Source organism: Oreochromis niloticus, linkage group LG12, assembly GCF_001858045.2.
Source record: "Oreochromis niloticus isolate F11D_XX linkage group LG12, O_niloticus_UMD_NMBU, whole genome shotgun sequence".
Classification (NCBI taxonomy): Eukaryota; Metazoa; Chordata; class Actinopteri; order Cichliformes; family Cichlidae; genus Oreochromis; species Oreochromis niloticus.
Genome location: NC_031977.2, coordinates 18,417,653 through 18,928,728, shown reverse-complemented (window position 1 = coordinate 18,928,728; position 511,076 = coordinate 18,417,653). Strand labels below are relative to the sequence as shown.

The 511,076-nt window shown below is 41.1% G+C and overlaps 22 protein-coding genes and 2 long non-coding RNA genes across 57 annotated transcripts; 8 read left to right on the top strand and 16 right to left on the bottom strand.

Annotated features, from left to right (window-relative positions):
- Positions 1 to 58,099: 58,099 nt before the first annotated feature.
- ank1a (ankyrin 1, erythrocytic a) lies at positions 58,100 to 101,791 on the top strand. The gene is given in 45 exon segments (XM_013275355.3): positions 58,100 to 58,319; positions 65,131 to 65,232; positions 67,487 to 67,585; positions 68,392 to 68,490; positions 68,762 to 68,860; positions 69,047 to 69,232; positions 69,348 to 69,446; positions 69,553 to 69,651; positions 69,758 to 69,856; positions 70,303 to 70,500; positions 70,605 to 70,703; positions 70,806 to 70,904; positions 71,001 to 71,099; positions 71,215 to 71,412; positions 71,529 to 71,627; positions 71,728 to 71,826; positions 71,946 to 72,143; positions 72,250 to 72,348; positions 72,621 to 72,719; positions 73,526 to 73,624; positions 73,701 to 73,793; positions 73,909 to 73,981; positions 74,094 to 74,114; positions 78,476 to 78,596; positions 78,782 to 78,860; positions 80,070 to 80,185; positions 80,272 to 80,496; positions 80,583 to 80,737; positions 80,832 to 81,043; positions 82,678 to 82,882; positions 83,081 to 83,177; positions 83,352 to 83,580; positions 83,684 to 83,812; positions 83,931 to 84,050; positions 84,131 to 84,215; positions 84,382 to 84,456; positions 84,719 to 84,850; positions 84,982 to 85,137; positions 90,015 to 90,281; positions 90,284 to 90,653; positions 90,776 to 91,124; positions 93,832 to 93,915; positions 94,187 to 94,339; positions 95,568 to 95,666; positions 98,078 to 101,791. Coding segments are annotated over 44 exon segments (5,913 nt in total). The 5' UTR covers positions 58,100 to 58,292; the 3' UTR covers positions 95,640 to 95,666; positions 98,078 to 101,791.
- A 1,417-nt stretch (positions 101,792 to 103,208) lies between these two features.
- On the top strand, positions 103,209 to 106,473 carry eif4ebp1 (eukaryotic translation initiation factor 4E binding protein 1). Of its 3 annotated transcripts, none has more exons than XM_005473376.4 (4): positions 103,209 to 103,396; positions 103,538 to 103,683; positions 105,564 to 105,752; positions 105,927 to 106,473. In XM_005473376.4, exons 1-4 carry the CDS (start codon positions 103,386 to 103,388, stop codon positions 105,956 to 105,958), a joined length of 378 nt encoding a protein of 125 aa, XP_005473433.1. In that variant the 5' UTR covers positions 103,209 to 103,385; the 3' UTR covers positions 105,959 to 106,473. The 3 variants fall into 3 exon arrangements, with proteins under 3 accessions (XP_005473433.1, XP_013130782.1, XP_005473434.1); XM_013275328.3 differs by having other exon boundaries at positions 103,528 to 103,683; XM_005473377.4 differs by having other exon boundaries at positions 103,210 to 103,396; positions 103,514 to 103,683.
- A 2,797-nt stretch (positions 106,474 to 109,270) lies between these two features.
- On the bottom strand, positions 109,271 to 111,534 carry spaw (southpaw). Its single transcript, XM_003451711.5, has 3 exons — positions 111,026 to 111,534; positions 109,824 to 110,644; positions 109,271 to 109,724 (listed from the first exon to the last, which is right to left on the bottom strand). The coding sequence occupies exons 1-3, from the start codon at positions 111,291 to 111,293 to the stop codon at positions 109,572 to 109,574; spliced, it is 1,242 nt and encodes a 413-aa protein (XP_003451759.1). The 5' UTR covers positions 111,294 to 111,534; the 3' UTR covers positions 109,271 to 109,571.
- A 148-nt stretch (positions 111,535 to 111,682) lies between these two features.
- dguok (deoxyguanosine kinase) lies at positions 111,683 to 115,591 on the bottom strand. 2 transcript variants are annotated; one of them, XM_003451636.4, is made up of 7 exons: positions 114,976 to 115,590; positions 114,777 to 114,886; positions 114,484 to 114,683; positions 114,240 to 114,387; positions 114,042 to 114,157; positions 112,393 to 112,492; positions 111,683 to 112,174 (listed from the first exon to the last, which is right to left on the bottom strand). In XM_003451636.4, exons 1-7 carry the CDS (start codon positions 115,223 to 115,225, stop codon positions 112,148 to 112,150), a joined length of 951 nt encoding a protein of 316 aa, XP_003451684.1. In that variant the 5' UTR covers positions 115,226 to 115,590; the 3' UTR covers positions 111,683 to 112,147. The 2 variants fall into 2 exon arrangements, with proteins under 2 accessions (XP_003451684.1, XP_005473432.1); XM_005473375.4 differs by lacking the exons at positions 111,683 to 112,174; positions 112,393 to 112,492 and adding an exon at positions 112,525 to 113,928 and having other exon boundaries at positions 114,976 to 115,591.
- A 1,406-nt stretch (positions 115,592 to 116,997) lies between these two features.
- LOC109204498 (uncharacterized) lies at positions 116,998 to 118,664 on the top strand. The gene is made up of 2 exons (XR_002063990.2): positions 116,998 to 117,220; positions 117,303 to 118,664. It is a non-coding gene; the product is annotated as an uncharacterized LOC109204498 (long non-coding RNA).
- On the bottom strand, positions 118,319 to 122,091 carry tcn2 (transcobalamin II). Of its 2 annotated transcripts, none has more exons than XM_005473373.4 (10): positions 121,960 to 122,091; positions 121,587 to 121,663; positions 120,939 to 121,128; positions 120,667 to 120,830; positions 120,231 to 120,383; positions 119,629 to 119,801; positions 119,364 to 119,538; positions 119,095 to 119,275; positions 118,900 to 119,018; positions 118,319 to 118,801 (listed from the first exon to the last, which is right to left on the bottom strand). In XM_005473373.4, exons 2-10 carry the CDS (start codon positions 121,648 to 121,650, stop codon positions 118,740 to 118,742), a joined length of 1,281 nt encoding a protein of 426 aa, XP_005473430.1. In that variant the 5' UTR covers positions 121,651 to 121,663; positions 121,960 to 122,091; the 3' UTR covers positions 118,319 to 118,739. The 2 variants fall into 2 exon arrangements, with proteins under 2 accessions (XP_005473430.1, XP_005473431.1); XM_005473374.4 differs by having other exon boundaries at positions 121,587 to 121,660.
- A 215-nt stretch (positions 122,092 to 122,306) lies between these two features.
- On the top strand, positions 122,307 to 125,694 carry ccdc117 (coiled-coil domain containing 117). 2 transcript variants are annotated; one of them, XM_025911961.1, is made up of 6 exons: positions 122,307 to 122,458; positions 123,008 to 123,086; positions 123,237 to 123,287; positions 123,393 to 123,662; positions 124,297 to 124,440; positions 124,800 to 125,694. In XM_025911961.1, the coding sequence occupies exons 2-6, from the start codon at positions 123,049 to 123,051 to the stop codon at positions 125,041 to 125,043; spliced, it is 747 nt and encodes a 248-aa protein (XP_025767746.1). In that variant the 5' UTR covers positions 122,307 to 122,458; positions 123,008 to 123,048; the 3' UTR covers positions 125,044 to 125,694. The 2 variants fall into 2 exon arrangements, with proteins under 2 accessions (XP_025767746.1, XP_025767745.1); XM_025911960.1 differs by having other exon boundaries at positions 122,879 to 123,086.
- A 263-nt stretch (positions 125,695 to 125,957) lies between these two features.
- Positions 125,958 to 135,906, bottom strand: si:ch211-102c2.8 (trichohyalin). 9 transcript variants are annotated; one of them, XM_025911950.1, is made up of 27 exons: positions 135,757 to 135,906; positions 135,161 to 135,230; positions 134,991 to 135,076; positions 134,833 to 134,872; positions 134,608 to 134,730; positions 133,434 to 133,988; positions 132,626 to 132,703; positions 132,374 to 132,469; positions 132,144 to 132,245; positions 131,996 to 132,056; positions 131,148 to 131,280; positions 130,947 to 131,039; positions 130,749 to 130,861; positions 130,478 to 130,613; positions 130,261 to 130,380; positions 129,754 to 129,870; positions 129,403 to 129,633; positions 128,968 to 129,069; positions 128,699 to 128,881; positions 128,527 to 128,613; positions 128,210 to 128,439; positions 128,010 to 128,136; positions 127,851 to 127,934; positions 127,562 to 127,773; positions 127,119 to 127,179; positions 126,834 to 127,031; positions 125,958 to 126,397 (listed from the first exon to the last, which is right to left on the bottom strand). In XM_025911950.1, exons 1-27 carry the CDS (start codon positions 135,865 to 135,867, stop codon positions 126,365 to 126,367), a joined length of 3,582 nt encoding a protein of 1,193 aa, XP_025767735.1. In that variant the 5' UTR covers positions 135,868 to 135,906; the 3' UTR covers positions 125,958 to 126,364. The 9 variants fall into 9 exon arrangements, with proteins under 9 accessions (XP_025767735.1, XP_025767734.1, XP_025767736.1 ...); XM_025911949.1 differs by having other exon boundaries at positions 128,527 to 128,622; positions 135,757 to 135,905; XM_025911951.1 differs by having other exon boundaries at positions 126,834 to 127,019; positions 128,527 to 128,622; positions 135,757 to 135,905.
- A 1,312-nt stretch (positions 135,907 to 137,218) lies between these two features.
- osbp2b (oxysterol binding protein 2b) lies at positions 137,219 to 185,551 on the bottom strand. Of its 3 annotated transcripts, XM_025911957.1 has the most exons (15): positions 184,449 to 185,551; positions 178,293 to 178,501; positions 154,574 to 154,824; positions 150,024 to 150,222; positions 148,859 to 148,979; positions 148,304 to 148,370; positions 147,678 to 147,830; positions 147,340 to 147,585; positions 147,094 to 147,214; positions 146,474 to 146,577; positions 144,566 to 144,661; positions 144,050 to 144,234; positions 143,723 to 143,943; positions 143,122 to 143,139; positions 137,219 to 142,446 (listed from the first exon to the last, which is right to left on the bottom strand). In XM_025911957.1, the coding sequence occupies exons 1-15, from the start codon at positions 184,604 to 184,606 to the stop codon at positions 142,304 to 142,306; spliced, it is 2,292 nt and encodes a 763-aa protein (XP_025767742.1). In that variant the 5' UTR covers positions 184,607 to 185,551; the 3' UTR covers positions 137,219 to 142,303. The 3 variants fall into 3 exon arrangements, with proteins under 3 accessions (XP_025767742.1, XP_005473423.1, XP_025767744.1); XM_005473366.4 differs by lacking the exon at positions 143,122 to 143,139 and having other exon boundaries at positions 184,449 to 185,548; XM_025911959.1 differs by lacking the exons at positions 178,293 to 178,501; positions 184,449 to 185,551 and adding an exon at positions 167,848 to 168,139.
- Positions 185,552 to 187,488: 1,937 nt separating this feature from the next.
- Positions 187,489 to 205,388, bottom strand: rasl10a (RAS-like, family 10, member A). The gene is made up of 3 exons (XM_003451638.5): positions 202,640 to 205,388; positions 192,118 to 192,242; positions 187,489 to 188,257 (listed from the first exon to the last, which is right to left on the bottom strand). Exons 1-3 carry the CDS (start codon positions 202,853 to 202,855, stop codon positions 187,987 to 187,989), a joined length of 612 nt encoding a protein of 203 aa, XP_003451686.1. The 5' UTR covers positions 202,856 to 205,388; the 3' UTR covers positions 187,489 to 187,986.
- Positions 205,389 to 206,586: 1,198 nt separating this feature from the next.
- On the bottom strand, positions 206,587 to 234,985 carry ap1b1 (adaptor related protein complex 1 subunit beta 1). 7 transcript variants are annotated; one of them, XM_005473361.4, is made up of 24 exons: positions 234,828 to 234,985; positions 232,688 to 232,748; positions 230,562 to 230,667; positions 230,311 to 230,446; positions 229,764 to 230,009; positions 229,359 to 229,549; positions 229,029 to 229,250; positions 228,794 to 228,914; positions 228,596 to 228,691; positions 227,169 to 227,284; positions 226,028 to 226,193; positions 225,082 to 225,180; positions 224,144 to 224,403; positions 223,618 to 223,822; positions 222,870 to 222,890; positions 222,525 to 222,611; positions 221,875 to 221,904; positions 221,649 to 221,786; positions 221,422 to 221,567; positions 221,170 to 221,299; positions 216,922 to 217,006; positions 216,273 to 216,359; positions 215,549 to 215,703; positions 206,587 to 208,200 (listed from the first exon to the last, which is right to left on the bottom strand). In XM_005473361.4, exons 2-24 carry the CDS (start codon positions 232,722 to 232,724, stop codon positions 208,126 to 208,128), a joined length of 2,955 nt encoding a protein of 984 aa, XP_005473418.1. In that variant the 5' UTR covers positions 232,725 to 232,748; positions 234,828 to 234,985; the 3' UTR covers positions 206,587 to 208,125. The 7 variants fall into 7 exon arrangements, with proteins under 7 accessions (XP_005473418.1, XP_005473419.1, XP_005473416.1 ...); XM_005473362.3 differs by lacking the exon at positions 234,828 to 234,985 and adding an exon at positions 234,769 to 234,791; XM_005473359.4 differs by lacking the exon at positions 234,828 to 234,985 and adding an exon at positions 234,527 to 234,654.
- Positions 234,986 to 235,942: 957 nt separating this feature from the next.
- Positions 235,943 to 262,302, bottom strand: gas2l1 (growth arrest-specific 2 like 1). The gene is made up of 5 exons (XM_003451715.5): positions 260,896 to 262,302; positions 251,295 to 251,402; positions 243,319 to 243,415; positions 242,461 to 242,764; positions 235,943 to 240,658 (listed from the first exon to the last, which is right to left on the bottom strand). Exons 1-5 carry the CDS (start codon positions 261,595 to 261,597, stop codon positions 238,579 to 238,581), a joined length of 3,291 nt encoding a protein of 1,096 aa, XP_003451763.1. The 5' UTR covers positions 261,598 to 262,302; the 3' UTR covers positions 235,943 to 238,578.
- Positions 262,303 to 267,034: 4,732 nt separating this feature from the next.
- ewsr1b (EWS RNA-binding protein 1b) lies at positions 267,035 to 275,262 on the bottom strand. Of its 2 annotated transcripts, none has more exons than XM_003451716.5 (15): positions 275,146 to 275,262; positions 274,636 to 274,672; positions 274,278 to 274,329; positions 273,924 to 274,074; positions 273,582 to 273,777; positions 273,228 to 273,484; positions 272,953 to 273,109; positions 269,659 to 269,696; positions 269,049 to 269,078; positions 268,785 to 268,900; positions 268,559 to 268,688; positions 268,357 to 268,467; positions 268,028 to 268,154; positions 267,569 to 267,934; positions 267,035 to 267,427 (listed from the first exon to the last, which is right to left on the bottom strand). In XM_003451716.5, the coding sequence occupies exons 1-15, from the start codon at positions 275,159 to 275,161 to the stop codon at positions 267,391 to 267,393; spliced, it is 1,821 nt and encodes a 606-aa protein (XP_003451764.3). In that variant the 5' UTR covers positions 275,162 to 275,262; the 3' UTR covers positions 267,035 to 267,390. The 2 variants fall into 2 exon arrangements, with proteins under 2 accessions (XP_003451764.3, XP_005473415.2); XM_005473358.4 differs by having other exon boundaries at positions 269,659 to 269,693; positions 275,146 to 275,261.
- A 30,458-nt stretch (positions 275,263 to 305,720) lies between these two features.
- LOC102079727 (axoneme-associated protein mst101(2)) lies at positions 305,721 to 309,485 on the bottom strand. Its single transcript, XM_005466611.4, has 2 exons — positions 309,446 to 309,485; positions 305,721 to 308,525 (listed from the first exon to the last, which is right to left on the bottom strand). The coding sequence occupies exons 1-2, from the start codon at positions 309,483 to 309,485 to the stop codon at positions 306,574 to 306,576; spliced, it is 1,992 nt and encodes a 663-aa protein (XP_005466668.3). The 3' UTR covers positions 305,721 to 306,573.
- A 6,249-nt stretch (positions 309,486 to 315,734) lies between these two features.
- Positions 315,735 to 318,509, top strand: rhbdd3 (rhomboid domain containing 3). The gene is made up of 5 exons (XM_003451717.5): positions 315,735 to 316,366; positions 316,449 to 316,832; positions 317,076 to 317,202; positions 317,300 to 317,554; positions 318,126 to 318,509. Exons 1-5 carry the CDS (start codon positions 316,204 to 316,206, stop codon positions 318,292 to 318,294), a joined length of 1,098 nt encoding a protein of 365 aa, XP_003451765.1. The 5' UTR covers positions 315,735 to 316,203; the 3' UTR covers positions 318,295 to 318,509.
- Positions 318,510 to 318,548: 39 nt separating this feature from the next.
- On the bottom strand, positions 318,549 to 374,474 carry emid1 (EMI domain containing 1). 7 transcript variants are annotated; one of them, XM_005473352.4, is made up of 18 exons: positions 374,232 to 374,474; positions 373,714 to 374,038; positions 368,143 to 368,256; positions 367,150 to 367,253; positions 332,805 to 332,894; positions 332,256 to 332,317; positions 332,008 to 332,140; positions 330,866 to 330,910; positions 330,658 to 330,765; positions 328,530 to 328,655; positions 326,082 to 326,171; positions 324,262 to 324,314; positions 324,094 to 324,156; positions 323,103 to 323,147; positions 322,861 to 322,905; positions 322,699 to 322,710; positions 320,815 to 320,899; positions 318,549 to 319,818 (listed from the first exon to the last, which is right to left on the bottom strand). In XM_005473352.4, the coding sequence occupies exons 2-18, from the start codon at positions 373,902 to 373,904 to the stop codon at positions 319,685 to 319,687; spliced, it is 1,500 nt and encodes a 499-aa protein (XP_005473409.1). In that variant the 5' UTR covers positions 373,905 to 374,038; positions 374,232 to 374,474; the 3' UTR covers positions 318,549 to 319,684. The 7 variants fall into 7 exon arrangements, with proteins under 7 accessions (XP_005473409.1, XP_005473410.1, XP_025767729.1 ...); XM_005473353.2 differs by having other exon boundaries at positions 374,132 to 374,240; XM_025911944.1 differs by lacking the exon at positions 374,232 to 374,474 and having other exon boundaries at positions 373,714 to 374,225.
- A 1,837-nt stretch (positions 374,475 to 376,311) lies between these two features.
- On the bottom strand, positions 376,312 to 405,942 carry dnah10 (dynein axonemal heavy chain 10). 2 transcript variants are annotated; one of them, XM_013275399.3, is made up of 78 exons: positions 405,616 to 405,941; positions 405,259 to 405,338; positions 405,047 to 405,155; positions 403,008 to 403,123; positions 402,632 to 402,857; positions 402,259 to 402,404; positions 401,827 to 402,057; positions 401,461 to 401,651; positions 401,138 to 401,336; positions 400,807 to 401,001; positions 400,520 to 400,690; positions 400,033 to 400,209; positions 399,749 to 399,916; positions 399,491 to 399,657; positions 399,249 to 399,400; positions 398,988 to 399,152; positions 398,692 to 398,899; positions 398,412 to 398,568; positions 397,818 to 398,297; positions 397,558 to 397,716; positions 396,807 to 396,923; positions 396,598 to 396,700; positions 396,309 to 396,487; positions 396,002 to 396,213; positions 395,565 to 395,721; positions 395,219 to 395,452; positions 395,015 to 395,137; positions 394,695 to 394,928; positions 394,361 to 394,584; positions 392,374 to 392,643; positions 392,093 to 392,276; positions 391,866 to 392,000; positions 391,600 to 391,752; positions 391,304 to 391,492; positions 390,907 to 391,053; positions 390,465 to 390,656; positions 390,246 to 390,364; positions 390,013 to 390,171; positions 389,790 to 389,925; positions 389,575 to 389,697; positions 389,364 to 389,495; positions 389,011 to 389,227; positions 388,705 to 388,824; positions 388,456 to 388,601; positions 388,218 to 388,370; positions 387,874 to 388,134; positions 387,605 to 387,777; positions 387,430 to 387,523; positions 386,814 to 386,981; positions 386,091 to 386,279; positions 385,685 to 385,856; positions 385,390 to 385,593; positions 385,226 to 385,306; positions 384,909 to 385,106; positions 384,659 to 384,820; positions 384,380 to 384,554; positions 383,950 to 384,131; positions 383,690 to 383,826; positions 383,386 to 383,603; positions 383,019 to 383,240; positions 382,757 to 382,904; positions 382,331 to 382,610; positions 381,993 to 382,222; positions 381,610 to 381,883; positions 381,385 to 381,489; positions 381,129 to 381,283; positions 380,891 to 381,045; positions 380,212 to 380,392; positions 379,883 to 380,083; positions 379,290 to 379,499; positions 378,542 to 378,637; positions 378,261 to 378,432; positions 378,025 to 378,156; positions 377,661 to 377,872; positions 377,382 to 377,549; positions 377,081 to 377,261; positions 376,861 to 377,006; positions 376,312 to 376,765 (listed from the first exon to the last, which is right to left on the bottom strand). In XM_013275399.3, the coding sequence occupies exons 1-78, from the start codon at positions 405,842 to 405,844 to the stop codon at positions 376,619 to 376,621; spliced, it is 13,713 nt and encodes a 4,570-aa protein (XP_013130853.1). In that variant the 5' UTR covers positions 405,845 to 405,941; the 3' UTR covers positions 376,312 to 376,618. The 2 variants fall into 2 exon arrangements, with proteins under 2 accessions (XP_013130853.1, XP_013130854.1); XM_013275400.3 differs by lacking the exons at positions 376,312 to 376,765; positions 376,861 to 377,006; positions 377,081 to 377,261; ... (3 more) ...; positions 378,261 to 378,432; positions 378,542 to 378,637 and having other exon boundaries at positions 379,323 to 379,499; positions 380,253 to 380,392; positions 405,616 to 405,942.
- A 366-nt stretch (positions 405,943 to 406,308) lies between these two features.
- On the bottom strand, positions 406,309 to 418,506 carry atp6v0a2b (ATPase H+ transporting V0 subunit a2b). Its single transcript, XM_005473349.3, has 20 exons — positions 417,941 to 418,506; positions 417,575 to 417,653; positions 417,217 to 417,314; positions 416,977 to 417,114; positions 416,729 to 416,826; positions 416,100 to 416,226; positions 414,674 to 414,756; positions 414,484 to 414,577; positions 413,663 to 413,875; positions 413,048 to 413,198; positions 411,922 to 412,061; positions 411,653 to 411,810; positions 411,419 to 411,509; positions 410,463 to 410,581; positions 409,837 to 410,050; positions 409,584 to 409,703; positions 409,356 to 409,475; positions 409,138 to 409,255; positions 407,993 to 408,164; positions 406,309 to 407,887 (listed from the first exon to the last, which is right to left on the bottom strand). The coding sequence occupies exons 1-20, from the start codon at positions 418,055 to 418,057 to the stop codon at positions 407,785 to 407,787; spliced, it is 2,553 nt and encodes an 850-aa protein (XP_005473406.1). The 5' UTR covers positions 418,058 to 418,506; the 3' UTR covers positions 406,309 to 407,784.
- Positions 418,507 to 420,431: 1,925 nt separating this feature from the next.
- On the bottom strand, positions 420,432 to 426,363 carry tctn2 (tectonic family member 2). Its single transcript, XM_005473348.4, has 18 exons — positions 426,150 to 426,363; positions 425,903 to 426,016; positions 425,609 to 425,679; positions 424,384 to 424,585; positions 424,194 to 424,294; positions 423,900 to 424,099; positions 423,689 to 423,809; positions 423,428 to 423,581; positions 423,240 to 423,323; positions 423,029 to 423,151; positions 422,844 to 422,918; positions 422,664 to 422,762; positions 422,012 to 422,129; positions 421,827 to 421,930; positions 421,539 to 421,686; positions 421,310 to 421,453; positions 421,102 to 421,190; positions 420,432 to 420,710 (listed from the first exon to the last, which is right to left on the bottom strand). Exons 1-18 carry the CDS (start codon positions 426,235 to 426,237, stop codon positions 420,589 to 420,591), a joined length of 2,157 nt encoding a protein of 718 aa, XP_005473405.1. The 5' UTR covers positions 426,238 to 426,363; the 3' UTR covers positions 420,432 to 420,588.
- A 578-nt stretch (positions 426,364 to 426,941) lies between these two features.
- On the top strand, positions 426,942 to 441,197 carry si:ch211-225b11.4 (thyroid adenoma-associated protein homolog). 2 transcript variants are annotated; one of them, XM_013275380.3, is made up of 31 exons: positions 426,942 to 427,156; positions 427,249 to 427,429; positions 427,515 to 427,601; positions 427,685 to 427,712; positions 427,815 to 427,963; positions 428,043 to 428,165; positions 428,258 to 428,378; positions 428,605 to 428,750; positions 428,827 to 428,911; positions 428,989 to 429,125; positions 429,485 to 429,682; positions 429,779 to 430,499; positions 430,790 to 430,942; positions 431,051 to 431,160; positions 431,243 to 431,403; positions 432,381 to 432,535; positions 432,622 to 432,786; positions 432,872 to 433,020; positions 433,115 to 433,255; positions 433,336 to 433,440; positions 433,527 to 433,727; positions 435,591 to 435,741; positions 435,944 to 436,196; positions 436,683 to 436,919; positions 437,034 to 437,238; positions 437,535 to 437,723; positions 438,265 to 438,524; positions 438,627 to 438,797; positions 438,879 to 439,145; positions 439,226 to 439,428; positions 439,520 to 441,197. In XM_013275380.3, the coding sequence occupies exons 1-31, from the start codon at positions 427,029 to 427,031 to the stop codon at positions 439,780 to 439,782; spliced, it is 5,643 nt and encodes a 1,880-aa protein (XP_013130834.1). In that variant the 5' UTR covers positions 426,942 to 427,028; the 3' UTR covers positions 439,783 to 441,197. The 2 variants fall into 2 exon arrangements, with proteins under 2 accessions (XP_013130834.1, XP_013130833.1); XM_013275379.3 differs by having other exon boundaries at positions 426,943 to 427,156; positions 437,031 to 437,238.
- Positions 441,198 to 442,462: 1,265 nt separating this feature from the next.
- Positions 442,463 to 449,821, top strand: pik3ip1 (phosphoinositide-3-kinase interacting protein 1). Of its 2 annotated transcripts, XM_005473345.4 has the most exons (7): positions 442,463 to 442,581; positions 442,758 to 443,112; positions 443,296 to 443,424; positions 443,813 to 443,929; positions 445,704 to 445,886; positions 446,069 to 446,147; positions 448,098 to 448,314. In XM_005473345.4, the coding sequence occupies exons 2-7, from the start codon at positions 443,001 to 443,003 to the stop codon at positions 448,312 to 448,314; spliced, it is 837 nt and encodes a 278-aa protein (XP_005473402.1). In that variant the 5' UTR covers positions 442,463 to 442,581; positions 442,758 to 443,000. The 2 variants fall into 2 exon arrangements, with proteins under 2 accessions (XP_005473402.1, XP_025752843.1); XM_025897058.1 differs by lacking the exon at positions 442,463 to 442,581 and having other exon boundaries at positions 442,655 to 443,112; positions 448,098 to 449,821.
- Positions 449,822 to 451,342: 1,521 nt separating this feature from the next.
- Positions 451,343 to 470,694, bottom strand: limk2 (LIM domain kinase 2). The gene is made up of 16 exons (XM_005473344.4): positions 470,382 to 470,694; positions 470,029 to 470,119; positions 462,314 to 462,449; positions 458,820 to 458,929; positions 457,534 to 457,719; positions 457,153 to 457,258; positions 455,787 to 456,001; positions 455,502 to 455,688; positions 455,335 to 455,421; positions 454,915 to 455,046; positions 454,354 to 454,410; positions 453,944 to 454,009; positions 453,512 to 453,683; positions 453,362 to 453,417; positions 453,011 to 453,168; positions 451,343 to 452,638 (listed from the first exon to the last, which is right to left on the bottom strand). The coding sequence occupies exons 1-16, from the start codon at positions 470,395 to 470,397 to the stop codon at positions 452,425 to 452,427; spliced, it is 1,989 nt and encodes a 662-aa protein (XP_005473401.1). The 5' UTR covers positions 470,398 to 470,694; the 3' UTR covers positions 451,343 to 452,424.
- A 4,906-nt stretch (positions 470,695 to 475,600) lies between these two features.
- Positions 475,601 to 477,996, bottom strand: LOC112848337 (uncharacterized). The gene is made up of 2 exons (XR_003222426.1): positions 477,880 to 477,996; positions 475,601 to 476,568 (listed from the first exon to the last, which is right to left on the bottom strand). It is a non-coding gene; the product is annotated as an uncharacterized LOC112848337 (long non-coding RNA).
- A 1,670-nt stretch (positions 477,997 to 479,666) lies between these two features.
- si:ch211-225b11.1 (sodium- and chloride-dependent GABA transporter ine) lies at positions 479,667 to 496,779 on the top strand. 3 transcript variants are annotated; one of them, XM_003451720.5, is made up of 13 exons: positions 479,667 to 480,152; positions 481,338 to 481,472; positions 484,270 to 484,483; positions 484,804 to 484,936; positions 485,045 to 485,179; positions 486,912 to 487,015; positions 487,492 to 487,616; positions 490,917 to 491,029; positions 491,513 to 491,653; positions 491,740 to 491,839; positions 492,081 to 492,181; positions 492,259 to 492,426; positions 492,920 to 496,779. In XM_003451720.5, exons 1-13 carry the CDS (start codon positions 479,939 to 479,941, stop codon positions 493,043 to 493,045), a joined length of 1,809 nt encoding a protein of 602 aa, XP_003451768.1. In that variant the 5' UTR covers positions 479,667 to 479,938; the 3' UTR covers positions 493,046 to 496,779. The 3 variants fall into 3 exon arrangements, with proteins under 3 accessions (XP_003451768.1, XP_019221547.1, XP_005473400.1); XM_019366002.2 differs by lacking the exon at positions 479,667 to 480,152 and adding an exon at positions 482,733 to 482,852; XM_005473343.4 differs by lacking the exon at positions 479,667 to 480,152 and having other exon boundaries at positions 481,342 to 482,852.
- Positions 496,780 to 511,076: the final 14,297 nt, after the last annotated feature.

Genomic DNA, 511,076 nt, shown 5'->3' with positions numbered 1-511,076 from the left:
CGATATAGCTATAAAACTACATCACAATAGTTCAGAGATGTTTCTAAAGATATAGAAAAAATACTGAACACTGTTTTTTCAGTTACTTCATCTTGCAAGGAGCAAGATTTAATAGTGCAAACAAAATGAATGATGTTTTCTGTCCTTCTTTTCCAATGAGTTCCTGTCATTGATAAGAGATTGTCTAATTCTAAATGCGAGTCTGTTGAAACAAGGTACTGTAACTTCTGCATGTTTGTCCATTTCACGCTTTGTCTCTCCAAAGCGTGAAATGGACACACGTGCAGAAACAGTGGACCGGCGTGTCTATTACACGCTTTGCCGTGATATCAGGTTGCAAATATCCTGTCCTAACCTTTAATTAAAAATAGAACTTATTAACTCTCAAAATAACAATAACTGATCTTGTAACTCCTCAGACGCCAGCACAATATTTTTCATAAAAACACTGAAAATTAAGGCTAAAAATTAAGGCTTTTTAACCAGCTGCTTAAAGCCCTCATTTACCACCATGTAACCACATCAGTAATTTCCATCCACCGTTTGCTCCTCCTGTCATATGGAGTGCAGCTAGCAAGTGTTCCAGCAATGTTTGGTTGCGTCATTTATTTACTTTTGGTACACACATCACCAGCTGCTAGCATCTCCTCCTTTATAGCCTGGTTGTACTCAATGCAGCAAACTTCTCAATGCAAGTTTGTTGTTTTTAGCTTTAGTGGAAACAGTTTTCTTGTTGTGCAGGCAAGGAAATATAATTGCGTGCCGTAGCTATATCATTGTTATTATCTTAGTGGCACTTTCATGTCACGTAAAAAATTATGCTGGTATTATTGTGAATGATATGATAGTGTGGGCAAGCTGATTGTCTACGGAAGCGTAGAGCTGCCACCCAGGCAAAAGAAAAATAGAAGTATATCACGTTATAACGTGAAAAGTTTATTGTTCTAACAAGATACTTTTCATGTTTGTACAATATACTTTTCACGTTTGAACAACATAATATCACGTTATTACAATATGCATAATTATCACGTTCGTACAATATAATATTTATATTGTACGAACGTGATATTTATATTGTACGAACGTGATAATTATGCATATTGTAATAACGTGATATTATATTGTTCAAACGTCAAAAGTTTATTGTACAAACATGATAGTATATTGTACAAACATGATAGTATATTGTACAAACATGAAAAGTATCTTGTTAGAACAATAAACTTTCCACGTTATAACGTGATATACTTCTATTTTTCTTTTGCCTGGGTGGCAGCTCTACGCTTCCGTAGATTGTCACCCCATACTAGCAGAAACTAAAACAGTGGCTGATCTCATGGCCAAGATTTGAAGGCAAGAAATCAAAATTTCATCCTCTTAGCTAAAGAGGAGAGGGACCATCTGGATTGTTATTACTGCTCAGTTCAAAAGCCTGCATGTCTGATCACATGGGGTGCATTAATGCATATGCAATTGACAGGTAGCACATCTCAAAATCCTGAAAGGTACATCGTTTTTACAACAACATATACTCCCATTCAGATGGGTTTTTGAGGGAAGAACTTATAGATTTCAGCAAAGCAATGCAAAATTGCATACTGCATCTATTACAACAGCAGGGATTTAGACAAGAGTGCTGAACTGACCTGCCTGCCAACAGGTTCAATCTGATCGATCATGAAATGAAAAATACAGCAAAGCTGACAAAAGACTGTTGAGAAGCTAGAATCCATATCAGACAGAATGGGACAACATTCTTGCAATTCCCAGATGTTTACAGACTGTTGTTAAAGGCAGAGTGGTAAACATGACCCTGTGCCAGCGTTTTTGGGAATTGGTGTTGCGTTACATAAGTTGTAGATCCTAATGCTAGCAGAAGGCTTTTGTTCGGTTACACAGCTGATAGACTGCCCCTGATCATACCATTGGTGTTTCAGTCAGAAGTTCAGACAGCATCACTCAACAATCTTAACCATAGCTTTGTTATATGTACAGCTCATCTGCACTTTCACACCACTAGATGGCAGAGGTAAGCCATTCAGCAGTTGTAACTCTGTGATTTAAAGTATCAGAGAAGCCTGCCAACTGTCTTTTACGTTCCCAGTGTTTATTCAGTGGACAAGACCTACGTGAAAAATGCTCCAATCAGTCTTTTGAGTAATACACAGTGGGACACTTCTTTAGTCTTTCTGTAGAGCTGTTCTTCTGATGTTTTAAAGACAGAGAGCCTAATTCCTAAGAATGTTTGTTTGTTCAGTGTTCTTCTGAAGTCTTTTCCTCAAATTCTGTGTCAGGCAGTGCCAGGGAAGTCACATTAATCACTGCACAAGCTTGTTAAATGATGTGAAAGTGGATGTCTCTGTACATAAACATAATGACGATAGAGGAAGACTCTGAAAATGCTACAGAACAGTGAAAACAGGGGCAGAAAACCCAGACAAAAAAAGACACAAAAAAGACTATTTGGAAGTGTGTTTTAAAACAAGTATTAAAAAAATCTTCTGAATTTATCCACATGGACCATGTGTATTGATATAGTGGGCTTTCCTGTGCACAAGCGCCCCCTGTTGCTGATTGTTGCATTTCAGGGCACTGAATACAGAACAGTCAGAGAGTAACTTTGACAAAAAGTTTATTGGAAAAGTTTATTATTAGACTTTAATTACTTATTAAATACACCGTGGAAGATAAAACAATGTCACTCTTCTTCTGTTGTACCACTTCTTCCACATGTCTCTTCTTCCACAGCTGCTGTTGTTTGTTCAGTCAGACCTTCACTAAAATAACTCACAAAAACTAAGAAAGTCTCTGTAAGCTATTTTTCGCATTACAATTATAAATTTCCCCCCTGCATAATAAAATGATAGCGAACATAATGTAATTGTTTTAATCACCAGACAAGGCCAACCAGCTGAGAACAGCACAGTATTGTGTTGCCTGCACGCTGCTGAGCTCACAGCACACAGCAGTGGTGGTTCTCAGTCAGAATAAGCCATGCATTCCCATTCGGTGAGACTGTGATATTCACTTCCTACTGTGAAACTCTACGACTGCTCTGAACTGCTGTTCTCACCACCGAGCTGGTGACACTGCTACGTCAGTGTCACTCGTGGCGTATTTACACTGATCCCTGGTCTGCATACTTCCCTCAAATGCTGAGCCAAGTCAGATGAGCCCTTTAGATGAGGTGGCAGGATGCCCGAGCAACAGCACAGTGTGGACATGAAGCCTACCTCGCTTTGTTGCCTGCCATATGGCTCTCCAAAGCAGTGCTATTTCTGCTGGTGCAGATCCAGTAGAGGGAAGAGAAAGGGAGAGACACATTGTGTATGTGTGTGTGAGAGATTTTTCAAAACAAAGTTTCAGATTTCTGAATTAACCGGATTAAACTTCTCTTCATGCTCCACCAGCCATAACAACTGCTGGGGACAAGCAAAATAATCTGAACATTATTGTCATAAGCAGTTGCTTGGGATCCATTTAGGATTAAGGTATTTGGATTATTTGGACAAAATAAATATAAAAAATTAGATTCCTTGACCTCAATAAAAAGGTCATTGAGGTCAAGGAAAGGCGTATAAGAAAATTGATAAAGAATTAGAAAAGGAGAAGAGCGCCACACTGATAACGACTTTACACTAGTGACCTTAACAATGTGACACCAGGTGTTTGGGGTGCTGAAACTACAGCGTGCAGAAGATGGACTACAAATCACACATCTTACTTCACCACACTGTGCTGGCCTTATGGTATATGTATTTGCAGGACTTCCCTTTCAAGAGAAGGACATTCAAATGAATCACACATATGCAGTTTATTAGCACAATTTACGAAGTCTCATGCTGGAAAGAAAATGGCTGTTGCGGTTGTGATAGTTGCTTTTAGGAGTGTTTATTTGCAATCGGATGAGGAGATGTTGTCAGAATGAGTGCAACTGACATGGATTCCTCATGTTGAGCGTTCAGAGCCCAGACTCACTTGTTTCTGTTCCTCAGCAATAATGGGATTTTGATGAAACAGGGCAGATATGAACTCAGCTAAATGTCTTTTTCTCAGCAGTATGCACAAAGCAAGCGACTTCTCTCTCTTGAATCGATGACTCTAGTGGTACTCATCAGACCAGGTGACATTTTTTCAGTCTTCTATGGTCCAGTTTTAGTGAGCTTTAGTGAACTGTAGCCTCAGTTTCCTGGTCTTAGCTGACAGGAGGTACACCTGGTGTGATCTTCTGCTGCTGTAGCCTGTTTAATGCGTTGTGATCTCAGAGATGTTCTGATAATGTGGTTATTTGAGTTACTGTTTCCTTTCTATCAGCTCAAAGCAATTTCTCCTCTGACCTCTAGCATCAACAAGCCATTTTTACCCAGAGATCTGCCACTCACAGGATGGATTGTTTTTACTGGGAATGATCCAAGATTGTTGTATTGGAGAATCTCTTAAACCACCTTTCTTCCCCATTTGAACTTCAGCAGCTCGTCTTGACTGTGTCTACATGCCGACATGTATTGAGCTACTATCTTGTGATTGGCTGATTAGATATTTGCTCTTACAAGCAGTACAAGGTGTACCTAACAGCATGAGTGTATATCAGTTCAATGAACACATTTTCTGATTCATTTCAGTCTTTCTTTGACACCTTAGGCTGTGCTGGTGTCACACATCACTTGATTTAATGTATGTTGTAACCCTTCTCACCTCACTTGAAAATGTAGACTTGCTTATAAAGCCACGCAGAACTTCAGTGTTTAAACAGCAATAACTGAACTTTGTTTTACTCATACAGTTAGAGGCACAAGGTGTTCTTCTTTATGTGCCGCATTTCAGGAGAATATGATGGAAATGACAACAAAGCAACTCCAATAAAGAAAGGAAAACATTTAATAACCGAGTGAAGCAGATGAAAGGTTTTCTTCATGTTTTCAGTTATTTGAAACTGATGTGCTGGTTGATGAATGCCTCTCCACTGAAACCCAAATGATTACTAGTCAAAAGAGCAACTGAAATAAAAGTTAATAAGTTGCTATTTAAAGGTTATTGAGATAAAAAAGGAGAATACTTAAGAGGAAGAAGACTCCCATAAGAATGCACTTTGGCTTCCTTTCATTTTCATTACTCACATTCACACAAACAGGCGAAAAAAGAAAAATGTTTTCTGGCACTCATAATGTAGAGAATATTTACCAGTCAAAGCAACGTGTGCGCATGCATTTGAAATCAGTTGAAAGTGTTACTTCAATGAAATTGTCAGTGTGATGTTAACCATTATTCTAGTTTGGATCTATCTGCATGCATGGAAGTGTATATGTTGGAATGAGTGTGTGACTGTTGATTGTGTGTCTGTATCCTGCAAGGTGTGTACTTATCTTTAAAGCTAGAACAAAAACGAAGAGGCAGAAAATATCACTCCCGTTCTCAGCTCCAAGTAAAATACTGAACTTAATTTAAAGTATTAGTGATTGTTTATAAATTGTTACATGACTTGGGTTTGAAAAATATATTTGGGATGTTTAATGGAGACAGACACAGTAGGACGTTAAGGCCATGTAGTAGTGCACAGATCTGAAACTAAACAGGGTAATAAGGCATTTAGCTGCTACGCTGCCCACAGCTGGAACCACCTCTACAACAACTCAACTACTTTTTTAAAAAAGAAGCTAAAAACAGCTTGATTCACAAATGGTTTAAACTAAACAGATAGCTCTACCGGGACATATAATAATATTTTTATTTTTGTTCTTTTTATTGTTGTTGCTGTTACTACTACTCGTATTATTTCTGCCTTTATTACTTCATTTATTTTTGGTTTTAATTTTATCTTGTAAAGCAGATGTTTGAAAGGTGCTATATAAATAAACTGGCTTTGCTTTAATGTGTTACATTCAACCTGCTCATTTGGTCTTGTGATTATGTCTGAAAGATGTCTCCTCCCATCAGTGTAGTGCTGACCCGTGCAGTCCCATGTTGTGGCTCTGACTTGTCTGTGTACTGCAGTGCAGTGTCGAGCTTCCTCACACTATTGTAAAAGTCTCCTACGGGGGGCACTATGAGCCGTGGTGTAATCAGTTTTATGGATTACTCCCATATCTGCCATACCTGATATCTCTGCCTCAGCAGTGGTGCCACTTTTGTTTCTTTAAAATTTCAGTGAAATTCATTCTTTCAAATGTAATTATAATAAAGTATGTTGTTTTTAAATCCCCCTCATGATAAAAAAAAAATACACAGCAGGTTTATACCAGGGCCTTACATCTTTGTCTACTGCAGTCCTACCTATTCATCAATAGAGGGTGCTGTTTAACTTCTATATATGTTATTTGCCTTTTGAATTCACTACCAGCCGTAAGCTGTTTCACATGGCTAAAAGGACAGCATTATGATCCTTTGATCTGCTTGAAATCACAAAATGGTCCTCAGTATTCATCCATATTGTTTTTAGCACAAGCACAGCAGCTGTTTGTTTCATCTCCTCATCTTATTTTGGCTGAAAGTGACTAACGCTGCTGGTAAAATAACTCCACAGTCGATGGTGCAGAGGATGGCACAGGCTTGCAGAATACTGTTTCTCACTGTAGGCTGTGGACCGCTGCCAGCAAACACACTGGAGACTCTCCGTATTAGAACTGTTGAGGTGGATTCAACATGAGCAGCATATTGAAAACCAGCAGCACAGTTAGCTGTATCTGTACATGAGCTGCTGTTGCTATCAATGACGCTGAATATGACTGATGCAAAGCAATAAACAACATTATTAGCTTCCCTGTCATTCCTGCCATGTTTGATCTGATGAAGCCTTTGTTTGAAAAACGGCTCTGTGACTTGTCCCAGTTGAGAGAGACTAAATTAGAGCAGGAAATGAGAGTTTTGTCCCAAGAGTTTCACCTGTAGCATGACTGTAGAAATTAGTGTAACGCTGTGAGTGTCTCTGAAGCATGAGTGGGAAGAAAGCTCAGTGTGAGGACTGTCTTCTCATTTTTTAATTGTACCTTTTGACCTGCTGTATAATTTGACCTGCTTCCAGCAAATAATTAGGGGTCAAGTTTTAAGTTCAGACATGTCACATGTCCAAAATAGTTGACTGACTTCCTGCGTTGCATAGCAAGGTTATATACAGTATGCTTCCATGTGTTGAATAGGCTCTCTCTTCTGTCTCTTTTCACTGTAGTGAGTTTGTGTGTATGTGCCTCTGCCGTGTCCCGTACACTGTTTTTAGAGGAGCAGTGGAGCGGGTAATGTGCTGGCGGGTGCTGGCCGTCACACTGAAGGGAGCTTGGGCAGTAGCTGTGTGTTTCTTTCTATCCCTAGGTCCACACAACCTGTCCCTTTGTGTCTTAGGCAGGACCACCCCCGGGGGCAGTCCTTATTCACTGGGTGCACTCAGAAACACAAAAACATGCCTTTTTTAAAAAAAGCCTTATTCTTGTGTTTTTACACTCTTCAGGCATATTAATACAGAACATATCAATGAAAAAATATGACTTACATTAGTGCATTAGTGGAAGTGCTCCATCATGTTTGTAGAGCATGGCATTACAGCTGGTAACCTAAAGTTTGATTGTTTTTGTGAAATAGTTGCTTGGTGTCACATTCGCATGTTCCTTAGTTATTTTAACCACCTTTTCCTGCCTTCTATATACACTCTGGAAAAATGGTTCGAGCATGTCAAAATCCCATGGCTTTGTGGCAAAGATCATAAAATATGACTTGCCGTAGAAGGAAGGTTCTATGAATCCAAGTCCCCGATCCTCTGAGTCCGAACAGAATCTAACGCCACCAAGCAACAAATACTCAGAAATCTGCTAGGCCGTCCTAGTCACAGGAAGAAACAGAAATCTTCAGTGACCAAACTGAAACAGACTTACAGAGAGGTGAGGCGAAGACTACCGGAGTTAGATAACGCTCAGGTAAAGACTGAAGGTCAGACCCCGGCTTAAATGGCAGACAGCTGATTGCCGGACGATCTGCAGGTTCGTCCAGGAGGACCATGACAGTGACAGGCTCCGAGCGAACAGCAGAACTCCTTCCACGTGCGAGAAGAAAATTGAGGACCCCGATCAGAAACTATCGCCAGGATCCCATGAAGCTGAAACATGTGGTCTGTGATGAGTTGGGCTGTCTCCATATCAGACAGAAGCTTGGGAAGGGTGATGAAGTGTGCTGCTTTAGAGAATCGTTCAACAGTGTTTAACATGACTGTGTTACCTGCAGATGGTGGGAGGCCAGTGATGAAGACCAGGGAGATATGTGGCCAGAGACATCCAGGTGTGGGTAGTGGTCGAAGGAGTCTAACAGGAGAGCTAACAACTTTTCAGCCAAAGGAATGACCAGCCAGTTAGCAGGACCCCTGCCAGGGTAAATTCATCCTGCTGGGTGTTTCGGACCAGGGACTCACTCTCCCAGGTAAGTTAACCAACTATACAGGAATACCCTAAGTAGGTGTTAGACGCAGTTTTACACTCATCGCCTTTTTGGATCCGTACCAGATGATAGACATTCTGAAGATCCAACTTGTTGAACACAGTAGCTCCCTGTAATAACACAAAGGGAGAGTTGAGAAATGGCAAAAAGGGCATTTATTCTTAGCAGTCCTTGAAAATCAATGTACAGAGTCTTGTCCTTTACTTCAAAGAACGACCCTGCCCCAAGAAGAGAGGATGATGGACGGATAATGCCAGTGAGCTAGTGATGCATAGCTTCAGGTTTGGAAGCTTCAGGTTTAGAAAGACTAACCTACTTGCTAGAAGTGGTGTTCCTGGGAAAAAAATCTATGGTGTAGTTCTACGACTGATGAGGTGAAGAGACAGGGTCCCGGTCTTTGCGGAATACCTCTGCAAGATCGTGGTAAGCAGAAGGCACCACAGAAAGGTCAGGCGGCTCAGGCAGTTTTCCGGTGGGGCTGTAGATCCTGGGGGAGAAGGAGACCTGAGACAAAACTGGTGACAAGACAGACTCCATCCCATGATGGCGTTCTTTTCCCAGTCAATTTGGGGGTTATGTTTGCTGAGCCATGGGGTCCAAGGATGAGAGGATTATTAGGTGCTTCAGAAATGTATAGCTGAATGTGTTCTTTATGGTTACCAGACAAGATGATTCACAGGGAGTATGCGTTGACTGATATCTGGGCGACGGGTGCCATCAAGGGAGGAAACATGAAGAGGTTCAGGTAATGCTTGAGGGGGAGGCTAAGTTCTGCAGCCGGAGCACCATCCTGGAAGCTTTGCTCAAGCATGGAGTTAATGAGAGCCTGCAGGGGATGTGAAAGAGACTGGAAGCAGAACTTAGCAAAGACAAGCAAATCAAGTAGGGATGAATTATTTTCAGTTTTGCCCACCAGTATCCGTACTGTTACTGCCGGGCCCTCTCTTTTGGCCAACGAAGATGCATGTTAATTAAATGGGTCACTAGGGGCACTCATCTGCATCTCGGGCATTCTAGTGAGGAGAGAGAGGTACAACAGAACTGCATCGGTTATTCTCCATGGTCAGTCCAAGTTTGGGGTCCCAGGCTCTTCCGGGGCAGGTCCTTTGGAGCCGGAAGCACTGCGTCACAGGGATGCACAGGTGCATCCAGGAGAGGGTGGAGATCCCAGGAGGATCCCACCCCTGTAAAGTAGGTCAACACACCTACACACAGAGCAGAAGGCAGAGAGAGAGAGAGAGAGAAAACAAAGGGTAAAGAGAGAAATGGCGGAGACGCATAGGACTCGAAGACCATGACAAATACTGCATTAATAATCAGGAATTATAGTAAATTTTTATACACAGTTCCCTATTTTTATGAATCTAATTGGACATTATATAACAGTGTTTATTTAAAGTTTTAGATTTAACCCTTAAGAATCCTGCCTGTCTTCAGTTGTTTGTTTTTTTGGTGTTTCTGCATTGAGTTTTTGATGCACGAAGTCAAACAAGTAGGGTCATACCAGCTAATAGACCCGGGAATTGTTAATAATTCACTTCTTTACCTTTAAAACTCACGGCTTGCTGTCGCAGTATGCTTCGGGCCATTGTCCATCTGCACTGTGAGGTGCCATGCAATTACTTTACTGCATATGGCTGAATCCGAGGACTGTACACTTCACAATCCATCTGACTGCTTTTGTCCTGTGTCACATAATCAATAAACACCAGTGACCCAGCGCCATTGGAAACAATACATACCCATACATCACACTGCCTCCTAAAGGTGATGTAGTATTAGTAGTTCAAATAATAAAGTGATCCAAGCCTTTTCTTTATTTTTCTCTACCTAACATTCCGGTACAGGTTCAACCGCTTGGATAGATGTTGTGAAGAGGTTTCTTCAATCTTCCACCAAAATGTACAGAACTGTTGATGCAGCCCCTCATAATGCTCCACCTATCTGACAGTTTTCTTTGCGTTTGTGTGGTCAAGAGATCTCCTGTTTAAGCTCTTTTGCTGCATATTTGTGGGTTCAACAGCTTCCAAATGGAAATGCCACACTTTGAGTCAACTACAGACCTTTTTAAATTTATAAAGAAATATTTAAGAAATGGCTCCCATTTGTCTATGAAACAGCTTTCGAAAGAATTCCGCAATTAACAAAAATAGGAAAATGTGGATAAATGGTTGTGATTCATTAGTGATTATTTGAATATTTTAATAGAATCCTTAAAGTCTGCACTTTATACCCATATTCATCATATTTGTCAACTCGAAAGTGTGTTTGTATACAGCTGAAACCACAAAATCATTTGTGTTGAAAAATGCAATTCCCAGCCAAAAAAACGTCACACACTCTCATATTTCACTGGGTCGCCTTTAGCTTTGATGACAGCAAGCATTCACTTTGGCATTGTTTCAGTAAGCTTATTCTATGTCACTGCATTTGTTTCCATCCGGAGTTGCATTAATTTGTCACCAAGATCTTGTGTTGATGATATAGAGTTGGACCGCTGCATAAACTCTTCCAAAGATTCTCAGTGGGTTTAAGGTCTGGAGACTGCTGAAAAATGATGTCTTACACGCCCTACACTGCTCTTTCACAGTTTGAGTCAAGTGAATTCTGACATCATCATCTTTGAACATGCCCGTGCCATCAGGGAAGAAAACTTGATCATTCTGATTACTCAGGTAGTCAGCTGACCTCGTTTTTTGGCACATAACGTTGCTGTACCTTAGACCTGACCAGATGAAGCAACCTCAGATCATAAACCTGCCGTGATTGGTTGATTATCTTATAACCATAAGTACTTTATTTTACTTTCTAAAACAGGCCGTGTGTATTTAGATTGATCTGTTTGCTGTCGGTTTCTACTGATATGAGCATAAAGCAGTTACATGTGTCCTATGAAACTGCACTCTGTCAAAACCTTTTGTCTAATATGAAACACTGTTCGTTAAACAGGAAGATTTTCCATATTTCATGGGTATGGGATGCCCTCTTGTCCACAGGTTTTGACTAGGCACTGCATTAAATGATACTACAACTATAACTGGTCACAGTAGGTGTGTTGAAGTCCAATGTAAAACTGCCCATCCATTCACTCGACAAGTGGTTAACAAGACCAGTCTGGCTGCCCAAGCAAAAAAAACCCTCCTTATTATCAGGGCAGTCAGTCCTGCTGGTGACTCATTCAGACACATTCCCCAGGGGTTCAGTATTGTGATGGATCTCTTGTCACAAAGCTGTCAGCCTGTCTGTGTTTGTGTTTGTTTCATAGCTAGGGCACACGAGCAAGTGATTTGTTTAGTAGCATTGCAGACAGAGGGGAATATCACCACTCCTATTCATTAGCATGCTGCAGTGTGGAGAGAGAGCAAGCTGCTATCAGATCAGGGAAAGCCATGGCTGGAGAGCAGAGAAAAACATAGTTATGGATAAATCTTAGCATGTGCAGAGATGTGGGCTGGGGGCAGCAGAAATGCCTCAAAAATTTGTATTATTTTAAAAGATAATCAGTGTATGATTTATTTATTTAATTTCCTTCTAATACAAGTCACTCCTTAAATAAGAAGCTGATAAGAAATGTAAAAATAGAAAATAAGATTATGGGATGATATATTAAAGAAGTGAGCAATGATATCTTGGCTGTTTTATGTGTTTTGTAATGACTTGTTTTGAAATAATCAATGACGGATAATAAAATAAGCCAAAAATTAAGATCTGGGTGCAAAAAAACAGCCATTCACCAGCTGTCCCTCTTCATGTGTATGTGTGTGTGTGTGGGGGGGGGGGGGGCACTGAAGCACATGTGGTGGCATGTGTGTGCTGTGTTTGTGTGTCTACAATATCAGTGTGAACTGTATGTGTGATGTATAGCAAGCTGGGCAAAGAGAGATGTTAAATGATCGTTTCTGCCTGCGTCAGCAGTTTTGTGGGGTGGAGGAAAGATGAGGGGGAGAGAGAGAGAGGGAGAGAGGAGAAACCAAGAGAGGAAGAGGGAGAGAGCAATATCAGTAAACAGGTGCCAGCTCCATGCTCGTTCTCACAGTGTACAAGAGAAGCTGTTTTTCCTACAGTAAATATACAGCCCTTTGTCTTTTATTGTATGCAAAACTGTAAGAGGAGATTCAAGGAGAGGGAATCAGGAACTCATTAGAAGAATTTGATGAAGCAAAGCTTCTGATCATTTTACTGCATCTCACTTTACAATAGCCAGTCAAGCAATGATGGGGATTTTAGACATTTAATGCTCCCAGCACCATTCTAATATACGAAAGCATACTGCACCAACATCCTTGCTTGGGTACCAATTCTGTCTGCTGCAGCGCCTGAACAGTGGAGAGGGAGGAGGGAGCAGAGAGAGAGAGAGGGAGAGAGAGGTAAACAAGTAAGAGGCAGCTTTTTTTCTCCCTCATGCATGTTTTAGTTTTTTGGTTTTTTTGGTTTTTTTCTTTTATTTTCCCTGGTTTCGTGGACTGTGTGCATGTTTATGAGTGATGGTGTGATTGGCTGTGGGGATGACGGGTTCCCTGTGCAACCTGGTGATCCTACACAGATGGACACGCAGCAGGACCAGGAGATACTGAGAAATTAAATGCTGGAAAAGGAAACGAAATCAATACAATGTGAGGAGGAAGAGCTGACTTTGATTTAAAGCAGCTCAAGCTATTTCTTAACTGACTGTCAGTTCATCCCTTTTTAATCTTTGTTGACGCGTGCATGTGTGTGTCAGGGTGGGAGGAGGGAGGGGGGGGGGGGGGTCGAAACAGTTTCACAATATGTTAAAGCAGTGAACAGAGGAGAGATGTAGGGAAGGAAAACAACTGAAAAAGAAGGAAAACCTGTTTGTTTGCTGTTATCCTTTTCTTCTCCACAGAAACGAATGGAGACCAGAGAGGAGGAGAGCAGAGGAATGGAACGGAGGAAGTGAGAGAGCAGGAGAGTGCAAGCATCAAAGCAGGAGGGAGAGAGAGAGAGGGAGGGAGGGAGAGAGAGAGAGAGAGAGAGAAAGAGAGCTGCGCTGCAGTAGCATCCCACAGCAGACGGATGAGGACTGCCGGTGTGTGTGTGTGTGTGTGACTGCACTGCTGAAGAGGAGGAGGAGGCAGAGGGTGAGCACGCTCGCACACTCTGCAGGGCCATAGAGGAGCACACAGCGGCAGCGCTAGTGTTGGCCCACGCCAGGTAAAGTGCCAGTGCCGTCGACCCGCAGACCACTGCTGTAAGATCTGGACACGCCAACGCCACCGAGACCCCGACTACCAACGCCATGGCACAAGCGGCCAAACATCTTCGTAAGAACAAGGATTTAGAAGCCCAGGCAGAGCAGGAGCGCAAAGAGAAGGAGGAGGAGAGGGTCAAAAAGAGGAGTCGGTCACGGGATAAAAAGCGCAAGGTACTGGGATATTCACAGGTGGGGTAGTCAGGGGTGGGGTGGGGCGATGGGGTTGGCGTGAGGAGGGGAGGTGTAGCCTGGAGAGCGGGGCAGGAAGGTTGAGACGCCCCCCTCAGTTCTTCTTCTTCTGTCATGCTATGGTCAGGGGTGCTGGGGCACACATGGAAACCCGGGGATCAGCGTGTTTCTACTGTGTGTACACAGTCTCCCTGCACACATGTATGTCCTGTGCATACAGACACGGGGAAACGGTATAACACACTGCATGCTTTCCTACTCCTCTGGACTGCTTTATACCTGCTTTATTGACTGTCCTGTCTGAGCCGTCTGATAAGGCAGTGTAGTACTCTATCTCTCACTGTGTGACAGTCCCTCTTCACATTTCTGTCTTGTGCTCCGTCTCTTCTTTTTTCTTTGTTTTCACACTGCAGTAAGGTATTAGTGAGCAAAATCTAACTAAAGTGCTGATCTTCCATGAGGACCATAACCTGCCTGTTTTTACAAAAGCATGTTCTTGTTTGCTGTCCATTATTTTCTCTGTGTGGCACTGTAATGACTGCAGAGCAGTACCTGCAGGCTTCTGACTGAGAAGTACCAGGCAGAGCTGGAACAACTGGCAAGGTTCGTTGTAAACAATAAATCTTTGCTCCACCAGTCACCGACTGCAGAGAAATATCATCCAGTCTACTTTATGCCTCTGGTCGCTTGTCGCCTTTTGCTCAAACTCATTAATGAAAATGAGTCATCCGCAGATTGTGTATTGATGGCAAATTGGTCCTCGGTAACCGAGTCCAGCCGCCCTGTGAGCCAGCTCTGTGCCAGGCTGGCTGTAAACCAATCTGATGCTGATGCAGTAGAGACAGGAACACAGTACAGCTTCCACTCTCCCACAGAAGGAAGACAGGGCTGTAAGGCTGATATAGGGATCCGATTTTTCTTTCTTTTTTTGTGTGTTCTATACAGGTAGGGTGACAAGGTTATTAGGTGTATTTGAGAAAAAGACACAGAGGAAAACAGAGAGAGCTTTAGGTGAATGGAAGGTGGTATGACTCAGATACACCTGGGTGGTTTTCTGTCAGCAGGGGCTCGCTATTTAACTCTTTTTGTTGGAGAGTCAGACCCGTCGCACAGACACACACCGCGTAGTCTGCAGCGACTGATGCGAAGGAATGACTCTGGAGTTAAAGTTTCATCACATCCTTCACCTGTTTAACTCATCAAGACCCGATACAGCACAGGGGTACATGTGTATATTTAAACAGCCTTTGTACTTAATGAATACACACGCACATTACAACCAGAGGGTGAATGCCAGTGCACAGATGCCTTTGTGCATGTCTAGTATGTGTATGTGTGTGAGTGAGTGCAGCGTATGCATGTCTGGAAAGATGAGGTTTAAGAAGAGAGAGCCTGCAGCTCTAACCGTTGGGCGAAACATGGGCGAGATGTCTGACGGTGCTAATGCAGAACAACTTTGACTCAAAGTGTGTAGTTTCAGAGGATCCCATATCACTTACGTAACCATGCAGCTTAAGTCTTTCAAATAAGCTTCCTGACTCCCTTCCACCTCCCCTCTCAATCTCTCTTCCTTTTTTAAACACCGGCTTATAGCCATTCCTGGTTTCTGGAGCAGATGTTAACACTGGGGAAATTCTCTTCTCCCTTCATCTTCCTTTGTTTCCTTTCTGATGCGTGTAGCTACCTCTACAGTTTCTGCACTCTGTAATACAATGAGTGTGTTTCCTTATCCCACTTTGTAGCTCACAAAGAAAACAGCCAACACCTGTTCTTTTTTTTGGTGGCTCAGGAGTGCTTCTATCCTTGCTTTGCACAGAAGGTCAACTCTTTGTGGCAGGACTGCATTTTTTATTTCTGAGCATTTAACACTAATGAATGATCATCATATTTTTCCGGCTGCCTTTAAGCAAGAGTTTGGGGGCAATTTAATCAAAGATTTGTTTGTATGAAAAATCACTCTTAGCTTCTTTGATTAAGGAGTGTTTCAGTTTATGGTGTAAAGGTTCAATTGTTCTTTGGGTATTTTTACTTTAATAGATGGAGTACAGGGCTCTGAAAGGGAGGCAGTGCTCACTGCTCTTTGAGTACATTTTGAGTCTACTGAGTATAATTGCATCAGTTTTTAGTAACATTTGTTTATTTGTCTTTTAAAAAACATAACTTGATTTGCTTACTGTTATATTTATCTTCCGTGTTGGTTTAATTTTTAGATGTTTAAGATGGTTTGACGTACGTTGACGTCCCAGTGAGGACACAATGATCTGTCCTCGTCATTACAGGGTGAAAGTGCATTTTTAACTGGCTTCTCAGTGTAGTGGCATTATGCAGAACAGGTCAGTTGCTGAGCAGTTTATAATGTTGTCCTCAAATTACTTTTATTGATGAGTTTGCTCCTCTTGAAAAATGAGCATTGTCAGGATGTGAACAAAGCCCCATTGTCCCAGTCAGCACCTCTTTTCACCTCATTCGGTGTGTGTGTTTGTATCTACATCTATACCTGCTTTAATGTGAAGTGGCTGACCCGGTGACAGCAGCCCTGAAGTATGAAATAGTGGTTTGTTGCATTGCTTGGATGCTAGACAGTGCATTTAGTGTGGGCTGTTTACTTTTCTAGAGTTTAAGGACTGCTCCAAGTTCACTAGAATTTTTTTTTTAGTGTATATCTAAATTGGCATTAAAGATAAAACGTCCTTTTATTTATTCATTTATAGTTATTAGCCATATTTTGCCCTTGCATGGAAAATATATTTTCAGCTTAATTGTAGTAGCGGATGAGTAAAAGCTTTTCCTGTAAATGCAATTTATTTTTTTATGTTTTCATTTTAGTATCTCTGCTTTAACAGCATCCTGATCAAAAACAGTCTCAAGTGCACAAAGGTTGAATCAGACTGCACTTTTGATATTAATTATGATAAAGTATTCTTGGCATTTATGAGAAGATTACAAATGTAACATCTACTGTAATTGTAGTTTCCTAACAAAAAGATCAACTAAGCGAATTGAAGTTGGACTCTTTCTGATAATTTGTTGATTTACTTAGTAATTTTCTACGTTATGGGATCACTTATTAATTCTCAAATGGTTAATGAACCCACTGGATCCATTCAGGATGATTTTTAGAGCTGTAACCCTGTGTGCATTGAAATGAATTTTCCTTGTTCCTCTTTGCCTTTGAGCACTGTTAGTTATTATGTGTTATTATGAGTCACTTCACTTATTTAGTTTATTGTCATAGAAGTCAAATCAAAACTTCAAAATGTACCTTTGCATACCAGGAACGGAAAGAAAAATTACAATAGAAGTCAGCTTCTTAATGTCTGAATCAACATTTACTGTAACTATTTATCACATCACTGATTGTAAATCTCTATAAATCAGAGAAATATCTAAGCTATTATTGCTTAACTGGATATTTATAGATCAAGTAAGGTGCCAAGAGTATGCGCTGGCTGTCAGATGTCTTTGTTTAAACCAACAGTTCAAAACCCCAATTTGTATTTATTTCTGACATAAAACAAGAAAAAACACGGTTTCACTCGCCCCACCAACAACATCACCGGTGTTCACTTATGGCTTTTATAGCTCTCATAGTCCAGAGGAGCTGAGGATTTACCCATCATCCATTTACCTAGTAGTGCTGATGCTCAGACTTATCGGTAAAAAAGGTGTGGTCAAAATGTATGGCTTTTTTGTCATGTATATAGTCTAACACTGTCTTGGTTGCAGATTTCTATTGTAGCAGCTCATCGGGCATCCTAGGGCTAAAATTCAGCAGCGTAGAGTTCTTCAAAATGCAGCACTTGTGCAGCTGATATGGCTGCCTGGGAGTACTGCAGTGTTGAAAGTGCTACCTCGGTGCCCCATGTTCATGCTACAATTTTTGTGTAAAACAGAAAATGCAGCAGTAGATCAGCATTCCAGCCTTGTCTCTGTCTGCCCTCCAAAATCTCTTACCCTCCACACCTCAAGAGAAAGCAGAGTCCTCGATGAGGTTTATGTGTTGATGTCTGAGGCAGATTGGCACTGTAGTTCATGTGTATATGACTGTGTGTGTGTGTGTTGTGGGGGTGGGGGTGCAGTGGAGTAGAGGTGCTGCAGAAGCAACTAAACCCATCAGTACCAAGTCTAGCACCTGTTTGCTGATCATCCCACTGTGCCTTTACCACAGCTGCTGTGATCAAAGTGAAGTTATTGTGATAAACCGAAATGTACTTATTCTGAAGCGGACGACTTATTGCTTTCATGTCAGATGTTTGAAGCTAGAAAATCAAAGTCTGCAGCCAGAGTAAAAGAACCTGACTGTGTGACTGTCATAGCCTGGTGCACCTGTCGGTGAACGTATCCCAAATGCTCCACTTTAAAATCTTAAACTTTGTGTACCTTTTTTCCTACCTGACAGTCAAAGTGTTGGACAACCAGAGTTGGTGTTTAATAACCACTTGAAGTCTCTGGTTACCACCTCAAGGCAAAGACAAGAGTTCTGGATCAAACCCCAATAAAACACTAAGGATAGCACAAAAATTGTTATTTAGTGACTCATTTCTGCAAAGCATTTTGTGAACTTTTGTTGTGTTTTCCAGTAGATGTAATTCTGTTGCCTTTCTTCCACCTGCAATCAGTATGGCCATCCTCCTCTGACCTCTCTAATCAACAAGCTATTTTAGCCCAGTGTTTGAGATGAGCAGTTTCAGAAATACTCCAAAATATTAAATCCAGAATCAAATTTAAAATCCTACTCCTCAGATATAAGATCTTGAATAATCAGGCCCATTCTTATCTTAAAGACCTCCTAGTACCACCCCTATAGAGCTCTTCTCTGCTGGTTTTATTTCAAAACAGAATGGGAGGCAGAGCCTTCAGCCTTCAAGCCCCTCTTCTGTGGAACCAGCTCCCAGTTTGGAGTCTAAATACTTCAACAATAGGCTTAAAACTTTCCTTTTTGCCAAAGCTGATAGTTAGGGCTGGAACAGGTAACCCTGAATCCTTCCTTAGTTACGCTGCAATAAGTGTAGAAGGCTGGAGGATTCCCATGATGCACTGAGTGTTTCTTCTTCACTCACCTTTTTCACTCACCATGTGTTTATACACCTCTATGGATTTAATCATTAGTTTTTATTCATCTCTGGCTCTCTTCAATAGCGAGTCTTATGTCCTTTCTTCCTCCTCTCATACCCAACTGGTCGCAACAGGGACCTGCTTTATGGTATCATTGTATTAGACCATGAAACTCAAACTTCAGGCATGTCTGTATGTGTGTTAGTCCAGTTTCATACGGGTGTGTGTGTGTGTGTGTGTGTGTGTGTGCGCGGGTCTGCAGCCCGGGTGGCCCTGTGGAAACCCTCAGACAGATGACTCAGCAGGCCGAGTCTGAGGCACTCAGTCATGTTGATGGAGCCTTGGAATGAGCCTCACTGAGTCCAGCTCTCAGCTATACAGCAAGTACTGCTGGGGCAGGGTGGCCAGGAGCCGCAACCTACTTTCCTTTAATTAAAGCAGGAATGGGGCACGTGATGCCAATTCACCAAGTAATGCCTTCTGCTCCCCCCTTTCTCCCCCTTTAACATGAGCAACAGCGGATCTTTATTTATGACCTAGCAGAGACTAAGTGACTCTTAAAGCAAATACCCAAGCACACTCTTTCAGGTTCATTAGAGAGGAAAGCTCCCCTACACAAAAAAGGTGGCATCCATTCTTTGTTAAAATAGAAAAAAATAATTGAGTAAACGCGAGTAAAATAGCATCAAGCATCCAGCAGGCACTCATCCCTGCAGGGGTTCGGCTTCCCTCAAACTCCAAAGCCCGTGGATATTTTTAAATTGTTGATGAGGGATCAAGATTTCTCACAGTGTTGCCAGCTTCAACCTCACTGCCGTGATTCATTCTTTCATTTGGGGGGGGGAAGGATGACACAATCATCTGCACCTGCTGTAAGAAATGAAAGCTTGATGCATGTTTTTGATAATCACCATAAGCCTGGGAGGCAGAGACCATTTATTGGTGTGTTGCCTGGCTGATGATTGTAAATGAAGCTGAGCTGACACGTAGGACTGCAGTGCTTTCAGAAAAGCATTTGTCTCCAACAGAGGTTTGTGTAAACCTCCAAAATTACGAGCAGCAGCATCTCTGTGTGCTTATCCTCCCACTGCACATGAAGTGATGTGTCATATTGAGAGGGGCTTCCTTAGATTTTCCTCTCAGCCCCCCCCAAATCTTCTCTCTATCACCCTCCTTGACCGATTGCGCTAATCTCTTTTCTCAATTGTTATTCTGATAGTGCAGCGGTTACGTAACTGCTTGAAACAGGAATTGGGAGATCAGGGTTATTGAAATGGATCCTCATCATTCCCAAATAAGAGAGAGAGAGAGAGAGAGAGTGAGAGAGCAAGAATGAGGTGATACCCTCTGAGAGGAATGTGATAGTCATTGCTGGACAGCTTGTTGTGGAAAAGGGAAAGCTTTCAATGCCCGCTACCCAACCCAGGCTCTTTCCCTTTAAGCTCCTTCTTGCTGATGAGGGAGAGGAGAGAGGAAAGGACAGGGGGTGGGATAGGGAGCTTAGTGCGGTTTCATGTCCAGGTACTCGGAGTCCTGCCTTTATATCCTCAGACTCTGCAGCATCTCATACAGTGAGATGTATGAGAGCCTCTGCAATGTGCAGCAATGTGCAGCCTGTCATTTGCAATATTGATTTGTTTTATTTTGTCCAGTAGAAAAAGATTTTATTTGTCCTGCATGTTTGAGTTTTACAAAACTAGCCATATAACATGTACATATATATATATTTTACAGTTTAATGCATCTTTATCTGTTTTGTAAATGAAGTTTGCAATTCATGTTCACATGAGGACAAGACCTACTGACATCAGTGGCAATCTGATGTTTATAGTTTTTATTGAGTAGTCTATATAGTGATGCAATTTATTTTGGTGTAAACTTCAGTTAAGTATGCAACTTAATCTTGTTAGCAGTGCTAGCATGCTTTAATACCAAACTAACATGGCCAGTGTTGTAAACATCATACACCGTTAGCGTCAGCATGTTAGATTGTCATTGTAAGCATGCAGTTTTTAGACTTTAGCTTATAGATGTTGTGTGTTTGTCTGTTTATGGTAAACATGTAGAATTGGTTTGTGTGTGTGGGAGAAGCACCATATGTGTCTGTGACTGTGTGTGAATGTTTGGTGTGAAGATGAGTGATAAAACTGAAGGAATATAGCCAAGGGTTAGAGCCGGAGAAAAGGATAGTGAAAGCAAAAAAGGAGTGAAATATCAGAGGACTGTGGGTGACCCCAGGGTGACTCTGCACCTTTTTCCTTTGTATTGGATGGCTGGTGTCTTATTTACCCGATTGATATGATGATTCTTGTTTTTTCTGTCGACCGGAGGGAAGAGAAATAATTCAATTCAAAACACAGAGGTACACTAGGTCATTACAGCATAGCTTCCCAGCTATAATTCTCTGTTCCCGTTCTCTGAGTGCGGACAATAGAGAATGTCTGGTTCATTTAATGAGATGAGCAGAAGAAGATTGAGTTCTGAATTTTGGGTTCTGAATTTTCTGACTGGATTAAACCTGCAGGTGGTATAAAATGTAGTATGGTAAAGAAGCCCAACAAGGGCTCAAGGTTTTCTTTTAGTAAGTGTTCTTTTGGAGTTAGACATGAAGATGGTACAAGACCAGGCCTTGGCTGGTGTCTCAGAGTATCGCCGTATGCTCCCTTATGACAAATCTTACTGAGTGGAGCGCAGATTTCTTGAGTCATCTAATCCTCGTGTGTCATTGCGGTGTTGTAGCATCATGGACCTGTTATTAAAAGCTTAGCCATTTGTAACCCTCTTCATCTGAATCCCCTGGAGGGAAAGTGGTGTCACTTTGATTTGTTGCTCTTCAATTCTCACCCCACCCAGCATGCACGGTTTTGCTCTCCTCTCCAGGAGAATGGGCCCTGATCAATCTCAGAGCAAAACATGACACCCGGCACAGCCATAATAACCTTCATTCAGATGTTGGCATGCAGCATCTGTACTTTTTTCTTTGCTGAGACTGTAACAGTTCTTTTATAATTCCTATGTTTGTATGGATTATCTCATATGTAGAGAGCAAGACAAATGCAGACAGGAGGGATGACGGGATGAACAGAAAGCAAGTTGTTTATTTGGCTGATGAAATAGTCAAAAAAACAAAGGTAAGTTCTCAGAAATGCTGGAGTAATGCAGGAAAACACAGAGGAGGGGGAAACGGACTCTGTGACAAGACTGAGAGGAAAGACTGGACTATTTATACACAAAGGGTAATCAGGGAAGTGGAACTATCCAGGGGAATGAGACACAGATGAGGGTAATCACACAGGTGACTGCAATCCATTACAAGGAGACAAGAGGGGAAATAAAAGGGAATGCAAGAAACAAATAACTTCAAACTAAAAGAGGAAGTAAATAAGGAAACACAGACTCATGAGTAACTTAAATTAAGCAGAAAGACACAGGAGGAAGACACAGAGGGAAACACACAAAGCACTAAAAATCTCCACACATGGAAACAGTAACTAGGACTCAAGTATAACCGTTACTCCTATCAGTAAATAAAACTACAGACAAACAAAACCTAAAGAAACCAGAGAGTACCGAAAAGAAACTTCTTCAAAGACTCAAAACCTCAGTGTTAAAGCACAGACAATCCATTTGGCCATGGTGTTATTTGTTTTCACTAATCAGTCTCACACTTGTGTACACGGTACAAATGTGTTGATGCTAATATAGCACCACAGTTTTACACTGAAAGGGAAGTGTTTTTGTTTGATCAGACACGAGCATTTGGATCTCAAAGCAAACTCCATTTTGGATTTAGCTCCAAGCTCTTATTATTATAGCCCACATTTTCCAGATTTATTCATAAACTGACTGGTAAAAGTTTGAGAATAAGAATATTTTTGACCTTTGAAACAGCAAATATTTTTACTTCCATCCGAGTATAGTTATTACTCCGGGTAATTTACAAGCCTGTAAAGTACTGATCGGATCTACCAAAGAAAGAAAGAAATATAAAAAATTCCAACATAAGGTCAATTTAACACTCTGGAGTTTTTTGGGTTTATAACACAATCATCCTTGGATGATACAAAAAATTGAAAACATCTGTGTACATTTTCATTCCACTTAAGCATCTCAATCTACTAGGGAAGATTATTTTATGTGATTAAAAGCTCTAAAAGAACTCCTAAGTTAACGTTTGTGATGAAATATTTATGCATTTCTCTCTAAGGGAATATTTATTTGGTAAGCACTAGCTCTAATCATCGCCACTCACAGTAGAGTTACGGTGCCAGTACAACACATCTGTTAATGGTGTGAAATGGTGCAGAAAGCTCCGACATTTACATATCAAAATGCTGGCAAACACAAACAAATGTATCCAATTAGATATATATTCACACTGCATTCAGACATTTTAACATCCCTTTTTTAAAACTTATTTTAAAACAGACAAAGCTAAAATACCTTCTTGATGTGTTTAGCTATATTCATTGAAAATAATCCTATTTTTATTAATGGCCTTTATGATACTTCTGTAATTTATAGACACCTCTAACCAACTGATTTTAATGCACATAGTTAAGAAAGAAAGAAATCTCTCACAATCACAGTTGATTGTCTGTGTCAGAGTGAAGACAAACAGGATTGTATTGAAAGGTAGTCCTCTGTTATTTGCAAATAAGAGATAAATCAGAACTATCAGTCTTTCTATTGCTGCCCAGCCAAACTGATTAATAAGGCAAGACAGGCAACCAAAACCAAGGCTCATGAACTGCGCATCTCCTTTGTGGAGATGGGAGACTCTTATAGAATCATCAGGGCACACAGAGTGGACAAAAAGAAGCTATCGCTAACAAAATGGCACATGAGACGCTGCTGGGAGCCTGCAGACATCTCAATGACTGTGTGTGTTGAAGAAATCTGGTACCAAACATCACTTCATTAATACGATCCCTGCTTCCAAGCACAGCAGTGGCAGCATCATGTTGTGGGGATGCTTTTCCGCGACATGGTCAGGAGACTAGTGAGGACAGAAGGAAAAGTATACATAAATCCTTATTGACGATCTTTTTTTGAAGAGGTAAGTATGTCAGACTGCTGTAAAGGTTTGTATTCAACAAGACAATGGCCACAAGTAAAACACATATGGAGTGGTTTACGCCCAGCATCATTTCCTGAGAGACTGAAAAATGTCTGTGCACTGACACCAGTGCTCAACCCCTTCAAGCATGAGCAGCTCAAGGTGAATGACACAAACTTGAAACAGAAGAGTGCAAGCTTGTATGATCATTCGCAAGAAAAACAGTCATAGGTGCCAAGACTACTTTAACAATGACTTTAGTGAAGAGTCTGAGTAGTAGAGAAAATGTGATATTATTTTATTATTTTCCTATAAATGTGCAAAATATTCTTAAAATAAGTTTTGCTTGTCATTGTCCAGTGTTCAAATGCACTGTTTCATGTAAACACACGTCACAGTCATATTACAGTCATCCATAGTAACGTGGCAGGTTTGGGCAGCTATGGTAGTGGTCCTATTAAATAATAAATGTTGACTTGAATTCACATTTGCTTTTCATATTTGGCCATATTTGCGTGATTTCATTATTTACTTATTTTTTTACTTATTTAATTTTTTTTAATTTGTATGTGTTTAATTGTTTTCTTGCTCGTGTGTCTCTTTATGAGGCCATGTGTTCATTAAACAGAGGCACGTGGGTTGTCTTGTGGCGCAGGATTTACCGTCTAGCTGGGAGGATAGCGGTGTCACCCGGCTTCTAATTGGCTGACCCCAGAGATTTTTCTTGAGTAAATGCAGAGCAAGGTGTCCACCCCCTTTCTCTTATTCGTCCCTGCTAGAGTAAATCCCTCCATCCATCCCATTACCATTCCCCCCCTTCTCAGTGCAAACCGCTACCCCTACCCTCTTCCCCGCTCTCTGCCACAGTTGCTTGCAGCATTTTGCAACACTGCAAGATCATGGATTCGATTCCTAACACCTCCCTCTCTTCTCTCTCAGTTTCTGAGATTGCGCTAAACTCTATAGATCCACATTAAGAGAAAGAGAGAGAGCAAAGCGAGGGAGATTAAGTGAGCAACAGTGAGAGGAAGGAGGGAGGGATGGAGTCACTTTTACTGTAACGACAGCCTGGTGTTTTCTGTCAGCAGGAAAATGGAAGTGTGGTGTGTGTAGACGGGGAATAATCGACTCCCACGACACACATTTGTAAAACTTTAGATCTTATATGTTATATTGTTTAAGCTGCCTTTAACCCATCCTCACATGTACACTGTATTAAATCAGCTTGGGCTAAAGAGGAGGTGGTCAGTCCTTGGACCCTGTACTGGTGTCAGCTCAGGATGAAGGAGAATCTGCATGTATGCAGCATCCTTACAAGGTCAGCAGCACCTCGTACTTGATCACATGTAAGCACACATGTTTATAGACTCCACACACACCTACACACACACACACACACACACACACACACACACACACACACACACACACACACACACACCTACTGTCAACCAGCCCTTAGTCAGCACAGTGCTGGCTGCTCTGTAATGGAGTTGGACGTCGCCACCTAGTGTTAATGCAGAGACTTTCTAATCATGATAGAAAAGATGATATCTCATTCACTTTGTGTTCCTCAGATAATTTCTGGATTCTAACTTCTACAGCTCACTTCTTCTTAATAAATCATGATTTTAAAAATGCCCATACTCATAAGAGTCTTTTTCAAGAATCCTTTTCAAGCTATTTGTGAATAAAGTCCTTCTTAAAAGGAAAGTCGGGCTAAACTTCTGCTCTCAGTGATAGTTTGATCTGCCTTCTCTTGATCGCTCTGCTACTCTGGGATAGTGTGTGTGTGTGTGTGTGTGTGTGTGTGTGTGTGTGTGTGTGTTTAGGCATGATCCTGACCCTGCTGAACAGCAACAGCTGGCCCAGTGACGGATCTAATTATGTCTGTCAGAAACACAGAAACGCAGTCCTCTAAATGTTGCCAGCACAGTAACATTACATGCTCTTACCCACACATCCATATTAGAGTTCCATTACAACTACATGCAGCACTGAAAATCTGGTTTGTTCACCGGCACGCAAAGAGCCTGACAGATCCATAAAGAACTCTTGCTAATTTTTATTGATGGCTGGAGTTAGATACAGACGACGCTACATTCATCGTGTCCTCATCTCCTTTTCCGCTCCTTTTTTAGTCTACTCATAGACTGCCTCGCTTCTGCAGCCACTATTCTTTTCACCCTTTCCCCCGCTCCCTTACAGAGTCTTAAGTAAAGCAGAATATAGTGTAGCCTTAAGCAGTGCAGGACAGTTAGTGTGGTGGTAATGGAGAAAATGTTTGTCAGAGCACAGAGCACTTTGAATTTGGCCTCAGCACTTCCTTAGGCACAGACCTTTAATTGCTACATATTGGTGAAAAGCTTGAGAAAGTATGAGAGAGAGCATGTTGTATATTCTGTGTGATCGAAATATCATTTTCATCAATGTTATGCCCGAGTCCCCTGTTTTTAATTTAAAAGAGATCCATGACAGATGTACGGCAGATAGCGATGCTGTGGCTCGTGCCTTTCCAATTGTAGAGTGTGTGGCAGATAGTCATGGAGTAAAAAGCTCACGGAGCTCATGTCTGTATCTCCTGAACACATATGACTGACATCTTTGGTAAACATTTGTAATGGTTAAGATGGGTATACAAAGTCTGGTGTTACTGCTGTAAGCGCTTTAACTCGTGAGCTTTAGATAAACACATATAAAAACTGTGTGTGTAGAGCTGCCTTTCCATGGGAGCAGTTCTCCTCAGAGCTGAAATGATTCACTCATAAGCTGATGGACAAAATGAATCTAAGACAATTTCATGACTTAATCGAATGAGCCATCTGTACAGTTCAGTATTCTGCTATAAACCTAACATAAAAAGTTTATTCAGAATATTTAAATGAACAAAATATAACTCATACTTGTTAGGAAAAAAGGTGATATTGTGATAAAAATAATCAGTTACAGTATATATCAAATTTTATACTTGAAAGGGAAGAGCTATAAACTTATTTGGTTCTACGTCTTCCTCTCTATTAGTAAATGACAACAGTCATCTTCCTTTCAAACAACCTGGCCCACATGTGCATTCATACCTGCTTACATGCGTATAATTTATATATGCAAACATGCATTCACTTACAGATACATATTTTCTTAGAGTTGCTCAAACACGCACTCACTTACATAGTGCAAAATCCCATATTCAACAGACAGATACCTAGAGAGACAGTACTGTGCAAAAGTCTTGAGCCACTACAGTTCCAAGAAGCCAGACTTTCTTGTGATCTGTCGAAGCCGTACTGAGCAATAATTCTCCAGGCTTTCCGAACGTCCCTCAAAGGGCATTCAGGGGAATGGGGAGTTTTGTTTATTTGTTAAGTCAATTAACACTCACCTATGAATCATTCAAGCATTAAAAACCCCACCTAACTCAAGGGGATAAACTGGTGTTGTCTGCACATAGCGGACAGCTTGGCAAAGAACCAAAGGTTACTTAGTGCCAGTGTTACTACCAGCTTGTCACAAAACGCATCAATTGTTCTCTTTAATCAAACATTTGAATCTACAACAAATGCCAAAAATAAGTTCTACAGACACAAAAGAGTATTCATGATTCCCAAATAGAGGTATTAGTGGAAAATTTGGCATGGAAAAAATTTTTTTTTACAATGATCGGTGATATTACTGAGCCTAAGCCAGCTGGTTGAATAAACCAGATATCTGACTTCACTTTAGTGTCTGACATTGTGTAGGTAGTGTTTAGTACTTTAAATGAGACTCAGCATTTATTATTTTTATTTATTGACTGTGATTTTTTTTTAAACTTTCAGTTTAAAATGCGAAATGCATACATGTCCCTCTCATGTTATCCTTCATCTCTTGTGTTTGTCCTTGCTCAGGAAGCTGAAGGTTATCATAAAAAACACAGACTTGCTGTTCTCCCATCATTCATCAGTTTTCCTGCCCCACATCCCACACCGTCACTTCATCCCAGTCGTTTCTGCATTTTGCTGAGTCGATGAAACTGAATCTATCGCAACACTTACTCCCTTGTTTTCACTGCTCCATTTTCCCCATCACCCCTTTCTCCGATCTCTCATTTTTCCCAGTATTCTTCGAACCTTCGCTATCTCAATAACTTATTTATATTTAACAGGATTCCTGTTTTATCTCATGCGTCACATCGAGCTGAATATTAATGTGCCAGACTGCACGATATAGTAATGTTAAAAACCTCACAGCATGCAGCTGGGCTAAACCAGTTAAATTCTCAACTTTAAGTGTTTACTTTCACTTATTTGAACCAAATGTCCAAATATGAATTAGATTCAGCATTTCCTCTGTGTGCTTATTTTCGGGATTCGCATGCTAGTTTTTTTTTACCCACTTGTAACATCCTTGAACTTCAGCCTTGCTGTTGTGTAATGTGCTCAGAATACCTCACTACTTAGCAGAGGTGTATGCGTGAGTGTGAAAATCTCCTCGGTGTGCGGCAAGCAGTTCTGCTGAGTGAAAATCCTTTCTGTGTGGCTTAAACTGTTTTAATCCCAAATAACTCTGTAATGTTAAGCATAGTTTGTTTTTTTTTTGTTTGCTTGTTTGTTGTGAGCTGACAGCACTGGTGTCATATTTCTCTGTTTTAAGTTTTGTTTTTCTAAACTTTGGTAAACCTGATGAAAATATGTATTGTCCACAGAAAAGTTATTTATTGTAAAACCGAAGCGTATTGAACCACTGGAAGATTAAAACTGTCAACCAAATTCAGCTTTCTTTACCTGCATACACTAGAACTGATGTGGGTGCGACTGTATGGCTGCAAGTAAGGATGAATATATGCGCTTTCACCAAAGATACGGCTCAGCACAGCAATTTAGACATCTGTAGTAAGATTAATGAGAAATATTCTTAGTTGCATTTTCAGATGGTGCTGCATGGATGAGTCTGAGAACAATAGAAGTTGGAGGGAGATGTGTACTGAAATGAATGTGGTGTCACAACTGAGATGCGGCGCTATAGTCTGGCGAGTCATCCAGATGTTTGTCCTTGATTGCCTGAAGAAACTGCATCTAATGCGCGTGTGTGATTTGGATTATCAGGATTGACGTATTTCATTCCTTGAGGATGGATTAATAGCGGGGATGAGCTGGTCTTAGCTCCCTCTGCTGGTCAGAGCGAGGTCAGAGCTCGTTTGCATTCAGCGTCACTATGACTTGGTCAGGATCTAAAGCAGTCTGACAGCACAGCATGATGCAGTCACTCGCTCTCAGCCGGGTCAGAGATCATCTTCGAAATGCGGCGAGAGGACAGGAAGTGTGAAGGACTCGCACTTCCTTCACAAGGAATCGATTGTGTTGTGTTGTGTTGCATAGGATGCCTGGAGGATTCCATCTTTATCCGACACACACGGTGTCACACATTGCCCCAGATACCAGCAGAGCGTGCAGTACACACACGAGCTGTGTTCACACCCGCCTCTCCCTCTGATCCAGTGCAGCAATTCAACGCTGTTCTGCAATACTGTTACGCAGAGTCATCAATTATTCATTAAAGATTTCTGCACTCGTTCAGTCATGGGCTTGATAGACAGGAAGATGGAAGGGTAAAGAAGTTAAAAATTCATATAATTTCCCCAAAACCTCAGCAAAATGGAATATTTAGTGAGTTATTCTGTAAAACTCTTTAAATGGAATGATGACTGATTCTAAGATGTATAAATGACTTTAAATCAGTGGCTATTCTTACAGTATATGATCTAAATGATGTGACTTATTTGTCATATGGTGCAAAAGTTGCCTCACTGTTAGTAAATGATCACCATTTCTCTGCAACTCAATCCGTGGCTTCATCTTGTCTGCATATACAACTTGGGTGCATCCTATAAATAACCACAGTATATTATTTAGGACAGAGTGGTGATGGCTTTTTGTAAGTAAAGGTTCTCCTCTGGGTTGTTTCTTGTTTTAAATACAGAATTAAAAAATGTCTTTGAGCAGATGGTTAAGGACAGCAGGGGTTTGAAGGTTCATTTGCTCTTAGAACATGGTCAGGAAAGGACAACCTAACAGAAATAGAAGGACGGTATTTAAGGGAACATCCATGGATTGGTACCCAGTGTGCCCTTCTAGATGTTCTGCAGACCTCATGAATATGGACATGTGTGACTGATTGATAGTGAGGGGAGTGCCAGGCAGTGAAAGAGACTATCAGAGCAAGGAGCAGATTTAGACATTTTATAGAGTGATACTGCCAGGGAGGCGAGCTTAGGATACAGGTGTATGGAGCCGGAGCAGGAAGACACAAATAAGAGTTATCTGAATGTCTACCTGCTTGGATGAGCATTTGTAATTGCTGTCCAAGAAGCCGTATTTCAGTGCAGAGCTTAAAACAGTGAGTCTAATGGTGAGTGCGCTTACTGTCAAAGTGGAGACAGATTAGTGGAGGCAGGTCTGGCACTGTGTGGTCCACAGCACTGCGGGGTCATGAATGATTTAATGGGAGGAGAGGTAAGTTTCGTCCTTTGCCTCTGCAGATGCATACAGGCATTTATGATCTGGAGAGATGCTGACGGATATATAGACCTCCTTATTTAATCTGTTGATATTGGCATGCACCTGCTGCGGCATTTAAATGATGTTCAGTTGATACTAAGAAGCTTTACATCATCACCATCAATTGTGTGAAGCTTGCTGACCCATGCTTTCATGTTGATCACTCCAAATTCTGGTGCTGCCATCTGAAAATCGAAACAGAAATCGCTGACCAATTTTGGTGAGCCTGTGTGAATTTTAGCTTCACTTTCACTTTGTTCTTAATGGACAGAAATTTCACCCGTTATTTTGATGCTTGGTTTGAACTTCAGCAGGTGTCGTCGACCATGTATGCATGTAGCTGCCATGTGATTAGCTGATTGTGTATTTGTGCAAACAGCCATTTGAATAAAGTGTCCGCTGAGTGTTTAATGTAATTCAGTAAAGGATGCTTGTTTTGATTGCCACAGATTTATCTGCACTGAAACAAGTAAGAAGGAATTCACTCATCACAGTTGGTATTATTTTTTGGTGATGAATCAGTTTTTTGTTGTTATAACTGGTTTAAGTTTCATAAATTTGTGTCACTGAATTTTTGCTAATTCACAGAAATGTAATGAAGTGCTATAATGTCAGTTATCTGAGCAAAAAACAAAAACACAGAGTGAATGCACCCATTTTCTCAAATCGTGCGTTATGAAGCGTCATTACATAGTTTGACCAGCAGAGCGCTGACAGTATGCTACTCAATACTATTTACACCTTATTCAAATAATCTGTATGTATACAGTATATCAGTGTTATAAAAATCATATTAATTCATGGCCAACACAGAACTCAAAGTGATCTTAAGGACGGGTTCAATAGGAATTTTTAAAAGTCTCTACATTTTTAGCTCATTTGGCTGAAGGAGTGATGAAGAGGTGACTGATGTCCGCAGTTTATAAGAATCACCATTTCTTCCAGAGTATTGGTCAGATTTTACTGAAGCTTGCACACAGGTCGAGGTCAGTGACAGATATTTTACAGGCAGTAACCTGTGAAGTCTGATGGATCGTAAACCAGACGAGCTACTACAACAGTCTCGTTCTGGTTTGATTTCTCTTAGTGTAAAGAAGTCCATCCTGGACATGTTCGCTGTGACATTTCAATTAATGAACTGGATCAAGATCAGTTTTTATTCAGTTTAATATTATTGAACAATGATAGTTAATGTATAGCTTTTTCTATATTTTAGAAAAAAATATTTTAGTATTTAAGGTTTCGATTCTATTTAAGGTTGATTTGTTTTTATTTTACTTCACTGATTTGATTATTCTTATTTTTATTACTCTTGTTTTTATGACACTATATTTTGGTTTTTGCCTTCAGGTTATTATCATTATTTCCTCCTCAGTGTTTTTAGTTGGGTTCTCTTGTTATTTCCTGTTTTACTTCATAATTGGTGGATTCTTGTGTCTTACTTGCTTGATTATGTTAACCTGCTGCTTCCTGCGTTATCCTCTACTAATTCACACAAACGTCAGACTGTGACACTTCAACTTGAACTCATGCTCTATTTATTCACATTTTCATCCTGTCTAAGGTTATCACTATTTAAAGGTATTGTGTTTGAGCCTGCTAAGAAGAGTGCAGTTAAAGTTGTTGCGTAGTGTTGGGAGCTTTTGTTATTCTACACAGTTTAAAAGCTCTGAAATAAAAGAGCAGCTTGATATTTTGAATCTCCATATTTCCTGTGAATTTTAACCTGTTAGCACTGCTGTGTATTATCTTCACTGAGCGGGACGCTCCTGTGATGTTGCTCTGTCGTACCATGTCTTAGATATTTCCAAAAGAAGCTCGTGCCTTTTTTCAGAGCATGCTGTTCCCTTTCTCATTTTGAATTACAGAACCATTTGCTGATTTGCCAGTTCACTTACTTTGATCCAAAATATTTGTACCTGGTATCCCACCTCTCACTGATGATAATTTATTTTCAGGGTATTTTCCCACACATTGTGTTTCCCAGTGAAAACACGCCGCCTCTGTAGGGCCAACAGTATATCACCTTTTTGCTTTTCGCTGTTTTGTGTCCCTCTTGACCCCTCTTATCGTGTACAGCTTCACTTACAATGTATGCTCTCATCACATCCAAAAACCTACTGCTCTCTCCCCTCTCCTTTGTACTTTTCCCCCCTGTTTCTTCCCAGCTCTCCAGTTTCTAAGATGCTCAAATCTTTTTTTACTCTCTGCTGCTTTTCTTTCTCTTTAGCCCTTGAACTGACCCCAGCCTTTCCATGTGCGCCTCTTTATACGTCTTCAGTGTGGACAACCCCCTTAAGCCACACTTACCCGAAAAATCCTAACTCAAGTGCTCTCTTCCTGTTTCAGAGGGTCCTGCTGAGGGTTAGGGACTTCTTTGTGGTCGGTATGTGTCTCCTTTGAAAGGGGAAAACATGCTTTGTGAGAACAGAAATGTGTTTTTCTTCTCAGGCCACAGGTGTGCATCAGTGGAGAGAGCTTATTGTATGTGTGTTTTCTTGTTCAAATAGTGTGAGAGGGAAGTTAATTTAGATACTGAGTGACAGGGGTTTGTGAGTTCACTGTCGGTGTAACACAAAGGGATCTGTAGAAACTGTGATATTCATTTAGATTAACTATTTGATCCCCCAGAAAGGATCGTCACGGGTTTGTTGAAGTCATTTTTACTTCGAGGTCCACATTGGCCCGTTTCATTTCTCAAGGCCACCATGCAAAGGATCTGCACGTAGATAATGTCCAAAAACTGAGAAGACGGCACTACAGAGAAAAAAAAGGCTCATAAGATGCAGAGTTTGCTGGAACTTCAGACTCTTCAGACTGCTAATCTGACAGCTTAAAATGGATGCGCCTCATTTTGGTTGAAGTATAAACTTCTTCAAAAGAGCTCTGTCAGCCAATTAGTTTATTGTCACGTCGTTTTTCACCATTAGGTTTATTAACCTACTTTTGGAGCCCATTCACACCTGGAGCCAGCATCATGCATCATTTCTGGCTATTATAAAGCGACTCAGACTTGTTTTTTTTTCTCTTTTCCTTTTTCTGGTTTCTTTTCTTCCAGGTGCAAATGTGGTATCATCATTGCTCTTTTTTATAAGCATCAATCTCATATAACAAGTAAATTGTATTTTGAAATCATATTTGCATTTTGTAGGCAACCCACCAAATCAAGTGATATATTAGTCTTATGGCTATTAGATTCTGCATAACTTTAAAGCAAAAACTATTTTTTATAACCCGCTGTTACTCCGGTGAGGTATTTTTCATTTTCTGGTTATTTCTGTTTTGTTTGCGCTTGTCACCTAGGAAGAACATTTTTCCCGCCACATTTTGTGAAACTTGTTGTGGAGCTGAACAAGGTGTGATGAATAATCTTTTAAGTCTGGGTGTGGAATTGGATTTTTTAGATTTTTTTTCAGATAAGGCTTTTGCAGAGGACTTTTATCTTGTCAGAGTAGTGAACTGACAAAAGAAATCAATCAGTACAGAGCAAACATTTTGACATCAAATGACCATCGACTTGGTCTTTTTTCGATGTCTAGTCATGGTTGAAAAATAGTCCCAAAATGAAGGTTTTCCCAGACATGCTTGTTAGATGTTCTAGCAAGAAAAAAAATAAGGAAAAATCGTCAGTCGTCAGTCCAATAACCAACGATAGGCGATATATTCGCGCAGGTGACTTTTGATGGGCGGAGCAATGTAATTGTGCACGGACTGCTTTGCGCATTTAGAATCTATACGTTTTGTTTGGAGGGAATATTTTACCTTCTTTTTTTGTTTGTTTCAGGATTAATATAGCTACTTTTTGGATTATTCATTCATTTATTTATTTATTTACTCATTTGAGATTGCACAAAACGTTATGTCGGAGATTTTTTTTTTTTTTATGTTCGGTGGAAGAGACATTTAGATTTTTAACTTGCTTTTTGTTTAATTTTGTATTTGTTGTGTGGTCAAGTGTGTAAGACAAACACTGGATCGGCCTGTAGGCACAGTTATAGTGGAAAAAAGAAGCCACTTTCTCTTTGTTTCCCTCCCCACCATTGTGGGGTTTTTTTTTTTTAATTTAAATAAAAAATGTTTTGGTTTTTTTCTGTTTTGTTTTTTCTTTCTTTCCTTCGGTTCTATTTTTGAGCAAATGAATCGCTACATTTGGGCGTCATCTGAGGAGGGTGCATTTGCTCATAGCTGGAAGAGCGCGATTATTTTTTCCGTTGACTGCTTCTCTTAGCTTCAGCCAACATTATTAGCAAACTTACTCATGGGCAAATAAATTGATCCATCAATCCATTCGCTTCCGCTTATCCTTTTCAGGGTTGCGGGGGACGCTAGAGCCTATCCCAGCTGTCATAGGGCAAGAGGTGGGCTACACCCTGGACAGGTCGCCAGTCTGTCGCAGGGCTAACACACAGAGACAGACAACCATTCGCACTCACATTCACTCCTGCATTCACACCTATGGGCAATTTAGATTGATCAATTAACCTATCCCCACTAACTGCATGTCTTTGGACATGTATTATAAATACATAATTAAATAAATTGCCCTTGTAAAAATGATCAGTGAAAGGCTCAGCCTATCGTCAATAGTCAATGTATTTGTCCCAACCTTAGACAGCATCCCTAAGTTTATGATGCTGATATTACAGACAGAAAGCGGCAGTGTGTTAACTTCACTGTACAACAAATGAAAAAGAACCAGCACAAATGCATATAACCTCTTCTTTGCATTAATCTGAACCACGTTTCTCACTTTGTAAGAGTCATTCTTACTACATGTTTATTCTCAGTTGAAACAATATCATCATTCGTCTGTTGATGGTTCAGTTTTGGGAATCATAGCACGACCATTTTAACCAGGACATGAAGTTCTTGTGTATTGATTATAATCATTTATTAAAGGCACTCTGAAGGTAAATTGTCAGAAGTAGCTCAGTGTTACTGCTGACCTTTACGGGGTGTACCCTGCGTTTCGCCCTGTGACAGATGGGACAGCCTCCAGTCCCCCTACCCACCACCTGGAACTGGGAAAGTGGAAGAAAATGGCTTCTTAATACCGAGCATTTGCTACATGTTGTGTTTTTTTGTTTGTTTGTTTTTTAGATTTTTAGCGTTTTCTGATCATTCAGACTAACTGTAAAGATTAATCACTTGATATAAGCAGATTACTCCATTACAGAAGTCAGCTGTCCTTCTCAGGGTTGGTTCTCCAAAAAAAGGACTCCCTTATTCATCTCTTTGATGCATCTGCTTTTATCTGTTATGTTAGTAATAGTTATGACATCTTCTGTCTCTATAGGTCTACTCTACCAAGGTAAAAGTTGTCCTCTGGGATGTCACCTCCTGTTCTCCTTCATCTTTCTTTCTGCATTTTAGTGAGTGTCATTCCCACTAAGAATCCAGAGAGAGAAAAAGAGAGGATGAGGGGAAAGAAAAGGGAAGGGGCTTAGGGATACAAGACGGAAATATCAGAGAGAAGAGATGGAGGACAAGAATTGAAAAGAGGGTATGGTGATATCAGTGTCTGTGCCAATGGAGAGACTAGGAAAGCTCCATGAAAGCGGTTTGACTGTCCAACAACTGAGCCCCACACTGCTGATAAGGGATGATGAAAGGAATAGTGATGATGGTGGGGGTGCCAGTGGGTTGCTATTTTTAGATGCATTCAGCTTGCTTGCTGTGTATGACTGCATATGAGCAATTAGACGTTTCTTTACGAGGACGTTGATTTACACGCAGGTAATCTGTGCAGGCTCGTGCGTGGCTACATCACAAGTTGAATGTGAAGGTATGAGTGTGTGCCTGTGTTTCTCACATGGGTGTGGATTTAAGCCACGTGCCGTTTGTGCTGACTACAGAGTCAGGGAAGAACTGCAGTGAGGAGCTCAACGTGCCCTCTTCATGAGCGCACAGAAAATGGCTTTGCAACAGCTCATCGGTGTTTGTGTGTGTGTGTGTGTGTGTGTGTGTGTGTCAATGCTGCGGATAGATATGTGAAAAAGGACTGCAGAAAGAGTGTAAGAGGGATGCAATGTAAAGGGAGAGAAATCAAAGAGAGGTGTACATGCACCTACATGTACATGAGTCAGAGTACATTTTATTTAAAAAAAATACAGACTTGCATTACATGGACTTGTACAACCTCTTAAATGACTTAAATGACAGTTGACTTGATATTTGTAATGCTGAAACTACCACTAAAATGAACCAGTCACTCCCCAAAGGACCGACTGTTTGTTGTGTTACTTGCTATGTTCAGTTTTACATGTTTTGAATGTAAAACTCTTTTTATTCTCTTTGCCACAGAAACAAATAAAATAGTCATGATTTATTCAGATTACTTTCAAAAACAGATTGCCACCCTTTGATTTGTTTTTCATCTTCACCAGCTGATCAGTAAAGCAATCCAATGACGTCTTTCAAACACTTACCTTCCGCCCATTCAGTTACGAGCTGCTCTTTTGCATACCTTTGTTGTTATCTTCTATTAATCTGTCTCGATTTCCTCTAAAGGATTTGGCTGCATGCGAACCCCCAAAAATCTTTGTTGCCCATCATTTCAAACCCATCATATATCGCCTGATAGTGTGCACTTAGAAACTTAGAAAGATGTAATAAATGCAATAGCTTTCTGTGGCGGTCACAGCTGTGGCATCGTCCTGTCTGACTGAGCTGCAGAAATGTGGGCTGTTGTTTTGGTGGTTTTGTTGTGTCCTCCTCTCAGACTTTTTTACAGCTTGATGATATTTCTAATGTAACATTGTGCATTTTCATCATGACTCCCTGTGTGTTCATATCCTTGCTCTCACACACGCAGAGAAGCACAGAAACCTTTACCAGTGGCAGCAGTACTGCAGCCTCACACACATAAAGCAGGAGCTGGTACACGGAGGAGTCTCTCTAAAGTCTGAGTGGTAACAGCAGGAGGGGGGAGGGTAGATGAGGGACAACTTTTGTCTCACCTCAGTACGTCTACAGAATATTTATCTCCTTTCCTTTTCAAAATAGTGTTTCTACACTCAATGGACACTTTATTAGGTACGCCTTTCAAGTACCTTTTATACCAGTATTATTGTGCACGATATGATATGGTACAGCCCTAATGGACATCGTCAGCAGTTATACTCAGGTAGGCTGTGGCATTTAAACGATGCTCAGTTGTTACTAAGGAAGAAAATGCGCCCCATGCTATTAAAGATCCACCAGCAGTCTGCACCATTGATACAGGGGGGCATGGATGGATATTTTTATGTTGTTTACTCCACATTCTGACCCCACCATCCAAATGTAGAAACAGCAGAAATTGAGACTCATTCGACTGTGGTTTAATTTTGCTGTTCCAATGCAAACTGTAGTCTCAGGAAAGCATTGAGCGGACAGGAGTGACACCCGGTGTGGGGTTCTGCTTAAAGGGTCCACCTGTTATGCATCCAGAGCTGCTCTTTTGCATACCTTTGTTGCAATCTGTGGTTTTTTGAGTTATTGTTGCCTTCTGATCAGCTCAAAGCAGTCTTGCCATTCTCCTCTGACATCAGCAAGGCATTTTCACCCAGCTATACCTGGATATTTTCTCTTTTTTGGACCACTCTCTGTAAACCCTAGAGATGACTGTCTGAAAAATCCCGGTAAATCAGTAGCTCATGAAATACTCAGACCAGCCTATCTGTCACCAACAACCATCACCACATTCAGAGTCACTTAAATCACCTTTCTTCCCCATTCTGATGCTTATTTTTGACTTTGATTTTCATCTTGAACAGGTAATTATATGTCTTTTTAAATCTGTATTACATTGCTAACAAGAAAGCTAGTCACCAGCTTTGTGTGAATCCAATCGGTGAGTAAAAGTACACAGTTGATGATAAAGACGTCAGGAAAAGTATTTGTGATAATTCACTGCTGTATTTTTTTATCTTATGAATGAACCGTACAGACAAACACAACAATGCAAATGGCGAAAGCTTTCCGTCAAACTTGTAGGTGTCACATTAAAGCTTTCTGAATGTCATTTTCTTTCCCTGTCACGGTTTCTGATGTGAGAGCTCGGTTTGTAGGCTTTTCTTTCTTTGAAAGTTTGGAAGACAAATCAGTTTTTCTGTGGGATTTGACAGACTTAATGCTTTGTCTCTCACCCTCATAGCTCACTGGCTGCTGTTTTTGTCCCTTTTCCCTCCTGAGAATATTACCCTTCAGATTCAATTTCCCCAGTGTGAATCTAATCAAGGATGCTCACAATAAAGTTTCATCTTAAGAGCACTGCAGCGGCCATCTATGTCAGCTTTTTGCCTGCACTCGTATTATATGAACAGTCTCAGGAGTGTTGAAAATTCCAGATGCCAGGATTTACTTTAGGTGCATTTAAGTTGTGTTTGGTAAAAGATAGAGCTACAGCATGTCTGCATGAAACCTTTGTGGCTCCCGAGGGAGCTGTGTGATATCTGATCATTTACCTCAAGTGATGATTTCCTGGAGTCAGGCTTAGATGTGCAGAGCGAAACAGGTGCAGTTCTCTTTAATAATGATGAGTCTGAATGTTTGAAACACTTAAAAAAGTTCCTTAAAACTGTGGGTTCAAAACTTATTAAATACTCTATTTGTGTAGTGACCATATGTGTGTTTACATGCATGGATTTACTTGTGCCTGTGTAGTGTATGCGTGCGTGCTGAAACAAAAAAAATACAGTCGAGAGATGGAGAAAGGGCGACTTGCTACAGCTAAGGGGTTTAACAAGCGTTACATGTAGCAGCGAAAGAGAGAGCATCCGTCTCTCTGTCCCAGGAGGAAGCCACAGAAGGTGATAGTGCAGGTGTGACAAATGAGCTCCAAAATCTCCTGCTCTGTTTGCCCAACTGCTGAGCACAGGTGTACACACGTAAAATATATGCACACATGAATAAGAACATGCACACATACTCCTAGAAAATGCAGCCTAGTATTTCTTCCTGTACCAGTGTGTTAGAGCAAAATGTGTCATTTTTGCATATTAAACTTTCATTAAGTTAGTTTTTCCTCTGTTTTGCTTCAAGCATATTATCGAGCTCTTTTGCCGCTAAATGAATCTCTGCATTTACCACTGGCATGCCACTGGTTTTACAGCTTCTCCTTTGCACAGGGATATACAGCTTTATACGGGGATATTTCTGCCTGAAAGCACCTCATAATGTGAGTAGCTCCTCTTGTAACCACGTGAAAAATTGCTGACACAGATAAATCCAGAGTTATGCGTCTCAGTGCTGGAATACGTAGCAGGAATTTTTTTCTTTTTGTTTGCTTTTTATAGCAATTTTTAACTTTACACCGATCACATGTATTTATCATATTTCTTTTCTATCGTTTATCATTTCTTTTGCTTTGCATTGCCTCCAGACTTTTCTATTAAAATGTATCATCTGACCACGTTTGATGAATAATGTTTGATTATAAGCTGAAAGCATTAAAGCAGACAATGACCTCAGGCTTTTCAGTATCTTATTGGCATTCAGTTAGAGACTGTTAGATGCTCAGTGTGACTAGACCATCGCTGAACTGTAATGCATTCTGTCCAGCATTGTGACGGCCGTGCCCTGGTTTAAAGACCTAGATCTATTGTCCATGCTGATGTCTGTGGTACAGCTGCTGCTCCCGTTGGTTTAGTCTTGGCATCGCTTTTTGGCTACACTTATTAAAGCATATAACATTCATGGTACACTTGGCAGCGGCGTTCGCTGGAGTGGTAGGTGGTTCTGTCGAAGTGTTGACGTGAGCCTGGGTAATCCACCGGCTGCTCCGCTATGCATGTGCATGGCTCTGGGCTGGCCCCATACAAAAGAGCAGACCTGAAAAGCACCATAATGAGGCACAGGCTGGAAGAAAAGGCATGTCTCTTTCCATTTCTGTGAGCGAAAAGAAAAGAGCAACATAAAAGAATAGAAGACAAGAAAGAAAGATGAAAATAAGCCCCTCAAATCCAGGATTTTGGCTGCGCTGTCTCTTTGAATTTATCTTTTTTTATCCATGCATGTTTTTTATTATGGTAATGAAATGTTGGATAAAAACAATTTGTGATGGACGAGCAACGGCTTTCAGTGAGAAGAGGTAAAAATAGAAGGGGAGGGGTGTGTCATGTCATTGATAAAACCCATAAACTCGTTTAAAATGGCTTCCCTTACCCTCCCATTATTCAATTTTGTGTCTTCTTTGTTTTTATACCTTCTTACTTTAACAGAACATTACAAATATGCATACAAAACATAAAATATTACACAGTATTCATTACCACTGCCGCACCATTATAATTATTTACATTAGAAATGGCGCTGTCACACATACCCATGCGCAAAAGGTTGTTTCTTGTTACAACAGACACTTCTACTAACCGCCTCAACAATCCCCAGAGAAAAAAGAAAATTAGGAAATAAAACAGAAGATCAGAAGATGGTGCACTTTCTTTCTTCTGCAGAGGACATCAAAGCAGTCTGGAGTCTGTGTGCTGTGATCTTTCTTTCTTAATCTTTTGTAATCTTTTTGCTTTGATGACCTCTGACCTCCATAGGGACAGAAGCAGACGGGAGGAGAGGAGGAATTGAGAAGGTGTGGACAGAAAAGGAGACCTTCTTAGTGTGTAATGCAATCCAGTGCAATTAAATGTCACAGTGAAGGCTAGGTCAAACCAGGAAAACACAGCCACAGCACATGGGTAGTTGGGGACCTTTGCTTAAACATGCAATAAAGCCTTTTTTTTACACTTAGGTTGCACACAACACTGATATATTTTCACCTTATGAGGTCGATAAGCAGTCATAATCATAAACCTCTGTTTTTTTTAAAAATCCAACAGCATTACTGATTCAGAGCTGTGTTTGTGTCAGGCTTACTCTCCGATATTTGCTCTCTTTTTGTAACTGCTTCATTCTTGTTTAAGTTCACCAATTAGCCACTTGGTTCATCTGTTTGCTGTTTGACTGGAGCAGGTAGTGGACGTGGGATATTAGAACTGTTTACCGCCCGTGCATCTACATCGGAAATGCAAAAACATCCAGATCAAAGTAAAGCGCTATAAAGGATCCTGCTCTTTGTAGCAGTGTGTCAGGTGTTAAGTCACCTTTGCGTTGCGACCCTTTCCACATTAGCTGTGGGAAAAAATATTACAAACAGCTTAAGAAATAGCTGAAGGTGACAGGACTGTTTTCAGGCATCGCCAGTTCTTAACATTGTGGTCCCCTTCATCTTTGTGAAATCTGAATGTGTGAGTTAAAAGTTAAAATGGGGGCTGAAGGATTTAGAGAGTGACTCTGATCATGCTCACACACCAGTGCGCACCAAACACAGACAGAATATGAACCCAGATGGAGCGCGAGATAGAAAGTGAGGATAGAGGTGAGAGGTGGAGGGGACTGCACCAACCTTTCCTTTCATCCCACCTGGCGGTTCCACCTGTGTCCCTCCAGAAAGTGCCTCTCTTCTGCTGATGGAGCTCAGGCTAGTTGCTGCTGGGCACAGAGCTGGCAGTTCCCTGCGATGCATTATTAATCAGGCTGAGATCTGCAGCACTCTCCTGTTCCTCCTCTCTCTCTCTGTGGACTTTTTACTCTCTTACTCTGGAAGACTCCTCTTCTATATCTGCACTCATTTATGCTTGCTAACATGTAAAACCTCTCGCCCAGCTCTTTTAAGCAGCAATGTTTTATTTATTTGTTTGGAGGGGATTATAAGATTGTCCTTTTTTTCATAGAGCAGCAAAATAAAATCCCTAATGGGTGTCTGTGAAGGTTCTCAGTCATCCAGGTCATCGTAGTCAAAGGAGTTTGCAAAAATCCCTAATGACAGCATTGCATCACTTGAGGATTAAGTTGTTTTGCAAGGACAACGCAACATATATATGTAGTCAAGTTAAAGTTTATTTGTATAGCACATTTTAAACAGCCTCATGTGACCAAACTGGTGTCCACGCTATACAAAATCTACAATATGTATTACAGCCACTAACAACAATAATTATACATTAAAAACTATTAAATAAAACAAAGTAAAAAAAAAAAAAGACTGTTTGTATAATAAAAACCACAAAAAGTAGGTTTTTAACAGTGTTGTAAAATGATTGAGAAACTGGGCAGCTCTTATGTGAAAAGGTTGTTCCTAGAAGAAAAGGCTCTATCGCCGCTGCTCTTGAACCTGGATCTGGGAATATTCAAGAGCAGCTGGTTTGAAGATAACAAGGGATTTGCGAGTGTGAGCTCTGAGACCATAAGTAAAATAATAATTGGACCATTTTATGACAAATAATAAGCATGCCTTTCCCTCTTTAATAAGAACACAGACAAATTGGTGATATGGCTGCTTGATTTTAAAGGACCATATTTGCATTGATTCATGTGGCCACTGTATGCAAAAATGTCGTATTTTATCAGCCAGCCTTACTGGAAATAACTGCAGAAAGAAAATGATTCTAAAACTGCTTAACCTTTTCAGTGCACTTTTCTAAGGTTTCCTGTTTGTTTGTTCCCACTTCTCTACTCTCCGTTGAGCTCTACACACTAATTTCTCCTCTTTAATCACCTGTGTTGTTTATCACATCTCACGTCCCCTGTGCTTTCCTGCTGTGGTCGTTTAGATCGTGTTGAAACCAGAATCGGAGACCAGATAAATCAGCTGTCTTACTGGATTCCTAGAAGCGCTCTGCCATCCGCCACCTCAATGAAAATGTGTTCTTGTTATAACTTTGCTTGATTGTTTTTGTCTCAGGGTTTGAATTATTTAGTAGAGATCCATTTAGTTTAGATACTGTGTCAGCCTTTCACAAGGAACTCTTGGCCTACTTTGACCCGTGACATTAAGAGCTTGATTACTTGACATTTATTCTGTACTCGAGGATAATGGGCAGGAAGGTGGACGATCAAGAGAGAAGCCGCTGCACTTCAGGACCAAAACAAACGGGAACAATGAGTAGCTGTTTTGAGAAAGGTACTTGCTTCCTAATGAGTCGGTAATTTTCTCATATGGACTGTTTTCACAAAGAGATACTGAAACTGTGCAGATTCACTGAGCACCAGAGAGCAGCTCTTTATGTGTAGCATGCTTATTAAAATGAAGCAAAGCTTTGTGCACACCACTTCTCTGCTGAGTGAACACAAGCTCAGTCAGTTATATAGCATTTCAAATATCCTAATAATGAGACTTTGACTTGACTTGATTTTGATTTCATTGTTTTTTTAAATCGGGGCATCTGAGAAAATGTCGTTATAGTACAAGCAACCTGTTTTTTTTTCTTTACGAGGATAATGCTTAATTTGCTTCTATTTTTGTTTCCAAGCTTTAGTACAAAAGCCATTGAGATCATGAAGTTAAAGAAAAGTTCATCTTTGAACTTTGAGTTAAATGTTTCTTCATAAATCACGGTTTTCTTTATTTTGAGACTTTCCTCATTAAGACTCATTGTGAAGTCACAGTAACCAAGATGTGAGTGCAAAAAAATTGAACATGGGCAATAAACACTATGTTCTTGTATCATCTTGTACTAAAAAGTACAAGAAGAATTCATGCTTTATTATCACTGTGACTTCACAAGAATTTTTTCTGCAGATTGTGAGGAAATTTAAGTGATTTCATTTGATTCAAAGGTTTAAATCTCAACTTCATCAGTCACGTCATCATAATTATACTAACTCTTTTCTAGATGTTACTCAGCACCATAGAGGGAAGGACATGAACTGTAACTTAGGCCTTTGTCACACAAGCCATAGACACCAGACTCTGATAACCTCCTGTTGCTAGGGAAAACCTGAGATGGAGAACGTTTACCTTCAGAGTGATAGTTGTTCTTAAAATGTTTCAGAACACATCTTTTACCGTGAAGGTAAACTGTCTCAGTTTCCAATCTGTGCTGTGCTCTTCACAGTTTTCACTACCAGTTAGAAAGTAGTATGCAAATGTTTGCAGACAAGTTGGCGTCTTTCATAGAAACTACAGGCAATGAAAGCAAACAGCCAAAGCAATCACAAGGAGGTTTTAGGTGCAGTGCCACATACCACCTTTCCACCGGTTTCACCCAACAACTGGTCAGCGGATATAAACTTTTTGATATCAACTGGTGGTTACCATGGTGTCTCTGATCGGTCACCAGTAGGCTTGCGTGACTGATGCCTTAACTGGTTGGTGAAGTAAAAAACAGTGACAGTGCAGTTCACTTAAGCAGCCATCCGACTGCATAAACAGTTGAAATTTTTTATGAATTGTTGTATATTTAAAACCTCTTCCAGTTTACGAGATAGTGACTCTGTAAGAGCCTGTGTGGGAAAGTAACTGGAAGGGCAGTGGACTTTAAATGTGGATTCATCTGTGATTGATTGTAATCATCTGCATCATGTAAGTCCATGACCAGCTGACTAGCCATAGTTTAGCAGATGTAGTCTATATCTTTCTATGTCTTGTTGATGTAGTGCCGTCATTTTGTCATCTGACTGTAAGATGTTGTTTCTCAGTAACCTACAGTTACAAATCACCTTTGGTATCAAACAAAACAGTCATACAGGGAATTTTGAATTATGTTTGCAGTGTCTGTGGATTCAACGAGTAGATTCAGTTTCCTTTTCTGGACCCATACTTATATCCTCTTTAATACAACGCTTTCTTGGACTCAGTCCTTTTCCTTTGACTGTGGTCATAGATTTTATGATCAGTGCTGCCTCACCAGCTGACACTGTGGAGGACAAGCTGCAAATGTGGAAGGGTAACAGCCTCCAGAGCGACTCTGCTCCAGTACTCTTTATCATATAGCAAGCAAATAAATATGTACTTTCACGACTCAAATCGGTTGTCTTCTTCTAGTCTTGGAGTTTGATGTAAAGTATGCTAAATCCCGAGAGGCTGCTAGTTAGTTGTTCAGAGACTATGAGTGTTGTTCCTTTATTGCTCTAATCTGCAGCGTAACGGTTTGAGCTCCCTCTGCGTGTCTGTTCACTGTCCCGTGGCTCCCAGAGGCTCCACAGCAAGTGGCCTGTTATACTTACTTATCAGTACCTCTCTCCCCCCTCTGCCTCAGTCTGTCTACCCTACTCCTCCTCTTCTTCCCCCTCAACTCCTTCAACCCCCCTCTCGCTGTCATCACTAGCCGTCTGCTACTTAATCCAATTATTCTTCTAAGCTGACACGCTCAGTAACTCACCACAAACTCTTGACGCCCCTGTGCATCAAATCCACACATGTATACACACACAGACATTAACACATATGCAAGCAATCTCCTCCACACCTGCTTTCCCATGTAAGGCCTGAGACCAAGCCCCGTTACGGCAGTTATATTTTATAGCTGGCTCATGCAAAGCGAAAATTACAGTGCCTTCTGGCTGCCTTTTTCTGCTAGTTTTTGTCTATTTTCAGGTGTCCTAACAGAGGCTTTGGCCTCTGCTGTCACCGTTTGATTCACTATACCCTTGAGCTGACTCTGTCTATTCCTGTGTGGTGCCCTCCTCTTCCCTGCTATGTGTTTAGCAGTATCTGTCTTTGCAGTCACAAAACCTGATGGAAAAGGTCCTGACCCCTCTGTGTCTGTTTGCTTCTTGTATCAAATATTCCTTACAAATATAACGCATGAGGAAAAACATAAACAGGGATTTAAAGGGATTTTTTCGCATGCTAGAAAATGGGTTTAAATTATAATCATGGTTAACACAAAGTTACAGTATGAAATACATTTGGACTGTGTTTTGATGTTGTATTTAAAGTCAAGTTTGCACTGGGGCGAGATTTGCAGGAGCCAGTCTACATGGTTAGGCTACAGATGTCTTGGAAGTCAAATGGGTTTGTTGAAAGCTTAAACAAGACAGCCGCCCGGGAGTGTGTTTTGTGATGTGTGTACCCTCGTATGTGGTTATGTAACATCCTCACTCTCCCTCTCTGCGTTCAGTATTAAAGTAGCCAGGCAGTTTATGCCGACAGCCGACAGTTTATGTGCTAAATGCCCATTGGTATGACAGCCTGCATCACTGCATCTTAAAAACTGTAAAGTTGCTTGCGTAAAGTAAATAGTAAATGTGCAGTAGCAGCTATGACAGGGTAATTAATCCCTGCATTCTGCGATTTCACCCCATTGCAAATTTTGACAAGTATTTCTGCCACACGGGGCAGCAAGCCTCGCGAAAGGAGCTGTGTTCGGTTGTTTTTGGTGCTGACACGACAACAGTCGAGGGTAACAGATGGGCTTTGGTGTATGCGTATGAGATCGTGTATGTGTGTTTCAGGGTGACCGGGACTAGACCGGCTGCAGTATGTGCTTGATTTAAATGTTAACTGAAGGAGTCTGAGCAGACGTCTCGCTGTCTGTCTGTCTGGAGAAGTTTGGGACACTGTCTTTTTTATTGTAGTTTGATTCTCTGAGAGGAGCAGACAGTTGTCCCTTCCTGGAAAAAAAACAAAAACAAGTGTTATCTGGTTATCTGGTCAAGAGTTCATGCAGTTTTGTTGGCTGTTTTCCTAAATTACTTTTGGCTGAGCCACTCGTGCTGCTTCACGCCTTTCTGGATTTACAGATGTATCTGTGTCAATGTGGCGGCACACGCACTGTCATCCGTGTCTTTATGTTATTTTTCTTTCTGTGTTTAAGATTGCTCGGTGTCTTTTCCTGTGGTGTTGTGTTGTACGGCACATACTCTACGTGGTTACGCATTTCTATATGAACATTCAGGGTAAGTACACTGCAGTTTTGTCCTGGTGCCACTTGCACAAGTGTGATATGAAGGAATCCCGACTCACTCCGGTGTGTAAGTTGCAGCTTTCCCACAGTGACGCACTCGATCCATCTGTGAGCCAAAAACCACCAACACCAGACCCACCTCCATCGCCATCATAGCAGTGTTGCCTACCACCCACCTCGTGTCGTGCTACATCTCGCTCATATCACTCATTGTAACCTGGCCTGTTTCCCACAAGGGAGTTCTTTCCTGGGGTTGGGGTGGGGTATGACAAGCAAGGTGGGATGGGATAGGGTGGGGCAGGGTGGGGTTGGTTTCCTCTTCCTCCTCTCGCTCCACCTAGTTTTCTCTCCGTGTCTCAATTTGATGTTCACCTGTTCCTCCTCCTGAATCTTTTGATCATTTCCTTGTCATTGTTTTCTGTCCGTGCTGCTTCTCCTCCTTTCTGTCTCTCCATCTCTGCTTCTCACTGCTGCGATTAACCGGGCTCTGTCTTTATGTCGTATGTCCTTTTAGGCCCACGCCGTGCATCGCTGGCTAATCGATCAGGACAGTAGTGTGAGCTCTGAGATGCCGGATGGCCAAGGAGTATGGCACTATGATGATGAAGTAAATATCTGCAACACGTATATCTGGCTTTTCCTCTTTCTTTATATCTATATTTATATATATTATGTATTTATGACCATGTTGTATCTGTCACTAAAGTTTGTGTCACTGTTGTTGCTCTGCTGTTGTTGTTGTTTTTTATCTTTATCTCTCTTGTTTCTTTTTGTGATGTGTTGCTTTATGGTACTGTAGTTCTGATTCCTTTGACTTTCTAGTGTTGCCGTTGTGATGTGAGCTGATTCAGTCAGGTGTCGTGGGATCAGGCTGGAGCTTTTTCTTTGTTCCTGTCTTTGCTTGACGTATCGTACTAACGTGCTGTTCCTAATTTATTTGATTTGGTTTGTTATTGTTTTTGCGTTCCTTCTTTTCAGTTAAACGTAATATATATAACCTTAGTGTGTATTTGTGTGGATATTAATCTGGATATCGTCTCTGTGATTTCTCTGAAATTAATGTTCTCAAGCAGCATATTACAAGGCAAGAGTCCACGGGGAAAATATAGCTTTGATGTACTTTTCAAATGCTTCATACGAGTTACAAATAGGTATGCGCTTCCTGCTATGAAAAAAAAAGTACTTTGCACAACAGTTCACAGTAGAGATAACAGACAACAGTCCAAGTATTTTTCCTGTGGGTTCTTCTGATTTCTAAAATATGCTTGTGTCATTCTGTGTTCGTGTTTAGGGTTAGTTTAAAGTTCGTGTGGGTGTGTGTGAGAGCGAGAGTGCGGGGATGTGCTTAGGTCGGGAGTTGATCTCTTTGTTCTGTGAGTTTGTGTGCATGCTTTTCCGTCCTTGCATGGCTTCGATCTGTGTATTAGTAGAAAGTCTGAATATCTGTCGTGTGATGTTCCTGTTCAGTGCTGTCGGTGTTGTGGTCTTGCCTGGTTGCCTGCGTTTGCCCGTGCCTTTGATGTGTCAGTGTTGTGTATTGTGTCTGTGCGTATTTTTATGTGTCACTATGTTTGTCATGTGCTGTTCCTGTGTTTTGTCTGTTTTTATCTGTTTAAACAGTCTGGGATAGGTTTGCCCAAGGTGTTATTGCACCACATCTAGTAGATGATCTTGAATCCGTTGTCACTTGTTGGAGGAGAGATCATCTAAGTGCAAATAAGGCTGCTGGGAAACTTGCTCCAGACGACTCTTGCCCCTGATGATTTCCCCTCAGATCCTAGCTCCCCCTTGCTCCCGTGCGAAATTCCTAAAGCTACTCTCCTTACCTCCATATTGCTCCCAAACACTTTGGAGCACTATTGGGTTACCCTTCACAGAAACCCAGTTAAACTTTTCTCATCTTACACTGTTAAGTACGTAAACCATTTGGAAGTGCAGCGACTTAAGAACGAATATATTTAAAAAACAAGGTGAGCTGAGCACATTGAACACCGTCAACAAAACACACCATCATGAAAAACAGCCCAACATACAACAATATGGAGTCCTTCCCTTGGTCATGCTCTTGAATGCGTGTGCACTGGCCAGTTGTATTTTTCCTTTATTGTTTTGAATGTTCTTTTATATTTTGTTTGAATGTGTTAAAGCTGATATTTTATTTATTTATTTCTCTCTGTCACAGCTAGAAATATATTGTTAGGTTTGTAGTCATTGTCCATATAGAGCCAGTGTTGCGTTTATCTGGTTATAAATATTACCACTTTGGGAAAACCCTGATGGCTTACTTAAACATAATATTCATCAAGTGGATTGTACAATAAAGAGTTCCTATGTCCTTTTGGGAAGGGTTATTGTTATTGCTGGCTCTAAGCATTAACGTTTAAGCACCTGTTACATGAGTAAAAGTCCTCTCATGTGCCCTTAACTATTGCAGCAGAGGAAAGCAGTAGTGACATAAACCAAACTCCTCCAAAAAGATGTCTGCTTCCCACTTATCAGTCTCTAACACTGTAGATCTAAAAAATAAACAAACATACAAATAAACATCCAAAATAATAATAAAATTTCACTAGCCAAAAGTGGAGCACTCATGTGCAATTAAAGACATAGCAAGCAATAAATCTGGCCAGGTAATTGCATCAAAAGGCACTAAAAGACACCAAAACCATCAAAAGGTCCAGTTCAGTCATTCCATAGTTAGTTAGTGAAGAAGCCTATCAGAGGCCTCACGGCTTCAGTCATCTTTGCTAGCATCTGCGTGTTTGTCAGAACTGCCTCTCATCTATTATTGCACACTTTAAGAACGAATTTTAACCCTGTAAAAAAAGGCCAAACTATAAACATATTTCTGCTGTTATGTTGGGCCTTTTAACATCGGTCTGAGTCACATTTGGAGGACATTTGAAGAACCGTCTTAAACATAAATGCAAAGAAGAGAAATCAGAATTCACTTTGGAGCTATAAAAGCAAAACTCACAGCTACAGTAGGTTAACTTAGAAGTTTGCATTTAAACTAATCATGTTTTTGCAAAGCTTTGCTGGTGTGTAGAAAAATAATTCTTGCCACTGAGCAACCAGCCAATCAAATGTAAAGACTTTTACATTCTGGGTGAACCAGAATAACTACTTCTTTTATGCAAATACTTCACAATTAGCAGTGAACTGGACGTGTGTCATATATTAAAATCATAGTAACTTTTTTTATGACCTGGTCGGACCTACTTTTACCACACGTTTAATCAGTAGAACCAAAGCTACAAAAATGAATGAACCTACACTGTATATTGCTGCAAGCTCACTCCAGCTAGTTTTGTTCACAGCTGTCACCCCAAATAAGTCCAAAAGCATTAAGCAGCATCATGCAGATTGGCCAGTCGGCAGCTTGGTGATATAAAACTCAGACAGGTCCCACAAACCATGACTCTTACCCTGAGCTGATGTAATTTACACAAAAATCCAGCCCTTCATCCAATGCTCCACCCTACCCTGCCCCCTCCTGTACACAGATTTGTGAGATGTCAAAGGTCTGTGTAAAGCCCCAACCCTTGTGCCACCATTGATAGTAACTAGGGCCGGGCTGGAGAATATCCCTTATCATCCCACAGCTCTAATTACCCCTCAGTGAGTCCTTGGAGACAGATGCTCAGGGAGCCAAGCCCCATTCGTCACAGTACGGCTGCATTGTAGATTTAATATGAAATAAAGCAAACTGTCACACTCTGCTCTGTCACATAAATTCTCCTCCGTCTCAGTTTCTTTTTTCCAGCTGCTCCCCGGCCCACTGTAGATGTAGACTACATTAGGAAGCCCATTCATATCCAGCCACAAGCAGTTGGCTGTAATTTGTTTCGGCTAGGGGGGCAGAGTGTAATTTACATGTGAAAGGCCATGGCGCATTCAAATATTGTAACTCTGGTTTTTGTCCCAGGGTTACTGATACCAGCTTCACAGAATTCAGATTAAAGGTTTACTGCTATTGTGCCAGACTGCAGAAGTCGTGTAATGTCTCAGTTGGCCTCAGCCCAACGTTAAAGAGGAGACAGGAGAGCAGGACTCTCCTCGTCTTGCTGACCCATTAGGAACTGATCATTTCTGGCTTTTTGCTATAGTGAGATCCCTCAAGGGAACAATCTGGCCTGCAAAGAATACTTTCAGTGGAGCCATACTAAGCTAGGTAACTACTGAATATGTATGTCCCTCATCCAATCTTTTATAAATCAAAAGGTTGTTTCCATTCTACATAAGTATAAATATACATTTCTGACAGGATAACCTTAAGGCTGAACTTTTAAAGATTTAATGAAGCCAGGACCAGATGTCTCTTTCTGCTCACACGTTTTTTAAAACTTTTTTTTAGCTTAACCCCACAATATTACACTTCTCTGTTTATGGGATTATTTGCCTTCAAATGATGACTTCCATAACTCAATTACCTTTACCCACTACTTCTTATTAATATTTTTTTTACGTTGGTTGGCCTTTCCAACTGCACTATTTGTTTTTGTTTGTGTCCATTAAAACCCAAAGGCAACTTAGATATCATCATCACTATTTGTATGTATCCTTACCTGACAAAAATACAGTGAGAGAGAGAGAATGTGAGCAACAATTAATGTGCATGCATGCGTGCATGTGCATGTGTTTAAGATGAATGCGCAGAGTGCATGGTTAAAGGTGGAAGTATACTCCAAAAAGAAAATGCCCACTGAAAGCCCTCCGCGATCAACAGTTTGTTAGATACTTTACGTTTTTTTACACAGGAGGTGTAATGGTGGGCACAGCTTCCCCGTCCTCAACATGTACCCATATTCTTACTTCCACTTAAAGACTGAAATAAAAAGTGAAAAAGTGAAATACGTATATATATATTAACAATGGCCAGGACACATCTCCTCAGCGTTTCACAGACAGAATCTCCCTGTTTGACATTTTCATGTGAACCCCGTTAATGTTCAGCGCAGACCAGGGGAGGAAATCCAGTCTCTCTGCTCTCTGCACCAGTGATATTCAGTCATTTTCATATGGTTTCATTTGAATTTACAAACAGGTAAAACAGGCTATAGCTTTACCTCAACAGCTTTTAATCACAAGGAAGTAAATAAGATGCTCAAACAAATTCAGACACTCTAAGTGCATTTTGTTATGCAGCATTTTATTTTCATTCATTCATCACCATAAAAATATCTTAATAAACACAGTAGATTGTGTCACTGAATCAGTTCCTGTTAGTCTCTTCCTGTATTTTAGTTTAGGCCAACTCTACCAGAAGTTCAAATTAAAGAGCAAAAAAAAGTGATTTGGCTTACAGATATCTGGTTTAAGTTTCAGAATAAAGTTGTGTATAAGTGCAAGACATGAACAGCCTGTCAGATGGTTTGTAATCAGTTTGTGTTTCTGATTTCTGACTAATTTCTGATGTTTATGGCCACCTCAACCTGGTTCTTCAGAAAAGATGCCAAAAGGAGCTTGATGGAAATTTGTGTCTACCTTGGGCCCCTAATGGTTTGGACAGAGTTGCATATCTGCCACATTTGATTGTACATCCAGGTTAAAATGTACTCACCCTACTTTAATTACCAGCATCTCCCAACACCCTCAACTGTTGCAAGAAAATATATAAACATCTAAACTTCCCTACAAACATTGTTTGATGATACGTTGCACGACATTGTTCAGTTTGAGTATACCGCTGCCTGAATTGTATGCTTGCATTATGGAAGGTGGCTGTGAGCTACATACACCCCTCAGCCACAACATTAAAGCTACTGACAGGAGAAAGGAGTATCAATACTTCAGTTTCGGAAAAATGTGTCTCCTTTTGCTTTTATGCAGATCTTACTTAAATATATGCCACCAACTATCCACTTGTACCAAGCAGAGCCCGTATGGCAATGGCAGCAGCATTTCCCAGCAGAACGCTGACCTCTGCCACAGCCTAAAAATGAACATGAATTAAGTTAGGACCGAGGACCCCAAGTATTAACCTAGCTTCAAGCTTCCAAGATCCTAATCCAACTAATTATCCCCAGGAACGTCAGAACAAGCCCAATACAAAAAGGCCACAACCCATAGCCCACAGGATCCAAATGATCAGCTGCCAACATCCCAGTGCCTGGCACAGCAGACACCCCAGAGGTCCTGTGGACCCGTTTTGGCAGTATGATGGGGGCTGACACAATATTAGGCAGGTGGTTTTAATGTTGTGGTTGATTGGGGTATGTGTGTGTGCTGAATGAAAAGGGTGTGTGTTATGCACCTGCATGTAATGCACTGTGGGTGAAAGTGTGTGTACTGTGTGTGTGTGTGTGTGTGTGTGTGGTGTTAATTAATGCAGGTATTTCTGTGAGTGTGTGAGTGTTTGGATCTGTAGATGTAAGGCAGCGCTAAAGTTGTTGAGTAGAGGCAGCCGAGTGATTGACTCCAGCTTTAAAAGACTTCTTTGGACTCCACTTGCACTGATTGATAAGAGCGTCTCCCTTAATTGCAACATCTGTCCCCTGAGGCAAGATATTAAATGCTGAAGTGGAAAACGACATGATACACACATCAAATATGTATTCATTTTTTAATCAAGAGCAGCCTGTTCACTGCTGTTGGCAGTCGCTCCACCAGTTTAGTGTCAATAACATAATGACAGGAAGTTTATGCATATAGAGTTGTGGGTGTCTGACTCAGCAAAGCAATGCAGATTATGCTGTCATACTGTCAACAAGACTGTGCAACAAATGAAGATGTTGTGCACAAGTCCACTGCAGCACAGACTCACTGACGCTCCCAAGGCGTGTTTATTTATCACCGGACCCCTTTGTTTCCGCTTTGTTGCGCACCTCTTGCTCTTTCCACCCATCTCCTCTTTCATCTTTGGATTCTTTGCTGCTTCCTCTCTCTGGGGTGAGGAATGGGACTGATGGTGCAAGGCAAACCGAAAACGAATGTTTGGAAATGTCACTGTCCCTGTACAAATGTTAATGACATGCTACAAGACCTAGACCGGTTTAAAACATACCCCAGAGCAGAAAGACACAGGCAGTCACTGTGTGTCTCCATTTGCATATAATCCTGTTTAAAGTGTATTAATAAATCATTTAGCAATTCTACTTTTTTCAGTCATACATTAACTGAACTCATTTTGCTGAAATTGGTCCTTTTGTTATGTACTTAATAATGTTAATGATGATATTGTCATGATGAAATACTGATACGTTGTAAGTAATCATCAGTAAGCATCAGTAACCATCTGACATGCCAGGAAATTAAATGGAAAACAGAAGAAGATAATGCAGTAACAATCTAGCTAGGTAGCTGTCACAACAGTGTAGTAACTATGCAGTTACCACATAAACAATATACAAAGTTTGTTAAAGATAAATTTCTGAAAAGTAACCTACTGACTTGAACTTGAACGGTATTTATATCTTTGTATGAGTTAGCTGATTAGTAACAAGAAATTGCCCTCTTATTATTGTTTTTATTATTTTAAAAAATGGCTTTAGTTTAGTTTGCCTACATAAAAGAAAAACGAAACTCTTATTGACACATTGTAACCTTCATCAAGAAAGCTCTAAAATGATTAGACATTAAAGACAGAAGCTAAGTAACAATAAAATGTTATGCAGTGTTTTACTTCTTGCTCTGCTTCTCTTTCTCTTAGGAACAATGGAGTTTATATACTTCAGGGTCTTACAGTCTTATTGCATTATGCCCAACTTAAATTGAGTTAAATCAGCATTGGCAGGTGAACTCGTCGTCCTGGTGGGGTTTGTATCTTGTAGTTTCAGGACAGTACATTAGTTCTGAATAGAGTCTAAAAACTCAGGCTGCTTCACCTCCATGTCTATTAATCAGACTGATTGAATTATGGTCTGGCTGCTCGGATTCTGTCTGAGGCTGACTCAAACCCAGTAGTGAGTGATGGTCAAGATGCTTTATTTTCTCAGCAAGAGCTCAGGCACTGCGTACATACAAAACAAGAGAGCGAGACATGGAGAGTTGTGAAGACATGTTCTCTCCACAATGATTCTCTTTCTCTCGCCTCGTGCACATCCTCCCTCTGTATTTCCCCGACTCTACTTGTCCACTTATGAAGATTAATAGGAGCCCGGTCCTGTGCTGACATATTGCAGCTGTCATTCTTCTCTATTGCTTTCATCTTTTCTGCTATCCTTCCTCGAGTACTTCTAACTTCCTGTTTTTTGTCTTCCACAGGTCAGTCTGGCTTTGTCACATTGAGGTGCATGTGCGTTTGTTCAGGTGACCGTACGCCTGACTATGTATGTATATAAGCGTGAGCTACATATGCTGAATTAAATAGCTCTTTTCTCAGTTCAGAAGCCAGGTAAACTTAATGTGTGGAGGTGCTGAAGTACAGGATAAGCCACTGAATGTGTGTGTTTTGTGTGTGTACTTGTGGGTGTGTGTGAGAGAGAGAGAGACTGTAAGGTTTTTGCCAAGGCTGCAGTATCAGCCCAACCCATCCCATCCCTGATTTGAAGCTGCTACTGGCAAAGCTGCAGAGCATTGTGCTGCCACTAGAGGGGCATTACAGCATTCTGAAGCAGTGCAACCTTACATAGAAATAGCATTACGTTGGAATTCAAAGAGAATATGGTATAGAGTTTTTCATTATGACTGATAATGCACTTGTTTTCTGCTTTGAAAATGTTGCCCTTCAGAGAATGCATTTTGTTATTTTTACTTGAGGGATTTTATTTTCTTCTTTTCCAAATGAATCCTCTCCGGTTTCCACCACTATAGTTCCTACTGCTATTGCTACTTCATATATTTGATTCTAAAATGCTAACTTTAGGTCTGTGGTGTGATTTAGTGAGTATAGGTATAGACAACAGTGTGACAGGTGATTTTCTTTTTTCCTTACAGTTTTTTTTTTCTCTCTGATCACTGTTCTCTGAAGCATCAGGACGCGGGCAATAAACCACCACAAGCACCACACGTGGACAGTCGCAACCCTTTATCCTGCAAACAAGAGGAGCGTGACACAGGGTGCAGAGGGCATGTCTGTCGCCAACTTAAATCAACCCTGTTACAAAACAGCAGTGTGGCCTGAGCTCGATAATGACCTGAAATCACTCTCAGTTAGATCTCTGCCTCTATAAGAGAATAAATAAGAATACATCTTTGTGCAAGGGTCTAAGAGTTACAGCCTAGATACTCATGATGCTCTGAGTTGGACGCTTGGATAGTGAGATCGGGACTAAATGATCGGTAACACAGCTTTAAAAACTCTCAGCTGCATTAGAAATAAAGCACAACAATGCTTTACATATATAGAATATTTCATGCGTTATGAGATTTTAAAGGTTGAGGAATAAGGAAATCCTAGAAAATGACAGCGTAGAGGACATAGAGATCAAATTGTTTGGAAATCACCTATATTGGATGGACTATGTTTGCCGCATGGATGACGACTGGCCAATCAAACCCTGATAAATGGGCAGCTGGCTGAAGGGACAAGAAAAGTTGGTCGGCCACTAGTTCGCTGTGAGGCCACCTGCAAGAGTGCTCCTAATTGCAGGGACGCTATCAAAGATTTAAGCTGTATGGTTAGTAATCAGAACAAGTGAAGAGCTCTGACCCACAACATCTGTCACATAATTGACTTAAAAAGGAAGGAAAGTCTTGCAGGAAAGCCTGCAAAGCACCATAATCAAAAATCCTACTATAATGCCTCATATACTATTGACTGCTTGATTGTCTTACTGTGTTGTGCCCAACCAAACTTTGTAACAGTAGGAGTAACAATGACACTTTTAAGCTGACTGCACCTGCTGAGAAAAACTCAGGTGGGTTTCATCACTCACTTAATTCTGCCACACCTTTGAAAAAAAAAAGTCTTATCAACAAGGATCTGAGAGGTTATCATTCTTATCCTCAGATGATTTGCGTTACTCTCTGCTGGCTTGGCAAGAGTACGCTGATGTTAGAGTTGCAGTCCCTTTTCTTGGAGAAGCATGGGATAATTTGTCATGTCTTCATGGGCATTAGTACTCGTTGTCCACTGCCTCAACATTCTTTTTCGGTGGAGCTCTCGTCACTGTCCAAACGCAATTCTGTGGACAGCACAGACGTCCCACGTGATGTTTTTGCCCAGGTCACGGTCCAGTGGTACTGAGTAGTGTATAGCCTCCTTTCTGCCATACCCCCTCCTTCATCTCTCCTACTAGCATTTATCTCTCTGCATGGTTTTGGCAGCGATGTGCTTTTCCCAGCATTTAGCCAGGAGAGGGAGAGAGGAGGGGAGAGGCAGAGAAAAGGAGGTCCTTTCAAGCGAGGAATGACGGACGCTTTATTAAAAGAGGCAGGGCCTTTTGAGAGCCTGGCCCCTCCGTGCTCCCCCCCACCCCTCCACCCCATGTGTCTGGCCCCATTGTCACTGGGCGGTGGCAGCAACCCCCCACCGGGCGCTTTGTCACTGTAAGTCACCTCGCAGACTGAAACGGACCCACTCCGAAAAAACACACCCATTCGCCACAGTAACTCTGCGCTATTCTGGTATTCTGCCTGGTCTGTGAAAAAAATTGATTGTCTGGCTGTCACAAAACATACAGGAGACACAGCGATGGGCGTGACATGCAGGCAAGCAGGGACAGGAGAAAGGAGGGATAAAGTTGGGGTGACACAGAGTGCCGGGGTGCAACAAATGCGAAAGGTGGAGGGGACAGAAGAGGTGGACAGCAGAGCAGAGTGTGATGGAAGACAGAAAAAGGGCACGAAACGGGTGGGGTACATGAGAAAAGTAAGGATAGTTCAAAATATGAGTGGAAATGGAGACGAGAAGGAACACGGATGGAGGCAGGAAATCCACGGGCAGAGTGTGGGGGTGCCCATTTGTTTTCGGCTGCGTGTGAAATGTGTGTCCTTAGATACAGGCAGCATTCCTCCAGAGATAAACCCCTGGGCCCCCCATCCCCTCAACCCCCACCCTACCCAATCTCTCCACCCACCATGCTTACTCAAGTGTGCGTGTCTGGGCGTGTGTATATGTGTGTGTGTGTGTGTGTGTGTGTGAGTGGTTTTCGTGTTTACGTTGGATGGGGGTCTACGTGCCCTGTAGCAGCAGCACTTGCAGGGGGCAACAGAAAAGACAGCTGTGTGTTTGAGAGAAACAGAAAACGTAAGAAAGAGAGAGTGGAGGGCCAACAGGCATGCCAGTCAAGAGCGTCACTTTTGGAGTGAGTACACGGACTCTGCTGTTCTCTGTCTCACCTTCTTCTTCTGCACTCGTACTGTATCTCTTGTCCTGTAACTCTTCCTGTCTCTTCATATGACTTGTCTCCAACTGTATGTCTCTCTAATACTCATTCTGCTGTGTGTTTTTTTAATAGCGTTTTACTCTACTGTAAAATCATTGCATTTTTTCAGCTGTAATGCACCTGCCAGCATTCCCTGTCTTAACCCTTCTACATCACACTGTGATGGTCCAGTACCTTTTTCTCGCTGGCTTTGCTCCCTGTTTTAAATCCTTTTCTTTTATATTTCCTTCATCTCACACATGAATATTGATGTATTGGTATTTGTTTCAGCTCATTTTATTCAGCACACGGCTCTTTCTGTTGGCTGTCTGTTTGCAAAGTGCCATTCTTATTCTCAGTCTGTCCACATTAACTGTTTGGAAGCGTTGTCTTCAGCGCTGCTTTCACTGCCTCTTCTTTTCAGTCCTGAACAGGGCCTTGTTTTTAAGAAGAGAAAAAGTAACACAAGTCCTGGAGGAGTAAACATTGATTCTGCTTAGTGAGAATCTGATCTGTTCTTTATGGACTACACACCAGCTTCATGCGGTTTTAATCAAACATCTATAGAGGTGATTGAGTGCTAGAAAAACAGCCTATTTAGACATGGGAGTGAGTTTGGTTGCTTGGGAGTATCTTTGAGAATCGTCATGCATGTGCACCCAAGATTAGTGTAAGTGCGTATACGTGTGGGTGTGTATCATGTTCTGTTTTCATCCTTAATCTTGTTTTTGACTTAATTTGTTTGTTTGATGTTCAGATTGTACCAGGATTAGCTGCGGTAAGTAAACCAGAGGTCGGTAAAACTGATTAGAGGGTCAGTTAATGAGAGCGTTAAGTGTGGCTTTCATGTGCTCACCCAGTGCAGGTAATGGAAACACAGGGCACAGACTCACAAAGCCTTACTACTTGAGTTTGTGCGCTTATTTTGTGTTTCCTGGAGTTTATCTGGGGTAAAAGTAGAAGTGATTGTATGAGTTTACTCTTGACGATGCAGCTAATCTATGTGTAGTTTATTGGCGTGAGGATGAACTACAGATATAGTCACCATGCAGTCAGTGAAGTTTAAACTTCTCAGAACCATCCACTGTCTGAAGGTTTTTTTTCGCATCTATTAGTGTCTGCACAATTATACCTTCCTTAGTGAATTACTAAAAAGAAAAAGTAACTAATAAAGGGTAAATATATAAAGTAAAGTTGGGCTTTTATCCTCTCTGAGATCCAAGTCTTCATCAATGATGAAGAGAAACCCTGATCTGAATATGAAATTTATGGCAATAAAGGAGCAAACATAGATGAATTTTAATTGACGTGTTTTAGTTAGAAAACTGTTTGATTATATTCCAAAAGTCACTTTATTTTTCTTTATAATATAATATAATATAATATAATATAATATAATATAATATAATATAATATAATATAATATTAGGGGTGAGGCTATGTTTACTTACAAGGTTGATATTTTACTTAGCTAAAATTACTCTATACTTTTAAAAATGGATTATGAAGAAGACCCCTTTCTTGCTATCTCTAACTGCTACTAGGCAGCATTTTAATGCTGCAGCTGGTTAAGATGTTAAAAACTTGTGGTTTTGCGCATCAGTAGTTTAATTTATGAGAAAAACATGAAGTCCATATAAAATGAATGTATATTTTATAGGTAAATTCAGGAAAAAGGCAGTAGTTACTATTACAGTCATATAAATGTGGTCAAGAGAGAATGTTTCCAGTTAAAAAAAATTTGGAGTTGAAATGTAAATGTAATGGAAAAAGTGTAAAAGCCCAGCAAAAAAACAAACAAAAAAAACCCTACAACATGAGGCTTACTGGGTTTCTGTAGCTATTGATTAAGCTGCAATACTGAAGCAATACTCAATGTACAACAAAGATTTATACAAAGTCAGTTCTATAGTGGTAGATTTAAAAAAAAAATTAAAGTAGACTTCAGATCATCCAATATCATTAAATACCTAGAATGAAGTTGCTTATATATATATATATATATATATATATATATATATGTATATATATATATATATATATATATATATATATGTGTGTGTGTGTGTGTGTGTATGTGAGTGTGTGTTTACAATCAGTTGCAAAACCTATTGTCATCCTATGGCTTTCACTCCCTTTGTCCTCTGTCAAAAACATCACAATAACCATGGCAATAATAACCATGACAATCTCATCTACAAATGCAGAGGCTTCAGCAGGCCCAAATATAAAGAGACAATCATCGAGTTTGGCAGGGACAAACAGTGGGCTGTGGAGTGGGAGGGGGGGCTCGGAGTGTGAGAAAGTAAATAGTAAAAATGGGACAATGCGCTTTGTCACATACAAGGAATATCCGCAGAGAGACAAATGATTGGACAGGGGGGCACATTTACATGCAGACAGACAGAGCTGAGTTGGGGAATGTAACAGCTTCATCCCAGTTGTGCCCCTCTCATTCGTTTCCTGTTAATGTGTCCAGAACCCAGCAGTCCTGAGGGTCTCCGTCTGACAGACTCTGCACTTGCTACATCTCTTCAGACAGAAACAACCTGCTGCCTGCTCAAGCACTCCAGGCAGCCTGAGATCTAAAGGCAAAGAGGGAGAGCACAGAAAAAGGGACAGAGAGGAAAAAAATTGATTTTCTGAGCAAATGCAAGTCAGCAGAAAATAGTGTTGAAATAGCTGTTTAAGCATTTTGCTTTGAATTTCCATATCCGTTTTTCAGTGTCCCCCTACAATGTACAGAAACTCCCAGATTCCAGTGTTTTTCCAAACACATCAAGACACTGAGTTTAGGAAGGGAAAAACACTAGACATCATCTAGAGTTTGGTGTGCTTACACAGTTCACGTTGTTTAAAGTTCAGGAAATTATTATTGCAAGTAAAGCAGTACTTGTGACACACTGAACATACGCAGGCACCTTATTTTCACCTTTCTGCTGGTAGCACAAATAGCTGTGGTGGCACTTAAAATATTTATGATTTGCACCTGGTGCTGTGTCTGCAGATTCATACTGTGCTGTTTGCATACCTGTGTGTAAGTGTGTGTATGCATGTGTTAGCGTGTTTGAGAGGAAGGGGATTGTGTCTGTGTTTTGTAAATTTTGTGCTAATTTTGATGGAAATATTGAGATTTTCTGAAACTGGTTATAAGTCTGATTATTTTGTTGACATCCAGTGGAAGAGATTCAGGATTTGTCTGTTGATTTTATTAGTAAAACATTTTGAGTTCTTTCATTTTTTGCGCAGCAGTGAGACAAGACCAGACTCGGCCTAACCAGTCTAGAATCAGCGATTCCTAAAATAAATAAGAAAAGGGTGCAATAAAAGTTTTTGGTAGATACAGACTAACCTTTAAGGGGACACAAACCAAGTACCGATGTTTTCGACTTGCTCTACCAAAGTATAATGAATTTAGCAATCAAATGATAAAGACAGGATGGCTTCAGTGTGTCTGCTTTAGTAACAAAAACTGATTTAATACAGAAACTGCAAAGAGCTAACAGGTGAATAGTTTACAGATGAAGGGCTGTTTTCCTGAATTATACTGTTAGATTTCTATTAGAAATATCTGGTACTCTCCAGCAGGCAGACTTCCCATTCATGCCTTGCATTGTTTTTGCTTCCCCATTCAGTCTGATTTCATTCAGACTTGTCATAAAAACCCTTTAATGTGAAATTGCTGCAAAAAGAAAATAGCGATTGTTCAGGTGACTTTTAGGGCCTCAGTCGATGGAATAGGAAATTAATATCTGGCATGGCCCCTCACACGTGCATACAAGCACATATGCACACTTTGAGTCTTTGAACACTGCAGTCCACTGGCGAGGGGATGATGTCATCCTGTCTGCTGCAAAACCAGCAGAGGAGGCAAGCGAAGGTGGGGGGGGGATAGACGGGTAAGGAGCAGGGGGTTGAGGAGGGAAAGAAAGCAACAGGAAAGAAAAGCCGAGATAAGGGCAGGGCGAGTAGTGGAGTTCAGGGAAGAGGATTTTCTGTGATGAGTGATGATAGGGGAATAATTTTACTTGGTAATTTTGAGCTTTATTATAAGGAGCCTTGCACTGTCTCAGCCCGAGGACAGCTGCATGCACACTGCATGACACCGTGCGTTGATACTACTAATGTTAACCGTGGAGCTTCTGTGCAGGTTATTGTCTGCGTCTTTTGCTTCAAGCAGTATGATTAATGTGTCTGTTCATTTCTGCGCAGCCCAGGAGTCGTAAGCTTGTCCATTCTCTTTGGGAATAATCGTGGAGGGACTCATTCATCTAACTCGTAACACGATCCAGCAGAATGCAACACGAGAAAAACCACACAGCAGTTTTTAGACTGCGTGTGTTTTCTCTGCTCTGTGTATGAGCTCTGTACCTGCTTGTCTCTGAGTCTGGCAGATGGGTGCGGTTACCCTGCATCTTTATCTTAGCACACCACACACTCACTCCTTGACGCAAGCAGATAGTTAGAGAAACATACAGACACATATGAGTCTGCAGGACTAGGAAAGCCTCACCTTAAAGAGAAGCAATGGGGTGGGTGGCAGTGGTCTGAGTCCAAGATGGGTTGGACAACTGTAGAGGGGCCTCAGCTGGGGTCACTATGGTGTTACCATGCCACCATTTGCTGTGAGACCATGTATATTGTGTTGGGTGTGTGTTTGCATCAGCTGTATTTGCCTTTACTTTGATGAGAGTGTCTCTGTGTGTCACCATGGTAGAGTCTGCAAACCTCGCATGCAACAGAAACCTCACATGCACTCTGTTACATTATGTATATTTTGTGCCGCCTGATATTTATATTTAGCCGTTGCATAGACGACATGCGCAAGTTTAACTAAATGAGATATGGGCAATTATTAAACGTACAACCTCTATTTAAATTACATTAATGAAATGAATAAAGGGAGGTATGCACATGTGTTTATAGTGTGGCGATCAGAACTCCAGTGGCAGGTGTTTGTGTGTGGAGGTCAGTCTGATCGCAGCTGTGTAGAGGGAGGGGGTTTGTGGGTTGTTATCTTCTTCAAAGTGAAAGAGGATGACAAAGTCTTGGAGTAACTCAGCAGGAAGATGGTGAACCAAGTTAACTTAGGATCTGTGAGTATTAAAACAGTCACCTATAACTACTCATTTATTCCTAATTATAAGTGTATTATGTTTATTTTTATTGCTTTTTGATGTCTTTTTGATATTGTTTCTGTAAATATAACTGCCATGAAGTAAGATCTAGATATCATATCATGTATTTATAAGTCAGTTTGCTTTCCGGTACATCCATGATTTGCTTTCTTATATTGTGGGACTATCTAACTGGCACTTTCCCTTTTAAAACACATATGTATATGACTCAGAGACGTTGTACTCAGAAGCCCAGTGTTTAATACTTCACACTCAGGGTGCTGCTTGCTGCACGAGGTTCATCTGATAAGTGGAAACTTTGCCACTGAGTAGATTTCATCTCTGATACTCGGGACTGTTGTTCTGCTGCCACAGTCAGCTGGAAGCGGCTTTTCCTTTAAAAGTTTTCTCTTTCCCTTCCATTGTCGTTTCTCCTCTTTTTTCTTTTTCGTTTTAAAGTGACCTCTCTCTTTGCGCAGCGCTGTGCCATTGGTGTCATGCTGAGGGTGTGTGGTGTCATTTGTTGCTATGCCTCTACTTCAGGCATGTGGATCCTTTCTCTTTTATACCCCGGCCTGCTCTGTCTTTGTCAAAAGAGGACCAACAACCCTGTCACTACAATAGTCAACACAGCATAAAGCACTGAGGAAACCATCCTTTGTAGTGCGCAGCAGCATTTGGTGTTTTTCTTTTGGAACAAAAAACGAGGGATTTGTACAGTCAATAACTTTATTATTTGTGTTTATGCAAATGCATACAGTGAAGGGCTGTTTATTCTTCTTGACCGGCATGTTGAGATTTCCATTCAGATGGGAAGAGGATGTAGGGAAGGGATAGCCAAGAGAGGAGATTATGTAAATGAAATAAAAAGGTGTGGGGCTTTGCTGCAGTCGACTTTCTCCCTGTGGTTCTCCTTCGGTCGCTCATGCTCCTGCTTCTGTTCCTCTCCCTTGCTTCCCACCCGTGCCACATGAGTGATCCTGTTTCAGCAGCACCCCTGCCTGCCTTCCTGCCTGGAAGAGGCATGAAGCCCTCAGACACAGAAAAAAACAACACAGACAAAAACAGAGAACGTGCCATGTGCCGGCCTGTGAGCCAGAACTCACCAAAGCCTCACACACTTTCTTCTCTCTCTGTCCTTTCTCCTTTTACCTTTGTCTCTTTCATTCACACACACACACACACACACACACACACACACACACACACAGACTCCAAACAGAGAGCCAACAATCTGCTGGCATCACAAATACACCACAGACTACTGATGTTATCACACTTGCCTTATCACCTGAGTGAAAGAAAGACTTGTGGACAATATTTTCTAATACATTTGCCTACATGCCCACCAAACCCTCTAACACACCCATTTAAAGGTCCAGAAGCAGATTTTCAAACTGCACTGTCCAAAATACCCAAGGGGGGAGTGAAATGAGAGGAAAACTGATGGACGACTGCCATCGTGCTATCGCTCTCAGTCCTTAAAATGCATTTTTCCCCAAAAATAACCAAACACTGTCTCTCTCTCTCTCTCTCCATTTTCCCTCTCTTGTCCTCTACTTTTATGCGTCTCTCACTTTCTCTTGTACCCCTTTATCCCCCTCTTTCCTCTTCTCTCCCTGTTTCCGTTGCAGGCAGATGCTGGCAACAGTTTTCTCCGAGCAGCCCGTTCTGGCAACCTGGACAAGGCCTTGGAACACATCAAAAATGGCATTGATATAAATACAGCCAATCAGGTGAGAGAGCTCATTCACCAGATTAAATATCTAGACTGGCATGCATATCTAACTACCAGCCAGTCACTTTTATTTAGACTGCACGTGGTTTTCTTGGCTCTTAATTCACGTTATGTAATTTTGCTTATCAGCAAACCTGGTCTTTAAACGTATTGTGCTGTAGTGCACAGCAAAAGTAGAAACTGAACTATTATTTATTACTTTTCATGTGCCCACAGTCAAATCCTGCCAGGGTTTTAGTCTCCTGGCTCACTATCTGCTTTCTAACTCATTAAATTAAATTTTTAGGATATTGGTGGACTGCTCACTTTATAAAAAAGTGTGAATGGATGGTGTAGTAGCAGTGTCTCCAAAAATGAAATAAAATTAGGTATTTTTGTAGCTCTGCACTGAGTAGTTATGTTCTCCTCAGATTTTCTCTGTGTTACCAACGTTTACTGCATATGTGTGTTATGTTCAGTGTGCATGAAGTCTCTAAACTGACTACTAAATTTGTGTGCCGGTGCACTCAGTCATCCAGTGCACTGTATGTGTACGCTCGGTTAGACTGTTAATCAGTGGCTGAAGGTGACAGTTCGGGTTTTAAAGGGTCTCCAGAGGAGGTAATAAATGGGGCAGGGGCTTTTCCTTCGCCCCATTTCTTCTTCCATCCTCCTTTATGCTGACAGCGTCCAGGAAGAGATAGTGTTAGTGGGCTAGGAGTGAGGCCCTCAGGCTACAGAAACTTGGCCAAAACCTGTATGTGCGCACGAGAGAATACTATGGCTCATTAATCTAACTTAGTCATGGTTTCCCTTCCATTCGCTTACTGTATGGTGCCCTCAGCACTTTCTAATTATTTGGCGGTAATGCTTCTGTCAGGATTTCTGTGAGCCCTATTCACCATCACTGCAACGGACCCCACATAATGACAGGTTTATTTGTGTAAAATGGCCCTGTCCCGACCATTACTGGAAAACTGCTCTACAATGACAAAGGGATACACCCCACTGATTAAAAATGTGACTATGTACATGCAGAAAAACTACGATACCTCGGTAGATGTGTTTTCCTGAATGACACACTTTCATTTCATTGTGTTGTAGATACTCAACATGAAGTTGTGTTGTCTTTTTACTGTTTGGCATTAAATGTTTTTGACCTACAGAGATAATCTACAGCATTCCTGTTTCACTTACAGTTACGTCCCTAAATGTGGAATTTATTCATGACATTTTGGAAAAACTGGTGTCTGCTTTGTGTCTTATTTTAAACCATTTTTCATTGTTTTTTGGATAAAAACCAAGCAAACCTAGTCTTTTACTGCACATGGCTTACACCAATAGCTTTGACCAAATGTAAGCTAATATTATTATTAGGTGTATTGCCATTGCTGTCATTGCTGGAACATGCACAGAGCGACAGGATATCTGGCAAAAGCTGTAGATTGTCCCTTAAACCTCAGTGGTTGTGTGACAGTTTGAGTCAGTATGGTGGGAGTTTGGCCAGGTGGAGGCTTAACTGTTCCTTCTTTGTGTGGATACCTCTGCCATGGCTCACTCACCAGCACGCTGCCTCACTCCAGCCCCTCCCTCACTATATTTTCTTCCCTCCTCTGTCCCTCTCAGTCTAACTGATCCTCCACTGCCATCTCTCTTTGCCTGTTTATCTACTGTTTTCTAACTCGCCTCCTTTTTGTCTTGATTTTTTTTTTTACCTTTTTTACCTACCTCCCCCCTTTTCTTCCCTCCCTCCTTTGTCTGCAGTAGAGTGATGGTGTGCTGTGGTCTCTCCACTCAGAGGAATAATATCAGTGGTGTGGGAAAGGTCCAACCTCACATGTCCTGTGCGGCTGAAGGAAGGCTGTGTGAGGTCAGACCTATCCCACACGGCTCGTATTCTTCCCGGCCACGAGACCAGCGGCCTGCCATCTCCCTCCCGTCACCCTCCTCCTCCGCCTCCTCCTCCTTTCATGATCATTAATCAAATGAAAGATTTTTCATCTTGATTTTCATCCCTGTAGACAGTGTTTTTGCTAATGGCCACTCTGATTCTGAGAGTACCGCATGCATGGTGTCCAGTGTAAGTATGTGCATGCAATGGTTTGTGAGTGATTCAGTCACTGTGATAACAGTGTCAGTTGGCATGGTCTTCAAGTGTTTGTGTGTATATATATACTGTCTGTTTGGTTTATTGTTTTCCATTAGAGGAAACTGCTCTTACTGTGTGTAGGACCCTTCAGTGTGAGGTCTACTCTTCTCTCCCTTTCATTCAGAATGGGCTCAATGGGCTACATCTGGCCTCAAAAGAAGGCCACGTCAAAATGGTGCTGGAGCTACTCCATAATGGGATCGTACTGGAAACCACCACGAAGGTAAAAATAAGTGTTGCAATCTTAACCCCTCAAAAATCACCTGTGGGAAAAAAAGAAAAAAAATCATAGATGCTTCAATATCAGATACATTTCTCGGAAACATGCCTAATGTTTTGAAATAAGAAGATTTTCCTTCCCTCTTCCTTGAGTCATTTTGCTGCTGTGAGGTTGACGATGAACCAGCTTGGACTGCAGTAATGTGCTGCTCCTGTCAAAAAATGTTTTAATGTCTGATCTTTTATAGTCATAATGAGCACAAGCTGACATCCATGCATTTGTGTTGTTCCTACATCATCATCATAACGTTGGCCCAGGATCAACACTGCAACCGACCAATAACGCTGTCTGATTAGTTTAGTTAGCATTAGCCAAGAAGTTAGCTAATGCTATTAAATACTATCACAAGCAAACCAAGCTTGGTAACCAAAATTTGGTAAACAGCAAACCTAACTTGATCATATTTCTTTTTATGTTGTACAAAGTAATAAAGATAACACTTGAAATGCTTACCATTTGTTCTGGAAGAGAATTTTATAAAATTAAAGAAATTTTTTCTTTTTTTTTTTTTCTTCCACACTGCGAAGCTATGACATCACAACAGCGTGACTGGTCAGTTGCTGACACAATAATGTTGATGCAACATTATTGTGAAGATGCAGGAACAACACCAATACAGATACAGATAACTTAACACCTTGTAATGCTGCCAGTTCTCAAAAAAACCCAAAACACTTTGCACTTTGAATTCACCTGTAATATTTCGTGTAAATGTTTACTTGTGTTCTCGTGTTTCTGTGTTTTACCAGAAAGGGAACACGGCCCTGCACATCGCGGCCCTGGCAGGGCAGGAGCAGGTGGTCCAAGAGCTGGTTAACTATGGGGCCAATGTCAACGCTCAGTCGCAGGTGAGACAGAGCTGCCTTCCAAAGCAGTCGTCACTGAATCCAGAGAGGCTTCTCTTCAGGCTAACTATTGTGATCTCTACTGTGAAGCCACTGTAGTAACTATTGCAATTCCATCTGTTAACATGTGTCTCTGTTCCAATATTTCTGTGTGTTGCTGTTCCCTCTCTGTCTACATCTCTGTGTGTGCATCTGTGACTGTCTCCTGTTGCTTGTGTGTCTGCTCTGCTGCTGTTGTGGGTGTGTGCGTGCCTGTTGTGTCTTTCTGAGACAGAAGGGTTTCACTCCACTCTACATGGCTGCACAAGAAAACCATCTAGAGGTTGTGAAGTTTCTTCTGGAGAACGGAGCCAATCAGAGCATTCCAACTGAGGTACCACTAAGCTGAGAGACATCATTTTTGAAGAGTTATCTCCCAAATTGCTCAATCCTATCTCTGCTGATCCACACCCGCTGTCTTTTCATTCTGTTTTTGTTCTCATTAGCCTCTCTCCTTACACCGCTCTCACTTTCCTTCCATGAGTCAACCTCTCTTCTGGTTCTCTCCGGTGTGTTGCAGGATGGATTCACTCCTCTCGCCGTGGCTCTTCAGCAGGGGCATGAAAATGTTGTAGCCCTGCTCATCAACTACGGCACCAAGGGAAAGGTCCGCCTCCCTGCGCTGCACATTGCAGCACGCAACGATGATACACGCACAGCCGCAGTGCTTCTGCAGAACGACCCCAATCCTGATGTGCTAAGCAAGGTGTGTGTGTACAGAATGGAACAGGAATGTCTGTAATTGGTGTGTTTTTGCTGTTTGTTTCTTAAATGCAAAGGGAATGAAAGTAGCATGCTGTTAACCTGATGTGTCCCTGCAGACTGGATTCACACCCCTCCACATTGCTGCGCACTATGAAAACTTGAACGTAGCTCAACTGCTGCTCAATAGAGGAGCCAATGTCAACTTCACCCCAAAGGTATGGGAAAACTAATGGTAACTGAAGGTCAGTCACATGACTTGCTCTCTATTCTTTTAGGGGGTTTTTTTTTTTTTGTCTGAGCTTATCTGTGTCTTTTCTACAGAACGGTATCACTCCTCTGCACATTGCATCCAGACGGGGTAACGTGATCATGGTCCGACTCCTGCTGGACAGAGGGGCTCAGATTGATGCCAAGACCAAGGTTTCCAAAGCTCTCATCTCAAAGCTTTGGTGTTTCCAAAGCACTGACTGTATTTTCCTAATTTGATGGTTCATTAACTAAATCACTAACAATCACTCCCCTCTAGGATGAGCTGACTCCTCTGCACTGTGCAGCAAGAAATGGTCATGTTAGGATTATAGAAATCCTGCTGGACCATGGAGCCCCCATTAATGCAAAGACTAAGGTAAACCCCTACAGGCGTCAAGAAAATTCTTTAAGTCTCTTAAAGGTTTTATTTTTAACAGTAAGACAGCAACAAAAAACTAAAGAATTTAAAAACCGTCATCTTTTCAACTGATTGTGAGACTCAATCCTTTGGCTTATTGTGGCATACTATCTACATTGATGTATTTTGATGAGTGGGGTTATGGTTGTGGTTTTGCCTTTTATATTTGTAAATGAAATGTGAAGAGAGAGGACATGTGTGCCCAACATACCTGCTTTGGTTTGAGAAGCTGTTGCTTCAGCGTGACTTCCAGTGTTTCTGAATTTCACTCTTTCGTTTGGTCATAAGTACAAATCTGGGAGCTTTTTTTTTCTATTTTCTGTTTTTAATCTGAAAATTTGCTTCCTGCCATGGGAGATAACAAAGAATCAACATATTTATTTATCTATCTATTTATTTTGCAGAATGGCCTGTCTCCAATCCACATGGCAGCGCAGGGCGACCACATGGACTGCGTCAAACAGCTTCTACAGTACAACGCAGAGATTGATGACATCACACTGGACCACCTCACCCCTCTGCATGTGGCGGCACACTGCGGTCACCACCGTATGGCCAAAGTACTGCTGGACAAAGGGGCCAAACCCAACTCTCGGGCTCTGGTTAGTGACAAACATACTCTAATAAGGCCAGATCAGCTTAATAAGTCATACGAGTCAAAGTTGCTCTTTACCTTCGTAGTAATGATAACTGTTTGCTTTCACAGAACGGCTTTACTCCTTTGCATATTGCTTGTAAAAAGAACCACATGCGTGTGATGGATCTCCTGCTCAAACACTCGGCGTCATTAGAGGCTGTGACTGAGGTAAGAACAGTTCAAATAAATAGATGTGAAGTTATGTAGATGATTTAATAAATCCCCAAGATCATTTATAATTCTTGTAATTCTGTGCTCCCTTTTTTATAGTCTGGCTTGACCCCTTTGCACGTAGCATCATTTATGGGTCATCTCAACATTGTGAAGATCCTGCTGCAGAAAGGTGCTTCCCCCAGTGCTTCTAATGTGGTGGGTACCTAACTGAAATTTCAAGGCCAACTCAAATAACCAATTCATATTCCTGAGAGCATTATTGATTTGACTCTTTGGTTTGTGTGTGAACAGAAAGTGGAAACACCTCTCCATATGGCATCCCGGGCAGGACACTATGAGGTGGCAGAGTTTTTATTGCAGAATGGAGCCCCAGTTGACGCCAAGGCCAAGGTAGAGATGTTACACACCAAAGCATAAACGTCCAGTAAATAAATATGATACACGAATCCCGGCAGATGAAGCTGACCAAGCTTTGCATCCACGTGCTAATTTCCCTCCTGTACAGGATGACCAGACACCCCTGCACTGTGCAGCTCGGATGGGCCACAAGGAGCTAGTGAAGCTTCTGCTGGAGCAAAAGGCCAACCCCAACTCCACCACCACAGCAGGACACACACCGCTGCATATCGCTGCCCGGGAAGGTCATGTGCAAACTGTACGCATCCTCCTGGACATGGAGGCTCAACAGACTAAGATGACCAAGGTAAAGGCTTCCTGCTAAACCTTCTGCTGTGAAATTTGCCCTTTTTAAACTGTCTGCCCAAATGCTAAAAACCCCTAACTGATGTTTTATACACTTTCCTGTTGGTGCGTCTGCAGAAAGGCTTCACTCCACTCCATGTGGCCTCCAAGTATGGGAAGGTGGACGTTGCAGAGCTGCTTCTGGAAAGAGGAGCCAACCCAAATGCTGCCGGAAAGGTGAGGAAATCATAACAGTCTTGACTGTTTGGAAGAAGAACTAAATAAATCCTTGTTTGAACTACCACAGTCTGATTAATGTTTGAATCACTTTCTACAGAATGGTCTAACTCCGCTGCATGTTGCTGTACATCACAACAACCTGGATGTTGTTAACCTTCTTGTTAGCAAAGGAGGATCACCACACAGTGCAGCCAGGGTAAATCAAATTAAAAATACACATATGTAGACACAAGGTCAGGCATTTTTCAAGCCAGATGGTTTAGTATTGTGTGTGAATACATGTCATTCTAAAAAAAACCCACATCTCTTTCCCAGAATGGCTACACTGCCCTCCATATAGCATCCAAGCAGAACCAGGTGGAGGTGGCCAACAGCCTGCTGCAGTATGGAGCATCAGCCAATGCTGAGTCACTACAGGGTGTCACACCTCTCCACCTGGCCTCACAGGAAGGAAGGCCTGACATGGTGTCCCTGCTCATCTCCAAACAGGCCAACGTCAACCTCGGCAACAAGGCAAAGAGATAAAATTAAAAAATGAAAGAAATGTTACAGTAAAATAAACTACAGTCTATGTTGTTTTCGCTGTTTTTGACCTCTCTCTTTTCACTCTGACAAACAGAGTGGGTTAACACCCCTGCACCTGGTGGCACAGGAAGGACACGTTGGAATCGCTGATATCTTGGTGAAGCAGGGGGCGTCAGTTTATGCCGCAACACGGGTAAGACCTTTTCGTCACGCGGTGTTTTGTCTTTGAGCTGGAAGAGAAAATGTCTGAGCAGCTTTGATTTGTCTGGTTATATTGGTCCAATCGCTGTTTGTTAATTCCTACAATAAATTTTTTTATTGTAATTTTCTTTTCTTGAAATACTTTAACCATTTCAAAAACATTATGGTATGCATTTCTAAAGCATTTTTCATAAAACACTCAACCTCCATGTGGGATCATTACGATCCCGGTTATGACCTTCACTATGTTTTCTCCACTTTCAGATGGGTTACACCCCACTCCATGTAGCTTGTCACTATGGCAACATCAAGATGGTGAAGTTCCTCCTGCAGCAACAGGCCAACGTAAACAGCAAAACAAGGGTGAGTGCCTCCCTCTGGCTCTGGACGAAAACTACAGCTAAAGCCGGATGAGTCATAGAGCTTCAGTACAGTCTGTCAGTAACCACGGTTACAGTCTGTTAACACACAGGTCATGATGGCAGGGTTTCCCAGCTGTTAGTGTAAATTGATTTAATAGGACATAGAGGAGTTTTTTGCTCATAAGGGAATAAATGTTTGAAAACATGGTTTGCTGTAATACATAGAGTAACTGTTTCAAGCTGGTGTGTGTTTATCCATATTCATATGAAGATGCTAGAGGAAAAAATCAGCTAAAAGAAAAGGTGAGATGTATTGTAGGGCTGCAATGAACCATTATTATCATCACTGACTAATCAGCTTTTTCACAGATGACGTTCTTTGTTTTTTTTCTCAGTTGGCTGCTCGTTGCAGTCTGTTTTTGCTTAAAATGTTCAGCTTTTGCTTTGTTTTTTTTTATCTATTTTACTTTATTTTTTATTATAATGTAGTGGGTATTTTTCTTTTACATCACTTACAGTAATGTCTCAGTCTCAGTAAACTCAGGCGTCAAGGCTCCTCACAAATTTAAGCAAATTGACAAAACTTAAAGACATTCCTACAATATTTTCATTTTATTTTTATTAGTTTTGTATGTATGCACTAAAGTTTCATTTCATTTCTGTTTGGTTCATAAGTCTATCTGTGTTTTTTCACATCTGGCTTAGTTTAGCTTTTGCTGACTACAGTGAATGTGGCCTTCAGAAATCTCACAGAAATTCTAGTGCTTAGACCGACTTTTACACTTTTGTGTATTTTTTCCCTCACAGCTTGGTTACACTCCTCTGCATCAGGCAGCCCAACAGGGACACACGGATATTGTGACACTGTTGCTGAAGCATGGCGCCCAGCCCAATGAGACCACTACAGTGAGTGCGATTATCTCTTCTTCATCCTCATTCATAAAGTTTGGTCTTCATCGATGTCCCACTCTCTTTCTTTTAGCATGGCACGTCAGCCCTGGCTATCGCGAAGAGGTTGGGCTACATCTCGGTGATCGACGTCCTAAAACTTGTCACTGAGGAGACAGTTTCCATGGTGAGATGTTTAGAAAAGGGGTTGTGATAATCACATGGGAACATATTGTATGAAAAGTTGAACCTTCCCTTTTGCTGTTGTCGGTAACTGTTTTCTTTTCTCCTGTGCCCAAAAGACGACCACAGAGAAACATCGCATGAGTTTCCCAGAGACAGTGGATGAAATACTGGATGTGTCTGAGGATGAAGGTATTATCATTATTATCACTGAATTAAAACAGCAGGAACACTGTACCTGATTGATGATATAAATATTTTTCCCCCCATGACTCATTGTTTTGCCTTTTGCTCTTTTTTTTAGGAATTGCACAGCTAACATTAGGTATGAATGTCTGTTTCTTACGTGTGTGGCTCCATTTCAGACTCACGCCATCTTTGTGCCACTGCTTTTCTCTCTCTCCTTCGTTCCCCTCTGTGATGGTGGCTCTGGTTTCTCACTGGCATGCACCCATAGCACCCATGTCTGTAACCTCGATATGTCCCTGTGATAACACGCTCATTCTCTGACTCTCCAGGCGTCTTTTCTCCATGTTGTGACATAAGCCATTCATTGTTAATAATATTAAATCAAATATAGCAAATCTTTAGTAAGAAAAACACACAAAAACCTTCTTTGTGAGTTTTAATAACTTAGATTTTGGTGGCATATATATATATATATATGTTTTAATATTCATTTGAAACATGTGTGACTGTAACTGTATCTCCATGTGAATCTGCCTCTATGTATTGCATCGTTTATTACTGTCTTGTGTTTCTGTCATGTGACCTGTGTTTGCTGGCTGATTGGTTGTTGGGTTGGGGACTTGGAGGGAAAGAGATGCTTAGAAATGCTCAAAGGACTATTAGCATTAATAATATGTCACATGACCAGGTTCTAAAAGGAGTTGCTTATAATTATCACACCACCGTTGCCCTCAGGGTTATAGTGACTTTCAGCTAATGGTTTGCTTTTCCAGCTTGTTGTATGTGTAATATACGGTACATAAGGCAAAAACAGAGTTTGATTTTCAACCTTGTTACAATTGCTCAATATTTGGTGTGACCACCTCTATCCTTTGACACAGCCTGAACTCTCATAGGCAGCTCTCTTGTCATATCTCTAACTAGGACATTCAAAACTCTTATTTGGTTGTTGGCTGCCTTTTTTTACGTCTGTGTTTTAGATCATTGTCATGCTGAAAATCAGGTGTTTTCAGATAGTACTGCATGGTTGATCAAAATGTGATGGTACTTTTCTGTTGACCAACACCACTACCTGAAATGCAGCCCCAAACCATGGCAGAGCCTCCACCGTGTTTTACGGATGGATGTAGACACTTAGTATCGTATCTCATGTCCTCCATATATACATAGAGCCCAAAAATTTCATCACTCCATACGACGTGTTGTTCAGGTGAACAGTAGATGAATCACCTGAAGGGTCAGATGATTCTCTCAGGTCCTGTGTCAGCTCTTTGCTGGATCATTTCATGTTACTTGGACATGACTTTCAGCTATTCTTCACTCCTATAGGTAGATTTTTAGGCTTGTCCTCCACTTCTTCCACCCCAGATCAGTGGCTTAAAAAATAGAATAAAATAAAATTCCTCCTCCTAACTATTGTTCAAGACCACTTTAGAAACTTGGAAGCAGAAGATAAAGAAAGGAGAGATGGCTTGAGACTTTTGCAGAATACTGTTAAAAGCTATGGAGCTATTAAACAAAAAGACATTTACTCACATGATTAAGCAGAGGACCTAGAATTGTGAGCTGAGTAAAAAGAAACACAGGATAAACAAATGCTATGGTTGTGTCGTGTCACAGATGAACCGTCGGTCAGGTCACAGCTATTTTCTGCTGCCCCCGTGTGGCCAAGAAAAAATCACTTATGACAGGTTTAAGGTTTCTCAGGTTTAACGGCTGAAGTTTACAATACCGCTGACAATAATGTCATGGGATATCATGTCTTGGTATTTTTAGGCCCCTGATAATTCAACCAACAGTTTGTCAGTGTGGCTCTAAATATAGAAAGTAGCTGAGTCGCCGTCTTAAAGACACATCTCACATCCGGAATGGTAAACTGATATTAGCAGACTACTTTGCCTACTCAACACATGCATGGCACACAAAACAGAGGATACGCAGGACATGAGCTGACTTGTGAACCTGTGGGTAGTGCACTCATGGAGTCAAACGTGGTGTAATGATAACTACGTCATCACTGTGGCTCTGGGACCTCATGCAGACACACAGGCTGCTGCAGTCACTAATTCATGCACACGGGGAAGATTTCCTTTTGATGCTGATTAACACTTTAACATTATCGCCTGTTTTGGGGGGTAAGTAACTGAAGACCACCTCAATTCACTTCTAGATCTGTGCTTTGTTCTAAGGAGAGCAGAGAGCAACTGCACTGTTGGTTTTATACCTGGAGTGAAATTCTGTTGTTCTGCTTGTCTCTGTGTTTGTGTTCATCTCTGTGTTCAAATCGCCTCAAGCATTACTCTCTGAAGCAGCGGCTGTCTAAAATGTTAGAAATTAAATTATGCTGATCTGTGCTCTGATGCACCCTATGCTCATCAGTAACAGTGTTGTCTCTAGCTGGATTTTTATGAACTTTTCCAAAGTCAAGAGCACGTTTTTATCTTTTTATTCTGATGTAGTAAAGATCAGCTCATCCGTTGATCAGCTATAGGAGCAGAAGTGTTCTGTTAGAGCAGGGATGTGACACTCATTTGACATTGTGGGCCACATGCAGCCCGCTCTGATCTTTCGTGGGTCAGAGGAGTGAAGAAGTTTAACCACACCCTGAGATATTTTAATATAAGAATACATCTCAGTTTTTCCTCATGATAACAAAATGCTGTTTTGGGCTTAAATTGTAAGAAAGCTCATTAGCTCATTGCGCAGTCTCTCCTATAATTATAAAAAAGTTTTTTTTAATTCCTACATTGAACCCAGTGTGAAAATTAAAATTTTATAGTAGGTAGTAAAAATAACAGAAACTTTCTGCCATTTAATTCAGGCCACTTCACTGTTTGTTCCAGTAATACATTTTTTTCTCCTTTCACCCTACATCACATCTTTTGTCCAACAATTAGCCATAAACACAACCCCATCAGGGAATTATGTTGCTCATGTCCCCCCTTTGCCTTGTTCCCATTCTTGTGACACCTTAAATTAACACCTTAAAACCCAGATGCTCAATCTTGTATCAGGCCCTTGAGCTTGAATATTAAAGGTATGAACAATCCGGCTAGACTCTCAAAGGTATTCTCTCATCTGAAACACTTAAATGCTGACATCTCGTTCCCATTAGAGATCTCATTAGTCTCCGGTGTCGATGAGTGGGTGATGTCTTTCACTCAGCTTTTAATTCCAAAGCCAGAGGGGTAGCAATTTTGTTTAATAGAAGTCAAATTTACTGCTTACTGGTTTTTATTTGATAATAACAGCAGATAGTTGATTACTGCAGGCAGTTTATAGCCTAACCCTTTATTATAAGTGAATATATGCTTGTAATTTTAACACATTTATTATGTCCATAAATGTTTTTTGGTTAAACACTGAACCCACCCTTTAATTTTTAATTTAGTTTAATTATAATCCTCTTTATCCAAGTCAGTATTGGAATTTTATCTCCAGAATGGCTTTGTAAATCTCCTTTTTCTGCATATCGTATTATTCTTGTACTGATCAATTATTTATCTATTTGATAACAGTACTTTTACCCACAAAGTGACCTCTCTTGAATATCACTTAAGTGCTCTCCCCAAACTGGTACAAAGAGGTTTTAGGGATGGTCTCAATTCTTAACAGGCTGCTGTTGTCAGGCGATGCATTCAATGTCTTTGTCATGTCCTAAATCCATGGCTTCATTGTACTTAATAATAAAAGATTATTTCTCCTCTCCATTATTGTTGGGAATAGCTTAAAGGATGCTGACATGGAAAATATTTCCTTCAACTTAGAGTTAGTTCTTGTCTTTCCCTCCCTGCTAACAAGGCATGGGATGATCATCTCATACAATCAGCCAATGACTCTCAGTGATGATTCCAAAATTAGAGTTCACTTAACAAAACCTTTTTTTGCTTTTTAGTTGAAAACATATAAAAATGAATCAGATCAGAATAATGGATGCCTTTTTTCCTATTGTGGATCCAATTTCCAAAAGCTTGATCCATTTCTCTGTTGCTATAGTTAGCCGTGTTTCTCCAAGTTGGAAAAGAGAAGATTCTCAGTGAAAGGCAACTTTTTGGATCCTTTAAAAAATTCCCACTCAAACCATGTTCTCACGTCCCTTTGTGTTTAGTTTTTTCTACTAGTGTGTCATATATTTCACCTTTTTCTCAATTTCCCTTAAATTTCAGTTTTCTGTGTGGAGAAAATGTTCCATCTACTCCTTTCTAGTCGAAAAATGGGAACAACTGTGCAGTTTTCCTTCTACTATTGTATCCTGGATAAAAATATGTTTGTGTTTGTGCTGCTGACTAGCTATAATAAGGCCAGATCATTTTCACCAATGTTTCATTTCACCAGTCTAACCACCACATAGCAGAGCCATCAGCTGGGATATCATGTTGTCTAACACTTCTAACAGCTGGTTAACAACCTTGTTCTCTTCTTTCTCTCTTTCTCTGATGCTGTTTCACCAACCTGACCACGGTCTGTTCGCTCTCTTTGGCATGTTGTTCTCTGAAGGAGAGGAGCTCTTGGGGACAGAAGGGGCCAGGTACATGAAGATGGATGACATGAAAGACCATGATGACGATTTCCTCTCCCCCAAGAAATCACTGGAGTACGAGAGAGGGCTGGGCACAGCGTAAGGGGGGCTGGTCGGGGAAGCAGGGGAGAGAGCCAAGCTAGTAGCCTTAAGCTAATAGGTGGATGGATCGTAGGGGTTGCACCATAGACACACACACATTAAACACCAGGATGAACACTTGGGAGGAGATGCAAAGAAATATCTTAAATCTGACTTTTTTTTTTCCTTTTTTCCTACAACAGAAATTATTCGCCAGCCATTCCACGGATCCCTCGTGTCTCTCCAGAGCCTGTTATCCTGAGAGAACATGAGATAGATCAGGTACTACAGAGCAGTATCACTGAGATACCGAAAACCTAAAATAGTAAATGGATGCTTATATTGCACTTTCATAATATCATCAAACGAACAAAATCGGAACAGCAGAGAAAGCTAGACTCTTTAGTATTGGTCTACCTTTTTGTGCTCCTGCATAAAAAAGGAAAAAAACAGAAAAAAATAGTTTTATAGTTATTTTATGTGTTATACTGTTATTTACTTTTGAAAATGGCCCCATTCAAAGCCAACATAATTATTAAAATCAAGTATGAATCAACCTATAGTTGCATTGTACAGTCATATGAAAAAACAAGTTTAAGGGTATGCAACAAGACCACCCTTACCTATATTTTCCATAGGAATTAAGAGCATAAGTAGCAGCCAGGTGCTTTCAATTAAATGCACTAGATTAATCGATCATCAGCAAGTGTGAGCACCTCTATAAAAGCATAGGTTTTGGCAGTTTTCTGGTCTAGCATTCAGAAGTAAAGACATTAAACATCAATCTGGGAAGGGTTATAGGGCTATTTCCAAACATTTTGGAGTTGGTCATTCTGTGGAAAACATTCAACACACTCATCAGTCTTCCCAGGAATAGACGTCCCAGCAAATTCAACTCAAGGTCAGACTATCCACCTGTCAGGCAGGTGGTGGAGCGGTGATGATTTGGGCTTGCCTTGTAGCCACAGGCCTTGGGAAACTTACAGTCATTGAGATCATCATCGATTCATGTGTATACCGACGTATTCTACAGTTAAATGTGAGGCCATCTGACCAACAGCTGAAGCTGAAGCAACAAAACAATGATCCCAAGCACAGCAGCAAATCTACAACAGAAAAGAATCAAAGTGCTGCAATGACAGAGTCAAAGTTTCCTCTTTAAAATTTTTCCCACACATAATTTTAAGAAGGCAGTGAATATTATTTAGTATGAGAAATGTAAGTGACTTTCAGAGTTATTATAAGACATATAGTGATTTCATATACATGAAAAAAAGATGTCCTTTTATTAAGTGTAAATGCAGTTTTAATTTCTGGGTCATTAGTTTCAGCAGTCATCGCCAAAATGTCTTTTCAACATTCCCTGTAAAACTAGAATTTTAACGACTATAAGCACAGGTTTTCAGTACCCATCACAGCGCTTCTCATATAAGTAACAAAAGTTTTTAGTTATTTATCATTTAAACATTTATTTGTTTATGTCTGTTGTAGCAACACACTCCACTTCCACTGCCCAAAGAATACGACGAGGACTCACTGATTCCCAGCAGCCCTGCGACTGAGACGTCAGACAATGTCAGCCCCGTCGCCAGTCCCATACACACGGGGTCAGCACTGCAAGCATAAGAATCACTTCATCGCTGCTTACTATCTGATCGGAAAACTAACCGTCACAATCGCTGTCCGATAACAGGTTCCTGGTCAGTTTTATGGTGGATGCGCGTGGCGGTTCAATGCGAGGCAGCAGGCATAATGGTCTGCGTGTCATCATACCTCCACGGACGTGTGCTGCACCCACCCGCATTACCTGCCGCCTGGTAAAGCCGCAGAAGCTGACCAGCCCCCCTCCACTGGTGGAGGGAGAGGGGCTGGCCAGCAGAATCATTTCCCTGGGTCCTGCTGGGATGCAGTTTCTGGGGTGAGGAAGCTTCTTTTTTTTTAAGTGTTTTATGTATTGTTAGAAAAGAGTTTCTCTACTCATGTGTAATTCTGTGTGTGTGGCAGACCCGTGATTGTGGAGATCCCCCACTTTGCTGCTCTCGGTCGTGGTGACCGGGAGCTCGTAGTGCTGAGGAGCGAGAATGGCTCGGTCTGGAAAGAACACCGCAACCGTTACGGGGACGAGGTGCTAGAAACAATCCTCAACGGGATGGATGAGGGTAAGAGTTTAAAGGCTGATCTCAGACTGACACTCGATTAAGCCACGGCCTAGTGTCATTGTTAAATAAGCACAACCACTTCTTCTCCCTCCAGATTTAGAAAGTCAAGAAGAACTTGGGAAGAAGCGAATCCGCCGCATCATCTCTACCGACTTCCCCCTTTATTTTGCCGTTGTGTCACGAGTGCAACAAGAAAGTGACCTGATTGGCCCGGAAGGAGGCTCCCTGACAAGTAAACTGGTGCCGATGGTCCAGGCCACGTTTCCCGAGACAGCAGTCACCAAACGAGTCCGTCTGGGGCTGCAGGTGAGATTGGACGAAGTGGAGAAGGAAGGAGAGGAGAGACAGAATCGTTAATGCCTGTGTTGCATGTTGGATTTACATTGATTGTGTAATGATGTAATCTTATGAGCATTTGTGCCAAGTTTCTTTGATTTACTTTTCTGTTCTTGTCTATTTGTCGTTTTTTCTTTTTTTTTTGGAGGACCTTTTTGCCTTATATTTCACACATTGCATGCACTTGGCACCTTTGTATAACACTGGACTGCTTCTTTAGTATATATGTTATTGTTTCTATTGATTTCAGTGACGTCTTTCTCGCTAATGTATTCTTGTCACTGACCATATTCTCTGTACTTAGCATTTTACACACTAAATTAAGATATCTAAAAAATAAGTCCATATAAGTTTATATCTATTTTTGAGTCTTTTAGTATCTTTACTGTCTAAAGAAAAGTGGCAAAAAGCCTTTTTTTTTTTTTTAAAGAAAACAAGATAAATAATTATTAGCTCAACTTTAGCACCACATTCTGTAAAGCAGTAATTTTTTTAAGAGGACATATAAGACATAGGACTGCATGTCCCCAACAAATCAAGGAGTCACATATCATGGCACTGGGCTGTTAACTGTAAGACTAAAATACATTCAGTAATGTGATTTTACTTTTAAAAATACAGTTAAACTGTAGATTAATTCTCTAAATACAACAATCCAGTCATCAGTCATAAAACTATATTGATTTCATTTCTGCCTTCCTAATTCTTCGCGGTATGCATCTATTTGTTTCTCAGATGTGCATATTTGGGATTTCAAGGTTTCGTTTGCATGTGATTTTTATTTTGGTTGCTTAAACAATACCCACTGTTTTTGCCATTTGTTTTGCAGCATGTTCTTTTGTTCCAGTTCAAGATTCTGATTGCATTAATTCCTCATTCAAAATCTTCTTTCCATACATAGATCGGCAGCTTAAGCAGCTTGTGTGACTCCAAATCATGTTTCAGTAAATCAAAATGAAAAGTGGACCTTCTACTACTGTTTTGATGAAATTGTTTTTCTTTTAGACACATGAGTGAATTCAATCTGAGCTCGATAGGTTTTGCAAACTAACAATGCTGATAGTGAATGTAACTGAATGTGAGTGAGATACAATGTTCAGTATTTTCTTACATGGCTATATTTTAGGAACATATCTGTTGAACTAAAATGCTGTTGTAGTAATCACGTCATAAATGGCCTTGTGAAAAGCCTCAGTGCCTTTTTACTTGATATCTCTCCTGTATTAATGATTGTAAAAGCTTCTTGTTAACATACTTTGTTACATTTTACAATAAAAAAAATACTTATAAAGTCATGCAACCAGTTTGTGTTACTATTTGGTTTTTAGATGTATTGTTTCTGCGTTGAAGTCTTTTGTTCACTGTGGCCTTATTTCTCTTTCTCTCTCTTTCTCATCATCTTTAATTTTCCCCACTTGGTTGTCCTTTCTGTTATCCACTTCTGTTGTCTCATCATCCACCTACAATCAACTCATTACACGTGGTATCCTGATCTTTTTTTAAATCCTTCTTCATATTTATTTATTTTCGTTTAATCTCCCTTTCATCAAACCCGTGCCCCCTGTTGCGTACTCCCTTTTGCCATCATCGACATCCAACCTCAGGCTCAGCCAGTTCCAGATGAGCTGGTTGCAAAGCTTCTCGGTAACCAAGCAAACTTTAGCCCCGTAGTCACCGTGGAGCCTCGGAGGCGCAAGTTTCACCGACCAATCGGCCTACGTATACCCCTGCCTCCATCTTGGAGGGAGAGCCCTCGAGACTCTGGGGAGGGTGACACTACCAGTCTGCGTCTTCTCTGCTCTGTCATAGGTACTGCATGCCACAGCTGTCACGTGGGTGTTTGTGTCAATGTTGGCAGTTTACTTCCAAAGCAAGGAAAGATTTGTGTATGCAGCTGACAGCCAGGCTTGGTTAAAATATTTGGTTTAAAATGTTGCCATCACTAGACTTATTCTTTATGACTGCTGATCACTCAGTGTGCCCTCTCTCATTCTCTATGGCTCCCAGGTGGTACAGCCCCAGCTCAATGGGAGGACATTACTGGCACTACTAAGCTTATCTATGCTAATGAATGTGCCAGTTTCACAACCAATGTTTCTGCACGGTAAGTTCAGATAGCAGCATGCACAGTGAAATTATATTTGTCATCATAACACAGAAAAAAGAAAGATTATTCAAATTCTTTGCCATCTACAACCACTGCAGCAAGCAGCTTTGCTGTGATTATAAAGAGACAAAGAACGGATACATGTGACTGAACGTGATCGTTTTCTCCCAGATTCTGGCTCGCAGACTGTCCTCGGACAGCCGAGGCTGTGTCCTTTGCCAGCCTGCTGTACAGGGAGCTGTCGGCCGTACCTTACATGGCCAAGTTTGTGGTGTTTGCAAAAATGAATGAGCTACGTGAGGGCCGCCTGCGCTGCTACTGCATGACTGATGACAAGATGGATAAAACTCTGGAGCAGCATGAGAACTTCACAGAGGTGGCTCGCAGCAGGGACATAGAGGTCAGTTCAGAGACCTTCTTACACAGGACAATCGAGATCTTGGGCCATGTTGTGCTTATTGGATTACTTCTTTGGACATCTGTTAATGCCTCTGTGATTGCAGGTTATGGAAGGAATGCCACTTCACCTGGAGTGTTCAGGGAATCTTGTTCCGGTGAGGAAGGCCACCCAACAGCCTCGCTGCTTTAGCTTCCAGGCCTTCAGAGATAATCGACTTCCTGTCTCTGTTAAGGTGTTGCCTTTTGACTTGTCTTCAGTTTTATTTTCTTTGTTTCTTTGTTACTTCATGAGGTCTTTCTCTACTCATGCATCTGTCATCATTTTTTTAACCTTTAACCTCTGCATCTAAGGTGAGGGACAGCAGTAAAGAGCCCACTGGATTTTTGTCTTTCCTTCGCAAATCCACCAAGTATGAAGACAGCCAGCATGTGCTCTGCAACCTCAACATCGCTATGCCTCCATGTATCAAGGTAAAGCTTTAAAAGACACCTTCAATGTATTTGTTCACATTTCTCCCGAGATTTCCGACTGTATTGATGTTTTCTTTTAGATTGTTGGGAGTGAAGACCGAAGGCGAACTCTCACCCCGCTGGCTTTAAGAGAAAGATACAGTGCCCTAAATGAGCCTGCAATGGGTACGAGTCTCTCACTCTCACTTCTTTATGTAACTAGATCTGTCTACCTTCTAGGGAATAATGTATAATATATGATGATGGCTTCATTATGTCTTATCATAGCACTTAATTTCCAGCCAGCCTAGAATCATTAAGCATCTCAGCTTTATATTTATGTTTTCTGCAGCATCAATGAGTGCTATGGAAAGGACAGAGCTGAAGATGGCTGTAATTGCAGAACAGTTGGGACTGAGCTGGGCTGGTGAGTGGATCTGTTTTATGTGCGGTAAACCATCCGTGTTTATCTTATGTCTGACAAGTTTGCTAGCATGCTGCTGATTAAACAAAGTTAACACATGGTGCCCAGCCAATGAAACTAATTATTTTCTCTGCCAAGAGCCGTGGCTATTTTACAGAGACTGTTCCTTCTCTTCTGTGTATGCCTCATCGGCGTGACTCATACGCCAAATTATATAAATATTTCTCCTGCTTTCTTGATCTTCCTTCTGTCATTTTCTAAACAGAGTTGGCACGTGAGCTTCAGCTGAGTGTGGATGACATTAACAAGATTCGTGTGGAGAATCCAAACTCACTGCTGGAGCAGAGCTCCGCACTGCTCAACCTGTGGGCCACTCGCGAGGGCAAGAGGGCAAAGAGTCAGTAAATCTGAATTTGCTGCAGACATTTGCCATTTCACTTCACTCAAAGCTACACTTTTATGATTTCTAGAAACCCACCTCTCTTCTTCGTTTTCCATGCATGTCTGTGACTCTTTTTTTCACTGCAGTGGAGAGTTTGTACACAGCTCTGAAGAGCATCGACCGCATGGACATCATCAACATGTTGGAGGGCCAGCCACCTCAGCCTGTGAGACAAGGATCCCGTGATCTCAACAGACGTCGACACAGCGAGAGAGACCATCTGTCCCCCGGTATGACCAATGGTAAGCGCCCTCCCCAGATCCCATAGCCTGGTCTCATTTCTGTCTCATTTCCTTGATCTCCTGCCACTTTTCCAATAAACATGCACCCTCTTTCCCTAAACTCCCCAGAAGATGAAGTCAAGTTTGTTTCCCTCTAAATGACTCTGTGGTCCCAATGTCCTTCTTATTTAATCCCTGTGATGCTCTTGTGTTTTAAAGCTGCCTCAAACTTTTGCAGGATTTTACCTCAGCAACACACAGAGGGACTCAGGACACTCCTACTGTAAAAAGGGTAATATAGAAATGCAGTGAAGTACCTAGAAAACCTTAAATAAATGGTATACTTGGGGGGGTTAATGGTGTATTGGTTCAGTTATTCCACTCTCCTATTCTCAGAGTTTAGTCTTTTTCTTGTTTGTTTGGTAGTTAAGATGTTCTGAGCTTAATTTCAATTTTAATTCATAAGAATTTTATGCATCATAAAAAAATTTCTATAAAATGTGCTGTCATTTAGCATGATATATTCTCTATATAAAACACCTTGTCATACATGATGAGTCCATGTAGATCATAAGTAAAGCCTCGCACATTTGGCCTTCTTACCAACTGTCAGACCTCAGTCTTTTCCTCATGGTTTCCTTCACACGTGCATACCCTACATCTTATTGATTCCATTTTCACATCTGGACTGCTGTGAGCTCCCCGTCTTCCTGGACTGGCTCCTCCTCTCTGCCTGAGTGCAGATGATGAGTTAGTCGGACAGGTGATAGGTCCTCGCCGTGAAAACTGGAGCAATAATCAGAGATGTAACAATGCATACGGATGTGACCATGATGGCTAAAGCGTGAAAAGGGAGACGCTCAGATCACAGCTGCAGTGAATCTGATAAGTTTGTATCTGTCTCTTCTGTCTGTCTGTCTTTCTGGCTATTTGCCTCCCAAAGGTCGTTCCTGCTTTGACTTGGCGGATTTCAAAAACTGGATATTGTTTACTTGACTTATTTTACAGTGGAAAAAAAGAATCAAGAGGTTTATGATTTACCGATCTAGCTCAGTACATACTAAAATCAATCACATCAATAGAGTGAGGCACCCAGCATGACTTTTCAATAAATAAAAGTGAAACTAGCAAAAGCAACAATTAGCAACAAAAAATAAGAGTATTTAAAAATATTGTGGAGAAAAATAAAGGACAATATGCACATATTTATTTTCAGTTTTTTTACTTTATTCACAGACGTTAGATGAGAAGATAATGTCTCATTGCATGTTAGCTTAGCTTAGCATGAAGGGAGAAGAGACTGGAAGAAGCAGCTAGCAACCCTGGCTCTACTTTTAACCAGGTAACCTCAGTAAAACGACAGCTTAGACCTATAAACTTTAGACAAAAAAAAAAAAAGTCACTAATGAACTGCTTTCACGTCTGGACAGAAGTAAGCTAACTATACCTCGCTTTTCCCCCACATTTATGCTAAGCTGGGCTAACCAGCTGCTTTTAACTGCAGAAATGTATGGCGTCAGTCTTCTCAACTAACACTTTAGACAGAAAGGGAAGGAAATTCATGGATATTGAAACATGTCAGTGATTATTTTAAACCACCACCACCACAAAAACAAACGCTATTTCTATTTTTTTAAGTACTGTGTTTGCAGAAAATATTCCTTCAAACTTAAAATCCAAAGCAAGCAAAGGTTTGTTCAAGAGAGACTCCAGGTTACTAAACAAAGCATACACTCGATCATAATAGAGTAACCCCTCTTCCTTTAGACCTCTGTCTGCCTGTGTCTGCATGGGACGTAGTTTGAGTTTTTAGAGGTAGCGTTGGTGCACCGAATGTGCTTTTGGGAGCCCTGTTTCATTCCCTGTGACTCTGTCCCTCTCTTTGTTTTTCTCTGGTCATCTGCAGCCTAGCCGCCCCACTCTTCCTCCTTCTCACTTCCTCTCCGAACTCTGACCTCATGTTGACCTCTGACCCACATCTTTAGCTTTTATTTTTTGCGACAAATGCATTTTTTTTTCTTTTATTCCTGACTCTTGAAAACCCCACCTTTCTTAAGTGTCCACTCTGTGACAGATACCCCTCACACAGACTGTGTACTCAGCACCCACTGGGAGGGGGGAGGTGACCCTCGCTCTCTCTCACTGTTTCTGTCTGTGTTCATCACCCTGTTTTATATTCCTCTTCCTCTCTTGCTGCTCTTCTCTGTTTCCCACTCCTTCCTTTCCCTCCTTTCCCATCCCTTCTTTTCCCTGCTCTCCTGCATGTCGGCATGTGAACAAGACTTCGCTCATTGCTCATCTCCCACGTGTTTGCATGGAGACACCGGGATGAGGGCCCGCTCTGAGACTGGACTGTTGGAGATAAAGCTTCAAATGCTGCATCAGTGCATAACGTTGCCTGACAAACAGACATGTGTCTTTGCATGGCATGTATACTGAGAATGACTACAGTCTGTCTCTGTTACTCCTCAATGATCTGTCTTAAAGGGGGATACAGAAAGGCCACAGACCTTTTTTTGTGAACTGTGTCTGCTGTTCATGTATGAATGCTGTGGTCGTTTTGTGTGTCGCTGATTCTACGTAAACCGTGTCCATCTTATGTTGTGCAGCTATCTATCTTTGATGTCTCTGTGAGTTTTGAGATGTTCAGTTTGAATTTGTTCTGCAACTGTTTCTAAATGTGCTCATTGATTACTGTGAAGTCTTTGTGTGAAATCTCTATATGTGTATGTGTGCGTGTATCGGTGTGAGCATCTCTACGTGTTTTTTAAATGTTTCGTGGCTTCCACATACATATATGTGCCCGTTTAATGGGCAAAAATTGTATTGTTTATTTATATATATATTTATGTTTCTGTACATACGTCTGTCAGACACATTTTCCATATTTCACACTTTTTGTTATTTCAGATTTTCTCTCCAGATCTCTTTCTTTTCTCGTTATTTACAAATTTACTGCCACAAGGAGAGAGGGATGACGAACCCAATAAGTTACAAATTCAAAATTCTGGTCTTGATAAATAAAAAACAAAATATCCTGATAGATAGATAGATAGATAGATAGATAGATAGATAGATAGATAGATAGATAGATAGATAGATAGATAGATGGTTTGGTTTTGAATTCTTTGTCATTAGATCTTAATTCTAACAATCATATATTCGGGCATCAGGCAATCATATATGCATTTGAAAACTAAAAGTAAATATAACTGAAGCCTCTAAAATTTAAACCTCTTAAAGCAGATGCCCTGGTATCTTGTGGGACCTAAATAAACACCAAATGATTGTCTGAATCTCATACAGTAGCACTGAAATACTATAAATTTAATTAAGTGAACATCAAACACCTGCAGTGTATAGATGTTCTGCATCTGGTTTAGACTATATCTTCATAAGTCAAAGAACTACATCACAAACTAGAAGTCAGAGTTTATCATCAACTGTACGTAACTGAAAGCAGTTGGGATGTGAAAAAGAAAGTAGGACAAGGGTCTTTTCGATGACTTGGTGTCTCAAATATCGCCTGCACTCTCAGCAGTACTCTACTGCTGGCCATGAATCAAGTTACAGCAGCCTGCACTCTGCAGCTTTCTTACCACTGTACAGTACATATGCACTCTTTCTCTCTCTCTCTCTCTCCCTGAGTCAAACATTAAGGAGAATCATTTCCTCTGCTTCCTGTAATCTATGTACTGCATATGGATAGTATGTCCTTTAGTGGTCAGTCATGCTGATACTCATGTTTTGCTTTACCTGCATTACCATTTTTTTCAATTTGTTCACATATTTATGTTGTAAAGGTTTATCTCTCAAATTTAGTATGATCAGGTTACAAAATATAAATTTTAATATTTGCAAAATAGCATTAGTTGTAGTCTTCATCTTGATTTTCTTTCATTTTTAGCATGTTACATAAAGTTACTACTGCAATATTTTTTAAAATGCTTTCTGGGACATTGTACTCAGTTGTGCCAGCTCTGGTTTTATAAGAAAGAAAGAAAAAGAAAAAAAAAACATATTTTCGAAGGTTGTTCAGAAAACGGCTGTAGGAGTGACCTGAGTCCACAGCTCATTACTAACACAAAGTTTTACTAAATTATGTATTTGCACTTAAAATTTGTTTGAGGCAGCAACATTGTGGCTTTCCCAGCAGAAGAAAATTGAAGTCTGTTGTAATTTGTTTGCATAAATTTGAATACTACTATGTTTTATCTTTACGTAGCTGTGTTATATTGAATGCATTGTAAAAACAGTATGAGTCAGTGAGAGAGCAGCTGTGTGAAGAGTGCGTGCGTGTATGCGAGAAAATGCGATTGCCTGCGAGCATGCCATCCAGCCTGACACCGGTATTAACCTGCCTGTTTTTGAGTGGGTTTGAATGCATGCATGTACGAGTGTGAGCATATGTGAGTGCTGGTGTGGGTGTGAGACAGAGTGGGTGTGTGTGTTTGTCCCTGCTGGACAGGTGTCAATAATCCCTCTCCGTCTCCCTGCAGGTGGCAGCCAGCAGAGCAGCATCAGCCACTGCCGGCCTCGAACCCCAGTCTCGGCCTACTGGTTCAGCTGGCTGTGTCTGCTGCTGCTACCGCTGCTGCTCTGCTGCTGTCAGCGCTGGCTGATTGAGCTTGACAGCCTCTCTTCTAAAAGCTGCCCTTGCTCTCATGACCTTAGCTCCTTGCACCTTTATTCTAGCTCCTATTGTCTTGGCCCTCCCCTCTCTCCATCCCCACTCCTTTCCCATTTGTCCCTTCAGCCTCCTCTACTCCTCCCCTAAATGCCCAGCTACTGGCCAGGGGAACTTACCCCCCCTCCCAGGGTCCTGATGCTGTGGGGGGTGAGGTGGGGAGCGAGGCGGGGGGCCGGGTGTCAGTGTGCCTCTCTCTGTCTCGCTCCAGGTTATGGGCTCCCGCAGGAAGAGCTTCTCTCACCAGCTTCCATGCAGTACAGCCTGCCCTCCCCGCTGGGTGCTGAGCCTTACTGGCAGGAGGTCTCCAGCCTGGACTGTGCACCTATTGCCACCACAGAAGAAGACACCCTAATGGAGATGTCTGATGTACAGGTGTGGCCCTCAGGCAACAGCCCTTCCTTGGTGGCTGTGGAGGACTCCTCACTGGAATGCAGCAATGCTGACGATTCGGAGGGTCTGCTGGGGCTGCCGTATGGAAGTCTAGGTCGGCCGGCCAGTCAGGCCAGCGCAGCCAGCGGAGGGGTGGGGTGCTGAGTGGCTCCATTGAGCTGCCCGAAGACGATTCAGAGATGGGCGTTGACTCGCTCAGCACCACCACGCCAGCTTCGCTTGGGGGTACCATCGCTGGGATCAATCTTAACGGGCTGAACAATGGTCAGGGGTCAGAGGCGAGTTCAGAGGCATCAGCCGTCACAAGCACGACTGGTGGTGATGGAACTGGAGGAGGAGGAGGAGGCGGGATGGGCTCAGAGGAAGGGCTTTCTCTTGTTGCAGGACAGCAAAGGGTGTATGCTCGGTTGAGTGAGTCAACTGGTCTGAGCAGTGCTACAGATCGGAATGGAGACAGGTGAGTCCAAGCTCTGTATGCCTCTCAGTTGGTGTGACGTCATATAACCTGGGGCTATAAAACACTATCAGTAAATATTTATGATGTACCACCTCCTAATTAATTCATTGATCTCCTTTCAGGTCAGGCAATGGGGGAAACGGTGGTGGTGGAGGATCTTTCCTTTCCTACCTGCAGGAGCAGACAGGCCCGGGATGGATCCCTGTCACTGACCCTACTCAGGCTTGGGTGGGCAATCAGTCTAAACCCAGGCAAACCATGGAAACCGTGATGTCATCAGTGCGTAACGCTGTGGATGGAGACCCGTCACGAATGTCCCAGGAGGCCTTGCTTCAGCCAGTGAGGGACATGGGGCACTCTGAGATCTTAAGAGGGCACTTCAGAGGTACCCAACCATTTGAGAAGGGTTTGGGCTTTCCACACAGGGTACCAGAGCTGAGGGCCTGGGATGATGTCCGCCTGAAAGGCCAGGTGAGCACGTCAAACCACCCGTGCAAATTTAAAGTGGTCACAGTGAGTAGGATTACTCCTTTTACAATGTCTGGCAAACATTTCAGTCTGAACCAAATTAATGAACTGACCAGCAAACTGCATTTATATTTAAACTGCATTTAGCAAATTTTTGTGGTGTAAACAAAAAAGGCGAACTGTTCCAGCAGAAGTAAACCTGGGAGAAACAGTGTGATACAGCAAAATCATTACAGTGTTATACACACAAGCAGTTGCTTTCATACTTCCTCTTCTAGAAGTCACCGTTTAAAACCTCACTAATCAGAATTATGTTATGTCGATCCTGGGATCATACAGCAAACGTAAACACACAGCCAAGAACACACACAGTGGTCTTAAGCCCAATTTGGGCACAAACAGCGTGTCCAGCCAAATATAGAAAGCGCTCTCACTCGTCAACCCATGTTACACGATCCCCACCCCAGTCATTCCCACATGTTAACTTTCTGGCACAACACAGACACATCACACTGTATGGGACAATCTCAGCTGTGAGACTGTGAGAGAACAAAAATAGAGCCTTTCAGAGCCTTTGTGGGCTTCATGCCTCTTGTGGGTCATAATGGTACCCAAAAAGCACATTTAGCTTAATTTGGAGGCGTTGGCAGCTGCATAATAGATCCTATGATTGTTTTAGGAGAAATGTGTCGTGTAGGCTGTAGTTAGAGCAGCATATATGTGTGAGAAGTTTCTTAGTGTTCTTACCACAGCGCACGGAGCTGCTCTGCTGGAGGTATTTAAAGCTCACAGATCACATGGTCAGAAAGTGAGAGAGGTGGGAATAGAAGCCTCCCAAGATTGCTTTTGGTTGGATCTGGTGTCTTTGACTATACTCCTGACCGAACGCTAGGAAGGAGAAAGAAAAGAGACGTGGGGGGACAAGGGCCCACGGCCCCAGCAAACGGAGGACAGAAATGAAATGAAAACACCAATTTGACTGAACCAGTGACAAAAGGCTGCGGGCTGCAGCTGTTACCTTCTCCCTTAGCTAAGAGAAGTGTGAGAAGCAGGAGTCACCACCGGCTAAGGGACTGAGGCTGCAGTCGTGCGTTGCTCTGTGCCAACCGTGTTGATTTACTGGGGATCAAAGTGGGGCAATGTGGGCCCTGGTTACCGAACTCCTCTTCAGCTTCGTGCTGCTGGCGTTCCTGGTGATCAGCTGTCAGAACGTCCTCCACATAGCCAGTGGCTCGGTGCGGTCGGTGCTCACCTACATACACACTCAGCTGGACCACGAGCTTGGTGAAATCGAGGGAGTACCCGACGAAGAGGAGAACGTCACCACCAGAATCGTCCGCCGTAGAGTCATTCTTAAGGTACAAGAAAACGGAGGTCCACGAATTTGAAGAAAGGGTCTTAGTGGCAGAAGAGAGAAAAAGAAATGAAAGAGCAGGGGGTAATCACTGCTGGTGAACTCTTGAATGATGCAGTGTATTTAAGAAAAGTTGAAAGTGATACAGGATAGGTTGGTGGTGAGTTATTTGACTGGTTTTACTGAGAGGAGTGGGAAGGTGCAGCATTACGGACACAAGTAATTGTGGCATACAATGATGGGATTTTATTAATGTTTGTTTTTTTCTATGACAATATCAAATGACTGAGAATGCAACTAAATATATCTTCTGCTTTTATAGATATACTGTAAATAGATTGTCTTCAGCTCAACAAGTTTGGACTCCAGTTCTATAAAAAGTTCTCATTGGCTCTTTGCCATTTCCTTCTTATTGTATCTCAAACTCTATAAAACAGCACATTTTTTATTTATGCAGTTAAGTACACTGAAAATCACACTGAGATTTGGTGGATTATGATATAATTGAAATTATGTACAAAGCATATAATATGTAATTTCCTCTTAATATCCAGAATTTTTTTTAAATGAGGGACAATAAATACAAATGAAAAGGATATTATGTTTCTGAACAGGCTGGAGCCAGTATGAAATTTCATTGTGTATCTGTGAGATTAAACTTAAAATGTACAGCACACTGAAACTGCTTAAAAGTTGTATACAAATAACATAATTATTCAGTATGATAACTGATGCTCTAGATACAAGTAGTTCATTTATAGCTGGATTTGACATAAATGGTTGGTTGTTTCTTCTTTTGTGCTTTTTTTTGGTGACTTTGTATTTAAATCCGAGGCTAAAGATGCAGTTGATTTACTTTTCCTTACATGTTGATTGTTTTATTATGAGTAGGTGTTACATAAGCTTTAGCTTTGGACTTGCACCCTTTAGGTTTGTCACTTCTTTTTTATTATCATTTAGATTCCTGTGTGATATAAATGAGCCAAATTGAGATAAAGATCAATTTAAGAATTTTATTCGGCCTCCACATGCCCGACCTTTTCTCGTTCTTAGGCCGAGCATCCAGCTTCAGGAATTTCTTTGAACTTATAAATAGCTCTACAGACATGCTGCTATTATAGAAGGCTATAACACTGTTGTGTAGTAATGAACCTCATCAATTATAACTATAAGTGATAAGATCCCCACTGTTAGATTTACTTTCTCTCTCACAAGGAACCACACCCGCTCCTCACCTATCTGCCATTAGTCTGATTCTCCATGCAAACAGCGCTGCAGCGTCGGCTGTTTTAACTGCCTTTATTGCCACAGTTCAAGACGTTTATGGTTACAAAAAAAGCTTTTCTCTGTCCTCAGGGTGATGAGGTTGAAGATCTTCCTGGGGAGCAAGTGAGCGAGGAACATTTCACGGATGAACATGGAAACATTGTCACAAAAAAGGTCAGCCATTTAAATTGCGTCCTTGAACACGAATGTCTCTGTTTTCACTTTTTTGTTATGTTTTATCATCACAACACTTTCACGGATCTGATTATTAAACTAATAATCATGACAAAGTTGTTCATCGCACATGACACTGCAAAATCCACACTTTGATTTCCCCCAGCATATTTCACCGATCCAGTCTTTTTCACTGCCTTTTCCACGCTCTCTGCTCTCGCCCATCACTCTCTCCCACCCTTCTGTGTGCGACTGTGTGTGTCTGCGATAGATCGTGCGCAAGGTGGTGCGCAGAGGGAAGGGATCAGGTGAGGAGGGGTTTCAGGAGGTGAGCGTGGAAGGTTCGCTGCAGGATGCCAACGAGCTGGACGCTGATGCTGAGCAGTTCATGAGCTACGCCGTCTTGGGTCGGGACAGCAGCAAGGTGGGCTTCTGATCTGCAGACGACGCTCTCTGTCTCGCCTGGAGCTTCCGTGATGACCTCGGGTGTGCAGCGAGCCTGCAAAGCCTAAATGCACTGAATTAGATCAGATGATACATACGATGACACCCTGTTTCATTTAAATCCATGTAGTATCTGGGGTCTGTGCTGCAGTAAGTTTTAAAGTTTCATCTCACTGTGGATTCCCAGGCATTCCCCGACGGTCCTTGTGCAACTTAACCTGCATAAGCACAAGTTTGTTTGTGATCTTATAAAATAAAGGTTAGGCATTTTCCACTATGTGTCAGGACTAAATTGCAACAGAAGACAGAGGGACATGTATTTGATTAATTGCCTGATTGCTGACCTCCCCTAACATTAATCTCCACCCATATACTTCTCTCTCATGCTCATTATCTGCATGTAAGAGAACAGCTGGATCCACTCTGCTCCGGTGCTCTGATTTTTTTTTAGAGGCTCACAGCCAATCAGTTCATGAGCGTTTCACTGTTTTGGTCATCACTAAACCACACCTGCAGTTCATCTGTTTTTTTCTTGCACATTAATGACTGAATGAACTTATAGTGGTTCCTTGCAGTGTTTTTTTCTCCCTGTCAGTTATCTCACTGAGTAACTGAATAAGGTTTATAGTCCTTCAACTGTGAATGTGTGCCTTAATCACTCAAAAACAAAGTTGGGGTCAAATATTAATTGCATTGAATAAGTTGGGGTTCAATACACCAGACGCAGTAATTATGAGGGTTGTTGTGATTGTGTGAAATTTCCTGAAACTGCTGTGTTATGTGGCCTAGCCCATCCATTTGAAGCTTAAGAACGCTTTTCAAAAAGTCTTTGCAAATTTTATCTGACATTACTCTGAACCACCACCTGGCTTTCCATCTGCCACCCACCACTTCTATCCTTGCTTGACTGTTTATACATTATTTCTTCCTTTTTTCCCCCTCTGTTTATTTCCTCTTTTCTCCCTCACATTTCTGTTTCACTTCCTGTCTTGTGCTCCCTGTTTGTATGACCTCGTGACACTGTTTGCCTCCTCTGTGGGTTTGTTTCTCTCTCTCTCTCTCCCTCTCTGTGCCACTGTCCCTTTCTCCTTTGTTTTACCCCCCTTACTAATATTACCTCAACCTCTTGTTCTGCTCCTGTCATCCAACTTATTCTAAATCCTCACACCTCTTCTGCGGTCAACCCCCTCCCCCACCCTCTGATGTAGCCCGATACTGTGGATGTGAAGAAAGGTGCTCAGATAGTGAAATGTGCCAGTCTGCGGAGAGTTAAGCAGTGAGGCAGACTGAGTGCTGCGTCCCCGCAGGTAGGGGACTGACCCACAGTGCTTCCTCTGACCTGTAAACTACACCATTTAATCCAGTCTGTCTGGATTAAATGCATCTGAATGTACATTTAATTCAATAATTACTAATGATACGCTGGTGCAGCTAAATGACACCTAAATCTTTAATAGTTCAAATATAAATGACACACATGAACGCACATAAAAAGGAAAAAGATCAAGACGTAATTTGTGTGTGTGTGTGTATGCATTAGAAAAAAAAAGTGTTGTCAGGAAAACTCTAAATGCTTGTAAAAAGATTTGGTAACTCTTGCAAATGTCTGCTGTGTCTAATACAAACTGCAATTGATTTTGATTTGGAGTTTTAGTTAGTACAAATCCAGGTGATGTACACTCACCGGATACTTTGGTAGGTACACCTTGCTAATACTGGTTTGGGCCCCCTTTTGCCTTCAGAACTGCCTTAATTCTTTGGGGCACAGATTCATCAAGATCCTGGAAACATTTCTCAGAGATTTTGGTCCATATCAACATGACAGCATCTCACAGTTGCTGCAGATTTGTCAGTTGCTCAACCATGATATGAATCTCCTGCTCCACTGAGCTTTGTTATTATCAGCCTTTAGAAGATGGACACCTTGTGATCATAAAGGGATGGAAATGGTCAGGAACAATACTGTGGTAGGCTGTGGCATTTAAATAATGCATTTGGTACTATGGGGCCCAATGCGCGCCAAGAAAATGTCCCCCATCATTACACCACCACCAGCAACCGTTATCCACTGATACAAGGCAAGATGGATCCATGTTTTCATGGAGTTTACACCAAATTTTTACCCCGCCAGTCAAATCCTGCAGCAGAAGTCAAGAAATTTTTCCAATCTTCTATTGTTCGACTCTAGAAAGCCAATGCGAATCAGTTTTCTGTTTTTGACAGTAATTAAAAACTACAGCACCCAGTACGGTCTTCTGCTGCTGTAGTCCACCCGCTTCGAGGTTTGACATGTTGTGTGTTCAGAAATGCTCTTCTGCATATCTCGGTTGTAACGAGTGGTTATTTGAGACAATGTAGACAACTGATGAACTTGAAACAATCTGGCCATTCTCCTCTGACCTCTGGCATCAACAAGGCATTTTCACAAAGAGAACTGAACATTTTTTCAAACATACTCTGTAAACGTTACAGATGTTTGTGTGGGAAAATCCCAGAAGATCAGCAGTTTCTGAAAAACTCAGTCCAGCACATCTGGCATGAATAAACATGCTACATTCAAAGTCACTTATATCAACTTTCTTCCTCATTCTAATCCCCAGTTTGAAATTCATTAGGGTGTATCAACCTTGCTTACATGAATTCCTGCCATGTGATTGGTTCATTAGATATTTGTGCTAACAAGAACTCGAACGGGGGTATCTAATAAAGTGGCCGGTGAGTGTATGCACTATCTAGAAACATTTACTTTTTGGAATGAATCGATATATTAATGACTGATGACCCAGTAATGCTTTTTAATGTCATCTTTTTTCCTTTTTTTTTTTACCTCTTGACAAAAAAAAAATAGCGCTTAAATAAACAATAGAAATGACCTCCTGACAAACACTTTGCCGTATTTACATCAGAGTATGAAGTAATATTTATGAATAATTTTTTCTATCAAGTCTGTTCTTTCAATTGTATATATATTTATGTATATATATATGTGTGTGTGTCTATACATATATATATATATATATATATATATATATGTATATATATATGTATATATATGTATATATATATATATATATATATATATATATATATATATATATATATATATATATACACATAACTGTCCATAACCAAAAATTGAATGCAAATATTATTTCATACGTTTGATGGAAAGAGATTGTTAATGTGGCAGTACAACAACCTACTGTATGCTGCTTTAGTTACTTTTGTCAGGCCTGTTGTGAAACACTGTAAAAAGTCTGGCACAATGTGCACTCAGCAAAGAGAGATCGTAAAATGACAGCGCCCAAGGTCAAAGCTGTAAGGCATCTTGCCTGGAGAAATGGAGCCACTATAATGTGTGCGTGTGTGCGTGTGTGTGTGTGTGTCTTGCCCTCACTAACGTAAATGCCATGACATTCCTGAGCTTGCTGATATTTCCAGTGACTCACTGCTGAATGTTAAACCACTGCTGGGCCCCATTTGCATGTAAATCTTTAGCAGAACTAACGTGTCGTTGAGTCTTTGAACGTTATGAGGATCAGCTGAAGGGAACTCCAAACTATCAGTCATTATAAAGCAGTATAGTAGTATGCATAACCAGGAGTCTAAGGCACTCACATTAGCACTGGCTTGTTGCTTTTTGCATGCCACCTGTGTTGCACGGTAGCAGGACGATCGAGAGGCTTGTAAATCACTGCAGTTCTCTCTCTCTCCGCAGAGTTCTCCGCAGGATTCAACCCCTTCACCAAAACCATCCTACATGAACACATGACCAGCAGCAGCTGACAGGAGGAAGACCGCACATCAGAAGGCAAACAGATGGAAATGAAGAGAAACCAACTCAATGGCAACCACAGTGGCAACTATCAGCACGCACCAGAAGAAAAAGGATACAGATTTTCTTGTAGTTTTTATTACTTTTTTTTTTTTTAAGAAATGGTGGGAAAAAAAATATCTACTACTAGGCTAGGAGCATGATTTCGTATAAAACAAAAACCAGACAGACAAAAAAAAAATCAAAAACAACAAAAAAAAAGAAACTAGCAACCAAAACGTGCTTCCTGTTATCTGTATCAGCATGAGTGACTGCTGCCGCATGGCCTGTCTTTAACTACAAATACCGAGGGAATGCAGGGGCGGGTTAAAAGGGTGGGGCGGGATGGGGAGGAGACACCGCTTAATGGGATGGGCATGCAATGTAGGCTACCACCGGCCCATTTTCTAACCCAGTGGTGAAGAGTTTAACTTAAGAAAAAGAGACACTAAAATACTGAGATTTACGTCATCTCTAGGCAACTGTTACCCCCTCCTCCTCCTCCTCCATGCTGCGCTCAATCAGCACCACAAACTAGTTTCAAACCTGGCCAAGTGCTCTCTAAGTCCAGTAAAGCTACAGTTATCACCCCAGGATATCAGTGTTGTGTACATAATATTGTATGCACTAAAATGCTCTACGTGACTGTGTGTTACGCGTGTTGTTTCTGTTACTAGATCCCTATGCGATGCAACTGATGCTGCTGTTTCAGGTACATGAGAAATTCCTCCCTGTTTTTTTTTCTTGTTTGGTTTCATTTGCTCAGAATCTATATATTATTCTTCTATATCTTGAGATCTTTGTGGCTAAAAGAACACACCGTTGTGTCGCTCTGCCTGTTTTAAATCGTTGGATTTGCGTGTGTGTGTGTGTGTGTGTGTGTCCGGATGTTTCGTTGTGATTTTCACGCGCTTTCATTGTTTGCGTTCCACATGTCCGACTGTAGAAGGAAGATGTACTTTAAGTCATTTCCTGTACCGTGGGGATTTTTCAGCTTTGGGAGGCGGGTTTACAGCAGGAACCTGCCTCGCCAAACTTTGATCAAAGTGGCTTGCCTTGTGGAGAGGAAGGTAAAGAGATATATATGTACAAGTGAAAGATTATCACAAGAGATTAACCTGCTCTTCCATCCTACTCCTCTGCCTTTTTCTTGTCCCCACTGTGCTGTATCCTCGTGAGGTTTGTGTTAATGTCTGAGCTAAAATCCCGATACCTCTGCTTATCGCCCAACCTCCATCTCTCATCCCCCAGCCTCTACAGTCAGCCTCTCAAAGAAGATGTAGCAGTCCCGTCCACCTTCCACTGGGAGGCGGGATCCCACCTTCAGCTCGTACAGTAGCTGCGTCTGTTTGACCTCATCGCACAGTATATGACACCACCACACGAGGTGCGCTTACAGACCATCTCACAACCACCAGAAGATGTCACTCGATGAGGGTAAAGTAGCTGAAACGGAATCATGTAGCGCTAGTTTTACTGGATGAAGTGATGTGCGTTGTGTTTAGGGTCGAGGACGTGTTGAGCTTCGATGTTTGTCTCCTTGGCAGTTCTTCAGTGTGTAGCAAAGACAGTCACCAATCACTGTGATGAGAAACTGTAATACTGACCCGTAACTGTGAGCCTGACCCGTCCAGAAGCATGTCTCTTGTTCCGCTCCTTTCTTTAGTCTTCTTGTCACGATTTGCTGTCTTAACTGTACTCCAGAAGTAGAAGCAATAACTGCTTTAAATGGAAAGGATTATTCATGTGTGTGTGTGTGTGTGTGTGTGTGTGTGAGCGAGAGAGTGACAGAGGAGGGAGGATTTTAGGATCACAGCTTGCGTTCTTCCTGAACTTTCAGCTTTACTCTACTTCTCACTTTACTCAGAAATGATGTCAGTACATTAGCATCCTGCATTTTATCCTTTTGCCTCTTTAGAAAAGAAAACTTTAAGTATACTGGTGTGGCTCCATGCCAGCCATCGCATCTGCAAAGTGCCCGCTGTTTGTTTTTGTTACTCATCTGGGAATGTAGGTGTGTTCAGCCAGTTTTTAAACCTTAACAACATTCATATGCACCTTGAAAGAAATCCTGAGTGTGTTTTGCGTGTGTGCGAGTGTGTGCGCGCGCGTGGCGTGATTTAAATATCACGTACTCAGTCCTGGATATTGGGACAAGTTAAAGTTGTGATAATATCACAGGAAGTAATATTGCAAATGGACAAAGACTATATGTGTAATTCTAAATCACATATTTTTAAAGGTTGATTTACCTCAATAAGTGTGCCATCTCACATTATATCAATAACCTATACATGCGTTTCTTTCAAATGTTGCGTCAGACATCGAATGCTTTTATTATAGACAAATATGTAAGTCACAAAAATGTTGCAATAAGCACCCATAAATAAGTGTTTAGTATGGCTTCTCACAGCCATGAGATGATGAATGTAAAGTCTTGGTATACTGTGAGTCTTGTTATGAAGTAGTCATCCGTGTTGGCTCTATACTTCAGTAGATAATAGGGTATTCACTCTGTTGTTTCAGCTCAATATCTGCTGTTGATTATCATAAATATGACTTCATTCTCATTTCATCACAAACATGCACAGATGGTGGTAGATTTTAAAGAGCGAAGCCTCAAATTTGTTTGGTTTTTTTGACATTTTAACAAATATCCCTTCATGAGGTATTATTGTTATTTTATTAGCTTAATAAAAGTCAGATGTCAAAAAAAAAAAGTTGTGCCCCCTTATATCAATCACAGCATATGATTTGCTCTTTAAGGGCTCATATGTTTAGGTTGTTTTCTGCTGATGTCAGGCTCAGAGCCAGACGGGAACTGATTAAAGAAGATAGACGGAGTTATGGGGGAGGCTTGGTGGCTTCGAAGGCTAGTCTTCAAGATGACATGCATTTTCCCTCAACACAGCCCACCCCCTGCCATTTTTATGCCCTTTTACCAAATATGAGACTGAGCCAGTCTTAAGGCTTCCACGTGGTGACCGTCTGGACGTGGTCAGACGGGAGTCCGACTAAGTGAGAGCGAGAGAGAGTCGAGGTTACGTCAGAAAAAAAGCACTGCACTGAGGGACGACTGAGATGATGCCATGCACCAAGTTCATGCAAAAATATTAACTGTTGCAAAAACTAGAGAACACATGTATATTCCTTTAGAATGGATTGAAGACATTATTAATGCAATAGCATATTACTCAATACTAAGGAATGCAACTGCGCACATGCACAGAAAATGTTTTTAACATAAAAGGCTATATATATATGAAATATATGAAAATATATATATAAATATATATATTTATTTAGAATGCTATGCACCCTTACTTGTCAACTGGGATTCTAGTTATGTTATGGATGTACTTTTAGCATCATACAGCTGTAGCTACCAAGAGACTGTTGAGTTCTGGGTAATGCCTGCAAAATGGGGATAAATAGGGTTCTTGTGGGTATTTTAACTTGTTTTGTCTGCTTTTTTATTGTTATGGAGAGTCAATCATGGATTTAAAATATGTAAAAGCCTTTTAATCCAATCAAATCCGAAGACATCTACTGACAATTTACTCTGTACACCAGCTCAACATTTACAAAATTAATAAAGAAATGAAATGTCTTTGTGTATATTGTGTGTGATTTTCTGTGTGGCACGTCATCCATGACAGTCATCACGAAGACAGTTTTAAAAACATGCTGAAATTTCAGGTGTGTAGCTGTGCATGCTGTATGAAGATGATCTTGTCTTGCTAGATCTTTACAAAAAACAAAAAAAGAGGGGGAAGGGAAAGATGCTCATTTGAAACGCCACAGAGGAAGTAAAGTAAACGAACAAATGGAAGCAACACTTACACAGCCTCGTGGAAACAATTTTATACATCTTTTTTTTTCTCTTTTTGTGACACATCACACATGTTTTCAAATCTCCCAGTATGTATTAGAGTTGATTTTGACATTTGATGGTCACGTTTGAGCCTTGTAGAGGATCAGTTCTGCAACTTCCTGATCTTAGGTTCCTCAAACCTTTAAGCTAAAGGTTTAAATTTTAAGGCTTCTCGGTTGTGGAATCACCTGCTGACAACTTTTCTTCTCATTAAAAACAGAAAAGTGCATTTACTTCAGAATTGTCCTTCAATCCCGCAAATTTTGCTCTTGTTCTTTTTTATTTTGTTTTTTACTAACATGGTCATAGTTCTCCAGATTTTCTGACAGTCTTTCAGAGCTTTTCTTTGGACACTGGCTCCTTTTTCAGTACCAGAACATTTTTGGATGAATGTCTTTTGTGTTTGTTAAGCCTATTAACATTGGCCTATGAGTTGTTCAAGCATAAAACAGCACCTAACTAAAGGGAACAGGAAACTTAGCAAAGAACCAATTTTGCAAAATTGCAAAAACACATAATTTCTTGCAGCTTCTGGTTATATCTATGAAAAACACCAAAGATAACACTATTTGACAGGAATAAAATAGTATTTTTCACAAACATGGTGATTCCAAAAGGCCTATTAAAAAATATATGGAATAATCTGGCATGGTGCGCAATGCCTCCTTAAGGAATTTGAGGAAACTGGACAAGTGGACGACAAAAGAAGACAAGAAGATGAGAAGATATCAACATTTTTATTATTATTTACTTTGGACATCTATTCCTGAAGACCGCTTTATTGACTTTCACACTCATTAGCTCATTAGAACTGCACAAATTCTATTTTAGTCTCATATACCACATTTCCATGCATGTTTGCACGTTTTTCAATAAATCAGTACACGTATTTCCAATTTTTCAAGTATAGAAGAGAAGCAAAAAAGAAATGAGTGCTGACCCAGGAATTGCACAGGACAGTATACATGTTATCATCTTTTTAATTTTTCTCTTGTCTGTAAATAATGCTTTTCGACCTGTTTTGAAAAAACACTGTTTTTAAAAACTTCTTATTATGCCGTCTTTATTATAACAGTTATAGCTGGTGAAGTTTTGAACACCGCGGAGTGCGCAGTCCTTTAGTGCCAGCAGGGGGCGGAGTTGGCTGGTTTTTGTGCACCTCTGGAGCCTTCTCTCCTGCAGCCTGCTGTGTTGTTTTGTGTGCATGTTGAGGCAGAGTGAGAGTGGAGGAACGTGTGCTCAGGTCCTTTTAAACAAAGATCCTGGACACTAGTTCGTGTGTGTGAGTGCTTGTTGTAATGTGACTGTTTTAGATCCAGCCTTCCACTGTTTGCACATATGAAAACGAGGTATTTATTTTTATTTATCCGACAGTCGTCATTCTGTTGAGTCAAAGCCATACCCGAAACCCCGGCTCGTCGTGGCTTTGTAAAACCAAGACTTTGTGCTTGTTTGATGTTATTTAGTTAGCTAGTATTAGTTTATTGTAGTTGGGAGAAGATGTCCACCGACTGCCAGAAGACCACCGCTAAGGCCATCCCGTCGATCAGGAGGGTGACGATCAACGACGCGGAGCACATGCCCCACGACTACTCCACCACCCCGGGAGGGACTCTGTTCAGCACGACCCCCGGCGGTACGCAGTGTTGTTATTTGTCATATTCATTCAAAAGTGCCGAGGAGATCTGCTCTGACTCTCGGACACACATGACTTGTACTCTTATCCACTTTGGAGCCGCTCTGTCTGTCTGCAGCGCTTAGGCTAACTCCATGAGGTCTGCTGTAGCTCTGCTAAGCTAACCGCTAATGCTAGCGAGCGAGTGTTTACTTGAAAAGAGGAAATGCAAAGAAATGCGGATTCTGAAGTAATGAGGGAACAGGTTGTTTAGACATGACGGTCTCAAGATAGTGAGCCTCTGTCTCTAGCTTAGCTGCAGTCTAAAGTTTGGGTTCAAAGCACTGTTGTCACACGGTCAGCCAGTACTGCTGCTCCACCTTTGGTTTACTGTAGAGATGATTTAAATTCCTCTAGAGGTCCCTGCTTCTGAGGGCTGCTCACCTAAACGTGCTGCAGACACGAGGGTTTAACTCAGTAAAAGTAATCTAAAGAGTCAGAGCTCTCGTTTCCAACTTCCTTTAAAGGTAACACTGTGTAGTTACACTAAAAGGTGTCACTTCATCCTTTTTTCAGGGTTTTGTGCGTCACACAGTGTTAATAACTACCTTATAAAAGTAACCCTGGCTCATTATTAAACGGATATAACTATTTTTAAAAACCAGTATCAAACTGCTGAATAGGGACAGTGTCTGTCTGACGATGAGTTGTTTTCATATTGTGATGTGTTCTCTTAATTGGTCAGGACACATTTCTTCTAAGGGAGATTATAAAGAATAGTATAATAAAAATATATTATATATCTGCAGGTAGCTCCACATATTTAGCAAAAACTATTTTTATATAGCACATTTCATTGCATGTAAGCTCAATGTGGTTAACAAAGAATGAGAATGAGAGAAACCTTATTAATCCCAGAGGATTGAGTTGTCATAGCAGCAGACAACAAAGCAAGTATTTCTATACTTCATGTAAAATAAGGTGTTAGCACTAATGTTTCTGGCATATTACAGGTATTGTAAGCACACAAGTGGTGTGCAAGCATAAGTTGTGGTGTACAAAAAGTGACAGCGTGCAGTGAGCTATGTTTAGTCAGGTTCAGTACATGTGGATCTGACTCAACTGGATGAGTTAAAGAGTCTGATAGCCGCAGACAGCAAGAATAAATAAATCTTTTGCTGAAAAAAAAAAGACAAAATCATACCTGTGCAGGTTTACCAGGCTTTATGGCAGTGAAAACAGCATAAACAAAACAACAGCACCTATTAAGTGTAAGCCCGGGTAAATAAAGAGGTTTTAAAATATGTGCACAGTTGTAGTTGATCTCAGATCAGCAGGCAGCTTGTTCCAAAGAGCAGGACCACAGTAAGGAAAGCAGCCTCAATACTGTAAAAGTGCTGTTCACGAAGCTTTTCGTCACAAAGCTTTTCTTCAAGTTTAGTTGCGTTAAATCAGAAAGTAAATCAGTTGGATTTGTTTCTGCTCAGTTCATTATCACAACTGGGAGCCATCACATCACTGCCAAGAAGTGTGTGTGTGTTGTGTTCATTCAGAGTGGCTCATTGTGCAACAGTATAGATAATATACAACAGCTGAAGCGTTGCAGATCATAATAACAGCCATAAGAGAGCAGCAGCATAATTAGTAATTACATTGCCACATATATGCTGCAACGTCCTTCTAGTTACTGCACGAAGATCAGGTACAGACAGCAAGATTTTAAAGAAATGCCTGTTTTCATATTGTAATCACGTCTATTGTGGCATACAGGTCAAGTTAAAATACAGGAATGTGATGAAGCAGCTGATCCCAGTCAGTGCGAGTGTGGCCTCAGCATTTGATCTCTCAATGCTGCGCATCTGATAATCATCCTTCATTTTTCCCACCTGCGAACACAAAAGGTACCAGGATCATCTACGAACGCAAGTTCCTGCTGGACTGTCGCAGTTCTCCGTTGGCCAGGACCCCTCCTGCCAACCTGCCAGTCATCCCAGGAGTGACCAGCCCTGCCTCCAAGAACACCAGCAAGAACACTCAAAATGGAGAACTACTGAACAACAACACCGCTGCTCCGGACAGTAGCACTGCTGGTATGTTCACACCTATACACACATCACAGGATGGATGTAGCACTTAAAGTCCATCCATCTATTTTCTGCATTATGATGTAGAACTCATGCAAGCAATACAGCACTGAAACCTACAAATCATCATCCGTCTCCACCCTGCATTATTTTATTGTATACTTATTTTTCTTTTCAAAGGTGATGACGCACAGTTTGAAATGGACATCTAGGTGAAGCCCAACAAAGCGCTGTGAAGAGAGGGGTACCGTCTCCCCCCCACCATCACCTACTCCATGTAGACAGAGGATCTTATCTCTGTCGACCTCATTTTTTGGATCTGTAATTACACTTTCACTGTCTGCCTCAAGGTTTTGGCCTGGTTTATGTGTAACAAAAAGTGTGCCTTCAGGTAGTGGCTGCGAGTTTAAAACAAACACTGAGAAGTGCTTAACACCAACAATGCCTCATCGCTCGGTAATAAAACAAGTCAGTGAAAATGAGAATTGAATTGTCCGAATTTCTAACCATTCCAGAAAGGTTTTCACTCGATGTGCTTTTATTTCAGTGCATTTCGCGACACCTCTCTTTAGATACGGTCTGTCAGTATTGCTCTCACAAACGAGCGCTTCACCTGAAGTGTAAAGAATGTAAAACAGAAATTTGTTGATGACATTTTGAATCAGATATTTTGCTATTTTAGGGTGATTTTAAAAAAGAAATTAAAGCAAATACCATTCAGACTTTATCTCTGTGTCATGTGTTCACTGAGTCTTTCTGTCAAATCACTTGTGTTTTTTCTAACTTGAATGGCGCCATCTGAAATCAAATAATGCTTTCGTTTAATGTCAGTGGTTTAGATGTTTAAGTGAAAAGCTAATATACATTTCAAAGTGACAAGTCTTTGACCACTAGCCTTGCAGCCTGCTGCACCTCCTGCGTCGCTCTGGTTCAGAGGAATTCCACGTGGAGCTCGCAGGAGGCTGATAACCTCAGTCAGTGGGCTGTTTAAAGAGAGGTCAATATGCAACTGTACAACACATCAGGCAGGAACTCCTTCCTTCCATTCAACATTTACGATTCCACTTCTGTCACTGGCACGTTGTTGATTCGCTTCACTGTGAAGTGCTTATGAACAAATGTGCCGGAATAGATGAAGGTGTTTCACTGAACTTCTCATTGTTTGATCTAAAAGATGTTTCACGTTTTTAAAATCTTACACACAGTAATGTGCAGAGTTTAAAGCCACCACTCATTTCTGTAACTTTTGATTCCAGACTTTCTTATAACATTTTAAAATGCTATGAACAAAGAATCAGTTTTAATTTGTGTCTTTTGGCACTTTGTTACTAGCTTTCATTACTAAAACAGATTTCAGTTGGATCGATGGAAAATCTCAAAGATAACACAGTTTGACAGACATAACGTATTTTTTGCATCAACAAAGTGATTCCAAAAGAGCTGAAAATGTGGTATTTCTCTGCATGAATCCAGTGCTTTAAAAAAATTTGATAAAACTGAACACGTGGAAGACAAAACAAGAAGTGTCAGCCCTAAAAAAAACTATTTACAACAAATAAACAGTATCTGAAAGTAATGTCCCCAAGAAATAGATAATCTAGCAAAAACCTGACGCAGAGATGTATCTGACCCTGCAGTTGATCCATCTACTGTTCACTGAGGCCTCATTGGCAATGATCTCAGTGGAAGGGGGCTGTGAAGAAGCCTTTATTAAGGAAGGGAAGTGGACTGACGATCAGTGTCAACAGGTGTGACAGAGTGATAAATACAGATTTCAGGTTCAAATCGTCATCACTGTGTACAAAGGAGGACAGGAGAGTCCAACACTGTCTACAGCCATCTGTGAAACAGGGTGGAGGCTCTGTCATGGGTTTTGGAGTTATGTGTGGTGTTGGAAATCTCATCAAAACTGAAATAATTCTGAACACAGAAAAGTCCTGTCAGATTTTTTGATACATTATGAAGTACCATATGGAAAGCTTGTGACTGACAACAGTTTTATTTTTCCTCATGACAATGATCCCAAAAACATAACCAGGGCAGTATAATCAATGCCAGATAGAGAAACACGCTGTGATACACAATCAGCCGCTGGCTGACCTCCACAGAGCCCAGATATCAATATTACTGAAGCAGTGTGGGATCTCGACAGAGAATATAAAAGAAGAGCTTTGAATGTCCTTCAAGAAGCCTTGAGAACTATTCTTGAAGACTACTTAAAGAAATAACAAGAAAGCTGCCAAAAAGGGTTCAGGCTGTGTCAAAGAATAAAGGTGCTCATAACAAATTTTGATTTTCAAATTCGTTAGAATTGAACAATTTAGTTTTTTGCCAACTGGATTTTTATGTATGTTTGCATGTAGCGTAAATGCATAAATCACTGCAACTGTTTACCACTGTCCCAGCCAAATATGAAGAAATAAGTGGTGGTCCAAGACTTTTGCACAGCACTGTAGCAATGAAACACTCTTTCATTATAAATACTCGTGCATGTGCGGGGCTGTACAAATGCTTTTTTACTTTCAGCCTGTGGTGTAAGCGGCTCTGTAGAGAATCATCATTAGAATAAATATAAATAAAGCACAAATCTTTGAGTGGATTAAAACTCGATGCGCTCCGGGTTCTGCTATTTGTAGTGAGTCCTGATTGCAAAACTTACCTCTGCAAAAAAAAAAAAAAAACAGGGAAGAAAAGAAAAGAAAAACACGTGGACAAATCCTGAAATACAACTCGGTCTGGTCTTGTCTTGGGTGGAAGTGTGGATTGAATAGTTTCAGCTGATCACTTCCAGTCCGGCCTGTCTTTCCTCCACAGTAGCGTCACCCTTCAGGTGCAGTCTTTCCACTCCCTCCCATGAATGATCTCCTTGTCACCTTAGCTTCCTGGCTGTCCAAACCCCCTCCTCACCAGGATAAACAAGTAGTACTACTGCCTTTTCTCACCCACCGGTCCATCCTTCAGTGTGGTTTGTGTTGTTCCACCCAGCGTGCCTGGCCAGGGAGGACGACGCTAATGACCTCTGATCATGTGTGCACTTTAACAGGACCAAGATGTGGATTGGGGAGGTGAGAAAGGCCAATATACTAAGTTGCTGGCTGCTAGCAACGGATTAAGAGGTGGATGCACACTCTGTATGAGAGCCTTTTATTTGTTAACCCAAACAGATCTGTGATCCATGGAACATTAAGAACAAAGTGTGCCCGTTTAGCTTTGTAGCTACTGCTGGGAGATTTAATGGAAGTGGCAACAAATTAAATGCTATTTAAGTCTTACACCAGATAAACTGGTGGTGCCCATATATATTTGTCTAATTTTTTACAAATAAATTAAGCGTGATTTATTTTTAACTAAATAAATAAATTTTCATTTAACTGTAAATTAAGAAAAAACCTTTGTGACTATGTATGAGCCTTTTTTTAATGTTTAATAAAGTGTTTGTTAAGAATGTTCACCTTATAAATAAAAATATACACCAACAGGTGAAGAAAAATATTTTAAAACAACATAAAAACAGCACACTTACGTCAAAATAAAAAAATTTAATATACGTTTCATATTTTATGTACAGAATTTACATGATAATGCATAAATAACACAAAAGATAGAAAAATATTACAGTTTATCACCCAGTATGGATGAAATATATATACTTTGAGTCATTCCATCTCAATAACATTGATATTTTAGTATTAATTTATACATTGAAGCAATAAAAAAAACATCTGAGTTAAAGTTTATGGTCGGTTAATGTTCAGTTAATAGACGCAAAAACAAGCCAGGTTTTTGTGTTTAGGTGTAAGCTGGGGCGGTGATGGGGTGGGGGCTTCAGTGGCACCCGCACTCCTCAACAATCATGTCCTCGTGATGCCGCAGAGTCAAATCATCGTTCTCAAAGTACAGCATGGAGAGGGGGCTGAGACGGGTTGGCACGCAGGATGGGCAGGTCACTCTTTCTGGGTGGTGATGTTTCAAGAGGCTCTGAAAATGAAATAATTTACATGAATAGATGAGCAACTATAGGATTTTTTTATTTGGTTTAGAAATAGTTCAGTGAAAGTCTTTAATCTGCGATCTTACCTGCATGTATGCATGGTTGGTGGGACTGAAAGACTCGTCCAGGGGTGTAGGGCACTCTCCCTCACAGCGATATGCGTTGTAGCGCTTCGGATGCACAATCCACTCATCCCAGCCGATGTGGTCAAAGTCCACCCACATGTCTACTTTTCGGCACAGCGGTCTCTGGACCTGCTCTGCTGCTGCTGCTGATGGTGCTGGAGCCACAGTAGGTGCAGGTACACCAGCTACTCGCATCCTTTCCATTCGGTTCCTTTTGTGACGCCGACTTTGAATGTCGCTGCCCTCTTTGTCCACGGACACATACTTGGAGTTCTCCACAGTGTGAATGAGACTGTACGCCGCATGGCCCTCCTTATGTTTGGAGAAGATGACCATCATGACCCGGTTTGTGGTTGGATGGGGGATTTTTCTCTGCCTCAGTCCTAAAGTTGTGAACAGAGACTTTCTGGTTTTCTCCACTCCATCCCCAGCGCCACTCCCATACTGAGTCTCAGGCTCTCCCGAAGCCTCTCGGCTCTGCACTTCGTCTCCCTGGTATAGCCAGTATTTTAAAAGACCGGTCACATTGAACACCTTCCAGGAGGACTTTGTGCTGCTGGGCGATGTGCCAAAGCTCCCTAAGAAAAGACGCTCCTCCTGGCACGATGTGTCGTTCAGGTTACAGCTCTGCTTCCGGGAGTGATATAAATCCACAGTGGCACGCTCAGAGGCAGAGAAAGCTGGTAGTCTGATCTGCAGCTCTGCCAGCTGGACAAGCTCACTGGTAGAGATGGATGACATGTCAAATGTGATGGTCCACTTTTCGCCCTCTTGATGGCAGCCTGAAAATGAGACACGCAAGTGAGACTTCAGATTCACACACTGGAGTCTGGGATGAATCTGGACAAACCAGATCCGTGGACAAATGTCAAAACACTGGAGTGAGAGGGTGAACAGGACAGGATGTGTATTGGACCCCCCTGTGCAAGGACGTCTGAGGGCTAATATACAACCTCCCCACATAAAACAGGGCAAGCCTTTAAAGTTGAATAAGCACTTTGACACTTGCTGGGTCGTAAAAGGGAGGGTCTGATAGCACAGACAATCGACCAGTCAAAGAGCTCCTGGAGGATTCAGTGCACAGAGAAACCAACTCATACATTAAATGGCAAAATTAACAACCAATGAGCAACGTGAAAAACATAATTCAGCTGTTTACTCACCTCTGGCCATCAGGCTTTTGACAGAATCAAAACTATGCACCGACAGGCTGTCGCTTTGTGCAGTAACATCGCTGACAGCTACCGATGAGGAGGAATCAGCACTTCTGAAGGAGCGATACAGCTGCATCATGTACAGAGGGTATCCGCTGCGATGATCGGTTGACAGATTTCTGAATGCCAAACTGCTCTCGAGTCCCGTGTGATATCTGTGGCCCCGGGCGGAAGAAACCACTCCAAAAACACAGATGAAGACTATCAGGACTTCCATTTCAGCTGAAACTCACAAAGTCAACACTGGAATGAGAAGAGAGAGAAGCAGAGATCTCCTCCTTTACTCCAGCTGCTCTCAGGCTCAAATGATGCTCTGAGCAGACGGAGCTCCAGGCAGGCCTTTTATAGCCGCCAGGTGCCCTTTGATGACCCCTGGCCACTCCAGGCATCCGAACAGCCCCTCTGATCATCAGAGCACATCAGACGGCCAGAAAAAAAAGAAGAAAGCATTTATCCAAGGTCATTGTCCCATCAAATGAACTGTTCTTTCAAAAATCAATTTAAAAACAATTAAAATCTTGCACAGCAAATTTGCACCTTTCTATTTCCTTAATGCAAATAAAGTTTATAAGAATAAAATGGCTAATACAAAGTGACAACTCAATGTTGAAATGTAAAAACATGCTTTATTTATTAAGAAGCTGCAAGAAACATTTGTCTTAATTGCTGCTTCCAACGAGTTAGGATTATAAATATGTTTATAAAATAGTACACAGACACACACTGTGTGAATTTCAGTTCTAGTATGGATTAGTTTATAATTTATAGAAGCTGTAAAAATGTGCTGACTCAGAGAGACAGCTCCAAAGATTTAAACAGTAAACTACAGTTTAAGAGGTAAAGTTCATAACTACAAAGTGTGTTTCAAAAGTAACCAGGAAATAACAGTACAACGCTTTAAAGTAACACATTCATATCTCCCCCCCCCCAAAAAAAATGTCAGGGTTTCACATCATATGGTCCGGAAGCTCATCATCAAGAGGTCTGTGTGTATTAATTTATATAAAGACTTTATATGGAGGTCTGACTGGTTTCATCTGTTTCCCACTGTGCTGCTGCTGATGGCTCCTCTCATAAACCATCAAAGAAGTTCTTCACCTGTGGACAAACAGGCATACTAGGATCACAGCATATCAGAAACACATTAAACATAATCCATACAAAAACATGTCAGCTGACTGGCTCAAACACCCTCACATGCCCCACCCCAGGGTGGAAGATTGTGATTCACAACATCGGAGCAGTGCCCTCGTGTGGTTAACTCTGGCACAGCACCTTTTAGCAATAAATACTATTCAGTAGGTATTCAAGCACACCTTTGTGATAAACTGTTCCTGCACCTCTGGGTCACTCTTAAATTCCACGCTGGCATCAAGTTTTAAGACGGGTATCTGCTTCAGCTTCTCAAAATGGATTCTGAAAGGAGAGAACAAAGCTGTATCACGCACTTTATGACATTAACAGCAGACCACACACTGCTGAACCGTCAGCTGTTCACAGCAAACAGCTGCAAGGAACCTGAACACAAGCACTGTGCCACCACTGTGTTTCAAAGTAGAAAGTTTAGACCAGCTAGATATCAGTACTTTGTGTAGTTTATCTGTTTTACTTTTAAGCATAATGGAGGGGGGGGGGACTAACGGGATAGCGGGCTATCTCCAGCTTAAAGTCAGAGTTCTCAGTATCACAAAGGCGAGTCTCTTTTTACCTGGCTCCATCACCATGCTAACCTATACTGAGCACATACCACATTCAGAGTTTCTCATTAAAATCACCTGGATGCGCCATGTTTTCACTTAATTGTTTATTTACAGCATGCTTTGAGTGCAGAGTGCTGGGGGAACATGTTTTACCTTAGTAACAAGTTGGAGCTAACTGTGCTAACTGTGCATCACATGGTAACTGGATGCAAGTATTCTGTTGGTCATGCAGAAAATGTATAAAGGTCTTTACGCTTGACTCTAATTTACTTTTGCAGCTAATAGAACGCAGAACATGCACCAAGAATATTTATTTAATAAACCAAATTCATTTCACCTTAATCTGCCTCCTCTCAGTAGGACAACAACATCTAAATGCATCCAGTTTAATGTTCCAGAGCTGTAATGTGTGTCTTTTGTTCCATTTTTCTCCCCTCACCTCTCGTGGGAGATGACCGTGCTTCCCTGAGCCTGGTTGTGCCAGAGATTTCTTCCTGTTAAAAGGAGGTTTTCCTTGCCACCGTCACCAAATGCCTGCTCATAGTCTGATTGTTGAAGTGTTCTCTCTATTGTTGTAGGGTCTTTACCTTACAATACAAAGTGCCTCAAGACGACTGCTGTGTTATTATTATATTTTTAAAAAAAAAACTGAATGATCACCTTAAAAACAAGAGTGCCCTCAGCATTAAAATATATCTATTAACTCAAATTAAAAAAAATTTTTCTTACCACTCTGTGTGTTAATTCACGAGATTAACGATTTTCTGCAGCATTAAAGTCTTGTCTTATTTGTCACAGTGTTGCATTTTACTGTTATTTTTGTAACACTATTTTATGAATATCATCTGATAACATCCGTGATTGGAGTAAGTGCCACTTATAGGGATCTTTCTGTGTGGAAGAGGAGTCACATGATGCCTGAAACAGCCTGGCTTTGTTGAACTTCTTTCGTAGTACACCCCTCTGGTTAGGCGTGCGGCATAAATTACGATGGCAATAAATCACATAATCCAGAAAATCTGGGGTTAAACCTTAAGTTATGTCACCAAGCCCCAGGTCCTTCTTCACTGTACAGTTGACCCCCGGTATTTGCAGGGGTTAGGGACTACAACTGCCCGCGAATAGCTGAAATCCGCAAATACTTGAGACCCCCTGTAAAAAGGATTATAACACCAAATATACCTTAAAGTATCAACCTAAAACAGCCACCAGCACTGGAAAAAGTCAAAAGATAATCAGAGTTGTGTAATCTCATTCTCACTCACTCTGTCGTTTTCTCAACCAGCCACCTCTCATGTTGAGAGTGCAACTTATCCAGATAATCCAGCTTCACGCCCTCCTCTTCTGCTCTTCCCCGACGCTGCAGGCGCTCCATGCATTTCTAAAAGACATGCATAACTGTTTGCGTGACACTAAATTACCTTGCACTCAGAGAACGAAATACTGAATTTCATGTGCCATACCTCTGGTGGGGCGCTGAGGTAAATTATGCCCTCTAGCTCCACCTGGTGTCCAAACTGCTCCACCAAGAGGGAATGCCAGTCCTGGTAGACGGCCCATTCTGTAGTGTTGATACATCCCAGCTCAAACATGTTCAGAGCAAAGATATATCTGAGAAAACATAATACATAATGAATTCTCATTATATCCTTGTCAACATTTTGCTTAGTTTGTTGAAAATATTTCTGGTAAATGTGACTCACTCACCTATCGCTGTAGACTGAACGCTCATAAACCTGGACAGGTGTTCCCTTTGACTGGAGGAGGCGTGCAGGTGGAGGCTGCAGCTGTGTTCTGAGCCGGCTCATGCAGGAATACGTCTGGAACGTGTATGACCAGCGCTGAGGGTCCTGGTACATCATCTGCAGCAGGTTGCTGACTGTGGTCTGTGGGGGCACACCTTGGCCCTGTCAAAGACACGAGCAGACGAATGTAAGCTGTATCATCCTGCCTTCCTTTAATTTTTGTAACAAATAAGATTAAGATGTGAATATACCCACCTTTGAGGTCTCACTCTCAATGTTCTGCCACTTGCTGACAGGTTCTGCCACCACCTCCCAGTCTGCACAAACTGACTGTAGGAGTCTCGCAAAGGTCGATTTTCCAACAGCTGTTATTAAAAAGCAGGTAATGCAGGAGATCAGCACAGAGACATACAACAGGAGATTCGTCTAACTGGGACAATCTGTAAACTCTTACCGATGTTGCCCTCGATAGAAACTCTCCTCACTCGAGCTTTTGCATCCGCAGCTGAACCTGACAGGCACCTCGAAGAAAATAAAGTGAGGTTTCCTCTCTTATTTGCCATAGCTTTCAGTACGGCTGTGTGTCCACCTCTCATCAGGGAGTCAGAGCTCTTCCACTGGATGCATGTAAATCTTCTGACCTGTGTGAAACCTGCTCGCTGATTATATATGCTGAACAGAGCGTACCGACAAGGCGCAGACATCCCGACAGGTAGTAAAACTATACCGGAAAATCACATTTACCCGCAGGTCATTCGGTGGGTAAATGAGTTACAGAACCTGTTATGAAAGTTTGCATCAAGTTAAGACAGACGTTAGCTGGATGCCCCACGTGAGGTAAGCTCGAGGAGCGTTCATCAGTAACCAAAGAAGAGCTAATGTTATAGCGGTGTGGATGCTAACACCGCTATAATGTTGAATTAATGGTCAACGTCCGTTTAATTCGGGTCAGGAAAAAAACAAAAACGACTATTACCGGCTCAAAACACATGTACCTATTTTACACATGCTACAAACAGTAGCGTTAGCAACGAAAACCACTTCCGGCTCACGTTGTGTACTTTCGCAATAAAAGCCTTTCAATATTTTGCTTAGCATAAACAACGAGGTTTGTGTAAACTGACAGCACAGTTTGAGGTGGCGACTACTTATAAATGCATATGTGTAATATATAGTTATATATAGTAATACAGTTATATGTAATTATTACAATTATTTATAAATCTATTAAATGAGTATATAAGTGTACATTCTCTTGTGACAACGCGAGAGTTTATTTATTCTTTATTTATTTTTCACACTGAAATTTTCATACGCATTTCAACTTTGGTGCTTATTATTTTAAATATGTATAGTGTAGGTTTTCTTAGTTTTCTGTTTACATGTACTGAGAGATTAGCACTGGTGTAATCTCGCAAAATGGTCAAGAAATTCCCATTTTACGAGATTTAAGTTTAAATTTCCTGTCCAGTTAGCGTAATCCGATAGTTTGTATTCAGCATGTCTAAATGGTAAATGGTAAATGGTAAATGGCCTGTATTTATATAGCGCTTTACTAGTCCCCAAGAACCCCAAAGCGCTTTACATATCCAGACATCCACCCATTCACACACACATTCACACACTGTCTACAATAAAGCAAAACAAACAAACAAACAAAACAAACAAAAAAAAAATCAAAATTAAAGATAATTATAAAATAAATAAAGTATCCTGTGTTCGGGTGCCTTTGTAGACAAACTTGTTTGATTTCATAAGCACAGGGTATGAGGGCGCCAGCATTAAACTCAAACTAAACAAAGATGTGTTGTAGGGATTTCCTAAATGTGTGGGCAGAGTAGTTACGTTGGCCTCGATGCATGTATAGGCTATTAAAAGGGAGAGTGTTTCACTAAACCTGATCATGTATTTTTAAATGGACTCCATCAAAACACATCACTTGCTGACAAACAGCATGCTGATTGCTGCGGAAATCAAAGATAACCTGAAACACCAACAAAAGTCACTTCTTTGATTTTCTTGAACCCCTTTCAGAAATTCTTACCTTCACATAGTGTGGCAAAGCACCATTTCTTTACGCCAAAACACCTTAAATATATTAAATACTCAACGTAATCACGTTCGCCTCACGTTTCAGGACCACGGACAGCACGCGCTTCTGCGTTCGAAAATTAGCTCGTTGCCTCTAATCAGCAGATATTAGTGAGCGTCACAACTTCCCATCACACTACAGACGACTCCACCAGCTTTCTTAGTAAATGTGGCCCATACCCTACATATGATGTGCATATGACCGTAAACTGTAATATAATGGTGTTTATATGCAGCTAATGCATGTGGCAAAGAGTCCTCAACCAATCTTTAATAAATAGATACAAACTTTCCTATAAATTATTTTGCCAGATGAATATGAAAGATGCCATTTTCAAACTTAGCGGACACATTTACTCGAGGCATGTTAATGTAGTGAAGTAGATTTTGGGTAGTCTTTTACGTGATGTCCGCGAATGTAGCGTTAACATCCACACCTTACCAGCTGATAATTATAAGAAACAGCTGTGCTTCACGACTACACGGAGGCATTTGGCATTCTTTTTTCCCCATCCAAGGTGGCCAAGAGTGTTAGGCGGCTAAGCACTGCAGCGCGGGTTCATTTCTTCAGGAAAGCTGCTCATTTTAGCATTGCCCTTTAGAGAGTGGTAAGTGGGACTCTTGCGTTTGTTATAATGTGGTATATAGTAGGGTGGACCTTGATGACTGCTTCCCTCTGTTTTGTTACAGGATCGTGCCACACTGCTGCTGTCTTGTTGTAACCTTGTTATTTTACAATCATTTATGGACTGGCCTTGACTGGCTCCTCGTTTTATGGTCTTTTTTTTTACTCTGAATTGTTTGTTATATTTTAATCATGCTTTCATAAAGAATTGTATCTGGGTGTATTCGTTCTTGTTTCGTTTATATCTCTTTTACTGACTTGGATGTTTTTATATGTTTTGTTTTTTTGCTTTAGTGGAGGTATGGCCGCTTGTTGCGGGGCTAGGCACGAGGTAGAATCCCCCCCTGATGCATGAGAGTGTACACACTGGGGAAATGGGTAGATTTAGATTGCAGTGAGAGTGACAGTGAGGTTTGCAGTGAAACTACACGAGTGAGTAATTGGTGGCACCCTTGGGCACTCCTCTCTGTAGGTTGCCTCCTCAAGTGTCCGGTCTCCACAATTTTGTTTAGTTATTTTACCAAGCTGCTATTTTAACTCGGGCAGCACTGTGGCAGCCAGCCTTGTCTTTTTAATTAATGTTTGTTGATAGTGTTTTAATTAATGGTCCCGCATTGTCAGCCCTGCTACCTTAAGAAGTTCTCTGATTTTATAGCTCTATGCTTTTAGTAATTTTTCCTAATAAATTTTGATTTGGAAAATTGACCTACCTCACCTCAATTTGCTAATTACGAGCCTGTGGGCCTTTGTGACTAGTATAACATTTGCATTGGCTATAGAAATCTCTCCTGGGGTGTTTCCCTCCCCAGGTGGTGTTGTCAACATCCTTTAGTCACCTTTACTAGTTATTCTTCTTCCTGCCACCACATTAACAAACATTCATGGCACTGGCTGCTTGAGCAACAGAAAATATTACGCTTCCTCTTCACTTGGAGGGCACCTGTTTATTAGTGCAAACAGCCTAGCCTGTAAGACAATTTACCTCAGCCCTCAGGACGCAGTAACGCAGTGTGAAAGCTTGGCGCTAAACAGGCACTACATTTTTTTAAATTTTTTTTTATTCTGCATTTTTATTTTTTTATTTTTTTTAATTCAAACTACATACTTTTGAAAAGCCATCCAAAAAAATAAAAAAAAATAAATTCAATTATTCAAATCAACCGTCACTGACTTATACCGTTTGTAACAATATAAAAAGCATACAAATTGTCCTTAAAAAGTCTTCAACAGAGCACAATCACAAGTCATTTTAATTGACATGTCATAGTAATTGTATTATAATCATAAAAACGTTTTCCAAAGTAAAACTACTCAACACAAACCTTGTTGAAATAGCTCTTAATTACACTTTTGTTCGATCTTCATATCTACTTAAAATGCAAACATTCTGTTAAGTAACTGTGGGATTTATTGATATATGATGCCAAGAGACAATTTAGGTCTAATCATTAGTTCATAAAGATTAAAAGTGCTGATCATCTAGTCACTGATTGGCTGGAACATCAGTAGCTCGTGTTTCTGATGGTGATCCTTTGAGCCACCTCAATCTTGAAATCGCCAACACCTGACAGAGACACAGTGAAAGCAGATCAACGAAATCCTCGTTTGTGCATCACATTCTAATGTGTGTTTGCATGGGTGTGTGTGCGCGTCTCTACTCACCCTCAGTGAGTGCAGTGCCATCTGAGGAGAGGTGCCAGTATCTGCGGTCACTTTGCCTGGCCTGCTCTCCATTCACCACACTTAAGAAAGGTCCCCACAGGCTGGACTCCTTCTCAAACCTGCCATACAGCATCGTCAGAGACTACTCACTGCAGCCAGTCATACCCAAGGTAAAATGCAATGGCATGAACTCACGTGAAGCCACGATTTTCCTCCTTGAGCAGTTCAAGAGCCTCTAGCAGGGAGCTGCCCTTTGGTACATCCACCGGGTAACGTGCTGCCGCTCCGCTGGATGTCACCACTTCCACCATCACATTCACCTTGACCTGGTTTGGTGGAACCACTGTAGGATCCAAGGGCTCAAGCACCAGAGTGTCTGCAGGAAAGATACACACATAACAATGTTAGTGGCAACAGACACAACCCAAAGTGGCCAAAGAGGGTAGAAATGATGCTGCACATACTATCCTCAGTTAGGCACTCCTTGCTTTTAACTGCCACGTAGGATGTTTGCTGGAGAGCAGGCAGAGTCTGAGAGATGGCCATGGGGTTGTGGTATGTGTTGCTTCTAGCAGCTGTCCTCATGGCCTCCATTGAGGCGGCACACTCTGCAACCTCACTGCCCATTGCTAACAGGGCCTTGAACACATCAAATAAACACACTTCAGCTGCAAAGATATTGCTCTGTAGAAGTCTCTGAAGAGAGAGAGAGAGGGGAAGGATCCTTACTTGAACTGCAAGGCCTGTGCTGAATTCATTGCCAATATGACCATCAGTCCTGCGGGAGGCTAGAAGCTTCCCCTTGATCTTGCTAAGAGCCGTGTTCAGCCCAGCAGCGTTCTGCATGTGAGAACCAGTGTCCTTCACACACTGGAGTGCCATTCCAGCCATGGCATACGTATCTGAGGAGAGAAATTGGATAAAATATTAGCACGACTGCATCATTACAGCTGTATTCAAAGCTAAAATACAAAGTGAAAAGCTTTTAACATTTTCACAGCATACTAATGTAGATGTTTAGTGAGAGCTAAGCTAGCAGTACAAGAGGTAACCGCTTCGCCAGAGCAAACTGTGGCATAGACAAAGAACTGAAAGCTAAACTGTATGTAGAGCTTCCTGTTAAATATCCATCAGGTGGCCTCAGCTTCAAACTCAATGGATTTTGATCTGAAATGTAACACGGCAGTGAATATACTCCATCATGTCATCAGCGGTGAACTAATTTATTCTAAACCCATGATTGTTAGTAGGTAATAGCAGGGTGACTCCTGCATCATTATTTCACCTTTATTTTAACAGCTAAAGACACCATTAAGGCATGTTTCACCTACCCACACTCTCAGACTCTCCATGTGTGAACTGCTCATGTTCTGCTGCTTTGATGAGCTTGTTGGTCACATGGTTGTTGACCCTGATGCCGCTCACACAGAGAGCGAGCACACCCAGGGAGTACTGGTAATAGTTGGTCAAAGGGCGGTGGGTGACTGAATGAAGGAGAGAAATGCAAATGAAACCACATTACACTGAACCACAACTTCACAGCAATGTTTGAGAAATTATGAGGCATTTCACTCTGGATGAAATTAGACAGAAAGTTACTCTATCCCTGCTAAATTCATAAACCATGAAATATGACCCCCGTCCTCTACATTAGGTAAACTCTGGTCAGATACTGTAGCACATCAAAAATGAGAGGATTGCTGAAAAATTTTATGACAACCATTGCCCTTCAAAAACTAAAAAACAAACAAACAAAAAAAACCTTACAGTGCTCTTTCTCCAGCTCCATCTGGTTCTTCAGGTGTGTCAGCAGTGTTTGACTCCTCTCGTTCACAGTGAAGCTGACCGTGTTGAGATCATAGCAGGAGGACTTTAAAGCCAGGCTGTAGAGCGCCAGCACACCAGTCACAGGCTGACTGTTAGAGAGAGAGCTGAGAGGAGGAAAAAAGGCTCAGTAGAGAACATTGGGGAGAAAGGGGACTTCATAGAAAGTGTTTAAGTTTGCATAAGTGTGTGTGTGTGTGTGTGTGTGTGTGTACCTTTGAATGTCATTGTGCAATTCATTTTTTAGTCTGTTGAGGTATTCGCTCTCCTTGGCGAGGTTGTGTTTTTTGGAAAGGCGTAATGCCAAGTGGATACTGGGGTTAGGAAGTCCCTCCTGGCTCTCCAGAGAGCGAAGGAGATTCTTGTTGAGTGAAAGCAGCAGCTCAGTGTTGGAGCCATCTGTATCTGAAATTTAACTTTATAGGTTAAAAAAAAAAAAAAAGTCACCTGACACAAACGAAACCTATATAAGTATCTCTGCTCTGCTGCTGTTGACATTTACATGAACTTTTGAGAGTGTTGCAAAATCACAGCTGCTGCATCAGCAGTTGTGACAAACACCATATGCACTAAGTTACAGAATCATCACTACTGCGTTCAACACCCGCAGCAGATCAAGGCCAGAGAGGAGCCACATTCCGTGTTAATCCTGCACAACTAAGTAAACAAGCAACACGATGCATCACTCACATTCATTAAATACGCAATTGCAACATCTGTGAATGTCCAGACTCGTCAGTAAGTGTATTTGCAAACTGCGTTGCCTCAGAGTTAATGCAGCTTTAAAAAGTTTAGTATAGTTAAGTTTTCTTTTCTTGTTTAATTAATTTGTAAAAACGTCTTTTTAAAGTCGGCCTACTTACCACATGGTATGGTAGAGGCAAAACCAATACCAATCAGTGCTGAGATTATCAACAAAGTTATCATTCTGGATAACCTGCTGGTTAAAACATACAAAAAGAAGGCACACAGACACACAGAAAATGAATCAACTCGGCTAAACAGTTCAAGTTAAAAACAAAAACAGTAAAAGTAAAACAGATATACAGTCATTGCGGGTGATAAAAATGCAAGGAACTTTGAGGAAGGAATATACAAGTAATAGACAATAAATATAAAAATAACTGATTTATAGTGACATGGATTGTGTGCCAGCATCACTGCAGACAATAAGTATCACATGATTATAAAATCAAAGTGTTGTTTTGCCATATCCTATAAACAGCAGCGTGTTACCTCCACGGATCGTCCAAAGTGAGGAATCACAGCCGAGTGACGAGACGAGCTGGGACAACAGCTTCTAGTGTTTCACTGTCACATGACTGGTCATTTGCAATCATAACGCGAGAGGGTCCTTTTAAACGTCAGCTGACAGGAAATTAAGAAAAAAAATCTCTAATATTAAAAAATAAAATGCCAACACCATCTTGTCACTAGAGATCACTTTTACATTTCCACGACAACGTTTTTTTTTTGTTTTGTTTTTTGTTTGGTCTTGTTTTTTTCTTTTTCGGAAACTACACTTTGTAGTACATCCACTGGAACTACATTTCCCACAATCCCACTAAACGTAACATGCGCACTTTCTAGAACCCTGACGACTGTTCTGGCGCGACTCAGTATTCAGAATAAGGAGCTAACGTCAGTTTGACCCAGCCTATCGTAGAAATCCACAGAGCACGGTGACAGTTAATTTTGGATCTTTTTCTATTCGACCGGGGTATCACGCGATTAGGTTAGTACGACTTTAGCTTGTAAAAACTGTTTTTGTGTACAAATGGGAACTCTCTAAAGGAGAATAAATAAGCTCTAAACGGAGGCGAGCTAACTAAACACATTTGTCAACAACAAAAACGGCAATGGGGCAGGGCAGCTGCACAACTCGCTCTTTAACGCCACATATTTTTGCTTAACTTGTGCAGAGTGGCTGTTCAGTGCAGGGATGAGGCTGTCGTGTGCTTACCTCTCATCTATTAATAACACAGTTTTATCATTAACATGCTAACGGCAGTAGCATTATAGCTAGCTAAATAGGAGGCAGCTAGCGCGATGTAAACAAATAACATGTGCGTCATGTAGTTTGTAAAAAAAAAATTAAATTAAAAAAAAAAACCTTTATCAGCTTAACTGACTGGTATCACTACTGATCTTCCAGATCAAAGTCGTTAATAGCTGCTTACCCGCGTAGCTCTTCAAAAACATTTAATCGATTGGGCCAGCATGCATCACCCTGCGCCCTCAAGCAGTGAGCTGAGCTGCCTGCCAGCCATGTATTCCTTTTCAGGCCCCACAAGCCTTCCCGACTTCGACCTCGGACCTTCAAGTATGATTGAGGATGTACAGACAGCGACAGTCTCTAACAGGTATGTAACTGTTGCACTGTGCACTATTTGTTTTTTTTGTTTTGTTTTTTTTGTTTTTCACCACATTTGTCAGACACGCTTTGGCTTAATTTGAAATATACTTTTATTTCTGAGCCTGACACAGGCATTTCCTGTGCCTCTATTCCACAGCAACTGGGAGACTAGATGCCTCAGGAAGCACAGGAGGAGAGCAGATGATGAGTAAGTGAGATATGAATTTTTTAAAAAAAAGAAGAAGAATACAAGCATTTGGTAATGCTTGTCTTAGCCCTACATAAGTGTTAAACTATATGATTGTTTTATCAGGGGATGCAGTGCCAAAAAGAGGAGGTTAATGTTTGAGGCAGAAGTTGCTCCTTCAAATTTGAGCACTAGCACAGAGTGTGACTGGTCTGGCGCAAACAGCTGCTCTCCTCCGTCTGCACAGCAAGCCTGCCCTGCGGCTCCACAGTCCTGCACAACATCTAAAAACACCACTTTGCCGCAGACCTCTTCTTCCCTGTTCCGACTTGAGACAGAGAGCTCCTGCATGGAGATCGAGGCCGCACAGAGAAAACTTCAGGAGATAGAAGACAGGTATGCAATGTATAACATTTGGGAGAAAAAAAACAGAACAAAACACAACTGGTCATTTGTTCACAGCAGCTGTGTTATGTTGTGTATTGTCTTTAACCTCTGCATAATAGTTTTATCTTCCTTTGTAAAACGAGTTGATTCTATTGCCAGTTCACCAACCCACATTTGTGATTGGTTAGATGTTGCCAAGCCCTTTCATGTAAACATGCAGGGGAAACATTGGGTTAGCTTAGAGATTTTGTTTCATATGCTTGCTTATCCTGATTGCGAATGATGGGTTAAGTGAAACCAGGTAATGGAGACATAATCCTGGGTATGTTGTACAGGCCCCGAAGCAGGTTTTGGTGTGTAGAATAAGTAACCATAGTGATGTAACCCAGTAAAAAGTTCTGAAGTCTGAGTATTCGAGGTCAATCCTGAACGTACCTCTGTAAGCACAGGCCTCTGTTTATAATGTGCATACAATGTATATGTCAGGCCGACAGACCACCCTTCAGACCCTTCACCCTTCAACATTTCCATTTATATCATTCAAAGTGGGGTTTTTTATCTGGCATTCAGTGTTGGTGAAGGTTTTGGGGGTTACATCACAAGAAAGAGTGACAACCCACAATGTACTATTGATGTATCACAGAATAACACTGGAGGACGATGAGGATGAAGATCTGGATGTAGAGCCAGCTCCGAGACGCCCGGTGCTGGTGATGTCTGACAGTTTGAAGAAGGGTCTGCAGCAGGGCATCAGTGACATCCTCCCCCACACAGTAGCACAGTCTGTGTATGTTCTCTTTATTTTGTTATTGGAACATTTAATGGTGATTTTTAAGTAATGAATAGAAATGGATATACTTTATTGTCCCTCATTAGGGAAATTCAGGTGTTCTAGCAGCAAAGCGACAGGCAGATGGAGCATGCAGATTCACACAAAAGAATATAAAATAAAAAGCAAGAAATAAGAGACTGTACCGGGAAATTTACAACATAAGAAGGAAAAAAAGAAAAAACATTAGTAATGATGTGAGACGGACTGCAAATATTGTTTTCAACTGGCAAGAGTTTCTTGATTAAGAGTCAGAGCAGTTGGACTTCTTTAGGGATGCTAATATTTGTGTCACCTTCGTCTTTCTCACACTTTAGGAGCCGTTCCTGTATGGAGCTGGTGCTATGGCGGCCACCAGAAGATCCCTTCAGTCAGAGACTTAAGGACTCATTACAAAAACAGCGCAAACAACAGACCGCGTGTCGGCAGACTCCAACTCCATGTCCATCTCCCAGTCCTCACAGTCCCCTTAACCCCTCAAGTCCACCAGCAGACACACACTCTCCTCTGTACAGTTTCTCTGTGGCCCACAACTCTGGGGAGGAGGAGATGGAAATGTAATAGTGTTTCTCCACAAAGTGATGCCAAAATGAAAGACTGGACACTTGTAGCCAAGTGAAAAGATTTAAAAAGACGTGGAACAACTTCAGGCTGGTCAGTTTGCCTTTATATGGATATTGTGAAGTTTTGAACAGTTTGTGAAGCGCATCATTTTCTTTGCAGCAATTTATGTTTTCTGACTTTAATCCCATTCAATCCCACTTGTAACATAATAACTGACATAATCTCCAAGGTCTGTCAACAAGTAGCCTTACATAATACTTCGCAGTATTAATGTTTCCCGTAAGAAGTGAAATGACTTTTATGTTGCCAAAGCCTGGCCAGCACTACGCTGATGTGTTGTAAATATGATTATATTTCTTAAACATGAGCGAGGAGCATCTGGATTTTCATCTTCTGGACGTTAACATTTGGTCACATTTGCTTGTGGCATGCCTTCCTGCTTGTAGTAATACTTCTGGTGGAAAGATCATCTCTATTGCTCAGCAAGTATGCCATTAGGGGAGCTCGGAGGAATTTATAAAGTCATGGAAATGCAGATTTTTATGGTTTGACTGTATTTTCATATGCACATGACCAGAACCTCAGCTAGCCATTGGGTGCTATAAACTTTATATTTGTTTTTTAATAAATGTACAGTTTTCATGTGTATATTCTGCCCAGTTTTCATTGGATGAAAGTGCTTGAATCAGGCAAGTTTTTGTGTGTGACTGTGGCTTGTAGCTGCGCCATAATATTGTAAGTACCAATCCATTTACCATACATGCATACTGTAAATGGAGCTCTACCCAAATATTTAGATAGTTGTTTGTATTTGGTTTGACTCTTACAATAGTGATCATCATACTTCACACCCTTTCCAAATTCAGCCATATTTTCGAACCCTTCAGATTAATGGACAGCGAGTACAAGTAGACGGGTTCAAAAGCCTTTAATACATTACACATTTTGTTTCAGCCTTGCAGAAACAGAAAATGCTTAAAAATACATTTACAAAGGACTTTGTTAAAGCCCTGCCAGCTTTATGAGGTTATTTAATGTACGGTAACTCACATGATCGTCAGTCTTCAGAGAAATGTCAGCTCCTGTCAATTACAGCTCACTGCAAGCTATAAAAATCTTACTGCCTTAGCACAGAGGAATGTGATGACCACATCTCCAGTTGTTCCATATGTCACCGTGACCTGCTTGTTAACCTCCTATCTTAGAACAGTGAATGATTTATATTTGTTGCCATGGGACAACTTTAAATAAGACTGATTTGAAGAGCATTCTATCATTGGTGTTCAGTCGCTCACACAGTGTAAAGTTTTGGGTTGCTTTAACTCCCATCTGTGTCTGTACTCTGAGGGATCTGTGAATGAAACAATAATATTTGGAAAACAATGAGTGCTTTTAATATTCCCATCAGACCTGGCTCTATGTATGACTGATACTATTCTGAGATTCTTCTAAAGAAACATGCTATTTGTGTTAATGTTTTATCAGTTTATTTTATAATCTGTGGAAATGTGAGTGCAGAGAACCACCATCAATAGCCTTAAACTGCTGTAAAGCTTTGTATTTATTCATTGTGCATTTTTTTTGGTCAGACTAAATATTAATGAAGATATAATTTTGTGGGTTACATAATTAAGAAAAAAAAAATATTACAAAACCTTCACAAAAATACTTGACTTTAAATTACAAGTAGTACTTGGAGTATTGAAATGTATAACTACTGTAAACTTCATCAAGTGGAAACATTAAATGTCACTTCACAATAACCAGATACTAAAGAATGTACTCACCGTTCCAAGATAGGATCCTGATAAATCGGGAGGAGGTGAGCTCCACCCGTAGGCCTGATTTTCAGCACGGAGCTGCTTCACTTTGCTCTGGAGGTAACGTATAAGCTTAAAGGAAGCCATGTCTGAGGAGCTGTGATGGGAGTTCAGAGCTTGGAGGGAGGGAGAGCTGAGAGATTTCTGGTATTCCTTAAAAGAAAACTGATACCAGGATTTTTCTTAATAGTATAAACAATGAGTAAGGACACAAACGTTTTGGGTTTCACACAGGAAGAGCAAACCATTTACCATTTCTTCCTCAGGTCTTTCAGGCTCCCTCTGCCTAACATCTTGTGGTCTTGGTGCCTTCCTAGAAAAAACAAACCTGAATTTGGTTGGTTGTTTGGTAAATAACATAACTGCATGAACATCTGTTGTATATGTATAATGTTAGATCTATGGTCTAAGCATCACATCACATTGAGTTGAGGGGAGATCATGCTCTTGTATGGACAAACAGCTGGTTAGTATAACATCGATTTACCAAGACACAAAATTACCTGCCCCTTAACAACTTTGCCTGGCACCTGTGGGATGACAAAAGTTAGCACAAAAACTGTATACATGTCACAGTATTGTTTGATTCAAGATCAGCAGCTTTGGGAAGTTATTGCAACACAAAAAGAAAAATATGACTTGGCTGCATTCTGGGTTTAGTTTGGAGGATGCCATTTTTGTTTTGAGCACGTTACCTTTCCAGTTCAGCCGTCAACTCTTCTTCAAACTTGCGTGCCAGGCGAGCTGCGGTCTGTCCCTTCCACTCAGCCATGCTCCTTTGAACCTGCCTGAGCTCAGAGTCTTTGGCCTTCAGCTGCTTGCAGAGACATGCTGCCACTCCTCCACCTTGAACTCCTCCATCACTCAGGTGAACCCATTTTAAGCTGCTCAACTCCTCAATGTGTTCCTGCAAAAATGTCACAGGGAGTTAAATTTCCTCTAATGCTTTGTGTGTAGTTTTTGTCTAAGGGTGTGGGTTCAGACCTGAATGAGTTGTTCCTTTAAAAAATTCAAAGCTTGATCTCTCTCCAGCCTCAGCTGTTGCCTCTGGATGCTCAGTTCTTGCTCCTGAAAAATGGGAGATTTTTACAGAATATGTCCATATAAACATTTAGCGTGCTGTACGCAAAGTTCAAATGATACCTTTTCTTTTCTCAGCTGCTCGTTGGCTTGTTTCTGTGAGTCTAGCTCTTGGTGCAGTTGGCTAATAAAATCCTTCAGCTGCTCTCGTAGTGTTTTTAGGTTCATAAAAGCCTCGGCTACTGTGAAACTGCAAATGACAAAGATATGTGCATTACAAGCCAATTACAAACAAGCTATGATGACTGGGCATAAAATTATACCTGGGAGGTAGTTTTCCAGCACTTTGTTTGGCTCCACTTTGCTCCACTAACAGGCTGAGATGCTGGCACTCTGCTGCTAGCTGCTCAGTCCAGTGTTGGTGTTGCTGCTCCATCTCAGCTGTGATTTGGTTATGGCTGCTCTCCCTTTCTTCTAGCATCACCCGGAGCCTGTCTGCATCTTTAACTGCCAGCTGGACATCCTTCTCGAGCTGCAGAACTGTCCTCTGACTCTGCCATGATTACAGAGCACACCAGGTCAACTTTGTCACATCACATCTAGAGTTTGAACATGACTGCTTTCTGTGGTTTCACTGCACCTGCGCCATCTGTAGCTCAGCCTGGTGCTCCTCTTTCAGTGACTTGCAAATTGCAGCCAACTGTGTACAGTTTTCCTTTTCCAGCTCCTGCAGTTTCTTAGAGATAAAAGCAAAATCATACAAACATGAAAAGAAAATGTATTTAGATTTATCTAAGTAGAAGAGCCCTTACTGTTTTTAGTTCCATGACCTGATGTTGAAGAGCTAATGCTTTACTCTTCTCTTTCTGCATTTCGCTCCTCAAACTTTCCAGGAGCTTTTCATTCTGCTCTTCCAGTATCCCACGCTGCACCTGCAGAGCTTCCATTTTTTCTGCCTCCCACTTCCTCCTCTCCTCCTTCACTGCTTTGTACACCTAAATGGGAAATGAGAGCATTCTGTTCAAACCATCTAATTATGTTAGAAAGGTTACATATGTTAGTCAAAGGATTGTCAGTGTACCTTTTCCGATGCTTCTACACGCAACTCCTCTTCATGTTTCTTTACCTCTTCCTTCTGCTGTTGCAGAGATTTCTGTAGCTTAATGAATTCTTCTTCTTTTAGCTACAAAATTAATAGAGGACCACCTCTTAGAAGTAACCCTACAAAGTATTTCACTAGTAGTATAATATGTAGTGCAATAACCTTAACGATGGCACGCCACCCAACATAAAATATATGCATTTATGGCAATACAGAATACTTGAGATACAACCCCTCACCAAAGAGTTCTCTAGTCTGTACTTTCAAAGGAATACTTTTTTCTTTTTAGCCTTAATATGAACTGAGGAGGAATCAGTAACCTGTAATAATAAACCTTTTGGACTTGCTGCTAATAATATAAACATATTAGTAAAGTTACTTATAGAACAAGAAAAAATGATTTGTAGTACTTACCATTATACTGTGGGCGTGCTCTTCAACTTGCTTCAGGGCTTTGTGGTGCTGCATTCTCAAGTGCTGTTGCTCCACCTTCAGTCCATCTCGTTCTGCTTGTAAGGCACTACATTGCTCCTGGAAATCTAGGAGCTGCAGCTCTTTGTGGGCCAACATTTTCTCCAGAGTTACCACCCTGATCTTATGTTCTCCCACCTCACCCTGCAGCCCACTCACTCGAGCCTCTAGTGCCTAACAGGAAAAGAGACAGCAATAGTACTACACACACACACACACACACACACACACACACACACACACACACACACACACACACACACAGTATATTTATGTAAAAAAAAAAAATGCTACCTGAATCTGCCCCTTTTTCTGCATCTGTTTTTCTTCCAAACAAGCACATCTGTTTCTCAGTGACGTCTCTGCTTCTGTGGCCCTTTGGAGCTCTTCACAAGTCTCCTCCAATTTCTGCTCCAAAAGGAAAATATATTCAGAGACATTTTAAAACACAGACACTAAATCTGCCTTTACTCAAACAAAAATGGATTCTGTCTGTTAAATTTCATTCAGTACCCTTACTGAAATTGAGATCACAACGATGGAGAAGCCCAAAATAAAATTGTAAAATGATAAATCCACAACTTTATGATTAAAGTTTAGATTCTCCATTTGGACTGTTGATGATCATAAATATTTCTGTTCGTAAAGTGAATGCAGACTATAATTAGAAAAAAGCACAATTTAATGCAATTTCATGTTTACATGTATAAAAAAACAAGTTCCATTAAACCAAAAATTAATTTTTAGTCATATCTTTGTATTTTTGGAGTTACTACGTAGTCTATAAACAGGCTATAATACCTCTTGCATGGACTCCAGCTTTTCTCTTGCACGTCGCTGCTCAGCAAACAGTTCTGTTTTGGCATTATCCAGCTGTCTTTCCATTTCTTCCTGCTCCAGCACCGACATCATGACATTGTTCTGTTTATTGAACAATAAAAAGAGAAAGTGATGACATAAGAAAAAAATTAAACTAAGGACAGAACCACTAACTACAGGAGTAGGTTTGTTTTTTTACTGTTTTGCAGCAGGATCCATCCTTTGGAGTCTGTTTACACAGACGCTGAGCTGTAAAATCTTCCTGGGTGTCTCTGTGCTGGAGAAGACATGATTCTTTCTGCCTCAGCATCTTCTGTAGCTGCCAGCTACCATGCCTGTGGCAAAATGATGTTTTATCAATAAAGAAAACTCTCCTTTATGCAGACAAATATTATGTTGATTCATTGAAATGTTGGCCGTTTAATGCATATGGCTCTGAATGAGACAGTTAGTAGGAGGAGATTTTATACCCAACAGACTTCCTCTCTGCTCTGCTGTCTCTCTGAACAGACTGCAAAGTCCTCTTCTCCTCCTCCATCTGTGCCGTCTCTGTAGTCAGTCGCTCTAACTCCTGCAAGGCATGCTGCAGCACAAACCATTACTTGTACACGTTAGTGAGTCTTCAGCAAACATTCTCCTGATAAACTATTGAAAATGCTGGACTTTACCTTCCTTTTCTGTCTAAGTTCAGAGAGGCAGACCTCAACATCTTTTATCTGAGCCCTCTTAAACCACAGCGTCTCCTCCTCTTCCTCACATTTCTAAACCACACACAGACAAGCTAAGCATCATCTCATACATATGCATGCAGGTGAATTTATACAACTGACAAAGAAGAGAATAAATTACCCCCGGAGGTTTAGTCTTACTTGTTGGAGGTCGGAGAGTCGGCCAGTCATCTTGACCCATTCAGACTGCATCTTGTCCAGTTTCCTCTCAGGCCTGGACTTCCTGCTCCAGCAGCTCATTTCTTCATCTGGGTCACTAAAATAACTCGCAGGTCTGAATACACATGAGAGCAGAATACACAAATCTGAAAAAGTATTTAAAAAACAAAAAAACAAGGAGAACTTGCCCTAGGAGTATTTTAAATTTTGAGATTAAGTTTAGGTCACTGACATCTGGAATTATAGAAGTTCATTTGTTAAAGTAAGTGTTCCTTCCTATTCTGCTAATTCTTAATCTACGTTTAAGGTCAGATGACATTCTGGTCTACTGTAGCTTTTAAGTTTCTTCTTTCCAGTGTTTTACATAGATTTCTTTGCACTGGTTTACTCTGATTGATATTTGGAAAGCAGTGTTGTTGCAGGACTGGTTTTTGACAGGAAGCACTTCAGAATCATCACCAGCTGACATGGAAGGCTCTTCTTCTGAGTTCATCTCTTACGCTTAAGGGCTGATATTAAGGTGATTAAACATTTTGAGTGCTTGACGGGCATTTTTTGGCATTTTTCTGTGTGCATAGAAAATATATTGGCCGAATTTTGCATGTTAGAGATACTGTTGGGTGTTTGTCCCAATGGGTAGAGCTCTAAACCCAACTATTATTTCAAAGGCAGATTTTAATTGGATTTTGGAAGTTATAAAAATGTTCTCTTTATTGTATTAAGAGCTTTCAGAGCTTGTCCTTTAAGTGCATTACCTGCCATATTGAAGTTTCCTGATGCTATTGTGTGTGTACCAACATAGGTGCAGCTCATACTTTGTTTTATTTTACCTGTATGCTGTTCTCCTGTTACTTTGAGAGTTACGAACAGGTCCATATGGGGATCTCTGTACTTTGGGAATAAAGACAAGAAAATTATTTTGACACTTTATTACTTTGTGTATTTTATAGTAATAAAATAGTAGTAGTCAGCTCTTACCTGATGTAGACCGAGATTCACTTTCTTCTTGTGTTGTTATGTCAGTCTGGTTGCTACACTGGCCATTAATTTCTGTGACAGACCGAATGAGAGAGCGCCATCCTAACAAGAGTGGATACTTTTTGTAGATATTATCCTTCATATTTAAAGATTTTCACTTTTCAAACTCTGATATTTTGTGTCTAAACATATTTATAAACTAGTTCACTTCCATATCTTCTGTTTCTTACCGGGCCACTTGTGAATGTGCTGCCTGACTTGCTCCATGCAGACTGTATCAAGGTCGCTGTCAATGGACACGGTGTCAAAGCTCAGCACAGGTACTCCTAAAAAGAATCAAGCAGCCCACAATCACTATTTCAAATAAACAGAATCCCAAAAGCACCTGGATGACCTGGATGACTGAGAACCTTCACAGACACATCGGTGTGGTAGGCTGCGCTTGTAAATGCAAGTGTAATGCAGTGTAATGTGTGTGGTACCTGCCAAGCACCTGGTCTTAGGAGAACAGCTGCTGTTGACATTTTCAGGGTCTTTTAAAACCTCTGTCCCGTGGAAGCCTGAAATGAAAAGGGAAGAAAACAAGGCTTGTTAAGACTTATAGAAAAAAAAACCTACAGCTGACAGTACACGTAAGGCGTAAAGGTGTCCTGTACTACATCTATTTATGGTTATAAAACATTTTCATTCATACTTCTATTTGAAAAGTTAGCAATCCAGCCTAGCTAACATCAGAGGCCTCTACTAGCACTTATGTTCATTCATTCATTTAAATCCATTCAACATTATTCTCCATGGTCGGACATGACTTCATGCAGTGACTCCCTGAAGCCACTGAGTTCCCTGCCCCCATTTTAGGAACCACTGCATTAGGTTATGTGCATGCTGAGTTGAAAGTTTGGCCTCAAGTCCAAAAGCTCAAATCCAGAGTTCTGGTACGTGAGTGTAGGAAGAGCGTGTGATATATTTAATACTTTGGGTATGAATTATAACCATTCATAGATGTGAGCCCATTTTTTGACTTACTACTTTAGACGAGAAGTAATAACACTCCTCAACCTAGTGTGGTATTCAGGCACCATTTTTGTTTTGCCAAAATGATTTTCAAACAGTCAAACATCTGTAGAGAACGTGCCTTCAATCACATGTCGAACACACAGATAGACAGACATATGGCCAAAGAACTGGAAGACAGATGGATCATTTTTCTTTCAATTCTCACCCTTTTGACTAAGCAAACTTTAAAACATGCCTGAAAGCTTATCTTTCAAAGATTTTATAGATACACACTTGTACCACTGCTGTCATCCTCAGGCTGTGGTAATCTGCATGTCTCTAAAGCTCCTGCTTTCACACCAGCATGTGATATATTTGCTCCAGCGCTATGAGAAACACAGCTCTTTTTGTTTTGACCTGGTTGGTTTGTCAGGGAATGCTGAGGAGTGAGTGTGTCATCGCTGCTTTCCCCAGTCATTTCTGAACCTCTTCTTTCAACATCATAAACATGTTGTTCATGTTGTTTACTTTGGTAAGTGTCGCTGTCAGAGATGTTTGTATTCCCAGTCACTTCTGCTTTATCCAACATTTGCATACTGCCATCTATAAAAGTCAGTTCTACCATCTCCTCTCTGAAGCGTGTAGCAAAGTCCTCGGTGCAGATACTGTCTGAAGGAGGGCCAGTTTCTTCGGCCAGCACTCCTTCCTTGCAGGTGCCTCCAAGTAGCCTCTCCAGCCTCCAGATGACCTGCTCTCTACAAGACTCGATTTCCTCTTTGTGCCTCCTGTCTAACCTCTTTTCAGTTTCATCATCAGTTACAGGATCTTTCGAGCAGCCCTCTGTATTTTCTAAGGTAGAGCAGAGGAAAAGTGGTGTAAGGAAAGGTCCACCCTATTAACATTATGGTGATCAACATAGACCATACAGTCCTGTGCAAGGGTCTTAAGCCACCTCTAATTTCTTTATATTTTGCTTCAGTGATTTACTGAAAACATACATACAGTATTTAAGGCAGAAGGTAAAAAGAACTATTGGTCAAGACCATTTTAAAACAATTCCAAGAAAATCTAGAAGCATAATCTAAAGAAATGAGTGTTGGATTGAGATTTTTTGCACAATACTGTACATATATATTATTTAATTATAGGCCACCTATGAAGACAACACACAGGGGCCTGACCCACTCTCATATTAAGCAGCCTCCTAAGCATGTATAAATTCAGCAACATAATTTCCAAGAAAGTTGGGTTGTTGTATATTTCAATTTTAAACTTAGTTACAACTTTTTTTGGAAACCAGGGTTGCATTTCTTTCACTTGTGCAGAAAGAAAAATTATGTCACCACTAGTACTAATCATTTTCACTGCTGTAAGATATTTACCTCAGACTATAAATAAGGCCTTTTCAGTTAAAAACATTGTTAATTTAAAGCTTTTCCTGTGAATAGCCCTAATATTAAAATATTACCATATCTTTGCTGCACTGTTGAAGCGTTCATCAAATCTAGACAAGACATGGGGGTGTCATTTTGTTCACTTGTACTTCCCAGGCCTGTATCTTTGCTCAGAGACTGACTCCAACCAAGAGGAGCTAGAAAAATACCACACACACAAAAAAAGAGATTACATAATATTACATGGAAAACAAAAATCTTTAAATCTAGTATAGAGCAGTTATTATGATATAAATTACCTGCACTGCTGCAATCAAGCTCACATTTCTGGGGCAGGACCTGGATAAATGAATCATACTTGCTTATGTTATTATCATTTTTATTATTATTTTAAATTTGCCTACATGTGCACAGAGACAAACATACAGAACAAAGTGACAATCACAGAGTCACAAACCTGCAACTGCTCAAGCTGAGCATCCATTGCATCCAAGAGGCGATCGCAATGGTCAAATCCAAACACACTGCTATTGTCGTTAAGATCTATGAGGGCAGAGAAAAGGGGGTATATGAATGGCTGTACACATAAGATGAGGAATACATAATAATGCTTTTAAACCTTCAGACCAGTATAAAGAAGTTTCTGGGGATGTTCTGCATGTCTTTCTGTTCCGTTATTGTTCCTCTCAGCCATGTCCTGCACGTGAAGACAAAAGTGCAGGCACTGAGAGACAACATAGGAGACTAAACCCCCTGTATGACCCAGCAGTCAGGGCTAACAGGAAAGTTATAAGGAGTGTGTGGCAGTACGGTGATGGGGGGGGGTATGTTGCCCAGTTGTCCAGGAAACCAAGACCACTTAGCTTGTTAGCAAGCCAAACTGACTTCTTTTCATTGATTTGACGATAAATCCCCGGATCTCCCCGTCTGAAAAGTTCAAGAGCTGTGAAACTTACTTACAAATATCTGTAGTATTAAAGTGTCACATCTAGCTGTGACTTGTGGGATTATTTTCTCAGCCGCGGCCAAGACTCAATCGAGCCTTTGGTTTAAGCGAAGTGATATTTTCATTGTGCGAATGAGCCCACAAATCAGATGTATTGAACACAAAAGCGTCTGGCCAGTCTGTCTGAAGCTCCTGGTTAAACTTTGATGTTTCTGAGTTATCAAATGAAGACAAAACACATCACACTAACCGCGACAAACACTCAGAACTAACTTACTTTAAGAAGACGGGCGCTTTCAATCGATGCCGAACTTGTCTCCACGGTTCTGACTAGCACAGCTGTTGCTGCTGCCGGGAGAGTTGATTGACGGGAAATTGAGGCTGCCATGGAAACGGTCAAACAGCTCGAGATACAGCAAGCTAACAGCCCTGAGGAGTCGCGCGAGCTACGGCAGTAAAAGCGCTAAACGAAGTTATCATAGTTAACAAAAACCAAATTAAAACTAGATATGAAAAAATAGTTCACTCACATAAAAAAATATTTTCTGAACTTTTAAATCTAAAAAACAAATATAGAGGTAGTATGTTTAACTCTAGTATGTTTGTTTGGTTAAAAATAAATTGATAGACATCAATTGATGGCCTATAAGACTACTGTTTGCAAAAAAAAAAAATTTAATCTGATACCAGATTTTCCTAAGTCTTGCCTTTGACATATAACGATAATAGTTAATAGAGTTAATAAAGACTAACAATGAAACTAATAAAAACTAAACAAATAAGAAAATCAACTCTAGAAATTAACAAACTAAACGGAATTAAAAATAAAAAGTCAAAATTATACTTATTCCAAAAGTATTTGAATAAAGACACTTATTTAAATATTTAAATACTAATATTTCTGGTAGTTTTACCTCTGCAGTGGTTTTAAAATCAGTGTCTTGTTTTGTTTTTTCAAAAGTTTTGCATGAACTGTTTAGGAATTACAGGCAATTTTGTGCACCGTCCCACCTTTTCAGAGGCTGGAAAATAATCGGAAAATGTATAAAGTTTTATGGCCAGAGGAAGTCTGTTCCCTCATATATATGTATGTATATGGCATGGGCATAAGGCTGCAAGTGGAACCAGGTCACTAGTGTTTATCGATGTGGTTGCTAATAGATGCAGCAGGATGAACTGTGAAGTGCACAGGGCTTTACTCTCTGCTTAGACTCACTCTAATTCTGCAGAACTGATCAGATGGTGCTACGCTGTGAAAATGACTAATGACCCAAAACGCACAGTAACAACAGCCCAAGAGTTTCTCAAAGCAAAGAAATGGGATATTGATGGTTGAGTTAGTCACCTGATAACCCAATAGAGGAGCTTTTTAGTCAGTGAAGACAAAAATGAAGGCAGAGAGACCCACAAACAAGGTCTGGCAGAGCATCACAAGGGAGTCCATGGATGTCCATGTTCATAGGTTCTAAACTTCAGGCAGTCATTGACTCCAAAGAATTCTTACCTTTCTCATTTTAAAGAAAGCTTCTGTTGTCCACCCAAGAAAACTGTACACTGAATATGCACTTCATGATTGGAATAAGCAATGATAAAAATAATGTTTTCTTCATTTTCATAAAAACTGTTTAGAGTGTCATGTTTCATTAGTGGGACATCAGATTTGAACTCAAACATTTCTGTGTTCTGCCAGTTCAACTCATCCTTTGGTCAGAGAAGAAACAAATGAGAAGAGACAGGTATCCAGTGTCAACAATAACAACTTTATTATCTTCTTTTTTCACTGTTTTGTCTTTGCTGTTTAAAGACAGTGTTATACGAGTATAAATTAAGGGAGAAAATACACAATTTTATTTTTTAAAAAAGGGGGAGGAAAAAAGAAAAACCTTAGCTGAATACGCAGTAACACCTGAATACACCTTTGTGTATTTGGGAGTAAGAGTTATCAAGGCAGGTCAGTCACCTCAATCCTGTGCCAGGTCACTATTGTGAAACATCTCATAATTTCTACCAATCGTATGGATTGTTAATATCACCATAATCTCACCACAAAGCTGCGAGTCACTGTCGAATAAGAAGCAAGGTTCAGTTTAGACAAGGCAAGAAAAATCTCCCCATCTTCGTCGTCATCATCAGCATCAGCCTATTTCTGCCTCAAAACTGAGCAGCACTGAAAAGCAGGATATGTAATGCTGCACGTGCACACAAATCAAACTTGCTATGCACACAAATAGTATGAAAACACCAATGTAGGAATAATGGCACCCATTGAGAAGGAAGAAATCAGATCAGAAAATAAAAGCAAGAAAATTAAAGCCAAGAATCACATCGTAGTGAATTAAGCATCAGGTTCAGATGAAATGAGATAAACAGCGACAGGGAGGGTTTACATTTGAACCCTCTGAGATAGGGAAGGCAGATGAAGAGGGTTATTTAGTCTACAACACACTCTTCTCTTACACTTTGGTTGTGTTTTTTCCCTTTCTAAACGAGGCAGACAACCAGTCTTTGAAGCAACAACAGCCACAAACTAACAAATCTACACCTCCACTGCTTTATTGCTACAGCTGTCTGAAACTGTACAGGCCCTTAAAAGGGACAACTTCAGTAGGCAAGTCACCATCAAGTACTGAGGTCACCTTTTTGTTTGGAAATATATTGATTTAAACCTAAGATGAGCTCTCCATTATCATTCAAAATATAATATGTATTCTCAAATATAAAATAATCTCAAACACAATTTATTAAAGTAAACCTGCAGGGAACCTCCACATTTTCATCACGTTCAAGTGGCGATCGCTCCAATGTACAATGACAAGTCTTCGATACACATTCATGAACAAGATAAGAAGGATAGCAGAAAGAAAATGTAAAGAAAAGGCTCAACACTTTGGGAAATGTGCTTATGTGCCTCCTTCTCTCCAATACGACACATTGTAAGGCTACAGGCAGCAGTCACTTATTTTAGGATTAAGGAAACAGGATATAAGCTACCAGCAGCTGAAGATCTGATAAACTAACATGAATCTAATTTGTTTCATTTTTCAAGACAGTTTTTGGTACCAAATTTTGGGTACATCAGGTTTAACTTCCATCTTTAGTTATGTGCAAGACTTCCTCCTGGCACCAAAGCGGCAAACTTCCAGCAAAGATGGAGGTGAAATTTAGAGGGGCTGATGGGTGGTCAGAGCCGAGCTACCCCCCGTTTCCAGTTTTTTTGAGTACAGCTAAGCTAAACTGCCGCCTGTAGCTTCATATTTACAACAAGAGAAGGCTTCATCTTCTCATCAGACTCCAGCAAATTTCAAAACAAAATGAATTTCCAAACGCTAAATTATTCCTTTTAACAAGTGACCATGCTCATGACAACCACAACTCAAAACTGTAAGAAAAACTTTTGTGTAAATGAGTAAAAGTGCCAGTATTCACTTCTCCACTACCATTAGTTCACCGCTAAAGAATCAGACAGGTAAACATTAAGAGCTCATATTATCACACTTACAATTCACTCTATCGGTAAATCCTAGCATTCCTTCCTTGTGTGAAGGAATTTCCTTTCCAGTGTTTTTTTTTTTGTGTGTGTGTATGTGTGTTTGTTTTACATCTGCATGGCCCGCACATCAGAGGAAATAACTGAACCACAGCTAACAACATGTTAGTATTAAGAACTATATAAAAAAAAATTTATTTTCAGTGTGTTAACACAGTTTTTGGCCAAATTGAGGGCACCTCTGAGTTAGTGTCTATCTTCAGGCTCATTTAGTCCCCCCTCTACCCCGACCTCTGCTGTACAGAGAACTCAATACTCACATTAGTATAATTTTTCTTTTACAATATCATCGTTTTATCACAAAATATTCACACAAATAGGCTGGATGGTAGATACAATACCTCCAGCCATGAATTCTATATTCCTAACAATAATTACAAAAAAATATCGACTTTTTTTTTCTTTTTTTTTTTTCCAAAACTCTTGTCACCGTAGACTTGTAGTGCACAGGTCAGGGGACTCGTTCCCTTATTCAGTCAGTTAAAGGCAAAAGACTCAGTGTACCTCTGTGAGCTGATCCCAGATCAGCATGTCCACAAATGGCAAATGAGCTGCGGAGAGCCTGGAGTGGCCGCTCGGGCTTGTCCTCTGTGGCTACAGCTGACTGCAAAGAGGAGCGCTACAGGAACCAGCCCTGTCTGCTTCTATAACCTTTGACCTCCTATCAGCTGAAGCCACTCTGGGTTCCTTGGAGTACCCGCTCCAGTCTCAAATTCAGTAACCCCACTGGAAACGTCTGAACTACAAACTAGTGAGGGATGGATGCTGTGGAACTAGTGAGAAGAAACCGGTGTTTTCCCGGGTTAATGTTTACTAGTGAACGCCTCAGTGATCGGGCGCAGACTTAATACTTTGTACGATCACTGAAGATGATGCTAGTCAAAACGATCACTGATGATATGGTAAGTGTTGCCATGGGAGAGCACCAGAGGACAAGATAGTGTTCATGTACAGAGTGACATTTTCTCAACATCAACACAGAGATATGTACTAACCTCTAGTCAACCACAGTGAAAAGTGCTTATTCAGGTGTTTGATGGAGATTCCCGTGACAGTGATACAAGTGTTTTAATGTCACCACTGCAGTTGCACTAATGTGTTATAATCAAACTACTACTATATAATTTTTCCTAATCAGAGTCACAAATGGAAAATGTTAGGATGATTGAGATCCAATGAAGCATAGAGACAACTCATATTTCTAATATAACTAACATGAACAGACTAATTGCACGTCCCTAAAGGGAAAACTTAATATCCAGACCAAATGGAAAAAGGATTACTGCCTTGATGCATATTTCATTAGTCGAGATAAACCAATCTCTAGTGGATCAATCAAACATTAGCTGTAGATTATGGAGACTCAGTGTGTTTAAAATGAAATACAAATATATTTAGAATTAATCCATCTGATGAACCAATACAGAAAATGTATAACAGAACCATAAAAATTTTAAAAGACACATGAATTAAGAAAAAAAAAAGATAATACATTGTAAAACCTAATATCTGGTTTTATTTCATTCTAGCAGCTTTTAAGACAAAAAGCACTTTAACCAAATCTTTTTAAATTTTTTAACCTCTTTCCCCAGAATATCATCTTCTTCTATAACAACACCGAGTCTGTCAGCTAATTCTGACTTATAGAGCCCGTTATATCACAAATCAGTCACATGGGCTCTGACCCACTTGTCCTCAGACTTCTTGATGAAAAAAAAACAAAACTATTTATAAATAAAATATTTAACACTGAATAAAGTAAAACCTGTAAGCTGACATACAGAGGTTAGTCTGATGCTTTTTCTCACTTTATGGTTATATTAGATACATTTTCTGTAGTTAATTATGTGATTATTCCTACATTCATTTCTCTGTATTTAATTATGTTTTTCTTTGACATTTACTGAACACGTTGACTCTCCATAGTTTATAACACATGCAATCAAAGCTGTGACTATTTCAGAGTCATTCATCCATTACTTTCTATACCTCAGTCACGGACATAGCTTGGCAACCCCCTGACAACTGCCGGTTGCTACAAAAAAATGTGTATTCCTCAACCAGTTTGATTGCTGTCGTCGGGTAAAAATCAGAGCATGCTATACCCACAGGCTCCTTGTGCCTGCTTTGGCTGCTAGTGAAACCCTCTCAGAGTTGTACTGAAAAGGGCAAAACAGACCAGAGAAGTGAAAGTAAAAATTGCATCTGGCGGTTTCAACCAACACATTCCAAAAGGTGCAACTTTTACTTTATGGTTTCAGTGAATTTTCACTCACTACCACTTGGCAAGTAGTTGGCAAAAAAGTCAACACCCCCCCTTGCAAACTGCTGGTGACTGAGGCAAAGTGCTAGCACATGCTAGCAGCAATCACAAAGAGGTTTTCAATGCAGCACCGAAAATCTCTTGCATGAACCAATTTCATGCAAGCATCTGCAACCTCCTGCAACCACTTGCCAACCGATCTCGTAATATACACGCTTCCTTAGTGACCGGTGGTTGGTGGAGGAGGGGTGACCGACTGGTCTCTAGGCCTGTGAATGGAGTTTTAGCAGTCGATTTCACAGCAACTGTCAGCAATCACTTGTCAGCCGGTTGGGAAATAAACACACGTTTTCCCTGTGACCGGTGGTTGCTCTAAGCCCGGCTTTAACATATCAAAAGGCAAATAATGAGCATTTAAAATGTTTACCATAAAGAAAATGAGGGGGCTGATTAATAAAGTAGACCCAGATTAATCTCTGTTGCACTGAATAAAACTGAGGGTGAAGACATTTTTCTTACAACTACTGAAATACTGTTGCGTGTTCTGTTTTTATGTCCATCTTTATTCTTTTTAATCAGTTTATAATCATGAGCAGCTCTGATGTGGGTTTCTATCCAATTTGGGAAACTCTGTAGTGGAGTGAACACAGAAAAGTGCATTGTGGGTAGCATTTCCAGCGCACCAGAGCGTCAGGACTGTGCGGGTTAGCTTTACTGTGTGGTGTTACAACTCTGTTATCTCGCATCCACACGTGATCTCACTGCTGTTTGAGTATAGTGTCAAATAGGACTACTCAGGGAACGCCCATAGTTAAAACAGAGTGAGAGTGTACATTTGGAGGTACAGTATAATCTGAGAGTGTGCGAAACATACACATTCTCATGTTCACACAAAAAAAAGAAAAAAAAAAAAAAGGTCCACATGGTGCTCGTACGCTCCACTGCTTAAGGACCAGAGGTGGAGCGGTTCACTGTCTCATGAGGTTAGGTGTGATCCCAGAGGAGGTTCCTGGGTTAGAAGATGTCAGGACACAGGCTCCAGTCCTGTCTCTCCTTTGCCTCCCAGTAACCCCCCTTGTACACAAAGCTTGTCTCTCCAGTAACTGAGTCCCTCCTCTGGTAAAACCACAATGGCTGGTACCCTTCATATTCTCTACCTGTAGGGGGGGGGGAAAAGGAAATCACAGGTATTAATCCATTGGTTTGATCCAATTATTTTTTAATGGAGAAGCCACACTCGCAGGCTATTCACACTCAGATCATTTCACCTTCATACAATGCATATAGTAGTGATAAAGAAACAAATGAGCACACATTGTGCAAATATGCCAAAACCTGGGAGGATCATGGTGAAGGAGCTATACCCAAACTTTTGGAAGTCCCTGAACTGAAAAATGAATCTGTTTCATAAAAAGAGCAGTCAAAACAAAAAACAAGCATATAAAAAAAGAAAAGTGCATCAGAAAAGTGTCCAATCGGGAAAAAAAGAAAAAAGAAAAAGCATAATGGCAATGCAGGAAGAAATCCAATCTAATCACTTGCTAATGTGGCTTCACCAGAGCACACTGAGAATACTTGTAATCTTAAATCATTTTCTTAAATGCAACATGTTACCGAGGCCAGTTCTGAATGAAAATGTTGCATGTGTGCAGGAAAAAGTGGGGTTTTTTCCTGAGTCATTATTTGGAGAAATTGACATGAGAAGGGTTTCATGCAGTTCCCAACACTGAGGCAGACCACACAGAGTAACACAGAGGATGGCGTTTGTGTGTGTGTGTGTGTGTATGTGGGAGTGATGCACAACGGAGGGGTACAGGGCAACCCCCACTCACCAGAGTCATAATCACACTCTGACCATCAATAGAGGGAGGAAAAGAAAGACAAGTCATGGGTACATCAAAAACAATCTAGCCTACGCATAACACACAGACAGGAATGCCACGAGGATGAAAAGTCTCTGCTGAGGTCCCTGTAAAGTTTAAACTCTTTGATTGTAACCATCTCTTCTTAGTTCTCTTAATGAGCCTTGCTTCCTTAACGTGAACTCTTAAAACTCTTACATCCAAATTATAGAGATCAAGAAGCCTAAGTAAAATATTCAGCTACTGCTTATTAATCATTTGATCTAATACTTGGGTATGAGCTCAGCCTTGATTATGTAGCACAGCATGCCACAGATCCCTTTTAATCAAATATTTCTATTGAGGGATTTTCTAATTCAGTGATTTATCTGTTGTACTGATATTTGAAGTAAAATAATGCTCCAGCTCCCACTTGAAATTGTCTAATCTAATAATGATTGGGACTTTTACTACCATACATGCATAAAATAAGTTGGCCTATTTGATAACTTTATGCCCTGACTCTTGCTTTCTTTCTCATCACTAGACAGAGACAGACACACACTCACTCTCACTGTTCTTAGTCTCATACCTTCATCCAGAGCATCTGAGGCCTCTGCTTCCCTCCTCCTTCTCACTGCTCTTTGTTTCTCCTCTAGCCTCTGTTTTTCGGAGTTTGCTTCATCCCATCGCCCGTCCTCCATCAGCCTCTGGTCTGGTCTCAGGCGGCTGTCGGTCATTGCCACTCCATCCTCCAGCTCATTTAAGGTCAGTGCCAGAGTTGAGAAGTAGTACATGTTCTCAGCGTTCTCCCTGACAAGGCAAGAAGGAATTGACATAAGGTACACTGCGGAGTTCTGCAAGCCATGACATTTATCGCACATCGCAGCTGTTTACTCAGCTATGGCTGTTGGCTTACGGGAGAGGGTATTTCTTCCACAGCAGTTTGGGGGACAAAGTCTGGTAGACCATCTTCTGCTTGCCCTCTGACCCGCTGCCTCCTCGGCTGCTCTGAACGATCTTGGCACTTTCCATTTTCTCATCCCACGTACCGGAGAGGATGTAGTGAGCCTGGCCCCCGCTGTCTGCCACCACACCTGTCACCTGGAAATGGTAAAGAGAAAACAGAAGCTAGAAACACAAGCACAGAGCTGCTCTTTCCACGTAATGTTAGGTATGTAAATACCCAGTCCCATTAGTAGAACATGACTACATTTAAATTTGCTCCAAACAAATAAATGTGCTCTTTATTTAAGTAAGTGTTACAACACAAAAGGGTGTTATTGAGATCTGACTTCATACACTAAGTTTATTACACAAAGCAATACATTTGTTGGTATTGTCCAGCAGGAGGCAGCATCACACAAAGGAACCCCACACCGCAACGTCACACCCAGGCTGGGTGTCAGCAGAGTGTGGAAAACAAAGAGTTTACCTTGCGTGGAACATCCCTGGAGAAATAACTGTAGGGAGAGAACTTGAGCTGGCAGGTCTCCTTGGTCCTGTGATTCACAATCTCAATGTCTCCCGACTGCACAAACACAAACACACAAAAAATACAGAATGAGAGCGAGAAAGAGAGAACAATGACATTTGAGCCAGGGAACATATCACAGCGAGTTTCACAGTGAGTCAGGAGTTAGAAGATTCAATTTGGAATGACACTCAAGGTAAATCCACCACTATTTCATTCTACCTTTCCATCTGCCACACACACTAAACAAACTAAAACAATGTACTTATGTGTAGAATTACTACTCTTGTTCCTGCAAACAAGCCATGTGGTAAGCAGGTCCTTGCATTGTCCTGCAAGGATGTGCATGCACAGTGCTGGACACTGCAGTGGGCTGTACCTTTAAGGTCTCATGCTTAACCCTGTAAAGTCCAAACCATGAAAAATGTTTCAGAAAATCCTGTTTATTTGTGGTTTATTAAATCTTTTGACAAATTAAAAAAAAAAAGAAAAGAAATGAAACATCAGTTTGGATATATGAGTTTTAATTTGACTCATTTTTGCTGCATCCCACAATGTTGTGCAATTTATTGCTTAAATATTTACCGTGCAATTTATTTATGCTTTTCTGGAAAAAAAAAAAAAAAATAACACTGATGATGTAGAAATCTGAAAAAAAATCATCTATCAAAACAGATACACTTGGGTGTTACAGGGCTAATCTGGTTTTGCAGCATGTGACAGCCATGAAAAGAAAATATAAAAAATAGCCACCATGCGGAGAAAATGAAAGTTTATGCTGGTGTGATTGTGATGTAAAAATACATTCATTGTCAGCGCCTCGCTCGTTTCAGCTGTTTTATTACTGACGATTGTGCTCCGCTATAGCCAACCACAGAGAGTGTAGCTGTAGGTTAATATGAAGCTGTTTGGGTGACCCCGTTCTGCAAAGGAGGACAGTAGAGTGGCAGAACAATGCACAGAGAATGACGGTGAATATACTGAAGAAAACAATACAATACAGAGATGACAAAACTAAATTTATCTCAACACCGAGCTGGTGATTTTGTTACACTCAAAAGGAAAAAAAAACTGATAGCATTTGTACATTTGATCAGAAAACAGACCGTAATGTGAGTAATTTATTTTTAGATCGTTTCCTTTCCTTGCTTCCAATTTTCACTAAATGCTTGCTCATAGAGGGACATGGGGTTGGTTATGTCTCTATCAGGGTACATTAAGGTGAGTGCTGTTGTCATTTGGTGCCATATAAAAAAATGGAATTGAAATTGAATGTAATTCACGTCTGTACAGTACCTTTAAGAAACAAATACCACAAATATTCAGTAATTTAGAATATTTGTACTTTTACTTTTTTGTGTTAGGAACAGGTTAAAGCTTTGTTATTATACACAAGAGCTTATATTCTAGTCTAGCGGATATAATGTGTGTATTTTTCTTCTTCATGGATTCTTTAAAATGAGCATTCAAACACAAATGCACACTGACAGATTGATGTGACACACGAAAGCAGGACAGAAAAAAAATGTAGGGGGTGGAGGTAGATGGGGTTTTATAGAAAGAGACAAATCTGCACAGACAGAAAGATGGACACATGTGAAGCCTGCCCCTCAAACCTCCCTCCACACTATAACTGGGGCATCTCAAAGAAACAAGAGGTTGTTATTTAGACCAAAGCTAAAGACAAATCCCCGGAGATTGTGAAGCTACTTGTTGAATTGTTATAAAGCTTTACGCTGATTCCCCTCTTCAATCCTACTCTGCTGGTCTGTGCCACACACCTCTGCTAGAAGAAAATATCTACGGGCTACTCAGGAAGCTCAGTGGTATTAAGGCGTGCTGTGGATAAAGTAAACATAATAAACAGACCTGGTCAATCCACAGCTTGCCCACAATGATGTTGTGCACTGTGGAGGTGACCTTTCTCCACACATAGTGGTTCCCGCTGGCGTGGAACTGCAGGTGAATGGTACCTGGGGACACACGGCGACAAAAGACAGATTCTCACATCTGCTTTATTGCTAATCAGCAGTTGCGCATTATTGTTTGGTTTTGTGCTTCTGAATCTGTCATCCAGCACATTAATGCTCTGAGCACAGGCAATGCATTTTCACCTCGTTTCAATGTCAAATAAGCCTCAGAAGATTTATATTTCACTACTTACATGATTTTCTATTACATAGCACAACACAGCAGGCATATAACATGAAGTAGGGTATGTCAGAATTACCACTGAATCCTTTTGGCTCGATCCGGACCGCTTACATCTATTTGAGCTCTTAGTACAGAACTCCCTTTGTACCCATATTTATGTGTGTGCCAGATGGGTCATAAAACCCTCCAGATTAATCTTCACACTAGCTTTAGATTGCACGGTGGCAGATCACTGCTCTGCTCCTGACTCTGGAGTCTTTCTTGCTTAACACTCGTGCTGTTTAGTGTGCATTATGGAGCCTTTATTTACGCATGAAGTTTGTTAGCGGTCTTACCCAGAGGCATTATGGAGAGGTATTTGCCACGGAACTTGCTGGCGATGGTGATTTCCTGCCATAAGGTCCAGCCTCTTTGGGAAATCACATGATGTGCAGCTGCAGGTGGGTGATGGCTCACCTGAGAGGACACAGAAACACAAAGTCTCTGTTTAACCTTGTGTACCGCTGTGTGTGTCTGTGTTGAATAACTGTGTCCACATCAGGAAGCATGCAAACAAAATCTCTCTGTAGCTGTGCCATTACCTGCTCACACACCGAGCGGTAGCCAAATTCCTCCAAGCGATCAAGCTCGTACGTTTCGCCCAGGAGGGGGTTGAAGGGCTTGGCTGTCCGATGGACCGTGGTTGAGTAGGAAGAGACAGAAAAGGCAGCGACCAGGCACATCTGTTCTAGTGAGGAGTCGCAGCGGGCCGCCTTGTCTAGAAGCTCGTGATACTCCAGGTCCTCGGTGAGGCGCTGCAGCATCGACAGAGGCTCATTAAAGTTTACCTGAAAGGAAGATAAAGGAGAGAAACTCATAAGATACAATCCTTCCAGATTTACCTGCCAGCAAGAAGAACCGGGAGTATGCCTACACTTACAGGCATGGGGATTTTAGAAAGCTCCTTGCCGATGCAGTTCTTCATGATGCTCCACAAATTGAGGGAGTAATTGGGTTTGTCTGGGATATGAGTCCGCCTTTGTCTGCGCGGCTGAAGCTCCTTTCCTGACACATCGTTACAGCTTGGAGACATCTGGGATTGGGTGAGGAGAAGAGGGTGGATATACAAGTTTGAGACAATACTTTCAATTTTGTGGACAGCTTGGCAGCATATCTCCAGATGTAGCGACAGAGCAAGAGAAAGACGGGAGGAAAAGAGAGAAGACAGATGTGTAAGAGAGAGAGAGAAATATGAGAAAGAGAGCTGAGAGAGAAGAAGAACAGATGTTTGAGTACTAAATGATTCAACTGTATATTTCCGGCACTGCAGGAGCGGCAACGAGACCGCAGGAAACCACTGGCAAAGTTTGGGTATCCTTGCATCCTTCTTTAAGCACGGGAGGGAAGGATACTTGTGAAAGCAGCAAGTGAAGATGTTACATAAATAAATCAATGAGGTGTGAGCTTTGCAGCACCAGCAGAAATGAATCTATTTTGAGATTACAAATATTTGCTCCTTTAACAAATGTCAGTGCCATTAGTCAGGCATGTTGGGAAGACACTTACATGGTCGTCCTGGTTCCAGTCACCGGGCTGGCCTCCGCTCGCTCCGCTCAAATTACTCTGAGATCGCCTGGAACAAAATGAAAATATTTTCTACAGCGACGCAGGACACAATCTCGCCAAATTCCCCTCACGCTCTTGTTTCCCCTTTACACACGCAAACACAATATACACAAGGGAGGGGAGAGATTGCTGAGTATTGCAGATGAATACTGTGAAACTGGAGTTGACGGATATGTCACATGACACAAAAATTGGGTAACTCGTCTGCAGGAAAACCGACCGGTGTGAGAGTCTAAGGCTGGTTTTTATTTGTACAACCGAAAGTGAACACATGACAGGAAAGGACACGCCGCTCTTCGATTTCTCACTCCATCAGCTATCGTCAGAGCCCTGCTCAGACGTCACCCAGCGTCAAACTCACAGTTTTGACAATTTGGAGCGTGCATGGCTAAACTATATTTCCCATATCCATTTTGTATTTCGCTCTTACAGTGCATTTTTAATGAATACATAAAAAGAAAGCAGAGACTGCACGGATTCCTGTGTGAGACTGACCTGTGCTGCGTGCTCTCACTGGCAGTCACTGTGATAAACGCAGGGGAATCCTCCATGGCATCAAAGTACTCAGTATCCTCATCTTCATCACTTGCCTCCTCTTTCCGCGACCTCTCACTCCCTTCAAGTGGACATATACATTTATGAGTCCACACAGACATCCCAGTGAAAAACAGTGAGTTTGTATTCTGCAGTGTTCAAGAGAGACAGGCATATAATCACATACCGGTGGTGATTAATCAGGGAATAATTAGCTTAATCGTAAAATTGGCAGTGTTCCTGTTGGGTAACTAGCCTGAATGATGCAAGTACCTCAGGGCATGCTTCTTATATTTAGTACTGACTATTCAGCACTCAGTATGTTCACTGTGTTCAGTGATCCATTATGGGTTTTAACCAGCTTCCAAGTGAGAAGCACAAATGTTTATATAAAGTACAATTAATGGGTAAAAGAGGGAGAGGGGAGGGAGTATGTTTGCTGTATAGAAGCTCTGTATAAATGTATAAATAATAAAAACTCTAACACAGTATATGGTTATTTTAAAGGTCCAAATTTCATATCTGCCATTACGATAGCAAGTAGTGACAAATGGCAAAATAGTATAAAAGGTAATGAAAGTTGAAGAAACTGTGGTTCCCACAGGACCTGATGTTTCTGATGTTCTGCCTAAGTGGTTAAAATATAATTATGCTCTGTATAAGTTAACAATTGCCTTTAAGGTTAAAGGAAGGAAGAGGGACTCAAACGATGTTTTAAACCCTCATTATAAACAGCAGAGATAGAGATCACAGGGGGGCTGGAAATGGGTCCCCAGCTAGACTCAAACTAGTCCCTAGTTTGAGTTGGGTTCATGGGTGCTCAAAGTTTTTACAAATTATAAACTGTGGCTTTTTCCTGTGTAACTTTTTACAGCACAGCTGAAAGTTACACCACTTCCAGCCAAAAACTCATGAGAATATAAATTGACCAAAGAGACTCTTAAGATAAGTACCATTTACATCTTAACTGCTGTCTAATTAAAATCTTCTGACACAGCTCAAAACTTCTGTTCTCCACATGAGGAGAGTCTATAATGCTAAAGCCGAGGCTACGTGTGACTTTTAGCTATTGGTATGAGTCCCATGCTAAGGTCCACAGGAGCGACTAACAGACTGCCAGTCTCACCCTTGTTGGTGGTAGGGGCACTGGGTGCGCTGGAAACAAGCGTGGGTGCTTCTCTCCACGCTCGCTCCAGGCTGTTATGCTGCTTGGCTAGCTGCTCAATGGTCTCCTCTAGATGGGTACGCTGCTCTCGCTCATACTGCAGAGCCCGCTGCCATCTCCTACTGTGAGTCTCGGCTAGGTCCAAAAAGTCTCGACACGCCTTGGGTAACAGAAACACACGAGCAGATAATCAGAAAGACAGGAGTGAAAAATCAATCAATGTAAAACACATCCTGAGGGGGGAATTGTTAAAAACAACTTTTTTAACAAAATGGAAACAATCCGTTGGGATAAAAATCCTGTATCACTTTTCCTCACAGTTGGCAACAATACAATAGAAAGAAGACTCAGATGGAAAGGGCCGTAAATGCATTTGTGTCATGTGTCGTAATCAAGGCTGCTTATCATAAGTTTTTTGAGCAATCATCAATATGTTAATTAGCTGTCTGCCGAGACTTTACTCCGTTTCCCTGCTGTGGCAAATGCACCTTGGAGCAAACTGTAAACATAGAAAACATCAGTGACTGATGAGCTGTGTTTAACACTCCGATTGCATAAGGCTCTATATCTGCGTCAAGAGGGGGTATTATTGTTTCTCTTCTGCTTTTACTGCTCAGACAGAGAGGTTACTTCAGATCACCACATATTACATGTCAGCACATGCTGCCACTGGCGCTCACTGAGCACAGAGGTCAATGAACCCAAGTAACACCTCTCAGCTGACTGCATACATGTTAAAAATGTCATGTGATGCTCACTGATCTCTCAGCGTGGGGTTATCCAGCTGTTTTTCAAACACTGCTTTTAAAGCAACCACAAATCAAATGTTATGGAAGTCTTGACTTGACTTTATTCTGTGGTACACGGTCATCTGCAAGAAGAGATTGAGAGGACCTGCTGAGAGGTAGCTGACGCCACTTAAATAAAATAGTGGCTGAGAGTTAAAAACTTTCGGGGCAAAAGTGTCAGACAGTTCAATTCATCTGTGCTCTTAGTATGTATGACAGTTTGTTTTGTTGGAAAAAAAAAAAAAAAAAAGTTATATAGACGATATAGCCCCCAACAAAAGTATTTATGACACATACCTGTCATAAAAACAAGAAAACAGCTATTTGAAACTAAAACTTGTTATTTTTAGGTAAATTTACGCTTTTATAACCAAATTTGAGCCGGCACGCTGGATTTCTCTGAGAAGTCAGATGTGATTAAATTTTACAAATTTTTCTCTTCAGAAATGGATGCAAACAAATCCAATTTTGTATCTTATTAAAAAACAAAACAACCCCAACATGCTTTATTATTTATTTCAGCTTTTCTGTAAAATAATACATTTGGAAAATTATGGATAACAACAATAATTAAATTTTAGCATTAATAAATATAATTTCAATTGAAGAGCTTGAGATTAACCATTACAGAAACACAAAGAATGATTTTGGTATTTACCAACACTATTAACTTAGGGCAGCTGTGGTATTAACCGTATACCGGGTGGTGGTATAAATACTATAAATAGTTTCAAACAATAGATTTTTGTTTTATTTTGTGTTTTTTTAATAAGTATGCCCAGTAAAGCAAAGGGGAGCTGTAACTACCAACTATTATGTTCTCACTGCTCAAATTCATATTTGGACAACAAAGTCTTATAACAGCCAAAGAGGTCTATGACTCACATCTTCAGATGTCTGGTTTTGTCAGAGTGACAGGCCAGGACATTAAGACATTTAGCCTAATATTTAAATTTCTTACAAATACACATTTTTTAAATAATTTTTGCTACAAAAAAAGTCAAGTTAATTTTAAAAAAAAATTGTCCGTGGCTTTACTTTTACATTTATTTGCTGTGTTGCAGTTGACTGTATTGCACAACCATTATCATATCATAGAGCCTTTCACATTCCCACTGACCAGAGCAATGTATGCTTTCATGCATTTCATCCTGGTCATATTATTGATTTATGCCCACCTGTGTAAGGATACTCGGTACTCTTGAATAAGGCTAATAACACCCAAAAAACAAAACTATGATTACTTCCCGAGCTTCATTTTAAAAACACTAAAAAAACCAGATATTGCCTAAAACTATTAAGACACACTTGTAAATTAAAAAAATTCCACACTATTATTAACAGGCCTACAGCACTCATACTTAACAAACTATACAGCAAGGAAAAACACCTACATTTTTAAAGCCAAATTAAAATAAGTTAAACTAGAAATTGATCATTAAAGACAATCAAATTTGCTAATTACATAGTCATTAATCCAAAATGTTAATAGAGCAGTACGATCATAAGACAAGAAGTGAAATATCAGATCTCCTTACCATGCCTGGTCAGTCTCTTACCCTAAACAGCCCTGCACAAATGTTTCAATATTAACGTCTTAGAGTCAGTTAAATGTCCCAAATGCATGTGACGATGTGGGCCACTTCCCCAGACAATAACCATCATATGAAACTCAAACACCCCCTTAAGAAAATATGACAGTTCCACTTTTTTAAATGCTGACTCTCCAGTATAAACATAGACTGCATGTGACTTCTGGTGTTTAAAGGACGGGGTTGATAAAGGCTAAAAACTGAATGAACGTGCAGGAGCACATATGTATGTAAGTGAGAGTTGACATTAAAGAGTCACACAGTCCCAGTGAACTCTGCAGAAGGAACTATGTAGCACAGAATAAAGTAAACTTGGTTAAAGTTGATGTTCATGTGTAAATTGTATAACCCTGAAAGAGTACGTGTGTAAATGCATGTAAATGTGCCATTAGAGTCAGGCTACTGCTGAACGAACTAGAGTGAAACCCTCTCCCAAGGCCAGATTAATAAGAGCGTGCAGTTGTACCTTTACAGCATGGCCTCCAGCTTTCCTCAATCCACCTTCTCTCTCCTCTGTTCTTTATTCACACTTTACATGTCAACACCATTTTAACATGGGTAAAATAAAGTTTTAGGATGCGTCTTTCTAGGGGCCAAAAATGTGGCAGTAGAAATCCAAAATCTTGCACCAAAGGGAGTTTGGACCAACATTTATTTCTCATTAAAAGCACATTCCTGGCAAGCCAAATGGCATTTTAATGAGTTCGGCAATCCATAAAGGTCTTTTTTTATTGCTTGTCCAGTTTCCTTTTCCTACGTCAATTAATAAAAAAACAATAACAGGCTCATGATTTTGAGCACTGGCCTTTTACACAATGTTAAGTGCAATCCTCGTTACAACTTTGTTTTTTTTTTTAAATCATAAAACATTAGCTGATAAATTCAAACTAATTACAACCCAAAATGCAACTAATCTTAGTAAATTATTTTAACCCCAAACAAACCAAAACGAAACAAAAAAGCTTCAACTGAAAGTCATGCATTAGAAGTCAAATCGCAATCAAAATCAAAGCCACTCGTAGAAGCGGAAAGAAAGACCAACCTTGTATGATTTGTCTTTAGTCAGACCAGGTCTGTCAGTCTAACTGTAGTCCAGAAGGCTCTAACATTCCTCACCAAGCAGGGAGGGTCAGGGTTTTGAGAAGAGTGGGGAGCTGGGGCTATTCCTGTCACCCCCACCCACTATCATATCCAGTATCACGTTTGCATGACCTCAATTCTATATGAACTGTCATCCATTACTAACAGACAGCTAAAACCACAATATTCACTGTAAAGGAAATGGAAACTGGGCCAGATTACAGTAGAGCATACACGTAATCAGATAAAACATTTGGCAGTAATGACCAACTTGGTCATGGCTGTGTTTTGCTACATGTGATTTTGAACATTAAATAGCAGCGAACAACAATTTGCTACATAAAGATGTTGTGGTTTCACTGCACAAAAGAGAAAAATTGTGAAACAGAGAACAGAGGAGAGCAAAAAAACCAAAAACATGCAAACAAACAAAAAAGCAGTTAGAGACTCGTCAGTGGTTGTGGCTAGCTTCTGTTTGCCTCTGTACACAATATTTTCTATCTGTTTATGGAGGGGGGGGAAAGTATACCAGAGGCACCCATTTGGTTTGAGGTGCTGGTGTTTAAATGTCGTATACAACGAATCATCTACCTCAATCTCCCCCTATTTTAACATCCTCTTCTTTCACAACAACCCTCTCCTTGTCCTCCTTCCCCTTCATCCATGGGTTTCTGCTGGCACCCTGCTGTCCAGCAGCAACGGAGGCGGTGATTTTAAATCCGACCAATCTGGTATGGAAATCTTATTCTTGATGATTTGGCCCTGGATGCTCATCCTGACATAACCCTCCCCATTTAGGCAGGATTGGAACTGCCACTAGGAGTACCCTGGCTTGTGTCTCCCACATCATCTATCAGGATCTGGTCGACCTCCATGCCTGCAGCCTTGGTCTCTTTAAACACACTACACTGTGAACTGATCTCATCTCCCATTGCTCACAAACCAGGACTGGCACTCCTGTCATACCGATCATACCAAAGCATGTGGGACACAGATCACTCACTGCTAACCCCTGCCGTGTCTTGCAGCGCAGTCTGTCACAGCTACTTACATTGATCATAGCATTGGAAGTGATGCGGAAGAGGGTGGCTCGCTCGTTGACTGCCTTGATTTTTTCTCCTCCCTCCACAGGGACTTTCAGGCCTTCGAGTTCACTCAGGGAGCGCTGCAGGGCTGCCCCGTGCTTGGCGATCAGGTCATTACACGTGCTGAGGTCATCGAGCTTGCTGATAAGTATCTTCAGGGTGCCCTGGATCTCGCTGCGGTCTGACTGGGACGTGGGCTCCTCGTCCCCTGAGTCATCTAAATGGCAGGGGTCACATAAAAAAAAACAAAAAAACAATTAATAACTAACTGAAAATGCATTTCTTAAGTTTTCCCAAATATCCAATGAACTTGTGCATCAAAGAAATATCTGATTTCTCAACTGTTCTGTGAATTTCACTGTCCAACCTATGACACAGATAACTTTTTATAGACACTGTAGTGTTAACCGAGAAAAGATGTGAGGTTACTGGGCCACAGTTTGTTCTTACAGTTATTTTGTTTTATTAAAGGGACAGTCTGGAAACAGCTGTCCCTTAAACAGTGCAAGAAATTCTTACCATTCTCTTTTTAAAAAATGTAAGTGTAGTGTAAGTTTTATAATGCCATTTAATGTGGACCATGAGCTCTGTGAACCTTTGAAGCAGCAGCAGCAGCCTTGCCCTGTGATATCTCTAAACAGAGGTTACTCAAGGTTAAAGAAAACATATGAGAACAGTATTGCAGTGTCAGCTCTGTATGACACGCATATACACATGCACCACAAGCAGAAGGACACGCACAGAAAGACGGAAACATACCAAGGGGTAAAAACACGAGTCCACAAACAGCCTAGCAACATCATTAAAGAAGCACATCCAAAAAAGGAAGTAGAACCATAAAGCTTTAGGAATATGATTTATACACAAGCTTCATGAAGAACAAACTCTATTATGAAGGATTTTATTGGAGGATTTTAAGCCTACAATCGATTCTGGACAGAGACCTTGATGTATGTCACAGCCCAACGCTCCTATTTTTTTTCTGTGTGGTACTTTATCTATCAAATAGTTCATCTTGTGGTTTATGCGCTGTCCCCATAACTTTCTGACCACCAGGACATGCTGCTATAAAGCATTTTTTAAAGACCACCAAGGAACTTTTTAAATCAAGATATATTCATTTCCAAATCTGATTTCACACGAAAACTTCCCCACATCTGTGCTGGGCATTTCTATCATCATAAATCAAAAACAAACCCATATGGTGGGGATAAATCAAAAAGCACCAGCTTAGGTGCAAGCGTCCTTGTTCTTGACACATTATGGCATGTTGAAAAGCTGTAATATCCCAACAAGCACACCAGAGGAGAGGCATCTAAAATTACTGCCACCACTGGAGCAAAGAAAACAGATGACAAGATGGAAGGAGGAGGAGGAGGAGGAGGAGGAGGAGGAGGAGGAATGGGAGGGGAAGACAGGCTGAAAAGCAACGAAAATGAGGACGAGAGGGACACTGCTTATCTCGACATAGAAAATATATTCCTGTATTAGTGAGGTTAAAAGTTCGATTGTGGAGAGAAATTCTTTTCACCCTCTAATCCACCCTGCTGACCCTCTAATGCTCTAATGTCTGTAGAGTGCTGTTCTGCTGGCTTCTACACCCGAGCCTGCAGAGTATGCTTTGTCACGTTGAAAAGGTCCATTATGCAGCTGACAGGAAGACTGTCATAGTAGTGGTGAGTGGAAAGAGAAACACTTTCCCGTAAGAACATGGCAGCTGGATGTGACCTCAAAGGCAAGACACTATCACCTCTTTCAAGACTATTTACACTACACTCGTAGAACATGGATTTCTGCCTGGGGGCTTTGTGGTAATAGCCTGGTAGACCCAGACATACATCATTTACTTCAAAAGTTCAAATTTGACTAGCAGCATTGTCCAGAGGTAAAAAAAAGTAGTACAGATGCATAGTGTCTGAACTCTTAAAAAACTATGCCGCATTTACTGTACTACTACACTCATTTTTGTGAAATACAGCACTCTGAGTACTAATAACAATAACTTGTTATATAACAGCAACATTTTTCAGTCCTAATAACTTAAAGTTAAGTTATTTTTAATAGAGATTCACCAGTTGACTGGAATCAGTGAATTTTTTTGCCTGGTCAGCTGGTTAGTCGTGCTAACATGCTAACAGTCACATGCTAACACTGGCGTAGAAACTCATCACTGTGAGCGAAGACATTAAGTTCACCAAAGTAAACTGCCAATGAACCACCACAAATAAAAATTGCAATAACAAACCCTAATGAGACACTTAAATCACTTTCATCTAGCAGAATATGAGTATTTTAAGGAAGCTAACAAAGACCAAGTGGCTAAAGCTAAAGCTATCCAGGACGTAGAGCGAACCACAACCCAGCAGCCTGGAGCAACGGATTAAGGTAGACGAGTAAAAAGAGTTGTTGAAGTTCATGTTCCTCAGGTGAAGTTATCAACATATTTTGTAATAAACATGTTTTCTAGGTTGTATTATTACTAAAAAACAAAACAAAAAAACAAGTCTTGATGCATGCTCAATCATCCAGGTAAGGAAATCCCAAAAAGTTGAATTTGTTCATCTGGACGTGGCGTTTTCAGTGGGAGAAATGTTTCGTTACTCATCCAAGTAACTTCTTCAGTTTCAGTTGACTGCAGATTTCCCCAACCTTATAAACAGTACCTTCGATCACATTAATGACCAAGAAACTGTTTCCGTCATTGTACAAAGGTACTGTTTATAAGGTTGGGGAAATCTGTAGTCAACTGCTAATTAATTGCTTATCTCTCCCATGACTGCAGTGGTTCCGGTTATTAGTGCTATCATTTTTTTAAAAACTACTACTGCGGTATTTAAATAGACAAAATGAAAAATTTCTGTTCTGTTCTAGTTGTAGTAGAACAGATGAACACAGAATAAAATAAAAATCTCACCATGTTGGAATTCCCGGGTGTCCATTTTAATCCAAAGGTAACCAAATTACATCCAGTAAGATGCAGCACACACACAGGCCACTGATCTCTACCGCCTGTGGGACTTTGTAAACATGTTCAGGAGGATTTCATAAATTCAGCTGCCTGGTCATTAGAAAGAGAAGAGATAAAAACTAAGCAGTCCTGTCAAAGACCAGCCCAGCACCCCTGCAGCGATAACAAATCCCAATAGAAACCTAGATTGGAAAATGAAACCAGCATCCTCCCATTACCAGTACAGTAGGTCTCCAATTACACAAAATTTCAGCAAAGTCACTGCAGAGAAACTCAGGTAAAGAAAAGGAAAAAGGCTGACGATGTAAAGTCACAAAATCGACTCGACTGTGTGTTAAAACTGCAGAGCAAACAAAACTAGGAGAAAGTGAAAAGGTGAATTGAAAGACCCAAAGAGCAACTTCAGAGAGATATGGAGAGGCTAATGAAATTAGCCCTAAATTGATAAAGCATGACTATGTCAGTGCAGCTCTAAACTCATTTAAACAGTTAGTGGCTGAGTTGGTATGGCGTTGAACTTGATCCCACAAGGCAACAATTCGCCATTTTCAAAAATTATGCGATTAGATAATTAATTTACACTGCCATGTTCAAAACTTTTGATTTTGATTGTATAGTTTGAGTTTTTATTTAACAAAAAAAAAAATAAAAATCTATATTTCTTAATAGCAATGTTACATTTATGATTTCACTGAACAAAGAATAGTTTGTGGACAGACAGCAACATTCAAGAACATCTGTTAAAAGCATAGCATGATGAATCTGGGCTTCAAGTTTCTTAATAAATCATTGAGGTTATGCACAAAACACTGGAGACTTTGCCTCAATGAAATCAAATAAAACCATGAAACTTCCTTTCTCATTGAAAATCAAGTTTGCTGGGATGGTAAAGTCACCACTAACTGAGCCAAACACTAATGCTCTGCATCACGTCCACGTTTAAGAGTGTGAAATTACATAGACTCTGGATAATATCAGGATAACTTGAGAGCTGCTGTGACAGGGAAAAAAAGAAGCCCATGAAGACCATGACCATGGAGAGCACTGAACAAATTTTAAATAACGGGGGATTTCACTAACTGGTGGTGATCCCATTCCACTGGTAAATTAGATGTACAGCTGGGACCATTTGATATTAAATTAAAATACGTGGCTGGAAAAAGAAACATCCAAAATTGCAGTGATGCCTGGCTCATATTATTTACCCCCATTCTGCCAAAGAGTTCAGCAGCTCTCAGTGATGCCACTTAAAAATAAACTGTCACATGTACCAAAGCATATTTGTGCAGAAGAGACTGCTTATAGTACACCGCACACGCAAAATAAATTCTCCAAGCAAAAATCATTCTAATTCAGATTTTGGATTTGGGTTCTACTCTGTTGACACTCTGCACCTTTAAGCAGAAACCACAAAACAAAGTTTTTTTTCCAAGTAGTAGAAATGCCCTTTTCTATCCTTTCAGATCTATACAGCAAAAACAAAATGTTAAGCACAACTTGACAAGACTGAATACTGTAGAAGAAAATCCTTTGGGTTGTGGGTATCACTTGGACCTCAATTAACAAATTAGTAATGGCTTTTACAATAAACCCATGTCACTAAAATGCTGATCTATGTTGTTTATGTATTGGCGCCACTGCCTAGCCCACCTATTTACATCTCCAACCACTTCCCTTACAACAGCAGATGTTGATAGATGGTTTCTCAGAACAAAGTCATTACCATGCCAGTCATGCTTCAAGGGTGAACTACCTTCAGTACCTCCCCCATTCCCCCACAGCCTACTACCTCGAAGAACCTTGCATTAACACAAACGTAAGTCTACCTCCAAGTCTACCTACTCCGTCCTCCTTCTCAGACCGAATTTAAACAATTATTTGTGTCTGGCATAAACTAAGCTACACACATGTGTATTGTATAGGTCATAGCTTGTCCAATCACAACATTTCATCACATGGACACAAAGCAGCTAGCTCCTCCGCATGTATACAGCTCCTTTGTCCTTCACTCATACCCAACTGTCAATCTTTGTAGCAAGCACCAAAGTGTAGAGTGATGGAGGAAGTGGAAGGTGGAGAATAGGCAGCAGAAGTATGTAATTGGATGAGCAGTAGTCTGCTATCTCACTGTCAGGGCTCGTCTCTCTGCGAGTCCCTGAGGGTAGGCTGTCAGATCAGTGGAGCCAGGCCTGTGGCTGTCAAGAAGTTACCCTGTGGCATAATATGCACACGTATTTAAAAAAAGAAAAAAAGAAAGAAAATGTGAAAAACGTACTGTCCCTCTGGATTAATGATGGTAACATGCTGCTAATTCAAGGGGACACCAGTGTTTTTTGTTATTGTTTTTAAAATAGCTTTATCGAAAAAAAACAAAAAACAAACCCAAAACTTTTAATTTTTTATTTCTCATGACTTTCAGAGTTTCGTTTTTGGGAGGGTTTTTACGAGTCACAATAACAACTGAGCAGCTGACTGTGGAGGCCGGTTTGAAACCTGCAGCATGTATTCAATTTATTATGATGATAATAAAGAATGAATTCATCATTTCAACATTAGGAAATGAAAACTGTTTAATTCCAAAACAGAGTCATGTTAACACATACATGCTTAACAAATGTATTAGATAACTTGTTATGAAAACAAGAAAACACAGGAGCTTCAGTAAATTCATGATTTTTCTACCAAATTTTACAGCTGGCTAAAAGTGCAACATTTAGCCACCAAGACAGTTATTTTCTGTTCAATTATGCAAGCTAATAGCTGTAAACTGGCATTTTGATCAAAAATAATAATGTGCTTTACCATTTTTTTCTGCTTTTTTATTAAAACAGTAAATTTTGAAAATTCACATAGGAGATGACAAATTGAAATTTTCATTAAAAATATAATTTGGAATATGGAGCTTGCACAAACTGGCGGATTAACTATTGCAGAAACATGAAAAATGGATTTGGTCATTACTAATACTGTTAATTTATGGCAGCTGTGGCATTACCTTACATTCAAATAATCTTAGCACTTAAAGAATTTGTTGCGTGCTTTAAACGTAAAGTTATATTTCAGGACTCTTTTTCTATTATTCATACTGGTCTAATTAAGGTCCAGTCAAAATAGCCATATTTGCTGAAAGAGGGTAATTTCCTGATATCTAATCAGTTGTGTGAGACAATATATTTGGACAACAGGTTATTGTCGGGCCCTGACACCGTCACTTATTTCAACATAAATGCCCTTTATGTTTCCTGATGTTTCAGATATCCACATGGAGGGAAAAATACATTTATTGTACATGCTTTTCTGTTTTGACTTGACATAAATTCTCATTTATGTAGCTAAACCTGTCACTTTGCAGAAAACATTAGCAAACTGGGATACGCGTCTGTTTCAGAAACATGAACACTCCTTCTGTAGGAACATAGGGAAAAGTACTGAAAGTATGTCTCTTTTAGAGATGGTGATTTAAATGAAAAAAACAAACAAACATAGTAACAAACATATAGTTATTTTCTGTTTTGTTTTTCTTTTAGATTGAGTGTTTTTTGCGGGGTAAGTTTATATCACGTGAAAGCACTATCAATTTTAAAGCACTTGTGATGGGGTTTAAAGGTGAACCAACTAACTGGGCCAACTGAGAAACTAATTAAAGTCCCTGGCAGTGCATCCTTTCTACAAAAAGATATTCCCTCATTTGGAATTTTGATGAAGGTGGTAGACGGTGTTGCCTAAAAGCTCACATGGGTGTTCAACATCTGCTGACTGCAAACGTATTAGCATTTGCTTCACATCATTTTCATACATGTCACAATATTCAGTGACCCCTTATGTCCTATGGATTAGGGCGTTGTCATCCTGGAAGAGTCCACTTCCATCAGGTTAATGTTTCATCATGGGGCAAAGGTGATCCCTCAGAACAACTTTCTATCGATTTGCAGTCATCCTCTCCTGTACGAGCACGAGAGGACACGAATGATGTCAGCTAGTGGTCATGTTTTTCCCATAATCAGTTACTTGTCTCTATGTACAGTATGCAGTAATGTAATTATATGTTATAAGGTTTGTGTTTGTAAATTATTTGGTTTTAAGTGTCCAGAAAAGTCCAGATTTTTATTATTATAAGTACTGAAATCATGCCCTTTCTTATCACAAGACGTGTAAACTTGAGACCACTCTATTTCCAACATAAAGAGTTTGTTTCAGAACAGACAGCAGAGAAAGGAGGGATGACAGTTTTGCTGTTGGGTATTTTGATGGAGTGTACATGAGTAAAGGAAGAAATGAGAAACAGTGGAGGGAACAAGCTAGACAAAGAGCCAGGATGAGTCCCAGGGGAGATAACTGTAATCCTGGCCAGTAATTGCCAACTGGCTCCATACCTCCCCTGAGATACATCACAAGGAGATAAACTGAGGAGACAGCAGGTTAAAACCAGTAGCATGGCGCTCCACAAGCAAATGAGAAACTGTGCAGTGTAACCCATCACTGTCCCCAGAGCTCTGCAGTACAGCCCTGGCGGTGCATCCGATCGAACCCTCTCAGAAAGCAGCAAACAAAAGAAACGATTAACGCCAAACTGCAGCAACTGTGCACGAGTTTGAAGTTACTAATATAATCTGCTAGGACGAACAAAAAAGAAAGAAAACAATCAGTCTGATGACTACTAAACTATAGGTTTATATTGTTTTATGCTGAGTAAATTCAATTGACAAATTCCCAGTTGGTGCATCAGACCTGCGAGAGTTAAATAGCTCCGGCTTTACTGCATGCACAGTCTGAAGGTTGAGGTCATTAATTATCCTACAGCCTCAGAATACAAACTGAGCTCATCAACGCAGGTCTAGTCACACAGTGACATGGATATCAGGGTACTGCAGCAGTAATAAAAAGTTTGCTGTTACAATGGCACTCAACAGGAAAATGTGAAGCTTGTGTTTGTCATTTAAAACAGTCTGCAGTGATTTATTTGAAGGCTAATGTGCACTATATTTGCAAAATTGAAAGGACGTACTCGTGAATAGATGTTCCCACACATAAGGCCTTCATTTATGACCATGCAAAATGCTGCTCAGGCCATTACATGAAGAGAAGGAGGGCGGTCTATGAAAGCTCTTCAGTTTAAACCACAGCCAATATACATACTTTAAACATAACGGTAACAAATTCACTAGTTGAGATTTTCATGAAATCCAGCATGTTTTCAAGTAATGGTCTCGGTAATTAGTCGTGAAGCATCTGCAGATACACGTGTGATTCACAGGAAATGGTCCACTCAAAATGTAGTCACAGTGACATCATGCATTGATTAGTGGAGTTTCTACTATATCTTGGTGTTTTTAAAATACTTACTGGGAAACAAAGATGACAGTGTGAGGCAGCCATGCTCTAAAGCTTCATAATCTTATTGGACGACAATCTCTCCTAAGTACTGACTAAGCAGCAGGGCACTGCAGGGATTCTGCACCAAGCCTGACCCTGTGCTCTGACCCTTTTTAATAAAATGCATATAGCATGCATGCAGAATAAATTTGGTGGTGTCCGGAGAGGGAGACAGGTAAAAGGTCACCTGCCTGTCCACACTGACAGTTTTAATTCACCTTTTGATCAAAGAAATAATCTCAGATCAGTGACACAGACATAACTCGTTATCAAGCTGATGTGATCTCGCACACCCACAACACCATGAACAGAGCGTTTCCTTTTCAGATACCACTAATACGACACACCACCCAGTTTCATTAGACATCTTATAATCAGGCACTAATGTTACCATTAAAAAGTAAAATAGTTCATGAATATATGGCTCACAAGTGTCGTTACTTTTTTGGAAATGATATGGGCATAAAAGGCATTTTCTGTGATTCCCAATCATCTTCATAAACATTTCAATTAGATGTATAAGGAGGTCGCTAGATTACTCAGGACTGTTGGCATTAAAATTCATCCTTACAATAAGGAATACATTTTCATTTCCTTTCACAACTAAAACCAAAACAGTCCTACAAACAGTGACAATGGCACAGCAGTCAACAAAAGATGACTGTCACATGTGGTGTGTTTACAGTGGGTCATGTGGTATATTGGTAAAATACAAATCATCTTATTACTCAGGCTGCTGCATTTGTTGCTTGTTTCAGCAATGCCCTGGTACAGTGAACTGAGTGGTTTCCACAAATATGGCTTAATAATTTTTACTAAACTTCTAAAAACATGTCTTTATATTGCTTGACTTCAATGGAGGCCAACTTTCTTAACCTTATAGTTTCTTGACAACAAAAAACAGCCAATTCAGATTATTTTATTTCATATGTTTATTTATATCTATATGTGTTTTTATATACACTCACTGGCTGCTTTATTGCATACACCTGTTATATTCCTCATTACTGTATCAGCTAATTACGTGGCCTTGACTCCATGGATTTGGGGCATGTAGGCATGGTTAAGATACCCTCGGGGAAGAAGCATGAGTTATGTCACTTTAAATGTGGTATGGCTGTTGGTGCCAGATGGAGTGGTCTATTTCAGAAACTGCTGCTCTGCTGGGATTTTCCCTCAGAGCCACCTCTAGACAGTAACTTGATGGACCAACACATCGAATTCACCAGGGATGATATGAAAAATGAAGTTCAGCCTTCTAAGCTGTGAGATTTTCATCAGTAGTGGCGCACATTTAAAAGTTGATGTGTACCATAAATACTGATCCACGCGCGTAGGTGTAAGGTTTGACTCTCATTGTCGACTGCAGCACAAACTGGGTGTCATCAGGACACTACAATACAGACCGAACACAGAGCGGCCAGGGAAGCAGAAGAACATCATATCAAGAAGACCCTGAGTAAATGTTGTTATCCCAGCTGGACATTTGTTAAAGCTTGGAAAGCACCTAAAGAAAGCTCCAGCTCTTCCAGGAAAGAAGAAGGACAACTATTGCCTAAGTGAAAACTCTTAGTGATCCCTTATGTGTCAGGAGTATCGGGACTGTTGAGATGCATTTTCTCTAAACACCGCATATCTGTGGCTTTAAAACACCAAAACACGCTGCGCTAAAAATTGGTCCGCCTCAAGGATCTGGTCCCCAGACACAAACAGAGTATTATATTGTTTACGCTGTTAAGTGCCAGGAGGATTGGAGTGATTTATACATCTGTGAAAACAAACAACCTCTGGTGAAGCAGATGTCACAACACAAAAGAGCTAACTCCTAAGGCCAGGACTCTGCAGTCTATTCACACCTACAGGCCAGTGGACACTCTTTCAATGATAAGGATGTACACATCCTGAACAGGGAGGAACGCTGGTTTGAGCGGGGAGTCAAAGAGGCCATTTATGTGAAAAGGGAAAGACCACCTCTGAATCGAGGAGGGGGCCTAAGGGTACATCTTTCGCCTTATTACAATGCTGTGATTGCAGCCATTCCCCAAATCTCTCTGAATGGTTCTCATGGTCATTGATCAATGATCAGTGAGCTTTGATCATGACAATTTGTATATTAATGATCAAGAAACTGACCTCACAGCCCATTGTTCATTCAGTGGTACTAGTTTCAGTCATTATGTAAATGTACTGTTTATAAGGTTGGGGAAACCTGCGGTCAGCTGAGACTGAAGAAGTCACTTGGATGTGTAATGAAACATTTCTCCCACTGAAAACGCCACGTCCAGATGAACAGAATCAACTTTTTGGGATTTCCTTACCTGGATGATTAAGCATGCATCAAGACAACCACCTCTATAGTTTATAGGTGAATGGTCCGAAAAAGAGAAAACATCCACAGAGCAGCAGCTCTCTGGGTTAAAATGCCTTGTTGATGTCAGAGGTCAGACAAGTATAACTGGACTGATTCCAACTTATAGAAAGACAACAGTAACTAAAATAATCACAAGTTACAACACAGGTGTGGAGAAAAGCATCTCTTTATGCACAACAGGTAGAACCTTGAAGAAGATGGGCTATAGCAGCAGATGACCACATCGGGTACCATTCGTGAGCTAAGAACAGGAAACTGAGGCTACCATTTGCATAGGAACACTAAAATTGTACAAAGAAGATTGGCAAAATATTGCGGTCTGCTGAGTTTGAATTTCTGCTACAACTTTTTGATGGTAGGGTCAGAATATGGCATAACAGAATAGAATATGACAACCTAAAAACATGGATCCACCCTGCCTTGTATCAACAGTTCAGGCTGCTGCTGGTGGTGTAATTGTTTGGAGGATATTTTTTGGCACACTTTGGGTATCTTCGTACTGACTGAGCATCATTTAAACCCCACTGTCTGAGTATTCTTGTTGACCATGTCCATCACTTGACCACAGTGTACCTATCTTCTAATGGCCGCTTCAAGCACAGTGTTTTATTATCTCAAACTGGGTTCTTGAACACAAAGATGAGTCCATTGTGCTCAAAGGGTCTCCATAGTCACCGGATACCAATCCGAAAGAGCACCTTTGGGATGTAGTGGAACAGCAGATTCACATCATGGATGGCCAGCCAACAAATCTGCAGCAACTGTGCAATGCGATCATGTTAATATGGACCAAAATCTCTGAGGAATGTTTCCAGCACTGTATTGAATCTGTGCCATGAAGAATTAAAACAGTTCTGAAGGTAAAAAGGAATCCAACCTGGTACCAGCAAGGTGTACCTAATAAAGAGTCGTGAGTGCATGTGTTTGTATGCTCACTGGCATAATTAAGAAGTGCATCTAGAAAAAAAAAAGAGATGAACAAGTCTTTGCAATACAAATGAATAAATATCAGAGTCCCTGTAATCCTCAGATTTCAGGACAGTTTTAGCTTTATGGTTTCTCTTTCTGTCAACATGGGTCAAATAAGTTTACTGAAGTACAGTACATTCTTTTTTAGTGTCCAACACTTTGTCATCTAAGAGGTAATTTCACAAAAAAGAGGTGGGTGTACATTAGTAATACATTTAATTAAATATTACATCAAAACAGACAATCCCAGCCATTACATTTGTAGTGCATTAACCTTCATTTCTTTAATATCCCCGTTTCAAATTTTAAAATATCAGTGAACACCGTCTCTTCTGAGGCTTTGCAAGATATGACACTAACAGTACACACCCATATATTTAAAGTACAATGCAACAAGCATTTTTATATTTGTATTTTAAACTTAAATCAAAACCCTACATCAGAAACTAAATTATTTCATTAAACACTTTTCAGTACTGTTAGCACTATTAGTTTGTCCTTGAAGTAATCCAGTTTATTGCTTTTGGACCAATATTGAGATTTGTGATGTATTGATCCTGACTCTTGTTCTTTATGCAGTTTCATCACTCGCATTCACATTACAGAAAGTATGTGGAAGTCTAGTATGAAAAGGACTGTTAGATCTTAAAACACCAGGAGCTACACTACTTATGCCAACCTCATTTGAGTGAACAAACAGACAAAGCGCGGGGACTGGGAGCCCAGGGCTTAAGAGCACAGCTGTTAAACTCCACACTGTCCAACTCTGCCGTGGGCAGGAAAGCAATAGATGAAGTGAGAGACCTGGAAGAGCCGGTATAAAATGGATAGACACATTTTATACTGAGGGGAGATGCGATGGCTGAGACATTTATCATTGTTGCTCCAAAGATAACCATGTAGTCATTTACACATGGATTTGTTCTGCAAGAAATCTGTTACCAGTATCTTATAGTTATAATTTCCTATAAGTGTTAAATGGGGGAAACAAAGTTATACTGATTTGTAGAAATAACAGAGACTTATTATCCACCATCCTACTACAATATGTAAATAACAGGTTCTAGGACCCTGGGATACACAGGACCTCCCAGTTTACAGTTTGTGATGGTGCAGTGAACTCTACACACATAATATGTGTACACAGACACACACTGCCAATACGCAGGCCTGGCAGGCTCTGTCTCATCCATATGCAAATGTAAGGTGGAGCAGGCGCAAAGAAGAGAGAGGAAATGAATGTGAGTAAGAGCAGCACAGGAGAAAGCGGGGTAAGAGAAGAAAGGACTGCATGCAGCTAAGAGGGCAAGAAAGATGACACACCGCTCTTTCTACAGCATGAGGTGCTGCATTGTTAAAGTAGGCTGCGGGAACGTAGGGAGCCGTGACGGCAGATAGGAGACACAGAGAGAGGGAGAGATGGATGGAGGAATGACAGCTATCTTTCAAACGTAAGATAACGAGGAGATGGCGGAATGAGGAAGCTTTCGCTGTTGGACAGCGAGGAGTGTGACGGCTCTATGCTGCCGTGCTGTAGCTTTAGCCAAAACTGTACTGACCCTGGTTGAGTGAACTCAGGCAGCCTGAGTTGCAGAGGGAGCGGATGGTCCCCGACTCCCAGCAGCTCCGGCCCTTCATCCCACTCTGCGGGCCCGATCCCACGCCACGCTTCCCGAGACGCAGTGTTGCCCTCGGACGCTACATAATCCCAGAGAAGGGTGGGCTGAAGCAGCAACTTTTCCTGTTCAGCACTGCAGCGTGCACACAGTTACATGCATACTCACGCACATGCAGCACACAATTACAATAATGCCAGGAGCGAAGCGGGCACCCCGCTTGTAATTCCTCTCTCTTATACTTTGTCCCTGTCTCTCAGAAACACTCGTGCACTCTGCATACACACTTTCACATAGCTCGGCACATTTACAATTCCCCTCCACATGCTTCTCTCTGTGCAGTGCAGACTGAAGATGGAGGGAGGGAGAGAGGGAGTGAGTGAAGCAGAGAGGAGATAGGACTCGGCAGCCAGCAGTCATCTAGACCAATATACATTGTTTCCTCTCTGTTACCGCCTGCCTGATGCTTTGGCAGCTTGATGACAGAAGGCAACAATTTTTCACAAACCTTAATGGCAGAGATTGCAAAAGATTGTGTTGGGTTTTTGAAATAAAGAGCATATGATCAGGCACAAGGAAAAAAAATAAAATAAAATAAATCAGATTAACTCACCAAGGGCATAAAGGTCAAAAGCAACCACCCCAATAAAATGTCCATTTCCACTTCTACTGATTGATGTATCCCTCCAGTGTTATTGTCATTATCCTTTATCAGAATCATTAAAGGGCTCATCTAGCAGCTGATTATGAAGTTACTATAAAATCTAACCTCCTGTCAGTGTCACTATACAACACAGAAGAATTCATACTGTAGGATGATTTCGGGTACTATAACTATCCTCAGTCCATAACTTTTCAAAATAAGGTGAAGGTTGCAACATTACTGCCAGTGTAACCAAACTATACAGGTGAAGATTCAATAAGGAAAATTTAGGATTAAGAGCCTCTTTACCAGTGAAATACACATACCCAGTGCTCTGTTTGCCTGTCTCCTTGTTCTCAGTACTGCTTTTGTCTTTTTAATTTAATTCCAGTTTAATTATCAAGCCATTCTATTAACAATGGCTCCAGACTGTAGTGGTTAACATATTCACCTAACATGCAAATGATCCCAGGTGGAAATAAAACTCTGAGAGGGTTGGGTCAGGAAACACAAAAAAAGCTGTCCCAATCAAATATTCAGAGCCCTCTGCTGTGGCCAGCCCTCAGTGAAACTTCTTCAGATGTTGTATCAATAATCCCATTAAAGCCATGCATTTCGGTCCAAAGTTATCATTTTGATGCATACACTAAAATTAATGAACGTATCCTGTAATTGTTTCAAAGATTATTTGCATAAAACCACTCCCAAGCCTAATCAGAATTTTAATAAAGGTCAAATCAGCCATCAAATTATTTTAGGCTGTCCTTTAGAGACATTTATTCAACATTGTTTAAGTGAAAACCAGATTTATTTATTTTAGAACAAGTATTTTCTCCTAAAATGTGTTTTTCTATGGAACCACTATGTTTTTCTATGATAACAGTTTTAAGGGCACAGTTAGAATATGCTTGTATTAGGCTGGCCGATGTAATTAATGACATGAAATTTCCAACGGAACTCCTTGAAATCGATTATTTATATATTTCATGCAATTTTACGATGATCAAACATGACAATCAGCTCAAACTCCAGTCCACAAGTTCAAAATCGTTTACAGCCCACACTGTTATTAATGACTCACAAAGAGTTTACTTTTCCAGGCTACTATTGGAAAGATACATTGTTAGATTTACAGCCACTGGCAAAAATGTATATTGTTTCTATAGAATAGGCCCTGAAATGGACATGCTGAGTTATTCCTTTGATTAAAACCACTGCTAGCCTCTACTGTAAAACCTTTGTTGCAGATGTTCTGCAGAAATATCTGGTAACAGCACCAACAATGAACAGGAAAGAGGCTGTAAGTGAGGTGAGAGAAGTGCTGACGAGGAAAGACTGTTGAAAAAAAATGTCATCTAAGTGTCTTGGGGCATGTTCGGGGGGGAATGAAGCATGAAACTACAATTAATTTCACACTTGACCTTCATTTCTTTACTTCGCTACAGTTCAGTTTAGCCATGCAAAAAGAGCACAACCCTCTGCTGGCTTTAAGTGACATGCATCAGCTTCGTAAACACATTTTTGTCCTCAGTATTAAGCTTTCTGACATCACCCTTGATGTAAATCAATCTAAGATCCAATTTATCCACGATAATAAATACATATTTTAATATAGGCACCTGAATCAAATTAATAGCTGCTAAATATTACAATTATTAACAGATTTTTTACATTCAGAAATTCGGTGATAATATCACATGATCTTCTTTTGAGAAAGTTTATTTTCTCCTGGAGGACACACAGATGAAGGGCTAAGCTTCTGAGAGACAAACTAAAGCGAACGACGGTGTTTAAAGAGCATAAGTAACAGTCTCATTAGTGTAATTGCTGCATTAGGAAGCAGTAACCCAAACACACACACGGCCTCCACGGCCTGGACGCGCGGAGCTCATTAAAACCAGTAAAACATTTCAAGAGCGAGAGTCGTTTCAACGTGGGAAAAATGTGAGATGGCATTTTAAAAGTCGCATGCTCAATATGAGATTATTTAAAGCATTAGAAGCCACATAAATGTTATTGAGCCACATAAAGGACCACATTGTGCGATACACTGTACCTCCTCGCCATCGCCGGGGAAACAAGAGCACTTACATTTAAGAACCGAAAATACAAAATTTGACTTCAGTGAAATATAAGCCAAAAGCAGACCTAATGGACCGAGGCTCCTGTGGTGATGATAACCCACTTATCCGAAGGAGGTGGAAGATCTTTAATTAACCACAAATGTAAGAGTTAAGACTAATTGCTTCCTGTCTCAGCCTTCACTGCCTTCAAACGTAAGACGACCGAACGTCACTTTAACGATTTAGCGGTCGCAAACAGACACTATGAATGGCCCACGCAGAAGAGTGAAATTAAAGCAGATTCTCGGTACGCTGGGGCAATGAATCATCCAGCCCCACTGACAATAAACTCCAGGTACGATCGCTGCATGGCAGATGCTAGTGTTGACACTGCAAGTACCTCTATGGTGCGCCTTTAAACTTTTAGGGACGGTTTATTTCTATACCTATTTCTATATCTTGGCACGTGTCTTGAAATGCATCCAAACTTTTGAAGAGATAATCTTATCCAAAGAGGACTAACCTTCTGTCAGAGGCTACGTAATTATCTCAGTGTGTCTATCACACACACACACACACACACACACACACACACACACACGATAGTCTCTGTGTGTAAAGTCTGAAATACTGTAGTTTTAGGATCTTATTTTAGACTTAAGTGTTTGATTTAATCTATATGTATATATTTTTTATACTCCTGCCCAGGATCTTCCTCCAGCACAGACACGGCGAATAAATAATGAACCATCTTAATAAGCATAGCGCCCAGTCAAACGGCTATTGACCAGGGCTACTGACAGGGCAGTGTTTTTGAAACCACAGCTCATTAGAAGCCAAGTTTCAGTTCAGCGTTATCCGTGGGTTGTCTTGTGTGACCACTTTAATCAGCTTAAGGTCAGGAGTCTTTCTAAAACAGCAACATTTCAACAATCAAAAGATTCTTTGAATGGTTGATTTCAGAGCTTGAGTGACTCATTATCACATTGAATGACTAGACATCTCTTTAAACAGATACCTTTATTGCCCAGTAGAACAGAAAAAAAAGAAAGAAGAGAAATCAGAGGTCACAAGCTGTCAAAACACTGAGTCAGCGTGTGCGCAGTGAATAATACATTTGTGCTAAAATTCCTCTTTTTGTTTCGTGACTGCAAATTGCTGAAGGTCTATGTTGTTGTCATGGTGTCCTGTGGTGCTACAACATGTTGCTGCAATACATACCTCATTATAGCGCTTGCTGTAATGGGAGTTCATGTCGAGTGCAGAGATGTCTTTCGATTCAAATCGCTTACCTTCACATTCATAAAAACGATAATCATGTAGGTTTAGGATTGAAGTTTGAAAATGAAACTACAAATCAATAAAGAAAGAAATAAAAGACTTAAAACACTTTTTTTAACGTTCTGCTTTATGTCATCCCTGCTCGGCTGTAATCTGTAAGTGGCCACAAAGAACAAGGTTTTTATTACTGGGTTAGATTAAACTGATGGTTGACAGCACATAATCGTACTCTATCCAGTAGTGCTTTTAATCAACTGGAATGACTTGGTATTAGTTTTGGATATATCAGCTTCAGTTTAATAGTAAAAATAACGTGTCATGGCACTGAAATCCATTACAAAAAAAAAAAAAAACTAAAAAAAAAAAAGTGAAAAAAATGAAAAAGCAAGTGAAAAAAGTGAGTGAGAGAAAATGCGTGAGAGACTCGGACACAGTGCAAGCTTAATGACCACTTCAGGTTTCATGCAGCATATAGAAGGTCAGCGTACATGCTAAACCACACGCAGCAGACAACTGAGTCTGCAAGCAAGACGAGGACAATAATACCAGCAATAAGGTGTAGATTCTATTTAACAAAGCTCCATGGCTCACTGACTGCATGTAGTCATGATTAATGTACGTGCATTATTCAGTAAAGATGTTTTTATAAGGACAAGAATAATAGAGCTAACGTTGGCTCGATCCAACACATTTATGTAAGGATCAATAAATAAATAAAATAAAGAATAGATGACATATTTATCAAAGAATGATATTTGTAAACAACAAAAAAATCCAGCTATATCCAGGACTAAATTTTGCAAATTGATCCCTTCCAGAAACTACTAAAATCATATACAATTCAGTAGTTGACATCTAGACAAGCCAACATGCAGCTATTTTTCTAATATTAAATGGTAGTGAGTGCAAACCATTACAGTCGAGTGTAAACAGGTGAACAAAGCCTCTGTGGCTAACTCACGATAGATGAAAACTACAACTACACCCACATCAAAGATGGTGATGGCTTTATTCGAGAGCTTCTAAAATATAGAAATAAATAAATGTCAGGGAAGAAGAGTCAAATTTGGGAAGAAAGGTCAATTAAGCCACTGTGAAAGTGCCATGGTTATTGGTGCCAGATGGGTTGGTCTAAGTATTTCATAAAGTGCTGATTTCCTGCGACTTTCCCACATGACAGAGAATGGCGCAAAAAAAAAAAAAAAAAAAAAAAAAAAAAAAAAATAGAAACCAGTGAGCGGAAGTTCTCTGGGCAAAAATGCTTGGAAGGCAACATTAACTCAATTAACCACTCGTTACAACCAAGGTATACAGATGTGTCAAATTAACACTTACAAGACTTAGGTTGCTTCAGTTTAACAGCAGCAATTTCAAATTGTGTTTTAAACACCAAGCGTGCTGATTTAGCGTCAGGACCCAAAGCAACGTGTTTGCCCAGTAAAAGATATCTTTACTGTCTTTGCAGACTAAGAGAAGAGTAAACTGCCATCTCTGTTCTTTCCAGACAGCAGTCACCTACAGGCAGGGTGATTCAGAGTTCATTCAGCATGATTATCCTAAAAAGGAGACTGTTTACTGAAAACTGTTTCAAAATACAGTGGCAGAGGAAGACGGGAAGAAAGAAGAGACAATGCCATGCATTTTTAAGTCAAAGCATGACAATGGATTTGATCAGTTTAGGTTGTTTACAGTGAAAAAAACAAAAACATCACAGACAAAGTGGGGGCTTAAAGAGAATGTCACACCAGTGGGAGAAAAGACAGGTGGCGTCTAACTCCAAAATCAATGTGTCAGCATGGCCGGCATTATGTAGGAAGTCAGAGTGCAGAAAGGTTAAATCCACCGTGAGGCAGTAAAAGATTTGATTTCATATGGTTACCTTTACAAATGATTACAGACAGATAAGGAAGCAGGAAGTTAAATATGGCAGAAAACACAGAGGAGAAAAAAAAAAAAGACTATCAGACTCGTATCATTTCTGCCTGGTTGACTGTTTGGACAACCACAGCGTTTAGGCTCACTGTGAAGCCTGGCTTCAGTTATGTTTGTTATGTCACACGCCTGAAAGTAGCTCTGATCTCTCTGTCTCCATCTCCCTCGTCTTTGGGGACGGAGCTGATCTTGCAAATCAACCTCAGCCGGCACACCCGTCTACATCCAACGCAAACAAGGGGAAGCAATTCAGTACACAGCCACAGGAGAACTTAATTGATGAAGATAATAAGCACACCATCTGTCATTTCATAACATCCCTCACAGGCTCAGAAAGTAGCATTTCATGGCTAAAGCTCAGTGCAAATGAAGCAGCAGCAGCATAATTGGGAAATTGTTTTGTTGTTGTTGTGTTTTTTTTTTTTTAAATCAAGTAAGAACTGCTTGTTTGTAGTTCACCAAATATGTCAAGGTGTAGTTTTTGGCTCTGTGGTGATAACAGCAAAATGGGGTGATAACAGCTAAAAGGAAAAAAAGAAAACGAAAGAAAAACACTTTTTCCTAATAAAAAAATAATAATAAAAATCACATACTAGACAAAATCATCAATTTATTGATGCAAAGACACATTACCAGTCCAGATTTACTGCCATGTAGGCTGATGTTGCACACATTATGACTGTCCTCTAATCAGTCTCCTTCCCTGCCCTAAAAGGTTCATTTACCCTAAACGTCAAATGATGCACAGCTTTTTATACTCATTTCTTTCTACTCAATTTCTATATATTATATATATTAATCTTTTCCCTATTCTGCTTAAACACCTTCAATGTCATCTACTAAGCACAGAAATAACACTTAAACTACCACTAATTCCACACTGATGAGTTATCACTTCAAATGATCAAAAAACAAAAACACAGATACAATAGCTGACACATGATAAATACACAGCAAGATCTAAATCATCCTAACTAGATATCCAAGTCTGAGTGTGCACACACACAGATTCCTGAGGACAACACAAATGGAAGAAAAGCCATTTACTTACAGGAGGGAGACCTTATGCTGCTTGTATCATCGCCCACTACTTGGCAGGACAATCGCAATTATTTAAGCAACAGAGAGCAGGTGGAGAGGGGAGAGTTGAAGAAAGATGATGATGGTTATTCCATTCCGACCTAAACCCTGCTGGATGCAAAGCAGCACAACCGGCTCAGTGAGAGAGCCGGGAAAGACGGAGAGAGAGAGACTGAGAGAGAGAGAGGGCGGGGCGGGAAAAATCAGACAGAGCGAGGGCTGGTGAGAATATAAGAAGGTTTAAAAATAAAAAATAAAAAAAACAATGTAGTCAGTTCACACCAAGAGGTGGGGAGCAGGGAGAGCTGAGCTTGATGAAAATAAAAAAATTGAGAGAAGCATGTTTAAGAGGCGATACTTAATCTGTGCTCTCTTCATCTTTTAAAACATGCAGAAGGCTTCAGGACCTTGGACAGAGCTCCCTCTTTACAATAAAAGATAATGCAACAGGGGACAGAAAGAAAAATAACTGATCCACTTCCAGTTTATGTGTCACCAAGAGTCAGTAAGTTGTACTGCTTATAGATTAGACACCCAGTGCAGATCAATGCACCGCTTTATGAAAACTCCAGACTCATATCTGCTTGCACGCCTGATGGATTGGTGTCTGATACCGATGCCTACCTGAGCTGCATCTGTCCGAGTTCACTCAGAGAAACACCCGTAGATGACTACTACCAGAGTGAATTGCTCTTTTTTTTTTAAACTTCCAGTAAACCATTTCAGTATCCACTAAAATTTATCAAGAAAAAAAAAATAGCTTCTGCTAAATTTACAGGCTCGGCAGTGTCGGGCTGTGATCCCACTTTCACAAGCCGTGAAGACAAAGCAGAGGAACCCACGAGAGAGGTCACAGTGAAGTGAGGGGAAACACTGCCACCTGCTGAGCTCACATGCCTTAGATTTCAGCAAGTAGGCTCAGTTAGAAAGCCAATCTCAGCCTAAATTAAGACAATACGCACACGAGAAAAGTCAGCCAAATGGAAAAGCAGCAGAAGTGACACCAGCATTCATTAAGGCAACTGACTGAAAGATCAGGTCTACACAAGACGAATCTCATGGCCGGCTGACAGAGAGAGACTTGAAATCCAGTAAATTATCCAGAAGACAGATAAAAAAAATAAGGGCCTAAAAATTACACTGCACTGCATGTCTAAGCAAAGTAACAGTAGGCAACGTCAAGGACTTCGCTTTGTCAGTTCTGGTCTGTATTGACACGCAAGTCATGTGCTCGTGGCTTACACTGTGCTCCCCCGAGGAGATCGATGGCAGAGACAGAAAGGGAAGAGCGAGTTAGTAAATGTAGGCGCCTGGTCACTGATCCATGTTTGCTCATGGATAAACAACAATATGCTCTGCATTACGCTGGAAACAAAACTCACCACAAATATAATGTTGACACTTTTTCCTGACTGACATGCAGTAATTTAAGACGATATGAAAGCAATACTCTCAGCAGAAGTTGACAGATAATTAAATTTAAACAAAGTGTGCACAACTCACTGCTTCATCAAGTTAAAAAGTCTAATGTTTGTCAGGTAATAACAGCATTTATGCAGCAAATAGAGATTTCAGGCTCTATGATTTTATATGAACCATTTAACAAAGGCTCAGACTGACAGTTTCACTCTCTATCATGTGCTATGAAAGCAACAGCATACCCTGAGTGACTACTACAGTGCACACAGGTGCTTTTTCTGTGACTTCATGTTTTAAAATGAGCATACATTCTGAATTATTACACAGCCTATTTAAACACCTTCTATGGGCCTTGACTTAAAATATAACTTCTAATGGGATCTTTGTGGTGATCTCAGCTTGGACCTGAGACTTTTAAAGCCTGCCTGTGCAAACAAGACGTGTTGTTAAAGTGTATGGTGGTTGAAATGTTTCTACAGAAGGAAATAAACACTTTTAAAAAACTTCTTTGGGGCAAAGTCAGCAAACTTTTTAAGTGGACTATATGCAGTTTTTGTGTCCTAATGTGCGTTGAAATTAAAGTTAATTCAAAAATAACTGGCCAAATAAATGACCAGAGCTGTTTGGCTGCTTGAATTTAAAATGACTTTGCTGAAGAGGCACAAAAAGAATGCTGTGTTGCACTATGGGAGCTGTAGGATGCAGCATTTTAGGAGTTTGGGACACACTATGGATTAAAAAGTCACAGTGTGTGCCGTTTTGATTTTGTGCGTGTGTATATAAATGGACTAGCAATATATGGCACTTTCTTAGTCTTATAGACTACTCAAAACATTTTACAACACTGTAAGCCACTCCTGGTATTTATGTACATAATCATATAGTGAGTGCTGCAAAAAAACAAAAAACAAAATACACACACACATTGCATCTTACAAACTTTCCCTGCATAGAATTTTAAAAAAAAAATCCCCATTAAATGGAAACCGCTTTGTGTCTATGTCACCCACTCTGGATGATGAACTACCAATAAGACAGCAGGGAAACCAAGCTGAGCAAAACTGGTTAAATACACAAAGAAGGTCATGTTCCATGAAGAAAGTAAAGGACATCAAACTGCAGTGGCACAAAAGCTTTAGCTGGACATCGGCATAATGGAACTGGCCACAAAAAATGCATGCACACGCAAACACACACAGCTAAGCTGTTCAATAGCCTAACCTTTTCAAAATACAAATATACAAGCATTCCTGTCCTGCTTACTGGAAGTGATGAGCTGAAAAGCTCTCACATCCCCCTCCTGCCCAAGTCTATATTTAGTGATCTGACTTTCAAATGGAGGCCAGAGCAATATATAGCCTGTCTCAGTCTCTCTAGGCCCTGTCTGCAAAACATCCAGGCAGAGAGGCTCTGGGACGATGCCAGGGTGAAACGTGAAGAAAAACGGCTCTCCTAGACTTTTCCCACAGCCTTTGACCAGAAACCTTTAATACAACCACACAAGAATAAGTCCCCTTGGAAAGGAGAGTGTTCTGCTGACAGGAGGTTGAATGGAAGCTCGGTTCTCACAGTGTTATTAGCATACTCCAGTTTGTTGAGTGAGCAGACAGCGCTGCCCTCTCCTGGCTCATAACGGAATGTGAATGACATTAAAGAAGCAGGACAGCTGTGATGAATATCAAATAGCACTGGACACCGGGGACCAGGAACAAAAACAAATATATCCAGATTTCTAGACTGGCCTAAAAACTGTGCAGAACTCTGCTTAACCAATAGTGAAATCACCTGAGATAAACAAGACAAAGGCACACTTTTCTTTTTGCTCAAACTGATTCGGTCCAGCTTGTTATTTATCGCATTCTGACCAGTAACACCTTGCACCACCAGCTCACAGCCATCTTGCCCACAATTTATGTGTTGCAGAGCTCTGTTTTTCTATTTAGGCAGCCGGTTACTACATCTGTCCTTACCAGACTGATCGTTCATCATGCGGATGGCTTTAGCTTTGGCCAACTCCAATGCCGTGACCCATCTCTGCCGCTCCACTTCTGTGCTGGCCTTCAGATGGTAAGTGCGGCCGCCGCTGCTCAGCACAATATTGCAGGCGTCCTCTGTGTCGATGTGTGCAGTTGCAAGGTTTATAGTTCCTCGGCACGTGTGGGCCATCTCTGCCTGTGTCCTGCAAACAAAGCACCAAGTAGAAAAAGCTGAAAACTTGTTTTGTTTTATTTTTTCCCTGTCTTACAATCACATCATTCAATCCTAACACTGTAAATTCATGTTCATATCCATTACAGCAGTAGGTGAGTGGAAGAGGCATGTGGCCACTAAGAACAAGCAGGGAGGTAAGGAGCAACAGAGGATATCCACGGTGATCGTGTCAGTCAGTTTTCAGGACATGTTAACAGTAGTCCACTCAACAAACACAATCTCATACATGAAATTACACCTGCATACAAATGGAGCTCCTGATTCACTCAGCGTGACCTGACTGCCCCTGCTGCGAGTGTGTTGAATTGTGGGTATCTGGGTAGCCTCTAAGTCCAACTGTTGCGCATAACAAGGCCTTTGTCTGAGCGAACACAGGCAAACAATGAAGAACAGTGTGAACAAAGAGAGAACAGAGTGTGAGAGGAGGTAAAAATGACAGAGCGATAGTAGGGAGACAGAGCCAAAGCAGCAGGACAAGAGATTAGAACAAAGGGTAAAGGGAACAGTGGGTTGTATGAGTTGATGACTATATGTATTGTTTAAGTCTTTGACAAAAGTGTACTGCAGGGCTGTTTCTAGCTCAAAATGGGCCTTTGCGGGGGGGGGGGTATATGCTTTACGTATATGCTCTGCATATACGTAAAGCAAAAACAAACAAAAAAGCTGTACTTAATAGAAATCTATGCAATCAGTAGTTATTTCAGTAGTTTTATGCTGAAAAACATATCCTCTACATGTTTTGATAGTTTCCTTTAGTGTGGCTGAATGAAAATATGTAACAGGCAAATACAGAAGACCCCCAGCTGGCCACAGCAGATGTCTGCCCCTCCCTGAGTCTGGTTCTGCCAGAGGTTTCTTCCTGTTAAAGGGAGTTTTTCCTTCCCACTGTTGCCAAGTGTTTGCTAACAGGGGGGTCATCTGATTGTTGGAGCTTTCTCTGGGGTCTTTACCTTACAATATAAAGTGTCTTCAGATGACTGTTGTTGTGATTTGGTGCTATATAAAGAAAATCAAATTGAACTGAATTCAAAGGAAAATCCATTTCAATGAGGTTCGTTTAAATACAACTAGTTTTTTAATAACTGAAAAGAAAAAACTCTACAAAAACTATGCACTTAACATTCTGCGTTTGAAAACCGGCTGCCTGACATTTTGTCACAGTTAAGTGAACTGAACTGCAGGGCACGGATGGACCCTCGTGGCCTTTTGAAGCAGGTTTTCAGCCGGACCACAGACTGCTGATTTTGCCGATTAACAGCCTCAACCGGGGAGCAGCAATTAATCAGCAAAATCATATGCTCCACTCGCTCTTGTGAAGTGTAGAGGTTGTGTCAAATGAAACAAACAGACGCTCAGCCCTCCGTGTCACATGTCTGCCCTTCTCATACCCTTGGAAACGGCCCGTTTGACGCATACACCCGTGCAATCATGTGAATTTGTCTGTGGGTCCTAACATCCTTTCATCCATCCTCAGTGAGCTCTCCCTGCCACAAGCAGCTGCCTCTCAGCAGCACTAAGCTCCCCAACAGTTCCAGCCTCAGCTGACACTAACAAGGTGGTTGCCGCCTTGTTGAGTGAGAGTTTGAAGTGTATTTAAAAGTTCTGCCAGGCAGTGGCTTCCCTTATACAGCTTCTACAGGCTGAAGTCAAGTCTTGTTATAATGCCAGTCCAGAACAAGTGGTTCAGTGTACCCTTCCTCTGGCACTCGGTGCACATCAGTTGCGCAGACAACACCGCACTGTGGCCATGCGAAGCAGCGCGGAGGGGCAGCCGGCGATCCTGAACAGCCCAGATTTCAGCCGAGCTCAGCTCCAGAGTCCCGGATTTAAGTGGGTCAACAAAGGGAATGTGCTGCTGATGAGTAAGATGAGAAGCCACACTGATCGCTTCTGCCCTATGGGGAGGTGAGGCCATGCAAAGGCCATGAAATCATACAGTGAAGGAAACTAAAAAAGAAGCTGGGAAAGAGCGAAAAGAACCACGGAGGCATTAAGGCACTAGTAGAGGGGATGGGGGAAGGTGAATGGGGGCTGCTGCTGCGGGTAAGAGAGAGGTCCTGCATGTTGCGCTCAGCCAGGAGAGAAATGCAGTGCTTTACCTGTCGGTCCCCTGCGCACAAATCCTCATAAAACACAAATCCACCGATCTGGAGCATGTAATGACAAAACAACAACCAGTGAAGAACACAGAACAGACGGCCGTAAGCATGAAGAGGCACACAGAAGGCGGCAAGGGAGCACCCTGAGCATGAGAATGCACAGTAGACAAGTTTGTTATTCTGGCTGCGGGCTATCACAAGACAGAGAGGAAGCCGGCGACGGTGTCATGCTAATGAAAGAAAAGAAAGATAAGGAAACCAAAAGCAATGACACTGCAGCACGGATGGTGTGACATGACCTGCTGAAAAACCAAAACAATGAAATAATGAAAATGTGGCCAGAGCCCCTGATCTCTTCAACAGCACTCTGCTGCCCTCAGCTTGACATAAACAAACACACACACACACACACACACACACACACTTTAAGATGTACACTCTTTAGCCTGGTGCAAATACCAAAAAACGAGCCCATTAACAAGATTAGATCAGCGCAGCAACATCTCTTGTTCCAGCCACTCTGCTGATGTGTCAGAATAGTAAACAGGATTCAGGCCAGGCTTTACCCTCCAGCTGGGCCGAAGGTTGGCCAGTTTCCCCGCTCCCTCTCCCTCCCCGCCTCTCTGCACCCAGTAGTTGAGAGGTGTGAGCTGTAACGCCAAAACCTGACTTTCCAAAGGGACACAAGAGGTGCCGCCCCCCCACCGAGCATTTAAATTGATACTATCTAGTTACTCTCCCGCAGCTGAGAAGGAAACATGGAAGGCCTGATCTAGTATGAAGAGCAAGATTGGTTTTACTGATACAGCAGCTCCAATAGCACTCAAAGCTTTAATGCCCGGTAATCTTCCCTAACACACCAAGCTGGATATACTATAAGAGGTGAGAGTATTAAAACTGTGAGGAAAAGTCAATTATGCATTTTTTTTTTTTTAATTAAAGAAGTTCATTGAGAAAAGAAGGGAGGGGGTAAAGATCTTGTCATATGTACTGCTCTGCTTAATGAGCAACTTTAAATATATATATACATATATATACACATCCTGATATTCCTGAGGCAGAATAAAAGCCAGACAGAACTGCAGTGTCACAGCCTTAACCAATCAATAACTACTGCCCTGTTGAATCTCTATAAAACTCATTGTAATTTAACAGGAGCAAGTGCTGAGTGCGTCAGTCAACCCACGAACCGTTTCTTATAACCCAGCAGTTGTGTCTCAGCACCAGCTCAAAGAACCAACCCGCTGCTTTGTCAACAGCAGGCCTGAATGAAAGGAATCCTTTGGGGTATTGACTAGTCTTAATTGCCATGTCTGTCAGTACTGATTTATCACAAATACAAAGCACTTTTTAAAGGGGGGGGGGGTGCTGCAAATGAATAAACAAAGCAAAAGTGATTAAATGCAGGTCATGCAACATGAGGTTTGATGAAAGTTGTCTTTGCTTTAAAGTGTGTGACACGGTTTAATGTGTTGTGAATTGTCTTTCCATTAAATCAGATAACACGCTGATGCAAAGTGACATCGTCTTTCTTCTGATGCTTCAACCTAAAGACAAAAAACAGTCAGAAGACGCTTTAACCTAACACGCTGTCACATTTGACTGACTGTTTCCCCTTTACTTCACTCACAAAAGAAGTGCAGACAGTCAGCCAGAGAAGGTGCAACACAAAGCCTGAAGTCAGACACGCACAATGTGGTCTGCCAGGAAGACAGCAGTGGAGGGGACAGCTCGTTCGCTTCACTGCCTCTGTGCTCAGATGTCGACGGGCTACCTTTACTCCGGGGACAGCAGTCACCTTACAACATAATGGACTATTAATAGAGGGTAGAAGCAACAGGCGTCTTTCCTTTCACCACAAGCATGGGCAGGTGTGGGGCTGCATCTACCACACCTCCGTCAAATAACCCAGCTGGCACTAAAAGACAAAGAGTCTGTTTCAGAAAGTGTGGCATGAAATGGTCTGAAAAGAGATTTGATCGTGTTTCTGCCAGCACACAGAGTAGAGAAAGCTCCCTATTCAATCTGCATTTTTGGTTTTGGAGCTGCAGGAAAACATCATGAGTCAGAAGTTTGCCTCACAGCCCGGGGAGGCAAACATACTGATGAGAATTCACCATGCAGGACAGCCTTTAAACAAGCACTCTAACCTCCCAATTAAAGATGACATTTGAAAAAGACATTAACCCAGAGGGATCAACTTAAGATTTGCATTATTTTATGGCTGCAAGCAATTACAGAGTGCATTAACACATCATGCTAGAGCCATCTAAACTGTGAAAGCATTTAAAGTTCACAGTCATGGCTTTGACTCGCAGCACGGTGAGCAGAGGAAGGTTAATGCCATTAGGTGCACCTTCACTCTTTAATTAGGGAAACTGGGTCAGAGACAGGGCGAACATCTGTTGCTGGAAAACACTATGACCAAAAGATCCCACTGATATAAATGCTTTGGTAACATGACAGGCCTCAGTATGATGTACAAACTGCTGAAACCATCTGTGTACATCAAATAAAGCAGGGTGTTTCAGTGTTGACAAAAGCAGCAGCAATAGCAAACAAACAGGTTAAACATGCAACAGCCGAGCAGTGAAAGTGAAAATCAACCAATTTTGCATGACTAAACAGCAGCTCAAGATCTGGCTTTCTGCCTCTCTCCCCACCATCTTTGTCAGCAAATCAAAGGAGTTTAGGGGGGAAAACTGTGAAGATTATGTCACACAAAGCAGGTACAGCTGCTCCTTCCTGAGTCTGGTTCTGCCTGATATTCCTTCCTGTCAAAAGGAGGTTTTTCCTTCTCACTGTCACCAAGTGTTTGCTCATAAAAGGTCATATGATTTGGGGGGTTTCTCTCTATTATTGTAGGGTCTTTGCCTTATGATATAAAGCGCTTTGAGGCGACTGTTCTTTTGATTTGGCTTTATATAAAATAATATATAAACTGGACTGAAGCAAGTCTGTAATTCTCATTGCTGTTGCCAAGGAGATTTCTTGATTCTGACTGGCTTTAAATTGAAGTGCTATAGTATAAATCCACGTTACTAACTGAATCATAAGCCTAGGAGCTGGCGTGCTTTACGATCCATTCAGAGAGCTCATGTTTGAGCCTGAACACCTGCACCTGCGGAAACATGACTCCCGCGGAGGAAGCACCTGATCCACAGGTGCTACTACAGCTAACACTAGCTCGCAGCTACCTGGCTGTGCGATAGGAGCGAGGATAGACGGATAAACGATAGCGACCTTCTCTCGCACAGTATCCCGTTACGGCGATCATACTAAGTGGCTGGGCTCAGTAACGTGACCGTGCAATGAATGAATACACTCTGAAAAGTAACGTGGCGGTTATGTGGTGAAGGTATTTGAGACGGTGACAGTCACATAAAAAGAAGAATTCAGGGCGAAGGGTTATTAAATGTGTGTTAAAAGCGGTCGGGCACCCTGTCGTGTCGGTGTCCCCGGGCGTACAGCTGGACCTGCAGCCGCCTGACAGCTGATGACAGGAGGCTAGCGTGCTAGCTTGGTGTGCTGGCTAACGTCTGTGCCTGCCGTGACATGATTTCCCACTTATTTAAAGGACTAGCTGCCCTATATGTCCCCGTCTGTGTCACTGCCTCTCCGCGCCCAGCTGTCTTTTAAAGCAAATCATTTCTTTCTCCTCCGTCACAGCTCCGGCAGCTAGCTTTAGCCTGCTGCTAAACAGCTGAGGCAGCCAGCTGTAGTGATGCGCCGACACAGAAATATGAGCACAAGTGGCGTTTACATTTTCCAGGGGGAGGGAGGAGGAAACATACACGCCATGTGTGCGATATTTACCTGTAATATGACAGCAGGCCATTGCTGAGGACAAACCACCGCCGCTGGTAGCCTTTCAGATAGTTGGTCCATTTAAAAAGCCAGCCTTTGTAAGTATCCGACCCTGGTGCTGGGGCCGCGGCAGAGGCGGATGCCGAGCCCTTCCCTTGCTCGCTCATCCTCGGCTCCGCCGCACGCCACAGAGTGCTGGATAAACCGGGAGCAGCGGAGACAGGGACACTACCCCCAGATGGTCCACCAGGACGAGGACCTCGGCACTGACGAATGAGATCGACGGAAGAGGGTCCGGTGTAGGGCGAGAGAAACCACCGTAAGCCCCCTTCACATGACGCCGGAATGGACACCGGAGGAAGGACGAGAAGTGATGCCAAGACACTTTGCTGATGCAGACTGCAGAGGATTCAGAGCACAGAGCTGGGCTGGATAGAAGGGAGAGCCCTTACATGGTCTCAGCGTAACCTGATAAGGCTGCCATCAAACTAAATTACTTACATTACGACAGCGATAAACAGTTTGTGGCACTAATTTTAGGGAGCGAGCGGCCGCTGCCCCGGCCACTCATTGTGCACTGAGGGGGAGTGTCCGCTCTATCAATTCAAGTCTATAATTCAGCCCCGCACCACGTGACGTTGTTATCTAAACATTCCTAAACATTTGACATGCGGTTTTGGCTCCTGATTTCAGATCTGATGCTGTCAGATTGCGTAGGGAAAACAAACCAAGTTAATCATCAGTGTTGTTAATCCAGCCTGTGCCTTTGCTTATAATCCAGGTCCTAATAAATCAGTGGCACCGGTGCACATGAGGGTGAGACACTTTTGGCATGCTTTTACTTGTGAAAAAGCACAAGTGCATTTGAAGTAACAAATAAACCACATGACTAAGAAAGCCGTGCCCCAGAGCTACTGCCTGCTCTTTGGGGGTTTGCTGTGTTATTACTTAATCTTAAATCTCCGGATTGCCCAGGGCAACCTGTGTCATTTTATTCTTTTAGTTTGTATTATGCTGTCACCTAAATGGGATCGTGATATACATGCACAATAAACAGGGCCACAGATAGAACCAAATAATCATTTTTTCCACCCACCATCACCAGTACAACGAGCATAAGCCTACGCTTTCACAATGTTATACAAATGTTTGTCCCCAGAGTCCGAATGGAATAAAGGGGAAAGGCTTGTAAAGCTGCGGCCTCTGTTTCCTGGAATAATATCCTACAGAAGGAGATGGCATTGTCCACTTTAAAGGAGCGAGAGAATAGCTCTTTTGGTCAGTGTGACTGCTTTTGTAATGATCTGTTATTTATCTGTTATATGATTTGCATGTCTGTGTTCAACTGTGTGTGTACTGAATGTCAGGTCTATGTCTTTCTTTACTTGGCATATTGTTATGTGTTGTATTTAGTCAGGTCCCTCTTGAAAAACGCATGTCTTTCAGTACAGCAGGCCTCCTTTTACAGTACAGAAACATTTATTCAGTTAATTTTCAGTCCGTCTAGAATGAATATATCATCACAATGCCACCTTAAATGAACTGAGTTGGTTAAAACTAGTGTGTGTGTGTGTGTGTGTCTGTGTGTGTGTGTGTGTGTGTGTGTGTGTTTGATGCTTCTGATGTGGTTCCTGATAACATCGCTTTACCACAAGATGGCAATGTTGTAGAAATGATCCTAATGTGGTGAAGCCATGAAAAGCACATGGAGAAAAAAAGGGACCAGAGCAAGGTTGTTGTTCTCAAATGCTTTTAATAATCCATCAGAAAGAACAAACAAAACAAAAAACAACCAAAAGCCAAACAAAATGACTTACAGTACTGACACCGTAAAAATAACACAACACAAGTAATGTATGTGATAAAAAACAGTAGCCCTTTTTATTTGAAAATGCACACAAACGAAATGATGAGAACTCATGCTACACGCAGTTGCTTTCTAGTTTATCTCTGCTACATATTTCCTTTTTTTTTCAACTAGAAAAACAAACAAACAAACAAACAAAAAATCTAACACAGCCATTTGGCCTGACTGAAGGGTTCAACAATACACCTTGGTAGAGTATCGTGAGCTTGTGCTCTCACATGCCGGTGAAAAACGACCACATTCACTCCACTCAGTTGCTCATTACAGCGTCAAAAAACCATGTATTACAAAAATTAAACACAGTATCACATTTTCACATCAGTGCAATTAAACCCTGACCCGTTGGCTCTACCAACAAAAGCATGCAACTCAATTAGTCTATGAATCAATCGTGTATATACAATAGATCTGCTTGCTTTCAGTGCTGGCATATTCACATACCTCGGCCTAATCAAATGAAAAGAGTTGCTGTTAATTTCACGATATGACCAATTAGATAGTATTCACATATTGATATGGAAGCCACCAAGCTCTGCGTGTGTATTTCTGCTGGAGCGCAAGTGGATTACATTGACTGTGTGTGGCGAGGCATTTTTAATATAGTAATGTGGCACATATAGTCAGTCTGGACATCCCTGTGTGTGTTTATTGCTCCTTTCTAATCCAGTGCTTCAACATCTGCCTGTTATCTTGCCGCGTCTGTCCTTTGCTTGCCTGAATGTCAACTATAAACCTGCCTCTCCCTCTCTCCATCTCTTTCTCTCTCTCTCACACACACACACACACACACACACAGACACACACACACGCTCCATGCACAGGTTCTTGTCTCAGGCTCCGGAGCCTCCTGCAGGTTCCCCGTTCCCTGGATTTAATGTATTCATCAGAAACAGAGACTGAGTGAGGGGAGGGAGCAGATTTACGTCCTACAGTACATCATGGTAAGGGACTGCAGCATTTTCTGCTGCAAGACAACCTTAAAACAGCCTTTCTGTGAACAAGCAGCTTTTACTGTCGGCCAAGATTCTAATAGGGGACGGGGGAGAGAACAAAAATGCAGGCTACTTCTCAGAATCTAAAATTAAACACCACCTAACCATATCTATCTATGTACATTTTGAGATAACTGGCGCAGAAAATGAGCACTCTCACTTTTTATCGTTTCCATCTTTTGGCCTGTTGGTCTCGTGCACAAATCCCAAATAAATCCAGTGATGTTAGATGTGAGCTTCTGCTTTTGACCTTACAGAGTGTGGCAAATTCAAAAGGAAGACTGGATGATATTGCTGCCTGTCCGCTTTGACTCTCATAAACACGGCTTCCGCCCTGTCAGGCCCAGCGACAGACCTTTCATATTGGGAAGCGCAGCCTGAAATGTTGACCTGTCCAGCTGATGTGAGAAACATATCTGTGCTATGCTTTTTGTATTGTTTGTCACCTGCTTTCTTTTTCCCATTTCCTTGCTTGTTTCTACACAGTTGACTAGGAAGTGGTTGGATGACCATGTGTGTAATTTGAGTGTCTTTTACAGCGCACTAGTCTAATAAACCTCATTAAGAAAAATCAGCTCAGTAAAGCAGGAGGCCACGGGGTTATTTTTCCCAGCCATTTTGATAGAAAGTCCTTCTCTCCGCTGCCGCTCCACTCCTGAGTTGGCAGGGGTGGAGGGAGCTCTGAGGGTCACATGATGGTGCAGCGATTCCTCTGTAGCGCCCCCTGCAACCGAATGGAGGTGTGGTTCTGGCGCATCCCCCGTGCCACAGCAATCCCCAGCAGCTCTTTGAAGAGCAGGACTACGTGCCAGTTAAACTTGGCAGAGCACTCCACATAACCGCACTTCCATGTCTTCTTCACCAGAACCGACACGGCCCTGCGAGGCATGAAGCGCTGACGCTGCAGATCTCTCTTGTTACCCACCACCAGGATTGGCACCTCGCTGCTGCTACCTTCCCTGCAGGAGTATGAGAAAAGAGAAGGTTATGTTATTTATTTATTTATTTTTTAAACCCAGCAAAGCCATCGTGTTGGTGTTTGTCACAGCTGTTGTCTCTGCATAGTTTTCCCTTCCTTCCGAGGTGTGAGGGGGTGGACTGGAGGATTAAAACTCACAGGCTCAAGGGGCCTCCCACCGCATGCTGCAGTGAGGGCTTTACAGCATTATTGAGTGGGAAAATGTACGGCAAGCCGGAGGGATGTGTTATAAAATTCTAACTCAGAAGCAGAATCAGAATACTTTATTAATCCCAATGGAAATTATGTGGTCACAGTTGCGCGAAGACAGTAATGAACAAGTTAAAGTACCAATAATAAATAATAAACTATATTACAAAACTACTCTAATATATAAAAATCCCCAATATGTTACACTAACAACCTAGGTGCCCCTCTTGTCATACTGACAGTTATCTTCTCTGTAGAGGACGTGCAGATATTAAAGGTAAGACCTGCAAATATAAAGATTAGTCCTGCAGCACTAATGAAAAACATAGAGCACCTCGTCAAGTCAACCTCAATTAACCGTGATTAGTGATGGTTTAGAAGTGTTTAAATGAAAAGAAGTTTAGTGAAGCAGTGTGGGAAATTAAGCTGCAGGAGTGTACAGTAAAATGAAATGTTGATGATAACAATAATATTAATTTTGCTGCTTATTTAGGAGGCAAGGTCATTGGGCCTTCGAATATAAACTATTTAGGAAAAGCTGTAACAACCGATGTTGAACTCAGTTAGAACATCTAGAAAAGACAAGTGTATAAACTGTTTAAACAGCTGCCTTTACAACTTAGCTCTTTCTCTCAGAACGAATGAAGGCTTTTTTTGTATGACAAAGACTTTTGCATACTTTTGCATATTTGCACGTCTGCCTCGACAGATGGACAAAATGGCTCGCCGAAGAGAAAGCGATGCAGCCTGAGAGAGATGAGCGGTGCAATTTTCAAGCCCCGAGGCGAAGTTCTCAAAACTTGGGAGCTGAACAACCACATCGCAGCAATCATCTCACTTTTCTCCTTTTCACAGGTTGTGCTCACATAACAGCCTTAAAAATATCTCCTTGCATATCTGCTCGGGCTTGACTACTTGTGCACAATGAGGTGCACTGAATGTGGGAGGTGGTGTGCGTGCATCCCTTCATGAGAACGGAGGGGGGGGGCGATAGGAGTGATGGAAGGACACAACACTGTCACAAGCCTCACTGAACTGAAGGTAGGCTCCTCGCTAGTGGGAACCAGAATAATAAAAGATTTCTGAGGAACATTTCAACAATAGACTTTTTTTTTTTTCGACAGCTGACACACAGAGTAAAAAGAGCCCTCCAAAACACGATTATTCATGATTCCTCTTACTGTATCTGCCCCCTTCTCCTCCCCTTCCTTTCCTTTCCTTCTCCAGTCTGATGTTAGACTCTCCATGATTGCACATTTTCCCCCTGTTGTCTGTTCCTCTCACATTCACAATTTCTTCCATAGTTGCTGGGGATAATGGGTTTCTGTCTTAGATCATAAACATTCGTGGTTACACGTTCAGAGCTGTGAGAAAGTGGGCATCAACTGTGGAGAGGCAGTTTGATGTTGTACAACATGGCAAACAAATGAAGCCATCCAATGCACCTTTCTATATGTAAATATATGCATGCAGCTGACGACTGGAGAGCGAGGGATTTCTGGCCCCATATATGCAGCAGGTGCAAAGCAAATCCAGGAAGCATTTACTGTATGTTATCTGTGGGCCTTCTGTACACTAAATGTACGGCTGTCCCAAGAATAGCCTTTAAATTACTAGTGTGGGTTAGGCATCACACAAGAATCAAATGTCATCAGACAGTGAACTGTCATCATGATGAGTGTGCGCGCTAAATTGAAAGATGCCACCACAAGCAACCTAAAAATCACTGTCACCATCATGTAATTGTACAGCTTTGTGACAGGCTGTGAAATTGTGTGCTGTCTTCAGACGGGTGATTTCATTACAAATGATCAGTGAAGGTTAACAAGCTGCGTGTCAGCTGTTGTACAAACCCTGGTTTAACAAAAAAAGCAGGATTGTTGTATTACATTTAGTTAAAAATGAAATGCAAATCATTCAAACTTATATTCAAATGAAAACAGCACAAAAACAACACGTGAATTGTTGAAATTAGTTTTTTGCATTGAATTTGATTTCAGCAACATATTTTTTAAAAAGTTGAGACAGGAGCATGTTTAATACTTTGTTGCCTCTATCTTTCTATGCAGCCATGCTGTCATAATACAAGTGGTCTTTATGAAATAAACAAGGCCTTTCCTGAGAAACACCCCCTCTGGATGGCAGCACACGTTGCTCCAAAACGTGCATATGGAGCCTTCAAAGGTGTAAGTTACTTATGGCATGTGCACTAATGATCTTCTATACAATTACAGTATGGATGTTGGGTTTTTAAGCTGTGCACTAATAACAATCTGAATAGTCCAATCCTATGCATGACTCGACTACACTAGAATTTCTGTGAAAAACTAAACATCATTACTGCTTCCACTGGAATTAAGATGGTGAGAAGCAGCCAGGTGCTGCTAGTCAAATTGAGCTGTTTGTTAAGACAATGTCACAGTCTTTCCAGGAGTGTATGTCCCACCAATTTCACTCCAAGGTCAGACTGTGTAATGCTCAGGGAAACCTTGACAAATTCCAGTTAGTATAACCGTCAAGTGACTCCTTGGGCTTGTTTTACCTTGCAATCAATGACTCAGTATTCAGTAGAAAAGTATTCTAGATGCCGTCTTCCAACAGCTAAAGCTTGCCTGGAATTGGGCCATGCAACAGGACAACGATCCGGAGCAAAGCAGCAAATTTACAACAGAATGTCTGAAAAACAAAAGAAACAAAGTGCTGCAATGTTCCAGGCAAAGCGTAGACCTCAACCTGATTGAACTGCTGTGGTGGACTCTTAACAGAGCTAATGCTCACAAACCTCAATGAACTGAAGCAAAGCTGTAAAGAAGAGTGGAGCAAAATTCCTCTATAACAAAGTGAGAGCCTGCGAAAATCACGCAGAAAACTATTACTTTACGTTATTGCTGCTAAAGGTGGCTCTACAAGCTAAAACTTTCTTTTTCACATTTTCCCATGCAGTGATTTCTCTGGGCCTTTATTTTTTGGTATTTTGTACTTTGATGATAAAAGCCCCCAAACTCTTTGTAATTTTTATGTTCTAAACATTATTCTTATGTATTTATTTATTTTAAAATAAAGGGTGGTAAACCCATCGCCCTCTTCATTCTCAGTTCTGAAAGGCTCAGCCTCTGTGGGATGCGCTTTTATGTTACTGACCTGTTGCTAATTAACCTAATTAGCTCTGAGATGTTCCAACAGCGTTTTTTTCCAGCATTACGTAATTTTTCTGGTCTTTTGTTGTCCCTTGTCCTAGATTTTTTTTTATTAGAAAACAGTAATGCCTGTGAGTCTTGACAGCGTCATCGTGGTTCAGTTTTCAATTAAATATAGGGTTTAAAGCACGGGTGTCAAACATAAGGCCCAGGATGAAGAATTTCCAATGGATAAAGAACCCCCCCCCCAAATAGATAAATTATTAATTTACCGGAAAATCTCCTCTGTTTTGTGAATTAACAAAAGCTTAATATTTTACTACCACTATACATTCTTCTGTAATTTTATCCATTAATCATGTAGTTTCACTGGTCTGGCCCACTAGATCAAAGCAGGCTGTATGTATGTGATGCATGACGTCCAATGAGTTTGACAGTCCTGGTTTGAAGCTTTTGGATGTGGGACCATATGTTCAACATCTGCGTTGTCAGCAGAGAGCGTGTGTGACCATACCTGTTCTCTACTATCTGCTGTCGGATCATTTTGACGTATTCAAAGCTCTCCACGCAGCAGATGTCATACACCAGGATGTATGCGTTTGCATTACGAACACCTCTGCAGCGCAAATCCAGCCATTCCTGAAAGGACAGATATGTAGAGAAACACATAAATATGCAAACATATGAGTACGTCCAAGACCCGTTTTAGTCAAGCTTAAGAACTGACATGGTCTCTCAGGTATGCTGACGTATTAGATGGAAGACTTTGCAGACGTGTACGGTTCCCAGGCAGTGTGTCCTAATGGCTTTGTCAAAGTCTGACATTTCCTCAAATGTCACGATGAGGTTATTTGTGGTTCTGAGTGAAATGGCTCATCAGCTCATGAATACGTTCTTGTGAAATTGGGTGCGGACATTAATTTCCCCTTCAGGACAAACTGATGACTTTGCCACCATCGTCATCATCAAAGAGAAATTTAAATCCAATACTTTGATTCATGACAGATTAAAAGACTAACGATAATCCCATCAGCCTCGGTTAATTTTTTTTTTCCTCTTTATGTAACAGAACTTTGCTCTGTTGCAGTTTGCTTCCCTTTTGCAGTCTATGAATTCCTCGAGCAGGCATGGTTCTGGGAGTCTTACAGCTTTGAACGAAGTCATAAAACACGATGACCACCCCGCAGTAAAACACTGCACGCTGTTCAAGGACAAAGATGGAGGCTGGGGAAAAGAAAACACAGCCTTCTGTCAGGAGAGGAAGCAAAAAGCAACATTTTGTTGATGCTAATGGTTTTCAAAGCATAATTCAAAATGTAATCAAAGCACACAGTGCAGGTGGGTCTATTTGCACCTTACTGAGGGCCATTAGTTTTAATAGAAACGTGAGGAACCATCCCTCTATCCAACTGTGTATCACTCAGCCGTCACAAGCTCACCACTGCCGACCTACTGCCTGTAACAGCATGAAATTAATGTATAAACATTTGATCTGATAAAAGAGGGAGAGGCAAATAGAGGAAGTTCAGGGGCTGGGGAAAAAAAGATATACTGAGGGAAGGAAATGAGAACACAATCGCGGGCCTGGGAGAATGTTGAAAAGATGAAAAAGGCAACAGCGGATCAAGGGATGAGCAGACATAACCTCTGGTGTTCCCACACACTGCTAATGAAGGGCCTAGACTCTGTGAGACCGCCTCAGTTCAGTTCAGCAAAACATAATTCAATCCAATTTAATATAATTTAACAGACAAACATTGGAAATTAACTTTGCAATAAACAGGGTCGTTCTTATTAGATGCAGACTGCTGTCATGCACAAACGGCACGGCAGCACTTTAGACAACGGTGTGATGAGGATCTTTCAAATGTAGTCTAACATCTGGGGAAATACAGTTTAGTAGCTGGGGATGAGAATGACTAATAATGACTTTGAAGCTGGAACTAGAAACTGCTTAGCTTGGCTTAACATGAATGCTGGAAGCGTGGAAAGCTGGGCTCTGTATAAAAACCCAAATCTGTTTTCTGCCACATTTGGAGCTCACCAGTCAACACATTACATTCAGGTTTATTATATTCCTTTAAATGAAATGAAAAGCGGCACAGGTTGTGGCCTTAAAAGGGGCTCATGTGGCCCAAGACCTCTTTTCCTGTGAGTACTTTGAAGTTTCTGGTGTTGTGCCAAAAAATGGTCACCCACATTTTAGCTGTTGTAAATGACTTGTTGGCCTATAATCTGTGAAGCACATGTCAAACCAATCTCTCATGAATGACATCAAATCATTCTGAGCCATAAAATAACGTTCCTGTCACAAGGTAGAAAGTGACTTTTATATATGCTTTATTTCTCCAGCTAAAAAGTGTCATTGATGTTAAAAATATATAACTTTTAAAGAGTGTAGGTAAAATAATGTCATAAAGATACTTTTATATATATAACCCCTTCATAAATCCTGTTGACTAAATTCTATTTACCAATATAAGCAAAGATATTATACATTTGGAAAAATGAATGTAAACATCGGAAATCAATTTTTGGCACATTCACCAGCAAAGATTTTCAGGAAGTTGGACTTGTCTCATGCTTGGAAAGTACCGGCATATTTCCCAAAGCTCAAAAGTGTCATCAGGTAGTGCAGTGATATCAGCTTCCTGCTGGAGGTACTTAAAATAGCTAATTGGATTATTGGTGTCATCTTTGAACAACAGCTGAATTTTAAAACTCTAAGCTCCAACCTTGTTTTCTTCACCTCAGAAATGTGGCAAAAGTCAAACCTTTACTGTCATTCCGCCCTGTGGATCTTTTACTACACAGTTTACTTTTCTAACCCACTTTTCACTCTTCACTGCATCTGACCTGCTCTGACCTCTGGCATTGACAAGAGATTTTCACCCAGAGACCTGCAGCCCACTGGGTAGTTTCTCTTTTTTGACCATTCTCTGTAAACCCCAGAGATCCCAGTAGATCAGCAGTTTCTGAGATACTCGGACTACCCTGACAGCAACAACCATGCCACATTCAAAGTCACTTCAGTCACCTTTCTCCCCCATCCGACGCTCGGTTTGAACATGTTTTCATGCATAGTCACACTCCCATGTGATTGGCCGATAGATTTGAGAGCACTTGAAAAGGTATACCTAATGAAATGGCCAGTGAGTTTATATTATATTGTTAAGATCACTGATTTCCACAGACTCAGTGTAGATTTACTTCACACAGTGGCTGCTGTTCGATTTGCTCCTAACTCCTGAGCTCTTTTTTAAAACATTTTTTAAAATCCCTATGAACACATTTTTAAAAGAATTTACATACAAATCAATTTCCCCATGTGATCACTGCCTCTCCTGAAGCTGTTTATTATGTTATGCTGCAATGATTTTCAGTGAAATTCTGCTCTGATGTATTTGATGCTTTTTGACTGATGCACCTGAACCTCGGGGCTCTGATGATGATTTGGCTGCTTTGGAGCCGTGCTTGTTGTGCCCATATTGCTTTGAAAACTCACATATCAAAGTGCTGATTGTCAGGCCCCATTTTAATTTGCATGCTTATAATTACCATGCAATCTAATGTGACCCCGGAGTGGAGCAGTGCAATGTTGATGGATTTGCTACAGTATTTTGTACAGCGTTAAGTCATTTTTTCCATGTGGTGTTTACTCTACACTTTTTCCAGCACTTACACAGCTTGTGTAACCTAAAATAGAAACGTGAATAGAAAAAAAAAATTAATTATACTGCTGTCAAGGTTTGGGGGGGATTTGCATTCAAATTAAACATGCTGTACGGCTAATCTGTACAATGAAGATGAACTGATAATTTGTGACAGGCGAGGCTGAGGGAACAGGCGATGATCAGCCTAAGTTCTAATGATAAAACGCAGTGAGGGACACTTTGCCTGTATTCATTTTGGAGGGGGTGTTTGTGTCAAGGAGCAGAGACAGCCTCACAGATCAGCAGGAAGATAATGAAGCCAATCAGGCACGGAGATGGCAACAAGATCACTGCCATCAAAAGTAAAAAGCGTAAGTGGGACGATGTGTTGTGAAAACTGGTGTAAAGTGCAGCCCTTTTCTCTGGTCTTTCACAGTGTTTTCAGCAAGAGCGTTTTTTTCTTTATGATTTCTAATTTCTTCCATCAATTCATTTTCTTCCTGGAGTCTATCCCATCTTATACCCTAAAGTGTCCAGTACAGCTCCAGTCCAAGATATGTTTCCCGAACAAACCAGAGATGTTCGCTGTCATTACAGTTCATGATAACTGAGGCAGCTGACGACGTAAGGCGCACACGGTGGCTTGTGGTTGCAGCCTCACATCCCGCGGGGCTAAAAATAGCAGCTTGTGTTTTCATCTCGTATCTCTTTGTCGTCCAAATCCTGTTTTTAAATGTGGAGGAGGAGCCGGCACAGAAGCAGCAATACTACTTCTCCAAACCCCAAACACGAGGCCCAGGCCAAAACAGATCAGTAAAGAAAAGGCAGCGCACTGATACGCAGTAACCAAATGAATGCAAACGGCGTGTGTGGGCATGTTTATTTGTGTGTGCTCGCCGGGATGTGAGAATGTGCTTGCGGGAGCGTGACTGTGAAGTGTGGTGCCACTGTCTGTGTCCTCCAGTCGGTCGCCTTACCACAGCGTGGAAAAAGAGCAGCTCGTCCTTTGCTCCTCAAGACCCAAACAGAGCGTGTTTCCCTGACAACTGCAGGGCCGTGGTCAGTTTTCAGCAGGCTATGGCAAAGCCGCCATGACTCTGATATTAGTGGAGGCAGCTTAAACGTAATGAGTGGTTGCGATGGATCAATACTCCATCCAGTGCAGGAGGGCGGCCGGTGTAACCTGGCTGGGGCCGATGCTGAGCTATTACAGATATGTCAAACACAGGTCACGCTGGTTCATTTGCAATTAAAATCCATTACATCCCTTAGGGATGGAAGTCCCCTTTTCAAAGTAATGACCTGGACCAGCAAAACCATTTATTGCCCTTTGTTGTTTGTCTCCAGTGTTCAGGTGACAAGGAGACTTTGGTTGATGCTGGTGAGGGGTCAAGAATGGAAATTCTCAAGAATTAGAATGATTTGGGAAACTGAGACATATCCTTGCATGTTTGCTGCCAGAGAGTTAGATAAGAAGATTGCCTACTTTGTTAAATACTAATAAGCTAAAGCCAGGAGCTGGAAGCTTAACGTCAAGACCAATTGCTGGATCTGACCCGAGGCACAACCTCCATGGCTGAAAAATGAAACCAGTTGAAGTGCACCTTGAAGTGCAGTTACTCGAAGGGCCACTGAGGCTGCCTCGAAAAGCAAGCCAATCTGCATAGACTCACAACTTAAAGGCCTAACTGTACAATGGAAATATGAATACAGTTTTAAATAAAATGGTTTACAGTCTCAGTAGCTGATGTTTCACTTCCTTTGGGGTGACTGTGTCTCAGGAGGTGGAGCAGGTTATCTACTAATCAAGAGGTCAGTGGTTCGATTTCCTCACGCATTGGAGAGCAACTCGGGCTTCAACTACATGCCCAATGATTCTTAGGCATGCAGCCAGGTATGGAGTCGCCAACCTTTCCAAACCTTACTGAGCTACAAACACCACCACCCCTAGTGTGAATGTTTAACTAAAAGTTCTCATTGCAGTTGCATGAATGAGGCTTGTAGTAAGAAAGCGCTTTGAGTGAAAAAGTGCTACATTAGTACAGGTTCATAAAAAGTGTACCAGAGGTGATTTTTAATATAACTCACCAATTGTGATGTTATTACCACTTAAACTTTGCATTTTTAAGGGAATAGTTGAATGAGAGGTGGACACCAACTGGTTGCTAGCTAGCTGTCTGCAATGCTAGGCTACTTCAAATCACTGAACTAGAACAAATAATATGGCTTGCGAGTACTTAACAATTAATTAAATCTAACTGTACTAAGAGCCAATTCAAGGAATCTTTGCTTCAGCTTTGTTGAGTGAAATGTCAGCATTTTATTCACATTTGACTTGGCAGTAATTAGCACTGAGGATGAAGGTGTGTTTTGCTGATCAAGCTTGTTAGAGTCATCTCTACAAGGCTTGTCTGGTCCATATTTTGTTGGGCACAGTTTTACACTACTGTACACAACCATAATGGATTCGATTATATTCTTATATAAGTGCAAATAAAAGGGTTGCCAGCTTGTTTAATTCTTTGCAGCCTGAAGTCTGGAACCCATGGACATCAGGAAATGCTGTCTTTCTTTGCTTGAGGCCTTTTTTCCAGCTGCCTTTGGCTGCTGCTCGTGTGTGAGTATCTCTGCTCTGAGTTTTGTATTTAATACCTGAAAAGCTGCTCTACTGGGCTGAGATCAGGCGAAGACTTCCATTCAAGGATATCTCATTTCTTTGCTTTGACAAACTCTCGGTTGCTTTTACAGTTTGCTTTGGGTCATTTTCCGTTTGTGCTGTGAAGCTCGGTCCAATGGGTTTTGTAGCATTTGTCTGAATCTGAGCAGAGAGTGTAGCCCCGTACACTTCACAGTTAATTCTGCAGCTTCAGTCAGCGATCACATCACCAATAAACACAAGTGTCCTGGTTCCCCTGCCAGCCATATGTTTCTACGTGGTATTCTTTGGATCATGACCCTTTCTCTAATGCTCAATACTTTTTTCTTCTATTAGTAATTAAAGTAAAATTGTATTTATATAGCACCTTTCAAGATTAAATCACAAAGTGCTTCACGGAGGCTAAAAACGTACATCATCCAAACAATGTCAACCAAAACCAATTTTATAAAGATAAGTCTTTAACTGCTTCTTAAAAGAAATGACTGAGTCCACAGATCTCAAACTCAATGGTAGAGAGATCCAGAGTCTGGAAGCCACAGATACAAACGCTCTGTCACCTTTAGTTTTTAACCTTGTATGCCAGACAGCCAGCAGGCCCTGGTCACAAGACCCCGAGACCTTTTTTTCTTCTATTATGTTAGTACAGGTTAATCTTGGTTTCATCTTTTATCACATAGATGTTTTCTGTCAAATTCTAATCCGGCCTTCCTGTTCCTCAGTGTAACTGTTTGTACCTTATTGTAAATTCTCTGTATTTCCATTCATGAAGGTGTTTCTTGATTGTAGTCCTCGATAACAATACTCCTACCTCCTTGAGAGTATCCTTAATTTTGTTGGGTGCTATAAAGTTGTTTTTTTAGCCATGGAAATAATTCTGTAATCATTCTCTGTGGTTTTGCTGAGCATTTAAAAGATTGCTGATTTAACCGATCCTGGAGTTTTGCTCTCTCTCTGAGAGGATTATTTTGGTGTTTCAGTGACGATGTCCTTCACTTGCACTGACATCTATTTGAGACTCATATTTGAAATTATGGTGAAAAGCTATGAAATACAAATTCAACACTTCAGATATTATACCTGCTTCATTTATTATGAAATAACAAGTGAACGTGCCTCACCTGGCCATGAAACCGCTCGTCAATCAAATGTAGAACTAATTGTGAGCCACTGAAAATGAGGGACTGTGTACAAACCGTAACTGCTGAACTGTTAATGCAACATTTTTGTTAAACCCTTTGAATTAAGGCTAAAATTCTGCATTTCTACCACCTCTGGATGTTTTATTTAAAATCAACTGTAAAGGTGTGCACAGGGAAAACTACAAAAACTGTGCCTTTGCAGATAGTATAATGATATTTGTGTATATATCAGCAAAAACAGGTTAAATGCAATTGTGCTCAGTTTCATTTTAAAAGGCACCACTAAGATTTCCAGATCCTGTCAGCACTTAACGCTTCACCGATATGTGCGCTTCACAGACCCACACATCTTTCTTGCTGCATCTGCAAGAGTGAAATACGATAGTTTCCCCGCTGTTATATATGAAAGTATTGACAGAGATAACTGAGAAAAATGCCCAGAGAGAGCAGGAGACGGAGCATTTTGTGTGGGAGGAAGTCATGGAGATACATTATGGCAAGAACAAAAAGGGAAAAGAAGAGAAAATGAAAAGAAAAGAAAAGAACAAGAAAAAAATCATGCTGAATCTTCTGTCACGCTTAAATCCATCTGTCATCACATCCTATTGACACACCGGGACAGATGCTCTCTCAATGCAATACTCTCAGAAACAGACACACACACCACAAAGCAAACAAATCATTACACCAACCCAGCTTCACGGGAAAATGATACAAATCTTGCCTCTCTCCAGCATTAAAAAAGGATTTTTTTTTAATGTCTCTGTATGTTGTTGAAATGAGGTCACAAGTCGCCTGCTGGAACGCCACTGCTGTTCTTATAAAATAATCTGAACTGATGAGAAATTGCCGAGCTACATCAGCGCGGAGGCGTACTGACTCACTCTATTCTGCAGCTTATTCATCACAATTTTTATAGGACAATATAAAACCTCATTTGGTCACCCCTGCTTCAACGGTGTCCATTAAACTTTCTAATTGACCAAAACAAATTCCCGCTCTCTCCCTCCCCTCTCTCCTTTGTTCCTCTCTTATTCCCCAGCTGTATTCTAACAGGGAAGTGTGCTTTTATTTGATTTGCTGTGTTCAGCAAGTAAAATTCAATCAGGATTCTTTGTGCTGGCTCAACTCACCCCTCATTACATCCAACTGCCCCTGACCCACGTTACATTTCTGTGCTCGCGGGGTTAAACACAGATGAGGGCAGTGACTCAAAAATGCCCCGTGTCTCTCGCTGCGAATAGAGGATGAAGCACCAGAGGAAGCAAGAACAAGCGGGACAAAGCACAGCAGGCCTTCCAGGTGTTGTTCCTTAGCAAATGAGTAACCGTAAATCTGTCAGATGGAAATGTTGTGGCAGCACTCAGCTAATGGATTTTTCTGCTGGTATACCTTCGACAAAGAGCCTGCATCACCACTCTGACATTAGCATGAAATGTTGAACCAAAGACAATCAAATGAGGAGGAAACCCCTCAAATGTGACTCAACCTTTGAGACACTTGAACTCATGAGATGCGCCTCGTCTGCTGTTCCTGCAGCTGCTCCTGCAAGCTTATTGCTTAATGGGGGTTCAAAGCACTTTAGCTGGAAAAGGAAAACTCAGTCCCTTCCCAGCAGGAATCTGTAGCGTAAGCACTCTGCAGAACTCTTAACACCTTCCAATAAAATGTTAAATCTAGTAGGGGAGCTGTGTATAACCCTGACAAGATGATTGCTCTGCCCCTCAGCCTGCCTGTCAGATGTTTTCTGTGTTAACGCCGTGGTTTTGTGAGCGCACAGAAAACCAGCACTTTGGGAGGTCTCTCTTTCTCGTTGTGCTTTTGTTGTCTCCTGCTTGGCCTGATCTCATTTTCTCAGTGGCACTTTCGCCGGCGGTAGATAACCACAGCTGTTCTTGGGAGGCCTATCTGTGACACCGACTGGGAGCGAAGGAGAGAAACAGTCAGCAGCAACAAATCAATGGCTTTGCTGTGGTGACCTTGGAGATTTCTGTCTTTCCAATGAGGTCACAGTGGACAGGAGTCAAACACATGCCTCACGTCAGCAGAGACTTGCAGTGGGATGCGCTGTTTCAACCACCGCACATATGCACACGGAGAGAGGGAAGCACTATATTCAGCAACTTAATGGGCTGGGAAAAATGATAAAGAGGACTTTAACAAGAGGATCATTTGTCTCGAGGGGTAGAGTCACATTTTTAAGTCGATATTAAAGCAGTTCTCACATGCTCATGTGTAGATTGGAAGGATTTCAGCTGCTGTAACAAATCCTACTCTCCACATTTGGCCACTAAGAGGGAAAGGAAAGCGGAGAGCTGATGTCTTTCCAATAAAGAGAGGATTTAATGCGATTTCACTCTAAGTGTCAAGGGCCAAAATACGCACTTCTCATTCCATGTAAAAAAACAAACAAAAAAAAAAACCTAAAACAATGCTTAATACATCTGATTCACACAAGGTAAGCGGAATAATAACACAAAGAGGATTTAAAAGATTATCACCTAGACTGATTCAGACAGTTGAAGCCTCACAAAAATATATTTTTTACACAAAATCAGGGCTGTAGAGTTCATCACCCATCACATAGTTTGGCACTGCATGATAAGCACCTCAGTGTTTTCTTGATCTCCCCTCTCCTCTTGTTCACATGATACTACTGGACAGAGGCCGCCCTGCCCCTGTTTAGAGGAGGCTGGAGAAGCAGGTGAAGCAGCTCTCCCACATCCTTGGTTCTGTTTTTTTGTTCTTATTTTTTACTGGCTGTGTTTTTGAAAACAGAGGTTCAGAGGTCTGTGGTGTTTTGAAGCCTCTGTGGGTCTGAGTGTTCCCCTCCTCCTTGATTGTGACTGTTTAACAAAGGATCTGTAAGGCGGCTGGGTGAAAAAAGTTACAGGATCTAATAATGCTTTCAGTATGGCCACATGAGGACTGTTTCAAGAACCTCCGATTCTTGTCAAGAAATAAAGAAAACCAAAAATCTGCTCCAAAAAAGTGACTGCAAAGCCGTAACATTCACAGTGCTTTTTCATCTTGCTATGATCCTGCGACCAGATGTGCCTCCAACTAATGAGGGGTGGCATCTGACCTGTGGTCAGGAATAAAAGGGCAGTCTGCTCTATTTTTAAAAAGGGAGTTTTAACCAGGTGCTGTGGCCATGCCTGAAGCACAATGCTGCAGAATCAACACAACCATCAGCAGCAGCACTGCCGTTTCTTAGAAGTGTGTAGAAGAAATGTTACGATTAACACATAACAATATGCAAGTTTGCATATTGTCTTCATAAACGGGCTGAAAGACAGAGACAGAGAGAGTTTAAAAACGCCAAAGTGAAGCTCTTAGGCTTTAAGTCAGCCAGGTCTCCATAGCAACTAGTAGACTAGGGACATCTGATAGTGAAAGAGGAATAAATAAAATTGGTGTTTTTGCCTTTGAGGGATGTTAGCGGCTGTGAACAGACGGGCACTTGTAAGATTAAGCAGAAATTAAATAAATGAGATGCGGGTTCAATCAGAGAATGGACCCCCCTCCTCTCTAAGCTTGTATAAATCCTCCTCTGATAAAGTTCCCGAGACAGAGACGTGATACCTGACTGGAGCTTGATGGAAAAGAGGAGATCGGCGGGACGTCCAAAATCTTCAGCTCGTACATGTTCCCGTTCAGTATGACGGAGGGTCTGTACACATATCTGGTCCTGGTCGGCGTGTACACCTCCGAGAAGTCGTTATAGATGAACTGGCGGATTATAGAAGTTTTCCCCACTCCGGGAGCACCGATCACTGCGATACTCAGCGTCTCCACCATTCCTGGAGCCCGAGTTCAGCACCATGGACAGCGGCGACAACAACGGCAGATGTGGTAGTCCAGAAACACAGCTGGCCGCCGCTTTTACAAAAAAATTATTTATTTTGTCTTTTTTTTTTCTTGCTGTTTCTCTGGTGGAATTCAGCCCACCCGCCGCCGCTGCCCCTTTAACCAGCACCCACTAAATCACCTTAACTGGCTTCAGCTGCGTTCAATAGAAGAGTCGGTGGGAGAATAGAGCACCCACTCGTCGAGCAGAGCGGGGAAACTTTTATCTCCAAGACACGCAGATGGTCAAAAATACAGCTCAGCCACCAATAGATGGGCTCTTCGCCGCCTCTGTGAGCCAACGCAAGGAGAGAAACTCTTGGTTTTCAGGGGACACCCCCAGGTAACCTCGTCCCCGGAGAGGAAGCATAAAAGTCCGCCCTTGCCGCCTCCACATGGACATAATCCTGCCAAGGCTGGGCTCCGATGACCTTGTCCAAACGCACAGGAGCTCTCAGTGTCTTCGTTGATTATCTCCTCCGCACCTCTCACTCATCCCCAACGATGCACCACCGCGCTCCTCCATCACAATGAGGACGGGCGCGCAGCCGCTCGTCTCATAAGCTTTCCACGTGTTCCCGCATTGTACGCGATCCCCATAATCTTCTGGTTTTCGATAACACAACGATCGATTTAAGACAGGAGAGGCAACTCGCACAGCAAACAGCGGCGCGTATTCTGTAAAGGCATCTGGAGTCTCAAGGAGCGCTGCGTGTCTGCCGTTGGAAAGACAGGAGCTCTCCACCTCCCTCCCTCTCCCTCTCCCTCTCCACCCCGCTCTCTCTCTCCATCATCATTTGCAATATCCACTGCCCCGCTCGTCCAATAGGATCATGTAGTGCACAAGGCGTGCGAAAGCTTTGAGCTCCCATACGCCGCAAACAAATAGCTGTGGAAGAGGCCACACACACTATACATCATCTCCGCGCCAGGGTCACGGAGAGGCGGCGCAGGACTGAACATCATACCTGTGAGGTGACTTATGACCGGACAGGGTCCCCGGCCACGGGAGGCGGGATGTGTCCCATCAATCACTGCAGGCTGACAGCGGAGCACCACAGACAAAGCTGAGGAATAAACGCAATTCAATTTATGGTTCCCCAGAATAACTGAGATGAGCTCCAGAGAAGTGTGAGACTGTTCTGTGAAAGGTTTGCATGTTTTAGTTCACACTGCAGATTAGTTCTTATTATTAACAAGAACAGCGTTTTAGATCCAGTTTTCCAGGATGAACCCAGATGTTGGTGGGGGGTTTTTTACTTACACATGCCTGAATGCAAATCAGTTGGAGCAAAATTTCTCGGGTTTTACTGGTGAAATGTGTAAAGGTACTAATAAGACATAAACAAATGGAAAATAGGCGAAGGCTCTTGAGGAAATGGGAGTAGCCTAGTTAAAAAGAAATATCAAAAGTTAAAAGAACAGAAGCTTTTTCTGCATACTCACTGGTAATACTACCCCTTGATGGTGAGAGTTTTAGTGGAAATTTGGAGAGGGTATTTACAAAAAGGACCTTTAAAAATAACAAGGCAAGCGTCACGCTGAAGTTGGGTAAATATCAGCCATGGAGATGTTTGACAACTCGGCAGCCTAAAATAAAATACGTAGAAAGCATTTTAAGTTACTTTAATGAACATAAAATAAAAGCTTCATTTGTCCTGAAAGCTGGAAATTGACCGTGTTACAGCAGCTAAAATATGAAAAACAACTTGGCTGAATAAAATAAATATATCACAGAACAAATGTCTTAAAAAATGACACTAAGGAAGAACGTTATTTAAACAGAATATTTCAAAGAAAAAACTCAATAAATCCACATTTAAATGTGTTACAAGGAGGAGATTAAAGCTAAAATAAATGACAGTATGTTGTTACGGTGGTAAAGATATTTTTGTCTTTCCAAACATGTTTTATCAGAAAATCGATGATCAAACATCACAAATGAGGAATATAGACGTGCTGCCACCGAATGATAAATGCCAAATCTGGAAAATGTCAAGATAAAGAGTAAGCTGAATGTATGAGATTACTCTCAGAACACGTAACAGAGCTGATGATGGCTGTAGATCAGGAGGTGGAGCAGGTCGCTGGCTACTCCTTACCAAATAGCCTTTGGAAGGATACTAACCCAATTGCTGTCTGCTGTATGAATGTGTATGAATGCGAGATAGAAAGGACTTATATGGATGGGTGTGAATGAGATAACTTGTATGAAGCTACTCTTAGTGCTTCATAGTAGAAAAGCGCTGTATAAGAACCAGCTGTCCCACTGTTCAGCTCAGCTACATTTTGGAAAATGTAGAAAGTTCTAAAAAGCAGGGCAACCTTTAACTGTCTCTTCATCTGTTTCAATCTTCTTACTGACAGATGTAACCCCATGTCCCAAAGTAGTAGATAAACCATTAAGTGAATGGAGGTTTATTTTATCATTTAATTATTGGTGTTGGTGTTCTATTTAATAACAGAAATGTTTCTTTTCCACCATCTTTAACACCATTTTCTGGTCATGACAGTAAAAATGCAATATTTTATTCGTTTTTTTGTTTGTTTGTTTTTTACTTCAGGATAAAGACCTCTATTTCTTACAGTGTAATCCCAGACAGTCCATGCTGGCAAGTTGCTTTGATTTTCCACAGCAACATATCTTTATAACACTGAAAAAAATAAAGACCTGCTGCTTTAATTGCATTTCTTTATCTCTTAAGAGAGCTCAGAAATTAAACGTGTATTTAAACTTCTTTACAATCAAACTAAGGTGAACAGTTTAGAGCAAATAGCTTCACTGAAACTGAGTCCACGACGTTAAAATGAGTGTGACACTCCTGGACTGACCATAAATAGTAGAAGTGATCTGGATACATTTTTTTTTTAAAAAGAAGAAAAGAACTGAGTTTAAAGAAGGGCTTCAGCTTCTTGATTTCTTCTCCCAACACTTCAGAAAATCTATTTAAGAGATAAAATACTGTGATTACTTCCCTGCTAGTCACACAAATTACATTTGTGGTTTGGTAGTTAATGGCTGTGCTCTCATAGAGAGGAGACATTTACTAAAAGACAGTAAAGTAACGCCCGCTTTTGGAGTCCTTCACGTTAGGGGATCAATATTATGGATCATTCATTACAGCAGCAGAAGAAAGTCTGACACTTGCCACAGCTTCACTTTGCTCTGGTCAGTGATTTCTGTTGACCTTATGATTCACGCAGTCAGAGATCCGAGCTGAGAAGTGCTCGTGACCACCATTGGATCATGCAGAGGAAATCTTGGTTAAGCTTTCGAAAGCAGGTTGGACTTTCAGGAAAAGGAGGGTGCACTCTGTGATGGATAAACCTCAGATTTCACTCCTGGATCGAGGCTGAGCACAACAGAGAGTCTGTCGACTTCTGCGTGCAAAGCTGCGGACACCGTTCGGTCAACAACACCAGAGCAGAGCTGTGGCGCCCAGAGAGAATGCTGCAAAGGTCATCAACGATTATGGCGTGTGTGCAAAATGGTGCACATTGATTTCCAGGTCCTCGAGGGCGGGAGGGGGGCAAATAAAACTGAGATAATGTTTCACATCCTTTAACACTGGGACTTCAGCATCAACAGGAAAGGAAAAAAAATCTGCATTTTTAAAACGGAATCTGTGACAATATACAACTACTTAAAAACAAACAAACAAAAACACACGACCACACACGCGTGAATTAATCAAGACTTTTAATAGTTCTTCAAATGATGTACACACAATGAAAAAACAAACATCTGATTAAACATCTGATTTTTTTTTGTACAGCATGTCATAAGTATCAGCTGCATCACACACAAAGACACACACTCAGAATACACAGCCTCCGTGCTGATCCTGTAGCGCCGGTAGAGTTGGTGTACCAGCTCGCTAAAAGGAATCCAATTAATCAGCGGAGCCTGCAGCTCAAATAGAGACGCTGCATGTTGATCCAGCTTTGTTTTAGCGAACGCTGCCTGCTACCTACATGTGCGCTTGTGACTCAGAAGTGTTACAAACTATGGCATCAGCTGTTTTGATTTATTTTCCACCTGAGCCTTCATGTCAGGTAAGGCGTGGACCTCGAGAGAGCTGCAGCGTGGATACACACGGAGAGCAAAGTGGCAGAGAGCCCGGGGTGGCCGGCGCTGCTGACGCAGAGAGCGCCGACACTTATAAAACTCTCGCCACCTGAGCCTCTCTCCCAGTTTGCAGCATGTGCGCTAAACGAGACTATGAACACAAATTAAACCATGGAATGACTGAGTAAGAGAGTAGTCCGAGGACAACTGCTGCTAGTCTATAAAATGTTGCGATGTTGATGTAAAAATTATACACGCAGTAACACACAGTTTCCATGCACACAGAAAAACAGACATTCTGCTTTCGGGGACAGACGATGATCCCCCTGATAACCAGATACTAAAAGAAAACTATAAAAGACAAAAACAATAGTGTAATTTTTCTTTTTCTTTTTTTAGATGCAATTATGTGGCTCTATTAAGATCCACACAGCCTTTTATCCCCTTCACAGAGAGAGAAGCTAAAAGGCAGTCAAAGCCTCTCCTGTCTGACATCTTAATTGAAATTAACCCCCAAATAAATATGGTGAAAGTGATGATTCACCTGCTGATCACAGGTGCTAAAAATAGACTCCAATTTGAGAGAGAGAGAGAGAGAGAGAGAGAGAGAGAGAGAGAGAGAGAGAGAGAGAGAGAGAGAGAGAGAGAGAGAGAGAGAAAGAAAGTGTGTGTAGCAGGGCTTGAAAATGATAAAAGCGCCTCATGCAGAGAAACATTCAGAGCCGTCTGCCCCCCCCCAAAAAAAAAACGAATAAAGATTGTTGTTGGCTCGGACAGGGGAGAACAGGGGACCTGAATTCAGATAATTTAGCTTGGGATGATTTCCTGAAACTGAAGCATGTGGTGTGAACAAAGATGGGGACAGGATAAGGGCAGCCAAGAGAGTTACCACATCTCTCTGCAGCATTGGAGGGGAAAAAAGGAAGAAAGCAAGCAAGAAAGGAAGGGCCGATAGACCCATTAACCATCCTGATGAAATGGTTGGGCAACATGAGGACTGCAGTGTCCCGACCGAACGCAGCGGGAAGCGGCTCCCGGCACTGCGTGAGGCTGTGATGTGGTTCGCGGGTCAGGCGAGAGAGAATGAGAGAGAGCGAGAGTGAGATGGTAGTCTGCAAGGGCTGCGGCTGGGTGGATGCACGGGCTTGTTTGTTCAGTTCTTCAGCACCGCCTCGTAGCTCTGGAACACCCACTGGGAAACCTCTGCAGCTCTGCACTTCAGAGAGACCTGAGGGAGACAAGTTAGGGTGAGCATGATTTGATTTATAAAGCAGTCTGTTGGCAGGCAGTGCTTTGACAGACGCATGAACAAATAGCAGGTTTTAAAGGCCTGCTGCGGGTTATATAAAGCACCTCAGAAAAGGCGATAACTTATTGTTTGGTCTTAAATCTTTGCTGCTCAGCTGATATCTTCATCGGGCAACTTCACATAACATTTCTCCAGATTCCTGGATTTATGGTAAATAAATGACCTCATCTTTTATATTTCTAGAAGATTAAATTCCTAATTTTCCACCTTAGAAGGAAAAAGGCTTCAGATGACACCCACTACTACCCCCACCCACATTCAGTCTTATAAAGCACATACAGACGTACACACAGAAATATAGATACATATACACTCAGGAGAAAACAGAGAAGGCTTCTTCTCTCTTTGATGTCAGTCTCAGCTGGGAGTCGGTTTAGGATTAGATGGAGCTTCACAAAGTGCGCCCCCCCCCCACCCTCTACCCCATCTTACTGCAATCACTCTGCAGATGTCACTTCCTCAGATCCAGAAATACACTATTTACAGGCAGCATAAGGCAGCTGCAGGACGGACACACACACACACAAAGAAAAAAAGTGCAATAATTGCGAAAGACAGTGATTCTGAATATTTTAAAGTGTTTTGCTAATTAATTGCTGCACAGTGAAAACCAGCTGCGCTAAGACGAGTGGAACCCTTAATAACCCCCACGTCTCTGCGAAGAGGCATAGTGAAGAGAACAACCTGCATTCTTCTTGCCCTGACGGCGCTCACAAATCATCAGAGTGCGAGCCTTTTGGCTTTAATCACTGTCATTTCTTAGAATCACATTTGTTCCGCTAGAGTGGAGCTGGAATAGTTTGAAGGTCACACGGCGAGCACGCCTACGATAAGCGCCGACCCCAGGTGACTCTGGTTTCCAGCGACAAATACAAAACGGCACTCGAAGATAAGTAATTAAATCCCGGAGTGTCATGTCCAGATTAGTCCTGCATTTTAAAATTTTGTTTTTAAATCTGTATCTGAATAGGAGTAATGGATCTGTGTGCTTTATTCTAAAAGGACAGGATGACTCGAGCTTCTCTAACATTTTATCATTTCACCGTTTAGTTTTTTCTTTGGTGCTTGACTCAATATCACCAACACTACACAGCAAACACTTTGACACTTGGCGCCATTATTATAATTAAAACGATCAGTAATGAATTTGATGAGTGACTGATGGGAATTTCACACCAGGCCCCTTCTATGACTCTGAATATTAATATCAAAGGCAGGTGATGGAGTGTGGCATGCTTGCTGCAGTCAGCTGAAGCAGTAACAGTGCACAGCTCCTTCAGTGCTGCACTGGTACACTCAAGGCTCTTTATTAATGCATGCTGCTGCTGGCAACATTTAGACGCTCCTATCAGGAAGATGTGAAGAAACGCAGAAGCTCCAGCCACTGTGAACAAGCCGCTGGTTAGAGAGCGACGGCGAGAAACTGCAGCGTTCGACTCTGCAGCCAAGAGCCTGCTGCTAAAATGTTTGTTTTATCGGACGAGGAAATGGGAGAAAAACACATCTTTGTGTCTATTATTGATGGACTGAGTGAGTGAGGCAGGTCGTTCTTCAAGACAACATGGGCTTTACATAACGCTGTGCATAAATACCAGTAGGATGTGCTTTTTTTTAACGAGTCTGAAAATGATGCAGGTCTGCTATAAAACCTGCATAAAGGAGACTTGGACCCACTACACCATGACGAAGCACAGCAGCACTGCAATAAGGCAAAGCAAAGACGGACTGATACACTATGATAAAAACCTTCATAAAGCACGTGGACTGTTGAACTATTTAAAAGAACCGAGACACTTTAAATGTTAGATACATTGTTAGCAACAGTTGTTAAAAGAACAACAACATTCAACAAAAGGCTGGAAACATTCATCAGAGTTTCTGATCCATATTTACATGGCAGCATCACACAGTTGCTGCAAATCTGTGACACAAATCTCCGATCCCACAACATCCCAAAGCTGCTCTACTGCACTGAGATCTGATGACTCTGGAGGCCGTTTGAAAATAACACTCAGTTGGTACCTGATGTGTGCCAGGAAACTATCCTCCACATCAATGCACCAGCAGCAGCCTGAACTGTGGATCCACACTTTCATGTTGCTTCTACCAAATTCTGACTCCTTCCATCTGAATGTTGCAGCAGAAATTGAGACTCAAACTAGGCAACATTTTCCCCCAATCAGTTATTGTGGAATTTTTCCGGAGCCTGGGCAAGCCCACTCAGTTTCCGGTTTTTAGCGAACAGGAGTGGCACCTGCTGCGCTCTTCTGCTGCTATAATCCATTGTAGGAGATGCTCAGAGATGCTCTTCTGCATACCTTGTTTGTAGCGAGGGATATCTGAGTTACTGTTGCCCATTCATCAGCTCCGAACAGTCTGGCAATTCTCCTCCGACATCAACAAGGTATTTCTGCCCAGAGAACTGTTGCTAACTGAGTATTTTTCAGCCAAGTCTCAGAGATGCTTCTGTGGGAAAATCCCAGCAGATCAGCAGTTTCTGAAATATGCAAACCAGCCTGTCTGGCATCAACAACCATACCACATTCAGATCATCTTTCTTCTCCATTCTGATGCTCAGTTTGAACTTCAGAAGGTCGTCTTCACCACATCTATAACTCTAAATGCATCAAGTTGCTGTCATGTGATTGGCTAATTGATATTCACATTAACTGAACCGATGTACCTAATGAAATGGCCAGCGAGTGTAAGAATACGATTTTTACATGGAACACTAATCAAACTGTGCTATATCCGCTTCAATCAAAGGCAACGACATTAAAGAAAACCTGTTGTTGTGTTGCAATTAAGTTTGAAATTCTTATGAAACGTTCATGTCTAAATATTTAGATCCGAAAGAGCTGAAAAGCAAAACAACTGGACTTTAAACTCTAGATTGTTACGCAGGGGTTTTGGTCAAAGGTTCAAAAAGCTCAGCAGAAGATTAACCGATTTCAAATTGAGGTGTGGAAATTCTTACGTCTGCAAATGTCATCCATCCTCCATAGATGGATTTTTATCAAAAAGCTGTAAGAGGAGGACTGTGAGTGAGACCAGAAGGCAGACCCAGACAGAACAGCAGCAGATTGGATATTTGCATAAGTGTGAATAAAACGGAGGAAAAAAGGCGAGAAAACAGCAGCCGGGTTCTCTTTAGATATCAACAACAATGATCAGATACAACACAGCACACAGGCCAGAATCAGCAGGTAAGGTTACAGCATGGTGGAAGCCATTCATGAGCTCAAGTAAAATAAATTAGGAAAAAAGAATGCACAGAAAAACAAACGCTGTCTGAGGATTTTTGTTTTCCGAGATGTACCCATTTAATTTACATCAGTGTGCTGGTAGCAGGTTTGTGTGGGGAAAAGGCCGGAGATGAAAAATAAAAACCCAAACCAGACTGCACTGAGGGTTCAGTGAGGCATGGAGATGGGAACGTCTGAGGCCGTTTTTCTAACAGTGGAGTCGGTGAGCTGAGTATTTATTGACAAATTCACAGTCTGAAACAAGTAAAACAAAAACATTCAAAGCCAAAGCAAAGCAGGCCAGCAGCCCGTGCCCCATTGACGCTCTGATGTAGATGAACTGAACGCATGTGCAGATGTGCCCAGCAGTTCTTTACATTGGAAAAATAAAACAATGAAACTGTAGCTCATCTTTGAAATGTACATCTACTTTTGTTATTTTTCAGTTAAAAACCAACACATTTCCTTTTGTGAATACTATGTTTGATAAGTGTGCTCGTGCTTCTAACTATAACAAAAGCTGCAACTCATTCTTAGATATAGTTGGATATATAAAAACCTCTTGGAATTACATAAAAAAATATCATGATGTGTTTGCTCTGGGTCAATAAAAACAAATCATTTGATTTTACATGCAGTATTCATGTAAAATCTCCAAAATAATACAGCAGTCTTTTGCATTGATTTATAATGCTACCCACAAAGATATCAAAGTGACATACACAAAACCTTCCATTAGAGATTTTGCAATTCTGATTAAAGATTTTTAAGAAAACAATTCATCCACGTTTATGTTGAGAAACTGCTCACGTGGGGTTTTTTCAGCAGACTTCTCTATTTACCAAAAACCCTCAGATTTACCAGCTAAAGTGGTGGGTAGAAGAAATAAATAAATAAATAAGTCAGCCCACAACACTGGTCACATTGTTGCCATGGGGACAGGACATGGCAGATGAGAAGACCATGCGTGATGTCAAAAAGATGAGCAGCATCCCCATTCGCCACTGTAAATACTGTAAAGTGTACACGAGCCTAACTGAGAGAGTCAAATGAGAACATCAGCTTGGTGTCGGAGGAGAAACACGCAGGTACAAACCTGTTTGGGATCTCAGTTCAGTTTTGAACTTGCACTGCCAACAAACACGGACCTAAATCCAGGAAGTGTACCAATCTACAACAATGAGAGCAGCCAAACGTATGAGACGGCACTGAGCGATGGAAAAACAGAAACAAGATGCAGCATGCAAAGATGCTGGTCATCAAATAACAGCCACCTCGCATTATCAAAAATGGCTATAATTAGGCCACCATTACTGGTAACAGTGAGTGGAAATCTGAGTGAACGGGTGAGGGGGCGAGACACGCTGTGCCAGAGAAAATGAAGCATGAGCTCTCAGATTCGTCTGAATCCCAGGCTAATGAAATCTGGGAGAGACAGACAATTTCCTAAATCCACAGCTGCCATAATGGCAAGATCGCAAAATACATTCTGAAAACAATTTGACAACACACAATAGACTGTGATGTTGCTCATATAAAGAATTAACACCTTAATGTGCTACCCTCGGCTCAAATGCTACATTTACAATGCCACCAATTTGCAGGTAGATTTGCTTTAGCGCTCATAATAATCTCATAATCATTCCTAGGCTTGTGTAGGCTTCACTACATCACCACACCGCTAAAAAAAAACTAAAGATGGGATCATCTCAGCTCCAATTTGTTAAGCATCAAGCCTGTCATGTAGTGTCAGCTACTGGTGTGTAGCTCCAAATTGCTGATGAGCGTCCCAAATGACTTGCAGCTGGTTGCTTCCTTGCTCTTTGCTAGCACACAGCATAGGAAGCTTTACAGGAGGTTTGAGCTGATTTTCAAATTACTGGTCTGCAACCTTACTTTTTCGTTCCACCCTCACTCTAGTGGGGAAAAAACAAAAATGCAAGAATGCAAATGCAAGAAATACTGTTCCACACACACGCCTTCCAGTATTTACTCACTTTTCCATTGTTAGTGAAGCGTAGAATCAAACCCAGCAGGAAGCAGTATGGGATGTGGAATTGGGACACAGCATCATAGAAGAGCTGAAGCTAATCAACTTTTAAGATAGGAGGAAAATAGGGCAGCTATGTTCAAGCCTTAAAAACTGCACATGTAAGCAGCAGCAAAACTCAAGCATGTCACCATACGGGTCTACTAATGTCAGTGAATTAGAACCGTTTCATGTCTCGTCTTCAGACGTGCAATAGAACCCAGAAAACAGTGTTACGGCTTTGCTTCTTCGTGTCTAAAAATAGCTGCCGACAAAAGGCTTTGGCAGCTTGGCTTTAATGTTCTGTGCCAAGAGAGCGCGGGGACCATGCAGCAGGCAGTAGCTCCGAGGGACGAGCGTCAGGATACATACTGTGCGTGTGGTTTACTTTAAAGTCAGGTCCTATCGTTGCTGAATATACGTTTGTTAAAAGCACTTACAGTCACACAGAGAAACCATGTGGAGTTCAGAGGGTACAAGGTGGAAAACAAACCCACTCTGCTTTCCCCGTTTCAGTCACATTTTGTCCTGTATCACATCAGGATGTGATCTGACCAAAGAGGCTTAACCGTGGTAGGTGTAAAACCACCTCAAAATTCTGAGACTTTAACGCGACTAACAAATTGCCTAGTCTAGACAGAAGAAAACAAAAAGACAGTTAATGCCACCTTATAAATAAAACATGACCTGAAAGCAGACTGAGTGATGAGCAGGGAGGAGAGTCACACCAAGGTCATCGTTCTAGGCGAGTTATACAGAATTTCTAAGCCAAAAACAATCCATCGAGAGTGGCGACTGCAGTGTGCTGACAAAGCAAGACATATGCAACAACACAGCACACATAAACAATTAGCCCTACATCTGCGCAACAACACATGTATGCGCACACAGATGAGTCACCACAGGTAAGTCATAGCCAGTGTTTTTCCACAGCTCTCCACACACATCAGAGAAGTTTTCCTTCACTTAGACCGGCTCGTGTCGGTCAGACGTAGTTTTAAACGGTGTATTTTGCCCCAAACCAATCTTTTCCTGAACCCGGCCGAGCAGTTTTGTTGCCTAACCTTAATCAAATTGCAAGCAAAAAAAACAAAAGTAAAAAAGCTGTCTGACAGGAAGCCCCGAAGGCAAACTTCTCCCACAACCACACATCGCCATCCAATCCCTGTCCCTAGTGCACATCGACTGCTCAGTACTTCACATTAATCCTCGTCACATCTCTGCTTGTTCAGATCTGATATTAATGTCATTTGTCTCCATCTGTGATGTGCAGTGCCGACTGTATTATTTAACTCCATCTTACTGATTTAATTTTCCAACTGGGCTTTAATTTTTGCTAAAAGTGCAAATCGGAGGTTTCACTCTTTATGGCGTTATTTAGGACCGTGAGAATTCAGGATGTGGCTGATATACAAGTCTGTCTGATTCATCAGTTATGAATATTTCGAAACATAACAAAATGGGAATTTTCAGTTATTATGGAGGGCATCAATTACAGCTGCCCCATAACGTTAATATGAATAAATGTAATATTAGAGCTTGTTTAGAAGATGGGACATTTACAGCACCATTAAATTTCCAACAAAGCTTAGAATATCTGGGGAATAGGACTATTGTTTAGTCAAATTAGCTTTTATAATACTGCCTTGCTGTGTATGAAACAAGCAGTTCTTTAAAATCTGTAAATGCTTCTTTTAAATGAACCAAAGTAAATCTGAAAAACATTAAATGAGAACAATTATGAATAAAAAACCAAAATTGGTAAAATGGGTCATTTAGCATACAATTTACATTTTTTTAAAAAATCTACATCAGTAAAAAAGTGCCTGTTAATTGGTGCATGCTATCCCACAACAGGTTATAAAAGCCATCTTGAGCAGAAAAGAAAATTTGCCCATGATTATGCTGCAGTTGTGATAATTTACTGTCAACATCAAAGTACTGAAAGGAGCCATATTTCTGGTCATGAGTAAGCACAGGCAGCAGTACTCACTGTGTAGACTGGGTTTCCTGCCTGCACCCTCATCTCAGCCAGCACCCAGATGCCATTGGTGAGCTTCATGGACTGATACAGCATGTCCTGACCGTCCACTGTGCGCTTGGCTATGGTGAAGATGTTGCTACCCTGCAGTTTGTTGGATGCTGCATCTGTAGAGGAAGCATAACGAAACACTGTCAAAATGCAGGTTTAATCTAGTTTAGCTTAGCGATTATTTAATATGGAGTTACTCATTGACTTCTGCCACGATCAGCAGCTAAAACCATTATTAAAACGCACCAAATCATTACGGATTTCTTTTATTTCCATTCCTTAAAATTTCACTCCAGGCTGTCAGTGCAACAGAGACGCAGCCACTAATTTAAAATTCCCCCCTCAGCCATCGTCTCACTCTTGTGCCCAAGCAGGACATGAAATGCTCTCTCTATGTTCATCAAGATGAAATTTAATCTTTGGGGGGAAAATCTCCATTAGGCCATCATTAGGAATTCTTCTCCAGTTCAGCTGCTCTCACACTTGTGTAAAACTAAATTATCACACGTAAATAGGGACTGCAGCTGATGAGTTCCCATCAAATACAATTTGCTTCATTACCGAGGATCTGATTCTGAGCTGTGGACTGTGCTGGCTACAGAAGCTACTGAATATGTCTGGATAGGATTTTTTTTTTTTTTTTTTTAAGCAAGTGCACTCTCCATTCTCCAACCATCCTTCTTACCTGAGCTGAGATGACAGTCTTTGATCTGAAACTGGGCCTCATTGTCATTAGGAATGTCTTTCCATGTAGCAAGAAAAACTTGCCGCTCTGTGGAGGAAGACATATAATTAGTGATGAGTGCATTGTCAGAGCACACAATCAAATGCACATCTGAAAGCATAGTCGATTTTTTCGTAAAGGAAAATGTACATACTGAATTAAAGAGGGAAAAAAACAAAAAAAAGAAGTCCAAGTAATGAGTGAGCAGCTTAGCACAAGACTTCCTGTTGTTGTTCAGTCTCTGGAGCATTAAATCTCAGCCTCTGGCTGCAGTCCTGCTGCTAGCCCCATCAGAAAGCTCCACAGGGAGAAATGCCAACACGTTTTCACAGAATAAATCAAATGACATCAAGAAACAAAACGTGGGAAAAAAAAAAAAAAAAAAAAAGGCAGAAAATATCACTGGTGTGCAATCGAGGAGTAGTAGCTGTGCAGCCCCGAGATGTGAGTGAGTTCAAGCAGCTGGACACTTGCATACATCTACGTCACTGACTGCTTCACATGCGCCGAACAGTCACCTTCACTCAAACACTGACGTACGTGTCTATCGCTGACGTCAGATGGGCTTCGGGCCTTTTTAAGTGAAGAGATTTTGCCAAGGAACACTCACCCATCTTCCCGTCCTCTACAAACAGCATGCTGATGGGGTACTGGCAGCTGAAGTAGAATACGTCAATGTTGTTCTTAACAGCCACCTGCAAGAGTGATTACATCGAAAGGGGGGAAGGGAGGACGAGAGGAGGACAAACATGAAGAATTACATGAGTAATTACATTTCAAGTGCCCTCCAAGGATGGGCATTACTGCTTATGTGCACAGTTTACTAAATAACCAGCTAAAGTTGTTACGATAACTTGTGCACTCAAAAACACAAATACGGAGGTATTAACATGGTGGAGCCCAACAGTCTGAGGCCACTGCTCCTATTAAGCATTTGATTCAAATTTAATCCTTAATGTTTCATTACAAAATGTTAATACCAGCTTAACAATTTTACTGAAAAGCTCCATCTCCAATTTTTAGAATAACCACGTATCGGTTTGCCTCCTTTTACTTTAATGACAGCAGCCGTGGAGCCGCTTGGAAATGGACACATTTGCTCAAAGCGGATAAACCATTTTATCCCAGCGTGATCTGACAATGATACAAAGAGTCGTTTTTGACAGCACGCAGGCTTCGCTTCCTCGGTGTTCAAGTCCCCGCAAATGTTCAGGAGTTTACATAACATGACAAAGGAGGGAGGTCCAGGATGGGGAGCGTTGCTTGGTCTTCAGATCACTGTGGAAAACATCTAAGGTGGGTTATGGCTGCAGCAGTACGAATCTTTAACTACACAGATGCAACCCACTTAGTTTCACTGTGGGTTTGACACACTACGGTGTTTTCTCTCTTTACATACACTTCTCTGTCACAGCCACAAATGTGGAAATAGTAAATAGCAAATAGTATTATATTTTCCTTCCACTGGTATTTCTAAGCTAACCAAGTGTTTTGATTTTGTTTTTCTTCCTGAGAAATGTTTTAAAGCTGCAAAACATCTTTGAGTCGACTACTAGACAGCCTTGTTTTGACACAAGTTTTCAAGCCTTTTATTCTTTATTCAGGAAATTCTGCATCAGTGCTGAAGTTGCTTTTCTACCTCTCAATGGAAAAACTTGATGTGTTGATCTTGTGATGGTGTGCTCACTTACGCTGCGTCTCACCATGCTTTGGATGAAACTGATCCAGTTTCCGCACACCGTTTTAGAGTAGTGTAATGCACGACCCCCTCAGAAACTTTCAGACATGACTTGACACAGAGAAATCCTCTCATCTCTCAGAATAACAAATTGACTTCTGACACTTTCACTTAGTTCTGAAGGCACATTTCTCACTATCACAATGCTACAAGTAACCAATGTTCTGCCTGGAAACTTGAAGAGGAGCTATTTTTATAGCAACCAAGGAATATTTGCAAGTTTATGTACTTGATTCAACTTTTAATGAGCACATCACATCCACCTGAACATTTCCCAAAGCACCAAACTCTCACTACTGGCAGGTGGACATAAAAATACAGGAAAAAAAACTTTTGGACTCCACTTTATAACATCATTACTAAATGTCGTGTTCATAACTGGCCCCTCACCTTATCACCAAAGATCTAAATATAATCAAATTAACCGTCTACAAACAGCCTTGAAATATGATTTACAGCAAGATATAAATAAACATGAAAATGAGAAAGAACAGAAGACTGTGTTAAAAATAAAATCTGAAAACTGTCCAAAACAACAACCACATATAAAAATAGAAAAGAATGTGTTGGCCACAGGCTTTAAACAGACAATTCATAGTCTATGCCAGGCAAAACTACAAGATACAGAAACACTCTAGCGACTGTGGTAGAAAGTGAGCACACGAAGTAACAAGCGGCAGCCAGTGATACTGATCGGGCTGTTGAACAAAGAGGTGCTGAAAGAAGGACAGCGAGTTCAAACAGAGCATGGCAGAAGAATGGCTCATGAATTATTCATTACAGGGCATCTTATTCCTGAGTGCAACACAGGACAGCACAAAAAAAAAAAAAAAACCCCACAAAGCTCAACATTTGTGATCTAGCGGTCTATTAAAAAGGGTTAGATGCCCAAGATGAGGGGGTCTGACATCTACTGTAGAGAAAGGAAATAAAGAAAAAACAAACCTCCAGTCTAATAGTATTTGACACACTATTACATTACACGACCTTCAAGTTAATCTACCGGCAGCACAATAGTTTCCAGTAGGGCTGCACGATTTTGCATAAAATGAGAATCACGATTTTTTTGCTTAGAATTGAGATCACGATTCTCTCACGATTTTCTTTTCCAGTATAAATATTTATTGCACTTATTAACTGCACATCAACTTTGTAACAGTTGAGACTGAACATAAAAACAATAAATGAACATAAAAAAACAATAAATGTCTCACATTTTGTCGTTGCCGCAAAATGTTGTACTGCTTGTAATTCCGTCTCCACCGTTGCTCGACACTGCGTGTATAGAGCAGGTAGTGCAACATTTGAAAAATAGTTGCGGGACGGCACTGTGAAGCGTTTGTCGAGGGTGTTGATCATTTTCCTAAATCCCTCGTTTTGCACAGTGTTGATGGGAACCATATCTTTAGCCAGGTGATAAGTGATAGCCTCCGTAATTTCTTTGTGCCTGCGGGAGTTCGACGGGTATGGGGAAGCGCTGTATAAGGTTCCCGTTATTGATGTTTGGGTGGTTGACCGGGATGGATTTTCTCCTGTCACTTTCTTGGCCTTTACAGCTTCGTCATCGCTCACGTGCTCTCCGTTGTTTTTTCCCTGCCAGCTGGCTTCGGTATTACGTGGTATAAGGCTCCGCCCTTGTCATTTGTTGAGCAGGAAGAGTGAGCGCTTGTTTTCATGCAGATTATGTCCCGGATCAAAATGTGGTACAATCGTCATCTTTTCTTTCTTTTTTTTAAATCGTTGTCATTTGGAAATGAGATCGCACATAAGTATGAATTGAGATCGCGATTTTCTAACGATTAATTGTGCAGCCCTAGTTTCCAGCTCTGTAAAGTCCCCTTTTATGGCCAAAAAGATGCAGGAGCAGCTTGCCATTTTTCAGGTAAAGTCTGCACTGCAGCATTATTAGTCTCAAACTGAATAGCTTTTCAGACATAAGTTTTACATTTAATCACAAATTTATGAGGAAAACAAACTCAACACTTCAGTTAGATCTACCTCATCACACCACAGATGTTGCTGCTAAACAGCAAATGCCTCACGCACATTTACTGATACACCAAACCTATCGCCTCAGCCATATCAGTATGTTGTTTTCTTTGGATGAGACTCAGTTAACTGCTGTGTCCAGATGTTGCCGGCATACGAGTGTAAGAAACAAACTGCTCCGACACATTAATAGTTAAAAGGGCACTCAGAATATTATGTGACACCTTCATCACAACAAAATACAACATATCATTTCAAACTAAAAGATCTCGGGAGATGTCAAACCCACAACAGTAACCATCAAAGCGGGGCCGTGAGGCAGCACCGCAGAAAGGTTAGCGAGGCTACTGAGGCCAGGAGAAACAAAAGAGCCATGTGCTGTGAGACCGCTAATGACCAATCCCACCTCCATCGCCCCCTAAGGCGCTCTTATCTTCCCTCTCCAGCTGCACACAGCACCCATCCACCATCCTGGCCAGTTAAAAGAGCCGCCCTAATCAAGAAGCAGACAGCCTCTGTCGCTCTTTTTTTTAATTTTTTTTTTAACATTTTCAACAAATCATTATGGCTCTGAAGTCTGTTTTACGCATTAATCACATTACAGTTTACAGTGTGGGAATTCAGCAGTATAGTTTGACTAATCAGTTACAACATATGGTCATATCTTCAGGTCAGAGCCTCAAAAGACAAAGTGAAGTCCACTGGATATATCAGGTTAAATGATTCATAAGTTAAAATTTTGTGAACTTTAATTTAGAATTTGACAGATTAAGCCGAGTAATGTTTCTGTTTAATTATGAAAAACCTTAAATAACCATGCCAAATCCATTTAAACTTACTGAATCTATGCAATGGGTGTCATAATATAAAGCCAAATTTCAGGACGATAAAGTGTTGAAAATTCAAAAACAGTGGAAATATGTAACCACTTATTCCGATTTGTTCTCGACACCAGTCTGTTTGATAGCTTATGTTACTGCCACACTGTGACGCTGAAAAGTTGAGCCAAGTTTGGATTCATGGAAAATGAATACAGAAGCAAGGACAGAATAACACTGTCATTTCAAGCAAAACAAGAAGTAGCAATGTCATAAATAATTCAGGGGAAATGAACACAAGTGAAGGTTATACCTGCAAGTTGTTAAGAGGCTCCATCTTCATGACAGGTCCCACAGTATTGAGGGGAAGAGTCACTTCAATACTCTGGTTTGGGTTTAGAGGAGTCAGAACCTGCAGTGGACCAGCTGGAGCGAGACCAAAGCTTAAGCGAGACAAAGAAGAGAAAAAGGCAAACATGAGCATCCATTGCAGGGTTTGCTCAAGGTCTGTAGTATCAAGCTTCAATCTTGTGGAAATCCTTTACGGATTATTAGCTGGTCTTACCTGTTTCTGTTAAACTGTATAGCAAAATCAGTCATGACACTCATAGCTTTATTGGTGAGGGTCATCTCCATTTGGATGACCCCAGATCGGCGGGCGAAAGTGCCTGATATCTCCAAGCCCTTGGCCTTCATAGCTGGAAGCCAAACCTTAACAGAGACAAGATCATTCATTTTCTGAAGGATCTCTTCTGGGGTTTTTTTATATTTCCCCAGCTTATATAAACTTACAGTTTTGGGGGCGCTGTAGGCTCCCATAGGCATACCAACTCCACCTCCGAGATCAAACAGGTCATCCAGACCGCCGCTGACAGGGGCACTGAAAGAGGCTGGCATTGCAGCTGGGGGAGCACCAAAACCAGCCCCAATCTGTGGGTCACAAAGCAACATGTTCACATTCAATGTCATTTTGTACTGAGCAATCAAAGGCCAACAAAAATTCAGAAAAATGACTTACAGCAGGACTTCCACCAAGGTCTCCTCCAAGCTGAGCAGAATGAAAAAGCACACAAGTAATTGAAGTTATTTAGTGCAGTATTAAATTATTTTCTGACAAGTTTAAGGAGGTGGATTGAGGGGTGGGGGGTGGAAGTCTAAAATGTCTTTTGGTGAATGATGACAGCTATGGGGTTTATATCATTATATCAAGTAACAGCAAAAAGGAGATAGAAGAATAGTAAGACTTCTTTTATGTACTTCACTTTTTACCATCCACAAGTTCTGCCTACTGGCTGTTGAAATCCAAGAGCTTTTTGTTAAACTGCTGCTCAATAAATATGTCTACTTTGGTAGTGAAAAGGTTGAGGACACAGTGAACAAAACTGTCATTGCGACTTCACACTGTGACAAAGCTAAACTACTGTGCACTGAAAGAAATTTTTTGACCAGAAACACAGGTGTGAGTCATTAAAATCTCACCTACAGGGAGTGGGGGGGAAAAAAAAAAAAAAAAAAAAAAAAAACTGACAGTGTAATAAAAAGTGCAAACAGACTAATATCACTGTGGGATGACTATTCAGAGGGGATACAGTGGTACAACAGGGGACAAGAGAAGGGTTCAAGACTGGTGCTGGCCTTTAGTGGTCCAGCACGGTCCCCTGGACCAACCTCAGTGGGGCTGTAATCTGGGGGCGATGGGGATTGATGTGGGAGCTGAGGTGACTGAGGAGTGTCCATCCGCAGGGGAATGGGTGGCTGATTGAAAGATGAGACACCACAGAGCCCAGAGATAAGAGATGGACTTAAGGATTTGACATCATGTTTACGACATATATCAGGACAATAAAGATGATAATGATGAATGAAGAGACTTAGGTACATTCTCAAAACAAACAAACAAAAAAAAATACAACAAAAAACAAACAAAAAAACAACATAATAAAACAGTTTTTATATTCTATAATGGCCTGATATGGTTTATAAATGTTAAGCCCTCCCCTTCCATGTAGTTACCGGCTCAGACTCATCCCCCATCTGCAGGTGCAGCATTGAACAAAGAAAGGAATAAATACAAGGGTCAAAAGAAAAAAGAAAAAGGCACCAAAAGGTAGAAAAAGGACACAATACAAGGATACAATAGCTGCAAGCAGTGATGAGGGGGAGGCCAAGCAGTCGCCATGGCAACTTGAGCTCATCATGTCAATTTTTTCCCCCTGTTATTAATGTGTTGTTCTATCAGTGGTCAGACAACTTTCAGATGACATGGAGAGTCCATACATCAAGTCTGGTGGCAATATATCAAACACTGAGATTTTAACTGGTTCCAGCAAAGTTTGAAAAGTCAGAATGTGCCTGAATCTGTGCCAATTGGAAAAAAAAAAATTGGCCTGTAAAAATGTTTTGAAACTTCTTAAAATCCAGTATGTCAAAAGTAGCCATGAGCATCGATAAACTTGGCTTTATCAAAGTGATCCACTGTTTTTCACATAAATGGATCTTCAGCTGCAACCCACTGGTTATAGTTGAGGCACAGCCATAAAACTTTGTGGAAAGAATCAGTCAACACTTCTCCATTTGGTGCACCAAAATTCTCTTCAGTTGTTTACCATACTGTGCTAGTGGTTGCCAGAAGCGGCTTGGATGTATGTTGCATGGCTGCTTGGCCCCCTGTTATCGTTACTGGGCGTCTTTAATGTTAAACCTCTGGGTGAAATAAACAGTCTTTCAATTTCACTTAAATAATCATGTTTAGAAGACATACCAGGCTGTCAAGTCCTCCTCCAAGAAGGTCCATAGCACCCATTTGCATGCCACTAGAGGCTGGTGGTGGTGGTCCAGTGGTGGTGGGAGGTGTCAGGTCGAGATTGAGAAGATCTCCCAGCAGGTCTCCCTGGGATGGGATGACAGCCGGAGGGGCATCAGAAACTGCAGCAGCAGAAGCTGTGTCAGGGCTCTCACTCTCCCCACTGGTAAAAACAAAAACAAAATGGGGCAAAATGATCTTTAAGCCATATGCATTATGACAACTTTGGTTATTATGAAGCTCCTAATTTGTCATTAAACTGCTGACAAAACTCAATTGCGTTCATATGAATAATGGTAAATGGATGTAATGAAACAGCATCCAAACGAAGGAACAAAGAACAGCTCCACAGCTTGGCACTATTTGCAAGTTGTACTCAGCAGATTTGCTTGAAAACAAAACACCATAGTTAAGAGGGCAGTTCCACTCAAGTAAACTAACCCCTCTGCCTGCAGTGTCAAAATAATTAAAGTGTATGACTCACGATTCAGTACTGCCAGGGAGTCTCTTGTGCTGAACTCCGCGGCTGCCCTCAACAAAGGCACTGGGTGGCTTGTGGTAGACAGAGGCCAGAGTACCAATGTGGCAGATAAGTTCCTCCAGCAGTGTAGGCTCAATCAGATCTGTCTCCTCAGAGATCAGCGGCTTCTCAGCCAGAACCACCTCTTTGGCAGCCACAGGGTCTGTCGAGAGCAGACGCCAGTAGATGTAGCCTCGGTCTCTTAGGTCTGGGTTATCAGAGTCCTGTGAAAAAGGGATGAGTCATAAGGAATCTCTTTATGTTGTATGTTTAATAAATACTTAATGTTCGACTCTGTCTTGGCCCAGAAGTGATACAAAGATATCAAAAACTGAGTTCGCCTTAGGGTAGTGGTAAGATTTGGATAATGTATGAGGCAATCTGACACTGTACTTTTTTCTCGGCAAAGAAAAGCACAAAGTTCCCAGGGTTTCAACAAAATCAAGTAAGCTTAAAAGTTACTTCAGTGAATAGCCGATATATTCATTCTTTGAAGTTGTGAGGCACATTGTCTCTACATTGCTGCTTTCTGCCAACCTTTTACAAGAAAAAAAAAAAAATGTTTGTGTGCATAAAAATTGGGCTTAGGGGTAAAATTACCATTTTCTTTTTTGCATGTTTGCCTATAGTATACACAAGTACTGGGAAACAAAAAAAAAAAACAAAACAAAAAAAAGAATAAATGTAAATCTGTAGGAGGATTATAAAGGTCTGGATTTTGGAACAGAAATAGGAAGCCCCTTTTAATAACTTTTAAATGACACAATTAAAAGAATAAAGAAATAAGGAACAAGGTTCGAAAAGCAGACAATAAAGGATGCACTGTCAAATATGCGCTGACAGATTATCAGAAGGAAAAATAGCATGTATGAGGTAGACAGCTTATTTGCCCCCCCTCTCACCTGTGTGGCTAGGCTTAGCACCTGCTGCACCAGCTCTTGGGTCTCCGTTGGCTTTTTCAGGAACAATTTGACGATTGCAGTCAGGAGCTGCAACTGCACCTAGAGGCCAGTGAGAACACCAAATGTGTTACAAACGCTCATGCACTGCTTTTAAAAGCCAGTGAATAAATGATCAGATGTACCTTAACACTGTGTGACAGTTTAAGACATACAGCACAGTAAGTGAGGTTTTAATAGGTTTTAGATAAATGACACCCCTTTCTAGCAGTAAATAGTTTAAGACAATTTTACACATGCACTGCAGCCCCAAAATTTCTGCCACAGCACAAAAAAATTGTTTAACATCTGATTGGTTAGCTCAGACAATACAGTCCCTTGTGTTAGGTCTGCGTAGTGTTCAGAGAATACACAATGACTAAGTGCGCTTAACATGTCCTTCTTCCTTCATCAGTCAATAATAAAAACTGAATATATTTCCAAGGCAATAATATGGGAATCAATCAATTACTTAGGGAGAGTCTAACCAAGCAAAGCTGTGTAATCCGACAGCGAGCCGTGGCAGAAAGATCTGCAGAGTAAAGGCTGGCTTTTCAACAAATACGCCCCTGAGCCACATATAAGAAGTGACACACTGAAATATTGTAAAGCTTTCTCATTAGTCACGGTTAGTCACAAGAAATTTTATTCCACCGTTTCTTTTTCTTATTTTAATCATTGTTCAAGCTCACTAAAAGAAAAAGAAAAAAAAAGGTCTCTGATACTTTCGAATTGGTGAATGCTATCTCATCCTTTCACTCCTTTGCTACAGCTAACCAGTGGTTTTAATGATTTCCTGCTTGAAAGGGCGTATTTGTTACTCCCAGCACTGATGGCAAATTATTACTGCAGCTTCCATTAAATATTGACTTTTTCAAATAACAACCTCCCCACACCCTCCTAAATACACCTGAGTGCTTTCATCATGGAAACCCTCCAAAAAGCTCTCCAGCAGCTCATCAGCATTGTCGATGCGCTCGGCGTACTCTCCTACAATCCAGATCATGGCGGCACGCGCCTCCGGCTCATCCAGAGAGTCCAGATTTTCACACAGAGTGGCAATCACACTCTCGTACCTGCAAACAGTGACACAAAGCATCAGTGCATCAGATGCAGAGACACTTAAACACAAGACTGACATAATGCAAATTGCAGTTATTTTCTTAAAACAGCATTCATCCGTTTGTCGCCGAGATGGACCGAAATAACTATAATAAAATCTGATCAAACAACCACGTCTGGCTTGTAATACGTGGTAGCAAATAACTGCCTACTTTCATATCCAACAGACATCGAACAACATTAACACTGCTTTGGAGTCGTGTTTTCTGGCACCCTGACAAATGTAAATTTATTATTCACTCTCCTTTTAGCCCTGGTTTGGTTTTCGGATCTTTCGCAGGCAACATGCCAAACTATGATGTTTTCTGCAGTGGTTGGTGAATTTCTGATCCGCATAAAATGCTTGGTAATAATTCAGTCCATTTACATATTGCTTTCATTAAAAAAAAAAAAAATAATAATAATGCTACAGCAGAAATGCCTAATTAACAGAAAATCCAAAGGTTTGACTGGGCAGTGACTCGTGTCGCTCAACGCACAAGGCATGCTGATCTGGAAACAATGCAAAACTGCTCCCTTAGAGGCTCACAGCTTTGCAGCTGTGTAGGCACTCCCCTGGATCCACAGCTAAAGTCACACTCCAGACAAACCAACCTACCCTTTGAGCCAGGTACGATCAAGTACTGTCGACTACAAGCAGTTTTTTTTTTTAGGGGGAAACACTTTGTCTTTATGAGTAAAAGGTTTTCACTGCTTATTTAAAGATGAAGAGGAAATGAATGATGAGGTGTCTACATGTGGATAACAGCATATGTAAATAAGGGTTATAAGTCTTTGTCATACATTTGATAAATGTGATGATTATTCATACAAACACAAAGAGTTTTAAGTAAACCACATACTCAAGCGCTCTGCACTCTTTAAACTGAATCTAACTAATTAAAGAGTTAGCAAAATGTGAAAACAAACATGTCCAAGAAGAAACCTACTTGTTAGGGTACTTGCGGAAGATGTCCTTGATGACCACAATGGCCTCTTGCACCACATAGTTGACCTTAGTCTGGATGAGGTCTAGCAGTGTGCTGACACAGCGCTCGGCTGATTGCTAACAAACAGAGAGAGAGAAAGAAAAGATGACTGCCATGGAGATTAAGTAGTTCAGTAAGTGTTCTTGTAAAAAAAAAAAAAAAAAAAAAAAAAAAAAAATTGTACTTGATTTAAATGTGGATAAGATTCTCTTGAGGGACATCTCCTTGAGCCTTGACACATCACTTTCTACAGTCCTGCTACTTTTGTATTACTCCCCGAAAGTCCCATTCTAATCATTTAGCATGCTGGATCTCATCCACTGTGTCTAAACAGTACATTTTTTAAAAGAAGTTTTTATTTGGGGTTTGGGTTAGTGGGTGGTCACTGTGTTGGTGGGTGCACAATAGCATGAGCAATGCTATGTACCACAGCTCAGCTCGTGTCTGCTGAAAGTTGTCCCTCAGACACCTCAGGTCATTTTAGCAGAACTTTGCATTGACAGTTGGATCCCAGGAGACCAATTCATGGTGTACAACCCTGTGAATGTTAATATGCTGGCATGCTACTCTGGACTTGATGCGCTGCCTTCAGGCTGTGACAGTGTGGGGCTCTTCTACTGAAAACTGCTCTTTGGTCTCTGGGTCACAGCCAGCTTCCCAGCTCTCATCACCAGTGATGATCCTTGACATGAAGGTTGAGTCAGTTTGACACAGGATTTGATGTTTGCTCTCTGTGCGAGGTGCTAACAGAACCAAGTTGACAGCCGTGGAATCAGCAGTGGAGTAGAAAGGGTTAGAATAGAGGGAAGAGGAGAGCAGGAGACTACAGAGTGTGGGGTCTATGGAGAAATTGCAACCTGCAGGTGGTTAAAGCAGGACTTCCACAGAGCCATACTAGCACAGCATGGAGCAGCAGAGCGGTTCATCAACATTCAGGGGTATTTTTCATTTGTTTTGGGTTTCTTTTTTTAAACAGTCATGAATATTTCCTGATGCACAGTGGTAGATAACATCTGTGTAGTATGCAGAAAATGATTTCATTGGTTTTACTGAAGATTAATTTCACTTCACAATGAAACCAGATTTTAAATGTCAACAGCAACAAGTTCTATTAAATCCTGTGCTGGATACTCACACTTCCCCAAAATGGAAATATTAATAAGCTGTAGTTCAATTTGTCTGAGGAACTAACACATAACAATGCCATGATGACAGCACCACCTTGTGTTTGAAACTCCGTCTTACTGGTTGGTGGCAAGTAGTTTAACTATTTACAGCACTGTGATCTTCAACTACCAGCGAAGTGAACACACAAACCTAGGCATTCACTATGTAGCTAACACAAATATTTAACCAATGAAGCGTCTGATGACATCACCTTCGCTTACCTCAACTTTGATGGCACAGCGGCCAATGGCTCTGACCGCTTTACGCACAAAGTCCACATCCACCTCAGTGGCATACTCCTTCAACTCTGCCAGCACCTACAGCAGGACAGATGTGTGTCACTCACTGGATTCTGTTAAATAGATTTATTCTTGGGAGCATCCTAAGATAATGTTGCATTATAGATGTGGGTTTCTTACCTGAGCAATATTGGCTTGAGATGCTAGGCGAATCATAATGTCCAGCTTCTCCAGTTTGACATAGATGGGGTCATTGTACTTGACAAAGAAAACCTTCATTTCGTGCTTCAGGATCTCCGGGCTGAAATGACACATTAAATATTGCTTGTTTACAAAGTAAAAAAAAAAAAGGAGTCTAACTGAAATATGACAGTTTATTAAAGACGTGGCAAAGAGACCCTCTCCTCAGGCTTACCGTCTCTGGACAATGAGATTGATATTTCTCAGCGCCACATACTGCAACTCAGGCTCAGCAGAGAGGAGAGTAACCAGTGGAGGGGCGAGCTTCTTCAGTAAAGTGCCATAATAGTCCAAGTCTTTGGGCAGCATCTCCATGAACTTCATTAAAACTTTAACCGCTGACAACACCACTGCAGAGTTGGCATGCGAGAGCCGTGGGGTCACACGCTCACAGATGCTAGCAGGTGTTATTAATGTTGGAAAAGGAAGAGCAGAAAATTAAAACTAGTCCAGAGTGAATAGAACAGGCTTAATGACAAGCACAAGGACTAAGCCGTCTCCTTACCTTTGGGACTCCCGGTCATCACGAGGTGTGTAATTGGCCAGACAGTCAAGGATGAATATCTGTCCCCACTCTGTGCACTCATTAAGAGCTGTCAGCAACTTGTTTATGGTCTGAGGGTTCAGGTCCATTAGATTACTATTGGGATGAGACTCAGCAATCTCAGACAGCGCTGCTACTGCATTTGCTACAACCTACAAATGAAGACGACAGCCACAGATAAATGCTAACAGCAAGAAAACCATGCCCACTTACAAAAGAGATCACTGACATCAGGTTCAACATCTGCACGCCAACAATGGACTTATCAGTGAACGCTAGAGCTATGGCTTGTAGGCAGCTCTGTCACATGTAAGAAACAGGGCTGGCTCAACAGCCAGCTAAAAAGGCTTTGTTAAAAAGTCGTACCATAGGGTTGGAGTCAGAGATGAGATCTTTAAGGGTGTCCAGGAAGCCTTGATCCTCCACCAACTGGGCATTGATATCATGAAGCTTTGCTACACAAACAGCAGCCGTCTTCCTCACGTATGGGTCTTCATCCTTCAGACATTTTCTCAAAGGCTCGCAGAGGTACTCTGTGATCTTGTCCACACGGATGCAGCCCATGGTACGAACAGCAAGAGCCCGGATCAGAGGGTTGGGGTCTTCACAGTCCTAGGTGGGTGATTTAATGAGGTCAGAAGTTTTGTTGCAAATTTTTAGTAATTTCTACAGAACCCTGCATTTTACAAGCAATTTTTAATTTTTATTTAACTCTTGTTTGTATCAAAATCCTTGACCATGTAAAATGGTCAAGGATATTTCTGGCACAGAAAAAAAAATAATAAATAAACAAATAAAAAAATTAAAAAATAATAATAATAAAAAAAAAAAAAACGTGGAAGGAGTCAAAGATCACCTAAACATCTGATCATTTCTTACAGCTTCTATATATTTATGACAAACTGAGCTTTACCTTCACAAAGGTGTTAACAGCCATGATCGCCATGTCTGGCTGGCTTTTTGCGTAGTTCATCAAGTAGAGGTAGACCAGCTTCTTCAGTTCCAGGTTATCTGTCTGCATGCAGTTCACAACATCTGGGAACAGAGCACTGAAGGAGAGACGAGCTGTTATACGACTAATGACTCACAGTGAGAGCTCATGTATGCAGTTCTACTCTACATTTGTAGACATGATTTTCACTGATATTTTCCCCTCTAACTTACCTGACATCCTTGCCCACTGTCATGGATGCAATGACCTTCTTTACAGCCTCCTTCTTCTTCTCTTTCTTATCACTATTGAGCTCTGCTTTGAGCTCAAAGATCTCCCCTATACACAAGAAACAGAGATAGGATTAAAAACATGAAAAGGTATAAATGTCCATGGCTAGAAAAAAAAATGCTGGCCGAGTTGATTGGTCAACACCAGTACTGTTTAGGTCAGTGACCTGTGAAGCAAAATGGCTGAAAAGCACTTCCATTTTATTCCACTACATTTATTTTACATATCTACTGACATGTGTAGATGTATAATAGAAAATATAAACTATTATTAAATGAACTGCAGTATTTAGCAATAATTAAATTGTTCTTTTTGTGAACCAGTTAAAGTGCGATTGATAGGCCTGGGAGCCCAGTGGGGGGAGGGGCATCTTTTAGAAACATCTTAATTAGAAACATCTTATTGTGTAATCCAACTGGTATACAAATAGGATGAAAGTGCTCTGCCAACATTAAAATGTGCAAACTAGACAGTGGACACACTGGCTGACATTTTACAATTCTCTGTCAGAAAGCTTCATAAAATATAGAATGAGTGGGGAAGTGGGACTGGCTGTCAGCTGTAAGCATAATGAACGCGGTGCAAGAGCTTTTTCTCCCACAACAGTACAATGGAGTGGGTAATAGAATAAACACCTAGACCTGTAGTTTTCATCTAAATACTTCTGGGAGGTTGCTATTTCCTTAACAATCATTTCCTTGAATTATCTAAAACTATAATTAGTCTAAAATGTAATCAGCAAATGTTTACAGAAGCACTTATGTTGCTGCTGTAAACCTTTCAGCAGTTTAGTGAAACAAATTCATACAGTTGCCCTACAATTAGCATTGCACTGTAATAACATTACTATATTAAACTCAACAGCCACATTGCAGTTACAATAATGTCATTATCTGCACTATCTGTACAATGGGTGCACAAAGATATCAAACATGTCTTTTTCATCCTGCACATCTGTGCTGCATTGAGCTTATTTCAGACATGTGCAGAGATGAGGAAACGCAGGACTTTGTGTAAACACAAAGCCAGTAAAGAACACAGTGTTATTAAAGCAGAGTGTATACAGTGTGTGTCAAATATAACCACAAAAGGAGTGTGTTTGCCCATTTGTGTTGAATTGTACACAGAATATTTTTATTTTTTTAATTTGAGAATCTTTGAGAATCACGTTTAATTTAGTTTTTATTGCAGTCTAACTCAGCTGCCTAATTAGGGTACAAACTACACACTGCAAGCAAACTGCAAATTATAAGCTTAAATTTGAATCTGCAGACTTAAGTATTTCCCAGGCAAATTAATACTCAAAGTCTCTTTTGCATGTGAGCTCCACACTGCACAACACAGCATTAGGCAGATCCACAGGGGGGAACATTTTGAAGGAAACTTGTTCTTATGTCTCAGGTAATCCTTAAAAACCAAGGAGTCTGGTACACTATCATTTACAAGCATCTGTTTATATTTCTTAAGCCCTGTGTGTGAGAACAAAGAGGGCTTCTAGGCTTTCCCAGGGCAACATTGTGTGAGGGGAGCTGCTGAAATACAAGGAGGCCTAGCAGTTATCTCACTGAGAGCTAATTCTCACTACGTCTTATCTGATATACAAAAGCCAAAGCTCTTGTTCTTGGGAACAACTTTGATACAAAGCTGTCAGATGACATCTTTAGGTACATTTTTTTTGTTTTGTTTGTTTTTTCCTTACTTACATCTAACTTATAGTTCGGTAACATTGCTAGTTCTACCAGAATATGCATGCTCTTGAAACAAGTAAATGTGCTTGGCTTCATAGAGTTGAAGTTAGTAAATACATGCCAAATCATTTTACTGGGAATCTACAAAACTTTAGTTTTATCAGAGAGAAAAAAAAAAACATCTATTAATTACTTTAACAACCTGGGAAAAGGTTAGGTCCCCTTTGGTAAAAATAATAATTTGGCACAGCCCAGCTCACAATGACAATAAATCCCAAAGCACTCGCATAAATATAATGTGTAGGTACCAACAACAATAATTATAATCTCACACTAAGGAGTTTACCATGTTAAATCTTCTAAAGAACAAAGTTTCAAACCTTTCTTAGTAGTGGTGAAGTACTTGGAGTCCGTCATCTTGGATCCAAATTGTCGATTCTCCTGCAAACGAATGACAGGATGAGAAAGATGATAGCGAAATCTTTTCCTGACTGGAAACTTGGAGCATCACGAGAACAACAGGAAATACTAGAAATGCAAGCACAGGGAAATAAAAGGAATTCCTGTCTTCTCCTGAACAAATGGTAGGGATCTATCGGAAATCAAAACAATGGATTCTGTTAAGAAATCAGACACTAATATCTCCTCTTTAAAAAAAAATTATAATAATAATCTTGGTCAGCACGTATGGGGCCAACAATAACTCTTGTCAGCCAACATTCAATGTTTTCTTTTGGGTATCATTAGCTATACTTCCTCATCCCGTTGCCCTCAAGGCACCATTTCATTTTATTTTTATTTTTTTTAAGTTTAAGGTACAAAGATGCCTGCTTGACAGATTTCAGAGAAAACTGTAAAATATTAAAATACTATTGGAAAAATAAAACCTGTGTTTTTACATGAAATTTTGACATTTTTGGCTCATGGACAGCTGGTCGTTTTTAGGAGGTCTCCACAACAGATCATCTGCCTCCATCTCACCCAATCCCTAGTATCCTCCTGTCACACACTCCATCCATAAACCTTGTCTATAGTCTCCGTCTGTTCATCCTGCCTGGAAGCTTCATATTCAACATCCTTTTCCCAATGCATCCACATCACCTCAGCCTTCTAACTTTTGACTCCAAGCTGCTCGACCTGAGCTGTCCCTCTGATGTACTCTTTACTAATCTTATCCATCCTGGTCAATCTAAATGAAAAGCCACGTTTAATTCTGCCACCTTTAGCTTGGCCTCCTGCCTGTTTGTCAGTCCCACCATACACTCTTCCTGTAGTACTTCTGTCACTAATCAGCCCTGACATCTCAACTACACCCATTCCACCCTGCCTGCACCATCCTCTTCACCTTTCTTAAGCACTGGCCAATGTTTAGGTTGGCGTCAGGTATTTAAACTCAACCACCTACACCTAGTAGCTTCACTGGACAGCAGTGTATATGTTTAACATATATATGGCTTGTTCATACCAACATTATGTGGAATTTGTCTCTTTAAAGTCTTTCTGATATAGAAAAAAGTTAGTATTTCCTTGACTATGCACTGAATATCTATTATTACTGTGTTACAAATATGTAAAAATACTTCTGCAGTGAATAAACAAACCCATAAAGATTTCATTAATCGAACTTACATTCAGTTCAGTCAAATGGTAGAACACAGAAAGACAGAGAGAAATTTCCTTCACAATATTCCGCAAAATAACCCTTTAGTCTCTTTAAAATACGTCTACATTTATGAATGAATTCTGTTAGACTGACATGCTAACTTGTTATTAATGGTACTGAAATACACATTAACTAGAGCACCGGGTTTCAGGTACCAGTCGACATCCGACAAGTCGCTAACTAGCCACAAGTTAACCAAAACCGAACCCAACTGTCGACGTAGTTAGCAATACGTTAGCCGATTACGATCCGTTTGTACGATAAAGCACACTGCTACCGAGCTAAATTCACACCGAAACTCTCGTGTACTCTTACGTAGCTTCTGATCTTACAACATAAGTATTTAACAAAAGCTGTCGTTAACTTATACCGCTAGCTAAAACACAAAGTTGAGAAAATGTTCTCTAGCTGGCTAGCATTAGGCTAGAGCAGCATTAGCATAGCTGGCTCGAGTGTGTACGAAAGGAGGCACACTTAGTTGAGTAGTTAACCCAAAATGAGCTAAATTGCAGCCGATAGTTGCGCATTTAACAGTGCATTTCAATCCACTACTCACGCATAACTGATTTGCCCACTCCTGCATGTTTGCAGCAGTTAGAGTAGATGAATGAAGCTAATGCTAAAGGATAGCAGCCTGGTGCAGTGTGCCTGTCAGTGTCAGCTAGCGCCTGACCACTTCTCTGGCTAGCAAAGCTGAGACATGACCTTCTAAGTAGGGACTTAAGGAAGCCTTTGCCGGGATAGTTAAGCTCTTAATCTGTCGGTGTAATTAAGACCTTACTCAACGAATTAGCGTACCTTCTGGCGTTAAAATTAAACTCGCCATACAGTGAATTCAGCAAGCACAAATATCTTACCGTGACAAGCGTAGCAGTTACTGTGATGGCCTTCGTCCCCTCCTACTTGATTTACTTCCGTCTTTTAACAAAATAACAACAGGCAGGCAACGTCAGCTCTCATTCATACAGGGCTGGTCATAATGAGACAAAGAAATTCAGGAACTCTGTCAACGCTGTGCGCTTTTCTTTTCAGCTCCAATCCGGCTACTTAAATCTACATACAGAGTAGGTAACTAAATATTCACTTTCACTAAATAAATAATTCAGACAGTTATCGTAAGAGCAAAGGATGTGTAAATAAAGTGAGACCCAGTTTTGAGTTTATTAGGAAGCTGATAAAACACTACCTAAATACAATAAATAAAATCTATGGCCTAAACCCTTCAACTGATAATATTATGCCAGTGTTTTGTGTATCCGTTTATACTGTATTGAAATAGCAAGTGTTTATGTGCATAAATGAGGCGTTAAATGAGGATTACCAAATACTAATTTCTACAAAAAGATAGCACTTTGGTCCACTGTTGCATGACAGCAAAAAGGTCCTGCTGTCCAGTCATCTCTGAATGGTCTGCATTCTCTCCCTGGGTACTATAGTCTAAAGACTTGTCAAGTTAACTGGTGATTTTAAATTCTTGGTGTGAATGGTTATCTGTGCCTCTTGCCCTATGACAGCTGGGATGGGCTCTAGCTCCTAGGGCTCTAATTTCCAGACTGACTAAACACTGGAAGGTTTGCTATAACAAAAGTTTAATACAAAAACGTCACAAGTTTACAATATTTTTGAATCTATAATTATATAAGACTATGTAGGGATTAGCTGAATTATTTTATCCAAATAAATAGTAATAAAAATTGAACCTTCCAAGCACATTGTGAGGAGAAACAACTGCAGCATTTTAACTCCATTTTGAACTTCACAAAGCAAAATCTGCAGGACGCATTGCCATATTTAGTCGTGTCTTACTTATGCAACAAATTATTTATTATGTACAAAAATATAGTGAGTAACACTGTGCATGAAGAATAACAGAAGCACTTCTTTGCTTTTCTCTAACATGCGCTGTAGCACAGAAAATCCAGTCACTGCTGTGCCAAAAGCTACACATGAAAAAATGACCAGAGCATCATCGTAAGCTTCAGAGCAAAAGATTTATTACAAGAACAACTTGACAGCATTTTCAAATTCAGAAAAAAAAAGTGAAACATTGCAGTATTGCTATTTCATACACAAAAATTCCACAATGTCAAGCAATCTGTACATTTAACCAAAGTTTTAGTGAAAATGGCATCTGATCACAAACATTCGGATTTCGCTGATTGGGGATACGGAGGAATGAGCGTTTCATAAAATCCCGTGTAGGCAGAAAGAGCGGATTAGGACAATCAATCGTTTTAAGATTGTAGAAGTCATGGCTCAGTTAGCCTGTACATTTAAAACACCAAATACGTGTTCGAACAAGCCAAAACAAATGTAAAATGAAAAGAATTAAGAGTACATGTTATAATGTGTTTATACACGCTAAACTGCCCACTGGCTACATATTGCAATCAATGTCGCTTTAACAATACTGATACATCATGAATCATTTGTAGCAGTGAGGAGTCAGCGCATGATAAAATTACTGTATCTTTAAGAGATGGGACACATAAATAAGTTCACTTTGCCTTCAAATCACTCTCATTTTTAACTGACAACATTTCCACTGATTCTGTCTGTCGTCTCGAACTTGGGAAACAGATGTCACTTGAGCCCATGAAAGATGATTTCATAAATAAATAAATTAGACCAGCACTACTTCCCTCTTTACTTCAAATCTGTACATATTCCCATACAGTATGTACACAAAGATATACACACTCTCCTTTCCCAGGCCATGCTCTGTTGGTGTCCAGCAAAAACAATTTTATCAACATTTTCTTTTCCTTGCCTCCACATTGTGTGGGAAACAATCATTAAATATTAATATCAGTTTTTCCTTCGCTCAAATCCAGAAGCTCTTGAGATTCTATGGTTTCTGGAGCCCACTAAACAGTATACCGCTTTCCAACTTTACACCCTTCAACACATGCTAAATACCAAAAAGCTAGTAATGTAGGCTCTGTAGCTGGAGTCTGGCTTGTCATATTGATGACAATTGTGTGAGAGCTTCACAAAGTAGGCTCAGTATCCAGTTACAGCATCCATTATTCATGCACCCCTGCACACATGCAGACACTCGAGTTAAAGCCAGTCAGTCTTCATCTATCAAACCTTACCATGTCATACCAGACCATTATTGGCTCTAATCAGCACCAGGACATTTCAGTATCATATCAAAACAACATTTTCTACCACTGAATAAAACATTTCTCTCTTTTTTTGCCACTAGATGTCACCATAAATTGCGCCACATTATTGAAATCCATCTGTTAAATAGGCGATAAACAACCGAGGGAATTCAGAGGAAATACATCATATATATGGTTTTCATTATTTGCACATCCACCTCGGGTATAACTTATAAATGAAACTGGCTGGTAATGCTTTTTTTTTTCTCCTTCACATTCACACCCAAACTTTCTAATTATTATAAACAGTTAAAGATGGCAATGTAGTGTTACCTAACAGATTTTAGTGATGTTTAGCTAAAAACATTTAAAAAAAAAATGTAACCTGTGAAAAATTGTTTAAGGCAAAGGGAATTTTCAAGGCATTTTCAACACCAGTATTGCATAGCTAAGAACTGAATACAGTGAATATGTACATTAGACTGTATATTCCAAGCCTTGTCTTTACAAAATACCCACTCTCAGCATGTATTTACACATTCATTCTCCTTAGCATTTAATTCCAGAGTACAGTTTGGTCAGAGGAGGAACTCAATATTTAAAATGTCAGCGACAACTATATAAAGTAATATAACCTTCCCCCATGCTCCTCATATTTTTGTTGTACACTCAATGCATTTAAATTAAACTTTTTAAAATTTTACTGCATTAAACAAAATCTTAAAAACCGGTAAGACATTAAGCATTCAAACAAAAAGCATCTATCTTGTCTAGAACAGCTTATTATTATGAAAAGCTGACACTGTTAAATAATAACATGAAACAACTGTACAGAAACTGGTAGTGTGCATAATGTTCATAGAGCCAGAGATGGGTGTACCTTAGTCTATGTTACTGATTACTGTAATGTGAGTATAGTGAGTCATATATGAATACCACTAATGTGGACAGACTGAAAACATCACAGTCATCATGCCAGTATTTTCACTATAAGGCAAGCAGAAGTGCTATGGCAAACCACAAGAGGGAGCCAGTCTGCATGACTCAAGGACTAGTGTTTACATCGTTTCTAGACTTGCAGCTTTAAAGCCCTGGCACTTTACCATGCCCCCTTAGTGAGGCACATGGCAGCACATATGCTCTCTCTTTCTATTTCTGTGTATCAACTGTGAGAATTTCACTAGTGACTTATAAAAAAAATAAAAGATTGGCAAAAGCATCCCCATGCACACATTAAAATTAAAAATTACAGTAACATAAAGACCATTCCTTTGGTAATAAATAATTTGGCTTGAGTGCAAAAAAAGCAATGTGAAGCCCTGCAGTTATTCAGGGGAGAACCTAAATGGAGAAAAAAAGGAGCGTTTGACATGCAGTAAAAACTGTCTGTAGCCCGTTTTTATCTTGTTGGGTTTTTTGTTTTCTCTTTTTTAAACACAGTAGTTAAAGTTCATGACAACAACCCCCTCCCGTGTACTACCCACAGTTTCGTTTTGTGCTACATCCAAGCTTCAGTGTCCACGCTGCCTGACTGTGTAGGGTAGGCGCAGTCTTTGTTGCCCATGGCTGAGGAACGAGGATGAGGATGGATCATATCAGCGAAGGCCTGGTGCAGGCCCTTGCATGTGGCTTGGCGACTGGTAGGATGGGAGCTCTGAGGAGACAGCGGTGGGGTGTGGCAGGGGGACAGAGTGTTGTTCGCCTGCAGGTCTCTGTAGCTGACGGGGGTGGGTATGCGCGAGGGGCCGTTTTCGGGCCTGTTGTCAGTGCGAGGCCTGAACCGGCCCCCCAGTTTGTGCTTAGGGATTGGGTCAAGCCTGTTTGCTCTCTTTGGCCCTTTCTTAGTCTCCAGCATTTCTCCATCAGCGTCCCCGTTAGTCAAGGGCAAATTTGGTGGAGGGGACTCTGAGCGGGATTCGCTCAAGCTGAAGCACATGGAAGAGTTTTCACTTGAGGAATCCTGGAAGGAGCAGTCCTCAGAGAGGGGAAGGGGCAGAGATGATGGACAATCCTCAGGGCCTGGGAGGTCAACACTCCCGTCACCATTTTCCATGTCATAAGGTAAGTCGGGCTGGTGATTTTCCAGTGGAACATCTCCTTCAGGCTGTGTGGTCCAACCAAGAGGATCCTGTTGATCTATCATCCCCCCTTCAGGAGGAGAACATCCATGTTCTCCATTCATATTCCCACATTGAAAAGCAGGTTGCGGGGAAATGTCATTCATCAAACTATCTGACTCTGTGTCTTGAAGCCCAGGCAAGGAAGAAGGGATTTCTCTCTCTTCCATGGAGCTGGAGATAGCTGGGAGCTTCTTGTGACCCCCTCCACACTCCCCCCAGTGTTCAGGCTCTCTTTGACCAAAGTTGTGTGGTCCCCCAAAATTGTGTCCAGAAAGTAAATTTAAGGGGTCCTCCAGTGGGAAGTGACGAGGATTAGTTCTCTTGGATTCCCTGAGGTCAGGAAGATTTCCCATCTTGGCCCCCACATTCAAGGAGGAGGTGGATGAGTTGGAAGAGGAATAGGCAGAGTCAGTGACATTAGGATCAGTGAGTACTGCCGCCGGATGCGTCCCAGCTCGCTGCAAGGTGATTCCACCAGGAGCTTTATTAGACACTGCTCTAGCCTGCTGTGTATTGGCAAGATACTCAGCCTCAAAGCTGCGATAAAGATCATGCTCCCTCTGGGGGTCTAGCGCTGGCAGCAACGGGAAGCCAAAGCCCAGCCCTTCCTCCTCAGGTTCCTGGCATTCCAGACCGGATGCGTTCTTATAGTGGCCTCTCCCAGCAGAGCGGGAGCCCTGTGAGGTCCGAGAGGAGCGGGCGGCATGATGATGAGAGTTGCGAGGAGATGAGTGTGGTGAACGCCGCCCCCCTGATGTCACAGGTGGCAACAATCTGCCTTTTCCTACGGAGGGTGAGCGAGGGGCAGGAGGTCTGGGAGTAGTTATGGTCTTCTTGCTGGGACTACTGCTATTGTTACTCTGGACCCCTTTAACAGGTGAGTTAGAGCATGAGGACGATTGCCTTTTGGAAAACCCAGCAGCCATTCTCGGAGAGGATGGGGGCAGTTGTTTGGCTCGAAGGTCTTCTCGTCTCTCTGAAGGTGGAGGCTGAGGATCTCTGTAGGAGAGAGCGGGTCCTGGGCTGGCATCACTGGACCGAGTACGGCTGGTTAACTTACTCTGGCTGTGGGATCGTGGACCGAGAAGCCTCCTTGGGCCCTCGTTTCCAAGAGAGCGGCCCCTTTCTGTTCGAGGCATCCGCACTCCTTCAGAGGAATCTTGAGGTGGGTTGGGTTTGAGTATCGGCGTGAGTGCAGAGCGTTCCCGTGACTGGCTGCGTGCACGAGGGAGTGAGGGACGCAGGGATGGGCTCTGATTTCCGGCTACAGGCCTCTCGATCATATGTTTCCCCTCTTTACGATTGACAAGCAGCACTACTTCTTCACCAGAGCGCCGTGAAGCACCCCCAAGAGACTGGCGCCCTCCGCCTCCTCCTCCTCCTCCCTTAGAGGAGGCCGTAGAGGAGTCACTGTCACCAGACAGACGTCTTGTTAGTGGTGTAATCGTCTCCTTATTCCTGGAACATAAGGAAGAAACAGATTAATTTATATTTATAATACCTAACACATCTATAAAAGTAATATTTTCTTATTGAGTTTGTGTTCATATCCACAGGTTTATCCACAGGTGGTACAGAGTACACACCTGTGGTAGTATACAGCCCCCAAGACACCCACAGATTTTCGGTGTCACCATATTCCTTCGCACCAGCATGTGACCTATAATGTGTAATATGCAGGGATTTCTGACTATTTCCAACCTGACACTGGTGCACACAGACAGCGTGTCCGACCTCAGGCTCATGTGTTTCTTGGAACAGTGGGCAGTGACAGCCAGAGGGATTACAGCAAAGATGAGAACAAGTGGGGGCAGGATTAGAGGTCTCATAGTTTTTCTAGCCCAACACACACCACTGCGCTTTCCTGACCAGAACACACTCCACTGTCACGCACCAGCAGGACCATCGGGTTTAACTGTTTAATCAGCTCAAAGTTCACATTACGGGAAGGAGAAACTTAAACAGATCCCATGAGTATTGATCAACAGAGTGCATACTGCTGGTTTATTAAAGACCTAGCAAAGGCTGTGATATTTGTTTGATGGAAGATTTCCGGCATTCATCATTTTCTATACAGCACTCAGTCTGTTTCTTAAATAATATTGATAAAGTGTATTTGCGTGTTTTACTGAGCGTAACTTGAATTTTTACTTAAAAAATATAAGCAGCATGAGAAGAAAGCAGACACATTATTTATTACTTACAACTTAAAAAGCCTATAAGACCATTTCAGCACAACAGCCCGCTGCGTTCCTTTGTTATGAATTTTAATTACTGATTTAGAGAGACTATAGGGGCGTCGTGCTCGACTTCTGTGGTTATCCTTCAGAAACTATATTTGTGTTTATTCAGGCTTACTAATTTATCTGCATGGAGCCCACCTGTTGACCTACTTCTCCACTTAGCTGACCAGTTGTCTAGGGATAGTTGTCAGATTAGTCTTTATCTTTGAAAGTGGACGCCCCATGCACACAGAGTTAATTGAAATGAGCTGCTGCCTTGACGTCTGGTCTGAGCTATCGCTCATAACAGAAATGAGCTGGATATTGGCTTAGAGCCAAAGTAAACCACCATTCAGCTCCTAATTATGTTAAACAAAGGCACCCACACACTCTGACATATTCAAAGGTATGTGGAACATTTTTCATGGACTTTAGACTTAGAAGACTTTATTTTATCTATTGTCTCTATATCCATATAATAAATGCCATGGATAAAGATCAGTATTACCACCCTTTCTCTGATAGGGCACTTCAGAAGCATGAAAGCCAGATTTGTGGTTATTTGACACTGACTTTACAGACCATCTGTTTGCCTTTATGTGTAAAAAAAGGCTAAAGCAACAGTTTCCTCAGACTCTAACCCACGATAGATGATTAGAAATCTAATTAGTAAAATGAAAGGGAAATGACAAGTCCTTAAGAGAGCTGATTAAACATTATAATCTCTACCTTGCAGCCACAAGGAGGTGCTGTAGGGTGGCTGTGTGTTATGGATTTATCAGGGCAATGTCACCTGAGATTAGAGAAATCTGCTCTGCTCTAATCTGGGGCTTTCTGGTGTATTTGTTGTGTGTATGCCACTCTTTGTGTGTGCATGTGTGTGTGTGTGTGTGTGCCTGTCAACAGACACAAAATCACAGGTCACAAAAATGAGTATCTCTCCCAGGCTACCCATAACAGATTCATTTCTTATCATTGTATTACACTTACCCACACACTTGCCTGCACACTTGGGTAGACACACACACACACACTCACCTGAGAGGATTAAAGTGGCGGGGCTCTGAGCGATCTCTTGGCGGCTTTGGGAGAAGACTACGTGCTGCGCCAGAGTCGAGCTCTAAAGAGTTCTGAGATCGGCCTGCTCGTGCAGAGGAAGATGACGAGGCACACTGAGCAGAGTGGGGCTCCAGGGACCGCCTGTCAGAAGGTTTATAGGGAGCGATGCCATCATTTCGCCAGTGTGGACCCGGGCTGGTGGAGCGGGAGGAGTGGGCGCTCGAGGACTTGCTCTGGGCTCCCTGACCTTGGCCACTAGCTTTAGCCTGATGGTAGCGGTGGGCTGTGGAGACAGATTGTCAACAAGTGGTTTGGAAAGACTTCTAACCAACATTGGCAGACAGCCTGTACAAGGATAAAAGATATCAAGTGGTCAAGAAATACACTACAGCTAATAACTGTGGCATCTAGCTCTTTATTAGCAGATAAATTACAGCAGCTGCTGCCCACAAAGATGGACTCACTAGTCGAACTAGCCAATCAGACAATGATTTGTCATGTAAAACACTTAGAACAGCTTATAACTCTATTATCTTCAGCATGGCCTCTTACTTTAGATCAGGATGTATACTCTCTCAGAGTTTTAGGCATGAACATGTCCTAATCAAAGTAGCAAAAAAGTTCAAACTTGCTGTACAGATGTGTTGTTGGATCATGTAGCAGAAGAGTTATTAAAAAGTCAGAGCCTCGGGGTTCGGTATGACACAGACTGACTGTTGATGGGTGACAGATTCAGATGTGAATCATGATCTCTAATGTATCGTGATTTATGTAAGCCGAGCCATGATAATAAATCTGTTTTGTAAGGGGCTAGTGGAGAATAGGAAATGACCTCACCGAAAGCAGCACAACGGCACGGGTCATGCTTGTCCAAATAGTGCTCTAATGTGTCCCAGCCCCCTCCGACACGCACCATCACATGGGTACGAAGGACCTGTAGAGAAAAAATAGAGAAAAAAGAGACTTCAATAGAGAAAAAAAATGGACATGCATATTCATACATTAAAAAATGGCTAAACTATGAGTAAACTGCACCAACACACACGAGTAAACACAGGCTGAAGGCTGCCCGGCTGGCCCTTAGTATTACATAACCTCTAGATGTGCCCCTCCATGTGTCCCCATCTCTCCTTTCCCCACAACTCCTCTTTCTCCAGCATCACCCCCAGCTGCTGCCATTATGAGGGGTATTCATTACTATGCCAACCCACAATTAAACAGAGTACGGTAGCATAACAAAGAGCTCGAAGTGTGCTTTGGCCGCTTCTCGCTCATGCCTCTCAGCTGTCTTCCCCGTGTTTTCAGGGGGTAGCAGGGTGAATTTGCATGGAAATAACTCACCCCTGCTGTCCCCCTCTGCTGAGACTTCAGTTATCAGGGAGAGGGGCAATGAGAAGAGGGGGCCAGGAGAGCCATAACACAGAGGGGGGGGTTGGTGGATATGTCCCTTCCTCTCCTCTATGAGGTGCACACTTCCATAGGATCAGACCAAAGAGTCTCACTCCAGGCAGAAGCTGCCTTCACCGAAGCAGCACTGCTTGCTTGATGTGACAGCCCCGTGGATGCATCCCCCTACCTTGGGTTGTGTAACACAGTCTGCCAGCCACATGTTTTGAAGGCTGTAACCCTGTCTTTGAGGCCACAGAGGGCAAAGTCATAATGGCAAATCTGTGCAAGCTGGCACAGAGTTTATTTCCACCAAATCACACGTTGCACAGCATCGCATCTCCGTGTCCCTGGTCAGAGAGAGGGCACAGACATGTGCGACAAAGTCTGACGCCACCTTCTCCCCAGCACAATCCCCGCCAATCCACTACAAGTCATTTCATTGGCCTTGCTCCACTACTACATCAAATCCGTAAAAACAGCTGATCTGCTTATCTCTATCAGACGTGGAAGCATAAACTGCTTATTCTCCAATGCTTTGGCCTTATGTCAGTAACAGGTTTATGCTTTCTGTGATGCTGCGAGGCCATCGCGAGCCAGCAGTGAAAAGCAGGGTTGCGCAATGTTCTTAATATATCATCATATTCATCACTGCAGTATTAACAGTTACAATAAAAAAAAAAGATCAAAAAGGTAGAAGGTTGAAAAAAGCGAGGGATGGACTGTTCTTGGAAATTCTGCAGAAGAATATTTTGACTTGGTTTTAATGTACAGTAATATCTCTGCTGTATATTCTCTTCCTTTTTCTCTTTCTTGTTCCTTTCTCTGTATAGATTTTTTTGAACAGTGAATTTTTTATCCCCAAAAAGCCTCCAGCCTGTGCTATAGGACAATGACCAGCGTTGTTTTAAAACTTCTTTTTTTTTTACCAACTTTTAAAACTGGGTCTTATTTTCTTAAGCATAATACATTCTTGTTTGTTAAACTGATACAGTCATGTGAACAAAGTTTTTATGGGACTCCATGCAATCCTGTGTAAAACTAACTCCTTCCCATGGTTCAACAGCTTGTAGAGCAACCTTTAGCAGCAATAACTTGAAGAAATAATTTTCTTTACTGTACATTACCTCCTATTCTGAGATGAGAAACAAACCTTCTGCCTCTCTTTCTGTCTCCAATAAAAGCATCTTGCTAATTTTACTTTGAAAACTGCACTAGCTCTCATGATGGCACCAGATATTAAAAGCCTCATACGATAAATTTCAATTTGTACTGCAGTATAATGAATACAAAGAAAATTACTAGTGGTCTAAAAATGCTATTTGTACTGTATTAATTTACAGGCTCTGCACAAAGCAACTTCACTGTCGTCTCCTAACAACAGAAAGGTACTGTGTATTTAGGATAATCCCCATTTTATCATGTGAGATGCTGAAACATGATTACAGACACTACACATTTTACACACTGGTAAAATTGTATCTTTGTATCTAAATTTACTGCAAAATCAGAAATTCAGTGATCAATCTGAAAATATAAGCACAAATTACAACGTCACATAGTTCTATTCATTTCACTTCTCTTTGTCTCGTTTCCGTATTCAGTAAGGTTATTACGCATTTCCCCTTTAAAAAGGAATGCCGCAGAACTGCTGAGGAGTCAACTGAGGCTGAATAGATGTTTAGGGACCATGTTCCACTTTAAAAGAGCGCTCAGCTGCCAGATTTCCCAACCAACGGAGGGGTATCACCAGTACAGAGACCCAATCCCTGTTTCTATGGCAACAGTGAACAGAGACTTCTTGTCATCATTGCGGGGGCATGATAAACCAACGTCTTCTTAAATCATGATGGTGACTTAAAAAATTGAGCTCATGCTTCATTTCATCTGTTGTGAATGTATCGCCTCCCACTAGGGAGCAACCTCCCTCAAGGACAAAGATGCTGTATTGAGCCCCCCCCACCTCTGTCATCCCCAGATAGGCGTCAGGGGGAAGGCGGAGCAGCATGAACACAGCCAATCTGACAAGTAAAAGGCTTAAAGCACACTCATGAACACACAAAGCCCATTCTCAAATTGAAATGTTACTTTAAATGGCTGCTGCAACAGGCGAACACATGCTTATGCTGATTACACTGCTTATAAACACGTCACACATCATCTCAGGGACTGCATTCGAATTAAGATGCAGAGTCAATAAAGGGGAGGGTTACTGTGTGTATTTTTATCTATTTTGAGGAGGGGGAGGTCTAATATTTTGAGACGACAGTGACTTTTTTAACTGTTCTCAGTGGCTATTAAAAGCATGGATGTCAAACTCCTTTTACATTGAATTTGCTACATTTACTACACTCCAATTTGATCTCCCCTTTCTGTCAGTCTACAGAAATGAAACTGGCAAGACTTTTCATCCATAAATTGTAAGACCTAAATGTTACAGAAATCTGTAAGTTAATTACTTTGGTGTAGTGAATACAGTTAAAAGCCCAAAATCTTTGTCCTGCTTTGCATGTTACAAAGCCATCCAATGAGCCAGTTTGGAGTCGTTACCAGGTTGATTCTGGCCCCCAGGCCTTAAGTTAGACATCCCCGATTTTGAGGATAAAATTTCAGTTTTCATCTCATGAATTATTAATCATTTCAAAGAAGCTAAAATCAATAAAGGTTTTCAGAAGCATGAATTTAATAACTCCAACATGGTGATTAAATTTTATATCCCACTATAAGTTTTTTGAAAGAGTAGAATTTGTCATAAAAAAGTTCGACTAAATCACTTACTTAACCCAGGGATACCCCAGGGAATACTCATGCAGTAGCCATCAGATACTATTACAGATTAGCTCAACTAATCTGAAAAAAAACCAACCTCAAATTACATTTGAAAATTACAAATTTTAGCGATCTGACCACATTTGAGACAAAAGCTACTTAAATAACGGATGAGCAGAAGGCAGAAATCCAAAAAGTGCACCGATGATATTATTAGATAAAAGCACAGATAAATATTTGAATTATTTTTAAATAACATAAAGGATAAACAGTGCTCAGACATAATAAACGTCAGCAGTTACTGAAAGTAGTCATGTCACGCTCCCTGTGGCATTCATTAGTCAGTCAGACCTCTCAGGTGATCAGGTGCAGATCTTTTAACTCTTCCTAGAATTAAACGTAAGTGTAGTGACGGTGTTTCTGTTTACTGTGGTTATGGTTTTCGGAACAAGCTGACTGCTGACCTGAGCTCAATTACATCTGTGTATACAGTTAAAAACAGACTAAAAATCTTGTCAACTTACACGGGCCTACACTCGGGTTCTTTTGTGTCAAGCATATTTAGTTTGCTTGTAATGAAATGTGCAATATAAATAAAACTACCATTCTTTAGTTTTTACTTGTTTCTTCTCGAGCCTTCTGCATGTGTCTGCCATCATGTTTAGTGCTACTCATCGTATTTCATTGTTACTTCTATCTTTTGGTTATTTCCTTTTTTAATCTGAATGTTAGTTTTCTAATTTGTCTCGTTGAGCTCTCACTTCATGTTTTTGCCTCGATCTCATTACTGTCATCTGTGTTTGCTTGTTTTGCATCCGTGTCTTATCACCAGTCAAATAATGTCTATATATTCCTGTGTTAAAATGGCATTAAACTCACATTTATAATCTGACACTGAATTAGTAATAGCCTCTAATGGCAGTTTCCTCCTTTATAACCACTAATTAATTGCATATATGTGTATACTGACCCATGCAACTAATAACAAATCGTTAATGTTGAAGATTCAGAAGCAGAGGTTAAAACCAGTGGCTGATTAATCTGTAACACTGCATTTGTATGTACTCCATGGCTTCTCCATAGCATTCCTTCTGGTGCACCTGTTTTGGATTACCTTTTTGGACCTCGCAGATTTTCGGATTCTTTCTCAGTGAATAAATGCTTTTTGCTTCCATGTCCTGCACTTGGGTCCTTTTCCCAGTGACACGTGGATGAATGGTTTGAATACTAGGCCAACAGCTATGCAGAAATGGTAGAAAGGAGAATGTCCTACCCACAACTGATGGTTATGGTTAGCTGAATGTAATCACAAAGTGTTTTTTGTGTCTTCACATGAAGACTAAAGAACCCATTTATCCTTCATATCTACCAGAGCTGCAGGGCATGAAAAAGGTTGGAAATTACTAGCCTTTAATACAACTCGGGTTAGGTGTTTTTGAAAAATGCTATATAAAAATATAAATCTTCAAACAAAAATGCTGGAAAATTGATTATTGATGCCATGTCCACATATCTGGAAATGGAAACTTGCTTGTTGTAGCAGCCAGGGAGCTCTGATTGCTGCAGATATGTAAATAAACCCAGAAACACCCCCATGGTACAACCACGCCTCATTCCCCCTTGTTCCAGGAATGGACTGGTGCCGTCTTGTCTTCCATAAAACTGCCCTCCGTCTGTCTTCTGCGTAACTGTCCTGTCAAACTGAGAGCTGGAGCCGTTTTATGGATGTTGTTGAATGTTGAATGTGCAAACCGGATGAGTGAGGTGTAGCTGTATGTGGGTGTTTCTGAGTGTGCGATTGGTGCGTTACTCCTGGCTGTCACAATGACTAACACACATCACACAATCTGTTTTTCAAACATGTATCACATTTCATTATATAAGTTGATGGTGTTGGCTTTTTTTCTAGGCCAAGGAGAATGCCCACAGAGCACAATTACAACGCTGAGAAGGGCCTTGTAAAACACTGAAGAGTCAACCCATTTTTAAACACAACGGCTCAGTTTTGCAGACCTGGATCTGCATTGATTTTTCCTTTTGGTGTAGGACTGGCCTGACCCGCATGTGGGAAAGCAACTACAAATCCCACAGTCTCTAAATTCAGAACACGATACATATTTGGAAGCTGTTTTTTTTTTTTATCTATAACTCAATATGTATAAAAAATTCTTAATTTCTTAAACAAAGACAATTTTACCAAAAATGTAATCATATATATTACATTACATCTCCTAGTGTGGGCCAAGTGGTGGCGCTAAAAGTGAAAATAAATAAATACTGGCATAAGAGCAGTCAGACACGCCTAGAGCAAACCCGGAAAGCCGTTCAAAGAGTCCATTATCAGGCTGTGGTACATGTTAGGTAAGTGACACCAAATCAATCTTTGGTATCAGACGACCTTCCTGCACTGTCCTCTGAGGCCTGGTGTGGGTTCAGTGGCAGCTTTTGAATTGAAAACAAGACCAACAGTCCAAGAGAAACAGGCTACAGCCAAGATAAGGAAAACTCAGGAAGTGACCTAAACCTCTATTTGTGTCTGGATGGAAAAAGTACAATCCTGGGAATGGGCCAGATGAAGGCAGTTCATAAACACTCACTCAGGAGAGAGAGAAATCATATTACTGTTCCAGTTTAATTCAGCCAAACAGCTGAGGGATTTCTGCTGGTATGTTATCTTGCTCTTCATGAACCAACAAATGATCCCATATGGTGCTACCATATGGCTCCATGTAATTGCTGTATGCCCGTTGTGCTATGTGCCAAATATACACGCACATGTGACAAAATAAAGGAAAAGCCAACAGGTGACTTAGTAAGATGTTGGACTACCACATGCTACATGAACAGCTTCAATGCACCACTTGCATTATTTTTCCAAATCTATAGCACTCAACAGGAGAAACAGGAGCAGCGCCATTCTTCCAAAACTTTGTGCCCTCGTTATGTCTTTTGATGACGTTGCTGTCTTGCCCTCCCCAGCAAAGCAGAGCTATTAGATCCCCCAATGTCAGAGGTCCAGGGTTCAGGTTTTTCTTTTAATTTGTCCCACATCTCTATAGTATATAGTCGTATTGTCAGCTGAAACAAATACAAATATATACTAATCTTCCCTGCAGCTTACCCCTATGTTATAAGCTCCTCCCACCAGAAGGGGCACAGACATGTAGGCGCTGACATTTGGTTTCACAGAGAAATCCAAACATCCCAGGAGAAACTCCAGTCCTTAACCCATTTAACTGCTGCATATTATTCCCTTCACAGAGTTTTTCATTCTTTACGCCACAAACCTGAATCAGACCATTTCTATAACAAAATGCTGAAATTTCAATGCAGGTTTTTGTCGAACTACACATGCAACCTACCTGGCTCTGAAAACCTTAAAAGTAATCGTCCTAATCCAGGTGCATAACTGCTCATGCTTTATTTTTGGTTGTTTTTTAGTAATTTGGTAATAAAACTTACATCATTCATCTGATTTTTGAAACTGATTTCGTCTGACAACGTGACAACAAAGTGATGGTTCCAGAAATATTAGGAGACAGATGTTAAATCAGATTCATTTTAGGTAGTCACTTGTATGGCGATGGAGGCATTTACTTAGCTCTTGTTAGCTCTTAATAAACACCAACATACCGGTGTACACCTTCCTGAATGTTTTCAAACATTACTAAATCAGCCAGAGGCCTATATGTCCAAATGATCATTAGACTGCAATATATGGCATCTCCAGCTATTATATGTCATATCACTGCACATATCATAAACCTAATTTAATGTAATAGATTCTTACATACTTCTGTTAGGCCTACTTAGCTAAGCTACTGTAATTATAGTGTTACAGTTTGCTGCTGAATGTGAGCACAAAAAACGTTTGGACGCTCATTGAAATTTTCAGGATTATTAAGGTAATTATACTATTTACAGATTTTCTGGTGTGATGTGGTGATCTGGTCTGATCTCTAAGGTTGAAAACAGCACTGTGCTGTAAGCAGGTTAAGTAGTTAATATGAGTCCTATAAACTCCATTCTTATATCTGTGCATCAGATGAGCAAGAAGATGAATACAGCATGCTGAGAAATGACAGGTGGCGAGTGCTTTTTTATTAAATGTTATATACTAAAGGATCAATGGCTACCCAAACTGTTGTGGACAGTCGTCGGCTTAATTATTTGTTTAAAAAAGTCAAAACAAAGAGATAGGAAGGGATGGATGGGGACAGGAAGGGGGCCCACAGAGGCTGCTTATGTACAGACCCCAGAATTCTGAGATTAGCTCCTGGGAAGAGCAGAAATGTTCTTTGTTCGACAGCATCTGTGCACAATTATGTAAAACTTGGTTGATCACAGTAGTTTTCGTTTGCCTAAGTGTGTTTTTAATAAAATTGCATTCAAATGAAAAACTGTGCCTAACAAACATTAAATTAACATAAAGGTAAAAGGAGTAGTAAGTTAGGTTTGACTACTTGTACTTGTGATGTTTTCGACTGTCAAAACTGCCGTCTCAACATTTTTTACATTCTCATGACAAAACTAGTAATGTGGACATTCTTACACAACATTGTTTGTCCCCTTATCTGTCAGAGTAAAGTGCATACGAAGATGTGTATCACAGTGACAAATATCTGATGATGCTAGGGTTTATCTTGGCGATGGCTTACTCTGATGAAGATCAGTGCGCTGGAGTCCCCCACTTTGTACTTCCCCTCTGACACCTTGATCATAGGAAACTGAGCTGGACAGGAACACTGCCCCAAAATCTCCCGAACCTGTAAAGGACAAAAACAAAGGATTTTTTTTTTTTAGATTTTAGATGATTTATTCTTTGGGCACTTTAACCTTTATTCAACAGGACACTAGGGAGCGACTGCGGGGGCACAATCAAACCCAGGCCAGGTGAGCTGCAGCAGCAAAAACAAAGCATTTTTAACATTCAGATGAGCCACACATGATGTGGGCTACCTAAGAGGAAGCTGATAATGATCCTTTCCTGTTTCCCAACATGACATCATGATTAGTCACAAACTTGCAACAACGAACAACGCGCTGCTGAATGTGAGTGTTGCGTGTCAAAAACACAAAGCCTCTGTTTTATGTTACGAGAAATGAGCAGTCTTCCTAAGTATACGAGTGTGTTGGAGTATGTGTGTGTCATCTTCCTGCCAAAATATTCTCTCCAACCCCCCCACTGGGTGATCAAGCACCGCGCCCCGCTGTCTCACCACAATAAAAGCCTTTTCTCACCTCGTCTCTTCAGAACATTTGGTCATTAAGTTCACCGCTAAATGTCACAAAAAAACCAACACAAACACAAACACAAAATACACACCGGACGTGCTAATTAATACTCTCCCTTTCTGGCTCTCTTGGCTTTTTACATGACCGTGTTTGTGCCCGTGACATCATCAACTAGAGGGAAGAAAAGAGCACAGAAACCAGACTAGTGGCGATGATGTCAGCAGGCCGGTGCTGCCAGATGGGGTTTGAATCGAGAGAGTCAGAGCCGGTGCCCTTGCTGTGGTTACGGGTGCTTATTAGGCAAGCAGAGTCAGACACAACTGCAGGGTGGAGTGAGATCGCTCGCTTTGTTGCGCAGGCCTGCCGCTCTTGCTGGATTGGACAACTTTGATGTTTTTCTTGGCGTCTCTGTCAGACAAAGGCGTGTGCACACTTGTCGCGCAGCAGCCAGAGAAAGTAAAGCTGCAAAGTGGACTGAGGAGAGCACAGAAGCAGGATGAAGGATGAATAACTGCTTCATAGGTGTAAAAATAAGGGGAGGGGAGGGGTGCATGTAGATATTAATCTGATTAAATACCTGATTGTAGCTTCTCCGCTTTAGCTGTTTACTGCACCTTTTATGCTATCCGCAGGGCTCAAGGGATATTGCTTGTTTGTGTATATGTGTTTGTGTGCACGCTCTACCTACCGCATAACCGGTATGGTGTATTCAGAAGATGAAGGTGCCACCTTGTTATTTTCTTGAAATAGCACCCTTCTTCTATCCCGTGCTAATTAAAGAGGGAGGCCTCAGAGCTAAGCCTCAGCATCTCACCTGCGCCTCTGTTCTCCCTCTCACCTGTTTGTATTGAGGCTCCTTTACTTCTTCTTTCCTTTTCTTGTCTGCTTTGTTGTAGATCAGCCTCTATTTTTAGCCCGTGCACTGCCTGACCAGACCTATATTTATCTTCTCTTTTTTTTGGTTTTGCTTACATTTTTACAGCTGCTTGCTGCTTCTCTTTTTGTCCGCCCAGTCACCCACTCTTTCATTCTGTCAGTAGGTGGACTAGGCCTGTTTGGAAAAACCCTAGTCTGTGTGTTAATGGAAAGACTGCTATGGCAACAGACGCACACATAGCATTACCCTTCCCTTTCTGACCATACAGTTTCCCTTCTTTTTTTTTCACTGCAGCTATAGTAAAGTCTCTCTCCCTTGGTCCTGTTCAGATTAGGTTTTCCTCTTAATGTGTCACATTAGAAACACTGAGCAGGATGTAGATTTGAAGTGTTTTTTAATAGTAACCCATTCAAAGAGCAGCCCTTGCATTTAAAGTATTTAGTCAGTGGATTCTTTGCTGTGAAATGCTTGCACTTCCCATGTCTTCGCTGTGTCAACAATGACAGATAAACTGAAACTAAAACACGCACGCACACAGGCATGCACTGCTTATGGTGGGGGGTGGGGGTGAGGCGAGAGATGGGGTCACGCAGAAAACATGTGGAAGTGGAGCTGGAACACTGGGGAAAAATTGGGGGAGGAATTATGGATGCCTGCCGGTCTCACGAGAGACGCTTTCAGCGAGAGCTGCAGATGTTTGACAAGCAAGAGAGAGAAAAAAATGAAGATGAGGGAAAAATTCACAGCATGCCCCTGTACTGGAAATCTCCTGCATCTGTCTTAAGATAGGAATGCAGAGATGGTTTTGCAAGAAGACAAAAAGGAATATTTTCAAGAAAGTTTTGTGATACTTCCTTTGAAATGAGAAGCTATATTTGTTTCTCTGAGGAATTTAACATTAAGATCATGTGTTCTTTTTAACAATCCCACAGCACAGATCTTGTCCTATCTGCGCAGTATGAGTCAACAGTGTCCTCAGTCCTTTCCTTCCTGACCTGGAAACACTGCAAGGCCAACTCATAGAAAAGGGTGAACAAAGGAAATGGGAGCGGAGGAGTTAAAGATGTCTCGGTTTTGTTCTCTGTGCATATTCTGTACTGATTTCGAATAAAGACAAGCATGCAACACTGAGACTTGACTTTGCATCTGAACAAAATGTCATCATCACAAAGGAATGTCCAGGGTTTCCAGTTTTGTTCTACTATTTGTTGCTGTATGGTTTGAAGTCAGTGGTTGTTATGCAAACACACAAACACCAGGTTTGATTATTTTTTTTCCTGGTTTTGTGGCTCAGGGTTTTATTCAGATGTACTCTCAGATCCTGCAGATCCATTTGAATAATGGTCTGCTCCCTTCATGAGTCAACACCCACGTACGGCCACATTTCACCAAACATAGGTGTGCTGGACTCCTGTAAGTGGCCCCTTTTATGAGTATAAAGGGACGGATACTCGTTGCTAAATTCCAACAATAAAAAGTGAACATTACAACTCACTTCCCAGGAATTTCTTTCTACAGGGCGTTTCTAGATTTTGACTTTTGAGCCCTCGGTGATACAAAAGCGTTAATAAAAGAGCATGTGGCTCCAAGGTGATGTTTCCAAATGACAGAACAAGACTCTTCTCTTAGCTTATCTGCATGCCCTGAAGCCTGGAAGCTTCCCCGGGATGAAACAAGCGTGCCGTCAGTTAAGAAACAAGAAAACTAGGCCACAAGAGGCTCCTGCTGTGTAAGGGAGATTTTTTGGAACTTGAAGGGTTATTGCTTCACCACCCATAAGCAAGCGTTCCCAGAGCTCTGAAAACCGCTACACTTCAAACGCTATCCACCTATTAAACCGCTGCCCTGACAGCCTGTATAAACGACTTCTTCGTGGACAACCACGCTTTCTCATAAACTGGGAACAGCTTTCGCACAAACGATCTCATTAAACAACACGGGGGTGGAGGGAGGTGATGAATGGCTAAATGAATGATAATTATGTTTTCTAATTATGTTGGACCTGTAGCCCAGGGGAATGAACTAAAAGAGAGTGTTCAGACACAGTTAGTATGCTGGAGTAAGAGCCTAGCCTAACCAGCAGAGAGAAGAAATGGAAAAACAGTTGGATGAGTGCCCTGGGGTCAGATAGGTCACTTAATGCCCTTACATGGGGAGGAGAAAAGGAATAAACACATTTACAATCATTCTGAAGGCAGCAGTTTGCTGTGCTGTTGAAGAAAAGTGCATATACACACACAGGCTTTAATACCGTTTTGCCGTGAGGGTAAATAAATGCAACGAATTCTAGCAAAACCTTTAAACCAACTGAGAAACATTTGTATTTTCTACTGCTCCTCCATTACATCTGTTACCATTAGAAGCATTATTATGTTGGAAAATATCATAAATCTACATGTCATTTTCGTTCCATCTCAGGCTCACAAAAACAGTTTTTCTCTTCTACTAATTTCTTTGTTTATTGTCTAGTATTTACTATTTTTTAACTTACTCGTTTACTGATGTGTTTGTTTATTTATTTCTCAGTCTTGAGTTGTATATCACTTATCTTCCTTGTGGAAAATAACTGATAATGACGCAGGGCGGTACCGCAGAGTGGGCACTTGCATCCGGGGAGGAACTAGGGGATGGGACTGGAAGTGCGGCACCACTGAGGAGGTCTGATTGCTGATAAGCTCGCCTGCAATTAGGAGTGTTTTTTTATCTCTGACCCGCAGTGCCACGATTTCTTATTTCCTTGCATATTTGTCACATTTATGTGTTTCATTTTACAATTAGACAAAGATAAATGGTAGATAAATGGTAGTGCATCGTAGTCAAAGTCCGGACTTAAATCAGATTGGCATACTTTAACATGCCGGTATCAAAGTGTCTAAAGATACAGTTTCAAAGTTCTTAGTTCTTTGCTAAGTTGTCTGTTATGTGTAGACACAACACTGGTTCATCACTTAAGTTTTTAAGTTTTTATGCTTTAACTATTTATAAGTCAGTGTTAGAAGTTTGGCTTCCTGGTAGCAAAATGTTAAAGTTTCATACAGTACTGTATTCTGTCAAAAGCAGCATTAAAACAACAACTCTAAAACAAAGTGGGAAAGTAAGCATGCAAAACTATAGGCAGCAGCTAGTTGGCTTAGCTTAGTGCCCTGGTTAAAAGCATTTCCACCTCATAAACATGATGGATTTTGTTTGTTAATCTGTATGAAACAGAAAGGAAATATGTGCTTAACATATAATGTTTTAATTAGTGAGCTTCTAAGATCTCAGTAGATGTTTTTTGCTGTTTTATACTGTACTGTATGTTTGCTCAGAGGTGAAAGTGTAATCATACCTGCTACAGGATAGCTAGCATTTACTGCTTTAAGGAAATTGTGCCCTGTAAATCAATGCCCTTTTTTTGGCCACATGACAAGCACCCACTTAGGCTGAAGCAATATAAGAGTCTGATGGGCATCATGTGATCTAAGAGCAATAACACCATTATTCAGCTGCTCCAGTCAAAGAGCAATATCATCATTCAGTGCATGAAAATGAATTATCCGGCCAAGGTTGGGCTGATTTGCTGGTTTGTCTCGATGAGGATCAACAACACTCAGTGCTCTCCTTGTGGCAGGCAAGGTTAGAGGAATTTATGTTTAATCCCCACCTGAGACCAGCTTGTAGAGGCTGCAGGCTGGTGGAGAAAATAACCAGCGAATCACTGTTCATACAGACAGAAAGAGGCAGATCAGACGGACACCCAGTTACGCGATAAACATGCAAACGATCAGCTGATAGCATCAAGTACAACAATAAAGACATAAAGTGGGCATTATGCAAAACTGAGGACTCAGCTGTTCCATGTGCACCGGGCTGTCTGGAAAACGAAACGAGATGGCGACAAGTATTACTGTGCAAAATAACCACTGATAACAGCGCACCCCTTTAAAAGCAAAGTGCACGTAGCAAAGAAAGGAGAAAGAGTGAAGGGTGTTTCGCTCTCTCAGCAAAGCATCTGAGTGTGACCCGATCCAAAGCATGACCTACTTTTCCATTTCACCCTCTCTACTGTAGCTCTCCCTCCCAGAGCCACATCTATTCTAGTCAGGTTTAACGGAGTGTACAGTGAAGTCACTCTAGGCACATTTTCTGTCACCACCCCCCACCCCTCCTTTGTATACCGTGAATGCACGAATGACACCATAAGGTTAACGGAGCAGAGTGTCCATGCATGTAGTCATAATACACACGTTATCTGTCTTTATCACCCTCCCCCTTTGCCCTGCTGATGTTTCCATCCAAAGATCAAGATGCCAGCCTTTGATTACCTCACTGCCAACAGTAGCAGTCTATTCATTTCCTCCTTCCATGCCCCCAACGAGACATACGGATCCACTCTTTGCTTTATCATCTCCAGTAGGGACAGATGTGGGGGGATGGGTTGCGAGGGCTCAGTGTCCATAATTTGTAATGATTTGGAATAAACAGACTGCAGTTTGTATAGCTACAACAAGCATATTTTACTATTGAGACATGCAAATACTTGCGTGTGAAAAACACCTAGGAGGAGATTTTACTGAAAGACTGTCATCCTACAAATATTTAGGTATTTGGTTGGATGACAGACTTTCCTTTAGAGTGCATATTGGGCACTTTGTGAAAAGTAAAAGGTTAGATTGGGTTTTTATTATTGAAATATGGACCATTTTAATTTATCAGTTAGCAAAAAAAAACTTCTACAGGTGACAAATGTCGTTGATTATGGTGGCATCTGCATGCTGCTTACATTTCAATGTCTAGACTCGCAGCTTTTTTACGTGTCATATCAAATTTGTTGTCGCTGTGTACTTTATGATCTGGTTTCTTGGTCTTTGCTAGTTTTAAAGAGACAACTTCACTGTTATATTTTTATGTACAGCTTCCTTTTATATCTGTGTAAACCCTCAACATCTTCAAACAGCTGCTATGATTTGTGGTGCTCTACTTGGCTATTTTGCATCTTGGTCATGGAATAAACTTCAGAGCACGTTAAAGCCGAATGCTTTCGTCTCCCTGGAAGAATTCAGAGCTCTCATAAAGACTTCTGTAACTGAAGTGTGCAACTGCTACTCAGAAGCTGGACCTTGAATTTGTATTGTTTTGACTCTGACTTGTTTTATCTTCTTTTATGTAATTTTTGATGTTTAACTTGTAACGCTGTGATGGTGTGCCTACTTGGCCAGGTCTCTCCTGAAAAGGAAATGTTAATCTCAAGAGACTACCTGGTTAAAAAAAAAAATTAAATAAAATAAATAAGAAAAAAGCACAGAGACCTGGAAAAGAGACTAAATGTATCTGTGAGGGTACAATGTGTGTTTTGGGGGGTTTTTTTGCTTCAGCCAATCAATGTCATTTTCATAATCCCTGTATGATGATGATAGGACAGAAAATCCCCTAATGCAAAGGATAAACAGTATTTGTGGGTATATTCAGCTCACCCGTGTGAGCCAGCTGCTGTCTGAACATCTTTGGGACTGAGAAGAGGAACATTTATTGCACTCAGAAGTCTTAGTGAGTCACTTCCCCAACATCAGAGTGGAGCACTGGAGCATGAGCCGGAACCTTAACATTGACAGATTAGTGGCAGACTCTGGTGGAGAGGGTGTGTTGAAATCAGGAACGTCAACAGCTTACACCTATTGTATAGAGCAGGTAGTTGATGTGACACATAAACTGTCTGCACTGCGAGTCATTTGTTTACTGAGTCACTTTATTCTTGCATAAGCCAAGTAGTCAGCGACAAATTATAACTTCTGTGACACTTCTGTGATTGCTGAACAGCCGAAGAGGGAGCTGTAGTTTGAATTATCATGGCCTGTCTGTATACTTTAACTAATTAGAATAACGACATGTAATCCTATTATCACCACACTTGCTTTGTCTCAGTAATAGGATTAAGTTGATTGAGTAACCACTAAACAATGTGCTGAAGAAGATCCATACATGCATACTTTTTCTTAACTGCTTATCCCACCAGGACCGTATAATTTGAGCCTATCCCAACTGATACCGGGCGAGAGACATGCTCCATCACAGACACAGAGAGTCATCCACACCAACACTGTGTGGTACTGTGGCAGGGTATTTCTCTATTTCTTAGCTCAGAATCTTTATATGCAAGTGTGATCTATTCTTTCATAATTGAACAATAAATAAATATCGTGTATCCCAGTCTCATGTGAAGCTGCCTTACAATAAACATTTCTTCATAGATATAAAGCTCAGTTCCAATTTCCTGCTTTTAATTGAAAGTATTATGGGTAAACATGAAAAGATGATATCCTGACTTTAATCAGTGATTGTACATGGGTATTATCTCCTTCCACTACCTCACATTAATAATATTTTCTATAAGAATACATAGAAGCTAAATGGAAGCTGAACCCTCGCATTACCAGGATCTTTCATGACATAAGAGGCTGATAATTAATTGATGATATGTTATCAATAATGCTACTGGGTATGCATAGGAAAACGGTTTGTGGAGAGGTTGATAAATTATGTATTTATTTTTAATGTAGAAACAAAATTAAGTCAATGTGAATTTAGATTCATCTCTTGTAAATACAAAAGTATCCTGGTGGATAAACTTGTGACTGTGCTTATAGAGGGAGAAGTCTTGAGCCTTGCAGCTAGAAATGGGTAGCAGATATTGATCAAACTATGTAGATGACAGTGTGGATTTTATTTTTATTTCCTGGTAAACACCCTGTGTCGGAGTGCAGGAAATAAAGAGGTATTCAGTGGAAATATATATTACACACAGTCTGCCACCAACAGCTGACATAATTAGACAGGATGTGTTACTAAATACAACACGCTTGATGATAGTGTACTATTTTAATGTTGCAGCCTGTGGTCTAAGTGCCCTGATCACATTTTTTTAAGAGGATGGAGAGTTTATTCATCACACAGATGATAACAGATAATTCCATTCCCTAAACCAAAAACAGTCAAATCTGTGTCTCGATCACAGCTGAGGGATGCTGTCAGTGTAAAACACAGCAAAAAGGAAAAATGGGAATGAGCATCTGTAGCTTTCCTGTGATGATTCTCTCCCAAAAATGTAGCTCGCTTGTATAACCCTCAGTCATATGAGCGAGGGATAAGGACAGCGCACATCTTCCTCCACGTGCTCTCCTGTTCTTTGGAGGTCACACACTAGAAATGGGTCTGCATGAGTTTGGCTGCTGACTGTCTCCCCTCCTCCCTCTCTGGTGTCCCTCACATTTTTGGTGTCAAAGACAGACATCAGCATGACAATATTACAGCCACCCCCTACTCACAACCTAACAAGCGTGCGTTGTGCTGGGCTGTGCTCATTAGCTTTGCACTGGCAAGATCTTTGCCTCCATCACATGTTCATGTGCAGCATGCTCTGTCAAAGGTCAACCAGTTCAGCACAATGAATGACAAGAGTTAATGGTTTGACTGCAAAGAAGAGGGAGTGTTTCAGAAGCAAAACTGCCCAAAGGGACATTCCCAGCATCTTGATTGAGCAGATACAGAAATGCCACATAATCAGGAAGCTTGTGATATTGTGTTGATGTCAAGCTAAATGAAAGAAAGAAGTGATACTAAGTCTCTGGGAATTTCTTGAGATCCAGGACCGGTATTTCCAGAAGAATGCAGCCGATTTGACCTGTGACTTTTCAACACTTTCCTGTAGGAGAGGGCAAAGCACACAGGCCCTCCAGAATTGAAGGAATTTAACAGTGCGTCCTAAAACAAGCTCAGATGTTTGCACGCACCCACCCCACAGGTGATCTATCAGGCTCCTGTGTTCTTTATATCACTGACATGGTACTTTCAGTGCAAGTGTTTCACTTTTGGCACATTTTTGTGTTTTACTGTGGGAGAAAATGGGTCTTCTGTGAGCTGTTAGACGCAGCTTTAGCACCAGTCAAAACACACCGGTTGATATTTACTGTAGACTGAGGCCACGTGATGGAAAACCTCTATTATACATTTATAATAGGAATAAAGCGTTCCTGCAAATCCACTTCCACACTTATGACTGAACAGCATGGAAAGTGAGCAGCGGGATCATTAGGCTGCACTTAACCTTCCTAGTTCATAAAGCAGTTATGACACATTTTGGGTTTACGGATCTTTTCATTCGTTAAACTCACCAGTTCATCCAGATTTCGCATGTCACATAAAACTCTCTTCTGCTGCCAGATGAAGGGCTCTGGATCTGGCTCCTCTTCATCCTCCACACTCTTACTGCTCTCCTTCCGGCTGAAACACCTGCTGGGCGAGCTCTGCTTAGCTGGCTCCCCTTCATCGATCCGCAGGCTCTCCTGGTCCCGGATCTCCTCTTCGATCTCCTCCTCCAGCTGGATCAGCATGGGGGCCAGCATGCCGAACTTGGACCCACGTCGCGCCACCTCAAGGAGACAGAGAACGAAATTCTTCTCGTTGCATTTCTCCACCAAGTCGTTGGTCTCGAACATGAGGACGTCTTTGATCCAGAGCTCCTGCCTGCACCAGGTGATGAAGTTGGACACGTTGTCCCGCGCCACAAACGAGCCGGGGACAACATTGCGAAACTGGAAGACGACATCTTTAGATGGCAGCTTCATGGACTGTGCAGCTTCGGGATACTCCAGCTGGAACTCGTGCGCAGCGCGGTTCACGTTGTTGGCGTGCCGACAGAGGACACAGCCCGTCTCCAGCCCTTCCATAAAGGTGTCCGCAGTGATATCCAGATCATACAGGGTGTTAAGCCATTCAGCCAGATCCTCCTTCATGGCATACAGGTATTCCTCGCTGGATTTAAAGGGCCGGATACTCTTGGATGCGGCGGACTGGATGTTGCTCTGATCAGCCATATTGTCGGATTATGTATCAATAAAGTCTACTTGATAATTCCCGATTGTCTCATTGCACAGCTGCGCTCCGAAGCCTCACGCGCAAAGAAGAGCAAAACAACCGCGTGGACGCACCCACGCCGACGTGCCATGAAAGCTCCTTGAAGCCAGGCTTTGTATCGTCACGAGCACATCGGGATGCGGAGCGGCCGTGGCGCATGGATGCGTTTTCCGGATATCTGCGGAATTTGTTTCCTTTAACGAACGCATCGCCGAGTCCCGCGCGAGACCACCAGTTAATCCACACTGTGGCCGGTAGGTCCTCGCGCCCACAGAAATCCACGTGTCGCCATATCAGTGTGCGAGGCGGTCAGCCAGAGCAGAGTGAAATGAAAAGCACTCCGCAGCGCGCAGTCCTCGACTCATTTCACTGCGAACAGGCTCGGCCCATGATGCGCCGCCTCTTGCGCTGAATATGTTGACCTGCTGTAGCTCAGACCAGCACAGCGACTCGGTGGCACATCCCATTATGAGGGATAAACGGAAGAGAGGAAAACTTAACCCCCTGCTTCCCTCAGTGGTGTTTAACAGTAAAGGAAATCAGTGGTGTAGTCTAAGTAGGCTACTCTGTCGGTTTATTTCCACGCCACTCTCGACTTCTGCTCGTCTGCTTCACGGCCTTTATGGAATAACTTCAATATGAATAATAATAAAATTTTTGTTTGTTTGTTTTTTAATCAAATTAAACCAACCAGTAAGATAAAATAATGCAAATATAGGTTTCATTAGTGAAGTGGCAGAAAAAAAGATTTGTTTTTCTTTTATAAACCAATTATTATTGGAACTATTAATTATCCATGATAAAAAAAAAATTAAAAAATAAAAATAGCTGTAACAGTAAAAAAAAAAAATAAAAAAAAATAGGACTTTACATTAAAAGCTTGGCATAGCATAACCATTAGTAGTATAAGTAATCGTGAAGGGCTATGTGCACTTTTTATGAATTGGTGCTTTATTTTTTAATACTGTTTATATTAATGATCATACTTAGATAACTTTACAATAGATTTTCCAGTGTACTTTGGCTGTGCAGCATCTTTAAACTAATTTTACCGCTGACAAAAATGGAAATATTCAGAAATACCATCATCATCTCTCAATAATGAAATCTTTGTCTCTTTATCAAATCACCCAAAAGGCAAATAAAGCGTTCATACTGGACCCTTCTGACTGCACAGTCATGATATCTATGCTTACAACTCATGATGACCCTGAAGTAGTCAACCTGTGCCAGCTTTGTGAGCTTTGTAGTTTTGTAATGAGTGTGTGGTTACAGTTTGTTTAGGCACAGCCCAAATCAAAGTAGTCAAACAGGAGAAGAGTGGTGAATAACAAAAGAGTGATCAGTCTGGTCAAACATGCAGCTGAGTGAAATACAAAGCAGTCAATAAAAGAGCACATGATTTACTCTGTGCACAAAAGAAACACTGTGGGGGTTTTACTGTAGATGATTACAGGGCAGGGCAGTGGAGAACTTTTAGGAGGCACTTTTAAATTAGGTTAAGTGTTGCATTAACTCTGGAAAAAGCTGCCTAAAGTGTGTTTGAGTTCTCCTCTTATCATCCCCATGTGACCTCAAACTATTTAAGTCCAGAATAGTAATGCACATCACATATTGTTTTGGTTGTTGTTAAACACTAAAGGCTTTCCAGTTAAACATAAGAGCTGGAACTGGGATAAAACTTTGGTTCAAAAGGATCGATTTTCATCTTTTGCTATAGAAGCAGATTTTCTTTTCTTTTTAAAGGCAAAATTTAAAGCACACAGTTTGAAAAAGTTACAAATCCTACAGGCTCAGACAAAGTGTTCAATATTTCCTGATGCTATTGAATGTTCTTATTATGATCTGATATCTGATATGCAGGTCTGTCATGACTGCAGTGAACCCAAAGGCAGACCAAAAGTGAGCCTTTTATTCTGGCCGATTAAAGTTCATAAGTAAAACCAAAACTGAAATACTAAACAAAACTAGTAACAAATGGGAAAAACCAGAAACGTAAGAAAAAAGTACAACAGGACAACACACACAGTGTGCAAATGTGGAATGTTCAAGTGGGGTCAGAGGTCAAATGTGACACATTTGGATGCCAACTATAATATGATATTTATCTTCCCCATGTACTAGTAAAATTCCCTAAAAGTTGCCAGTACAATTAAAGGCAGTAGGCTTTTATATTTAAAGCGTAGTTTTAAATATAAAAGACATTTTATAAAATGTTGAACTTTTTGGACCCTGAAAAAGAGGTCAGAGGTCCAAAGAAACCCACATAACCTAAATGTTGTCAACACAAACAATAGCAGCGAGATACAGAGTTTTAAATAGCTCCACGCACCTTTTCAAGCTATTGTGTTTACACACAGAATGATGATAGCACACACAAACACTACCAAAAACATAACCTTAATATCAAACACAGGAGAGAACTAACTAGTAACTAGTAAGTAAAACAGGAAATGAGTAACAAATTGGGCAAAGACTCACAAGACATGGGGAAAACAGGGGAGGCAGGATAAAATAAGAGGAATACAATACTATGATAAACATGAACAGAAACTGGATGGCAAAACTGAAAGAACTCAAAGTGTCGTGAATGCCATGAAAACTGTTGGGTACTACATACACCCTAAATTATTTACCTATAAAATACATATAAGTTAAAAACAGTCTGACCAGGCCTTTACTTCTTCTACACCATCTCTTTCTCGGTGTACTAACTCACACCGAGCTCTCTTCTTCACTCCTCGAGTGTGTCTTTTTAAATTTAGGCAACCAGCTGCCAAGAAGGAGGGCTTGTTTTCATTTAAAAAGAGGGATGTGTCCGTTTAAGAAAGACAGACAGAGAGCGAGAATGAAAGGAAGGGAGGGAGCGGAAGAGAGATGGAGAAAGAGACGGAGAGCGAGAGAAAAAGAGGGAGAAGGTGGGGTTGATGAGATCATTTTCTGGGCCTGGATGAATCAGCTTTTCTGTCAGTACAGAGAGAGAACGAGAGAGAGTTCAGCACTTAATTAATCTACATGAGCAACCAGCCGCAGCCAATGAGAAAGACTTGAAGATGTCAGCTGTGGCTGCTTTTGCCAAGGCACTACTGAGAGTGGCTGAGTTTAAAAGAAACAGACAGACACCATCTTGATTAGTGCATCTTATCTTTAACATGACTCCGACCCCAGATCCTTACTGATGCACAATCTTGTGAGACTGAATATCAGGTCTTTATAATCAAGTAGATAAAAAATGTCTTTTCCCCCTGACTCGGCCACAAGGTCAAAGGTTGGAATGAGAACCAGAACAACAGGAGCTGAAGTAGGTTGTGTGTCCTGCACTCATGAACATGCTGCTTTCAGTGAGATCCACAATGATTTCTGTCTTCAGAGACGCTAGAAGTATTAGAGGTGATCTGAGGATCAAATCCTAACGACACTAAAACCCCAGCAGGCAGGAGTATGCAGTGGTAACATGAGCGAATGTATGAAAATGAAAACAGCAACACACTCGGCAGCCATATGTTTCACAGATGTTTTTCTTTTTCTTTTTTTTTTTAACGTGCCAGCGATCAACATCTGTGATTAGCAATGCTGCTTAATTTAGGCTGAAGGTCTCACAGGGCTATGATTTTGAGTTTAACAAGCAGAGTAATGAGAGTGAGTGTCATTGAAGTTTGAGGACGAAAGAGAAACGAGCAAAGAAATAAAAACAAAAGTAATTTTCTCAGTTTCAGTTAACGCTAGTTTAACCATTGGCTCTTTGTGAATTTTGTTCTGAGAGTTTACAATTTTATTCCTGTGAATGGCAGCAATTATTTAAAGTTACCACTGTGTTATTAAGACCAGGAGTACATTTGAATTATCCATCCTTTAAAAATTAAAACACTTACATGACTTCCTGTATTTTACTGCAGTTCTGTCACTGATGTAAAACTTCTCATCTGATTCTGAGCTGCACTGATTCACGCAAAGTTTGAATCTAACCTGCGCCACCTGCTGGCAAGAAAAGTAACTGCATAGGCTCTTCAGATCTGCAGCTGTGCTACATGGTCTACATTAATGGAAAACTAACAAAACAGAACGCTATTCTGGGCCTGCAGAGGGCTCACTGCCTGACTGGGTCACATTTTGTTCAAGGCAATTCACTCTAAAGTTAGTGATGAAAACTTGCCCATAACAAAAAATGAGATACACACAAATGTGCAGTCAGTACAATCAGTGGTGTTAACGAGTGCATGGGTGGAAAAACTGAGTATGCAATGCTCTAGGAATGAGTGCCACAGAAAGCTCTGAGGGCTTTTATAGAGCACTGGCACACTGGGTCCAGGTGTTTCCAGCATCACTGATGGAAAGTGAACCACACCAGCCCTCCAATGCCTGCAAACAGGCTGAAAGGAAGGCAGGGTGGAGTGAGTCGACACTGTCCCCACAGAAACACATTCGTGATGTCCCACTGCATCCTAAAGGTGCTCTATTGGACTGAGTTCTGGTGACTGGATCCCATTTCAGGCACAGGAACATGAGTACACTGTTTATAGAGAGATGGACATGACCAGCAACAAGACTCAGGCAGGCTGTGGTGTTCAAATGATGCTTGGTTGATAGTAAAGGGCCCAAAGTGTGCCAAGAAAGTATCCCTAACACCATTACACCACTGCCAGACTGAACCGTTGACGCAAGGCAGGATCAATACTCATTAATACTCACTCCAAATCTTCCGTTGTCCAACCTAAGGTGAACCTATGAAAATTGTAGGCTGTGTATCCTGTTTTGAACTGGCACAAATGACACCCAAAGTGGTTGGTAGGTGTATACTGATGCACAAATACCCTTCAGAAAACATTGTGGATGAAATAAAGTATGCAATAGCACAAGGACTCCATAAAAACCTTGACCAGCCACAATGGGCCACAATTTAGTGGGAAAGATTAAATTTAATACTTATGAATATAATTTCACAGGAAGAATTTGCCTCAGGAAGCTAAATTATCTGTTTTGAAATTAGGCTCCATCTTCCCAAGTTCTGTGAATGTAACCAAGATGCATTAATGTCATCTATCAATACCAAAAACACATTCATCTATGCTCCTTAGGAAATACCTTTTTACGGCACTGCTTCTAGTTTTTTGGAATAAATTACTTCATTCATCATATGATTTTAAAATCTCCATCAATTTGAGTTTGATTAACATCCGTGTTTCCTCAAAGAACATACTAAACACATCTTAAGTAGAAAGAGCCTCAAAGAAACACTGAAGTGCCAAAACCTTTGGTTTAACAATTCTGAGAATGTACAGTTCAGAGATGTTATTTTATGTAAGTAGTGTGAATGTGTACAGAGGTCCCTTTATTATTATATTAAATTACTTATGTGCTTAAAATTTGTATGGTTGAGTAAAAGCAAAAAACTCAGCATTAATTAAGTAAAATTTTATTTCCCACATTTATCAACATACAATAGTTATGGGAAAGGACAGTTTGTTAATGAATGAAAAATACTGGATTTTACAATACAAAGTCAAACCTAATCTGCATCTTTTAAAAAAAGAAAAAGAAAAAAAAATAACAGGAAAAACAAAACATGCACAATACAAGATTTAGCATATACATGGGTAAACTAATGAAGAGAAAAAAAAAATGGAAACGATATGAATGTAACTGCACAGGTTGCGTGAGAGCAGTTCTATAACCATCAAAATACGGAATCATAAATTAAAAAAAATTCTTCTAAAAATCAAATTCCACAAAAGGAACGATCAAGAGCTTCTCCTTCAGTAAGGTCTGTCTCTGCGCTCCTGACGATGGTCCCTACAAACAAAACCAAGAAAGGACAGCAAACACTTCAGTTTCAGTTCCATGTCCAAATTCAGCATTAGAAGGTAGTCATAAAACTACTTAGAGTACTAAGACTGCTACTTAAGTTCACATTTCACGTAGTCTAAATCCTACCTCATATCCATCTTGCCCCCTGGTGGTCCCATTCCTCTTCCACCTCTGCCACCCATTCGGTCCATCGGTGGTCCTCCACGGCCGGCCCCACGGAACCCTCCCCTGTCCATTCCACCACGTCCTCTGAATCCACCTCGGTCACCTCCCCAGCCTCCACGGAAACCTCCAGGGCCGCCGGGTCCACCGGGCCCTCCGGCTCCTGCTGGACCGCCACGGTCCATACCTCTGCCACCACGCATTCCCATTCCACCTCTGCCACGGTCACCTCCATGGGGAAATGGAGGGCCACCACCCAACCCTTCTGGTTTGGGAGCTTTGCACTGGTTACACTCCATTCTCCAGGCAAAATTCTGATTGCCACAACCCCTGGAAGCACGGATAACATAAATTAAAAAGTTCTGACAAACCAACAGAGTGTATCAAAAAACCAAGACTGTACACAATGAAAAAAATACATACGGATTAGGACACTCCCAGTCGCCGGCTCTCTGCTGCATGTTGCCTCCTGTCGGTCCACCTCTGCCCATACCGCGTGGACCACCTCGTGGGACAAAACCACCACGGTCTCCGCCACGGCCCATCATACCTGATATTATAAGGAAATCACAGCACCTTTAAATCATGAAGCTGGACTCGGGCTATTTTAGCATGCAGTTCACATAAAACACGCTACAGGGCCCCTCTGTGAGTTTATCTAAACTGAAACTACCATCAATTAAGATTTACACAAGTACAGCAATAACAGCATGAAATACAGTCCAACACTACCAACGACTACCAAAATTTACCTCCACGTCCCATCATGCCATCTCGCATAGGCATACCACCTCTCATTCCACCCATCATGGGTTTTCGGCGTGCCATGGACACCTTAAGTCTTCTGCCTTGGAACTCTTTTCCTAATATTTAAAGAAAGAAGAAATCGTTTACTAATAATATTAATACTACTACTACTACTACTACTAAAGACTTGATGTTGATGAACTGTACCATCAAAATGCTCCACAGCTGCTTTGGCACAAATTGGCTCCTCATAGGACAGAGTGGCATCCCCCTTTGGCTTTCCAGAGTCCTTGTCTGTGTATATGTTAATCGCAGGCTGGCCAAGTCTGCGGTTAATCTTGATGTGTAGAAAGAAGAGGGGAAGGAAAAAAAACGTTTACTTTATTGTTAATTAGGTGTGTTTGCAACTACATTTAGAATAAAGTGTTCTTACCCTAATCGGACCGACGTGTTTGAAGAATTCAGCCATTTCCTCCAGGTTAGCCTTCTCAGTCAATCCTGTGATATAAATTGTGCTGTTCTCCGAGTCATCCTGCTCTTCTGGGCGTCCTACGAGAAACCCATTTACAACATGTTTTTGTTTTGTTTTTTTAAACAGTTATTAAAAATAATAATAATAACAATGATTTTTAAAAAAGCTGTACAGAGTTTATGAAACACCAATATCAAGAAACTTCACAAGAGTTTAGTGACTCACCCATCTCACGCTCGTTGTCGCCCATAGGTCCTGTGGTCCATCAGTCAGGGGGAAAGAAACAGATTGAGACAAGTCAGTGTTGCGAACACTTGCTTAGTAAACTCCACCTAAAGAGTACTACAAAACATAATCCAGACACTCCCTTATAGACGCATCAGCCATATTGGGAAAAGTTGAAAATAGCACCTTAAGGTACACGCAATTCCCACAAGTGATATATTGAATTGAAAATAGGACACCTTTGACCCTTTGGCAAATATTTGTGTGTCATTTGAAAAGCCTCTTAGACCAGTAGCAAATCCTCAAAAAAAACCCAGGAATTCTGCTGAGATTTCTTAAAGCAGTAACAAAACGCATTCGAGTTGAAATTTGTGATTAACCTTTTGAAAACTCAGTGTCAAACCATAAGCAGTGACTGAATTATACAGTACCCCAGAGAAAATGGTCTCAGGCATTGGGAAAAAAAAAATAATTTCCAATATTTTCAGATGTGTTTGTGTAAATAAATTTTGACGACCACAAAGTATGTCACATCAATACTCGAGGCATATGTGCTCAAAAAAGTTTAAGTCTTTGAAAGGACTAACCAGTGTAATACTCGTTAACTTACCACCAGGCTTACTGAAGCCACCTCTGTCTCCAGCGCTGCTATGGGGGGAATAAATGGAGATATGAAGGCGATTTCCCTTTTACAGCCACTTCCATGGCTCGAGCAAAGTGGCTTGATTGAGGGAGTAATCAAAACATTCTAACTAGCCGGACAGCAACTTTCACATAATTAAATTCCCCATAATCAGAAATACATAATATAACTGAGGGGATTAGTTTAGGAATTATGTGCCATTCCTTAGTTAGCTAAAAACAACTTCAGAAACATTTTTTAGTAGTGGATACATATGAAAAAAAAAAATATAATAATAACTAACATTTTTTACTGGTATTTAAATTGTGACAAAGCCCAAACATTTGTACACAGATAGAAAAGATTTCAGATGCATTGATGGAATACAGTTTTACCCAAAAACAAACTATGGCCGCACTAACATTACTTCTAAGGAAAATTACAGCACAAGCAGATATTACACAGATGTAAAATAAGACAATGCATCTGAAATTTCACAAGAAGGCCTGGCGATTACATTCACCAGGTAATAAAAACAAATACAAGTATACATGTTTCCAAACAAAACACCAAAACTTTTTTTTCTTCTTCTTAAACAGAGTTTACCAAGGGAAATTAAAAACAAAGACTTGGTCGCTTAAAGAACCCATCATGCTCATAAAAACCACCATCCTCAGTTCTTGAAAAATGGCAGACCTTGAATCTTTGTTAAAGCTCCTTCTGCTGCTTAAGCTGGCGGCTCTGTACTGAGTACAGATACTTTTTAGAGAAAAGATGGTTTTAAATGGCTCTCACTGTTACCTGTACGGTATAAATGTGACAAAGCATGTTAAAAAGTGCTCAAAAGAAAGTGATCAAACAGTTGTATTCCAAACCACAAAAACAATTCAAAACATTTCAGAATGACATAACGTGCCCCCCACCTCCCCCCAGAATATATAAATATACCTGTGCAAAGCTAAACCTAAGCTAATCTTGAAATTTAATGATAGAAACATGCTACACTGCACCTGAAGTACAATGATGTAATTTTATTTATGCTTTCTAACTGAGAACTATTTTGTTTATATTACACTTCAAAGTGTGGCCTTGTATGAGATTTGCTGAAATATTTCAGTGTCTCTGTGTGTGCATTTGCGCCACCAAAAACCAGATGTCATGCAGAACCCTCTTTCTTAAAAAGGAAAGGAAAAAAAAAGAAAGAAAAAACAAAAACAAAAAACTTTTGCCACTGAAAGATAACCATGAAAAATACTAAACACACCTTAAAATGGACACCTGAAATGAACACCTGATGATGCCCGTGCATTTCTGCCACAAAACTGCTCATTCAAGCTTTGGGCAGGAGTCTTTCCCAACAGAAGGAACCCCCCCCCTCCCCCCCGAAAAAAAACCCCTGTCATGTCACCAATATTCACATTAATGGCTGCTGATGTAAAACTTGATAACGCAAGTATGAATTTTGAATAGTCTTTTTAAACCTTTAAACAGCCGTTCTAAACCAAAGCAAATGTGCAGCACAACATGGCGGTACAACCTCTGATGAACTTCAAACACCTGAAATATGTCTCTGTAACCGTTTTAATTTGGTAGAAATCACATCTGCACAATTGACAACCTGTTCCAATGCTCAATCTGTAGCAAGACAATTTTCTTGTCTATTAAATGGAAGTACCAGAGAGAGAGGGGGAGGGAAAAAAAAGTGTCCAGGATGCGTTCCAATTACCTTATCATGAGAAATACATTTTCACAAGACCCTTAAAACAAGTATAGCGCACCCAAAAGCTGTTTTGAGTTTTGACTAATGACAAAAAAAAAATCCACTTTGGACTGAATGCATCTGCACTAACCACCCCATGAGAAATCTTTATATATTTTTGAGAACAGATGGGTCTGTGTATACCTTCAATAAGCCCTGTTTTCCCATGCCGTCAATGTCAAAAAAACCACTATACCTACATTTTTCTTTCCTCCAGCTGTCAAAGACACCAAAAAAAACAGCCAATATATGGCTGGAAAATAACCACGTGTATCAGAAAATTAACCAGGATTTTGAAATTTATTAAAACTTCCCTCTGTGCGCTTTGCTGTTAATGTAGGCTTACATTTCTTACTTTTTTTTTTTTTGCTTGAATGGTTAGTTAAAAAAAAGGAGAAAAAAAAAACTGAACATAAAAGTAACCCTTGAAAGATTTTTTTTTTTTTGGTTAAAAGAAAAAAAACAAACAACAAAACTTATTTTGGTCCAAGAGATGACACCAAATGAGAAACTACTTTTAGGAATAATGTCAGCGTGGCAAATGACAAAAATTCTTGAAATAGATGGTTAATTACTGTGTCTTCTTGTAATTGATGTCATTTACTTTTGAGGGGTTTTTTTTAAACAACCATTTACACATCTAGATTAACTTAAAGTGCCATTTCCCGCCTTTTTTGGCATTTTCTCAACCCACTGAAATAGGGACAAATACATATTGTCACCGGTAGCTCTTTAGAAACCTATGAGACTCTGAAAAACCACCAATGAATTGCCAAAAAATGAATAATAAATAAAACTTATCAAGAAAATGTACTGACCCAAATACTGCACTCTAGTAAAACACAAACGGGCATGTGAAATGGAACTTAATGTGCTACATGAGCCCAGCGTCCATTTATACATTTCTTAAAATACCTGTCGTGATATGACCTTACAGGACTAGACTCCAGCATCTAACTGTATTATTCCAGTTAGTCACCCTATAGAGAATAATTCAGCATGCTGAGAAACTGAACTGGTGGGAAACTAAAGAAAGTAGGGTTAGAATTCTGTATGTATTTATGTAGATATTCTTACAGATTGTACCATGTTCCCTGACAAACGTTGAAATCTGAAACTACGTTTTTCTATCCTATACTGTTGATACTGCCCAGTAATCAAATCATGGTCTAGGATATAAGCTGTCCAACCTAAATTTTATGCACAGGTCTGTGATCAAAATCTGCACTTTTTTTTTTCCTTCTTCTTACCTTTGGCCAAGAGAGAGGCAGGGTTGAGACAAAACTCATTCTTATACAACATATGCCACTGCATGTATTATACTAGATACATGCAATTCATTAGCGCTGATTGCTGATGAATCAGTATCAAATACTAATAAATTCCCCTTACAAGACTGCCGTTATGTTTTACTGTATTATTCTGATGTTACAGCAGGGTTTGTCTCAGCTCTGCCTCAAATGGCAACGGCACCTGCAGAGACTGAATAAATGTGAGATTAAGTGCTTAAGAAAGACACTTACCCCATGCCGCGCCCCATGCCTCCACGCCCACGATGCATCATTCCACCTCGGTCAAAGTCCCTTCCAGGGCCCCTGCTCTCCCCTACTCCAGGGTACCGCGTAGGCTCAGAGCCTGGATAACCAGAACCTCCACCCTGCCCATCCTGCCTGTAACTGTCTACAAGAGGAACAACAACATCAAAACATGCAGTCGTCACAGAATGATCACAGTGGAATTGAACACATGTGTTTAGTTGAGAGAACAGCTGTTTAGGCAGGAGGAAAGCAAAGCTTACTGTAATGGCTGGACTGGTTGTAACTGGGTGGTCCACCTTGCTGGTTGTACTGGTTGGCTGGAGGCTGCCCGTATGATCCACCGGCCTGAGGAGGGTAAGCAGGAGGAGCTTGTTGCTGTGGCTGGGTCTGCTGTTGGTATCCCTGCTGCTGGTTGTAGCCTGCCTGCTGGCCTTGGTAACCAGGTTGTTGACCATATGCTGCTGGCTGGGAGTAGCTATTCTGGCTGTAAGTAGCTGGCTGGCTGTTAGCATTGTAACTGATGGAGACAAAGCAAAGACAGAATGCAAGTAATCCGATAAGCATGTTCTTCTGGAATTCCCATGTTTTGTTGTTGTCAGATGAGATGTCCATACCTCTGAGGGGCAGTGGGAGCAGCCTGTTGGCCATAACCAGGGTAGGCAGACTGAGCCGTGTATCCTGGCTGAGAGCCATAAGACTGGGAGGCAGCTGGAGCAGCAGCAGCAGGAGTACTGTCATAACCACTGGCTCCGTAACCCTGGGTTGACTGTGAATAGCTGTGAGTAGCAGACTGGGCAGCAGGGTAGCCAGCTGTACAAAAGACATCACATATCACAAAGGGAAAAAAAGAAATTTGATATTCATTCCTGTTAATTTTTCAGGAATCAATACAAGCTTTGCCACATTGTAATTTGACTGTTTAACAACAGAATAATTAAAAAAAAACAAAAGCTGACCTGATGCTGGTTGGCCATATGATCCAGATCCATACTGTTGCTGCTGCTGGGGGTAGCCTCCAGCTGCAGGTGTTGTCTGACTGTAACTGCTATCAGCAGCTGCTGCAGCAGGTTGGGTATATGAGCCATAATTCTGCTGGCCATAGCTTTGCTGAAAGAGCAAATACAGTAGCCATTAGGCAAAATAAACCTCAACTAAGCATTATTTAAAAGCTCCATTTGCTTAAAGCACAAACAACCTATGACTGCCAGCAGTAAACAAATAACCATCCCAGGTTTTCCCCACAATCATTAAATGTTTTAAGCACAAGGCATGCTTTGATCAAATCTGCACAATTAAATCAATAATGGTACCTGAGCAGATTGTCCATAATTCTGTGAGGGCTGGGCAGCATAGGAAGCATACCTGTAAACATATGCATCAAAATTTTAGGATCACCAGAAATCTGGGTACTGCCTGAAAAAACATATCATGCTGTGCACTGTTTAAAAATGGTCTTTATCTAAAAGATGTTTACTACGACCTAAAGAAGGTCACAAAAACACCAAAAGTAATCCATGTTTGGATATCGATTTTTAAAAAAAATTATACAGGTTTACATTTGCATCCACCCTAATCTCCGCTTTGTTTCCTTTCTTCGAAAGAATTAGGTCATATTGGATGGTTAAAAATCTCTAAGCCATTTTAATAAAGTTAACTGAAAAATCTTACCCCTGTTGAGCCCCGGTCTGGTTGTAGGAGCTGTAATCTGAAAATGGGGAAAAAGGTTAGTTTAAAAAAATAAAACAAAAAACAATAGAGTCTCAGATCTCAGCGCGCGAGCCGCACGTTACAGGCCCGTTCTTATGTCGCCATTCAAAACCGAGACAACTGAGCCATTCACTAAACCTAAACACTACTTCACAGCTAACGAAACCAGTCAGACATCGACGCACCCGTTAAACAGGATTCATTTTAAATCGGTAATATGCGGAAAAACCCAGTGTGCGCAAATGAAAAAACATATCCGGAGTAAATACCACAAAGACTCGACGTGCTAACTTGTCTAGGCCTCGGACGCGGAGGGAACTGGGTTCATGTTATTCAATAAAGAAAAGTGGCTAAAAAAGACGAACTATGCAAACATACTCACAATTAGGATACATTCATGCAAATTAATGTTTCAATAAATAACAAAATTTACTTTAAAAGTCAGTAATTGTCGCATTTTTTTTTACTCACCCGAAGCAGACGCCATTTTAGTGTGCCTATAAGAGACGAATGGACGAAGAATGCTACCGCAGAAGTGCAACTCTCTTCGCGGCAACCGCGAAATCTCGCGACATAACGCGATACTGTTTGGGGGCTGTTGTAGCGAAAGCATTACAGGTTTACAAATCAGATTAGATCAGGGGTGTCCAAAGTCCGAGTTGGCCCGCGGTCCATTTTTAATTGGCCCTCAAGTAATTTTATAAATAGAATAGAAAATGGCCCGCACTTCAACTTTTGCTTGAGTGTATTGCACTTCTTAGTTTTAACACCAGGGGGAGCTACTGTTGATCAAGGCAGTTGGTCTACCAAAAAGGACAATCACAGAAGAAATTTACCCCAAGTTACCAAACATGGCAGAAGCAAAAGGTAGAAAGCAGTGATGGCCAAATGAAGCTTTCTGAAGCACTGAAGCTTGTATTGAAAAACGGTTCATTACTCGAAGCTTTTCAACACAGTCCTCTCTGGTGACATCTGGTGGCCAAAAATATGAAGAGCAGCTTGAATCCACAAAATAAAACCAACTGCTTCATAATGATAGCCCACTATACAGAGTGGAACTCTGTCTCATATTGGGCTGCTGTTGTGTTGCTTTGAACGTGTATTTTTTGGTGTTAAAAAATGTAGTTTATTTGTTTAATAAATAATTTTGACAAGTAAACTTTCCTTGTGTGAACATGCACCATGGTTTGGTCTTTCTTTGCTTGTGACTTCTTGATGTTGGTAAATACAATAATTGAAAAATACCACGTTACATATAACATACATATAATAATGCACATTATGCAGTATGCTTCTGCTGTGAGGTCCTGCCTCCATGTACTTATGCATTTAATCTCTAGACGGGTATATTTATAAATAATATTATATTAGGGAAATTTTCCTATACATATTTTTGACCTGGGGGTAGAATTGATTGTGAAATGGAAAGGGAAAATGCTTATGAACTTGCAAATTAATAACATGATGCATTTAAGGAAACCCTTTTTCATTTTTATTTAAGAAGAAAATTAGTTCCACTGTGCGATGGACGAATCTGTTCCTTTTCGTGGAGATAATTTCTCCTGCCTTAAGGAAAATCCCTTCACATGGCACAGAAGAGAAGAGGCTAGAGTGCAGAAAAACTGGTAGAGATGCAGTTATGGCTCCACAAACTATCGGCTAAAGAGAATAAATAAATTAAATTGCTGCACATTTTGTAGACTAACATTGTAAGATTATTTTTTTAAATAAAATATATCTTTTTATAACATTAAATGTTACGAGTCAAATGGAAGTTATTTACTGATATTTATATTATGAAAAGCAGATTTTTTACATTTTAAGTTTTTCCCGTTTTCAGATAAAATAAAGACGCACAAAACAAAAGCAAACAGCCAGAACACAAAGCTGGAAAACCCACCCGATTGACCAGAATCAACTCAAAATACTTCCACACAACAGAACCAAATCTCTCAGTAGAATGATCAGTGGTTCGCTATCTGTCACCATCAACACACTCCACAAATCCCGCAAATGATTCACTTCGTTCCATTTGAATCAGATACCGAAGCAGTTGCGTGCGTAATAAAGCTTCGGACGTCACTGGTCACGTGACTTTTGCTAAACGAAGCAAGCCTCGACACAGTGCTTCTGAACCAGTGTGTTGTTTTTTTCGACACACGCTCCGGAGCGTCAGCTTCAAGCGGGCCATCACTAGTAGAAAGTGTGTAATGAACCGCTGATCTGTACCATAAGTCATCCTTGCGGGGGTTGTCGGAACTGTATGCGCAGTCGCACTAAGGACAGATGTGCTCAGAGGCATGCCCCGTAACGTGTATGAGCGGTCTGTCGTGCGGCAGGAATAAGTTGTACAAAGTCCATCTTAGACATGTGTGTCATGCAAGCTAGCAGCATCCCATGAGAAACGGGCCGAAGTGTTTAAGTGTTCACCGGAGTTTGCACCCTTGGCAAGCGGACTGAGGTATGTGATGAGAGGTGATCTGTTGTTATATTTTATTTAACCGAACTGTGTAACCCCTTGATGCTGTTTGAAGTAACCCCTTTTTGTTTTATTTAATCTGTGACTGTATATCTCAGAATTACTTGTTTGAACTTACCTGAATTAACTTGAGCTCATTGTTGTTATTGCTCATTGTTATACTTCAAAAGGACTGTACGGGTATCAATTTTTTCTTGTTTTATAGTTTTCACGGTGCTCAATGTCCAGAGAATGAGGCGTGTGTGGTGAGGAAATAAATGGCTGCACCCGTTAGAGACTCTTTTGTCATTCTTGATGCCAAGGGCTGCTACAAAGTGAGTGCAGAAAATTTCAGACACGGTGGGAGAGTGAATATTTTTTCAAAGAATTAAAGGGGAAGTGTGTCTGTTTGATCTGCACTGAAACTGTGGCAGTTATGAAAGAGTATAATGTACGACGTCATTATGAAACCAAACATCAGGCCTATGCATCCTACACTGGTGCTGAGCGAGAGCAGAAATTAAAGCAAAGGGTAGCTATCCTGCGGGGTCAGCAACAGTATTTTTTTCGTGCTCAAATTGTCCAGGAAAAGGCTCCAATAGCCAGTTATGAGGTCGCCCAACTCATCGCAAGACATGGCAAGCCTTTTTCAGATGGAGACCTCATAAAACGCTGCCTCGTTAAAGTCACCGAAATAATGTGCCCGGAAAAAGTGCAGGACTTCAACAACGTCAGCATGTCCAGAAATACAGTTGTGCCACGCACTGAAGACTGTCAGCCAACATTAAACTGCAACTGTCTGATAAAGCTGTGCTTTTGATTTTTACTCCATCGCATGCGATGAGAGCACCGATGCCACAGACACCGCACAGCTGCTAATTTATTTATTTTTTTGCGGGGAGTGGACGAGAGCACGAGCACTTTAGGTGAGTAAAAACTACATTCCACAGTACCCGCGTGTTAATATGCATGCATGTGCAGGTACACATGCTTCAAATATCAATAATGCGTATCAATTCTGTCACTACCCTGCTTTTGCGCACCACTTTCTTATATGCGTTTTTCTTGTTAACACACAGAGTACACACCGCTGTGCACAGCGCACGCACACGCAAAGTCAGCTGATCTCATCTGATGCAGATCTGCTCCTTGATCAAGTGACATTTGTCCGGATTTCTGGCACGAGTGGCGTACGATGAGCACCGCGGCTGGATGGCCCGATTTACATACCCAGCGCAGCTGATACTCACCAGAATAATTTACTAAAATTATATGCACTCCTGTTATTAAGTCCAGTTCAATCTGTTAATGTTGATAACCGTTTCAAACGAACGTTAATAGGTGTGTTGCTAAGCCTAAGAACTTAAATAATAAGCTTGAAATGTACCCGTCCCATTTTCCCCTTTATTGTTTTTCCTCTGTACTGTAAATCTTCTGTCCAAGAAGAAATCTGCTGCTGTTCTGAGAATGAGCTACCAAAGCTTTTTCTGAATAAATCAATAAAGATCCATTTATGGAAAGCTGTGATGAAGGCAGTTTTGTCTTTAATTATATTCAACAATATAACACATTTGACCACTTTTAAATGATTTTTCTAACATTAATACACTACAGTTAAGGTTATATACCTAATTTCTAGTAAGTGGCCCAGCCCCTCCTATATTTTTATGTATGTGGCCCTCAGGGATAAAAGTTTGGACACCCCTGGTCTAAAGTCTTTCATCTTTAATAAAATGATCAGCGTTCTTCTCTACCAGGTGTAACAACTGAGTTTAACATCCAGGCATCCATGAAAACGGAATTTATGACATTTAACGGAGCTAGAAGTTAGCAGGAAGTTAGCTCGCTAGCTTCTATCTAAATACAACATAGCATGTCCTGACTGCGGGGTTTTGGAAACAAATTAAAACGTACAGCTCTGTTATCACTTCCAACATAAATGAAGACAGAAAACTAAACAGCAGTGACGTTTGTAGGGTTACTGAAGTTTGGCTAGCTGGTATATAATGATGTGCTACGTGACCGCTAGCGACACAGCTGTGTTAGCATAATATAAACAAGCTAACTTTTTTTCCCACTCGATAAAAGTTAACGTGAGTGTTCTCGGTGGTCAGGAACAAATGTAATCGCATGGCAGGATGCTGTAAACGGACCAAACTTCAGCCAGGAGAACAACTGAGATAATCCATCCACAATACGAGGTTAGTCATTAATATACTGCTGCATGGGCTGGGCTGTAGTTACATCCTAAGGTTTTAAAAACTGAGCTTAAATAAATGTTTAGCGGTAATAAAAGCCGAGGGAGGTCAACAGTGATCACTGACTGTTTTAGGAGCTTTTTGAGATTAAATAGAAGAAAATACAAAACATTAAACATGTTAACAACACAAAAGCCATATTAAACGCAGACTACTTTAGGCCCGGAAGTAGGATTCGTCACGTCATCACTTAACGACCGGATTCTTCTGTTGTTAATTTTTATTTTAATTTATTAATTTTTTAATTAATTTTTAAGTCAGGTTGTTATTGAGTTTAATCGCTTTTTCTGAAAATCCATTCCATTTGAAGTATTTATGAATAAAGTGATAAAGTTCATTTTGAAATATTTAATTATAAAATATCTCTTTATTGTACATTAAATTATCAAGCAATGAATTTTATACATACATACATACACACACACACACACACACACACACACATATAAAAACACCCAGCACGCCCCTGCGGGCGGTTTATCCTTCAAGCTCGGGTCCTCTACCAGAGGCCTGGGAGCTTGAGGGTCCTGCGCAGTATCTTAGCTGTTCCCAGGACTGCGCTCTTCTGGACAGAGATCTCCGATGTTGTTCCCGGGATCTGCTGGAGCCACTCGCCTAGCTTGGGAGTCACCGCACCTAGTGCTCCGATTACCACGGGGACCACAGTTACCTTCACCCTCCACATCCTCTCGAGCTCTTCTCTGAGCCCTTGGTATTTCTCCAGCTTCTCGTGTTCCTTCTTCCTGATATTGCTGTCATTCGGAACCGCTACATCGATCACTACAGCCGTCTTCTTCTGTTTGTCTACCACCACTATGTCCGGTTGGTTAGCCACCACCATTTTGTCCGTCTGTATCTGGAAGTCCCACAGGATCTTAGCTCGGTCATTCTCCATCACCCTTGGGGGCATCTCCCATTTTGACCTTGGGACTTCCAGGTTATACTCGGCACAGATGTTCCTGTACACTATGCCGGCCACTTGGTTATGGCGTTCCATGTATGCCTTGCCTGCTAGCATCTTGCACCCTGCTGTTATGTGCTGGATTGTCTCTGGGGCATCTTTACACAGCCTGCACCTGGGGTCTTGCCTGGTGTGATAGACCCCAGCCTCTATGGATCTTGTACTCAGAGCTTGTTCTTGTGCTGCCATGATTAGTGCCTCTGTGCTGTCTTTCAGTCCAGCTTTGTCCAGCCACTGGTAGGATTTCTGGATATCAGCCACCTCCTCTATCTGCCGGTGGTACATACCGTGCAGGGGCCTGTCCTTCCATGATGGTTCCTCGCCTTCCTCCTCTTTCTTGGGTTTCTGCTGCCTGAGGTATTCACTGAGCACACTGTCAGTTGGGGCCATCTTCGTGATGTATTCGTGGATGTTTCTTGTCTCATCCTGGACTGTGGTGCTGACACTCACCAGTCCCCGGCCCCCTTCCTTCCGCTTAGCGTACAACCTCAGGGTGCTGGACTTGGGGTGAAACCCTCCATGCATGGTAAGGAGCTTTCTTGTCTTGGTGTCAGTGGCTTCTATCTCCTCCTTTGGCCAGCCTATTACCCCAGCAGGGTACCTGATCACGGGCAGGGCGTAGGTGTTGATTGCCCGGATCTTGTTCTTACCGTTCAGCTGACTCCTCAGGACTTGCCTGACCCTCTGCAGGTACTTGGTGGTTGCAGCTTTCCTAGCGGCCTCTTCATGGTTCCCATTCGCCTGTGGGATCCCCAGGTACTTGTAACTGTCCTCTATGTCTGCAATGTTGCCTTCTGGTAGTTCAATCCCCTCAGTTCTGACTACCTTCCCTCTCTTTGTTACCATCCGACTACACTTCTCCAGCCCGAATGACATTCCAATGTCATTGCTGTATAGCCTGGTAGTGTGTATCAGTGAATCGATGTCTCGTTCACTCTTGGCATACAGCTTGATGTCATCCATGTACAGGAGGTGGCTGACAACCGCTCCGTTCCGTAGTCGGTATCCGTAGCCAGTCTTGTTAATGATCTCACTGAGGGGGTTCAGGCCTATGCAGAACAGCAGTGGGGACAGAGCATCTCCTTGGTAGATCCCGCACTTGATGGTGACTTGTGCTATGGGCTTGGAGTTGGCCTCTAGTGTTGTGTGCCACATTCCCATTGAGTTCCTGATGAAGGCTCTTAGGGTCCTGTTGATCTTGTACAATTCTAGGCATTCCAGTATCCAGCTGTGGGGCATTGAGTCATAGGCCTTCTTGTAATCAATCCAGGCTGTGCACAGGTTGGTCAGCCTGGTCTTGCAGTCTCGGCTGACTGTTCTGTCTACCAGTAGCTGGTGTTTTGCGCCTCTGGTATTCTTGCCAATCCCTTTCTGTGCCCCGCTCATGTATTGAGCCATGTGCCTGTTCATCTTAGCCGATATGATGCCTGACAGGAGCTTCCATGTAGTACTGAGGCAGGTTATTGGTCGGTAGTTGGATGGGACCGGTCCCTTCTTGGGGTCCTTGGGGATCAGGACCGTCCGACCTTCGGTTAGCCATTCCGGGTGTCTCTCGTTAACTAGCAGCTGGTTCATTTGTGCTGCCAGACGCTCGTGGAGTGCAGTCAGCTTCTTCAGCCAGTAGGCGTGAACCATGTCGGGCCCTGGTGCTGTCCAACTCTTCATACTGGAGACCCTTTCTTGGATATCTGCCACTGTGATGGTTACTGGACCCTGTTCAGGGAGGTCGCTATGGTCTGCCCTCAGATCCACTAGCCACTGAGCATTGCCGTTATGGGTTGCGTCCTTCTCCCATATGCTCTTCCAGTATTGCTCCGTCTCCAGCCTTGGTGGTGCTGTTCTGTTATTGTTCCCTTGCCACTGAGAGTACACCTTTGCTGGTTCTGTGGAGAACAGCTGGTTTATTCTCCTGCCTTCTATCTCTCTGGTGTACCTCCTCAAGCGGCTGGCCAAGGCTGTGAGTCTTTGCTTGGCAGTTTCCAAGGCCTCAGGTATGGACAGCTTGCTGTATTTCTTATGCACCTTCTTTGTCGCGCCTTTCTGCAACTCCGTTAGTTGGCTAACCTCCCTCCGTGCTACTTTGATCTTGCCCTCTAGCCTCCTTCTCCATGGAGGGTACTGCCCTTGTGGCTGTTCAACTTGTAGCCAAGCATCTCACTGATCACTGCTGCCGTAGTGTAGATCAGCTTGTTAGTGTCGGTAATCGTGGTTGTAGGTATCATCCGTAGTGCTGCATTAACATCATCTAGCAGACCTTCTGAGGGTACTTCACGTAATCTTGGTAACCGGCTAGGGGGGTCCAGGTTTCAAGCTTGGCCATGATCCTATCTTTCAGGTCAGTTCCTCTTGCACTCAACGATCCTTCTCCTATCGCACTTGGGGCTATGTACCCAATCTCGGGTGGGGGTGATGATATCTCCCCCCTGACCTGGCGTCCTGACTCCTCCTTGCCGTAGCATTTATGTTGTACCTCGTCAATCTCTAGCTGTGAGAGCAGTCCCTTCTTTCGAATGTTGGAACACTGAGCTACTAGTTGTTTCGCCGTCATTGTGGATGTTGGGTATCGAAGAAGCCATAGGTCCCTCATCCTATTCATGTAACCCCTTCCGCCAGGGTTACTTGCGTAGTAGCATTCCAACAACGCCCTGTTTTCGTCTCTTGCCCACCGATGCCTTCTTGTTCCAGTAGCCCACTTGTCGTCAGGGTGCCCTGGTTCCTCAACACCTGACGCGGACCTTGTTGATCCGGGCGACGTCCGAGCCGGCATGCCTTCATATTTATCTGTCTCGCTCATGTCTGCGGTAGGCTCACTTTAGCATAGGGGGTCTAGCCTTAGGACCCTTACTGGATACAGACGCCCCAGGCAGGAATCGAACTTGCGATCTTATATATATATATATATATATATATATATATATATATAGAAAGTACAAATATTTCTGTCAAAATGTAGGGAGTAAAAGTTAAAAGTTGTCAGAAAAAAATAAATACTCATGCTATTTTTTTTTCAGGACATAGGATTGGCTTCATTTAGTATAGCTTTAAAGTAAAATAAATTAAAACAGTAAAAATTACTGTGTTTTGTGTTACTCCTTTTGCAATCATAATTATGATCTGAATGCACTGTTTTGTTTTGGGGTTTTTATTGCCTGTCCTGTTTGGTTCTTTAGCCATCAGAATTACTGTCTGAAGGCCAAGAGTGATGCCCAATGGATCATCATGGCCTTGCCATATTGGTCCATTTGATTGACCTTTGTTATTATTATTTATTTATTTTATTTTATTTTATTTTCAGTTGTTAGAGACGGGACAGACATGACTGAGGGATAGGAAAGGGAGAAAGAAAGAAAGAAAGAGAGGGAGGGAAAGAAAAACAGAGGGGAAGAGAGACAGTGAAAAAGGGCACTTCAAAAAAATCTTCTGGAACACCTGTTGAGAGAAGAAAGATCAGAAGAGAAATCAAGCAAAAAAGGGAGCAACATAATAAACACAACACCATCGCGATAATCTAGCTAAGAGTAAATAACAGTAGATACTAAATATTGAATGTTATTGTGCAGCACGCAGCATCAACAGCACACAATGTCCTTTGAGGTAGCAGCCAAGACAGGTGTAGTTTGTGTCTGTGAACACCCATGCGTACACGTCTGTGTGCACACCTGTGTGGATGAGTGCGTTTGTATTCAAAAGGTTTCTCCATGTAACTGCGTTTCTGCTGCTAGATGGTGTGGGGAGCTACAGCCCCCGTCCCCCAGTGCATGAAGCAGGCATGGAGAAGATCCAGGCCCCAGAGTGCGAGAGCCCAAGGACGATCATCGGAGGGGCAACCGTGCCACCCTCCTGGGAAGAGCTGAGGAGAGCCCCAGACAAGGGGTCACCCGGCAGGGAGTGTGGTGAGGGGAGATAGGCCTCCATACCTTGGAGGGCCTGAGATGTACCCAGACAGAGAGGTGGAGTCTAAGACCCAACCTGACATATAGACAGACGAACAGGCACACACACAGGCAGAAACGTGCATTCCCACCCTCATGGACACAGACAAATATTCGGCACTCACCCAACGTGGAGACAGACACATATGGACACTGTACACACAATCACACTCCCCAAACATACTCTATACTAAATATTTGTAACTAAGTAACTAAGTATTTGTGCTTTGGTACTTCCTGCCTTTGCTTTCTTTTAGAATCACTGTGGAAAGTTTTGAATTAGTAGCTGTTTTAAGGAATGAATACAATGAATATAAGTCGATCAAAGTGCTCAAATACAACCACTCAGACTTAATAAACCAAAGGAAATCAGTTCAGTCCAATTAAATTTTATTTGCAAAATGCCTGTTGACAAGACGCTGCTTCAAGGCACTTTATATTGTAAGGTAAAGACCCTACAATATTACAGAGAAACCCCAACAATCCGAGGACCCCCTATGAGCAAGCACTTGGCGACAGTGGGGAGGAAAAACTGCCTGTTAACAGGCAGAGACCTCCGGCAGAACCAGGCTCAGGAAGGGGCAGCCATCTGCCGCGGCTGGTTGGGGGTGAGGTAGTGACACAGATGGAATGTGTTCATGTCACTTCCTCACAGCAAACATATGTTATTGTTTTCTGTTGTCTAATATTTTTGGTGTTATAGCAAATACAGGCCCTCCTGTGTTAGAGATGTAACTGCCTCAGTGTATTTTAAGTAATGTTTTTAACCATATCCCTTAGTGTTGATGTTTATTTAAGAAAAAGTCAATTTATGTTTGTTGACCAGCCTAAAAACTGATTATTTCTTTCAGTGTATGAAAGGGAATGATTGGTTCTAATTGTGCTTTCTGGTGTGGGAACAGGTCGGCAGGTTCCTTAGTGGTGTGGCGACTGGGCCGACGGGGTCTGTTACTTAATTATGGGGGTGTGTTGGTTAATTTTGGGCATCTGTTGCGTAATCTTAGCAGAGTTGTTGGTTAATTTGAGGGGCCTGCTGCTCAAATTCTGCAATGTTTTGCCTACGAGAGGAGGGAGGTGAAAAAACGTTTTTTCTGTCTTTTGGGGAATACTGCACATGAATCTGGTTGAGCGCCCAACCTCAGACTGCTCATATGATTTCGCCATACAGTTTGACTTGGCCTTGGTGGAAATAGGAGGTAGCGGGGTGTGCTTTGCGCTCACCTCAAGTGTCAGGTGTTTATTTTCTTCAACAAGGCTGGTGTTCTTAGCCTCATATACAGAAAGGATTCGCTGTGTTGTTTCTAACTGCTTTTTGAGTTCGCGATTTTTCCACTCACATCTGTGGAGTTTCTCTATGGCATCTTTGTTTTGAAGTGCAGCCTCCTGATTCAGCATCGACCGCAGTTCTTTATTTTCTTTGTCTTTTTCTGTGACCAGTTGTTTATATTTGCATAGCAAGCGGTCCCGGCGGCGCTGGTCGACTACTAATGTGCGACTGGACATGTGCATTTTTCTTTTAGTGTTAAGTTTGTTTGTTAGCCACTGCGAGATTTTTTCCTCCATTTCTGCAGTGTGTTTGCGGAACTCAGTGGTAGGCTTTAAGGAAATCTCCTCACGCAGGTCCTTTATCTGCTTCGTCAGACCGTCAATTTCCTCTTTTTGTCCTTCAATCGTTTGTCTTTGAATTGAACTCAATTGATTTTCAGTTTCCAGCTGTTTAATTTTTTGCTCCTGCTGAAACACCATCTTTTTATAGTGTGTGAGCTCTTTGTCCACCTTTTCTTTGTCTGTCAAAATCTGGCCCAGCCTTTTCTTAACTACGTTGCGCTCCTCCTCGACACAGGCAAGTTGTTTGGCCTGTGCCGTCTGCGCTTCTGCCTGCTTTTGTTTGATGAGCTCCAGTTGATTTTTCACAGCAAAATACCTGGTCTGAGACTTGGATAGCTCTGCTTGAATCTTTTCTCGTTCGTTATCCTTTTCTTCTGTGTCTTTTGTCAGCGACTTTATGGTGTCCTTAAATTGGCTGATCACGGTCTTAGCCTCAGACAACTCCTTATTAAGTGTTTCACGCTGAGGCAAAAAGTCATCATTTGTCATCTGTATTTTAAGTCTGTGTTCTGTTTCTGTGAGAGCATTTCTCAGACGGACAATCTCATTATCTTGGGACGTCATTTTCTTAAAGGATTTCTGCCTCTCGCGTTCAAGTTTGGCTATTTGTTCTGTTTTCAGCTGCAGGACTTTCTCCAGGTGTTGCACACTAGAACACTGCTTTGAGGCTTTCGTTGTCTCACTTTCTATTTCCACTATTTTCTCTTTGAACTCTTTTGCTAACTTGTTACTATCAAAGTCCTTTGCCAAAAGCAGATCTGACAGTTCATTATTTTTCATTATCAATGTGTGTTTCTCCATAGTTACCCTGTTCTTTTTCTCTTCAAACTCCTCTGCTTTTTTTTGCCATTTTTTAAGTTCAGCCTTTAATTTCTCTGCTTGCTCCTCCACTGTTTTAAGTCTGTCTCTACATTGAAACAACATGCTAGCCTCTTCAAGATATTCCGATGTCCTTTTTTCAAAGTTTAGCCTCTCTTCTTTGAGCTGGTCCTGGACTCTAAGCTCTTTTTTATCTGTTCTTTTTTTTCCTTCAGTTCTTTTACTTTTACGTCTTTTTCAGCGGTCACCTGACTTAACTTTTGCTTCAGGACCTCATTTTCTTTGCTCAGTGTGTTGATTTTGACTTGAAGGGGAGACAGAAATTCCACGTCTTTTTCTTTCTCCTCCCGTCTCTTTTTTTCAGTGGCATGTTTCCTTTCCAGGTCTTTGCATTTCTTTTGAAGATCCAGGATTTCTTTCTCATATTTGCCCGATGCAGTCAACTTTTCTGATCCTGCAGGCTTTATCTCACATTTAACCATACGTTTTCTTAGTCGGTCTATTTCAGAAAGATGGGCGCAGGCTTCCCGTTTAAGTCTATCAATATCCGCCACTTGTTCCCTACACACTTTAACAAATTCAGATATTTTTTTCTGTTGGTCCTTGTTTTCAGCCATGAGGCGTTTTTCCTTTTTTTTAAATTTTTCAAGTTTTTTTTGCTGTAATTCTAGTGTGGCAGCCACACTAAATGAATGTAAATGAATGTATTTCATTTGTATTTATATTGTCCGTGCAAAGTTATTAAGTACAACAAGTTATCTACTCATGTAGTGCTTACAGTTTGTGTACATGGGGTGTATTTATGACTTCTCGTGAAACCTGGCGCCGGCCCCTACAGCTGTCATCAAAGAGAATTCAGTGATGTCACAGAACATCACAGTCAAAATTAACAGCTGTAGAGGGGGCGTGCCAAGATGGCGGAGTGAGTAGACGCTCTCTATCGAGGTCTGCACAGAAAGTTCGTGAACAACGGTAAAACCTCAACTTTATGCTGCTAACACTAACAGTTGACTAAACAAGTGAAATACAGCAATCATAGGGCAAGAAGCAGCAGAAAGGTCCAAGTCTAAGATAGCGCCTGAGAATGCTAACGAGGAGAGTGCTACGCCCAGCAACATGCTAATGGATAGCTTCCATAACTACGCAGCTACTACGGTGGCACTCACGTTAGCCGAAGAAGAAATGGATGAGTTCCCACCTCTCCCTGTCACACCTCTTAAATCGCCAGCTCCGAAGAAGGTGATGTACGAACGCAGCAGCTCTGACGCAGTTGATGTAAACCAGATAATTTCCAGTTTGTCGGCATTAATTAACTCCAGGTCTGATAACATTGAGAGCATGGTGAGAGAAAACTCGGAACATGGTGAAAGAGAATACGCTCCAGATTGAGGGTCTCAAAAAGACGATTGATTTTGTGTGCGCGGAAATGAAAGATATGAAGGGGAAAGTTTGCGACCTGGAAAAAAAAAAGTAACTAAAGAGGAAGGTCGAGTGGACAACTGCCAACAGAGAATATCTGAGTTGGAAAGATATTCCAGGAGGTGGAATCTCAGACTACATGGAGTCAAGGAGGCTGAGAAAGAAGACGTAAGGGGAAAGGTGATCGAGATATGCCAGTCTGTTCTGCCAGAGCAAAATCATAGGCTGCCTGACGTCATCGACACCGACTCGGAGCCAAGCGACAAGGTAGCACCAGACCCAGAGGCATCATCGTGCAGTTCACCTCCCGAATCTACAGAGATGCTGTATGGAAAGCAGCCAAAACATCCTCCTACCTGCAGGACAATCATTTCAGGTTCGCTGAAGATCTGTCCAGGGAGGACAGAGAACGTCGTGACAAACTGTGGCCGATGATAGACACAGCCCGTAAGGATAGGTCGGCTTATTTCGTGGGAGGCCGAGGATTCATCAGTGGATCAGAAGTTTTCCCTCCTTGATAGAGACGCTTTTTCAGTCTCCAAAATGACATTTCTGTAAGATTGTTTACATGGTGAACTTGATATTTTCACCCTCAGGTTAAAGTTTTATTTTGTGTTGAAGAGTGTGTTTTTCTATAAAAAGCTAGATTTGAACCATAGCAGATAGTTAAGTACTATATTTTTATAAGCTTAGTCACTCAGGGTTTTTACTGTTCTATTACCTAAATTGTGCAGCACCCGGTCCCCTTATTCTATAGATCTATTCTTAGCTGTAGAAGTTTAGAACTTACTTTTTCTCTTTCTTTTTTCTAATAACTTTGTCTTTTTCATTTGTTTCTCTTAATACCAGGGGTTTAAGACAAACATGTAAACGCAAAGCTTTGTTTTTGTTTGCCAAACAATTTAAAACAGATTTTTGCTTTTTCCAAGAGAGTCATTCCACACCTGCTGATACAAATTTTTGGAAATCTCAATGGGGTAATGAAGTCTGGTTGTCCCATGGCTCTGAGCGTTCTAAAACAGATCGATATCCAAAGACCAAAAATCAAGATGCTCCTCAAACTTCACTCCAATTATACAGAAAACCCTAAAAAAGTTCAACCAGTGGCTGCAAAGGGACTTGTCGTTGAAAGGTAGAGTGTTAATTACTAAAGCTGACGAGATATCCCGATTAACATATGCTGCTCTCTCCTTACATCTGGATAAGAAAATTAGTAAAGATATTGACCGTATGCTCTTTAATTTTATATGGAAAAACCGTACGCATTATATTAGAAAAACTGTTGTGATGAATAAGTACGAGTCAGGTGGGCTTAACGTCTTAGACTTTTCTACTTTAAATAACACTTTCAAAATTAATTGGGCTAAACATTTTCTTAAAAACCCTACCTCTATCTGGAACTTTATACCATATCATATTTTCTCTCGTTTTGGTGGCTTTAATTTTATTTTAAATTGTAATTACAATGTTGAGAAACTCCCTGTAAAACTTTCATCCTTCCATAAGCAAGTCCTCTTAGCGTGGACCCTCATTTATAAACACAACTTTTCACCTCACAAATACCTTATCTGGAACAACAGAGATATTTTATTTAAAAATAAATCACTTTTCCTGGAAACGTGGGTCCAAAATGGGATCCTATTGGTGGCTCAGCTGGTTAATAAAGAGGGACAACTACTTACTTACAACGACTTCATTGCACTATATAATTTTCCAATCAGTGTTCAGGAATTCTCAATGGTGCTTGGTGCCATACCCTCAGGGACTCTAATGTTATATAAAAACACTGACAGCTCAATATCTATCTCAGTCACTCTCCCTGATCCAGCTGAGTCACCAATAGGAACAATCTGCTTTTCACAGGAACTTGGTAACAGCAATAAGAGAATACGTAGTTTATTCCAAGAAGATGTCGTCTCTCTCCCATATGTAATATCTTACTGGAACCGATATGTTCCAGATATCAAGTGGAAGACAGTCTGGATGATCCCCCATAAATATTTGATTGTAAATAAGGTGAAGGAAGTCTCATTTAAAATTCTACATAAATGTTATCCAGCCAGTCACTACATGGTAAAATTTAAAAGAGACATAAATACTAACTGTACTTTCTGTGGGGATCATCCAGAAACTGTGACACATCTTTTTTTGGTACTGTTCTTTTACACAGAGATTCTGGAAGGAATTTAGCAGTTTTGTTATTGTCCATATTTTAAGGGAATTTTCTTTACGTTTGGAAAATGTTTTATATCAGACTCCACCAACAAAAAGGCTCTCAAAACAATATATATCTGTGAATTTTTGCGTGTATTCTTGTAACTTTTTACCCCTGGCTTTGTGTGTTCATGTTCTGTTGTTTTGTATACTTCATCTGTTCGTATGTTGTATACTCATTGTTTGTTAAATAAAGTTTAACAAAAAAAAAACGAAAATTGGAACAGTAAAAAAAAAATAAAAAAATTAACAACTGTATCGGTCGTTAAGTCTAACGTCACTAGCCGTGTCTGGGCCTAAACTCCGCTGCAGGTCCATATATCAAACGATCACTATGGCATTACTGAGAGTTGAAAAACTGTCTAAAGCAGGGGTGTCCAAAGTCCGACTTGGCCCGCGGTCCATTTTTAATTGGCCCTCAAGTAATTTTATAAATAGAATAGAAAATGGCCCGCACTTCAACTTTTGCTTGAGTGTATTGAACTTCTTAGTTTTAACACCAGGGGGAGCTACTGTTGATCAAGGCAGTTGGTCTACCAAAAAGGACAATCACAGAAGAAATTTACCCCAAGTTACCAAACATGGCAGAACCAAAGAAGCAAAAGGTAGAAAGTGAGTGCAGAAAATTTCAGACACGGTGGGAGAGTGAACATGTTTTCAAAGAATTAAAGGGGAAGTGTGTCTGTTTGATCTGCACTGAAACTGTGGTAGTTATGAAAGAGTATAATGTACGACGTCATTATGAAACCAAACATCAGGCCTATGCATCCTACACTGGTGCTGAGCGAGAGCAGAAATTAAAGCAAAGGGTAGCTATCCTGCGGGGTCAGCAACAGTATTTTTTTCGTGCTCAAATTGTCCAGGAAAAGGCTCCAATAGCCAGTTATGAGGTCGCCCAACTCATCGCAAGACATGGCAAGCCTTTTTCAGATGGAGACCTCATAAAACGCTGCCTCGTTAAAGTCACCGAAATAATGTGCCCGGAAAAAGTGCAGGACTTCAACAACGTCAGCATGTCCAGAAATACAGTTGTGCCACGCACTGAAGACTGTCAGCCAACATTAAACTGCAACTGTCTGATAAAGCTGTGCTTTTGATTTTTACTCCATCGCATGCGATGAGAGCACCGATGCCACAGACACCGCACAGCTGCTAATTTTTTTTTTTTGCGGGGAGTGGACGAGAGCACGAGCACTTTAGGTGAGTAAAAACTACATTCCACAGTACCCGCGTGTTAATATGCATGCATGTGCAGGTACACATGCTTCAAATATCAATAATGCGTATCAATTCTGTCACTACCCTGCTTTTGCGCACCACTTTCTTATATGCGTTTTTCTTGTTAACACACAGAGTACACACCGCTGTGCACAGCGCACGCACACGCAAAGTCAGCTGATCTCATCTGATGCAGATCTGCTCCTTGATCAAGTGACATTTGTCCGGATTTCTGGCACGAGTGGCGTACGATGAGCACCGCGGCTGGATGGCCCGATTTACATACCCAGCGCAGCTGATACTCACCAGAATAATTTACTAAAATTATATGCACTCCTGTTATTAAGTCCAGTTCAATCTGTTAATGTTGATAACCGTTTCAAACGAACGTTAATAGGTGTGTTGCTAAGCCTAAGAACTTAAATAATAAGCTTGAAATGTACCCGTCCCATTTTCCCCTTTATTGTTTTTCCTCTGTACTGTAAATCTTCTGTCCAAGAAGAAATCTGCTGCTGTTCTGAGAATGAGCTACCAAAGCTTTTTCTGAATAAATCAATAAAGATCCATTTATGGAAAGCTGTGATGAAGGCAGTTTTGTCTTTAATTATATTCAACAATATAACACATTTGACCACTTTTAAATGATTTTTCTAACATTAATACACTACAGTTAAGGTTATATACCTAATTTCTAGTAAGTGGCCCAGCCCCTCCTATATTTTTATGTATGTGGCCCTCAGGGATAAAAGTTTGGACACCCCTGGTCTAAAGTCTTTCATCTTTAATAAAATGATCAGCGTTCTTCTCTACCAGGTGTAACAACTGAGTTTAACATCCAGGCATCCATGAAAACGGAATTTATGACATTTAACGGAGCTAGAAGTTAGCAGGAAGTTAGCTCGCTAGCTTCTATCTAAATACAACATAGCATGTCCTGACTGCGGGGTTTTGGAAACAAATTAAAACGTACAGCTCTGTTATCACTTCCAACATAAATGAAGACAGAAAACTAAACAGCAGTGACGTTTGTAGGGTTACTGAAGTTTGGCTAGCTGGTATATAATGATGTGCTACGTGACCGCTAGCGACACAGCTGTGTTAGCATAATATAAACAAGCTAACTTTTTTTCCCACTCGATAAAAGTTAACGTGAGTGTTCTCGGTGGTCAGGAACAAATGTAATCGCATGGCAGGATGCTGTAAACGGACCAAACTTCAGCCAGGAGAACAACTGAGATAATCCATCCACAATACGAGGTTAGTCATTAATATACTGCTGCATGGGCTGGGCTGTAGTTACATCCTAAGGTTTTAAAAACTGAGCTTAAATAAATGTTTAGCGGTAATAAAAGCCGAGGGAGGTCAACAGTGATCACTGACTGTTTTAGGAGCTTTTTGAGATTAAATAGAAGAAAATACAAAACATTAAACATGTTAACAACACAAAAGCCATATTAAACGCAGACTACTTTAGGCCCGGAAGTAGGATTCGTCACGTCATCACTTAACGACCGGATTCTTCTGTTGTTAATTTTTATTTTAATTTATTAATTTTTTAATTAATTTTTAAGTCAGGTTGTTATTGAGTTTAATCGCTTTTTCTGAAAATCCATTCCATTTGAAGTATTTATGAATAAAGTGATAAAGTTCATTTTGAAATATTTAATTATAAAATATCTCTTTATTGTACATTAAATTATCAAGCAATGAATTTTATACATACATACATACACACACACACACACACACACACACATATAAAAACACCCAGCACGCCCCTGCGGGCGGTTTATCCTTCAAGCTCGGGTCCTCTACCAGAGGCCTGGGAGCTTGAGGGTCCTGCGCAGTATCTTAGCTGTTCCCAGGACTGCGCTCTTCTGGACAGAGATCTCCGATGTTGTTCCCGGGATCTGCTGGAGCCACTCGCCTAGCTTGGGAGTCACCGCACCTAGTGCTCCGATTACCACGGGGACCACAGTTACCTTCACCCTCCACATCCTCTCGAGCTCTTCTCTGAGCCCTTGGTATTTCTCCAGCTTCTCGTGTTCCTTCTTCCTGATATTGCTGTCATTCGGAACCGCTACATCGATCACTACAGCCGTCTTCTTCTGTTTGTCTACCACCACTATGTCCGGTTGGTTAGCCACCACCATTTTGTCCGTCTGTATCTGGAAGTCCCACAGGATCTTAGCTCGGTCATTCTCCATCACCCTTGGGGGCATCTCCCATTTTGACCTTGGGACTTCCAGGTTATACTCGGCACAGATGTTCCTGTACACTATGCCGGCCACTTGGTTATGGCGTTCCATGTATGCCTTGCCTGCTAGCATCTTGCACCCTGCTGTTATGTGCTGGATTGTCTCTGGGGCATCTTTACACAGCCTGCACCTGGGGTCTTGCCTGGTGTGATAGACCCCAGCCTCTATGGATCTTGTGCTGCCATGATTAGTGCCTCTGTGCTGTCTTTCAGTCCAGCTTTGTCCAGCCACTGGTAGGATTTCTGGATATCAGCCACCTCCTCTATCTGCCGGTGGTACATACCGTGCAGGGGCCTGTCCTTCCATGATGGTTCCTCGCCTTCCTCCTCTTTCTTGGGTTTCTGCTGCCTGAGGTATTCACTGAGCACACTGTCAGTTGGGGCCATCTTCGTGATGTATTCGTGGATGTTTCTTGTCTCATCCTGGACTGTGGTGCTGACACTCACCAGTCCCCGGCCCCCTTCCTTCCGCTTAGCGTACAACCTCAGGGTGCTGGACTTGGGGTGAAACCCTCCATGCATGGTAAGGAGCTTTCTTGTCTTGGTGTCAGTGGCTTCTATCTCCTCCTTTGGCCAGCCTATTACCCCAGCAGGGTACCTGATCACGGGCAGGGCGTAGGTGTTGATTGCCCGGATCTTGTTCTTACCGTTCAGCTGACTCCTCAGGACTTGCCTGACCCTCTGCAGGTACTTGGTGGTTGCAGCTTTCCTAGCGGCCTCTTCATGGTTCCCATTCGCCTGTGGGATCCCCAGGTACTTGTAACTGTCCTCTATGTCTGCAATGTTGCCTTCTGGTAGTTCAATCCCCTCAGTTCTGACTACCTTCCCTCTCTTTGTTACCATCCGACTACACTTCTCCAGCCCGAATGACATTCCAATGTCATTGCTGTATAGCCTGGTAGTGTGTATCAGTGAATCGATGTCTCGTTCACTCTTGGCATACAGCTTGATGTCATCCATGTACAGGAGGTGGCTGACAACCGCTCCGTTCCGTAGTCGGTATCCGTAGCCAGTCTTGTTAATGATCTCACTGAGGGGGTTCAGGCCTATGCAGAACAGCAGTGGGGACAGAGCATCTCCTTGGTAGATCCCGCACTTGATGGTGACTTGTGCTATGGGCTTGGAGTTGGCCTCTAGTGTTGTGTGCCACATTCCCATTGAGTTCCTGATGAAGGCTCTTAGGGTCCTGTTGATCTTGTACAATTCTAGGCATTCCAGTATCCAGCTGTGGGGCATTGAGTCATAGGCCTTCTTGTAATCAATCCAGGCTGTGCACAGGTTGGTCAGCCTGGTCTTGCAGTCTCGGCTGACTGTTCTGTCTACCAGTAGCTGGTGTTTTGCGCCTCTGGTATTCTTGCCAATCCCTTTCTGTGCCCCGCTCATGTATTGAGCCATGTGCCTGTTCATCTTAGCCGATATGATGCCTGACAGGAGCTTCCATGTAGTACTGAGGCAGGTTATTGGTCGGTAGTTGGATGGGACCGGTCCCTTCTTGGGGTCCTTGGGGATCAGGACCGTCCGACCTTCGGTTAGCCATTCCGGGTGTCTCTCGTTAACTAGCAGCTGGTTCATTTGTGCTGCCAGACGCTCGTGGAGTGCAGTCAGCTTCTTCAGCCAGTAGGCGTGAACCATGTCGGGCCCTGGTGCTGTCCAACTCTTCATACTGGAGACCCTTTCTTGGATATCTGCCACTGTGATGGTTACTGGACCCTGTTCAGGGAGGTCGCTATGGTCTGCCCTCAGATCCACTAGCCACTGAGCATTGCCGTTATGGGTTGCGTCCTTCTCCCATATGCTCTTCCAGTATTGCTCCGTCTCCAGCCTTGGTGGTGCTGTTCTGTTATTGTTCCCTTGCCACTGAGAGTACACCTTTGCTGGTTCTGTGGAGAACAGCTGGTTTATTCTCCTGCCTTCTATCTCTCTGGTGTACCTCCTCAAGCGGCTGGCCAAGGCTGTGAGTCTTTGCTTGGCAGTTTCCAAGGCCTCAGGTATGGACAGCTTGCTGTATTTCTTATGCACCTTCTTTGTCGCGCCTTTCTGCAACTCCGTTAGTTGGCTAACCTCCCTCCGTGCTACTTTGATCTTGCCCTCTAGCCTCCTTCTCCATGGAGGGTACTGCCCCTTGTGGCTGTTCAACTTGTAGCCAAGCATCTCACTGATCACTGCTGCCGTAGTGTAGATCAGCTTGTTAGTGTCGGTAATCGTGGTTGTAGGTATCATCCGTAGTGCTGCATTAACATCATCTAGCAGACCTTCTGAGGGTACTTCACGTAATCTTGGTAACCGGCTAGGGGGGGTCCAGGTTTCAAGCTTGGCCATGATCCTATCTTTCAGGTCAGTTCCTCTTGCACTCAACGATCCTTCTCCTATCGCACTTGGGGCTATGTACCCAATCTCGGGTGGGGGTGATGATATCTCCCCCCTGACCTGGCGTCCTGACTCCTCCTTGCCGTAGCATTTATGTTGTACCTCGTCAATCTCTAGCTGTGAGAGCAGTCCCTTCTTTCGAATGTTGGAACACTGAGCTACTAGTTGTTTCGCCGTCATTGTGGATGTTGGGTATCGAAGAAGCCATAGGTCCCTCATCCTATTCATGTAACCCCTTCCGCCAGGGTTACTTGCGTAGTAGCATTCCAACAACGCCCTGTTTTCGTCTCTTGCCCACCGATGCCTTCTTGTTCCAGTAGCCCACTTGTCGTCAGGGTGCCCTGGTTCCTCAACACCTGACGCGGACCTTGTTGATCCGGGCGACGTCCGAGCCGGCATGCCTTCATATTTATCTGTCTCGCTCATGTCTGCGGTAGGCTCACTTTAGCATAGGGGGTCTAGCCTTAGGACCCTTACTGGATACAGACGCCCCAGGCAGGAATCGAACTTGCGATCTTATATATATATATATATATATATATATAGAAAGTACAAATATTTCTGTCAAAATGTAGGGAGTAAAAGTTAAAAGTTGTCAGAAAAAAATAAATACTCATGCTATTTTTTTTTCAGGACATAGGATTGGCTTCATTTAGTATAGCTTTAAAGTAAAATAAATTAAAACAGTAAAAATTACTGTGTTTTGTGTTACTCCTTTTGCAATCATAATTATGATCTGAATGCACTGTTTTGTTTTGGGGTTTTTATTGCCTGTCCTGTTTGGTTCTTTAGCCATCAGAATTACTGTCTGAAGGCCAAGAGTGATGCCCAATGGATCATCATGGCCTTGCCATATTGGTCCATTTGATTGACCTTTGTTATTATTATTTATTTATTTTATTTTATTTTATTTTCAGTTGTTAGAGACGGGACAGACATGACTGAGGGATAGGAAAGGGAGAAAGAAAGAAAGAAAGAGAGGGAGGGAAAGAAAAACAGAGGGGAAGAGAGACAGTGAAAAAGGGCACTTCAAAAAATCTTCTGGAACACCTGTTGAGAGAAGAAAGATCAGAAGAGAAATCAAGCAAAAAAGGGAGCAACATAATAAACACAACACCATCGCGATAATCTAGCTAAGAGTAAATAACAGTAGATACTAAATATTGAATGTTATTGTGCAGCACGCAGCATCAACAGCACACAATGTCCTTTGAGGTAGCAGCCAAGACAGGTGTAGTTTGTGTCTGTGAACACCCATGCGTACACGTCTGTGTGCACACCTGTGTGGATGAGTGCGTTTGTATTCAAAAGGTTTCTCCATGTAACTGCGTTTCTGCTGCTAGATGGTGTGGGGAGCTACAGCCCCCGTCCCCCAGTGCATGAAGCAGGCATGGAGAAGATCCAGGCCCCAGAGTGCGAGAGCCCAAGGACGATCATCGGAGGGGCAACCGTGCCACCCTCCTGGGAAGAGCTGAGGAGAGCCCCAGACAAGGGGTCACCCGGCAGGGAGTGTGGTGAGGGGAGATAGGCCTCCATACCTTGGAGGGCCTGAGATGTACCCAGACAGAGAGGTGGAGTCTAAGACCCAACCTGACATATAGACAGACGAACAGGCACACACACAGGCAGAAACGTGCATTCCCACCCTCATGGACACAGACAAATATTCGGCACTCACCCAACGTGGAGACAGACACATATGGACACTGTACACACAATCACACTCCCCAAACATACTCTATACTAAATATTTGTAACTAAGTAACTAAGTATTTGTGCTTTGGTACTTCCTGCCTTTGCTTTCTTTTAGAATCACTGTGGAAAGTTTTGAATTAGTAGCTGTTTTAAGGAATGAATACAATGAATATAAGTCGATCAAAGTGCTCAAATACAACCACTCAGACTTAATAAACCAAAGGAAATCAGTTCAGTCCAATTAAATTTTATTTGCAAAATGCCTGTTGACAAGACGCTGCTTCAAGGCACTTTATATTGTAAGGTAAAGACCCTACAATATTACAGAGAAACCCCAACAATCCGAGGACCCCCTATGAGCAAGCACTTGGCGACAGTGGGGAGGAAAAACTGCCTGTTAACAGGCAGAGACCTCCGGCAGAACCAGGCTCAGGAAGGGGCAGCCATCTGCCGCGGCTGGTTGGGGGTGAGGTAGTGACACAGATGGAATGTGTTCATGTCACTTCCTCACAGCAAACATATGTTATTGTTTTCTGTTGTCTAATATTTTTGGTGTTATAGCAAATACAGGCCCTCCTGTGTTAGAGATGTAACTGCCTCAGTGTATTTTAAGTAATGTTTTTAACCATATCCCTTAGTGTTGATGTTTATTTAAGAAAAAGTCAATTTATGTTTGTTGACCAGCCTAAAAACTGATTATTTCTTTCAGTGTATGAAAGGGAATGATTGGTTCTAATTGTGCTTTCTGGTGTGGGAACAGGTCGGCAGGTTCCTTAGTGGTGTGGCGACTGGGCCGACGGGGTCTGTTACTTAATTATGGGGGTGTGTTGGTTAATTTTGGGCATCTGTTGCGTAATCTTAGCAGAGTTGTTGGTTAATTTGAGGGGCCTGCTGCTCAAATTCTGCAATGTTTTGCCTACGAGAGGAGGGAGGTGAAAAAACGTTTTTTCTGTCTTTTGGGGAATACTGCACATGAATCTGGTTGAGCGCCCAACCTCAGACTGCTCATATGATTTCGCCATACAGTTTGACTTGGCCTTGGTGGAAATAGGAGGTAGCGGGGTGTGCTTTGCGCTCACCTCAAGTGTCAGGTGTTTATTTTCTTCAACAAGGCTGGTGTTCTTAGCCTCATATACAGAAAGGATTCGCTGTGTTGTTTCTAACTGCTTTTTGAGTTCGCGATTTTTCCACTCACATCTGTGGAGTTTCTCTATGGCATCTTTGTTTTGAAGTGCAGCCTCCTGATTCAGCATCGACCGCAGTTCTTTATTTTCTTTGTCTTTTTCTGTGACCAGTTGTTTATATTTGCATAGCAAGCGGTCCCGGCGGCGCTGGTCGACTACTAATGTGCGACTGGACATGTGCATTTTTCTTTTAGTGTTAAGTTTGTTTGTTAGCCACTGCGAGATTTTTTCCTCCATTTCTGCAGTGTGTTTGCGGAACTCAGTGGTAGGCTTTAAGGAAATCTCCTCACGTAGGTCCTTTATCTGCTTCGTCAGACCGTCAATTTCCTCTTTTTGTCCTTCAATCGTTTGTCTTTGAATTGAACTCAATTGATTTTCAGTTTCCAGCTGTTTAATTTTTTGCTCCTGCTGAAACACCATCTTTTTATAGTGTGTGAGCTCTTTGTCCACCTTTTCTTTGTCTGTCAAAATCTGGCCCAGCCTTTTCTTAACTACGTTGCGCTCCTCCTCGACACAGGCAAGTTGTTTGGCCTGTGCCGTCTGCGCTTCTGCCTGCTTTTGTTTGATGAGCTCCAGTTGATTTTTCACAGCAAAATACCTGGTCTGAGACTTGGATAGCTCTGCTTGAATCTTTTCTCGTTCGTTATCCTTTTCTTCTGTGTCTTTTGTCAGCGACTTTATGGTGTCCTTAAATTGGCTGATCACGGTCTTAGCCTCAGACAACTCCTTATTAAGTGTTTCACGCTGAGGCAAAAAGTCATCATTTGTCATCTGTATTTTAAGTCTGTGTTCTGTTTCTGTGAGAGCATTTCTCAGACGGACAATCTCATTATCTTGGGACGTCATTTTCTTAAAGGATTTCTGCCTCTCGCGTTCAAGTTTGGCTATTTGTTCTGTTTTCAGCTGCAGGACTTTCTCCAGGTGTTGCACACTAGAACACTGCTTTGAGGCTTTCGTTGTCTCACTTTCTATTTCCACTATTTTCTCTTTGAACTCTTTTGCTAACTTGTTACTATCAAAGTCCTTTGCCAAAAGCAGATCTGACAGTTCATTATTTTTCATTATCAATGTGTGTTTCTCCATAGTTACCCTGTTCTTTTTCTCTTCAAACTCCTCTGCTTTTTTTTGCCATTTTTTAAGTTCAGCCTTTAATTTCTCTGCTTGCTCCTCCACTGTTTTAAGTCTGTCTCTACACTGAAACAACATGCTAGCCTCTTCAAGATATTCCGATGTCCTTTTTTCAAAGTTTAGCCTCTCTTCTTTGAGCTGGTCCTGGACTCTAAGCTCTTTTTTTATCTGTTCTTTTTTTTCCTTCAGTTCTTTTACTTTTACGTCTTTTTCAGCGGTCACCTGACTTAACTTTTGCTTCAGGACCTCATTTTCTTTGCTCAGTGTGTTGATTTTGACTTGAAGGGGAGACAGAAATTCCACGTCTTTTTCTTTCTCCTCCCGTCTCTTTTTTTCAGTGGCATGTTTCCTTTCCAGGTCTTTGCATTTCTTTTGAAGATCCAGGATTTCTTTCTCATATTTGCCCGATGCAGTCAACTTTTCTGATCCTGCAGGCTTTATCTCACATTTAACCATACGTTTTCTTAGTCGGTCTATTTCAGAAAGACGGGCGCAGGCTTCCCGTTTAAGTCTATCAATATCCGCCACTTGTTCCCTACACACTTTAACAAATTCAGATATTTTTTTCTGTTGGTCCTTGTTTTCAGCCATGAGGCGTTTTTCCTTTTTTTTAAATTTTTCAAGTTTTTTTTGCTGTAATTCTAGTGTGGCAGCCACACTAAATGAATGTAAATGAATGTATTTCATTTGTATTTATATTGTCCGTGCAAAGTTATCAAGTACAACAAGTTATCTACTCATGTAGTGCTTACAGTTTGTGTACATGGGGTGTATTTATGACTTCTCGTGAAACCTGGCGCCGGCCCCTACAGCTGTCATCAAAGAGAATTCAGTGATGTCACAGAACATCACAGTCAAAATTAACAGCTGTAGAGGGGGCGTGCCAAGATGGCGGAGTGAGTAGACGCTCTCTATCGAGGTCTGCACAGAAAGTTCGTGAACAACGGTAAAACCTCAACTTTATGCTGCTAACACTAACAGTTGACTAAACAAGTGAAATACAGCAATCATAGGGCAAGAAGCAGCAGAAAGGTCCAAGTCTAAGATAGCGCCTGAGAATGCTAACGAGGAGAGTGCTACGCCCAGCAACATGCTAATGGATAGCTTCCATAACTACGCAGCTACTACGGTGGCACTCACGTTAGCCGAAGAAGAAATGGATGAGTTCCCACCTCTCCCTGTCACACCTCTTAAATCGCCAGCTCCGAAGAAGGTGATGTACGAACGCAGCAGCTCTGACGCAGTTGATGTAAACCAGATAATTTCCAGTTTGTCGGCATTAATTAACTCCAGGTCTGATAACATTGAGAGCATGGTGAGAGAAAACTCGGAACATGGTGAAAGAGAATACGCTCCAGATGAGGGTCTCAAAAGACGATTGATTTGTGTGCGCGGAAATGAAAGATATGAAGGGAAAGTTGCGACTGGAAAAAAAAAGTAACTAAAGAGGAAGGTCGAGTGGACAACTGCAACAGAGAATATCTGAGTTGGAAAGATATTCCAGGAGGTGGAATCTCAGACTACATGGAGTCAAGGAGCTGAGAAAGAAGACGTAAGGGAAAGGTGATCGAGATATGCCAGTCTGTTCTGCCAGAGCAAAATCATAGGCTGCCTGACGTCATCGACACCGACTCGGAGCCAAGCGACAAGGTAGCACCAGACCCAGAGGCATCATCGTGCAGTTCACCTCCCGAATCTACAGAGATGCTGTATGGAAAGCAGCCAAAACATCCTCCTACCTGCAGGACAATCATTTCAGGTTCGCTGAAGATCTGTCCAGGGAGGACAGAGAACGTCGTGACAAACTGTGGCCGATGATAGACACAGCCCGTAAGGATAGGTCGGCTTATTTCGTGGGAGGCCGAGGATTCATCAGTGGATCAGAAGTTTTCCCTCCTTGATAGAGACGCTTTTTCAGTCTCCAAAATGACATTTCTGTAAGATTGTTTACATGGTGAACTTGATATTTTCACCCTCAGGTTAAAGTTTTATTTTGTGTTGAAGAGTGTGTTTTTCTATAAAAAGCTAGATTTGAACCATAGCAGATAGTTAAGTACTATATTTTTATAAGCTTAGTCACTCAGGGTTTTTACTGTTCTATTACCTAAATTGTGCAGCACCCGGTCCCCTTATTCTATAGATCTATTCTTAGCTGTAGAAGTTTAGAACTTACTTTTTCTCTTTCTTTTTTCTAATAACTTTGTCTTTTTCATTTGTTTCTCTTAATACCAGGGGTTTAAGACAAACATGTAAACGCAAAGCTTTGTTTTTGTTTGCCAAACAATTTAAAACAGATTTTTGCTTTTTCCAAGAGAGTCATTCCACACCTGCTGATACAAATTTTTGGAAATCTCAATGGGGTAATGAAGTCTGGTTGTCCCATGGCTCTGAGCGTTCTGCTGGAGTTGCCACGCTTAAAAATTCTTTTTCTGGGGATGTGTTACATTCTGACTGTGACACCTTAGGACACTACCTCTGATCAATAATCAGACACAATAACAGTACTTTCATTGCAGTAAATATATATGGTTACAATAATAAAACTGAAAATGATAAATTACTTGACTCCTTAGAAGAAAGAATTACTTTCTGGCTCTCCAAATACCCAAATTCAGTCCTCTTAATTGGTGGAGACTTTAACATTGCTTTAGATAATATGTCAAAGGAGTTTGCAAAGAAAAGCGTCTGGACTTCTTTGAGTTGCTTGAAGACGCCCACTCACATCCTGGGCCATCTGACCTCAGGAATTCACATGACAAGGTGCGGCCAGGTTTCACAATGAGCTCACCCGAAACCCTGGCTGATTAGGTACCACACCCGCTTTCACACCTTGGCGCATGTGATTAGAGGATCACCAGGGGGTCCTTTGTCCCTCTTTGGGGGGATACTCCCACTGGGTTTAAATCTGGGACTCTCGGCCATTTGACCTTAGAACTGAAGAAGCTTCTCGGATGAGAGGTGAAACGTCTTCAAGCAACTCAAAGAAGTCCAGACGCTTTTCTTTGCAAACTCCTTTGACTACGATGACCTGGATGACTGAGAACCTTCACAGACATTTAGATAATATGGTTGATAGGTGGCCTCCAGGGCAGCAGTCTTCATACAGTGCAAACTTAAAAAATTTTATGGGAAAATTTAATGTTGCGGATATTTGGAGAGAAAAATTTCCAGACGATAGACTCTTTACTTGGAGCAATAAGACAGGATCCAGGCAATCACGTATTGACTTTTGGCTTGTTTCTGACTGTATTGATAAAGATAATATTACTGTTAATATACTTGCCACCCCCCTCACTGATCATAGAGCAATTCACATTAGCGTCCAAATGTTTACACTAGATAATATACCTCATAAATTCTCTTATTGGAAGTTAAATAATTCTTTACTAAAAGATAAGATGGTTAACATGCAGATTAATAAATTAATTGTTTATTATTGGAATAAAGCTAACAGAGAGAAGTCCTTTTGTACCAATTGGGAACTTTTTAAATTTGAAGCATGCAAATTCTTGAGAAGATATGGGAGTCAAATTACTAAATTAAGGAAAGCTGAAGAACAAGAAGTGATAAGCAGAATTGCCTCTTATTACCAGAAGTCCCCAGAAGAAATCTCAGAGGAAGATAAATTAACTTTACTAGAACTTCAAAATAAATTGGACGGTTTATATCGACGCAAGGCTGAGGGTGCTTTTGTAAGATCCAGGAAGAGGTGGCTGGAGGAGGGTGAACAAAATTCTGCTTACTTTTTCAGGCTTGAAAAATACAGATCAAAAACAAACTCTATTCATCAACTAAATATTAATGGCATTGTCTCCGACAATCCTAGAGAAATTTCATATTTCTGTGCCGAATTTTATTCTAAACTATATAACTCAAAATATAATGATGTTGTCTCATCGCGATTTTTCAATAATATTAAAAACCTAAAAACTATTGTTGTGGAAGATAGGAGTTATTGTGACAGCCCTCTGACTGTGGAGGAAGTCTGTACTTCCATTTCTGCACTTAAGGCCAATAAATCTCCTGGCACAGATGGTTTGACTGCAGAGTTTTATAAATCATTTTCTAATCTCCTGGCTCCGTTTTTACTGCAGGTTTTCACAGAAAGTATAGAGAATAACACCCTCCCTCTTACTCTTACTCAAGGTCTCATAACACTTATTCCAAAACCAAACAAAGACTTACTTTTTATTGATAATTGGAGACCCATCTCCTTGCTCAATAATGACTATAAGATTATGGCTTTAATACTTGCTAACAGAATTAAAGAGGTCTTGGACACAATTATTGATGAGACACAATCAGGCTTTATGAGAAATAGACACATTTCTAATAACATTAGACTGGTTCTGGATTTACTTGATTACTCTGATTTGGTACCTGACAATAGCTTTATTCTCTTCCTGGATTTTTATAAGGCTTTTGATACAATTGAACATCAATTTATTTTCTACTCTTTGGAAAAATTTGGCTTTGGTGAATTTTCCTGTAAAGCTGTCAAAACATTATACACGAATGGCAATAGTTCTATTAAAATGATTAACGGCTCCACCCCGAGATTTGATCTGAAACGTGGTATTCGCCAAGGATGTCCTATTTCACCATATTTATTTTTTACTTTGTACACAAATTCTTGCAACTAATATCTCAAACAGTGTTGTACAGGGAATCACCATAGCTGATAAGGAGCTCGTCATCAGCCAGTTAGCCGATGACACCACACTCTTCTTGAAGAATACAAACCAAATCCCTCCAGCCCTTAGTGTGATTAATGATTTCTCTGAGGCCTCTGGTTTATGCCTAAATCTAAGAAAGTGTGAGTTACTAGCAATTAAAGACTGCCCTGCAAATACTATCTGTAATATTTCTGTTAAACAAGAAGTCACATACTTGGGACTGTTGATATCCAAAGACCAAAAATCAAGATGCTCCTCAAACTTCACTTCAATTATACAGAAAACCCTAAAAACGTTCAAGAGTATGTGAGTAAATAAAGAGTAAACAAAGAAAAAACAAAGAGTAAATAACAGTAGATACTAAATATTGAATGTTATTGTGCAGCACGCAGCATCAACAGCACACAATGTCCTTTGAGGTAGCAGCCAAGACAGGTGTAGTTTGTGTCTGTGAACACCCATGCGTACACGTCTGTGTGCACACCTGTGTGGATGAGTGCGTTTGTATTCAAAAGGTTTCTCCATGTAACTGCGTTTCTGCTGCTAGACGGTGTGGGGAGCTACAGCCCCCGTCCCCCAGTGCATGAAGCAGGCATGGAGAAGATCCAGGCCCCAGAGTGCGAGAGCCCAAGGACGATCATCGGAGGGGCAACCGTGCCACCCTCCTGGGAAGAGCTGAGGAGAGCCCCAGACAAGGGGTCACCCGGCAGGGAGTGTGGTGAGGGGAGATAGGCCTCCATACCTTGGAGGGCCTGAGATGTACCCAGACAGAGAGGTGGAGTCTAAGACCCAACCTGACATATAGACAGACGAACAGGCACACACACAGGCAGAAACGTGCATTCCCACCCTCATGGACACAGACAAATATTCGGCACTCACCCAACGTGGAGACAGACACATATGGACACTGTACACACAATCACACTCCCCAAACATACTCTATACTAAATATTTGTAACTAAGTAACTAAGTATTTGTGCTTTGGTACTTCCTGCCTTTGCTTTCTTTTAGAATCACTGTGGAAAGTTTTGAATTAGTAGCTGTTTTAAGGAATGAATACAATGAATATAAGTCGATCAAAGTGCTCAAATACAACCACTCAGACTTAATAAACCAAAGGAAATCAGTTCAGTCCAATTAAATTTTATTTGCAAAATGCCTGTTGACAAGACGCTGCTTCAAGGCACTTTATATTGTAAGGTAAAGACCCTACAATATTACAGAGAAACCCCAACAATCCGAGGACCCCCTATGAGCAAGCACTTGGCGACAGTGGGGAGGAAAAACTGCCTGTTAACAGGCAGAGACCTCCGGCAGAACCAGGCTCAGGAAGGGGCAGCCATCTGCCGCGGCTGGTTGGGGGTGAGGTAGTGACACAGATGGAATGTGTTCATGTCACTTCCTCACGGCAAACATATGTTATTGTTTTCTGTTTTCTAATATTTTTGGTGTTATAGCAAATACAGGCCCTCCTGTGTTAGAGATGTAACTGCCTCAGTGTATTTTAAGTAATGTTTTTAACCATATCCCTTAGTGTTGATGTTTATTTAAGAAAAAGTCAATTTATGTTTGTTGACCAGCCTAAAAACTGATTATTTCTTTCAGTGTATGAAAGGGAATGATTGGTTCTAATTGTGCTTTCTGGTGTGGGAACAGGTCGGCAGGTTCCTTAGTGGTGTGGCGACTGGGCCGACGGGGTCTGTTACTTAATTATGGGGGTGTGTTGGTTAATTTTGGGCATCTGTTGCGTAATCTTAGCAGAGTTGTTGGTTAATTTGAGGGGCCTGCTGCTCAAATTCTGCAATGCAACTGTTTTGCCTACGAGAGGAGGGAGGTGAAAAAACGTTTTTTCTGTCTTTTGGGGAATACTGCACATGAATCTGGTTGAGCGCCCAACCTCAGACTGCTCATATGATTTCGCCATACAGTTTGACTTGGCCTTGGTGGAAATAGGAGGTAGCGGGGTGTGCTTTGCGCTCACCTCAAGTGTCAGGTGTTTATTTTCTTCAACAAGGCTGGTGTTCTTAGCCTCATATACAGAAAGGATTCGCTGTGTTGTTTCTAACTGCTTTTTGAGTTCGCGATTTTTCCACTCACATCTGTGGAGTTTCTCTATGGCATCTTTGTTTTGAAGTGCAGCCTCCTGATTCAGCATCGACCGCAGTTCTTTATTTTCTTTGTCTTTTTCTGTGACCAGTTGTTTATATTTGCATAGCAAGCGGTCCCGGCGGCGCTGGTCGACTACTAATGTGCGACTGGACGTGTGCATTTTTCTTTGAGCGTTAAGTTTGTTCGTTAGCCACTGCGAGATTTTTTCCTCCATTTCTGCAACGTGTTTGCGGAACTCAGTGGTAGGCTTTAAGGAAATCTCCTCACACAGGTCCTTTATCTGCTTCGTCAGACCGTCAATTTCCTCTTTTTGTCCTTCAATCGTTTGTCTTTGAATTGAACTCAATTGATTTTCAGTTTCCAGCTGTTTAATTTTTTGCTCCTGCTGAAACACCATCTTTTTATAGTGTGTGAGCTCTTTGTCCACCTTTTCTTTGTCTGTCAAAATCTGGCCCAGCCTTTTCTTAACTACGTTGCGCTCCTCCTCGACACAGGCAAGTTGTTTGGCCTGTGCCGTCTGCGCTTCTGCCTGCTTTTGTTTGACGAGCTCCAGTTGATTTTTCACAGCAAAATACCTGGTCTGAGACTTGGATAGCTCTGCTTGAATCTTTTCTCGTTCGTTATCCTTTTCTTCTGTGTCTTTTGTCAGCGACTTTATGGTGTCCTTAAATTGGCTGATCACGGTCTTAGCCTCAGACAACTCCTTATTAAGTGTTTCACGCTGAGGCAAAAAGTCATCATTTGTCATCTGTATTTTAAGTCTGTGTTCTGTTTCTGTGAGAGCATTTCTCAGACGGACAATCTCATTATCTTGGGACGTCATTTTCTTAAAGGATTTCTGCCTCTCGCGTTCAAGTTTGGCTATTTGTTCTGTTTTCAGCTGCAGGACTTTCTCCAGGTGTTGCACACTAGAACACTGCTTTGAGGCTTTCGTTGTCTCACTTTCTATTTCCACTATTTTCTCTTTGAACTCTTTTGCTAACTTGTTACTATCAAAGTCCTTTGCCAAAAGCAGATCTGACAGTTCATTATTTTTCATTATCAATGTGTGTTTCTCCATAGTTACCCTGTTCTTTTTCTCTTCAAACTCCTCTGCTTTTTTTTGCCATTTTTTAAGTTCAGCCTTTAATTTCTCTGCTTGCTCCTCCACTGTTTTAAGTCTGTCTCTACATTGAAACAACATGCTAGCCTCTTCAAGATATTCCGATGTCCTTTTTTCAAAGTTTAGCCTCTCTTCTTTGAGCTGGTCCTGGACTCTAAGCTCTTTTTTTATCTGTTCTTTTTTTTCCTTCAGTTCTTTTACTTTTACGTCTTTTTCAGCGGTCACCTGACTTAACTTTTGCTTCAGGACCTCATTTTCTTTGCTCAGTGTGTTGATTTTGACTTGAAGGGGAGACAGAAATTCCACGTCTTTTTCTTTCTCCTCCCGTCTCTTTTTTTCAGTGGCATGTTTCCTTTCCAGGTCTTTGCATTTCTTTTGAAGATCCAGGATTTCTTTCTCATATTGCCCGATGCAGTCAACTTTTCTGATCCTGCAGGCTTTATCTCACATTTAACCATACGTTTTCTTAGTCGGTCTATTTCAGAAAGATGGGCGCAGGCTTCCCGTTTAAGTCTATCAATATCCGCCACTTGTTCCCTACACACTTTAACAAATTCAGATATTTTTTTCTGTTGGTCCTTGTTTTCAGCCATGAGGCGTTTTTCCTTTTTTTTAAATTTTTCAAGTTTTTTTTGCTGTAATTCTAGTGTGGCAGCCACACTAAATGAATGTAAATGAATGTATTTCATTTGTATTTATATTGTCCGTGCAAAGTTATTAAGTACAACAAGTTCTCTACTCATGTAGTGCTTACAGTTTGTGTACATGGGGTGTATTTATGACTTCTCGTGAAACCTGGCGCCGGCCCCTACAGCTGTCATCAAAGAGAATTCAGTGATGTCACAGAACATCACAGTCAAAATTAACAACTGTAGAGGGGGCGTGCCAAGATGGCGGAGTGAGTAGACGCTCTCTACCGAGGTCTGCACAGAAAGTTCGTGAACAACGGTAAAACCTCAACTTTATGCTGCTAACACTAACAGTTGACTAAACAAGTGAAATACAGCAATCATAGGGCAAGAAGCAGCAGAAAGGTCCAAGTCTAAGATAGCGCCTGAGAATGCTAACGAGGAGAGTGCTACGCCCAGCAACATGCTAATGGATAGCTTCCATAACTACGCAGCTACTACGGTGTCACTCACGTTAGCCGAAGAAGAAATGGATGAGTTCCCACCTCTCCCTGTCACACCTCTTAAATCGCCAGCTCCGAAGAAGGTGATGTACGAACGCAGCAGCTCTGACGCAGTTGATGTAAACCAGATAATTTCCAGTTTGTCGGCATTAATTAACTCCAGACATCGAGATATGCCAGTCTGTTCTGCCAGAGCAAAATCATAGGCTGCCTGACGTCATCGACACCGACTCGGAGCCACGCGACAAGGTAGCACCAGACCCAGAGGCATCATCGTGCAGTTCACCTCCCGAATCTACAGAGATGCTGTATGGAAAGCAGCCAAAACATCCTCCTACCTGCAGGACAATCATTTCAGGTTCGCTGAAGATCTGTCCAGGGAGGACAGAGAACGTCGTGACAAACTGTGGCCGATGATAGACACAGCCCGTAAGGATAGGTCGGCTTATTTCGTGGGAGGCCGAGGATTCATCAGTGGATCAGAAGTTTTCCCTCCTTGATAGAGACGCTTTTTCAGTCTCCAAAATGACATTTCTGTAAGATTGTTTACATGGTGAACTTGATATTTTCACCCTCAGGTTAAAGTTTTATTTTGTGTTGAAGAGTGTGTTTTTCTATAAAAAGCTAGATTTGAACCATAGCAGATAGTTAAGTACTATATTTTTATAAGCTTAGTCACTCAGGGTTTTTACTGTTCTATTACCTAAATTGTGCAGCACCCGGTCCCCTTATTCTATAGATCTATTCTTAGCTGTAGAAGTTTAGAACTTACTTTTTCTCTTTCTTTTTCTAATAACTTTGTCTTTTTCATTTGTTTCTCTTAATACCAGGGGTTTAAGACAAACATGTAAACGCAAAGCTTTGTTTTTGTTTGCCAAACAATTTAAAACAGATTTTTGCTTTTTCCAAGAGAGTCATTCCACACCTGCTGATACAAATTTTTGGAAATCTCAATGGGGTAATGAAGTCTGGTTGTCCCATGGCTCTGAGCGTTCTAAAACAGATCGATATCCAAAGACCAAAAATCAAGATGCTCCTCAAACTTCACTCCAATTATACAGAAACCCTAAAAAAGTTCAACCAGTGGCTGCAAAGGGACTTGTCGTTGAAAGGTAGAGTGTTAATTACTAAAGCTGACGAGATATCCCGATTAACATATGCTGCTCTCTCCTTACATCTGGATAAGAAAATTAGTAAAGATATTGACCGTATGCTCTTTAATTTATATGGAAAACCGTACGCATTATATTAGAAAAACTGTTGTGATGAATAAGTACGAGTCAGGTGGGCTTAACGTCTTAGACTTTTCTACTTTAAATAACACTTTCAAAATTAATTGGGCTAAACATTTTCTTAAAAACCCTACCTCTATCTGGAACTTTATACCATATCATATTTTCTCTCGTTTTGGTGGCTTTAATTTTATTTTAAATTGTAATTACAATGTTGAGAACTCCCTGTAAACTTTCATCCTTCCATAAGCAAGTCCTCTTAGCGTGGACCCTCATTTATAAACACAACTTTTCACCTCACAAATACCTTATCTGGAACAACAGAGATATTTTATTTAAAAATAAATCACTTTCTTGGAACGTGGGTCCAAAATGGGATCCTATTGGTGGCTCAGCTGGTTAATAAAGAGGGACAACTACTTACTTACAACGACTTCATTGCACTATATAATTTTCCAATCAGTGTTCAGGAATTCTCAATGGTGCTTGGTGCCATACCCTCAGGGACTCTAATGTTATATAAAAACACTGACAGCTCAATATCTATCTCAGTCACTCTCCCTGATCCAGCTGAGTCACCAATAGGAACAATCTGCTTTTCACAGGAACTTGGTAACAGCAATAAGAGAATACGTAGTTTATTCCAAGAAGATGTCGTCTCTCTCCCATATGTAATATCTTACTGGAACCGATATGTTCCAGATATCAAGTGGAAGACAGTCTGGATGATCCCCCATAAATATTTGATTGTAAATAAGGTGAAGGAAGTCTCATTTAAAATTCTACATAAATGTTATCCAGCCAGTCACTACATGGTAAAATTTAAAAGAGACATAAATACTAACTGTACTTTCTGTGGGGATCATCCAGAAACTGTGACACATCTTTTTTGGTACTGTTCTTTTACACAGAGATTCTGGAAGGAATTTAGCAGTTTTGTTATTGTCCATATTTTAAGGGAATTTTCTTTACGATGGGAAAATGTTTTATTCTGTTTCTTTAAGTTCCCCAAGAGGAATGATAAATGTTTTTTTTATGATAAATTTGTTAATACTTTTAGCTAAATTTTTTATCCATAAATGTAAGTTTACTAACAAAACACCATATTTCTGTCATTTTTTTAAGGATGTGGAAATGTATATACAATCAATATCAGACTCTACCAACAAAAAGGCTCTCAAAACAATATATATCTGTGAATTTTTGCGTGTATTCTTGTAACTTTTTACCCCTGGCTTTGTGTGTTCATGTTCTGTTGTTTTGTATACTTCATCTGTTCGTATGTTGTATACTCATTGTTTGTTAAATAAAGTTTAACAAAAAAAAAGAAAATTGGAACAGTAAAAAAAAAATAAAAAAATTAACAACTGTATCGGTCGTTAAGTCTAACGTCACTAGCCGTGTCTGGGCCTAAACTCCGCTGCAGGTCCATATATCAAACGATCACTATGGCATTACTGAGAGTTGAAAAACTGTCTAAAGCAGGGGTGTCCAAAGTCCGACTTGGCCCGCGGTCCATTTTTAATTGGCCCTCAAGTAATTTTATAAATAGAATAGAAAATGGCCCGCACTTCAACTTTTGCTTGAGTGTATTGCACTTCTTAGTTTTAACACCAGGGGGAGCTACTGTTGATCAAGGCAGTTGGTCTACCAAAAAGGACAATCACAGAAGAAATTTACCCCAAATTACCAAACATGGCAGAACCAAAGAAGCAAAAGGTAGAAAGTGAGTGCAGAAAATTTCAGACACGGTGGGAGAGTGAACATTTTTTCAAAGAATTAAAGGGGAAGTGTGTCTGTTTGATCTGCACTGAAACTGTGGTAGTTATGAAAGAGTATAATGTACGACGTCATTATGAAACCAAACATCAGGCCTATGCATCCTACACTGGTGCTGAGCGAGAGCAGAAATTAAAGCAAAGGGTAGCTATCCTGCGGGGTCAGCAACATTTCGTGCTCAAATTGTCCAGGAAAAGGCTCCAATAGCCAGTTATGAGGTCGCCCAACTCATCGCAAGACATGGCAAGCCTTTTTCAGATGGAGACCTCATAAAACGCTGCCTCGTTAAAGTCACCGAAATAATGTGCCCGGAAAAAGTGCAGGACTTCAACAACGTCAGCATGTCCAGAAATACAGTTGTGCCACGCACTGAAGACTGTCAGCCAACATTAAACTGCAACTGTCTGATAAAGCTGTGCTTTTGATTTTTACTCCATCGCATGCGATGAGAGCACCGATGCCACAGACACCGCACAGCTGCTAATTTTTTTTTTTTTGCGGGGAGTGGACGAGAGCACGAGCACTTTAGGTGAGTAAAAACTACATTCCACAGTACCCGCGTGTTAATATGCATGCATGTGCAGGTACACATGCTTCAAATATCAATAATGCGCATCAATTCTGTCACTACCCTGCTTTTGCGCACCACTTTCTTATATGCGTTTTTCTTGTTAACACACCGAGTACACACCGCTGTGCACAGCGCACGCACACGCAAAGTCAGCTGATCTCATCTGATGCAGATCTGCTCCTTGATCAAGTGACATTTGTCCGGATTTCTGGCACGAGTGGCGTACGATGAGCACCGCGGCTGGATGGCCCGATTTACATACCCAGCGCAGCTGATACTCACCAGAATAATTTACTAAAATTATATGCACTCCTGTTATTAAGTCCAGTTCAATCTGTTAATGTTGATAACCGTTTCAAACGAACGTTAATAGGTGTGTTGCTAAGCCTAAGAACTAAAATAATAAGCTTGAAATGTACCCGTCCCATTTTCCCCTTTATTGTTTTCCTCTGTACTGTAAATCTTCTGTCCAAGAAGAAATCTGCTGCTGTTCTGAGAATGAGCTACCAAAGCTTTTTCTGAATAAATCAATAAAGATCCATTTATGGAAAGCTGTGATGAAGGCAGTTTTGTCTTTAATTATATTCAACAATATAACACATTTGACCACTTTTAAATGATTTTTCTAACATTAATACACTACAGTTAAGGTTATATACCTAATTTCTAGTAAGTGGCCCAGCCCCTCCTATATTTTTATGTATGTGGCCCTCAGGGATAAAAGTTTGGACACCCCTGAATTAGATACACAAATCGACACGTACGTTTACAATAATAGCCGCATAGTCTACGCTTTTTAATTTTAAACAACATACAAAAAGCGTTGATTTGTAAATAGTCGGAAGTCAACGTGATTTACGGAGGGGTTTTTATACAAGAAGTAAAATAATTACCTGTTTTTCAAGTATCCTTATAACTTAGCGTGATTATACCCACTCTGGGTAACACATTGTAACCAGACCAGTTCTCTTGGGCCACTTAAAAAATCTTTATAGATCTGTTTTCTTATATTTGTTTCGATCTCTCGTGCCCTCTTGGCCAGATCTTTCTTAAAAATCTCATTCTCATATATATAAATATGTACAATATATAAAATAGTAAGAACAAACTACAGGAATAAGTCCTAAGAAACTATACAAACTATAAGTGCACAGACTTTGAGACAGGAGAGGAACACAACATCCCAAAGCCTTCCTGATTTTCTGTCTCTGGAAGAGCAGACACATCCTCCTCACAGATCTTTTGTGCAGGTAGAGGGCAAGAGGGGAGGGCGCTGATGGCTGGAGGTATGAGCTGAGTGCGAAGAGATGGGAGGTGTGAATAGTTGTCTTTCAAATCGACAGTAGACGGTGTTACGGTCATCAGTCATTCTGGGATTCTTGTCAGGGTGGGGGAATGGACTCCTGTAACTGCTGATGTGCTGCAGGTCTCTCCAAACTGATGCAGGGTCGTTGGCTGACAAGCTTTTTTTTAGCTTCTAACATTAGCTCCTCTTAGCTACCCTAATCTCTTTGCACAGCTTGTTTCTGGCCTGCTTGTACAGGGCTTGTACAGGGCCAGCTTCCTCAGATTTGGAGTAAACCACAGTTTGTTATTATTGTATGTATGAAAGGTCATGGTCTGCATGACCTTTCATACATACAAAAACTGATGTATAATGTGACATTGTCAGTGAGTCTAATTAAGTGTGGTAGTCCCAGCTTGAAAAAGCAGTACAACAGTGGTCCAGTATGTTAGCATCCCTAGTAGGATGAGAACGAATAAACAAAATAAAAATAAAAGTCACTGACAAAAAAACATGATTGCAGCTTCTATCTTGTGATGGGAATGTTCTTTCTGGTTCAAAATGACTTGATATCATTTGTGAGCGATATGTTCGAAATATATTCTTCCTTCTTCATTCTGTCACGCTGTTCAGATTATTGGACAAAAAGTTATTTACAGCAGTTTAAACCAGCAATCATTTCTGACAAATAGGACTGGATCACTTTTTAGCAAGACATTGGTTAGTGTGCCAATACAGCAATATAAAAACACTACAAATTTTGCAGCAATATTTGATTAAACTATAAATGTAAACGTACTGATAATACTGATGCATTTTTATCATGAATAAAATTATTTCACCAGCTCAATGTTTCAGCTACATTTTTTTCATCTATTTTGATTACATCTTTTTTACACAAACAATTAATTAGACTGATGTAAAGTTTAATTCTGGTGAATTAACATGATGTAAAGCATACATCAAATAACAAGTCATCCCAATCTGTGAACTATACTACATTTTGAATTAATTTTACTACTGATGGAGTATTTTGGTATGACTGAAATAAAAAATGAAAATTGAAAATGAAATTAGAAAATGCCATCCATAACTAAAAATGCCCGGTTATTATTGCAAATCCCTTCTTTACTATTTCCAAATTTTGACTTAATAATTTAAACTTCAGAGTAAATAGGGTAAAAATTCAAGCTATTAAGAGTCAGATAATAAGATAATAACCCCATATTTTGACTTATGGAGGGCATTTTTCCCACCATTGGCAGCAAAAGGGAAAAACAATCCCACTGATTGTGTAATATCATCTTTTCCCTCATCCTTCCTTCTTCATTCTCTCACACTAGCCAAACAAAACACCAAATACAGTTTTCATGTGTGATTTCAACCAAGATCAAATCTAAGATGTTAACAATGAGACACACCAGTGAACCACGGTGAATCCTGGTCTGACAAAACGTAAACATTAGTAGAAGTTGTGTTTCCATCCAGCTGTTTGAGTTTATTCAGCATCGAAATATCATTATATTATATTATATTAACTCGATTTTTTGTTATGGCTGACTTTCGTCTTGCATGTGAGGTGAAACTTCTTTGAAAACAGTTCATTCAAATAATCTAAAACCTGCTGGTGGTTGACGTGTTGCTAGCAGTATGTCCAGCAGGTGGGGGTAGTGCATCTTTATGCTATTGTTTTACTGCGAAGAAAAAGACGTAACACGGAAGTTTGCTTTCATTTTCTGAATATTTTCACACTAGAGATTTGTTTATAATTGTAGGACTTTATTAGTTATGCTTTGATGATTCTTTTTTTTCCTTAAAAGTTTTCATCACATACGCTTTGAGGACATGGCTATTTTATATAGGACCAGAAGAACTTAGAGGTTGTCGTACTAGTTAGATATTTCATGTGTTTTGGTGGTGTTTCTGCAGGCACTAACCTCAGTTTGAAGGATCTTTGACGGGTTGTTTTAATGCTGTGAGGACTATAATGGGTTCAGTTTAACGCCACAAACTATTTTTCGTGTTATGTAAACCAGCATATGTTTGTTTACCAAGATTATGCCACTATAGCAAAAAACAAAACCAAAAAAGTGAGTAGAGAAACTACAGCTGATAGTGAATAATGCTGGACTGTATGTCGTCAGTGTGGTTCTGGTTTGGATCAGGTCGTCCTGGCTTCTGCCTGGGGACCTCTTTATTGGTAACACTCATGCTACTGATGTATGCTGGGGGCATCCAGGCAAGTCTCAGTGTTGGTCCAGGAGGAGACTTCCCGAGGTTCACAGGTAACTCTTTTTTTGAGTTCAGATCTCACAGACAACACTTGGTGAAAATCAAAACATATGCATGACCTTTTCTCCTCCTCAGATGTGTTCCTGTACGCTCTCAGCCATGATGAGCTGCCCTCTCTGCTGGTCAGTGTAGCTCTGATGCTGCTGCTTGGATCTTGTCAGGAGCGCCGCTGGGGGACGGTCGCCTTACTTGTCCTCTCCACCCTGACAATCATCGCACTACCTTTTCTTTACACCCTGCTCCTCTTTATTGGTGGGGGTGAGGCGAGCCGGATCTTTGGCTTCTCTGGCGTCCAGCTTGCTTTATTTACAGCACAGTGTCGACAGGTGACACAGAGGAGGGTGCTGAGATGTCTGCCTGTCTGGTTTCTCCCGTGGCTTTTTCTGCTGATTGGTCTGCTGCTGCTGCCCGGGACACCAGCTCTGCTTCACTTCTGTGCAATATGCATAGGGCACAACTGTATCCTACCCCGATTTTGCAATGGTTTGAAACTAAAAGCAATATATTGTGATTTATAGAGGAACAATTTTACTTGTTTTTTCTGTATTTTGACTTATTAGGACTTTTACTATTAGCTCACTTTTCTCTTATTTTTCTTGAACTCTCAATTTGTTTCTCCAGGTTTAAAGCGATGAAATCTTTGATGATGTTCATTTCCATATTCATAAGTCTTTCTATATAATACTTAATGTATCGGATCAGATCGTCAGTCCTTTATTGGGATGTTACAGGAGCTGGAGGAGTCCAGAGTCTTGGATTTTGTCCCTGACTGGATGTATGTTTCCACCACAGCCAGGTTAAGGTTGCCTAGCTACGCTACTTCACACAGGTGTGACTCATTTCGTTCACATCACAAGTCTCAATGAACTTTCATTGGTTTTAAACTGTGTTTATTCTGAACATTTTAACCTCATGTGTTGTCACAGATCTAGACCAGTTTCTCAGACGATGCCTGTAGATCAGTCAGCTGCTGTCCCAATGAACCAACCTTCTGCTTCAAACCACCGCTCATGGATTGAACCTTTGCCTGCCTGGATAATAGAGGAGTCTACTGTGACTGCTGAGGCAGAGGTGCTGGAGGAGCAGATGCTTAGGGCAGGGATACTGGCCTCATTACAGGATGCTCCTGATGATCCTGGTGCAAAAGTGGAGGTTCCTAAATCATCGGTTTCCTCTTTGCGGTTCGTAATAACTTAATATCTTGAATTTTATGTCAGTATGCAGATGTGTGTGTGTGTTTAAACCTAGTACTACTTATTTTTCTCATTCAGTACTATGGAAAAGTCTTGAGACATCCCTCGTTTTTTTTTACAGTGTGCTTCCAGACTTTTTTAAAGTTGTCTTGAGCAATGTTTGAAGGTCTTCTGACACTGGCTGCTTTTTCCTGTGTTTTCAATTTAATCCGGAAATGCTTTTTCTTTTTTCTTGTTTTTTTTTTTTTTAAACCATTTAAAACCGACCTATCAATCATTCAAGCATATAAAAGGTTGTGTTTAGGCACTTTGTTACTAGCAGCCTGTCACAAAAATACATTATTTGTAATTTGCTCAAATGTTTTTGCTTGAATTTGTGAAAACTCCCTACGAAAACACAGTTTGACAAATATAAAGTAGTTTTGCACCAACAAGGTGATTCCCAAAAGCTATTAGCTCAAAACTTAGCATATCTCGGGACGGTGCGCAGTGTTGTGAGTGGTGGCTCAAGACTTTTTGCAAAGTACTTTATACATACTTACACAAAGTTTCCCCTCAGTCTCCAGCAGTTGGAGAAGATGGGCTTCCCCACAGAAAAAGCTGTTGTGGCTCTAGCAGCATCAAAACAGCTAGATGGCGCCATCTCCCTGCTTATAGAAGACAGCATCGGAGAACAAGCTGTGGTGGTATCTAAGGGGAAGAGCCCGCTGCCACCACAAAACACCTAACCCGCCTCACAAGTCTGGACCGAAGTTATGCTTGGGTTTTGCTGAGCTTCAGTATGTTCCCCGTGGGTTAATTGTAAAACTATTTTAATGATAACAACTACAGCCGTGAGTGTAGATGCAGACTTTAGATTTTCTGTATATGCAAAGATAAATGTATGGTGGAAAGAGTGGATGTCATTTTATTTATAAAAGTGTTTAATGAATACTGGTGTCATGTAAAAAAGAGAAAAAACTAAAATAAAAAACAAAACAAAAACAGTGGACATTATTTTATTACACCGATCATCTTGACAGGATTATATTAACACAGTAACACATTTTGCAAGAAAAAAGTTAAAAGTATGAAATGGTTACACAACAGCATACAAAATAAACTACAGTTCATTTTAAATAGTTTCACAATAAATGCAGAAAAAAAAGTCTTTTCATCATAACAGTTTAAGCAGTTTACCAGCACAACAGTGGTAAAAGTATATTCAAGTTAATGTAACAGTTTTGCCATTTTCTCCATTTGTGTGTGTGTGTGTGTGCTAAAAATCATGAAATATCCTGTGAGGTCTGTTTTCCTTTCAACATGTTTCCAGATTGCAACATCATTTATGGCCGTTTCTAAATATGTGGAGGCTAAAACAAGATGCAAATGTTTGTGCACGTTTACCCAGTTTAAATGTCGAAATGCTTTATCAGTACATACTTTAGAGGAGGAGGGGAGCGACCAGAAAAGTACAAATCACCGTTATCAACACTTATCTCAGTTAGTGAACGGATCACTTAATCTTTTTAGTGCACTACATAACATTGAGTTAAACAATATGATAGAAGCATAACAAATTACATACTATAGGAGGAGTTTTGTTTGTGTAGTCATGTCCCGCAAACTGTACAGACTCCATGTGCTTAAATAATGAATTCTGTTTAGGTTGCAGTTACATCGTGAAAGCAACAGAAACTCAAATCCAGTCTCTTTTCTCACATCTGACTTCTCTTTCACATGATTACTCTAAATGACCTTTATTCTCCAGGACCGTTTGTAGCTCGAGGAGCACCACAGAAGATTCAGATTTTTTTCATCATCCTAATTGTGAGGCTTGTGGTTCTGCAGCCAAACAAATGAAAAACAGAAAGAGCAGCTGGAAGTATTGTGTAAAGGTAAATTGTTTGGTTATGGCGATGGATGGGGTTCAAACTAGTTCTCAGGTTCCCGATGGAGCAGGGCATTGTCGAGTACCAGTGGAGTTTCCCTGAGGTGTCCCCCATCCTATATTAGATGGTACAGCCCAGAGAGGGTGTCAGTTAACGTCTAACTCTGTTGAGTGTTGATGAGACTTATAGGAGGGGAAGTCAAGCCCCTCCCCCCGCCTGTGATCCTCAGGGTGAGCCAGGGGGGTGGCTACTTTCCTCGAACCTTGGTGTCGGAGGACAGAGGAGAAGCAAGTCGATGTGGAATTGAACCTGATCGCTTATCTCTGTAGAAACTAGGGGAGGATGTGCCAAACGGTCCATCCCCAGACCCTAGATCAGGCTCTGTTGAAGAAAGACAGCAGTTGGAACGGCACTTCTGTCTCCACCAGTATGTGTGCACTTTGTAGTCCTAATCCAAACCTATAAGTGGATTCCTAACTTGTTTTAGGCAAGCTGCAGCTGACTAATATGTTGTTGACTAATATGTTTTGTGTGTTTCTTATAAGTTTGTTGGAAAAATGTCCATCTTAATTTTCCAGCACCCTTCAAATTGTCCAGAATGAGTTCAAAAGTTAAGCTAATTTAGAAAAGAAGAGCACCAATTCATCACATTGGAAAAGCCAAAACCAGTGACAGTTTGGCACATTTTCTTGCTAAATGACAGATTTATTTTCAATCATTTTATTGTCAGGGTGTAGACCTCTGAGTCTGTCTACTTCGCTATGAAACAATCTGATAATTCTGTAATATTAGGTAAATATTTATATTATTTAATTATCATTGGTGCTCAGAAGTGTACCAAGTGAGACAAACTTGTGGGAAGAGAAAAATCCACAAACATCCATAAGTAAACATCCATCGATAAGTAAAACCTTAACAGAAGATTGTAGGATCACATGTGTCATAGTACCAAAACAGCTTATTTAAAGGATTGAATTTCTTAAAATACATCTGCAGCAACATTTCGTAGTTCAGTTTGTGACTATCAGAATTTGCTTTTAGCTTCTATCACTTTAGATCTTGTCAAGAAGGTAAGTGGGGGCCAGCAGTTCTGCGGGTGAGGATGTCTCAGCGTTACCTGGCCAGATGATAGCCTCCAGCAGTGTCACCCTGCGAGTCAGAAGCTCAAGGTCTGCCTGCAAGTTGTGGAACATCTGCAAGCTAATGTCCTATCAGAGAGCAGTGACAGGGGGGGACTGTGTGAGGGTGTGGAAACGCGAGCCCGAGTCCTGGGGCTGCTCGTGACTGTTCCCACCCCCCGGTAGGTAGAGTGGGGGTTTGAGTCGCCCACCTTCGACCCCTGCCTAAAGCTGACCCTGCCGCAGGCCTCCTACTCACCATGAATACCGATCATAGTCTCGAGGATTAAAACCCTCTCGGCTAAGATCTTCAGCGCCTCTCTGATCTGATGTATTCCGTCCCCCTGTGAAGATAGATACAGCCGTCAAGGTAAGGAGCACAAGCTAAAGAACTGCTCGCCAAGATGCAAGTCATTTTTCTCAACACAGTCCAGCAGTTAGAAGGTTAAAACAGTCCACACATCTGCCCAGCACTGTCAGACATTATCCATTCCCTGTATTTCTCTACGCCGCCCTCATTCTCGGAGCATGCTTCCATATGTAGTCAGTCTCTGCCATGCTGGGCTGGGCAACATCAGCATGCACATTATGGACCTGCATCATGCTGGTGACAACACTGTTCCAGGATATGCATTTGATCATGCCATCTGCATCTTTTTGTCAGGCAGCAGTTCAGCCAGGAAAATATGTTTGGTTTAGTGCTACAGTTTCATTCTTAGCACTGTGGTTACAACAGTAACCCACCATCACCTGACAGAATGAAGCCAGACTAGATTTACTCTGAAGTCTGTTGTCTTTTGTTAAAGGATGAGCTAGCAACTCATGAGTCATACCTTCAAACAGAACACAAGTAGATGAAAAACAAATATAGAGCATACAGAGACAGCTAAAAGGGTCGACATCACAAAAGAGAGCGTGCAGACAATAGCTGATGATTTGGGTGATTCCCACTAAGAAATGCGGCGATTAATACAACCTTATGTTTAAAGAAAAAAGGCAAAGTTATTATAAACAATGTAACTTTAGAGATGGCAGCAGCATTTCTGATTCAGATTAAACTATGTCAGCTTTGGGACAAAGGACATTTTTATTAAGACATTGATGGTCTCCAGAGAACGAATTCTAGTTTGTAAATCATCTCCTGAAGGAGCTGGAGGCGAGCATTTGTCGTTTTTAGTAAAATATCTTAGCATTATTGGTTAATCGCCATGATGCTCGACACAGGATTTCAAAATCCCCTCAGGATGAGTCATAATCCTCTGACTCTTCATCCTGCATCACATCCACGTCAAAAGTTTAATCTATCAATAAACCGCACCTCCTAAAAATCAGTAAACATATTATGCTTGTTGGCTTCAATACAGCCTCACAGACACTCTTTGGAAGTTTACATCAACTTTGCCTTTTTTCTGTTTTTAACTCTACTCTGTTATTAGTCATTCAAATATATTTTTAGTTGATTAACACATCCAGATAAGGGAACAGATTATTCAGTATGGCAATTTAGGACAAACTCATGCAAGGTTGCATTGGGGGAGAAAAGGGGATAGCTGTATCCACTCCACTCACACCACATCAACACCTCTAAACCAACACCACCCACCACTGACACATATGGAGTGATTTGGCATATACATTTCGCACATTTCCTCTGTGAATATTCGAACGTCTGTTTAATTCACATGGAATAATTAAGAATTTTGCCTTTAAAAGGACGTGACCGCATCGAGCTGTTCTCTTGGTATGTTTTTGTATTTTTATATGTATATGCCAAAGTCAGATGCTGAAAAGATGACTGTGAAAGGTAGCCATGGGGACAGCAGCTTGCAGAGGGAGCTTTAGGGTCAAGAGGACAGCAGTCCAGAGCACACCCCGAGGACCAAACAAAAACACGTTAACGTACAAACACACACAGATCAGAAGCTACAGTCATATATGATCAAACATAAACAACAAAGTAAAGCAGAGACCATGTGACAATCAACAGTCTGAAAAGTCTGAGCCTGAGAGAAAAAAAGATGCTGCTCAATCACCACTTTGTGGCCAATCACCACCACAAATATGGTGACTGTAAACAGATCAAAGCATAAACTGAGAACTTGGCTACACAGTGAACAGATGATGATGAATAAAAATATCTTACATTTGGATTGCTCTTGTAAAATGAGAAACAAGTGAAAGAAATGTAAGGATTAAGCAGACGTTTCATGCCAAATATTAAAACTTTTGAAACCTGACAACAATCTTCTTGTTCAGGCTGTGTGTCACCATTTGAACTGTGAACTACCAGCAGCTGGTATCTTACCGGCAATCCCTTCTCTCCCGGTTCTCCTTTTGGTCCTGGTGCTCCCTGTGAAGAAATGTTTACAGAAAAATTGGTGTGATGCAGCGGTTCACATCAAAAGAAAGGGCACATTCTCTCTCTGATTGCAGCTTTGTTGGTCAGTGTGGTTTGCAGTGCTGCTGGTGAATGTAGTTTATACTAAAATAACCCAATATGACAGGGTGTTGATACTTTCCCCTTTTCCACATGCAGTGGTGGCTTACCGGCTCGCCTCTCAAGCCCCTCTCTCCCGGGTAACCTGAAGGTCCCTGAAAAATCAAAGACTTGTCTCATTAAGTTGTCAAACAAAGAAAAAACAGCTAGATGTTTCAAAAGAGTCCCTTTAAAAAAAAATAAAATAAAAAATAAAAGCTTTTTTTCCTTCAATAGTTCTCATTAACATTATGGTGTGAAAAAGAAAGTACATCCTCTCTTACCTCTAAGGTTTTACATATCAGAGCATAGCAGAAAAAAAATCATCATTATATAGTTCTGATTATATTCTATCACCATTTATGTAACAAAAACAAATCCAAATTCAGAAGCAAGACAAAACCGAGAAGCGGAGAAAATCTGAAACAGAATGGCTGGAAGAGAAAAGAATCGTGGTGTTGCAATGAACCAGACAAAGTCAAAAACCTGATTCAGATGCTGTGACAGGACCTTAAGAGAGCTGTGCATCAACAAAATAACAGTGAGCCAAAATTCTTCACACTGATTACAGTTGCTTCAAGTTATTAGGTGGTTCGAGTAGTTACTGAATCATGGGGATTATGATGAAGAACTTGATGAAGAATAGAGCCCCATCAATATAAAATGTTATTTTTTTAAAATTTTGAATATTTATGTTGTTATTATTTTGCAAGAGAAGAACGCACAAAGTGACAAATTTATGGGTTGATCATTGTATGAGATATAAAAGACATTAAGCACTGCACATAGAAATCTAAATAAACATGTACTTGCTTATTGAACCATCTGATTGTCTTGCATATATTATGCTCTTTAACTGCATTGAGAACATGTTAATAAATATTAATAATAATCTAATATTGTCTTACTGTACCACACTGCACTGTATGTGCTTTTTTACTTTTCTCTGTATATGTCTACAAACTTGTCTTTTAGCTAAGTTTTTAATATTTTCAAAAATGTAATTAACATGCGCTGTGCCTCCATCCAACAAATCAATAATCTAAGCCAAAGTTTACTCACTCTCTCCCCACGTTCTCCCTTTGGCCCCACGGGGCCCTGCGTTCCATGCACTCCAGGTTTTCCCTGTTTTGAGGCAGAAAGGAAATTGAAAATGACACAGATAAATTTGTACAAAAACAAATCTAATGCAATGACTATCGTGCACTGCTGTGCTGTGAGCAAACTTACATTTTGTCCTGCTGGACCAGGAGGTCCTGCCGGGCCTTTAGGACCCGGGGGACCTGAAAAACAGATTAAAAGATTTACATTAGCACAAGAGTTTTGTGTTTTACACCTTTTCAACCTGACATAGTAACACAGAACCTGTAGGTGTTCATAAGTTTATATTATCAAAGCCTTTATCTTCAAAATGGACAAGAAAGATCAGTGGAGATTATGAAATGCATATTAAAAGCAATAAATATAAAAAGCATCACTGACAGGCATCAGCATATACAGTTAGGTCCATAAAAATATGGACAGAGACAATTTTTGGTTCTCTATATTAGCACATTGAATTTTAAATGAAACAACTCAGATGCAGTATAAGTGCAGACTTCCAGCTTTAATTCAGTTTGTTGAATAAAAAGACTGCATAAAAATGTGAGGAACTAAAGCATTTTTAACTCAATCCCTTCATTTTAGGGGCTCAAAGTAATTGGACATGTTTAAGAACTGAAAGCTCAATCATTCATCAGTGACAGCCTGGAGTCTTGAACTCATGGGCATCACCAGATGCTGGGATTCCTCCTTTTTCATGTCCTGCCAGGCCTTTACTGCAGTAGTTTTAAGTTTGTTTTATTTGTGGGCCTTTCTGTCCGAAGTTTAGTCTTCAAAAAATGAAATGCATGCCTAATTTTTTTAAGATCAGGTGACTGACTTGGGCATTCAACAATATTCCACTTCTTTGCTTTAATAAACTCCTGGGTTGCTTTGGATTTCACGCCGTCTTCATGCAGTCTTCTCTTCATGGTAGACTTGGATATCGATACGTCTACTTCCTGGATAGCGTTGTTCACTTGGTTTGCTGTTGTGAAGGAGTTTCTCATCACCATGCAAATGATTCTGTGATCATCCACCACTGTTGTCTTCTGTGGACGTCCAGGTCTTTTTGCATTGCTGAGTTCACCAGTGCTTTCTCTCTTTCTCAGGAGGTACCAAACTATAGATTTTGCCTCTCCTCCCATTGTGGCAGTTTCTCTGATAGATTTTTCTGTTTTCACAGCTTAAGGATGGTTTGTGCGGCCTGCATGGAAGACATGCAAAGGAGCTGTTTTCATTTTGCATATTTTAGAGTGTATACAGAGTTGTGACCACACCTAAGTGTAGTCATCAGTGTGTGGACTTGCTTTTGAAGGATATTTATTTTTTTCTGGACACATGGTTAGGAATAAAAAATATTTACTGCCTGTAACATTGTACCAGTTTGGTAGTGGGTCAGTGATGATCTGAGGAGGTATATCCATGGAGGGATGTACAGACCTCTACAGGCTAGGCAACGACACCCTGAATGCCATTAGGTATCAGGATGATATTCCTATGACCCACTGTCAGACCCTACAGTGATACAGTGATTCCTGGGTTCCTCCTGGTGTACTACAATGACGTTATGTACGGGGAGTATGCAGGCAGTTCTGAGAGGATAAAAGAATAAAAGAATTGATACCATTGACTGAGCACTGCACACTGGCCTGACCTAAACCTAAATGTTTTTTGTCCCACGCTGCACCTCAGACTCTCCAGGACCTCAGTGATCCCCTGGTCAAGAAGAGGGGGGAGATCCCCCAGGACCTCGTCTGTCTTCTCATTAGCAGCCCAAGTGTTTGCCCCAGTGTTGTCAGGCATGCTTACAAGCACGTGGGGGGTCATACAAACTACTATTGTTGATATTTTGGCAAAATCTACTAACCTGCTGCATAATTTTTCACTTTGATTTTTGTGGTGTCTTTGAATTCAGTCCTGTAGTTTAATATTTTTTAATAAAGCTGTTAAGAGTGTTTAATGCTCACCAATAGGCCCGGGAGGCCCCTGAGGTCCTGGAACAGGTATCCCTCGAGAGTCGTGGAAGGTGTTGGTGAAGAAAGGGTCTTTTCCACGATCTGGAAGTTGAAACAGAAAATGCATGTGTGTTTAAAGGAAAGCATAAGCTATTGGTAGAGTTAAAATAAGTTGCTTTAAGCAGAAAAAAAATCCACTCTTGTAGAACCTGACCATCAAAACAAACTCTTAAAATACCATTAATTGATTTTCCTCAGTTAGAATACTGAGTTGAATTTATTTGTCATGTGTTTCATTCTATAAAAGATGACTTGTGATATGAGTATGCTGTAACATCATCTGTCCTCCTGATGAGCTCCACAGAACAAATTATATTTTGGTTACATTTCCATATGGTGTTGTTTTTGATAAGGTTCTAATTTGGTAGGCCAAGCTCGATAAGCGAGCCATATTTTGCATGTGCCAGATAAGAAATTGGTCCTTCATCAACATTTCATAAAGAAGCCTGTGGCAAAATATCTCATAATAAGAAACATGAACTTCTTGATCCAACTACATGCACCCTGTTAGTCACCTTAGTGGATGGTTAAGTTTTTGTGTGACAAATCAGCCTTTCCTCTAGAGGGCAGTGTACTCCAATAAACAGTCAAACTCAATCTCACGACTTCGCCAGGGCAGTAAAATATACTAAACTGTAGTTTGATACATATTAAAAGTTCAACATGACATAACAAAAAAATGTTCCACTGTTGAACAGCACTGACTGTGCGTGCACAACCACATGTGTCCGAAGAGGAAGGGCCAGTTGAAGAGGGTGGTGAATGTGTGAATGTTAGAGGAAATGTACGTTTCTTGGGTCATTTGATACTGTCAGGAAACACAGATCCAATCACAGCATGAGGCTTCAGGAGAATTAGAGAGAAGGTGGAGGAGGAGAACCCAGAAACATCCTTCAGCTGCCAGATTCTTGTTGCACACCACAAAAAAAATCAGGGCTGCTTTCTTGTATCTGATATTCTTCATTTCCTGCTTGCAACAAACTGGAATCTGTGGCTTGACATGAAAATCTGCTCGACCACTAACAAACACTGAGGTCATGCTTTTAAAGAGTCCTGCTCTTAAGTACTACATGTTGGCCGCTGGTTTAGGAACCCTCTCCAGTCCTGCAGACGGGAATTCCAACATCCTGATGCAGATGTAGAAGCCAAATAATCCAGTGTTTTCCAAAGGAAGCTCTGCACAGAACCCCCGTCTTATGTTCCCTGCTGTTACTTTGATGTGAAAGAAATGACCCACAGTTTCGGAAATAATCATGCCAACCTCAAGCCTGCGTCTCCACACAGGAACCCAGAGCCTGCAAACGGGTGTGCTGCATATTTGGTTTTTACCACTGAACCCATGTATAAAACCCGCCTGTGTGCTGACCTTGGAAGAGCTGGTGTGGGCCCCCATCTGTCTGTCACCCCCTCCACCCCCACCTCTTCCCTCAGCTGTCTGAGCGACCTACATCTGGAAGCTGTTGAGTGACATCAGGGGTGGACAGGTTCTCATCCCAGCATGTGAAGTCTGTGTCAATCTCTCTGTCTCTGACTCCATTTAACACTCTTTGATTCTGTCCTACTTGGCTTTTAGACAACAAGGAGCAAGTAGCAGTTAAAGGATTAACGTCATCTTGCCTGTTTCCTATTCTCTTTGTTTCTTTTGTAACGCTGCTATAGACACGTGAACATTAGTTTAAAGAGTCAAGCTGGAAGTCTTTAAAATTGATGTCACCCTGCCTGAATCTGTGTGCGTACACAAGCTGATTTTGTTTGGACATGGAGTAACAGTGTCTGGTTTGGCTCAAAAAGACAACAATTCATGCGAGAAGGTGGTGACATCTGACATGGACCTATTTACCATTTGGACATCTAGGTCCGTTAAAAATAGGTTATGAAAAGTCATAACCGGAACCAAAGTAAAAGAGCAGAACCCATTTTTATAAACAAAAGGAATAAAGTCACATTTAAATGGAACATACAGCAAATCAAGTTGAAGTGGGCCGTTTTTAAAAAGTCCTAACAGCTGATGTCCTTTGAGATGGAGATGCTTTGGTTTGACAATAAAAAATAAATTGGGGTTTATGGAGTTAAATAGAAGTGTTGTACCCCAAATCCCCATCTTTGCTTGAGGCTGACAGCTGATGGCTACATTACCTGGTAGTAGCACAGCACAGCCGAATCACAGACAAAATGATGGCCTAATGAATCCTAAGTAAATTAAGCGAAAAGGTGTAAAAAAAAGTTTAGAATAAAAAAATAATTTTTATAAACAGTATCTAGTTCTACTAAACTGAATTTGAACTTTGCTCTTCAACAGCGTGAAATGATTCGATTTATCAAAACCCTAAATGGGTACTGTTTGTAATTAATTAGCGTCATAATAACTACATGAGGTCTCTTAGTTGCGCAGGGTCTTACTGTGGTCCGGTTCTGGGATGCGGGCACTGGCTGGTGCTGGGGAACCTGGAGGGCCTGGAGGCCCCGGTGGGCCAGGCGGGCCTGGAAGACCTCTCCCTCCTGGCAGTCCTGTTGGACCACGGGGGCCTGGGAGTAAGGATGACAGAAAAATCACCATGATGACAGACATTCTGTACAGCAGAGATGTATCACAGCAAAATAAGACCTGAGTTTCCTCTGAAGAGGCACAGCTCATGGCAGACTGATAAATGACTGTGGCTTATGTGACGACAAGAAGACAAACAACAGAGAGGAAAAAGATTAGATAAAGTGTTGAGTGATACAACATAGTGTCTCTTAGGAGTGAGTGTGTGTCTGTGTCTACATGTGGAGTAAGATCAGGAGCTAGACTGAACAGGAGAAGTGTATAAACTTTCTTTTATCTGTAGTTAACTAGAAGAGGTCTTTAATAGACTGGTGCTGGGAACTTTACAACGGGAAACTCAAATAAACACAATAAACTCTGCAAAGTGTTGCTGGGACTGGTTCACAGTAAATTAAATGCTCTCTACATACACAAAAATGGTATATCTGTAACTGCTCATAAGCAAAAGGGACCCTCGTCATCCCCAAGTGTTATTTTGAAGATGGAAAAAAGCACCACAGTGACATCTGACCTCATTGTTTGGATTCTTCTGAGGTCAGGCTGTATGCTGAACACAACCTCTTGCCCTCCACCACCTTTGTTGTTTATATACTAAATGACATTTCATTATTTACAGATTTTCAACATAATATATTGCATCTGATTTGACATTTTTACTGATCGCAGTAAAGAAACAGCAGCAAAACCAGCTGCTTTGGCTACTTCATGAAGATCGCAAGCTGCAAGCTGCAGCACAGTGTTCAGCAGGCCAGAAAAAGCAGCTCTTTAAAGCCTTTGTGACATATTAGGGAAAACAATTTCAGTTTTTCTTCTAGGATAATGGTTCCCCAGAGCAACTATGGGATGATATGGCAGAATATTAGTCAACATTTTAATACGACTCTCCTGTAAGTTATCAAGGCTTGTATCATATCATACAACATCACTTCTCCTAACTACAGCTGTTCACTTTTGATTTTTCCCACAACCTCTGGCTTAAGAAACATATTTATCTACATTTAGCATGACACTGGATGCATTCCAGGCCTGTGTTTATCTTTCTCTTTGAGTGTAAGAAAAACAAAAACAAAAATCAGCAAAATAAGAAAAACACAGCGCTGCTTTTGGATACCTATGAAGTAATGGAGATAGAAAAACAATAACACCAAAGGGGCATATGGAAATCATAAGGCTCTGGGATTCCGTATACGTATCGCTCGTGTTCATTTCAATTGAAGTCACATGGTGGGTTTGTAGTTCAGCGTTTGCTCCAAATCTCATCTTTACCCAGCAGCAGGCAGAGAGCAGGGGTCACATGTTAGCCTGAGAGGAGAGGCACTCCCTTCACGATCCAGAGCAGAGGAATAACAGCTTATAGCAAGAGCAGATGTTGTGACACACTTATAGACCGCCATTTACTTTATTCATTATTCAAGTCACAGCTGACTCCGGATTTACGTTTTTCCCAGCAGGTCATTTATTATTTGTACATAACAACTGAACTCTGAATCCGTGGAACAGATTTATGATCCCGTGTCTGTTCTGGCTGCCGACCATGAAAAGCAACACATGTTGGGGAGTTTATATACAGTCAGAAAAGAAATACTTTGCTACTTTGCTTCTGGAGCATGCACTTTTTAGAAACCTATGATTTTCAAAGCCAACCAGCAAAATACTCAAATTCCAGTAAGTTACCAGCAGGCCTGAAGGGCGATTAGTGCTGGAGGGTCTGCAGGCCGACTGAGAGGTTTGAGGGAAAGACAAACACTCTGGATATGGACATCACAGGTCAGGAGGAGATACTCCCCCTGTTGTTTTCATAGCCCTTTGGCCTCTTGTTAGCCATTGTTCCACAGACAATAGTGACTAGATAGGCAATAACTAAACAGCTGATCTGACATACCCTCTCTCTTAGTGACACACATGCAACTTTACAACAGGACAAGGTTTATTTGTTGCTCTTATCTCTGCTAACAAAGACCTTTTCCTTGAGTCCACCGTTACCTGCCGGTCCAGGGGATCCTTTTGATCCAGGGGCTCCAGATGGGCCCCTTGCCCCGGCCTCCCCTCGAGGCCCAATAGGACCTGGCAGCCCTCGAGACCCTGGCTTCCCTAAGAGAAGGAAACAGCCATGAGTAATCACAAAAACCTAACTGGTTTACATCTTAAGCGGTTTTACGTCAACTGAAAGGCAACTATTGTTACAATTTACCATCTCTGCCAGGAAGCCCATCTCTTCCCTTTTCACCCTGAGGACCTGAAATTAAAACAGAAGGAGGAGTTTGATAAAAACAATCAGAGTACAATCCACCAAAGGATGAGGTGCAATTACAGTCACAGGAAGAATATGTCATTGTGTTTATGGGTCAGTATTAGGGCTCATTAAATGTTTTAGCTAGAAAATACAACATTTTTAAAGTGCCATTTTTATATAAATTTTAAAGGGCCAGTTAATTCTAACTCAGGAAACTGATTTCCCTTACCTAGGCCACTCTTGGGGTTTACGTAAAGCTCTGGATGTAGTGATTTTGGGAATACTTAAGCAATTTTACACATCAGATTTCATTTGCAGCTCTTCCATTATTGGAAACAGTACTATAAAACCTGCAGGGAACTGCGTAAAGACATTAAATGATTTCATTTAAATCAGAATCAATTAAGGACTTATTCAGCAGAACCCCCACCAGAACAGTTAAGCAACACCCCACACGTAGTGGTGCTGAAGAACAGGCAGGCTGAGGAAAATCTAAACCAAGCCATCACTATGCATTACATAAGAGTGCACTTTGGCCTGAAGGTGGCACCAGAGGAAAACTCACAGGGTGCTCGTTTAGAAATGGTTTATCCTGTGGGGAGAAGGAACTGGTTCAGAAAAATGTTTTATATTTCTGATTTACAAATGGATCAGGGAGCCTTTTCTTTTACACAGGGAGCAGTGGATGAGCTTTGGGGAGTAATTCAGCCAGAGCGGTAGACCAAACTGCACTCATTTTCTGCAGGTTTGTCTCATTTAAGACAAATAAAAGTCTTTAATTTGAAAGTCCAGTAAATCAAATCTTTCTCCTGCTGATGGTATAAAAACACTGATGACTGTGTCTTTAGCTGCAGCCAGTGCTGGGCTCAACTCCAGGAAAGGAGAGGACGCTCACAGAGCTGAAAGTGAGCTGCACTCTGACTTTTGGTAAAGGAAATGAGTGCGTGTGCATTGGGTGAAATAGGATACGAGCAGAGGTGTGAAGGTAGCGAGCAGGAAAAGCTGCAAGGAGTGATTTCTCACTTAATTATTAAACGTAAATGTCGACGGAACTAAATGAAAATGCCTAAACTTGACACGTGACAGCAGGACACACCTACCTGCAGGTCCCTGCTCACCAGGAGCTCCCTGAGCGGGCACAGCCCCCATCAGTAACGAGGTCTCTGGAGCAATTCCCACTTTACCCTGAAGGTGGCGATGCGATATGGAGGCCGGAGCTGTGAGTAATTGGACCTGGTGCAGGAAAACATAAAGCAAGCGCAGGTAATTAAAACAATATTGTTTAATGCAGGCCAGTCATGTTCCTCAATGTTTCACATGCTGCGTCTGAACGAGTAAAAGTCTTCACCTTCTCCTCCAACGTGTTCAGTCTGTCGCTCATAGCAGTGATTCGACTGCAGTTGAGACAATCTGAAAAACAGATTTTAGTTGGAGGAATCAGACATGTAAAGATGTGGCATACCTACTTTTGGGATTAGGCTTAAACTTTTCCTTTGATAAAGCTTATAGTGAGAGCTGGATCAGGTGACCCTGAATCATCCCCAATTATGCTTCCAAAGGCTCAAGCTGCTGGTTGACCTCACATGATCCACTGAGCACCGCTCTTTTACTCTTTTCACTCCCCGTTTGATGAAATGTCATTAGCTTTGTGCCTTCTTTCTCCTGCGGTTTGTTCTTTGTCCTCCATAGGTATCATGTGCAATGTGCTGACCCCATCACCTTGCTATTGATTGTTATTGTTATATCTTCGCCTTCCACCCTGGGCCTGGTTGTGAGGTTTTTCCTCACTGTGGTATGCATCCTGAGATTAATTTTGTTGCGGGTTGGCATTAAAAGAATAAAACTGAAATGAAAATTGCTGTCTAGTCAAAATAATATCGTATTTACAGTTACTTACTGGAGATTGCTTCTCCTGTGCGTGCAGGTGGCCGGCGTAGAGTAGATGGTTTTCTTAATGCCTCTTGAGCTACAAGCCGGTTTCCTGCATCTGTTAAAACCAAAAGACAAAGTGGAATAAATGTCAGTTCAGTGTTTTGCATTTGAAGTTTTTATAATTTCCTTAGCTTGACAACATAATATTTAGATCCCAAAAGGTTGATTCTGTTCATCTGGACGTAGCGTTTTCAGTGGGAGAAATGTTTCGCCACTCATCCCAGTGACTTCTTCAGTCTCAGCTGACCGCAGGTTTCCCCAACCTTATAAGCAGTACCTTTGCACAAAGGTGGTCAGTGAGTGTATTTTCTAGTTTACCAGTGGCATTAGAGCTAAAATGACTGCTTGGGAAAGAAAAGGAAAGCATACATCATCATCTGGTTTAAGTAAAGAGACTAAGACAGGGTTAGGCAACTCCAGGCCTCAAGTGCCGGTGTCCTGCAGGTTTTAGATGTGTCCTTGATCCAACACGGCTGATTCAAATTGCTAAATTACCTACTCACCATCTCTTGAAGCTATCCAGAGGCCTGGTAATGAACTAATCATTTGATTCAGGTATGTTGACCCAGGGTGAGATCTAAAACCTGCAGGACACTGGCGCATGAGGCCTGGAGTTGCCTAACCTTGGACTAGGACAACACTTGTCTCTGATTCTCACTGCCAAGCTGTAGGATTCAGTATACAATTTTGTGTTTAACCTAATGTCATCACTCCAAGAATTCAGTTACAGATTGTGTTGTGGGTTCTATCAAGACGTTTCACTATACATGGAATTGAAAATGACCTCTGTGCTGTTTCTGTCCTCTAGGTGAGCCAGACAGAGCTCAGAAAGGGAAATTAGCAGTGACAGTTGTAGCTCTTGTATGTGTTACATTTCCAAAGAACAAACACTGTGCTGCATTTCAGCCAAATTGCTTTTGCCTCGTTCCTTAAAGGAGGATAGCATCGTAAGGCCTGGGAAAGAGGGCGTGTGAAGACAAACAATAGTTTCCTTGTTGAAAAAGAATGGGGCAGTCTCGGTCCGCATTCTGTTTTGCCTTCATTTTATGAAGTGTGGGAGTTTGTGTCCCAGGGTTGTAGATGATTTGAATGGGCAGACCTTTGTGGAAATGCTAGACTGACTCCATTGTCTGGCCTGGGTTGGCTGTGGTTGGCCCAGGTGCTCATGATACAAACAAGAGGCTGGGTTCAGCACCTCATTAGCCACCAGGAAGCATGCCTTTCCATTCAGTGGACAGCGGCCACAGTCGACGCCAAGTGCTACACAAAACGAAGCCATGAAATAGCACCTGCGGCACAGAGGTGAAGCAGGACAACGGCATTTTTCTTAAACAGCTTCACGTTTTGTAGCATCGAGATGTCATAATCTGTCTCTATGCACTGCAGGCCCGGAAAAGGAAAATAGAGAGCTTACTGTCATGAAGGAAGAATGAACGTTTTGAAACCTGAGACGTAAAAGCATAATGAGTTCAAATATTACCCAAAGAGGGGAGAGTGAAAGGGCAAAAGAAGAGCATGAAAAGTACACAGAGCACATGGTTTAGGGTAAAGTGAGACTGCTCCAATAATACCCCCACCCCGCCTCTCCTCGACCTCTGTGCTCATGATTTCACTGTTTTGGGTTCTGGGTGTTTCTCAGAGGATTACAAGTGTAGATGGATTCAAACCATGTAATGTTATGGCATGACCTCCGGATTGTAGAAAACTCCTCCATGCTTCAGTAACAACATAAACCTTGCACAGAGATGAGGACATTTCGATGTCTGCTTCACTCTTCTGCAGCATACTTCAGTCTACACGGAGGAAGGCCGAGGAGACAAAGAGACGTGTCTATGTGCATGCACATCCTGCAGGCTTTTCTCTGTGAAGCCCAGTTCGTATAGATGGCTGCATTCAATTACAAAGGTAGGGGGTGGGGGGTGTGGGGGGACTCGGGATAAGAAATCTAGCTCTCCCTCCTCCCCTCCTGACAGCACGTCTTTTCCCTCTAAAGTAAAGAACATTCAAGCGCCAAGATCCCCTCACCCACACTCGAGCTATTGTATGAAGCATTATGCCGGCTTTGGCACAAGAACTATAGCCTCCCACACACCTCTTGCACACTTTCTCTGTCTCTCAGTCTTGCAACAACAAATATTGAAATCCTTCAAGACCTCCTTTTTTCTTTAGCATCTCCTCAGACAGTATCACTTTACTACAGAGCCTGTGGCGTGCACGCATGCGGACCTGAAGAGTGAGGATGACTGGGATGCCCCAAGAGTGCCTCCATCGGTCTGCTGGCCAACAATAACTTCATCACAGTTAATGAGTGGCCCCTGATGGACACGGTTCATTGTATCCCCTATTTGTTTGAGCTTACTGGGCTAATTGCCCCAGTGAGAGGGGGATCAAAAAATGTGTGAATGCATCTGATCTTTTTACCCCGTGTTGCACTGGGTTCCAATCAGTGACAGACTCAGAGATCTTCATTAGAGAAATACCCCTGCAGAGAATTCAGCAGGCCAGAGGCTGTGCTGACATCAGCCAGCACTTGTTAAGCTTTTCTCTCTTTTGCACAGAAATCTCACACAGAGTTGAGTGAGTTTACAAACCCTTTCTGGATTTTCTTTGATGCTTCTGGTGCAATAATCTCATAGGAACACGAGGGAGAGATGAGCAAAAGTCACAAAGAGAAGGTTATCTTTTCCCATTTCAAAGTGAGGGTGCATTTTCAGCCAGTTATGAAGAACGAGCAAAAGGATCGAGGCAGAGGTGTTACAACTTTTAATGAGGGTTCTGAAAAACAAATCAGTTATTCGACCTAATCTGACATTTATTATGGAGTTCTGAAGTTATCCAAAAGTCAAAGGGAGATTCTACGCACACATTTAAGCACACGGCCAGTGGCTAAGGCTAGACCAATGAAACTGCATGCTGAAATCCGGGCAATAAGTCTGCCAAGCCGCACATGTAACCTTGTAAACATCGGTTGAAACCCTAACAGACTTTCTTTCCCTCTTGTATTTCCTCTGCCTCACGCCACCACAAACAAAACAAAGAACAACGCTGAAGCTGAACAAATCGTGTTGTGTTCTTTGCATCTCATATTCAAACTCTCCAGCAGAGACAAAACGCACTCACATTTAGTTATGCATGTGCTTTAAATATGGCGGTCACTGCATTTAGATTTTACTGACAGAAAGTATGTTTAAAATAGTCTAAAACAAAAGTAAGACACATTGAAGCAGACAGAAGGAGAGTGAGTGGTAACTTGCCAGGGTAACAGACTGCTTTGTGAGCCAACACTAGAGACACGCTTACTGTATGCCAAGTGCAAACGGGGCCAAAAGGGGAAAGACCTGAAACTGAACTGGTTTTTCAGTAAAATTGAAAAAGTTAAGAGAATGCAGCTTTTCAATTTGGATCCCAGAAAACCATTAAAAACTTGTTTTACTGTAACACCTTTTTTTTTGTGGTCGCAGCTTTTTATTAAAAAGTTATTTTTATTACTTGAAACTGAGTCGGCGCCAAATGCACAATGAACAGAGCTCTAGGTGAATCTATATGATCTAAGGTGTGTGTGTGTGTGTGTGTGTGTGTGTGAGCTCTTATGTAGCATTTTGTCTGTGTGAGTGTGAAAGAGACACACACACACACACACACACACACACACACACACACACACACAGGGCTCTGTTATTAATGGACCAAGGTCATTCCTTCAGTGATACTCTCCCTGTGAAAATAAACTTGATGCTAAGAGGCCAGTTAGCCCTGCCAACCAGAGCCTTTAAACACACATCTCACACCCAGCTGCACTGACTGCCTGATCCTGGAAGCTCATAACCTCCCGAGGTTTATTTGTTCTCCACAGTTTGCGGACTGACTACCTCTATGAACGTACGGGTGAACCATTCGAAGTTTTGTCAGCAGATGGTGGATGAATATACGAAGATATGCCTGAGCAGCCTTTAAAGGGTTGTCCGTACTGCTTCCCTGAATCCTGCTGTGATGCATCAAAGTTGGACGTTCCTGTTAGGAGATACAGTCCACGGTGTGGAGGCAGCCGTGAACAAAAACATCAAAACACACACACAAACACGTGCTCACGCTGAAGCGAGCAGACACAGCAGAGTACAAGGTCCTGATCCGATCCATCTCTGTCTGGTCAATTAGCTGAGCTCAGCGCTGCAGCATCATTAGTGACTAGGCGCTGACAGCCGGCCGGGGGAGGCGTTTGTCTCTGTCTCTGACCCCGGACAGACTGAAGACTGCCGCCTTCAGATAAACACACTCACACACCATCGACCCGCAGAGAACACCGACTCCTACAAATAAGTCAAGCTGAACAAGGTGGCTGCTCAGAACATATGTTTGCTGAGCAAGCAGTTTCTTTTGTCTATTCTTAGACATTAATCTGATATGGATTCATTCATGCTCTTCTTCCACTTCCACTACCTCTAATGCTCCTTTCCCCCCCAAAAATGTTCTGTATTTGTGACTTCTGAACATCAAAAAATATACAAAAGACAAAAAAATGCGAAATCATAAACTGAACAAGAGATATGAACTTTAAGTAGAGACAAACATTTGATCCAAATCTTAATATTAATCTTTCTGTAAGGAGACAAATCCACATTAAATACACTTTTGTTGTCGGTGCCAATATTAAATGCTGTATTTTTACACTTAGCTACAGTCATTCAGTCACAGTGGTCTGCGGTCTAGTACCACAGAAACCAGTGCTTCCTTCAAATTATTCCAATGAGTTCCAGTGAGTTCCTTGTAGTCTGGGGTCTATCTATCTCTCGCCAGCTGGGATTGCACTGCACTGGTAACAGGATCATAGTAGCAAAATATCCCAATCCATTTTTGATGCTTGGCTCAAATCAGTCTTAACTTGTGTTTAAGTCTATTAAAGGAGACCCTCCCTGCAGCTTCTATATCCCTTAAGGCTGGCAGGTCCCAGTCTGGTGTCTGAGCACCAGTGTTTACTCTGCTTTCCCAGGGTGGCAGGTTTCTTTTATTAGGTGATTGACTTAAAGGTGGGATGCACATCGTCATTTCCTTACTTCAGAATTGCCACTCTGTGTCTTCTACCTCCAAGTCTGAGTCATAATTGCAGGTAAGAAGGAAGTGCAGCCTTGCCTCTAACAATGGTCAGGTCACAGAGGAAAAAAACAAAAAAAGAGGTAAACAGAGCAAGACTGGATCTAAACTTTTACATTGCAAAGTTTGAAAACACGGAGGCAGCCAGCCCACATCTGGTCTCTCTTTACACATCTAGCTGAGGTGATCGAAAGGCCCGCTGCAAATGAAACCATGCTACAGCCTCGGGGACCCTGAGGTGAGAGTGTAAAGGGTCAGAGGTTTTAGCCTCATGCAAACACATCTCACCTCATCAATCAGTGCAGACACAAAAACCCAGAGCAGTGGAAGGCAGCACACCACAACCCCAGCATCTAACCGCACCCTCCACAGAGCTGGACCTCCATCAAGATGAAAATAATCGATCACATTTAGTCTGACATACTTTCTGTTTCTATTAGTCATATGTGTTTTTAATGAATTTCCAAAGAAATGAAATGCCTTATTTAATACGTGATGCTTCATTTGGTCTCAACAGTTAGTTTAGTTTTTAAATAGTTGTTTAAAATTGGAGTAATGGACACGTAAATCATCCTGTATGTTCAACCTGTTACCAAACAAATTTAGAGAGTTAAATCTCTGTAATTTACAGTGTACTAGAGATTTAAACCTGTTCTCTGCTGTGAGATTTCTACACTGGTGCACTTGTAGTGTAGGTTTGCCAGAATGAAGAGGGCTGCAACTGTAGAAACAGAAATGAGTTTGAATTGTGTGCCATGAAAAGCGTAAAGAAAATGTTCTGATGCTCCAGACAGAAACTCAGCATTCAGGATCAGAATTACAGTCTAATAAAAGAAAGCAATCAGTGAGGCATGGTGATGTTTGTGTAATTACTTTTACTGCATAGAGGTAGGAGGACGCAGCTCCACACTGAATGTCAAACTAAAGCAGTTTGAACTTTATCCTGTTTTATAGTTGGGGAAAAGAAACTTAAAGTCGTATTGTGCACAGAGAATAAATTAGACTGCATTGTGAAATGTTTAGCTCACTGTCTTGCAAAAGGTAGTCCAGTTCCAGCAGTTTTTCTAGTCTATACTGCTGTGGAAACAGTTTATTCTAATTTATTTTATTCTAGTTTATTTAATTTGTTTTGGGGGGTTTTGCCAATTCAAATCGATCCCTTACACGAAAGGGAGCAGTTGAAAGACTCTCTGATGCCTGCTTATATAAGTCAATACATAAATCACCACATTTTCACTTGGGAAGGCCATTATTGTGCTTTATGTGATTTGGAGTTGCCCAAAAGAAGCATGGCTACACTGATATCTCTGTAACAGTCCTGCATTGTGAGCAAACACATACATATACTGCAGATGCAGCTCAGTTTGACCAGAAGTTTTCTTTTTCTTTAGTTGGGCTGTGATTCTGCCAATTCTCACATCAGTTCTTTCAGCTCCTCCAGCCCATCCAGATGTGCTTTCACACAAAACCTCTAATCTTTCACAGGAAGGAGGAGGGTCTCCCGCCTCTCCGCCAACTTCTCTGTCCCACACAGGGCTGTCTTTACCTCACTGTCCCTCTCACTCACTCTCCCTATCGCTCTCTGTTTTTACAGCACATGCCTGTAGTGATGCTGATGTCAGTGACGGGGTCTGCATCTCAGTCTGGCCGTCCCTCTCACCCCCCTCCCCAGCAGGCGGAGGTGTGTAATTACAGAGCAGTGCTGGGCTGAATGGTCTGACTGGTGGGGTGACTGCGGTCTGCTGACAGAGGTGTTTGTCTGGCCTAAAGACATGTGCTCCCATTGGCATTCGGGGACAGGAGATTGGTCACACTTGGCACGGACAGCTGTGAGGTAGACCTCTCTGCACAGGATGTGGCATAACTTCCCCTCCCTCCCTCTCATCAAGCTTCCTGCTTCTTGCATTTTCCAGTAAGTTCCATCACGAGAGACCTGCAGCTATCTGCCCCACATCAGCTTACACTGGATACTGGAGAATACCTGCAAGGCACTTCTAAATACCAGTTAGAGGAAAATTGAGCTTTGTTTCCCAGTCACTCACCAAGTTCACCTCTAATTACTAAGCAGAGCAGCTCTTGTTCCACAGTTTGTTAACTGCTTGTTTAAGGGTGAGTGTGTCTTGGCTGTCTCATTGCAAGACGCTGCCTGAATGTCCACAACAGCAGGAGAGGCAGTCTGTGTTTAAAGAGAGAGCCACAAAAAGACAAAGGATCTGGTGTTTATGTAAAGCCTCAAAAATTCAAATGAATTTAGAAAAGGAATAAACATTATTTGTTGCAGTAAAAGTAGCATGCACACACACACACACACACACACACAAAGAAAACAAAGCATCACCATATGGCACAATGGAAACAATTTTCTCTGTGCCATGAAAGCAAACAATGCTGCGGTTTGTGTAAAGAGGCTAAAATTAGTGCTGCGTGCATTTGTCAAACTGCAGCATGCTGACCTAAGACAGTATGTGGTCGGGACAGGGTGCACTACAAATCTGCCCCGCAGTCTTTAAACATTTCCACTTGAAAGCAGCAGATGTCTAATAAAAGCATGTGGCACAGGCTGACAATGCAGCTCACACCCTCCAGCTTTATTAAGAGAGACACAATAACGCAGAAGTCCGAAGAAGCTCAGCTCCTCCCTCCTGATCCTTGTTGACCCAAAAAAAAGCTGCTTAGTAAACTTTGGCTTGGCGACATTCTCCCTTTCAGTGATGTGCAAACTTTCTCAATCTCTTCTCCTCTGCAGTCACCAGGGAAACGAGTGAAAACAGGATAGCATGGCTACACACCAGCACTGTTTGAGGAAACCACTGCTGCTGCTTCTCTTGTGTGTGACCTCGCCATAAAAAACGCTTCTGACACACAACAGCAATTAAACCCCACCACTCCTCTCAGCCAGAGGAGGCCAATAAACCATAGCTCTGAAAATATTCAAGAACAGAATTAGTCCTCCACACAGACATGCAAACACACAGTTCTGACTTATTCACTCAAAGATACTGCTTTTGACTACACAAGCTTTAAATATCATCAGTGCTACAGTAAGCTCTATAACAGCTTGCTTCGACTGCAATTTTGCTCTGATTCTGTCCGCTGTGACATCAAGGTGCTCAGCCACGTGACTGCTGGGATGTGAGAACGCGGAGGCATCGCCACAATGAAGTCCAGCGGGAACATGAGAAGGGTGTAGACAGGGTAACAAGCCAACACTTGTGCATCCTCAGTCTACAGCTTAAACTGTCGAGTACAGTAGCTCACAGTGGAACAGTTCAGCTCATAAATACTGTGGTGGTTGGCTACAAAGGAGAGTAAGTAATATAAGCAATGAGAGGAAATAAAGTGATATCTTCTGCTTTTAATAACTATTGGCGTGCTTTTTTTTAATGTTAGTTTTATTATTATCATTATTATTATTATTATTATTATTATTTTTAATTTACGTTTTATTCAATTTATAATCGTTAAACCCTAATTCACAGTTAGAAATGCTGTCAACACAGAAATGGCAGAAACTGCAGTTCTTCAAGCTGCCACTAGAAGATGGCTGTGTGGCATGAAATTGGTCACAAAGAATCCACCATAAACTTCCTCATGATTGTTTTGGTCGCAGCAGTCACCAGTAGTTTATATAGAAAACACCAACTTGTCTGCAAACACTTGTAAAATACTCTCCAAGCAGTTGTGAAACAGTGAAAGGTGCAAAACAAATGGAGACTGTTTGCCTTTCAAAGTGAAAGCTGCACCTTTTTGAAATGTGCTGATTGCAGTGATAAGGCACAGGGTCTCCGTTTCTGGTTTTTGTTGCACTTTTTCTGGTTTCACTAAAGCTTAGGAGATAAATGGCAATCAATCAGAATCAGAATACTTTATTAATCTAAGGAAATTCTGTAAAGTTTCTGTAGACAAGGTGATCTCTTCTATTCTATGGGTGTGTGCTGCAACCCGCTAGCAACCATAAGAATCGCAAGGAGGTTTTTGGTGCAGTACCGCCTTTCCAGCTGATTTCACCAAGTGACAGGCAGCAACCTTCATAAACCAGTCAGGTAATACACATTTTTCACTAGTGACCGGAGGCGTACTTGTCTCAAACCCTGTGTGACTGAGGCCTAACTTAACACAGTTAACTACAGAAAAAAAAATGTTACACTAAAGCTAATTTTCCCCTAATTTTCTTACAAATAACGTTTGCCTTTCAAAGTAAAAGCTGCACCCTTCTCATCATTTGCCATCTTGGTGTTTTGAAACTAGATTTGATAAGTAAGGGGTGGATCGGACTGAGAAACCGAGGATACTGCATGCTTATTGGCTACTGCCTTGTGACTGAGTGCCGCTGTTGTGAACTCAATATGATCTAAAAATAGTGACTGAGCCCATTAAGTCATCAGAAAAGTGTTTCCTGAGCTCACAGAGGAAGGAGCTGAGGGTTGTTTTATACACAAACCAGAAGTCTTTCTGCAGCCAGAGGAGTCTCCCCCTACTGGTCACTAGGAAGAATGCCTTTCTCTTTGCAAATCGATTTTGGGGTGCTTTTAGCCTTTATTGCAACAGGAAAACGTGGAGAAACCCCAGGGGGAAGACACAAATAGCTTTGTAACAGATTCAAACCCGGGCCTCTACATTAGCCTTATGACATATGGGTTACCTACTCAACCCAGTGAGCTAAACCAGAGCCTCTGAAAGAATGCAAATTTAAGACATTTCTGCTGGCTTTACTTTCCAGACCTAGAAGTACACTCATCATTTACACTTTCTAAGGTCCACATTCTGCAGAAACAGCATACAGGCTGAGCTCTTAAATGTTGAAGCAATGCAGCATTAGTTGGATGAAATGTAATGACCTAACTGACTTTTACACTGTTTCTCACATGTACTGCCTTAGTGGCTAGCACCAAATAAGCTTTAATTTCATGCAAGATGAGATGTTAAACACAGAAAATCTTGGAGGAGCAGATATATCCAAACAAAGATTATTAAGACTAAACATAAAAGACGCTGAAGTGAACAATGGCTAAAATAACAGCAGAGGAGTGGTAAAGTTTACACTCTGTAGCTCTCTGCAAAAACACACTGCTGAATTCCTGGCCGCAAGGCCCTTCTACTCTGACCCTGCTCATTATAATACAGAAGCTCTGTGCCCACAGCTGCAGCCAAGAGGAGCATAGGCCACTCCACAACGCTTCAGCCAAACATCCTGGCTCACGTCTTCTGCTGTACACACTCTGTGCTTGGTGAGTAAATCCTTTGCCCTCTGTTTGAAGGACAAGTCCCATCCAGCACACAGTTTATTTGTCCAAGGCTAGTCTGAAAGCTCACTTATTATGGCTCAGAGGCCTGTTGCCACACCAGCCAAGTACAATTTCCCTGCTGTGGTATGATTTGTGTGTGAGCACACATGAGAGTAAGTCTTCTTAAGAGCGAGGTTTCAATAGCCGATATTTTTCCTTAACCACCCATGTAAACAATAAAAACAATTGAGTCTCTTCTGACAACCATGCAGAAGGAGCCATGACAACCAAATACAAATGGTCCAGTTGAACACAATGACTGTGCGATAGTGACAGCACTTGTCCATCCAGAGCCAAGACGCGACTGCCAGACTGTAGATATTCCAGCTTCCCTCAGGACGATATTCTCCTTCAATAGCAAACCATAAAGCTGCCTCAGTCTGCAGGGCTATAAACAAACCGAGAGCAGCAGACATGTGTGGTAAAAAGTGGGCCAAATCTTTCTTCACAATTGTTTCAGTTTTCCTCATGATTCAGCTTCTTCCAGAGTGCATTGTCCGCTTCCTTCACCATAACAAATCATTTGATTTGTCAGTTTCCTTTGGGATTTCTCACGTAACACCCTAATCTCCATTTTGCCTCCATAAGCTTGGCTCATGTTACTGTGGAGGTATTGGAGTCCGCTCTGAGGTTTGACAGGGTGAAAAATGCTAGATGTAACACACTGAAATAGCTAAATACCACTGTTTCACCACATACTTTAAAGCAGGACAGAGGCAGAGGAATCTTTGAGAACATCTTTGCATCATTTTCTCATCGTAAATATGCTCGACCGCCAATATAAACAGTGTTTAGAAAGACAAACTGTTGGATAAAAACAGTCTGAGTCTTGCCGTTTATAGCAGCCCCCGTTTATTGTTACTTTTAACTGTTATTAAAACAAAGTAATTGTGTCGGGGAAAATTATGGTTTATAATGAGAATTTTAATGGTTTTAGCACCTGAACGGGGAATAAAATTCAGCTTTGGTTCTAGAAAAGGTTTTGTTTGTCACTTTCTGAAAGCAACTGCGTGCAGAGTGTTTTTTAAATTTCAGTGTCTATCTATTTAATTTTCAGACTAGGCCCCTGTTTTGTCACTTAGATGTTCACATACTCACTTGCATGTGGATCAAATGTGACTTTGCCACAAGCTAGTTCAGAAATATCCCCCTCAAATTAACTTTAGACATGTTTTATAAGGCAAGAAATTAGACTTTAAGTATATATAAACTGGGCTTTGGTGATTGAGACTGAAACAAAGCGTGTAATGCTACAAACATCTGGATAATGCTTTTGTTTCAGTGTTTTATGACAGCCAATCTTTTACCCAACCTCCAGCTGCAACCAACAGCCACAAACACTTTTGACAATGTGTTGTAAGACCTATGTTTTAGGCAAATTACTCTTTTTTTTTTAATAAAATGTTGCTCTACCTTATCTGCACTTCAATAATTCAGAGCCATAAAAGGTAAAGCATTTAAGGTAAAGCAGACATGGAAGCCTGGCTTTTAAAAGCAAAGCCAGCTGTGTCCGTGTGTCCAACCTGCTGCACGTTGTGCATGTCGGAAGATGTGTGTTGTGGACCTGATTGAGTTGCATGCTGTCAAGTCCTGCAGATAGAAACCTGGCATAGCAGCAGAATCTCAAAACACCTCATTTGGCCACCTCGCACCATTTCCTCAAATGGAAATCTCCCTTTAACCAAAGAATGATCACAAAATCTCGTGGTTCCAGCTGAGAAAGGGAAAAACATCAGACACACACTTTCCACTAGATCGCATCAAATCCACCAACTGATACGCCATCACTCCGTTACATGCAGTCACACATGTGGAAGCAGCGGCACAGAGCCAGGATCAACATCCCTCCCTCCACACTTCAGACTGATGAGTCCACTGCACGCTGTTTCCTCTTCATGCCAAATCTAAGCATCACTCTTTACCTCACTACACCTTTACGCGCAGTTCCGCACCTGTTAAAACACACGTGCACGGGACAGAGGCTGACCACGATAGTGTGGGTCTGTGGCCCGCAGTTATTCACCTGATGCTACAGGGTCCTCTCTGTGTTTTGACAGATCAGACGCTTACAGCGAGCGCTTCTTGTAACATACAAGCGAAAAAATGAAACTGTAATTAAAGACAGCAGGATGGCATTTTTAGCTTCAGGAGAACGGTGGTGGGATGAAACCAGATGGTGATCAGCTGCTGTTAGTTTTACACGGATTACAGATGTTTATGAAACAGCTTCAGGATCCAAAATGACAAAAGAACACAAACTTATTTAATTCACGAGGAAACAGGAATTAAACAGGAAAAATAGCACAAGCTATCTTAAATCTCAGTAATCTCACCAATAAAACATTGTTCCTGTCATATTTGGCTTCCACTGCTTAAAAATGGGCAATAACTCAATAACATGTAAACATATTGTAGTATTTTAAACATTTCTATTGCACAAGTTAAAAAACTAAAACAACAAATGAGTAACTGAAGGTTTTGGTTTACATGTATTTTGTCTGATGTAATGAAACACTGAGTGATTCTGCTAAACAACAATTTGATTATTTTATAAGATACAGATGGATCCGTTATTACATATATAATTTTTTGGACTTGGTGCAGATCGTTTGGCCTCTTTGGAGCTTTTTATGGTTCAGAAACTCACATTGGTCTGAAAAGGCTCATGGTAACACCTTATTATAACTTTTCATCATTCATCATCATTTATTTATTTTCCTAAACACTCATTCAGTTGCATGGAGGCTTTAGCGTATCCCATCTGTCAGAGGGCAAGTGCAGGGTACAGCCCGCACATATAGCCAATCTATCGCAGGGCTTAACACTTAAAGCCAACACAACCATTCACGCTCACATTTCCACCTACAGCCAATTTAACCCAAAGAGACATAAAGATCCCAGCCAGTGGATTCGAACCCCGGACAACTGTGGTGCTTTAATTTATTTTGAATTAACAGTGATTTATTGCTGACAAAAAATGAAATTATGAAGTAATTTCTAACTGTCAAATTTATTTATTTGTATTGTTGCTATAAACAAGAAAAGTGACTTTCATAATACTTGATTTAAAGAGCTTGTAAAGGCAGATGTGGTGACAGCGGCATAAATCAAACAACTGTCTGTTTTCACTCACTATTTATTTTTATTTTCGCTTGTTGTTTATTTGCATTTCATTTAGTCCTTTTGTTAGATTTGGGCACTAAAACTACTCGGTCAGAGTGCGTAGGAAAAGATTGTGGTTTTGGCCAAAATAGGAAGAGTTAGAAATGAGGCCAGTCTCACTATTGCTGCATCGCACTATTAATAAAAGACGACATCTCTGTTTTGAGACATCAGCGGTTTGGTGTAAACAGCAGTATTTGGCAGCATGTGTGTAGAACAGGCTCACTGTGCTAATATCATCAGAGTGGAATTAATATTGTCTTATTATTGATGAGAAGATGGACAAGTTTTACTCAAACAACAACAAATTGCCTCAATAAAAATACAATATAACATAAGTAATAATTACTAAACATTTCTATTTATCTTTTTTTATGGTTTGTAAAGGATTATTTACTAGTTTCACTATGATTTCCTAGTTAATTAGAAATTGTGTAAGATTATTTGACCTAACACAAGATAAACTCAACTGTATACAGTATATACACTCCCACGGAGTGAGTGGAGTAAATGACTGTGTGAAGACTGAGCTCCTCTCAGTCTAATCCCTGGGTGAATGGTGTGCTGTGTGCCAGGCATTCCTCTGTGTCTTTCCAAGGCTTTCTGGGGATTAGACCCCACTTACTTGCAGGGGCCGCAGGGTGGGATCAAAGCTGGCTGAGCTTTTTGGGTTCAGGGTGATAGCAGTGGAACGGTGAGCCTGCGCTCAGGTGGACCTGCAGGGAGGCACCGGGGAACACGACACCGCGGCTCAGACATGAGACGGTGACACAGGTTGCACGCACCTGGTGGGGGGTCAAACCTATTCTAATCTGGAACTGTTGTAAACACCGCTCTGGTGATTGATGGCTGGCTCGCAGGAGGTAAGACTTTAACCCCTGCAATAATGCAGGCATGCCAGACCGCGGCTCACCGGGGTTACACAAATGCACAAACGAGAGATTCGAACGGTCGTTTTCTCCTGCAGTTTACGCAGCATAAAGAGCCTTTCATGAGGAAGATATAAATGAAACATGTATGCGACAGACTGTGCAGCAATCTGGACTTCATTCTCCTGATCTCTCGCGCAGCAGCGCAGGCTTCACGGTGGCTAAACTTACATCCAGCAAAACAGAAGACAGACAAAACAAACACGACGGCTGATCTGCAGCGGCCTCAGAACACCCCGCGAGATCTGTACGGCTCACGACCTTTGCCCCCTGCAAAAAAGTCAGGAGGTTTTTCTTCAATCCATTTAGGAACTACACAGAGGAAGAAGAGGAAGTCTTTATTGTGACAATACAATGTGCAAAGCATTTGAACTATCAACATAGCCCACAGCAAGACAAATACACAGAAATGGTAAAGAGTTCTGGTCTTCTATCAGAGATAAAACAGAACAAATTTAAAAGGCTAATATGACGAGGCCCTCTAGGCTGACTGAAAATAAACTGTACATCCTTGAGTATACTCAGCTACTAAAGGGAAATTACTGGAAACTAGGGCTGCATGTGCAGTACTCAGAGACAAAGAAGCACAAACAACAGAAGAAAACACACACACGGTGCGTGAAAGGATGAGACTAATTATTGCGTGTAGGAATTTCAAAAACTAACCTATGTATAGCCAAAGTTATCTGCAGCATCTCACTCCTGACGACAAACACGTACGGCATGTTTTGGAAACTCCCTGTGAAATAAACAAAATGACCTTCACAGGATTTTACAAGCCCACAGATAAGAATAATCACTGCAGGCACGCGTTGGCAAACAGAAATTTGTTTATTGTGTGTGCACGCCACTTAAGCTGCAACGAGTTATTCCAATGCTGTGTTCCTTCTCTTTTTCTATCAGTACAGACAGGGGCTAAAACCCATCGTGCACCCTCTGTACTCTCCACACAGATGTTCTTTTGCATCTACACAATCTGTCTCTGCTCTGAGCAAAACCAACCCCCACACCCACTTCCATAAAAACCCACTGACGACACCTCAGGTCTGCTCATTGTTACTCCACCAGCACGTCCTGTCTCATGTCTGCTTGATGTGACAGACACGGGAATAAAGTGGGCCCTCATGCACACATGGGGGCAAGTTTGTTTGTGTTTTGCACCATTGGTGATAAGTGCGCGTGCTCTGTGAGCTCTACAAAGGGATGATAAGCTAAAGAGGGCCATCCAGAGCAGATAGTGGAGAGGACAAAAGGACAGATGCTGGGGAGATCCCTTTTATTTTATACTTTGTTTCTAGAAAGGTCCTGAAGATTCAGATCTAAAGGGGATATAATAAGAAATGTTCCAATTTAATCCAGGTATTGGGACGAGGATGTTTGAGAATGGTATATATTCTTCTATCATGAAGTATCCCAGCTACTCTACTATGAAGTGAGTACAGCAGCAGTGGACAGTGTAAAAGTTAGTTTGGGGAAATGAAACGCACCCAAAAATGAAAATTAACAGTTTTACTTGAGAGTATTTCATGCTTCAAAGACAGATTTATTAACTGCTGAATGACCTATGGTGCAAGGTGTGGAGCAGATGTAGGGATTAAGGTTTTGTGCTCACTTTTTGGCCTCGTCTCAGCAGTGGGGGCTGCTGGATGACTCAGTCCAGGAAAACTCTCAGTATTCCTACATAATGTTATTTTTTGTCCAACTCTTTCTCTCAGTGCCTCGGTTTGCCGAGCCAGAAAAGCTGCTATGCGACGGAGTGTTTCAAAGTTAATGTGACAGCCATCCTCCATCGCTCTCGGGCTAAATACGGTGGTACGGATGCAGCTGGAAGTTTGTGCCAGAGACACGAGAAAACTGCAGAGAAACATGAAAAAGGTGTAAAGATCAGAGTGAAGCTGAGTAAAGGAAATAGGGGGAGGAAGATGAGCTGCTCCTATTCACAGTGTTTTCACTCCCTTCATCCTCAACCCATCTGCCATCACACTAGAATGAGGGTCTTATCTCTGAAAAGCACTTGAATACAACATGCCCACAGAGAGGGCCGACTGTGTGAAGACACACACACACACCAGGATGAAAGCAGCCGTGCCAGGGAGTGGAAGCAGATTACAGGATCACAGATCAAACTGTAGGAGAACCGTCTCGGCCTTTACAGCACTTTAAGAAACAACAGGCCAAACTCAAAGCCGACAGCGCCGAGCCATCAGTCACACTGCTCCTGCCAGCTAATAAATCACACCGTGTGATCACTGCTTCAGGTCAACAGGGGTCGCCTGACCCCGTGGGGACTCCAGCGGGGACTGCGGTGGACTCGGCCCTTATCTCAGCAGCGCATTACAAAGGAACACAAGCTCTCCTTCATACTCCTCCCTGCTGGCATTCACAAAGTTTTTCATCAACAGCCTTTCTGCACTCCCTCACACCCACGCTGTGAGAAACTGCTGATCGAAGAAGGGAAAAAAACTTCATGACAAACTGCTTCAGAAACATCAGTGCCTCTAAAAACTAGGGCTGCAAAGCCCTGATTCTTTAGTCCATGAACAACAAAGAAAACACCCATCAGAGTTTTCCTGTGTCTGTGCCGACATTAATACATTTATAGTTTAATCAAATCATCAGTCAAGAGAAGAAGAAGAAGAAGTTAGAGAAGTCTTTAAAAGAAAGCCAAATTAGTAGATATTAATATTTGAGAAGTCCGATCAGCGCATATTTGTTATTTTGGCTTATAAATACGACCAAACTAGAATCAGAACTGCACAAACAAACAAACAAACAAACAAACAAACCTAGACTTTCGATCAAATCTAGCACTAACTGAACCTTAAATTAATCAAATCTGTTATTGCAGCTTGCCTCATGCACATGTTTACTGAGACTTTGAACGTCTACAAGACTGTGAGTCAAGTTCTGTGTTTTCAATGTAATACTTATACTGACTTTTCTAAATCTGCACCTGGCACATGCCTTAAATACAAAAAAATACTTTAAAAAAACACTAAACTAAAACTAACACAGAAACTAATAAAAACAAAATATTTTCAAACAATAAAAGCTAAACTGATACGGGCAAATCTACCATGAAAGCTAACTGAAACTAAACCAAATCAAAAACAGGAAGTAACAATGAAATAAAAAGAACCAATTTGAAAATACAAAACTATAAGAACTCTGGTGACAGCCGGGAAATACTCCAGTGCTCCTGCAACCGTTTAGGAAGAAACAGATTATTAGACAATCTCTTTTATTTGAAAAATAAAAACAGAAAGATAAATAAGAAGGATAGTGAATTTAAAAAAAGCCAAAATACTGTACTTTGTACCTTTACTTACTTATAGAGTAACTATAAGTTTATTTATGTAGCACATTTCACAGACAAATGTCACAAAGTGCTTCACAAGTAATACAACAAACAGCAGACAATACAATCAGAAATGCATTGTAAAGGCATTTAAGCCCTTGTCTAATTAAAAGTCTTTAGCTGCTTTTTAAAAGTCTCCTCAGAGTCCAAACTCTGTAGAAATAGAGGCAGTCTGTCCACAGTCTGGGTGCGACAGCATGGAAGGACCGGTCTCCTCGAGTTCTGCAGTGGGTTTGGAGGAACACTAAAAGGTTTTGATTCGATGACCTCGGCCTACGAGGTTATCGAATAATGCGGCAGTTATGAAAAAAAATGGAAATGGTGAATGCTTGGTTATTTATAAATGTATTCAGTTCAAGCTTTCAGTTAATGGGCTAATCAGAACTTCAGAACAAATGCACATGCTGTAAACTTACTGCATTTTACATGGATTTAATCATTAATAAGTCAGATCCTAGATCAGATAGTAAATCTGCAATGAGGCTCAGAGCTGTGTTGGGATTTGGGGGCACATGCACAGGTCACAAATCCCTTGTATACCAGCGCAGTCTGTTTAGGTGGTAACAGCATCACTCATATGGATTGAATAAAATGATTAATTTAAATATTTCATGATATTGTTTGGCATTTTTAATCACATCCAGTACTCATCAGCAGGGTATTAATCATCATGAACGCAGCTTTGTTATTTCAGTAATTATAACATCATTGCTCCAGCGTAAACGTGATTTAGAGACAATTGGTAACGTTTTGACAGTCGGGTGAAGATAAAGTTTCATTACTGAGTTCCAGACAGTCGCGAGGGAGAAGTCGCACAGGGTCTATAAAAGACTTATGATATTAGGGGTCTTTTGTGACTTTCGCAGCTAAATCAAGTACAGGTGAAGCCCTCAGTGGTCAGTGCGGTGTAATTCGTCAGAGCGGTCCTGGTCACAGCAGCTGTGGCGGCGTGCCGAGCTCCCAGCTCCAGAGATTTAACACTCCTCCTTCACAGGGAGCAGAGTGTTCTGACACATATGTACTGAGATAAAACATCTGGCTTGTCTAATATGTCTCCCGTGTGAGTGTGTGCATGTTTCCAGTGCGCACCACTCACATACATTTTCACTCAGTTTCTAGAATGAAAATGTGTGTAACTATGATCAGATCTCTCAAAACGCTTGATGCTCCAGTGAATAAGGATCAATGTGTCCCACTGTCTTACATGAAGCCTGTGGGACTTCAATATAAGGAAAGAGTGTGTCTGAAGAAAACAAGAGCAAAGACGGAGGGATTAAAATCCAGAGCGCTGCTGTCTTGCAGTAACATAGCGGTCAACCACAACCATCGACACCTCCTATGAGCTCTTACTTGCGCTCTATTCTCTGCAAATTTATCATCTTTAATTGATTTATAAAAGCTCCTATTGAAGATTAAGCTCCACCATCTGCTCACGATACATGAGGGCTAATTGTGCTGACTTAGTGGGCTGTTTCTGTTTCATCTACCGAGAGTGTTAAACTACTTATGAAACCTATAAAAATCACAAGGGCAAAGCAGGTTTTAGAACTCATTATACGCCCATCGACATCAAACCACACAACAGACCACTATTAAAAAGTATTTCAGTTTAAGGTTTTATGACAGCTTCAGAATTACACATGACATCACTGAGCGGTGAGATAACAAGACTTCACACAAGTGGAAAATTAAAGTCACTTTAAACTGTTTTTGCACTCAAGACCTCATCCCTGTTTCTGCAGAGTTATGAGGGTGATTCAGGGCTGATTTCATAAAGGCAAAAGTTTAGTGATAAACTTTCTTTATGTGAACCGCCTGAGTCATGAAAACTAAAGCTCTGTGTCTCCAGGACCTTTGTGCAACCACTGAGATTTATGGTAAAGCACTGTACTGGTAGAATTGGTGTAACAGGTATGTAGATTTCTAGGCAAACCCTTGAAGCCGAGGTGTCAAATATATGCCCCGAGCTCCAAACTGGCTGACTGGATGGCTTGGCAAAATGTGAAAATCATAAAGAAGTAAGGACTTTTCACTGCATTTAGTGCTTAAGAATGGATCACATCCCAAATGAGGAACCATCATCATCATTTTTACTGCCAAAAACATCACCTTTGGCCTGCTTTACAAAATAAGTAAAAAACCTATAAACCTATAAATCATGTGGTTTTTCATCCTAAATATATCAGTGGATTATTTGATATTTTATTCAATGTGGTTCTTATATGGTTTTTAAAAGGAAATTTTCTTTGAATTAACAGAACATGTCAGCTTTTTATTCAGTTACATAAAGAACATCCTGGCCTAATGTGAAAACATTTTTAATTTCTCTTTGATATTTGGGCTGGTTGGGACCTGATGAATGTAAAAACAAAGAATTACCTTTTATTTTTTTTTACCTGATTTTTGTTTCTAAGAAAAATAAGAGTCACATATGAGGATATTTGTTTAAAATTTCGATAGAACAGTAGCAGGATAATGTCCTCGTAAGTGGATATCAGGCCCTTGTAGAGCAAAATTAAGTATTTGGTCTAAATAACCCAAAATGTGATGTCCACATATGTGGACGCCAGGTCCTAGGAGGTTAAAGGGTCTAAACTTAATAAAAAAGTATGTTGCTTTCACAACCAAATATAAACTTTGTTTCGATCTGCCTTGATCTTTGTGGCTCTAACACAGCTACACACGACAGCTGGAAAAACGATTAACATGACCGTTTTCTAATTTGTCGCCACCGTGACTAACATTAAGCACACGTACTAAAAGCTCAGAGTAAGACTGTGGTTATGGCCTATAAAAGCTGACTCTTGATAGTTTTTTCAACAATGTCACGCTTTTTCTGCTTTTGCTGCTGCCATAATTTATAAGACGTAAACATACATGTGAGTATTTTGGGCAATTCGAACAAACAATCCAGTCCTGCTACTTTCCCAGTGAGGACAGTCCCACGGGGTAAAATCACAAACATTTTCAAATATGGAAAAGGAATGGACCGGCATTCGTGCAGTGTGTTTCTAATCTACCCAACAAGACACGTCCGCCCTTTCGCACAGCCCTTGAAGGACTTTCTGTATCTCAAATCCACAGAATACGGCTAATTTAGAATCAGCAATTAAACTAACAAGCATATCTTCTGACAACTATAACCCAAATAAATTTTACACCAACTCGAGGGGTTACAGTCTAAAACCAGGAAGTATTTTTTCGCTATGATCAACTTCCAGCACCAATATCACAGGATACATCGCAACTGAAACAGCAAAACTGCACTGATTTCATGTCCAATACACAACAAAACAGTATCGTCAACAAGTTGGTGTCTTCAGAGCTTGTTTGAGAATATTCCCCATTATTCAAGTTCTCGTTCTGTCAGTGTATACTGCTGTCCTGTTTCCACACTCAGGTTGTGAGGAACGGTGATGATGTACAATCTTCTGACCTAACACTTCTCTTTTCTGCAGTACAGGAAAACAGTTGTGCAGTCTCTATCTAATGAAGGAATTGAATCCTATGCAATGAATCTAGTCCTCTATAGTGGGTGTCTATTTCTCATGTCATTTTTGCATTCAATATTATGCAAAATCAACACTTTTTATCACCCAACTTTTATTCGACCAGCGTTAGTCAAGATGCTGATGATTTCCCTGCATGGCACCTGACAGTGATTTTCAGCCACTTCCACAGAGGAGGGCAGCTGCTTGCTGCTGACAGAAGCTGCCTCAGCCTTGACTAAGAACCTCTTGAAAAGCTCCAGCAAACTCAGCTGCGCTTTTGGAACAAATAGCGAATTGGCAACAGCTCAGGCTAAGGTTGCTGCACTGTCAGGTGCAGCCAGAGGAAAGGAATTCCAGCTTGGCAAAAAAAAACTGCTGCTCTGATGGATGAAAGATCCTCAGCAATGTTTGTAATTCATCTCCCAGCGTGCCCTCTCCCATCCCCGAGCAGCCCGGGGAGTGTGTGAGGCCTCCATTACAATTACACATCCCCAGTGAAAGTATTGGTCTGATGTATCTCTGGCAGGTATCCACGCTGGCCGCAGATTTCAGCCTGACAGTGTAGATGAAGAGGAAACAGGGGAACAAAGGACTGTTAGTAACAAAGAGCGCACTCAATTCTTCCTGGATATCTCAGTCAATCATCCTCCTTAAGGTTGAGGCACTAGTTGGCTTTAATCATTCTTTTGATTTACTGATACTGTGGGACAGAAAGAGATACATTGTACTCCCAAAGCATGGCCAGCGAACTACATAGAGCTCTGAAGTGACTCAGAAACCTAAGACAGAGACTGAATGAGTATGTCAAGAAATTTCCTATCACAGTTCCTATCACTGCCTCTTAAGGAACAACACATGCCATTATTCCACCGAAGAGCACAAACACTTCACCCCTCAATTCTCCATCCTTTCACCCCTTTGGCGTCCTTGTGGCTACCCGCCTGCACCCATGGGGTAGTGGTCTGTGGACTGTTAGAGGGTCAGACAGAGCATACAAAGACAAGGCAGCCACAAATCTAATTTTATACTTTTTTGTATTTAGTTCAACAACATTATGAAAAGATAAATTACCTCAAAAGAACATTGTGGTTATGGCTCGTACAGAGAGCATGAATGTTGCTCATCGTGGTTATTGCTCGAGTCTGTTCTTTGTCCTTTTAACGGCACCACAAACAGGCCTTTCCACTTAAGAAAAACTCTCTTTTCCCTCTTCTCCCAATGTCCCTTATAATAGCTTTCCTTCATCTGGCTTAAAAAAAAACAGTGCCATCCCATTTTTTTGCAAGTGTCAACAAGAGAGGGAGAAAAACACATCCTCTTTTCTGTTCTCACTCTTGCTGCTTTTTCCTACCTGGCAGCACTCGGGGAAACGTGTCCCACTGGAGCTATGCCATCCTTTCACCAGTAAAGTCATTCTCATTTTACACACTCATCTCTTTCTTCACGATGGAGCGAGGGAATAGATTATCCCCCACCACCACCACCACTGCCACCACCATGAGCGAGGCCAGTGGAGAGGGAGGGGGTCAGAGCTCAGCTCAGACTTTCGGGACAAACTGTAATTCTCCACTTTGTCTTGGGGTCGAGGACCCATCTGGCTGCAGATTTAGTAACACCGCTTCAATGGAGCTCTGTTTACTTGAGTAGCTCGGTTTACACAGGCAAAGTGAAGGGTTCATATAAAAAGCATTAACTGAGAATAATCCTTTTGGTCTTTTGTAAATACGATGTAATGATGGGGGATGTCCAAAGAGGGTAACCACTCTGAAAAGGCTCAGCGAGGCCAATTTGTGTACTGGAAGTGGCTCGGTACCAGATCCTCTGAACTAGACAACCATGGTGTCTGATATCTGATAGCACATAATTTCAGATAGGAACTGAAAGAAGTATCCAGACGATGTATACAAATGAAAAACACACACAGAAACACAATGAGCATCCAAAGAGTGTTCACAGCAGCACTAAACCTTTACTGTTCTCCCTTATTTTCGTAGTTGTATAACGTGTAAAATGAGAAGCATATGCCATTTGCTAGACATTTTTATCCAAACTACATTATGACCTCAGGCATATTTCAGTATTAGTGGCCCCTGTGAGGCGTGAACCTGAAAGCCAGATTTATAGAGGGGTTACACAGTAAAGCAACAGCCTATGAACACAGAATATAAAGAAACTTGTAACATATATAGTGTACAAAATGAGCGGCAGCTAATAATTGTGTCCATGACTGATTCATCTGGGACTTAATTAATTACTCACGCTATAAAACGTTAAAATATAGTGAAAATATTTGATCGTGTGCTTGTTACAATTTTCCTCTTCTTTTCCGAGCAATAAAAGCAAAAATGTTGGATTTATTGCCACCAGGAAACATGAAACCGTTTTCTACTTTCAGGAACAAGCAGGCCGTTTTAATGCGGCCTACACCTTTGGCTGCACCCTGACCTCGAGAACTGAATCTAATTCTGCTTTCACACTTTCTGTTCTTGAAAACAGTTTGTCCATCCAAGTAGGGAAGTAAAGCATGTGTTTTAAAAGGCATGCAGCTTGTTGTAGGTCAGAAGTTCGTGTAAACAGCTTTTTGTGTGTTTTGTGTTCCTCCCAACAGGTCTACAGATCTTTTAAAGCTCTAAAGATGATGAGGAAAAGATATTTCCCCACTCAAACAGTGCCCTGACCCCAGTGGTGAGGACAGCACATGCTGCGGCCTGTGTGATATCCCAGGGTCGTGTTCTCTGAGATATAACAGTACCCTACCCCTGGGTATTGTACACGGAAACAATAAACAGCACCATGACTATGATCTCACAGATCTATACTTATGTAACTTTGTTTATGCAAACACACATTGCAAAAACTGAACTTCGTCTAGTGAGTCAGGCAAACCTACCATAGACTGTACACAAAGATGGATGTCGCCTATTTGTTTGCAAAGTCCTTGATATTTTGGCTGCCACTGGAATTTCATGCAAGGGACAGACCTGACTGAAGTTTACAGCTGTGAACATTTAAGGAGTGGAGACTGAGATTGAGATTGTATTAGTCTGCAAATACCTGGGTGTCCATCTCAACCAGTTAGACCGGCCACAAATACAGATGTGGGATCAATACATTCTTTTCTCATCTGGATCCGACTTCTCTAAAATGGAAAAAAATGAGCGCTCAAACAATAGCGCCTTTCCTGGAGCATACCCTGCTGTATCATCCTTTTTTACTCTAATGAGGACTATAAGTTACAAAATATCATCATGTTGTATTTAACAAAACCTAAAACTAAAGACTGACACCTTAAACTTATAAGAAAAGTAATTATTGAGGTCACACATCCAGAGAGCAGGAACTGAAAGTTGTGCCCATTTTTTTTTATTGAGAGTCTATAGAACCTAGGCTGCAATAAAAATAACACCTGTTCTTCTAAACATCTGTAGCATCTCATCACTGACATCCTTTTCCTGCAGTGGTAAGAAGCTAGTGAAAGCTTAAAAAAAAAAGCTTAAATAAGATCATCCATAGCAATGATAACATAAATCAAAGTGACAAAAGGCTGAGTCTTCTTTTCTGAAACACACACCTACGTAGCAAAGCAAGCCCTCTGCTTGCTTTGCTATAATTAAAGCACAATGTACCACACATCTAGTGAATGTTAAATCATATATCCATTTTTAAATCCACATTAACACAGACTGTTACTACTGTTACAGTTAAATCGTGGTTACGGTTATTTCCCAGTAATTTGATGACTGTCGTGTCTGGCTACCAGCCGAGCTGTCTCCACAAAGCTAACTGGGCGGGGTCTCACGGGGCCACATCCGATCACCATCAGGTGACATGGAGCCCTTTAGGAAGAAAACATGGAGGGCAGCCAAGAGAAATAAAAGGACCATGACATCATCTTATTTCCTTTGTCCTACAGTCAGCGAATGCAGCCGATAGAGCTCCAGATCTGGCACAGCAGCAGTGATTTACAGCCCCATCAGCCTATCTGTCATAAGGCACACATGCAACTGATATACAGAATGTATGTCTGCGGAAACAGAGAGAGACAGTCAGCGTGCGTCTGTCCCAAATATATTCAGTGACTCAGTAAGTTCAGCTCCTTTTTTTTTGGGGGGGGGGGGGTTGTTTTCATGTTTGTTTGAGCAGCACTTGACCACATTAATTTTTAGTGGACGTCACGCGCCTGTCTGCACATACGAGCCTCGAAATGTGTCTGAGCTGGAGAGAGCAGGTGGTTTTGATGCCTGTCTGCATGTGTGCAAGGCGTGAGTGTGTGTTTGCTGCCAGGCCCTGGCTGCGAGCTCAGCGTGAGCGAGTGAGAGAGCCATAAACACCTGAGGAAGCAGGAACACACAGACATCCTCTCTCAACTGTATTTATGGTCCCAATTGAGACGGGGGAGGGGGGTCATTATGTGCAGCTCCGCTCTGCGCGTGGCAGGGGTCCAACGAAAACACCGGGGCTGTTAAAGCCCCCCTGGATGAGTCCCAGGGGGCAGTGGTGCGGACGGTATGCAGGCCTGGGTTTAAAGGTTCGGGGATACGTCCTGTTGTTAATGAGATCACCCTGCTGGGCCTCTCTGGCTCTGAGCCTCCGACACCGCTTCAGCAACCATATCATCAGTGCCACAACTTCTTACGCTAGCCACAAAAATAGGACGAAATATACTTCCTAAACAAAGTGCACCCAGGAGGTCAATAAGGTAGGTGTGGTCAATTGAACAAGGAGAAGGTCAACGTAGATTTTCATTGTTTTTACTGAACAAAATATGCAGCTGACTGTAAAGGAGGTGTGGCCTCTTTACAAAACAATGCAAAGTGACATGCTCTAAAGTTTAGACAGACCTTTGAATGCATGACTTATGGAAACTTTGCTGCAAGGGACAACTATAGGTTTAGTAAACTGTATGTAAAGTAAGTTTATATTAAAAAGCACACATCTTTAAACAAAGGTTATTCAGGGTGCTTCACAATATAACAACATTAAAGCCACAGTTTTGCCTTTAAACTCATCCACCTATCCATTGCAGGAGGGAATGAAGCGTATCCCAGCTTTCGTAGGGCGAGAGGCTGGGTACAGACTGGATGGATGGCCAGCTCATCACTGCTACATTAAATATGAGCCTGTAGCCTTTAGAGCTGCATATTTGTTTGTGGTTACTCATCCAGGTTTGGATATGTGTGCCTTCTTCAGAATATAATGGATGGCACGTGACCTGTGCTGTAAAGACAGCTTGCCAGACATCTATAGTTTCACCTTTACATGTCTGATATTTGATATCTAGAGGCAAGTTCTGTTATCCTCTACTTTTTCCTCTCATAACCAGTGAAGTGAGGTAATTTCTTTTTGGTCAAGATGACTGGCTCCTCGAGGAGAATGCCTGCTTCTCTGTCAGGTCTGACCTCTGAAAGCCAACCAGGCATGTCTCTAATTAGAACAACTGCTGGTGCAGTTCATCCAAACCTCGTCTCTCTCCTCGTCTTCAGTCCAGGACTAATCACAGCCATCAGCACCGCTCTTCTCATCCCCGCTGAGCACCGTATCAACCACCATGAGCAAATGGAAATATACGCAGCGACCAGCTCAGAGCAGCGCTCAAAAGTCAGACAGGGGCAATGGCTTTTAAATCCTACGTGTTATTCGAGTGCGCAGCGTTTAGTGGCTACGAAACTGAGTTCGTACCAGAAGGGTTGGAGGGTTGGAGGGCAAGAGGCCATAAATGATGTCACTGTGGAGGATCTAAGTGATGTGGGGATCTGTTTGTGGTTTAGCAGTCGTGGGAGTGGGAGAATGTTTGAAGGTCTGCACCACAACACTCGAGGCTTTCTTATGTGGCGGTGTTGTAAATGTTTATGAATTTATAACGGTGACAAATGAGCAGCTAGATTATAAGGACTACTGGGAGTGTACGGAAACCGCAGACTGATGCAGCATAAAATACGAATACATCACTTAAAAGCGACTTTTTTATGCCGTGCTTTTATGTTCCTGTGGTCTGGATATCGCTATGCAGGGGGATGAGAGAGGAACGAGAGGGAGACAAACTGGGTTTTACAGGGATTCACTGAGCGCAGCAAGAAAATGAAAGCGCCAAGTTGTGTGGCTAATTTATTGTTGACATTTTCTTGCTCCTGCTTCTTAAACATGAAGGGTTTTTGTTTTCCTAAAAATTAATCAGATATCTGTGGGATAGGTGTTCGGTCACAGAGCAAAAGTAATTAAAAACATCATCTTAAGCCTCCTTGATTGCTTTCTAACTGTTTCGTTAATGAATTGGCTAATGTAACAATGTTCTTTTAAGTTAATAATTGCCCATATTATCCATATTAGAGCGCCCATACTCAAAATCACCTTATCCCCTTTCATTTTGGAGGTCCCGTTACTGTGATCTGTTATTAAAACTCGACCTGTTTCTATTATTTAAGCTCACCACATAAAATGAGCGAATTTCTGGTGCATCACATTTGTTAAGAGTTTAAAATTTTTATAATAGGTCCAGTAAAGATTAATGTTTACTGACTCACACAGAGACAAAGAGACTCTCTGCATTTAAAAACTCTCCCGAGACACCAACATTGTTTATTCTTGGCCTCACATTTCTGACTGTGGGTGTTTCTTCACTTCAGGGGGACATTTTAAAAATATATTGCTTAGGGGCTTACGGAGTTAAAAAGATGGACTTTTTTATTATAACTTGCAGGCATATTATAAAAAATGGCTTGGAACACAGATGCTTTGGAAAATCTGCCAGGAAATTAATGAATACAACCCCTAAAAAAAGAGAAACTAAAAGCGATATCTGGCAAATATGAAGCTGAATAAAAAGGGACGTCAAATATTCTGGATTTTATGCATTAGTTTACAGATGATTTACAGCAAGTCCATAACAGTGAGGGTATCAGCTTTGAGCGTGCTGCAGGCAGCAGTTGGGGCCCTGAACTCGTCACAGCTGTATGGAACCAGCAGGATCCCGAGCGTACCTGCTCCATCAATGCTGCCATTGTCTAAGCGCTGACATCAAACGTTTCATTACCTCCTCAGAGCCTACCTAAGCACAGTAGCACAGTGTTATACAGTACCTACATAATTCCACTCTATACCTGCAAGCTGAGAGATGGAGATATGTTGAAGGGCGGGGTGGGGGTGTGTGGGGGTGGCAGACGGGGTTAATGCAGCTTTAATGACATCAGTCGCCAAGAGGATCAGACATGAGAGCGAAAGGAGGCAGAGCCTACACCTCTGCTAGTGAAGAGGATTTAAAAAGGGCAGGATTTTAAAGTTTGGGGGGGTTTTTTCTACATGAGAAAAGCTCTGCTTCCAGTTCACTTGGTCTTATCTCAGCCACGCAAGGAGGAGAGCGTCGTTCTTCTCTCCGCTGCTGATTGTGTGACTCGTCAGGCTGTAAAGTGCCTGCATGTTTGTGGGTCACTCAGTCAGCACACCAGTCCACTTACACTACCAGGTGAAGGGAAATGCCTCCACTTTATCGGCGACAGAAGAACATCACAGCTGCCACGACTTGTGTGTGTGTGTGTGTGTGTGTGTCTAGTTTGATGCTTTAAAAGTTTTTTTTTCTTTGCACTGCTGACTCTGCCCACTTTATTTCTTTCAGACTGCAGGAAAAACTGTTTTCAATGTACTCCCGAGGGAAGTCTTGGGAAACAATAAATAAATCAGTAAGCAGAAGAGGCATTTCCAGTTCAGGAGCCAGAAACATAAAACTTAACTCAGATTCAAGGCTAAGTAAGTATGAAAGATTCAGTGCAAGCGCTGTGCATCTGCATTTCTTGAAGTTCACTGCCATCTTTTTTTTTTAGACTTACCAACAGACACGGGTCGTTAATGCAGCATAAAGTATTAAAATCAAACATGGTTCTTCATGCAGACGGGCTTTCACATAGATAAAACACTTAGATGATTAATATAATGCACAATAAATCCACCTAAAATAATATCCTGCCATTGTGTGCTTGTCTTTTTCGCCTTGTATCAAAACTTTTTTTGTACGCAGAGGAAAAAAACCCAACAAATTATAGGAATTTATAATTATAATTCTCATAACTATTATTTTTACAGCCTGAAAGCATTTTGTTGTACTGTGTGTGTGTGTGTCTGTGTGTGTTCTGAGGGTGGTTTTCATGGAACATTTAAAAAATAATGCTGTAATAATATTATCAAAATTATCAGTGCGTATTCCAGTTTAACTACCGAACCCCGCAACTGATTTAACTATAATTTGAGGATTTTTTTTCCACAAACCTCGAGCAAATACCAGCACACCGTTACATAAGGAGAAGACAGCATGGAAAGAAAGACAGGCAGGACATGAGGAAAGAAAAAAGACCTTCCTACTCTGTTTGGTTTTGTTATTTAAGTTGGCTGATTGGTCATTTTTGCAGGTATATATGTGTTTGCTTAAAAGGTATACATGCTCATTAATCAACAGAAAAATAACTGTAAATGAGCCATACTTGTGGGCTAATTTTCATCTGGCCAGTTCTTAAAACAGCAACCAAAGAGTTGTTACTATTAATCACATGCAGATAATACAAAGCAAGTTAATGATTGTGTTTTTCTTTCTACTTAATCACTTTTATGATAATTCCTCAGAGCCGAGCAGCGTCGGCTGAAAGGGGCTGCATGCCGAATCTCATCTGGAAGCCTCAGCCCGGTTTGCCTTAATGTCAGCTGCTTCCAATTTATGCTCAGCACTTGTGTGCTGGTCATTTACATAACAGCGAATATCAGCTGCTGTGGCCTTTTCTGCACGTTGACTGCAGCCTGCCTCGCTGCATTCAAGTGATTTATGCGTCTTCGTAGATCTCATCTGCTGAGTGCATAAACGCTCCTGATGCGGGGGTGAGTGCAGCTAAATCTGACATCAAGTCTGGGATTTTTCTTTTTTTTTTGTGAATGAATTGGAGCAAGTAAAGGATAACATGTGTAACACCTGCTAAGGCAAACGCAGGGGATCTCTGCTTGATATGACTTTGATAGCGCTCCACTGTGTGGTCTGGCAGGAGTGGGAGTGTGTGGGGTGATAGTGCTGGTGGTGGGGGGCCTTTTGGTCACCTGCTCTTGCTCAGGCTCCTCCCCTCTGACCTCAGGCTGAAGTCCCTACACTCACAGCTCCAAAAAGCCTGCTGCCATTAAAGCTGCTAATCACAGCAAACAGCTGCATACAAATCCTCAACGCCTCGCTCTCCCACCCACACGTTGACTCTGGCAGGCAGATAGACGCATACACCGGCGTCCACGCACTCCCACTCTTCCTCTGCTAATGGCAAGCTGCAGCCGACTGATGTTTAAAGCACGGGGTTTAGCGTGCGGGCTTGTGATAAGCCGCCCTGAGCTGTGAAAACACAGATTACATTTCTATGGCTTATTACAAGACAGCGGGCTTCTGCCTCCCAGCCACCTCATAATTGCAACCCAAAAACCACAGCCTCCGCTTGGCTGCGAGATACCGTTTGATGGGGACTCCCGTGGCAGAGCTTTGACAGCCATGCTAATTCAAGTCTACATTCCCCCATATGCTGTCCTCCTCAGCGGCCTCCCCCCCTGCGATAAGCCACAGCTATTTTTCTTTTAAGGCCTTTCCTGAATAAATCAAATCAGGGTCAGTATATCAACGCCTGTCTCTTAGTGTCATTTCCACACTTTTCAGGCTCCATCAAAATTAGCAGATCAAGGCCAAAAGCTCAAAATGTCAATGAATTTAACATCCATGGCTCCTGAGCGCACAGTCACCCCTCGTGATATCAGTGCAACACTAGCATGGCAGATAATTATTACATTAGAGCCAGAGCTAATGTAATAATATTACATTTGAGGGGTAAATTTGATATTCTAATATCACATAATTGCCTCTAAATTGGGTATAATTTTGATATTTGTGCTGGATGTAGCATAAGTTGGGATATCCCAACTAAAAACAAGCATTTACTTACTTGGAATGCCAAAGCCAACCAGGCATACATTAAATCCCCGTTTCTGGCAGCCTATGAAAGTGCCTACATCTGTAAATACTTAGCCTTCTTTTGCTTTTTTCTTTCTCAGACTCAATCAGAGATAAAGACCATTGTGTTCCAGACCAAGAAGTAAGACAATATCTCCCAAACCTCACAGAAAACAATTAGGACCCAGTAATTACACCATTGGACCGGTATTCAAGCCAAGTCCTGAGGTTGGGGTGAGGAAGGAAGAAAAAGACAGCAAATGTGAAAGGTGCCTGTCTGATGCAGTGTTATCTTACCCTGCCTGGACTCTGATGGGGTAAGTTTGTGTATCAGTATGGGTGTGATGTAATGCTTTGCTTTTGGAGCCTCTGAATGTGACATGCCAAAAATCCTCATAAGCCTGCGTACGACTCGATGACAGCATGCATGATCTCTTCCCTTAATGAACTCTCATTTATTTGCGCCTGTAGATTTGAACACGCAAAGTCCAAAACTTAATTCGTTATCTTCACTACGGACCGAGCCGTTGATTTATACATGTTGACCTATCAGCTGGCAGGCCGAGGGGTGAGAACAGAGGAACACAAGAGAAAACAACTCTCTCATCCCCATTTAAAGCACAATCATATCGGTCACATTCCTCTCAGTGTTTTTTGTACTTTCCTGCATCTCAACCTAAACGTAGCCCCAGCCCCAGAGTCTTTTTGGTTTGGACATTGTTGAGATCTGCAGTAATGCAGACCGTCCTTGGGAGTCAGACATGGCTAGAGGCTTTTTGGGGTGGCCTGGTGGGAAAAGCAGGTTAAAAGCAGGGCAGTAAATGAGCGGATCACACACATTTTCCACAGTCTGTGAAAAGCAGACAAGCAGAGGAGTAAGAGTGATGTATAGCAAATAATAAAATTCCAAAAGTGATCCTTAAAGGTATATACATCCTGGTTGCTCTTTATGGGACTCAAATAAGATCAAAAGTAGTATGTTTGTCTAGAGTTGTTTTTTTAAAGCCTGAGTCTTTCAACTCAGTCCAACTAAAAGTTAAAAAGTGCTCACAGCCATCTGGAAACAGAGCCGCACACAGGTATTAACAGCCTGGATTTGAAACGTGCACCCGCTGAATTATTAGTGCAGCTTTAACTTCACTTGGCAACACTGTGGCAACAGATTTAAGCACAATCCGGTCACCAGCTTTGCCCGTGTGGCAGGCTTGCATTTCTCCTTAAAGCGGGCGGACGAGGCAGACGGCAGCGGGGTATCAGGTTCTGTGCTGGCAAGGGGTTCTGCTCACGCGGCAAGAGCAGAACAAAGCACTGGTGGCCCTGGATAGGATCCATGGTGCCGGAGAGTAAAGGCCCTGTGAATGGGACCTGTCACTTCCACTCAGCGCCGCCTGTGATCTGAGCCACCCGGAACGAGGCTCAGATAAGTGGCTAATCCCGACATCCCCGCCGGCTCAACAGCCCCCTACTGCCATGACAACCGGAGGGGAATCTCCTCCAGCAACAACTTAATTGGATAATTTCCTCCCCGTTTCACTGTGTGTTCCTCTGCCTTTGTTGGGTAAAGTCTGCGTTGTCTGACTGTGAATGTGTTTTTTGACTTTGACAGTAGGGCGGGTGTGAAACAAGTGTGATATCCAAGGAGGGATGGTGTGTGCAAGTGCAAGCAAGCAGCCGAAGCCACACTACAGCAGACTAGAGGCCACTTGGAGGTCCGAAAGCACCTGGGAGCAGTCATTAGTTACTCTAGTTACTTCGACAAATGCATTACTTATTAACTCCCTGTAGAAAATAATTTGTCTGCCTACTTCTTAAATTACTTCAACATTATATTACATGGTTATTGTCATGTAATTAATAAAGTAACATTACAGCCCGCTTATACCCCATATCTGCACAAATTCCTCTCCTAATGAGAAAAACATAAACTAGAGCCTGCAGTTTACCATCGCGATGTTCCTTTACTAATCTATGCTCCTCAAAAGAAGACTGCCCTGCCGCTGCTTTGTTTCCCATCTGAACTGAAGTCAAGTGTGTTGTTTTCTGACTTCTGAATGGAGGAACCGTAATGCATTACAACACTGTTGAATACTGTGATCACCAAATTACTTCAAGTGGGAATATTAGCCATTTACTGAGTAAATAAATTAAACAGATTATTTTAAACCCACTTTATTGGACAAGATCAAGTGTTTACCATAATCAGTCTAAAAGAATCATTTTTCCTGTTCACTGAATTTCAGGTAGAAATTCTTCTTTTTTGTCTCGAAGTATAAGAGAGAAAAACAGCCTCTATTTTCTGCACTACAAAAGGCCATCGCATTAACCACTAAAAACATTTATTGCCCTTTGTGCTGCACGGTCCACTAATTTATGTTACACCCATTCAAGTCCTGGGTCCCAGCATAAACAAACCACTCCACCCTTCTCCCCAGACTGCAGAAACCTGAGGACGGGTGCCAGGGGAAGTCATTATGAACTAGGAGAGTTTGTGTGTGTTTGTGTGTGTGTGTGTGTGTGTGTGTGTGAGAGAGAGAGACAGAGAGTGAGCAGCTACCGTGGTCTAAAAATGAAAACAGCTCTTGCATGGCGCTTTAGAGGATAAAAGACTCAGTTCAATCTGCAAAATAAAAGTCAAAGTCGCAGTAAAGAAGGAAGCCTTACGTGGTGCTGCGACTCTTGGAATGAAGACATAAAAAGTGATTAATAAAGTTGTGGGATCTGGCTCACGCAGAAGAGGGTGGGGGATCTTATTTCTTAATTTCATTCAAAGAACAGAAGTAGCCTTATGTAAGCCTAATGGAAATCACTCATACAAGCATATTGGAAATGCAGGCTTTAAGACGGCGATGCAAAACAGAGAGACGTGAATGGTGGTGAGTCAAACAGTCATAGAGAAGAAACTGGAGGCAGGTGAGTGGGGGGGGGGACTGACACGAGTCGAACTTGCGATCATTTTTCAGTGCAAGATGGCGATTCTGTTGGATTCATTTCCGTCAGCTGTTGTATAACTGAAGTGTGTCTGCGTCCTCTGTCTTGACTCACCTTCTTCACAAGCAGCGCCGCTGAATCCCGGGCAGCATTTCCACTCCAGGGAAGTCACAGTGCGGTACACCAGTTTATAGGAAGGTCTGACCACGGTCTTGTAGCTGAACGATAAACACAAAATCAAAAGCCGTTACGCACATGGGCGCACACACGCACACACACACACACACGCACACACACACGCACGCACACACACACACGCACACACACACGCACGCACATAACATTTTACAGGAAAATGAAAGGAAATCTCTTCTCTCTGGTAAGATTAGATATTATCGTGAGGTTTTCAGACTTTGTATTCACACAGTTTCAATTAACTGATAAAAAGCAATTTCTAGGCAATGTGCCCCATCAGTAAGTGTCAGATTATATGAAAGCTTTTAGGTTTTTCTCAATCAAAAGCCAGCATATGGAGCAGCAGCGTGGCATCCTGAACTATGCTAATTATAGGAGAGCTATATGAATACCACTGCTAGCCTCATACCCACACTGAAGTGGCAAGCTTTTTTAACTTACTTGCCCACAAATATGATTGAACTTAATATGATTTTAATATAGCATCCACACCAGTAACAAGTTATAAAGCTAATCCCCGAAAGTGATTCAAGCAGCATTCAAACAACAACTATTATGCTATTTTAATCCCAGTATAATTAAAAAACAGAAAACAAACATTACACCAAGCTTTGTGCTTTGATAGCAGTCAACTATTTTCTTCTTTTTAAAGTTGTAAACACGTGGCTCACTAAAGAGCCATGTGACCCACTCAATGTCTTTCCAAAGTGTTTATATTCCGGGGAACTGGAACATTTTTGAGCAGGAACTTGCATGTCTTGAATAAATTTCATGATGAGAGTCTTTCTACCCAGTTCAGATCATACGGTGCTGTATGCGGCCCATGAACTAAAAAGATTTTTGTTTTTTAAAGGTTTCATAAAAGCACTGTGAAACAGTAGCAGTACTGGTAAGATGTCTCTGTCTTCTCACCTGCCTCCTGCACATCCCTGTGGCCAGGGGCACGTCCGGTACACCCGCTGGAGGATTGTCCCATTCTGCACCTGGCAGGTCACAGTCTTAGTGACCGTATGAGGACACCAGTTCCTGCCAAAAGAAACAGAGTCAGAAATGTAGAATAAAACAACAGCAGGATCTCAACAGTTTGTTATTTTTAGACTCAGTAAAGTCTGATTCTTAAACTAAACACAGAAGAACGAATTTCCAAAACACCTTCAAACGAGTGCTGTCACACTAAAAACACTGCGGTCTGCCCACAGTCCTTCCATCCCCCCTCAACTCTTTTGTTTGGGAACTTCCTCACCGTGTTCACTCGGTTTTAATCAGCCACAGAGTTTGCAGGACTGGGTTGTATTTGCACAGGGGTCTCTCCTCTATCAATACACATGCATTTGTATAGGACCTTGGAGGAGAGGAAGTCCCTCAGGAGGGGATAAAGAGGAAGACAAAGTCTCATACCAAGATGAAGGTTTTTAAGTTAAGGTCAGAGGTTGAGATCTGATAGTGAGGATGAGAACGCTCCGCAGCTATTACATTCAGAGGAGTTCGACCTCCAGAAGCAAAATGCGACATTTTATCAATCTCTCAGTGAGACTGTATAAAATTAAAGGAAGTGTGATTTATCTGAAGAGACCGTAAGCTAATTGGTTTAGTTTAATCCTCACCGAGAGCTCGGTGTCCCTTTTAAAGGGAGCAGATCTGTTCTTGATAGCACAGGCGCTATGAGAAACATTTTAGAGAAAGCGTTTAGCTTTCTTCTCTCTCTGCTACATATCAGAACAGGAAAAAACACACAACTGTTGGCTTTAATGTGAAGAGAACGCTCTCGGGCTGATGAGCGACCACATTATCAGAATGGTTTTATTAAGAATGATGTGTACAGACATCCTCATTACCTTCATGTGGCTGTAAGAGGAGCACGGAAACAATTACTACAGCCTGTGTTTACAACATTATCAATAGATGCATAGGAAGGGAGCTCATGAAACTACACTTTTTGTGTTCTGCTGCCAACGTGTGCAAGAGTGGGTGGGTGTTCCCACCAAAGTCTGTTTGTCAATATGGGAGACCATATGTTTGTGTGCACGAGAGACAGTTTACACTAAAGAAAAACCGCCAAAGGGAGAGGATGCGAAGCAGCCCTGAACCGGCTCCCATTAACCGTTCCCACATGTCGTGGTGGCCACACACACATACCTGAGCCAGAGAGCGGGAGCACCGCTGATAAATGTTTGTCTACAGCTGCAGTGACTTTCCCTTATCACATGACAACGTCTCTTTTATTATTGAGCGATCTTGATTGTTTCCATTCATGTAGCAAGTATTTAAGCCTGCACACTGAAAGGATTTTGCATTATTTACCGCATCTGGAAAAAGCAAAGGAACGCTGCAAAACGTAAGACATTATTTGAATTAATCATAAGTAAAGCAAGGAAAGGAATTCTTCTGCCACATGGTATTCAAACACAGGCCCACCCTTCGTGTATCATAGCGTATCCATCAGCCATACATCTACAAGAATGACGGTGGATCTATATGATTACCCTATGATTGCTTTCCCTGGTCCAGAAAAAATTGCTCTAATCACTGGTGGAAAATTTCAGACACTGAAGAAGCTGTGGTCAGGTAGAGCTGGGAGGAAGGGGGAGGGGATGAGGGGGTAGTAAACCCAACTCCTCCCCACCACTTATCTGCCAGACCCGACAGATAAACATCTGAGTTTCCCAGGCCGAGAAGAGGCTTCACCTGGGAACGGACAAGAGTCTCACCAGGGGGTACGAGGAAGGAAGGGGGCGCTGGATTTTATGGTCTCCCTGTCTCTTTGCATTGCTCTTATGCAATTATGGAGGAGGAAATGCCGACCCTTCTTCCTTAAATGAGTGAAAGAACTAAAGCAGCCGATTCATATATATAAAAAGTAAGATGCTGCAAGACAAACACTTCCACTGCAGCAAGCAGATTTGGGGAGGCCTAACAATAACTGTGTTATTATCTATAAGGGACGCAGGCTCTAAGTGCACTTAGTCTTTCAATCTCAAATGCTTTGTAGTCAACACCTTCCTCTTACTGGAGGCACCCTTGTTCTATGAAGTGTGAAACCCACCAGCACCATGCTGTTTCATTGGCAAAAACACCAAGCAGGCCCTCGGTGAGTATCAGGTCTCTAAGCACACATGGCACACTCTGAATGCTGGGCCCAAGCTAAATAAATCATCAACCATGTCTCACAGTCACATGTAGCCACAGCCAACCGTTAAGAGAAATCACAGCTTTGGCCCATCTGTTCCTCGACGCTGCCGACGCCAAGACAGTAAAATATTGGAGGGGAACAAAAAAAGTGCTGAATCCTTAAATGTATGCAAATGCTGACAGAAAGCTTGTGAACTCGCGTATATGCTGCGCTCTCGTTACCGCATGTGCCCTCAATTCACCTTTTGCGCTACGCAGTCCACATTTTCCATGTTCACACTAGTGAGGCGGTTCACCTACTTCAGCATACTGCACCGGGATGAGGAAGGTAGGGGTTAAGCCGTGTGAGCAGACAAGTAGGCTGATGTGGGCAAAACGGTGATGGGACTCTGATTAAAAACACCACAGTAACTCCCTTTCCTCCACCCATTCATTCACATATCGTAGGAGCAGGGCTGAACGCTCGGAGATATGTTTGAAATGCAAAAGAAATTCCTCTGGATTTCTGTCTGTGGGAAAATACTCGAGCAGAACAAAGGACAAAAGACAGATGTGGCAAATAGCCAGACAAAGGAGAGGACGGGAAGGAGACGAGAAAAGAGGAGACAAAGGTCAACTTATCGCAGAGGTCATCCAAGGAAGCTTCCGGTGGGGACAGAGACGGCAATTATGAAGCAGTGTGGCTCCCGTGGGACTGAGAGGAGACATAAGATAAATATGGCACCACAACCAATGACAAAGAGGAAAACAGAAAGAACAAGTCAAGGTGAAATTATAAAACTTTACAGCTCTAGAGTCATGGCCTGCAGACTCAATGACAAACAAAAGAACCAGGTTGTATTAAGTTTGTATTTGAACAATTGTTATACATTAATTCAGAGCACTGCGGCTGCTGGGGTATTATATTGCAGGTTCAAAACTGCCGTGGGCTTTCCATGCGCAGCGGACAGTGGCGAGCATCAAAGCACCGATGCGAGGCCTTAAAGGTCAGGGCTAAGTGACTCTTTACAGCAGCGTGGAATAAACAAGGAAAACTCTCATTTATCTTTGTCTGCTTTGAGCTTTCAGGTGCGGACACCTGTGAGCTTTCAGTCTGTGGCATCTTCAAGTGTTTGAACCTGGAAGTGAAAAAGGAATTCCACTCAAATGAAGGATTCACTCATATCACACCTATAGCGCCACTTATCCTGACCTCTCAGCGTGAATGGACCGTCATGTCGAGCTGAGCTGCTCCACTGACCGTGAATGAGATGCTGACTTTATGGACTGCTCACCTGCAGTGCACAGGATGCAATATGGGGTCTGGTATTAGGCTCATACTAAGTATTTAATCTCTAAGACATCGGAAACAGCAAAATCGGCTCAAAGTTATGACATAAATGTCTTGTTTTGTCCAAAAACCTAAGCAACTCAGATTGCAACCACAGAAATGAGAAAATATTCAATCTGATAAGCAGGAATCCAACAATTTTTTTTCCTCATTGTGGAGGCTGAGCTGCCACAATTAGTTCTTTGTTTTAAGACTGATATTACACAAATCTGTAAATCGTGAAGAAAAGAGTTCAAGATCCTGTCTTAAGAATCTCATATTTTGTCCAGTGACACGTCCAGAAACTGAAGATAAGACAGTGATGTAATACAGAAAAAGGCAACAAATTCAATTGAGTAATGTAATCAACGGCCAGTGGATATTATCGGAGCTGAACAATTGGTGACTGCCTCTTGACATCCATCCAAATAATGGTTCCCTGTGCATATACATCATTTGAAGTTTCACAGCCATTCTGCTTGAAGCCATGCAGCTTCCTGGAATCTCCGTTGTCTACATTCCCATGCTTAAAGTGAACATGGATATGGTCAAGACGGACGAGGAATGAGGACTGCCACAGGGCTCAGACTGCCTGTCAGACCATGACAAGTCCTCCGAGGGAGGATAAAGAAGTGGGCGAGACAGGGACTAAAGAAGCATCTCCCTCAGTGACCCCACAGTTTACTGAGCTTATGCAGTCATTAAGAGAGATGGTGAAGGAATGCTTTATCAGCTCTTTCACAGAGTGACTGCACCAGCAAAGAAAATACCCACAAGATGTTAATCCCCTTTGATTGTGCTAATCACTGTGTGAAGACAGTGCTGGTATTAGTGAAGGTTTCCCTTTCCCAGTGCACTAACAGTCGTATGCGTTTCCTTTTAAGCACCTGAACCCTAATGACAGGTTGCTTTCATCATCGAGGTTGATCTCTGAAATCACACCGCCGCTTTTACTGTTTGTTGACACCCAATAAACTGCTGCTTTCACCGATCAGGCCAGCCAGCCAGCAGGTGGACTGAGACTTTCAGCTCCTCTCATGTCACCGCAAACCCGGTGACCTCTGAACAAGGTGGTTGACTCACGCCAACAGCAGCTTTCCCTCTTTCAGTCCTGCCTTTCCTGCACGGCCACTTACACTAACAGCAGCAAACTGACTGTAAACTCATCCCCCCTCTGCTTTTTTTTCCCTCAAAAACAAGCTCAGATTGCGCTGGAGTCCCAGCTGCTTGTGTTTAGCAAACATGTCCACAAACCTCTGGCTCTGAGTGGCAGGAGGAGCTGAGCAGAGAAGTGAGGCGGTGGAGTGACCGAAGGGGCGCTGAAAACCACCTGAACACACCCAGAAGACCTCATCAGAGAGAAGGGATTTCAGCCTCCGGCCACGTTCAGCCCACACACACAAGCTGACAGCATAAATATTTGCAAGATGGGGAAACGTCCTCTCATCATTAATCAGTGGCTAGTCTCCAACTAAACTTGGCTCTGTCCAGGAGGAAAGCAGAGCTGGTTAGCCCTCCTGCCTTCGTGTTTAGTCTAGTGACTCTCTTTCAACACCCTTGTCAACACGATTGCCCTTACACAGAAGATCCATCATTTTCTGAAGCCTTATTATCCCCCTTTTCAGTCAGTAATCCTTTAAGATAAACCTTTTTACACTTTATTACAGACATACAAATAATCAATCACTCCTTAAACTTAAGGTTTAACACTCTTTTTTTGAAATCTTCACCCTTGGGATGCTGAAAAGAGCAGGCTTTGTGTGTGAGGCTAAATGCGCTGCATGGATAGAGAGCACATAACACGCCACAGGGGCAGCAGAGGTGTGTGAGCTGGGACAAGAGTGTGGATGGGACTCAGCAGAATAAAAACATGCTGCTTGCCAGCACAGGAAAAGGGAAACCAACTGTCAGGAAGACAATAGCGCCCGGTAGATGGATGGAGATGGGAGTACATCCGTGGAGGCATGCAGTGACAGGAACATAGAAAACAAAACTTAATATAAGTATTCTGTGTGCAATATGACAGCTGTGCGTGCTTTCCTTACCTTTTCTGGTAGACTGAGCTGTGGGAGGCTGCTGTCTGGTCTCTGTTCAGCTGCGTCCCGACTGAATAGGTTTTGTAAAGTCCCGTCTTCCAGGTCCCGTTAACCAGCGTGCTCAGCCAGAGTATCAGCACTGTCCAAAGCAAACTTTTCCTGCAAAGCGCAGACACGCTCTCTCGTTGGTGCGATCCCATTTCCGTGGCATCAAAAGTAAGAGCAGAACTGTTTTAATGAGGCCCCGCTTGGAAAACAGACCGCTTAGTGACTCCAGCTCGGGAAACGTGTCAAACAGCGCCGGGTCTGCTGGAGAAGACGCTCATCCTTTTCACTAAAGTAGAAAACACACACTTGTGTAGATTACACACAAAAAACCCCGATGTATGTGTAATAGAGCTGAGTGTGAACTAGCCCATAAACCCACGTTTGTCTGTGACAGAGATCCGACTTTACAAAAATGAACCATGAATGCTCTGAGTGTTAAATGCGTGCTGTCCTCCCTTCCCTGAGTGTGCTCTGCCTACCTCCGTCTGTCTGCGCTCATATCGTGCCGATCCTTTACAGCAGCGGGCATGAAACCAGTTTTATAGTCTCCTCCGGTCTTTTAAAAGCACAGCCTGCTGGGTCTCTTTTTACCCTGCCCCGTTTCAACTTCTCACAGAGGACAAAGCGACGGCACTTAACGCATTGTACTGTTTGCACTAAATGAATTATGGGCTGCTGAATCTCAAGGCTCCTCTGAAATCACAGGAGCGGTGCTAGTGAGAGGTAGGCCCCCCTTTAAACCAAATAAAACGGAATGTTTAAAGAAAAGAAACGAAAAGTTTTGGTAATACTGGATATGACGAGTTTAAACCCCCAGCTAAGGATAATAACTTCTTTTATAAACCTTTTTTTTTTTTAAACATTTGAACACTATGCAACCATCTTCATTTAAAATATAACGCAGTTAGTTTAACCTATTTATAACATCATTAACCATATCTATCTATCTATCTATCTATCTATCTATCTATCTATCTATCTATCCAACCATGTTTGCCCCTGAGTTGTTTTCAGCAGGTGTAGTCTGTCAAAGCCATCAGTACCCAGTGGTCAGAGAAAACTGAGGTTAGTGTAATTTCCCACTGCCCCTTGCATCTGGGACAGCCAGTAACCACAGATCTGTGGTCCTGCTCCAAAGTAAACACCTGGCACTGCAACCAAAAACTAGGACATGAGTCGTATATATGTCTGTGACTGTGGTGACTGCAGCCCTTGGGCTTAAGTCTGGCCAGCTGCAAAAGATGCTGCAGGCAGCAAAATGTGCTTATCTAACCTGTTAATACAGTCTACTAAAGTTTTGTGCAAAGTTCTTAACTACTGAAGGATAATGTTAACACTTTCACAGTCACAGAAGAGGACTGGGATTAATTCCTGTTCCTCACTATGCCACAGGGAGAACGGGGAAAACAGTGCATTGACTTTACTGGGTCTTAATGAGCCCACCTGCTCCCAATCACCACACATGGGAGGGGATTTGTTCCTGGGCACCCTTGGCGCTTTTACGAGGCTACTCAAGGCAAACAATGGTGCCAAGCAGGAACTAGAGCAGTTTAGGGTTAATGTAAATCCCTCCAGTCATGAGCAGCTGAAAATAATTTTGACCTCTAAGGAGGCGAGCTGGGTTCAGTGCCAGTGAGAGAATTTTCTTTTTTTTCCTTTATCTGTCGTTACTCTCACAACTTTTATGATTCTCCCCCCTCCCCCCCTTTATTGTAGAAAGTTAAACAGCTAGATTGCCCATTGTTTGTTTAGGTCCTCTTTTACTAAAGATCGTTCCAGTGATGTAAAGGTTCATTAAACAACACAACACCCCATTCATTCCCTCTTTTCAAAAAGGGAAACACAATTCCTCCTGCCCCCACCCAGTGTTTGGTCATAAACATGTCCTGATTTTCCCTCTTTTTGTGTCAGTTAAAGGTGAGAATGGGGCCTGTTCAACCTTTGCCCCTCTGCCATTTAGAGGGATCCTGTTAGGGCACAGAATATGGTAATGACAAACATTGTAATCGTGTACCAGTTTGGGACTTTCAGGGAAGAGACTAAAGAAACTAAAACAATTTCATGCTGCTGGCTGTTTGGCTTATAAAGATTTCAGTCTAAGCAATTTAGTCTAACCATGATTACAGCTCCAGTCTCATAACTAGGGCTTCACAATGTATACTGTATGAGTTATTGCTCCAAACTGTTACAAGTTTTATTTCTGCACCTGCAACGTCACTGCTGCACCAGCTGCCACATCCTCTAGGACCGTCTGAGTTTTTAGAGGTTACTTCACCTGAGTTGGCATGCTCACGTCAGCAGCCTCGATTACTCAGTGCTGTGCAGGATCATCTCTTTGCATGATGTAATAAAACATGCCCTGTTACCTATACTGCAGAGAAAAGCTAAAAAGTTGCTTGGGGTTGCCTCTGGTTACTGTTAAAGTTTCCACTGCACGCAGCAGTTTATGATTTATTTTTCTTGCAAACTCAGCAGAAATATTTTGCATCTGCTGACCTCCAAGACCATGAATGGGATTCTGACCCTACACGACACAAGTCTGACCCTACACGACACAAGTAAAAACCAAACATTTATTTATTCATTCACAGCCTTAACATTTCAGCACATTAGCCAACTGTAACTTCAAAGACAAATCCCTAGAGATGTTGATCAGCCTGAAGCTACTGCCTCTGTTATGTGCTGCCATCTAGTGAGGCAAATAATTAAAGTTATGAAACAACAATAAAATGTGTAAAAATGTATTACACAGGCTATGTTTAATATTTTTCTACACGAAGCAGGAAGCAGACATTGCTATCGTTAACTAACATTTTTCAGCTGACTATGCTACAGGGAATCAGCTCAGTGGCGTTGACAGTTGTCTTTAGTCAGTGTTGAGGCACAAGCAGACTCCCTGCAGTACCCAATGAGAAAGATGCATGGTGGTAAACAGGTCTGCCTCAAACACCAAGCCCACACCCATTGCATTCCTCCGCAACGAAGTGGTGTAGACAGGTGTCCGCAGCGTATTCTGAGGTGCAAAACACACAAAAATACAGTTAAATAGATGCATTCAATAATGAGCTATACATTGGTGTGGAGGTCTGTAGTGCTTGCTGTCCACACCTGTAGCCTGAGGCGGCGCGTCTCTATGGGGATGACTCTGAGGATGGGCAGTTCAACTACCAAAACCTTTGGTTTACTCTTCACTAAGCAGCACTTCTCTATGTCCCAGTCGGCTCCTTCCAGATACAGGCCGGACAGAAAGCAGCCTGCAGGGAATGAGACTGTCAGTCTTTACAACTACTCGCTGCTCATGCTGCAAGTGATGAGCTCTGATTATTACCCTGTCTGGGTCTTTCGGCGACTTCATCCTCACTCTGATGATGGGTAACTTCTGAGTACAGTGTTGAGAGATCCAGAGGCCACCCATTTTTCCTGCACGCAGCTTGGACCAGAGCAGTGAGGTAAGATTCAGGGATATGTAGTCCTGATAGCCACATAACTTTTGGCTCTCCCTCATTCACCTGGTGGGCACAAGATACACAAACTTGAAAGCATATTCAAAGCTTAACTCATTTGTTAACTGTAAAATGTTATGGTAGAAAAATTATTAAAGAAAAAAGATTAAATGGGGTCATCCTTACCCAACAGTTATACTGCTTATATCGCCTCTTAAAATGGGACATCCAGTTACCAAGAGACTTAAGAGTGTCAGGTGCCAGCTTCTTCCAAATGACCGGAATGTGACCATTAAAAAGGGACCGAGCGACCTCATCTAACTCGCTGCTCATCCCCACCTCACCAGCCAAGGCCTACAGGACACAGGAGAATCTGAACAAATCCCAATCGGAGCAAAGCACAGATATACAACACCTGCAGGTTTGTTTACTGAGCATCTTGTGTCATCAGCCCCTCCATCTCACCCTCTGCAGCTCAGCCAGAGAGAGCTGCATGCGGACCACCAGTTTGTTGAAGCGCTCTAGTTCCTGAAGGAGAACCACCGAGGTCGGAGAAATGTCCATGCCAAACTTTTTCCGGATCACATCCATGTCGAATAACTGCGGGAGCTTGTTCTGAATGTCCTGGGCCACCTGGCTGATGTACTCATCCCTGCTGATGTGTCCACCAGATTCACCTGAGGTATGAGAGAGTATTTATCAGCCACTAAGAAGAAAGCATATGGAAATAAAGTGCACAGCTGAAGTCCTTCAGAATAATAAAAGCTTCTACTTCTAAAAAACAGGATATATTACTTCAAGGGATGAGCTGAAAGATGCCAAATCATACCCGTCTGAGGTTGAAGGTCTATCAGGTGAGTCCACATCTCCTTAACTGCATTTGTGTAGTATCCTATCTCCGCGTTGGAATGGAGACCCATTACCTCTGGTGTGTTTGCCAGTGGCATGGCTTCAATCTCATCTGTAGCACATTAACAGCATAAAGCATTAAATGATGACAGAGAATTTCCCCCCTTCCCTTTTTATGCGTGAGAGAATGTGAGTAATAAGAAAACAACTGCTGACCAACATAGACGTTTTTTGGCCCGGTTGGAGGGATTTTGTAATCTACATCTTTGTTTTTGAAGAAGTGGAACTGCTGGAAAGTGTAGAAGAGGAAGTCTCCAAAGTACTCATCCATGTAGACAGTCAAGATCCTGCGGTCAAAGCTATCTATTGCTCGGCCGCCATACATTACCTGACAAAACATTAAAAATTACACCAAACTTACAGCATGTAGTAGTAGTATAACAGATGCACACTACACATTCAAATGTACAATATAAACTAATTAATTTTAGCCTAACCTCCCCAATAAGATATTTAAGACTTCCCCAGGGTATATTGATGTCTCCTTGGTCATGAGCTTTTGTCAGATAGGTGTTCAGGATCTCCATACACACCTGTCGGAGCACAGATACTATGTTTAAACTACTGAAAAGTGAAATACAGCACATATTATACCACTCATAAACTAATTTAAAAAATACCGGTCAAAGGTTTTAGAGCAACCCAGTTCTTCCAGTTATTTACTGCAACTCAAGTCATTCAAGTCCAATGAATAGCTTGAAATGGTACAAAGGTAAATGATGAACTGCCAGAGGTTAAAAAAAAAGGGTAAGGTGACCAAAATTTGAAAAATAATGTACATTTTAGAATTATACAAAAAGGCCTTTTCAGGGAACATAAAATGGGTTAACAATTTAAAGTTGTTTTGCATCAACTTCTGCAACAGATATGGGGAGAACTTTCTGAAGAATATTTGATTTCTATTGTACAAAGAAAGGCACGGGTGTGTTCAGCTGCTATATCTGCCAAAGGTGGCGACTTTGATGAGTCAAAAGTTTAAAATACATTATTGTCTATAAATTGATTCCATGATTTCTTTTTTAACTCCAGTTCCTTATTTGTACTATTCTTTCATATCAAGAGTGCAACAAGACATTAAATTGCATAATTTTCAATAAAAAAATGGAAACATTGGGGTGTTCTAAAACTCTTGACCGGTAATGTAAACATACTTTCAAAATAATCTTAGACTAATGTGCAACTTACAGAAAAGTCAGACTCGCTGAAGTCGTATGGGACATTCCAGCCAATTTTTCCATATTTACGTCTCTCTTGCACCACAGCATGGAAAAAGGCAAGAACAAACACCAGGCTGGAGAACGCAGGGTGCGGGCATGTGATCAAGGCCTCATGGGAGATTTTAGAGTATGTGGCTCTCATGTTAAGCTTGAGGCCGTTGGGGGGCTCTGTCACTACCTGCACACAACAATGAAGTAATACTGTCATACCATCTGTTACTTCTGAAGCATCTCTGCTTCCTAGAAGCAGTCCTTTAAGACTTCTTTTTCCAGTACAATAGAAATATTCTACTATTAACATGTTAATGAGAAAGTTCATTAACATGTTAATAGGTTCTTAATGCAGTCTCATCTGCCATGAAACAGCAATTTCTATAAAAGATAGTTGGCATGTAAAGGGAATGTGTAACTATTTTGTCACCTTACTTTACTGGAAATGGAGTTATTCCCAGTTAAAACCATTCAAATACAACACCAATCTGAGGAAATCCCTCCACTTACAAACATCTACAAAAAATCCAAAGAAAGCTTTACTGAAGGTAAAGAGAATGTGTGTTTCACCTTTAGAGATTTCTGAAGTATGCCAATGGGAAAATCTTTTATGGGGTTGGTGGTGATCCATAAGCGGAAGTTGGGGTTGGGCTTGGTGATTCTCTCTAAGGCCTTTTCCAGTTCCTTCAGCCACTTTACCAGCAGATGGCAGTTCTGTAGCATCAGCCACTGACCTCGAGAGGCTGCCTTCTCCAGCAAATGTAGTGCCACCTTTACCCCAGGTACAGAAAACAATTATGTTTAACTTCATCCCTTTTTAATGTTATTCAATGTGATTACTTGGTAATCCCTATATTCATATAGATATGCCGTGATATAGGAAAAAAAGTATTGGGCACCTTCTCTTGGCCTTGGCCCATTGCAAGGAACTTGAACTTGCCTCCAAAGCCTGATCTGGCTGCTAGTTTCATGAGGTCACCGGCTGGGTCAGAGCCAGGGCTCAAGATGAAGACAATGGGGGAGAAAGGTGTGCTCTGATCATAAATTGCATCAAAGCTGATCACAGGGGGTTGAACATATCTGAGCAGAAATACAATAAAAAACATCTGTAAGCGCAGGATGTTTCAAAATTCACACAGTCATCTATACCTTGATAACAGGAGTGGATTATACAGACTGTATATACTGTATACACAATGACACAATCTGTGCAAAAGTTTTAGCAACTTTACTGCAGCTCTTTAGATTCTTATCCAGCTATGTGATATCAAAGACATGTGTGACTAAAACTCTGCAGAACTGCAGCGATCTCAGAAATGCATCCAGGGAAACAAGAAGTACAAAGTGTCACCCCGCACTGAGCTTTCCTAAAAATCTGCTTCTCTTAGGAGCTAAAACAAAAACTACCTGACAGGTACCTTAAACAACTAAGCAAAATTGTAAAAGCTGGTGTTTTTATGGGTGTAGAGTTGCACACCAAATACTGATTTGACACAAATGATTTTGTTGTTTTTCAGTCTATTTCCCTCTGAGTAAGGTTAGTTAAAAAATGAAAAATTACAGTACAAAAAGTTTCACCTCTCTCCCATGATAACAGTGACATAGTCAGTGACAGCTCTATAGACTCTATCAACCCGGAAGCAGCGCAGCAACAGCAGCTTCTGAAAGGCTGACAGGTTCCCCTTGTATTTCAGGGGAAACGGAGCCTGTTCTGGTCCATCCAAGTCGTACCACTGAAGAGAAAAATAGTGTGAGTTACACTCACAGTTGATTCAGAGGTATGCCTATAGTGAGTTCTGTCCCTGTGGCCACTTACAGATTGCCATTCAGTGGGATGTTTCTCGATGTCATCAGGCAGAGAGCTGAACTGTTCGGGAAAGAGCTCTGCGAGTTTCACTATGTCTTCCCAGCCCTGATCGGCAAGCCAATCACACGGCTTTTTGCGCTGGCTTTTTTCCAGGGATAGATTACCTTTATACACGAGATGGAAATTTGCTTTGAACATTGTGATTTTGTGTGCATTGTTGATCACTATTGTATGTACTTATATTGTACTTCTCTGAATAGCTCACCTTTTATAAAGAACTCCAACTCCTCCTGAGGTACCCTCCCTTCTGCCTGCTCGATCTTGATGGTCATGTTAAAGGAAAAGAGCAACTTGTGGCTCTCAAACAATCCTGGGGATAAGAACTCAGTTAGGGTTATAAAATCTACAAAGGAATTATAAATTCCTTTAGAAACAGACTTTTTTCTTGCCCCTCACATGGTTCACTATTATTCCACCTTAAATATTTTACCTGTGCAGCCATAGTTATAAACGCTGTATGTCAGAGTGTTCATGATGTTCTCTAGTCTATTGGGAAGGGAGGGGTCTGGCACTGATTTCCGCAGTGAAAAGTCAAACACTTCTAGGTAGGAGGCAAGCGAGTACTGGTACATGCTGTTCACCACAGCCATTTCTGTCAGCACGAAGAACAGGATAGCGCCGCGCTTGGCTGCGGGACGGTAGCCATCTCTGAGTTTATCAATGTCCGTGGACGTCTTCTCAGCCAACTTTAGTTTCTCAAATACCTGATGATCACAATATCAAACAAGGAAAAAACAAACAAACTGGGATTTGTGACTTCAGTTAAATAATATTCTGCCACAACTTTTATTTTATGCATAAGTCAATACTGACCTCACTGGCTTTCAGCTTCGTCTTCTCCAGTGTTTCGATGAGCTCTGTGTTGTCCAACATGTTGCCTGTAGATGTGGCCAGCTCTCTGAGCAAGGTGTCTCCGAGGTTTTTAAGCAGCTTCTTGTTGTTACTTGTCTCTTGGATTAAACACTCGCGCTGCTCCTCTAGCTCCTTCTTCTCAAAACCCATGATAACACTCAACAGCTGGTCTTCCAGACCCTTAAGGGTCACTGTACGTAACAAAGATGCAAAAAGAGGGGGCAGAAGCAAACATGCAATTTAGAACCTGTGGTTTAAGGATACAGATGAAATCTGACCGGTACGCAAAAACATCTTACCCGTATAGTTAATGACCATGGCTTTTCCAAACACAGATGGAGAGTATTTGGGGTTAGCTAAATTAGTGTTGAGGTAGAGTTTAAAATTGGGATCGTAGTCGACCTCTTTGTCACCCAACATGATGACCTGTCTTCCCTCTGCTCCTTTCACATTCTTCTCCAGGACATTGTCAATCACTGGGTCGATGTATTCATCCACATCTTGGAAAAGGAAAGGGAAACCGTACTTGATGGCCATCTCTAGTTGTTTCAGGAAGTCAGGATCATTGAAAGATGAGACCTGGGACAAAATTGATGATCACACTTTCAGGTCTGCATGCCATAAACCTCTGTTTGTCGAATCTGGTGATACAGGGGCTGTCAGTAATGGGAGGCTGCATAAAACAGTCATCCCAGAACATCGATGAGCATTAAATCTTTCCGTACCTTGAGGTTATTTTTTTCTTCCTTCTTCTTAATCCAGTTGAGGGCTTGTTGCTGGGGGTCAATACACATGGGAAATCGACTCCCTCTGGTTGTGAGAATCCCATTCTGCACGGACAATTCATCTGGAGGCAAACCCTCTGAGCCCCATCTAACACAGGGTAGACACATAGTTAGGCCATTAATTAGCAAACTAATTGCTATTATTTGATAGAGAAAAGTCAGATTCTACAGCATTTATTAGCAAGTTATGCAACAACTTCACCTGCTGATTTCGACCTCATCAGTAAGAAGGTTTTCTACTTTGAAAGGCTGGCTCAAGGGGATGCCTCTCTCCTGCACATCTTTAACCCACATTTGGTATACCATCTCATTCCTGAAGTCCCAGCTGAAAGCCCCTTCATAGCTCAGAAATGCAGCAGCAAGCAAACAGTCACCCAGGAGACGCACACGCCGCCGCTTCAATCCCTCCAAATCATTTGTCCACCTAAGTTGGGAGTAGGTAGAAGAGTTGAAAAATAATTGGTATAATTGGGAAAAAAAGGAAAAGAAAGAAAAAACAGGGGGTTTAAAATTAAAAATGAACCTGTTAAAGGTTTGATTAGTAAGTGCTGCATGTTTTTCAATCTCACCGTTCATTCTCAGAGCTCAGCCCAGAGATGAGTTTGTCAGCAGCTATCAGTCTCCTCTCCATCACCTCAGCCTCCTCCTGCAACTGCTGCTTCTCGCAAATAGCAGCTTGGTATTTCTCACTAAGAGACTGCAACTCTTTCTGGATGTCGCTGAGCTCATTCTGAATGCACTCCAGCTCCCTCTTACTCTGAAAGAAGTTCCTCTCTAGGCGAGCCACCTGAAAATAACAAGGCAATACATCAGTTTAATCTGTGTTTCGTCCAAAACAGGAAGATTTAATGGCGATTTAAAAAACTTAATAACCTTTTCTCTTTTGGGTTTTATCTCCCTGGCAACATCACAGTAACCCATGATTGCCTCGACAAACTTGAGCATTCCTGAGCCGGCCTTGCTGATGGCCTGCATTTCCTCAAGGCTTGTGTGGAGGTTCTTTAGATAGCCTAGCCAGAAAGAGAAGAAAACAAAATGTGGAGCATCTGTCAAATTCAGTTAGCACTCTCTTGCACAGTACACTAGGACCATTATTTGTTTGCACTTTTGTACTCAACATAAAGTCAACTTACCCTTGACTGTCCTGACCTGGTTGTTAGTGATCGCATCACAATCCATCTCCATCAAGGAGCGCAGGAAGTTCGGTTCTGACATCATCCCTTTTGCTGACTGCCAACTGATTTCTTTGTAGCCACGCAACACCAGGATGCACTCGCAAACCACCTGCACCTGTTTGGGTGGCTTGGCAAATGATCTTCACATTGGACCAGCAGGAAAATGCAGATAAAGGGAGAACACTGATTAAATGAGGACTTAAGTGTCATGATAAGCAATGGCTATGCATCAATGATGACTCATTAAGGTCTCTCGAAAGTGAACCCCTCTGCACTGTCCAGTATTCCTTTTCATGGTTTATGTTATCAAAGAGCCAAATGTAATTTACATATAATGTATTTCTACAACAGAATGAAAATAATGTTCTTCATAAGGAGCACAGTTTACCGGATCTCTGTTACATCAGATTTTTCCAGGTCTTGCAGGGCATTACGTGCGGCCTCTAATGCTGGCAGAGCTTCAGCTAACGAACTCTCAGCTTCTTTCTTCTCAACAGCTATGACTTTATTTTGCTCCTCAATCTCTTTAGCTTTGTCTTCTGCCAGAACCTTTTTCTCCTCAGCTAGAAAAGAAAGTTATTGATAAGTGGTTTTCACTTAATTTCCATTTTAAGACTACAGGATACTGTGTTAATGAAGTCCATACGGCAGGCAAGTGTTTACTAACCTACGGTTGTGTTGGCAGCAATCTCGTCCAGCAGGGCTTCACATGCCGTGGACTTTTCAGCCAGGACAACTTTCTGATCTGCCAGCTTGACATTCAGTTCAGCCAGCTGTTCACTGGCTTCCTTCAGTTTATCCAAACCTCCCTCCAGATGCTTGCACTGAGCTAGAACAGAAGAAGACACATTAACGGTCTCTAATGCACACTAACTCCAACAGAAGCCCTGCATTTACAACAGGTTTCATTCCCTCACCAAGAATAAATTGGTCTTTTTCCTCTAAGAGTTTGGAATAGGTGTGAATAAAGTCCAAGTAGTTCTTTGGAGTTACATGGTTGCAGCGTCTGAGTTTTTGCTGGAATAGCTTGCTGTAGTGATCCACAGAGCTGTGGACCATGCATACATGATCTATAACAGCTGCAGAGTGTGCATCTGGTATCATCGGACTTTCACCTGTGGAAGGACAAAATGTATTTAGGGATAATATTTCAACTGTCTCACTGAAACAGCTATTTGAAAATAAATATTTTCCACAACAAATACATATAATAGAAGTAAGTTTAATTACACACCAAGAAAAGACTGAGCCACTGCAAGTAATGCCTGCGGAGGCCATGGAAGGAACCAATCTATTACAGTGTTGTTCATCAGTCCTGCGAGAAATAAAAAGTACATCGGTTTAGTAAAACAAATATAAACTATATTAAGTCAATTGAAGCCTGAACAAATATTTCACCTGGGAAGTTCCTGCAGCGTGTCCTCAGGGTATCTCCCACTGGAGACATGCCTAAAACAATGTGTAGATTGTTGGCACTCTTGTTGACAAAGTACTGCCACACACTCTCTTTAGAGGGATCTGATCCCATTGTAAGAGCTTCGTCTCGAAGCTGGTTGAGAACAGATTCTTTCTCATCATCAGGAAACAACGCAGGAACAATGCCTATAAAGAGAGTCCATGGTCAGAGCACTGCAGCTGTTTAAGACAGATACATAGAGAGTGAGGAGGTCAGGAGATTAGAGTCATAGCCAACCTGAGGTAAGCATGTTGTTAATAAGCTCCAAGAAGCCTTCCTCAGCAACGTGAGCATCAGTAAAAAGAAACACGGTCTTCTTATTCTCAATGCCAAGCTTCAAGTACAGAGTTTTTAGGTCTTCACGGAAGTTAGACTCACTGTATCCTCTGCTCAGCGTTATCTCAAATACCTGGGGAAAGCAGATCCAAAAATCTAAAGCTGGAAATGTATTTGTGAAGAAGGTTTAGCACTGCTTAACGTTGAAAACCCTCATCTAGCAGCCTTACAGTTAGAAGATTGCAGCTTTCACATCCAAAGACATGTTAGTAAAATCCATTTGCATTGCTTAAACTGTAATTTTAGTGTATATGACACTTGTTAGTGAAAATCATTTGCCCTTCACCACAATCATGAATTTTACCACCTCACAGCCAGCAGCAAAGGCAGCCAGCTTGGTAAGGGACTGCTTGCCAGAGCCCCCCACGCCAACAAGCAGAGCATGGCCACGATCAATACGGATGATGCGATGAACCCGGGTCAGATGTTCCAGAGCATCGTCAAAGAGCACTAGGTTCATCCTTGATTTGCTCTCATTGTATTCCTCTAAGATTTCCTGTAGAATTACATAACACTGTGATTTGTTAAAGGAGTATAACAAAATATACTCTTACATTATTTTACTTTGTTGACTTTATTCAACAGTTACAGAGAAGAGCGACAGGAAAGTGGAGGAAGAGAGAGATGCAGCAAATGGCCACAGTTCAGACTTGAACCCGGGCCAGCCACTCTCCACCATGCAGCATGTGGTCAGCTGCTCATCCCAGTGAGCTAAACCAGCAGTATTACTTCACTTTTCTGTCTTAGACCCCACACCTCCACCAAGATGAACATTTTCGCCTCAAAATAGTTTGTAATATTTTCTTGAAAACATCAAGATTTGTTTAATCTGGTATGTATAAGATACAACGTGAAAAATAAATATTGCCCTAGCTCACATGAGCAGACAATCCTTCCAGGTCCAAGTCACACCTCTGCTGAAATGTTCATGCAAACTCATCTATACTTTTGGAGTAATTCTGATAACAAACATACAAATAAACAAATCAACCTAACCACATGACCACTTGGGTTAAGGTAATAACTTTACCTGAAACAGAGCTTTTGAAGCATCATAGTCTTGTATGTCCTCATACACCCTTGGTTCAGTATCACTGAGGGCTGTCCTATAGTCTCCAAAAAGAATTGGGTCTCTCATAACTGCCTCCAAGTCTGACTTGAAATGCTCCTCAGTCATGTTCTTTATGTGCCTTTGGACCTTGGGAAAAAAACACATATTTTTATTATACAGTAGATTTTGAGTCTTATTGGTACTTCCAACATGGAACCAATTCTTACCCACTTAGTATTTGCCTTTTTAATTAAATTCAGTTCAATTTTATTTATATAGCGCAAAATCACAACAAAAGTTGCCTCAAGGTGCTTTATAGTGTAACCTAAAGATTCTACAATAACACAAAGAAAACAGAGGAAAATCCAACAATAATATGATCCATTTTGAGCAAGCGCTTTTGCAACAGTTGGAAGGAAAAAACTCCCTTTTAACAGGAAGAACCTCAAGCAGAACCAGTCTTTTGGAGAGGTGGGCATCTGCCACGACCGGTTGGAGGTGAGTGGAGGAAGACAGGAGAAAGACAGTTTTGCCTTTAGTCAATAAAAAGGAGAATTCACATTGAACATCTGCTCATGTTATTAGTAAATATTACCAAAGCTTTGTCAGTTTCATCAATGAGTCTGTCATGGAAGATTCTCAAGCACTCGTTTCTCCACACACGTACAAACTGGGCTACAGTCAAAAACCTGTGAGTCAGCGAAAGGAAAGACATTTAGGATGACAGACCTCTGTCAGTCTGTCACAAGAGTGAATATGCAAGATTAGACCTGTCCGGTTTGGTGAGGGTGAGTCCATTGTACACTCTTGACAGGTCTCTCAGGTTGAAGATGTAGTGGAATTTGGAGGGAGTGGGTGGCATATCTTTGATGATGGTGTTGTAGAGCTCCAGTGTGCAGGAGGTGACCTGATCGCAAACTTTCTGTATGGTATCCTCAAACAGCTAAAATGTTTTATCACGTACAAATTGGAGAATTAAAGTGATGCAGATGGTTGAGATTTCAATATGTTTTGATTTATATGGGAAAGAGGTACTCACTCTGGTGTGGCCTTTTAAAATAGAACCGTAGATAAGGTGGAGGGACTCCATTGTAGGGAAGGGGACATTAAAGACACTGAAGAGTGAGATGAAGCGAGGATCCACCTCGTTTCGCCCACCTCCTGCCATTCCCATGGCAGCAATAAAGCCAAGATCCTTGAGGATTTTGAAGTTAAGCTCCTTTCCTCTGTCATATATCCCTCCTCGATCCAAAAGCAGCTTTAGAAGCGCAATAGGCTGCTGTGTGCCATAGTTATCCACCTGCACAAGTGTATTACAGTCATTTCAAACATGTAAGCACTATCGCACTTTAAAGAATAAAAGAGACTACTTGATACAGGTACCTTTGGCATGTTCATGTCATCCATAAAGATCAGGAGTCTCTTCCCCATGGGAGGTCCATAGGTCTCTTTGGTCCTTTTCTCCACAGTGGCTTCGAGGTTTCTCTGCAGATCCAATGATGTTGTTCTAGAGGAGAAGTTGATGACAAGAGTACTCTGGGAACAGAAAGAAAGACATTTAAACCCATATGGCAAAGAACTATATGAACATACTGTGTGTACAGTAAGATGTACAACTTACACTTGTTTCTGCATTGATGTTCTTCAGAAAGTTATGAATAGTGGCAGTCTTGGAAGTGCCAGACTCTCCAACCAGTAGCAGCGGCCTCTTTATCTTCACCATCTGCTCCAGGATCCAGCTGGTTCTTGTTGTGTCAACAGTTGGCACTAAAGAGAGAGTGACGGTACCAAGGCAGAAATGTATAATTCATGATGCATGTATTTACACCTATGTTGCTCAGTTTTCACAGTTTACAGACAAGACCGTTACCTAGGATATCAATGAACTTCATTTCAGGGTTGTGGATGTATTTGGGGACCAGAGAACTCCAGGGAACCCACTTCCCCTGTGTTCCATCAAAGTGAAAATCGTACAAGGTTGGGAGGTATCCTGTATGGATGAAGTCACTTCATTAACAATAATAAGTAAAACAGTTTAAAAACTGGCACAAATTCCTGGGAAAAAGGTTTATCATATTTCTTGTTTTCTCCATAAATCATTAATCAATCCACTATAAACCCAAGAGAATGAACGGTAATTTTCACCATAAAATAAGAAGAAATCCTCCCCTTTTACCTGGGATCTCGCCAGGCCCAGCCAGGGCTTTCTCATCATGTACTGTAGGTAGGCAGGACAGCTTTTTGATGAACTCATCAAACTGGATCCTATCACTCTCCAGCAATGTAGCCCCAAGTGAACAGTACAGAGCTTCCAGAAAGTAACACTCTAGGACTTCAGGAGTGCTGTTTTCACATTCAAGAAGTGCATCCAGTGTTAAGCACAACTGAGTGACCTAAACACACATATCAAAACATGCATAGTTAGTTCAAGTTCGGGTTATGAGACTATACCATTAATTCCATTCATTTCTTCTTATTTAAATACAATCAACTGCAAAGGAGCATTTACAGTGGATGAGATTAACCTACCATATTCAGATCTGTCTGGGGGACAACAGTCTTAAGTTTCTCGCCTTGTTTCCCATCAACAACACCATCCACAATCATGTCAATAGAGCTGTGGACATATTTCTCAAACAGTCTATTAAGCACTTCTTGTTCCTAGACAAAAAAAGAGACATCGGTATTTAAAAGTCTAGAGAAGCATACATTTTAAATATTGATTTTTTTCCACTCAAACCTTATCGGGTCTGCTGTTCACCCATCTTTGCCAGAATGGGGTATATCGCAGGTTTTTAGGATCAACAAATACCATTCCACAGCGGGAAACAGTAGCTGGGGAAGCGTACTGCAGATCTCCAACCTGTGTGGGCAGTTTTCTTACATTAAGCTTTCTTTGAGGCAAAATCCAGGCGATTGTATTCTACTAACAGAAATCTTGAAATTCAGACAAACCTCAAACAGCAGAGCACAGTGACTTTGTAAACGGATCCTTTCTCCATTGGCTAGAGTCAGAAGCTTGTTGTCATCCATCACTGAGTTCATGTTTTCGACCCACAGAGCATCCACATCCCCATCAAACAGGATGTACCTGTTTGTCAAAGAGCAGGTGATTTACAGAAATGATTTCTTCTTATCCTAAATGGCTGATTACATGGCTTCTAAAACATTTTACTACCTCCTCTCTTTTTTGTCAGTAGGCTTGTTAATTTCACGGAAGATGTTGGATAAAATCCCATCAGTCCAGTCTCGCGTGTCCGGGTCCAGAATACCATAAAGTTCAATCACGCTCATGGCTTTAGGGTTCAGAGGATATAGTTTGGTTTGCAGTCCCATTCTGATGGTGAGATGAATTTAAAGTTACTACTGTTCACACAAAAGATCAGGGAGACGATGTAAAGTTAAACTGACTTTGTCTGAGCTTGACATAATGTGTTGATCACCACTGATTTTCCTCCACCTGTTGGACCCACAATCATTGTAGTGTGCCGTGTCATCATTGTCTCATACATCTGCACCACTTTATCCACCTGAAACAACAGATGGATACAACAGTTTACTGTTGAGACATTTAAACAGCAAAACTTTTGCTAGAAATTGATAGAAAACATCAAATATGAGACTCTGCACCTGGTTGGGTAGTATGACATATTTTTTGTCCTCCAGGATCTGTTCCACAGCGTCATTGAAGTTGGGATAGCGAACACGGGGGCAATCAAGCCCAGGGAACAGGTCTGAGATCAGCCCGAGGAACAGAGGGACATCCTCAAACACAAACTTGGGTAGGTTCATGTCCCTGAGAGCCCGCATCAACACCACGTCCTGTTGTCAGGAGGACAGACATAAATACATGAACTGAACGACTGAATGAATGAAAAAGAATTTATCCATTCATACATCAACTTCATAATATTTCAATATTGAAAATACTGAAAATATAAAAAACGAACCTATAAAATTGTTGCACACAAATATTTTTTGAACATGCATAGCCCCCATGTTCATAGTTTAATGAAGGACAGTTTTCAGGGGGGTTTTTTTGTTGTTAGTTTTATTTGTTATTTTTCTGTACCTCGCTCAGGTCAGGTGAGCTTCTCTTCAGCTCTCCTGCCATCACTAGGACAGACTTGAGAGCGCGCAGGCCAAAGTCATAATGAGACTGCTTGGACAGCTGTTCACGGGCCAGCTTATACAATACTGTCATTTTCTTTGCCAGCACCTGAAAAGAACAGAAGTGGAGACACATAAATAACGCTATTAATAACACTATTATCAGTCAAAACTTAAAGATGCCATAAAATCTCCAAGTTATCTATTTTCATATGCATTTATTATATTTAACAATATAAAGTAACACAATATAACCTGTGTAACCTGTGCGTGTACATAGTTTATGATGGATTTCTTGTGGTACAGCTGACAGCATATGCAAATGAAATCAAATGCAAGTTAATGGGTGCATGTGGTACCTTGGCCATTAGGAAACCCTCAGAGAAGAGCATAATCTCACAAATCTGCTGCAGGTCCGGCACAATGACCACCACAGGCCTGAAGAGAGCTTTGACAGATTCAGGCAGCTCTGTACGTCCTGCGTAACCAGGGTTCATAGTGATGAAAATTCCTATGCGGTCATCCAAGTTGATCTCTTGCCCTTCAAACTGATGCATACAATGAGATGGAGCGTGTTTAGGCGTAATAAATATATAATGCATACATGAAAAATATATATTTATTATTATAGTCCCACATAACTAAACAGACTTACATAAAACCTGTTAAGGTGTAGAATGAGAGCATTGCGGATAGTCTGGATTTGGGAGGAGATCACTGACAACACTGAGGCATCGATACGATTGAACTCATCAAAGCAGCCCCAAGCTCCGCACTGTGCAAGGCCAGACAAGATCTTGCCCACTGCCTGGACACAAAGGGAGAGGACATTCACGTAAAAAGCTAGAATGATGACAAGTGATGACTGCACTTTTTTAAATCCCAGAAAAGCTTTTTTCAGACGCTGTTTGCTCTTCTTACCAAGTAGTCCATACCCTCACCACAGTTTGTAACAACACAGAGCAGGCCCAAAGCCTTAGCCAGATCCTTGGTGGACTCTGTCTTTCCTGTACCAGCAGGTCCAGCAGGAGCTCCACCCAAGTACATGGATAGTGCCTTCATCCCAAATACACATGGACAGGCATGTTTTAGTCGAAAAAATGTACATGCATTTGCTTAGGTATTAAAAATCTGCCTATATCCCAGACCTGTGTGAGAGTGAGGTAGATCCGGTCTGTCAGTGGGGTTATAACCAACCGCCCATTCAACCCCATGTATTCGTAGCCATAGGAAAAAGATGCACTGCACTGGCGCACAAATAAGTTGTCATCTTTCCGGACCCAGTAAAATCTCAGCTGGCTTTCCCATTCAAATTCTTGTGCATCCATTATGCTAGAAGGAAATTGAACTTTAAATGTCGTTCTTTTATTATATTCACTATTTAAAACACGCTGCCACAAATGTTCAAACCTGCAAAAGTCAAGTTTACCTTTTTAGCACAAAGCTGTCCACTATGTCTCTTGCGTGGACATCAATGATGAGCACAGTGTTGAGCTTTCGTCTGTCATTTTTCTTCAAAGGCTGAATAATGCGTGACACCAGCTCATCAATCTGTTTGTGCATTTTCTCAGCATAGTTCTTAAGTGCGTGCTTCTGTCCTTTCTTCACATTTTTAAAGACATCCTCTAACTCCCAGGTCCACCAAACTTGGTTAGCAGCCAGTACAACCATGCCCTGGTACAGCAACATCCAATCCACCCTGTAAAACATTACAATGACAGATTACCTGAGGGCCAGACTTGCACACACAGACATTGGCAAAAACACTCAGGCACTTCTTTCGGTCACAAACGTGTCATCACTGTGCCTCTTAGCGAATATCAAAAACGTTTTTTCTCAAAGATAGTTTTATTAAGTTTAACCAAACAGAACATATACACGCATTTATAACAAACACAACAGAAAAAACAACATTGCAGAGCTTGTGAAGGGAGAAAAAGAAAAAATCCAAAAAAGAATAGAATAAACTTTGCAACATGGTCTTCAATTCTAAGAAAGAACAAAACTACACTTGATTATTGTTGAAGTAACATAGTTGAGGTAAAGTGTGCAATTCTATGCTCCACAACTTTCCCAAAAATTAACCTCATCCTCAAGCCAGATTACGTAAAAAGAGAAATATATATGCAGAATAAATAATATAGAATAAGAATAGAATGCATAGAATTATAAAGAATATATAAGAATACATAAATAAATAAATGACTAGCCACATACATAAATAAATTATATATTTAAAGAGAGAGAGAGAGAAAAAAAGAGAATCCCATTCTTGTTGAAGCTTAAAGAGTAGCGATGGAACTTGGGCTCAGGGCCTGAAGATTTGCTAAATATTTCCACACCAGGTGGATTTCCTGGTATTGCTAATCGAATAAGAGCATTCATTTTAACTGAGTTTTAGCTGAGGAGGGACCACTGTATCAGAAACTGTTTTGTATTATTTAGTGAAGTAAGAAAATTTTCTTTGAAAAGATATTTGTACTTCCTTGTAACAGTTTTGCCCAGGTATGTGAATTGGTTTTCTGCAATTTTAAATGGAAAGTTTGAGTATCCTGACCCGGACTCTCAACCATTTACCCAGAAGAGTTCACTTTTATGTAAGTTCCAAATGTGTCCTGGCCAAACTGAATGATAATTGACAACATAGAAGGTATAGATCCACTGGGTTTTTACAGGAAGACCAGGAGATCATCTGCACACAGGGATGTACTTTATGCACAACTCCTCTCCTCCAAATCTCTGAGACATCTGCATAGCTTCAGAGTGTGATAGCCAATGATTCTATAGCAAAATCAAAGAGTAGTGGGCTTAAGGGACACCCTTGCCAGGTTCATCGTTGGAGGTTGGTGGGCTGTAATGGTTGGAAGTTCAAAAGGACTGAGGCTTTAGGGCAGAAATATACAAGCAATTTTATCCAATAAATAAATTTAGGTATGAATAGATACTCCCACTAAACACAGTCAAATGCCTTCTCTGCCTGTAGGGAGAGGTCATACTCACAGGTCTCGGTGGATGGAAAATACAGCATTTATTTAATTTGGTTGGGTAATTCAAAGACACCACAATTAGACAGATGGGACTGAACAAACGATGGAGATTTACTTGAAGTTATGGGGTTGGGGAGCCAACAGTTAAGATCCACACCCTGTATTAGAGAGTATGAGCTCAGATCAGGCAATAAAGAGAAAATGCACTCAATATTATCCACATTGGGGGCATATACATTGGCCAGTATCACTCTATTGTAGAGTTTGCCCAAGACAAAGACATGCCAACCATCAGAAATGACCTCGTGTGTTTTGAAACAAACATTTTGATTGATGAAGACTGAAAAACTCCTGGCTAGTACAAAAATATCCAAAAAAATTTAACAACACAAGCGGTTTCTTTCTCTGGTGTATGTTATTTACACATACCTACTCCGGTCTTCACAGTAGTGGAAGATCGCTTCCTTTGTGATGAGCCTGTTAGTCTTCCTCATCTCCAGTAGCACCCCCATCATCCACTCCTCCACTCTGCCCTCCACTGGGACAGGCTGTCTTAGTTCCATCACCTCACCCTCAGCAGACACCATGGCTCCAACTACTGTCTCTCCATTGCTATCCACGTCAAATCTCAGAGATGCTATGTTGTCATACATCTTGTGGGACAAAAGAAAACACATATTGGAAACAGTGAGCCTCCCTATCTATACTTGGAAAAATGAAGGTCTTCTCTACCACTCCACCATCGCTTGTACTTGCCAAATACCTTGATCATATGTTCCTGGACACAGGTATGGTCACTACTCCCCAGAATGCTGAGCAGTTCATCATCAGAGATGAAGAAGAAGCGAGGAAATGCATGTCGCTTTGAGTCCAGGTAATCATTAAGACTCTTCTGGCATCTCTCTAAACCGTCACTGAGGGCCTGCAGGTCTGTTAGCCGGTTGGGAACCAGGCAACAGCGCTTAATGTTTGGACTCCTCACTGTGTCATTCATTATCTACACAAACAAAGAGAGATATAATTTTGACAAGTCTAGAAGGAAGTTCTTTCATTTTTTAAAACCAATGTTATAGCAACACTTACGTCTTTAAACCTTTTGTCAATGTTATCAAATTTCTTTGCTTCCTCAGGTAACTGCAAGCGAATGTCTCCTCCTATAAATATGCTCTCCAAGTACATCCATTTTCTCTGCACGAGCAACCAGACCTGTGAAAGACGTATTTTTTTCCTATAAGTATTTTGTGGATCAGCCTAAGGGTGAAGGAAAATTTTGCCAGTCTTACTCACCTCAATAGTCTCAGAAATAAGAGACAGATTTTTTTCCCACTGCTGTATGGTGCCAAGGAAAGGTCCAACAAAGCGGCTGCCAGCCATGCTCTGTAAGTTCATGACATCATTGTCCACATTCAGCAAGATCTCATCCACGGCACCCAGAATGGAGCCACGCTCCTGAGTACCTTTGAAATAGGGCTGAACATTGAACTTCATGTTTTCCCAGGTGTCTACCACTCCTTTTACTCCCTGGAATCAGATGCAGATACAGTTTTAGAAGTAACTTTCATTTCATTGATGAACTGATAGAACTGACAAATTATTCCATTTTGAGAATGTTTTTAAAAAAGAGAGAACCTGCCTTCTCAATACCAAGCTCTTTTACAGCAGAGGTGACAATGTCGCCTATGACATCTGCATATTTGTGCAACTCCATAGCAAACATGTTCTCCAGTGTGAAGCTTTCAGGGTTGATCTCAAAGCTGGTGCCAGTCCTTTCCATCAGTTCCTTCCAGTGCCTTGAATATAAAGACATTTTTATTCTAATCAGTTTTTTGTTTTATCTGGACATAGATCATTTGAACACATGAATTCAAAAGTTTACATCTAAATAAGTAGGGTATTTAATTCTCTACTTATTGTCAATATTATGCGTATAGCAGAAAATAAAGGAGCAATAAATTAAAAAATTAAAACCTAAGTGACAATAAAACAAATCTAGCTACGTTATTAACTGTAAATTTCTGAGGGGTTTTATATTCATTCTAGTTTCTCACTAGTATCAATCTTAAGACAGACCTGTCTCTGAGGGCCTCATTCTTCAGGTCCAGTAAGAGAGGCAGAGACTCTCTGAACTCTTTCATGCGTCCATCTAAGAAAAAGGCCACAGGCATGGCCCGCACTTCTTTGGGCAGCTGCCTTAAGCATTTGATGAAACCTTCAATGCCCTGTTGTAGCAGCTGGATGTCTAAATCTATCCACAAGGTCTGAGACCACTGTGTCTTTGCATCCTGAAAGATGACAGGACAAGCTTATATCATATATATTTTTAAAAATGATCACATTTATGTGTATTATGCACTAGTGTTTTACAAGCACATCCCACCTGCTGAGCTTTATATATATCAAATATCTGTCTCAAGCCATTCATGTCATTCTTTATGCTCAGAACTTCTGGGAAAGTGGTGACTGACAAGTCCAGCAGCTTCTCAGCATTAGTTATTTCCTGCTGACCTGCTACAATCTTTGCAAGATCTGCCTCGTATTTTCCCATAATGGCCACTCCTGCAAAAATAAAAGTGAGACAGACTTGTTCCTCCACTACATTTCAACATTTACCATACACTACTATTCTCTATTCAGCAAGAGCAGCATTCATCTAAGTGCACAAGTACCTTTCTCCAAATCATCTCCCACAGCTCCAGGACCATGCATGTTGAAGCTTTCGGCAAAGACAGACAACTCCTGTTTGAACTCTTCGATATTCTCCTTTGTGATCTTTGGGTGTGTGGATGGGAGAAGAGTGTGGCAATCATAAATGTAAGACAAGAACACTTCTGTTTACTTTTAGGTTTAAGAACATTGTATGGGATTGATATCTTACCACTGTAAATGATTTCTTGACATCTTTCAAACTTCGGTCTACTTGTCTGGCTTCTGTAAAAAGGTCACTCCACATCTGGCCAATGCAGGCCACCAGCTCCCGTTCATCCTCTCCTGCCTAAAGCACATGAAACGTAAACTTTTTAAAATGGGAAACAAGATCACTTTTGAGGGGATAACAGTTTTATACAACAGCACTCAGAGCCTGCAACTGTTTTATTTTATTTTCATTACTCCATGCTGATGTTAGTATCAGTAATATGGAAATCCCCAATAATGACACAGGCATTGCTTTCATAGATCATTTTGCTGATATCAGCAATGTTAATATGGAAAACTAGCGTAGTATGTTTTGTTTTTTTCATTGTGAATTCATATAATGTTGTATTGAAACAAATTTTTTTTAGTTTAAAGAAGTAGATGATCCGAACTCAAATAAACTTTTTCCTAATTTGCAGGACCCTGACCTTTGAGCCATAACCTTGAAGCATTACATACTAAAATTGAACATTTTCTTATTTTCACCCATGTGATTGGAACAGAATTGACTGAAGTCTTTGTCTTCTATAAGTTATAAAACTTGAGATTTTAAAATATATCCCTGCAGTGTGTGATTTTGTAAAATATTATGGCATCACTGTGACATTCTAGGGAGTCATACTGAAAAAATTAAAAGTGGGCTGCACAGACTGCTAACAAACAGACAGACAAACTGATCACACACACTTTCTCTCTGTAAAAAGACACAGTACCTCCACTTTATACATGGCCAGTGTTCTGTATTGTTCCTGGATAGCTGTGATTCTCATCTCCACTTCTAACGACATGTTCCTGATGGCTGAGATGGTGCCAAGGACAGACTTCAGGTCGTCAAAAGTGTCAGGACTCTGTTTCAGCTTCTTAGACTGTTGCTTTTGTACAAAATAATCAAAATAAAAGATCAGTCACATAAAAGCCAAAGAATATTTAGGATAAAGACTGTAAACACAAACTGTGTATTATAATTAACTACCATGAATTCATCTCTCAAGTTAAAGAGATCCTCTTTAGCAGGCTTGTTGAGTAAGCTACCAAGTGAACTGATCCAGGCTTCAGCAATTTCCCTCACAGTGTGGGCCAGAAGCTCCAGGTTTAGGCATATGCTGTGCTCATTCTTAAACTGAGGCTCCAGCATCACTTCCTGCTTGATACGAGCAAGGGACTGCAGCTTATAATCATACATGACAAAGGACGGCTTCCTTGCAGCAAACTTTTCATTGACGATGGTTCTGTTCTTTTCCCAAAGAACCCGATAGCGCTTCCAGTGGTAAAGGTACTGATCGATGGAGAAAAGCAGACGCTGGATGTTCTGAGACACAGCTACACAGCTCTCCTTGATGTGAGGAAGCTGGCACACGTCACTGTAGAAATTAAATGTCACCAGCTTATCTTCAGCACCCACATGTTGTGGAGGGCACTTAATGCAGGTCCCATGCATCCAACGCACAAATTGCTTGAACACAAAAATAAATCCAGAGTTAAAACATATTATCAGTGGTAAATTAAAAATAATTTATTTTTTAAATGCAGTGACCAAAAAACAAAATAGACACTGTGATGATCCCACCTTGGTGCTAACTACACAGTCTGTGATACACTGCACAAGCAGGCGGTAGATCTCGTTGCTTTGGGGCTGCAACACAATCTTAGGTGCAGACAGGATGGCAGTGATTTGAAAAAGAGCTTTATCTCCCATCAGCGCCATATTAAAGGCTTGAATGTTTCTGAATATGAAAACAAACATGACAGATGTTGCAATGGTTAAGACTACCAGCATTCTACGGGTTAGAAATGCGGTGATTATTACCACTCACAAACTATACAGGCTCAAAACCATTACTCATTACCTCTGCACCATCTTTGTAAGAGTGTCCAGTATTCTGTGTTCCCAGTGTTGGTAATAATCTGCCATACATTTGGCTCTGCCAGTGCTGGTTTCCACACTCAGCTGTTCTATCCTAGTTATAAGGACTCCAATGTCAGCATACTTTTTGGCAAGCATCGTCACAGTTTTGACTCGCTCTCGCTCAATGTGTTCACAGAACTCCTTAATACCTTCGGAAAAAATATGAAACTATTAAAATAATGTATGCACAAATTCTTTATTTGCAGTAAACTAATAGTATACTTCTAATACATCTACCTGGTAAGTCGTTTGAGGCATCTGGTGATGGAAATTTCAGTAAGTTGGCCATCATCATGGACTGCAACTTAGAATCAATAGCCTTCTCATGTTCATGAATCTGACTGACGACAAACTCAAACTTAGTGACAGTCTGAAGGCTTTGGTTGATGAAATCCGGGATGCCTAAAACCAAACATTAGGAGATTTCAGTTTAATACAAAAGTAATTTCATCTGACAGCAAGCATAAACAGAGATGTCAGCCTTTGTATGAATAGTACCCAAGGAATTCCAGTTGAGTCTTTTGAATCCCAAACTGATGTCTTTTCTGACTACTTTTATATGTGGAGCCAGCATGACGACATGTGCTTCATTCAAGCTGTCCAATGCAGAGTGATAGCGGTTGATAAGGTTGCTCAGATCACTGACATGCCTAAGATGAAGGACGAAACAGTTCAAGAGAGAAAGGACATCGAGTACTGATTTTTGAGTTTTCTATTCAGTTACGGGTGAGTCTCATCACCTGATGAATTTGTTTTCCTGAAGTGCAACATTTTGAGCAAGATCAGGCACAGTGTAGCCCAGGGCTTCAAGACTGTAAGCCTCAGAAATTATTTCTTTAATCTCTGGAGCAAAGTTCACAATGTATCGCAAACCCTTTGGTGTGCAACTTTCAGGTGGCGGGACATCCTTAAAGTGAGAAAAACGCAGGGAATTTTAGAGAGTCTTAACACACAATATAAGATACAACAGTTATGAGGAAATAGCAAATGACACATACTAGTTCTGTTTGAGTTGAGTTTTTACTGGTAACCATAGCCAAAATGGGTTTTTTCATTAGCGAAGGCAAATTATGTTCTGTCTCCGCCATCCAGCTTTCATATTTTGCTGCCTCATAGTCCTTCAGCTGCTCTGCCATTTCTACATACTTCTCTTTGGCCTGAGCAAACTACAGCAGAAAGAAAAGAAAAAGAAAACAAATCACAGAAAGTTGTTTTTAAAAGCATTTTAGTGTATAAACTGTTTAACATTAATGGTGACATATACAGTTTTGAAATAACTCACCACTTTGTTCTTTTCACAGTCCAACATCTCCGGCACTTTCAAGAAGGGGAGGATGGCAAATTTGATGCGATGGAATAGAAATTGTGCCCATCTGATTGCCCCAGCCACAGGAGGCTCATTCTTATTTAACGGTGGTTTGTCCTTCATTGTCTCAAAAATTTCCCGTGTCCTGTCCACCTACAACCACACCAACAAAATGACTACGTGTCACTCACATAAATTACAAAACTTTAGTATTTACCTTTATGAAACGTTTACGTCGAGATTTTATAAGGATAAGTTAGCCAAAGCTTGACAGAGGTATAAAGAATAAATGTCATTTGTTAGTAGATTTTAGTTAGCTGTAGCATTATTTTGTACACACATGCTCACCAACTTAAGTCACATTGTCTTGGGTGGACTGTTCCTCAGCTGAGGCTTCAAAATTATTTTTACGTAACTTTAATGTTAAATAGATGCCAGCATGTTTTATTCAATAGTATATTACCTCCTTGCAGTACTGCTCCAAGATATCGTCAAGCTTTTTCATCAAATGGTTACTGATGACCTCTCTGGTGCGAATGTGTTTAAACTTCAGCAGCATGTCAAAGGCATCAGTTGAAGAGCGCAGTGTCTTAAAAGACTCATCAATAAAGTGCATTGCTTCAGCCTCAATAGCCTAAACAGACACACGCATTCAGCTTGAAAAAAGAGGCACGACACACATGAAATATTGCACATTTATATTTGTGCATTTAGAACAACCAAACAGCTTCTGCAATGTCTGAAATCCACCTGAACCGCCGTGTTGAAGTCTTGCATCATCATTTTCCAGCTGCTCATCTTAGAGATGTTGAAAGGATTAAAAGCGGCCTCCTCAAGGGGCACAACCAGATTTTCCACTGTGCGCAGCACTTCATCAATGTGTTTTGTGTCACCTGTCACACTCAATAGCTCTGGGCCAAAGATATTGTAAAACTCCTCCAAAATCTGCCCAACACAAACACATGAGAAATACAAATGTGAAGTTTATTTTACACATTCAAATCTTCAGATATCGTGTGACAGGTCAATATTTATGAATTATATGTATATAGAGAGATATTTATGTATTATTCACACCAACCTGCAAAACATTGTACAGATCCTGGCAGACAGAAGCCATGTAATCAGTCTTCTCAAACAGTTTCTTACGGTCAAACTCCCAGCGTGAAGCCTTGCTTAATTCCTCAATTTCACCACGCCTCTCAAAGTAGGATGTCTTCCACTGACTTAAAACCTCCTTAGCTTCGTAGACCTTGGATTTAGCAACTTCCCTGTTGTTTCTGTTTAAGGACAATACACTGTTATACTGACACAAGAAAACGATTCTGTTTGACTACTGAACAATACATTTGGTTTTACTATAAACTAAAAAGTCTCAGAATATGTAAATGGATCCACATATACTTGAACAGCGTGTGGACATCTATGGCTTGAGTCACACGTTCACACAGCTGCCAGGCAATTCGCTCCATCAAGGGAACCATACGATCGTTCGTGTTATAGTGGTAGGAGATCATCCATACAATTTGCAGGCTCTCCATTAGAGGAGGGATGGTCTCCAAGATCACACCAAAATTTGCTCCAGTAGCCAGATTCTGAAACAGACAATGGTAGCTTTGATAAAAGTGAAGGAGAAGATAACACAACAGATCCAAAGTCATTCTTTTGATTCCTTTTTCTTTTCTCCTTCCAAAAATTTTATAGATTCATGGAACCTTTTAGTTTCATGTAACTACCTTTTTTTTGTATAGTCAGCAATAATGTGCTTACCATGAAATGCCTTTCTAGTGTCTTGAGGAAGCGTATATTATCATCTGACTCCAAACGGTATTTAGTAAGTTCAGCAATCGCTCCCTCCAGTGTAAGAACAATGCCTGCATCTGCTTTGGTCATCACCTCCACGATCTTCACTACTACAGGATGATTAAGCTGTTCACTCAGAGCATTAAGGACAGACGCACGTTCCTGCCAAAGTGCTATCTCAGCCAAAGGACCAGGCGCCTGGAGGAAAATGGAGAATTAATGATTGAGTCTAGTGACTGCATGTCACCAGGTGCAGTTGAGACATTCTTTAACTGAATGTTTTTTTACTTTTAGGTCAACGGGTGTTTCTTAAATTCTTGACAATATTGCATTGCAAAATTATTTCTCCTGCTTTAGGTCCTGGACTGAATCTCAGAACACGAGATTACAATTACAAACCTGTGGTTTTTTGTTTTTCTGCTCCTCTATAACAATGGTTATTTGCGTTTGCCAGTTCATCAAGCACTGCTCCAAGCTTTCTACCATCTCTGGATTCGAAGGCAGGTCTTCCACCTCCAGCTCAGGAATGTGCAGTAAAGTCTCATCTGTGACATGTAGACTGCTTTTAGACTGAATCACTTTTTGTGAATGGTCATAAAAAATAACTTATGTCCTATAGACATTTGTCAGTACTAGTGGATACTCTTGCTTGGAAACTGAGAGAAGAAAAAGCATTTGCTTGCAAATCTATATACTCTAATAAAAATTAAAAATCATGGTGAGTTTTTGCCTTTAACAATAGCAAGCCCTTGGTTCAAGTAATTAAACAAACCTTCGAGCTGAAGGTGTTGGAGAGTCGTGTTCAGCAGTCCCAAAAATTTATGCGTTCTGTTGAGCAACTCATCACGAATAATAAATTGCCCACTTGGCTTCACTAAACTCTTTGTTTCGTTTGCTTCACTCTTCCCATTGATCTTCTCCTGATGAGAAACTTCCTCACTTTGATCACCTGCTCCAGCTGCTGCCATTTGGTGGGCAGTAAGCATGGGTATATATACCTGAGAGGAGACGCAGTCGAATATTCATTAGAAAATCTGATGTTTTTCCAGATACAATAATAAGATTTAAAGCTAGTATGCTGCTGTGACATCAACTTTCAGTCTTACTAACAAAAGTTGCTCCTGATCAGTTGTATTTATTTTTCTTACATGGGCAAGTTTGCTTTGCAGCACCTGAAGAGAGTTTCCACAATGCATGCCAATGTCAAACAGCGAGGGCATCATGATATTGGCCTCATTCATGTCCAGTGGTTCAACAATAGTCTCTGTTTTATAATACAATAACACAGTATCATGTTTATTGCTTTTTTTATATGGAAGATTAGAAGTGACAAGATTAGAAATAAGTACATCAGAGGGATAAATAAAGTTAGAGAAGCAAAACTCAGATGGTTTGGACACGTGCAGACGAGTGAATTTGAAGAGTGAATAGTGGATTTAATGTGAAAAGGATGTCAAATATGGAGCTGCCAGGAAGAGGGAAAAGAGCAAAACCACAGGGAGGATTTGTGGATGGAGTGGTGTAGAGGGTTGTTGTGACAGAGGAAGATGCTAGGGATAGGGTGAAATGGAGCCAGGTGATCCAGGGTGGTGACCAATGTTCCCTCTAATTTTTCATGTGTCTGAGCGAACACACAAACTCCCTGAGCGATCCCTTGGACCACTGTGAGCGACATCAGACGTGTGCACTGTGGTCACGCCAGCATCTAATCCATCCAAGTTACATGGTTTATTAAAATAATCAAATTACAGCATTTACATTTATGTTAGACTACTTTTAATTAACTGCTTTAGCCCACTTACAATGAAAATTTAAAAAATCTTGTTCATGACCTGTGTAGTATGTTAACACTATTGGAAGTAAAAATAACTTAAACTCCAATTTTGAAAACACAACTTTCTTTCTTTTCATAAAGCTCTGACTTGTATTATGAGTATGTGGTCTGGGAGAGAGTCCTATAACTCTCTGTCTGCAAAATACAGTATATAATGACCAACGCTGGGCAATTAATTATATAGTTACTTCTTCAAAAAAGTAACTCAGTTTGGCAAACAACAAAGTTTTTTGCAGCTATTTATTTTTTTAATGCAGCCAAGGCGTTTTTAAATAAACATTTCAAACTATTTACAGAACAATCAGCTGTTCTGCATCAAATCTGATGCCACACAAATTATTTGTGCCACTCCAAAAAATAATTTATGTCCACTATGAGATAAAGGAGAACAACAGCCTTATACCTGCAGGCCTGACAACAGGAGATGTATCACTCCTGTAACACCTGTAACATTCAGCAGTCGCCTCATTGTTCTGACACACACAACAAAACTATTGACTACACTACACACTAACTACACACTAACTACACAAGATTTGCACTAAACGTCTCAAATCTCTCACATCTCAGAACACCGCCGTCACTCCTAAAACTTCCCCCCGTTTCTTAACAACTAGATGCCACGTTGCCATATCATTTTTTGATTGGTCGACACGGTACTTTTTTTGCTCACAGGCGGAGAGCGCTTTCGAGCGTTTTCCTTATAAAACGCTGTTTTTACCGTTTCTTCCCGCAGTAAATATAAACAACGATAGTATTCAGGAAGAAAACCAAACATTGCATATATTTTTATCATAACTCTGGTTTTACGTGGCCTATCAACACAATTTAAAAACTGGTATAAAGTCCACACTTTTTCCGTCAATTGTTCCGTCTGTCCTGCTCACATCTCCAATGGTTGTACACGTTGTCATTAATGTGGCTTCACTGGACATCAGCCAGCCACGCCGCTTTGCTAGCTAAAACACCGGTGTCGGCACATAAGGACGCTGTCATAGCCTGTCAACGACGTTGATTGGCTGCGTATATACGAATGTGAATCGCATTATTGGCTGGACTATAGGATAAAGTGGCATCGTTCTAATCCCATACAGGAGCAGCCAGTCACTTACTGACTAACACTGCAAAACAGAATTGTTAAAGTTTTAATTTTAATTTCAATTCAGGTTAGATTTTTTTTGTGCGCAACGCAGATTTTCTGTGCGCAGAGACCGTGCCAGCAGTGCGCAATTGCGCACGTGCGCAGCTTAGAGAGAACATTGGTGGTGACCCCTAAAGTGAGCAAAGAAGATAAACAAGAATCCTGTAGGCTTGAACATGTTTAAGTATGATGATGAGGAACTGGCATCTCACCCTTTGTGTTCCTGAGAAAGTAGAAGACACAAGATTTCAAAAATCTCTGTGGGTACTGGTTGACAGCTACGTGAAGCTCAGTGTGATAGACCAGATTTATCTCAGTCCTCTGAAATCGCCAAACCAGAAATATGTTAAACCTTCTTAACTATCTTAAGCCTCTCAATCAATAATGCATTAATAATTATATCAGTTTTAAAGTTTGATCTCACATGACTGTCTCTATCATCATTTGTAATGAAGTCGGTGGTGTTCTCTGCCCCACTTGGGTCAGGATCTCCAGTTTTCTTTTCTGGGAATGTAAACATTATAGTTAGATGTTTTCTTGCGGTCCAAATGTCCACAGTGTTGTTAAATTACATAAGTAATAAACTTTCTGAGAGTATGCTGAAACGTGGTAAAAGGTACCAGTAAAAACATGCTACATTAACCCAAAAGCAATACAGTAAAAGGATACGGGTTCATCGAAACTTTATTCACTTTTGTAAACTTGTATTAGCTTTCAGACACTGGCCTTTCTGACCTGCGGGTGACTGCTAGCCCACATGAGGGCACAAGCACCAACTTACCGACGGGAACTTGTACTTCACGTTCTTCCTCTCTAACAGTTTTGAAAAACAGAAGACACGATGGAGAGTCTTCCTCGGAGACGAAGTTCAAATAACGGATAATTTTCTCTTCTTCTTCTCCATCTCTCCGACTGAGCAGTTCATCGAAACAGTCGGGACATTTCCTTAAATTAAACCCAGCAGACACCCGCTGTCGGATCCACTCCACTCGTAAATCGTCGTGCACCATATTTTTCACAATATTTTATCTATTTATTTACCATTAGTTAACATCATCATGTCGGTAGCGATTTCAAGCTCTGAAACTCACCGTATACGGTGTTTTGCGTTGCCTCGGCAACCAAACGACTCGTGGCGTACATGGGGAGAGACATTATTGCCCAGAGCTTTGACTGTAAGGCTCAATTTCAATTTCTGGTCTATACAGCAAAATAGCCAAAATGTACATAAATGACGACAACTGTGGTCCTCCATAGACAACATTCCATCCGCCTGTCATTCCTTTGTGGTAAAAAAGAGTTAAGGCCCTAGGCTACCTATTGAACCACACCAACCATGGGTCCACGTCAGTAGTGTTAGTGCCACAATACCTGGATCTGTAACTACATTACATAAAACTCGTGGATGTGAAACTTGACCTGACAGAATCCCTTCAGTAAGGCTTGTATAAACCCAAGTAAAGGAGGGGAGACATTTAAGGGCTTGAAGAGGAAAAAAAACCCCTCAAATACATTTTATTGACATTAAGAAAGAACAGACATTTATTGTAAAAGAGTTAGAACCTGAAGTGTATGATCAGAAAATACAAGATATTAAAAGGGTAGTAGCATCATAAGAAATTACAATACACCTTCAATCTACATTTTAACAATTTAGCTTTAACAAATCAATTACTAATGAAACAATTTGATTCAACAAAACACAGATTGCTTATTTTGTCACAAAGATTTGACATTACAATGAGCCACTGAAAAGAAAAAGAAAAAAAAAAACTGACCAAACTTCCCTTTACCAACTCCAATACCAATCCCATACAGTACACTTTTAGAAAATAAGCAAACACTAGTGCCTAGCATGAGTACAATACCTCCAATCTTCACTCATCAAAGGATGTTTTAAAGTAAAAAGCTCGTGACCAGCAGAGCTGAGTCAAAGGACGTGAGCTTTTCCATGGTAGGAATGTTAAGCTATACAGTAAGTAGTAGGTGCAAAGGCAACACTGTGAATGCATGAAAGTAATAATCACATTCCTTAACATTCATCTGCAACTCTGATACATTACAAAATATATATGTATTTTTTTTTTGTTTTGTTTAATCTGTAAAAGTATTTACATCCCTTCACACACCTGCTCAAGCACTTTTCAAAAGTTAAAAGTCAGGGGTCCTTTGCTTTGTTTTGGTACTACAAGCTGGGCATTAAGGATGATACATTATGCTGTCGTGGGGTGGTCATTTTGGTAAGGCAGTCAGTGCAATAAAGTCGAGCAATGTAAATGAGAGATTGGCTCACTATCTACTGTGTGGAAACCAAATCTGCCAAAACAAAAACTCCTTGGGAAAAAAAGTTAATATAAACACATAAACCAGGATGCTGAAGTTAATGACAAAAACTTGTTAAAGAAGAAGAAAATGAGGAAACACAAAGTAATAAATAAACTTCCATCTTATTAGATCACAAATTCCCACAGTAAGGTCAAAACTACCAACATATTTATCCCAAAGCTGTTTTCTAAGTAGCCAAACTTTACGGCCCTTCGCTTTCTTATTACTGCCAATGTCGGCTAATACTAAAATTTTATATACTACATTTTTTATATATTTATCTTGCATTTGGAAGATTTGTCTCTCCATGCCAGTGACATCAATAACCATTAACAATTGTACCTTATAAAAATTTGATGAGTTGCATGTTAAATCTGAGGCTAACATTTCACCCGACAAACACTCTGCAGTGAAACTTTATGATCCTGATACAAAAGAATCTAAAGTTACATGAATTTTCTGAATCTCGCCATACATTTCTTTACATGAAATGTAAATAGTAAAAAATGAGAAAAAATATCCAAACTATTTGATCATACCTCTGGAAAAGGTCTTCACAAGTACAGAACCATGTTGGCTCGTTTTGGTTCTGTTTACCAACTAAGACAATTCCTCAACAGTCACTTCACAGTAACCCATCCTGCTCAAAGGAAGATGGTAGGAGAGAAAAGGAAAATGGGCAAAACTTGACGCCAGTCCCACTGTAGAATTTATTCTGAAACTCCACCCTGTGGATAAAAAGATGAGAAACCAAAATTATAAACACGAAAACAGATACTTCAGAACATATTGATCCCGACTATCACACGCAGTACTTTAGTGCTTTGTCTTACCAGTGTAGCCGAAGGGCATGAAGGAACGCAGAGAGACCCTCCATTACCAGGAGGATGGACACAGTGAGGACAGCAAACAGGCCAAACACTGGCACCAGGAATAAAACCCCAAGTTTTGTGTCCATTCGTAGTGCTATTCGCATGACCATGGTCCACAGCACCTCTGATAGCTCTGTGATGGCAAATAATAAAATCTACTTCAGCATCCATTTAGAGAAATACAAAATTCTGGCAAATCTCAGGTCTGCCATTGATCAAGAAAAAGTTTACATGCACTCATCATTGACATTAATGTCATGGCCATGGGTGGAGACTGGAACCTGGACACCAATGAGTGTTCCAACATCAAAACTTGTTTTGGAACGGATAAAACAGCCTGCTGGAATGGTCTTCCCAAAGCCCCGACCTCAACACTATGGAAAATTTGTGGACTATGCTTAAAAGCCAGCTCTGTCCAGGAAACCGACCCGTTTAAATGAATTCCACCAGTTCTGCCAAGAAGAGTCAAATATTCTGCCAGATTTATGCCAGAATTTTGTTGATGGCTACAAAAAGCCTCTGACTGAGTCGCAGCTTCCTTAAGGACATTTAACCAAACATTAGTGGCGACGTAAGTATATATTAAAGCCTCTGAGAATACTTTTGACCCTGTGTGATTAGCCAAAAACACTAAATGAATTCAAACTATTCAAAACAATTCTTGTTTTTTTAAAGACCTTAAAAATGTATCCTGTACAATTATGGAACCTTGAAAAAGATTAGAGTTCAAAGAAATCATTAAAAGCCAAAAATGACCATGCCTTTCATGCCCATGAAGAGTGCATGTAAGCTTCTGACAACAAATGAAACAAGGCAGCTAATATTCTGCTGAATGCACTGCTAGTGAGTGGCCATCTCACAGCCTGCATATTTAATCATTTTCTCTGCATGTTAGAAAGGACAAATGTGGACAATATAAAAACAGATTATGTGAGAAATACTGGAAGTGGAATAGAGGCCACAACTTGATACTTGACTAACCTAGTAAAGTCTGACAAATTAAGTAACAATTAAGTAGTAACAATTAAGAGCAAAGTCCATTGTAACACTGTGAAGAAGCACTTTGTTTTAGAACATGTAATAATTATTAATGATCTTCTACTTACGGGCATGTGCCAAGCTTAGAGCCCAGAGTCTTAGGTAAGAGGCTGTGTTGGAGATGCAACCCAGGCAATACTCTATGGTGTGAATGGACTGATGAAGTATCTCCTCTGCAAAGTCAAACTATTGTATAAAAAAAGATAAATGAATGTAGGAACTGGTAAAAATGTTTGCTTATGAGCAAATACGAGATGAATGGTACCAAGCTGTTTGCAACACTGACCTCCTCTGAATGGTGATCTCCACTAGTAGAGAGATCACTGTGACTGCTGCCCTCCTCCATGTCATGAGCCCTCATCAGGCAGAGATCTTCATCACTGCTGCGTCGCACACGCTCATATCCCTAAAATCACACGGACAAACTAAGCGTGTTTGAAAACTTACACCAAGGAAAAATATTTGGTGATGTTTTTCCCATCTTTTAATGCAGGCATGAATCTCAAACCCTTACCCTGTACATTACCAAGCGGTGACTTCCATTTCTTAGCCAATAAAGGTAGACGGGTTTCCCCAGGAGTAAAACAGGCACCGAGAGAACAGCAACGATCACCAGAAATATCTGCAGACCATTCTGGAAGAGCCAAAATAAAGAAATAATTTAAATAACAAAGGTATGGGACTTCTGTGGGATATTTTAAATAACATTAGACTGAATCTGTTCATTAAGCACATAAACACACAGCTGAAAGAGTGGAGCTGCTTACCTGTCCTGGGTAAAGGGGCTTCAATGAACTATCATTCTGCATGATGAACATGTTTATGAAGTGGATTAGAATGCTTGGAGCGTCTTTGGAGTCCTTATGTGAGAAGGCGAGCCACTTATAGAATATCATGAACACCAGGTATCCAAACAGACTCAGCATGAACACGAGCTCCGGGATGAACACCAAGTACAGGTTGTACTTCTTCCTGAAGTATCTGTTTTTTTGACAAACAAAAACACGGCAGATTATTAAAAACTATATCATGTTAGTTTGGGAGCTGACATCATGCTTTTTTGTGCAGCTCAGTGTCTACATAGGACAGAGGTATTCTCTCCCACAGAAAATACTCCTACAATACATGAAATAACCTTTTACACTGCAAGAGTTTCTTCCATCTCTATGCTTGCCAGCATGTAATGTATTTGCGTAAGCTTAAAGATGCATAAGTTATAAACATTTTTTGCCAAGAAAACTAAAGGTTCTGTTGTCGTCTACAAGAGCGAACACAGGTCTTTATTCTTTCCCAGCTCCAGCAGCTAAAATGACAGCTGTAACTTGTACCCAAGCCAAACACTGGTTCTTTAAGGGCCTTCGCAGGGTAATGAAAACAGTAAACTAGTACTTACAGATGATTGTAGGTGCTGAGGATTACCCCAAAGCTCATGTGTATGACCCCGAATATCACTGACATCTTCATCTTATAGGAGTTAAGAAATGTAAGGCGGTTGGTTGCCAAGTTCCAAATCTTTACAAAGGAAAGGTGACATGTTATTACTGGTGACTTCATGGATTAACTGGAACAAACAGAATAAGTAGCTCTGCTTATTCCTGTGATACATTACCAACATGAGGATTATAAGACTATTACTGTTACGGGTCTAATAAGGTTACTTTTACGCAAGTGATTCAATAACAACAACACTGACACCAGAAATGATACTTTATTGAAGAATGTGTGACTGATAATGTATGGGTGAAATTACTGGTTATCAAGCAAATCGACTGCTTTTAATGAGTTTAATCAGTTACGAATTGATCCAGTTTACTGTATCAACAACATCCTGATGACTGATTTTCATTAACCTTGTTAAATAACAGGATTTATATTTCACACGTCAATAAAAAGATTCAAGTACAAAATATCAAAAATTAAGATTAATCACTTTATAAACCACTAAACCATAAAAAGTAATGATAAAATCTATTATTCCAATCAGGCATAACATTATGACCACCTGCCTAACATTGTGTTGCTCTCACTGCTGCTTTCTTGGACCGCTTTTGATAGATACTGACCACTGCAGACCGGGGAAGCCCCACAGGAGCTGCACTTTTGGAGATGCTCTGACCCAGTCATCCCATATCCTCACGCTTGCCCATTTTCTGCTTCTAACACATTTGCTTTGATGGCAAAATGTTCACTTGCACCCTAATGTATCCCACCCACTAACAGGTCCAACGATAAAGAGATAATCACTGTTATGCACTCTACCTGTGAGTGGTCGTAATGTTATGTCTGATCAGTATGTATATGACATATGATATCATATTTTTAAGATAGCTCTTAAAACTGTCTACTCACCGGGTCAATTCCCAGAGGGTACGGCCCTTTAAAAACACCTGTAATATTTGGATCCAAAGTTAGCTGGTCATTCTCATGGATGGTAATATTGCTGTAGGGCACAAATGAAACCCATAGTAGTGTATGCGATTGTGAAACTGATTTTACAAAATTCATCTTATATTCATCTTATCTTTAAAGACACAGCTGTAAACTTCCTGTTATATGAAGTTCTTCTTATTAACAGGTACTTACTTCCACCCGCCTTTTTTAAACATGGCAAACACACTCCATCCAGAACCAAAGATGTTGAGAGATTTTGAGAAACAGTCATTGTATATCAGCCCAGTGTAGATAGAGAACAGTCCCATCATCAGAATGATATAACGCCCCTCGAAGAATGTGTTCCAGATCTGCACGTGCACATTAAAATCACTTAATTATACTTCTGAGACACTGCTTTTACCTATGCAACACAAACAAACTTTAGAAAGGGCATTTTCAAAAAACTTTGGATTACTCGCCTCATTCCTGGTGTTTTTAAGTTTGCGGTGGTTTTCGTACAAAACCATCCAGAAAGCAAACAGAGCCATGAGAATGCCATGACCAAGGTCCCCAAACATCACAGCGAACAAGAATGGGAACGTTATGATTGTGAATGGAGCTACAAATAAGCAGAAGGGGAAACAAGCACAGTGAATTATCATTTAAAGCTTTTTAAAAATAAATACGATAGTATTTATGACAACAGAGGCAGCACATTGTCCCTTAGTATTAATATAACTGTAATGTAATAACCTGATAGTAAAGTATATGTATAATTTTGTGACTCTTGCACCAATTTTTACACATATAAATGTTAACATTGAAACAAAAGGGTATGTTTCACTCATAAAGGATAATCATTTCTGCAATAAAATATGATAGTTAGCAACTTTGACTTGCAAGAATTTTAGTGCAATTTTAAACATATTAGTCTAATAGGAGCCTAAAATAATTAACCTATATTATTATGCTATAATTATGAGCATGTTACCCTATTATTATCACCATACTACCATTTTTTAATCTAGATATAGCACAGATATTTATTATCATGAGGTTACTATAGTATTACAAATACATTATTATACTATTATGAAATGGTTTTTGGATCATTGGAACCTTTATTTTTGTAATAATTATTACTCATTTGGATTTTTTAATCTCTTTATTATAAAGTAACAGAAAAATATCTACTAAAACTACTAATATTAAGTTAAGATAAATCATGCTATATTTAAAATATCATAAAAAGTTAATCTGAAGGTTGCCTGGGCTAACCCTAAAGGTGCATCACTGCAGGGAGCAATTTGCTTATCACGCAGAACATTTCAGGCTGTGGTTGCCTAGGTAATAGTGTCATGTATCAATCACTGGTATCCTGTGCTCTCACTGATGGGCATGTCAGTTGAGACACAGAGTGTATCTCAGGACCCGGCCCCTTAGCTTAACGCGTGCTGATGTAGCTGTCAGCTCTTACTTTCAATACAGAGTCATTCAAACATTCAGAATTATAAAGTGCTGGTTTTGATACATTAGTTGGGCCCATAGTGTGTGTGTGTGTGTGTGTGTGTGATAGACAGACAGACAGGTACAAATCTCACTTACCAGGGTTTACTTCCCTGTAGCTGCCCACTCCGTAGGCGTCTACAATGTTCTGAAATCCAGAGGTAAACTTGTTGGTCCTTATCAGAGTGGGAGGAGTGTCAGTTGTGGGGATACGATTAACAAAGGAAGGAACTGTCGCTCCACTTTTTCTCTGAAACATCAACAGGAAGTTACACATGTAACATGTAAGTAGGTTACAAGAAGCTTTTCTCCACAACTGTACATATAAGAAATATGTACAGAACTCTAAATAATTTTTAAAAAGCCGTACAGACAGCATAATGTACCGTTTTTAGATCTATAAAGTGTGCCAGCTCTAAAGAACTTATATTTTATATTTTGTTTTAAATCTATACCCAAACATGTATTAACAATAACACATCTTTGTAGTTCTTTTTCATAAATACACACTTTTACACTTCTCAACCTGCAAAATGAATCAAGAGTGAGCCCTCAGTACCCGAGCAATGCAAAATGTGTTTTTCTTTAAATAAAGTGGGGCAAAGACTGATTCCTCATACAGCATTTGCTTTTATCATAATAAAACCGAGCCCTTTAAACAACAGCAAAGGTTAAATAAGCAGAAAAGCCTCCAGTCAGGCTGAAGCTCCTCACCGATCCGTCTTCTAGCGCTCTCCGGAGTGCAGGAATGTCACTGACAGGACACCACACCTCTGCGATCAAACACTTATTGGTCACATCAAAACTACACAGGTTCAGAACATAGTAGATGGCCTTCATCTTCTTGACCTGGATGACCCAGGCGTAGACAGATTCTGAAGCCTTGATCAGGACCTGTCTCAGGTAGTCTTCTGTCCTATGAAGCACCTGGACACAGTAACAGGTAAACACGACTGTTAGTGTGATGTATAGCTTCAAAATATTAAGATTTTTTTTTTAAAAGAGAGAGAGCTTAAAAGTTACAAAACATTTTCTTTTATTCTAAGATGATGTATGTGACATTTAAAAAGAAAAACATGTTAAAATTTAGACCTTTGTGAGTGTTTAAAACAGGCAAAAGACAAAGTAGTGGGGAGATAAAGAGAGAGTGGCATGCATAAAGGAGAAGAAAAAAAAAAAATCAACTTTCAGCTGAGGCCTCATGTTGATCATGTGCTACAGCGGCTGAGTGCAATTCCATCTTTCAGTCACAGTGGGTTAATGCTACCAAAGGATTCACAGTGCAATGCTCTTGTTAGGAGCTGAGCTGTTTGTGCAGTTTTGCTCACTGGCTAACAAGAACAACAGCCAGGTTAATCGTTCAGAAAATAGATCCACCATTTCATTTTGTTCTTAGACAGTGAGAAGAAGTTCAAAGCAGAAATCGTGTGTACAACATAAAGAAACTCGAGTATACTCGTGTCACACATAATAACTTTTTCTGTCCTTAACTAAACACCTGTATGATCAGATAATTAAGCAAACAACAGACATACAGTTTTCAGGTCCTGAATGCGAGTTCTTAGTCCTTCCACAACATCGTCCCTCTCCTCATTGTTACTGGGATAGGGGTACAGGTGACAGTGGTAGCTGTGGAGAGGAGAAAGTATGCCATTATTCATAGCTCACTACTACACTAGTCTTAAACAGATGCCAGCCTTTTAACGAGTCGTGTGTAATACTTACCAGTCACAGATCTTTTTCACTTTCTGACCAATTTGGTCTCCCCAGTAGGAAATCAGGAACACCACACTTTTGGTAGGCTCACCCTGCAGAAAAAGGAAGTGTAAAAAAATAAGGGAGGCACCACTGACACAAAAAATACAAGTTTAATATGAGAAGGATTTCAGGTGATATTTATATATGTAACTTTCATAAAAATCTAAGGAAAACAAAAACCTGATTTATATGCATTTGTACAATCAGCTGTTGTTTACCAACAGAAAAGAGAGGAAATACAGCTGATATGACCTGAAAGCTCTTTGACCTTGAAAACAATTTTTGAAAAAGCACAACTCTCTCTGTCTCTTTTTGTGAAGTTTAGTGATGAGCGTTAGCACGGCTTTCCGATCTTCCATCAGTAAAAATCCATCTGACATTCCATTAGTGAGGTCATGCCTGACCTCTGGTCAAGCAGAGGAAATTCCTAAGTGAATTAGTGGTATCTCTCACTATGAATAGACAACATCACAGCACTCACTGTTTATATCGACAACTAGTAAAGAATACTTAAGAGGTTCAAAAGAGTCATCTACTATTTTGTCCCATAACAAATCTGGGATTTAAGCCTTGGGTGGTCCCGAGTCCGGATAAACAGACTTATTGTCAGGAAGTCAGGAGATCCTACATAAAATCTTTACCAAACCACACATGCAGGTCACCAAGAGGAGCAAATCCGTGATTCACAACTCTCTACGATACTCTCCCACCTCCATCCTCTGATCTCCAGCAAAACAAGACGGACTTGTTCTTAGTAATATTTAACAACATCAATACCATGTATGCACACAGCAAGGGAGGGGGGAGACAGAAAAAGAGACGGGAGTTTATTTCCTATTTCTACCGTGAAATGAAAGTAATGTGCATAGCGGGAGAGTTAGTCACATTATTGACCTTTACATACAGCAAGTCTGCAATAATTAATGGACATAAGTGGACCGAAAAAAGGTGCACAGGCAAATCGTCTGAAGCCTGACAGGATACATAGGCTAATATATAATTAATAGGAATGGCAGGGACTCAACTTTGGCTCAGTGGGTAATCTGTCTTATAATTTACAAGTGGAAATCCCAACTTAAATGACAAACTCATAGGCACTTAGATATATAAGCAAATTTTCTCATTAATACATCTGGACAAAGATGTTAAAATCAATTTGTACTAAAGTTCTTAGTGTGCTATTACAGCTAACTTAAATCAAATAAATCCAGTTCATTAACTTCTTGTACAAAGTCAAATATCCTTAATCAAGCCTAGTTAGGAAATAAGATACAGGCAAAATTTTAAAAGAAAGCTTCTTTTGTTTCTTTCTGCCCCATGTTTTTACGTCGCACCGTAAAACATAACAAAATATAACACAAGTAAATTTGAATCCAAACCATGTTTAACCTACCGTGTCAGGATCTTCCAGATACTCTTCAACTTCAGCATAACTAAGGATGGTGTAGCCTTTACATACTCTCCAAAGCATTCGCTCAAACGCCTCGATCTTCACCCTCTGAATAAGGCCAGAAATGAAACTGCAAAAGACAAACGAGCAGCTGTCAGACCTCATCCTCTATCAAGATCAATTAAGTTAATTAAATATAAATAAAAATTTAATGTATCCATATAAAGCGAATGACACCAAGTACATCCTGACTGCACTAGCACTGTAAGTTTAGCCACCTTTTCTTTGAGCCTTCATTGTCACTACACATTCAACTAAATCTGTGCCCCACCACACTGTCTCTCTGTTTTTATAAAGTCTAAATATATTTTTGCTTCATTAATCAGTTATTGCCAAAAAGCCACAGCTGCCTCACAGTTTCAAAGCATCTTGTGAATAGCTTGTTTGTTTGTGGGTGTTCTAAGTATAAAGTGCATCTGTGAGTAAGAAGAGCAGCGGCAGACAGAAAAGGACACAGAAAACTATTTAGAAAGAAAATAAATGTGCATCTGTCCTCATTCATGTGTAGCATTCACTTTGTATAACGTAAATAAAATGCTGACTGATATGGCTGACAGAATTTTATCCCTCACCCCAGTTTGGCTCCTAGCCTCTGCATGCTGCTGTAGTCCATCAATGTGTCTTTTTCCAGGAAGGGAAACTCCTCATACTGTACTTGCAAGGGCTCTCGCTATAAGTGAAGACAAGACGCAGGAGGGTAAAGAAGACAATCGAAATGAAATCAGCCAGCAGACTAATTTCCCCGCCATGAAAGAAAAACAATGTGGCATCGTAGTGAGAATGTGGGGTTTTCAAGAGGTGAGCCAACACAAACACTAACCTCAGCATTTCTTTGGACAAAGTTGCGTGTGATGCGCAGCATGTGTGTGTACTCTGTCAACTCCAGCAGATTCCTCTGCAGCTTCTCCTTATTCCTGGTGACTTCACCTAATTCCACCTCTAGCCTCTGTAGCTGTTCCTAATAAACAATAGGAACGTGTAATATTTAGCAATATATGACAGCAATAATAATACTAAAAATGATGATTATGATAAAAATAATAATAAGATAGTAACTAACCATTATAGTCATGACATGCTTGGGTAAAGGAGCTGCTGGGTTCACATCTGTTTCTGGCAGTGAAATATCCGCTTTCTTGATTTCCCTCAGAAGGTATCCTGTTATAAGCAACGAGCGATTTTTAACTTTTTGAAACTATCATAACCGCTTCCAAACACCATGACCAGCCTTTGAAAAACAGTGTGCTACTCTCTTCCTAATTTAATAATCCAGGGTTTGGTTAACCGAGTTAAGCATTCAACTAAATCTACAACCAGCTGACATTTCCCATGACTCGATTCACCTTCAGTGAGGAGATCTTCTTCCCACCATAAGGAGCCTCGAACTATTAAAATGTCAAAGACTAACATATGCTTACCGAGGATCCTCTCCATTTCTTCACATTTTTTGATCTCATTGACATATTTTCTCTGGAATGCGTTAACAGTGGGATTGAGCTGAAAAAGGTGAAAAGTACATGTTCGTTAGCGCCTTCTCATGGAGGACTCTGAACATCTCATGAAGAAACTTAAAAAAATGTGCAATAAGTCTATGTATGATCTATGGTAGCATTATGACATATGCCGGTGACTTCCGCGTTTATTTTATGTACTGAGCAAACGTCACTGCATTGTTTGATGAGTTTAGAGTACTTGTAGAGCACTGTCAGAAAATTCAGCTACAACTTTTTAAGTGATGAATTACTGTTTCCAGCAGATTCAAAGCGGCCTGTTTTCGTACTTACATCTCTGAACTCTACAAGCCCCAGTTCTCCAAGTTCACTGATGCAGTCGTACGCGGACCCAGACTGTAGAAACAGCTGGGCCAAACACATCTCTTCACCCCGGAGCAGAGAAGCCATCGTGACAGTTCTATCTGATATTCCCCTCTTCCGCAGGTGGGCTAATGTTAGCAAGCTAAACGGTGCTGTTTCTCCAGACTTTATGTTAGCGATGTTCAGTCGAGTAGTCCGTAGTCCTTGTCATGATGTGGCTCAGGTGATAAAACTAAACCTCCCTTACATAACTCCTGATTTACATATCTATCGTTACAGCACACTATTGCTGTTAGCTAGCTAACTGGCTAGCCAAGTGCCGTGTTGTTGACTCTTGGATGCGGAAAAATGTTTCAATAAAGTTGAATGTGAAGCTAAGAGACAATCAGTGTTACGACCGCTAATCCTAGTACGTGGCGAAAAGTCTTCTCAGACTTTACGAAGTTTTAGCCTACGTCCGTAACACTCACGTCACTGCACTTCACACTGTTGAATGCGATCGACTTCCACGGCACCCAGTGTACCTTTGACCAATGACCGCAGCCTCCAGGAGTCTGCGCACAACACACTCAACATATCACTAGGCCCTGGACGCTGACTGAAGGTTCATGACCTGAGACAAAAACTTCTACCTATTACACATTTTTTTATTGGATTCATTGAAGAAATGTATGGAAGGTTGTTTACACCACTGAAAAAAGCCAAACGCAAAGACTCAAACTTCTGTGTAAGTTGACATTTTTAGATACAGTGTAATGCCAAAGTATTTTCCCCCTTCGTGATTTCTTATTATTTTTTTTGCATAATTTTCACACTTACATGTTTCAGATCATCAAATTTTAATATTGATAAATAAAGATAAATTAAGTAAATAAAATGCAGTTTTTAAATAATGTTTTCATTTATTAAGTGAAAAAATCCCAACCCAATCCAAACCCATGTCCAGCCATCAGTTACTATGCTGAAGCTCAAGAGCACTCAGATTATGCAGCAGGATGATGATCTGAAAAAAATGATCTGCCAAGCGTGGCACAGCCAGTTATTAGATTTAAGGGCATATTTAGGACAGGGGCAGGTATGTTTGGATAGCTTTTATCTATGAATGAACTGGATTTTGTATTTATTTGCGAAAAAGAACGTTTTTACTTTCTTTGTCTAAAGTTGAATTTTATTTGATGGTCTGAAACACATGTGACAAATTAGTAAAAAAAAAATATCAAGAAGGCAGCAAATCCTTTTTCACAGCACTGCAATTACCCCACATTTGGACTTGTGGATGGCTTTCTTTTCAGTGACAGAAGCAAGCTTCTATATGAGGTAAAATAGGTCATGTAAATCTGATTTCACAGACAGAATAAAGCTAAGATTTTATCATTTAGGTTCTTCTGAAACCATTTTAGAGTCATGTTTGTAGTGCTGCTGAAGTGAACTGCAAATATTAGGACGTTTATTACGTATTTTTGAAAAAACAGAGAAACTGAGAGAATGAGATCATCCTTAAAGATGACATTTGAATCAGCACTTCCCCAAAATGGCTCTTGCTCTTGAACAGCATTACTCATACAATGCATTTGCATTTTTGGCAATCTTAGCACATGAACTGGTAACTGGCTGTCACTGAGCATGTACAAGCCATATCATCAAAACTAAAACGAAAGAATAACATAGTAATTTAACAGCCCAAATCAAAGCCTAATTGCCCCAAATTGCCCTAAAGGTCCTTTGTTTGAGTTCATTTGTGTAATTTCCCTGTTTCCATTTTGTTGTGCTGTTAGTGTATTCAGAGCAGTAAAGAAGATGCCAGAGGTTCATTTATACCATGTGCCATTTTCACTGTGTATCTAGTGGACATTTGAAGATAGTACACAGAATAGTTTGTGTAAAAGAAAAAAGAACAATTACTCTAAAAACAAAATAGTGCAAAATGAAAAGGAAACATAAATTAACAAAAGTGGAAGTGGTGTGACTGTGTAGACACACCTCATCAGAAAGTGCACACTGCAGCAATAAACAGCAACAGAACGCTGACTGATGCACATCTGTGGCTGCAATAAATACTGGCCTGTAGGCAGCATTCAGTAATGATTTGATGATTATCTCTTACAGCGTGAAATACCACATTAATAAATACTGTCAACACATTGTCTCACAAATAAATACTTCAATTTGTTTACTTTATTTTTTCATTAATATTCCTGCTTCTTTATTTAAATTGCACTGGTGATATTTCAGTATCACTCTGTGACATCAACTTTGAGGTAATTTAAATTAATTTGACTATAAAATATAGTAAATAACTTTAAACCCAGGTCTATAATCCTAAGGAGCAGTAACTGTGTTACAGCTGTTGCTGTCTGCGTGACGCTGAAATAATATTTTGCTTCTGGGTGATGACCCTGAGCCACGTGAGAACAACTGAAACCTGAAATAACAACAACCAAGAATCAAGTCTCATGCACTGTGAAAGTAATAGAAAAATATTTTTATTGCAAAAAGGTTCACAAATACAACAGTTTATACTCCAACAACAATCATAGGAATAAACATGTAAGTTACTATGTTATTAAGGAAATGGTGTCATTATCCTCAGTGACACTTTAAACCACCATCACTGAGTTTTAGAGAGCAGAGCTGTTCCACGCCTGTCTGATTTGTCTCCACGGGGTGCCAAGAACTGAGGCGACGATAAAGAAGAAAACCAAGATCATGCCCTTAGCCAGCGACTGAGAAAATGGCTCGCCTGTGAAGGATAAAGGGAAAGTAGGTCACTGACTGTAGTCTCAGTAACCCAAACTTTTAGAAATGTTTCTAGGGGGAAAGAAGTGAAACACATGAGAGGATTTTTTTAAAATTCTCCTTTATTCACTACTGCATTTACATATACATTTAACCAGAATCCTATAAATCTAGAACAGACTTTGGTACAATTACACTGAATATTATTTGGAGTATTGGCTGTGTTGCTCTTGTTTAAGCTTTTAGGTCTAACAATGGATCAAATTATTTTAAAACCACAAACAGAATACAGAGGAATTATTCTCTGGGTAAGGACACTTTCTAATTGACTAAATAATGTCCAAAAGGAAAGCGTAAAAACATTGCACATTTTTGAGAATTTGACAAATTCTCACCTGTGTAATACTTGGTGATGGGAAAGGCGAGTTCAGGCCAACACACATCGTTCCTGTTACAGTCATATTCTGTGAAGTTTATGTAAAACCTAAGGGAAAAAAATTATTTAAAAAAGCAACACTTTGTTAGAAACAAAGTACACTGGAAGTTATTAATCAGTCTTTAAACGGTATCTGGTATAAAAACTGTTTCTGCTGGATTAAGCACCTGGTTTTTGGTGGTCTGGTGTTGATAGGAATGTCAATAAATGTGACAGAGGAGGTGATGGAGAACAACTGAGGCTCCTCTGGGTCCACACATGAAGAGATAGCACCTCCACCACAGTCCAGCGCCCAGTTAGACGGGCTATTGCTAAAACACAATGTGCAATAATTAATAGCCCCTTCTAGATAAAAGCTATACTTTGCTTTGTAATCTGTAAGCATGTAATACATACCTGACTTGCAAAACACGAATTTCCCTCTGAGGTACACCCTCTACCACACTGGTGATAACACTCCAAATATGGATATGCAGGTGGGCCGGAATATCGTAACATGTACTTGTGCTGTTTTCCATTGCTTTGCTTGAGTTCAGTGTCACAACTGGAATTTATATGTTGTGAAAAGCACTTAGAACCATAAAAAATACTTTGGCAGTACTAGAATGGCAAAAATGAACTTAATATTATTAAAAAGTAGACAATTTAAGAAAAAAGAAAATTCTTTCTTTGCACCGTACTTACAGCTTATGTTTATCCAATCTGCCATAGTTAGAAAATCTGGGTTTCCACTCTTTGCCACATATGTGGCTGCAATCAAGTCTGCCTGTAGGTTAGTAACAGTCTCTCTAAAGAGGAAAGAAATTATATTAAATAACACATATATCTGCATATATACATTAGAGATGTAATCATGCAAAGCCACTGACCTCAGAAGACTACACTGAGTTAGATTTTGCCGGCTGACAGGCAGCAGACATCCTGATGTTGAATTCTCTCCAAACAGAACCGGTTTCATCCCAGCAGTGGAACAGAGTCCATCACTCACTGGAGGCCAGATCAGAAAATGGAGATGACTAGTTATCTTCAATGTAAGTCAACTTGCTTGGACTGAAATGTACAGTCAAGTAAAAAATAAAGTTTTCACAGGACTCTGTGAAATCCTGTGGAAAACTAAGTGCCCCCTTAATAGTTCCATAGTAATGAAGAGGGTAAGTAGCACCCAGGGGCTCCTAATCAAATACTTTTTATTAACTGCAATGCACCATTCAAAGTCCAGACCGCACCCTGATTGAAATGCTGTGACAGGACCTAAAGAGAGCGGTGCATAAACGAAGCCCAGAAGGCTGGACTAAAATTCTTTCACAATGATGTGAAAGACTGACCAAGTCATAAAGAAAATGATCACTTCAAGTTTTTGCTACTAAAAATGGCTCTGCATGCTACCGAATCATGAGATACATGCATTTTCACATAAATGCACAGAGTCCCGTGAAAACTTTATTTTTTATATGGCAGTGTGTAGTCCAATATTAGGTTACATGCAGTCATCTACTAATCAGCAATCTTTATGGGTTTTACCTGGTTTCCAAACATTAACTGATGTCCTTTTTATTAAGCTTGTGTTGTTGTCCAAAGCTTCCACGATTCCAGCAATAACAGGCCTTCCCACCTGGTAACCTGTCATTAAAAATGTGTACACATGTTATTCCCAGGTACTGTAAATACTTTATTTTATACAAAACCTCATCTTGGTCCTACCTGGGTTGCCCGAGTTTGGCTCACCAGAAAATTCTCCATTTAGAAATGTGGCAGAATACTTTGTGGTTAATGTTGCTGTTAAGACAAGAGAATACCAAAAATGTGTTAAAACTACGGGAAAATAAAACAATATTAGTCAGAACCATTAGTCGAGCTAAACAACAGCCAAGCGTTATAGCACTTACCACGACTATTTAAAATGATAGTCCCAATAGTCCGTGTCAGCGTGATGTCTGTGATGCCATTTTCTTTCCAGTAGAACTTGTAGTCCAGCGCTAACGTCAAATTTTCACAAACCAACATCTCATCTTTTGAAAAAAATGCCAAAACATGTCAACATTAAGGTCAATTAAACATTTGAGTTATGTTAGTAATGCAGTAATGTAATGTGGATACCTGTGGGTGCAACTGCATCTATTATGGAAATAAATGGACTCGTATCAGCAGCCACTTCATCCATTACATCCACCATGACGTCACCTGAAATACAAGAATAAATAAAAACCATTTTTAAACAGCTTCACATTCAGATAGCTTCAAAACACTTCACAGCTTTTATATAATTTGTTATATTTAAAAACTACCTCCTTTCCCATTCTTCACTTTAATGCTCAGATTTCCTGATAGTGTCTGTAGAGGATATCCAGTTGGACAGGAGAGTAGCAGAGTTGTACACTCATAGTTGAAATTTTTTAGAAATGCAACAGGAGCATTGTTTACACACAGTCCAAGGACCTTCTGTTGAACAGAACAGTTGTTACATTAAGTGTTAGCTGTCACTGCTTTGGAATACTTACATGTAAACAATCCTATAAAAACAGCATTAAATACACGCTAACACTAACCTGAGGAACAGTGAAGTATTGGCCATTTAATGTGAAAATTGGATTTCCTTGAATATAAACATCAACTGGGACTGGAGCTGACAAAACTGGACTTTGGAAGGATGGACCAGGCTTAGGTGCACTAGACAGGTGAAAAGACAAATGACGATAACATGACACATGAAATTCCTTGGTAAGTTGCAAGACTGAAATATATTTAAACCTTTCTCACATTGTGCCTCCTTTGTAAAAGTGACCAAGGTAAGGGTTGTTTTCAGGGGGAGAGTTGACACATAAAAATGGAAACCAATCTGGGGAATTTTCTGTGGACTGCACAGAACACTGGTAATCTGAAGCAGGAGAGACCTGCCCACCAAAGGGCCCTGGCAGACACTGGGTTGAGAACAGCTTCAAATCTTCATTGGAACAATCCTGTTGAGGGGGAAATCACAAATTAATCATTTGATGATCACTACAGAAGAAAATATTTGTCTGAAATCCACTCCCGTCTTTTAAAAAATATTACCTTGTCACAACAGCAGAGTATGTCACACGCTCCAGATGTCAAGTCACAAGGACAAGGGCCCAGGGGCTGGTACACTTGGTTTGGAATAACTGTTTTATTATCTGAAATGGAGACGTCATTTTTTGTTGTTTGAAAAAAATCTTTTAAATGAAAGCACATTACAGTGAGAAACAAGTTTCATTTGAATTACCAGATCCAGGATTAGCAGGAACCAACAGGGCATGTATCTTGGCCTGGATCAGCAGCGATGCCTGGGGTGTACCGTCCACACAGGCAGACACCTGAAGGGCTTCCAGGATGCACAATGCTCTTTGACAGCAGTCTGTGTTTGCATCATTGTTGCCACATAAATGCAGACTTTGATTCAGTCTTAGATGAACTTGAACTGCAGTCTGGGACACCAAATGAGACAAATAAGACCATGAAGAAAATGTATGTCCAAGGATCAACTTGATCAAATTAAATGTGTGTTTTAATTAACTCAGGTGCTTGTGTCTTACTTCATCATTGTTGCATCTGTTCACTGTGCCTGCCAGCCTTGCTTGCTAGTGCAAGAGTCTTTAGCTGGCTGCTAACTGTCCACACCAGATAAAGGTTGGAGTTGAGTAGTCTAAAAAATTACCTTCAACCTCTTTTTCCTAACCACTTTTCCTTAATCACTATGGAAAGCTTCGTGTGGTCAAGGAAAAGAGTGAAGATGAGCGTATAAGGACTCAGGAAAATAGACTTTATCAGTGCGACAGTGGATGCCTAAAACACTGTTATCTAGAATTTGGACTAGAGTGTAACCCCAATGTATCTTTACCTTATTTTTACAGGCAGGTCATATAAACAAGAACCACCAGTGAAAATGTCACTTCATTGCAAATGCAATATCGCTTCACTGGTTTGAATTTTAAAGAAAGAAAACAAAAACGTATAGTCTATATAATACATTTCTTCTCTTCTTATTTTTCTGATCAAGAGTGATTTGGTGAAAATCCTTTTATTCTCCTCATTTATAGATTTCTAGGTCTTCCATTCATCACTTATCAGAGCTGAACATAATTAAAAATTAATAAATAAAGATCCTAATTCAACAGGAGGCATTACTGATGTAAATTGAACTACAGCAAACTTAAAAGCATTTTGAAACAGTAAATATAACTTATAATCATCATTTATATTCTTTTTAAGTGCGTTTTGTTGATCGTTTTCATGAATGGTGGGATGGTGCATCCCTAGGAATTATTGAATGAAATTTTATAGGCTGGCTTGAGAGAGCCACCACATCATCCTCTCCTCACTGTACATCTACATTTTTAACTCAGATCAATTTATTAATTAATATCTGAAATAAATGTCATGTTTCTAACAACTCTGGTGTGTATTTTTTTCCATTTTATGACACAAAAAGGACAGGACAAGTCTCTTACCTTTCCCACCTGCTCCCTAGTGAGGACCCAATTTGTTTCTTCTGCTACACATGATGGAGAACCAATGTTTCCTGTTAAAAGGAAACCATCATCAACAACCAAATACGTCCAAAATTAACACTACTACTACTAAATTCTTCGCATTTTTACGAGTTTCTAAGCTGGAAATTTTTAAATGCAGTTAACTAATTAACCTAAAGACACTTATTTTTTCGTGTCTAAACTAGTACAACAATATCACCGCCAGACCATGTGGGGGGGGACCAAAGAGGATATGTGTCCTGGAGCTTTTACCTGTTGTGTTGGATGGAGAAACTGTCCTCAGGCTAAGAGAGATACCCGAGGTGTTTCCCAGCAAAACTGCAGTGACCACTGGTCCCGTTGTAATCACAAAGGAAGGCTGGAAAACTTTCAAAACAGTTACATACGTCACATATTGGCTACAAAAATTCACTAAAAAATTAGCAACTGCTCGTTTCTCAGGTAGGTTTTGCGAAGGTACCGTCAGCTATTTTAAAGCAAATTAAATATAAGGTCTTACCGACAATGTTTTGAGTGTAAGCCAAGCAAGCGAAGAGTAAAACACGTGTAAAGAACGAAGAATATAATAATACGACCACATTAGCCATTTGGTTCGCCTCAGGAAGTCGACATATTTGTAAACTGTTCGTGATGTCCTAGCAACGTCCTTAACCAATCACAGCCCACAACGAGACCGGAGAGAGTCTGGCTTGACGGAAACAGTTAAATAAAGAAGAGCGACATCATCTGGTCAGGAGTGGTTTATACTTACAGGCTCAGAACTTCACTGGCCTCAGGTGAAGAAAAGCATCACAGAATATTATATTAAATTATATTGATTGATTGGTTTTATTTTTCTCCAATACATCCCACGATTCTGTGGATACAAAGTACCAGAATAATGAGAACTAAAAAGTCCGTCAGTAACATCACAAAATCAACTAGAAACACTTAAAATATTAACAATATATAGATCAACATTTAGTATATATAGTATATACACAGTATATATATATATATACAGTATATATAATATTTAGCAAAAGGGACAGTTATTAAAGATGTGTCACACTAGTGTGTGTCACAAAACAAAACTACACATAAAATCCAATAAAAACAAATTTGTCACTATTTTTTCTGTTTGTTTGTTTTTTGTTGTTGTTTTGTTGTTGTTTAATTGTTTATTTGTTTTTATTTTTGCAAACCAGTACATTTTAAATTTGTAAATCTATGGATAACAACAATAACACTTCGGCCTCTAGGTGGCAGCATGTGGCTGCAAGTCTGCGATGACAGCTGCTCTAAAAAAAAAGTAGAAGAAGAGTCTTGTCACGTGACTTGTAAACCAACGTGCTCGTTGAGAGTCTGAAAACAGTACACATCTGTACTGTGGAATCGGATGATGATGCTGGGGTTTGAAGAGCTGCTGAGAAGTCTGCAGGACTGTGTGATCTCCGAGAATGAAGCAGCTGAGAACGTCAGCCCGACTCTGAGCCAGTTTCTTCAGAAACTGTCTGAATCCTCCAGGTAGCAGCTGCACCTCAGCCACACAGCTGTTTTCTAAAACACTGCATGCTGTTCTGAAAAGTTTGAATGAATAAGTGCGCTTGCGTGAACAGGAGCGGCGTGAAGAGATGTAAGGAGCGCTGCTTGGAGGAAGCTGTCCAGCTGCTGAGACAACTTTCTGAAGCACAGCTGTCTGGTTTAGAAAACGACCATCTCACACTTCTCGTCAGGCTGCTCATATCCACGCAGCTGCAGATGGTCGGCATCTCCACAGCTTGTCGCAAAGTGGACCAGGTTGGCTTTACTTTGTGTCAGATGCGGATGTTCGCTGCTTAAAGACAGAAAGGCACATTTACACGTTTATTTTATTCCTTCACAGATGTTGCAACATTTAGCAAAGGTGGACCACCAGCTTGTTTTTAGAGAGACCCGTGAGTGTTTCCACTCCGTAGTCCACAGTGACCAGGTACAGAGTCCTCACTTTGCTTTGCTTTGTCGCACATTTCCATAAAAGGACTGCAGCTAACTTTGACCTTGTCTTCATTTCAGATTTTGTGTTTTGAGGATTTGCAAAGAGGTCAGAACAAATTTAAACTTACATTTATTTTTAGTAAGTTGCCACCTTTAACTTACATGTTTAACTGTTGTTCTTGTGTGTATATATACACACTGTCTGCAGCTTGTATGTTCCTGGAAGACAGCACTGTTGGCCGTGAGGTGTGGAGAGAGTCGTACATGTCCATGTTGAACAAAGTGTCTGAGTTACTCCCTGTCGCACTGCAGCAAGAATCCCTGAGAGATGGACCGCTGTGCTACATTACAGTCAAGGTACGCGAGGAGCAGTGTGGATCATCATCAACTTACTGCGTGATCTCTGTCACTGACCGGAGAACTGTAATCTCTGCAGGTGTGTTTGCAGATATTCCAGCTGTTGTCCAGTGAAGTTGCTCCTCTGGTGTGGGATGAGGAACAGAGAGCCCCAGCAGTGGAAAAGATCCTGCAGACCCTTATGGCCATAATACTTGGACAGGTTTCTAAAGAATTCATTAATCACTCACTCACTCACTTACGGGATAAATGTCAGCTGTTACAGCTTAATGCTGACTGTGTCCTGTTGTGCAGTGCTGCAACAGAGACACTCGTCTTCTTGCCGGCACCGCTGTGGCCATGCTGATCAACACAGCATCAGAGAACGGAGCTGGAGGAGCTGCAGCCTGGAGTCTGCTACAGGTCTCTCACTTGGGTATGGAAGCAGTGACATGAATGTAGAAGCAAATCAAGCACTGGAATTTGAACAGATATTTACCCAAGCGAACAATCTACCAGTATTTGTATTGTAATATATGTTGCACTATTTCTAAAAATTGATCAGAAACTATGCACACAATGTGTTATCACAGATTCTACAGCACACTGTAAGTGTGTGGACACTCGTTGCTGAATAGCTCCTATTTCCTGTTATTTCTCAGAGCCCTGGCTGCTGGCTGTCGGTGTTCTCCGGGTGCAGTGCGACCCTGCAGAGAAGGACGGAGTGGGCAGGCTGGCTGTGTGCAGAGGTCTCCTGACCTGCTGTCGACCAAACATTTTGCTCAGTTCACATGAGGACGCCCCAGAAGTAAATCTACCTGAAGTCCACCTCAGAGCATGCATTGTGGTTGTGCTTGCTTTCATTACCAACCTTTTCTCTTTAGAATTGCCTGCTGCTGCACGGTTTGTTTCCTCTGGTGTTTACTTTGTGCGAGGAGAAGCTGGATTGTCACTACTTTGCCTTCGAAGGTGAGTAGCTGTCTAAGCTGTTTGTTCATGCTTTGCAACACTTCTGTCACCCACATAAACCTGAGGTGTTGTTGCAGTGTTAAACTTATGGCTGAAGAAGGTGAAAGAATATCTGGCTGATCTGTGGAAGGTGACACATGCTCGCCTTCTTCCTGACAACTGCACTCTGCTGCAGCAGCTCATTCACCTCATCTGGACCAATGCAGAAAGCCCGGTGAGAACAGAACTACTATTATTAAGTGAAGTGGGACGTTTTTTAATATTGGAACTCTTCGATAGACAAAATTGGCAATATGGAAACAATTACAGAGGAGAGGAGTAGGATAGGCAGAGGAAAGGGGAGCAGAAAAAATATCCTATCATATCCTACTCCTCTCCTCTGTAATTCTTTAGTAACCATGTTTGTAGATTAGTCAACGTACTTGTATATTTTTATGTCTGATAAACCACAGACGTAAAATAGACTGTAATTGGAATCAAATTTGTTTATATTCCATCTTAGTTGATGTCATATTAGCTGCTCAGTTAATAAAGTCATATTACAGCCAGGGTTGTCGTACTGTGCGTTTGCAGGTGGACGGGGTGTCAGAAACTGCTCGCAGTGCATTTTTTCAGCTGCTGGATCTCTATGAGATGGACTGTAAACAGTTCTGTGACACAAAGAGGGCTCTTTATCTTACTCTGCTCGAGCGAATAATGAAGCTACCTTGGGAAGCCAAAGCTAAATATCATCGCCTGTGCGCCTTGCTGCCGTATCTGGGTACTGACAAGGTGAGAATTTAAGGGTAGTTACAGTGTTAATTAATGTTGTGAGCTAGTCATTATTGGTCATGTCTTTGTTTACTTTTTCTGCCTTCCTGTCTTCAGCTGCTGGATCAGTGTCCTAAGATATCCAGTCATCTCCTGAAGTGCTTGTCTACCAATCACCTGGCACCGTGTGGGTCAGAGCTTTATAAAAGTCTGATCCAGCAGCAGAGGCAAGAGCTGTGTGATGGCTCTTCTTCACACGCGGAGCTGGATCTGGCGAGTCACTGGGCACGGCGTTGGCAATCTGTCCTTCATGAGGCGCTGACATCTGAAGTGCCTCTTCTACAGAACAACAGTTCAACGCAGTTATTACCCTGCACCTTCCAGGTGTTCCCCTCTGCTGTGGACCACATGCTGGCCTCCCTGGACCCATACACCCCAGGTCACCTCCATGCCTGGGCCTGCATCTTGAGCTCTTATCGAGCTGTAACTGGAGACTCCCCCTGGGCCCTTCAGGGTAGTTCCACCCTAGAGACCCTTCAGCTAGCTCTAGGATCTGCAGATGACAAAGTACGACTTGCTGCTCTCAGTCTGCTCTGCTGCTGCCCAAAGACCAAAGACACACCAACTCCAGAGGAGATGGCGATCATGAGAACGTTCATACCTCAGAATCTAAACTGCGACTCCTCGCCATTTCGGCAACATTTTCAGGCTGGAGTGAAGAAGTTTCTGATTCGGATCAGAGATGGCTGTTTGGCATATGTCAGAGGACAGAAGGGCAAAAAGAAAGGAGAATCCTCTCACTCGGAAAGGACACAGGATCTCTTGGATCAGGGAATAGGTGAGAAAATCATTTATCACACTGTATATGTGGTCTTTTTTGAACGAGACCTTTCTAGTTCCCCATTTTTGTCCTTAGACTATACTAGAGTAGCTTTGCATGCTTCACAATTCAAAATAATCCCCATTTAACCTACACCAGGGCTCTCAGGTGGTCCTCTGTATGAAACAAACTCTCCTCCCTTTAAGGCGATCGTTCCTTTAAGCCAGCTTCTTCTGATTGATAGGCAGTCCCAAACAGGCTTGAACAGTGGGTAGGTGAGTGACTTCTTCTTTTCATATGTCATAAAGGATTTGTGGAATGGCTGAGTCAGCTTCCATACACCTATCTGGCACCAGGACACAGTTATCAGAGAAAGAAGACGGCATTGCTGTTGGTCTCAGCAGTGCTGGAGACCTGCACAGACACCTGGAGCCCAGACAGGAAGAAGGGACAACCTCCGGGTACGTTTGGAAAATGTGATGCTGATATTCTACATTTAACAGATTTTTTTCCCTCCTGTTTTTTATTGTTTTTTGGCTTTTAATGATATCTGTGGAACATGTTTGCAGCAAATATGAGTTCTCTCATTAGCTGTGCCAGACAGAGAGGACAGTGGGATTTCTTCTGCAGGACGAAACAGCTAGTACTTCTCAGCTGTTTAGAAGATTCAACAAATGAGGTAGAGATGCCGTTTCTTACCTTGAAATTTTCATTAGTTTAAATCAATCGAAGCTGAATATAAGGAATTTCTTCCCCCCCAGATTCGGGAGCTCGCTGCTGGGTTATTGTTGAGATTTTTTCCACCCAGTTTTCTAGATGATCTCACTGAAGTGCTGCATACGAGAACTAAACAGCTTCTACGCAGTCCCCGGGTGCAGGAGGCCCAAATGGGAGCACTGATGATGAAGATCCTCCTTCAGAAGTAAGAACTGCTCTCTAAAGGCCGTCGTTCTTATTAAATAATTTTTTTTTGCATGTGGATTCAAAGCACAAGCTATTAATTAATTAAGAGTTACAGTCTATTAGACAGCGGTGTGTTTTGGTCCCCTGCAATATGTTAATACTGCATTCCCAATGCTACAGTATTGTTCGACCTTTTTTTGCTTTTGGAGAATTGAAATGATAAGATTCTTTAAATGGTGCTGTAGGTACATAAACTCCTGATTGTGTAGACGCAGTTGGCAGTCAAAGGAACAATTTGCATTGCCTGCTGATAATACAAAGGAACTTTAGAAAATGCTTCACAGGTAGTGTGATTTCTTTGGCAGGGGAAGTTACTGAACACCCAAACTCTGTGAACAAACATAAATCAAGGTTAACTCAGATTAGTAATATAGTTGCTAAAATAAAAAGACATTTCCACTAGAAGAACGTGTGATTTTTTTAATTTACAGACGTACCAGAAGCTTTGTTCTCACCTCACGCTATTTGGTGTGATGCTTCAAAGTAAGACCTTAATAAGAGCCAGCTCACTCAAAACAGAGCTGCCACTGCTCATTGAAGAACAGTGCAGAAAGGATGCATGCCAGGCTGTCATGGATGAGAGTGGAGGACAGTCTGGCGTGCAGTTTAGTCTTTTATATAAGAAACATTTGTGGCTTGAAAATACTTCTTTGTATTCACAGGTAAGATGAACTAAGGAGCGACAGTATTATGAAACCAGACATGCAATGTTTTACATAAAAACAGAGCTTTGTTTTTAGCATTAAAACGTGTAATGTACATCAAACTGGAACAAACTGCTTAAAAATCCCTTTCATCACTGATGACATTTGTTCTTTGTATATTTTGGACTCGGATTGGAGTATTTAGATTCACTGTGGTGTGATGAATTGTGCCGTTTTTTTTCTGGGGACACCAGTAAGAAAAGTAATTACCATTTTTTTTTTGTCACTGTAGATCAAAACACCAGTGTGAGGACTGCAGGCTGAACAGCAGGGAAAGTAACTCAAAGGCCTTCGGCATGGTTAAAGTCCTGGTGAAGGAGCTCGAGGAGCACTATCTAACAGCCAAGGCAGACATGATGCTTGCTGCCAGAGAAAAGCCTATACATGGTGAGACTGAGAGACATTTAAGATAAATTAAGATAAACGTCAAAAAAGTTTCAGTCCTTTAAATCCTGTCACGAATTGGGTTGCAGGTGTTCTAAGTGCTCTTCAGAGGTGTTTGCTTGAAACACCCAACAGTGTATATGACACACTTGACCCCAGTCTGAACATGGAGGTGCTGGGCCTGCTGGAGAACATCTCTCTGCTGCTGCTCGGTGTCCTTTACGGAGATCCGGAGGCTTGTGCCAGCGAAAAGGGTAACAGAACAGTCTGCAGAAACACTTCTCACTTAGTTCAGATTTATTTCTACACCTCGTGATAAATTACTCTGTCTTGTCGTAGATGCACCGCCTTCCTTTTGTGATATGGGAAATGCCATCAGCTCTCTGATAGCCCAAACATCTGCAGGTGGCCAGGCAGAGGGAGAGGAGTGTGTCCTGCTCTCTGAAGAGCACAGCCTTGTTCTCACCTGCTGCTGGGTCTCCCTCAAGGTATAGCTGTAGATGTAGATGCACATACTAAATGCTGAACATTGAAAATGTTTTTACCACTTTGATAAATGTGCATTATTTGTTTTCTTATTAGGAAATAGGAATATTTTTAGGTTCTTTGGTGGAGAAAATTCTCACACAATCCAAACAATCCAGCAAGTGCCTTCTAACAAAACAGGGTCTAATCAAAGCTGCAGAAATATTCAAGAATATTCTTCTCAAATGCCGTCACTGGGTAAGTTTTATAGAGCCCACTGAGAGGCACTGAGTCTGGATGTTCTAAACTTTATGAAAAATATATTTTTTCCTCACCAGGGGGCAGTAGAGGGATGTTGTATAGGTTTCACAAAGTTCTGCGCTTCTCTGTTGAGCAGCAGTGATCCAGAGCTCAGGGATATCCCAGCCCAAATGCTGAAGAAAGTAAGTGATGGTGCATTCTTGGATTGAAAGCTTTACATGGATTGTTGGCTTTTAGATTGAGTTTTTCCACTCGTGTCTGTTTACAGGGATTGCAGGTTGTTCAGTGCCTTCGTTCTACATCTGTGACCCGGCGGGCTGCGGGGTTGCCTATGCTGATCCTGTGCATTTTGTCTGCAGAGGAAGCGAGTAAAGCAAGACCACTGTTAGCCCACAGTATGCAAACCTTGCTGGAAACAGCCAGAACTCCTCTAAATGATGACTGGGACCAAACGTTGGACCTGCCACAGGTGTGTAGCTACAGAGGGAAGATGTTGGTTTTTGTAATTAAAAAAGACAAAATAAAAAACTGGACTGCCTCGAAGAGATTCTGGCAAACCGTCAGGCGTCTCAGGAGGGGAAAGCGGTGCTCTACCTGCACTGTGTATAGTGCTGGTGGTGCGCTGCTGACGTCGACTGAGAAAATTGTCAGACGGTGGAAGGAATACTTCGAGGACCTCCTTAATCCCACTGACACGTCTTCCGAGGAGGAAGCAGAGTCTGGGAATGAGGGGAATGACCCGCCAATTTCTGGGGTCGAGGTCACTGAGGCAGTTAAACAACTCCTCGGTGGCAGAGCCCCTGGTGTTGATGAGGTCCGCCCCGAGTTCCTGAAGGCTCTGGACGTTGTAGGGCTGTCCTGGTTGACACGCCTCTACAATGTTGCGTGGAGATCAGGGGCAGTACCCCTGGACTGGCAGACCGGGGTGGTGGTCCCCATCTTTAAGAGGGAGACCGGAGGGTGTGTTCCAACTACAGGGGGATCACACTCCTCAGCCTCCCTGGGAAAGTCTATGCCAGGGTGCTGGAAAGGAGAGTTCGTCCGTTAGTCGAACCTCGGATACAGGAGGAACAATGCGGTTTTCGTCCTGGTCGCGGAACACTGGACCAGCTCTTTATCCTCTCAAGGATACTTGAGGGTGCATGGGAGTTTGCCCAACCAGTCTACATGTGTTTTGTGGACTTGGAGAAGGCATTCGCCCGTGTCCCTCGGGGTGTCCTGTGGGAGGTGTGGCGGGAGTATGGGGTGTCTGGCCCACTGCTACGGGCCATTCGATCCCTATACAACCGTTGTAAGAGTTTGGTTCGCATTGCCGGCAATAAGTCGGACTCGTTTCCGATGGGTGATGGGCTCCGCCAGGGCTGCCCTTTATCACCGATTCTGTTCATAATTTTTATGGACAGGATTTCTAGGCGCAGCCAAGTGGCGGAGGGCTTTCACTTCGGTGGCCTCAGAATCTCATCTCTGCTTTTTGCGGATGATGTGGTTCTGTTGGCTTCATCGGGTGAAGGCCTCCAGCTCGCACTGGAACGGTTCGCAGCCGAGTGTGAAGCAGCGGGAATGAGGATCAGCACCTCCAAATCTGAGGCCATGGTTCTCAGCCGGAAAAGGGTGGAGTGCCCACTCCGGGTCGGGGATGAGTTCCTGCCCCAAGTGGAGGAGTTTAAGTATCTCGGGGTCTTGTTCGCGAGTGATGGGAGAAAGGAGCCGGAGATCGACAGACGGATTGGTGCTGCGGCTGCAGTGATGCGGACGCTGCACCGGTCCGTCGTGGTGAAGAGGGAGCTGAGTGTAAAAGCGAAGCTCTCAATTTACCGGTCGATCTACGTCCCGACCCTCACCTATGGCCACGAGCTGTGGGTAGTGACCGAAAGAACGAGATCGCGGATACAAGCGGCAGAAATGAGCTTCCTCCGAAGGGTGGCTGGCCTCTCCCTTAGAGATAGGGTGAGAAGTTCGGCCATCCGGGAGGGGCTCAGAGTAGAGCCGCTGCTCCTCCACATCGAAAGGAGCCAGTTGAGGTGGTTCGGGCATCTGACAAGGATGCCCCCTGGGCGCCTCCTGGGTGAGGTGTTCCGGGCATGTCCCACCGGGAGGAGGCCCCGGGGCAGACCCAGGACGCGCTGGAGAGATTATATCTCTCGGCTGGCCTGGGAACGCCTTGGTGTTCCCCCGGATGAGCTGGAGGAGGTGGCGGGGGAGAGGGAGGTCTGGGCTTCTCTGCTTAGGCTGCTGCCCCCGCGACCCGACCTCGGATAAAGCGGATGAGGATGGATGGATGGAAAATAAAAAACAACAGAGATGGTGGAATAATTGTGCTTTCCTCTTACAGGTGTGTGCAGTGCACACCCTGCAGGCTCTAGTGCGGAGCACGGCTTTGGGAGTAGCTATCCTTCAGTTTGCGCCAGATGTAGCTATCTTGTCACTCACTCTGCTCAGCTCTCCTTGCTGGGCCATGAGGAACGCTGCTCTGCAACTTTACAGTGAGACACTTTTAGTTTTACTATGTATTTGTAGTATTTCATCATGACTAGTTTGTTAAAGTGCATGTTACTGTGTTTTCTCTGTCTTTAAATATCTGTACAAATGCTAGAAATACCTCAGTTTCCTTTTAAAGAAGAAAAAGATTTTGATTATTGAGGAATACGGCTATTAAGTTCAGCCCTAAATAACCTCTGTTTCCAGGTTCTCTCTGCACACGAATGCTCGGCCAGCGGTCGACCTCTGAAGAGGCTGGCCCCACGCAGCATGCTATGTCTCCTGCTGCCTTCTTCTTCCACTATCCTGCACTCCAGCCCTTCCTCCTGGGCGAGCTGAGAGGGTCAGCACAAGACCTCGAGGGTCCACCCAATGAGGCCAAGCTACATCTCAAACCCTCGCTCTACCCTATTCTCACTCTGCTAGCCCAACTCCAGCCCGGTGTTCAAGACTCAGCAGAGTGTGTAATGTTTACATTTCCCTTAAACAGTTTGATTAGAAGTAAGATTGAAACATTACAGTGACTTTACAATGTCACTGAAGACCAGCGATTTAAGGAAGGCATTTTAGGAAATTTTCACATTTGGTTTTTTGCTTAAAGTCAGATAATAAAATCAATATTACTCTCATGTCTGCACAGTAAATATGTAGCTATAGCTAGCTGCCATAACTACTGAGAGCAAGGATAAAACATTTAGAAATAATATGTTTAAAACAGAGCAGAGTGTAAAAATAAAAAATCGCCCACCGCTCCTGGCAGCAATCTCATTTTGCTGGAATTCTTGCCAAGAATGCAAATAAGTATATTCATCAAAATGTTCCTTGTATAGGTCAGCATTTTATTTCATTTATACATTTCTGGTACATGTTAGTTGCACATTAATAAATCTCTGTATTCAGTAATATTTAATTAAGTGAATCTCCTGGCTTTCCTCCCTTCTTCCAGAACTTTGTCAGACTTCCTGCCTCCTTTACTCCAGCTGTCTGCCAGTCCGATTTACAGTGTGAGAATGATGGCCTCAAAGGCTCTGGTTGCCATGACTCCTCCCTCTGAGTACATGAACATCCTCATCAACCTGACATCTCAACTTCCCAGTCCACAGCAGCGGTGCTCTCACAACCGGCTCCATGGACAGCTGCTGCAGATCAAAGCTACTCTAGAAAGAGCTCTCTGCGGCAACAGGTGAGGCTTAAAAGAGCTCTTTATTCTTTCATCTCACACTTTCAGGCTTTTAAAGGGCTTTGTTCATGCATCAGAATGTCGGGTTTTGAAATCCTGCTGCGTTTCCATTAGCAGCGCCCCTTCAGATGGCCTGTTTGAGGTGCTGAGCAGGATAATAGCGTCGCTGTGGATGGTGACTGAAGCTCAACGCTGCCCCCTGGTGAGAGCAGTCTATCTCGATGTGGTAGATGCTCTTAGAAGATTCTGCTGTGTGACCTACCTTTCAGAGCTCAGCAGCACACTCCTGCGTGACCTCCAGACACCTCAGCAGGGTCTTCAGGTGTGTGAACCTAACTACTAACCCTGTTTATTGGGCCCATAAAAGCAGACTAAGTCTTCCAAAGACTGATACGTGTGGCTGATGCAAATGTAGCGCATTCATTTTATATAAAATGAGCACAAATGGGACCGTAATCGATATAATTAGATTTTTTTTTAAAGTATTATTCTCTTGAACTCAGTCACTCAGTATCAAGTTTATTCAGAAAATATATTTGCAGCTGCTTTTACCACATGTCTCCCTTTGTTTTTGCCTAATCCGTTCTGCATTGAGCCTGTCTATGCCTGTTTCCACAGGTTGGGGTGTCATCCTTCCATGAAAAAGCCATTCACTTTCTATGTGCAGATCAACAGTGGGCATGCAAAATCTGGGAGAACTTCTCTGCAGCGAGCCCTGATCTTAGGCTCACATTGGTTGCATGGGTCCTGGATGGGCAGAGTTTGCTGCAGACTGGCTTGAAAGAAGTGATCCAGAGGGTGCTGCAGGTAAAACGCGATTTGTTCCCTACACTTGAGGCAACACAAAGAAAACAGACTTTCCCAAAACCAGCCGAGCAGCTTTTTTTGTAATGACCTCCTTATAATACAATGAGAGGAAACCTTGGAGCCAAAGATAATCTTAAATATAATGCCAGCCGAGGTTGACAGCTGGCATAAGAAAGGGTGTGCCTGTACACTATTATAATTTGGAAAAAAGGGCGACTCTAGTACAGTTGTGCTGAGGATATATACCCTTTATATCACTTGTGTGTTATGTTATCGCTAAATCAACCGCCTGCATTGTTTCCTGCCAGTGTAACTCACCCGTTTCAAAAAAAAGATCAGATAAGATCCCGAATATCTGCAGACAGTAGGAAAGATGATTCTTTTGTGGTTTGGTGTTTATTTTCCAGCTGTTTTTTTTACCTGTTTATCTGATTTAGTAACAATGCACAAGCACTGCATTTAGTAAACTGAAAAGAGGAGAAATTATCAGTTAAAAGACAAAAAAAGAGCTTAAACGTCTTATAATCAAATCCACTTCCAGACGAATTTAAGGGAGGCGTTGTTGAGCCGCAGTGTGGAGTACTGCAGGAGCTACCTCGCAGCCCTGGTGGCAGTAATGGCCAGAGGTGATACTGCTTCATCCCAGCGTGTTGTGCTCTTGGCCCCACTGGAGGAGCCAGTTCTGCTTGAGTGTCTGGATTTGCTGCTTGGGGACCTGGAGGACCAGAGAGGCGGGCCAGAGTTTCTATCCCAGGCTTTCTGTGCTGCTAGCCTGCTGCTTTCCCATTGGCCTCAATCCAGGTTTTTACACATTTTATTGCTCCACTTTATTTCTTTATTAAGTCCCATATTGGAATACATCGCGTTGCAGCTCTAATTTTCTTCTTTTCTTTTGCCAATCAGTCTAAAGATATCCATGATCCAGCGCTGGTGTGGTATTTTGGAATGCCTTTGGGCCCCAGACGTCCCTGAAGTGCTCAGGATAGCATGCGCTGAAGCTCTGTGTGTGGCTGGAGCTCCACTGATGAGCCGCACAATGAAAGAACACAGCACTCTGGTTCCCATTATGATCAGGTATTAAGGAAGTTAAAGCATGTCATCAGGTGATGCACTCTGATGAGCAAGAATTCAGAACACTGAATCTTCCCCCCCTAGGTTGATCAACACAGGCCTTTACTTGCTGCAGGACCAAAGCCAGGAGGTGAGGATTAAAGCGGCTTGTTTCGCCTCCGTGCTCCACCATGCAAGAAGAGGCCAAAGCCAGAGGAATGTCTACCTTATGCAGGTCAATCAAGCTCTGCCATTCCTCTTGGATGTGCTGCTAGAGGAGTGCTGGGATGCTCCTGGCACACTGGAGGTGCTGATGTGTCACCTGCCTCAGTCTGACCTCAGATCTGTGCTGAGACAGGCCTCGGTGGAGGGGTACGTTTCATCACTAAATCAATGCATTTGTACAAACTTAACCATATTAACTGGGCTTGGCTTATTACTCCCACTTTCAGGTGTTCCAGTCTGTATGAGCAGGATGAGGCCAATGTGTTTGCAGAGCCCTCTGTGATGTCCGTGCATGTACTGCCTTACCTGCTACAGATGGCTGAAAAGTACTCCCAATCCTCTTCTCTGGCACGGAGCCTGAATTCATGGGCGCAGGACAACGCTGCACAGGTGGTAGACGGCCTTGCAGTCTGCAAAGAAGTCCAGCCAGGTGCCACATTAGCATGCAAAACTCAATATACATACTCTTGTATATTTGTGAATTTTCAATGTTATAATTCAATTATTTATTCTTTCTATAGCTGAATCATTGACCCCCTTTTGGCTGGCTCTCCTCGTGGACCCCCGTTTCCACAGCACCCTGTGTGGCCTGTTGACCAGGGCTGCCTTCCTCCTCCGACTACTGAAAACATCTAATTATATACAACACCTTTGTGATCCTTTATCCGTGAACACGCATTTACAGGACGTTTGTAGTCTACTTACTCAGAACGGTGTCCACTTTCCTCCTGCTTTGACAGCTGCTGTGGCTGGAGAGCTGCCACTATGGCAGAGCGTTCAATGAGCAGAGCCTTTTTGGCTGATGTGGCTGAGTGTAAAATTACCTGCAGACACTTGAAGAATGATGATGATGGCATACTCGTATAAGGCCCAAGGCGTGAATGAGTATTGCAGATCCTGATGCTGCAGTACGAGGTTATGTAAGAGCTGCTACCGTTTCTGGGCATTATAATATTTGTTCTACAGGAAAAGGCCCATCCAGGCTCTTCATGCCCACTGCACATAAGCTTAAAAAAAGAAAAGAAAAAGAAAACAGCTGCTCCTCCTAACCTCTAGAGGGATGTTAACAGTACAATACCTTTTAATAAAGTTTTATAACATTTTCTGAGGGTTGGTTTATTTCTTGTAGAGCTACAATCGCTAGAATAGCAGGTCTGACTTTGATCACCATAAACAGTTTCTCAGCTACAAGTTTGCCGTGTCTGAGCATCGACAGCAGTGAGGCTCAGAGTGATGCAGTGATGTAATGCAACAGCATCTGGAGAAATTATCTGCCTGCTACCCACCAGGGGAATACAGTGCATGGTTTATTGTTCCATTAGAGCCCTTCTGCCTGGATAAGTGTTCCCTTTCCAACCACATGAGGGCTGATGATTATGGACTTGAATGTGATTGAGAGCTGGCGGTTGCCCTGCAACAGACCGCACACTTGAGCAGTCTTACATCACCGCTTTTGTTTGAGATGGGCAGCTCTTGTTATTAGATAAACAGGGACATCAAAGCGGGTGTACATGCTGTGATTGGACATGATTAGTAGTGCAGCATTATCAGTTTATTTGTATCTGAATCTACCTCTATATGTGCTTGCACTGTGCATATATGAAGCGCTGCACTTGTGTGCATCTAGGTTATGCAACAGTAATGACTATAAGCTTGTATTAATGGCTCATAGATTAAACTTATGCAATGTGTCTTCTATGAGCCATAGCAAAATCCACACCTGAGTACTGTGAGATTAGCATGCACCTGAAAGGAAACCGTGTGTGGGTCGTGTTGATACGGGGTCATTTTAAACACACTTTACTTTCCTACTTTTTAATAATCTTGTTATTTTAACTCTTGCAAGCTTTTCAACATGCCTGAAAATAAAAGTGTACTTCTAATGAAAAGCTATTTTAATTGTGTTTTTTGACTGAACACTGCTTTATTCCCCTTAAACTTGAAAACAGAGTATGAGAAGTGAGTTTAAGGTCTTGATGGTTGGAAATTTCCTCCTGGAGGCAAAGTGTGCATGAAACTGGAAAATGACCATCTGCTTTAAGAAAAGCCTCTGTCGGCCTTTGTGACTGACAGTCTCTGGGTTCTCAGTAAGCCCGTGCCCTTGCTAATGAAATGATTAACTATGGCAACATGAAACAAGACCATGTATGCGAAGCCCCTTTTATGTGATGTGTGTAAATAAATACAGACGTATGTGCACTGCACTGTTTGGACGTGGTGTTTTTCCACTGTTGTATCACAGGTACCCAGCTGATCTTTGCTTTTGCAGTGAGAAAATACCAACACTTAGTTTTGTTTTCTTGTTATAATGAATTAAATCTTATATGAAATCTGAAATGAGGGTTTTTGTATCTTGATTTAAAAAATAGCTTATGCAGATTATATAATCACTAACATTTTTAAGGGTGATGTTTTGGAAAAATGTTAGTCTTTAATATGATTAGCGCTGCTTACAATTATTTTATTATTAGGCACAGGCATCTGCATTGTGATGGTCAACCTCACACAGCCTAAAGCTTCTGATGACTCAGATAGATTTTGGCTGTAACTGTATCATATTTAGGTATGCTCAGTATTTTCAAATATAAGTAAACAAATAAAAAAAGTTGACATCTTGATGAATCAGTCATCTTCAGCTTAGCTTTATATAGTTTCATTTAAATGCATGAGCCGATGTTTACTGGAACATTTCAGCAGGTTTAGTCTTTTAACGTGAACATTTAGCGCAGCAGGTCTCTGTGGAGGAGAACAAAGATGAATGCAGACAATGCCAACATGTGTTTTCACAGATTTATTTCATTTAATCTCCAACAAGGCATATTTATTCTAATTTAGTCGAGTTCAGATAGGGCTCAGACATGTTTCTGAAGATAATGAAGTCTTCCTCATCAGGTTGGAGAAACTTTAATCGAATGGTCATGTTGACTTTTTGATTCCTTACCATGATGGAGAGAAATTTCTTAGAAGAATTCTTTACAGCAGCTTTGGAAGCTCATTTCTGGAAAAAGTCACGCTGATAAAAAGTGGAAGTGTTTAACATGTGCTCGTGCTTATGACATAGATAGTCTCAATGAGACAAAATGATTAGATCCAGAGAGGCCAGAGTGTACTGGAGCGTACGGCACACATGTTCACTGTTTGCTCTGGTGATTGCCTGAAAACTGAGTAAGCATATATTTGAAAAGTGGCTGAGTGAACATTGACTGAGTCACGGGTTGGCTGCCCTCTTTATTAGTCAGCCAACAATGGCACAGGCCTCCACTCTGCTTTGAGCATACAGCTCCCTGTGCACAGGAAGAGACAACTGGCAGCCCTGCTTTATTAGGTTCAGCAGAGTCCACTTCTGACCAAATCCAGCTAAAAAAGAAAAAAACAAGGGGGGAGGGGGAAAAAGAAGGCCTCCTGGGGTGGAGAGGAAGCATAGGAAACAGGAAGAGTGAGTTTGGATAAATGCACCAAGTAGTTAGAGCCAGATAAGACCTTGCAGTTGGAGAGGGATTAAAAATGGAAAAGTTTTTAATTTGTTTTTTTCATGGAAATGGAAAAGTAGAGCAGCTATTTATAGGAAACCAGAGAAAAGGCTGTAAGTGTGGAAAATAGTCTTGGTTAAGGAACAGGATTGAGGCTGGATAGTTGGGGGGGTGGAAAGAAATAAGTTCTCCTCACAGCTTAACCAAAACAATCTCTTATCAAGGCTGCACGTACTATTTTTCAGGGTATGCTCTTTATTGTGCATGATTGTGTGTGTGCTTTGCATAGGAATCTGGTGAGGCTTTAGGACCTTGGGGTTTGCACTGCAAAGGACACCTCTTCCTCCTCCACCGCCACCTCCTCCACCGCAGAAGGCTGCTTACGAAGTAAGCTGAGAGCTCGTCTTGACAAAAACAAGGGCTGGGACTGCAGCGAGAGGAGCAGTGTGTCTGAATCCAGCACAGGCTCGTCCTCCATCGGAAACATTTTATATATATTGAAATATATATACATTTTTGGTATAGAGGGAAAATGTTGTCTGTGAAATCAGCCCGTCAGCTCTGCAAAGTGTTTTTCTCTTTGCACGTTGTTTTCCTGAGCGTGGCTCTGGTGGAGAGCAGGGCATCAAATGGAGACCAAAAAGGTAAACTTGTGCTTTATATACTGATTTTTATGTATGTGTGCGTCGAATTTCTCTTTGGTTTTTTTTGGTTTTTATAAAAGCTGTGCTCCGAGTGAATGTTTATATGTTTTTCTATCCTTTCGTTTTCTTTGCACAAATAAGTTCATGTCTTGCGCTCACTTGTTGTTTTGCTGTTTCACACAGACTGCGTGAGATCCAATGGTGTGGACTACAGAGGAGAACAACAGAACTCCTCCTCAGGTCTGAGCTGCCTAATCTGGACCAATACTACAAGGGACTATGATGTTACAATCCATCCAGATTCAGAAAAAGGTACAAAAATATATTAGCTCGAATGCCCCCCTTAAAATGAAGTCAGATTTGAAATGTCACAGATGTTGATGGGCACAACAGTTTCCGTGCTGGATAACAAACAGCATGGAACATCTTGGCTGAGGTGCTGCCATGGCAAAATCAGAGGAAAGGCTGTGAATTTTCAGCATCTGTGCCTGTTGATGGTGTTAAGTGGCCTATTTTATGCACCAGTTGCTCTTTTCCTTTGTTTGTGCTCATGCCAGGCCGTTCATTGTACTGTGTTGAAGTAGTGTTAATGATTAATGAATCCACACAGTGGGGACAGACATGTAGAGACTGGCCTTTATTTCTATGAGGCATCGGTATCAGACACATGCTATTTTTTTTTTAATCATTCCTCCCATAGGTGTTGGAGATCACAATTACTGCCGAAACCCAGACGCCTCTGAGAGGCCTTGGTGCTACATTGCTGGCCCAGATGGAGCAATTCAGAGAGAATCCTGTGCACTTGAGACATGCAAAGGTTGGTAAACCCTATACACAACAGTAATTATTAATACTTTTCGAATTGTATGCACACTACAATTGACATTTGCACAATAAATTGGGCATTTTTCTAGAAACATAATAATAATAATGCATTGGATTTATATAGCGCTTTTCAAGGCACCCAAAGCGCTTTACAATGACATTATTCATTCACGCTCACATTCACACACTGGTGGAGGCAAGCTACGGTTGCCTCCACCAGTGGCCAAAACATGGCCAAAAATAAGCTGCACTGGTCTGGCCTTGCAGTGGAAAGGGTGTTTTTGTTGTTGTTTTTTGCTAATAATGAGGTTTTCTAGCTTCTCAGCTTGAGGTAAAACTTATTAGTCAATGCAAAAAGTGTGCAGCCAAATTGGAAACTCTAATCAAAAAAACACAAAGTTTCCATCTAGCACGTTTAAAACTTGTTCCAGTCTCATTGCAGATGGATCACTGATGTCTTGCTTTTATGAGTGTTTGCGTGTAGTAGGTCAGTTGGTCGTTGTTAAAGGGAATCTCGTGTGCCCTTTGTCTCGTCTCCTCTGGGGAGCCAACAAAAGTCATACAATAACAAAGCACCAGCACACGTGTCTCAAACTTCTGTTTAGGCAAAGTCGTTGACCACGCCCAGCACTGAGCTTATTGGCACAGAGGAGAAGTTTTTCCCACGGAGACAGCAGCTAATTGGCTGAATCAGTTTATGACTTCCTGCCTTTTAACTGGGGCAGAGTTGATAAACAAGTTCTGTGGCGGAAATGGGGGAAAAAAAGATTTAAAGAGCAGATGTTGTCATCTCTTGGAGTGGCAGTTGGCTGTGCTGGGCTTGTTTATGTCTGGTACATTGAAAAACCCCCAAAAGGCACGTGCTCGTCAGTCCCCTATGTGATTTACATTCCAACAGTTTGTTGAGAAAAATCTCAGAGCTTTCGTCATGCTGCCGAGTTTGTTTTTGCGTCAGCGGTAATGTTGTTGGACCAGCAGTAATTGGACACCACGCGGTCCAGATGATGCACTTCTAGGCAAAGTGAAGTACTGCCACACACTAAAGAATAAAACTATATATTAGGTTTTAAAAGCATAAATACATATTCTTGGGTTAGTGTTGTCAAAGTGAAGTACTTCATGTAAAAGTAGAGATAAAAGGTAGACTGGTATAAAACCTCACTTTATATTTCTGTATTAATTCTGTGTGGTTAGAAATGAACTTTTGTAACAAACACCAGCTGATCATATGATAATGGAAAAAAATCGCCTGATATACAGAAAGGTTTTTGCCAATTTTGTAAATTCAGTAAGTGACAAACACTGATTAAAACCCCCCTTTAGACTGTTTATATTCTCATTATGAATTTAATGCCAGTAATACATTTGATAAGAGTTGCAGTGTGTGTGTTTACCACTGTGTTGCATCATCTCTACTAAAAAAGCACCCTGGAGGTTTAGGGGAACTGAGGAGACCAGGTGCTTTAGTGTTGAGCAACAGTTCAGAGTCATCTTTGCTCCAGATTCAATTCAGTTTTATTTAGATGGCATCAAATAACAATAACAGTCTTTGAGCAAGGCAGCAGTGGGAAGGAAAAACTCCCTTTTAACAGGAAGAAGCCTCCAGGTTCAGGGATGACTGGCTCTGATCATCTGGTCAGAGTCTCCAGAGTGCAGACCCAGACTGTTTTACTACACAGACATTTACTCCTGTTATATGGCAAAAGCATGACTTGGAGAAAGCCCACTAAAAGTTGTTGGATCCTCTCATTTTGTTGTACGTTTAGAACAAACCTCTTTTGTACTGGCGAAGACAGAATCCCTCAGCACAAAAGCAACCACTCCCTCCACAGAGAGCGCTCAGCCAGCCAAAGCTTCGCGGGGCGACGTTCCAGCTCTGCAGCCAGTGATGGGGATCAGCCAGCGAGTGCACACAGGACCAAAAAAGAAGAAGGACCTTGGCACTATTGGTATGCTGTGCTTTTTTGCACTTTAAAAACATGTATGATGCTGGCATTGTGCACAAACCTGCAGCTTGAATACGTTCTAATTATAAATTATACAGTTTAGTTTTTAAAGGAGCTCAAAGTCTTTCTTATATATTTGTATCTTCTGTTTTTAGTCATTTTCCTCTTCTCCTTTTGTTTTTCAGGATATGTCCTTGCTATCATTATGATGGGGATTATAATCGTCCTTGGAGTGGGCATCACATTGGGCTACTTCTATAAGAGGTGAGCATCTTACTCACAGCAAGCCAGCTGGTTCAGTATCAGAGGGATTTGTGTGCATGAGGATGTTCAGCATTGTCTGTTCATGAGGATGTTGATCTACTTAGACGTGAGATAAAGCCAAAATGCGATCCTTCAGAGTTGCATCGTCCAGTTTAAACCGGCTTGTAGTGTTTTTGATAGCTTTGAGAGGTGGAGGAGGAATACCAGTATGATTCATTCACACGACATCACGTGTCATCGGCGCTCTCTTAAGTTTGGGCCATCAACTATTAAACAGATTCCCTACCTTTGTTCTTCTCAGAAGCAAGGCAGCAGTTTTATGAGCTTTCTCACAAAACCACACAGAACATGAGGGCAAACTTGGCATGAAATGAAATGCCTGCAGTTTATTTTAAGCACTTATTTTGTATTCTTCAAAGAGCAGATGATGTGGAGGAGGGGCTGAATGGGACAGGGAAGCGTACAGTTATGTAACGTGCAAAACGTTAGCCCCGATGTTACAAAAGAGGGGACTCGGATTCCCTTTGGCAAACACAAAATGCCCTCCCGGATCTGTGTTGGGCTGTCCTATCTGATTAGCGGTGCCCCGTCCTCGTTTTCTATTATTAGGAAGTGATTACTAATAAGGAGGAGAAGCATATTATGTCAAAGGGTTTATAAGTGGCCTCAGCATACAGTGGCAGCATCACCACCAGTAATGGGTTTGATGAGTGGCAGACATGCTTACATTCTTTGCAATTCCCTGTCCGGGAGTGACTCTGCATTATCTTATGCAGCCTAAAAGAAGAGCTGAGGAAAGATTTCACCCCAGACTTCTCCAGGCAAAGATTGATAATAATAATAATAATAATAATGGATTGCATTTATATAGCGCTTTTCAGGACCCCTCAAAGCGCTTTACAATACCACTATTCATTCACTCTCACATTCATACACTGGTGAAGGCAAGCTACAGTTGTAGCCACAGCTGCCCTGGGGCAGACTGACAGAGGCGAGGCTGCCATATCGCGCCATCGGCCCCTCTGGCCATCACCAGTAGGCGGTAGGTGAAGTGTCTCGCCCAAGGACACAACGACCGAGACTGTCCGAGCCAGGGCTCGAACCGGCAACCTTCCGATTACAAGACGAACACCCAACTCTTGAGCCACGATCGCCCGATTGCACGATTGCACAGTATATCCCAGTGGAAACAGCCTGCAGTGGGAATAGATAGCTTATTGACAAGGAAACTGATCCCCTCGAGGCTTCCCTTCTACCCCAAACACCACCCATTTGGATTACCTCCAGGAGTGCACTGATTCATTTTGTTGCATTCAGTACGAGTAGTCCTTTTTTACATCTCGTGTTTTGCTGGTCCTGAAAAAGAAATGGGAATTTGTGGAAAGTCTAAAGACTTTGTGGTGATATAAAGTGTTTCAAGGCAGAGCAACAGACAGCACAGGAGCAGGCAGATAGGGGTATATTGGCCTGTTTTGGCTTTAAATCAGCAGAAGGTCACCTCGTGCCGCTTCCTGTCGCTGCATTGCCTTGGAGTAGATAAACTCCCTGCCAGCTTGTCAGTTCTGGGTTCCTCTGGCCATCTGTCCCACTGCTGAAAATACAACCCTTCCTGTAACAGGCTGTGTTATCTACGTACAGTATGCTATCTGAAGACCCTTATCATGAATATGCTGCTTCGGTGACGCCCAGAAATACAGTGTGTAGGATCAGCGACAAGGCTTCTGAGTGCATGTGAATGATAGATATTTTCATGATGCTGAAAACAAAACAAGACTTGACTGTGATTGGTTGTTTGCATGATAGCTAAGAGTTAAAAGGGAGAATGAACTAATGCTACTGTTAATTAACAAAATCCATTTAGAAAAATGAGTTATTGCAGATTTATCTTTTGAGGGTTAACTATATATAAAGAGATATCATAACCGATCTATGTTTTGTGTTTGCCTTTAGGGGTCGGGACCTGAAGAAGCAGCACGAGCAGCGGGTCTATGAGCGTGAGATGCAGAGGATCACCCTGCCCCTGTCGGCTTTCTCCAATCCCACCTGTGAGCTTGTAGATGAAAACACCATTGTTATCACAGCAGAGCATGAGACCACTCCCGTGCAGGACGACGCGGATGGCGGAGACCCTCTCATGGCCCAGCAAGCCGGTACCCCTGGAGCATGAGCGGGCATCTAGTTCTTGATGATTTTTCTTTTCTTTTATGGACCAAAGCACTCCCATCTCCCTGTTTCTCCTTTCCACCTCCCTGAGTAATGTCTATTTTAAAGGAGCAGGGGGCAGTGTTGTCTCCGGAGACTTTAACTGAATGAGGCTGTGTCCTTTCTGTCCCTTTTTCTTAACACGTGAGGCACAAACAAGATAAGCTGACACACAGTGGACACAGCCTTAACAACTAGAAACCCATTACAGTGGATCTGTTGTTAATGAGCATGTCTGGAAGTCTTTAATGTTCATATCTGATACTTTTGATAACCAAGAGAATAAGGGCTATTCTCTTAAATAACAATAAGAATATCAAGTCAGTGTTTATAATAACATGTAATGCCACCAGTGTGTAAAGAGGTGTTGTTTGGAACGGGGAAAATGTTCATAATCTTTTGCTTTGCAAGGGAGGTTTGATTATGTGATGGATATCTGGTTTATTGTGATTTGTAGTGACCTGCTGGCTGTGCTGGGAGGCGCAGACAAGAAACGTGTGCGCACAAAGACCGCTTTGTCTTGCATGCACACTTGTGATACAGATGTGTGTCCAAAAATAGTCATCTTCCTCTTGAGACAGGATGAGGGAGCGTGAGGTAAAACAGGCCCACTAAAGACAAGGGAAGGCCTATAACTCAAAAACTGCCTTAGCATGATACTTCTGAATGTATCTCCTTTACAATGTTCCTGGAGACTTTGTTTTTCGTGTTCAGCCGACGGATAAATGCGATTTGAAAACATCGATGGTGGTCCCGGGAAGACATGAAAAAGAAGACTTGCTATTTTTTTCCACAGGTTAAGGAGTGACAGGAAATTTTCCAGAGTCTTCTCAGGATGAACGAGAGACAGTAGTTTAGTCCTCAGGACAAAATAGCACTGCCGCAACACAGAACAGATGCGTTCAGAAAAAATAAGATATACATAAAAATCTGTCTTTGCAGTGCAGGGCAGTGTAGCTGAAGAGGTCTCGATTAGATTGACACATTTGAGGTGCGCACTGCGATGCTTTAGAGTTGACACAGGAATGGAGTAGATAATAGAAACAGTCCAAAGTTTAGGTGTTCACATAAAAACACTTGAACACGATTGCATGTGTGTGGTTGGCTGTTGTATGTTTTCCCTTCTGAGGCTATTTTTGTGTCTTTAAAAAGCAGGACTAAAATGACATGCTTGAAAATAATTAAAGATTTTGCAATGGTAGCTTTCACTCCGTTGCTACGTTGTTTAGTATCATCCAATCACTCCAGCGCATCTTGTTTTGTGATTATTGCTGGATCCGTATCACTGGTAATGTTTAGTTACTGCTGCTCCGTTATTTTAAGTGTCTGTGTGCTGGCTGCGATCATTGTTTATAATAGCAGTGTGTTTAAAATACTTTTGTTCAGTGTTTGGATTTAGAACTTGTATTTTTATGAATGCAGATTTTCACTGCTGAGACTGAAATAAATAAAAAAACAAAAAGTACAACTTATAAGGTGTGTTGGACTCACTATATTCTTTCTTCTTCTTCTTCTTCTTATTATTTATTGCAATAAAGAAAACGATACAATAGAGCAGGAATGCTGGTTTGTTCACAGTAGGAAGTTTTTTGCACTGGCTCCCTCTGCTGGCGCTTCTTAAACACAACACTGAGGCTTAGCTTTAGCTGACAGTGTATAGGACAATATCAGTTACACATCATTAAGCTTAAACCTTTGTGGATCCGTTTCACCTGCTCTGGTACAAATGAAAAGGGACAACACGTGCACTGAAAGGCAACAATTTTGCAGGTGGTAACAGAATCAAAATCCTTTATTAATCCCAGGGTGGGGCAAGGAAGACAGGAAAAATATAAACCCTGCATGTAAAAATAATGCACGTCATTCACCTTAGACTAGAAGGACCAGCAACTGTTCCTGTCATACAGAAACACTGGAGATTTAAAAAAAAAAAAAAAGTAAATTTAAATGAAACTAAGGTGAAAGAATAAAATAAAACAGAAATAAACATGTAAACAAAGACTGCAATGAAAATATATCAGTAAATAAAAAATAATGATTATATGGACACAAAAACCTTAAAAAGCCAACCTGAAAATTCTAAAAGCTAATGTGGAGCATGAAAGCTGAAAGATGGCTCTCCATAGTGAAAAAGTAAATTTAAAAGATAAGGCCTTGATCTCTTGAGAGTCTTAAAAACCAGTAAAAGCATCTTAAACTGTGAAACTGACTGGGAGCAAGTGCAGACACATTAAAATTGGTGTAATATGGGCTGTTTTCCTGGTCCTTACCATCAGATGTGCAGTCGCAGCTGCGTTGGTGAAAAAGACTTCTTTGGAAGACCAGAAAGAAGAGTAATGCAGTAAAACAGTCGTGCAGCAGATAAAAGCGTGAATCAGTGTCTCTGCATTGGCTTGAAAGAGACATTTTTGGGACTCTTGCAATAAAATGCAATTTTTGCAATGTTTTTGATGTGAGCTCTGAGTTAAATAATACCCCAATGGTTTTTGATGTGGTTTTTTCAACCTGCTCAAACATTTAATTTCTGAAGTTGTTATGAAGGTGTCTTACAGCATAGTCTCGAGATTTAGGAGATAGCAGACAACAGGCTGTTACCCAATTAGGGCAGGTGTCAGAAACAGACTCCATGTGTTCTTTAGTGGGACAGACCCGCACCATACACATGGACTGGCAGCTGCCAGAAAACACCACAACAGGCATGAATAGAACGGAGTACCAATGGCCGATCTGCCATTGTTGTTAATTGGGCATAAAAAATTTAAAACTAAAGACCTACACGACGTATAAGTGTGAAAATCCTAGGAGACTGCCTTCTTGAGTTACTGCATTCACCTTGACTTTGAAGTCACTAAAATTCAAACTTTTTAGTGGATGCACCTAAAGGATTAATTTCAAAATCATTCATTGCCACATTCTCGAGTTACTTCATTCACAAAGTTAGGCGCCTTCAGAGCGTTTGATGTCATGCACACCTGAATAACGACAATTAAAAATGCGACTTTCAGAAGGTTTATTTATGAAACACTACATTAATATAAATAATAGTGGTTACAGCTGGTTGTCAGTACCCTGCATGATGATAGCAAAAAAAGGCCAAAATGTCATTTGCTGACGAAATGTCTAAAATATACAAATCTAGAGGTCCCGTTAAAAAAAATAAAAAACAAGACATCAAATTAGTGCTATAATATGTACATACTTATTTACAGTGGTTAGGGAAAAATATCCAGTCCTGTACAAAGGCAGTTTTTTTTCTTTTTCCAAACAGTCAGCTCTTGCATGATTATGTCTGACAATCATTTTTGCAGTCCTTAACTGCAAAAGAGCTTTTGTCCCGTTTTTTTTGACAGAAATAAAACATCTGCACGGTGTTCGTTCAACATTTTGATAAAATAATTAAGCTAGAAAGTACACAGATCCGTGGTTGTCAAAAATGAGATGAGTGATGCTTAGAATAAACACAATCTGAACATTTCTTTGCCATCGTGCGCGAATTCTCAGCACGATGGCACCATTCAGCAGCAGCGGTGTGCGTTTTGCTTTCTTTGCTGCCCTAAGTCACACCTGTGTTTTTTGTTTATTTGGGCATGCCAATGAGCTTGACTGTCAAGGATCTTTGTTTTCTTTGCTGCTGAAGTGAGGTGACTCCTCTGTTGCGCAAGGACCGATCTGTGCATTCCACACACAGCAACAACAACTCCAGAGCCAAAAAAACTCCACCAGAAAACAAAACTGTTGTCACGTGGGAGCATAAAGTCCTCCGCCTTAGAAAGAAAGATTCTTTCCCTCTGCCAGGGAGGACATTTTTCTTTTGTCTTTATACAGAGTGAACAATCTTCTTTGTAATGAGTGGAATTAGTAAACACTTGTAATTTTGAAATGTCTTTTCACTCTCTTTGCAGTTCACTGGTATTCACAGGGTTAAAGTCCCAAAAACACAGATTGATCCAGCTACCACAGGTTATCCAGTTTTAATACGGCTCGGGTTCAATACAACTTTCCTCTTTTTACACATCCACAGTGCAGCAGGTCAGAGGTGTCACTAAAGTAAATACAGACAGAACAAGCAGAAGTCCTAAGTGCCATTGTCTGTCGTGCTCGAGCAATCTGGAGAGGCTGCCACTGGGGTTAACGACTGATCGGAGCTCTGGTTTGGAGAGCCGTCTTTAGGCCAATAAAGTCGACTCAGGCTCTGATGCAGTTCTTCCAGTTCGGCAGGCAGGGGGATTCCCAGCTCCTGATTGAGTGACAGAGCTGCAAACCAGTCCTCAAGCTTCTGAAAAGGTGGACTGAGGAATAAAAAAAGGAGAAAAGGGTTAACGAGGGCACAGAGAGGGGTTTGAGGCTAAAACCAGACTGACAAGGTTGAGAGAAAACATGAGGAAGCAATCTGGTAGCAGAGGCGTGTCCCTCAGCGAGCAGGTTGAGATGGCATCTGAAAGGGTTTTTGTTTCACTCCTCCTCCTACAGCCAGTTTCATTAAAAGGCCGGATACCGTCTCAAGTCAAGGCAGATACAGTTCTCAAATGGCCACATCTCTTGACTCTTTCAGGTTATTAAGAACTTAAACTCTAACGGTCAGCAACTCTGCAGAACATTAACTTTTCACAACAAGTTAACTGAAATCTGTAACGCATTACAAAACAAAGGCTGTGGCTCACCGGTTGTCTGGTGTGAGGTCACAGCAGGCTACAGCCAGTGGAAAGAAAGCTGGTGGGCAGTCTTCAGGGAGAAACTTCTCCACAAACTTGCCAACATTTAGGCCAAAGTCCAAAGTCCTGGGGAGGCACTCGGGGTCTGCGTAGACTTGTCCAATGATCTGAATCACAGTAAGGAGGATAAACAGTAGTCAATCAATTGAACAGATAGTGATGTGCACACAATGCTTTTACACATAAATACATCAGTGTTTACTTTGAAAGGCTTAATTGCATGCGAGGTCTGTCATCTAACCCCAAAATATGCTCGTTAAGCCATTACTTTTAGTAAACTGAGTAAAATCATCATCTTACCTCGCAGAGAACAATTCCAAAAGAGAAAATGTCCACCTTCTCATCGTAACGTTTACCTGAAATAACAGATAAATACATTAAATTACAAAATGGGTACACTTTAAGCTGGCATTACTTTTTTCTTTTCTTTTTTTAATGTCCACCACTCACCATTTAGCATCTCTGGAGCCATCCAATAAGGATTCCCCACAACGGTGTACCGCTTCTTTCGATCAATCCGTCTAAAACGTTTCTTATTGGTAGGTTTTTCAGGTAGAGGTTTAACTTTCTCTTCTACTATGAGTCGGGACAGTCCGAAATCAGCAACGACTACAGTGTTGTCCTGTTGAATGATTACAAGTGAGGGTTTTACTTCTCTAGTTACCCAGGATAGGAGAGAACAGGGTTTATTAATGGCATATAATACCCAGAAATCCCCAATATGTTTAGCTCTTTGGTGGTCTTTTGGAGTCTGCAAAGGTTTTAATCTTTAAAAAAAAAAACATTAAAAGCTGCGTACAACCCAGCTTTTGCTCATTCTTGAAATAAAAACCATTCACACTTCATCATGTTTAACTGCTTCTAAGATGAAATGCCACCTACCAGTTTAACCAGACAGTTGTGAGTATTTAGGTCTCTGTGGATGATGCTCATTGAGTGGAGGTAGGCCTAAAAACAAAAAGGTGAAAGTCACGTCAAGTAAAGACAGAAAATCCCAAGATAAATTATTCATGTGCTCAAATCTTCTAAAGGCAGATTTCATAAAATCTCTACAAGATGAATAAAAAGGTTGCACTTTGTCACAGCATGAGGTTGATCTACACCTATGTTAAACATTTTGTTACACAGTAGCACAATTGTTATAGTTTTTCAACTTCACAGTTTCTTTGAATAAATTAGTTTCATTCTCCGGCTCATTTGTGGCACTTAATATCTAATAGATGTGGATGTTTGAACACATACAGTCAGGTGAAAGTAGGAGCTAGTAATTTCTTTGCAGGAGGCCAACTTACCATGCCAGAAGCGATACCCTTCGCAAAGCTCACCCTCTGCTCCCATGGAAACGGGTCCTGTTAGTCAGGAAAAAGCAAAAGCAATGAGACAAACAGAAGCTCTCTCAGAGACCATAACAGTGTTAAATATAATGATTTTACACTAAGTAGGAGACAGCTATGTTAAATGAAATTAGACCTTTATGAAATAAACTAAATCTAAAATAGTCCTCCCCCACATGCTTCAAGCCTCATTAGGGACAAAGCACCCTCACTCTCCTCAGTGTGTGAATAGGCGTCGGCAGTAGGGGGGAGGAGCGGAGCGCGACTGTTCCAAGTTTCACCTGAGAACACTTTCTATAACTTTTCTCGCTCCACGTGTCGGTCAGTTGATACGCAACACAGCCAATTATAGAGTCCAGAGCCCTGTATCAGTGCAGAGTTTACTCCAGGTCACCACCCTCCCTCCCCTCCCTACATAACTCCTGCTAAAAAAAAAAAAAAAAAAAAAAAGGCTCTGTCTTTGGCCACTGTTTTTGTGCTTCACTGTGAGTGAGGAGTGTTTAAGTTTTTTAGACTCACCATGTCTCTGATGAAATCCTTCAGCGTACCGCCCTCAATAAACTCAGTAATCAAATTGAGCCTTTTGTCTTTGTATAGCACGCCGATAAACTTCAAAACGTGGGGATGGTCAAGGCTTCGCATTACTTTGACCTGAAAACGTGTGACAGAAAAAAAAGGAAAAAAAGCTCCAGATTATTATAAGCAGATGATCCCAAATTAATTTACACGAGACTCTGTGGGATAAAAAGCACTGAATAAAATACAAGTCAAGCTAATGCATTTCCACAAGACTCTGGCAACAACAACAAATACAAAGAGTTAACTACTGGGTCATGTGCCGTGCCTTTAGTGGTGTGTATTAATAAACAGCTCCATACAGAGACAGTGGGCTCTGCTTTGTCTGTGACTAATCGGAGGCTCCTGCTGCAGATTACCAACCTCTTTAAGGAAAGTTTTCTGGGTCTCCTCATCACACCGGATCAGCTCCTTCATCACCATCACCTCTCCTGTGGCTTTATGAGTCACCTGCGACAGAAGGAACACATGAATTACATGAAGCTCACAAAACTTGCTCGATGGCAGGAGTAAAAGAGTAAAGGACTCACCTTGATCGCCTGTCCAAAAAATCCTTTTCCTAAGACCTCTCCGTGTATGAGGTCACATGGCCGAAAAATGCGGTGAGAGCAGCTAGTGGAGGATCTCAAGGACTCCGAGCGCCCAATGTCTCGTGTAATAAATGGATGGTCTTTAGGAGAAGTTGGTCCCGGTGACTTGCATATACTGTTACTGCGCCTGAAACACAACAATGCTCATTAATAATAACGCACATCCCAGATCTCTTTTTCATTACAGACTCCAAAACATGGAAGTTGTAGGTTGTTGTAACATACCTCAAAGACCTCCTTTTCAGTGTGCCATCATCAACCACATCTGTTCTCTCCAGCACCGTGTCAGATGGTGAGGACATGCGCATGCGGGAGGTGGCTGGGACTCCTAGCTGGTTCCCCGGTGATTCCAGCCTTAGCCGGTCCAAACGATGCCTGACTGGGTCGTACTCTATTAGAAGGTGCAGCGTGTGACTGGTACGGTGAATAAGATCATCCACCTGGATAGAAAAAAATTTTTTAAAAAAATCCATATATATATATATTTATTAACTAGGGTTAATGGATTTTCCACAATTACACCGTTTGTAGGCTTTTTAACAACAAATCCCCCACGTTTACTTCCTGTAAACTATCATCCTTCCACGTTAGCATGATTTGATGGCAGTGTAATAAAACTTCCTAAACAACACTGCAAAAATAAATAAATACTAGTATAATTTATAACTATATTATAAAACCGATGCTTAAAAGCTGCAGTCAAAGATCCATGGTTCAACATCAATGCTTTAAGGCTGGGATTTGCTTATCCAAAGGACAACTGATGGTGAAATCTGAGGTGTAGTCATTGTTTTGTTACCGGCTCAGCCCTTTCCTTTAAGAAGCCTGTGTGTGACGCAAGTCCAGTGCTGTAGGTGGTAACACTCCCACCACATAAATTGCAGGACTGTGACATGCATGCTGTGACCAGTGCAGTGACCAAGTTACTGTGATCAGAGTGTCTAGATATGCTTACGTTTAACGGTAACAACTATCCCAGTGTTGAGCACCATGGGCTTGGTTCAAGGAAGAAGGAAACTAAAAGCCCAGTTTATGCAATGTTATAATAGTGTCTCTGTTCACCCTTTGACACTGCAGAGTCTGACGGGTAAAGATTACCAGCTAATGAGTCAGGTACGAGTAAAGTAAGAAGCTAAATCAAGTTCTGTGAGTTAGTCTCATTTAGCACATCGAACTATTCATAACTCATGATGATGTCAGTTATTCATGTTGGGCAACAACATGAGTTTCCTTTAATTGTGCATTTGTTTTTATTTATGGATTATTTTATTTGTCTGATGAAATTCTGTTTTGGTATACAGAAACAAATCTTTAATGATAACGAAAACATCAAAAAGGAACCAACCAGTCGAACACAAAAACACTGATCGTGGGAATGAGCCTATAAGTGCAGTCATTACACACCTCTGCCTCCCAGCTTATGCACAAATGATTGAGGAATGGGAGGAATGTCAAAAATCAAATATGCAGCGATTGTATAACAACATTGCTATGCGAAAGTGCACTCAAGGAATTGTGTTAATGATGAAACTAATTGGCTTCGGCTGAATGACTTCACTCCATAAGCATCAGAGATAATATGTCAGCCCACCTCCTGCTCCATCAAAGTCGCCACAGGAAGGCCATTGATCTCCAGAATCCTGTCTCCAACATGGATGGCATTTCGAACCTCTGGACTAATAAGCATCCCTCTGACCCTGGAAAAACAGCAGCAGCATGAGTAAGTGAGGACTATGAAATAAATGTGGTGGTTTAAAAACAGCCAGTCCTGTCTGCCCACCAGGACACCAGGACTCGAAAAACTTGCATATATTATTAATCTGTCAATAAGTACTTTTTCTTTCAGAGGCTTATTTACACACACCTGCTATTTAGTCAACCTATAATCAACGTTATGTAAAGCATTACTCATGCTGTTCCCACAGAGCCTCAAGGACAGGCATGGAGTAAGACATCACAAGGTCCTACTTACTCTTTGACCTGAACACTCGCTGAGCCATTGACATCCCTCAGCACTGACACAGAGAGGCCTCTCTTCCCATTGGCTGCAGAAGGCATCGAGATGAGGGTCACCGTGTGGGGCAGTGAGTCCAGGACCGAGTCGTACGAGCGTTTTTCCAACATGGGTGTGAGAACCTTCTGCTTGTAGCACTTTCCGCTGTTCACACCAGGAGAAGGCAGAAGCACATTTTATTAAAGATTGATTCAGAGGGCACAGAGTAACAGGAAGTCATGCAGTAGTGACCAACTAATCATACTTGAGGGTGAACATTAACTTTTTATGACATTCCTGCCATTGGCCAGTACAATTAAATGTAAGACGCTCTAGAAAAAGTGGAGACGAGGATTTTTAATTGAAGGACTATAAAACTGAATCACAGCAGAAGAACCACATGAAATGTCCAGAGTTGAAAAACACATAAGATCAAGTTTAGTTTAGACCAACCAAGTGTTGTAACCTAAAGTAAAATCTAATCTTTGCTCAACAGATCTTTTTGCTTTATTAGCAATATTGCAACAACTTAATATCAGTGCCATTATGTTACAGAAACAAGCATTGGTGTATTGGCTGCTTTATCCATTTTTGCGATAACTCACTGGATTAAAAAGTGCATTCTAGATACAAGTCTCATATCATCATGTGGGACAGGCAGCTGATCAAAAAAGGTCAAGCATATGACTCCAAGCTGTGACTACTCCTGGATCAAAGCAATTTTCCAATATCGTCATCTTTTAACACTCGTGAGTGTAGCTTATGGCTGTTAAATAGAAGTTTAGAAATGGCACACTGATGAAACCGCATCAGGTATGAGTGAAGTTATGCAGCGGTTTTTCTTAGATTTATAGTGCACATATTATTTTATGTACACTAATTACCCATGTGCAATCAGTAAAGTACCTATTATCTATATCTATGTACCTGAGCACTCTGAAATGGTGGGGAAATGAATGTTAATTAAAAAACTTAAAATAATCTAAACATGAAGGTAAAAATGTATCTGGCTTCATTAAATACTCTAAAGACACTGCAGAAAAAAATAAAATAAGAACAGTTCACTCTGGTGGCGTTAGGTGGAAGCACCTGGCTGATTTTCATGGAACGGCTGTCGGAGTGGTCTATAAATGAGTTTACAACCTTTACTTATAGACTATAAAAATGAGCCTACATACCGAGACATGTACGTTACAGCCCTACAATTGCTGCTCTGAGCAGTTCTCAATAAACAGCTTTAAAGAAATCCAGTGCAGGTGACTTACCAATATAGTTTTGACCTCTCGACTAAAGCGTAGGTGTCCCGGTCTTCAATGACCACCTTGCAGCTCAAGCAAACAAAACACTCAGGATGGTACTTATGTTCTCCAGCCACCTGGAATCAGAAACAAACGGGCTAGTTCTCCATTCAGAAGTAACGCGACGAGGCTGCTGTCTTGTTCTGTTGTGCTTTGCTGGTGAGCTGTGAGCTGCGTGTTGTTTTCTGCCCTCCTCCCTCCCACCGTGAGCGGTGACATAGCCGTAACACCTGCTTCACTCTCAGCCTGTCTGGAATCTGCTATGACATCACCCTCTGTGGATCTGACACACTCGTCTTACTGGCTTTCTCCTTTTCAATGGTCTGAAACTTTCAGCTGCTTCAGTTCTCACCCACACTGCGTACGTATCAGTCATCGATTTCCCTTTCTGACATGCATGCAGGACTTCACTTTCATCACACTGTTTTCATCCCTCTCATGCAAGATGAGATCATATGTCTACCCTTTGCAAACAAGTAAAATGTTGATTTCAGGATTATTTATGTAATTAAATAGGCAATAGACAGAGTTTTGGTTTTAACTTGTGATGAAATACAAGTCGATTGCACAAAAATGTCTGGGCTTAAAGTGTTTGCCTAGAAATCTTGCACACATTGGACAGTTTTGTCTACAACCAGGTACAAAACCTCTTGTGAAAATGAAGGCTTGATTGTGAAACCAAAACAGGAAGAGGATGGCGCTTTTGTTTTCCCGCTAGCTGAAATAGTGGTCCTGGGAACAATGGGAGTAACTGCTGAAACTGTACCCAACAAGAAAAAAAAGGAGGAGGCGGCGAGGAAGACAAAGGGAAAGTGATTAAAAGTTAATGGGGGGATCAGTGGGACTTGAGGGGGTTTAAAGATTACATTCACCTGGTATTGTTAGACCAGACTGCCAATTATCAAAACCTGCCCAATATAACCAGGTGTTTCAGGCCCTGTCCACATGTACATGGGTATTTTGGAGAATGTAGCTTGTTTTATGCATTTTGGCTTTAAAACGGTCGTTGTGAATGGACTAAGTCCCTGAAAAAGGAGAATAAAACAAAATCTTCCAGGATAAAGATTTAGAGAAACTGATTTTCTGTGGTTACATGTGAACAAGTAAAGCAACCTCAGAGCCGTGCACCTTTATTCCCTTTTTTACCATCAGCCTGTGTGCCATGTTCCTATTTGTTGCTTCTGATTGGGCAATATTTAGGGTTATATCATCATCTCTTGCTCCTGATGTGGACTCTTCATGTGGACATATTTTTCAAAACCGTGCTGGACAGGATTTTACATTTCAATATTAATGCTTTCAAGCTGTGAGCAGAGCTTGGTGGTGGTAGAGAGGTACTCCTAGTGCTGGTCCCAAGCCCAGATAAATGGAGAGAGTTGCGTCACGAATGGTATACGGCATAAAATGTTTGCCAGATCAAACATACCGGAACCAGCCAGGGCTGTAATGAAGGCGGACATGCAGAGGGTTGGTGTGACAGAAAAAGATAATCTGTTATGGTGACCTTTAAAGGGAGCAGCTGAAAGAAGCACCAGCAGAAGAGCAGCAACTCTAATTTTCTCACTGCATTGTGATAGAAACAATTCAAAAGCTTTGATTTTTGTTCATCTATGGATTAGTTATCTCAACGATTTGCAATAAGCACATGGGGAGCTGTTCAGTATTTTTCCCACATTATTGCCACAGCTCTGAGTCAGTAACATTGTGCTGTGAAAGGATTCCCTGCTGCTGCAGAGAGATTAAAGTGATGTCAGCCAAATCATTGTGACACCTCAGGAGTCTGTCAGTACCTCCCTGCCTTTAAGCCAGGAACAGAAAAACCGCCAGTGACTAAGAGCAGCCACAAACCTGCCTGAGGCTCAGACAGCAGTACGGAGCTGTAAAAACTTGGCAAAGCCAGAACAAAGTGAGGGACAATTAATGGTGACCCCATTGTGGGCAGAAAAATATGACACTGGAAAACAAAAACGGGATTGCATAAACTGATCATAAACACAGTGCTCTGAATTCCAAAAACATCTCCAAAGAATCAATGAACTAACAATCAGCTGGACCAGGACAGAAACAATAGTGTTCTGGACTTGAATACTTAACAAGCAGCAGCTCTACATGACCCTCCTCCGCTGATGGACCACAATGATTTTCTTTCTGGCTGAGAGGCTCCGGTGCCAGTTCAGCCCTGCCAAAAACACTTGGCTTCGCTGGCTGATGAAGCAGAATGCCAGAACCAAATAGAGGACTCCATTATGTGTGTTGCTTGGTGGCGAAAAGAAAAACTTGAGCCTGGCTCCATGCTAGAAAAGTGACCCCATTTGTGGCCACCTCAGTTTTAGGTTTTTGATTTGTAGATATTAAAAATCGATGCTGGCTGACATTTGGCTTAAATTTACTGCATGTCAGTTTCTTTACTTTAATCGACTTGGCTTTTCATTTTTTATTAATTAAATTTTCTCTTTGTGGAGAAACAAACCCCAAAAAACAGGCGTCATTTATCTTTATACCATCAGTACGGATCATAATGTGAGTGGCAGAGTGTGGCATGCATTAACAGAGAACTGTGGAGAAGTTCTGCACTGAGAGGGAACATAATGGGGCCTCAAGGGGGGGAAAGTAATTCACAAGTAAAGTCTAGACCGCATTCTGCTAAGTCCAGCAGCAGCCCATGTGAAGTATCACTCATCTGTAAATGTAATAACTGCCACAAAAAAAACTGCCCCCCTGCCTTTTAACGCACGTTAATCTGGAGCAGTAAGCAGAAACAGGAACAGAGCGTACTGACATGGTCTGTGGGCTTTCTGGCATTATTTAAGTAGGCAGGGAAAGGGTTGGCAACTGGTGTTATAAGATCATGGCAAGACAGACGCTGAAAGCCAGGCAATCACATGCAAACAGCAGTGGTCAAACAGTCTCGACCCAGTGTTGAGAGTCTCCAAAAGAAAAAACAAAAGACACCAGATGCGCAAAGAGAAAAAAACCCAAAAAAACACGATCTGGTGGGTTGTAATTCTCATTCTACACCAGAGTATGGATAGCTCTGCTGTTTTCAAGTCTTTAACACAAGAGGGCTGAGTGCCAGGCCAGGTCAGCGTGTCATGTAAGCATTAAAAGAGAAGCCTAACAAATTTCGTGTAAAGTTTCTATAAAGCTTTTGGAAAGATCCCCCCACCACAAAAAAACCATGCAACTTGATCGCACCTTTAATTACATCCTGACTGCCTGAGATGTGCATCTATTTCACATACCGCACCCGAGCTTACATGTGCTGTCTCAGCCAAAAGCAACTAACAATGTTATCTAAATGTTTTTACAGGCCATAGAGTGCTATGAGATGTAAAATTAGTGCAGTCTGGGCTGATTAGGTGTTGGCTCAGATTCCAGTGTCTTTGAGCGACAGCTTAAAAAAAAAACAGCAACCAAAAATCAAAAACAATGGAGTATAAGAATGAAAGTAGCAGACTTACCATCGCAGGTCCGGTCATGAGCAGAGAGCAACCATGACAGAGCTCTCCAAACTTTTCCCAGTAGTGATTGCGACAGTACAGCTTGCCGTCCTTCTCATAGTACCAGTTAGTCAGGTGGTCACAGCAGACAGAACATCTAAGGAGACAGGAAAAAAAACAACACTCAGGGTTACAGAGACAGAACAACAGACTTCAGAATGGATTTTGAAATGTGAAGCAGATGTCTATGATGACATGATGGCGGTCAGAGTCTCAAAAGCCTGTTTGACTACATGGATGTTAGATGTGCAATATATGTGAGACACAGCAGGGGAAAAGCCAGCCAAAGATGCTGATAGAGAATATCGACTGTGCATAAGAACAGCCTAATAATAACAGCATAATAAAGACCTGGATTTTCCAATATTTCTAATATTGCAATATCTCTGAAACAAAGTGTTTTTTGAACAGTTTCTCATGCACACTGTAAAAAACAACAACAACAAAAAACAAATCCAAACTGCCGAGAATCCTCCTCCAGTAAATAACCTGTGAAGTCATAGCTGAGAGGTCAGTGCAGTCACACATACCTAGGGGTGCAACGTGGCCAGTCAGCCAGTGAAATTTGCCCCCTCAATGAAGCTGCTGACTTTAACATCTTTACTCTGTGGTGATAACCCCATGTGGACTGTCATTGATGGATGGTTTCTTGTAAAAATATTGAAGTTTTTAATCAGAAGTTTAATCAGTTGCAAACGTGCTACAAGTGACTATTGATTTCCACTCTCCTAAAATGCAGTAATTAAAAAAAAAAAAACAACCCAAAAAACCAAAAACCAGACACCGTTAGATGCCTTCAAGCTAAAAATGAATCAAAAATAAGCAAACATAGATAAATCAAATCAGTTTTTGCTTGTTAATCTAGGAGTTTTTGAAAGTTCAGGAAACATAAAGAATTGAAACTTTGGACTTTTGTTTGTGTATGCTGTGTCATATATGTAACCAAGGAAACGTCCATTAACTCTGTTGCACTTGGCAGACCCTCCTCACTCAGCCTTTGTAATCAAGGGTCAACCTCTGGAGCTGAAACATTGAGCCAATGCAGAAGTAGCAAAAGCTGCAATTCCTCAAGCAGCCAAAAAGGGTGTCAAAAACTTCACAGCTTGAAAAATCATATTAGGGGCTGAATTTTCTAGAACTCATCCATGGATATAATTCAGTTATCTGTCATCAGCATCATCTAGGCCTTATCTGTGACTTCAAAATCAGAATCAGAATATTTTATTAATCCCTGAGGAAATCATGTGGTCATTAGACAGAACCTCTTCATTGTGTGTGTGCTATTGGTGCTTTTTAAACAGATTATCAGACTAATGATATGGCTTGCTGTGTGCTCGCTGGCTCATTCTAGAAGTTTGTGCTCCAGCTTGGCGAGTAAGATTACATTAATCCACTGCTTAGAAATAATAAGCTGATAGGCGTGTCTGTGTTGCACCCACACAATTTATAAATGCAGCTTGTTAACCAAGTTTGCTGAATCGCACTCCACCCTTCACCTGTATAAAGGTAACGGCTGGCTTAAAAACAAAACAAAAATGGCTACAGCTTAGTTTCAAAATGTGGAGTCCAAAAATGAATGGTGACACCACAGTGCCACATCCGTGTTTTATACCATTTATACTTGTATGATGTACCAAAAAAATAGTGTAATTTTTGATTAATCAATGAATCAACAATATGGAACCTTCTTCCAAAAATTGTCTGTAAATAAAATAAAAGAGTAAAAACATCACACGAGAAAAGCTGTAACAAAAATTCTGATCGCTTTGCCAATTGTCCAAAATTATTAATGACTCTACTGAAATATTAACTCTTATAATTTAACTTTAAATATTTCTTACCAAACTTGGTAACCTTTCTGTAAATGTATCTCATCCTTGTTTCTTAAACGCTGTAAGCTGTGTTGAACAATCAAAGAAAGCTCCTATAGAAGCCATCAGTCAAACTTATCAAATTAGCTAGAGGGTATATTCCAAACGCTTAACGTGCCAAACTATGTTCTATAAGGTGTACAACAGAGCGAATACCTTGTAGCTGAAATGTCCCGGGGCTTGCACTGTTAGAGAGGCAGGGATCACAAAAGTAATTAAATAAAAATGTTCCACTTTTGAAGAAGCAGATGTCAGATTTGGGAGAACTTCTCTTACTTGAAGACTGCGCAATGCCTCTATGGCTGCCAAGTCCTTATTCAGTGCTTAATGGGATTCAGGATCACCACCTCAAGATAAGACTCTACAGAGCCAAAGTCCTCAAATTATCCAGTTGGGCTATAATACAGCTTTTGATTACAGTTCAATTTCTTAGGCAGGTCACTTTAAATACTAACAAGTCACGCCGTTAACCACATTAGCTCAGAAACACATCCTGGGGTTTAGGATTTCTGAGTGTCTCTCATTGTATTTCTCCTCCTTCAACAGTCTAACGAAGGCGTCGTAGTAAGAGCTAGCACTACTGTTATAAATAGTGTCGACTGGTGCTCCTGTTATATGACTAGCTGCTAATCGAAACTGATATTTGGCAGAGAGTTAATGCCTGAGACTGAGACAAAATGTTCAGAGTGAAGAATGCTGAAGTTACCAGCAGATTGGGAAGCACCTGCAGGCATTGAGCGCTCCTTGAACAAGCTGCACTGGTTATGCAAAAATGATGGCAGAAGATTTAACTGCCAGGATGAGCCACTTTATGAGAGATCGGATTACTGAAGCCTCTGGAGCCAGTTTTGCCCGACTTTGCAAATCATTCCTCAGGCTTGTTTTTTCCCCTCCACCTTCCACCTCGGTTACACATTCATCTAAAGAAGAATCCTGATGTCTCGGTGATGACATGTAGACAAATGAGTCACAGTGAAAAAGAGACAGCAGCCCAGTCAACTATTTGCATTTGAAAAGGACAGAAAATGTTCACTGCATTGATTTCTCTTGAACTTATGCACAAAAGTAACAGCAGGTGTGAGATAATATACAGGCTGCGTAGAGGAACGGCTATAATATTCAACAGTCAACTACTGTCAGTTTAGAGTGGTTCCCAGCATGATTATTTTGCCAGTTAGGTGAAGAGCATCAGATTCTCGATGAAGACAAAAACATTATTTTAAATGTTTATTGTATGCATTTTTATTCTTTTGGTGATGGCTCCAGACTTCAGCTGAGACCCGCGTATCACGTTGTTCTCTCCACTGTAGGTATAGTTCATCCAGGATTATTGACTTTGGCACAGACTCCAGATATTTTAGAGTTTTCTGGCATTACTTAAGAAGGAGCTGTCCTTTGGAGGAAAGACCACATGTTTGTGTCTGTGCTGCGGAGAGAAAAGTGGAGAATAAGGGAACAGCTGGCTCTGAGGCAGAGAGGACGTGACATGAAACAGATCCATATTTGTGTCCTTTTAAAAAATGTCAGGAAACAAACCTTTTTCCTTTGACATGAAAGCAACATAAAAGAAAAGGACACAAGATACAGCCTGATGTATCACAGTGTGCTGTCAGCTGAGGAGTAACAGAGCAGAATAATTATCCTGAAGTTAAGATTGCATGAGTAATGCTTGCTAAGCTGCTGTGGTCACAACTGCACTAAAAGGCCAAACATCTGATGTCTGGGTGTGACGCAATATTACACAAATTTGCTATTTTCATTAAATGATTAATAACGTTATTAAACATCATTAGGAGTGGGAGAAAATACAGATGCAGCTTTATATTGACTCGTTTCTGCTGCAATACAATTACGGTGCCAACTTTTAATATTTTGCCCGGTCTTAATGAGTCAGTTTCTGCCGCAGCATTCTGATGGTAGAGTCTGACGAGAGGTTATGATAGTTAACTAAAACAAAACCAAAAACTTATACAAGAAGTGAAAAACAATTTAGTTAACTTAAATTAAAAAAAAAATGTACGGAAATGATTTTGTGAACTTGGAAAACTAACTTTTAGAATTTGTTGCGTTGTTAAAATTTTTTATTGCTAGTTGCCCGATGGAGTCAGGTGCCTTCAGCTTTAGAAAGGTTTGTTTTAGTAACTGTTTAGAATTTCCTAAAGGTTGCCCCTGACATATTCCTCACAATATACAACACACACAATAATAATTAAAAATTCTTAAGCTAACACTAAAATAATAAAAAAGGAAACTAACATTAAAGCTTTTTCCAGTGAAATAACGCACCATATCACAAAGCTAAAATCATCTCAAACTGGTCTCTTAAACATCACAATGAGTTCATTGTACTCAAATGGCCTCCACAATCTCCACATCTCACTCTGATAGACCACCCTTGGGATGTGGTGGAACGGGAGATTCACATCATGGATGTGCAGCTGAGAAATCTGCAGCAACAGTGTGATGCTATCACATCAGTGTGGATTATAATCTCTGAAGAGTTTTTCCAGGACCTTGATAAATCTATGCCATGAAGACCTAAGGCAGTTATGAAGGCAAAAGCAGGCCCAACCTATTACTGTAAGATGTACCTAATAAAGTGACAAAGTTAAAAAAAAAAATAATAATAATACATACAAGCCACTATACACATTTGATTATTGTAGAACCGAGACATTGCTGTCAGCCTCAAATATTCAGTATTTGTTAAACTGTAGCACAGACAAGTAATGTCAGCACAGCATCAACAACGGCTGGAGGTATCAACACTCTCATTGTCCCTTTAGCTAGATACAATATTTACGAATAAGACAAAAAAAGGTGCAATTCTTCAAAAATACTGCATGTACAACATACTGTGTGTCTAAGTGGAGGAGAACAAACAAACATACAAAGAACTATTAAAAAACTTGTTCTGAACAAAAAAGCATTCATATACAAAATAACCTCATAAAATATAAGTGTTGTACATTTTTTTCCTTTTACCATCTACATTAAGTGATACAAGTGTGCTTATAAAAACACCTAACTTCCTTGTATATATGGTGCTGAACGGGCGTGTGCACTTAACTCACGTGGTCATGTTGGCTGCACAAACACTACAAAGTAAACATTACTCGTTTCCTTAATATGCATTGCCGTTGGAGTCCTTTGTTAAAGTGTGGCTACAGTAATGACAGAAATAGATACTGAGATGATCTTTTACATGTGGCCTTGAAAGCCTGACAAAGGCGTATTTCACTGTGTGCAACAGCATCAGCACCAACAAGTTCACCACAGATCCTTTAAGTCCTCAAAGTTGTGAAACTGGGCCTCCAGCAGACCCGTTTATCTTGGACACACCCCACAACTGCTCGGCTGGCTCACGATATGGAGAATTTGGAGGCCAAGTCAACACCTTCAACTTTTTATTATGCCAATAGAGGACACAGCCATCAGGAAAAACACTTGCAATGAAGCGGTATGCTACTTTTACCTAAGTAAACTCCACAAGAAGGACATAAGACTTTCCACATTTTCCTCTACAGCCTCCACTGGCTGGGCTTCTTCCAACAGCGCATCTTGATGTAATGTCTTCACAGGTAGGCTAAATGAGGCGCAAACATCCACTCATCCACATCTTCTAAATAATGCGTATGTGCACCCGGTGGTCTGTAGAGGTGTACGGAGGTTAGCATGGACAAAAGCAGCAGTGTTTTGGCACCCCTCTATGATAGCCAGCATTAAGGTCAGATAGACAGGTAGACCTTTGCTTCCCACATCTTTGGTAGGTATGAAAACTACTTTGGAAAGGCACCAATCCAGTTATCAGACCATGACTGATCCTAAATGTTGGGCCATTTTGCTGTTTGCAACACTCAACTTCAAGATATGCCTTTAAGACTTACTGCCTTTAATATCAACCTAAAATGTTCAGATTATGAAAAACGTTAAATAAGCACCAAAAGTGTAAAAAAAAAAAGAAAAAGAAAAAGAAAAAAAAAGGCTTTTTTTTTGGTTTGTTTTCCTTGAAAGTAAAACAATTATTTAATTTCACTGAGTCTAAAATGCACATGTAAGTAAGAGGCAACACCAAAATGTAAATGAAGACATAAAAGAAAAATAGTAGTGTTGTTCAAATCTAGCTCCGGATTCTATTTTTGGTTACACAACTCTCCCCAGCATGGGAAAGACTCTATTTTTAACCACAGAAAAATGCAATAAGATCTGCAGTTATGCAGGTGGAAAGCCGTGAAGAAGATAGGAAATAGTTTTGTCTAAAAAAAAAAAAAAAACCCCCAAAAAACCCCAACAACACAAAGGCTTCTGTAGTGTTTGAGACAGAGCTCACATCTCTGATTCGCTGTCTAGGAATGCAGAATGCTGCAGAGCTGAACGTGCCATTACCTATAGGCCTGAATAACACTGCCAGGTTTACTGGAACAAGAGTGACGCCGCCTCACAAGAATGTTACACGAGGTGGAGGTATACGGAGGGCAGAGGGGCAGCATGTTGACAATAGAGAATGGGAACACCACAGGGTATCACATCTGCAAGGACATTTTTATTTTTGGTTGCTTAACGAGTTATGTCTTGCAAACAATTTTAGCGACGATGGCGTCAGCTTACAATGGTGCTTAGGAAAAAAACCCCAAAAAAACAAAACACCCATGCAAAACATTTCATATATGCAGAAACTTTAAAGAAAGGAAGTTATTACACAAAGAAATAACCAGGAATTCCAAAAATGTGAAAAGGTATAAAAGAACAAAGGGAGTGAGAGGATCAAGGGTGAGTAATGCAGCTGCGTCAGGAACCTTGCTGCTGAGATAAATAGGCTTTGTGTTATTGAGAAGTGTGTTTTAAAAGAGTGAAATCAAAGGTTGTCCAAGGACACTGCCACATACTGGCTTAAGAGTCTCTTTTTTTTTTTTCCAGCTGTAAGATTCATTTAACCTAGAAAATATTAAATGTGTTTTCTAATTTTAGTGCCAGAGGAACCCTGATCCACTCCCAAACACCAAACACATTTTTGGGTGTACTTGTGTGTGTTAGGTGTGCCTTCTTAGTCAGAGATAGAGAGAGAGAGTGAGAAAAAAAATCTCTAATAATCAATATTTCACAGATTCAGGCAGTCAGCTTTTGGTGATCAGTTTTAAAATGTTAGGAAAATACAACCCAGCAAATGCAACTGTGACCCTGCAGTAAGCTGAAGTACCACATGCCATTTCTGTTAAACAGCCTGAGTTATCTTATTTAACATGGGAAAAAAAAAAAAAAAAAAACCTTCAACTGATCTCCATGGGGAAAAACCCTCTGGGTGTTATATAATATTGGCATGTGCAGTGTGTTGGCATCAAACTGCAGGTTTACTGCTGCACACAAAAATATGGTCAGTGACCTGTACGAGCCAGAGAGCTGGTATCATCTCCACGGTGGCAATCATTAAGCTTAAGAGCAGAAGGGGCAAAGTTCTCCTGGGGAGGAGATCTGTCAGCTGGGACTGGGGGCAGGAATCACATCCTACAGAGTGCATTTTGTGCACAAAAACAATGGTGAACAGCTGAAAACAGACAAGAGTCTGTGTTTAGGAGACAGAACAGAAACTTCTGGGATTATCCACAGGTCCATTTGTAAGTACATCCAAACAGAGTAAACTACAAACACACACACAAAATCAATCACACAAACAACTGTCTGTGTCAGCGCGAGCTAACACCTCCTCCTTATACACAAACAAAGTCTCCAGTCATCGGAGTATGAGTGACAAAACTGTGCTCATTACAGTAATGAGGGTACTTAAAATCACGATCTGCAGCCACTTACTTGAAGCAGGCGTTGTGCCAGGTGTCCTGGAGGACTTTCATTTCAAACGAGTCTTGAATTTTTCCTCTACAGCCCACACAGTAACACTTATCTGCAAAGAAAGAAACGAGCCTCCCCTGTAAATAGGTGTAGCGCAGAAACCTCATGTGAAAATTGCAATACTGGTTTAACTGGGATCTGAATTTGAGCGAGCAAACAGACGCGCCGCTGCGCTCGGTCTCCAAAAAGCTCCGTTTTAATAGGTAAAAACATTGCGTGAGCTGAGCGCTTCAGACAGAGAGATGATGCTCTTTTACACCCCAGCGATGTAGCATCACTTCAGTGTAAAGGTACAGTGTGAAATACCACTTTACCTCCTGGTTCCTCCATCTACTCCGCGAGAGTGTCGTCGATATTCAAGTCCCTTTTTTGTTTTTTCACTAACTCCTCATACTGAAGAGGAGAGCTGTCATGAGCCGCTTCACGTTTTCGTTCCTCCCCGTCCGAGATTCCCACCTCTCTAAATACAGCAGGAAGAAAACACAAACGCCTTTTAATCCTCCACAGAGAGAGAAAGAAAACTGAGCTGAGACCTCCTGGACGGAGCTGCTCTCTCGCCGCTGGCAGGATGACTGACGTAATGCAGTGCTCACATTCCTGTACGGAGAGCGGAAAGGCCCAACCTCCGCACCTGGAAGAAGGAGAAAACTGAGATTTGGCCCCAAACGCGAAAGGAAAAACAGTGGCGCCATCTACTGCCAATATCACCGCACTACACAACGATTCACTATGTGGTTGCTAGGCTTTAGTGGATAGAAATGAAACGTTATTGTATGTTACTGTCGTGACATAAAAACGATGGGATGCTTTCAAAGTGTTGACGTCATAATATATTAAGGATAATATAATCATCAGATCTTATTGCATTCTTAAAGCAATATAGTAAGTACAGTACAATAAGACACAATAAGTGTCTTTCCTGAAGTTCTACAGTTGTATCAAAGGATCAAAATCTCTGTTTTAAAATTTCATTTAATTTTTTTTTAAAATTCTATAAAAGATAAATGACTGCTATATCAATCAGGTATTGTTTGCTTTACAATTTGTCTTTTGCACTTTTGCTATTTGAATGAACAAGGAACAAATCAGCATTTAAAGTGCTTCTAAATTGTTTTATTTCTGTTATATAGCCAAGGCTCACTGATAATACTGGGCTGGGCAAAACAATAATTTCACTGCATCTGAAATCAGTAGGCATCATCTCTTTAAACCCATTTCAACGCAGGCAGAATAGCAATGAATGTTATTTACTGAAAGGGTATTACACCTAATGAGAAGATTTAATCACAGAGTGCACGTGTTGTTTCTTTGCTTTTCTCTGCTCCATGCAGAATAATATTTCTTTTTTAATTTACACCTCCAAATTCAGAAGACGGTGCGTTTAAGCGGTTTTTACAATAACATGATTCATGGCTCATGGTTGACCTTTAGGCGATTGAATTTAAAGAGTTAGTTTCCCTTTAAATCACATATGAGGTTTAGTTTCAAAACATTCAACACAAATGCTGGTATGTACTGAGATTTTAAAAATGTATACAGCTTTGTTTATTGAAAAAAAATTGTGGCTTATTCACTGTCACATCCGTCAGTATTAGCACAGTGCTGTGCAATCTCATGCCACCCCTCATTTCATTATGTCATGCTTGGAAAATGGGGAATAGGTGTAGTGATTTATTGAAACACGTGCAAATATATATGGAAATATAAGCAAAAAACGGTTTGCGCAGTTCAACAAGCTTGATGTCCACATTTATTCTTCAACACAGCCTGGACTCTCTCAGTCAAGCTTTCTTGTTATTTTTAAGTAGTCTTCAGAAATAGCACTGCACTACAGTACAGTACAGTCACACTGATTTTTTGTGCTTGTTTCTTTATTTTCTTATGTTATTTTAACATGTCGAAATAAAGCCCCACAACGCTGGGAAAACTGTAGAACTGTGTCTTCAATCTTCAGTTTACGTAAAAGGGCCAATATACAGGCAGGAACATGAATGCGTCATGAGTTCCTCAGTTTCACCGACTGTGGCTGAAACATTAATTTCCTGTTTTGCAGCGTGGGACATGGTTCAATATTTGTGTGGCATATTAATGATAATGGGGCTATTGTTAACAGTGCATTAAAGTAATGGAGAAAAACTGAGATAAGGTAGAATAAACCGAGAGTCGAGAGTTTACAGTAGACAGGACGATACTCACGATAAGCTTATTATTAAGTCTTTGGCTCTTGATTTTAGAATGCAGTTGCGTGAAAGCCCATTCATTGTTATTTAAACAAGGGAAAGATTATATTTGGCAGTATTTGTTGTTACACTGTAATAGTCATGATTGACCTTACAATGAAGCTCCCATACACATCCTGACACAACACTAATATTAAGCCACTTCTGTTTGGGGGGTTACCGCAGTTCTACCTTCTACCTCCCTGACTTGTATAAGTCGCTGCGTTAGTTTTTATTCAGAGGGACTAATTGCCAGCTTGTGAACTAGGTTTGTTGCTATGGACTGAAGTATATTTCCGTTGGTTTATTAAAAAGTGGCCAGCAGGGGGCGGTAATTAAAAAGCAGATGTTCTTGTATCGAAAAATAGGCGCAAGCTACACTTCAGGTCTTCCTTCTGTGTCTGTCGGTTCTGTAACAAGAAATAAATGACATAATAAACTAGGTTTAAATCTGCTGTGTAAACACGCAATGTAACATATTTAGACACGAACTTCTCTTTTTGCCAGTGAACTTAAACATAATGCAGACGCAAGTTTTAATTCATGCCTGCTTTTCAGACGCAAGATATGAAAGACCTTGCCTTCATATCTTGGGCTGCTCTTCACCAGAAAAGTGAAAACGTGAAGGAAAGAGAAAACATGACCAGATAAAATGTTAACCTCTTCTTCCACACCTCAAGCCTCATCTCCTGCACTGAAGTCAGGGCTCTGACCCATGAAAATGTATGAACATTATTATTTTTTCCTAATTGATTTCTTCTTATTTATTTACTCCTTTCACAAAGCTTTGCAGTCTACTAACAGCCGAGGTAAACAGGGGACTGACAGCTTACATTCAGCACAGATAGCCATCAAAAATTATGTATTTGAACTGTGAGGGTTAAGAAAACAGAACTCAGCTGACTGCAGTCTGCAATCTACTGAAATCTAGTGATGACATTTTTTACACTGCAACTTTAAAATCAACAAATAACCCAAACGCAACAAGGAGGCCTCTATATAATGTGTGGTGCTACCCTGTAGTTCTTGCCTGCTGTCCATCAAAACAATGCAACGAAAAAGCAAAGCAATGCAATGCCTAAACTGTGCAAATCATATGAACTTCCTCTAATGTCAAAATTTACAAGGTAATAAACAGGAATGAAACCATCTGATGAGGCCATTCTAAGAAAAACTGACATTTTGCAAAGTTGGACAAAGCTAGGTTGTCAGAAAGACAATATAAGCAGTTAAGCACATGAAAAGCAAGCCTTGGATTTGCTTACTGGTTACCAACGTGCATGTTTGCGTACATGCACACACACACATACACATACAAAAGCACACTGTCATCTTTGAGGAATAAATGAATGCCACAGTCCTTCAGTGCTCTCTTTCCACTCCCTTTTCCCAACAACCACCAACAGTCTCCTCGTGCAAGCAGGGAGCATTCTGATTGGCTGCTACTTGACAGCTAAATTAGTCTTCAGGTTCAGGTATAGAAGGGTGCGGTTCAAACCAGCTTATGGCATACGTTTACTAACTTGCTTTTAAGCAATAAAACTCTGCACACACCCATCCAATATAGATCTTGCAAAAAAGAGCAGTAAGGATCATAAATAAAACCACTTTAAGAGAACCTTCAAACCAACTTTGTATTTATTTAAATACTTTCACATTTAAAGATTTGGTTGATCTGATGATCGGAACTCCACAAATAATGTGTAAAGCAACAGACAAATCTTTGCCCCAAAACACTCAGAACTTTTTCCAATGTCAAGAGATTTATTCTAAAGACACTTCTTCAGCTAAGAGTCTAAGAGGAGAAACACACACAGACGCTGCAGCATTTACTTGTATACAAGGGCGATCACAGAACGCTCACACCAGAGTGGGGGCCCTGTGATGCGCGCTCTGTTCTTGCACGTGTCTTTATTTATACATAAGAAAAATGAATACATTTGACGTGAGCATGTGCGTATGTGTGTGTGTGTGTGTGTGTGTGTGCGCGTATGTGTGTGTGTGTGGGAGGTCAGAACTGCTTGTTTGACTTCTTCCTATCGCTGTGAGAAGACTCAGATACAAATATCAGAACATGTTTTATAAAGAACAATCAGTCCTGAACAATGAAAAGAACAACCAGTTCTAAGCAAGGAAATGATCATCATGCAGCATTCTATCACAAGCAAACTTATATCATTAAAAGCTTATACTGACTAAAACATACAATTTTCTATTGACGTTCCCTCCTGTTGTCAGTATAACCTTTAAGTGAGATATCAGTATGTAACATCTTGTTGTACATTTTCTGTCACATCATCATTAATCACACAAAGTCTTCACATTCCAACAGGTCGGGGTCATCACCATCATCATTTGTCACGGCAATGTATGCAGCTACAGTGGAAATGATTATGCGGTTAATCATGAGTTTTAGACATGGCAGGATACATGTTACAAAACACAAAATAAAAGTAAAAATACTCCAGCTCCGATGAGTAAGATAAGATAAGATAAAACTGTATTAATCCTATTAACTGTAAAATTCGGTTTCCAAATAGCACAGCACCGACAGAAGCTACAGAATGTGAGCAGAATACTATAAATACAGAGACATATATATAAATAAGAGTATACAAAAGGTAGAAATAGAATAAATACAAATACAAGGGAATTGCAAGTATTTCAAGTATTGAAGTCTACTGCACCGTTGGTTATTAACAAAAAGTATTGCACAGTGAAAAGGCAGTAGTAGTCTTTTTAGCACCTGTAGCCAGGAGCCAGTGTAAAGCCAAGAAAACCAGTCACTTGTATTACTCACGTCCTGATTTTGGGCCTGCTGGATCTGTCTCAAGGCGTTCGGGGTGTCAGTCATGTTTGATGAGTGTACATTGTCTGGTATGTAAGTGCAGCAGGTGTTGTTGAAGAGGACGCAAAGTCCCCCTTTCTCTGCCAGTATCATGTCCAAAGCTACTTGATGTTGCATCACTGCGATCTGTAATGCATTGATTTCCTGATCTTGCTGTTCGTTGATCTTGCATGAAGCGTTCAAGAAGAGTCCAAAGCGGTAGTCCAGAGTTTCGATCCTCAGCATGTTTTTTTCCGGTTCCCACCCAGGGAACAATGTGTGGAGTACTTTCTGTCCGGTAGTCCACAGTTTGAATTCCTCAGGTACGTTGCTTCGGGTCATGTGGTTGAAGTTTAGGGAACGTAGATCTTCTTTTCCGGCGTGCTGTAGAAGTGATGTTTACTGCGGTCATCCTGAAAGTGTGGTCTGACAGGAATATAGGAGCACATGTTCCTGTCCAGCCTGGGGGCAGTATGAAATATGCCCGTTGTCCACATAGCTAGGCCATTCCTTGCACCCAGTACGTGCCGTTAGAAGGTCCACTCATATTCACAGGGGCGCCCTCTCCGTGGACTGCAGTTTGGACGCAGTTTGTCGTGTTTCCAACGGGTGTGTTACCTTTCTCTTGTTGATAACACATGGAGTGGTTCTTCCCTGGGAGTTGGTCCAGAAACACTGGGAAGTGGATGGATGTATTCCGGTTTGTCACGTTGAAATTGATCCAGAAGAGTTGATCACATGTTCCATTACTAAGTCCAACAGCATGTGGGATTGTGTCGTTGGTGATGATTCAACTGTGTTGGAATCCAATGCCAGCGAAGCTGGCTGCACACTTTGCTTGAGTGTTGTTCATATATTCACCATATAGTGTGGGGTGTGTTGATGTGCTGGGCATATGAGAACAGACATAACAGTCTGTATTTGCCGATTCCGCCTTGGTCCTGTCGTGGATATAACGGTATCAGGCATTGTTCATCCAAGGGTGGATGTGGTCTTGCGTCATGTCTCTTAGGTGCGAGTTGTCGTGCGTCCATCTTTTCTGTCTGCCTCGTGGTTCAGCTGTTGTTGGCGTCAGCTGGGGTCCTGTAAGGGTGAGCGTCGTAGTCAAGGTAACCAAGAGGGTCCACCTTCCCATGGTTGTACACACCTGCACCTGGCTGCCCTAAAGTTGATCGGATGGAGATTGGAGTGCGGGCTTACCCTACGGGGGCCCAATCAGCACTGCCCCCCCTCACCCCCGAAGCAACCAAGCGCGAGTGAGACTTTCCTTTACTAGTTGATTTCTGTGGAAGAAGTGGAATCCTCGGGGACCTCAACTTTTTTGCAGTGGCTCTGATGTATCCAGGAGGGTCTCTCCGCTATTTTGCAGGCACTTGGTATGGACCCTCCCACCGTGGCGAGCTCCAATTTTTTCTTTGGAGTACTCGGACAAGGATCCAATCACCTGGCTTCAACCTGCAAGAAATAGGTGAAGAACAGTCTTGCGGCAGTTTATTGTTCAAAAAAACTTCTCTGTTTGTCAAAATTGTCCGTTTCTAATAAGGACCATTCCTTGGATCACCCCTCCTGATGAGCCATGGCTTAAAACCAAGCAGGTCAAGTGCTTCTATGCACTTAAAGAAAATATCTAAACTAATTATTTTCTTCATCTCATATGTCATTGTACTGAAGTTGAGCAAACCTTAAGCTTGATGCAGACTACTTTTAGCAATTATCCACCTCACATCATAACTGACTGAGGTGCCTCTTCATCTTAATATTATTTCATTATTAACGCTATTATCTCTTTATATAACAGCAATAGTATATTACAATATTTATTTATATTTTATTTGTATCCACCAAGGGTGATGATCTGCAGTTTCACCCTTTCCCAAGCTGGAGACATTTACCTTTTCACACACTTTCCTTGGCTGAACAATGACAAAACCTTAATATACCTTATGCATTTCTCTAATTTATTTAATATGTGTTTGTGTGAATCATTCTGTTCATTCAGGGCATCCCAACTATGTGTCATTGTTAATACCAGTTTACAGGTTGTTATCCTTGCTATCATCAACTTGAATACATTACAGTTAAGTTCTAAATCAATTTAGCCTTTTGTTTATTTTACTTTATTCCTCTTGTATCTATATGTATTCAGTCGGGTCTGTTTCCAGCCCTTTTTAAACTTCTACTTTGATCTTGAATTTTTCACTTGGTGAGGGATTATTATGTTCTTCCTGATCTGAACTATTCTCTTCACCTGAGCTGCTATCCTGTTCTGAGTCACTGTCTTCTTTGTTTGTTAATGCTTTTACTCTTTTTTGCCTGTCGTCCTCTCCATTCCTCTCCCTTTCTTTTGGATTATTCCTGCTCCGGTTTGTTGTTTTTCTAACCAACCCTCATCAGGTGTTAATTTTGCTTGTTTATTCCCCATTTTTAAAGATTTTGCTGGGCCTTCACTGACACGCTTGACTTCAGAGTGGTTTACTGATACGGCCTTCGACTTGACCCTAAAGGTCAAGCGGTATCCGTTTTATGAGACGAAGCTCAACCGTTCTCATCTGTCACCAGTACGTGAGCCTCAAGCAAACAACAAAATAAAATAGAAGTAGTTCAGCAGCGTATTGTGCTGTAAAATCAACTTACTTCTAGACACATACACACATAGACATTTGCGCGCCTTTACAATTTGTTATGAAGTAATTACGGCTACTTCTAAAACCTAAGTCTAATTCGGTTCATTTTGGCGAATCCTAACCAAAACAGTGTTTCTCTCACCCTCAGACGTCTCACTGGTGGTTCGGATCGCCAGACTGAATCCCACCGCCGTGGACCAGACTGAAAACACCGGCCTGCCCGAATTTTAGCATCCCAGGTCTTTCGGCTTCGTCTAAGAGGGCTGTGCACAGACTTCGGTGCTGGCTTCCCACAGCGTCAGGAATCAGTGCTGGATCCTGGAACAGAGTCACAGATAACAGTTCTGATGTTTCTGCCCCGGCTTCGAAGGACCAAAATAAATGTCAAGAGTGTCTTGATGCATTCTCAATCATCCAGGAAAGTAAATCTCCAAAAGTTGAATCTGTTCAACAGATTCAACTTTTAAATGTCAAGAGATTTATTCTAAAGACACTTCTTCAGCTAAGAGTCTAAGAGGAGAAACACACACAGACGCTGCAGCATTTACTTGTATACAAGGGCGATCACAGAACGCTCACACCAGAGTGGGGGCCCTGTGATGCGCGCTCTGTTCTTGCACGTGTCTTTATTTATACATAAGAAAAATGAATACATTTGACGTGAGCATGTGCGTATGTGTGTGTGTGTGTGCGTATGTGTGTGTGTGTGTGCGTATGTGTGTGTGTGTGTGTGGGAGGTCAGAACTGCTTGTTTGACTTCTTCCTATCGCTGTGAGAAGACTCAGATACAAATATCAGAACATGTTTTATAAAGAACAATCAGTCCTGAACAATGAAAAGAACAACCAGTTCTAAGCAAGGAAATGATCATCATGCAGCATTCTATCGCAAGCAAACTTATATCATTAAAAGCTTATACTGACTAAAACATACAATTTTCTATTGACATCCAAATAAGACCAAATCATCATGACCTGACAATTAAGGATTAATATCACAGTTAGAGTTAGTGTGTAGAACAACTGTATAGACGAAGTTGTTTTTTTTTTAAGTAAGCAAACACATAACTTCACACCTCAGTTTAAAAATAATATAGTTGTATCGCTGTATTTTATGAAGCCTTGTCTTAATTTGGTTGATCAAGGCGAGAGTAAATCAGTTTCACTCAGTTCTATTTTTTTCTTGTGAAAAGGAGTAAGTAACGGGGAGTATTCAACTTTTGCCTATAGGTAGTATGTCAATTTAGGGTCTTTTCATATTGTCGCGCATGGAGTCTGATTCAAGTTATACAATAAAGATGTATTTTATATTTATTTACAACAAAAACAAAAACAGCAACAATAATAGATTTATTTATTTGTTTGTTTGTTTTTCTTTTCCTTGATTGATGGTTCCTTGCAGTGGCTAGAGTAATCCCTCTTTATGAGTTTTCCGCTATGCCAGTGAAGGAAACTGGTCTACATGGTAAATATTACAACGAACAAAGCCAGTGATCTATTCATATGATTCAAACTCGCATCAGGCCAGTAAAGCGGAGCGGGAGCAGGAATGGAGTTAACGGGTTCCTTTCAAGATAAAAGAGGGATGCAAGACGATCTACCACTGTCTGGGCTAGTGTACTCCACGTGGGTCACAGCTTGTTCTTTTCCCCCTGTTTAAAATCTTCTCCTCATTTGATGTGGGATATTTTGAATCACATTCATATTTATTTTGTGCTGAAACCAGCCAGAAGACTTAGTTAATGGTTCTTTTTATGTGTCTGTCAATTATGAAAAGGGTGCGATTCGGACAGAAGGAAAGTTTGTTAATTGAGGGGTTTGTTAATTGTCCCTCGGGGATAAATAAAGTCTTCTGATTTTATTTTGGAAATAAAGGGAACGGGCCAATCCAAAACACCCACGCTTGTTTGACAGTAGCCGGAACACCGGCAAAAGGGTGAAAAGGCAGGCTTACACAAGAAGGAGTGGGCTTTGCCTTGATATGACACCGGGCTGGGTTGTATAGGATGTCGTTGCTGTCTTGGTAGCGCATATCATCCCCTTTTATCCTCAGACATCTTTGGTTCAGACCCTCTAGAAGTTCATTTTTCTCTTCTCTTTACATCACTCTACCAAATCTAGTCAACTTATTTGTTGTGCCAAATTAAAGCGCGAATCATCTTGATTTAATAAAACCCTCTTTACCTTCATCACTAAGCTACAATGGATTTCGGTGTGGGGAACTTAGGGGAAACCTCTGATAGCAGGGGATCAGGTACGGCAGATCTCAAAGGCATCGCCGAGATGCCCGCAGACGCAGAGGCTCAGAGACCCACATGGAGCGGGCGGCTGGAGTTCATCCTGGCCACGGTGGGTTACGCCGTGGGACTCGGTAATGTCTGGAGATTCCCGTACCTGTGCTACAACAGCGGTGGAGGTAAGAGTGCTGAAGACACGGAAAACGAAGCAGACCGTAAACATAGCAGCAGCTACTGTTTTTTATTTTTTATTTTATTAGGCTTCTGCATGGAGTGAAAAAAATCATCATCATAATTAGCACTGTAGTACTTCTGTGAAACAATGTAACTAATTAATATTTAACCCGGGAATTCGCAAAAGTGTGCTCTGGCTGTTTAAAATACAATATCACTGATTCACAGGTTAACTTAGAGTCAAAATGATTGGTTACCTGCACTCCATCATTTATCATGATTCTTCAGTTATGTAACAGTGACTGTGTAGTCTGTTAAACAGTACATTAACCGTGAGTGGTCAGCAAGGTGTTACTTAGTTATTTACTGATGTGTTTTATGGATATTTTTTTATTTGTTTCAAAATAACTTTTAATATAAAATTGAATGAGAAAATGCAAAGACAATAAAAAGGGTTTAACTCTTAGTGACTTTAATATTTCATACATACTTCAATAAATAAGTAGAAACAGGCATAAACTTAAAAGAAACACATTTTCTGTAAATTTCAGATTTACTTTCTACTTTTAGTTATGTTTTCAGTTATGCTTTTTTTTCATCATTATTTCGTCAATAATGCTCAAATACACTTTGTTCAAACTTTGACAACCGCAATTACACCTCCTGCTTTTTTTCCTCATGCACATATTTGAAAAGTGGCACATACATGTGCGTGGGTTCCTTAAGCACGGTGACAGAAACATTTAAATCTGGGGTTGAAATGACATTGCTCTGGTATAAAATATCATAATCATTTATCATAATAATAAAATATTTGACACCAGCATTTAGGAAATAGAAATTGAGCATCAGCTGTATGCTTTTTGATAATCATCACAAAAAAATTATACAAGCAAATTCTGCCTCTAGTGGAAATTTTACTCTGTTGCATAAATGACTCAGCAAAACAAGCAAGCAAAGGAACAAACAAACAAACACTTACTTCCAAACAGCATAGAAGCTGTCTAGATTTGGTTAAACAGGATATTCAGCAGTTACTTACTAAGTTATTATAAATATATGACTACTATAAAACAATCACTATGAGCTTACTATTGTCATCTGAACATTGACAGTAGTATTTATTTGGAATTTTCTGCAGCTGGTTTATTCAGAAGAGGTGTAAACCTGCTAAATTTTGTTTTCTTCAGGTGCCTTCCTGATTCCTTATCTTACCATGGTGCTCGTGTGTGGCATTCCTCTTCTCTTCATGGAGTTTACTGTTGGGCAGTATACTCGTTTAGGGCCAGTGCATGCTTTTACCAAAATCTGTCCCTTGTTGAAAGGTAAGTGACTCTCCAGGACGGTGAATCTCTGCTAATATGACGGGGAACATTTTTGTAGACTTATTTATTTTTGTTGTTGGACCACCTTTAAAAAGGTTGGCTTTGCATGCATACACAGTTTTTCTTTGTTTTCAAATTCAAAATCCAAAACCAAGAGTCCAACTCATATATTTGCAGAAAAATATTTAATTATTAGCCAACAGCACCAGAAACTCCAGCTGATCAATACAGTGTCTAAACAGTGAGTTTTAAAATGGACTGCCCTACCAACCCAGATAACTGTAAAAGAGGTCAGACAAGCTTGATGTATTTAAAATTTGTAACACAATGAAAACACAAGATTATATCTGGGTTTATTTCAAAGATAACTGCTGTCAACATTAAAACATAGCATATTAATCAGACGACACACAGAAATGGAAAAAAGAAAAGTCTTCAGCCAAGGATGAGTTAAAGCTGCAAGGGGTTAAGAAACACAAACAGCAACACACTTTATAATGACAACCAAGCACAAAGTGCAGTCAACCCATGTATGAGAGTGAGATGGTTTGAAATCTTGCCACACCCTGACAGAAGCAAGTTTTTTAAAAACTTGACAATCATGAAAAACGGGAATAATTTATGCAAAACATGAAAGACCTCATGTGTGGATTTTCTGCTTTCCTCCAGCCATGAAGCCCACATTATCATTCAGTGTAAAGTGAAAAAGGATCTTAGATAAATATTTAAATTATTTATCAATATTTAGCCATGGTGAAGGCATGCAGGTGTCTGAATGCTTTGGTTTGAATAAATCCTGCTTTATTCTCTTTCATATTTTTTTCATGTTGATGGATGAGAACTTGTTTAGCCAAATTTCTAACCTCTGTGACTGCATGTGTTTTAACTTTGTGAGGTATGATTGAACCCTTCAAATGATCAAGTTAACGTCAGTAAAATCAGTGATAATTAAGTCAATCACGAGCGACTGAAGATGTTCTCTCTGAGTCTGCATTAGTTTATTAAAAAGCAAAAAGTAGGCCAATCATGTGGATCAGTATGTTGCTTAACGTTCGATTGTTGTTATAAAAAACACAGAAGCTGAGACATTCCCACAGTTTTACATCTCCAGAAAATGAAAAGTGTGGACTCTGAGAGGACCGACAGTCTGTCTAAATCCCTCTAAATCAAACAAGAGACCAGCCATCAACAATCTCTACTTGTGGGTGTGAAATGACAATGCTTTCTGTCTTGTTCTAACTTGAGGATTTTTCTCCATAGTTTTCTTATCTCCTTAAGGACAGAGATTATCTACCCGGTCAAAACGTTTGGGTCCTTCACTTGATTTATCGCTCATTTCTTCCTGGTTAATGCTCTGTGCTAAGCAAGGGCCCGAAGCAGGTAGTCTTTTTTTTTCTGTATATTCTTCTGAATGACTCACCTGTGCAATTCGAGTGCAGTTTACTGTCATGTACCTGTGATCCATGATGCAGTTGCCCACAACTATAGCAAATATACCCATGTCTGATTTACTCCACTAATCCTTAATCCTAACAATACTCTAATTACTCTGTCTTGCTTTTCTTTAGTTGAACTGTTTCGGATTTTTTGGCAGTGTGAAATTATATAATATGAAATAATATTTAGTGTGAAAGAGGCAAACAGGTGATAACAAAAGGAAGTAGCGCTTACTTACTAAGCAGTGGTTCCCACTGATCCTGGAGATTAGAGGGTTTTCCTTTGCTCAGAGCTGTTATTCAGCTGCCTCTCCTTCCACATTTTACTAGATGGAGACATGTATATTTTACAGACTGTGGCGCATGGCATTCCAGCCTTTCGACAATGAGCAGCAGCTGTGCAGAGGTGGCAGAAATACAGGCTTTCTTTACTTAAGTAGAAGTACAGACACGAGTGTTAAAAAATACTCCAGTGAATGTTTAATCTTACATAAACAGCACAAATTTGTTGAAAAGTCCATAAAAATCAATTGGCATACAAAAAAAGCACAAAAGTTGAAAACGTCGAGGTGCAAAACTGTGTCTCTTAATCCTCAGTACCTCTCCTTAGATGACCAGCAGTCTCTATTTAGGAAACAGACTTGAAAATGAAGGAAAACAACTGTACAAATGTTAAATTACAGACTTGTAGCTGTCATTTTAATGACTTTCCCAAAGCACACAAATAAGTGTACAGTATTCCCAAAGATGGCAGCCTAGTCTTCTAACCATTGATCTCAACACATAAAACGGTCTGACACAGCAAGTGAACAGCAGATTTTTTTGTTGTATGTAAAAAGATTGACGTTTCAGCTAATTAATGACCCTGTATACCTGTTCCAGATGGCAAGCTCTTTAACCGAGTCATTGTTCTGAATTCCCTGAGGAGGAGGCTGAAAGTTGTGTTTGGTATTTACAGATAAACTCACCCCAGTCTGAAACCTGACACGCAGCTCAGAACCACAAGTATTAAAAGACTGAATAATCTCCATCTGCTGAATGGCTTTGATCTCACCTTTACTCAATAGTCTCTTATATTCACCTGCTGAACCACACGGTGTAATTTCTACTCAAAGGCCCCAGGAATTTGCCACATCTGTGGCTGTGTATTGGTGAAACTGGGCAGAGGTTATTAATGATACTGGCTCTTCTCTTGTTGTTCTACAAAACATATATGCCATCATTATCAGGCCCAAGTATTTGGCACTCAGTGATGCTTTGGGTATGAGAATAAAGCAAAGCGTACATCTTCTTTCCCACAGTTGGCACGACTGTGTCTGTCTCTCACTTTGCTGTCTTTATCCCCACGTGTCACTCTGCAGGTGTTGGTCTGGCCACAGTTGTTATCTCCTTCGTTTTCTGCACATATTACAATGTGCTCATGAGCTGGGCACTTTACTATTTATTCAACTCCTTTGGAATGGAGACCCTGCCTTGGAAGTCCTGCAACAACACTTGGAATGCTGTTGGAAACTGTTCGAGCGGCTTTCCTGGCAATGAAACCCACCTGCAGTCTGCTAGCCAACAGTTCTTTGAGTGAGAAGACGTCACTTCCTTGCAGCTCACTCTGTATGGCACTATTGTGCTGTATAAGCAGTGCTCACTCACATCATGTTGTCTTCTTCTTAAAGTTACTGAAAACCCTCATTAGTCATTAGTGAAGTGTCTTTTACCAAATTTAAAGCGGTTTTTGTTGTTTAACTCAAAATGTATTGTAGTTTTTTCTTCTCTCTGTGAGTGCATTGTACTGTATACTGGTCAGGCTTTACTAACATGTTATAATCACAGTTATCTCGAGTTTTCTGGGTATTTGAAGATACTTTAATCACATGTTTTTCTTTCTTTCTTTCTCACAGTAACAGACTTCTGGAAAAGACTCGCGGTATTGAAGATTTAGGTGGTCTTCGCTGGGAACTCTTTGGGTGTCTTGTCTTGGTCTGGGTTATTGTGTACTTATGTATATTTAAAGGAGTCAAATCCACAGGAAAGGTGAGAAAAATGGTTTCTGCTGTGTAGTGGTGATTGTGATGAAGGTTGTTTTTGGGGGGGATTTGAAGCTGACATTCACCATTTGTTTTTTTGCCATTTTTTCTATAGGTAGTATATTTCACTGTTGTGTTTCCATACTTCATCCTGTTTGCCCTCCTCATCAACAATGTGCAGCTTCCTGGAGCCAAGAATGGTATCCTCTATTTTGTGACACCGGTATGGAGCAAACTGTTTGAAGTGAAGGTGAGACTACTCATCTCTGGGATGTTGGTTAAACATTGGGATGTTGGTACTAGTTTGTACTGGTCTGCGTTCAAAAAGAAAAACAAAACAAAACAGGCCATCTCTTTTTTTTTCTTGGAGCCTGAAGTGTCCCTTTTGAAAGAGTAGCCTTTTAACTTGTGCCTGCTCAAGGTTCAATCTTAAAGCATGCCAGACCTGAAAAGTTTATTTCAACCACGAACTGTTTAAACGTTGAGATGGTTCCTTGGCCACGTACAGTGATGTGAAAAGAAAAGCACATGACTGTATGTAGAAACTGTTGCAAAAAAAAAAAAAAAAAATACCCAAAGAACTACAACTCTACAGTCTTTCCTTTACATGATAATTGTTAAAAATTGAACAACAATGATGTGAGAGACTGATAAAGGCTTACAGAAAACAATTACTTCAGTTAGCGCTGCTAAAGATGCTTCAAGCTATTGAATCATGGGGTGTAGTTATTCCTGTGAAAACCTTGTTTTTCACATGACTGCAAGAAGGGCAAATATGTATTTTTAAAAACAAATACTCTCAGACAGACTGGCTCACCACAGCCCAGGAAGGGAAATTCAGGAGAGGTCTGTAGACAAGAGGGAGAAACACTGTCAGCATCCAAAGGTGAAAAACCACGAGCAAACATTTCACAAAGAGCCAGAGCTAACTGGGTAGTGCAACGATCCAGCGAAGACTGACATTATGGGCCACAGGTGGTTAATTGCAGGCAGGTGTGTAGAGCCAAAGGCGGGAACAAGACAGTGAGTACTGCCCCGGAGCGCAGATAAAAACAAACAATGACTGATAGCGAGAGGTGAGAGAACGCCGAGAGAGAGAAAGAAAGAGAGAGAAAGTGTTAAGGGAAAATCCCAAACAGAAGTCTGCCAAGACAAACAGAAACACAGTGAGACAAAATACTTAATCACATGTACATGGGTGAACGTCTCAAGTGAGAGTCACACCGTGTACCTTTTTATTCGTGCATTTATAGTCACTGGTGCCCACACAACAGGGCGGCGTATTTTCGCTCTTCTCAGAAAAATGACTATACAACAGTATGTGGCTATCTTACTGGAACATTCCATTCCTCTTTTTATCAAGACATGTTACACAGGCGTGCTCTCCCGCCTAGCAGGCCGTCCAAGGACGAGCTTCTGGCAAGCAATATGAATCACAAACAGCAATGCATTTAATAAAAATCTTTTTACAGAAAGAAACAAACCTTGACAGAAAATTAGGGAGGATAGGAAGACCATGACAAATACTTCTTCTTCTCCTTCTTTTGGCTGGTCCCTTTAAGGATCATCTGCCTCTATCTCACCCTATCTGTAGTATCTTCCTCTGTCACACCAATCCTCTGCATGTCCTCCTTCACTACATCCATCATACATACAACAATCGGGGACGCTGGCAGCCGGGTCACATGTTAATGGGGTCACATGTTAATGGGGTACATTCACAGTATTATAGATAGTTTCAATGTTTATAATTAGGTATTAGCACCAATAGCTCCTAAACTGCAGGCAGTGTACAAAGATGTTAGACATGACTTTGTCCGCTAAAAATAACAACGTACAGATTTCTCATCTGAGTTCACTCCAGACTGTTCAGCTCTGCAGGAAAATGCTTATAAAGAAAATACATTTCCATGGCCTTCAAATCCAAATGAAATGAAACTATACTCGCGTCGATCTTCAGCTCTCCTCTGTCTCTATCACAGGTTTGGCTTAATGCAGCTGCCCAGGTGTTTAACTCACTCGGAATAGCATTTGGCTCGATGATTTCAATGGCAAGTTACAACAAGTTCAACAACAACATTCTCAGGTAAGCGTTCATCACAGTCTGTCTAAAAAAAGCTCAAACAGGGTGGAAAAAGCAGTCATTTTGTAATAAGACGAACACGAAAAGCTGAAAAACAACAGTGTGAGTTCACTTGACTTCAATACACAGTAAATTAAAAGATGCTATATTGACCTTTTACTTGTAGTTAATGCAGACACAGCATGTTACTATAAACTTGACAGTTTCCTTGATGAGCAGCAGTGGTCTCGGTTGCCTGTGATTTGAGCGCATGTGGTTGTATAGCTGTTTTGCTCACAGCAGGTGGGGAACAAAGTTAAATTATTTATGGAACAAGTTGCTTTGTTGTATTTTCCTTCAAAAATTTGCTTTGCTGTTAAAGATCGTGGGGTGCTAATGCAGCATTAAAGGCCTCAGACATTTCTGATAAAGTGCAAGCTTGATAATAACACGACAGCAATAAACCACATTTCACAGGCATTGAACTTTTTCTTTCCCAGGGATGCACTGATTGTATCAGTGGCCAACTCTTTCACTAGTATCCTGGCTGGCTTCGTGATCTTCTCAGCTGTCGGTTACATGTCTCATATACATAACCTCCCGGTGGACAACATAGCTACAGATGGTGAGTCCCTGAAAACAACATCAGACTTGTAGCTTTGTTTTATTTTGAGGGCTTTCAAAAGAAGAGAGAGTCATGATAGATGATCATAGTTCAGGACTGCAGACAGATCCCAGGCTTGTTTTAAGAGCTGATGTTTGTTTTCCTTGTCTTTGGAACATGTCTCCTCTTTCCATGGAAAATAATGGCAGATTTCAGGATGTGCACATCTGGATGCAGTTTCCTAAAGTGGCTCCCAACTAATTATATAAGGAAAATTCACTTTATTCCATATAAGGAGTAGTATTTATCGTACTGCCTCTACAAACATTTGTGTGTCTGTTGCTGTAAGTAGAATAATCTCAACTACACTATGTTACGTTCTTTGTCTAGGCGTGTATGAACGCAACAAGAAGTTGGCCCACTCACACGCCACCCAACTAAGTACACAAGCAACAATATCTTCTAAAAGTGCTAAGCAGCCATTTATTCGCTTCAGCTGTGAGCAGTGCCAAAAATAACAAACAAAACTCCCTACTGGTCCCTGTGCTTTCCTACACGAAATAAAACCAACCAAAAGACAATCCACTTACCTAACTTTCTAACCAAAAAACAGGAGAAAACTTAATCAACAAAAATGGCTTCTCACGCCTACTAGGCTGCTGCAGTGAAGAATATGTACAAGGTGAACAAAATACACGATTGCTACTTGACAAGACTATTTACAACTATTTACAAACTAAGATTCTAACACCAGACACACGAGTGGAACATGGCGGATACACAGACAGACCAGCCAACACAATGACTAAAGACGTGACTTAAATACACACAGCGAAACACAGGGAGATTACACACAGGTGGGGAACACAGCTGGGAATAATCAACCAGACGAGACAGAGGTAAAACTGAACACACTCACATGAGACGCAGACCTTCACAATAAAACAGGAAACGAGAACACTACACCAAAACGCAGACCTGACACTGAGAGACAGACAGAATGACACATGGAACCTGAACTAAACTAAACGTGAGATACAACTGAGAACAAATCCTTAAACATGACATAAAACAAAACACTGACAACATTAAATCATAACAACTAACTGCACTATGGCAAATTCAGTTTTCATACTATAGTGGAAACTGCAAGTAAGGCTTTCTCAGCTTAATGAACAGTACTAAATCTTTCATGCGTGTGTGGGAGAGTGTAGTTTAATGAAAGCATAGTTAAGTGTTTAAACATCATTTAAGCATGAGCATCAGCCGTTGTGCAGTGAGTTATTAAAGACAGAGATTGCATGTGTTCAGATAAAAATCCTCTGAATAAATGTCAAACAGTTCCTGTCAGCTGTCATCAGATGTTGTAATCTACTTTGAAAAATCCCTTTGGTCTTAATTGGTTGCACTTTCTTCAGAAACTGTATTCTTTAATAAGTGTCCCTTAGACAAGACTGCTTGATTGCAGTTTGTGTTGGTCAGATACACTATATTACCAAAAGTGTTCACTCACCCATCCAAATCAATGAATTCCAATCACTTCCAAGCACCTAGGCATTCAGACTGCTTCTACAAACACGACTGAAAGAATGGGTCGATAACTTTCCATCGATACAGAACTCCAAACTTCATGTGGCCTATAGACTAACTCAAAAACAGTGCATGGAAATGGGTTTTCATGACTGAACAGCTACATCCAAGCCTTACATTACCAAGCACAATGCAAAGCATCAGATGCTGTAAATGGTAACTATGGCAACTCTAACTGAGCACTCAAAGTGCATTACAAGTTGCATTCATACAAGAACTTTTTTTTTTTTCTATGTAAGTGCTTTTTCTATCTAACACACATACACATTCATAGAGCAACATGGGGTTAGTACCTTTGGCATGCAAACTGGAGCAGATGGAGATCGAACCACCAACCTTCTGATCAGTAGGTGACTTGCGCTACCGACTGAGCTATAGCCCACGTGGTGTAAAGCACAGCACCACTCCACTCCAGAGCAGCAATGTTCTCTGGAGTCACAAATCACGCTTTCGCGTTTCTGATGGATGAGTTTGGGTTCGATGGTTGCCAGGACAACGGTACTTGTCTGAATGCACTGTGCAAAGTGTAAAGATTAGTGGATTATGGTGTGGGGATGTTTTTCAGGAGTTGGGCTCACTCCTTGAGTTGGGTTATCTTTGTCAAATCTTTAAACATATTGGATGATCTGAAACATTCAAGTGTTACCAATAAGCAACATATTAAGAATCAGAAAGGGGGCAAATACTTTTTCACTGTACACTAGTTTTGTTCTCTCATCCTCCTGAATCTCCAAGGACAGTCTTTCAGTCTGCTTCTGTAAGGTGCCGCTAATTTCTACGTGCAGGTGAAATATTATTGTCTAGCTATATGATTAACTGAAACTTGAAGGATCCAAGATACTAAGTACAATCAGGTAAATCAAGTGTATGTGTTTTCTGTGATGAGTTTTTCAAACTCTTCTCTAGATGGATTATTTATTGGTTAAAATATCCTGTATTCCACCTTTCTGCAGGAGCCGTAACTCCATTATTAGTCATTTAAACTGAGCATCATTTGATCTCATCACATTGACATTTAGTGAAACCTTATCCAGGGACACTTCAGTACCACATGTCTGGTGCCAAAACTAAATGAACTGCACTTGCTAAACTAGTTAGTCTGGCTGTGTTTAACTGCAGAATTTATAAATAAGGATCACTGTTGAGGCTTGTCAGGTGAATCAGCCCACCTTTGTTAACAATAACAAAGATGATCTTGTTTTGATGACGAACCACAAAAAAGCAAACTGTACTGTACTTTTAAAATTTAAAGCTTTGTTTCCTCAATACGCCAAGATATTTACATTGTAGGTGACATGTAGAGGAACTCGCTGCCCACTGCCACACCCAATTTGTGATAAATCAGAGCTTCCATTATGAAATTACATGAGTTCAGTTTTTTTTATAGGAGCTCATGTCATGAATGAAAGACCTTGGAGAATATTAAAAAACATTGTGGTACTTTGTCACACTTTAGTTAGAGTTATCTTAAAAATTTCTGAGTCCTTTACTTCACCATAAACTGAGCTAAGTATTTATCTCATAACTCTTGTCAAGCAAAGAAATACGTACATGTCGCTAAAACTGAATGGATCTCAGTTTAGATTTTAACAGAACTCAAAATACGCTCCAAATAATACCCATTTAAAGTACAGCTCAGCCAATGGAAGCTGGAATAGCAACGGATATCCTGCATTTGTGTATGTCTGCATTGTAAAATAGCAACAAGTCCTCTGTTGTGTTATATTTCAGGTCCTGGTTTGGTGTTTGTTGTGTACCCTGAAGTCCTTTCAACCATGCCAGCCTTTCAGCTATGGGCTCCACTTTTCTTTATCATGCTGTTGTGTCTGGGCTTGGACAGTCAGGTAAACATCCTAACATCTGCAGCGCTGTACATTTAATTACATTTTTTACAACAAACTTTAACTTTTGCATATTAGAATTCAAAGGAAACATTTGCACACTTGTATCAAAAGAGGTCTCTCACCCTCACTCTGGTTTGCCAGGACTGTTTGGATATTTTATTACCATACTGCTGTTGCTTTAATGTAAAAGACTTTAATATAAATATACAAGTGTTAAGATGAAGCTAAGATGGATCAAGGGAGACAGAGCATGCAGGCTGAGAAACCTGGAGAATGCTCGTCTGTCTGAGTTGAGCTGGTAGGCTGAGTGTTAGAGGACTGAGGTGCTGAGACATGTCTGCCAGTCACAACACAGACAGTAAGACAGACAGGCAAAACAAGGAGAAACAAACTCGTACGACATCTGAATGACCGTGATTATGATTTAAAACTCCAAGGTCTGCAGAGAACCAATGAGTTTGTAGTAAATCTTTTGTTCTGCAGTTTGCCACAGTTGAGGTAGCTGTGACTTACATAAAGGATGAATTTGGAGCCAAAGTTCTGCCTTTCCTGAAGAGAGAAGAGCTGCTGGTCCTGACTGTGTGCTTTGTTTGCTTTGCACTGGGGATTCCACACATTACTAAGGTACAGTATATAAGACACTTCTCAGGGAAACACATTTTGAGGATGTGCGAAGAGTTACTGTTTTGTCATTTATCTTTCCATCACAGGGAGGTATCTACGTGTTTCAGCTGATGGACCACTACACTGCTGTAGTTTCTCTCATGTTCCTGGCTTTCTTTGAGGTTGTTGCCGTCTGTTGGATCTTTGGTAAAATTCACTTTTTTGTTTATGTTAATGTCAATGTCAGTCACTGCTAACAAGCACAGAAGTGTTTAACATAGGCCATCTCCATTTTTACATTATTTCAAGTTGCCAGTGATTTTCAGAGCTGTATTTGTATGATATAGAGTTTCACTTTTTCAATGAGCAGTTTAGTCATAATATTTTTGTGGACACCCGCAAAAACGCTTTGCAAGAAGGGGTTAAATAAGTAAATAATTTCTTTCAGGTGTCCCACGTATCTCCTTAATGATCAGGAGGATGCTAGGAAAAAGTCCAAACATCTACTTCCGAGTCTGTTGGCTGCTGCTCTGCCCCATGTTGGTGCTGGTGAGTCCTGTTTAAATAATGCACCTAAAACCACCAGTAAAGTAGTTTATAACACTGTTCTCCATTTCTCTATATAGTGCATACTGGTTTCCAGCATTATTCAGTATACTCCTCCTCACTATGGGAAGTACGAATACCCAGTGTGGGCTGAATGGGTGGGCTGGGGCGTGTCTTTGGTCTCTATAGTATGGATCCCCTTTGGTGCAATACAAGAGATCTATAACAATAAAGGATCTCTTCTTCAGGTGAGCATATACGATTGTACAGACTTTGACTTATTTATTCGACATGTTTACTTTATTCATTCTAGCAATTAGCAAAATTTAAATCTAATCCGATGGCATTGCTTTGTTCCTGAATGTGACAGAAACATACGTATTATCAAAGATTTGTTTTTTTAAAATGTTTGTTTAAATGTTGACCTCCTGATGGATCAGAACATCACTAAAGCCAGTCTGCTCAATCTTCTGGGAACTAGTGTCACATTTTCACAGTATTGCGGTAAACTGTTTGTGAACAAACACGGTCATTGACTTTTGAATCATGCTGATAAAAAGGGCAGTGTTCAGTGATGGGTTAGACTCTTGTACAAAGACTAAGCTACATATGTGCTCTATTTTCTACCAGTTACAGTCACATATTGCAGATAGTCCTTTTGCTGATTATTACTTTAAATCTTTGTTTGAACATTACTTTCAAACAGATGATTGCTTAAACCTTACCTTCTTTAATCCCCAGAGACTGAAAACAGCTATGACTCCGACAATAGACCTGGATGTTATGGCTCACCTGCCGGAAAAACAAAACCTTGTCAACCTGATGTCTGAAAAATTGCTCAGTTCGGTGCCACCTGTGACACAGTGACCACATACAAGGCCTGGAGTAAGCAGACTTTGGGCCATTTCTATCATAATCCCAGTTACATCCAAAGAGCTGTTGTTATCTCAAACTCTGCGTTTATACTTTAACAACTAAAGCCACTTAGCCTGCAGGCAACTTCAAAACCATACAGTAAGTCACCCGTTGCACCTTTTACAAAGAATGGAACTAAAATCTGTGGCTTTGTTCACCAACTGAATTTTAAATTTATTTTATTTTGGGTAGGAGTGACTGAGGAGCGAGTAATTGTTTAAAACGATTGGTTCATTATGCTGTGAGGTTCATTGTATACATCGCTGAGTCTGTGGGGTTAAAGAGTGTATAATGGATCTATGGCAGAGGTAGTCACAAGCCTTTTAGGTCACTACATTTATGAGTTGAATAATTAAAACTTAATTTTAAATCAACAAAAGAAATAGGTTTGAAAAGGCTTGGTCCAATGAACAGGAAGCAGACATATTCTTTCTATTGACAGAAGATAAATATGAAAGCAGAAAAATACAGGTTCTAGAGATAATGTGTTTGCTAGTTTGCTTTTGTTTAAGCTGAAGATTCATTCAAACTTATTTTAGTTTCTTATTGATATTCAAAATTGCATCCACTTGGTAAGCTGGCTTAGTTTAACATACTGTATAAACTAGGGTAACAATAAAGTAATTTGAGGATTGTTGTGATTGGATAAATAATTAGACCATGACACGGTCATAAATGTGACCTATATATTGTATTCAGTCTCTGCACTGGGCCATAAGCTTTTCCTGAGCTTGAATAAATGAAAGAGACAGACATTTATACTTGACACTTTCTGTAACTTTCCAATACTTGAAATCAAGTCACATAATACCAAAGATCACGACCATGAATAAGAGGAGGAGTTGTCTGTTCTCAGGAGATCTAAATGTGTTTTTGCACTAAGGTTACCTGCAAATCCTCAGAAAAACTCATCTGACCATTGCAAGTGTTTACTTTTTTAAAATAGAAGAGAGAGAAAGTGACAGATGTGATCTGGTCAATGGGTTAGCAGATTACACCTGGGCATCCTATGGTCCACAGGCCAAAATTGACCCCTCGGTTCTCCCTGTCGAGCCTGTGTGAGTTTAATGAGAATTTAATGACAATTTAGGCTTCAAAGGTGAAAACGTATAAATGATGCAGTTTGTCCCATTTCAGTCAGCAAGCAGGGAATGGCTTTCTTATACAAATTGCAAATACAAGCACGTGACTGATGCAGAGCAGGAACAGACATCTGAACCTTTAAGCAAAGTTTGGAGAGTTGCTGTGCTAATATTCCCTGATTAAAAAAAATGAAGCAGACCTAAATGCAAGATGCAGGATGCAGGAGTCAAACTTAAAAATGAGTATTTAATGCAGATTGATCAGGAAAATGTACAAAGTCAAAAACTCCAAAGAGGCAAAAGGCTAGAAATACACAGAGCGAGGGAACACACTGCTCACACAGATAACATGACACAGGAAGACGGAGAAAATATATAGAGAAGGTAATGACGGAAGTGGAAACAGGTTGGGAGCAGAGCTGATGACAGCGTAACAAGACTTGAGGGAAGATACAATTAATATAAGACAGAGAGCAATAGCTACCAAAATAAAACAGGAAGTAAGACACACTGAACAGAGAAAGATTAACTTGACACAAGAGACACTGAAGGACAACAAAAGGGAGCTAACGAAATTCCTGAAAGTCACAGTAACTAAATCTAAGAACTAAAGACGCCGATAACAAGACTGCCACCTAACCAGAAGGTTCAAGGAAATCTGGAGCTTCAGTTGAAAAACAAAATGGAAAATGCTGACCTTTTCTTCTTCTCTCTGGAAAAGAGCTGTGAAGTCTGTGATAAAGCCATATTACTCATCTTTGTATGTGGGATAGCAAAAAAATTTGGGGAACTGGCAGCAATGCACTGAATGAAAGGGACTATGACAGGGGCACATGGAGTAATGGAGGTAACTCCACGCTTGGATAGGCTGGGGCTGAGGTGGGACAAAATGGCAAAGTCTCTCTCTGATGTAACATAAAGTGAGTGAAATGAACCGAAACAGGTATTTTTGCAGTGTGTTATATACTGCAAAAATATCAATTTGGTGGTATTTTGCACCACCATATTTTGGTGAGCACTGACTTGCACAACATCAACAGGTGTTGCTAAAAATTAACCATGTTGTTGATATTTTAACTCAAATAGTTAACTTCATCAGGGCAGCAGCACTGAATCACAGACAGTTTGTTGCACTATTGGAGGAGCGGTGACATAGGCTACCACAGCTGTCAGGTGACTCAGCCGGGGCAAAGTGCTAAAACAAATGTGGGACCTAAGAGCAGAAATTTTAGTTTTATGAGAAGAAAGGCAAGGGGCGTTTCCAGAGCTCTCAGATGCAGGTCTTGCATTTGGCATTGAAGAGGCAGTCCTTCACATTTAAAATAAAAAAATTGCGATGAGAAAGCAGCAGAAAACGCACATGCAGAGGAATTCACAGCACTGAAGAGGCCAGTCACAATAGCTGTGTTGATGTCAAGTGTAGTTACATTTCCAGGGAGGCACACGTAAAGTTATGGGGTTAGTGTTTCAGAGGGGTTTGTAGACAGAAGTCTAAATCAACTGTCAGCTATGACCCTGACTTTAATGCACTTGTTCAAGACCAGATTAATCTTACTGATCAAGAAAAAGGAAGATGAAATGATTAAACTACAAGCAAAATAGAAATAGCACTCTGTTTGAAGTGGAAATTTAGCAGAAATGTGCCATTTTTTTTTAATGATTTTGAAGTGGCCATCAAAGGCATTCCCACTTTCTTCTGTAGCCCCTTGAGAAAATTTACTGCCTACCTCTGCTATAAAGGATAGGCTGGTCTAACCATGAGCGGAAGGTTTGAATATATTTTTAACCAAACTGAAGCTGGCAACACACAAGAGTTTAGACATTATATGTGGGGCCTTTGATCTAGTGCTATAAACAGAATCTAGGTAATAAGTGTATATTAACTTCAGTGGGTCAGCACTTATTTGGTAACTCAAGTTTTCTTTGTGTTTAACCCCAAACCAGCTGATAATTTATTAATTTTACTTCAATTTTTTTCTTGAAGGAGAAGCCAAAAATTTCCGTTTACTAGAAATTTATCTTTAATCTTTATCTCTAAGATTGAACTGTAGTGGAAAGTACAGTTTTTAATGTCTGACCCAGCGTCTCTAGAGCACAGTCTAAATTTAACAGATTAACATGGTTGAGTCAGTGCTGGAACTTTAAGCTTTGATTTAACTCTTAACTCATGACCTTATGTCTAGTCCTGTGTTCTGGAGACTTTCTGTGCTAAAAATAGTTTGGTTTGTCAGTTATCATATTCATTTTTTGGTCCTCATTTTTTAAAATTGGGAAAACAATTTTTAAAAATGACTGGCGACCTGTTCAGGGTGTACCCCGCCTCTCGCCCTATGACAGCTGGGATAGGCTCCAGCGCCCCCTGCGACCCTGGAAAGGATAAGCGGAAGCGAATGGATGGATGGAAATAAATAAATAAATAAATAGCAACAACACTGATAATGACTGAGATGTCACAGGATTCATATTTTTTGTCTTTTTTTGTAAGTAAATCACGTATCAGCATTGCACTGATGCCGTCATATGAGATTGGCTAAAAGCTTGTGCTCTACAGTAGAGGCCTGAATGTCTGAATTTTGAGGTAGTTTTTCAAAGAGTGCCTTTTTAGACCAAATCCATAACGATGACAGACCATCTGAACTGCAATTAAACTGATACAAAGAAGATTATAAGACTTTTATTCAATAGTTTAATACATTTTACACCCTGTCTTAAGTTTGGTAACTTGATGTCACTTTATGTGCCTTCCATGATTTTTATTTTATTTTCATGTAGCACATATTTATTCTCAACCAAAATGTTTAACGAAAATGTTTTTATAAAGCATTGCTGTTTAATTGTACAAGAACAATTTAGGACATGATTTACAACACAGGAGGTTAATGTTTACAGTTTTTATTAATTGGAATTTTAATATGAACCGCATAAAAATTGCAAAACTCTTTCAATGTAATAACTTAAAAATATTGATAATAACAATTGATTGATATATATATATTGATATATATCAGGTTTCATTCTTATGAATTAATTAATTAATTAAAGAGTGTATGTTTTTTTTTATCCCACTGTTTTTAAAATCATATTTGTACTAGGTGGTGATTTGGGGGTGTTTAACGTTTTCTAAAATAAAAGCTGTCTGTGTAAAAAGCTGTAGTGTGCAAACGTTTATCTGAATTAATACCTGAAAATGTCACTAGGGGGCAGCATAACAACAAGAAACGCAAGATGAGACTTGAGAAATCTCTGCATACAGCAATTGTTATACTTTGTGCTCATAATGACTGTACAGCCCCACTCACTCCCTTTGTTTTGTACATCTTCATGTTTGACTACTATGTGATTAACTTTGAAGGTTCCAATATTTTAAAAAAATGTAGTTATAATCACCTCAGTGACAAAAAATAGATGCTATTAGCAATCATTCGGTGAGACATCTTTATGCACTAATGGGACTATGTGCATTTGTTAGTATGCAACTGAGTAAATGGCTTCTTTATACTGTCTACAAGTATCACCAGTACACATGTTTAGATTTAATGACTCCACTGTGAGCTGAGGTCCTGATAACTGTCTCTGTGGTCAATGCACTGAGCTGCAGAAACACTCGAGGCAAAGGAGAGCAGAGCTGAATGCAGTGCTCTAAGAGCTTTGGGAAGTTAATTATGCCCTTGCCATGGAGTGCTGCAGCAGTGGTCCTAGCAGAACTGTATGTTAATCAATACTGCCTTCCCGCTTTCCTCATGACAGAATGTGTCACATGCACTAAATTAGCGCTGGGAACGCTGTTTGATCAATAGCTATAGACTGTGTGACCCAAGGGGAAGTAAATTAATGGCTATCCATAGCAAAGGGGAAGTGTTTGCAAGCCTGAATGGGCAATGGAGGTGAAGACGGGCCACTGTCTAACTCATGTTTGGAGGTGTTACGACATCTATACGTGCCAGGAAATGAGGTGAACTGATACTCCTGCTTGAGCTGCTGCAGATCTTATCTTGCCTTTCTTGTAGAGCTAGCTTGTGCGGTGGTCCAGGAAAACCACTGGCTCAAAATATAACACTGTGAGAAGAAACTTGAAATGTTAGCAATTTCACTTCCTCGTAAACAAGTTTTCTGTTCCTTCAACATCTAACTTTAAATTTGAAGTTGCAGACTATTAATAGGAAAGAAGAGGGTCACATCTGGCTTAATTTTAATGAGGGTGCATGACTCTGTGTGGGTCTGTATGTGTGTGAGAGAGGGTGAGACAGAAAATTATTAAGTAAAAGAAGCAGAGATTAAAGTTGATTATGTGCCTGCTGCTACTGGTCACAGGAGTGGTGCTGAGAGTAACACAAAGTAGTAGATCATAGAAGGGGACTTTTTCCTCATTAACCACTCAGCTGACATACATGATTCTGTCATGATGATACAGCTAGAACTACATAGTTTCTTAATCAAAGGAAGCCACAGCAGTAGCTATGCATATGGTCTACTGTCTCAGAGGTTGCATATATACTTGTAAAGAGGATGTCCCCCACACATATCTAAAGATATATTTAGCAATCTTGTGAATAACATAGGTGATGTAGCAATACAACTATGTACACACAAACCCAAGTCTGATTATAACAGTAATGTCATAAAGGCCTGCAGTGCTGTTTTATTTCACGCCTCTGCATGCATGCATACATTCTTAACTAGTTTCTGTGTGGCTGCTGATTTGCATTGAGCACATTTTCATTTTGCAGAAACAAATCTCTAAAACAAATCTGTTCTTCACTGCATCTGTAATTCTCATTTGTTGCCACTGTGGTTTATTTGATGTGCACTGAGCAAAACTTCGGTGGCCGTTGGTAAGACTGCTGCAAACAACATCAGGAACTGCTGGTTGCTTGAATGCTCAGCCTATTCAAACATTTAGCACCACGTCTGTTTATATTTGCATTTGTCCACTATGCGTGGAAAAGCATATTTAATTATGTAACTTTAACTCTATATAGTGCTCATTAGAGTGTCTTGCCTGTGCATGAGTATCCATATGTAGATAAAAGCTTTTGAAGCTCAAATACTTTTTGTTTTGTTTTTTTCAGGCTTAAAGTCTGTCGCTAAATAGAGCTCACCTCCTGCTGATAACGAGGCCGCAGCCCACAGCATAAGTTGTTGACCCCTGTCAAGATGTGAACTACTGTTTGGCTCTTTTACAGATTACATTTTCTTTGACATCGTAGCCATACTACTTTACCACATGAATGTGGTACTTGGTAAAGTACCATATCTAAACTCTTTGTCAACATTAGAGTTTATTTAGAATTTTCAGATCTACATAATTAACATGAAATATGGTTAGTAAATTCTGTTATTGATATACTGGCATGGTCCCTGAATCCATGGCTTAAAGGACCCTAACATATGAGATGTCTCAATGTTGCTTCAGTTCAAGAAGACCCGAGGAGAAGAGGAACCCCAGCAAAAACAAAAGAGAAAGAAGAGCACAAACCACCCACGCCATGAAACTGTCTGATTGAGACTGCTCTCCTAAACTAACATTAGCAAACTAAACTAATAAAGTCAAAATCTGAAACAGGCCAACTCATAACTCCCAACTCAACTAATAATTAACAAACAAATGAGGAGGCCTGCTGGAGAAGAGAATGTGCTATACGCCCACCTCCTCTGGGTTCCATTTGCAGGTGTGCAAGAGGGATGAATCAGAGAGGAGAGAGCAGGTTAACGAGGATGATAGAAGAAATAGTAACTGGGTGGTAAATGTGCCGGGGCATTGAAGCGCATATAAAATATACAGACGGGCATTAATAGGGTATGCTGTCAACAAGTCCTGAGAGTGAGCTGGGGAAAGAGTTGCATCTTTGCAGGTGTCTCTGAATATGCATGCACTCCTCCGAACAGAGGAGAATGCTTTCCACATAATAACTCATGTATAGAATGGATGTATTGCTTTGTTCATGCAGGAGCGTGGCAGGAAAAAAACCCAGCTGTGCTTCTGCTCATGGAAAGAAACTCACTGGATTTTAGACAAGGCTGGAGCAGATGTCTTGCAAGCGACACACCACGTTTTCTGTGTTTAGCCACAAGAAAGACAATTATTTTTCCTTTGTCCTGTCTCCTTGGATGCAGTAATAAACTGCTTTTTCTATGCTAACTTAATGAGTTTGCACAGGCATTCAATATGTCTTCTTTCATATGTCTGGCAGGGCTGAATATGGCCCTGAGGTTTGTGGTTTTTCTGCATGTCTGTCTACATTTGCACTCTGTTTGACTTGAGGGGGTGGCGCCTTTGCCTTTTTTCAATTTAAATAGATTTTCGTGAAACACCTCCATAATTCAACCTCACTTCTTCTTCAGTCCCTACCCCCTTTTCCCCCCCAGATACGGTATAATTTTCTACAAGTATTACAAAAATATATTCTCTAAATCTCCCACACCAATAAATGTAACTTTTGTGCATCCGCTGTACTTGTAAAACATTGCTACAAATGACTGTCAAGGGCATAACTTTTTTTAACTGAGTAAAGTCCATCCTACATTGTGGATGCTGACACCTCACAGGGATTGAAACAGTCCCCAGCAGATGGTTCAGCTTTATAATCTTGTAACATCTCCTCAACACTGATGTAAAAAGCAGCAAGGGTCTAAGCACTGATCCATGGGGAACACCCCAAGCAGCTACGAGGGCGTTGAGAAAATAAATGTATAAAGCTGAGTTTTGTGCAATATTTCCACTTTTCCATCAACCAACAAAAGCAGGACAGCAAGTTTTAACAGAAAAATCTGCAGTGTGTTAATAGTTTTAATGGTGGAGCTGTGCCAACTGCCCAGTAACTAAACATGCAAAAGAGATGTTACACAGCAAAGGTATGAAAGAGCAGGAAAATTATTCATATCTTCAACTTTTTAACTTCTTATTGCTTTTTTTTCATATAACCACTACTTTAAGTCTCTAACTCATACGTGTGGCTAGTTAGCGGAATTAAAGTTCTGCTTTGAGTTCATAAATGTACAAAATACAACATTTTCTAGGGAGTTGAACAACATGTTAACATCAGCATCAAACCACTTTATAGCATTAACATTCATGCACATTTTTTGCAGTCACTCTCGGTCCGTTCAGAATCTGTGCAGGTGTCTGGAAGAATTGAAGCAGATCAGAGTCGGGGCCAAGCAGGGATACCTGTGTCACACCGACAGAGGTGTGGATTCCTGTTGATCCTTATTGATTTTACTGTCAGAACAGTGCCATCATGGGTAGAAAAAAAACACACACAGAAGTTAACTTTGCTTCCTTTTTGAGGTCATCTCCACTTATTTATGGCGACAGTGGCAGAAAAAGACAGAAGAGAAGGAGGATGTCACTGAGACAAATTGCACCATGAAGTGGGTCAGCTCTCCTGGGGACGTTTCAGAATGGATGGTGGTGACACAAGTGAGCTTCCACTTGACAGCTGCTTTGAAATCTGTATTTTTTATCATACGCGTGGAGAGTAAGCGCTCTAAACAAACAATAACACACACACACACACACACACATTGATCTCGTATTGACTGGTACAAGCTGGTGTGTGTGTGTTGTTACTTTTACCATTAGAAAGACTGGTTTGTCTTTCAGTTCACGCCTCACACACCCTTAATGAGCTGTTTGACAGTAAAGAATTTAGAGTTAGGGTTGCAATTAGGTTAGGGTTTAATGCCAAAATGTCAATGAATGTTCTCACAATGATATGAATGTATGTGTGTGTGTATTTGTGTTTGTATTGCTATGAATTTGAATATGTGTACTGTGGGTAAGAGTGATTTTAAGGGCCTATAATTATCACTCAAAGGCTGGTATTGCAGGGCTGGCTTAAGAATTTGACACTTAGCAATTTCCTGAAGAGACACAAAGTCCAATTACCAAAATGAGTTTTTGTCACATGGCATTAAAAAACAAACACTAGACCAGCATGAAAAAAAAAATGGAAAAAAGTAGGCTAATGCAGCATACGGCTGGGATGAACAAATATGTTAAAATCAATAAACTGCTTTGGATGTGCAAGCATCGATGGAACGCATCAAGTACTGTAATAAGATTATTACGGCTTTATTATTTTTCACACAGAGGGATAATGTTGTAACACTGTTTTGTAATTGTGCTGGCATAAGTGGCTTTGACAATATTTAGGAGGGAAGTTTATATAATGGGAGATTTGTAGATGTTATTGTATGTACAACATAATCTTATCTCCTGTTCATCTCATGATAAAATCATCTGCTATCCCTAAAAGACATTTTTAAAATTCTGTAACTCATTTTATCTCCAGTGCGGTCAATAATTTGTTGGACAAAGACACATTTTTTCAGTTTTGCATTTGTAACACAGTGGATATTAAATCAGATATTGCCATTGAAGTGCAATTACAATTACAGGCAATTATAGCCATTTTTGTACACAGTTCCTGATTTTCAGAGGCTCAGAGTTGATTAGCTAATTGACTAACATGCAGTTTCATGGCAAGGCAAGGCCTGTCCCCTAATTATTTTACAACAAATGAAGCAGACATTAGGTTGATTCAAAGTGTTATTTTATACCTTTTCACTGTAATTTTAAACATGAGGTCAGTGCAATTGATGGAAACCATCATTAGGCTCATAAATCAAAAAATACCTCTCAGAGAGAGACCAAAAAACAAAGTTCAAATCAACAATCTGGTACATCCTTACAGAGAATGAGTGCAGTGACCAGCTCAGCAACACTAACAGGCCTGAAAAACCACAAAAGATAGAAAGACCACTCTCAAGGAGCACTCAGGAGCATCACTGGGAAAGTCAACAATCAAGAGCTTTATGAATGCAAATACATGGTGTTTAAGTGGTGCAAATCACCGGTTACACTCAGGAGCAGCCAGGCCAGATTAGACTTTTGCAGAGCACATCTACATGAGCCTGCAGAGTTCTGAAAAAAAAATCTTTTGACAGATAAACCAGGATGAACTTGTAAGAAAATGATTTTAAGAAAGAAAAATGGAGAATTCCAGCATACCAGATTATCTGTAAACATGGTAGAGGCAGTACCATGTTGCCAGTAGAATCGGAGCAGTAGTATTTACTGATGATATGACTTTTGATAGAAGCACGAATTGAACTGTAAGTGTACAGGGATGCACTCTCTCTCAGCCAGTCGCAGTGCAAATAGATAATGACCCAAAGCATACTGCAAAAGCTACCCAAGTCAGTCACCTGATCTCAGCCCCACGAACCATGGTTTTCTCTGGCTGAAGACAAAACTAAATGAATGCAGAAAGACAGACAAACAAACAAGCCGCAACTGAAGGTGGTTTGTGACTTCTGAGCCTCTGTAAATACAGAGTGTATATAAATAGCTGTAATTACTGAACAATTTTGAACCCACAGAGTTAAAGCACATCTTGATTATTTGATTTCATATCAAATAACCACACAAATTATGTCCGTGTCTATCAAATTATGGACCTAATTGTACACATGAGCCTGTCTCTTATGAATTTCTAAATGCGTATGCAAACACATTTACCTATTTAGTCAAACTGTAGTAGCATTTTCTGCTCTTTCTTTGTTTTCCTGCACAACACGTTTTCTCTCCATAACACACTCTCATCCTAATCTCTCTTACTATTTCACTTTCAGCCACTAACACACACACACATAACCATCCACAACTCTCCTTTGTCTTTATTGTGCACACTGTAGTCATTAATAATACAAGACTCAGTGCAGACATCAACGAAGAGGTGGAGCTTTCAGACAGCTTGGCAGATATGAGGGCCCATAACAAAGCCCCTTGAAAGCATGTGTCAAGTATTAGTCGTGTTCTAGATGTTTCTGGTTCTTAAAACAAAAATCTAAGCGTATTATTCAGGTTGTTGAAATTAGCTTAAATGGAATGGTTGTTGTTCCTAACATCTGTATAATCTATTTATTATGGAGGAATGTGTCATTAGAGCCTTTAATAAAACAAGCACATTTGTAATAAATGTAGGCGATTATTGTCAGACAAGTATGTATAAATTAAAGAAAATACAACTGTCATCAAAAAGAATCAGTTATCAGCTTATCCTTGAGTCCAAGTCAACATCGGTGCCAAATTATTTGCAGAAATTCCTTCCAGGCATTCAAAAGTTAACATGTTCACAAAAGTAGAACAGATAACAGCCCCCCAAAACATGTCTCCAGCCACGGTTGTTGCAGCCATAATACACAAGAGTGCGTTTTCATCAAGAGTGTGATTAAGTTTAAGCTGCAGCACTGTGCTTGTGATGCTGACAGCCGAGCATCACAGAAATCAGATCGGTGAGCAAAACATCCCAAATCGTGTCAGACGCATCTAATAAGATACAATCTCCAGCAGAGTCAAAAAGATCAAATCTAACTTGATGAAATAATCATGATTTTTTTCATGATGAAGGAAAGATGTAGGTCTTCAGAAACACTACCCAGCGCTGCAGCAACGACATTGAGACACCTCCTGAATAGCAATTACAGCGTGTGGCTGATTTCACAGCTTGACTCCTCCGAGCAGAGCGTTTTTGTTGGTGTAAAATCTATATTAAAAGCTAAATTTGATTGCCGGCGTGCCACTGTAAGTTGAACGCTTAAGATAATCTCATTACCAATTGATAAGCATAATCAATTCAGTGTGCCCTTTAAATAATACAGGATCTATTTTTTGGTAGTTTTCAGAAAGACTGCTGAATTATTAATGCCAGCAGTCATCACTCGGTTTTATAGATGAGGGCTGCTACCTCACTAACTCCTGCTCCACCTGCTCCTTCCTCTCACCCTTTATGAAGAACATAGCAGCCAGAACCTAATTTCTTTTACACCCTCGTCCACTACATTAACTTTATCTCCGGAGATTTCATCACCGCTCGTTATCCTACAACATTGTATGTCATGCTGCTGCCACCGCGCTTTCTGAAAGATCCCTAATCAGGTTTCACGGTGCTGCATATTTTAGCTGAAGGCTACGGTTGAATACAGAATGGACGGTGCATAACTGACCCAGATAGACAGAAACACTGGGAATTTGTTTGTGTTAATTGAGCACTTTGGCAGAAGCTAAATCACGGTCTATTACTGATACTTGATGCCCAACTTCCTGTAAGCGACAAAGTACACTGTGTTCAGACTGTCATTATCAACACAAAGACTCTATAAGCGTCACAACACTGATAACACAGTGCAAATGGATAAAATAAAGACACAAACAGCTTCTCTATTCACTACATGACCGACGTGTCACATGTAGCCCCTGAGCTTCACGCGCGCTTGAATGGCAGTAAAAAAAATTACCAAAAATGTAACACTTAGTAAACCCTCGCACAAAGAAATTACTCATAACGTGAGTCAGTAAAACCTGCTTATGTAACTGCAACTCGTCCAAAGGAGCTGCCTGCGGAGGCAAGTGTTTATTGGTTTAAAGGTCAAACAGAGTGCACACCCACTGGACTTATCGATTGTGTTATTTGTGTGTCGGATAAATGAAAAATACTTCAGAAATAAATTGTACGGTTTATCAGCAGTTAGGAAAGATTATGACACTGAAATAAAACGCATCACACTGAGGAGATTTTACTGTAGGAATTACTGATAGGTGTATTGGACGAGTGGCCATGAGGCAGACAAAAAATCACCACAATAAATAATCAATAAACATAACCTGCGATTATCAATTGATCGAGATATAAGCACAATCAGCAATATTACAGGAGAAAATGGTGAAGACAGGGGGCATCTATATATAACGATGGCAGTCTTTAGTCAGTCTATTTGCAGTCTTTTCATTTCAAGCGACATATGAATGTCATCTAAAAGATTTTGTTTATATACAGTAGCACCAGATCTCAACAACATTCACCTCAAGATGCTTTATACTGTAAGGCAAAGACCCTTCAATAATTGGAACAACCTCAACCATCAGACAACCCCCTATGAGCAAGCATTTTGGCAAGAGTGGGAAGGAAAAATCCCTTTTAACAAGAAGAAACCTCTGTTAGGCTGGGCAGAGTTGATCAATAAACTTTGGCTTGATTTTTGAAAAGTCCACAGTAAGACAGATAAGAGAACACGAGATAATCCTTTATTCAATTCAGTTCAATTCAATTTTATTTATATAGCACGAAATCACAACAACAGTCGCCTCAAGACACTTTATATTGTACAGTAGATTCTACAATAATAGATACAGAAAAAACCCAACAATCATATGACCCCCTATGAGCAAACACTTTGGCGACAGTGGGAAGGAAAAACTCCCTTTTAACAGGAAGAAACCTCTGGGAGAACCAGGCTCAGGGAGGGGCGGGGCCATCTGCTGCGACTGGTTGGGGTGAGAGAAGGAAGACAGGATAAGACATTATTAGTCAAACACTGTCATCACATGATTACAGCTGCAATAAATCAATGAATAAATGAATACACCATAACCAATAACCTATAACAGGAATACTATACAACAATAAAAGAAAAATGTAGCCAACCATTCCCCAACCTTATAATCATGATCAGGAAGCTGAACTCACGGTCCATTGTTAGTCCGTGGTGCCAGTTTTGGTCATTATGCAAACATATTTATGGGGAACTCTGCAGTCAGCTGGTACTGAAGAAGTCACTTGGACGACTGATGAGACGTTTCTCCCACTGAAAATGAAACTTCCAGACAAGAACCAACTTTCTGGCAACACTCAAGGCAGTTCTTAAAGTACATTTACTGACATATTGGTGTGGTACCAGCAGTCAGTCTGTTAATCCTGATTCTTGAGTCCTTGATCTGCCTGTTATAAATTTTAAGTTCATTTATGTACTTTGGTGGAGGAATCCTGTGACTGTCCCCTGGGTCTGCCTCTACCAAGAGTCACCCCTGAGTTCTCAGGGTGTGTTCGCGTATGCTATAAAACACATAACTGAGACAGGAAATGCATGTTCCTGTTTGTTTGTGCATTTGGCTGTGGCTCAGGAGGTAGAGCAGGTTATCCACTAATTGGAAGGTTGGTGGTCCAGTGTTCATGCCAAAGTATTTTCGGGCAAGACACTGAACCTCAAATTGCTCTCTGATGTGTTCATCAGAGTGCGAATGTTACAAAAATGTATTTGAACGAATGAGCATGAATGGGTGAATGAAAAGTTGAATAAAGTGCTTTGAGTGCTCCAGTAGAGGAGAAAACTGCTATAACGACCAGTCCATTTAGGAAATGTTTTGGAAACATATTTTTTGGGCTAAAACCCAAATATAAAGCTTTGTTCAGAATAGGAAGGTATATATGAAAGTACCTTCTTGTTTGTGCCACCGTGAGGTTCATATTTGTGGTTTTCCATCAAACCTCAAACCTGCCTAAAATTAACCAGTTTCTATAAAAGCTGTGGCTAACTTTTTCTCTATGTTTCAGCTGCAGTTTGTATTCTTAATGGCATTTGATGGGTGCTCCTTTGTATTTCAGGTCAAGCCTCCATTCTTTCATTTTCTCCTGGGCAAAGGCATATTTTGTATTGCCATGGTGTGAGTTCAGTATAGCAGATCTGTTTTCACCCATCTGTCTGCATTTGGACTGCTAATCTATTCTTTATATTATTTACGCTTCCACACCCTCTCAAACTTAAATCTGTCCTTGTCACTCTGGCCCAGTCATTTCCTTCTCTGCCTTCATCAGCCTCTGTCGCATGTGCTTTAAATCTCAGTGCTTTTTCTATCATTCTGCTTTTCAGAGTCTCATTAGTGCAACCCTCCTCCTACCCATCTCCCTTCACCCTGGTCAGTTAGAGTTGAGTTACTCATCCAAGTCACCACCTGCTTCATCTCTGCCTCCATCAGTGTCTAGACTCCGATGGGGGAGGGGTCCTATTCTTCTTCCTAACACTGTTGGGCTCCGCTCTGATGTGTAACTTTATTGGAGTCCAGGTTATTCCTGAAACTCTATTTCAATCAATCATGTTCTGTTTCTATGTATTAGTACTCCTTATTGAACTTAGTCCTGTCAATTCAACAATTTTTTTTAAGCTGATTTCTTTAGGATTACACCCAAATTTTCCTTGTGCCCTTCACAGGTCATTATTCTATCCAAAAACACAAATTCATCTGCACAAGTCTAGTCTTTAGTCCTGTGTCTTTGCATAAGCACACCCTTAGTTCAGCCTGATCGGAATTCTTTTATGACCCTGTAGCACTTTTTTTTCCTTTTCTTTTTTCCCAACAAAAATTTAATCCTCTGAATGTATTCTGCCATTTCACCCTCCCTCTTTTCATACACTCGCTGATCCTGTTTAAAGTAGAACTGAGTCCAATCTGCTTCCGGTCTATCTACGTCTGCTTATACCTCTTCTATTCATTGTCAGTTCTCCACCTTTGAACTTTCCAAGGCCCAGGTGTATTACACACTCAGTTTTCAATTCATACTAAATTAGTAGCTGTCCATCCTTGCATTTTTTTTTTTTTAAAAATACTGAACTTTGAACTTTTGGTTACAAAATATGAACTCTGGCTTTTATATAAAGCCAGGGATTACTTTGGAAAAATGTTGATGAGCTGATTATCAGATAGGGTGTGAGATTTTGTTACGAGGTGAATAACCAATATAAAATGGAAATAACAATCTTACAGTTTCCTCAGTACTTCGTACTTCTGCCTGCACACTTCAGATGATGTCAGCTGCTTTCAAAGTTGATGAGCTGCACTTTCAGTGTTGACTGTTCATTGAGTGTGATGGAGGCAAATCTGTCATTCCCAGCTGTATTGTTGTTTCTAATCTCTTGTGACAATTAAGTGGATCTTAGTGCTTCAAAACACGCCTTAAAAACAGTCACAGTGGCTCTCTGACAAAAGTGTTATTGAAAGCTGTGGGTGATGAGGCACACGCTGACATCATTTTGACATCAGTATGAGTTTGTTTTCAGTTGCATGTGATGTTGGCAACTTACCTAAAGCTAATCTCTTCCATTCTTTTAGCAGCAATGTAAGGGTCTTCTTAAAGCGTATCTTCAGTATATCATACAAACAGTCCAAAATGTTACACTGACTATTTTAGGAGGGACACAGTTGAACACAAAGAGGTTGAATGAGGGCCCATGCATTAAAATGATCTGTCAAAGAATGGTCTTTCTTGAGATATGTGGGATGTTTTTTTTTTTATCGGAATATTTCAGTGAATCATGGAGGGATCAAAAAAAGTTTCACAGCGGCTGAGCTTTTTGTTGGGCTGTGTGCTATCTGGTCCATTTGTCAGATGGCGACATGAAAGAGAGCCATCAGAAGACGGTTACAATCGGAAAATTCTGTCTCCTCTTTCAGTTCCCCGCCAACGTATCCCCATGAGAGAGCGTTGATTTACACAATGAACCCATTATCATCTATTTACTTCAGTTTTCTGAAATCTGAGGGGGATATAAACCAGCGGTTGTCATACACACACAGACTCACAAAGCAGTGACTGCTGGCTCATGATGTATGAGGGCTGTTGGCTGGCCTGGAGTCTTATCTCTTGCACCACGTGATTTATACCCAACTCCTGACCTCCAATGCATGTCTGTATATCCTTGAAAATAATAATAATAATAAAAAAGAAGAAATTCTTTGAATCAATCAAGCCACCAATCCTGAAATAGCAGAGTCCGGGTTTGTTTGGCCACTGTCCCATCCTGTCTGCCTGATTCATCGTGAGTAATACCACCACTGCATACTTGTCCATTGCTGAGTCACCATGAAGAAGAGTGTAATTGCAGGTGACAGGGCTACAGAAAACAACCTACCACTGAATTGATGCTGCTGAAATATGCAGAGTCATCTCTGTTGTGTCAGCACACCATCCCTTAAGGACAGACTAGCGTTAAAATTGCAGTAACTGAGTGGTTCTCCCAAACAGCAGGTGTTGGAGCTACACAGGGACTACACAGACTTTAACTAACCTCACAGGTGAAACAAACCCACAATAGTCATTCATTTACACTTAATCCCTCAGTTAGACACTCATCTTTATTTCAGAAACAGGTGGACTGGAGACTTCAGAAATCCCTGTATATCTTCTATATTATACCCCATGTGGTCTCTGCATGTGGATGTCTATTTGTGTTCATACCCCTAAGGATCTGTGTAATGCACTTGCTTTAAGCCATTGATTTAACAGCAGCGACTGTCAGGGACAGAACAATAAAAGTGATTGAAGAGTGCAGTTTACACACAAAGAGATTTGTGGTTAAGCAGAATGGATGATCACCCCGATCGGACTTGAAATCCTACGTGGAGCAGGAACAGCTGAACATCTGGATGTGTGTTTGTGAAGGCCGATGCAGAAAGGATTAAAATCAGCATGCAAAGCAGGCAGACAACCCCCCGCCCACACACACACACAAACACACCACCACTGTTACTGATGTTATTACCAGCTATGTCTGTTTTTATTATTATTTTTCATGCTTCCAGTCGCTCTGACGAGCAGTTATATACACTGCGCTGAATTTATGTTATTTTCTATTCTATTAGAGTTTCAAAAAACCAAACAAACAAGAAAACAAAAGTTTTGAGCACTCATGTCAGAACTTAACTTCCCCTCTGAAGTTAAAGGCTTCTGGTTGTGTGAGTTTTTGAGGTTTTCCTGTATGAACTATAAAGGTTTGACCACACATTTTCAGTAAATGTTGGGTGGGTTGGGTGAATTGAAAACAAGACAAAAATTTCAGTTTTTTCCTCTAGAAGTAACCGATTGTGAAGTTTTGACGTGTGCTTAGGACTATGATCCTGTTGTAAAAGCTGTCTCGGTTTCATATTCAGCTTATCATTATTATTTTTTTCACATAGTGTGACTTTTGCTTCTACATTTTTCTGGCATTAGTTGAATCCATTTTTTCTCCCATGCTGCTGGCTCCAAAACATGACCAACTTTCCTTGTGCTTAGCAGTTGACGCTG

What these genes read in the sequence shown, in the direction of transcription:
- eif4ebp1 (XM_005473376.4), top strand. An exon ending in GTTCAGCACGACCCCCGGCG is followed by an intron (nt 103,684 to 105,563) that starts GTACGCAGTGTT and finishes CGAACACAAAAG; the next exon opens with GTACCAGGATCATCTACGAA. An exon ending in TCCGGACAGTAGCACTGCTG is followed by an intron (nt 105,753 to 105,926) that starts GTATGTTCACAC and finishes TTCTTTTCAAAG; the next exon opens with GTGATGACGCACAGTTTGAA.
- spaw (XM_003451711.5), bottom strand. Translation starts at nt 111,293, where the DNA reads ATGGAAGTCCTGATAGTCTTCATCTGTGTTTTTGGAGTGGTTTCTTCC. An exon ending in CAAAAGCCTGATGGCCAGAG is followed by an intron (nt 110,645 to 111,025) that starts GTGAGTAAACAG and finishes TCTCATTTTCAG; the next exon opens with GCTGCCATCAAGAGGGCGAA. An exon ending in CCAACCATGCATACATGCAG is followed by an intron (nt 109,725 to 109,823) that starts GTAAGATCGCAG and finishes TTTCATTTTCAG; the next exon opens with AGCCTCTTGAAACATCACCA.
- dguok (XM_003451636.4), bottom strand. Translation starts at nt 115,225, where the DNA reads ATGTCTGCGCCTTGTCGGTACGCTCTGTTCAGCATATATAATCAGCGA. An exon ending in CTGGTTGAGAAAACGACAGA is followed by an intron (nt 112,493 to 114,041) that starts GTGAGTGAGAAT and finishes CTCTCCTTTCAG; the next exon opens with AATCCATTTTGAGAAGCTGA. An exon ending in AGGAACAGTTTATCACAAAG is followed by an intron (nt 112,175 to 112,392) that starts GTGTGCTTGAAT and finishes GTTTGTCCACAG; the next exon opens with GTGAAGAACTTCTTTGATGG.
- tcn2 (XM_005473373.4), bottom strand. Translation starts at nt 121,650, where the DNA reads ATGATAACTTTGTTGATAATCTCAGCACTGATTGGTATTGGTTTTGCC. An exon ending in TGCCTCTACCATACCATGTG is followed by an intron (nt 121,129 to 121,586) that starts GTAAGTAGGCCG and finishes GTTAAATTTCAG; the next exon opens with ATACAGATGGCTCCAACACT. An exon ending in GGAGCTGGAGAAAGAGCACT is followed by an intron (nt 120,384 to 120,666) that starts GTAAGGTTTTTT and finishes TCCTTCATTCAG; the next exon opens with TCACCCACCGCCCTTTGACC.
- ccdc117 (XM_025911960.1), top strand. Translation starts at nt 122,944, where the DNA reads ATGCATCACCCTGCGCCCTCAAGCAGTGAGCTGAGCTGCCTGCCAGCC. An exon ending in ACAGCGACAGTCTCTAACAG is followed by an intron (nt 123,087 to 123,236) that starts GTATGTAACTGT and finishes TCTATTCCACAG; the next exon opens with CAACTGGGAGACTAGATGCC. An exon ending in CTTCAGGAGATAGAAGACAG is followed by an intron (nt 123,663 to 124,296) that starts GTATGCAATGTA and finishes GATGTATCACAG; the next exon opens with AATAACACTGGAGGACGATG.
- si:ch211-102c2.8 (XM_025911949.1), bottom strand. Translation starts at nt 135,867, where the DNA reads ATGGCAGCCTCAATTTCCCGTCAATCAACTCTCCCGGCAGCAGCAACA. An exon ending in TAAGACCAGGTGCTTGGCAG is followed by an intron (nt 132,470 to 132,625) that starts GTACCACACACA and finishes GATTCTTTTTAG; the next exon opens with GAGTACCTGTGCTGAGCTTT. An exon ending in AGCACGCCCACAGTATAATG is followed by an intron (nt 129,070 to 129,402) that starts GTAAGTACTACA and finishes TTAATTTTGTAG; the next exon opens with CTAAAAGAAGAAGAATTCAT.
- osbp2b (XM_025911957.1), bottom strand. Translation starts at nt 184,606, where the DNA reads ATGAGCGAGCAAGGGAAGGGCTCGGCATCCGCCTCTGCCGCGGCCCCA. An exon ending in GGCCTGCTGTCATATTACAG is followed by an intron (nt 178,502 to 184,448) that starts GTAAATATCGCA and finishes CTTTGTTTGCAG; the next exon opens with GACACAGGCAGAGATGGCCC. An exon ending in CCTCTCCATAATGCCTCTGG is followed by an intron (nt 146,578 to 147,093) that starts GTAAGACCGCTA and finishes GTGTGTCCCCAG; the next exon opens with GTACCATTCACCTGCAGTTC.
- rasl10a (XM_003451638.5), bottom strand. Translation starts at nt 202,855, where the DNA reads ATGGTGGAGACGCTGAGTATCGCAGTGATCGGTGCTCCCGGAGTGGGG. An exon ending in TTCCATCAAGCTCCAGTCAG is followed by an intron (nt 192,243 to 202,639) that starts GTATCACGTCTC and finishes CTGTCCTTTCAG; the next exon opens with GAATGGCTGGATTTGCGCTG. An exon ending in CAGCAGATAGTAGAGAACAG is followed by an intron (nt 188,258 to 192,117) that starts GTATGGTCACAC and finishes ATACTCCTGCAG; the next exon opens with GGAAGGTAGCAGCAGCGAGG.
- ap1b1 (XM_005473359.4), bottom strand. Translation starts at nt 234,553, where the DNA reads ATGCAGGAGTGGGCAAATCAGTTATGC. An exon ending in ACAGTGGGCAAGGATGTCAG is followed by an intron (nt 230,447 to 230,561) that starts GTAAGTTAGAGG and finishes TCTCTCCTTCAG; the next exon opens with TGCTCTGTTCCCAGATGTTG. An exon ending in CAGATTACAGCCCCACTGAG is followed by an intron (nt 221,905 to 222,524) that starts GTTGGTCCAGGG and finishes CATTCTGCTCAG; the next exon opens with CTTGGAGGAGACCTTGGTGG.
- gas2l1 (XM_003451715.5), bottom strand. Translation starts at nt 261,597, where the DNA reads ATGGCTGATCAGAGCAACATCCAGTCCGCCGCATCCAAGAGTATCCGG. An exon ending in TGCGAAATCTGGATGAACTG is followed by an intron (nt 251,403 to 260,895) that starts GTGAGTTTAACG and finishes TGTCCTTTACAG; the next exon opens with GTTCGGGAGATTTTGGGGCA. An exon ending in CGCCACTTTAATCCTCTCAG is followed by an intron (nt 240,659 to 242,460) that starts GTGAGTGTGTGT and finishes CTTATGTTCCAG; the next exon opens with GAATAAGGAGACGATTACAC.
- ewsr1b (XM_003451716.5), bottom strand. An exon ending in TGGCATGATGGGACGTGGAG is followed by an intron (nt 268,155 to 268,356) that starts GTAAATTTTGGT and finishes TTATAATATCAG; the next exon opens with GTATGATGGGCCGTGGCGGA. An exon ending in GGGGGCAAGATGGATATGAG is followed by an intron (nt 267,428 to 267,568) that starts GTAGGATTTAGA and finishes TTTTGTTTGTAG; the next exon opens with GGACCATCGTCAGGAGCGCA.
- LOC102079727 (XM_005466611.4), bottom strand. Translation starts at nt 309,485, where the DNA reads ATGCCTCTGGGTCTGGTGCTACCTTGTCGCGTGGCTCCGA. An exon ending in ACCTTGTCGCGTGGCTCCGA is followed by an intron (nt 308,526 to 309,445) that starts GTCGGTGTCGAT and finishes GTTAAATGTGAG; the next exon opens with ATAAAGCCTGCAGGATCAGA.
- rhbdd3 (XM_003451717.5), top strand. Translation starts at nt 316,204, where the DNA reads ATGCTGGACTGTATGTCGTCAGTGTGGTTCTGGTTTGGATCAGGTCGT. An exon ending in AGACTTCCCGAGGTTCACAG is followed by an intron (nt 316,367 to 316,448) that starts GTAACTCTTTTT and finishes TCTCCTCCTCAG; the next exon opens with ATGTGTTCCTGTACGCTCTC. An exon ending in AATATGCATAGGGCACAACT is followed by an intron (nt 316,833 to 317,075) that starts GTATCCTACCCC and finishes GTATCGGATCAG; the next exon opens with ATCGTCAGTCCTTTATTGGG.
- emid1 (XM_005473352.4), bottom strand. Translation starts at nt 373,904, where the DNA reads ATGGGATCGCACCAACGAGAGAGCGTGTCTGCGCTTTGCAGGAAAAGT. An exon ending in CACAGGAGAAGCAATCTCCA is followed by an intron (nt 332,318 to 332,804) that starts GTAAGTAACTGT and finishes TCTGTTTTTCAG; the next exon opens with ATTGTCTCAACTGCAGTCGA. An exon ending in GGGGCTTGAGAGGCGAGCCG is followed by an intron (nt 322,906 to 323,102) that starts GTAAGCCACCAC and finishes ATTTCTTCACAG; the next exon opens with GGAGCACCAGGACCAAAAGG.
- dnah10 (XM_013275399.3), bottom strand. Translation starts at nt 405,844, where the DNA reads ATGGTGCACGACGATTTACGAGTGGAGTGGATCCGACAGCGGGTGTCT. An exon ending in GCTCACCTGACCTGAGCGAG is followed by an intron (nt 390,657 to 390,906) that starts GTACAGAAAAAT and finishes TCCTGACAACAG; the next exon opens with GACGTGGTGTTGATGCGGGC. An exon ending in ACGCTGCAGGAACTTCCCAG is followed by an intron (nt 385,307 to 385,389) that starts GTGAAATATTTG and finishes TATTTCTCGCAG; the next exon opens with GACTGATGAACAACACTGTA.
- atp6v0a2b (XM_005473349.3), bottom strand. Translation starts at nt 418,057, where the DNA reads ATGGCTTCTCTGCTCCGGGGTGAAGAGATGTGTTTGGCCCAGCTGTTT. An exon ending in CTACAGGGAAGTAAACCCTG is followed by an intron (nt 412,062 to 413,047) that starts GTAAGTGAGATT and finishes GCTTATTTGTAG; the next exon opens with CTCCATTCACAATCATAACG. An exon ending in TTTAAAAAAGGCGGGTGGAA is followed by an intron (nt 411,510 to 411,652) that starts GTAAGTACCTGT and finishes TGTGCCCTACAG; the next exon opens with CAATATTACCATCCATGAGA.
- tctn2 (XM_005473348.4), bottom strand. Translation starts at nt 426,237, where the DNA reads ATGGCTAATGTGGTCGTATTATTATATTCTTCGTTCTTTACACGTGTT. An exon ending in TCCTGCTAATCCTGGATCTG is followed by an intron (nt 424,295 to 424,383) that starts GTAATTCAAATG and finishes TCTCCATTTCAG; the next exon opens with ATAATAAAACAGTTATTCCA. An exon ending in CATCACCAAGTATTACACAG is followed by an intron (nt 420,711 to 421,101) that starts GTGAGAATTTGT and finishes TATCCTTCACAG; the next exon opens with GCGAGCCATTTTCTCAGTCG.
- si:ch211-225b11.4 (XM_013275379.3), top strand. Translation starts at nt 427,029, where the DNA reads ATGATGATGCTGGGGTTTGAAGAGCTGCTGAGAAGTCTGCAGGACTGT. An exon ending in TAGAAGATTCAACAAATGAG is followed by an intron (nt 431,161 to 431,242) that starts GTAGAGATGCCG and finishes CTTCCCCCCCAG; the next exon opens with ATTCGGGAGCTCGCTGCTGG. An exon ending in CTGGTTCCCATTATGATCAG is followed by an intron (nt 438,798 to 438,878) that starts GTATTAAGGAAG and finishes TTCCCCCCCTAG; the next exon opens with GTTGATCAACACAGGCCTTT.
- pik3ip1 (XM_025897058.1), top strand. Translation starts at nt 443,001, where the DNA reads ATGTTGTCTGTGAAATCAGCCCGTCAGCTCTGCAAAGTGTTTTTCTCT. An exon ending in ATCAAATGGAGACCAAAAAG is followed by an intron (nt 443,113 to 443,295) that starts GTAAACTTGTGC and finishes TGTTTCACACAG; the next exon opens with ACTGCGTGAGATCCAATGGT. An exon ending in TGCACTTGAGACATGCAAAG is followed by an intron (nt 443,930 to 445,703) that starts GTTGGTAAACCC and finishes TTGTACGTTTAG; the next exon opens with AACAAACCTCTTTTGTACTG.
- limk2 (XM_005473344.4), bottom strand. An exon ending in TCATGACCGGACCTGCGATG is followed by an intron (nt 458,930 to 462,313) that starts GTAAGTCTGCTA and finishes TTCTGATTCCAG; the next exon opens with GTGGCTGGAGAACATAAGTA. An exon ending in ACAACTGTCTGGTTAAACTG is followed by an intron (nt 453,684 to 453,943) that starts GTAGGTGGCATT and finishes ATCATTCAACAG; the next exon opens with GACAACACTGTAGTCGTTGC.
- si:ch211-225b11.1 (XM_003451720.5), top strand. Translation starts at nt 479,939, where the DNA reads ATGGATTTCGGTGTGGGGAACTTAGGGGAAACCTCTGATAGCAGGGGA. An exon ending in TCTGCCCCATGTTGGTGCTG is followed by an intron (nt 492,182 to 492,258) that starts GTGAGTCCTGTT and finishes TTCTCTATATAG; the next exon opens with TGCATACTGGTTTCCAGCAT. An exon ending in ATAAAGGATCTCTTCTTCAG is followed by an intron (nt 492,427 to 492,919) that starts GTGAGCATATAC and finishes TTTAATCCCCAG; the next exon opens with AGACTGAAAACAGCTATGAC.